General features: G+C 35.8%; 29 protein-coding genes, 1 long non-coding RNA gene and 9 other non-coding genes across 66 annotated transcripts; 16 read left to right on the forward strand and 23 right to left on the reverse strand.

Moving 5' to 3' along the window:
- Nucleotides 1-117,560: 117,560 nt before the first annotated feature.
- Nucleotides 117,561-119,204, reverse strand: Ir7a (Ionotropic receptor 7a). The gene is made up of 2 exons (XM_070110316.1): nucleotides 118,664-119,204; nucleotides 117,561-118,611 (listed from the first exon to the last, which is right to left on the reverse strand). The coding sequence occupies exons 1-2, from the start codon at nucleotides 119,105-119,107 to the stop codon at nucleotides 117,604-117,606; spliced, it is 1,452 nt and encodes a 483-aa protein (XP_069966417.1). The 5' UTR covers nucleotides 119,108-119,204; the 3' UTR covers nucleotides 117,561-117,603.
- A 22,139-nt stretch (nucleotides 119,205-141,343) lies between these two features.
- Nucleotides 141,344-144,006, reverse strand: Tom40 (Translocase of outer membrane 40). The gene is made up of 4 exons (XM_014247082.3): nucleotides 143,638-144,006; nucleotides 143,130-143,392; nucleotides 142,616-143,033; nucleotides 141,344-142,541 (listed from the first exon to the last, which is right to left on the reverse strand). Exons 1-4 carry the CDS (start codon nucleotides 143,843-143,845, stop codon nucleotides 142,402-142,404), a joined length of 1,029 nt encoding a protein of 342 aa, XP_014102557.1. The 5' UTR covers nucleotides 143,846-144,006; the 3' UTR covers nucleotides 141,344-142,401.
- A 329-nt stretch (nucleotides 144,007-144,335) lies between these two features.
- LOC106626945 (transmembrane protein 185B) lies at nucleotides 144,336-146,653 on the forward strand. Of its 2 annotated transcripts, XM_014246852.3 has the most exons (7): nucleotides 144,336-144,489; nucleotides 144,549-144,680; nucleotides 144,952-145,022; nucleotides 145,079-145,184; nucleotides 145,249-145,586; nucleotides 145,640-145,770; nucleotides 145,831-146,653. In XM_014246852.3, exons 2-7 carry the CDS (start codon nucleotides 144,643-144,645, stop codon nucleotides 146,200-146,202), a joined length of 1,056 nt encoding a protein of 351 aa, XP_014102327.1. In that variant the 5' UTR covers nucleotides 144,336-144,489; nucleotides 144,549-144,642; the 3' UTR covers nucleotides 146,203-146,653. The 2 variants fall into 2 exon arrangements, with proteins under 2 accessions (XP_014102327.1, XP_069965944.1); XM_070109843.1 differs by having other exon boundaries at nucleotides 144,348-144,680.
- Nucleotides 146,654-148,421: 1,768 nt separating this feature from the next.
- On the forward strand, nucleotides 148,422-155,169 carry LOC106626999 (uncharacterized protein CG7065). 3 transcript variants are annotated; one of them, XM_070109372.1, is made up of 4 exons: nucleotides 148,423-150,720; nucleotides 151,563-153,151; nucleotides 153,214-153,713; nucleotides 153,993-155,169. In XM_070109372.1, the coding sequence occupies exons 1-2, from the start codon at nucleotides 148,707-148,709 to the stop codon at nucleotides 153,095-153,097; spliced, it is 3,549 nt and encodes a 1,182-aa protein (XP_069965473.1). In that variant the 5' UTR covers nucleotides 148,423-148,706; the 3' UTR covers nucleotides 153,098-153,151; nucleotides 153,214-153,713; nucleotides 153,993-155,169. The 3 variants fall into 3 exon arrangements, with proteins under 3 accessions (XP_036221288.2, XP_069965473.1, XP_036221287.2); XM_036365395.2 differs by having other exon boundaries at nucleotides 148,422-150,720; nucleotides 153,219-155,169; XM_036365394.2 differs by having other exon boundaries at nucleotides 153,214-155,169.
- Nucleotides 155,013-155,864, reverse strand: fh (frataxin). The gene is made up of 2 exons (XM_014246946.3): nucleotides 155,507-155,864; nucleotides 155,013-155,444 (listed from the first exon to the last, which is right to left on the reverse strand). Exons 1-2 carry the CDS (start codon nucleotides 155,825-155,827, stop codon nucleotides 155,187-155,189), a joined length of 579 nt encoding a protein of 192 aa, XP_014102421.1. The 5' UTR covers nucleotides 155,828-155,864; the 3' UTR covers nucleotides 155,013-155,186.
- A 53-nt stretch (nucleotides 155,865-155,917) lies between these two features.
- Nucleotides 155,918-158,357, forward strand: Bap111 (Brahma associated protein 111kD). Its single transcript, XM_014246944.3, has 2 exons — nucleotides 155,918-157,132; nucleotides 157,213-158,357. Exons 1-2 carry the CDS (start codon nucleotides 156,043-156,045, stop codon nucleotides 158,208-158,210), a joined length of 2,088 nt encoding a protein of 695 aa, XP_014102419.2. The 5' UTR covers nucleotides 155,918-156,042; the 3' UTR covers nucleotides 158,211-158,357.
- A 3,773-nt stretch (nucleotides 158,358-162,130) lies between these two features.
- Moe (moesin) lies at nucleotides 162,131-197,733 on the forward strand. Of its 4 annotated transcripts, XM_070109373.1 has the most exons (10): nucleotides 162,131-162,279; nucleotides 163,143-163,289; nucleotides 186,865-186,957; nucleotides 192,595-192,774; nucleotides 194,279-194,407; nucleotides 194,810-194,836; nucleotides 194,937-195,703; nucleotides 195,771-196,158; nucleotides 196,228-196,440; nucleotides 196,516-197,733. In XM_070109373.1, the coding sequence occupies exons 3-10, from the start codon at nucleotides 186,943-186,945 to the stop codon at nucleotides 196,678-196,680; spliced, it is 1,884 nt and encodes a 627-aa protein (XP_069965474.1). In that variant the 5' UTR covers nucleotides 162,131-162,279; nucleotides 163,143-163,289; nucleotides 186,865-186,942; the 3' UTR covers nucleotides 196,681-197,733. The 4 variants fall into 4 exon arrangements, with proteins under 4 accessions (XP_069965474.1, XP_014102413.1, XP_036221366.1 ...); XM_014246938.3 differs by lacking the exons at nucleotides 194,279-194,407; nucleotides 194,810-194,836 and having other exon boundaries at nucleotides 162,132-162,279; XM_036365473.2 differs by lacking the exons at nucleotides 162,131-162,279; nucleotides 163,143-163,289; nucleotides 186,865-186,957 and adding an exon at nucleotides 190,084-190,250.
- A 1,437-nt stretch (nucleotides 197,734-199,170) lies between these two features.
- Nucleotides 199,171-200,711, reverse strand: Uros1 (Uroporphyrinogen III synthase 1). Its single transcript, XM_014247006.3, has one exon. It carries the CDS (start codon nucleotides 200,548-200,550, stop codon nucleotides 199,744-199,746), a length of 807 nt encoding a protein of 268 aa, XP_014102481.2. The 5' UTR covers nucleotides 200,551-200,711; the 3' UTR covers nucleotides 199,171-199,743.
- A 338-nt stretch (nucleotides 200,712-201,049) lies between these two features.
- Nucleotides 201,050-204,321, reverse strand: LOC106627032 (uncharacterized). Its single transcript, XM_014247004.3, has 4 exons — nucleotides 204,102-204,321; nucleotides 203,584-203,934; nucleotides 202,864-203,515; nucleotides 201,050-202,800 (listed from the first exon to the last, which is right to left on the reverse strand). The coding sequence occupies exons 1-4, from the start codon at nucleotides 204,203-204,205 to the stop codon at nucleotides 201,523-201,525; spliced, it is 2,385 nt and encodes a 794-aa protein (XP_014102479.2). The 5' UTR covers nucleotides 204,206-204,321; the 3' UTR covers nucleotides 201,050-201,522.
- A 239-nt stretch (nucleotides 204,322-204,560) lies between these two features.
- On the forward strand, nucleotides 204,561-207,191 carry Rbm13 (RNA-binding motif protein 13). The gene is made up of 4 exons (XM_014247005.3): nucleotides 204,561-204,750; nucleotides 204,817-204,863; nucleotides 204,931-205,666; nucleotides 206,611-207,191. Exons 1-4 carry the CDS (start codon nucleotides 204,736-204,738, stop codon nucleotides 206,782-206,784), a joined length of 972 nt encoding a protein of 323 aa, XP_014102480.1. The 5' UTR covers nucleotides 204,561-204,735; the 3' UTR covers nucleotides 206,785-207,191.
- On the reverse strand, nucleotides 205,220-206,611 carry LOC138857240 (uncharacterized). Its single transcript, XR_011396308.1, has 2 exons — nucleotides 205,872-206,611; nucleotides 205,220-205,814 (listed from the first exon to the last, which is right to left on the reverse strand). It is a non-coding gene; the product is annotated as an uncharacterized lncRNA (long non-coding RNA).
- Nucleotides 207,192-207,919: 728 nt separating the features above from the next.
- Nucleotides 207,920-209,239, reverse strand: e(r) (enhancer of rudimentary). Its single transcript, XM_014246854.3, has 2 exons — nucleotides 209,087-209,239; nucleotides 207,920-209,022 (listed from the first exon to the last, which is right to left on the reverse strand). Exon 2 carries the CDS (start codon nucleotides 208,859-208,861, stop codon nucleotides 208,550-208,552), a length of 312 nt encoding a protein of 103 aa, XP_014102329.1. The 5' UTR covers nucleotides 208,862-209,022; nucleotides 209,087-209,239; the 3' UTR covers nucleotides 207,920-208,549.
- Nucleotides 209,240-235,650: 26,411 nt separating this feature from the next.
- On the forward strand, nucleotides 235,651-399,537 carry rdgA (retinal degeneration A). 7 transcript variants are annotated; one of them, XM_036365377.2, is made up of 19 exons: nucleotides 235,652-236,008; nucleotides 239,696-239,864; nucleotides 347,232-348,357; nucleotides 350,664-352,093; nucleotides 383,108-383,246; nucleotides 385,712-385,915; nucleotides 387,712-387,838; nucleotides 390,437-390,773; nucleotides 390,842-391,022; nucleotides 391,112-391,521; nucleotides 391,854-392,147; nucleotides 392,878-393,104; nucleotides 393,203-393,421; nucleotides 395,108-395,156; nucleotides 396,229-396,282; nucleotides 396,624-396,687; nucleotides 397,081-397,238; nucleotides 397,637-397,800; nucleotides 398,469-399,537. In XM_036365377.2, the coding sequence occupies exons 3-19, from the start codon at nucleotides 348,268-348,270 to the stop codon at nucleotides 398,510-398,512; spliced, it is 4,191 nt and encodes a 1,396-aa protein (XP_036221270.1). In that variant the 5' UTR covers nucleotides 235,652-236,008; nucleotides 239,696-239,864; nucleotides 347,232-348,267; the 3' UTR covers nucleotides 398,513-399,537. The 7 variants fall into 7 exon arrangements, with proteins under 7 accessions (XP_069966519.1, XP_036221270.1, XP_014102507.1 ...); XM_014247032.3 differs by having other exon boundaries at nucleotides 397,637-399,537; XM_070110422.1 differs by lacking the exons at nucleotides 235,652-236,008; nucleotides 239,696-239,864; nucleotides 347,232-348,357; nucleotides 350,664-352,093 and adding exons at nucleotides 368,784-369,131; nucleotides 379,345-380,124 and having other exon boundaries at nucleotides 397,637-399,537.
- On the forward strand, nucleotides 247,823-247,966 carry TRNAY-GUA (transfer RNA tyrosine (anticodon GUA)). Its single transcript has 2 exons — nucleotides 247,823-247,859; nucleotides 247,931-247,966. It is a non-coding gene; the product is annotated as a tRNA-Tyr (tRNA).
- On the reverse strand, nucleotides 279,137-279,209 carry TRNAV-CAC (transfer RNA valine (anticodon CAC)). Its single transcript has one exon. It is a non-coding gene; the product is annotated as a tRNA-Val (tRNA).
- Nucleotides 304,975-306,704, reverse strand: LOC138857556 (farnesol dehydrogenase). The gene is made up of 3 exons (XM_070110423.1): nucleotides 306,017-306,704; nucleotides 305,692-305,937; nucleotides 304,975-305,631 (listed from the first exon to the last, which is right to left on the reverse strand). The coding sequence occupies exons 1-2, from the start codon at nucleotides 306,587-306,589 to the stop codon at nucleotides 305,761-305,763; spliced, it is 750 nt and encodes a 249-aa protein (XP_069966524.1). The 5' UTR covers nucleotides 306,590-306,704; the 3' UTR covers nucleotides 304,975-305,631; nucleotides 305,692-305,760.
- TRNAC-GCA (transfer RNA cysteine (anticodon GCA)) lies at nucleotides 307,558-307,629 on the reverse strand. Its single transcript has one exon. It is a non-coding gene; the product is annotated as a tRNA-Cys (tRNA).
- On the forward strand, nucleotides 307,866-307,938 carry TRNAA-AGC (transfer RNA alanine (anticodon AGC)). The gene has a single exon. It is a non-coding gene; the product is annotated as a tRNA-Ala (tRNA).
- On the forward strand, nucleotides 308,598-308,669 carry TRNAP-UGG (transfer RNA proline (anticodon UGG)). Its single transcript has one exon. It is a non-coding gene; the product is annotated as a tRNA-Pro (tRNA).
- Nucleotides 308,946-309,017, reverse strand: TRNAC-GCA (transfer RNA cysteine (anticodon GCA)). Its single transcript has one exon. It is a non-coding gene; the product is annotated as a tRNA-Cys (tRNA).
- TRNAC-GCA (transfer RNA cysteine (anticodon GCA)) lies at nucleotides 310,778-310,849 on the reverse strand. Its single transcript has one exon. It is a non-coding gene; the product is annotated as a tRNA-Cys (tRNA).
- On the reverse strand, nucleotides 312,000-312,071 carry TRNAC-GCA (transfer RNA cysteine (anticodon GCA)). The gene has a single exon. It is a non-coding gene; the product is annotated as a tRNA-Cys (tRNA).
- On the reverse strand, nucleotides 312,329-312,400 carry TRNAC-GCA (transfer RNA cysteine (anticodon GCA)). The gene has a single exon. It is a non-coding gene; the product is annotated as a tRNA-Cys (tRNA).
- Nucleotides 320,972-321,625, reverse strand: LOC106627055 (uncharacterized). The gene is made up of 2 exons (XM_014247035.3): nucleotides 321,554-321,625; nucleotides 320,972-321,481 (listed from the first exon to the last, which is right to left on the reverse strand). The coding sequence occupies exons 1-2, from the start codon at nucleotides 321,623-321,625 to the stop codon at nucleotides 320,972-320,974; spliced, it is 582 nt and encodes a 193-aa protein (XP_014102510.3).
- A 3,694-nt stretch (nucleotides 399,538-403,231) lies between the features above and the next one.
- On the reverse strand, nucleotides 403,232-405,801 carry LOC106626942 (dead end protein homolog 1). Of its 3 annotated transcripts, XM_014246848.3 has the most exons (7): nucleotides 405,553-405,801; nucleotides 404,691-405,500; nucleotides 404,604-404,632; nucleotides 404,421-404,535; nucleotides 404,051-404,237; nucleotides 403,763-403,996; nucleotides 403,232-403,702 (listed from the first exon to the last, which is right to left on the reverse strand). In XM_014246848.3, exons 2-7 carry the CDS (start codon nucleotides 405,432-405,434, stop codon nucleotides 403,470-403,472), a joined length of 1,542 nt encoding a protein of 513 aa, XP_014102323.1. In that variant the 5' UTR covers nucleotides 405,435-405,500; nucleotides 405,553-405,801; the 3' UTR covers nucleotides 403,232-403,469. The 3 variants fall into 3 exon arrangements, with proteins under 3 accessions (XP_014102323.1, XP_069965982.1, XP_014102321.1); XM_070109881.1 differs by having other exon boundaries at nucleotides 403,232-403,996; nucleotides 404,691-405,484; XM_014246846.3 differs by having other exon boundaries at nucleotides 403,232-403,996; nucleotides 405,553-405,800.
- Nucleotides 405,802-405,960: 159 nt separating this feature from the next.
- Nucleotides 405,961-408,864, forward strand: LOC106626962 (uncharacterized). The gene is made up of 5 exons (XM_014246875.3): nucleotides 405,961-406,449; nucleotides 406,525-406,995; nucleotides 407,074-407,306; nucleotides 407,376-407,686; nucleotides 407,747-408,864. Exons 1-5 carry the CDS (start codon nucleotides 406,066-406,068, stop codon nucleotides 408,478-408,480), a joined length of 2,133 nt encoding a protein of 710 aa, XP_014102350.1. The 5' UTR covers nucleotides 405,961-406,065; the 3' UTR covers nucleotides 408,481-408,864.
- Nucleotides 408,865-409,139: 275 nt separating this feature from the next.
- On the forward strand, nucleotides 409,140-414,014 carry LOC106626952 (O-acyltransferase like protein). 2 transcript variants are annotated; one of them, XM_036365396.2, is made up of 9 exons: nucleotides 409,140-410,626; nucleotides 410,690-410,928; nucleotides 411,033-411,256; nucleotides 411,317-411,540; nucleotides 411,597-411,984; nucleotides 412,064-412,232; nucleotides 412,296-412,489; nucleotides 412,564-413,026; nucleotides 413,116-414,014. In XM_036365396.2, the coding sequence occupies exons 1-9, from the start codon at nucleotides 409,585-409,587 to the stop codon at nucleotides 413,596-413,598; spliced, it is 3,426 nt and encodes a 1,141-aa protein (XP_036221289.1). In that variant the 5' UTR covers nucleotides 409,140-409,584; the 3' UTR covers nucleotides 413,599-414,014. The 2 variants fall into 2 exon arrangements, with proteins under 2 accessions (XP_036221289.1, XP_014102337.1); XM_014246862.3 differs by having other exon boundaries at nucleotides 409,141-410,626; nucleotides 411,612-411,984.
- On the reverse strand, nucleotides 413,480-433,163 carry LOC106626960 (nose resistant to fluoxetine protein 6). The gene is made up of 10 exons (XM_014246873.3): nucleotides 432,496-433,163; nucleotides 420,623-420,834; nucleotides 417,033-417,235; nucleotides 416,747-416,898; nucleotides 416,504-416,658; nucleotides 416,024-416,356; nucleotides 415,524-415,717; nucleotides 415,332-415,457; nucleotides 414,927-415,269; nucleotides 413,480-414,856 (listed from the first exon to the last, which is right to left on the reverse strand). The coding sequence occupies exons 1-10, from the start codon at nucleotides 432,860-432,862 to the stop codon at nucleotides 414,674-414,676; spliced, it is 2,268 nt and encodes a 755-aa protein (XP_014102348.2). The 5' UTR covers nucleotides 432,863-433,163; the 3' UTR covers nucleotides 413,480-414,673.
- A 3,699-nt stretch (nucleotides 433,164-436,862) lies between these two features.
- On the reverse strand, nucleotides 436,863-440,690 carry LOC106627035 (BTB/POZ domain-containing protein 7). Its single transcript, XM_070110501.1, has 4 exons — nucleotides 440,074-440,690; nucleotides 439,099-440,010; nucleotides 437,372-439,021; nucleotides 436,863-437,295 (listed from the first exon to the last, which is right to left on the reverse strand). The coding sequence occupies exons 1-4, from the start codon at nucleotides 440,443-440,445 to the stop codon at nucleotides 437,155-437,157; spliced, it is 3,075 nt and encodes a 1,024-aa protein (XP_069966602.1). The 5' UTR covers nucleotides 440,446-440,690; the 3' UTR covers nucleotides 436,863-437,154.
- A 2,396-nt stretch (nucleotides 440,691-443,086) lies between these two features.
- Pdp (pyruvate dehydrogenase [acetyl-transferring]-phosphatase 1-like protein, mitochondrial) lies at nucleotides 443,087-445,636 on the forward strand. 5 transcript variants are annotated; one of them, XM_014247009.3, is made up of 7 exons: nucleotides 443,087-443,106; nucleotides 443,372-443,605; nucleotides 443,671-443,815; nucleotides 443,867-444,036; nucleotides 444,093-444,282; nucleotides 444,336-444,903; nucleotides 444,966-445,636. In XM_014247009.3, the coding sequence occupies exons 2-7, from the start codon at nucleotides 443,471-443,473 to the stop codon at nucleotides 445,177-445,179; spliced, it is 1,422 nt and encodes a 473-aa protein (XP_014102484.1). In that variant the 5' UTR covers nucleotides 443,087-443,106; nucleotides 443,372-443,470; the 3' UTR covers nucleotides 445,180-445,636. The 5 variants fall into 5 exon arrangements, with proteins under 5 accessions (XP_014102484.1, XP_014102486.1, XP_036221391.1 ...); XM_014247011.3 differs by lacking the exon at nucleotides 443,087-443,106 and adding an exon at nucleotides 443,120-443,205; XM_036365498.2 differs by lacking the exon at nucleotides 443,087-443,106 and adding an exon at nucleotides 443,122-443,239.
- A 254-nt stretch (nucleotides 445,637-445,890) lies between these two features.
- LOC106626947 (uncharacterized) lies at nucleotides 445,891-447,920 on the reverse strand. 2 transcript variants are annotated; one of them, XM_014246856.3, is made up of 4 exons: nucleotides 447,591-447,920; nucleotides 447,343-447,513; nucleotides 446,592-447,219; nucleotides 445,891-446,533 (listed from the first exon to the last, which is right to left on the reverse strand). In XM_014246856.3, the coding sequence occupies exons 1-4, from the start codon at nucleotides 447,601-447,603 to the stop codon at nucleotides 446,053-446,055; spliced, it is 1,293 nt and encodes a 430-aa protein (XP_014102331.1). In that variant the 5' UTR covers nucleotides 447,604-447,920; the 3' UTR covers nucleotides 445,891-446,052. The 2 variants fall into 2 exon arrangements, with proteins under 2 accessions (XP_014102331.1, XP_014102330.1); XM_014246855.3 differs by having other exon boundaries at nucleotides 445,893-446,536; nucleotides 447,591-447,918.
- A 540-nt stretch (nucleotides 447,921-448,460) lies between these two features.
- On the forward strand, nucleotides 448,461-452,343 carry Hira (histone cell cycle regulator-like protein). The gene is made up of 10 exons (XM_014246924.3): nucleotides 448,461-448,695; nucleotides 448,773-449,038; nucleotides 449,100-449,894; nucleotides 449,952-450,307; nucleotides 450,368-450,523; nucleotides 450,585-450,958; nucleotides 451,027-451,172; nucleotides 451,232-451,596; nucleotides 451,676-451,892; nucleotides 451,958-452,343. Exons 1-10 carry the CDS (start codon nucleotides 448,659-448,661, stop codon nucleotides 452,180-452,182), a joined length of 2,937 nt encoding a protein of 978 aa, XP_014102399.1. The 5' UTR covers nucleotides 448,461-448,658; the 3' UTR covers nucleotides 452,183-452,343.
- On the reverse strand, nucleotides 452,339-454,469 carry NELF-B (negative elongation factor B). Its single transcript, XM_014246932.3, has 4 exons — nucleotides 454,224-454,469; nucleotides 454,075-454,173; nucleotides 452,823-454,022; nucleotides 452,339-452,746 (listed from the first exon to the last, which is right to left on the reverse strand). The coding sequence occupies exons 1-4, from the start codon at nucleotides 454,344-454,346 to the stop codon at nucleotides 452,399-452,401; spliced, it is 1,770 nt and encodes a 589-aa protein (XP_014102407.1). The 5' UTR covers nucleotides 454,347-454,469; the 3' UTR covers nucleotides 452,339-452,398.
- Nucleotides 454,470-454,965: 496 nt separating this feature from the next.
- LOC106626992 (uncharacterized) lies at nucleotides 454,966-466,481 on the forward strand. Of its 4 annotated transcripts, none has more exons than XM_014246926.3 (5): nucleotides 454,966-455,168; nucleotides 461,960-462,360; nucleotides 462,447-464,075; nucleotides 464,196-464,426; nucleotides 464,489-466,481. In XM_014246926.3, the coding sequence occupies exons 2-5, from the start codon at nucleotides 462,133-462,135 to the stop codon at nucleotides 465,167-465,169; spliced, it is 2,769 nt and encodes a 922-aa protein (XP_014102401.1). In that variant the 5' UTR covers nucleotides 454,966-455,168; nucleotides 461,960-462,132; the 3' UTR covers nucleotides 465,170-466,481. The 4 variants fall into 4 exon arrangements, with proteins under 4 accessions (XP_014102401.1, XP_014102402.1, XP_014102406.1 ...); XM_014246927.3 differs by lacking the exon at nucleotides 454,966-455,168 and adding an exon at nucleotides 457,113-457,474; XM_014246931.3 differs by lacking the exon at nucleotides 454,966-455,168 and adding an exon at nucleotides 460,125-460,363 and having other exon boundaries at nucleotides 464,199-464,426.
- Nucleotides 466,482-467,458: 977 nt separating this feature from the next.
- Nucleotides 467,459-469,266, reverse strand: Sirt6 (sirtuin 6). Its single transcript, XM_014246839.3, has 5 exons — nucleotides 469,105-469,266; nucleotides 468,920-469,050; nucleotides 468,438-468,860; nucleotides 468,251-468,374; nucleotides 467,459-468,189 (listed from the first exon to the last, which is right to left on the reverse strand). The coding sequence occupies exons 1-5, from the start codon at nucleotides 469,168-469,170 to the stop codon at nucleotides 467,896-467,898; spliced, it is 1,038 nt and encodes a 345-aa protein (XP_014102314.1). The 5' UTR covers nucleotides 469,171-469,266; the 3' UTR covers nucleotides 467,459-467,895.
- A 240-nt stretch (nucleotides 469,267-469,506) lies between these two features.
- On the forward strand, nucleotides 469,507-473,712 carry LOC106627049 (DDB1- and CUL4-associated factor 6). 5 transcript variants are annotated; one of them, XM_014247027.3, is made up of 5 exons: nucleotides 469,507-469,927; nucleotides 470,916-471,109; nucleotides 471,171-472,397; nucleotides 472,470-473,080; nucleotides 473,159-473,712. In XM_014247027.3, the coding sequence occupies exons 2-5, from the start codon at nucleotides 471,001-471,003 to the stop codon at nucleotides 473,420-473,422; spliced, it is 2,211 nt and encodes a 736-aa protein (XP_014102502.1). In that variant the 5' UTR covers nucleotides 469,507-469,927; nucleotides 470,916-471,000; the 3' UTR covers nucleotides 473,423-473,712. The 5 variants fall into 5 exon arrangements, with proteins under 5 accessions (XP_014102502.1, XP_069966605.1, XP_036221348.1 ...); XM_070110504.1 differs by having other exon boundaries at nucleotides 469,507-469,889; XM_036365455.2 differs by having other exon boundaries at nucleotides 469,904-470,021.
- Nucleotides 473,700-476,414, reverse strand: Mrgn1 (Mahogunin ring finger 1). The gene is made up of 3 exons (XM_014247024.3): nucleotides 475,352-476,414; nucleotides 474,022-475,294; nucleotides 473,700-473,953 (listed from the first exon to the last, which is right to left on the reverse strand). The coding sequence occupies exons 1-3, from the start codon at nucleotides 476,192-476,194 to the stop codon at nucleotides 473,784-473,786; spliced, it is 2,286 nt and encodes a 761-aa protein (XP_014102499.1). The 5' UTR covers nucleotides 476,195-476,414; the 3' UTR covers nucleotides 473,700-473,783.
- A 76-nt stretch (nucleotides 476,415-476,490) lies between these two features.
- Nucleotides 476,491-479,376, forward strand: Gga (ADP-ribosylation factor-binding protein Gga). Its single transcript, XM_014247062.3, has 7 exons — nucleotides 476,491-476,645; nucleotides 476,735-476,895; nucleotides 476,950-477,324; nucleotides 477,391-477,625; nucleotides 477,689-478,271; nucleotides 478,390-478,876; nucleotides 478,932-479,376. Exons 1-7 carry the CDS (start codon nucleotides 476,609-476,611, stop codon nucleotides 479,142-479,144), a joined length of 2,091 nt encoding a protein of 696 aa, XP_014102537.1. The 5' UTR covers nucleotides 476,491-476,608; the 3' UTR covers nucleotides 479,145-479,376.
- Nucleotides 479,370-480,854, reverse strand: Lst8 (MTOR associated protein, LST8). The gene is made up of 2 exons (XM_014247063.3): nucleotides 480,568-480,854; nucleotides 479,370-480,460 (listed from the first exon to the last, which is right to left on the reverse strand). The coding sequence occupies exons 1-2, from the start codon at nucleotides 480,682-480,684 to the stop codon at nucleotides 479,630-479,632; spliced, it is 948 nt and encodes a 315-aa protein (XP_014102538.1). The 5' UTR covers nucleotides 480,685-480,854; the 3' UTR covers nucleotides 479,370-479,629.
- Nucleotides 480,855-482,531: the final 1,677 nt, after the last annotated feature.

A 482,531-nucleotide genomic window follows, 5' to 3' on the forward strand; every position in this document is an offset into this window, starting at 1 on the left:
CGCACTATGCGCTCTTCATATGAGCAGTACTCTCTTATACCGTTTGTTTTGATTTTGCACGCCGTCAAGCTACAAATGTCTGCCGAAAGCCACCGGCCGATTAACGCAACAACAGCACATGCATATCACTGCTACAGCTGACTCGCTGCATGCCGACTCGTGTGTGGACCGTGGCCTCGTGCGAGCGCTTTGTTTTTTGCAAAGCCACCAGTGCGGCCGACAGCTGTTGGCAGTTCCGGTACAGCGCCTGCGTCATAGCCAATTTCGTTTCCAGCGAATTACAAAGCGTTGCGAACACGTGCCGCTTCTGCTCAGCGCGTGGACTGGTGGTGGAGGCACGCCAAGTGATTGTGGGCCTATGGCTATGGTGCACGCTTAGCTGGGAGAGCGTTCTTCGTCTGCTAGCGTCTTTCTTTGTATGCGTGGGTGCTACGTTGTTTTTGTAGTTGTTGGTTTATTTTTGTATGTGGCATATTTTTATTGAAGTACAAGCGTCGGTGCTCCTGTCAGCACACTTGGTGTGTTGGTGTGTATGCTGTTGGCAGTTTAGTGTAGGCACTGGCCGTATCTTATTGGTGCTCCAGAAGACCTCAACTTTTTTGCTTTATTCTCTTCGGTGCGTTTTTGGTTTTCTTTGACATTTCCATTTTGATGTTCATATTTTATTGAATATGCTTTGTCTTTCGCAACATACCTATTGTGGCCACCATGGGTGTGTGTGCCAAATATGCGTTTAAAGTCTCTGCTTTTGCTTTGTTAAAGTTAAACTAACTGTTATAGACAACGAATTAGATTTGCGCGCGTAAATTGTTAGTCACGACGCTGCGCTTGTTTAAATGTAAATTAAGTATGAAATTCAATTTGCAAGTGTTTTATCTGATTTGCGGCACACGCCACATGCAAAACTTCCAGCTGTAATATCACTCATACGCCCCAACCGACCGCCCTACTTCACACCTTCCGCCTGTTTTGCGCTGGGCTGCAAAGTGAGTTGCATTCCTAAAGTGAATAATTATTGTGTTGCTCCAAAACCGACATTCAGACAGACAGACAGACATCGACCACGTAAGCCAACACCGTAATTTTCAACTCAACACAAATTTAATTGCGAAAAAATTAAGTATTTGTGTGGGTGTGTTATTCTAAAGTAAAACAATTGCTAACCGAAAGCAATAATTTAAATTCTATTATAGTTATTTTGGCTATAATAACAACAAAACACTAAACATGCTAACAACAACAAGGCTTAGATAACATTCGTTATTTTGAACTGCCGACTATGCCACAGTGGAGCAGTTTTAAATAAAACTTTGCTGGACAAATGTGAAAAATAATTTAAATTCTAATAAATTATTACATTTTAGGTTTCAAAATTTCTTTAGAGTGTAGTTAGTTGAAATTCTGCTGATTTTTCTTGACAATATTTTACTAGCGAAAATTTGAAAACAATTTTTAATTACTATTTTGGGATTAAACCATAATAAGTATTTTTGAAACGCATTATTTGCAAACCCAATACTGTAAAAATCAAAAATAAAATTTTGTTACTTGACATTAGTAACATTTTGAAATGTAGGCAGAATTAGATTAGACCAATTAATCTGCTTACCGAAAATAACTAGCGTATAAATAGAAATCTAGTACACAATTTAAGATATCTCAATCCTTTTCTGTTTAAGAAATGACAGCATAGTTTTCGAATTTTTATTCTAAAAAATATTTCACCTCAAAATTTTTAATATTCGCATGCACTTTTTGTTCACAACAGCACCACTGAGCGTGTGCAAAATATTGTTTTCGTTTGTGTTACACATGCACGCCCACCGACATTAGCATAATTAGTGGTTTCAATAACCAGACTTTTTTCACAACGCCCTTCTGCTACGGCTATTTCTCTTTTTAAAAGCGCTTTAAATAAAATCAGAGATTAGTTGCAACTAACCACAGTTAGCAATATGTAATCTTTGTTGTTGTTTTATTTTATTTTTTGCCCTTTACAGTTATAAATCTGTATTCAATATACTCGTACTGTTGCGAAATGCCTATTGAATTCATCATACGCGCATGTGTGTGTTAGTGCTAGCTGTGCGGTCGGCTGCACTAGCGAAATTACCCACACATCTATGCATGCAGTGGTATTTTCGTATTGTGTGGATAAGCCAGGCGTGTAAATATGCAGCTCCAATTGTAAAAAAGTCGAATTGTTTATCTACAATGGTAAATTGTGGTTAAACTTTGCTTTCGCATGCAAATATCGCCCAATTCACGCTCAGTGACACACACACAAACACACTATTGTGCTCACATGTATTTGCTATATTTGCAATTATATCATTTTATAATTTTCGAGTAACCAGTATTCTGGGTTTGCTTGCGTTTTTGTTTCTGATTTATTTTTAACCTTTTTTGCGGTTTGAAAATTAATTTGCTTAAACACAAGCTTATATACTTATCTACATACAATACATAGGTACTTGTATATAGGTATTAACTAAAGCAACTGAAACATTTGATCCCAAACAAAAAAGGGTTAAGCACTCTTAAATTAAAATCTCTAAAAATACTTGTAGTTGTAATATATTTTTGTAATCATCGATACTGATATTTGCATTACATATTTTAAAGTATAACGATAATATGGGCAAATAAGTTATGTTAATATTTGTCGGCAAAAATTCAATTCAATCGATGTAACTCTTGAAACAAAGCATAATTTTTGAAGACCATAAAATGACGTTGAGATAAAAAACACTATAAATATTTATAGGCCATATCGTTAATGAGAATGTGGTTTGCTTGTAACACAGCGATTAGTATGATTGTGATATCGGGCAACACTTTGTGTTACAAATCTTTGAAAAATATAACAACAATGACTGTTTACCTATCTACCGCATTCCACGGATCTGTTTCCTGTTCTCAAATTTTAAGAGAAAGTTCGCTCACACTTCAATTTTATTGTTTCTCAGAAGAGTTTGGTGCTTTTGATAGCTTAAAACATTATTGATCGGCCACTCTGAAAGCTTGCACAAACATTTGTTTGGGATAGAATAAAATGTGCTAGCCGCATGAAAAGCAAAAAATAATGAAAGAGGGCGTACTAGACGATAACTAAATTTTATTATTACCATTTGATGTAAAAGAACATGCAAAAAAGTTAGGAATTTGTTATTTAATAAAATAGCTGTAATCTATAAGTGAGTTTTATTTTGAGAAAAAAATAAATAAATCAGTATTTATATTTTTATTATTTTTGTTTTAAGGTAATGATTTTTAATGAGTTATTATAGAATGACTCAAAATTATTCGCTACCGGTGATGGTTTATGATTTGTCATGATGAAAATGCATAGATCGTCGAAAAAGAATTAACATGATGTTAAATGTCAATTCTAAGTGCTTGATTTTTTTGTTGAAAAAACAATCATCAAGATTTAAATTCAGCTGTCAATAATTGCCTAAAGCTACTTAATCGCATCATCAACATTTTGTTTTCGAGATGCTTAATCGGTTGAGTTTACATCATTTCCGTATCATTTCAAGACAATCAGTTAAAATTATGCATATTTCATACAATATGTTACATAAAATATGCATATATTAAACATATGTAAGTGTTTAGCTAATTGTTTCGAATATATCAAGAAAAGCAAATAAACTGATGAAAATTATCAAAATTACAATGCATGTTATCAAAATGCAAACAAAATGAGCAAATACAATAAAAACCATTTTATGAGTAATTTAATAGCAAATATCAACATATTATTAACAAAATCTGTATGTTTGTTTATGTGAAATATGGTCGTATTCATCTGCATTGTTAATATTATTTTGCTGAATTTAAAGTAAAACTCTGTGTTTGTGTTTAGCAGTTTCGCTTGTATTAACATTTTTGTGTTATTATTACACACACACACAAATCATTCATGTTAAGCGATTACATAACAAATATTAGCTTATGTTATTACTAGCTAATGACCTATGGTGAATTAGTGAATTATTCAGAAAGGCCAATAAACTCAGGTGGTACCAGCAACATACGGTGAAAAGTGCCGCTAATGACAAAATATATGTTTTGAATGAGTGTTGTCATTAATATGATTACTAATTGTTTTAAATACGTTTAAATATCAAATATTTGTAGTTTTCATCCAGCCTATCGATATTTTAAACATAATTACCTATACATGTATATGTATATTCAGCTTAAATTTCGCATTAAAATTTATTTGAAAATCTAGCTTAAATAAGACAGTATTGCCAAAAATATGTCTGAAAAATTCCATATATTGTTATATTGTGGTCTTTCTCGATCTGCAGGATGGATTAGGATAGGAACTCTCTTTTTTTCAAATATTATACTTTTTACAAATATGAATGCGATTTTCACTTAAAAACAATAAAAAAACTGCTCTTTACAACGACATTTTGACAATGAACTGCTCAGAAATGCCGCTTATTAAAAAACCACATACCGCTCAAACTCGTCGCTCAGCCACCCACCGCTCAACCGCCAATTATGTGACCGCGTCCTAAGTACGAACAAGGACGAACTTAACTAAGCAATAATTTGTAATATCTAAGAGTATTTGTAGAAAGATACTCACATTTTGCTGGCTGACTAATGATTCCATTTCCGTTAAACATATTTTGTTTGAATTTTCTAGCGAAATTGTAAATTTCAGAAAAATAATTTTACTTTTTATAAAGAGAAAACTTCGACTTAATTTCAAGTTAAAGCTGTTCGAAAACTGCACTAAGAAGATTTAAGTACTCGCTTGTATTCAGCAGATTTTCTTATTTTCTTTCACAAATAAAATGTGGCACGTATTTTAAGCATTTTTGCAGCTATATCTGACATTTACGGCTTATAAGTGATTTATTTTACTTATGTACGAACTTCATTATTCATTAACACCACAATATTTTGCCAGTTGTTGAGTTTTTTATTTTTAATCTATGGGCCACACAAAAATTGCAAATATTTAAGCTGAGATAACAAATATTTAAAGTTTTGCCGTTTTTTTTTTTGTTGCTAAATCTGGAAAAAATGTTTACTTGGCAGAAAAAAAGGTGTAGAAATTCCAATTATTTATTTGAAACTGGTGATTTAGGTTGTAACTGCATGTATTAGAGCGTTCTCCTTACCAAAATGCAACCAAACTAAAATTGACCGCACTAAAGCGCAATTAAATTGTCTTCTAAGCCACAAAAGCGCTTTTAACACTGGAGGTGCCAGAAAATTCAAATGCATGCATGCTTGTATTATCTGACTTTAAATTGTATAACAGTGATTTTGTTTTGAACTTGCTGAACCCCGAGTGGGTGTGGCAGTAGATCTTTGCACAGCATAGGCAAATAGTGGCAAGTCAGGCAGGCAGCGCCACAATGCCTGAACACATGCGTGAGCACCGTTAAGTGCCGCTGCAAGCTGCAAGCCGAACTCAACTCAACAAATCCACTTCAACACACACACACACACCATACACATATATTGTAGAAGCGCTGGTGCCTGGCTTTGTCACCGGAGTCAAAAGTTGCGCAAACTTCTGCACACACACACACACAGAATCGGAATGTACGCCTTTGCTGTTGTTGCATGCCGCAAACTTGTTGAAATGCTCGTTAAGTCAACGAGCAGAGGGCACCAAACACCGAACTCTCAACACCGAACACCGAACATACTCTAATTACATTTTATTTGGCAATTTTGACACCGGATATGCAAATGCCACACACAATCCCTCCGTAGGGGCGCATACCGGCTGGTTGGTGAGTGTGCGTACGCATATGCATGCAGTTTAATGTTTTTTATTTGCTTATGTGGTTGCCATTTCGCTCGCACAATGCCACTCAACACACAATTTTGCGACTAAGTGGCAGTCATTAAAAGTTGCACGTAATGATGGAGTTAGATTTTTGATTTGAAAACTTTGCATAGACAACAGTTAGGGCTTATGCCTCTGTTGCAAACACATGAATACTTGCATGTTTACTTTTGAGCAAATAATAATATAATATAAAAAGTTGCACATACGCCTACGCCAACACAGCGCAAACGCTTGTTCCACTACATGCACTACCCACAACCAGTATGTAAATTGAAGTTAACGGTTTAATTTCGCACGACTGTAATGCCATACAACTGCTGCTCACAGCGATTTAAAACTTTTTTTTATTGCTCTCGCCTTTGCGCATTCTCATCCGCGGCAGATCGGCATGTCGCACGATTATTGCAGCACCTCGGGCGTCAATCGAACAAACAGCAACCGAACAATTCAATCAATGCAATTTCCGTCTGACATTTCAATTACATTTCCGTAAGCCTGCTGGTCGCATGCGCCCTGTTTATAAACGGCAACAAAAACAACGACAGCAACAAAGTTGGCTGGTAAAATGAGATTTCTCACAATAAGCCAACAAAGCGCTGATCAGATGGTCTATTTCATCGCATATTGACTCCACGATGCCTACTCGCAGCGGTCCAGGTATGCGGGTATTATTTTCAAATTTAATATCGAATTTTTTGTGCTGCGGAATGTGAATTGAATGTATACACAACACAATGTTTTCAACGGTAAAATTGCAAAATGTATTAGTGTGTAGGAATTTTTAGGAACTATAATTGTATATTTTTTTTATCCAACTGCCACTTAATGATTGTCTATTACAACTATGTACTACTGCTATTGGGGTATGTTGGATAGATTACTTGGACAGGTTGAGTAATATTATGAAATCCTCTTGAACACATCATCGGCATAGAACTGTAAGTAAAGAAAATCAATAGTCAAAAGTAATAGATTTCTGGATTTTTTTTTTTTTGGAAAATAAAGTGACATTAATAGTTTGACATAGTAAAAATTGAGCAAAATACAATATTAAAAAATTTTGCAAATGTATGGAGAATTAGAATCTTCTAAATAATGTTAGGAAGAGCTTTAATTTAGATATATTTCAAAAAAGTGTTACTACGAATCGAATATGTTGAACTTAATAAGATTTTATAAAAAGATAGCCTTCATTGGCACACCAAGTGTGACTGCTTAAAAATACGGTGATTTTTGGGATTTTTCCTACTGTTGTAGTCATTGCGGCCTTCGTCGTCGTTGACGTTGTATTAATCGATCAAATTTTATATTTGACTAGATATTTTCATGGAATTTAACATAGATTATTGTTCAAGACAATTGTACAATTTCTGAATATATAGTTCAGATCAGACCACTATAGCATATGGCTGCCAGTCAAATTGGCCGATCAAAATCAAGATAAAGATCTGCAAAGAAAGATGCGATTTCCTTAATAAGTAACCATAGTTCGACCTCAAAATTGTTTAACAATGGTCAAGCAAGGTGGCTGAACCAAACTAGTTAAATGTTCTCCAATGGATGCACACCTTCGCCGGTTACGTTTTCAGATTTTGTTATATATATAGTTTCTATAAGATATGCACATAACCTGTGAAGGGTATTATAGCTGGGTATATCGGTGCAACGAATGGTTGCGTTTTATTTAGCTTTTCGCTTGACTATCCATTTTGATCTGAGAACACAGTTATCAGCTAACAAAAAATTTTCTAAAAATCTTCTTTTTGTTCGCAATAACTATGTTGAAATCATTGCTCCTCAAACAATTACAATATTCGCTTACATTTAACTATTTCAGATATATACATCGTTGTAAGTCAATAGCAATTTACAATAAAACAATTAATGCATACCACTCAACGAGAGATCACATACTACTGACCTACTTTCCAAATATGATGGACGGAAGCATAAATGAAATGAAAAATAAATAAAGTGCTATTATATACATTGAACATAAGCAAACAAACAGACCAATTATATGCGATTGTGTGTACCCTTAAAAGCGAGTTCAGATGCATTTTCGAGCATTAAAAAACAGGTGCGTTCAGAACAAGCACTAGAAATTTTGTACTGCTGAAAAACGGAGGTAGAGTGGGTCAGTTGTAGTGTGCGTTTGGGTTTTTAAACAATTGGGTCTAATTGCCTTATAAATTAAATTTTTTTTGGTTTAAATTAAAATTGTGATTTTCTTGATGACAAAAACAAAAATCAAAGGCACATCATCGTGAGAGTTCAAGACATGAACCACCTTATAATGAGATATTTCTGCATTAGCTTCAAACGAAATCCATTTCTTTCATGGCATTACATAACTCATGCACAACAATTTCTACGCACATACATTCCAGCATTGTTTACATTCTTCTGTTGCTCACTTCTCGCAGTCCTTGCCAATTTTCTATTAAAATTTTTAATCTTTTCTTATTTTCCCTGCAAGCAACATCGCCTCGTACTTGCACTTGTATAAAAGATTGAATACAACAAAATGCAGAAATTCACTATTAAAGTGCATGTTTATGTTTGTATGAGCATATTTATGCACAGCTTTCAGTTTCAGCTTCCATTTCAATCAGTCAATCAATCAATCAGAAAGCTATTACATTCTGGGCAGCGATGAAGTTGGAGAAAAGCATACAAACAAGCTGAGAAATATGAATACAAGTGCATATTTTTGCGGTGAGAAGCCGAAGCTTGTACTATGGGGAAATTAAGAGAGAAGAGAGGAAGAAGGAGCAGAGGTGAGTAAATGAATAAGTGAGAAAACACAAATATTCTTAAAAACAAAAACATCTTCAGGGTATATTACAAAGCATGCACAAAAACTTATAATCAAGGTTAGATATATATATCTGCACACATGTATATTTGTATTAGGGTGAGCCGAAAAAATACTTTTAAATTATTTTTTCCTTAGATACCGAAGCAATCGATAAGTTTTATAACAAATAAGATATTCTAAGATTTTAGGTTAGTATAAAAAAGTGTAAAAATTATATTTTACTTTTTGTAAATCGTTAAATTCTTCACATAAATGATTTTCTTCTTTTAATGGACAATAATTTTAAAAGCTCAAACTTTACCAGAACCTTTTTAATTTTTTGGCAATAACTGACCTAAGGAAAAAAACAAGAAAAAAACGTTAACTTTGCTTACACCGAAGCTATAACACTCTTCACATAAACAAAAGTTTCGATACAAAAACTTGATTTTGATCGGTCAGTTTGTATGACAGCTATAAGCTATAGTGGTCCGATCTGAACAGTTTGTTCGGATATTGTACTGTCATTTATATATATACTTTATAGGATCTTGGACGTTTCTTTCTGTGTGTAACAAATTTCGGTGCAAACTAAATTACCCTGTTCAGGGTAAATATAATGATATGTATACCGGTACATTCTACAACAGTATATGGTAACTTAAAATGGTCGAGGAAAAAGATACAAATAGTAAGATCATTCAATTTTTTTTTTGTAAAGAACTAATATCATGCTTCAAGAACAGCAAAAAAATGCCCACTAAAATCGCTTATTGCGTAGATTAAAAATATTTTGCAGGCAACAGAAATATCAGTAATTTCTACTTAAATCCCTCACTGCAAGCACTATTTTCTACTATTTGTCACTTGAACACTTATTCCCCGGTTGTTGTTGCCTTCAGGCGTTGCTATTCGATACCAAGTATTTTTCTTAAGTTGCTTCACTTCAATTCAGCTTATCAAATATTTGCTTGCGAATGCGGAAAATTTTCTTGTATGACGACAGACGTCCGCCCAGAAGCCAAAGCACCAGCAGACGTCAATATACGCACACACACAACACATACATATATAACAAACTATTGATGTAATCGAAAGCTGCGCCCGCGATGTTTCCAATAGCCGAAATAAGCCGGCCGCACTCTACCCACTGACCTCCGTACCATGAGCCCAGAAGAACTGCTTGTTCTTCCTTTATGTTTTGCTGTATTTGCGACTCCTTTTTCACCCGTTTTTATTACTGCGAATAAACATGCATAAATTGAAGCCAAAGTCAAGTCTACCGAGGGCGAATTGGCGCTGGAAACCTTTTAGTTATATTGGATTGGAAACACTAGCAGCGCAGCCAGCGAGTAGTGGCAAATAAAAAGTAATGTTAAGCACAACAACTACACACGCACATAAGCTAACGTACACTCTAGCACAATCTTCGATATATGTGTGTTTGTGCAGAGCGAAGGTCATCAGCGAACGCTGCTTTGTAGCAATATTTCATAACAATCTCCAATGTGCCAGTCTACTTACATAACTATATGTGTATGTGCGTGTGTGCTGTTAATAGCATGTCGAACGCGCATGGGGTTCGCGCTGCCTGTCTACTTATTCATTTTCATATTTTCTTAATTTATTCCATTTCAATAACTTTCAGCCATAAGTAAAGGAACGAGTTGTTAAGTCATTTTATGTGACCAGTTACCGATATTTACAAATATATATGTATATATACAAGTATTGTATAAAAATGTTTTTATACTTATGTATACTTGTCAGCATCTGTAGCTATTTCGCTATTTTGGAAGAGTTGTTATTTTTCCTATCAAAATGCTTTTTTATAAAAACAACCACATATAGTGCAGGCGTATGTTATTTCTCTGTGAGCAAAACATTAGATATTGAAGTTTAAATTTGAAGTGAATATTCGATTTATTTTCTAAAACATTTAAAAACTATTTTTTGTTAATATAAATAAATGCATGTGAAAATCAATTAATAAGGGAAATGATAACAGTTAACATATTTGCCCGATACATTTTTGTTTCACTCTGCATATTAAAAGAAAATAAAACAATTCAGATGATATCTTAGAAACTAAGAACAATATATTTTGAAATCATTGAGCTAGTTGGAGCTTCAGTAATTCGATCACTATTTTCATCGTCTTACCGTTAATAATGTAACTAATATGTTATGGTAATTATTTTTTAAATGTATTTAGTAAAAGCTGCATTGATCGTAATAGCATGTCTTGTGGTAGGTATATTGCTACAATCTAATTTTTCATTTTGAGATAAAATACTTCTTTCAAGTGCTCAGTAAGTGGAGCAGATTCCTCTTGCTTAAAACTTGTATTGAAATCAACAGATAAATTAACAGACATTCAGGAGTATATTTTTCGGAAACAGAAACTTGTGCTTGTAACTAGATGAAAACCCAAAAATCCCTGATGGCATTTTGTTTTTAATTTACTCTAATTCTTTATTGAAGCAATTGCAAGTTTTCTGTTATTATCAAGTTGTTTAACCTTAAGAAAATACGACATGCTTTGGGTGTCAGCATTCATATTTATAGTAAACAAGTAGGAAAGTGCTAAGTTCGGTTGTATTTTTGGTAAAAAGTTCTGAAAGGAACTGGCGTCCACATATACGGTATCTGAGGGCTTGAATCCGGGAACCGCGATACGGCTTCGTGATTAATTGAAATAAATCTTAAGTGGATAACGCTTCACTCGTGTGAGTAAATGTTTAGCCGTCCGCTGTGCTTTTCTGTCATAAATCGATAAACTAGATTCTTCACTTACATTAAAAAAATTGTATTCCCTTTATTTTTCCTTTTAACTTAATTTTATATTATTGCTGATATGTAGTTACATAGTTGTATTGAAGATGAAAATTCAACTTAAATACTGTAAAGAGGTGAACGAATCACCCATTAACAGAGCTGAAATATTACGAATTCATATTGGCATTGAACCTCTTGCAATTACTCTGCTTGTTGTACCAAATTGAACAATAGACCAAGCCGACTTGAGTAGCCAAAGTAAAAACGTGTCTACTAGACTATAAAGACGCACACGTAAACATACGCTAGTAGAAGAGCGGCTTCAGCCATAACACGATTATAGACTGACTATTTGTTAACATTCATCTTAGCCCCAAATTGCTCTGCTGAACCCTCTTAAGCGAAAATGCCGCAAAACAGCACTTGAATGTGTGTGTGTATGTGAATGTGAGGAACGGAGTGCGCAATTACATTCACAATTACACTGAGAGAGAAAGGGGAGTGGGGACTCTGTGGCGCGCATCAACAGCATCAATTTCAATTATTTCTCACCTGGTGGAATTAATTACAGTTAAAGTGAATATCCATGCAGCTGCATTGGCACAGAACTATGCACACACAGATGCACACATACACATACATATTTAAGACTCTCAATACAAAGCGATACATATAACGGGATCATTGTAATGTGTTGATGGTCGCGGTGTGTGAGTCTGGCACTGGTCGAGCCACATTCCGTTCTGTGTTTCGTTGCCCTTTCGGGTATTTTTCTACAAAATTTTCCATGTAGCGCTTTCGCACCACTTTTTTGCCGAGCTTGTTTGTTCCGCTTTTAACGGTTGTTACAATTTGCTACTAGTTTTTGGCGCATCGCACAGCACACGGCTTACCACTTGTATTTGTTAATGGCCTTGGGACTTTTATTGTACTTCTGGTACAGCACCGCTCATTCACACACTCACACAAACATGCAAGCGGCTGCGTGCGGAAGTGCAAAGTAATATTAACTAATATCTCCGTTGCTCTCGCGTTGACCTTTTGCACGTAAATCGAAAGTGCACAACCTAAATTGTAGTATACTTCACGGCGCTTGTGGGTTATTAGTGGTGGCAGGCACAGTTATTGCTTCTAGAAGGATGCTGACTGCCGACATACAAGCGCCTATATATTAAAACCGCGCTGATAGTTAGAATCCTCGCATAGGTGTGATCTGTGTCTGTATAGGTCAGTGTCTGGGTTAATTTGTGTGTGCGTTCTCTGTGCAGGAAGCAAGTAATCACCGTTACCGTAATTGGACATGCGTCAACAGGGGAGACGGCAGCAGAGCGTACGGTACTCTTCGAATACACTTTTATGTATGCATATGTGTATAACACACATACGTACAATGCAAGTATGTGCAGCTATAAATTTCTGCAAGTGTTCAAATCTATTAAGTGCAGTAAACGGCTGTTGTAGTATTGCGGAAGAAATTCAAGCAGCCATAAATTAATTATATGATTTTACCTACGCAGTAATTGAGGAAGTGAAGAGGGCTCAATCGCTATTATGAAATTTGTGAAGCACCATCAATTAACAAAAGAACCTACACACGTTCAAACATAATATACAAAGTACAATGACTAAAAATATTTATTCAATATAATTGGAGGTTCAATTAGCGGTATCAGACTGCAGTTATAAGTATATATTATCCTTAGCAAAACATTTCGGTGAAATTTTGTAAACGTTTTGTAATTCAAACAGTGAGTTTACTGAAAAGGTTGAAAATCATCAATACTGGCAATTACGTTTCCATTTCGTGATTGAAACGCCCGCGACTTGTTGTGTTTCAAATTTAGTTTTATCGGTTGCTTCTTCTTTGCTGAAACTTTTTTTATTCTGCTACGTGTTGATGCTTTTTTGGAACGAATTCATGATGAACCAAACCGCGAATATCGAAAAAAAACAATTTCCGGAAACTTTCTGCTTTCATGGTACAACATGTTGCTACAGAGCATGTTGAGTTAATATCATCGATCAACCACCGTATTCACCGAATTTGGCCCCATGCGACTTTTTTTTGTTTCCAAAACTCAAGTTACCACTCCGTGGAACCCGTTTCGACTAGATTGAGGCCGTTAAAGGAAATTCGCAGATGGAACTGAAATCGATCCCGGACCCGGACCTACAAGGCATGTTTTGATGATTGGAAAAAGAGGTGGCATATGTGTATCGCCTCAGAAGGAGCATATTTTGAAGGCGACAAAATAAATATTGGTGAACATTTTTCGTGTTATCTACACTTTTCGGAAACTTTCTGGTATGTTAGCTGGTGTGCAAACTCATGACTCATCAAACCCATCAAAATCAAGACAAAGATTTATATAAAAGAACTTTTATCTTTTCAACTTAAAGGTTATTTAGATCCCACAACGTTGCTAACCGTTGTCCAATTGCGATTTAAGATTTAGTTATGCATGTGTTTGCTACAAGAAATGCAACCGTGAAGCGTATATTGGCATAGATGCAGGCGGAGCTAACTTTTTTTCTTGTTGTAAAACTATTTTTTGTATTTCCATAACTTAGACTTGCTGCTATTGGACTATTTTTCGAGTATATTCTGCGTTAACTTAATCAGGTTTTGGTGAACTACGAAGTAATGAAAGGGATTGTCATTTTTTAATAGCATCAGGAATTATTATTGAATGTGGTATAATGTTGCGCGGGACTCTTCTTCGCAACAGAAACGTACTTAATAAAATAATATGCTTCTGAAAGAAAAAACAACTAATCGGCAGATACTCATATTTATCATTATTACACACATACACACTCACGTTTCCCCACACTTTGAACGCTTCCTGCAAAGATAAAAGTGACAAAGTGTTAACGGTCCTTATGTTGCATCTACATGTAAATTTTTCATAAGCATCTCACTCCACATTAGTGGATAAGAGCAACGTGCGAAAAGTATCATTAGCGAAGGATCTTCGTACGCCTGAGAGTACGTTTCCATAAGGAAAGATAGATGAAAGCAAAAAGAGGCAAGCAAAAGCAGTTCACACAAGCAAGCGATGAAGCGCGAGTAAGCAAAACCTACAAATAAAAAATAGACAATGAAAAATTTAACTAAGCGAAAAAATCACTTCAACAAAGAATCAGCCGAACAGTTTGAGGGGCGAGTCCAGCAGCGCGCTTTTGATGGTGGTTGAGAGTAAAAAAATCTATTCGGTGTTAAATGCAGATTGTCGGAAATTGTCATACGCGTGAATTGATGATAAAACAAGCGCCTTCGCCCACCCTTCACGTGATTACATCACAGTGAAGGTGCCGGTTCATCTGGTTTAAGTGACTTTGAATTTGTTTTGGAATGTAGTAAAGCCACGCCGGTGGCATGGCGGGCGGCGGCTGGCAGCGATAAAAACAACCGCAAATGTGTGGATAATATTTAATGCCACATCAACTTAGCTCAGCGCGATGCGCAACTCAATTTCGTAAATGAGCAAATCATCAGCGAGTGACGTAAACAAGCGCAGGCGGCATGGAAAAGCAAAGCCGCTGTCATCTCTTTGTGCGTGTGTGTGTGCGAGAGAAAGCACTTAAAAGTTAAATCACTGATGAAAAGCGCAAATTACCAGCGTCGAAGTCAGCATGGCAGTCGAAGCGAGCTGACGTTGGCGGCTGAGCAGTGGGTCTTAAGACGCAAAGAGTACTTTGTAGCTTTGCATTTGAGGGGTGAATGCACGGGCATCAGATTGAGTTGGTGATGACAAGGTTGTAGAGCAGACGCCCTAATGAATCTGCAGCTGATGGGGTAACAGGGTGACGAACTGACATCTTCATTGATGGAACCATCAAAGTGAAAGCAATTTTTTCTGCTAATATTTCTTGTTATATTTTATTGTTGTTGTTTTGAGGTAATGAATTTTAAAGTGCCAACACACACACATATATCATTTAGAATTTTTTTTTAATATGCTTTGCTGTCGCCTCATAGGAAATTATGCGTTTTTCACACACGTTGCAGGGTTTGCCTGCGCTTGGAGGTGTGTATGCGCCGAAAAGCATGCTTCTCATAAATTTTGCTTGGCATTGCTCACGTTCGCTGCGCTGCGCTGCTGAATTTAAATAAAACATTTGTGTTGTATGTGTGTACACGTGTGCCTTTGTTGGTGTTGCTTTTTTCCGTAGCCTGTCATTCGAAGCGCATTTATTGTTGAAGCCATGACAGGTTGCACGCTTCAAATTGTCATGCTCTGCACCCAAAAGCAGCTTCTAGTCATTTTCGTGCCCGCGGTCCACCCCCCCTCCGTTGCAACACGACTTCGCTTTCAATTTCGCCGCGCAAATTGCACAAATTTGTCTTTAACCAGCGCATACAAGTGAGCACGCGCTCACGCCCCTCTACCAAACGAGAGGAGGGGCAATTCTCAGCCGAACGAACATACACACACGTACGTGCCTGAATTTGCATGACATATGCGCTGCCACCGGCAATTCTTCTGGCAGTTACAGGCGTACATACACAGATATGCCCATCTGAGTCGTCGTGCATGAGTGTGAGTGAGTGAATGCGTGTGTGTGCAAAATAAACAGCCTTTTCCTTTATTCTTTGCTTGCAAGCATGCAAAATCACACTCACACAGTCTTCATCCAATGCCCGTTTAAGTGTGTGTATGAGTGTGATTGTGTATGTGTTTTGAGCTGCCTTTCGTCGTTTTTAAAATGTAAATAAAATATTGCGCCCGCATTAAATTTCCATTTTGATGCGGTTTTTATTCGCTTTTAAAGATGATTGAATCACTTACATTTGAGTAAGTGTGCGGAAAATGTCATTTATTTCTCAGCGTCGCTGTTATTGTTGTTGTTGTTTTGTGGTTTTTTTTTTGCCGTTATAAAGTATGTTATTTTGTGGTTATTATATCTGTTTGAATTACGCAGACGATTTGTCAAAGGAAAATGCGGGCTTAGCACCACAGGCAGTCGTTTTATTCTTTAAGGACTTATGTGCAGTTAAAATAAGACAATTTATTTTATTGCAAAAACAATTAACTTTGTGGCATACATATACATATGATATACATGCGTATTTCTTTTTAGAGAAACTTAGAATGCGAAGAACGCAATTATGTTTTAAACGATTGTATTTGAAAATAGTCACTGACAGCTGTCATCTGTTTACAGTAGTTTCATTATTAAGCTTTTTGTTATAAATTGGAGAAGGGTATATAGTTCAGACCGTTAGAACGACTGGCGGAAATACCTTGAGGGTACCATTTGTGCAAAGTTTTATTCTGATAACTTTATTGATGTTTGAATTGTATATTGTGAAGTGAAAGAATCAGATGAAATTTAAAAGTTTGTTACATGGGAATTAGGCGTGGATGTCAACCGATTTCGCCAATTTTTCTAATAGAAATATTTGGGTAACCTCACACACCAAATTTGGTTTGAATCGGTTAAGTAGGTCCTGAGATATAGGATTTCACATAAAGATGGGTGCTGCCACGCCCCTTGACAAATTTCCAGACCAGATCCTGAAAATACTTACTCTACCATTTTGGTTGTGAAATTTAATGCTTGTGGCTCATATTTTCAGTGAGTTATAGTACTTTTATTTGTTTTCAACAAAACTGCTATATTGGGAGTCCGCGTGATTATTATCCGATTTTACTCATTTTCACAGAATTTGAAGAAATCATAAAATCGTTTTCTGGGCGTGGCAATGGTCCGGTTTCTCCCATTTGCACTACCAAACTCCCTTGCCAAGGAATGTGGGAACCAAGTTTCATCAAGATATCTCAATTTTTACTCAAGTTATCGCTTGCACGGACGCACAGTTGCACGAACAGACAGAAAGTCGCTAGAAATTTAACTCGTCTTGTCAACCTGATCATTTATTAATACATATAACCTTATATCTAACTAAATTTGTTTTAGGTGATATGAACCACCGTTAGGTGAACAAAACTATTATACTCTGTAGCATCATGTTGCAAGAGTATAATAAAGGGTTTGTCAACAATTTATAATGGTTAAAAACACAAACTCCATAAACCATGGCGATCATACGGAAACAGTTTAGAGAGCTTACAACCGATAATATATATGTGAAGGGTTACCATATGCATGTACGTTCAATTAGCATTATATACACGCATTTATAGCAACCCTAGCTCTTGCCTTGAAATCAGAATAACTTTACCATTTAAGTGATTTTTAAATATTTATGTGACAAAAAAGATATGAAAAATTAAGAAAATTGTTCATAAATTTGGAAAAACTCAATATCGAATGATGAATTAGATGATCTCTTTCGAAATCCCTTTGTACGCCATTAGTTCATTTCGGATATTTTTTCGACTACTAATCGATCATAACGGGATAATTTCGAGAAAATCTCTCAAGTTTTCTAAATTTTAATGGCAAATTCGTTTAGAAAAGAGTTTTGAAAAAAATGTCAAGTATTAATATCAATCTATCAAATCTACTTTAAGAACTTATCCACATATTTTGAAGTAAATTTACCATTCCATGACTAAGCTATGCGTGATCGAAAGTTTAGAAATTTAATTTTAAAAATCATCTGATGCTGACAAAAATTTATTAAAACTTTATTTTTTGTTTTTTATTATACTATTTATGTATTGTCTGGAACTTTTCCGAGATGGTTTAGGTAAATACATACATATTTGTAGAGGGGTTTTGAAAAATATTTTGAAACATTTTGTAAAGTTCTGTGCAAATGAGTTTTAGCAATATCCATGCGAGGGGCTTTTCTTAATCCCCTTTGAACACTTCTCTAGTTTTTTGGCATTAATGGGAACTTGGTAGAATAAAATACTGTTATTTCGCAAAGGCTAAATACCTAGAATGAAAAGTTCAATTTACAGTATTTAACATTAGTACGACAGTAGTCACTAGGAGTAGTGTTTTTGTTAAATTCGTTGAAAAAAATCAGTCAAGGTGTTAAATTTAAAACCGCTCGATATTTCAACGTTAGAAACTCTGTCAAATGCATATCCTTGACGCTTGGATGCTATTGAACTTGATTTCCAACTGAACCAGACTGAATTATCGCTCGTGTCAATCTGCAGGAAATTGAAAAGTTTCGCAACTTTGCGACCGCAAATGAAAAAGCAGACTAAGCACCGAAAATTACAAGCTCACAACCACCGAAACACACAAATCTAAAAATATATGTGGAAATAGTGCGATAAAGCGGGCGCGTAGTGAAGGGCAGATAAGTATGTAGTGAAGTATTTTTAAGCATTCGACTTTTCTACATTAAAAGCCCAACTGAATGAAACCTTAAAGCATAACTCAAACTCTCTTCTATGTGTGTATGTCAAGGCGGTGAGTAGCTTAAAGTAGATGAATGAATAAATAAGTGGGTGAATAAGGTACAAAAAGAGGGATCAGCGCTTGATAGTGTGCTGCCACCGAAAGAAGCGACGCAAGTGAAAAAATCGGTGAAAGGGATTTAGAAAGATTGATATGCGCGATAGTAGCGTCCAAAATGAACTATTTTAAGTTAAAAGAGTGTAAATAATCAAAAGTGTTGGCTCTGCTTGGAAAGCGCGAATAGCGCTTAGACCAAATCCATCATTAAAGCCGCAAACCAAACAAGCAATATATATACAAACCGAAATTTATTCAAGGCGATTTCATTAAAAAATCGATAATTGGAATTCTTGATTCGATTTCTTGAATCTAATATTGAGGTTTTGAATAGCATTCCATCACATTTTTTCTGTGTTGTTCGTCTGAGTTCCTCTTCGCCACGCGCTGTACGTGTGTGGATTATCAATTGAGCGAGCGCACGAACACACTCTTAGCAACTCTCAGTATATGTGTGGAAGTTTGTGTGCTTTTTTGGCGCCTTAAAGTATGCACGCCTGCATTGTGATTTCATAGCGGTCACACCTCTTTTACGCACACGCTCACACCCGTATTTACCCTTCCGCACAGTTCACGCACGACTACTCCATTTCCATTTCCATTTCCATTTCTTTTTTTTTTTTTTTGGTGAATTCATCGGAATCTGCTTTGCATACTTAACTCGCTTACTATCTGAACACGGCAACTGTATGTATATGAATTTAAAGGCACGCGGATACCCTCGTTTATGGTTTTATTAGCATTTAATACAATATACTTGCGAAGTATATCATTGCTTTATTGGTTAAGGTGTGAATCGGTCATTCTCACCATTTTCTCTGAACTTCTCCGGTAGTATTGCGTGCGAACTGCAAATATTTGCACAATTTATTGCCATATTTTAATGAGCTCACTCTTTGCAATGGCTATGTCTATAACTTTAGATAGTAATATCACAATCTCAACACTTTATTGTTATTGTTTTTTAATTTTTTTTGTTTGTTCTAATATATTTAATTTTTTCGCGATATTTTGCTATTTTCCATCCCTGTCTTGCCAGATTTACATATCTACGAATTAAGAGATATATAAAATTTCGTAGTAGTATTAATTTCGACGTAGTATACCCTATAAAGCATATGCCATACATATATAAATAATCAACGTGACGAGCTAAGTCGATTTAGCCATGCCCGTATGTTTATACTCAAACTGAGGTCGCAATTTTGCAGATACCGATCTGAAATTTTTCTCACTTCTGTTTATCCCCAAGTACATAGCTGCTACTATGACATATAACTGCCATACAAACTGATCGGTCGAAATCGAGTTTTTGTATAGAAACCTTTTCCATTTAGCAATAAATCCTTACGAAATACGGAATGGCATATTGGCTAAGGCAACGGTCCAATCTCCAAAGAAATTTTTCAGATCGGATTATTATAGCATATTGCTGCATAAGACAAATTAACCTTCTTTATTCTCTTGCAAAGAGACGTCGACTTTAAAAATTAAAATATGCAGTATTAAAACATTAGTATCGAATTAAAATACTTGAGCAATTTTTAAAGGATAAAGAAATACTTTTACCATAAATAGCATAATCTTCATTGAATGAATTTAATAAACATATACCATCTTCAAAATTAATTTATGAAGTGTCTTAAATATCCACATCCCACTATCGCTTTCTCCAATAGTTCCACACACACAACTTCTCCCTTGTCCGAATATCACAACTGCTTTACTCTTCGACTAAATTTCTTTACAAAAAAATTCTAAATTTCACATTCTATTTCTCTTTATTAATTAAACAACATAAAAATCTAGCAAATGCCAATAATAGCGGCATTGCATTCGACAATTATGACACAGTGCTCACAGCATGCGCGCAATTGAAAAAGGCAAATATTCTCCGAAAAACTACATCACTTCAAATTGAATCGTGTCATCTCGCCGAGTGTGCAAATCCAATTTTATGCAATCAAAAACTGCAACTACTTGACAGCCAACAATAATTGAAAAATTATTGAAAAAATCGAAAGGCAAAGAATTAAAAACTTTAATTTTGCGCAATTCTTTGTTGTTATTGTTCGCTGTCGTGCCTTTATTGGCGGCAGCAAGTGAATAGAAGCGCGTGTGTTTGACATTAAGTGCCAACTGATGCTCAGTACAATTACCACTTGAACCGCCGCTCCCATGCAACACTGTGAGCATATGTATAGTGCTGTTATTACATTGAGTGTGTGTATGTGTATGTGTGCGGCATGTCATTTTGCATTGTCCATTGCAGCTTATCCCGTCACCGCAGTTGATGATTTGATGAATGCGTCAATATTTTCCGCGAAATTCTACAAACAAAATGCACACGCATCCACAACTCACACATATACACACGCACACAGCCACACTCATGATTAGAAACGTGCTTTTACGAAATTGGAAATGCAAATCTTTTTAGATTTGCACTCGATAATTTGTACAGCTCTCTGGTCTATTTTTCGATGACTATCGACGCCACTTCACGAAACAATAAAATGGAATTTCCTCACTTCGAAATTGGTACAAAATTTGTGTATGGACTGTGTACAGATCAAGGTAAATATATTTTATCATAAGAAATTACAACAAAATTAAACTTTCTTAATTTATAAAAATGAAAAACTTGCATAACACTATAAAAATATTTATTCAGTACGTAAACTCCATTGACCAGTCAAGCTTTTTGAGGTTATTGCAAAAGTCCGCTTTTTCATATGTCGCTTTCAGAATAAACTTTGTAGAGTTAAAATATTGCCCTTTAAGATCTTTTGAATTGATGTTAATAAAGCTGATTAAAAAGTATACCCATCTGGAGCCAAATAAAGAAGCAATGCCGTAGTTGCGTATTTTAAATGACTTTTCCTCACAACAATCACAATTTACAATTATTATTTTTATTTTTTATATTCTCAATAGTTTCTCACTAGTTACACTGCAACTATCCTAACTGAGTGCAATACTAATATACAAACCGAATTTTCAACAATGTGAATTTGCTTCTTCTTCGTCTTCTTTCTAAGAGCATAAAGCCATAGCTGCTTCACAAAACTTTTTTAACAGTAAAAACACTCACTTTTATATGTGTAAGTTTACCCGCATAGCATTTCTAACGAAACGACATTCCTTCTCACATGAAAAGTGCAACGCAGACTTAGCTCAGCTACGCACTGTCAGCCAGTCTGTCCAATTGTGAAGCAACGCAAGAGTTTGCAGAGTAAAATTAGCTTCTACGAAGTTAATACACATTCTGTCGCCAAACTTTTACAACTCCAAACTGCTAAGCAGTGAGTTTAAGCCAATCTAATCCACTTAAAAGTTGTCGCTTCGAGTAATAAGCGCAAAAAAGAGCAGCTCAAGGGCGAAGAGGCTTCACTTGTGCATCGTTTTGGACTTTGGGTCACGTCCTGCACACCGCAATGCCGAGACATCGAACTGCCCCAATGACCTTAGCCCTAATAAGATTACCAGCGCTGTAATGTGCTGATATTAGCAGCATTTTCCGCTCTAATTGTCGACAATGCAGCGCTGGTTTATGCATGTGTGTGCCTGCTGGCGCTCATTTGCAGTGGCACATGATGTACTGGGGCGTATACGTAATCTTCAAAAGTTGCTTTCCCTTACATAAGCAAACAAATGCTTTACATACTATCACATAAACATATACATACACATAGCTGCAAATATTATTTTGTGCGTTGCTCATTAGAATATCTTTCTTCTTTCTGTTTTCGCATTTTTTGCGCCACTCGACTGAAGGATGTTCTGCAGTGCCGCCGCAGTTAAGTGGAGCATTGTGCTCATTAAATTTACATTATCGTAATTATATGCATTTTTCACTTTATTACAATTATACTTGCGCTCTCATTTTCCAACTATCTTCGCTATGTATATGTTGTGAGTGTATATATATGGGTGTGTGTGTGTGTGTGTGTGTGCCGCTTGCTACGCAAATGACCTTAAATAAAATCACAAAAATTACAAATTGCAACGTTGCAGCCATGACATCGCAAAAAGCACGCATAACAGCTAGCAAACAATAACAAAAGCAATGGCAATGACGCATTTGACAACCAAAAAAGCACTCGCGGCAGCAACGGCGTACGTTGGCTTGCAATCTGAGGCAGAGCAAATGTGTAACTGTGCAATTGTACTTGTATTCGCCTTACATAAGGCCATAAAATAGAAATATGCTTAAAACATTTGTGTTGCATGCCACTTGAAAAAGAGCGCCCCGCTGCTGCCTTATTGCCGCTGCCACGGCATTCTCACTATTTCCGGCCGTTTTGCATTTCACAACTTCCGCCGGCTGCCTGAAATGCTTTGCTTTTGTCTCTCTACCGAAGCGCTCGTCTACCGTCACCCGAACCCCTCCATGTGGCATGAGTTGGTATGCTTAACGCATGGCATGCAACGTTGCATTCTTAATGAGGTTTGTGGCCGCTTTTATTTACATTTGTCATTCGCACTTTGTTTCACTTTTGTCTCTTAGTTAATTTTCACATTTTTTGCTAAACACACACACATACATAGACTGAATATATCTATATGTGTTATTATATAAGTGTTTGCGAGTTTGTTGCTGGCAAATAGCAGTGAAAATGAAATTAAAATTAGGTGTCACATTCGTTTTAAGTGTTGAGTGTGACCTTCATTTTCCGTTTCGTTACTCTTGATGTTGTTGTGCCCTCTAACGGTGTATTTAACTTTTGTTTTCAACAAAGCATTCGTAGAGAACACGCTAGTCACATTTTGAATTTTAAGCCTTACAGTGGCGTTAATCTTCGCCTCGATTATAGCAACATGCTTAAATACCAAATAGTATACAAGTTGATCAAACTTGGTATTTAAAATCCATCATGTTAACATAATGGAGATAGCAGATGATTTGAAGAACTCTTATGGATCGACTCAACTCAGTTTTGTTCTTGTTTTGATAATAAAGCCTTGGTATTACTCGTACCAAAGGACCTGAATATTTTGCAAACACGACGTCTGGTATAAGGTAACGAGATTTCTGAATATGAATATCAACCGCATAGCGCTCCAAAACTTAGATGAAACCGCAAAAACGCTGCAAGCACTGAAAGCCATCCCATTCGACGTTTAGAATATGAAAGTTGGTTTAGCCAATCGAATAATAATCGAAGGCGAAAATTTTTTGTTAATAACCTCGATTTTTAAGCCGCTCTGAATTGTAAATTTTATCACATAAAACTTTGACTAGTCCTTCGATCATTACCTTTATTCCTATATTTTAATAATTATATTTTTATAGCTTTTGGAGTTGAGATAATTTTAAACAGACAAATTATATCTTTCTTTTATCACTGCCAGACCAGTTTTTTCACAGATCTTCCGGGAAATCGGCTATGGAATCAAGCTATTAAAGTACATTAAATTCTGTAAATATAATTTTTTTTTATTTATTAATTAAATAAAATGGCTTTTATAAAAAACAAAGATCACAAAATGCATTTTTTCTGAATTGCTAGTGAACATAACCCCTTAAGCTTTTAGAGCTAGATCGACTTATAAATACCCTTTAGAAAATTGTGCAAGCCTCTCAGTCACATTATTTAATACAGTTCCAGCACATTAAACACACCTAAGCACATGCCTATCTAGCTTGCTTTGCGTACACGTTATTTCTTCTTCATCCTTTTACAATAGCTAGACATTAAAATAGTCCATGTACCGATGTATCCGCGGCGGAATCAGATGACCGATAGTTTCTCATTGCCATTGTTTCCCACTAAATTTTTCTTTTCAGGATATTAAGCTTTTACATTGACTCCAATACCATTGCTGCACTGATTTCGTATGATGCTTTCTACTTGACTGCCACTAAAGATGACAATTATCACCTGGAAGGTCTGTATCTCGCAGAAGCTATATAATTTTATATATCAAATGTCGATTAAAGCCGTAAAATATATTATAATAAAATATGTTATGAATGCAAAACTTTGGGAACCATTAAATAATTGCCTACATATGATGGCTAGACAATGAAAATATCTTTCACCAAATCTCAACACAACTTATTAAACATTTAATTTTTGGGAAAAATGTATTGCTTTTGATTTGCCTCACATGTTGAATTCACCAAATATAACTTAATTTTTTCCAAAGTAATTTCATATACCAAAAAAGAAAGATTATTATTGCAGCATGAAACAACTTATTTAAGAGTTTCGAGAACTCTTTTATTTGTACTAAAATCTCAGTATTTCCCCTGCACTTCATCTTCGTCTGCTTGAAGAGTTCATGACATAATTGGATTACCTTTTTGTACGCCAACGAAGATTCCAAACATACAGTTTCAAATAACTACTTTATATGCAACGCTGTGCGTGTGTATGGTGTGTGCAGACAGAAATACAAATTCAAATGCAAAAACAAATACAAACACAAATGCATGAATGCACTTATCAGGTGCAAGTGTGAAATGTCAAATGCAAGAAACGACAACACAAAGTAAATGAAATTCGGTGGTACCTACTCCGACTGCGATTTCGCCTGCTTCTGGAGCGCATACACACGAGCTGGCAGTTAGTGCTCTGACGCGTCCATTCGAAATGCGAATGGAATTGAATCGAATTGCAGAGAGCAGTGCATTGAGTTGAGCTGAATTGAATTGACTTCATTTATGTGTGCGTGTGTGCGTGCTTCGCCGATGCCAAGGTGTGAATTTGAATGTCAATGAATTTACGCTGCACTGCTGTACCTATTCACAAATGCACCATAGTGTGGGTAGTCTATGGTAGACAAGCTGTGTCATGAGAATGTGGTCTGCTGGAATCAAGATAAGTGTAAATCGGTGCGAGACGGGCATTACTGGTACTGTGCCTAAACTAGTGAAGGATGCAAAGATTTTTTAGAAATCGGTTTATAATCCCTTAGTATACCTTGAAGGCTTAACTGTTAACAAAGCTGCTTGGTTAGAGCTATTACAATCTTCAGAAAGAAAAAGTTTGTTTAATTCTAAAACTGCAAGCGAAAATCGAAGAGGGGAATTTAAACTTACTAAAAACGCTTTGAATATTAAGTCAAGGATCCAAGTGTATGAGCTTGACAACTATGGAACTATAATACTTTAAGTCAGTTCTCATTTTGTTTAAAGTCTTATCCAAAGAGGGCTCTTTCAATGTTCGGATAAGCGTCTTCTACCTAAATGCGCTGTTCTCAAAGATTTATGTTATTATGTACCTCAAAGACAAGCGATGCAATAAGCTTGCTCTAACTCTGTTGTCTGTTGTTGTCACAAAATTTGGTACGCATACCGAAGAGCCCAACTCAGTCTCTACTAGCATAATGGTGTGGGTATGTGTCACATGGCATCGAAGTAGTAAACTACATTCGCGTGAATGCGTACGATCAGTGCTGTTGCTGTAACTCATACGTGGACAATAGAAATTTGCACCAGCTGCTAGGCTGTGCTATAGAAATCTGGTCATTCATCAATTTAGTAAATGGTTCGGCACGGTACACTAAATGTACAATTATAACGGACTTCGTGATAATTAGAGCCCCGTAAATGCGATCGGGACATTTTTGTGGTAAGATTTTGTATACTTTTTTAGCTTCTCGCTTATATCCAGTGAGTATGTGATGTTTTAAGCCATCTCGGAATGTGGAGAGTTTGTAATAACATTTTACCAGACTCATCACTTTTGAAATTTGAGATTCTTCTTTTTTAATATCAAATTTTGTCTTCGAGTTTATTTCAACGCACGAAAACTTATATTGTCATACCCTCTAAAGCCACTAAATTAACGCCTTCTTACGCAAAAATTCTACCAAAAAATCGCACTTTCCATCTCTAACCTTATCCGTCTACCCTATGTAGTGCCTAACATTCACCTTTTTGCGTTGCTGCACGAATTTTCGTTTTGCTTTTTCACAAACATAGAGTCACGTGTCTACAACAATACTCGCTCACATTTGTTATGTCATTTGCAGTGACATTTTCGGTGCTTCAATTGTTTTCTGGTCGTAAAATATAACCCACTATTGTTGTCACTGTTGTTATTATTGTTGTTTTTACAGTTATGATTGTGCACTTGTTGGTGTCGACGGCTCCATTGTTGAAGACGCTGCCGTTGCTGGCCAACGTAGTGCATTGTCGGGCGTTTGCACTCGGTCGTCCGGCAAATCATAACGTGTTTGTTGTTGTTGCTGTTGTTGTTGGTTGTTGCAGTGCCGCAATTTGAATTGGGTTTCATCGAATTTTGATTTAACCTTATTGTTATTCAATGTCCATTGTGCACGTTGACTTGCTTCGTGCTTCGTGCGTCTTGCAACCAGGCGACATCGTTGAAGTGTCACAAAATTTATAACGGACATGTTGCAACGAAATCATATAAGCGTCGAAACACTTGTGAGTGCTCGTACATGTTGATAATGGCAGATCTATGAGTATTTATATACATGTATGTGTGTGTGTGTGTGTGCGTGCTTGCCGTTATGAACATAAAGGTGTTGCAATAGTATTTGTAAGTGGGAATTAATGACTCTTAATGTGCCTCGTGCTGCAACTGATGTGAGCCACAGCTTGTTTATCGCTTCGAAGCTTTACTCAGGTGTCTTGCATTGGCATGCTAATTAAAATAGATTTACTATTGTGTTTTTAGTATTTTCATAAGCGCTATCGAACTATCGAGGGCTACTGTCAGAAGGTTTTAGAAAACTATAAATAATTTCTATACAGTACTTATAAAAATAACAGCGCCATCTTTCGACAAAAAGATCGACGCACGATTGCATGAAGTGTCATGAAACTAATTCTTAGTGTTTTAAGAAAAGGATAAAGACTATGCGTGATTTGTTCTATGTCAGCTCAAAGACTTTTCAGCCCATGTAGAACAGCGCAGAAACGTATGTCGTGTCCACCTAACATAAGAAAGCTCTACTCTGATATTCCATTCTAGATGAAGATAAGTGGAGCTGTTCGAGACGACAAATAAACCGAATAATATGAAGTTATTTGTCGGTATTTTAGAGAATTCTGTTGCGACCATTGAAATGCACGAATAGTGGGGAGGTCAATCAATACGCATTTGCTGCGCAGCCCAATTTTGTTCAACTTCTGCACGTCGACAAAAAACTTCAGGTATAATTTCTTTAAATTGTAAAAAAACATTAGAAACTCAAAAGCATAAACGGAACAAAATATTTGTACAATACCGCCAACTTTCTTCCTTGAAAATTATTTATATAAATTCACATAATCAAACAAGACCAAGTACATATTTAATTTAAAGTTTCATAAAAATGGGATTCCTCTACAAAAATTTGCTGGTAAGTCGTAACACATGTAATACACCTGCGCGACAAATATTATATTGCCTTTTAAGTATGCAGAAAGCCTAAAAGTATGCCAAATATGCCACTTATGCCACAAGGTGCACATATGAGTTTGAAATCCGCGAAGGGGTAGGCAAAATACACGCATACCGGGCGGAAATAAAGTTTCAAAACTATTTTGATAAAATTCTCTGCATCAAATAACAGACCCACATCAAACTGGGCCGCTCAAGCCCGCTTTTTTCTTCGAACACACCTTGTTTCCAGCGGCAATAGACTGAGAATAACTTTGGGTTCAAGCATTAGTTAACCTTAGATATAATAAATTGTGACGGAGGCAGCGGTAGTTATTACCGCCGTAAAGGTGTCGCCTACCAAGTGTAAGGGTTAGTGTGTATGTGCTTTTAAGAAAGGTAAACGAGAAGACAATGTAAGCATATTTGGAGTTTATATTAAGGACAAATAATAAAATACATAGACCACCGACCGTCCACCGCCGGCAGCCAGGAGCAAGCAGTGAGCTGTGAAAAAGGTTGCGCTTATTATATCTGACAGTTGACATGTCTAAGTAAGTGAATTTTAATACGAACACAAGAAATATGCTACTTTATGAGTTTTGCAACTCGAACCTGCGGCGCGTAGGAATTTCGTGTGGAAAACTTAGTTTCCTAACGAGATTTGTATTATTTGCATACCGAACAACACAAAAATGTTAACATTGACAGTTATTAGACACAACATTTTCACTTGTTTGAAAACATTTTTTTTTTTGTTTTTTTTTTTTGTAGACAAAAGGAAGGCTCAAATTAAATGAGTGTTTAATATGCACCAAAAAGAAAGAAAATAAAATGAAGGAAGCAGCAAGAAAGCTATATATTTTAGTTCAACAAACAACTGCCTCATTTATTTTCTGTTACTGAAAACAAAAGGCCAACCCAACTCGTCTCTCAAGGCAAAAAGCTGATTTAGTGTAAACTGAAGAAGCCGCCGAGCCCGTGAAGAACTTAATAAATGAACTGTCGGTGTCAGTGTCAGTGTCACTGCCGCAATAACAACAACTAAAGTCGCAAAACTCGGCTGTCATTTGTCACAACACCGCGGCGCAAAGTACCGCCAGCAAATGCGAGCGTTCGTGCAAATATGCGCGCCTCCCCACAGCAGCACCAACCGCAGCCCAAACTAACCTTGCTTATATTTATTGTTTTATTTCTAATTTTTATTTTTTGCTTTCTTTTGTGTGCTCTTTTTTCGCTCCATTCTATTTTACCAACTCGACATGACAGTAAACATTTATTCAAGTGCGCCGCATAATTAAAACTGAAACTGTTAGTCCAACCGCCCAGACTGTCCTGCTTGTCCGGACGCTCGACGTGTTGATGAATGGGTCAACTGCAGCGGTGGCCTACTCCACACACACACACACATGAAAGTATATATTAATTATACTGGTTAAATGCGCATAACCAGCTAAAAGCGAACTCTATAATGAACTCATTAATTAACACGACTTAGAAGCGGCCAAATGTACTTAGCATTATGGACCGAAGAAGAGCAGGAGGGAATAGAAACGAGTGTTAAGTGAAATAAGTAGTTGCTGCAGCAGTACGGATTGCTGCCGGTGGCTCAAAAGTAAAGCCCGGAAAACGCGAGCGATCTAAATGAAATACTTAGGAAGAAAGCTTAAATGAGAAATAAAAGAAATCAAAATTAATGACTGCTGCAAACTTTTTAAAGACATAACCAAAACTGTATATAACTCGTATTCATAATTCTAAATCAAACTGTTTGTCCCAGAGAACACATTAACTGTGCAAAATTTATATTTTCACTAGTAACTAGTTAAAACTCTAGTTTAAGTTTTACCTGCAGGTATTAAAATTTAATTAAACGCAATAGATATGTATTTCGACGAAACTTCAAACTTGCTCAATCATTTTATTTTAAGTTTACTTTTTGATGAACTATCTGAACACTTCAAATTTACGATTATAATATTGTAGAAGTTGGGTAGAATCGGAAAACAACTACCAATGCCCTAATTAAATGCCATTTTGAAGCTACCATCATAATTACTTCACTATAGTTGGTTGGTTTACCAAGAAAGAAAAATTTTCTTTCCTCAAGTTGGTACATCTGTCTTGAGAACACGTGCAAAGTTACAAGTCATTCTGTCAATTAATTCTTTGTTTACAAGCCATTTGAAGTTGACGTGTCAGAGTATTTTTTTAATATGGAAAAAATTGAGTATCGCGCAGTGATAAGATTCTTTATTTTAAATGGTTAAAAAGCGAAGAAAATTTATGACGGAGGCAGCGTTGTGGGAAGTGTATAAAGAGTCCTCACCTTTAAAACGCAGCGTTCAAATTTAGACTTGGTGGAAGACGATTTATGCAGAGGACGACCAAAAACCGCAAACACACCAAAAATCATCGAGCAAGTTCATAATATTGTTAGTGAAGATCCAAGTTTGACTAAGCGTGAAATTGCTAATGAAACATATAAAAGAGCTATTTGGAAAGTTAGTGCCACATACCTTAATAATTCAACAAAAACTGGATCGGAAACAAAAATTTTCAGCATAAGTTAGAGCGTTTTAAGCAGAATATAATCGATTTCAGTCATCGTTTTATAATTATGGATGATATTGGATCTACCACCATGATCCTATATTGAAACAAGAATGTTTACAGTGGACTGAAGCTGGTTGTTCAGCTCCAAAGCAGGTGAAGTCACAACAATCAGCAAAGAAGGTTACGGCATATGTTTTTTGGTATGAAAAAGGAATTTTGTTGATTGATTATTTGCAGAAAGGTAAAACAATCAACTCTGAAAATTATTGCAGCCTTTTGGATCAACCTGTACATATTGATCAATCAAGGTCTCGAAATGTACACACACAACTATTTCTGATTCTATGATTGACCTTATACGCAAATATACCATATATTTTACATATTCACATATACAAAACGCTTCTCTTCAAGAGCTTGATTCTGATCGTTCAGTTTGTAATTCAGCTAAATGCTTAAGTGATACAATTTGAACAATTTCTCCGGAGCTTGCATTATTGCCTTAGAAATAAACCATGCCAAAATTTTGTGAGGAGATCTCGACAAGTGAAAAAGTTTTCCATGCAAGAACTTGTTTCCGATCGTTTAGTTTGTATGGTAGCTTTATGCTTTAGTAGTTCAATATCGGCGGTACCGACAAATCAGTAGGTTCTTGTGAAGTAAAGGACGTGTTCAAAATTTCAGATCGATATCTCAAAAACTGAGGGCCTAGTTCGCGTACATACAGACAGAGAGACCGACATGGTTAAATCGACTTAGCTCGTCATGCTGATCATTTACCATATACAAGTATATATATTTTATAGGGTCTCCGACGTTTTGATAATGGGTGTTACAAACTTCACGACAAACCTAATATATCCTGTTCAAGGTATGAGCAGGCATTCCGAAATATTTCTCACTTCTCAAAGAAAAAAGCTTAAAGTTTTTGAAAAACTTAAATGCGAAGTATTTTACTAAAAATGGTTGGTCTGCCAATTCCGATTCCCCACTGTTCTGTGAAAATTTTTCTTGCAGGTAAATGCGTCGCGCACACACTTTCACGTTGTTTACCGTTAGCGCTCATTAACCATAATTTGCCTGTCGACAAACTGGGAAATCGCTAATTTTGTCAAACTGCCAGCTGTGAAAAGCTCAAACACAGTAATCCACCACACGTTTGTGCCGTCGCTACCCTTTCGCACTTGTCGTCGCTCTGATGTGACGCTGTGTTTACGCTGAATTGTGGCAACTCCCGCAATGTGCCACGTTATGTCTGGCCACAACTCTATTCCTCGCACGGTCGTGCGCTCGGTAGAGTCTGTCAAACATGAATCACTGAGGCCCCCAAAAACAATTTAACATCACATTTAGCATTTGGCAAGACAAAGCCTTTTGTGATATAATATAGTGTTGGGAACCCACTATTTGTTGCTGTTATTGTTAAGCTGTCGTTGTTGTTCGCTATAGTTGCTGTTGTGATTGTTGCTGCTGTTATTGTGACACCCCTTTTCGTGTTGGCATTGCGGAAAATAAATTAGAATATTTTAATGAAAACACTTAATCACACAGCCGTCACCCACCTCCACATTTCGACCAAACTGTGAAAACTTGTTGCTCCGCCAGCAGCTCGTGGCCGGAGGCAGCCTTCATGCCGATGCGATAATCAAGTAAAAGTGTTAAGTAAGAATTTCAATTACTACTTTAATGTCTCGCAGCGAAGTTTTTGAATAGAAAATATGCAAGCGACCGTGTGTGTGAATGTGTGGGTGAGAGTTGATGAATATGCGTGCTCGTAAATGTGTGGAAGCAAACGATTTCCCTACACTTTCAGCTACATCGAATCCGTTTTCATTGAATGGAAATGAGTGGCGTGCGCCGACGAATACCGAGCGAGAGTACGGCGGGCGGTGACAATGCGGGTGTTGTGGCAGGGGAAGCCGCAAACGCTCAGTTGACAGCGGTTACGATTGTGGGCACATTTGCATAAAATACCAGCTGTCACACTATTAACACTTAGCAATAACAACAACAGCAGTAAACACCCACAACAAAAACAGGAATAACACCAGTGATGAACGTAAATATTTGCTGTAATTGCTGTGGAACGACGTGTCAGCAGCAACAACAACCACAATTGAGCGAACAATAATAATTATGTTGTTTTAATAGCTAGTAATTATGTGACAATTCGTTGTAGCTTTTGGTAGCCATTCACATTGATGCTGCTGTCGCTGGCACAGTCACTGGAGTGGCATGAGAAACAAGTGGCATCTGCAGTGGAAACTCAGTTTGTGTTTAGCAATCAAAACTTTCATTTTCCAAACTGTACTTATTCATATTGTTTTATTGCATTTATTTTACAAAAACATAATTTAGGTTTTGTGCAGCAAAGGTTGAGGAGTACAAGTTGGCTGTAATATACAATGTACATTTTCTTCTTCAGCTTGCAGAGATATTGTTTGAAGTATTTGAGACCCTTATGAAATATAAGTGTTCAACAAAGTGTTTATCAATTAATGTATATTAATTTAAAAAAAATTAAGAACTGAAAGAATAATAAGGATACTGCTTATTAGAGAAGGAGAAAAGTTGCTGTTTACAGTTGAGTTCTGTTTTTATTAGAAATAATTCATAAAATCCCTCAATAACGGTGATATTATCTACAGGAAATGGGGTACTAAAGTTAAAACTAAAAGTATGACTATAAAATAGATATTGCAACAGGACGTAAAAGGGTCCTCTGGTTTTGCATAGCCAAATGCGCTATTGTTGCTTCGTCTTGCAATACCCGAACATTTCAGATGATTTACAAATAACAAGTGTTTGTTTTAAGCTCGTTAATCCTTCTTAGGCTAAGATTTCTTTTCGAAATAACCCCCAAAAAGTAGTTGGGTAGATGCCAATGTAGAGGCCTGGGGGAACTTCTTTTGTAATTGGATATGCAGGAAGCTTTTTGTTATAGAAACGGAATAGTTTAGTTTGCAATGTGAAATGAGTCCAAGTTCATTTTGTTATAATCAAGAACTATTTAACACGTTTACAGCCAGGCTGTCATTGATTTGATCGACTCTCTCGATTTTTTCAAAAAAAAAAAAACATTGCCCATTGACGACATTGACGGAAATACCAGTCCAAACACCAGCAATAATCATTTAGAGGTTATATGCATAGATACCTATACACTTGTGTTGGTCGAAAAAAATCGAAAATTTTGTATTGCGTTTTCTCAATGTACAAGTATATGATTTTCAGATTAATTTTTTTCAAATTACATAAAGTTCTGAGCTCTAGAGTCTTTATTTCAATTGTTAACACCGTGCATCTCCAATGTGCCCCGAAATACGTACCGAATCTTTAAACACGATTATCTGAAAATGATGTTTTTCAAAAAGTCCCGTTACGGTGATAAAGGTTTCTCAAGGACCATGTCAACAATCTATCTAACTTTTTGCAGGCTACTTCAAAACTGCAATTTAATTAAATCTAATTTTATGAAAATTTGTTTAGTAAATCATCACGATTTGTTTAAAAATGTTTATTTCGCCAAATCATTCAAAAATAAATTTAACAACTGCATCATATATAAATGTATACGCAGTGTTTGTTTATTAAAATCCCATCTTTGCAAGAAAAGTTCTTTAAAACCGGTTTTATTTCAGAAAATAAAAACTACCATTAATATTTTACTCCAAAAAGCGTTATTTTCGAAGCATTTAGTTTTTCTCTGATGATTGAGATTTTTCCCAAACCACAAAAATATTATTTTTTTATATACATATTGAATTTTGAAAGGAATATTTCCAAATACTCACATTGCAGTTATGCTTATCACATTCAATACATCCTAACTAATTTTTATGGCTGTGGATTTACGTCGTACATATTTTTAAATCTCCTTGTAAATCCTTTTCATGGAAAATTTTAAATCCATAATCTCTAAGCATTTAAAAGCCACAACAAAAACCGTAAGTCCCTTAGCACAGCGAAACTATCCACTTACTTGTATATGAAAACACTCTAGTAATCGATGAAATATTTAAATTGTCTTAATTCGAAGCTTTCAAAATTGTAGACACCAAAGTTGGGCATTTGCTTAAACCGCTGCTCAGTTAAAGTACATGTTGCTCATACGCCATGCGGCACTGAGTTCAGCACAACTGAATACAATCTTTTTGAACTCAATTGATTTCTCCCCCTCGCGCGCTCGAGACCAGTCAATGAATAGGAAACAATTTGTTATAGAATTCATGGGACAACATATACAACAACAACAACAAGAACAAATGGAAAAATGGAAAAATAAACAAACTTGCAGCGCTGACAACAAATCACAATACCTACTGCTTACGTAACTATTGCACAATTGAAGTACAAGGAAGTTTTCATTAAAAATTTCCACATAATTAAGCAGCTCCACAAATGATAAACAGCGTTGAAGCAAAAGAAGCGAAGAAAAATGAGGTGAAACCAAAACAAGTACTTATTCATTGCTGTTTTGGAATTTCACAAAGTTAAGATGAGCGAAAAACAAACTAAAGATCTGTAAAAAAGTTTCTGCGGATAACAAGAAAAGAAGAAAAAGAAGCTGAAGAAGAGGAAAGCGGAGAAAAGTAGAAGAGAGTGTTCAGCAAACCGCAAACGCAGCGAAACGTGCCACACTTTGCGTCCAATTTATATTTGTTGTTATACATAATACCCAGTGTAGTCGCCACGTAGCGGGGAAGGAGCCCGGGAAAAGGGAAGTCAACTAAACAGACCCGCTACGCGAACCGTGGTTGTCACGGCGACGTGGTCGCTGCGCGCTTCCAAAGTAATCACTGCACTGATTGCACAATTGAATTGCAGTTGTGGCACGACAAGCGCACAACAACAACAACAATGTATAAATAATTTGCGGTCGGGACGCGGCGCGCTTCATGGCTACGGTTTGCCTTCCTGCTGTCAGTCCGTTCGCTTTGTGGCGCTTACGAGTGGGCGAGTGCTTTTGCGTGTTAGAGCAATGGCCGTTGTTGATGCAACAAGCCGCAGCCAACGAAGCGTGAACCCGAATAACCGTCAAGTTAAGAAAAGTAAAGCATGTTCTCCCTCCACTTCGCAGCAGCGCCAGAGCTCAAAAACAGCAGCGCTCAGTTTACTTAAAGAAGAAATCCTCCATGCAACTTCTTCCTTGTTTTTGCTTTCTTATTCGGCTGCGTAGCGTTGTCCTTGCATGTTGGCTGCGCGTGTTTACGCATATATGAAGCTACAACAACAAGCGGAAAAACTTGCTCGCTTCGCACAAAGAATGTCTTAGAAGTTTGTGTATGCGTTGGATTTTCTCTTTAAAGGATTCTTCACTTCGTCAACTGCTTTAGATCAACGCTTGCCTTCTAAAATTTATTTCTGCAGGTTCTTTGTAGTGGTGGCATTGCCAGTTTGCCTGCCACTTCGCTGTGCACCATGTTATCGTATGAAAGGACAAGCATATGCAACATGGAATAGTGAGGAGTATCATCAGCAGCTAAGTGGCATGCACCCGCAGTGAAAGTACAAGTGATATAAAAGCTAAGCCAATCACTATAATGCGCGCTGAAAATTTGCTTTAAAGTTTGCTTCGGCTCATATTGTTTAATGTGGATTTCTGCAAATATTTTAGCCACATTATTACTTTTCTTACTAGGCGACTCCAGCTTTAAGGCGGGGGACTCTTTCTACGGAAATAATTTATTTAAAGAAATACAACAGTCAACTTTCTTGATATCGCCGGAAAAAGTAGAAGTCTCGTTATAACAGCGGGAAGTTAGATATGAGTTCTACGACTCTGTAGTACTTGCTTCCGGTCTCAGTTTCCGAACAAGTCTCTTAGTTTTTAGATATCTATCTGAAATTTTGTACACGTCATTTTCTTCTAGAGAAACTGCTCACTTATCGCACCGATATTGGATCTGTATGGGTTAAAGCTGACATACAAGCGGGACGATCAAAACCAAAAAGTAGTGGTATATAATATTTTTTTTTTACAAGATATTCTCAAATTTAGTATAGATTATTGTGCAAGGCAACGGTACAATCTCCGAAATCCAAATTGTTCAGATCGGACGACTATAACATATAGCTGTCATACTAACTGACTGATAAAAATCAATATAAAGATCTTTTCATCCCCTTTTTTGTAATAGGAAATGCACCTGTGAAGCGTATTAAGCTTCGGTGCAGCCAAAGTTAATGTTTTTACTTGTTTCATTTTTATTCGATATTTTATCAGAACGTGAACATCACGGGATAGTTACTCTAATGGCTCGGAGAAGTTCAAGGGCGCGAATGTATGGCACAAGCTTGAGAATCTGTTAAATAGGTGCACTATTTAATGTACTTATTATCGAGATTTTCCTTATGAAAAATTTTCTTATTTAAATCATTGAAATTACGGTTGCAAATTTTCAACGCAATTATTATTTCTTTAGGAAAAATTGGCACCCTTTTTTCCTGCACCAGATTGTAACCCACAACTAACACTTTATCATTCCACTTAAGTTTTGCATTTTCAAGTATTTGGTGTCATTATGGATATCGATGTGTTTTGGCACTTCCTTTGCTCAAAAATGATGCACTTAGACTTGCATGATACATAGTTCCAGCCACTGCAGCAAGTACATTTATTGACTTCCTTGCATCACAAATTTTGCTTGCTTGCTGCAAATACCGCTTTTTCTTGCAGCTTTTCCTTACTTGGCGCCCACACATACACACACACACATTCTCTCTTTTAAAGTATTCTTCATGCGAGCTAAGCAGCCACACTACCACAAATCATTTGCGCCGCCTGTTTGTGTAATCTCCTTGACTTTGTGAGGCCACCCACAATTCCCTTCAGCACTTCACCACCCACTATCATATGGACACCGCACTTATAGTGACACCCTTTAGTTTGCCGGTTCAAAAGGAAAACGGAATTTATCCTGGACCATAAATTTTATTCCAATTTTCCGGTAGCACTGACATCCGTTTTATGTTAAGCGCCAACATTGCGCTTCTTGCCATGGCTCTCACACAGCGTTGTTCTCGATTTGGCGTTGGTGGCAGCACTTTGTATGACTTACACAAAATTGGTACCCTATAATGACGGATCAACATTGAGCTTGTTTGTCTACCCGTCTGTTCGGCGTCTGTCTGCGCGCGCGAAAATGTTGGCAAGCGGTAGTCACAGCCATTGCGAAGCTCCGTGAGGAAATGCAACACAGTGGTGGAGAGTGTAGTTTGCGGCTACAGTCGGAAGTGTTGGTTCTTATTCTTTTGCCACTGCTCGATTTTTCTCCTTTGACGGAAGTTAATGCGCTGCCAGCATACTTTGGTCCGGTGTTAGGTCTCTAAAGACACTGAGTGATGATAAGCCACTGAAATGATTTAAGCTTTTCGCTTTTGGCTATTTTAGTGTGAGGATAATATTTAAAAATGCATGCATGTAAATTTGGGATGGACAAATTGATAGTCACAATTTAAGAAATGCGACAAAAACTCTTTGATGGAACTACTGTGAATATTAAATATATACATTTAATAAAAGACTTTTGATCAAGAATTGCGAAATACTTAAATGTTAAATTCAAAAAATCAACCCTGTTAGATGATTTATTAATTAAGAAAATGTTGGCGTGGATTCTTATGAAAAGAAAAATTCTCGCGGATAGACAATATTCACTACAAATTATTAATTACAACAAATATTGAAATAAATGCAAAAGCTTACTATGTATATAGAAGAAACAATTTCGTCAATAATATAATGTAAACAGAAACCAGCTGTGAGGAAAAGCGCTGCGTTCTAAAGATGTATAATTTATCAAGAATACCACAGAATAGCAAAACATTGCCTCCTTGATAAAAAAAATCTTGATAAATTATCAATATATTGTTAATTTGTCAAGTGCACAGAATATAGGTGTTAATCTTATAGTATATGATCAATTAATTGTCGAATAACACCAATACTCACACCACATATAGTAATGGATGTGCTTTAAACACTTAATCTAACAAGTTTCATAACGACCGAATAATACGAAAATTGCCAAAAAAACTAATCCTAACGCTTTTATAAAGGATTTTATTCCAGATGGCTTCGTCTTTAAACTCGAATTCTATTTATAATAAAAAGTTATTGTCGCATTACTATATACCAAAAATACACAAAGTGTATTCAATGTTACATCAGTTAATTTCACTAAATTTTACTTTATTCAATAGTAGAGAAGAAAATCGCACATAAAGCAAACAAAACAAATGCAAAAAAAAAAAAATAAATCTCTGAATTCACTGTATTTATTTGCAGTTTGTGTGGATTTAACTATTTGACAGTTGATTCACTCAAACTGCAACCAAACTGAAAACTTTGTCAAATATTCGGTGAACTATGTCCACCGACAAAAACAAACGTAGAAAGCTAATAAACGAGACAAAAGCGCAAAAAGCAAGAAAGGGCGGAGGAAAAGTTGATGTGAATTCAACATAACATAAATTCCTGAACTCTGTTTACAACAACAAAAAAAACCATAGGGCAAGCAAAATTTATACACATACACATACTAATTCCTACACATGTATGTGTGAAGACAACAATATTTGTGTAAACACAATTTCGACATGCAGCATCGAACTTAAGACTTAAGACTACAGCAACTGGGTCACCACCGAACGCCTGACAACCACATCACCGACATTGCGGCCGTCAGCTAAGCAGTGAATGTCTCTAAATTCTCCCACATAATCAATTTTAAATAGAATCGCCCATCTACACACAGAAGCACAAGCCCATACATATACTCGTGTCGATGAGCCAAGCTTCTGCTGTTATCCGTATCTCTTCGACGTCATATCCCTTCCGCTCTCTGCCATGCAACGATACGCTCATGCAGCTATGCATTTCTTCGCTTTTTTGTTTCTCGCTATTTCATTTCTCATTTTCCGTTCTCGATTCTCCGCTTTCTGTTTTCTGTTTGCAAATTAGCATTTAACTGAACGCTCAGTAGCCAATCTAAAGTGAATCAAACTTTGACAACAAACAGCAAAACGATGCCAAAAATTTGTGTGCCAAGGGGGGAGTTTTAGGTGTTAAGAAATGCACGGAATGCCGAGTATTAGCAACTCGGACCAGCGCTGGCAGTAGTGTTTGTAAACCCAAACTCAAAGTTGAATTGAATGTCAACACTCGTGGTGGTTGAATGGTTGGTTGCACAGCAAACTTCTAGTTGTCCAACTGGTTGAATGCTTGATTGGCTTCAACTATGACTGAAGCAAGCTTACCTATAGTGCTATAACGGCTTCGGTGTACTCGAATTATATGCATAAAATTAGCGACAATGTTGCCTCCAACCGATTAGCCAGATATATCTCCTTTAAGTCTAAATATCTTTGCGCACTAAGGAACATTATTATATGTTCGAGATCAAGGATCATATCTTTCTACAGAGACAGCGGTTATAAGGTATACTTGTCAAATATCAGACTCCTTTTTTTTTATTTCTCTCTTAATTCTGGTTTTAATTTACACAACTATTAAAAACACGTTTTCTCGAATAATCAAAAAACGCAAATAGTTAAAAAAAGCTTGGCCAGAAGAAGCGCTAAGGATTCATTTAAAGTAAAATAACATTTTTTAGGTCATTCGAACGGAGAACAAAGCACTGTTTCCTAGATCCTTGGCGATTTCATTATTTCCAGCAATGGGTCACGTCCAAAAGCCGCTAGGCTCAGGTCAGTTTGTATATAAGCTCTATGCTAAAGTGTGTCGTTACTTTAGGCAATATTTCGTGCCAAATTTCATGAAAATATCTCCTCATATAAAATAGTTGTCGTTCCAATGACTTTATTCCGATTGTTTACTTTGTATGACAGCTATATGCTATATTGGTCCGATATCGGCGCTTTCGACAAATTATCAGGTTCTTGGGGAGAAAAGAAGATGTGCAAAATTTTAAATCGATGTCTCAAAAACTGAGAGAATCATTCGCGTATATGCAGACAGACAGACAGACGGGCATGGCTAAATCGACTCAAATCGTCATTTTGATCATTTACCATATATTATATATATATATATCACCGACGTTTCTTTCTAAGGGTTAGAAAGTTTAACGCAAACTTAATATACCTTGTTCAGGGTAACAAAATATTGTATGTGGTTATACACTATAGCAAATCTATTATATACGTATAATCCGAAATTCTTTGGAATAATTTAAACGAATAATTCGGTAATTGACTATTCGTTTCCTCACTAGAAAGCATCCGATGGTGTCTGTTTTCAGTTTAAATGCAAATTCCACACAAATATGCGGTTTGTATGTGTGTGTGTCGCGCCAGTAGTTTCATGCAGCTGATAACTGCTTATAAACAACAATTGTCGTTTGGTGCTGCCAACGAGATTTTCGAATTGCAAAAATAAATTCCTTATTCATACAAACAAACTCGGTGGCCTGTATTACAAAAACTGGAAAAACAAACAGAAATAATTTAAATGGCAAATATTTTGCTTACTCACCACAGTTGTCTCTCATTGTCACTGCGCTATCTCACATAACTGTCACACGCTTACATACTCTATTTGTTGTTGTTTATTATTATTTTAATTAGCAAACTTTTGCGCAAATACGCGAAACTTTCTGAATGTAATGAAATGCTCTTGTTATGCTAACACGCAGCCGGCTCAGCGAACTGTAGTTATGGTGCAGAGACAACACCCAGCAACAACAGCTCTTGATTGCTTATGCATGTGCAATTTCATTGCTTTGAAAGTCTTCAGAAAATATCATTTCACGCTCCACTTGCGAGAATTGCCATTTGAAGCGCCTTAGCATATGCTACGTTTTTACTATTGCACCAAATATCTTCGGTAAATTCAATTCTAGTCAACCAACACACTCACAAGCCCACATACATGACCCATTAGATGGGAGAATGCCATTATGCACCCTAATCGGCCTCATCAATATTAAATTGCTGCAAAAAGATAAAACCAAGTGCTGAAGATAAGATGAGCATAGATGTGTGGAAGGAAGAGAAGACGCAGAACGAAAACATGGACGACGGCCGAAACGTAGACGCTGACGGAGTGATGAGTGGCGCGTTAAATGACCACACAATGGACGAGTTGATTGAAAATTAAGACATCAATTGTCTGTGGCCGTCCGTTGGCAGCAAGAATGATGAAGCTCCAGCAGCCAAATGCCAACAAGATGAGTTGCAGCAATAGCTTGCCACTATCAAGGGGATGGATGATGATGACGTTGATTTCAATTTTGTAATAATAGCTGTGATCTGCGTTGAAAAGTGTGCACACATGGCTCCAAAACGACACCGCTTTGCACTGGACTGCAGTGCCACAGAGCAGTCAATTGAATGACGCACAGCAAACCGTTGTCTTCAATACTCAGTGTGGTAGAAAAAGGAACTCTGCAATCAACGAGAAGAAACGCCATTTTATGGCAATTAAGGTAGGAAAAAAGGGTGCAGTTTTGGTGAAGAGTACATCTACTAGTAGATTTGTTGTTGGTTTCGGAACTGATGGTCATTTGATTGCAAATTGAGACACTCATGACCAGAAGCTGAGTCTTAAATGAATAACTAAGGACTATTGAAAGCCTACTAGGTTCAGTTAGAATCCTTATTTTTCCCAAATGAATCAAAGGCTGCCCAACAAATGAAACAAATGGATAAAGTTATTGTAAAGCTCCTCATATTTACACATATGAGCTTTAGTTGGAGAAAAATCTTAATATATAAATTCAATCCATCAGTTTCTTAGCCTGAGGCAATAAATATATAATTTTATATGCATTTATGAAGGAAATTACATTTCTCAAAAAGTGTATGGATTGTTTTCATCATCATCATCATTAGCTCCACAATCCGGTGCGGGTCTTCGCTTACTGGATTGTTTTAAATATGTTTAAAATCTCTTCGATTCAAACCGAATTGCTGTTTGACCGATTTTTAATCATTTTTGAGCTAGAGGCAAATTCAGTATTCGATGCTCTAATCTTCGCTCATCCATAGTGTACTAATGCTCATTCCCACAAACACTTTAAATCGGAAAAAGCAACCGCTATTCCACAACACATTCCCATACTTACAAGCATACAATGGGACACTTAAATCCTAATAGTCGCCTTAATTGAGTCATCATTGCTCAGTCGGTGCCATTGGTGTCATCAGCGGCCATAAACAACAAAACTCGCTTGAGAAAAGTGCAAAGCAACAAAACCGCAATAACGTAAATACTCGGACTGTCCACTGACAACTGCAAGTACCATATTTAGCTCAACAAAGTGGTCACTTGCCACAAATACTCAAACTTGCCCCGTCCGAACAGAGAGCTCCGGCTGCTGATGACGATCAACAAAAATACGAGCGAGCAGCAGTTTGTGTGTGTGCGCAAGTATTCGGTTGTGTTGCTGAGTTGTCGCATTGTTGGCGGTGGCCACCGCACAACCGGCAATTTTATCGTCCATTAAGGAATTCCATCGGACAATAAAGGGAAAATTCCGCCGCGTCGAATGTGTTGCACATTCACTGCATTCACTTCGACAGGAGACGAAAGCGGTTGCGGGGAGGAGGTGAGCGTGGGAGTTATTGCGGTGACAAACAAGTCGCAACGTTGCGACTCGCTGGTATTTCTGGTCATTTTTGGTCATTTAGTTAAACACCAGTACGAGCATCGAGTGACCGAAGCAACTTGGGCAGCCGCAAGTGAAGAGAATGCGCACAATCTGAGGCACGTACTTACATTGGGTAAATGGGTTTGCTATATCATCCTCTTTATATCGTTAAGAAAACTAAGAATAGCAGAAAGTGTTGTGGAAGACTGTGAGCTGTGCCAAGCAATGAATTTTTACTGAAACTCTTTCAAAGAATAGATAAATTTTATTTTAAATTAATTTGAACGTTTATTTGAGAACTACATTTACAATAATATTATTTAAGGTGCTGCCCATCAAAAGTTATAAAATTTCCGCATCTTTCAGTAAATTTTTGGATATCAGCCTGTGAGGGCGTTCTGTATCGACCGGAAAAAATGAGGAGGAGCGTTGTCATGATGAGAAATTATTGCCCCGTGCGTGTGCGTTTGGTGAGTTGTTATCGGTAGCGTACCTTCTTAATTGTTCCACACGGTTTTAGAGGCTCATAATACAGCATGCCCATTCCGATCTCACCAAATAAAGAGCATTACCTTGGCATCATGGATATTTGGCTTTGTCGTTGATTTGGCTGGTTGGCTAGGTTTCAAATATGATTTTTTGCATAAAGAGTTGTTGCAGTGGTTTAATTTTTCGTCACTAGTCACAATCCGATGCAAAACGATTTTTTTTTGTAGCGTTCAAGCACCACTTCCGACATGAAAAGATGTCTTTCAACTTTTCTTAGCTTCAATACTTGTACGTATAGCACCTAATTTCCTTGCTTTTGAATGTATTCGGTATTAAACGCTTTATTGCTGTCTCAGTGACCCTTAAAGATTATTATATTTTGCAACAAAATTCATTCAGTTACTCATATTTAATTGTTTTGTTTTTTTTTTTGACCGCCAAGGACGTTCTTCGCGGTCCAAGCCAAAATCTGTGTACATTTTGATTTAACATAAAAGATGTGATTGTTTATAACTGAATTATGTTACATAAATAAAAAATAATGCATAAGAATTAAAAAAAAAAAATTATAATATATATTTTAATTTTGAATAAAATGTCAAATGGAAAATTTATAATTTTTTCCATTTACAAATATTTATATCAATAATAGTCAAAATTAAACCTGAAGTACAATTCCTTGGATTATTTTATCGGCAATCACGTTTTCACTTTTATTCGCAAATAGTATTTTCAATATTGAATAGTTTATTATAATAGTATGTAATGTATACCATAGCCATAGCAATATATATTGATCGTTATTGCAATGTCTTATGCACATCATTTGCCACTTAATGCGCTAAGTAGCTGCAGTGAGTGTACAACTGTACATAGAAACTTCGACACATCTTATCACCCCACCCACAATTGGTTTAAGCTCGCGCATACATTTTTAATACACAGTAAAAGCAATAAATACTTGAGCCATTACTGTGTGGAGCGAATTTAGCTGCAGATTGACAACAGCTTTGCACTAGTGGCAAACACTTTAACCCCCTGACCCATCACCCAACTCAACTCTTCGCACCACCAGCAACATTTCATTTTGCTCTCTCCTCTCTTCAGCATCGTAAGTGTCAATTTAGAAAATGTCATTTTATGCGCCATTTAAATTCATCACCAGCAAGTGTCCCCGTGACGATTGTTGCAAGCTTTTTTGCAACAACTTTTGCGCAGAAATCCAGCAAGATGGTCGAATGTTCGTAATGCTACAACAACTATCAACACTCCGCAAGTGGTGGTGACTCACCCACGGTTGATGGTGGGTAAGTGACCACTGTGTCGGTCGTCTCAGTTAGGTTACAGCTTTGATGCAAAAAAAACTCATTGACGGCCATTTAAATTATTTATACGCTTTTCAGCATGCTCCTCTTCTTCGTTGCTCTCATTTATGGCACACATTTATGTGCGTAATACCGTTTATTGGCATTACATCGCATGATGTTTTGTGAGACTCATTGCAACGCTGCTGTGGCAACTCCATGTGAAGCCTCTGCTTTAAGAGTCTCCATTGGTCCAATCGAAAGCGAGTATTGACTTAATTGCTTTAAGTGTGTAAATATCCGCATAGCTTTCAGCTAATCCTGGCAACGCATATAAATATCAATATCAATATGTGGCGTTGTTCCCCGCTCGACATTGGCGGCACAAATCAAATGCCTAACTTGCAAATATTCAATAAATTTTCTTTTAGTAGTCACGTCTTTTGTTAAGTAGTCGCACGTTGATCTGTGTACGTGCAGTCGGAACTTGGTAACTGATATCGAAAGTACCGTATGTAGAAATATCATGTGTGGCGACAGTGGCGAGTTATTTGATTGCAATAATTGTACGTTCTTTAAAGGACCTGGGCAAAATTTCAGATCGATATCTCAAAAACTGAGGGACTAATTCGAGTATAGCAGACGGTTAGATGAATAGACGGACATGGCTAAATCGACTCTGCGCACGGTGATCATTTATATATATACATATATTCCGGGGGGTATGTATACATATACATATTATACATATACATATACATATATTTCTCGGTAATTTTAAACCTAGACGCCATATAATGAACTTTCGAACATTTAAAATTCAGTATTACACACAAATTTATAGCATGGACTTGAATTATATTCTGTTTAAAGCAGCCAGTAGTCAAAACCCACTTGGCTTAAGGACCAATGTGAATTCGCTGAACTATTTTTCCAATTAATTTCAGAGTAATTTCCACTCAGTATATCATCAGAAAGGATTCTCCATAATTTTAAAATTGCCGCATAAATTGTACCACATTATGGCTATCAACTTCGTATGTACATTAAAGTTTTTTAAAGGTTATTTCGTTTATCTAAATTATCAACAATAGAATCGAAATAATCTTCAGACCTTAATAGATTATTCTCTCTTCGAGTAGAGACACCTACAATATATAATACAAATTATTTTTACTGTCTCTCATATCTTGTATAAAACACCAACGCTGCCTACTGTAGAACACAACAAACCCGTCAAACTATATAAATACGAGCACCCAATAAAAGCAATAAAGGCTACAGAGGCAGTCGCATGTGACCTTTGTCGGCAGATGTGCATTCAATGGGAAAACAAAAGTGCCAAACAACAGGAAATACCGAAGAGGAAATTCATCAAAATAGAGTGAAAATACGTGCAAAATGCTAAAATGAAAGCTTGAGCCCAACAACTCAGCGAATCTACACATGTATGTGTGAATTTATATACACATATATATGAATATTTTTATACAAAACACTACGTTAATATACACATATATTAATTATCTATTTCAAGTGCAAAACTGGCAGGGAATTTAGCAAACGTCTACGCCCTCTAGTAGAGAAAAATTCAATGACGACAACTTAAAACTAAGATTAAAGTACTTAACCTCAAATGAAAGAAAAAGCAGATTTAAAATCGCATAACACATTTAATTATAAGCATTTATTACTTCACAAAACTTTTTAATTTCATGCACTTTTCATTGACCTCGTAAATCTCTAATTGAGAACGCATACAATGAAAGTGAAGTGTCAATTCCGTAAGAGTCTCTAAAATCCACATTTGTTCGAGTAGTGTGTTTATGGAATACAAAAAGCGAAAGCTGTAAACAAATGACCTCAAATGCTTAACCCATTTCCAGCTAGCTTATTTATGTGAGAGTGTGAAAATTGCAAAAAGACGAGTCAGGTGTGAAAGTGCATGGAGAGAACAGACCAGAAATATATGTATAAGAATACTTGTTGTCAGGTGTGCACAAACACACGTGCATATTTCGAGTACAATTTGCTTTTGAAGCCTCACTGCTGGGCAGCAGGAAATGGCACTTCAGCCGTCGTGCTTTTGTTTTCGAGTATTTTTTCTCACCTTCACGAGCACTGGCGAAGACCAGAGGACAGCTGTTGTGTTGTCTTGTGGCGCTATTTACTGGCTTTTTAGAAAAGCGGGCCGCGCAAAGTCAAAAGCAGAAAAATGGTTTGCCTTTTGTTGGCTATTCGGAGCACTACTACTGCATAAGTATTCTTGCCAGCTTACAAACTTGTTTTCGAGTGTTTGCATTGTTTTTGTATTTCACTGTTTTCCACTTTCATTTGCTTGTTTTACTTACTTTAAATTTAAATTTTGACATAAAAAAAATTCAATTTAACGCGTGTAAATTAAATGAAACAAACACATGCTCATGTGCGCGTGTATTTTTGCAGACTATTAGTGAGCAGTCTAGACTTTGAGCGGCTCTACTGAAAAAGTCTTATGATCTATACGCGAGAGTACTACGAATAGCATTGCTTAGTTTCCTTGCCTTCAACTGCCGATGCCTTTTCTTTTTTGAAAGAAAACTTTTTGTTGACATCACGCCCGAATAAATTTATTGAAAGAAATAATTTATATTTCATGAATGTGCTGATACGAAAATAATGGACCGTGGTCGGACTCGGTGTCCGGTGTTATTTATATTCTTCATGTTTCGGTACTTTCTCTTTGATTCCGTTATATCCTTTACAATAGATATTCCCAAAATTCACACGTTGTACAACAACTTTGACTTTCTTCTAACTTCTTATTTTACTTCTTCCTTTTTGTGTTTCGCTTTTACACACACTTTTTTTTTTATTTTCGTTTTTCTTTTCGCTCGATGTTAAGCATCGTTTACTCACTCCTTAAGTCCTTTGTGGTTTTGTGTTGCGTTCAGCCACGACAGACGTGGTATCCTTATGTGGCGGACGTCTGGTTAATGCAATGCCCTCGGCTGTTGTGTGAAGTTTTGGTTTGTTGGATTTTTATGCTTGACTTTGCATTACGTAATGATTTCATTTGATTTGCATGAATAAATGAAAATAATATTGGAAAAGTTTTCAAAAAGAACTTAGCAAAAACAACAAGTCTAAATGAGTGATTTATGTGTATGCTTTTGAATTATGGCATGACCTAAGTATTTGCATATTTTCGCTTAGTATATGTATTTATTCTGAAGAAAAGAAAGTGCAAACAGGGAAAGTGTGAAGAAAGTATGAACTCATATGTTCTCTCTTTTAGCTCGAGGTTTGTCAATTATTGGAGATTAGATTGTAAGAGGAAAGTTTATATAACACTTTTTAGAGCTCACTTAAACTTACTTTAAAGTAATGTTCTTTGAAATAGTAATAATACTTGTGATAACAATCAATCTACATATATCAATATATTTATTTAATGTGTTTTCTGAGAATCAAACACTCTGCAGCGCACGTCCGCTCTATTTATGATTTCCCTTCATTCAGTTCTTGACTTTCTCTTAACCTTGTGAGCTTTGCTTTGATGAGCTCACAGTAAAGAAATCATATTAATTTTCCCAACCAAAACCACCTCAGGCTCAGCAAATCAGAGTACAGTAGTAAGGATCATGTAATAAAGAAAAGAAAACATTCAGTTTTTAGTTATGGGGCATTCACACACTTATGCACATACTAAGAAGCCTCTTAACTCCTATTTATTTGCAATCGAAATCAATTTCTATCATTATTCAATGCACACTTATATTTTGTGCTAATCTATCTTTATCCATCTAAAAGTTTCCGACACTTGAATTGTATGCAAAATCTACATTTTCTAGCTCGAGGCCATAGATAATCTTCCGCATGTTATTGCTGTTGGTTAAAAAAGTTTCTTTGTGAATAAATCTTGAAGCTTGTCGTTGTTACATATTTGCGAAATTTCAGACAAGAGCAATACGTCTCTAATTAATTTTCATTCTCCTTTCTCTCTTGTCGTTGTTTTTTGACGTACTAAAAGCCGCTTCGCTTGTAAAACTCGTTTAAAATCAAAACAGTTTCTATTTACATTTTATTGTATTTCTGCATTTATTCAATTCTTAAAGGCATACTTAATGTAAAGTTCTGGCTCTATATGTATATATACTTGTATACATATATGATATGCATTGATGTTTGACGTAACCGCTTAACTAAACCGAAAAATTATTAGTGACCATACCTTTGTAAAGCAGAAAGCAATAAATTTCCTACAAAACTATGAGCTTTGCAATTTAAAATGATTATTTTTCATTTAGTTATAAAATTCATAAGAAAAAAAATTGTCTTAAAATAATTAAACATCAACCGTTAATATAAAAAATCATTTTTACAAAAAAATCGTAATAGTCCTTTTTTGAAGAAACTTCAGTTTCCTACAAAACCTATGACATGAAATACTGCAAGGCGGACGTTCCCGCAGCAATTAAGAGCTCATAATTGGAGAGACTTTCTTAGAGATATCTATAAACCAATTTTTCAGAGTACGAAGCGAAAATGAAAACAATCGTTTTTTTTACCCACCTACATGTTTTATATTTTTGGATAAATAGTACTTGTATTTACACATACGTATATATACATATGAGCTCATTGAACCTATTCGAATGTCAAAACTAGCGAGCTTATCTTAAAGTGCTCAAATTGCTGCTCTCAATTCGCATGACTCAACGTATTTCTATTGTTTCAGCGAATGTAATTAATGACTTGTTCTATGTAATTTTACTTACAGCAAATTAAGTGCTTACGACTAATCGCGGCAGGAATTAAACCACTTTATTATTCTATGAAATATGAGTAAATATTGAATTCAATAATATATATCTCGCTTAATTTTTTGGACCTTATAAATGAACTTTTTCTTACTTTGATTATCGTATAGTACTAGGATACTATGATTTTTTGCCGATAACTCCATTATTGTAATAATAAATAAATTTTAAAGACTTGAATATTTCAAAACTTCCTATAATTATTTCGTTTCACTACTTCATTAATTTTTCGAATGAAATTTTTCCATTTTAAAAAATATTTTTATTTATAAACCTTCTGAAGCTAGTTTAGTCTTGATACATATAACTGTTTATATAGCTTATCAGTTTTATTGAATCTTGTTAATTTTGTAAAATTAAAACTTTCAAATATTTGGTAACGCTACCCAAAATATATTTTCAACTGGAAACTTTCTTTCTTATAATTCGATAAGCATATTTTGGTACTAATTTGCCTTATTAATTTTTATACTCTGAACAAAGTATATTACGTCGAAAACTCTATATAATATATATAAATTATTAACGTGACGAGCTGAGTCGATTCAGCCATGTCCATCTGTGTACATTCACGAACTAGTCCTTCAGTTTTCCAGATATCGAACTGAAATTGTACTCGTCCCCATAAAACTACTCATTTGTCGGAACCGCCAATATCGGATCACTATAGCATATAGCTGCAATTTGGCTTAGATTATTGTCCAAAGCAACGCTACAATTTCCAAACATACTTTTCAGATCGGACCACTAGCGCTACTAGCATATAGCTGCTATACAAACATACCGATCAAAATCAGGAAATATCTTTTTTTATACCCTTTTATGCTACAAGGAATGCACCTGTAAGGAGTATTATAAGTTAAAGTTTCTCTTGTTTTATCAATGTAATTAAATACTAAGTTTTTTCTCTTTCCAAATTTTTTTTTGCAAGCCTGCTTAAACCAGTTCACCGATTTCATTTCTTGGTTTTCCTGCAGAACCTAAAGGGCATTTCTACTAGAAAAAAGTAAAATATGTCCGATGTTAGTGATATCTCATTTCTTTATTTAAACTTAGAACTAATGTCGAATAGATTAGATGGCTCTTTAACAAAGCAGCGCTCCATTATGTACTTTCTAACTAGCGTTTATGTTAATTTACAGTTATTTACTGTCTCTTGGCAGCACTAGCTAAAAGTGATAATCAGCTAAATGCAACAACGATAACCCGAAAATCATAGTTGGTGCTGACGTGCAGAAATACCGAAATGTCATCCTATTTAATTGACCGAAATTGTTCAAAATGGGAAGGGGTTGGTATGGGGTGTACATGCACAAAAGTGCTTTTATCAGTAAAGCGCGCAATAAAGCTAGTGAAAGCTCGTAAATTAAAGTGACAAAGTGGGTTGCTGCCACTTTGTAATAAATATTTTAATTCGGCACTTATTCTAATGGAAGGATATAAAGATATTTGGAGATACTCACAAACACATACATGCAACTAAAGTATAGTACTTGGTTACTAGAGCAACTGAAACTTTTTAATTAAGGCCTCAGTGACTGTGGTAACCTTCTTCAATGCACTCTGGGGTCGGAGTTCGACCTATTTCGCTGTCGACAGCAAATTATAGATATTCAAATGCAATTTTTGTGTTTCGTTATTATTTTGTTGATGGCGGCAATGGCAGTTTAATTGGAAAACTTTGGCCGCAAAGCGCCTAAACCAATCACTTTCAAGTCAAATATATTAAAATGAATTTTCTGATATTTTTATTAGTATATTTTCTATTTTTTGTTGTTGGTTTTTGTGTAAAAGGTGAAAGCAAGGCGCGGAACGCATTATTTCATTATGGCTTTCACAGGTATTTCATCATCGCCAGGCGAGTGATTACTTAATAAATAGCTCCTTTGAGACCGCGCTAGTCCATTATGGCGGTAGTAATAAAATTTTATGCGTTACCTGCCGACAAATAGGGGGTTAATGGAAAAATTATATGTGAATCGACATAACGGATGTTTTTTGATGATTTTAAGAAAATATAAAACTTAAAAAAATTAGGCACGCAATTCTCCGCACCACACCATTTCAAATGGCATATGACTCACGCTTCGCGCATGCTTCTTCTCCTTATTACGCCCGAAATTCACTTAAGTAGCGCAATTTCTTCAAATTATCCCCACAAATCCGACGCTTTTAATTGATGGCGAAAACAAAAAGTTCGCAGCAATAAAGAAAGGATTTACCGTATGCGCTTAAGTCGTCAATATACGTATATGTGTATGTGGGTGTGTGTGAATGTGGAAATGTGGCACAAGAGAGCGATGATTTTGTGAAAATGCTATAATTGAAAAATCCGCTTGTAATCCAGCGTGTAATTCCATTTGCCCAGCACTTGTCTTATGTCTTTCATATGTCTTTCGCGTACACTGGAAACTCACACACATGCGAACATGAGTGTGTTAGCTAATCCTTACATGCCCATAAACATGAGATTATGTCCGTTCGACACAAGATTGCAGCATAAGCGTTGTAATATTTTTTCCTCCACAGCAATTTCGCTTGTTTCGAATGTTCTGTTTGCGCAAAAATAAACAAACTTTCTCACACACATATACGTGCATACCATCATGTTTGTACTACGAGTACATGCTCTGCCGCTCTTTAAAATATATCTGTGAGTATGACTAGTTTGTAGAAAACCAATAAGAAGCCAAGTAGAGCAGTCAGTGGCAAGGAACAAGCTGCTCGTAGATAACATCTATGCCTTTAGCATCCTTCAGCTCATATCCCTCCCGCGCGCTCTTTAGTTGTACATGCTATTTTTCTTCCCCGCAATTCTGTTGCATCAGCAATGTTTGCCGCAGTCCGATTTATTTGCACTCTTCACTCGTTTCCACACTCAGTAGACGTTTTCCTTTTAACTTTTTCATTACTCTCCGTTTTGTTTGTTCTTTTCTGGCGCATTTTTTCTTTACAAACTGCACACAATTTCACTTTTGTGGCCACATTTGTTCGGACAATTGTCGTCGTTTTTTCGATTGCACTTTTTGATAATTCTTATCATGCAATAACATTCATTGCTCTTCTTGTTGATGTTGACTATTTTCATGTTTTTCCCATTATTTTCGCAACTCAAGTGAGAGTAGCAGCTCAAATTTACAAGTCAGATATATTTCAGTATATTTTGTTCAATATTTAGAACCTAACCGGTAAAATAGGATCAATAAAGTGGTCGAATGTGTGTTATTGTTACATAATGGTAGGTTCCATAAGAAGAGTTTTTCGAGTAGTCACTAGGTAATGATATACTTAGCGACTAATGATATCCTTTCCAATTAGTAAATCTGTTTACGTATTAGAATTACAGTAGTAAATTTTTTATTCGAGAAAAAAATGGAGCACAAATAAAATTGAGAAAGGGATGATGATTACTGAATGCGATAAATTTACAATTTTCGGTTTGAGGAAAATATAATCATTTGTTTAGGTTTTAAATATTTATACTGAAGCGAGTACAATTTAACTGAAAACTCCGTAAAGGTTATAACAAATGCTTGCTCTTAAAACAGTCACCGACGCAAAGCCGTGGACCGAATCAGCTGATACGACCTTTCTTAAGAGAGCGCAATGTGTATGAACAGTCACCACCGCTTCTACCGTCCGCTTCAACAGACCGTTCGGTAGGATACCCGCGAAAATTGTATTTTTTGAACTAAGAGTGAGAGAGCAATCTCTTGCAACGCAGGTTTGCCAATCTCGATATTTTGTAGTAATTAAAAAATGAACTTGAATATATTCCTAAAATAACTCAAAATCACAGCGGAATACACTTATTTGTATATAGGTAAACTATTTTTAATCGTTGGATTTTAGTTTTGAGCTTTTACATTATGAAAAATTATAACTAAAAAACTAAATGTGTAAAAAATCATCTATATAAATATAACAATGGAAACATTGGTGAAATGAAAACAAATGAGAACAACTAATATCTGCGTTGCAACTACGGGCATAACCTTTGACAAATTTGGTTTGATACGGGAAGGGTACGGAAGGGAGAAATGTCGGTGACTGCTTGAAGCATAACTCGGCAATAAATATAGACGACCTTAAGGTATGGATCCAACAAGATTTGTCACTACTACATCACAGCTAATACCTGAAGTTCCCTTTGTATTAATACAATATCGATTTCAAGATATATTGCATATATTGGATGATTGGAATTATAGATTGGGAAATGACAACTTATCAAAAGTAAAACGGGAAATTTGTTTGGTATACAATTTAACTAAGGCTTGACTGTTATACTAGGTCTCTAAAGTGTCCAATACAATTGCTTTGTCCAGAACGCAGTTCGGAGAATTATCTTATCCAACCTGGACACTGTAATTTAAAAAAAAAAATAAAAATCTTAGATATTTTAAGAAGAGTAGTTCATCTTCACCACAAATATTATTCTCTCTGCTTACATACGAAAAAAAGAAAAGGATCTGGAGTGTCAATTGAAAGTTTTAGAGATCAGTCTTCGAAGATCCTTCCCGTAGAATGAAAGTTTAGACAACTGATTTCTCCAATTTTTTTAAAGACAAATACTAACTTCAAACAAATTTTTAAAAATATTTCAAATATATATTTCAGATATTAAAATTTTTTTCCGTATTTTTTAGCATAACTCTCTCATATATGATGAAGCCAAAATCAGAGTCGATTGAGATCAAAGCCATATCAATAGTACATTAAAAAACTAAACCGCATATTAAAAGAAGCAATTTAGCGAGTTTAGTAAGTACCCATCTCTTTTATCAGAGCAATTTATAAAAAGTCTTATAATAGTATTCTTAAACTTGCCCTTTCACTTGGGCATTTGGGCAGTTGCTTGTCATAATATATACAATTTTTTTTATTGAAACTTCAAGCCACATTGAAGCTCTGATAATAATGTGTTTGTTTTGAATGAAAAAGGAGCGAACAATCAAGCCGTTCGAGGATATGCTGAGCACTCATTAAATAAATTCCACATACTCAGCATGTCCTTATCATTTTAATATCCTTGCGCTGCTCTTGGAATATAAGGCATTGGCATAACAGTAACGAAAATACGAAGTAATCAATTGGTTTCACTATCGAGCGCTGAGTAGATCTTCTTCTACTTCGTTCTCCCTTTTGGATTTCAACTGTTTTATTTTTATCTAAATATGTACAATTTATTCCTCGAAATTCCTTGCCATTTGTTCTCCTCGTGTGCGCCCTTTTTCTGCTAAATTATATTGCAAGCGCCAACGATCTCTTCTGCTGCCATTAGATGTCTGTGGTGGATGAGCCGCGAACCCAAGATAGATTCGAGTAGTGAATTGCAAGGATACGCGAGGGTGAGGCACCGCCACATGCTCGTTTAAAGGATAAGAAAACACAAAATCGATTTACTTATCGGCAGTAATGAAGCTGGTAAATGTATAAAATTGTTTAGATTGCCTTACGGCTGAATGATTGCGGTTGGGCTGTGATCTCTATGCCTGCCTATAAGTGTGTGTGTGTGTTGCATGTGGAGTGTCTGTGTGTTTGTTGCGTCCAACAAGGCGAGTGCCTAAAGGATTTATTTGCGGCTGACGCCATCGATGGCACACACTTGCATCTTTTATTTTTATTATTGTCGACCGAGAGTCGATATATGCGTCTACATATGTGTGTGCATGGCAATATATTTAAATGTTTCTAGCATTACAACACCATGCGTGTCGGACCGTTGTTGTTGTGATAACGGCAAATGTCCTGGCTTAACTTTATGTTGCCTGATTTCTTGTGCAATTTTACTTTATGAGTAATTTTTCTATCCTTGAAGGCGTAATGAAGTAATCGACAACAACAACAACAGTTTACTATTCGTAAGAAGAAATAACTCCCACCAACTACGTAGACTTGCATATATTTAGGGTTTTTCCCTCTACCAAATCAAAATGTGCCTAAATCTGAATCTTCGCAGAATTGGTTCGGCGCAAAATTGTTGATGACTTTTCTGCTTTATATTGTGTATAATTTCTGCTCTTTTATATAGACATATTTTCTGTGATTCTGAAATAGAGAATCCTCTTAAAACTCTTGGGTACTTGAAATATTGTAATCTGAAATATTTTCACGTTCGAAACTCAGTCGATGTTACCATACATCGCTCTATGGATTTTGGAACAAAGGTATCAACTTTGTTTCTTATTTAGAACTGAACTGAAATATGCTGATTCTTAAAGCTAAAGTACCTTTGCGTCTAATATTAAAAGATAATCATACATTTAACATTGCCAACTACTGCACTCATCCAAAATTTTATAGGCGGACGAAAAATCAATCTACAAACATTGACTTTTTAAGACTTTCTCTAACAGGAACTCTGCATAAACTCTGAAAAGTGAGTAATGATAAGCAGCATGGAAACTCCAGTCGGATACTTGGGGCAAATAAACTTCTATAATTACAAGTATCTAAAACCCAAATACTTATATATATATTTATATGTATACATATCTAAATATAAACTTTTATAATTTATTTATCTAGCAGCAAAGCAAGCAAGAATTGTTGGCAGATAATTTACTTTTAAGCGCTTACCATTTTTGTGGCTTATCGAAAAGTCATTAAGCAGGCATTTAATAGAGCCAACACACACGAACAAACGAAAGTTGCAGTGTTATTTAATGACAGTAAATTGAATTTCCAACGCACACACACGCACACACTCTTGGTGAGTCATCAAATATTCATATTACAGTTATTATGCTCATGTGTCTGCGTAATTACTTCGAAATCTCGATGACTATTTGTGCATGTTGTTATTGATATATATGACTTAATGATTTCGGAATGTCAATCTAGCTGCTGCACAGCACTCCCATATGCTCGCCCACGTCTGTTTACACTCGCCTATTGTATTTTCGACCGAGTTCAACAAGTCCACCGTTATTAACAAGCGAAGCTCAATAACGAAGCTAACAATGTGAAATTTGGTTAATTGCAAATGGATTGATTATTTCATAAATGCACTCATGCGGGCAATTTTGGGTGCGTCAATATTTAAGATCAATATTTTTTATTACTTTAAGTTAGTTGAAATATAAAATGTGACTTCGGTTACTTAGTTCAGCTAAAGTCGAAAGCTCAAGGGTTAAAGATATATATAGTCAAAATCCATATACTTCTCTTTTGATGTCATTTTGAATGCCATCAAATTCTCTTACTTTACAATATTTAGCTCAAGCATCAGAAAAAATATCGAAGCACATATAACACTTCTTTTCTTCTGGGGCTTTATAACCCCGTTTCACATGTGTCTCTATATTAAGGACATTATGTGAAATATCTCAACAAATATAGGTAATTAGTTTAATTTGTGAGATTTTGCTTGCAGATATCTCCAAATATTTCTCATTATTTAGTGTTTGTCAGATACCAAGCTTAGCCTTCCTTCCTGGTTGAGTTTTGTTCCATATCCCTATATATTTTGACCTTTTTTAATACTTTTGGTTTGCTAAGGTTTTTAATGATCAATAGCGATATTTTAGAACAGAGTGGCAACCTACCGAGAAAAGTAAAACTGATCAAAAGATTTTGGAATATTGCCGAAGGTTAGACATTTAAATTGTGTGGTAAATTCAGCTGAATAACTTTTAATTGTCGGTACAATTTGCAAAATCAGAAATGTGATTTATTCCCTCCTGCTAATGTAAAAAAAATACATAATCATTTTGTGCTATAGTTCGATATGTAATTAAGAACAACATTTCGACTTTGACTAACGGAAGAATTCCCTATATTTAATAATTCGCGTTTCTTCTACTTGCAGATATGAAGATCAATTTGATTTTTAATTTTTTATCTGATCTAGTAGATAATGATTGAGATATGCACCGCGACCTATGGTCTATTGTGCCCTTCTAGTAAGAAGAAATACATTATTCTTGCATTAATTTGAATATTTAATTTAGATTAATTGGAATGCTCTGACTTAGGTTGGTTCGATAACTTGTCATTTGAAACTAATTATGTAATACCACGCTAGTAAAAATATTCGTGCCTAGAGACAAAAAACAAGGACATCAGATTTTTGAAAACTTCTTTTGAGGCGAATTTTACGCAATTAACGGCAAGCGGTAGTAATCACTTGGTGTCAGATCCGTACTATGAGCTAAATACGTAAAAGCCTCCGAACAAAGCTTCCAGGACTTCTGGCATGTCACTATCGATGTGTCCGGCCTGGCGTCGTATTCATGGAACAAAATGAGATTTAATCCTTCAGATGGCTCTATTATTTGCAGTACATGTCCGAAGTAAATGTTTTATTATAGGGGAGATTTTCGGTCTATCCCACCAAGGACATAGGAAAACTTTCTAGCCGTCAATTCTCCCCTGGCCACCATCACGACGGTTTTTCAAATTATCCACTTTTCATTAATAGCAACAATTCGCTTCGGGAATCAATCGATTTTGCTGCGCTTCAACAGCGATTTGCAGATGGAAATTGAAATTTTCAGCATTTGATCTTCGAAAGCGTAGTGCATCCTTGACACTCGTCTATCTGAAAAGTTTTTTTTAGTATGAAATCTTATCTTTCTAACGCCATATAGCGTAACCCGTAACGTCTCACATCTATTGAAAAAAAATGGATTTCTTTTACTAGACCTAATCTATCCATAAGTGCTGATTATGGTAATAGATTTTTATGAAAAAGATCTATAGATATGTCCTTACATTCTCTGCCACAGAGAGCAACCAAGGCATAAAACAACCAGAAACTAAATATTATTACCATTACTTCGTTTTAATTCTTCAACCATTATCTAAAATACCGTCCCAAATGTGCATTACCCTAATGTTTATTCATAATGCATTTACATTTACAAGTGTAATCTCATCGAAATCGAACTTCCATAGAAAATGTAGTGTGAATAGAATTCAATTGAATTATTATGATTAGCCGCATGGCATTGAATGGCACACAGAGGTACAAACACATTTGCATGCCGATAATTCATAACAGTAATTTGCAGCACATGTGAGCTTATACACACACTTACAAATAGCAAAAGCGTAATGCAAGTGCTCACGTGATGAGGGCCACTCAGACTTAAATGTGTTAATTAAAATGTCATTTCGGCAATTTAGAAAACTTGCTAATACCATGCAAGTGGCATAAATCACCGTTATACACCCACACACACGCAGACACATCCAACTGGTCTATTGAAGTTGATAAGCTTTCTGTTATTATTTAAGTATTAGTAGAAATTGAATTCATTACTTAATTGCATTTTGATTACAGATATTCTCTGCTAACCAACCAACCATGTGACCGCATATGAACATCTGATATTATGGCTTTATATGGTTGTTGAGTGCTAAATTATAGTCGAATGAAGATTGAACAAAATGTAGTCAAAGTGAAAACAATTAGCTTTGCGAGAATCAGCAAGCAATATCTTTCAGTGTTATCTTTGATTAGATCTAGTAATTCACACGTGTAGCTTAAAACTTAATTCATACGAAAAGTGATAACTTTATGGGGAAATAGTTCGTAAATATCGAACTTTAATTGTTCTTCAAGGTCTTTCAAGACTTGTAATTGATGTTGTAACGTTCAATATGAGTCAATAATGTGAAATGCTATAAGTTTCTATAATATCGCACTTTCCAATCTAAATATGTACCCAAGAGTCCGGAAAGTTTAAGCTTTAAAAATCGTTGAATTTATTTTTTCTAATTCAATTTACTTTGTGTGAAATCTTACAGAATCAGACTCGTGAGGCACCACTCAGTATACTCGTTCAGGGTATTCTCAAAACCATTGCTTATTCCTCCAACCAGCTCATCAGCACAATCGAAAGCAAACAAACCACAAAAAGTCAGGAAATCACCAAATTCTTTATTTACCAACTGTTTAATATGCAGATTTCGTCTGTTGTATTTTAAAACAATTTCGAAGCAGACTGCTCTCAATGACACAGCGTCGGCAAAGACACCAAATCCGCTTTCTGCTGAGTCAGTGACAACCAGTGAGGCATAAACCAGAATACACGCTGTCACTTGAACAGCACATAATTCAATTTATTTGCGCTAACAGTGAGAAATTAGGTTTGTGACGTGCAAAAATGTGGGCGAAAGAGGAGGAGTTTGGCAAAACAAGTGAAATGTCAAATATATAAACTTTCATGCATTATTCAGTGCGATAACTGTATAAAGAATACATTAAATAATCTTGTATGTAGACCACCAATGCGTTTCAAAAGAGAATAATAGACAAAGTAGCGCGCGGAAGAAATAACACATCTTGAACATAATGTTGTTTTAGTATATTAAAGTTGCAGACACACCCACTTCCAATATAATGCCTTTTTTAATCTAATGAGCTTTTGGACATTACAATTGACAGTCCAGGTTCCAATACAGATTTTTTTTAATTTCCACGATTTTTAACGACCTCTAAGGCCTTTAGCCTAATATTTATAATTTTTGCGTTATAAAAAAAATAATCTTCTATCTATATTCTATAATCTTGTTCTGTAAGTTAAAAGATAGTAATAATATGAAACTCAAACTATCTCTTCTCTACACATTTTTCAATACTTGTATATACAAATTTAATAGAAAAAACAGGAAAAAACGTTAATTTCGGTTGCTCGGAAGATATAATACCCTTCACAAATACAAAAGAGTTTCCTAACAAGAACTTGGTTCCGATCGTTCAGTCTGTATGGCAGCTATATGATATAGTGATCTGATCTGAACAATTTCTTCGACTATTACATTATTGCCTTAGACAATAAACCATGCCAAATTTCGTAAACATATCTCGTCAAATGAAAAGTTTTCGATGCAAGCATTTGATTACGTTCGTTCAATTTGTATGCCAGCTATATGCTATATTAGTCCGATATAGGCGGTTCCGACAAATAAGCAGCTTCTTAGCGAGAAAAGAACATGTGCAAAATTTCAGATTTAAAAACTGAGGGACTAGTTTGTATATATACCGACAGACGGACAAGGCTAAATCAAATGCTGAACATTTTTATATATATAGAGTCTCCGACGTTTCCTTCTGTGTGTTACAAACTTCGTGGAAGACCTAATATTCCCTGTTCAGGGTATAAAAACAAAAAAATACGTTGACTTCGGTTGCAAGAAGTCCGAAGCTATACGTAATGTCATTCACAAATAAAAATGTTTTCTGCTTCTTGAGGTGAAAAAGACGTGGGCAACATATCAGATCGATATATCAAAAACTAAGGAGCTATTTCACGTATAAAAAGATAGACACACGGTCAGACAGACGAACATAGATAAATCGACTTGAATTGTCACGCTGATCATTTATATTATATATGTACTTTAGGGTCTCGGACGTTTCTTTCTGGGTAATATAAACTTCGTGACAAACTTAACCCTGTACAGGTTTGTACTGGATGTATGTTCAATGATAAATATTTATTGTAGTTTCATCTTAAGTCCTTAACCGAAAAGAATCTTTGAGACTTCTCTTTATTCTTACTTTCATTAATATTATAATATCAGCTCCTAACTAATCTGAAGCTTACTACAAGTAACTTCATCTTCATTTAAGAGACCGTTTGAGCACGCAAAGCAAAAAATTTACATTCAAATACGCACACTCATCACTTGCCAGTTGGTTAATACTTTGACACTTGGCCATTTATAACAGCATGTCCAAAAGTTAATCCTACTGCCCAGCAAATGAGGAAATCCTCTGTATGCGCTCGAGTACGTGGCCTCATCCATGCACACACACGTACGTAAACGCGGCCACTGACGGAAACCAGGAACTTGACTACAGTCGCGACAGTCAGTCAGTTAACATTCACTGTTAGCATCTGTATCCTTCATACACACTCACTTGTCCGACGTCACTCAAATTGTAAGCTAATCCGCCCGGCCACTTGTGTAGCTTTTGCCAGCGTTTAGTTAGCGCTCAGCTTAGTTACTTTGGCTGGCCAGTGGAGTTTTTTACTTCAGCTCTTTGTTGTCGTACTCGTTATGTTAGCACGTAGCGGTAGTTGGATTTGACTGATTCAGACTTTGATTGAATAGTATGTTGAGACGCAAGGAAAGTGAGCAAGAGAATCCAAGAGAAAAGAACAAAAAACGTAAAGAAACGCATTCGCATAAAGTGCTTTAATACGTAGACCCGCATTACAGCCTTTTAGGGCTAGTTTCGAACGAGTAAAAACTCTCAAAACCTAGGCAAATTTCAAATTTACATCAAATGCCGAGCACATAAATTTTAGTGGTTTGAAAAAATGATATTCATTACAATGAGTTTAACGCGGCATGTTTAAAGGTTTCACCAAAAAACTGCTATTAGTTTCACCTCAATTAAACTAGTTCAGAACGAGTGAGTTTCGGTACTGGGTTTATTTTGTATTCACACACATATGTAGTATATGTATAACATAGCTCAGAGTAAATTAACATGACCGCACATTTATGTTACTCATAGCCAGCTTATTGGTCAGTGCTGAGCTAATTCGCTATTCATGAAATGCTTAAGCCAGATGTGACATGGCTGATAAACGTCCGACATTAGTATAGCATATAAGCAGGCTCTTGCAACGTCAAGGACAACGGCTTGGTTAGAGCTGCAGCGAAACAAGTATGCTGGAGTTATTATGGACCATTTTTAAACAAATTTAAAAAACTATTTTGAAGATGAGAGAAGAATAAGAGATTTTAAGTGTCAAGCCTTTTTGCTATTCATCAATGTCAACCGTATACTTGCATTTTTTCTGGCTTCTTTGATATTTTGCATCATCTACTTTTGGTACTTGTAACTCTATAAGAATAATGATTAATATATTATCTTATACCCTCCTTTGCAAAATATATGAGCTCAATTCGCCAATCCTTCCAGAACTCAATCCAAGAGCCAGCTAACAATTTTAATCTAATATTTCTAGCCTGAAATACTTGTACTCCACCAGTCCTTTGCTTCTTTAAACAAATCAATTAATTGAATATAATCACCACATTAATTGCACACACTCACTCACACACACAACTGCATAGCTATGGAATCCAGTCGTGAACCTGCCACAGATTTACAACTGTGTCAGAATATGTGTAGCCGCCGAGCAAAAATATCAAGTGGAACGTACCTAGACTCCCGACGAACACAGGATATGCGTAGCTCAAGAATTTATGCCTATTTAAGGATTACGTTATTATTTATAAACAAGTAGTTAAGTTCATGCCTCGGCTCGGTCGGACATTAGCACGCTTTCCAGTGCACACAACATAGCGACACACAAGCACACACATATATACACAGTTTGAATGAGACATATGTAGTTTGGCTGGTGGTAACCGAGTTGGGCTCAACTAGGCGCACAGTTGGTTAGCCGGCCACTCACATACACACACACACTCGCATACAGTAACTCACATGTAGTTAAGCCAGTGGCTATGTAGCTTCAACGTCATCATCAGCATCGTCATCACCGTAACCAAAGACCGGTGCGGGGTGCCTGTCCCGGTCTAAGACATAACGCCCTGAGGTCATTGCGTAATTAATGTTAATGTGGCAATGTGGAACGAATTAATTTCACGCCTGATTAACATGTCAGTGTACGCGAGTGTATGTGTGGCTGTCCAACTGTATATCCTATATGCAGGTGTGTGTGTGGCTGCATGTGTGACATAGTTTACTGGCTTATCGGCACAATTACATATGCACTTGTATACGAACACATACTTAAATCTAGGCGCAACTACTTATGCATGCGCCTGTTTGTGTGTTTCATTGAACTTAGCTGCTCTTCTCCTCCCGATTGCTCATTAAACTTTCCTCTCTTATAGTTCTTAATGTTTAAGCGAACTCGTGATCCCTTTGACGACTGTCTTGCACCCACAACCACTTTCGTTCTTACACATTGCAAGCTTGTCTGTCCATTTACTTTCATTGTGCCGTTATTAATGCCGTTATTTTTTATTGCATCATTATTTGTATGTAATTAATGAGTTAATCTCAATAAAACAAAATCCATCCTTGCCAATCTCCATTATGAAGTGGGTGCGGCACATGTCCACTGTAGCTTTCCACGATTCGCGTTCGTGTGTGTGTTCGTAAAGGCGTGTTTGTTCCTTCTCGTCTAGGTTCTAAGGCTTTTGTTTTTATATTTGCTCATTCATTCATTAATTTGCTTTTGGATTGATAGAAGTCGTTAAGTTTTATTTGTTTATTTAATATGACTTTTTGCCTTTTGCTCGTGATTGAAAACTTCTTCTAAGTATTTCTGTTATTTATTCATTACTATTTATTTCTTAAAGAACTGCAGGAGCTTCATTAAGAGAAAGATGAGTATATGGAGTTAATAAAGCTGTTATTTAAAACAATACTTGTATAGGAAGTTCTGTTCGACAAAAACTGCCTATCATTGAATATTTATATTGGCACAATGCTATGAGAACCACAACCAAATTCATTACTTTAGATCAAACAATTTGAATTATTTTATAATTTTCGACTCACGTTAAAGAAAGTTGTATAATAATGTTAGCTCTATATTGTGGCGGCTTAAATAACAACAATGGTATAATCAGCATGCTTATAACTTCGTTGGAAGAATCGAACACTGAAACATTAGCAAAAAACAAATTGCCTATTTTAAGTCCAGGGAACACTTTATTCTTAAAATGTTGCAAACAAGCGTGCGGCGCTGTCGGTGCAACCCTGCGCAAGCATGTCCTTGATCGAGAAATTCTTCTTTCCGTGACAAAAAACAGTTTCCTTACTTTTTCTATAAACCATTATTTCATTTATTTATTGACAAATTTAAGAAACAAAAGTGGTGTCGACTAAACATAAAATAAGAGTTTAGACATAATTGTCTTTCTACTTAATTATAACAATGATTATTATGATATAAGCTTAATTATGACAATATATAAATAGAGGGCATGAATAAGAAATTAAACAAAAACAATTATATAGTAATTGATTTTAAACCTTATGTTTCCAAAATCAATAAAAACATATTTCTATTTCTATATATGCGAATAATTTCTAATTAGAGCCATTCTCAAGAGTAAAACTGGTCTAAATATGTAAAACAAGACTTGGTAGCATTGAAGATAAGATTTAGTTATGCCACTTTAATGAAGTATTCTCATGCTCTTTTGTCTAATTTTTTTGTTGCCTTTACAAGCAAAATTTTTGACAGAGAACAGCGCTCACAGACAAACGAGCAGAAAGATAGCTAATCGAACACATGGAATCTAAAACTCGTTTAGAATAAAATTGTGCATAAAAAGTTTCTGCGCTCGAAATAAAAAGATACTGTTTTTGGTACGAAATATATTTTTTTATTCTATATAATCTCCCTTAACTTCAATACACTTATTTCAATGAGCCTTCAATAGTTTTATGCCTTTCCTATAAAGACTTTCCGGAAACTCTGCAAAATACCCGTCTACCCTTTCCACGAAGGTTTTTAAAAAGGTAGCAGTCGTTGGGAGCAAAATCTGGTGAATACGGTGGTTGCTCAAGCAATTCTTACTTCAATTCGTTTAATTTTGTCATTGTTAAATCAACTTTGTGAGTAGGTGATAAATAATTTTTTCATCCAGCAAATCCAAAAGGCAGCAATAATCTTCAGAGTTGATTATTTTATCTTTCTTCAGATAATCAATCAACAAAATTCCTTTTTCATCCCAAAAAATTGATACCATAACCTACTTTGCTGATCGTTGTAACTTCCCCTGCTTTGGAGCTGGACTTGTTCTCTTGTTTCAATTTAGGATCATGGTGGTACATCCAAGTCTTATCCATAGTTATAAATCGGCGCAACAGATCGGTTTTATTCAGCTTAAAAGGCTTCACATTATGCTGAAAATTTTCTTTTCGATCCAAGTTTTGTTGAATTGTTAACGTGTGCGGCACTAACTTTCCAAACAGCTTTTTCATATGTAATTCTCCATTTAAAATACGAAGTACTCATTCATCTGAGATGTCTATGCATTAGCAAGTTAACGCTTGGTCAAACTTGGATATTCACTAACAATATTATGAACTTGCTCAATGATTTCTGGTGTAGTTGCGGTTTTTGGTCGTCCTTCTTTCCATTTAAAAAAAATACCCTGACACGTCAACTTCAAATGGCTTGTAAACAAAGACTTAATTGACAGAATGACTAACCAACTTGAGAAAAAAAATTTGGAGCTAGCAGTGCTATGTCTTGGTGAGACCAACCAACTTTTCAACCAACTTTTCAACCAACCTGTGTCAAAGGAAGAGCATTGGGATTCTTCGCAACAATTCGTAACTTACTTGTTCTTTTAAACCTGTATTTCATAAAAGAGCACCCTGAATGCTTAAGCTCAAGAAATATTATATATAATTAATAATAGTGCTACCCACCTTCGGTCTAACTAATATACTGGCATTCTTCAGTTAAAATAACGAAATTAACTTCAAAGGTGTTAAAATATATATATTATTATATGGCATATCATTACTAACCTAAAGTAATCTGCTTTCAGCAACCAACTTTCAGCTAATACATTGTCTTTACAAAGAGAGAGAGAGGCATTGTTGATCTCACAACTGCTAACACATAACTAATCTGTAGTGCAATAATAATAATTCAAAAACACACACACATACACATTTTTATTTGTAATAACGTGGCAGCTCGAACCTTGAAACCAGTTAAGGCCAAACTCCTTTACACTCCATGTGTAGTCGGTGCCGCCAAATAAATTTTGAATGTTTCCCAAAACTCGTTGCAAGGCAAAAAGCATGAACGCGCTTTCATTTGTCCGTAGAGAGATGAACCGTTATTAAATTATTATCTTTTTCATTTATTTACGTTAATGTGCCTCTGCCCCCAACTATAAGCTCCTGAAATTTCACAATCCGCTTGAAAACGTTGAAAATTTCATTAAGTAACGTGCAATGTACAACTTGCAACATGCAACACGAGCTGTTGCGGGACGCCACCATTGCACTCAACATTGTTTTTGTTCATATTTTCATTACAATCGGATTGTTATTGTTGTTCTAGGCGTGTATACACTGTCCAAGCGTCGGAGGTCGCACACAAATTTGAACTATTGCTTTTATTGTTTTGCTTTATGCTGCGTTCAGCCCCCTTTAGCTGCTGCATGGTGCTGATGGTTATTGCTGTTCTTGTTGTTGGCTTTTGTGTCGTTATGGTTGCAAATTGTAAATTAAAATTTAATTTCGCACAGTTAGTTACTCGTGCAACGTGCGGGAATTCCCATTAGTTCACACCCACAAAGTGTCCACAGAGTGAAGGTCACTTTTTGGTGTGAAAATTTTCGAAATTTCACAAACTTCCCGCGTGCAGGCGGTGTCGAAGCGCAAGGAGGGGCAATAAGGAAGTGTTGTGGCATTATAAATTGTTTTAAACGAGTTTGTGGTTAACTCGGAATACCATCGAATTTGTGGTGATTCTGGAGTGCCAAAGTTTTATTATTTTATTTAAATCTTTATTATCGAATTCGAATAAAATTAAAAATGAATTTCAATATTTACAATACATTAAATTTCCATCAGCAGCAAAACAGTCTGAGAAGGGCTAAAGTGAAATTTTAATTACGGCATTAGTAACCCACTGGACCAACGACTCTGCTGAAGAACAAACTATACCGGATGACGGTTGATATTATACAGCATGATTCTGAAGAAAATTCTATAAAACACATTGACAGTCGACCAATTTACTAATAATTCAGACACTTAAGGTTATCATCCAGAAAGGCTAACTTAACTCTAATTAGAATTCATTAAGCAATAGCAACTGTGGTACAGCGCTATCTGTCTAAAGTTTTCTACAAAAATAATAACGCAAATAATTTAACAACTCTTAAATCAAGATTATACTACAAATTTCTAGCAAATGTCAGTTAAGTTAGTATAATGCATATGCAGACTATTTTAAAAGTCAGCAAAGCAACGTGGATTAACTGGACCAAAGAAATAATGAGAAAAGATATAAGATTAAAGGTAAAGTTTTTCACCGAAAACCAATGCACATGCCTCCAATTCGAAACTGTATATCATGGAAAATAACCTTACATAAATAAAAAAGACTTTCTCACAATAAATACAGCTAAAGTAGCTTTAGACGTGTAAAAGGATGGTAGGGACCGAATGGACCAACAGACTTTTTCTATAAGCAACTGGCAGCGAAATCAGCTCTTAGACTAAGGGAATCCTCCCTACTAGTCGCCTGTAATAAGGACAAATTCTCCATTTCTATCCAATATCACTGCTTTTCGCAATCCTATAGAATTGAATTGCGGTCCTCAATATTACCTTCCATTCCAGAAAAGAATGGGAAAAGGGAGAGGTGAACAGAGGCGCAGGGATAAGTATCTATACGGATGAACCCAAACTATATAATCGAGTGGGAAGTGGTAGCTCTTCAGCAATTCACAACAATTAAATCGAGCCTTCTTGTTCTGTACAACAAGGAATATATATACTTGTATATATACCATATACATGTACATATATATACAGATAGTCTAACGGCTTTAAAATCACTAAAGTCTCTTAGGGTTTCGTCAAAGATAGTGAAGGAATGCCTTGATCTCTTAGTGATCTATCATCCTATTTATCGATAACTCTGCAATGGGTTCCAGCCCTTAGTGGAAAGCTCTGTAGAAGAAAAGAATTGCGACCATCGGTGGAGGGTTGATTGACGACACTCTACCCACTTACCTAACTACCTTACAATAAAAAAGTATTGTAACTTTAGTTAAACTCGCAATTATTATTACTTACCTTATAATATTATATATATATACATATACTATATTTTTAAAGTAAAATCGAGTCAATCGGCGAAAAGACACAAATCACCGCACCTGCTTTAAGTCGAATTTAGATAAGCAGCATCCAGCATTTAAATCTCATTACGAAAAAGAAAGCAAAGTTCTCCATTTTTTAGTCAGCACACTTCTATTTTCCTCTGTAAACAATCAACAAGACCACTCGAGGTTACCCTACTCAAGAGAAAGCGTAAACAAGCAGATAAATAACAACAAAGTGACAACACACTGGGGAAGTAATTCCACACCGAAGGGAGGAAGTACAGGGATGACAGCGGCACGCCGGTAAAGTAAACAAATCTCTGTGACAGCAACCGCAGCCGCCACAGACAGACACCCCAGAGACACGTCGAACATGAGCTGTGTGCGCCGCAGCTGGCGACAGAAGAGATGTGGCGACGAAGGTAAAGTCACTCACTTCGTCATCGCATTAATCTAATCCGACCAATTGAAACTCTTACGCAATCAGTAGACATCGGCATAAAGTGATTTCTAGAAAATGGAAAACAAAAGTATTAAAGGCACGAGGTGACGAAGCGCACTGATTCAATGTGGGCTGGCGATCGGAGATAACCAAGAGTGAGTGTTTGGGGAGGAAAAACTTGAAAAGTAGGGAATTTACACAATTTAGTCGCAAATAAGAGCGTATAATTTGTTACGTAGAAAAATCCAAGTCCAATGAAACCAAGATCCTTAAGTCAATAATTCAATTAGCGCACTCTTGTGGTGACCACAGCGAGACGCGCGTCCTTCTTAATTGCCGCCATTATTTAACATTTATAGCCAATTAAAGCGAAAGCGTTCGAAGCACTCTACTCAAATGTGTTTTAAATATTTTATTATATCTCAGCACTTGTTAAAACTCAGGCATTTCAATGCCAACTTGTTGTTGGTCCACTTGTTAAATATGTCGCAGATTGGTCCTGGCTCAAATTCTACTGTAAATTGCATTGTGGCAAAACTTTATCCTCGCCTGCTGGCAGCTGCACACAGAGACACTGTTAGAATGTTACACACACACACTTCCGGCTGCTCGTAAACTTAGAGGCATTTAAACGCTTTCAACAGCCATAATCGCCTTTGCAAATTGGTCTTTATTTGCATCTTAAATAGTGCCGAAAACTTTCTTGGCAACATCTTGCAACAACTTGTTTTAAATAAGTGTGCGTGTATGTAATTGTTATGTATGTGTACTTTAAATTTGTCGCAAAAGTGCTCTTTGAATGTCTAAGGGTCGCGGAGTGGGGTGATAAAACAAGGCATGGGTATAAAAGTAGATTTGGTTAGAGTAAATTTGAATATTAGAGCACATGTATGAGTGGTAGTGCAAAGTTGGCATTTACGACAGTCCCAAGTAGTGGCAAGCAACTGCATACGGCAACTATTATTAGCCTTACAACTCACACATTGGATAAGAATGGTGCAGTTTCGTGATACAAGTTAAATTTATATTTTTTTTGAGTTTAACATCCGGTTATTTTTTCAACAGTACTTTCAATTCTTAAAAAGTACATAACGAAAACCGCGTCACTCTTTTTTGTATTATCAAGTCATTGAAGATTGCTGAACGAAATACTAAATACAATTTGATCCATTAATTGACGAAAATATTTACAGTACCGTAAAAATGTTAGTGTTTATTTAAATAGTGAACCAAAATTCTTATCTTTTCACACATTCATGCATACTTGTATTATATAAACACCAAAATACCACCAGTGACTATAAACACAATTATAATAACAACAAAAAAGTTGTAAGGTGAGTAAGTGAGAAAAAACTCACTCCACGTGTCGCTATAAGCCGACAAGCTTACTTGCTACTTTTATGCTTTTAACTTTTGCCACCTGCCTGCCGCTGAAACACCTACATGTCCCAAACACACGCATTACTACGCATATTTAGAGTGACGTGGCGTATACGCAACCATATTACGCGTGCGTGTTTTGCCGTTGTTTGAGTATTACGCCTTCATTGTACCAACTGCCAAACAGTAATGTGTTAATCCGATGTTTTAACAACTGTAACAACAAATGTAAGGAAGAAGAGCGCGAGAAACCGCATTAGACGCACATTAGCGGTACTCGCAGGCTGACCTTTTTTGTGCGACAAGAAATAACTGCCGCATTGTAATATTTTCGTCTGCCGCAAAGCAGGGCTGCACACACGCAATTACTGCTATCATATTTATGTTTCAGTCAAAGCCGACAGCTTCACCTGTCAAAATGTAGAAAACTTACGAAGTGTGAAAGCGAAGCTAACGTATTATTTCCGGCATAATTAAATACTTCCTTAAATTAACTTTCATTTGTACCAAGCTTTTGTGAAACTTCAAGAATTTAACATTGTAATCAAAAGGCTAATTAATAACGTCGTTCCTAATTTAATTATGCAACGCATATGTGTATGAAAAATATGCTGTTTAGACTACCTTTGATTTATAATCCTCATTTTTGCTTTTGAAAACTAATAAACGTCAGCGAACATTTCAATTTCATAATTTTCCGTAAGCTTACATAATTCACACTGTATAAGCAAATTAATATAATATTAAGGCATGGTTTTAATTCTGCAAAAATGCTGATGCAATGGAAGCGTGTGTCATAATGAGCTTATGTGATGCCTGTCCTGGAAGCCGCTCTTCTTTTTGTTACGTTTACCTTTTAGTACTGAAACTAAATCAGTAAGGTCACGTAATTGGCACACCCATTTTTAAATTTGGGAAAGAAAAAAAACTGTACTGTAATCAATTGTTTTTAATTGAAAAGTTTAATTTATATATGTTTTAAATATATGCAGTAACATTTTTTAAAAAAAATTTAATATTTTTCGAGTTAAATTCGATCCCGGACGGCGCTAAAACAAAGGACCATTTGCTGCAGTGATTCCGGTGAAAAAACCTTACACAAATTCTATACCAGATGATGTTGTCCGTACAATGACATACGGTCAAAACAAAAAATAAACTAAATGGTGACGTTTTATAAAAATTTTGAATTTTACCCAAGATTTTTGTTGTTTTTGGTAATGGCAAGGTAATGACCACCTTTGTCCAATGAATTACGAGTTCGGTTTTAGTAACGAAATTTTTGATTTAACTCCATCTCAAATCATTAAAGAGTGATGCGAAGCGGTATATTTCGACCTACATTTATTATAAGCATGCTGAACCGTTAGACCTCGATTGGTGAGAATTATTGTGTTTACTAAGCTTTGGCCCAAGCACAGAATTGTTCACCAAACTGGAAGATATATGGAAGTTGCATCGTAGCTCCATGAATATGTGTTTATATACTCTTGACGTTTACTAGCGAACGCTGGCTCGTATTCACTTTTAATATTTCCATCGAATAGGTCAACTGTAAATTACCATTCTGCTACATCGAAAAACAATAAAATGCTAGAATGACTGCAATTGTAATGAAATTAAATGAAAATTTAATTGAAAGCACAATTTTCACCCACAATTGAAAGGAACAACAACCAAAAGAAGCAAAAGCAAAAGCCAACCACTGACATGGCTTGGTGTCCTTACAACACGCTTCTGCCTAACGAAAAGTGAAACTGGCGAGGAAGCAAGGCGAAATTGTGTGAAGAAAGATCATAAGCTGTGGCAAACTCATGCTTGCCTCGTCTCTCCCGTCTGCCTCCGCCACTTGCGTTGCTGCCCTTACGTTGCACTCTGCCACTGCGGCCACTTTCACACGCAACAGTCTTTAGCGTTGCTCTGTGCACCGTGCAATTAAATTAATTTGTTTATCACCAATTTTACACCCGCTACCCGCTCTACTCGCCACCCTTGTGGCACCATAATTGTGAAATTATTACACCAACTTTTTCAATGTTGCCACAATACTGGTTAGTTGTTTGAGTAAACAAACAAACAACTGCCGTTGGTTGTTTATGTTGTAGTTAGTGTTGCCTTAAGCAATTCATGTTCCGCTTGCTGTTTTATTTGTTAGTTCTTCCACGTCTCCTTCTTCGCTTTCGAGGCAACAACGCTTTTGGCCATTTTTCGTTTCCTTTCGCACTTTTGTTGACTTTTTCACTCTTGGCAGCTGCTTGTGGTTGTTGCATTTACAAATACAATTATTGTGGCGCCGACCCTGGTACATGTGCACCGAACTGAACATAACTCAGCCAAAGCTATTTGTGGCACAAAAGTTTTTTCATAAAGTTGTTGTGGGAATCGTTTTAAAATTTCATTTAAACTACTTTTTGAATGTTGGAGTCGGAAAGTGGAGACAACTATTTCAACAGATATCGTGAAACAGGCAGTTTTATATGGTCGCGCCGTAACATCATATATACATTTCACGTACTGCTTTTAGGAATATAATTATTAGGGTGGAGCGAAATAAATTTGTAAATTATAAAAAAATATAAAATTTTTGGAAAAAAACAAAATATTTTTTAACATCTAGAGGCTCACTTTTAAAGTAAATTTCAAGTTAAAATTTGACGGTTTTAGACCCAAAATTTATTTTAACGCTTAAGGAAAGCATGTTGTCGTTTAAGACTTTTTTTAAAACTCCAATAATGACCACAAAATTTTTTTTAAGTTGATAACTTTTAATTGGTCAGAAAGAGGACTCTCCACAGCTTCTAGAACACTTATGCAAAAATTTTTACGAAATAAAAATTTTACCACGAAAATTTACTTTAAAACTAAGTGGGCCAAATCTAGATGTTAAAAATTTTTTTTTGTTTTCCAAAATTTTCTTTTTTTATAATCTAAAAATTTACCCTCAGGCCAAGCAAAAAAAAATTGTTTTTCGCTCCACCCTAATAATTATAATATTTAATAAGAATTAAAATATATAAACATTCTATGTTTCGAATTAGGTACATACTTTCATCTAAGCATATTCCGTATTCGTGTTCAATATCTCTGCTGCTGATCGATCGGCAGACCGTTTTGCAGTTCTTTAGCTATCACTACTCGAACTTCTTAAAGGTCCAGTATTGGAAAGAACTTTCAATTCTACCTTGGGTCTAAAGATTTAGAATTATTTCTAGATATTTCAATACCGTCTCCGTTTAAATAATCCAAGATTTCTTCTTCCAGTACTTAATTAAGTTCTATGGTCAGTTGCTTCTGACTGCAAATCTTTTGTAAATCCTCCCTGTTCTTCAATCTCCCCCATATTTCTAATTATTCGGTTCCACTTATATACATTCACCTTTTATTTGTTGAACAAGAGATTAAGACGGTCCCTTTTCTTTGTGTTACAAAGCGATACTCTCCGTAACCCTGAAATGCAAAGTTTTCTTCTGAAACGACACGACGAAGAATGCAGTATACAATAAATCCAGTAAAGAATTCGACAAGACCGCTGACTCTTACTTGGTAGAACGGCGCTAACTGGATTATGTTTCAGAGGAGCTCAAATGTGCCAACTTTCTTCAGCTAGTAGGTGTTCTCCGCACAACGCAAATATTATTTTTAGAGAGAAAAATTTAGTTAAGAAAATCTTATTAGAAAGGAAAGATTTAGAATATGTATTACATTATAGAAAATCGCATGGATGGTACTGATATCTAAATAGTCTCGAAATACTTGTAAAATATATTATCTTAAATATCTTCCTTATTAATTATGAGAACCTTGATACATCTGCTTAAAGCATTTTTAATGCCGTTAAACCTAATTTTTTTGACTTCGTTTGTATAAATTCTAATTTCTTCACACGAATTTATTTCTATCGTATTCCATTCTCAGTCGGACATCTTCACACTCGAAGTTTATGCCAAACGCCATTTAAATGGATCCAATTATGCGTTTAGCAAGCTCATAAAACCCAGTTGATGATCTAAATCACGTTCACTTTGTACGCAACAAATCACCGCCCAACAGCAAGCAACAACAACTACAATCCGCAACAAACAACGGCAGCCAGTGTGGCAAGCCAAGAAAATCATGCAACACACGACAACGCGCAACTTAGCAAGCAGCCAACAACGAAGAGCTACAAGCCTCAGGGAGGACACACCTTGAAGTATCAATCAATGTGAAATAATCTGCTAACACTCCAACGACGGCATTATGACCTATCCATTTCACCTGCCTTTATTCAACAACAACAATATAATAATAATAACAATAAAAATAATAACAACAAGAAAAAATAAAACAAAAGCTAAGTGACTACGGTAAAGATATTTAGCAACAAAAGGGAATCCAGTCACTAAGCCGGCGGTCGGGCAGTGTCTGAAATATGTGCGAACACCCGGACGCATGCGTGTATATGTGTGAGCACTCTGTTGTGGCACAACATAATAATAAAGGACAGCGAAGAACTTCCGCCTCAATACATAAGCTGCTATCAGTCATCCTTAAGTACACATAAAGAGCACCTTGCTGACTTTTAGCAGCACTTCAGCACACGCTTCCTGCGGCTGCCTGCCCCAATCCACCCCTCCTCTCACCTGTCGGCTGCTTGTTATGGCTAGCAAAAGTCAAGAAGAAGTTTATAACTGCACAAAACGCGCTCGCCTGTGGAATGTGTAGGTGGATGGCACTAGGGGCAGGGACAGAGCTGTGAGTGTGGAAACTGCCATTGGACACACGAAGTAATATTCCTGCCGACAATGGGAAGGCAAAATAAAATTGACTCGAATGAAATATAAACAAGCGAAGGACAAAAGTCAGTCTGCATTGAGCATTTGCAGGGAAGGAGTGTGGGAGATAGAAAAAGCTGTGAAGTGGCTAAAATTCCTCAGCTGGCACACTTGTGGGTCGATAAAGCAGTTAAGCGGAACAGCAAACAATGGCCGAAGGAATCACAAGCATATTTGCGGGTAAGGAGGTGGCGGTTTTGTAGGGTCGATCCCTTGTTGGTGTCCAGTCGACTTGAGCAGCTGACAAAAGGTGTGATAATGTGGCAGCAAATCTGGGCTTTAATGTGAGAACCATATCGGCTAGCTATCCTTAAAGAGGCGTAGTTGTTATATAAAAGGCTATTGTTAATGTGGTTGTTTGCCCATTTAAATTCAATCAGGTGTGGTTATGTGCTCACGTTGTTGGGAAAGCAAATTAGTTAATGATTTACTAGCGATAGTGGTTTCATCCGATTAAGATAATAAGATGTTAATTTGAACGCAACCGTTTGATTTATGCTTTTGTGAACATATTAGGACAGAGAAATTTATCAAGTCAATTTCAATCGGAAATTTAAATTTTAGACGCGATTAACATAAATTTCTGGATGTTCGCAGTAAGTAATGAAGTAAGTAATAAAGTTTAAAGAGTTTTACGTGTATGGGTATCGCGCTTAGGTGGAGCTTTCATAAAACTTTCGCTAATGGAACATATGAAAGCGTTCTTTTTATAGTTTGTTTCCAAAGGATATTTTTAAACTTTATTAACCTACAAGGTATCAATTAAGTGAGGATCTTTATCTTTAATGATCCCAAAGTTTCCTTTCTATACCTTCTACTGCTGTTGTGCGAACATTATCGGATTATCTTAACGTGTGGAGAAGTTTAGATAAAATATACGAGTATGTGCTTCTAAGATTCTGCAATTAAATAATCCAACATCTCCTTCATTGAAAATTACCAAAAGTTCGATAACTCACTGAATAACTAACCCACAACCATTAAATTTCACAGTCGGGATGGCAAGAAATGATGGGAGCACGTGTAAAAATTTGACAATGGGCGTGGCACCGTCCACTTTTAGGTGAAATCTTATATCTTAGAAACTACTTAACTACTTGGTGTGTAAGGTTATCCTGTTATTACTATTGTACACTTTAAAAATGGGCGAAGTCGGTTGACAATCACGCCTACTTCTCATATAACAAGCTTTTTAATTCCATCTGATTTTTATACTCTTGCAACATGTTGCTACATAGTATAATAGTTTTTAACACCTAACAATTTCTTTCCGTCCATCTGTGCAAGCTGTAACTTGAGTAAAAATTAATATTTCTGGACGCCGTAAGACGGTTGGTCTTACAGATGAACGAAATCGGACCGCTGCCACATACACAAAACGTCTTTAATCGAAAACCAGTAGATTACCACACCTAAGCTCCACAATGAGATACAAGACTCTTATTTGGTTTAATGAACCCCATTAGAGACTGACGTTTGCAGTTTAATATATTTTTTAAAAGTAGGCGTGGTCCCGCTCTCTCTAGGTTTAATGTGCATATCTCCTAAACCCCTAAAACTATAATAACCAAATTCACTCAGGATAAATATTTTCAGCACTTTTACCGACAATGTGAAAATAGGTTAAAAATGGTGATAACTCCGGCCACTTCCCATATAAGGCGAAATCAAACTACAACCACGCCTACTTCCCATGTATCACAGTTTTAAACTCCACCTGATTCTTTCACCCAAAAGTGATTAAGATCGGGTCAAGACTTCTCTTAGAGTCCATATGTCTAACATAATTATTTTTGAACTTCCGGTCATCATCTATCGGTTAATATGCAAAAAATGTTCGTAAAATTCAGAAACAATTTATGAAATCACTATAATACTTTCAAATTTAATTTCAAAGCTTGCCAACAACACGCTTTGACCCTTGCAAGTTGCGAAAGTATAAAATATTCGGTTACACCCCAACCTAGCGCTTCCTTATTTCTTATTGATATTTAAAAAAAAGTCATATCTTTGTTCATTGTTGTTGTCGTTGCTTTAAGATTGTTTCTATTCTCAGGCTTTTGACCACATTGTTTGCTTAGTACTACCACTTCAGTTGGATAGACGAATAGACAGCAAAGCAGTTGAACCACACACATAAAATATAGGTTATGTTTACTTATGCTTATTTATAAATATCCATAGCCTCTCCATACCTTGTTCTTTTTATTTCTTTTCTTTATTGTACTCTGTGAAGCAAACAGCTTATTTTGCGCAGTCAATTTCGCAATAAAAGTATATTTTATGAAATTTCATGTTTATAAAAGCAAGCATATGTACAGCCATATTAAGTCTCGAACCCGTTCAATTTTTGTACATGCTCTTTTGATAAACCTAAATTTTGCAACTTCATCTTTGTTTTGGATCAAATTTCTTCACAACCTTCAATGCTTATCACTTCTTCTATTCATCCTTTCATGACTCTCCTCGTATTTGTTTAGTAGTTCGGACTCAGACCATTCTACCAATAGTTCTTTTTTCTTTTTCGCTGTATACCTCTTCACTTTTTTGGTCGCTAGCTTACTTTCGACACACATACACACGCTTTTTGCCACCGACTTTTGAACTTTAAAAGCCGCTTGAGGTTAATAGCATTTAGGCGAAACTCTTGCATACTCGCACCTTCGAAGGTGTCGGTGGCAAAGTCCAAAAGTCGCCATCAGTTGAGGATAAAGTGGACTTTCGGAAGTAGGATTGTGGTAATTGAGTAAACGGAAGTGCCAGTTGCCAAGTTTCTGTTATTATACAAAATGATACAGTAAAAGGAAAGGGCAAAATGCAAAAAGCGAAACAAGCGTCCTTGCTTTCCTTGCCTACTTTGTGGTTGCGCCATGAAAATAAGTGCCTTTATCGATTTAGTTTTGTTGCACTCGATTGCAGCGACAAAAATGTGCAACTGTTTAAATAAAATAATACGTGAATTTATATATAAAGCTGTACAATTTTATGTTTGTTTACTGGTATGCATGCTCGCAATATTTGTTAGAGAATTCGATTCTACTTTAACATTGTACTTTTCTGTCGCAAAAACTTGTGTATTAAATATCAGGATGTCGAGACGAAATCCGGGTGACTGTCCGTCCATCCATCCGTGCAAGCTGTAACTTCAGTAAATCAACACTACACTTATCTCCCATATATTTATAAATTTCTTGAAAATATGTTCTCGAGTATATCTGAGCAATACCATAGGTTAATGCAACCAGCACAGGCCTTTCTCTGCCTCCAATATACCCTGTATAGTGATTTCCAACTTTCCAGTTTGTATGGCAAATTTATGCTATAGTAGTCCGATCTGAAAAATTTATTAAACGGGCATTGATCCCTTAAAATGTAAACAAAAGGATCATTGACCTCTTAAAATGTAAACAAAAGGGTTAGTGGTCTCAAATATAAACAAAGGTTGTGGACTTAGCTAAATGTAAACAAAAGGGTCATTGTTGCCATAAAAAGTGATCGATTAAAGTCAAGTCTTTGTATGGAAACTTTTTTGTAAAGATATGGTAACGAAATTCGGCATGGATTACTACACAAAACAATCGACCAAGATAAAGATCTTTTTCTACCCTTGAAGCTTTCACTCCGAGTACCAGACCATTACATCAGAATGCGTGAAGTACCAACTAAAGCTATAAAAAAAACTTCGAAAATTAAAAATTACGCTCTTCATTCGGATTAAAACTTGTACATCAATCACAAATAAATTCGAAAGGGTGCACATGTCCTTTGTCATATGTACATTTATCAATATAGTATACTGATGAAATTCTTGCTAAAGCACATGCAGTGACAATCCCGCTTTGGAATATGCGACACATTGAAATATTGCTCTCGCGGGATTCACATTATATTCTGGACATAAATATTATTACATCGAACTTTTATTATGACATTTGTGCGCCAACGGCATCGAACTCCGTCACAATTTCAGCACATCAAATTACACACTTTAGTGAAAGGGAGAGTGGTTGGACTAAAATATAACGGTATACCATTAAGTTAATGGAAAAGCGAACGAAATTAATTGATTGACATTTTTCGTGTGGTTAAAACAATGGGAATGAACAGTGAAACTACGAAAGACAAAGTTATATAAATAAAAAGTAAGGAAAAGAAACACTCATGTCACACAAACAACACAAAAGAAGGCAAAATTGCAAACAGAAAAGAAAGTATATTAATAAAAATAAAATTGTCATATACCTCTTATTGTCTTTTCACTTTTGCTTTGTGCGACAAGTAAGACGACACTTTCGGGTAATTGCCTACTTACCACCAACATACCGTTTCGCGCCTCACACCCACCGTGACATATCACTTTCCTTAAGTACACATAGAATTTTTCGTTTCGCCTGGTCACTTCCGGTCGGACGACACAAACTGCTTTTTATAGGCGATATACCTATGTATGCCACACAAAGCTAACGGTATTGGCAAGAACGAAAGCAAAAGTCCAATGTGACAACTTCAATTTTGTATAAAGCCAAGGAGGAAGGCTCAAAAATGTGTAAAAAAAATAGTTGTACTAAAAAATCTGAAAGGTAAAAAGAAGCTTCTTCTAATGTTACACATACATACATATACACCTATGTTGGTGTATGCATCTGTGTACATTAATTTAGCTAAACAAATGGTCACAGCTGCCAAATACATTTGATGCCTTAAAAGCCACATTTAGCCGCAATTATGCGAGCATTAGCTGTGAGTGACGAAATGGCGACACAACAAGACATTAATAAAGCACTTAACGGCAACATAAACTCCACCACATTCGTCGCACAAAACATAAGAAATCCAGACGTGAGTCACATGCCGCAACGCTTTCAATCTCACTCTGTCGTTTTCCATTTTTATTACTCTTTATTTCAATTCACCCGCCGCCGCTTGTTCGACTTTGTTGCTGCCTTTGTTCTAAGCAATTCTTTTGCCACATCGTATACTTAGTCTCTGCTTTAGTCGACCCGCCAAGTAGCCGTCACTGCCAGGTGTTGAATGCGACGACGTCTTTGGCGATAAGAATCATAATCGTTCACAAGCTGACTAAATGCCACGCAGACAAACCCCCCGAGAACGTGCAACATCGTGCGCGCTGCGGATGAACAGATGTACGAATATACTGTGCTGCAGAATGATGGCGCCGCGCCATCGTCCACATTATGAATAGTTCCGTTGACTTGCTACTTGCTAACTTCTGATGTGCTTACAAACTGCTGTGGCGCTACAGCCAACATCTCGTAGTTGCAGGAAGCCCTGCCAAGACAAGTGAGTGCGCGCGTGTGTGTCTGCAACAGCATAAAAGGCAGTAGCAGCCGTTATGCGTCAGCCCTAACATATTCCGCATCTCACCGGATGTTGCCGTTATATACATGTTATGCGCCTCGCTTGCGCTTGGCCCCGCCTGCAACCTGCTTCCATCAGTTACTTATGGGAACATGTCTTCAGACTCCCGCAGCTGCGGCTCCAACTTTCTTAACGCACACAAACAAGCTTGTATCTCTGAACCAAGGCAGTCGTAACTGTCGCTTACCTACGCGTAGTTATGTCGTTTACATCACCGGCTTGCAAGCAAATGGCAGTTCCCAAGTTTGTGCCGCACTTCCGACCCCAGTGTACGCGTGTGTCGGACAGACTTTGGGCTCACTTGTAAGTGTATAGTGCGTATGACAGTTATGTACTTCTAGCGCGCCATGTCCTTGTCGTGTCAGTTTATTAAGTAATAAGCTCGCTGGCGGCTCTGGCTGTGAGGGGACTCTGACTTTGTTAGAAGCATAGACAATGAGTGATTGTTGGACAAATTACTCGTGACATAGTAGCAGACTTACTAAAGTTTACTTACCTTTGAGGTTAGGTAACTTGTGCAAGAAAGTGACTTGGTGCGGAATAAGAAAGTTGCGACAAAGCCTTTCAGCGAACTAAGTCAGTGAGGTGTAATACTGTGTAGTATTATTTTATTCTTAAGATTTGGCTTTGCTCATTTCTATGAGCTTTGTTCTAAACTTCGCTTGCTTTGATTAAGCTTGAATTATCTATAATACCGGCGAAACCCGCTAGCTTAAAGGCTTATTACATTATGCTATAAAATAAAAAAGACTGGCTTTATTCTCGACCATAGCGATTTTTCTATCCTATTAGAAACATAGACTCTCTTAGCATACTCATATGACGCCCGAATACTTTTAAGCAGTTGCAGCCGCAATGGTCTGACGGATAAGAATAGATTGATATGTTGACTGTAAATCTGTGCCATCATATATCTGAAGAGAAACGCCTCTAAAGAAGATCGAAATTTAGCTACACAAGATCACTTATTGGTTTTGTTTTTTTAATTAATTTATTGATTTTTAGAAAATGTCCTCTGAACTAAAATATATATGTGTTGATAATTAGTATGATATTTATATAAGATTATCTTTCAAGTAATTTGTGGTACAGGTCTTTGATATTATTCTCCAAATGAATGCACAGATGTTTTATGAGAAGCCTTTCGTTGTTTCGGCTTGCCGGGGACCAATTGCCATTAGGAGATTTTTTACTTATTTTCAGACATTTGTTTACTCCAAGTTTGAACACCCGACCATTCTAGGGGTGATCTTCTGCTCAACTCACTAATGTAGCAACCTAATGAGTTTCCATTACGAAAGCTTAAATTTTTTTAAATTTTTGGTACTTTAAACTGAAGTGTATTTTCTTTCACCCATTTAGTTTTCTGCTTTTAATACTGAAGCTTTAGAATGAAAACAACATTCGCGTTAATAACAATACTTCAAAATATTTGCAAATATGAACAGCAGGAACTGCTTAACTTGGCATTTTTCAAACCTCACATTCATAGCTTTATGCTTCCACTAATTCCCAAATCAATTTTATTCCACTTATCTTAAGCCACCAAATAGTTTATGCGACAGTTGGCGCCTCATTTCGCCAGAACTCATAAATAATTGAGTTGCTACTCAATTGAGTGGAATAAATACACTCGAAGTAGCAGCACATCCACACACAGAGCCATAGACATAACGGTCTGGAAGCGCATTATTTATATGCACACCCACACACACTTGTAACTCATATGTCATTTCCTCGTCGATAACTGTAATCGATTAAATCAGATGGAATAACGAAAATGGATTTATTTGTGTGGCAAAGCGATTTATTGCAATGCGACAAAGTGCGAACGCACACACATACAAGTATGCACATACTTGCGGATGCACGAAGAAACGAGAGGCATGTTGGTGCAATAATATTTCGATCTTTTCCTATTGAATCTGCTCTTTCGTGGACGAACTGCGCGGGCTATTGTTTTCCTGCCGGCAGTGCGCCTCCGTTGCTGCAATTTATTGTACCGTAGTGATACAAGACTTGTATTGTGTTTAAAAGGAGATGATGTCAGCTATTCATAAGATAGTGATTCGCAAACGAGCGCAACAACAATATATTGTTAATAGAAAATCACAAAAGCAAATTGTGGCAAGATACTCGCAGTTCAATTGCTTTGTTGTTGCAAGCGTAAAATCCCGTTACATATCCGCAATTTCAGCGCTGCGCTCGCTGTTCGCGCCTGATTGCACAAAATCAATAGCAGCTAACAAATTACAACAACAATAACAACAAATATTGTAAATCATCAATTGTAAGTCTCCCGGGTGGTAACACCAATATTACTATTTGGAAAGTTCCTGTTGTTGTTGTTTATGTTAAAAATTTCCATATACTCCATATATACTCGATAGCCGCGGGCGGCCGCTCAGCTGCGCCCAATTGCATTTCCGTTTCCGCTTTGGGCAATAAAAGCTGCAATATTTAGCTTCCTTAGCACTTACGAAATCCCGTTAGAAATCCGCTATCCGCCTCTGTTACCCGCCATCCCTAAACCACGTTGGCTGCTGCTTCTTTGGGCGGGGTTTGATGTGCCTACAATTGGCAAAATTTCCACTCAGCGCACCAATAAAATAGATAGCGTACAGCCAACAACAACTACAGCAACAGCAAAGTGAAGCATACATTCAAGTTATTATGGCTACTTTGAAAAGTTTTCCCATAATCAAAGTTTCGACATTTACGATGCCGAAGCCGTTAGGAGCACATGACTGCGAATGAGTCAGTGTGAGTGTGAATTCGTGTATGTGTTCAAAATGAGGCTGTGTGTGGCGCAAAAGCATTGGTGTTTGCGCGCCTGCAAATTGATTCAATTGTGAAGTTCCTCCAATTGTCGCTCACCAAAGCTTATGAAGCTCTCCTAAACCCCTTGGCTTCTGGCCCTAAAACTGGGCTCGAACTTTCTCAAAAACTTTGCTTTTATGTGTCTCCATTTCACCCAAGCAAAAGGGACCAGAAAGCGACTCGCAAAATTTTTGCGATTATTACAACACATTAACCGTTATTGACTTTTATCATATTAGCTGCGTTATATCTGTGAAAGTATGTGTGAAATAATGGGTGTCTCTGAGTATCTCTGACTAAAAGCGTGGGACAAATGGTGGGAGGGAAGTGGGAAAAGCCAAAGAGTGGCCGAGAAGAAGTTTTGACACGAAACTATAATTAAATCTATATTCAGACTGCTGAATCCGATTTCATATATTTGGTTGCTGGGAATTATCGCTGGTAATGATTTACAACAACAAATGTCAATTCAATTGTTGCAGCACAAAATTTCGCTTAGGCAAGAATAATGCACGAGTTACGCGCATGCAAGTTTTAAAATAAATCAAACTTCCGAAAGAATTAGTTCACCAAGGCTAATGAATTCCACATTGATGTAGAGTTGGATACTTCAAAAGAAAATAATAGTTGAAGGTAAAGCGGTAAATCATTTAGGAAAGTTTTTCATAAGAGAAACCACAAACCCTTGCAGGTGTGTGAGCTGGGAAGAAACCGCCAGGAGAAGAATTTGCGGGGTATTGATCTATGTTGGAAGGATTGTAATCGAGGCAGTGGAGAATTTCCGTGTGTCCCTGCCCGGGCCCCTTATATACCTAGCATCCCTAAGTCGAATAACAGCCTTCGCCGCCAAGCATCTACCAGCATGTGCACAGGTGCAACGTACAGAATGGCATTGAGTACCATTGTTGGGGCAGTCCTTAGTGCACCATATATGTCGATGAGGGCCACTTTTGAGCGTGTAGTTGCTTAGCTAGTGTGGTCTTTCCAAGCGTCCTCCAGCAGGCAACGATTCCATAAAACATTATTGGCTTAACTTTGGTGAAAGTTTTTGCGAGTTGCGAGTTTCTAATGAAACAGAGTAAACAGATCGTGCGAATTGCTGATAAACTCTCTGTTTCACTCTCTCTCTCTGGCATTGCACTCACCGGCATAATTTACATCGAAACCAATCGATTCTTTATTTTGCGAGAAAAATATGAAAAGTGAAGTGAATTCCAATTCTATTTTATATTGTATTTCTAACACATAAAGCTTCAACCCAGCTTACGTATTCACTGAAAATAAATTCGTGAAACTAAGTAACGTTATATGCCTCGCTTATATGTAGCATTCACAGTCGCCAACATGTATCATCAAGTCTAACAAGTGCTAAGCTGCAACTAAACGTAATGAAACCATGATTTGGCTTTTAGAAGGGGTAATTAGTCTTTATGGAAAGGTCGGTCGCTCCGCCGAAGAGCGCTTGCCCTTAAGGTAAAACCATATCAGGCAAAATATCTCTCTCCGCTAAAATAAGCTTCAGCAATTAATAGGTATAAATACAAAAACATTAAACCTGGATCCGGGAACTCAAAGGAAACCCGCATATTTGCTAATTGTGTTCGATTTCCTTCATATTTTTATTATTTGTAATTTTCACACACGAACAAGAGGTGTGTACAAATATTTTTAACCACGCACGCTACAACCGCAGTCATATGCCAGCACGCTTCTGGCAAATTCACTCACACACACATATATCAACACATTTGACTGCGTTCACCAATACACTCGCATCGCCCTCAGCCATAAAAGTTCAATTCATTTGCACTGATTGACTTTCAATTGAGTTCAATTACAAAAACAACAGCAATAAATGCACAAATAACAGCAACATCGTCAATAATGTATGATGTGTGTGCAACAAAAACCAAATAAACAGAAAAGTTAAAAGCAAATAAATAAGCACGCACATCTGCATACAAACACTTACACACACACTCATAAACAACGCGAATGTGTGAAAAGCCTGCGAAATAAAGAAAGGCGCACGCCGAGCGCGGGCTTCACGGCTACGCGGCAGCTGTTGTGTATGGCTGCGAAAATCACTGGCTGAAGCAGCTCCAAAGTCGAGTGATGTCGCCACTTCATTCTGCCTTCCTTTTTACGTTCTTTATTTCGTTTTTCTGTCATTCTTCTCCTTATTTATGCCACATGCCGCACATCACGACGCAGCCGCTCAACTGACATTCATGACACCATCATCCACATCATCAGCATCATCGTCATCGCCGTCATTCACAGCGTACAATACTTAGCACCAGCTACACTGTTGACAATAACAATAACGACAGCAACATCAACAACAACACCTGTTATAAAGGCATTGTTGTTTCAACTTCACGCCACCTCTGCGCGCTTTCTGTTGTGGGGCGCAAGGCACTGCCTAGCCAGATGACTTCAGCGCCCTCAATCGAATGTTAAAAGTGTGTGTAAGTGTGAAGTGTGCGTGTGTGTGTGATAGTCACACTTTTCATCAATACCAATCAAAAGCAATTGAATTTTATTTTTATTGAGGCATAAAAAGTTTCTTCTCGCAAGACCCGCGAGCACAGATTTATCTCAAATGCATGGCAGGCGAAGAACAAGAGAAGACACGGCGTGAGAAGTTCTTCACAGTAAGCAGTGCGACCCTCCAAAGAGCGTAGTGTATTGTAGGTTCTTTATTGTTATTCTTTTATGATTATTTTATAAATTTTTATTACATTTTTTAGTTACGACATTCGCAGCCGTCCTGCCTCTGCAACCGCTTCTCCAGTCATTCTTAAATGTTTCATGCTGCAATGGCGTCATACGCGTATTTGTTGTTGCATACAGCCTTCAATGGATTGACGTTGTGTATTACACGTATTGCGCCTAGAAATATGCTTCGATTCTTCCATTCACATGCGCTGTCTGTTTGATACTTATTTGTTGTTGCATTTGTATTACATTTTCTAGCGGCGCTTTGAGTTCAATTGATTCAATTTATTGCCATTAAAGGGTGCGGGGGTTTCACTTGGGATGGGCGTACGAGACATATGACATCACAGGGCAAATAAATTTATGTGCCTCAGGTAGGAACTTCAAAGGCAGCAAGTTAAAAGAGCTTTTGCTATTCTTCAGTATATTTTTACTTTAAATCAGTTTATTTTTCTTTTCATGTGAGGGAGGCCAAGTACTGAGACTGGCTGGCATGTGTGTGTATAATTATATGAAAAATATAATTTCATCACATCATTTACTCCGAGGCCCTATCACGTAGACAAGAATGTGTCCGCTTTAAAAGCTAATTTTTTCATACGAATTCGGAAATGCCAACCCTCGGCAAAGCCTATTGAATTAAGATTACATAACAAAATATTTGAGGAAATATACAAATTATTTTTCAAGTTATACGCGATCTCAAAAGACACGAAAAAATAGCTTCTCCATTGCTGCATTGATTCTGGTCTTCTCCAAGAATTAAATATAAAAAGGGAAAAAATGTTATGAAATATTTTATCAAAAAAACTATGTCAAACTCATAGCCTACAGTTTTAAATACTAGCTTCTACTTCTATTATGAACTTATTTATATATATTTATATTTCTTGAGCTTACCAATTCAAGATGTATAAGGAGTAGAAGAATTCTCGCTGGTGAATTTAAACGTGATCGTACCAGGCGTGAAGACGATTCATGCAGAGGACGACCAAAACCCGCAACTACACCAGAAATCATTGAGCAGGTTCATAATATAATATTATTAGTGAAGATCCAAGTTTGACTAAGCGTGAAATTGCTAATGAAACATTTTTCAAATCTATTTGGAAAGTTAGTGCGGCGCAACACAAAAATTCAACAAAAACTGGATCGAATTTTCTCAGCATAATTTGGAGCGTTTCAAGCAGAATATAATCGATTTCTTGCATCGTTTTATAATTATGGATGATATTGGAGCTACCACCATGATATTAAATTGAACATTTAAAGTGGACTGAAGCTAGTTGCTCAGCTCCAAAGCAGGTGAAGTCACAACGAGTAGCAAAGAAGTTTTTTGAGATGCAAAAGGAATTTTAATGATTGATTATCTGCAGAAAGGTAAAAAAATCAACTCTAAATATTATTGCAGTCTTTTGAATAAGCTGGATGAAAAAATTCGTGAGAAAAGACCTGATTTGCACCACAAAAATATCATTTCTTTATCGAAAGAATGCATCTGCTCACAAAGATGTTTTAAAAATGACAAAATTCAACGAATTATGGTACGAAATGCTTGAACATCCACCTTATTCACCAGATTTGGCTTCCAGCGACTACTACTTCTTCAGAAACTGGAAACAATTCCTTCGTGGAAAGCATTTTTTGTCGAACGAAGAAGCTATAAGTATTACAGCCATAGACGGTATTTTGCAGAACTTCCGAAAAGTCATTATAGAGATAGCATAAAATTATTGGAGGATCATTGGAATAAGTATATTGGAGTTAATGGAGATTGAATAAAAAAATATATATCGTACCAAAAACAGTATTTTTTCATTTCGAGTGCAGAAACTTTACAACTAACCTGTATATACCTATTTCCATTTATAAATTTTCTAATTCTGCCTTATACCAGCTTCTACCAGCACTTAAAATATTTGCAGAGGACCGCTGAAGGTAAATTGTCTCATATTATTAGTCAAAATAACGTTTGTTTACAGTATTTTCCACAAAAAAATTATTTTGCTAAACACATTACAAATTGAATGCAAATTGGATTAACAGTTGTCAAAAATTCACAAGCAATCATTTCATCAAGCAGAAAATGTACAAAAACCAAATGATTTGAGTTATATTTAAATGCTTGGTCAATAAAAGGTGGAAAATACTCAAAGAGTTCACAAAATTAAAATCAACAAATTAAACGTATCTGCAACTTACAATCTCTCTCACACATATACAGGCACGGACACACATATACACACACACATACACCTATGCAGAGGCAAGGCGATGATAGCGTTTCAAAAGCTACCATGGTGAATCGCCTTTAATTTGTAGTTTTGCATTTCGCTTTGGCAATTTAAATTGCAAAATTCCCATTTAATTTCAAAATAAATATTTTTGTTTGCTGGCAGCAATAAAACAACAGCAACAACAACACGGAATGGAAATCGGGGAGGCTGGTGACAATGCAAATGCAATGAAAACGAAAATGAAATGAATGAAATAAAACAAATGCAAATGAAATAAAACGAATTGAAATGAAAAGCAACACAAATGTCATGTGAAAATTGATGAAAAACTTTTCCAATTTCTAATCTACGAATGTTGTCTATGAAAATGCTACAAATGACAAATGGAAAAAGCAATTGTGCACTACAAAACAACTAAGCAGAGGATCATAAGTACCCACACACTCACCCACACATAGCAGCAGCAACAGCGCGGAGATAGCGTGGAGAGGGCAACTGATGATTGCGGTGGATGCTTTTTGATCTGTTGCTGATTTTTGGGCCCACACAATTGGACGAGAATTGCGGAGAGCAAATGGAATTAGGCGGCGCATTGTGATTACTTGGCAATTGCCTGCCCGCCCTGCCGAGCTCACTGCGGAATTTGACTACTTTACACGCCCCAACTCCCTCTCTTGGCAACCAGCAGTGCTCCTTTATTTTGTTGTCTGCTCTGCATTAGTCAGCTGCTCGAACAACCTGCAAAGTATTTTAGATAAAAATATTTCAAATTCATTTCGAGCACGAGTGGTGAGCTTGTATAAAATTTAGAAAGGATTAAGCCAGCTGTAACAGTGATAATAAAACGTAAATGAAAACGGAAAAACTGTTTTGAGTGGAATAAACATACGAATTACAAGCGAATTGTGTGCGCAAGAGAAATCAAAGCAGAGAGTGGCAAATGCTAACAGAGGGTGGAGGTTAAAGATTATTAGCAAAATCGGAAGTGCTGAAACAAAGCCAGAATCAGTGATTAGTTGATATAAAAAGTAGTTTTAAATAAATAAAAAATAATTACAAGGGTACAAACAAAGGTTTTTAAAAACAAAAAAAAAACAAAATTTAACATTTAAAACATCAGTATTCTAAAATTTACATCGGGTGCTATGATACCCTTCACATGTGCATTTCTATGCTATAACCGAAAGTTATATACCCTACATAAATTCAACAGATCCCATACAAGAACTTGATTTTGATTGGTCAGTTTGTATGGCAGCTGTATGCTTTGGTGGTCGATTCTAAAAAATTTGTTTGGAGATTGTATCGTTGTCTTGGATATTCGTGAAGATATCAATAAATAAACAAGTTTTCCTTACAAGGAGTTGGTTTTGTTCGATCAGTTTGTATGCCAGCTATATCCTATAGTGGTCCCAAAAACTCCCGCTGATCATTTATATATATACTTTGTAAGGACGTTTCCTACTGGGTGTTAAGGATGTCATCGCACGTAATGGGCTCGAAAAATAGATTTTTTTCAAAAACTGGTTTCTCTCTCTAAGTCGTTTTAAAATACAGCAATTAGAAGAAGGAGCTGTTTGGAGCGCTGAGTTGGCAGACTTGAAACTTTAACTTTCTCCAAACTATGTTTTTCAAAATTTCCTCCATCGTATTTCAAAAACGGCTTGACTTGAAACTTCTAATCAAAAATTCACAAAATTTCGATTTTTTAATAGCAAAAAACACAAAAACGCAAAATTCGAACTTTATTGTCAAATATCTACTAAAAGTCCAATTGGTATATTCATTTGATAATAGTCCATTCCGTGCATTGAGGCGTACAGGTTAAAACTCCTTTAATTTTTTTGGAGTCGTGGGCGCACTTCTTGAGGGCGATGTAACTCATGTTCTACACAATATTTTTAACTTAAAATTTACATTAATACTGTCGAGATAAATGTAATTTAATAAATTATAATAAACTTAAAGCTCTATCTATATACTGGTCTTTCAAAATACCTTTAAAAAACAACCACTAATTTAAATAGCAAAGCATTTCTAAAGTCTCTCAACTACAATTTAAATTATATTCCATTACAAATGCTGGTGTACGAAAAGCAGCGAGGATGAGAAAATTTCGCTTGTTCAAAACTACAGTTTCTTTGAATTAAGTCTTACGAAGAATCATCGAATAAATAAAAAAATGAATTAAACTAAAAAATTTTATAATTTTTATGCACATGTTTCAAAAACAAAAACTTTTCAGACTCTATTGTAGTATACCAGATATCAACAACAACGCACCCTAATACACAAATAAGAACCTCGTGATAAAACACACAAAAACGATGACCAAACTTTTCGGAGAAAAATGTACTTTAACGACTTTTAATTCACCCGGAGCAGAAGTATTTCACAAATACTTTTGTAAGACAGTTAAGATCCTAGTTGAATTACGAGTACGAGGTCGTGGCGCTGGCAAAGCACAAAATAATTAGCAGCAGCAACGGCAATTAGCCGAGTTCGAATGGCCAGTTAGTTAGCAGCGATGGAATGTGTGCAATAAAAGCGAAATACACAAAAAGTAAATAAATAAAAATACTTGCAAGAGTTTCTCTACTTCATTCTAACACGGCGAGTGAACCCACGAACACGAGGGCTTGTGTGTGTATGTGTTTTGCGGCTTTCCTCTATTACCGACTTGTGAGTGGTATTTTATATTATCTGCTGCGAATGTATTTAGCTTCTAGTTTATTGTTACTCGGCTGCACAATATCGCTGGCGTTCGGAAGTAACTGTACTTTTTTATTTAATTTTATTTCTCCTCTATTTTCTTCATGCCCACGAAAGTATTTCCGCTCTTGTATTCTGCTTCGTTTTTTCGCAAACTTTAATTATCAAAGTTTGCGCCAAAGCAATGACAATCAGTCGCCACAACAACAACGGCAAAGCTTTTTCGTAGGTGTGTGCGCGTCCAACAAGTTGGCAGACTTTTAATTTCCATTATTAGAAAGTTGTAATGGATTTCGGTTTTTCATGTCGCACAAATCGCCCTTTTGACTTTTGATTGTTGCTATTGCTTGGCTATTTCTGTTACACGAGCATGTACTTACAAACATGCAGTTCTCTCTCAAAAATGGTTTTTCAAATACAAAGTCATTAAGTAAAAAAGTGCGATTTTAAGCTCAACTTTAATTCTTGAATTCAAGCAGCTTGATACATGTTCCTTAAAATAGTACATGGCGTATACGTAACATTGACTATCTGTGTGTGTGTGTGTGTGTGTGTGTGTATCTTTCTCTTTCACTCTTTCTCTAAGATACAAGAGTCGAGTTCTAACCTTATGATTCCATATGATGTATGTTATCCGAGATTTACTTTAGAAAGTCTCCTCCACTTCTTTCTATTATTCAAATCTCGCTAAATCTTACAAGTTGTGCGAAAAATCTGAATAAAAGCTATTCGCAAACACGATGATCAGAACTGTATGTTTTCTGGACTGGTCGAATAGGTTTTGCAAACGTTTACAATCAAAAAGAATTTTTAGTTTAAAAGTTTAAATTCAATAAAAATCGATGGTGTAATTGAATAAGGTTTTAAGGTCCAAACAATTTTTATAAAAACTTTGTAACCATGCATTTCATTAGATTCAATTTATTAAATAAATAAATTTAATTTAAATTCAAATAAACTCAATACTGATATCAATGTAAATAGCTATAGAAAGATTTATATCGAAGATCCAAAGCAAGTAAGGAATGACACAATTTTAAAGATAAAATTAATCTTTTTTAACCGATATATGCATATTGGATATATGGAGCTAGAGGAAGGTACGGATCGATTTCATTCACTTTTGAAAGTAAACTAAAGTATGCTCAAGAAAATATTTCTCCAAAATTATTAACAAGCAAATCATACATTAAACTTTTTGATTTAAAATCAGCCGTAAAACAAAAGTCCACATATTATGCATCGGAGAGGGCATTCAGAAAATAAAATGTCCAATTTTGTATGTTCTTCTTAATAATGCCGTTATAAAAATATTTTTATTTAGCTTCAAAAAATCCCTTAAATAAATATTAACAAAAAAGTTAACTAAATACATAGTATTACATAGTATTTACAGAAATACTATATCTTGGTGGTGGTGGTATTTCTTTGATTTTCGGCGTGAAAGCGTAACAAATATACTTACATTCACATTTATAATATTAGTATGGAAGTATGGTTATGGCTATGGATAGTATGGATAGCAGTAAAAACAATATCTAAAATTTAATAAAGTGAATTTAGTATTAATACTATTTCATTGAACCATTACATGAAACTATTTTCAGTTTTTTTTTTTTTTTGATTTCTTTCCATTCTTCCTACCGATTATTTCTAGCTAAAGTTATACTTTTTATTCGCTTATCACTTTTTCACTTAATTTCTTTACTAAATTGTACCAAACTTTACACCATCTTAGCAGTAAGCGACTTTATCAAAAATGTATTCTTCAACTCAATTTTCACTATGCAAATTTGACAATTTTCGTTCAATTTCGCAAATTAAATTTCGGCCGACACATGTTGCCAGCAAACTTGTCAACAGTCAACAGCAAGGCTTAGTACCCCAGAACTTCCTCGGTGCCGAAGCAACAAATGAAAACACTCACTCGCAACTGCCGCCAGTCTAAAAAGAGTGCAGCGCGGGGTTAGCGAGGTGTGAGTCCGACTCGGAGGACGGCAGTTTGGCTCTGCGTCCTTAACGATTTTAGCATTCAGCGCTCGGCTTGTTTGGCAAACAACTTTGAAACTCAAAATTACATCTTCTTCACTGCGACACACACACACACAAACACACACGGCGAGGTTTGCAGTGTGCAGCGTGCAATTGGAGCGGCAAATTCAGCGGCAGCAGCAACGCTGACGGCGGAATCGGAAGTTGTCGGTGTGTTGCACAAATGCACCGTGCGGCATTTTCTTATCTAAACACACTGGCGACAAATAAAGCAACGACAAAAAGTGGGTAAATTGCACGCGCGATCAGCTCGACTGTGACTGCGAGATATGGCCGGCCGAGTTGGCAAAGCGGCAACTTAGCTGCCACCAACTGAATGGGGCGCTGGAGCAGCCTGCAGTAGTGCAAATAATCTGTGTGTATGTGTGTGTTGAAGTGTGCGGTGCAGAATCGTGTGGAAATAACTGCATTTGTAAGTAAAACGGCGGAAATAGTTTTCCGACTGATTGAACAAAGTTTTTTCTCGCAGGCACAGAAATTTTTTTTGCCAACATGTAAAATGGTGATCAGTGTATTTGTGCACAGCTATTGCGAACTTTTCCTTCAGGTGTAACTGGTAAATAGGCAGCCACACAAATTTCTTCTTTGCATGTTCATGAAAGATAGTCTTAAATTTTTTATATTTGTAAATTTATTCTCTTAATTTATGAATATTTTTATGCAGAAAACTTAATTTTAAGTTGTAATACTACTGGAAGCCCATTAATTTTTAACCAAAAATTTGCTGATTATTTTAAAGTTGAGTCAACTTCTCTGGAGCACTCAGTATTAAAAAAATGTTTAGTTTCAAACCTAACAATGGACTTGTTAAGTATACCGCTCTCTGTTAAGATAAAATAGAAGTCATGGATGGATAAGTGTGCTCCTTACAAGGGGTGAGATATTTGAAAAGACTAAACCAAAAAAAAAGTTATCGAAAACGGCGCCATTTATGGGATTCCACTGACCTATATTTTTGTAGACCGCTGACTTATATTTTTGCAGACCGCATGCACTGCTTCAGTGTTGGTTCGACTGTCCTAAAGCTGAAAGCCCATTTCGTAAACATTCACTAAATTTGGTAAAGTTATCTCATGGGAATCGCAAATTAACCTAGTTACGACTTAAGATTTTCATGTATGTTGCTCACAGATACTTGCTAACAAAATGAACCTAATTTAAAAACATTTACAGTTGGTGATTTTTTAAATAGCACTAACCAGCTTAGATGGACTTTTGATGTGAGCACATCATCTCAAACCACCATGATCGTCATAAAGATCAAGCAAGAATGATTTTATGCTATAAAACATCGATACCCTTCATGAACTGACATTGAGGGATCAACATGCTCCAGTATACCACATACATTAAATAATTATAATTTAATAAATGGAAAAAAAATCGCTGAAAAATATACTCAATGCTCATTGAGCTTAAATCCAAGAAAATTCTATGACCAATTAATCTAACTCTCTACTCTAATATTTTCTCTCCAAGTTTTCAGGTACCCATAACTGCAACCTTACTACTTTACTAAGCATTCATATATATTTTATTACTTTCCTATTAAACTTATTTTATGTTTTTTCACTTCATCAAATATTTTGTGTAACTTGCTATTCCAACCATTTTCTAATCCATCTTTTTAATAAATTCTCGCTTTTGTTTGTATCCAACCACTTATTTTCACACAGTAATATTTTCAAATTGGCTGAGCGAAAACAAAACAAAACAAGCGACGCAGACAGCGCTGTGAACAGTTGTGTTTGACAGTTTGACATTTTTATTAAATTATGTCACAAGCGATCGCACACACACTCACACTCTCCCCTTAACAAAACGAACCCGCGCATTACAGCCGAAACTCTTCACCGACCAACGCTCGCATGGTCTCGTTGAATAGCGGAGTTGTCCAGTCCCGAGGCGTCAGTTGTTGTTGCGTGCATTTCTGTGTCCCTAAATGCTTACCAAACGTCACAAATAGCCAACAGAATCCCTGCATGACACCCACACCCACACCCAAACATGAACACACTCTAAGCTGATTCTCTCACTCATGTGTACCGTAACTTACACACATACCGTTATATGCGTTACACACGAAGTGTGTTTATATCGAAATGATGGACTCTAAGCCCATAAGTAAGTTCGCATGCGTGTTTTTGTTGTCGTCACTCGTTTCCCCCTCCGAATGCGTGTGCTGTCCAACACGGCCGTGCTCGAGCATTTTGTTCCAGTTTGCTGTGATTTTTATGAAGTGTCTACTCCCTCCCTGTAAGCCGTCTGTCAAGGACACTTTATTAGGGTTATTAATTTGAGTGCCACTGGACATTTGCCTGTGACGCAGGAGGTGGCAAAAACAACAATGGCATACTGTGCAAAGGCGAGACAATAAGAATTGTTCCATTGAAGTCATTCACAGGAGTACGGCGAAAAATGCCCACGGCGGCCAAACAAGTCAGCGTAACTTTTTCCAAAATTCTAACTGTTATTTGCCACTGCCTTGACGCACTTAGACACGTACGATTCAGTCGTAAAGTCTCTACAACAGAAAAATGTGTCAATAAAATTTTGTGCGAAGGGAGTGAGACCGACTGAGATGTACTCATAAAAATTTCAAAATATGTGATAAATTGCCAGAAAGCACAGTATCTCAAACACAAGCGCACATATAGTACTTAGATTATGCTCGTAGAGACGCAGAGAGCTTGATCTTTCATTTGATAAGAGCAAAAATCGGCCAACCGTCACGTGGATTGAATGAATCACAGCTTTAATGGAAGAGAGTTATCGATCCTGATAGAAGCAAAGATCGGTCGAACATTAAATCAATATCGGTTCTCAACGAAACTCAAATGCACAAATTCATGACTGTTCACTAGTCTTAATTATATTAGATCCGTATATACCATAAATTAAATTAGATTTCATGTGCTATACTAGAGCCTAACTTTTCAATTATTCAGTAATTTAATCAGCATTAAGCATCTTATAGTGTTTCGATTGACTGCTTCGAGTGTCTTCGCACCGTTCCAAGAGCCATGTAGACGGTTTTTGATTCATCTCACTAATGACTTGCTTGATACTCACTCTTAACTCTCAATTAATTATTACCGAATTTGCCGTCCGAAATACTGATTGGACCATATGTATTATACGCCATTTTTCCAAAGTAAAGCTGGGCCTAAGTTTATATTATTATAAACTCAAATCTCAATTATTGTCAATAAAAAAACACTTTTACGGTTAAGCAAAATGAAAGAAAACAATCTTGGCTTCTAGTAATGATAATTGTGAATTTTTATATCATTTAGCTTTATGTCAATATTTTTTCTTCTTATTATAAGAGTTATTTTAATACATATAGCTTCAAACCTCAATAATATGTGGGGAGTAGATACACCATAGCTCTAGGACACAGGTTTATGTTTTAAGGTTCCTCTTGAAATGATAAGTAATCCTCCCAGTTGATGTTTTCATTTTTAATATAAGAAAATTATAGCAAATTTCTTCATTTATATCTTTCTACCAAACGGATTTATGTCAAAATGTGTGCTCTTAATAGGGACCTGTAATTACCCTACAGAAACGTTAATCATTCTGAGAAGTGTATAAGTATAGGTATAAGCCATTCCTAACCCAATTGCTTAATTCAAATTTAATAATCACGTAGTAACCTTTTATACTAAATTTCAGCTCAAACTTAGTATGTAAGTTTTCCATGCATTTAAATATACTTTTTACCAATAGAGTTTCTCGAATAAAAGCGATATTTATAAAAACCAATGTTAATTGCATATGACATGCCGTAGCTCACCAGAACTTTCTGTTCAAATTATCAGTAATAAAAATGTTTATATATGTAGATACATATAGTATGTGAATGTTAATTCGGGTGTGTTTGTGAGCATAATATTTTCGGCAAACCTCATCGACACATTTCAATTTCAATAATAACTCAATCAATTTACTTAACCAACTTTTGTCAACTGGAAAGCAACGCAGCACTTAACAAACAAAAAGACATACAAAAATGTACAGAGGCTGTAGGAAATATTAAAGTTTATCAGTGTCAGTTTATTGTTGTGATGCTAAATTCACTTGATTCCCTAAATATTGGTTATAAGAACAATACAGATTTAAATGTCCTAGTACCCGTTTCAACAAGATTATAGTAGTATTATATTTTTTAATGATCATAAATATTTTATAAGCAGCTCATTAGAAACTTATTTGCATTTCCTGCAAGCTATGCTCCCTTAGACCTGACCAAAAAACCAGAGCCGAACGAAGAAAAGTTTTAATTTAAGGTAATGACAAAAATATAGTTATTTCCAAATTCGCACATGCATTAATCCAATTATTTTATGAATACTTATAGTTTTCACTGTTATAATGGCACAGGTGAGAAAGCAGAAAACCACACAAAATCGACTGTCTTAATTGGAAGTGGCGAAGGGATAACAAGAAAACTTTTCTCTTTCCTTTGTTTGGCATTTCAGGAAATAGTCATGTGTGAATAAGTATTTCAAATAACTGTACATTTGTAGGCACATGCACGCAAATATAAGCTCACACTTAGAGAAGAAAAATAAGAATAGAATTGCTTATAAATACTCATTGACCGATAAGTTTCGGCTTCAGTAATTTCGTTAAAGTTATTAACACATTTGTATCGAAAGACAATCAGAACTTTTCGAAACTTTTGTTATTGTTAAGAAAAGGTCAGTGTGGGAAAAGTATCATTTGGACAACAGAAAAGTGTGGTTAAGTATGACGATAAAGTTGAGAACATCATATGAAGTGTAAAAGTTTCGTTTGTTATATGAAATTTTCAGAATGTAGAATAAGCTATAATTTTGGCATTCAAGAAGATGAATATGAGATGCGCACTCCGCTTGAGGAGCTTCTTTATCCAACAGCAATGATAGTAAACCGCACTAAAGCAGCGTGTGAATGACAACCCAGCTTCTTAAACATAAGGAGAAACTAATAACTACACTAAACTTTTACCGAACGCATAGTCATGAGCTGAGATTAATTAAGGTTTAACGGATTGAAGTTGTGTAACACGCCTAGCAGTGCCTCTACTATGAAAAAGGATATTTTATAAACTGAAAATGTTTTCATGGTGAGTTTGGTACCCATATCGCCCCTTCGGAAATTATATGAGAAGATTTAGAGTGTTGTTAAGCTGTTCAAGTTGGCTTGAAGAAAATACCAAAGATATTTAATAGAGCCTATTTCGACATAAAAAATAGCGGTTTTCACCATTAGAAGCATTTTATTTACTAAACGTTTTCGAAAGTAAAAAGTGTTTTCTAGTAAAAAAGTAAATATTAGGTTTCATGCCATTTTGGCCTCTTTTAACAATTTTAACAACTTCTCAAAGCATATACCTTATGCTTTACGAGAGTTTCTCATTTAAGTCATTCAAACTCGCAATATAGTTGATTATCCTTCCAAAGTAAATAATCTTGTCTTTGATCGAATTTCATTTATTTACTATACACCGAGCACATTCTTTTCGCTCGCCGAGTGTATTATATTTTTATTACATCCGACTCAATTTAATCAAACCTTGATTTTGTCTTCGAGCCTTCAAGTAGTTTATTGCCGACTAAATACACGCCAATGGAAGTGCGCACACACATATATTTGCTATATGTTGCAGGTAGTCTTACAAATACTTCTAAACCTCCTTCAGTGCTTCCTTCCGGCACTGTGGCACAACAATAACGCTAAAGTTCAATATTACGATCATAAAACAATAAGCCAACTGAAGCAAATAAACAAACAATAGCCAAACGGTATGCCAGAGAGTCAGGGCGACTGGTTGACTGAATGATTGAATGGCTGGACCATGGCCAAGACCAACTGCCGCATCGCAATTTTGTGCCATTGAGGAGCGACAGTGCGTCTTGGTTAGAAAATCGGAGTGCTTGTGGTATACACTGGCAGGCAGCATTGTCGTCTGAAGTGGCATAGAAGACGCGGCTGAACTACAAGTGCACACACACACACGCACGCACACTAACAAGCACGCTCGAGCGAGAAAATAATATTGAACCCTTACGGAGTATGTGGCAGAAACTCTGTGCCCTCTGTAGCATGAAATGCTTTTGTTTGCCGGCATACGCAGTGCCTTATTGGACATTGAGGTTTTACTTAATTGAATTTTGAGGCTAAAATAAATTAAAGTGGTCTGGCCGATGGCGACAATAAGCATGGCATACAGTGCAGCATCGAGCGCCAGAGGTAAGAGCGGCAAGTTTCAAACTGACCTATTGGTATTGGTGAAGAGGTGAAATAGATGGGAAAGTGTTGTGTTGCTGTCGTCTAAACAGAAAACGAAACTTCACAATTTCTTCTTTGTATGCACTTTGAACTCATTTGAAAGTAATTAATGGCAACACCAAGAGCAACAAAAAATAGTCAAGCGCTTCACCGCCGGTTTGCAACTTCATTAAACTCGCTTCACTCGCAACAAAGAGGACGAAAGTGCAATGAAAACTGCTGAAATGGACCTTTGAGCTGAAGAAAAGAGAAACCTGTTCACAATTCTTGGGATGATATATGACAGTTATAAACATATATCGCTTTCGATGGGAGTAGAGCCTAAGTCTAATTCTAACGTTTAATCAGAGGTGGGTTAGGTTGAGGTTTAAGCTGCTCATTGTCCGGTTGGACATTAAATCTACTGTAGCGAAGTTGTCTAAAAACCAGCGATACGAGGTGATTATCTGCCATTGTATTAAGTCTCCTTAAACGATTTCAGCACTCTTCGGCAAAAAGATTACACGTTTGAAGATCAATTATGATCTTTATATCGGATTTAAGTGCATATTTCTAGCTAGTGGTTCAGACCGATGGTAAACGTTAATTCCAGAAACCGCTAACCTCCTCACTTTGCAAAGCTTAGAAAAATGCAAATTCGCCAACCGTTGCCTACAACAATCATCTAGAACTATACCCAACTTAATTGAACTTCTGTTTCTCTTTCTACTCCAACTCGGAGAGATTTAAATTATAAATCCACTCGCGATACCTGCACTTGCCCTGCCTAATAGTGGTGACTACTTAAATTTACAAAGTGTACGCAAACAAAAGTTTCACTTGCAACTCAACAAAAACGATCACTCAGCTACACTCCGTCAACCAAAACAACTAATGCAAAAATTAAGCAAAAACAACAAGAAAATTTTAAAATAGCATTTTTCATGCTTCAACTTCGATTTCACTACCTCAACATCTCATGCTCGCATTCAACTGTAATGCTGAATAACGGAAAAAATTGGCTGCACAACTGTTGCTAACCGCACTCCTCACGGATGTTACACCTGCCCGAAGGCGCAGCTGATTATGGCAAACTTTTGACAAAATTGAATCTCAACAAATTTCGCTGCGTTAGCGCCAACGTTAGTGCAACTCACCGAAAAAAAAGTTGGTAAAAACTCAACTAAATGGGTGAGCGTACTGGTGGAAGCTGCTAGTTCGAGTGAAGTGAAACTTGGGGTATATTATATTTATACCCAACGTAGGTAATGCAAGTTAGTTAGTTTTTTTAACTAAAACTCTGTATTCTTGTACTTCCATTCTGAAGGCATTAGATATTAGACCCAATGTCCAGATGCTGCTCACTTAAAGAATTGGCTCGAAGAAAATGTTGTTATATTTACCGTTCTACTATAAGCGGTCGTATAGTTCAGAACCAGCACGAAACTTTGCCACCTTCAACCTTAGTATACTAAATATTAGTATTTGCATGATATCATATACATTTTAATAACGATAGTTATAATTTAATAATAAAAAAAATTGTACTGTAAAAGTCATATATCCCTTTCGACAGAAATAAGATTTTTTAAACTTGGTCTTTCTCACCTAGAAATTTCTGGTGTATTTCGTAGATGAAGAAGTTCTTCGGCTGGCCAGTGCCCTGGGCACAAAATCTATATATAAACATTTCAACAAAGCAGCTCGGCGCATTGCAACAACAGCACTTATACGAAGTGGCAAGTTTGTCTGCCACATTTGCCGCTTTTTATTACAGCGCGCGTAGCGGCATCATCAGCAAAACGATTCGTTTTAATCGATGCTGCGCGAAGTTTACAACAACAACAAAAAGCAAGAACAACACCTCAGTTTCACTTCATTTCATGCTGTTGCATGAGGAACACGCTTGCAACCATAATTAAAAGTTTTGCAGTGAGGGGCAGCTATTCATAAGTGTATGTGCTTGTGCGGCGCGCGGCAAAAACACTTGTGGCACAAATAATAATTAATTTAAATTGAATCATTTGGCGCGATTTCTACATCGACCAATAAAGTGGAGAAGAGGAGAAAAAGAGTGGGGAAAAGCAGCATCTTCTTCTTCCTTGTTTTTCCTAGATCTTGATGGCGCTGCTGAATGTGGCGCGTGTGGCAGTGTAGCGCGCATCGGGCCATGCAATGCCAAGAGAACTCAAGAAAGTTGCTGAAAAGCATTAAGCGGCAATTAATTTGTTAAATGAGACTTCAAACCAACAACAACAAAGTGGGAAAGTGTGCGTGTTGGCAGAGTCAAGTTGTTGCCTGTTGTTGCATATGAAGAGCAGCACTTCTGTTCGCCTATTAAGATTGAACTTGAGAACGCTGCGTTTGCTGCGTTCAAAGTTACAAGTGTATTTGATGTAAAACAAAATCGCGTTTAAAATTAAATTTTTGTGCGGTTAACGTAAAGAACCCAAAGGAGTTAAAGATGAGGCTACATCTGTAGCAGACTTCATCCTTTGTAAACTGATGTCTTGTTCTCTAGTTTACCTTATTTGTCCAGAAATAATAGAGTTCGGTCCTAAATCACCTGAAAACCTTATTTTAATCTACACATCGAATACAAGTTTGAAAAGATTTCGATTAAAAGTAGTAATAATAACTGGTAATATTTCTGGTGACCAAACGATCTCTGAGCTTACTAAAGTATTTGTACTTTTACATTATAATGATACCAAGGCCTGATCAGTAAATTTACTTCTCAAGAGTTTATATTTAAAAGCTCCCTTCATGAAAGCGATTCGGCTAAAACTTGGGAAAATCATTGCCCATATCATGAGTCGGTTAAGACATGTAACCAAAATTTTTTCAAAGTGAGGACACCTCTAAAATCTTCACTCAGGCGGGTAGTAGCAGAATGAAGGGCTTACACTTTAGTTGGCATTGTGCAGGGTTGAAAAAGAAGATTTGTGATCTTTGGAAGTACAAGTTTATTAATAAAGATTACAACATAATATATTAAAATTCAGGACGGCATATTTCCTTGCTTTTCCGTATCACCCTCAATTCCCATTCCTATCTATCGAACGTGGGCAAATGCTGTAACTAAACTACTTGCCATACATCATACTAAGGTTCACAGGAAAAAGGAAAGAAATATATACAAATAATGTTTAGCCGTTATCTTAAACAACTCTGTAGGCATTTCGCAAACTCTACAAGCTTCACTATAAAAGGTACACAAATAAAAGCAAATAAATCAATGAAAATGGTAGAGTTTCACTCTATACGAGGGTGGGTTATTAGTAAAAAGCTATCCGCACATTTTTCCGCATTTCTTGTTATCCACTAGTTTTAGTTACCTCGTAACCAACATTAACAACTAATTTGCTAATACATATATCGATTGTGGTATGAGATGACCTCTTAGAATTCGAAGGTATATTAAGAGAAATAACAATTTAATAACAATTAAAATGAAAAATAATAAAAAATGGCTTATGCATTCTTCTTGTTTATGATTGAGTAAAGAATCTCCAAAATAACAGCATTACAACTATTTTCAAAAAGCAAAAGCTGTCTACTTAAACTTGTCAACTTTTTGGACCACCCTCGTGTCATACTCGAAGAGTTTGAAACCAATCGAGAGCATATGGTTGAAGGGTATTCAAGCTCAGGACACTTATAAGCAGTTGCACTTATGTCTAAGCCCAAGCTATGAAGTGTCAGCAGCCAGTGTAAGAAGAGGCATATTTCACTTCCAGAAAACCTAGTTAAGGCGAGTAAATAACGGGCAACACTGATTTATAGCAAATCGTTTAACAACTTTTAAATAAATCATTACAACACTTACCAAACATCTACAACAAAAACAATGCTTACAAAATAGTGTGGAACCATTAAGAAAATACTTAACCAGCACACTACTAATAGTAATAGCCACAAAAAGCAGAAAGGAGAGATATGAAAAAGTATAGTGCTAAGGATGGCGTAAAAAAATTGAATACTCATGCATAGATATTTATTTTGTATACAAAAAGTAAGTAAGCAGATTATCTACATAGTAGTAGTCCAGTAGGAAAAGATTTTAGCTCGAATATATGCTTATTATCTTAAGTCAAATATAATTTTAAAGTTGCACAGCAAGCTTCTAATGATACAAGGAGAGGAGTTTAGAGATAATATTTACACGCCAAAATGTATGCTTTTATTAACACAATTTTTTCTCTTTATGTTTAACCAAAATATCTGCAACACTAATCCACTCTCATTTTATAGAATTTTGCGTCTGCCCGATAAATTTCACGAGCACTCGAATTTTGTCATAACAGCTCTCTAGGCTGTACAATTTTTAAACAATTTCAATGTACAATTTTTAAACAAATTCATAACCGTGAAAAGATCAATCGATGAACTAAGTCATGACAAAAATTTCGCACTACAACTGTAAAAAAATCTGTTAGAAGTGAAAGCGGCTTCGATAAGTGTTTCCTACTGGGTATACGATTTATATAGTCTGAGCTGGTGTACCGCAAGCTAGGTGAAGTATTGACCAGCAAAGCTTCGGTTGGTGTTGCAGACAGTATTTTCTTTTCATTCTTGTTGCTTACAACTTTGGTAATTGTTGTTGTTGCCATGTCTGACCTAGAAGCCGAAGCGTATTGACACGTACAAGAAACATGAGCCTCATGCATAAATTACAGTCATTGCAGAATACATGCATACACATGTAAGGAAGACCACAACAACAACAATAACACGTGCACTAACAGGCTGTGTAACAACAAATGACTCAGCTGGTTAAAGGCATACGTGCAGAAGAACAGGTAAAAGACGAAGGGGATAAATTGAAAATCGAGCAACTTAAGCGAAATGCTTGAGTAATGGCGCTTTTGGGGAAGGTGAGTAACAGAGCCGGCATGCGAAAGTGTTGTAGAGGTGGAAATTGACAGAAGCGGGGCAGGCGCCCTCAATCGCTCATTTTTCGTTAAAAGTTTAAGACGCGGCTGAAGCACTAATGTGGCATATGAAATATGAGACTGGCAAAAAAGCATGTGCATGTTTGAGGTAAAGACGCAAAACGCACCATGTCTTAGACGTGCCACATACTTGTTTGTATACTTGGCTAAACTTATGTGTATTTGTATAGCCTGCATACACTTGAAGCAGCCTATCCATCCTTGTGGCAGATAACGACCACTCACTCGCCATATTCTGTGGGCTCCTCCGGCTTCTCCAGCGCTGCTGCCCCGCCACTTTCGCCAGTCGAAATAACTTATGACTTCAGTTAAGTTTTTGTTTCGCTTGTTTTTCCACCATGCAACCAGTCACGGCTGTTGTTGCTATTGTTGGTGTGTGTGAATGTGTGCGCGAATTTGTACGAACTCAGCGAAAAACTTATGTTGAAGAACTCGCAGAAGGAAAAATGATTTATGTTGCAACAACTTAAAGCAAATAACCCAAGTGGCTGAAACCAAAGAGCAGAGGAGAGAGTGAGTGGAAGGTTTCGGATGGGCTTTGAAATGGTTGAGTGTAAAAAGAATAAGCTGCAACCAAAGCAAGATTTCAATCGGTGTGGCAATAATACATAGCAATAACAATAGCAAACATGACAACAACAACAAAAGCAACAACAGCAACATTAGCGGGGTACTGCGGTGCCGCAACAGCAGTTGGCATTATAGCAAAACAATCTACAATCAGCAAAAACAACAACTCCAACCAATAATACGTCACAGCTGTGGCAACATGAAGTGGCAACCAACAAACGCGCAACACAACGGCCGCAACGCGAAAGCCATTGCAACAACACTAACATTGCTGAACTAACGTCGCGTCCGAACAACTTTCCGTTTGTCTCTCTTTTTTTTTCGTAGCACTAATATTGAACAAATGAAATGTAACGGCATTGCAATAACCAAAACGGTAAAATGGCAAACCGGGCAGAAATAATCACAACACGAATGGTGTAGCGAAGTGAAAAGCCTGACGCAGCAGGCACAACAGACCCAGCAATGTTTCTGGAGCTGCTGACGAGTGATGGCGGGGGGCGCAAGAGTGTATCTGCTTTTTGTAATAGAATCAGGTGGAAAAACATTTGTAAGTTATGAATATTTGACAGTTACTGCGTGGCACGCGGGAGTGAAGCGAGTGCAAACTTCTGTGTACCCAGCAACTGGCCAACTGTCGCGTCTATGCTCAAACATTTTACCCTCAAAAGCAATAACAAAATTGCAGAAAAAAATGAAAAATGGGAAAATAATAAGCAAATGCAAACGTTTCATGACTTAAGCAATGAAATGATTTATTTGGGGTAATTCATTGAATGGGGAAAAAAGAAACCACTTGCTCGTGTAAACACATAAATGTCCAAGAAAAAGGTTTACGTCTTAAGAATAGTTACAAACATTTGAAAAAGAAAAAAGTGCATATGGAAATATATATAGCATTGATTTTCAGTTTAATTGATACGTTTACCAGGAACCTTGGATTGATAGATGGCTGCTGAATGCCGTTGCTGATGGAGTTGACTGCGTAAGGGAGAGAAATCTTCAAAACTAACAGAAAAGTTTTCTTTAACAGTAGACATCCCGTGGCAGAGATGGTCCAAGTGGATTTCAGAAGTAAAAATTACCCTTACAAAATCCAGTAGTCTTTCCAAGATTGCTTAATACTTGTAAGCAACTCTTTTTATAGGATGAATTAAAGTTTAGAGCATAATTACGAGAAGAAATTGGGTCAAAATTGTAAAATGTAAGACCTTTCTACGATTATATGACATCACAGACAGTTTTTAAAGTTTTCATGAAAATGATTGACTATCTAGAGATAGTCATTTTTGTTCCAAAAAACAGCCTAAGATATGTGATATGATTTCCATGACACCGATATAGAACATACGAAATCAACAAAGACACACAATTTTTATGCGGAGCTAATCTAATTTTGGATAACCACTTTCCAAATCTTTAGCCGACCAGTGCCCATTTGCATTTTCCAACTACAAAAATAATATGCATGTGAATTTTCGCAAGAAAGGAAGAGTTACTTTTAACTCACATATCACAGGTCGCCAGCATATAATAAATGAAAAGCGAAAGTGCTGTCGGACATATTTGTCTAGGAAAATAAAATTCTGTAAATTTTTATTAGATTTAAGGTTTTATTATGTATAGTTAGAATAGAGCAATTTTGGTTAAATATACATCGTTTAGTTGCCTTTTGAAGGTTATTTCATAATTCCCTTCCCATAGAAACCCACCGCCTTATTTCAAAAATCTGGAACAGTAAATTTTCATAACCTCATCTTGAGGCGAATTTTTCACCAGCAAAACTAAAAAAATTGATAGTAATTACTTGTTACCATCGCGGTGGTTGGGAATAAGCGGTGGTTTCATAAAAACCTGCCAACCAAGCACCCGGACCTTTCAGGGAGTCAGTACCAATACCTATGTGTATAACTTTTCGACTTTAACTTTCACACAGTTAAATATACATATATGTATAAGACAGCTTAAATGCTATTATTTTCCTTCACAAAGTCTTGCCGCTAATTATGCGCACAATTAAATTGGAATTATAGTCTTATAAGCTCTCAAATGCTCGCATTTTTCATTAGAAAATTTTGCCATTTCTTACTCATATTACTTACATATGCTAGTGATTGCAGCTTCTTAGGCTAACAACCTCACAACCTCTGCGTATTTATAGTTATCATTAAATTCCAAATTTTTTTATATTTTTACGGCACAGCACTTCTTGCACTAGTAGAGTAAATTATCCGTGCAGCCAAAATAGACCCCAACAAATTCGAATTTCGAACACGTACCCAATTTGCAATTGCTCGACTGAATTTAAATCAATTGAATGCACACACTCTCACCGAAAATACGAACACAACATAGTATCCAGACTCTGAGGTTCGCCCAGCAGAGCTCATAGCAACTCCAAAGTATCGGAATAACAACAAATGCGAGTACAGACGAACATATTCAGCATGGAGACCTTCGAACAATGGATAATCAAAAGCACGTGTTGCCAAGAGCAATCGATGAGTGTGGCCAAAGGTTCAAATGATGAAATGTGACATCAATGACATCATCAAATCGTCAGTGCACGGTGAGTGTTTGATAGTGGATGGTGATGTCAACTACACTTGAAACTGCATAAAATACTAGTGGCAACTGCTTTAGTAAGACTATGAACAAAAAAAAGATACAACAACAGTAAACAACAACGGACGGAGAAGAATGGACGACAATAGCGGCAACAACGGAGCGCAGCTGACCATCATTGTCTATCGATTATTGCGCAATCAACTCGACAACTCAACCGGCATCAAGTTACTTAGTCATTGAAGGGGGCAAAAATGTTTTGAATTATGAAAAGTGAGAAAATGGAGAATAAATAAGATAGGTTCGTGTATTAAGGGGAATGTGTGGCAGTGTCTTATTGGAGTTTTTGATTTTTGGCAGAATTGGGAAGTTTATGAAAAAATATTTTTGAATTTTACAAAGGAAAAATTTTATATTAAAAACTAGCTGTAATTTATTGCATCAGTATATATACCTATATTTACACCCAACACTAATGAAGATTGAATACTCTATTGGACATTGTTCGCACGGCTCCTCGACAGCCAAATCGAATGCATTGATAAACGAAATTATGATAAATCAATGCCAAAAGTTTGTTTTGTACATTTTCTTCCACTTATATTGCAGACTATGAATACTTCTTCCTCTCGTCTCTGCGCGCCTAGATGTAGGCTACAAAATTATGCGCACACAAACACACAGGCCCAGGAGGTGTCGCTACAATTTTTCTCAAAGCAAAAGTTTCCGCTTCCTCAGCGATATATATTCGTACGAAAAGCATGAAGTCGCTAATGTTGCTGCAACACCAACAAAAACAACACCAAACATCTGTACAGTTGCATGTAGCCTACGTCAGAATGTGTTGGTGCACGTGGAATATGTTTAATGGCTTTCTAGATAAGACTGCCTCATCCCGACGGAACTTTACTGCCGGCAAATCTATTAAGAGATACTTCATCAGCTAAGATGCACAAGTCGAGGAACTGAAAGAAAAGAAATTATCAGAGTGTAGGCAAAGTTGTTTGGCGGACGTCATCCATCATTTAAAAATCATTAAGTTAAGACTTTGTGAAAATTTGTAATATTTCAATTTTATATTATTTTTGATTTTTTACTTTTGCAAGGAGAAATTGCTCAAAATATGGCTAGAGTGTTGGAGGTTTAATGAACAAAAGAGAATTATAGATCAAGAGGCTTACCTTTTCTTTTGAAATTACAGAGCTTTCAGTGGATGAATTCTGCAAAAGCAAGTTATAATTAAAGAAAAGGAGCAACTTTGAGCGAATTTCAGGCAGCATTATGAATAGGAGAGAATTTTCGCTTAAAGCTACGTCTTGGTAGCAATCCAATGGTCATTTAGAATATAGAAAAATTCTCAAGAATATATTCTAAAATAAGTACTGCTTGTCACTTGTGATCTTTTGTGATGATTACTAGGTCGGAAATTTCCCACATGCAGCAAGTACGTCTGAACAGAGATGAGCCGAAAATGAGATCAACTAGAGCAATCTCTATAACTCTGTATGCAAAATTATTCCAATATTATCAGACGATCTGTGCAGGGTTAGATCGCGGCAAGAAGCAAAGAAGACAGGGTTAACTGATTAATACGGGATTTAACAAGTTAAAAGTATTTAAAGAAATAATTTCGAAACCTTTTATCTTTTTTATCTTAATATTCTTTCGGAATTCTTGAACAAATACACTTTCAGCTGGCTCGAAATGTAGCTTTAACCGGAGTATAATACTTTTCTGCACATCAATCAACCAAAATGCAATCAAACAAGTTCATTTAGAGCACAACAAACCCTAAACAACAACAAATTAAGCCAAAATAATAATACAGTGAATGCATTTCAAAGCCCTAAAAATTCGCGAATAAATAGAAATAAAAAGAAAGCACTTGATTATCCCGAGCATTTGCCAAGAAATTCGTCAAAATGTCAGACAGACATGATAAATGCACAGATGCACACACAACCTGATATAGCTGGCTTGTGCTGCATAGCAAATAGAGTACTTTGAAAAGTTACTTGCAACAACAACTAATCCAACGGAGAAAACCGAAAGGTTGCCAAGAATGTGCCAAGTGTTTTGGAGCGAACCGCCATCGCTTCTGCGTTCAAGCTTCCAGCTACTGCTGCTGCCACTGACAGATGCATGAAATTTCACGCAACTTGCCACATATGCAGCAGCTCCTGCAATGCAATCAGCATATGCGGCATGCAATTTTGCGATTTCTTTATTTCTTGGCAGCCGACGTGATGAACGTACACTCGTAACTCTATGGAATAAAAATTCAACGTATTTATCTATTACACACATAACGGTAACTATGCATAAAGCGGATGCGAGAAGACAGATTTGGCTTAGAAACTAGCACGACAAGCAGTGCTTCTTTTTTCGCCCTCGAATTCTTAACTCCTAAGTAGGATGTTGATGAATTGCCGCCGAAAGCAACAACGAAATTTGCGCCGAAATGAATTGCTGATCAGAGCTCCTGCAATAGTTAAGTAAATAAATGAGAATCAAAGCGAAATAATATAAATTGCCTATTTCCTTATTTCATTCCTTCGCCGACGGGCAAATACAGGGTGACAGAATGCGATTGCGACATATTTTTTTTTATTTTCTTTAAGTTTGATTCCCTCTCTGGTTTCATTTTCGTTTGTAAAAGCATCCATGTGAAGTGTTTTCTCTTTTGAGTTTAATTATTGTCATGGAGATTGTCTATTTCATGAATTTTTCAGAAGGTTGAAATTTCGACAATTGAAAGAGCTTGGAGTGTTACACTGATATTAATAATAAATACTTTATGATATTGAAAAGGAAATATTTTTAATTTTCTTAAAATTAAAAATTCACGGAGCCGGTAAAAATGTTTACTCTACACTCGTTTCTGTGCTTTTCCTTCACCTTTCAGTGGTCTGTAGAAAATTTATTTTATATTTGTGCGAATTTTAATGACAACTTTTCCTATTCCACTGTTTCATACGCATCAAGATCAGAGTATGCTTAATATTATATATATATCATTTACTTATATTTATATAAGCCCACACGAACCCGGCCTCTGTTACACTTTCCAATATATATAATACATAAGTAAGCTGAATATGTAGGGGTTTGGACCATAAATACTTTTTCTAGATTTAATCCAACGTTACCTACTGGCAAAATATTTTATTTACTTGCCATTGTCAATATATATCTACCGGATCTAAAAAACAGTTTTTGTGGCAATGAACTCTGGAGCCATCTATGCGGAATTAACGCAACTTTCTGCCAAGTGCAGGTAATAAGTTGAAGCAAATGTATTGAAAACATATGAACTCATCTTACAGCACCCTGTATTGTTAACTAGCGTATGTTAATAATGGTTTTTTCTATTTATTTACTTCACGCATGTGTGTGTGTGTGTTATGTGTTTGTGTGCAAATAATTTGTAAATTGCTTAGAAAATTTTATTGCTTTCATAAACATAAACATTTTAGTCATCCGGATATTCTCGATAAATAAACATTCATTCTTTTTGCTTTACTTACAAACGATATGTGTGTATTTATGTGTTTATCAGCGCTCCTTCGGGGCAATAAAATTATTATGCACCCTAATTCAAATGAGCCAGACTAACTGGATATGTCGCAGACGCACAGACCACAATGCAACAAAGCGAAAATAAGAAAATCAGTCTAGCTATATAAAAGCACCAACAACAACGACAGTTAAGCAGTGGAAACAGCAGCGGCAGCAACAACGTGTCGGCCAGCAAAATTTGTATATGTCGCTTTTCGCACACTTCCTGTCAATAACCAACAACAACGCATACCCAACTAACACAGTGACACACACACACACACCCGCACAGCAAGCAATAAAATGTGTTTACATCGTCAGTTAGTCAGTCACTGAAGCGAGCGCTTGGCCACCACCACTCACCAAAGGAAATGGTTCGTTCCGGTTCTGGGTTCGAGTGCGGGTTGCCCAAGTGGCAACGACAGCGGAACGCTCTTTGTGTATTTGGTATTTGGGTTTGTTTCGTATGGCTTTTATGTTGTTACTTGATTTCCTTTGCTCTCTCACATACACACACACACCCACGCACAAATATTCAGATACAGTTATTTGTGTGTCCGCAAAATATTTGCATAATAAATGTGAGGTTATGAATAAATTATTGATGCATGAATGCCAGTTCTTCGATACTTTGAGGCACAATGCAGTAAGCACACATGTGAAATTATGTGCCGACTCACATACACACATATATACAAATATCTCGATATGCAGATGTGTTCTGTATTTACTGCTTTCTTTATAATTCCGCCAATTCTTGCTGTTATATTATTTTTGTTATTTGATATTTAAGCCAATGCGAAGTTTATGCAGTACAATGTTGGTGTTCCATGAGAAAATAAAAGCCAATTGTAGAATAGAGTTATAATGAAAACTAAAATATTAAACTCTCGAGTTTTAAACCTCCAATTCTACTATCCAATTTAAAACAAAAAAAAGTTCTACAATTTTGTGTTGTTCACCTAGGACTTAACTCACCTGAGTAGTGCAGGGCAATTATTTTGACGGTCGCAGGATGATGGAATCTGATTTGACGTTTTCACATATTTATATTATATAGATCAAAATCACTAAAGTAGATATCACCATGTAGATATTAACTCAGGATAAAAAAAAAATTTTCAATCTCATATTTTGGATTACAAAATAAAAAAACAATTTTAATTCAAATGTTAATTCAATTATTTTTTAATGCTTTATTTTCAACCATGCTTTTGTTAAATGAAGAGAAAATAAAAAAATATTGGTTAATCCATACCGCATTAAAAAAAAAAATTTTAATCCCAAAAAAGGTTTAAAAATGTATTTTTAATTTTGAAAAATAAAAAATTAAAATTTTATCTTAAGCATATAATTAAAAATTAAAAAAAAATTTACTTTAGCATTTACATTTCTTCGCATTAATTCAAATCCAAAAATAATATTTTCAATTTTTAATCGCAAGCATTTTGGATTAAAAAATTAAAATTTAATTTTTAATCGCAAGCATTTTGGTAAAAAATTAAAATCTAATTTTGAGATCCAAATTTTGTAATTAAAAAATTCGCAACAATGAATATAAGTCGTATAGTAGAAAGCTGAAAAACTTTCGCCAATTCTCCATGTGATCCCACTTCGTTTGAGCTTCTTAAGGCAAAAATATATATTGAATTCGAACATAGGAGATTTATAAAAACTTTGGTCTGAGATATTTTTATCATTAGTTCAGAAAGACTAAAGCGGAAGTAACAGAAATTCAAATATACTTAGCAAAGTGGCAACATTGCGGGAACAGCTGACCTGCAGTGATTTATCATAACGCAACACATTAAAGCAAACTTATAGTAAGTTAAAAAGAAAAAGAAGACAAAAAATTCATTTTCAGAAATATTTTTAAATCACATTTCATCCCGCAACTTCTTCATTGCGAACCAATTGTGTATTAAGGGCACTGGTAAAATGTCTATGAGGTCTTCGGAATTAATTATAGTCAAAACGATTTACTCTATAATTTAGTGCTTTTGACACTCACTCAGCGTGCCACCAAATGGGCTTCTTCAATTAATGCAACAATATATCCTCAACAGCTGTCAAGTCAAATGCGCCACCAATGCCACACATAAATTTGCCATCTTGACACGGTTTTGAATGAAAACGCAAACGCCAGCACAATCGCACGAATGCGTTGTTATTGCTGACACGTAACATATGCAGTGCCACACACAGCTGGCTACAACAACCACAACAATGTGCGAGCAACGCTGTAGGCGCAGCCAAAGCGGCCACAAAGGGGCTATGTCGGGAATAAAATCGTACGTTGGTGTGCGTGCGCCAGCAACCTTACACTACACACCCACCATCGCGGCTGTTGCAGCAACTACTAAACTCCTCGGTACGGCCACTTCACTTACATGCCGCTTCAAGTTGAATTATACCGCCTGACGCTGACATATTTGCCACTTAACGGCGTCGGCGCCGCGGCAAAGAGCAGCTTCCACCACCGCGTTGGATGTGCAGCAAATCCACCAAAGGAGCTACCGCCAGCCGACAACAAGCGCGCGGAGCCGCAATGGGCGCAAAATGCGCAATTAGGGTTTTGTGGTTGCAAGTGTAATGTTGCAAATGAATCAGAGAAAAAGGCGAGAACTAACACACGCAAAAGAGCAACTGAAGTGTGCGCTAGTTCGTTCTTGCGTACATCTTAAGCCTTCACTTGCACACGCATGCACACAACAACAACAACATGTGGGCGAACAGACAGTGGGGCGCACTTACCACATTTGCTCAATTTGTGGCAATTTACACTTGCCATTTGTGGCAGCTGCTAATGTGCAACACCCCTTACACCGAACAATTATTATTATATATGTTGCTTTTTTTGCGATTTCGCTCACTTTTCGCCAAACCCTCGGGGGATGCCTTGTAGTGGCGTGCGCATTTCGTAATAGAAAAATCACTTGAGCTCATTTATAATTCAATTTCATGTACTCGTGTGGCACTTTGTTTGTTTGCCATAATGGCGGTGGCGGCCCTTGTTGTTGCTGGTGCTTAGGTTGCACTAGTTGGTGTGGAATTTGTTGCATGTCATGTTCAGCGCTGTTGACTTAATAAATTGCGAGCGCATTAAGCGTGTGTTGGTGGCAAGTGAAGTGCGAATAGTTTAGTTATTGCTTCTTCAACGCCGAGTGCATGCCGTGCACTTGTGTGTTGTTGGCGCATAATTTGATTAATGCAAGATTGAGTGTGAAGTGGCGAGTTTCGTAATTGCTGAATAAGCATTTTAATTATAATAATGCTAACGGGTTTTAATACAGTGTGTGAGTGTCAACCTCAGAGTGTACTTCTAGTCTAAATAATGTTAGATCGGATAACTTTCGGCTTTCTCGGAGAGCAAGCTGGTTTGCAACGTGCCTTTTCCTAAAATAGATGAAATCAATACATGTCTTCCTCTAGGTCCATATATTGCGGAAGACTTAAGTCTTTTCGATTAATTCAATATCACATTTATTAAGTAGTACATCATCACAGGAATAAGTATTATTCAATTGAGTACAAATTTTATATTTATTTTGGATAACATTGATTTCCTCCAAAACCCAATACTGATTTCCATCTTTGCCTCTGAGTGCATATATCCGACAGTTAGACAACTTACCGTAGTTAATATGAATCGAAAGAATATATGTAGATTAGTTACATAAATTAATTGAATTAAATTACTTTTTTTTTATATTAATCAAGAGTCAATGATTCCAACAATGTCAAAGATTTTTTTATTACAGTGCAATGGAAGAATGAACATGGAAAGATTGAAAAGAGTTTTATTATCTTTTGTTGATAATTATTTGATCTCATTTACAAAGCACTTGTCGTAAGAGAGTATTCTTCAGATTTATAGTGCGAAGAGCCAACCCATTTGTATTCTATTCGTCGAAAATACTTCTGGATCATCCATTTTTATAATTTTCAAGAATTCCATTAAACACTAGTTACATTTAATAGCACTCGAAGAACACTTAATTGTCTCTGGCGTCTATGCGATTCAATTTTTTTAGTTTAATAAGTAAAAAGTAGAAATTTTTTCGGAAATATTTTATTATATTTCCTGCAGATTTAGAAATCAAGCTTATTGAAAAAATCAATCTTGAATATAGTATATGAGTTTATAAAATCGAAGACGTTACAAACATTTAAAAATGTATATAAGTAAATTATTGTTCGAAAACAATACAAAATTTAAATTTCATAAATACTGGCCTCAGTTTGATACCAGGTAACATCTATCATAAAAGATTGACCGAAAAATGTTATACACGATTGAAATAGAAGGAAAATTTAGATGATGTCCGTATTTTTATTCTTTAAAAACTGAAATAACATAATTAGTCTTGATCTGCTCAAAAAGCTTATTTTCAAAATCCGAACGCAAATATTTCAATTTTGAAGGCCAACTTCAAAAACTAATTTTTTCCTTATAACTCAGTCTTTCAAGCAAAATTTGTTTGGTCCAGTATCCAGAAAAAAAGCCAATTTTACCGATTTCTTATTTTTAATATTAAGACAATTTTAAAGAGAAATACTTTTAAACAAAACCAAAATGTAAACAAAATCCCACAAAACCTTAAACAATTTAAAGACTCTCAGTTGACCACCTGCTTTAAGCTTAATTAAATATCACAATAAACTTATGTATGTACACATATTTATATCTCATAAATGCCGCATATTTACGACACAAACATTGTGTTCCTGTGTGTGTGTAGCGCACACATAAATACTGCTCAAGTATACGAATATAATGCGCATGCAAGCCAAAGTTTACTCAAGCTTCAACGAATGCAAACCAGCACTTCCCTTTCCGTTTGCAATTATTTAAGAGCAAGTAGGCACACACACACACACATCTCGCTATATGCTGAAGGAAAGTTTATTTTTCATATTAATAATTCACTTTTGATGCACATAAATATATCAGCAACTTAACCGCATAGCATCGCTTCGTATGCCGATGACAGCAGCAAGCTTCGCATTGCATTGGGTTTGACTTGAGGTTAAAACTGCAGGCCTGCTTCTCACCCCACCAGCGCATATTTGTATGTAAGTGTGGGTGTGCGTTGTGACAGCCACAGCTTTAGTCTGCTCACGCTGTGAGCCGGCAAGCCGGGCAAGTTTTAATATGTTGCTGCCACTGCTGCCTGACGACCTGTCAACCGATTCCACGTTAAGTCGGCGCCACAACGGCAACAACAACACATTTTTACTGTTGCTGACAATGAAAGTGAAGTTGACATTGAGGTTGCAACATGCTGAAGTCATTGTGTTTGCAGTTGTTGGCTGGATTTAAGCTTGTTGTCGCTGTTAAAAATTATGTTGATATTTACATTAATGATGACAATCATTCTTCTGCTGATTTTCACATTTTGCATGCTGTCACTTGCTGCTTTCATTACCCGACTTTTATGCCACTGATTTTATTTGAGACATTTATGACGAAATTTTTAGTACCACACCGTCAAGCATACAGATTCAGCAGCTGATAGTTGTTGGGATTTTATTCTAGTAATTTTGCGCTGCCTTAGCCAACAGGACTCATTATTTTTACTTCGTCATATAAATGCAATACATGCTTCGATTGAAGTATAGTCATCGAAATGATTCGCGATAATAACATCAAAGACCTATTTATATAAACCGGGTCTCGACAGGCGATGTCTTGCTTCTCGACCCTTTTTAACAGATTAAATAAAGCAATTCGCCTTATATTTACTACTAATGGACACGAAGGTTTGCTTTTGCATTTCTCTATCATTCATCTGGAATATTCCTCAAATTTAACTTTCCCTAAATTAACTATTTTTGTTTACCAAAAACAATTCGGCGCAAAATATTGGTATCATTCTAAAAGATGAGTTTTTTTGAATATATTGAACAATATTATTGAAGGTTTCTTGAATATTTGCAAAATTTAATTGTATATATTCGAGCGTAAAACATTGTTTTAGGTCAAAATTTCCTACAGATCTCGCAATGTATATACTGTACAGATTTCAATAAGTATTTCCCAAAATGTTCGTTCTTAGCAATTTCCCAATTGCCGGTTTCAAAATAATAGATATTGCATACTTAATAGCGCGTAATACATATTAGCGATTATTAATCATTGCTTTAAGAAGCTACAGATACAGATACATAATCGGTTCTCATTTGTATAAATTATAAATAGGAAAAAACATCACTTATATATACCACGTACAAACCACAGGACCGCCCAGGAGGATTACAAATATTATTATAAATACCTAAGCTGTTATTTAAGAAATGGCCGCTGAAAAGTATAAAAGGATCTACTTAGAAGTTAGAGAACCAAAATTTACAAAAAAGTGCATATAACCCTTTGCAACATGCCACATAGAATACAACTTTTCATGCCACTCACAAGCTACTTCCGACCCACATAGTGTATCCAGTTCATGGTTCGTTTAACACTTGACGATCTTCTGGCCAGTAGCTCCAGTGCAAACTGAGTACAGGCTATTGCCATAAGCATTGCGTACAACATATATAGGCCCCGCAACATGTTGCTGCTAATGACCGGCCGGTGTTGTGAATTCGCGTTCATTACCTGGAATTGCTTCTTCACATGCTTCTCTCCAATGTATGACGTAATGCCGCCCCAACTCAGTTGCTTGATGCGGTAATCGAAAATCGAACGTAAAATAGAGTGTTTCTTGAAATACATAGATATCTGTACGTTATAAATTGGTTCCTCGATATATGTCAAGCAGCTGGTTTTCCAATTTTGTCGATTATGCCAAGCCAATGTGTCCAGCATGGAAGTAGTGATGAAGCGTTCTCTTTCACTCTGCTGCACCATGCGATACCGTTGCGTAATGTTAGATATAATTCGCGTCATATTACTCGGATAGAATTCTACATACTTATCGGTGACGAGTATATAATTTTGTGCTTCCAACCCGGAAATGGTGCGCGGTATCGGTATACGTTTGGAAATGCGCAAACTATCAAACAATTTGGCTTGATATGCATTGCGCAGCACCAGCGTTGCCAATAGCCAGGACCTAAGCAATAATCGGGCACAATTTCGACGCGGTAAAATTTTAATAGGATTCCCCATCATTACAACAATCAAATTGGTTGAGTCACTGTGTTTGCGTTGCCCGACCAATTTCTCGCATACTGCCGAACTGGTGCAACTTGTTATGAAACGAATGAAAATCATGCCGATAATACAGCAAGCACCAATCGCCTGCCAAACATTCGCGCAGAAGGCCTGTGCCAGTTGCTTGATGGGTCCAAAATGCAAGCCACTGCGCACGATAAAGACATACAGACTTTGATAGTACGAGAGGGAGTAGCTGAAAACGTGACGTAAGCCATCCGTACTACTCAAGCAGCCAATTGCGAGGTCCGCCTTCCCGGCAGCCAACTAAAAGAGATCGAATACAATGAGGTTCGCCAAAATGCATTGACTTGCCTACCTCCGCAAAGCAGCCAGTCGAGTAGTTTTTTTCGCCAATTACCCCTCGTTCCTTCGATATGGAAAATTTAACGCGAAAATTAATTGCTTTAGCCAGATCCCTTAGTAAATCGCCTTCAATTCCGGCCACTAGGTGAATGTTCTGCAAATCCTGCGGGTCGCTAAGATTGCCATGAAATCCGAGTAAGGGATAGCCCAATTCCAAGCAAATTAACAGCGGACAGCCGTGGAAATCATGCAAGTGTCGCGAAAAGAGGCGGTCGTGCTCCAAACTGCCATTAAAAAATGTGTTGAAATGAACAATCTGAATGTTTTCATCTTGATGGCAGTAAACTTCGGCGAACACTTGGTAAGTGTAAAACCCAAATTTCATTTTATCCAATTCAAGCATCACAACAACATTGTCCACATTGAAACGCAAACATTCGTTAAATATTGCCCTCATATGGTGTGCCGCGATCTCGCTGGATTTCGTTCTTAACGTTAAAATTATGAAGAAGTGGAACTGATGCTCATAACTGGTTTGTGGAATGTTAATACTTAGATTTCTACAACAAACATTTTTTTATATAAATCCTTCATCATAATAACTGTACAGGTGAATCTTACTTGAAGGCGTGCATGGAGTCTACAATGAAAATGTTGTAGTCCCACAATCTATCCTCGGGCAGTCCGAAGAACAGCTGCAGCGACATGGTGGGGTTGAAGCGCGTCAGAAAATAGCGCAACATACGCGTATGCATATTTTGCAATCCCGGTAAACAGTGCTCGCAATTCTCCATGATGATGAGGGTGCTGGTCTTCGCGCTGATGTAGCGCTCCACCATGTACAGCGCCAGGTCGGCATAAAGCTCATGATCACGATTGGTTTCGTCAACTAAAAATCGAATCCTCTCCTTGCCCTTCGACTTGGACATGCTTTCAGTCGCCATTGTCAACGCAAAAATGATGTACAAAATTTGTTTTAACATTTCGCAAATAATCGTCGCTCGGCTTTAATTGTAGCTATTTGTATTTTAGTGAAAATGTCTGCCATCTAGAAGTGCACTGCGAACTAGCTTCCTGCTGCACTCGAATTTATAACAACTTTCAATTAGCAGTGTGCAAATTAATTACTTAATATCATTGCCGATAAGACGCCATATTAATTCTCAGCGATTAATATTTACATATCCCTGGGCTATCGATTTGACCTTTCGCGCTTCGATAATCAACACATGGTCTGTAAGTTAGTCATGGATATGGAGTAGGTGCGGAAGAAATGTACACAAGCAAGTAAAGAAGAGCTAAGTTCGGGTGTAACCGAACATTTCATACTCTTTCAATTTGCAAGAATCAAAGCCTGGGAAACAGCTTCAGGTGTTTGGTGACCGTACCATCATGATTGTGGCGCGTTTATGCAGTGAGTTATTGCACTTTTAGTGATTTTCAATATATCCGTTATATGGGGAGTGGGTGTGGTTCATATCTGATTTTATCCATTTTCACAGAGTTTGAAGAATGACTGCTTCTCAGCAAATTTGGTTGATATAGGTTTGGCGCTTTGAAATTTATGTACATTAAACCATTTAGGGGCGAAGCCACGACCAATTTTAATAAAGTTTTGCCCCATAGGTGTCCCTGGCTACTGCGATCACTCGTACTAAACTACTTTTAGCGCTTAGTTAGCGCACTTTAAAAATTTTCGTTTATTGACAATAGTCTGATTCCATCCATTTGCAATACCGACTCCCTTTGGGTGCCAAGGAATAAGACCAAGATACCTCAATTTTTACTCAAGTTATCGCTTGCACCGACAGACGGACGGACGGACAGTCACTCGGAATTCCACTTGTCTCGTCATTCTTAACATTTATATATATATAACTCGATATCTCTCTCGAATAGTTTTAGATGATACAAACAAGCGTTATGTGAATAAAACATATGTCAGCTAATACTGTTATGTTATTAGCTACATACCATAAGCCATATAGCACTCTAAAAAGTTTTCAATATGAGCCCGACATTCGTTTGCCGTAGTTAAATCGATTGATATACGTGATATTGATCTCTACACTTTATTATCGGGAACTTCGAGGAGCAATAACGAAACTAAAGTACAACAAAGCTGCGAATAGATAGACGGCTTTAGCATCAGATAAACCGTTACCGCAAAATGCTTCACAATTTTGTTCATCTGTTTACTTAAGCTGACTAAGAACCTAAGAAATCGAGCTCTTCGTTAACGATTTATATTCATATTTTAGGTCTCTTAACATGTCCTAATATGTGTTGCAGAACCGTGGACTTTAATAATATTTGATAAAATGGCACTTAGAATGTTTGAGAAAAAAAACTTTAAAAGGTTATGGAAAAAAAAAGATCATTATAGTGAAATTTTCATTCGAGTGAATACAATATACAAAGTGAGCTACAATATTTAATGCGGTATCAGCTGAGAAAGAGAAAGGAGTTGAAAAAATAATAATAAGAGAAGGTTTTTTTTACAAAGGAACGACGCACTAATTTAACATTGGAGTTCAAATTTTATATACTAAAAATCTGTGTACTCGCATAGAAATGGTACTATTCTCTTTCAGTTTACTACACTACAATGCGAATTATTGGATATACTAATTTTCTCGATGACTTCAAGTTTACCATATACAAGTATATAATCTTCCTTACCATTTTTAGTAAGTATTTCTTCTTAAGTTGGAGCATGGAGACTAATATGTTTATGTATAAAAAATTCTCTCTTGAATGTTTTTAGCAGACATTGCACAGTCTCCACTTCGTATTTATAAGGTGATGCAATAGGATGGACCAACTCGCCACTCCATATATATAGTATTATTAAAATTCATAAGCATCATAGAAGGTTGTGAAATATTTGTGGTTGAAATTCTAATTCTATCTAACTTTATTAAATATTTTGTAGATAAGATTTCAAGACAACCGTTACTATAATCGCACAAATGCAAAACTTTTGCTTTTACTTTTTGCTAATCATTTAAAAAATAAACTTTAAGGTAACTTGAAGTCGGTTCAAAGAGTTCCACACAGATAAGAACACAAGTACGTACACGTAGCGGTAAATGTCGAGAGATCGCAGTTATAAAATTTTAGCTGACAGAAAAAATGCGTATTTCCCATATGCAAAACTAAATCCGACACCGGCATCGTTTGCAACAATGCATACGCCCCACACACACACACACACGGGCGCAGTAATCTTGATAAACAAACAAGTAAATAACGGTAAAAAGCATAGAATCTAATTCGCACATGAGGGGAATAGCGACCGCCGCAAACACACCGCACCGCCCAGAGCGCACCTGCAGCTGACATGACGTGTGTTGGCATTCAGGCGCAAATGTATGCGTGAGCGTATGTGTATTGGTGACGACGTGTGAGTGCGTAAAAGCTGTGAAGAACTTTTGCAAACAATAATGACATTCACTTGGCTTATCACTGCCACTCGGTTGATCTTTAACAAATCCACACTTCAAACACGCTCAACACTTCCACCGGCAGTTAGCTCACTCATTCACCCGCACAAACACACTCACACACTGCCTGAGTCAGTCAGGTGCTGCCGCCTGTTTTGTGCTTTCATATTATTTGAACGTTTTTGGTTTGGTTTTAGTTTGAGTTTCAACGGCAAGTTGCGCTCCTTTGTTTTTTCACAGTAATTCTAACCTGAAGTTGTGGTTTTGTGGCGCAAAAAATATTCGCCCAACAAAAGCGCACAAAAAAGCGCAAAACTAAAGTTGCACTTCGCTTGCATGGTTGCCTTGCGTGTGTTTGCATTTAAATGTGTATGTGTATGTGTTTGTTTGCATATTTCAAATAGTTAAATTACGAAAAACACGAAGGGTATAAACGCCCGACAACATTTCACAAGCCCAGCGGCAGAAGCAAAAAGCAATGCACACAAGCAACGACCAGCACTCACATATATATATATAATATATATGGATAACTGTACACACACGCTTAAGCATAAATGTTTGAGTAAATGCGATTATGCAAACTAAAACACACCCACAACATATGCACACACTCATATACATACTCGTATATATTCATATACAAGCATAGGTATGGAGCTGTAACAATGCGTCGTTGTGTGTTTGCGGTAAAACGTTACCCTTACCCCTTCTAACACTAGACGGAAACAAAAGAAAAGTTTTCCGAATAATTTTTGCGGTTGCGGATGCAATTTTCAATGCCGCATCGTGCCGAGCTCCACAGCGACAGCCGAGGTGTGGGTGCCGGCGTGGCGTATGAGTAACCTCCGTTTAGGTTTCGTTTGTTAAATGAATCTGTGAACATTTGCAACAAAGTCGTTGCAGGCCAATGCTAAAGGCGTGATTATACTTAATTTGATGAAAATTATTCTAACGGGAAACTTTAAATTTTATTAGCAAAATTTGGGCTGTACTTTATTTTCATAGACTAGATTGAAATTTTTTGCTATTAAAATCTAGTACATTACATACAAAATTTCAAACTCAAGTAAAGCAAAAAAACGAGAGGCTTTCTCAGGGTCAAAATATGTTCTCGAATTTTATTTTTATCGAGTGAGCGATCCCAAAATTCACATGAACTTAATCGAATTTATTGAAAAATAATCAAACTATAACCAATTTCGTACCAAATCACTTCATCTACTTGTATAGTGAAATTTTGTTTTTGGCACATTTCGATAGTACTTTTAAAAATACCAAACTAAAATTCTAAATGATTATTTCAAATATTTTTTTAGTTACAGCCTTATAAACTGTAGTTACTCAGTCAGCTCTATCAGTTTACCTATCTGAAACACATTTACTTTTTTCTCAAAAACACACACTTCAAATTTGTTCGATCACTACTAAATTACAGTGAAAAGTTCAACCTTTTCAAAAAACGCCGCCATTTTGTCCTCTTTTAATTTTTCGGCCGAAGGTCACTGTACGGACAATATCTTCATGAGAGAAGTATTTTTTTAGGTTTCATACACAAAGATGGCTGAAATCACTGCAACAGTGGAGGACCTTTTTACTTAGCGCCGCCGAAGATCGCATTTAACTCGAAAAATATGTAATTTTTTTTTCGGAAATATGTTTCTTAGTTTTTTATGGTGGCCACTCTACAAAATCAATGACTAGTGATTATTGATGTTATTGAAAATAATCTCAGTTTAATATTAGAGCATACAAATGTTCGAAAAACAGAACTTGACTTTTTCCAATCTGGGTTGTTCAAATAAATACCAAATAACTATATATTTTACATATTGCCCCTGATTATTTCTTGCGCAAAAATTTGCCAACCAGCCGCTCAACTTGACCTTAAATGTAGGCAACGTTTTTCAGTATATTAGAATAGCAAGAAAATGATAATTAGTGAATCGAAATATTATAAAGTATTTCGAAATACAAGGTCGAGTATACAAGCGGCGTTAGCAATTTTAAATATTTCTAATAATCCATCAAGGGATCTCATACGCCTCTTTAATTTAGGTATTCGATAGTTGTCAATAACAAACCTAAACAAAAGGAAAAATGATAAAATGTTAAAATTTCCGAGAAACGAAACTAATTCTTTAGCTTACAAGCCAAATGAACTGCTTGATGATTCATTGCGCATAATAATTTTCGTGGAAGAAGCAAAATTTATTTTCTACTTTTGCCGCTTTAAAAATATTTGAGACTCTCCTCACAAATACACACGTAGTAAAGGCGGAAAATGCAGTGTGTTGCACTTAAGTAAATGTGTATTTGTGTGTGGAGAATTTTATAAATATGCCTGTTAGCGGACAAGCTGACAGCAGAGTCTTTTCGGTCTGTTTGCCTCCTCAACCTCACGTACCTCCTCGAGCCACATGTAAGCCACGCACTGGGCTTAGTTGCATACATGAACACTCACACACAAGTACATGTGCGCTGCTGGTTGTTTGTCGGAAATTTGATTATTCTCAAGCGCCACTGTCTTCGTGCAGCTCCAACTTCTTGTCATGCCGCCCCGCTTGCATAGCCTGCAGCTTCACTGCTTCCATGGCTGTTATATTTCTTCACCTCGTTATAGCCTTTGTGTGTGTGCATTTGTCAGCAATGTGAATGGGTATGTGCGCATATGTGCATGTTTTTGTAAGCAGGGGCGCACGTGAGTCTATTATATGCATCTATTATGCATATGCGCCTCTGTGATGTGTAAACATGTGTATGTGTGTGCTTATGCTTATGATGCATCTATTCACTGCAATTTTTCCTCTTTCTTAGCTAATTTTTTATTTATTTATTTTTCGTTTCTTCCCGCCCCGCGCTCCTACATCCTTCATGCTCTGGAACTTTTGACAACTTCTTAAAATGAACTTCATGTTGCCGGCGTCATGCTAAGCTGCCGCTGCTCTGTTGCCCTTCTACTGCTACCGATCCGCTCACGGCATTTGTCAGTTTAAGTAAATTTGTTTATGGTAATGAATTCATTTAATTTTGCTTAGTTCTGTTTCCTTCTGGTTTGCATAATTTTTAGTTGTCACACGTTGTCTTGTTTTTGTTGCTGATAGTCCGTCTCCGTTCAGTCGACTTCCGCAGTGCGCCGGCAAGGTTTTCGTCTTCAGGCGTGACTCATAAATATATGTAGGCATTTATTTTACGATTACATAAATAATATATACCGTATATTCAACCGAAACTGAGGCTCGAGCCTGTGAGTGTATTTCTTCCAATTCGGGGAATGTATCTTAACTGTATACCAAAAATACTGCGATGTAAAAGTTGTAAGATTGTTTAACGAATCGGAGAACTTTTCTTATTACGGCATTACTATATTCTTAAATTTAAGACATTTCCGAAGCGTGATCATTTCAAAAATATATTATCCATAAGATCCACTTAATTTGGCAGCAGTCTTGTTAATTCTCCCTAATTCCCTTTGAAGGTATGTGAACATGAAATAGTTCATGCACAATCTGTCCACTTCAGTCCTTTTTATGTTACAACTAGGACCGAAAGCTTAAAAGACTGAAGTCATAGTTGAAGCGATTGAAAACCAAGCCTAATTACCACACATAAAAACCGTTCACCGGAAAGGATTTTTATCCAGCCAAGGACTATCAACTCGACAGCAGTTAACCAAATTACTTCAAGGCTGATTTCTGCCGCTAAACCACAACAACAACCACACATGAAACAAGTTTCTATAAGTAATTTCTACTTATTGGTCAAATTTGATGTGATTTCGAATCCAATCCACGGTAGTTTCGATCCTTTGAATGTACACCCTAAGAAGTATATGGATTGCCTTCAGTTTTCTATTGTTTATGATTCCTTAAAGATCTATTGAGTATTCAATATACATGCGAAGTCATTAAAAGAATTATCACAGAAGCACGTCACAAACGAAACAAAACAAGCTAAACGTAAAAAAAACACCCACATTCACGATTACGAGCTCCGAGAAAACCATGCACTGTTATTTGCATACATGATTGCATGGTCGTTGCAAATACATATGTAATAGCAATGTGCATTACAAAGATGCTTACGTGTGCACCATCACATGTGGTCCCGTCGAGGTGCAATGTCTATTTTGAACTTTGCACGAGCATAAGCAGAGCGCTGGCATGACAGCTTCCGGCAACAGTTTTTCGATGCGCATACATGGACTAATCCACAAATATACATACACATATACATATGCAGAGCGATAAACTCACGTAAAGCTTCCACGAAAGCTCCAGTCACTTATTCAAGAAGGCTTCCACGAAAGCAATGATGAGCTTGAAAATTGGCTGGATCATAAAAGAAAGTGTGCGAGATGATAGTCATAAAACAAAAATGCAAAAATATATAAAAACTCTTACATCGGAGAACTTACTCTAGTTTTACGCATTTAAAAATTAAAACAAAAACCGGGAAGACAACCAATTATGCTTTTGAACGAACGAAACGCGGTAAGGTTTATATGTAGCCGGTAGGTGGTGCTGATGTCGAAATATTTCTAATCTGGTTCAGTTTAATTCCTTTTGTGAAACATTTCCACATTTTAACTACGCTATCTTCTCGAATCTATATTGGTTAAAGTACACTACTTATATTCCTGAAAATGTAAGTATGTATAAAGAAATGCTTCTGTTTTTTCTATTCCACAACTCCGACTGCCGATTCTCGCACATATCCTTGAAAGTCACGTTTCTCAAATACAAACCGTTAGCAGCAACTTCACGTTCACCGTTTGTTTTTTGGTTTTCTTTTGCCACGTTTTTACATTTGTTTACCTATTGAACTGTTGGATGCAGCTACAGGGTGTTTGCATTGGCTGCTTTGAATGCAAGTGACTAACAAGTGATTTCGGTTTTATTATAGAAAAATTCGCAAATATTCATACGATTTGAATGTGGTGCTGATAATAACACTAGTTTACAGTAATTTCGGGACTATGTTGTTCGACTCTAACAGTTAGAGGCTGTTTCTAGCTAATTTTGAATTGCTAAAACCAAAAATTATGGTAAAAATTTCCTAACACGTAAGATTTTTTGTGTTATAGTGAAGCGGTGTAGCGGTCAAATTATCACCATTTACTAAAATGACAAAAAAAGCTATACGTGATGGAACATTTTTTAACTCAAATTCGTTATCAGGACACCTCAAATAATGACACAGACCTCTTAGCATATCAGGCGCAAATTTTTCATTCAGATTTGTTGAGTAGTGTAATGTGAACCATGTCTTTTACAACACGACATTTCTAAGTGATCATTGCCGTTAATTTTAAATGAGATCGTGCGATGCGAGGTTCCTTTGAGGGGCGGTTTTTAGTGACCTGTTTAATCTACATGGATCGGTGTATGATAAAAACCTAGCGAGGTGAGCCGTAATTAAAAGTTCGGAAACAAAGAAAACATTGCAGAAATATTCCAGGAGATATGAGACCTTAGGCATAAGGGTTATGTTAAAGTTATTAAGCTAAACTTCTTTCGTAATTTCACTACTTAGTAATGTGAAAGAACGGGAATGTAGGGATGGTAAAAAGGGCAGTGATGGCAAAGTACTATTTCTTGACTTTGACCATTGACTCATTTGTACTTGTGAAATTATCTGTGACAGGGATTTAAGACTTCAAAGGTAGCTTCCACCATGGCAATGGTTATATAAACTTGAGAGAAAATCTTTAGTGGCTATTTCACGTTACCAAAGTAAGTGTTGGAAAAAGATATTGCACTAAAATAAATTCACTTGAAAACCTCTTTTAGGAAATAGATTAAAGTGTGTTGGTGCATAATATATTTTCATAATTAAACTGGCTATTCAAACTCTATCTGTAAAACAACTGAGATAAAAAAGGGAAAATTCGCCATAAAAATCCTATTTATCAAAATACTCAACATCTAAAATACTTTTTTTTTTAGAAATAATTTTGAAAATGTCTTAGCATCTACGCGCATTAACGAGCATTTATGAAGGCGTGAAATATTAAGAATGCAGTCGTTGAGCAACACGTCCAAACGCCAACAACACTCAGCAATTTACTGTTTTTGTTATGCATTCAATAGCGCTACGATACCGGCAGTGGAAAACCGTTACGCTGTCTCTCACTGAGAGTGGGCATGCGCAGTGTTCCTTTATAAGAGTTGACTGAATAATGGGAAATATGTTGGTCTTATCACACCTTGGTTTCCAATTCTAACGGTCACAATTTTTTTGTGACTCCAATGATATATTGTTACTCAAGTATAAAAGATCGAAAAGTGAATTTAACGTTATTATATAAGAATAAGATTTAATTTATTTAAATTATTTATTTAACTTACATTTCAAAAAATTATTTATTTCACCTACATCATATTTATAATATATGTATATATAGCATACTTAAATGTCAGCAAACTCTTTTTATACTCTTGCAACATGTTGCTACAGAGTATAATATTTTTGTTCATCTAACGGTTGTTTCTATCAGCTAATACTAATCGAGTTATATGTAAAGCTATATATATAGATATATATATATAAAAAGGATCAGGATGATGAGACATGTTGAAATCCGATTGTTTTTTGGCACCATAAGAAGTTCATATTTGTAAATGGGCGCAACCCCACCACTACCATGCCCACACAACGCCAATAATAGTCATAACTGCAATCCATTCTCGATTTTGATTTTGCTGCAATCTCTGAAGAAATTATTCAGATCGGACCACTATAGCATATAGCTGCATACAAACTAACAACTATATGCTACAGAGTCCGATTTGACCAATTTACAAATGACTCCATAAAATGTAAACAAAAGGGTCATTGGACCCAATTGTTAACAAAGGTTGTTGACTTCGTAAATCTAAAATAGGTTGTGGACTTGGCTAAACGTAAACAAAAGGTTCATTGACCTTAAATGTAAACAAAGGTTGTTGACTTCGCTAAATGAAAAAAATGGTAGTGGACTTGGCTAGATGTAGAAAGAGGTTGTGGACTTGGCTATATGTAAACAAAAGATTCATTGACCTCATAAAATGTAAACAAAGGAGCATCGATCCCATAAAATGTACACAAAAGAATCCCAAATGTAAACAAATAGATAATTGGTTAAATGTAAGCAAAAGGATACCCCGTGAAGGGTATTAGTGCTTCGGTGCAGCTGAAATTAACATTTTTCTAGTTTAATATAAAGTTCTGCTACAACTGAATATATTTTCCCTACTTTGATCTTTGCAAATTGCAAAAGTTTAAAATGATCGGTTACACCCGAACTTAGCTCTTTCTTACTTGTTAATTTTAATTTTTATTTAATTTTTTTTTTTTTCCTTAAATAAATTTCAATTATTCAAAAGTTGTGTCGAATTTGTTTATACATACGTGTATAGATATAAATATTTGTTGAATTTTATTCATACAAGTAGAATCTAGAGTTAGTTTGCCCATTGTTTTTGGAGATGCATATAAATATGCTATAATTTCGTTTACTAGAGGAGTGTTTATGGTTATATTATACTTTGCTTTAAAACTCCTTGCCATATTCGAGATATTGGAGTAAATAGTTTCCAGAGTTACGAAAATAAATTAAAAAGGATTTGCGTGAAAACCTACAAGTACTTGAGTTTTTCTTAATTTTTATATGTTAGTAAATATAGTTGCCATTAAAAAAAGAAAGTAACAAAACAATAGGCGCTAAAGAATCCCTTGCGATAAATATGTATATACATGGGTGGTCTTCAATTAGAGATCGTGTTGCCAACTATTTGTAAATGTAATACTCAAAAAACTCTTACATTAAATTTGCCAAATTTAACGCTTAAAGAAAATATACCAGAAAAGTTTAGAGAAACCTAAAATGTAAAGATGTTATAGAAAAAAAATATATATAATATATGTATATTATAAATAATTCGGTATAAATAGAGCTACAAATATACATAAATTTACAACAAGTTGAAAGTTATTGATTATGTTCAAAACATTATTAAAAATAACATGCTAAAGCACCTCAGCGATCCAATATATAAAAAAAAATCGAGGTCAAACGGCAAACATTTTCAACGAAACTCTCAAAGAATTACAAAAATTTAAACTCTATAAATATCACATTTCTCTAAAAAAAAACTTTTAAAGATTTTTCAATTTCCAAATTATTGCTTTGCATTATGAATTTTTACTTAATTCAATGACGCATACAAACAACACCAAAAAGAGCGCTTAAATATCACAGTTGAAAATAATTTGTGTAAAAAAACGGTGCAATAATGTGAAAGTAATGCATGAATGCGTTCATTCAGCCTTTATTTCGCACATTTGCTTTAACCTAAGCTTCCGCTTTAAAGCCTCTTTACCGTTGTAAGCATGCAAAACTCTTTCGAATAGCTGTGTATAATTAAATATGACGATATATACATATACATACACAAATATGCACACATACTTATGTAGTGGCATGCAAGCCACTTTGATGTCATTGAGTCCGAATAACAGCCAAAGCACTGCAAGCTAAAAAGCTAAAAGCAGACAAAATCGAATGGAAGGTTAACAGCTCGAAAGGCTTAAGTTGAAACATTGAGTTTCAAACAAAATTGATGAATCATCATAACGCCACCGACAAGCAAACATAGCTAACATTAAAGCACACATTCGCCTATGTGTATATATGTGGTATACTAATACATATATACAAATATGTACAAACATATATAGTACATCCAGTTCGAGCTGACTGATGAGCCTCTCCAGCTACCATAGTGTTGCGGTTGCAGCCGCGAGCTAACATCCAACAAAGCAGGCAGAAAAACAACAACTACAATAACCAAGCAATAAAAGGAAGTAAAAATGTGGCAGCACAGCTTACATGTGTGCGTGTGTGTACGCCGCCAGCAGTACAAGTGGCGTAATATTACAACAAGAAAGCACATATATGTAATTTCCGAAAATGAATCGAAGCCTTTAGCAGCCAACCGCTATTGAGCTGCAGTGGCACGCCGTGTGTGTTAGGACGTGGGGGTTGGGCCACACTATTGCACTTAAAGACATTTACTAGGTTTGTGCGCTTTGTTGTTGTTGTTGTGGTCTGCTTAGTAAGGGTTTGGTGACCAGAAATCAATGAGCCACAAAGATGTGCTCAATTCTTGACATAGCGCCGCACTCAATGACCCGCTGCATGTCAACCACAATCCGTCAAAAAGTCAACGAACTTACAGCCAAATGGACCAAAGTGATAAAGCTGGCTGAAAGTTTCGCAAGTGTTACGAAAAGAGTTTAAGATTGCTCCAACGTTGGTCTAACATTGAAACCAACTATGTATGTTAAAAATGTTTTGAAAATTTGGCTCATACCAACATTTCACACATTCCACACATTCCCCAAATAATTTTTTAGAATGCTGCTGAGATGGTAATCATTCACCAAATGTAAATCTGGCTCAGTTCCGGTTACGTAGAACCGACTATTGTTTAAAGAAAGATCCTTCTTCCTCTTATTTGCTTAGAAATATACTAAACGGCACTTGTTGGCGTCAGCCATATATTTGAAAGCGAATATTTATACAAAACTGAACTTACAAGTATATTACTACGCTGATTGCGAGCCATTTAGGTCAGATCTTGACGATGAAATAAACGTAAAAACGATGAATTGCGCGACTACCCTGCAATCTGTCTCTGCGAGAATACAAGCAGTCCCAAAGGGCTACAAAAAGCTCATGACCGATTTTGGTAGTCAGAATTAAATTGTTCTTCATCAGCAAAATACAATCGCATATTTATACTCTGACGCAGAAGAAAATGTTGGATACACTTATCAGCGTGACGAGCTTAGTCGATTCAATCGTGTCGGTTTGTCTGTCCGTCTGTATATACATATGTATAAACAACATATTTATTCGACATTTTTATTCTTCATGAAATTTGGCAAAGATTATTATCCAAGGCAACGCTACAATCTACGAGTAAATTATTCAGATCGGACTACTACAGTATATAGCTGTCATACTGACCAGTCAAAATCAAGATAAAGATCTTCTTTGTTATTTTTTTTTTAAATAATTGTTCATATGTATGAGCATGAATCACATTTTAGTAAGGATTTTCCACACAAATCCGTCGGTTTGCTGATTCCCCGAAATCTGTGCTTTGCGAATTCGCTTGTTTTACCACGCATGAGCACACAAATTGCGGCGCCTGCTAATTGTTGTTGGTCAGTCGTCTTGAGGCCTGCACACACTCATGCACCTTTTTTCGCAGTGCCACATTTTTTTTTTTGTTTTTGTTGTTGTAAATTTTAATTGTCCATAAAAGTCGTTAACAGCTGCGTAAAATGCTCAAGCTTTGGTGAATGATTGCGAAATATCTCTCTTACACTCGGCTGCCCCGCAGCAATGCACACGATTGTGGTGTTGTTGTGTACACCGCATACACTTTTGTTGCTGAATCCCATTGCGGCTGTGTGTGTGTGTGTGTGTGGGAGATTTGAGCCGCTTTGTGGCAACGAAAAATGCAATTTCTCAAAACCAGGCGGAAATCCGAGAATTAGCAACGCTCTGAGTTTTGTATGAGCCTACTCGGTCAATTGGAAAATATACAATTTTGAGTGTACCATATATGTATGTATGTGTGGAGCATCAGTGGCCTCACGCAAATGTTCATATTTCGTTCTGAAACTATTTTTAATCAAAAATGTTGCTTGTTTCATTCATGCCTTCGCCTTTTATATCTAATTAATTTTTTTAGTAATTTTAAGATGTTATTAAACATGTAAATTAAGATATCATCAATCCGTATTGGAAAATCAAAACATGGTAGTTAAAGGGTTGATCAATTGCATATACCCATTCCAAAAAGCCCTCTCTAAGCAGTAAGCCTATAGCTCGAACTTCCTGGTCGCAGGTAATCCACACATATTTCTGGCATACCCATCATTTCTAAGAGCCCATGTGATACCCTACAGATATAGATATTATAACCTAGAACTAGGTTAAGAGGTCGATCCTAGCAGAGATCTCACTTGAAAAGCTTAGAACGCCAGTCCGTTGTGGTAGAACCTAGTACTAAGATTCACATTTTGAGTTACATCGAAATTAATAATTTATCCCCATTTACATTTGAAATTGACGTGTCAGAGTATTTTTTTAATATGGAAAACAATTGAATATCGCGCGGTGATTAGATCGACACAAAGAACGACTAAGAACCGCAACCAAACCAGAAATCATTGAGCAAGTTCATAATATTATTAGTGAAGATCCAAGTTTTACTTTAAGCGTGAAATTGCTAATGATATATTTTAAAAATCTATTTGGAAAGTTAGTGCGGCACACGTTAACAATTCAACAAGAACTGGATCGAAAATTAATTTCAGGCTTGGACGTACCACCATGATCCTAAATTGAAACAAGAACATTTACAGTGGACTGAAGCTAGTTGTTCAGCTCCAAAGCAGGTGAAGTTACAACGATCAGCAAAGAAAGTTATGGCATCAGTTTTTTGGAACGCAATTGGAGTTTTGTTAATTGGTTATCTGCAGAAAGGTGAAATTATCAACTCTGAAAATTATTGCGGCCTTTTGGATCAGCTGGATGAAAAAATTCGTGTGGTTTGCGCCACAAAAAATCCTTTTTTTATCGAAAGATCACAAAGATGTTTTGACAATGACAAAATTCAACGAATTAAAATACGAATTGCTTGAGCATCCACCGTATTCACCAGATTTGGCTCCCAGCAACTACTACCTCTTCAGAAACCTGAAATAATTCTTTCAAGGGATGGCATAAAATTAGTGGAGAATCACTGAAATAAATGTATTGAAGTTAAGGGAGATTATATTGAATATAAAAATATATTTTGTACCAAAAACAGTATTTTTTTAATTTCGAGCGCAGAAACTTTTCAACCAACCTGTACACTCTGTAATTCTTGTCGAAGTTTCAATTTTTTTTAATATACAGCTCTACCAGATTCTCTTCCATGTTATCTTGTTCGGAAGTTCATGTGCGTATATGTATCCTGCGCTGTACTTGTTAATTACGTTCTAATTGCTAATCATTGCGTCGACATTACCAAGATTACCGTTAATTGGTCTAATTGAATTGTAAATGTTAACATTGCAGCAAAACACTTCGTCAGCCTCCGTCATTATCCGTCGTTCTACTTTTGTTTTCTTTATTTTCCTTTTCATCTTCTTACTTCGGTTTCAATGGTTTTTTTGTTTGTTTTTTGTTTAATGCTTCATTTTGTGCTATTTCCTTCATTTACCGCACTTAAGCCACTCCACCTACCACTCCTCATCCCCCCTTTTCGCTAATCGGTCGGCCTGTTTTGACTCGTAACAGCCGTACTGGCGGCTGTTGATAATGGAATGAGCTCTAAAACCCTCAAAAATGCCAATAAAACCGTCAATTAAGACGAAACCGAGCACTTCGTGTACTTAAGGCGGCCATTGTTCACACAATTTAACGGTCATTGGCTGACGGCACTTAACCGACGAACAGAAGCGTTTAAATGGATTAAATTTCCAACATAAACTTTTCACTTAAACAACTCGCCAGCAGCAGCGCAGCTACTCCTGCGACGACAAAGTCCTTTCCCTGCTTCTTGGCTCCCCGCCTAGGCAGGTGACGCTTGCTGTGTGCCAAAGTTTCAACATTCAACAAATTGTCTCCACTTCCGCTGGCAACGGACAAGGACACCAGGAATGCAAGTGTTTGGCCAACAACAACAACTGAAGCATTGGCAATCAACTTGTTAAAGCAATGAATGTGAAAAACACCAGCAGCAACAACAAAAACAACAACTTTAACAAAGTCAATAAGGACAAGTGCGAGGACGTCGGCGACGAGTGCATAAATCAAAAATTCCTCTACACATTCTTGTGCTCATAAACTGTGACTTAACTGCTGGCGCCGAACAAGTGTGCATGTATTAGAGGTTGCACACACACACGCAAAAACACACGCTTAATAAAAATATTTGGCAGCGTTTATGTGTTGGTGTGACTGGACGCAGTCTAGCAGCCAGCAACTCCTACGAATCTCAAGCAAATAAATAAGTCAACTTCCATCCACACACACACACACACGCAAGTATAGAGTGCAAGTGTAGGTGTGTCTATAGGTGTGCGTCACAGAGAAAAATTCTGCAAATTTGTTAGCTTGAAAAAAGCGTATAAACTACAAGAATGTGTAAGAATTGTTACATGACATAGTTTGCCAACGTTGCCCTTAATATTGTTGTTGCTGTTGTACGCAAGCATCCGGCGCACATCATGTTCCCAAATGCATATATTTATTTGCAACTACAGAAAATCGAAAAAGAAAAAACCTATGTAAAATACGCTCGTTAAGTATTTAGACACAATACAGAACGTGTCCTGGCCTCTCATTTATTTTGTGGCACAACATGTGAGTGGCCGCATGAGCAGCAGCTTTCACTAAATTATGCACAAGCACGCGCTGTTACACAAAAATACCCATTTACATAGGAGTTACTGGGGAATTCCTTTTAACTGCTTCGGCGCCATACAAGTCATGTGACTTTCTAGCGGCGAGTGTCTTTAAGATTGAACTTTCTTCAAATTGCCAAAAAAAAAGTGCAAGTATAACGGTACTATGACGCACACTCTTAAACTGTATTAATTAAGAAAAATCGTCTTTATTTTGTCTCCAGTTATCAGTGGAATTCAAAAAAAAAAGTCAATGAAAAACTCTTAAGTTCACGCTGATCTTTCTCCATAAAAACCGCAACGCTTCCATTTGAGCGGTGAGTGAAGTGAAGTTAAAGCGTTTGTACCGCGGCCACGATTTATTCGCCGCAAAGCGCTGCTAATTAACATGTTGAGCAGCTACTTTCACCCAATAACGGTAAGTGGCAGAAGTCTCCCCAAAAAACGAGCGGAGTAATTATAGCAACATTTAAATGAGTTTGCAGCAGAGCACTCGCGTCTTGGCCACTCAGAAGGGCCACTAGTGCGCGAAAGGAACTCATTAGAACGCTTAGTGGCCACTTGGTGGAGCGCGTAAAGAACACGAGCTGTTGCCAACTTCATTTCACATATTTATATTTATTTAAATTTTTTAAGCTTGTGAAGGATTTTCGAAGAATGTTGCGAAAACTCATTAAGACATTCTTTTAATGTTACTATTTGTATTTTCGTCTAAGTCCGTGGCGTATTTTCTAGTATATGGTAAGTAGAATATTAAAAAAGCTTCATTATGATTATTGTGTATTTATATTAAACTGAAACCAAATTATGTCACGTTATGGTAGGTTAAGTCAAGGGTAGGAATAAGAGAAAAAGTTTAAAATAAAACCTTTGAGGAACAGCAGATCAGACAATAAAAAGAATATATACAAACCTCAATTGCGGCAACATATTAAATATAGCTTTGTGAAGCTTTATCGAAGCTTTCGAAAAATCAATATAAATGTATTAGCGATTTTGAACAAAACAAAGTAGCTAGCAGTAAAATATATCGTTCAATTAACTTAAAATTTAAGAGTGTTTGAGGCAGTTGAAATCTACGTTGTTTACATTTAGGGTCAATCTAAATTGATTACATCTAGGGTCAATGACTCTTTTGTTTACATTTTGCCAAGGTCAATGAACCTTTTGTTTACATTTAGCCAAGTCCACAACGTTTTTCTATATTGAGCTAAGTCCACAACCTATTTTCGATTTAGCCAAGTCCACAACCTTTTTTTCATTTAGCGAAGTCAACAACCTTTGTTTACATTTAGGGTCAGTGAACCTTTTGTTTACATTTTATGGGGTCAATGACCCTTTTGTTTACATTATAAGGTCAATGACCTTATTGTTTACATTTTGCCAAGGTCAGTGACCCCTTTGTTTACATTTTATGAGGTCAATGAACCTTTTGTTTACATTTAGCCAAGTCCACAACCTATTTTCGATTTAGCCAAGTCCACAACCTTTTTTTTCATTTATCGAAGTCAACAACCTTTGTTTACATTTAGGGTCAGTGACCCTTTTGTTTACATGTTATGGGGTCAATGACCCTTTTGTTTACATTATGAGGTCAATGACCTTATTGTTTACATTTTGCCAACGTCAATGACCCCTTTGTTTACATTTTATGAGGTCAATGGACCTTTTGTTTACATTTAGTCAAGTCCACAACCTATTTTCGATTTAGCCAAGTCCACAACCTTTTTTTTTCATTTAGCGAAGTCAACAACCTTTGTTTATATTTAGGGTCAGTGACCCTTTTGTTTACATTTTATGGGGTCAATGACCCTTTTGTTTACATTATGAGGTCAATGACCTTATTGTTTACATTTTGCCAACGTCAATGACCCCTTTGTTTACATTTTATGAGGTCAATGGACCTTTTGTTTACATTTAGTCAAGTCCACAACCTATTTTCGATTTAGCCAAGTCCACAACCTTTTTTTTTTATTTAGCGAAGTCAACAACCTTTGTTTACATTTAGGGTCAGTGACCCTTTTGTTTACATTTTATGGGGTCAATGACCCTTTTGTTTACATTATGAGGTCAATGACCTTATTGTTTACATTTCATGAGGTCAGTGAACCTTTTGTTTACATTTAGCCAAGTCCACAACCTTTTTCTTAATTTAGCCAAGTCCACAACCTTTTTCTTTATTTAGCCAAGTCCACAACCTATTTTCGATTTAGCCAAGTCCCCAACCATTTTTTTTTTTCATTTAGCGAAGTCAACAACCTTTGTTTACATTTAGGGTCAGTAACCCTTTTGTTTACATTTTATGGGGTCAATGACCCCTTTGTTTACATTATGAGGTCAGTGACCTTATTGCTTACGTTTTTCTAAGATCAATGACCCTTTTGTTTACATTTTATGAGGTCAATGAACCTTTTGTTTACATTTAGCCAAGTCCACAACTTATTTAAGAATTAGCGAAGTCAACAAACTTTGTTAACAAATTGTTCAAATTGGCCTCTGTAGCATATAGTTGTTAGTTTGTAGCAGCTATATACTATAGTGGTCCGATCTGAATAATTTCTTCAGAGATTGCAGCAAAAAAAAATCGCGAATGGATTGCAGTTATGACGATTATTGGCGTTGTGTGGGCATGGCAGTGGTGGGGTTGCGCCTATTTACAAAAATGAACCTCTTATGGTGCCAAAAACAATCGGATTTCGACACGTCTCATCATCCTGATCCTTTATATATATATATATATATGTATATATATATAACTCTACATCTAACTCGATTAGTATTAGCTGATAGAAACAACCGTTAGATGAACAAAAAATTATACTCTGTAGCAACATGTTGCAAGAGTATAAAACTGAGGGCTTAACTGCAGCTACCCTGAGATTGGGGGATCTTATAAAAGTGCTCTCGCTGGAAATAGTAATATTGCATATACCAAAAGGTTAGTACAGTGTTCAGATAAGATTGAAGTAGTTTAAACTAACGCATTTCAATATCTGGGAATTTTGGGCACATATTATATATTTATATATTATATATCTATATGTATGTGACCGAAGGCTGTACGATGAGCAGATAATTTTCCAATTGAAATTGCTTCGCTCGAAATTCAAGAGTTTAAATATGTAAAATAAGTATATTTATAAAACATTTTACACGCTTAGTGCTTTTGGACCGGAAACGGAAGTGTGTTGCCTGAATCAAAAGTTAAAGCATAATTCAGTCGTTCGAATAATATAATATTTGCAATGTGAATGTCCAACAACAACTACATCTAAACAAACTAGATAAAGGCACTGAAATGAATACTTGGATGTGAGCTAGTTTGTACATGTGTGCCCTCAAAACGGCATTTCACTTAAACTCGTTGCAAATTGTTAAATTTTTTAAGTGCTATGTACTCCTTATTCCTTGTACTGTCTCTGAATGGAAATTATTACCCGCTCAATTACAACAATGCGCTGAACATAGTAATGGAAAATACATGTACTTCTGGTCTAATGCACCACGCCTTGAGTAAAGGGATTTTCAATTCAAAATGAAATAAATTCAAATAAGGACAAGTCACAATCTTTAGCTATAGCTTGTCATTAACGACAGCAATCTTAAGGTACATATATATTGTATTTGAGTAATCTAGAGAGGCGTTATTTACACGAGAGGAAAGGTAATTAGGAAGACGAACAAAATCGTTAGAACTTGCATAAGAGAGCCCTCTATGAGACTGTGTACTCGAAGAATTCAATAAATTTACAAATTAAAAAGAATATAAAAGTTAAATTTAAATGCCATTTCAAAATTCGCTTAAATATACGTGTGTCAAAAGGTTCGAGGTTATGATAAGTTCTATTGAAAAACAAAAATTCGAATACATGTTATCGGCGGTTTTGATAGCATGAAAAATAAAAGTTTGTTAAAATGGCTCACCAATTTTGAAGAACTAGTATATCTTTCTTTTACAAGATGCTGACCTAAGTATAAAAGGCGTTTTTATAGTTTTAATGTCGAGTTCCTGAAAGCAGTTATAAAATCCAAGTAAAGTAAAGAAAAGAACTATCTCTGGTACATCTGCGATATATACGATATAAAGACAACTGAAATTGTAATTGCAGCTATATCTGCCCGGCTATTTGTTATCCACGTAAACATTTCTTTAGCACGTCTGGGAACAAACTGTGGCTCATAAGAGGAGAATTTGAGCGTGGAGTGCAATCTTTGGATAGAAAAACCCAAAATTAAATCGATCAAATTCTAGACGGGGAAACAATATGAGTACCACAAATAGAGTTTTCTTGACGATGACACGTTAAGAATGCGAATATGCATAGTAAAGAGTCCCAGCATAGTAAGCAGAAAGAAGAGAGAACTGCCATTTCGATACAACGTTAAAAACCAAATGGATTTAAGCGAGATTAACCCTTTGCTCGACAGTCGGATTTACGTAAACGAGACGAAACCGGATTTATCCGAAAGAATTGGAAAAGAAAGCGTCCTGCATTTGGGCAACTAAACTTGAAAGAACGAAAAGACGATATGAGTTTTAAAGGGTAACTGGAAGCTCGACCAGATGTGTAACAACTCTGGAATGTTTTTATGAATGAAAAGATGCTGCTTCTCCAATCTTCTGATAATTTATTAAAATTGAAAATTGTTGTCATTGAAAACATTCGTTCATTTATTGTTGTTGCACTAATTAGACTATAAAGTATATGATTGTGGCCATCTCATTCTCATGCCGACTTAACGGTGTCGCTCGCAATTGGTTGCATCATTAGATGAACAAATTAATACATATACATATGTATATACCATACATAGGTATGTATGTACCTGTATCTATGCATGTTCGCCACCGAGCTGCTGCCGAGCTCTGCCATATTTACTATAATTACCAGGAAACATTAAACTTGCGCCGTTTGATATACATACTTACATAATTATGCTATATTATTTGCATCGTTCTGGTTATGTAATTTGTTGTCTCTCGAATGGGCAGTAGCCGGAATGGACCCGGATTTTTATCCGGCCAAGTACTGTCAACTCGGCACCATTCCTCGAAATTACTTCAGGAATGTTGTTGTTGTAACTGTTATCTACTCCCGCTTGGGAGGTAAGTTTCACTTTGGTTGTCGTCGAGGTCATCTAACAGAAGGCCTAGGAAACGAGCTGTTTCGGCGGGGTCGGACCATAGGATAACGGTGTTAGATGAGTGGGGCTCGTTGGACATGCAAAGAGGTGGTTAGTTTTAGTTTTACTTCAGGAATGTTTTCAGCTCTGCTACTGCAACAACAACAAATACTACGCTTATAAATAACCGAAATGAAAATCCAATCAAGTCGAAACTCATTCTGCACTCTATATTCAACAGTGTAAAGTGGTCGGGCTTTCGCCAGCGTGCATATATTCCTCATTCAAAAGCCGTTATACCATTTAGTTCAACTTAACATTTTCAACTTTATTTCTGAATGAAAATGAAAATAACTGAGCTGGCGCATGCCGTTGGTGTACTAGCATAATTGTTGTTTTTATAATAATTTGCAGTTTTTATTTGTTTGTGTTTATTCGTTTTACTTTTTACAACTTTAACTATTAATGCGCATTGAGTTATTTGTTATGCATTTTCGACATTTTCTTCCTCATATATTCCATTACCAGCTCCCATCGTGGCCAGCCAGAGGCATTTCATTTCTGGCAAAATTAACAACTAAAGGCAAACTACAATAAAAATAAACACATTTCGGCACTTGCAAATACAGTAAATTAAGTTAATATTTAAAAGCATAGAAATGCACATATCAGTATTTTGCATAGTTCGCAATAGCAATTATATTTATTAAATGAACTTTTGTTTTTGTTTTTATATTTGTTAAGCAGGTTTGGCAATCAAACAAATGCAAATCATTTGTACTAATTTTTGGTTTGACACTCTCAAACAACAAAAATGAATGTGTTTACACAACATGACAAAGTAGCAATTAAGCATATACTCGGTTTAATTTTCAAACATAACTAATTACATACATAACTGTAGTCTACTGCCAGTTGAGTAGTGAACTGGTTGCTGCCTTCTCTTCATATTGTCCGTGAACAACTCTTTAGAGCAGTCAGACCACGCAGATAATGATATATCCTATGTAAGTATAATTCTATATTTCATTTATTTTTTCTTAACAATAAATTTGAATGGATTTAATTTAAATTTTGCTGTTAAAAGTAAAATTTCTTCAAACAATTAAAAGGCAAAATTCGGTTTTGTTTATAACAAATAGTTTAACTACAAAAAAAGGAGTTTGTAAAACAAATTCAATTAACTGTAACAACAATGACGTTTATTGCAAAAATTGGGCAGAGCATTAGCATTGTTTGCGCCAATTCTCGTACCGCTGCTCTTCTGAAATTGTTAATTCTTTTCCATTTTATGCTGTCGCTCGTTGCTGTTAATAGTGAAAATCTACTTGAAAGTGTTTTTGTAGAGTTGCGCATTAGTGAATTTTTGACAAGTAGAACGGCTATTTAAATTTAATATTCACGGTTGCAATTTAAATGTCGTTCAAAGTTGACAAATGAGACACTAATATTTCACCGTTATCGAAAGTCTTCTCTACGGAAGAAGTAAAACTACGAATTGTAAATGTAAGTGTTCTGAATAGTCATTGTTCTCGTAAATAAAAGTTGTAGTCTTTGATAAATGTATATTTGTTTTGATATTTAATCATTTTCTGCCAGCCCTTCTACTGTTGTTATGTTGTTTCTACTGTAATTGTTGTTATACTAAACTCTCCGCCTTTAACTCTGCAACTGTTGCTGCAGTTACAGACTATGCTCCCTTTACACCTATTAACTGAGAAGCTAATTATCCAATTATCAAGCCGCAACCGAGTCTAAATTGATTTTTGGTATGATTCAAACGTCCGCTCAAAGCAAAGGAAAACGGAAGCGGTTGTAACCGTTTCTCCAACACACCGCACACATTCCAATTGGAATCGAATGAACCTATGATTACAACCAAAAAATTAGAAATTATACATTTAGAAATATATGGTGATTTATATTAAATGCGATTTTACCTCTGAAAACGAGATCAGCCTTCGGCAAATCAACCTGATAACCAATCGTTGCAACAGCCTCCTGCATTCTTAGACTAGTTTCTACTTCAACACCAATTTGCAGTTGTTCACTGGCCTTTTGATAATAGCAGATATGAATGCCACCAGGTCCCAATGTACCCGACCACACAGAATCGGCTTGTGTGTAACGACCAACTGCTGATACCACAGCTATTTGGCCGCCGGGTACATTAGGACCATATTGGTACGCAAGCTCTGCGCCAAGGGCGATGTGATCAGTTACTGACTGTAAATAGTGACCAACAAAGACGCCAGAGTTATTAAAAATATTTGGATTGCCAACGGTTAGGGAGGCTGTGTAGTCGTCACCACGGTAATCAGTAGTTAACTGGGCAGCTGTGAGTTTAGAATCTTGAATCTGTGAAACAAAGATGAAAATTAAATTGCATCAAAAAAAAATAAGTAATAACTGAGTGGAAAGCAATTTAACAGAATCAAATCAGTATTCACTTACTTGCGAGGCGAATTTACAACGAATGCGCGGAGTGAATTGGTGTATAACATTGGCGTTTAGATTTCCGGAAGGATCAATGTCACCCAGCAGAACTGGGAAAGCTTCTGACGGACCGAACTGTTTGGTACCTACATAAGTAGCACCAAAGCGGTACCCACTTGGTTGTGTACTGCAGAGGTTTAAAGTGTGCGAAACTTGAAAATGATTACTTAAACCTTTATTCAGCATAATTTTCGCACCTTCAAAGGTCATAGCTTGAATATCTACAAAGTAGCAAAAGATAAACATATCATATCGCATTAATAAACTTATAATTTTCTACATAAAATAGCAAATGAAGTGTGAGGGGTTTGTTTGATGTATGTGAAGCAGCGTGCAGCACTTGTGCGCTGTCATTTCCACCACCACAACGAATAACATGAAAACACCATTCTTTCACATGCGTTTGGGTTATGTCATCACTTGTAGTGGAATAAAACCGGTGATTTGAAAGAACACACACGCTCACCTTTACATTTCTTATGCAGTTCTTCAACAGTTCCAGGATTTTCAAGCTTTTGTTCTTTTAAATCTTCTCCGACGGCGGCAGAAGGCGCAACAGACGTCGCTGAAGTAGCTGACGGGCTCTGCGATGGATTTGACAATTCCGGTAATCCCAATTTGGCAGCATCCAGCGATGAGCTAGAGCTAGACGATGCGGCCAAAACATTCCCCATATTTATTTGCGCACTTAAGTTTCTCAATTTAAACACTTTTTTCTGCAATTTATTACGCTTTTTATACAGGTATTATTCAAATCTTTCCCGAATTTCGAAACAAAAAGTGGGAAAGTTCACAAATTTTCCGACGAAAAGAACGAAAAAGTGCAATGACGTTAGTTTTGACAGTTGGGTGAATTTCCACCACGTGTGTGTTGAGTTTCAGAGATAACACTTTTCAAATTCTTATCTCCAGCTTTTAATCATAAGAGTTACCACAAATATTTACTTAAATAAAAAATATATATATACCAGTATACGTGAATAATGCTGTATTAAATCAAGTTCGATTTAACTACGAATATTTAAAATTATTACATTTTAAGTCTATATTTTCGAGAAAACAATTAGTTAATGAAAACGGAGCGGCTTTTAATACCAGGAAATTTGGTGAGGCATTGGCAACCCTTAATATTGTTATATCTTTTGTTTGACATACGTCAACATTGTCTGATGTCGAGCTTATTTATTCTATTTTATTGTTTTGTAGCAACATAGACAAAAGAAAAGTTAAACAATTTTTTTCTGAAATGTATTCAAGCAGATGAATATTGTTATAAAATGCCAAGTTTTAAAACAGGACATATATAGTTATGTAATCTGTAAGTGTCCCAAATCAAAATAGAATTAACAGCTTCAGCAACTATTAAATCGTTGGCAGCATCCTGTAAATTTATATAAAGGGACAATCACTTCCTAACAAACATTTTTTGGTTATTGCTTAAACCTTGGAACGCAAAAGGGAATAGGTGGTTATGAATTTGCAGTCATTTTTTAGGGATTTTAATCCCAGGTAAGCAAATGTTTCGTGACATTAACTTAATATTATTCATGCGTGTTCAAGGTTGTGAAGAATGGGTTTGAGCGCAAAGTAATACACAAAATAATAAAATGTAATAATAGTATTAGTAATTTACTAAAACCAATAATTTGCTCTAAAAGAAATGGCTTTGAGATATTTCTGAGCTCATACCCATTTAAAAAGCACACTCCTGTATTCATAAATATAGATACTACCATATATCTTAAAACACTAATGTTGTTTGTTTATTTTATTCATTCAGCAAATTCGTAGTGCACTGCAGCTTGCTTGGATTTATAATATTGTTTGCTCTTCGCTTAGATGGTGGTATTGGTAAGGTTTTCAAATTTCTTTCATTGAATGACACAATTTTCAACAATTTCTCTTAGATTGGCCATATTGGGCCATTTTTATGCCATTATGGATATGGAAAGGGATCGCCATTTTGGGTGCCGCAGTCGGTGCTGTAGTTTGGTGCCGTTACCCGCATTACCGGTAGTGCGATACTTTTGGCTTATCAAATCAGATTTTAATATAAAATTCTCTTTTTTTATTTTAGACTTGAAGGTGATTCGTATACCCAATTCAAGGCAATGCTGATATCTCTCTCACTACATCTTATTTTACTAATGTTTGAATTGCTCGCTTGCGACAAATTAAGCTCTGGCCGTCATCTCTGGGTGCTTGTTTTCATACCATTAATATTTGGTTCGGTGGCCAGTGTCGGAGCTTGTGTGTGGGCTGTTAAACACGATCGTTCTTTTGAGTTAGAGCTATTTTTGGCGGTTAACGCATTGCAATTTGTGTCGTTGCCTCTTAAATTAGACCAATTCGTCAACTGGAATTGGGAAGTGGTGTTTGTCCCAATGTGGATAGTTATTTGTTTGAGCTTAGTTAGTAAGTAAACGGAATAATTTTGCTGCTAGCTCTTTATTAAACCACTTCTATAGGTGTTCTATACAATGTAATATTTTGCGGCATTATGATGCGTGCACCCGAAATATCTTTACAGCAAAAGCGTGCTGCCTTGAATGCAGCCGTGGGAAATATTTGCACAGTACTTCCTTTGCTGTGTTTTCAGGTATGAATTATAACAAATTTAACTTTTATGATACATGCGATAATCTAATATTATTTTCAGGTGGTGATTTGTGATAAACTGGAAGGAGAACTAAAGTTTCCTTATATGATTGTTTTCAGTCCTTTAATGATTTCACTATCTGCATTAATTGGATTAAGTTTTAGTGCAAAAGGTGGAAACAAATGGTGGTTCGGAATACGCAAATCCTTCCACCAGTTTCTATTATCGGCAATGCCTTTTCTACAGGAATATGGCAATATATCTTATCATGTGGATCGGTCAGCCGCAGCGCAGTCTGTTCCTTTGGATGCTTCTACTAGCAATGTACATACAGAAGACTTCAACAAGCACGATAAAAAGAGCAAAAAGGGTGCAAAGAATGATAGCATGAAACCGGTGATGCCCATAATCAGTATTGACATGCCTGACTAATCGTTTTGCTATATTTTAAGCTCATAAATAAATATGAGTCTACTTACATATATATAGCTTAAGATAACTGAAACTATTAGAATTTAGAATGTATGCGTACAAGTACACACAATTATATTGCGATATCATTTCATTTGAGCTTGTCGATTCAGTCAAACATATACTATATAATTAAAATACTTCCGTATTTCATAAATTCAACATAAAAATTCTTTAATTTACTGACTAGTTTAAAATGCGCAATATTTTGGGCATCAATCATTTTTAGCAAATTATCTCGTTTATCTCACTTTTAATAGTAACTGTATAATTTCTAGGTTAAAAAAAAAAGTAAATAAAATCTCTTAAGGCAAGAGTTTTAGATGTTTTTCAGCTAAGTATTTATTAGGGTTTGTTAGCAATATTATGTACAATTGCATTTGTAAATAAACACATTAAATCACATACAAAAGTTTTATATGATTTCAGCGTTTTTTTTTTGTTTAACTTTCTTATAAGAAAAAACATATAAAAATTCTTCTATTAATCAATTAAGTTGATATTTCCAAGTGAAAAAAGGGACCTGTTAAATTTTAAAACAAATTACAAACTTTTATGTTTTTAATATTTTGACTTTTTCATAATCCGCAACTTTTAAAAGTGTGCAAAACGAAAACAGAACAACGTTAATATATATGCTTTATAAAAAGTGTTACAGTGATCGAATTTAGTTAAAATATGCGCCGTTTTGTTAGATGATCTGTTTCCATCTAGACGGCAACTTCATAATATCTTCCTCGTAGAAGCCCTCCTCCTTATTTGCGAAGAATTCGGACAGCCACTTTTCACAAGCCTCTTTTGAGTTCAACTTCACACCACCAAGGGCATTCGCCATGGACAGGAACAGGTGGTAATCACTTGGCGCTACGTCCGGGCTATATGGTGGATGCGATAAAACCTCCCATCCGAGCTCCCGTAGCTTCTGACGAGTCATCAACGAAGTGTGTGGTCTGGCGTTGTCCTGGTGGAACACTACACCCTTCCTGTTGGCCAATTCTGGACGCTTCTGGTCGATCGCCTGCTTCAAGCGGTCCAGTTGTTCGCAGTAGATGGTAGAATTAAGCGTCTGGCCATATGGGAGCAGCTCATAGTGGATGATTCCCTTCCAATCCCACCAAACACACAGCAAAACCTTCCTGGCCGTCAATCCCGGCTTGGCCACTGTTTGGGACGATTCACCGGCCTTCGACCACGACCGTTTTCGCTTGACATTGTCGTATGTGATCCATTTTTCGTCGCCAATCACCATCCGCTTCAAGAATGGGACGAGTTCGTTCCGTTTCAGCAGCATATGTTGTTGTTGTTGTAGCGACAGAATTCTGCCGAGTTGACAGTCCTTGGCCGGAATAAATCCGGGTCCGTTCCGGTTACGTAGACCCGACTGTCGTGGGAACGGCTTCAGCAGCATATCGCAGGCGTTGATTCGGTCCAGAAGGTTTTTTTGCGTCAAATTATGCGGCACCCAAACATCAAACTTTTTTTTGTATCCAGCCTTCTGCAGATGGTTCAAAATGGTTTGGTGACTAACTCCCATCTCCTGGGCGATGTCACGAGATGCCATATGCCGGTCTAACTCGATGTATTCCATGATTTCATCGGTATTTGTCGTCACAGGTCTTCCGCCGGCTGGCTTATCCATGGTGTCGTTTTCACCGGCTCTGAATCGTCGAAACCATTCCTCCGCGGTTCGAAGTGATAGAGTACCATCCCCCAAAACACCATTAATCTCACGGAACGTTTCTCTATAGGATTTGCCTTTAACGAAGGAAAACTTTAAAATAGCGCGAATTTCGGTGTTAGTGAACTCCATGTTTACACGTCTATAACTGTTGAACGCAATATCCAAACTAATCATGCATAGCGTTGTTTTGTAGGTTATGTCAAGACCTTTCAAATTATGTATAGTGTACAGATACGAGCTCTGTAGCGCTTTGTACATAGCCGCGAAATTCAAAAGACAAAAAAGCGGAAGGGAGATATTTGACAACCTTATATTAAATCAAAATCTAAAATAATTTCTTCAAAACACAAATAGTGAACGCCCTTAAATTGACTCTAAGCATATGCCATTAATTCACCATTTAGTTCTAGCAAAATAATTGTAATAGAAGAAAATATGCGAAATCGATATACAACACTGCGTTTTGAGGGCATTGCATACAAAAAAGCTGAAAATGTACATATTCATTTTTTCAGGCGTCTTTTCTGTGTAATAGAAAGAAAATTTTTATAAAAAATACAATTTTCAACTTGTCTTGAGCAAGATTAAACGATAAATCTACTTTAGTTTTATTGTATCTTAATTAGAGAAGATATTAAACAATATTTGCATGATTCTTTGTGCTATTACATATAAACCAAAATCTTGAGAATTTCAACTTTTCCTAATTTTATTAGCGAGTTTTGCAACGTTCGCGAAAAAGTTTAAAACTTGTGAATAGGAATTTGTGCTATATTGTGAAAAGATGAATATAACTGCAGGAGAACCAGTACCGCCTGGTTTTGAAGATGAAATAAATCGTGACCCCCAAATCCAAAAGGCAATTGATCAATACAAAGGCAATGCTCTCGTTGGTCTTGAGTATACACTTGAATTGCACGAAGATGATCGCCGTGAGCCTGGTTACTTTTGTGTGCTTTGTGACAAGCGTGGTGATCCACGCACCATAATGCAACATTGGACATCTTATAATCATCGTCTAAAGTATCTAGAGAAACATTTCCCAACGGCGGTACGTGAATTCAATCCTGTCAAATACAAACCGAATTCACATCAGATTCTTTTAAGTGTTGTGCAAAAATTATCTAAAGCTGTTGAAGATCACCATGGTCGTTTAAAGTTATTGGTTGCCAACAGCGATGACTTTCGTCGTATGAAAGCCAAATTTGTTGGAGAAATTAATAATAAGTTTCATTTTGACGAACGGAATGGTCCTAACTTTCTGGATGTGATCGATCGGTCTCTTTGGGAGCCCAATTCGAATTCAACTACGAACAAGATGGAACAAACATTACAAATAACTATTAAAGCTCCCAAACGTATAAATGAAGATTTTTCATTAAAATCAAACCGCGACGACTTGGACGAAATTTCAAGTGACTCCGATGGGCCATCAAGTTCGAAAAAATTAAAAAAACGGGAACAATCACCTGCTTATCGTGTGTTGCCGCGGGTTCGCCGCTCGCCGCCCTTTGAAGAGGAACGAAGCGAAGATCGTAAGGAAGGCGAAAAGAAGCTTCCCACACCAAAAGAACTATCACTGCAGGCTTCGCATATTGCGCAAGAAAAGTATAAGTGGGAAAAATATAAGTGTATGCTTGAAATACAACTTAAACAAATGGAAAAAATTCAACAAGATTATGACAAGAACCCGGAAAAACATCCTTTGTATCCTGATGAATGGAAGAAATTTTGGAATCGCCGTTATAAGGAGTTACAGATGGAAAAGAAAACAGACCCAAATAAATATGATTACAAACCTGAGTGGATTGCTTTTTGGACTGAACGCATGAAGGATTTGTTCAACTCAGAAGTAGAAAAAAAGAAGAAAGAAATTAAAGTTAAACTTGGTCTGCCAGAGGATGCAGAAGAGATGGTCGACCAGTTGAAGGAAAAATACAAAGTACATATTGGTCGAAATGCAGTAGGTATTACATCTGGGGGACATGTTTTAGGACCAAAACTTTCTGATCGTGGCCTGGACATTGCCCCAAAACGTTCCAAAAATTCGGGCGATATTATTAATATAAGTGACGATGAGTCGCCGGTTCGCGCAAGGAATCGCCGTACACGAACACGTTCTCGATCGCATTCTCGTTCGCGACGTTCCCGATCCAAGTCGCCACGTAACTTACGTGGTCGTGATTATAAACGGTCACGTGATCGTTCCTCATCATTGTCAAAAAGTCCCCTTTCGGATGAATACAATGGATATTCCATCCATTCCCACCGTCATCGCCACCCAACACGAAATTTTGTACCATCTATTATTGAAAGTGACTATTTTAGTTCTTCATATCCACCACGCGGAAGATTTTCAGCCGTATCAACTTCAGCCCATTTTGGTGGATCATCACATTATCGCATTCTCGAACCACATCAATATCCAAAATATGAGCGTTCACCATCGCCGAATTCTAAATCTGCACCAGCTAGAGAAGAACCAGAACCTGAAGACAATGGACCACTGACTGTTGTTGCTGTACTGCGTTTGCTTACAGCACTTGAGGACCATCTGGGAAGTCTTGGACCAAAAGTAGTTGATTTATTGGGCAAAGCTTTGGCATTGGAGAAGGTGAAGGCCAATTCTGCAGATGATTTGTTGTTTAATGAGGACCACGTTGTATTTTTTGAAACTATCAAAGAGAAATTAAAAGGTATATTAATCGCGGACGTCCTAGACGATCAACAAAAAATCCGAGCTGTAAAAAAAGCTATAAAAAATATTGCTACTGTAATTCACCAGGTTTCAACAAAAGGTAAGTACCAATCATTTTGAAACAGTAAGTATTAAACCTTTAGTATATACATTATGTATATATATATATATATATATGTATTTATAACATTAAAATATAACATATTCTCTATGGAATATTATTACAATGAATTATTTCATTAAAAAATAGTAAAGCAAATAAAAATATTAAGAAAGTGGCACACATTTGTATACATAGTTAATAATTGTATATGAACTGTGTTCTACAAGTATAACATCTATTTACGTAATAATGTTAAGGTAATATAAAATATTTGTAGAAATAACGCGATGCAATAAGGAAAAGTGAAAATTAAAATTTCCGAACTTATATGTATATAGTTGTGTTATAATAAAAGGTTTTTTAAAAATTTTATGTTACAACATTTATACAATTTTTAGGCGTTCTACCGTACCACCAATTCAAAATTTTTAGAGTGGTAAATCTCTATATACAATAGAATTTACGAATATACTTAAGTATACTGTTGAATCAGCTTCATTTTATACTCTTACTTAAACGAAGTGAATTGTGAAATACTTTGACCGTCCCGTTTCTTGTTTAAGCAATCGAAGCTTTGCGAAAACGTTTTATTTAAGTTGTTTTTCTTACTTAAAACCGATTCCTCTTGTTTTTACAAACTTCGTGCATTCGTACTAAAGTTTTAAGTGTAAGTGAAAATATTATAATGTGACGAAGAGCAGCCAAATATCCAACATCGGTATATGGGTCTATTGCAAAGAAAAACAAGAGTAAAACTAAAATATTTCATAATATATTATGTCTTCCATTTTGGCATTCAAATATTAAATGATGTTTTTCTGTTTTTAACATCCACTTAGGTAACTCATCAAATATTAATAATACTGAGGTTGCAAAAATTAACAATAACGGTGAATCAGGCATTAAAGTCAACAAATCCGACAGTGTTAGTATTAAAGAATTACCATTCGACCGCCAAGTTATTTCCACCAAATTAGCTGCCGCTTTAGTCTTTCAAGGACGCGAAGATGTATCCACCGAGGATATGGATAAGTTGATTTTCATTTTTCTTTTATTCGTAAAATTATCGAAAGAAAAACGAGAATTGGATGGTAAAGCTTTACAACTTGGAGCTTTGCTAGCTCAATTGGGTATTTATGTACCATCGTCGTCAAAGGCCGCCTCTGCTGCATTGGCTGCTTTACCAGCTATTGTAGACGAGTTGATGGAAAATGAAATGAGTACCGGGAGTGTTCGTGGCCACATCAATGAAAATGACGCTTCAAATGAGCCAGTTGATAAAGATGCAAAGAATGATGGTGGTAACATGTTGGAATCATTAACGGACTCTGACCTACAAACACTATTGCAAAACTTTAAGCACTTGTCGAGTGAGGAGCAACATCATTTGATAGCACATCTAAAGAAATTGGAAACAGCTGATCCATTACGTGTTGAGAAACTAAGAAAATTTGTTAACTTGGCTGACTTAACTGAAGCTGCTTATTCATCACCCTCAGCTAGTACAAGTAAGTCCAATCCCCGAGAAAGGTCGCGCACTCGTGATAGTCGTTTTGATGATTCGCCGGTTACAAGTAATAGCAAAGGTCGTGGTCGCATTTCCGATGATGACGATGACGATCGACGTCGCGGTGCTAGTGTTTCTAATCCAAATAGATTTAGTCTAGATGATGAAGACGAGGATGATGATTATAATGTAGATGATGTGTTTAAGGCGGCATTCCGAAAAGTAAGTGATAATTCACGTCAATCTAAAGCAGAATCTATGTTAAGCATCGAGCCTAGTGCATCTCGTTCTCAAATGAAGCCGACACCTGTGCAAGCTCCAGCGCCTATTATTCCGGTATCGTCATCACCGAATGCATTGACGTTTAATCGTGCTGGTCTTAATATATCACTGAGCGATACACAAAATTTAATTGCCAATTTGATGGGCTCATTGCAACAGAGTAATTCAAATCAGAAAAATAATAATAAAATGACACACACAAATGATGGCAAAGGACAACAAATACCCACTAGGTCAAATGTACCAGCTCCCCCCAAAGTTCCGAAAAACCAAGCAATGCAACAGCAGCCACACCCATCAGTGCAGTCAACTACTACTATGCCCTACTATCAACAAGGTCAGCCGTCACAGCCGCAACCATATCCTGGCGGTAGTGGTTACCAAGAGATAGGTGGAATAAATAATCAATCATATTATAATTCGATGGGTTATAATAACAACGGCGGACCTGGTTACCCGGGCTATCAACAATGGGGTATGGGCGATGGTCAACAATTCGGTATGCAAAATTTCATGGGGCAACAACCACAAGGACCACAGCAAAATATGGGTTACAATAATATGTATGGTCAAGGTCCACATTAAATTTCGCAAGCATTTAAAATTCGAATAAGAATAAAAACTTTTACGTCTCTCTCGGTATGTATTTGTGAGAATACCAAACATTTTCCAAAATAAATGAACGAGCTTTGTTATTTCAGGATAGCTTAAAAACTTGGAAAATAAAAACTTTATGTCCAATACGTATCGTAACATTTTACAAATAAAACAACATTGTACAAGTACGAGTTTTATCAAATGTATGTACCATCTATACTTTATGTGTATTGAGATGTGAAATTTTACCTATGGTGGAAGGGGTTAAGGCTTTTGAATACTTATTATCTTACTTATCAGGATTTCGTTAAATGATTAAATTAGAAAACACTAGTTGTAAATTTTGAATTTTTGACCAGAAGAGTTTATGCTTATGCTCGCAATATTAATGTACGTGCCTATAATTTTTTTAATTTGATATAAAAATATGGACCGCATTGCAGCCTAATTCTCGTTTATATTATTCTTTACGAAAAACTCCATTGTCTGAATATTTTATGAGAAACACTGTTTTTAAATCTAATTGCTGGTAGAGCCAGCTTCGGGGTGAAATATATTAATAAATACAGACTTACTTTGGTGTTGACAAATATGGATACGTAGGGTAAGTATTAAATAAGTTCTTATAAATATTATATAAACCTCAAAATTAAAACCAAATTGAAGTTGTGACATCGTAAAATGTTTGTCATATTTCTTTGATAAAATCTGCTGAGACTCGATTCTGATGCGAATAATTTTAAATATTATCTGAAGTGACAATTTTAATATCTTGGCAATTTTTGTTTTTAACATATATAAAAGTTGTGAATCGATTTCAACATAGCCTCAAAATTGAACGTGAGGTATCCTAATAAATTTTGTTTTTACTTACCACTTTCAGCTTCTATTACAATTTTGAATGTTTAGCCAGGCATTATTTTAAGCACATATTTGTTTATAAGTGGATCACAATAATAATAAATACAGATATAAAGTAGAATATTTATCATTTGTACTTTTAATTTTATATTAAGTACGAATATTGACAATGCAATGCCGTAACAACAAAAGAACTACACAGAAACGTAAAATAGCTTATGCACCTTCACCTGCTGTTGAAGAAGTTGAAAATGTAGAGTATTTGGATGATTGTGTTACAAACGACATCGAAGAAGTTAATGCAAATGCACACAGCAATCTTCCACAGGGACTGGTTAAAACGGAACCTACGTTTGAGGATACATTTTATCCAAATGCTGTGTACTGCCTTATAGCACTTTACCGTGATAAATATGAAAGGAATATGAATGATACTAAAGAATTTCCAAGTATATATGAAAACGTTTGGGAAGAGATTTCTAAAGATATGCGCGAGAGCTATTTTGAGTTTGATGCTCAACAAGTGCGCCAGAAGTTTACACAGCTTCGTCAACAATATTTTAGTGTTTCCTCCAAAAAGGAAGCAGAAGAATTTGTTTACTTTCAACCACTACACGAAATTTATAATGATAAAATAATTTTAACTACAGTAAATAATGAAAAGCTACCAACACACTCATCACGTAAAAATAAACAAATACGAATATATCGAGATGATGTACTGTTCAACTCCCGTATTGAAACTGAGACTTGTGCTATTGAAGAAAGCCCACAACGCACAGAGGAAATTCCAGTGAATGGTCCCAACAGACAAGTAGATTGTAAGGTAGCTTCAGTAGTTACAAAGAATAAGCGTGAACGAAGCGAATTTAAAGAAATTCCGGTTATAAATTTGGATTATTCAAAGAGAGGGTTTTCTGATCCAGAATCCGACGAGATATCAGATACAAAACGGAAAACAGATTTCAGTGGTGAAAGGCTCAATATGACACTTGCAGATTACAATGAAGCTCAACAACGAAGGCATGATGAAAAAATGAGCTTGTTAAGGCAAACATTTTTATTACAAGAACGAGCTTTGGATATACAGAATAAACTTTTGGAGGAAATTGTTAAGAGAGTCAAATGAACTCCAGGTATCCTCCATTTTCATTGCGTAACTATGTAGACTTCTTTTAAATAAATAGATCTCATTAGTATATCGTTGTTTTAACCTTTATTTCCCATAGGGAAGTTGTGAAAAGTCGAAGTCTTGTTGTTTCAGTATTTTCTTCAATTCCCTCTGCAAAAGATCATGTAAACATTCGCCACTATGTTTGTAGATCCATCGACCCAACTGTCCCTCAGTTGATACAAAATCATAACGTTTAGGTCCACTTGTGGGAGAACTGAGCCAAATCTGTTTGTTGGGTGTCTGACGATTTATAACATAAGTGCCATACTCTTGACCAAATTTAACAGTGAGTACGCCATCCTGTAAAATTGAAACAAATTAAGTAAATATTTGATTTGTATATGAAAATATTAAATCAATACTCCATAAGTAACATCGCAGGACGATAAATTTTGAGCATTCTCTGTAAGTTCTTCAAAATAGTCGCACAATGCGTCTAAAGTCTCAGAGCAAACTCGGTCATATGTGTTGCTATCCACAAATGTTGCATTTGTGCCGTTCTTGCTTTCGTTTGTAGACGCAAATGTTCTATGTGTTCGCAATATTTGAGGAAATGAGGAAATTGTATTTATCAGCCTGGGCGATGTCGCTAATTGTCTTCCAAAATTTAGTCTATATAAATTTCGTCCATGATTTTGATTTATACAATTCTTTAACGCACGTAAAACTAATAAACTCGACATTCTCTACAACGATTAAATCAGCTGTTCAAGAACTTATAAACGTCAATCGAATGAAATTGTATTAATTATTTGTACTGTTGGCAACACTGCAACTTTAATAAGTGACAGACCATTTTGTAGAATTTTGTGGGTTTTTCTGTGGGCAATACCGACGCCAAAAAAATTCGTGAATTTAAAAATAAAAACTTGTACGTGCTAAAGTTTTTTAAGACGTAATGTCACTACCAAGCAATTACAAACAAATTGCTGTTGGTGCGCCTGCAGGACCGCCAACCCCAGCACCTAGTAGCGGCTCTGGAAGTAGTCGCTCGCGTTCTTCGGGTGCTGGTGGAGGTTCAGATCGAAATAAAGATACTACACCAATTTTTACTCATAGTAACTATGGCAATCCCGCTTTTACTCCTCAGAAGGCGGGCAAATCTTCCAGTTCGAAGAATCAGTCTGAGTCTCGTACGCCTAAACCACCAAAGCCTCCAGAGAAGCCTGTGCTGCCATACATGAGATACTCGAAACGTATTTGGGATAGTGTTAAGGCACAATATCCCGACTTAAAATTATGGGAACTAGGGAAGAAGATTGGTGCAATGTGGAAACAGCTAACAGAATCCGAAAAGCAGGAATTTATTGATGAGTATGAGGCCGATAAAGTTGAATACGAAAAAGCATTAAAAACGTACCACAACTCACCGGCATACCTAACATTTCTCGCTGCTAAGAGCAAAGTTAAAACAGATTCCGATATACATGAGACACCATCTCGATCCAGTGGTAAAAGTCAACAGGAACGAAGGATTGATATACAACCTGCAGAAGACGAAGACGACCAGGATGAGGGATACTCATTCAAGCATGTGGCATATGCCCGCTATTTGCGCAACCATCGGCTTATCAACGAAATATTCTCTGATGCGGTAGTACCGGATGTACGTTCCGTGGTAACTACTCAACGTATGCAAGTATTGAAACGTCAAGTAAGTTCACTTACTATGCATCAAACGAAACTTGAAGCTGAGCTACAACAAATGGAAGAAAAATTTGAGGCCAAAAAACAACGTATGGTAGAATCCAGTGAGGCGTTCCAGGAAGAATTAAAGCGTCACTGCAAACCTGCAGTAGATGAGGACACATTCCAGAAAATGGTAGTAAAAATATACGAGGAAATTAAGCGAGAACGTCAGCGTGTTGATGAACATCCTCCTGGTGGTATTTCTGCTGCGGCTATACCGCATGCGGTGAGCACGTCCAATGAAGATAAAATCGTTTCTCCAACTGTGCAGTCTGGCACTGGTGTTTTGCCATCCTCAGGTAAGTTTAATGACGCATATTAAAACAAATTCGTTCTATTATTTTATCCATATTAAATTTTTTACATTCCAAAATTTTAGTTAAAAAAGATTCAGATATGGCACTCCCAAGTACACAAACACTTCAAACTCCAAGAGATGCGAATGAGTGTGGCAGTAAAACAGAGCCAGAGCCGATGGACATTGAACCAACGCCAAAACCATCAGCACCGTTACCGTCTAGACCAGAGCTACAGAAATCTGTTGGTAAAATGGGAGGGGAATTAATAAAAGAGGCAAATAACAAATCACCAACTTCGTCGAATATAAAATCTGGACAACCCGGTAAAGTACCAACACCAACACCTACACCTACACCACCCCCACAAACGGGTCCAGCAGAAATTGTTGCTGCAAACCATCCTCTTTCATCTGCAGCTGTATCAAATCCACCATCTCAGATAAGTGTACCACCAACACAAACACCACCACCACAAGCTGCAAATCAACAACCGCCCCAACCGCAATCTGCTCAGCAGCCACCGCCAACCCAACCAGTTCCACCAACAATGCCAATGCACCCACATCATCCTCCTCCAACACATACACACCTACCCCCTCATTTACCTCCACATCAATCCATGTCAGCTATGCCCCCTCATGGTGGTTATGGCAGTTACGCTGCCCCAACCGGGCCTACTCGTTCACCATACTATCAGCCGCAGTATGGAGCACATCCTGCTCAGCCATACGGACAATATGCTCCTTATCCACACTATCAACAACCTTACGGTCCACCCCCCGGCTCACATTATATAAATGCTCGTCCACCACCACAGCACAACGGTTCGCCTGTTCATTATCCGGAGCATGGTGGACCTGTGTCAGCACAACCACAACAGCCCCACGATGTTTATGGTCAACAACCACCTCATAATCCAGTTTTACCACAACAGCAACCTATAACTGGTACAGTCCCACCTTCAGCTGCTGCAGGATCGGGTAACGCAAGTGGATCAACTCCACCTTCTGGCGTTGGTACTACGGGATCTGATGTTGCCAAAAGTGAGATTGAAAAGAAAGATACTGGCGCTGAGTAAATGAGGATAATCTTTGCATGATTAGAAGTTTTATACAATTTTCTCAAACTATTTGCCCATTTTATACTTATGCATAAATACAGAATTTTAGATTGTCTCTAAATGTATTAATATATTCAGCAATAAAGCTGCCGAAAGTAAATATAATATGTATTAATTATTACTTGTTGGGGAAGATTACTTGATGTTGGACCCTTTGGGCTGGAAGTATTTAATTTTACCACACGTTGATTGCATCGCGTTGGGTATAAAATAAAATCGAATAACCATATAAATTAAAGTAAGTCTGGCAAGGCTAGATTTTGCCGGCCCTTTTGTTTTAAGCTTCTACCAACGTCATTTTGCTTTTTGCCAAAAGTGCGAGCGCAACACGAGCGACATACCTTCATTCATTCTTCCTATTTTTGTTGAATTTTCATTTCGAAAGTTTTATAATTTCATTAATATTCGCAATTGTAAAAAGCGTTTAAGAATTAAATAATAAAGTGATGTAAATACAAGTATTAGCTTCGCTATTGGTAGATAAAAAGTGAAAAAATTGCAAGAAAACTCAAAAAAGTGAAAAGTAACCGCCTTTGCCGATTCCACGCCATTCGTTCGTTATTGCAAACGAACGACTCGTCATTTGTGGCCTTTTGCGTTTTTGTTCTTCTGTTTACGGCTTATACGCCGCTCGTCCATTTACGCAGTGTCAAAGACTATCGGAATTTTTTTATTTGTCGAGTTGTTTCTGAACAAATTGCTTTAATATCAACGGGGTTTCCTGAAGGATTAATTAATCAGGTAAGTAGCACAAGCTTCATAGTGGTAAATACTAATGGACTTCATTTGTTACGTGACAATGAAAATGTTGAGATGCCAAATTACCGGCAAATTGAATTGTCATTGTGTTCTTGAAACTGCATTTTCTTTTGTAAGCGCCTCCAAATGAGTCATTGGGTTGGACGCGGAAAGCAAGAAAAGTGCAAAGTGTACAATTTACTATGTTAACAAGGCGAAATTTGTATGAAATGAAATGAAACAATAATGTATTCCAACGGGGCACATCTGCGTGTTCATATAATTACTGCAATAAACTACGAAAAACCCGAATCATCCAAACTTGAAAACATGGAACTAAATTATTTATTAGTTCGTGTGATTTTATGATATGAATCCCGCTGATCCAAGCCAGTCCAGAAACCTAACCTCACTTAGTATTTATTTTATCCTTTATCTAGTCTTCGGAAGTGGGTATATTGATTATTATACCATATTCATAATACGTTAATAGTTTATTATGTGCTTAATATGCGTCAAATGTTTTGTTTGCATTCAATGCATGTATCGATGCATATGTGTGACAATGATTCTCAACGACCTTTATTTTCCCGCTCCAATCTCTGTTGACGTTCTTGTTCGTTTGTAATCCTCTCCACCTTTTGTGGTGAAATACAACGGTCTTAAGGTTTTAATTTAGTTTTCGTCGATCATTAGGAAGAAAGTAAAATACATTTTTTCTTGTCTATTATAAAGCCCTTTTGTATCAAAAAAGTTACAAATTCATTTAAATAGATTATTTCGGTGTTACTTTTAGACAATACTAATTTTATCTAAATTTTATGAGCTATGGTGAATATACATGCATAGAATCCAATTCTGACTACTGAAAGATGAATCTCGGTGCATTCATCTGGTAAATGCATACGCCAACAAGAAAGTTGGGGCGTTAAATTTGTGAAAAAGTAGTTTTCAAACGAAACAGTGGAATGCTAAAATAAACACAAAGCAGAAGATTATTCATTCACTTCAAATATTAAACAAAATTATGTATGTACACATGTACATACATATGTATATATACAAATTTGTGGATGCTGCCCTTTGCTCTGACCACCTGTAGGACCGAAATGTCTCGTTGGTTATAGTTGGCATTCATTTTACTTTGTTAATCTACTGTTCATTGTTATTTTATATTTTCATCTCTTTCGCATTATTATTATTAAAAACTGTGTTTTCTATTTACTTACGTTGTTGACGGCGTAGAGGGAGCCCAAACAGGCTCGAGTTATTTTGTTTGCAATGAGATAAAATCTGTTGTGATGAGGCCCACTAAAACCTCAGGTGTATATATTGCAGCATTTATGTATAAATTGTCAAGACTGTTTTCAATGGGAATGGTGCCAAGGGAAGAGCAATAAATCTGCTACTTATAATTGCTTTAATTTTATTTATTTATGTTTATACTTTTTTTTTGCATCCAGAGTATTAAGTTCTTGCTATTCCTACTTTTTGAACACTTATTGCCGGCTTCGGTTGCTATAGTGCGCTTCCCTTTCCCGCATCAAAATATATTGAAACCAGTTTTGCACGATCTCTGTCTGGTTGCTTGTATTTTTGTTTTTGAAGCTGTGAAGTATATGTATGTGTATACATATGTATGTACATAAAAGTGGGAATGTGTATATCTTTCGAGCTTTTTGGGTGTCTCCACACAATACATAGCATACTTATATCTATGTACAAATGTGTGGTTTTATATTTGGAACCTATATTCCTGTGTGTGTGGGATTCACTTTGTGCAAATGCAGGTAAAAACTAATATTACTTACTGTTATTCGTAGAATTCAGAACCAACACACTTTTAATTCGGAATAATGAAGCCAAACGTCTCAGGTTTTTTTTAAACATTATTTTATTTGAACTTATGATATCATGCTACGCATAAAGTACATGTACATATGTACATGCATACATTATTATCTTGCAATTATTGACAGCATCTTCGAATACATGTTTGTATAGCCATGAATCTACATACATACTTAAGTAGGTATATAATTGAAGTTCATTATGAACCGGTGACATACTCAAGCCACCTGAACCTTCAGTTCTTTTTTATAAATAAAATATAATTACACAATGTTCTCGTGGATATACAATTTATATGCACATCAACATGTTGTTAAGCGCTAGAGACGATTAGAGAAGAGAAACTTTTAATATAAGAAATAAAATTTCAATGGTCTGTAATGGTTTTGTAGCATAACGCTTTACATAAGATGCTGATTGTACTACAATATATTTATACTCTAAAAATGCTTAATGTAATGTAATAATGCAGATGATGTATTCAGTATAAATTATTTCTGTATTTAAGCAAAAAGAGAGGAATTTAAAGAGTTTACTGAGATAGATATTATGAAAATGGACGTAGAACTGTGCTGATAATTCACTGGTGATCGTTTGGTACAATTACAAGCACCGACAAGATCACCTGAGAATGCGCATTGTATTATTCTCAACTACGTTTGTAACACCACCTTCTTCACGACTACTGAAAACTTTCCACTACAGCCACATACATTTACAGATGGGCGCGTGTATGTGCGAATATCTACGCTTGTGTATCTGTAGATAAATATGAAGCTTGCTTTTCGTTGCCTTAGCATTTCGGTTAAGGACAGATGAACGAACCAACATACAAAACAAAAACCACGCAAACACACACTGCAAAGAAAAGCTACCACATAGCATACCTATAGACGGAATACCAGCTCATTTAATAGCTTGAAGCTCGGTTGGGGCTGGGTCGTTAATATTCACACATGCTCATACACAAACATTTGCGCGTATGTGTGTGTGTCTACAAGTGTATGTAGTTTGTGCGAGATTTTAAGCTCCGAGTATGACTTAAAGCGGTTGGAGCGCGCTAAAGCCACATATGTTGAAGGAGAAGTGAATAACAACGCATCCACCGTTGATAGCTCATTGTGTGCTCAATTCACTGAGTTGCCATCAGCTCCTCGCTCGTGGTGGTATCAAATTGCCACGGCTGTCTGTTTCTGTAAGCGATTGTGTAAATGAGAGTGTTGTAGCTTTGACGTTCTACATACTGCTCTCTTTGAAGCACTCGCTTGTTTCCATTAGTTTTCCAAATCGTCATCATTTTGCATTTGACTTTCGTTTCGAGCAGTTTGTTGTGCATCGAGTTTGTGTTCACGTTTTTTCCGTTCGCCGCTGTTTTCCACACAAGTGCAATTATTTCTTTTATTGCTATTGTGTGCTTGTGTGCGTATAGTATTGTTGTGTGAGTGCTTGCTTTAAGTTTTATTTAACTCATGACAATTGTTAAAATATTATTGTCGTGGTCAAAATTATTCGCATGGAATGTGGTAGTGGTGACTTCCTTCCTCCTTTGTCAAATGGCGATAATTTAAATATTTTTTGTGTCGTTAATTTGAATTTTTTTGTATTTCGCTTTGTGAAGTTCATTCTTCGAAAGTTGTCGTGGCGTGTCGTTGCAATCACTTGTTGAGAAAGTGAAAAACAAAAAAAAAAAAGCAGAAGCGAGTAAGGTCGGCGTGGTTGGTTGCCGCGAAAAAGTATTTTGTAATTTCCAGCAGTGGGCAACGACAGCAATAGATGAGGCAGTGTGGCATTGACTTCTGGGACTTGTCTGCGTACTGATAGTGTATATTTGGCCTGTCTTCGACCCGAGAAGAGTGCCTTTTTAAGTCATACTGTTGCTGTTTGCTGCCGTGCTTAATCATATTTTAGCATACTTGCAAATGTTATTAATTTTTTTAAATTTTTTAGCAGTTTGTTAAAAAATGGAAAAATGCAATTGTTTCTTCCCGTCACCATTTTTAATCGTGAAATGCCTAGTTAAGCTTATTGCTAACCGGAACTCGCTACATTGTTGCAAGTGGCTAAATTAAAGTTAAAATGTGGAAATAAATGGACATAAAAAATTATAAATGCCGTGACCAACAAAGTCGCGTTAAAATAACGGGACGCTCTGATATTTCCCGGTAAAACAGGGTTATTTGTATATACTTTGGTGTCTGGTGAACTGAGTTTTTTTTTTCAATAAAACAAGGGAAAAAATGAAGTGTGTCATAGTTAAATATAAGCCTATTGAAAATCAAAAGCATAATTAGATTTTTTTAGTTTGCAGTAATTGAAATATGTTTGCTACTGTAAGTGCAGCATATCCTTGATTAAAAATTGTGGAAAACACCATTGAAAGCTCCTGTGATATTAACGAAAAATAATAAAAGCTTCACATCAAAATCATAGCAGTTAGCGCTTTAACTTGTAAGTATTACTTCCATACATTTACCATTTATAGATTACACAATATCCTCACACGGATTTGTTGGCCAATGCGTTTCGTAAAGATGTCCTTTGGGGTTAAGACACGGCAACATCTTTAGCAAATTTGTACCTATGATACTATGATTAGGATCGTTAGGCTGCGGAGGATAACGAGAAGCATTCCGCTAACTGCGAATGCATTACATTTTCTTTAAAATATCTGTCTGCTAATGTCTCATATTTGTAAAATACATAACTTATAAACCAAACTTTCGGATGGTTTTGGTTCGATCACAAAAAAGAAGTAAAAGGTGCACGGTGCACTGTCAATACTTCTGGTAGCAAATGCTAGTCTTAGTTCAATATTATATTTCATTCCTTATTATCCTATCATTATTTCATCCATAGAGTTTCTCTCTTCGGCTAGAGAGCGACCATCTAAACCGTTTCGCCGTTTCGATGGAACCCTTGCCACGACCCTTCGCAACTTCGATTTTAATTAAATTTGTATTTTTTTTTTGTAACTTAAACTCATTTAATAACATCTGGAACAAATATTGTTTTCAGTGTTTTTAAACAATACACGTGCTGCTAGCTTTTCTTCAATATTAGCTCAACCTAATTAGGCAAAAAATCAGGTTGAAATAATTTATAATTTTTCCTTAGGCGTATATGTATGTGTACATACAGTGTTGGAAACAATAGTAGAAACAATCCGGTTGCGTTCGTTGTCTTTAATTATTTCTTAAAGAATTAAACTAATATTCAGTTAAATTTTCTTTTTTTACACAGAAGGAGTATAAGAAACTAGATTTTTTTTTAAATTTCTGTTAACAGAATATTATAAAAATAAATTTAATTTTTGCGCTTTGAAAAAATACTGGAAACCAAACGCTTAAAATAAAGTAACACTGGACTAAAATTATTTTATTAAAATACATATTTAATTAATATTTAGTGAGGCATTCTTTATTTTTTAAAAGCCGACGAGGCATCGAATTGGATGTGGTAGCATCACCTTCTCCAGCATATTAACTCAGTCGGGAGCACACATTTTTTCTTTTGCCTAGAATATCCGATTAACTCCCAAGGCGAGAAAGTGTACCCATAGCATGATTCTCCATATTTAACAGTATGGTGTGTTGAGGATCCTAGGTAGTATTTTTTTTTGGCGTCTTACATATATTTTTTCATCAGATCCGAAGAAATTACGTTTAGTTTCATCAGACCATAGTACGTTATTCCAATTTTTACGGGTTATGTGTCGTTTTGCGAAAGACGGTCTTTTAATGATATTTTTTTGCTTAGAAGTGGAACTTTCCTAGCTGAACGTACCTTTAAGTCCTTTTCAATTAGTCTATTTCGTATTGTCCGACTGCAAAACAAAAAATAAAAAAGGAGATGACGTTATCAGTGGTCTATGTGATATCGGTTTTATGTTTATCATTTTCGTACATAATTAACAATTTGGTTTTAAGTACACAAGTGGATATTGTTTGTATTATTTTTTACAATAGTGTAGCACATGTTATGTACAAAGCACATGCATGTAGTATTTATATTCATATTTTCCAAAACTCAGTACAAGTGCATATTGAGCTCATACATATGTACATGCTACATCTGTGTGTATGTATGTACACACGTATTCAAGCGATGTTGTCAAGGTTCACCGGGTTTTATGCGCTGCGTCGCACCAAATATCTTATCTGCATTTTGGTATTTATTGTGTCCATGAGGTGGACAATGAAGGGGGTGGGACTGTCGGTTCTGGTATGTGGCTGCTTTAGCGATGTCGCAAGATTCGAAAAATAGCTCTTGGCGCATTGTTAGCTTTGGCAATTCCTTCAGTGACTTTTGGACGCTGGTTTATTACCTACATATACATACATATGTTTCTTTTATTTTAGAATTTTATTTGAACCACTTCAATAGTTTTTCTCCATGGAGCCACCTTCTTCAAAACTACTGCTCCGTTCTACCGATTCGTGAATGTTTGCTGTGTGATATTGTGGCCACTTCGTGTTAATGCGTTTTATTACAACCTCACGTCATTTTTTTTTGTTGTTTCTCTTATGCCGCCAGCTTCATATTCATCACAGTTGCCTGGTCGTGGCCTATCAACACAGTTGAAATTTTGTAGATAATTAAAAAGAATTTCAAGTTATTTTCCTAAAAGTGCGCTGATTACGATACACCGGTACTGCTCTTTATAATATGATAATGACTGTGTCATGTCTGATTGGGTGCTCAAACATTTAACGATGAAGTCACGTAATTGCTCTTCAGTTTAATTGAAAATTTACATGCTTTGGAAAACGCTCCTGGTGGACAAATCGGCACTTTCGATATAAAAATAGTCGTTTATTGAATTAAGTATAGTTACACAAACGATAATTATTACATTAGTTAATAAAATACGGTAGATTCTTTTTCTGATGTAAATAAAGTTTAGAATTTAATTTTATTTTGGAAAGTAGAATTGCTTTTCAGAAACAATCTTTTTAAATTTATTAAATATATTTATTTTTTTATTTTCTTATTTAAAACTTTTTAGTCAAAAAATGGTTGCCATTTTCCGATCATTCGAATACGTCAAACAGAAACCAGTTCGGAACTAGTTATTGTGGCATTAGTTCGGACTTACGAATATACATTCATATATGCACATATTTGTAGCGCTTGTGTGCATTGAATTTTTTAATGCGTTTGCCTTCCTCTCCACGGCGTCGTCTTATATTTCTAGCTTCGGAATCGACTACAGCCTCATTTTTGTGCATGTGTTAGTGCACCCACCGCAAGCGCGCGGGCAGTGCCATTGATACGCTCGCATATCGTGTATCTGCGGCAGTGGCAGCGCCGCTATTTCCTGCTATCTTAAATTCATTGTTATCGTCGCAAAGGCTTTGCCTTTTTTGCTTTTGCTGCATTATAACTGCCTTTATTTATAACGTCAACAGTGCTACCATTAGCACAACCGCCACCAACACAAATGCAGCAAAAGTAATACACTGATATGCTTACCGACGCATACATATGTACATACATATTAACCAAACAAGCAGAGCTGGAAACAGCATAAGCGAGTCGTCTCGGAATTTATGAAAAAAATTTACTTTTCAGTCAGCGGAAAACTTGCTTACGTGTATGATAGACGCTTGCTCTATCGCTTAACTCGCTTAATCGCTCGGTGTTTGTTCGAAGCAGTTACTATTTCGGTATAGCGGTGCTGGTGAATTTCACCTATTTTCTCAGCTTAGAACAGTTACTGCCAACTGTAAACAGTCGGAACGAAGAAGAGAGTCTCTTGTGGTTGGTAGAATTACATAGAAACATGACGAACATATGTATATACTTGTACAACATTTAGAAAATTAAGTTTTTGTGATCAAAGTATTGTATATTATTAGGGCGTCGTCGCCGAAAGCACATGCAACAAAAACAAGAATATCTTAGATTCATGGAATATGATATAGCATTATCTAAAAAAAAATTAAGTTATTATAAAAATGTTTTCTTCATTACGCAATAACAACGTTATACAAAAACGAACTGTTCGTTTTAAGCGTCAAGCATACATTTGCAGCTCGGCATTGACCGTGTAACACTTGCTGAAATGAGCAACATAAATATTTTTGTCTTTGTTAATTGTAACTTTTGAATGTTCGCTCATGCGCTGCTTTGGCTTTTCAATGTTATATAAATATATACATTTGATAACACATACATACATATGTATATAATATGTGTGGACACAGCGGTTTTTAAACACTGTCGTTGCTTTAATCCGGAAAATCTTGAAGATCAAGAAATACTACATTGGCATGTAACAACGAAAAGTTTAACTTTGAAGCTTCGAAAATAAAAGCTAAAAAAAAACAAAACATTACTGTAAAGTTTAACTTCAAAATATGTGAAATTTCGCCACAGTGGTCGCTGGGGCTACGCGCCGTGTGCATGTGCGCTTAAACACGCGCATGTGCAAGTCCGGGTCGGTGTGCCAAGAACTTTGCGCTTCATAAGCTGCAACAAAAAACACACAACTTCATAAAGTCTTTCAGCTGTCGCTAGTTGGCGGTATATACCCGTTTTCGCTTTGAGCATAAGTTGACAGTATCTATGTATGTATATAATAACCAGCCGCCTAATGCTTTGCTTGACGTTTTTCTAAGCTTCTTTGCATGCAAACATTCACATTCATATGCATATAAGTATGTAAGCCGACAAATGTATAGCACCACAAGTCTTAGATTGTCTTCAGACAGCTGTCATGCCGCTACTGCTTTAATGCCAGAACGCAAGCTCTGATTCTGGAAGGTCTGTCATGCGCCCTGCCAGAATTTTGGAAAATATTAACGATTGTTGTTAATTTCACATAATTTGTTTTAAAATCATCCGCTAACAATATTGTATTTAAAAACAAAAAAAATGACAAAATGCTAGTCGCTAGCTGGAGACTTGCAGTCATCTTCCACGGCTGACAACTGGTTTTATGCCAGGCGTTGAAGCCACCTTTCACTTGAACGTATTCTGGCCATTTATGACCTACTAATTTTGGAATACACGTTTTACTGCACCTTTCGCTACTGGTATACATACATATATGGTATGTACATATGTATGTGCACACAAGTGCTGTTGTTGTTAATGTTCTTAAGGCGACGCATATATATGTCAACAGCATTAATCTCGTGTGTGCATACCATATATGCATGTATGCGATATTCTTGTTGAGATCGCAATTTTTATCCTGATTCTAAAGACACAAACAGTCACCGACGCAAAACTGTGGACCGAATCAGCTGATACGACCTATCTTATGAGAGCGCAACGTAAATGATCAGTCACCACCGCTTCTACCGTCCGCTGCATAAAGCGCCATGATTATGGCCATGTAATTTAGGAAATTACATTGATTTTGCTCTTGGCAATAAATACATAGAGCAACAAATGTCTATTTTTGGTTTCATATGCATCAGCGTTTTCCGCGTGCACGTACTGAGCACAATGAGCGCGAGTCCACACAATTCACGGCTTGTGAAATTCAAATGCAATTGGCGAACTGCTTTTTGATACTCGAAAGTGGGTCTCCGTCATCACACGCGTCGGCAAGTGTGGCGCTCATATGGAAGCGTTGAACTTTGACACAAATAACATTATGGTTTTCTCAAAACTTGCATGGTAATAAATACATGTATGTTCTTTTAATTGTTATATAATATGTATGTGCATCGAATTGTATTTGGTGTGTTTTTTACGCTATGAATTTCTTTATTTTCATTCTTGCGATCTTTTAAGTGCGTTTAGTTAACCTTTGACACATGTTCACGGACGTGCAGACTCTTAAGAGTTTCTCTTGGCATGAAATCTCCATTTTTTTCTATTCTTCCATGTGTTTTCAAACGCGGCTGAAATGAATACCTAATTATGTTTGCTGCACTAATATTTTTGTGAAGTACCCAAAAATACTTTAAATATGAGAGTAAACAGCATTACAAGAGCATTGCTTTTGCAAATTAATTGTCTATTTTGTATAACGATAGTGTTTTTAGCAGAAGTGCAATTAAAAATAAAATTATTATTATATTTTGACTCTATCTGATAATTATGTCACAGGATGCTTGTGATGTTTTCGTAATATCAATTACCTAACGCGACCTACAAGCTTTGTGTTAAAAAGCAAACCAAATTCGCATTACCAAAAATAACCCTTGATATACTTTCTAGAAATACAAGGGGAAATTGCTAAACCAATCCAATTTACCTAAACTTGTTCCCGTAATACTAAAGTATACATGTCTGACATACATACATCACGTTTTCCACATGACTTTGATCACGTGTTTGCAAGTTTAATTAAATGTGGAAATCTGGTGTGTTACATCCTTTTCCTGCAGTTCAACTTCCACGAAATATCCGGTTTCGGTTTAAATTAACCTGTAGAGCAAAAAACATGAGGTCGGACGCGATCGTTACAAATTTAAGCGACTTAATCTATGTACATAGGTACATACATATGTATGTATTTATGAAATTTTTTTACTGGAATTGTTTTGAAAACCGCAGCAACGTTTTTGTTGGTTTTAAAGCACTTAATCTAATGTTTTTGCAAAAAAAAGGTCAAACTTAATTATGTTCCATTTATTGGAACCTATTTTTAGTAATAACGTACTAACTAGCACTAAAATACAAAAATATTATATTACAACAGGCGACTATTTGTTGTTCTATTCCAAAAATACGGCAATCGACATGTTTTTACTGTTGTGCACTAATTACTTTTTTATAATTATTAAATTTGCTCAAAACATCTGCTGCGATAATTAGTACAGCACATGAGCTTAGAGAAACAGTAGTTTAATTAGCAACAGCAAAGTGCAAAAAGTCTAGAGACCATATTACGAGTATAATTGAAAATAAAAAGGCGTCTGCTTTTGTTATCCAAAATATTGAAATTATTATAAGCTTGCATTGCGTTGGAAAGTGGTAATATTTTGACTTTAAACTAATTAAGCGCTGCAATGAAAATGCCTCAACGACGATTTTCTCGCTTAACGATAATGCCAGCAATGATAATAAACGTGTTGTGGATTATTAAAAAAAAAGTATGCCGCTTTTTAATTGAAAAGCCACTGCTTTGTGCTACGCTACGCGCTGAAATAACCGCAATTGTTCGAAAACCAGCTTCGTCAATGAAGCTTGAGCGTGCAATTCAACTGTCATAAGTGTGCGTGTGACTGTGTATATATAGACACTCTGGCATTTTATTAAACACACTTTGCCGATCGTTAGACGTTTCGTATTCAATTTTGAAATAATTAAATGGTATATGTATGCCAACAGCAGCAGCAGCATCACCTTGCTTGTATACGACATGGCATTTCTAATTGCTATCGTCAAGTTGATTTGATGCCTCGATCGGTTGTATTCGCACAACAGACGCACTCACACATTCGTAGACATATAAAATTTACATAAAATGATAAAAACAACAACAGAGAATATGAATTTATACATTATACTATGTATATATATGCATACACTCCGCGTCACTTGAATAGCACAACTAAACATTTTTTAATTTTTATACTCTAGCAACATGTTGCTACAGTGTATAATAGTTTTGTTAAGCTAACGGTTGTTTGAATCACCCAAAACTAATCGAGTTAGATATATCTAATGTAATACATAATGATCAGGATGAAGAGACGAGTTGAAATCCGGGTGACTGTCTGTCCGTCCGAGCAAGCTGTAACTTTAGTAAAAATTGAGAATTGAAACATGGTAAACGTGTTCCTTGGCAAAAAAGTAAGGACGAGTAGGTAGAATCGGACCACTGCCACGCCCACAAAACGCCATTAAACGAAAACATATAAAGTGCCATAAGTAAGCCATAAATTAAGATACAGAATTCAAGTTTGGCACAACGAATCTGATTAAGAAGGGACACTTGTAGTTTGAAAATCTTTAGAATGTAAGCGTGCCCACGCTCCCTAATAAGTTTATTGTTTATATCTTCCAAACCAATAAAGCTATATCACCCAAATTTGCACAGCACAAACTTTTTCAACCCTTCTTACGATAGTGTGAAAATAGGTAAAAACTACTAAAAGTGCGATAAATCAATAATTAAATGCGTCAGAGATATTAAATTTTACATCCAGAAAGAAGCGAGAAGACTTTATAGAAGCCGGTGTCAAAAGTGGCACCGCCCATATCTGGGGACCTGCTCGACCGCTTTCACTCGAAATCGCTACATAACATTCTTCTGACATGCCTATGTTACAGTGCGAAAATTCATAATCCAGTACATAATACATGAATTAATATACCTTATGACCAAAAATTGTCCAAATCTAATATAATCTAATTGGATTGTTGGACTAAGCACTGGGGTAGGCTTTTTACCTATCGATCAATGTGTTAGGTATACTAAAAATGAAATTTGGAGAGAATAATTTCCTGATAATAGTATGTCTGAATGTCACAAATGGGTTGAATGGAATCAATACTTCCCTTAGCCGCCATATACCTAATATAAAGATTTTCGAACTTCATTCACGATTTTGAAATGTCGGGCTGAGTTTACTCCATATATATGTTTAAATTTATATATTTATCAAATTGTTTGAAAATAAGTTCTCTAGAATAGCTGAGCCCTTCCATTTCTATTCCCCCAATGATTTTAGTACAATTTTCGCTAACAGCAAGTAAAATATAGTAATAAAACTAAGTCTCTGACCGTCAATATAATTTAATATTATACCAAATTTGATTGTAATCCATTCACCGTTCCATTCGTCGAACAATGAAATTGAACTTTTTCGCTACAGTTCCTAATATAAAGTTTTGCCAACGCCTGAAAGTATTTCCCCGACTTTGATCCTTGTAAGCTGCAAGAGTATGAAATGTTCGGTTACACCCGAACTTAGCGTTTCCTTACTTGTTTGTTTTCAAATATTTACGTCTTATAATAAATGATTTGTAGTCACGAGTTTTTTTTAGAGACGCAATACTGCAGGTAATACTACAAAATCTAGATATTTTTGTATATAAACAAATAAAATACTATAAAAATTTACCCCGACTAAAAAAATTCCCTAAAAATATTGACTCCTTTAAAAAGTATTTAAACGGCGTTTCGTTTAAGCTTGTATATCCGATCCGTAATAAGACGAAATTAAGTGTTCAAAATCCTCTCATTCTGAATGCGACGATTCTTGCTATTTTGAATGAACCTTTCGGCTGTGATGCATAAATTTTGAACGATTTTAGATCGAACCATTATAAGTGCCAGAATTATGCAATTGATCCTTTTAGTGCACGAATTTTGGTATATAAAAACAGAGAATAATTAAACCAGCCAATATCAGTAATTAAACTGTTGTTGTTAGCGTTCTATCCAAGTGACGCGGAGTATATGGGGTCATAAAAAGCAATAAACCTATACCTGTGCATGTACATAAGTACATAAATACTTTGATGAGGCCAATTTTTTTAACACCGTCTAAAGTTCAAGGCATGAAATAAAGTTCGACTTGCACTTGTACTACAAACACTGTTGTGCTCTCATGGAGCAGTTTGTGGAAGGTGATTTATTGTGAAGCACCCAATCCCAGCCCGTTTTCGCTCGAAATTGCTGCGTTTATTATATTATTTATAGAAATTCTAAGACTAATTCATTTCGCTTGAAAATAGGACCCTTGAGTACGGGCAGAACATATAAATACATAGTTCAATTACTCTTTGTTCACATAATTTTAGCTACTTTGTTGTATTATATATTGAATCGATAACGCATTGCGTTTGTTGGCGAATACAACTGTCGACTCAACCGGTGAGCAATAGAGCGCTGCTGCCAGCTCAGCTTTTGGCATTTGAACGAAATTCTTGCTGTTTTAGTCATCGCCACTTCAAGTTTTCATGTTTTGTAACCAAGTGGCAGAGCTACTTACACACAAAAGTAAGCGTTCCAAATGTGAAGTCATCGCTACTTTTTAATATTATATAATATAATGGCGACACGGCGCAACGTGATTTCAGATTATTGAAAGGAATGTTAATATTTTTCAAATTCATTCCAAATTTTCTACAAAATTATGTCACAAAATGAAGTTGATAACGCTTAGCGACTGCAGTAAGCAGCTGAAATCTATCCCCCGCGTCTTTTTGTACGTATGTGTGTGAACCCCCCCGCTGTACCTTTAAAACCTATTCGTGTTAACAAAAACTGGTTACGTGCAAAATCATTGATTCGCGGTATCACATGCTTTTGACACTGTTGTTGCTTCTGTCTCGGCTTGCTGCCGCTAATGAAATGAGCGAACAGGCCAGACTGAGCGATATGCCATTTATTGTATAATTTGCGAATAGCTTTGCCATTATTCAGGTCGCTAAAAGACAAAAAGTTTTGCGTTAATTGAGAAAACATTAAAAAATGTGGTAACGAAGATTTAACGAATTTCATGAATGAATTTAATAAATGTTTGTGATATCTTTATGACGTCGTTTAGGGAGGAGACAATCGTAATTTTTGCAGAAAAATCAAGTCTACAATTTCAATTGTTTTCATATTATTTATTAATTTTTACTTGTACAGTTTTATTGTTTATGCACACCCACACACACACACATATATATATATAAACATATGTATGTTTGTTCAAATAGCATGAATATCTATTTTGTCCCCTACAAAATAATCACTTACGCTATTAGTTTAGTAGATTTCGGTGAAGATGCGATACACGTAGCCCGCGAAAATTCAAAATTCGCGATACTTTTTGAACAAACCTCGTATTTGGCCACAAACAACACATTAAAGGTGCCGCAGCCACCGTATTCGCCAGACCTGGCTTCCCGTGTGTCTTTTATGTTACCAAAACTGAAGAGGCCCTTGAAAGTACGACCCGATTGAGGAGATAAAAACTGCATCGAAAGGAGAAGCTGAACAAGATCTCAAAAAAGACTATTTTAAGTGCTTTGAGGATTAAAAAAAACGCTGGCCTTGGGTGATTGAAGGGGACAAAATAGATATTCATGAATACCATAAATAAACACTTTCTTAAAAAATACAAAATTCGCGTTAAAAAACCTCGTATGTACATATATTTATTTAAAGGCCATGTTTTTCATATCCGATTGAATATTATTGCCGTTGCTAATTTGTCTAATTTCTTTTGGCTTCACTTTCATCCCAATATTTTGTCACGTAGTCGAATTATGTGATTTGCAATTTAGCCAACACGCGATGCTATTACGAATTTGGCAGCTTAACACACAGTTCATTTACTTTACAATCGCCTTATAGGAAATTTTGATTGGACTTAAAAATACTCGTACATGTGTGTGTGATTCACCTACTAATGTACATACCCAATATGTGTTTTCGCACAATTTTTTAAATTAAATTAACACCCAAGACCTCCCTAATATTTGTGTTTATATTGTCTCCTCATGCGTGGCTTCAATGTTATCACAACCTAGAAGGTTTTTTCATAAAACATTTGTCGAAAGATAGTTTTGAAAATTATGTTATGCAGCACCTGAGCCAAATGTACTAAGACCTATGAAAAGCCGTTCAGATATTTTGACTTAACATGTGTATGTAGATATAATCAGTATATACCATACATGTGTCGCGAACTAGTTTAGCCGATTTCAATTAGGTAAACATGAAAATGACGATGAAAACAAATGCTCAGAAAAGAAACCAAAGAAGAAGTTATAATGTAAACGCGGCAAGATGAAGTTTAACATGGTCATATGATTGAAATCAATCATTACTTCTAACTGGAAATGTAAGTGTGTTCGCTCCGCACAACCAGTTTGTATTTCATCTGTCGATGAGTTGATTTCAGGCATTATCGTAGGCATACATACCATACATACATATATGATAGTTACAGGTGGTCATATATGTACATATATATATAAAAGTTTGAATAATTATTTTTTCAAAAACTTGTGCAATATTTTCTTGATTTTATTGGCTAGTTATGAACTTGGATGCACATCTACCATTTTATTAACTCAGCAATATATATGAATTAAGATTAGTTTGAGCTCGATTATACCGAAATATAATTTTCGATAAAATCGTTTTTATAATCTCGAGAATGGCGTTATTATTGTCTTGCCGCGGAGAATTTTTTTGTTCAATTACAACTGTTTCAAAAAAAACGTCGTGAAATGTTCACCAAAATTTGCATGTTGTTGTAACAACGTCTGCCAATTTACGATTTTCACTTTATTTGTGTTTTCTCTGTCCAATACCTAGTTAATGGTCTTAGTTCAGACACGTATTTTTTTTTTTTGTTTTTTTTTTTTTTAATGATCCTGTCAGAAATTCTGCTGTCAACGCGGAAGCATCTTTTCCGAAGGACTGTCGGAAATTACGACGTAATGACCGATTTTTAAATATTTTTTCATTAAAATTTCACAAAATCTTTAAATATTTATGTATTTTCGAAATAATAAAAAGTTCGAATAAAATATTAAATTTTTTATATGAAAAAAAATTATAGAAAATAGGGCGTTTTTTGCTCGACGAAACCCATTTAACCCCTTAATATATATAAACCTCGACATTAATAAAAACTCTCTTCGCTTGTTTAAACTGCTACAAAACCGCATTTGATTTGTTTTGAGGGATAGATGAAAAGATCACAAACCGAGAGGTTCCCTGCTGAACAAAAAGCCGCTGATTATTGACATTATTAAAGGGTTTTTAGACTTTACCGCAAAATGAAATCATGTAAAATAAAAATAAACAGTTATAAAGTACACACATACATACATACCGCGAGTACACATTTAAATGGGTATGTCTGTAACACAGTCCAATGTCAGTCATTCATGCGGAAAGACATGAAAAAGCAATTGTTTTTGCTTGCCAATTTTTTCTGCTGACATTTTGCTAAATTATGTGGTACATACTCACATGTACTTATGTCTGTATGTAAATGCATATATATCGTATCTGTGTGCAGTTTTATGCAAACACGTTGTTTTCTCTTTCGCTTTAAAATCCAAACACATTTTTTTGTCTGTATGTATTATACGAGTATTTACTGCTGAAATTTGTTTGTTTGCTGTTTTTTTTAGCAATTTAATTTTTACCTCATTTGCCCACGTACTGAATACGGCAACACTGTAATTGCTGTTGATTTCATGCGATTTATGTATGTATATGTATATCGTAGTGATTTCATAATTTCAATTTTTGTTTTAATACATACATGCATATATGTACATATGTATGTATGTATGTATACAATGGCACGAATTGGGACTCTGAAAACCCGAATAAATAAATGATTTCTGGAATTGTTTTTAGAGAAACTCAAGACAGGCTACCAGTAACAGATTTCACCTCACGATCACCTAGTGGTTCCTGACTAGAACGACGTTTTTTGATCGTTATTTTTCAGCAGATTATTTACATTATATAAGGTTGATCTAGTTTTCCATATTCCTAAATTTACTGAAGGAGTTCATTTCGAATAACTGTGTAAAAATACTGTTAACCTAGTATAGAGCATTCAACTCAATTCAATGTCGAAATTTCTCCTTCGCTACCTCTTTTGGTTCTGATATTCGCTTTGGGCCAACGATAGGCTTGACTGATTTTCACTTTTATTTTCAATTTAAACAATAAATTACTATTGTATTTTCCCCCCGTAAATGAAATTGCTTGCAGCCCACTAGTTGCGCTAGAATTACAATCGCATGTACATATGTATCTGCCACATTCACTTTTTACCATGCTGTTGCCAACATTTTGTTATGCTTAAGAGAACGCATGCATATCTGTTCGTCCGTCCGTCAGTGCGTGGTCATGATTTTATCAGCAGCTACAATATCGCTTTATTGGCACGATCGTCAGCAACGCTGGCACGCACAAAAGTGTGCGTAAAAAGACAAATAGAAATTAATAATTTCTAAAGTAAAAGAGTGAGATAGCGAATTAATGAACGCTGATGAAGCGCTTTGCTTTGTTGAGACAAGTCAGAAAATTGCCTTTTGACGATATCTCGATTGTTTATCTTAGCATTAAGTAATTATAAATGTGTGTATGTATGTAAGTGTGTGTCTTGTTTTGACGCATTTGTCTTCTTTGCTTTCTTTGGCTATTTACTTTTATGGTTGACTTTTGTTTCTGCGGTGCCCGTCTTTTCTTCTTCGTTAGCTCGAAGAGAGTGGCTTTTTCATATCTCTTTATTCGATTGCGTCCACACTTACCCGTCGTCACCACCCAAAATTGTGTTTTTTCACTACCTGGGGAACATTTTGCAATGATTTCGCACTGAAAGTGTGCCGAAAGGTGACTCACACGGAATCATCGCTTTTGAGAACGAGGATATTTTTAAACAATGAATTCATGTGTTTTTTATTTTTTGTTTTAAGGTGTAATTAAATTTACTCATTCAATTAACCTTTTAATTGCTCTTTCCGAAAAACTCGCCTGTGTGTCTGTCCCGCCAATTGTCACTCGGCGGCACACCTATTTGATATCTGTTTAAATTAGGTGAATGCTCCTCAAATTGTCAGCAAAAAAATTTCAATGCCATCGCTTTTCCTTCAGCGATTCAATTCCAGTCAACAGGTGTATGGCCCACGCCTGTTTTTTCATATATTACATATGTATATGTATGTACATACATATGTATGCTAGTCTTTTGAATAGAAAAAGTGCTGTTGGTCCGAGTAGCAATTGTTTTTATATGTAAATAAATGATATTCAATTGTTTTAACAAATCCATTAAAGCACTTATCGCACACATGAAATTCGTTTGTTATTTACATACAATTTAGGTTCTATATTTATTTAGGTTGGCAAAGACTGATTATACTCTCGCAACCTGTTGCTACAGAGTATAATAGTTTTGTTCACCTAACGGTTGTTTGTATCATCTAAAACTAATCGAGTTAGATATAGGGTTATGTATATATAAATGATCAGGATGAAGAGACGAGTTGAAATCCGGGTGACTGTCTGTCCGTCCGTCCGTCCGTCCGTGCAAGCTCTAACTTGAGTAAAAATTGAGATATCTTTATGAAACTTGGTAGACATGTTTCTTGATACCGTGAGACGGTTGGTATTACAGATGGGCGTAATCGGACCACTGCCACGCCCACAAAACGCCATTATTCAAAAACAAATAAATTGCCATAGCTAAGCTCCACAACAAGATACAAGACTCTTATATGGTATACAGGATCACAATAGGGAGGGGCATCTGCAGTTAAAATTTTTTTTTAAAGTGGGCGTGGTCCCGCCCTAATAGGTTTAATGTGCATATCTCCTAAACCGCTAATGCAATAATAACAAAATTCACTGGAAGCAAATGTTCTTAGAACCTCTACCTACAGTGTGAAAATGGGTGAAATCGGGTGGCAACTCCGCCCACTCCCCATATAACGGTACTGTTAAAAACTACTAAAAGCGCGATAAATCAAGCACTAAACACGCCAGACACATTAAATTTTATCTCTGGGATGGTATGAGATGACTTTATAGGAACCGTGTTCAAAATTATACAGTGGGCGTGGCACAGCCCACTTTTAGGTGAAAACCCATATCTTGCCTATAGTTGACCTTCTATCACTCAATCCACAAAGAAATCTCAAACGAGTATACTATTTGACTTTGCGAGAGTATAAAATGTTCGGTTACATCCGAACTTAGCTCTTCCTTACTTGTTTAATATAAAGTTTTGCTAGCACCTGAAGGAAATTCCCGGGCTTTGATTCTTGCAAGTGGCACGAGTATAAAATGTTCGGTTACACCCGAACTTAGGTCTTCCTTACTTGTTTTTTAATAATTCTTGTCAGAGATTAGATATAGTTATCAACTACCCAAATTGTCTCTTCTTTCGCGTTATTTTTATATTTTTTGGGACCAGGTTGGTTCACCTATCGAATTATAGGTGTTCCATCTGCTGCATGACATGTTAGATAAGTGGTTCACAGAGTTACCTCTGTAGCGCCCATCAGTAACCAACGTGATGTTTTCAACAGCATTTTCAAAAACAAAATGGGCCAGCATAGTAACTACCACTATCACAAACCCATGGGGTAAAATACACTATATGAATCACCTCCACCACATTTCATATAGAGACAGTATAAAGAAAGATGTTTTAATATCAAATTAGTGGGGATATTCAAATAAAGCCAGAGTTCTGTTTACTAAAGGTGTATTTTTTAGCAATGCTCAGTAGTTATCAAAAAAATATATTTTAACGTGTTACCTCACCTGATTTTTAGCTGTTTGTGTACGTTTATATATCAGCACAATTTTGCATAAGCTTTTTTGATAAGATTATTATTGTATTTTTGGTTAAATTGATAGGATTGCCATACAGGAATTTTGCTGGTATTCTACAAATACCGTCGCCCATTATATTTTTTTAATGGTATTAGAAGTGATCTTAGTATAAAATCATAGGGCTATAGTTGTTTGTTGCGCAATTGATTTGATCATTAGTAAACGGTATTAGGAGTAAATTATGCCAAAGTGTTTTGAAATTGTGATATATTGCCTCGAGTTAAGCACAGGAGATTTAACGGTATAGATTCACTTTGTTTATTATCAGGAATGTCGAAATGATTAACTGTTGCTTTTGTTATTTGATTTTCTGTAACTGTGAGCTGAAGGGGTAAAATTTTCTTAATTAGCCGATATGATCATTGCGAGAACATATTTGCTTTTTGAACATACATATGTGTATAAATATACTTCGCAGAAATGACCAAAGTCCCAAAGGTACGGAGAATCGCTCGTATGAAGTCCGAATAATATAAAAACCCGGAAAAAATGAGATATCATCGTAACAATTACCCAAAATTAAGTTTAAACGCTAATTTAATTTTGGGTCTCCTCTCGATTTCTTATCTGTAATTGTTTATCGTATCATGAATGTATATGTTTGTATATAGCTATTTACTGCTTATTGGCTATTCTAGGGCGACTCTTGGTAACAGACGAAACAAGAATTTTTGCTTTTATATTTACTATATACTCGTATGTACATACGTTAGCATTTAAAATTGAGTAAATGGCCAAGGCCTATCATAAACGATCGTTAAAATTATATACCTTACTTCTACGATAAATGTATTGTATTAATTAAGTTACCTAATAGACGATTTATTATTGGGCATATTTACTAACCATATGATAAGTAGCAAACGTCCCCAAATGGGCGTCATAAACATTTTCTTGATTTGATAATCTTTGATCAAGGTTATTTGAAAACCTTTTTATGACAAAATATATTTACAATATTGTCCAATTTAATAATAATAATAAGCCGCGTGTACCCCGGAGAATGGTTGACCAAGCATATTTTTGTTGTTTAATTTGCTTCTCGACATTTTTTCCAAAGCAACCGCATTTTCGTTGTGTTAAACTTTTATGTGACCGCCTTAGTGCCATCCTACAAATGGATATCTAATAATTCTTAATCCGTCCACATTAAATTTGGTTTATATTTATTGAAAAAAATTTGAAAATCCCAGAAATATTGAAAATGTATTTATTTGTTCTGCAAGTACAAACAATTTATTGGAAGTCAACAAAGTGCTTGTCTATTGTATTCTCTTATCCTAGTCATAAGCGGAAATCTCTACTAACGGTAGCAATTACTTAATTTTACCAGTTTCTCACGTTCTAAGCTCGATTTGTTAAAACAATTAGTGGGATAATGTCAAAAACATGTCGAATCGGGGAAGTGTGAAAAAACGCTAATGATTCCAGTTGAGAATTAAGTCACGGCTTGTGCACACATTGCCGTTCGGCTACTGCCAGTATTTTTTTGGAATATGTCTATAACACGACGGTAATCGAACATACTGACAGACGTCTATTAGATATTTTATGTTTGATAAAAAGTATACATCACCTCTATTATTTATTAGGTCGGTATATTATTTGTGACCTCGCTTTTTCCAACAGTTTTATGGTTGCCAATTATTCAAAATGAGTTCCTAATTAGTTGCGTTAAAGATTTTTGATAATTATTCGCTTCTCACTATTTCTTCGTTCCAATTGAATGATGATTTTTCAACATTTTTCTTTGTCGTTGTAATTACCCAATATTGGAAAACAACTTGAAAGCCTCTCTAGAATATCTGCTCAAAGCTTCACATGCGATTAATTTTTTCTTTGGTCTGCAAGTTTTTTATGCAATGTTGTAATATAAATAAACCGTTATTCGTTATAGTTGCCAACATTTATTCCCATTCTGTTTTGTGTTTATTTGCAGTTGTTGTTTTTACTTCGCTGTCGAAATTAGTAGCCACATTATTCAAAATTAAAAAACAAAACAGGAAAACAAATGAGTGGGCGCAATTCGCTGCTGACCGTGACGGTCCATTTATTCATACTTTTGTAAATAGTTCGAACAAGTATCCAAAGCATCAACTCGCACAGCACTCGCAATTCCAATGCCTCTCTTACCCGCTGATAATACATTTAGCTTCTCGTGACATTCAAATCCATCCATCGTGGACATGAAGTTCGTTACAATTTCAAATGTTTCTCATTTTTAATATCCCCGCCCCAAGCATTATATCTTACTTAATTTTTTATGGTGCAATATTTTTCTAATTTTTCGCTGTGTTAATTGGGGTTCGCTCGGCAACATAGCACTGCTATGTACTTGCGTGTTCTGTGTGTGTTTGTGTAGAGGAAGTGGGGATCATGCTGTCTGCACTACCATCGTGCTAAGCAACGTATTAGGCAATAATAATTAATATTATGCTTGACTCACTTGCTTTCTATTTCTGCTTTTGTATTTTTTTTTATCCGACAGTTTGACTGTTTTTCTTTGTCTGCTTGAATTATTATTTAATCTTGAATAGTTGCTTTTAATGACTTGTTTTCCTTTCACTTTCATAGAACTCTTCTCCGCTTTCGGTGTAAATGACCTTTGAATATAAATAGAAGATTTGCTACTTTCCCAGTGATGAATGAGCCAAGTTTCAAATATTAAGACTAATACTAATAACGGAACTATATTCGATATTTACTATTAGCAGTTTATCATAATTTTTGGTATATTAATTGTTGGGAACACTCAATTAAAATATAATGAAGTTATGATTGCCGACCCTCAACGTCAACGTTTCATTATTTGATTTTGTTTTCCAGCTTTCTTGCAAATTCAAATTTAACGCCCAACTTTTATTGAAAACAATCGGTGTGTGTTGTGTGTTCTCCCACAGACACATGTATATGGGAGCACTCGAAGCAATTCAACATTTGAGCGTGCATATTTCGTGGTTTATTTTGTTTTTGCTTTCATTTTAAATTTGTTTTTCTTTTATTTCCGCAATCGTCGCTCTAAGCGATCGTTCTATCGCTAGCTGGTTAACAATTTTGATGATTTTTGTCACTCTCTTTGGCTCTCGGTAGTTATGATGTCATCGCGTGCTCAGCATTGTCATTATATGATTTTGTATGATTATGCACTTAACACGCTTAATTCAGTTTTTTGAATGGTTTTTCGTGTTTTTGGAGAGAGTACTTTTCTTTTCATGTTTATTCCACATTCACATTTTTAATTTTGAAGTATCCATTTGGACTCGTCTTTGCTCGCTTCGATGTTTTGGCTTATTTGCACTTGCGTTGTGGCGACATTGAACAGCACATACATATGTATGCCAAAAAAACTTGACAGCGACATTCATTAATAGACGAGGGGACGGAGCAGCTCCATCTCGCCGAAGTTTTTTCTCCATATCTTGACATTTATAGGTAGCACAGTGACCACTCGTAATGAGATCATCACAATAGCGCTTGTTAGTTTCGGTAGTGAAGTTTTCGCCATTTGCAATTCGGTTTTCATTTAATTTAATAAAGCTTTAAATTTGTGTAATCGTCAAAAATACTTTTATATGTTCTTATTGCTTTTACTATATACGAAAGTTGGGACAGAGCTCTTGTAGCTTTTTGAACTTGACACACTTACGTGCGGTTGACTTTGTTTAATTGTTTGCGCTTTTAACTCTTCCATTCACCAGCTAACATCTTCCCCAAGCTTCTTAACATTCATTGTGCTTCGCAGACGGATTGTTATGTAAAATTTTGATTTAATCGTGCAATTGATTGCCTTGAAAGCGAGTTTTATGCTCTCTGTTAAAGTGCACATACATACATATTTACTATATGTTCATTGTTAAGTAAGTATGTATTATGTATATTTTTATATTAAAACTTTTAAAACAATGCATTCAATGGCATTTGAAGTATTTCGTTTGCTTTAAGTATTTTTATGAGTAATCATAGAGACAGCTTTTGGGGACATACATATGTGCTCTACTATAATATAAGATTTGTTGTGCTACAACTGAATTATGACAGTAACCAATAAAAATAGATCTTACATCCACTTTTTACATATTTTTTCAATTAAAAGCATTCTACCCCAATCGGCGGGGTAGGTTTTTTATGGAGACCGCAGTCAAAGTCATCCTCAACCCATAGAAGTAAATATTTGTGTAACGCAATATACGAGTATTAGGCTCATATAATTATTCGGTGTTTATTTAATGAACTTTTTTTCGCTTGCCACTTTATTAGCCATGGGGGCAAATACGTCATATCCGTTTCTCTTTCAGATAAGTAAAAGTCATAAGTACATACATAGGCATGTATATTTACATTATGCTAGGCAGCACATTAAGCCGTTTTTTATATTTTTCGTTTTTATTTCTTATTTGCTCTTAGAATTTTAACGAAAATATGTTTGTCAAAGTGTTTTTTCTTTATTTTGTGTGTTTCATTTCTTTAATTAAAACGGAAGCGCGTCTGTCGATATTTCGCACCACATATTTTGCGCAAGCAAACAAGTATATTACTCATTTTATTTTTTTATTAAAGAGAACAGCTAAGGGCACATTTCTTTCTATAAAAAAGCAGATAAATTCGAGCTTTCTAGCGTTAAATGGTCTTCACACTCATTTTCTCGCCAATACGCCTCAGGCGGTACTTTTATTCATTTGTATACAAATGTATGTATGGAATTATAGTACTGTCATTTAACACCCGACCAATAATTAATTTTTAAGAAAAGTCTTAATTATGCGTTACAAAAATATATAATAGACAATAATGTCAAAACCGCACACAACAAACAGTCTTATTATAAAGCTCATTATTGCCAGAGTTCGCAATAAAACTTGCGAAAACGTGCAATAATGGCCAGTTTATCTGAAATGCCCTCAAAAAATGTGTACAAATGAAATCAAGTTCAAGGTGAAATTTGTTGCTTTAAAAATGTATGTTGCGACTCGTGCGAGACGCTTAATGCAAATTATGAACGTTTGCAAGTGTGTGAGTGCGTCTGTGCAAATTAGTATATTCAAAGGCAAAGCAGATGCACCATGATGCAAAGGAGCAAAAAGTTTTTGGGTAAAATTAAATTGAGCCAAAATCGTTTCGCCATATTTTTCATATACATACATGCATATGTACACAAATGCGAGTATGTATTTAAAATCGCTTGTTGCTACCTACATACTGTTCATATACATGCATATGTATTTATGTACATACATTTGTTTATTTAAATTTTAACGGCATGTGGGAGTTATTTACCTTTGAGCACTGCATGTATTTACCTGTTGGCCAAGCTGAAAAACTTTATGTATTATATAAATTTACACACACATACATACATATTTATATGCATAAGTACTCACATATTTGAAATGAGATGTCTACTTTTTAATGACTTATTTGAACGCTTTGCCCCTTTTGTATATAATTTTCATAAAATTATTGCATTTTACTAGCAATTCACACCTATACTAACCACGTACATGTGTACATATATACGTACGTTTGTTTGAAAAACGTTTACATAAAAAAAACTTAAACGTTTCTGTGGCCACGTTGGCAATTGCGATGATGCTATTTACCGATTTCACTGACGCAAATGTGCAAAGAGTAAATAATAGACAAAACAACAATAACAACAACAATGCTGAAATGATCAACAACTATGTGGGGGGAAATTCGTTATTTCAACTTTGTGGTTTGACGATTATGTCAATGCAACGTCACCGCCGTACATGTGCTTCCGACAACGCACATAATTGGTTTTTATTTATGCCATCATCATTCAAGCATGTAAAAGTGGCCAAGTAATAGCCAAATATATAAACTCGCTCGTACCCATTCAAGCGAGTTTAAATATTCAAGCGGCAAACACGTGCATTTCCACTTCCTCGCCGTTGGTTACGTTAGCCCGTACCCATATGATTATGAATAGTGGCTCCATCATTATTGCCATGATGGTCATTATCGTGTCGAGCATTACATTGCGGTCAACATCTTTAATTGCCATAAATTTCTTAATAAAACATAGTTGCGTATAAATGTACTGTCCGTCCTGCTTGCTTGGTTTAGGTGAAATCCAATAAACCAACCTGGCAAGGCTGGTCCAGCAGTGGTAATGGCCGCGCTGCTGCAGTGGAATAGCGCTAAACGTAAAGAAAAGCGAAACTTGTTTTTTTCTATTACTTTTTGAGATTTCACTTGTCGCAGCCACGTTCGTTTACCTTACCCAGATGCTGCGCTTTTCTACACTCGTCTTGTTGTAGAGGTCAACTAGGTATTTACGATTTTTGAAGAGCTTTAGAAAAATCAAAGTTCCGTGAAAGTTAGAATTATTAATGGTAAAAACAAAAATTTTGCTTTGATTTTACCATTATTCTTCATTGGACGAGTTTTCCATAAACAGGATGATTTTAAAATTTCACGAACTATTTACAAATAAATTAAAGTTATTTTATTGTATTCGTCACAGACATATTTTCACAGTATTAGTTGTGGGAGGTAAATTGCATAAATAGGCACAGCGTGGTTTTCTTATTAAAAAAAAAAATCAATTAAGATTTATCAAATTTAGTGCGAAACGTCGTTTGTACCAAGTAATTCCAAGAAGGTCAAGAATATGCCACTAAAACATAGTGCAACCTCAAAACTGTACAAATTATTAAAAATACAACATTTAAGTTCAGAATAACTATAAATCGTCCAATTAAAGGCTCTAAAGTAGGGATCGTAAATAAAGTGAAAACAGATTATTCGAATACCCGGTTTGTAACCGTTCGTATGAATATTAACCGATTAATACTATTCGAATAGTCGTTCTACTGCCACTATTCTAATAGATGCTCTGCTGCGAGTATTTTAATAAATGAAAATTGTTTGAAATCCAAGCCGCCTTTTATTTTTATTTTTTTGTTTTTTATTATTATAATTTTTTTTTTAATTAACTGAACGCTTACAATTCGAATAGTCGACAACGAATGGTTATTCGGATAATCGAAAATGTGCGGCTAATCGAATAGTCGACGACTTACGACGAATATTATTATTCGAATAATGCCCTATTCGGTTAATCCGGTTAGTTAATTAGTCGAATACCAAGAGATCTAATCTAAAGCTCTATTTGATTTTAAAAATTAGAAAACATTTAAAAAATTAGAATGTTTTGTGATTGAATAACACATTTTTTCGGCATACTTGGCTAATATGCTATTCATTTAAGCTCAACATTTAAATAACTATAAAAGACGAGCTTTAAACAACTCCTAATTGTTTAATGATGTTTATTCTATTACACACTTAACGTTGTGAGCGTTTTAGTTTTATTAAACAAATATTTATCAATGAATCACGTACCAGATGAAATCACATTTTATTTGTACTTCACTTAGGTATATTCATGGCAAAAGTAAATAATAAGTAAGCATTTCATTGCCACAACAAGTAAAAACTCGGCGGAATCTGTTATGAACTCAGTGACTCATTGGAGAAAATGGGGAGAGAAATAACTGCATAAAAATACGAGTGTGTCAAAATTAATTACATTTCAATTATAATTTTTATAAGATATGTACATACATATATATAGAATATTTTTCCTCATAACGTTCACTCGATAGACAGGTTTCTCATTACAATACCGGTTACTACAATGTGTATTTGCTATTTTTAGATGAATATATGTACATATGTATGTTTATTTAAGCCCTTATTCCTTTTATTTAATCGCAGATTATTTCCGCACTGACTGTTGCCTATACAAAGCTGAATTGATTTGTGCTGACCAGAGCGGAGGAGCCACATACCAAAATGTCGCGAAAATCGGTATGTATGAAATGGAATGAAATTGCTTGAGTAATAAACCATTAGGAAGAAATCACTAAATTTTCTTTGCGCTCAGGGACAGTGTCTAGTCATTGTGGAACGATATTTTTTTGTGGTTGTTTCTTTTTATCAATATGACAACTTTTCATGCGCAAATTTAGGGCCAAGGTAAAATTTATTGTACAAAAACTGTAGCGTAACAAACGTTCGAGAATCGCCAGCAAATACATACAAAGAAACTACACACTATCATACACATAGTCTCAATAAACTACGATTTCAAGTACCCGCAGTGATTACAAATGTTAGATATTTTCAAATCGCACGTCAAAGAAAATTTTCGGTGTTATATCTGTATATAAAGAAGCTTCTAAGCTCTCTCTTATGAAGAAAACATGTGATGTCAATAGTTAGTGACGCAATTAAGTTCAAATAGAAAATAGCGCAATACAACATTCTTGAAACTAAATTACATTTAAACAATATGAAATATTCAAATGATAAACTTAGAAATTTTACGCGCTTGTTTTATTTCGCCACAAAGGTTTCCTCAGGTATATTTCTAAACACGAAAAAGAACCTATTTTGTCCATTGGCGTAACAAATTTAAAAACCAAAACAAAACAGAAAATTAAAAATATTTCTGAATTAACTTTCTCACACGAATTACAAATGCACAGTACAATAAGCGATTTATGCAGCAACGTCTGACAGCCGCTTACCAAATTATTAAGTGTGGCTTTTTTGCACCGCATTGCGCCTCAGCGCCAGTTATACAACACTGGCATTACTCATGCGGTGTATGGACGTGGGTGATTTGACGTGAAACATGAGTGTGAGGCTTAAATTATAAATAAGTCGACTTTTAATTACACATTGCTTCTGTTGGGGTATTGTCGGTTTAAACAAAGCTTTTATCTAGCGCAACAATTGTGGAGACTCTTTTATTGAATATAAATAATGCGAAAGAGAACGAAATTTACCATTGGCATATTAATATATGATAAACAACCAAAATTGTCAATTATCGAATGGTTATTGTAACTGCGGTGTTTTTCTCATATGATCAAAATAAGCGTCTGCCGATTCAAAAAAGGCAATGTTGATTTTCTCAACAGGCAATAAAAATAAAAACAAAAATTTATCAATCTCAAATTTATTTCTCCCAGTAACATTCTTCAACTTATCAGTTATCTTATCAGTTTTTCGATAAATATATATTTTTATTTTTTTCAACACTAAATAATAATTTTTCCATTTTAAACGATGAAAAATTAGCTTGCTGCTTTTTTTCACCCCTTTGGCTAATATGTTTTGATTCTATGGAGCAGTAGAGAACTTCAAAAATAAATAGCCATCATTCCTTAGTTTTCACGATTAACCAATTAGGAGTTGAAACTTATTTAGGCGTACGTTGTGTTGTAACGATTTATTGCTAATAATTCTTTTATTTTCGATTCCGTCTGAACTTCTTCTTTTTATTAGTACTTGAAATCTGAATTTGAATGATACTATCCGATATATTCATATATATTTTTTCACCCGTTTGCTTATTATTTTGATATTTTTATTTCTAAATATAGGCACGTACAAAGATTTTCTATGTAACATATACTCTTATAAATTCGAAATAGTTTGTAGTACATAAATACATAGCATGTATATTAACATGTGTTGCATGCTTCAATGTTCGAACTTTTATATACATACATATATTGGGATGTTCGAAGTTTTATACGTATATGTATGTATATATATAACAATTCGAACATCCCAAACATAGGATTTACGCGGACAGACAGCCGCAACAAACTTCAGCTTTTTCCATTTCGCATAAAGTGCCATTCAGTGGGTGGAACATTAGAGAGAAATAACATTTTATTGTCGTTTCCGTTTTCTGTTTGTTTTGATTTTCCGCATGAGTCAGCCTCAGTCAGTGGCCTACATATTATTCAACGTTTTTAGCGTTTGATTTTGTGTATTTTTTCTGTAAACCGTTTTGCACAAAAATTAATGGGCTTGGTCTCCCGCCAACAAGCATTACTCGGGAGGTAACTCAATGAACGGCATCGATACAGGTGTATGAGCGGCAATTTATGTATGTGCATAACTAAAAAGACATTTTCTGATGCGCAAAATCACTCGATAAAATAAATAAATAGCCACTGACTTAGCAAATGTTGCGTTGATTACTACGCGCTGTGGACTCTGAATGACCTAGTGAGCTAAAAAGATAGTACACACACACACACACACACACACAAACACACATTGACACCTATCTACCTGCCTGTAGGCTCGTACATCATTTTGCTTTACGGTAAATAAATATAACGCTTACACGTTGTTTATTTGCTTAACGGCACTTTGCCATCAATAAGTGGCTACCAAGTCTCGTTGCTCCATTTGCGTATTTCTGCGTTACTTAATTCCTTCAGGCATTCGCATGTAACAACAAAACAAACAATCGCATTTCATTTATATTTACATAGGTAAATTTGATGTTCCATACACCCACGAGGGGTGGAATTTATAAGGTTGCTCTCCATTACTACCGTTACGATCCCAGCTTTGCGCCGACCTTATTTACTTAACTCCCATTTTACGCGGGTGTGTACTACAAGCGCATATTGCTTGCGTTCACTTTGTTTCTAGCCAATGCTAGATGTGTTAGCTTCTTGAATTACACGCAAGCAGGTGAACTCTTGTGCTGGCCCGCAGGGCGTAACACTGCTTTCACGCTTAAAATGTATTTCCGTTTCGACGCTGGGCTTGCGTGCGGCTACTTACTCCCCAGATTGCTATTGTTGGGTTTACTTGTGGAGGCAAGAAGGTGTGGTGTGTTCAACGTGCCGATATGCCAATATGCCATTCGCCTCAAACATCGACATGCGAGCGATAGATACTAGTATCTAGTGATGGCCCAAATGGCCCACCCTCCTAGAGTCGATGGCTTAGAGGCCAACTAGAAACTACTGGGGGTTGTTAAGGTTGTTGGCATTCTGAATTGATTTATAATGATGGAATTTGTTGGAAAGCATTTCAGTCTTGACAGATCCGCCTAAAAGAACGGTTTCTTCGCGTTCGACAAAAATAAAGAAAAAATTCTTCTGAAACAAGTGCCACCAGTCGCTTAGAACAACGCATTAGGAGGTGAAATTAATAAAATTTAAAAATAAGTGTGAAACGTGGTAGCAATTTATAAGTTAAACAAATTAAAGCTTGGCGCAATGGTCGTGTCCGATAGCCGGGTTCGGCTGCCGCGCTACGTTGGCAGCTGGAAACAAAAAACGGTTAGTGTGAATTATACACTCATTTAATATAATCATTATATCAAAATGAATGGATCAGTAATCATCCGAAATATACTAGAGTTGATCTGATTTTGTGTGAGAAAACTGTGACACTTTAATAATTATATTAATATATCGTTTAATAACACTACTGGGATTGAATTCAAGTGCTTTCTAGGAAGAATCCCAGCGTATTATGAGAATAAAAAAAAACTTATTCTGCAAAAGTAAATAAAATAAAGTGAAAGTATCAAGCAGTAATTGACAGCTGCTGCAGCCTATTGTTAAGTTCATGAGAACCGTTTAACTCAGTACTTGCTTGAAAGAAGATAAAGCAAATTTAATTTAAAAATTCACAGAATCTTACTGTCACTTAAAATGGCGCCGCTTTTGATAATTTGTATTGCAATTGATTTGAGTTTCTGTCGTGTACAGTCTGCAGCCAAAAATAATAATAATGTTCCGTTTATATCAGCTGTTTCAGTTCCTCCAAACTACTGATGCGGAAAAGTGGCCGATCACTGTGATTATGTACATTCTAGTCAACACAAGCACCAAATTTTTTATTTTATTTTTACAATCTGTAAGATTAAATAAAAGAAGAGATAAAATTTTAGAAAATATTTCGCTCTTATCTTTTTGAAATTTACTAATTGTGTTTCTGCACATTTTCACTTTTTTTATTTTTATTTCGAAAACATAAAAAACTTTTCTAAAAAGTGAAAAATATATATTTCTGTATAACCTCCGAAGTTTTTCTTCTTATCAATCACGACAGTTAAGTTTATTTGCCTTATTTCCTATCGGGTATGCATTTCGACTTATATATTACATATATATTTTCAATGTACACACATACCTACCTATGTACGGATATGCTTGGCTTTGTGCCGCACACAATTTCTGTGCGTTTGGACTATGAATGCATTAACCCAGAAACGTTAATTGGATTGAACATTCGCACGTTTGTTGCACGTCTAGCTGAAAAAGAGACGTGGGGAGACCAAAAATGCTTAAATGTTTGCGTTGATATTTCTCTCTTTTTCTTGTACTAAACTGCGAACACTTGTTGTGACGGAAGACGGGCTGTGATAATTAATTTAAAACAACCGTTTTCATTTGGTCAGGGAATTTGACCCCTACCGCGATTGAAAGTAGTTATGAAGACCCGAAAAAAATCGTGTTAAAGCGAGAAATTCAGAAAAATTAATATTTGAGTAATTTTGGTTAAAATGAAAGATTTTTGCAGTTTTGCTTTACATTGTCAAGTTCCTCTGTGAGTCATTAACTTGGAACGCCATCGTCTGTCCGCTTTATCACGCCGTGTTGGAGGTGAATTAATTTTGACGCACTCGTGCGTTTTCTCCATCGCGATTGGAACCTGTTTGTTTGTTTAGTTATGCAAGCTTGTTGCTTTGGCCAACAAAGCTTGTCAAAGCGTTCATATAAGCGCCGTAAAATCCCAACGAACTCGTCGCATGCTACTAAGCCAAGCCGGTCATCGTTGTGATGGCAGTGCGTGCGTTCGTTCGATTTGCTATTTGCACAAGCTATACTATATACCAGTAAATATGCATGTCTATATACACATAAACTTAAGTGCATGCAAAATAAGCAAATTCAAGTAGTGAGCGAGCGGACACTATTGATGACCGCTGTCCAATTACTAATGAGTGCTAAGCAGCACTACCTCATCCACCTCACACCCACCAACTGACAGTTGTTTGCGTATGCTTTTCTTTTAATTTTTGTGTGCGTGTGGCTATGTTCGTATGCGCTCTATTGGATCTGTCTGCTCACATTGTTTATTCCTATTTTTAGTGTACGAATGTATAAATGCGTGCGAGTGTAGACAACAGCTGTTGTTTGATTGTGACATCACGTGGATGTAAGCGTGTCACTCGCCCGACGTCCGCGACTTTCCGTTACTTACAGTAGTAGTAATATGCGCAAATGGCGCCCCTTCCATGCTCACCCAACTCCTAAATGCAAAATAGAAATATTTATCGTTATCGCTGCAGTCGAATTGCTTGCCGCATGTGTCCCATACACACACGAAGCACATATAAAAAGTAACCGTAATCGATCGATAGGCGAGTAATACATGCAAATTAACTATATTGTTGCATAATCACAGTAACAATAGCAATTTGTCGCCAACTAGCCACTTTCCAGTCCACCCCTGTAACAATGTTATTCAAGCATTTAGCGTGTTGGCGAATTCCTTTCCGCCTTTCTGGCAGTCATTGCTGATTTTCTATTTTTTTTTTACAGTAATTAAAGTGATTTTTATTATATAATATAATATTAACTAACGATTTTTTTGTATGTTTTGATTTTGTAGCTAAATGTACGCGTCACCACCATGGACGCCGAGCTGGAGTTTGCCATACAACACACGACCACCGGCAAGCAGCTCTTCGATCAGGTCGTCAAAACGATCGGCCTGCGCGAAGTCTGGTTCTTTGGCCTGCAGTACACCGATTCAAAGGGTGATTCCACATGGATTAAACTTTACAAAAAGGTAAGGTATTGGAAAGAAATTAGTGGAGCCATTGTCGTCTTCTTTTAAGCTTCAGTTTATTTTATTTGATTTTCTTAATGCTGAATTACTTGACGCCGTTTTTAGAATTCAATGTTGCATTTCCTATCGGTGTGCAAAATAATAAAGGAAAAAGAAAATGTGGTGACAATGAAAAAATTACTTTTAAGAAGTTTTCTATTAAATATTATGTGTTTCCTCGATGAAAAGTTTTCCAAATACAAAAGTTCTGAAGGGGTTCGTCAAAAGAAAAATAAAATAAATATAAAACTAGAGCTCTCATATTTTTTAGAATACGTAGTGAATAAAAATAGAACTGCAACAATTCAAGAGGTGGTTGTGAAAGTTTTAATTGGAACACAAGTGTTTTTCAGATGTCTAGCTTTCAGAATTTTTTTTTTTTTTTTAGAAAATCAACAATTCGACTTAGCTTTTATTCTATACTTCTTAAGAGGCTCACAAATAATATTTCAGCAATATCCACAACTCCACAATATAGGAATGAATTTTAAGAGACGTATAAAGCAAAGTAAAGTTTTTGTATTAATGAGCACAATACCGTTATTTTTATTGTTATGGTGATACAATAGTGTTTAAAAGTACTGCTGATGTAAATATTCTTGTCCAAAAGTAAATCTAATTCTCTTCCATCTACATAGATGGAAATGACTACGAAAAAAGTCCCGTAAAACTAGCGAGCATGAAAGTTCTAAGGGTTTCGCTGTAATCATAACAAATGTGGAATACATACATACATATGTAAATTTTAAAACATAAAATTTCATCGACATTTCATAATACTGCTTTTATTTCATTATGACTGAACATTAAGGATTCATTTGAACTTCTATAGATTTTATTTATCTTGAGTTGGTTTATTGATTTCAAAATGAGCCATTTAATATTATATATAGAGGACAAATATCCGTCTTATAACAGAAAAAGGTTGTGGATTGTGCGAACTCAACAACATGTTTTTCGAAAGAGCATTTTATGGATTTTTTTTTTATTTTACTTCAGTTAGAACTCGTAGAACAGTAATTACGAAATTGCAAATTGGCGAATCACATTAATTAAAGCTAAAAAAGAAATAAACCGAATGAATCATTCACCAATATACTCGTATAGGCGGGAAGTATGGCCTCGACCGTTCTAATGAAGAAAACGAACATGTTACGAATTCGGATTCATCTTGCATTGATTGGCTATTAATTTGGATTTGGAGAATACATTACTGTCTAACTGAAATTTTACAAAATCACTATTTAACTTCGCTTGACTGAAGCCAATCGTTCCCGAACATAACATACAGACATTCGTGACCGTGAGTTCGCTACATAAAGTTGGCTAATGCTCGATGACACCAGTTACAGTTATTAAGCACATATTTGTCTTTTTTTCGTTTGTTTTTAAATGTTTATATGAAAATTGCCAAATTTCTCAGAATAATTAACATTTCTATATACACACAATGGCTGCCGCACAGCCAGAGTCGCCAGCCATAAAAACCATAAAGTACTTGAAACGCGTCAAGAAATATGTGGATAAGAAAACAGCCGATGGCCATCAGAACAGCAATGATGTTAGCGACGAAGACGACGATGCCGATGATATGGTGAGCCTGTCGTATTGAACCACCGTTGCGTCACTTCAACTTTAGAGCAAGCTCATACCAATACAAATGTCTAGCTTTTGAAACCCGCTTTAGCACTGAGTTGGGGTGTAGAGATCGAGCTAAACGAAAGTAATTTAATATGTGACCCCCAACGTGTTGTTTCCCTGGTATATCTTGTGAAATGAGTTTTATTATTTTTAAACTCTTATATTAGTCTCCATTATAGTGTAGTGCCTTAGTTTCGTTGTCTCCAATTAAAATGTTTTCTTTTATTTTGTGGTTCCTTTCACGCTCTATTTTATCAAATCGAAGGTGTACATTTATAATAAGAAACATTTATTGATTTACCACCTTTTTCTCATTCCTTCTAATGCACCCATAAATCGCATCGTATTTGAATAGACTGGATCAATGCCATTCTCCACTTGGGTAAATGTTTTACGAATTTGTTGAACTCTACTTATTTCGTTTTGCTTTGTCGATTAAATGTGCTCCGACTAATTTTTGCTTTACTACCTTCCCTGTACAGGTTTTGAATCAAGACGTGAAGAAGGAGAATCCTCTGCAGTTTAGATTCCGCGCCAAATTCTACCCGGAAGACGTCGCCGAGGAGCTAATTCAAGACATTACGCTGCGCCTGTTCTATTTGCAAGTGAAAAATGCCATACTATCCGACGAAATCTACTGTCCCCCGGAAACGTCCGTATTGCTCGCTTCGTACGCTGTTCAAGCGCGCCACGGCGACTACAACAAGAGCATGCACACAGCCGGCTTTTTGGCTAACGATCGCCTGTTGCCGCAACGTGTCATCGATCAACACAAAATGTCCAAGGATGAATGGGAGCAATCTATTATGAACTGGTGGAAGGAGCATCGCGGCATGTTGCGCGAGGATGCCATGATGGAGTACTTGAAGATCGCACAGGATCTTGAGATGTATGGCGTGAATTACTTCGAAATCCGCAACAAAAAGGGCACCGACCTGTGGTTGGGCGTAGACGCGCTCGGCCTGAACATCTATGAGGAGGACGACAAGCTGACGCCGAAAATCGGTTTTCCTTGGTCGGAAATCCGTAATATTTCATTTTCGGATAAAAAGTTTATTATCAAGCCAATCGATAAGAAAGCGCCCGACTTTGTCTTCTTTGCACCGCGTGTACGCATCAACAAACGAATCCTGGCCTTGTGCATGGGCAACCACGAACTGTACATGAGACGACGCAAGCCCGACACAATTGATGTGCAGCAGATGAAGGCGCAGGCACGCGAGGAGAAGAATGCCAAGCAGCAAGAACGGTAAGTTTGTGTAGAGTCTTGAAATTGGTTGTTGTTCATTTACTAATTGGGTGTTATATGATTTCAGGGAGAAGCTGCAGTTGGCACTAGCGGCACGCGAACGAGCTGAGAAGAAGCAGCAAGAGTATGAGGATCGTCTGAAGCAGATGCAAGAGGAAATGGAGCGCTCTCAGAAGGACCTACTGGAAGCGCAGGAGATGATTCGCCGTTTGGAGGAGCAATTGCGTCAACTGCAGGCAGCCAAGGACGAATTGGAGCTACGCCAGAAAGAGCTGCAAGCTATGTTGCAACGCCTTGAGGAGGCAAAGAATATGGAGGCAGCTGAGAAAGCCAAGCTGGAGGAGGAGATCATGACCAAACAAATGGAAGTACAACGCATTCAGGATGAGGTGAACGCCAAGGACGAAGAGACTAAACGTCTGCAAGACGAAGTGGAGGAAGCTAGACGCAAGCAGGTAAGCAAACTGCAAAATTAACTACTTATTGCCTTCGAATACAAAACTAACTAAATTTTACGTTTGCAGGCGGAAGCTGCTGCAGCGCTTTTGGCCGCGTCCACCACACCTCAACATCATCATGTAGCCGAAGATGAAAACGAGAATGAGGAGGAGCTGACGAATGGCGACGGTGGCGGTGATGTTTCACGCGATCTAGATACAGATGAACATATCAAGGATCCCATCGAGGACAGACGCACACTGGCCGAGCGCAACGAGCGCCTGCATGATCAGTTGAAGGTTAGTTAACGGCTTAAATGTAACTGTGAGATGTTAAAATGTCACTAACAATAAATTTTATTCGAATATTTCTAGGCTCTGAAACAAGACTTGGCACAATCACGTGACGAAACGAAAGAAACGCAAAACGATAAGATCCATCGGGAGAATGTGCGTCAAGGTCGTGACAAGTACAAGACATTGCGCGAAATACGTAAGGGCAACACAAAGCGTCGCGTGGATCAATTTGAAAATATGTAAATTGGAGGGTGGCAGCTTGGTGCGCACTGGCCGAGGATGACTGGTATCACTATGACGCCAGTCCTTTGTATAGAACAACAAGATCAACAGAAGCGGCTATTTTAACAATAAAACAACAACAATTACCAGCAAGCAATCAACCAACTAACGAAAAACACACCTCCGTTCGATCGGCGGCCTTCAAGTCGATCGTTATTTAAATGAAAGAATTACTATTTACGAAATAAGAATTGAAATTTGATACACTTTTGATAAGATAAAGTCTTCGATGTCGCAAAGTAGATAAAACCCTAAAGAAAAAGATTAAACAAAAATTCATAAACGCTTACAAATCAAATTCGTAGAAACAATCAAATTGCATTTTCTTTTCTTTTTGAATAAAAAGTAAATCTAATGACAATGACACACGTAAACAAGAAAAAAGATTGCTGTTCCTCCTAAAAGTTACGATTTTGTTGTATAATCGTTTAAATATTTTTTGTTTTTGCCTTTTATTCATTTTTTTAATCTAAATTGCGAAATATTCCTGTGCGTTTGGCATTTATTTAAAATCTTTTAAGTATTTAAACTAAAACTGAAAGTTTGCTAAAATAAAAGAGTATTTTTGAAATCATACTGAAAATATTTTTCCCGAGCGATACTAAAATGTCAATTGTTTTTTCTCCCTTTTAGTCACTTACAATCGCCAAAATGAAAAACGTAAATCCAGGCATTTCCTTGAATCGTTCCGTCTTAATTATTTTATTATTGAGTACCAACTTTATATATACACACAGATATATATATAAATTGCATTTTTTTTTGTTTTTTGAGAAAATTTTTTAAATGATATAATAAAAGATAATTTAAGTTATAGTTGTTCTATATATATAATTATTACACATTATTATTAAATAACAGTACTATTAATTTGAAATAATAAATATAAATGGAAGTCTAATCATTCAAGCAAGAGAAAAGAGCAACGCAACGGGAATCCATTTACATGAAAAATTGTTATTATTACTTGGCAAAATAATTATATTATACATAATATAATAAAATAAAAATAAACCATTGTATTATTAGAAGAAGATGAAGGAAATGTAAAGAGGAAATAACTTAAACTTTTGAGTTAAGGGAGATGGGGTGTCAAAAAACCTAAATAACTAACAAACATCCATATTTTCCTTTAAGTCGCGCGTCTGCTGCAGTTAGCCACAACTTTTTTTTGCATTTGTTTCAATAGAAATAAAAACCACCACCAATGGAATGAACTCATATCTGGTCCACTGCAAAGACTTATTACATAGAGAGTAGAAAACGTTAAAAATGTTGTTGGTGAAGTTGATGAAAGCCGAGACAATTTTCTCTTAACCTTTGTTATTGTGGAAGTATAAAGCAATATGCTAAAGATTTTCGCTGCTGGTGTTGGCTTGACGGGCAATGACACAGCACGGACCGCCTCAAAATGCAACTTGTTACAACAGTCCTATCGTTACCAATTCCTACCATCTGATCATATGTTTTCGTGTTTTGTTATTAAATGCATGTTTTATTCCACTAGATTATAATTAAGATTTTTTGAAGTTAAAGTATTACAACTATGGACAAGACGAATACACTGAATTCTCAATCAGTTAGTAGGCCAATAAATAAAAATAATGTAAAAAATTGTTGAACTACTAACAAATAGTGATTAATTTAACCGATCAACAAAATATAAATTTGAATTTTATAAACAAGTCATTTGGTCCTTCGCGAAGAGTGAAGTTCAAGTTTTATATACATAAAAATATGAAAATGCGATGAAATGAATATTCTTATATGTAAGAATAAAAATGGTTCTAATGGAAAAATAAAAAATTCACATGGATGATTTATAAATAAAACAATATAGATTTTGATATGAAAATCTGACACTCTGTTTTTTGAATTAATTATTGAAGTAAAACATAGCAATATTTTGTTATTTTAATTTTTGTTAGTCGTAGTTTCTATGGAAGTAGCTCGAAAATTAAAATTATTTATTATGTTATAACATATTCGAAAATGGATCCGAATTAATATTTGGCCAATGGGGATTCTATATACAGCCATATTCTCTAAACCTATTTGGGTCATGTCTTGCACCGTCAAATTTTTAAATTTATCATGGCAGCTACCACTTGGTTTTCTAATGTGTAGCTTAATACTATCTATTTTTGAACATGTTGCAAATCTATATTACCTAAAGTGTATTTTTGCAGATTTTAGAAATTCTGAATTTGTTTACGAAAAAGCGAAATGCACCGCCTACAGCTCCGTTACTTTTACACAAACGTTAAATCCAATTAAATTTCGTTTAATTATCAGTGGCACGTGTGAATAATAATTTATAAGAGACGACTGTTTGGATACGCTAAAAATAATAATCTATTTCGGATTGCATGTATGTATGTATATGTACATATGTACATGTAATGGCGGTCTAAATATTTTTTATTTTTCATGGAAATAAAAACACTGAAATTGAATGAAGCAAATAAAAAATGTATACTTTTATTAGATCACTTCTCTCTAAACTAGGTGACGACTATGTGCATGCATACATGTACACCTAGATATGTATATATGTATGTATATCTGTATGTACAATGTAGGTGTAATATTGTCGAAAGTGCAAGTTTATTTAAGATCACCTTAGCACACACTTGCACTTACAAATATATAGAAGCTTATTTACATTGCAAAAGGTGATTTACATGCGCTTATTAATAGAAGGAAAATTAAAAATATGCCGATCAATTTGAACGATTTCCTAAAAATTTGCATACATATATATGTATGCACAATATCTACTCGTTCATTGGATGCGTTCTGCACAGTAACATGCCTTTGTTTCCATTTGAATTGAATGAATGAATGTGCATATATACGTATGTATGTAAATATGTACGTATAAGTATACACATATATACCAGATCACAAACATTATAATTATTCGATAAGGCCACCCTTTGTACGGCGTTAAACAGGTAATAAATAAATGAATAACTTCAAACTAACAGCTGACAATCAGTTCCACCAATGAAGAATCCTTGATTAGTCTTCCACTTTGATCTCACCAGTCGGCTTTGGTCGTCCTACACTGGGATTCAATAAAACCTTGATGAGGTACTCCACTGAAGGTCGCTCGGCTGTTTGAAACACATGCAGGCCACGCTCTTCTATAGCCAAACGTGTGCTCGGCCCTATCGCCACCAACTTCCATTTGTCCATACTCACATTGTGCGCCTTACAGTATTCATGTACCCAATTAACGCCCGAGGGTGAGAAGAAGGCAAAGTACTCGATGTTGTCGGCCTTTAAAGCCCGTTCCATATTCTCGGCCAGCGCCGGATGACAAACAGTTTCGTACACTTTACAAGCGTCCACCTGAAAACCGTTTTCCACCAATTTCGATAGCAGCAAGTCAGTGCGTAAGTTGCCGCAAGGCAGCAAGAGTGGCAAATTGCGCGAACCGTCGAACGTGTCCACTATGAAATCGCCCAGATTTCGGGCATTGCCTGTTTGCTTGCCATGCGTGAATAGTTGTTGCAGTGACGACAGTGCCAAGTTGTGTGTGACCTCGCCAACTGCATAATTATGCAATAGTTTCCAACCGCCATGCAGCTCGGAAAACTGCAATGCCTCACAAACGGCTTCGACGCAGCGAGGACTGGTGAAAATGATGCCAGCGAAGTTATCGGGCGCTTGCAATTTGCCTCGCAACTCTTCCAGATTCTTGAAACCGAAACTGAGTGTTGGCACAAATATCGGATTGAAGCCATTGGCATGCAATTCCTCCGCGTACCGGTCACTACTCTCTGATTCGGATTTGAAAATAATCACTGTGCGCCTTCCACTCATTTCTTTAATTCAATGTCAACGAAACTTGACTGACTGACTATCAAATGGTTATTGCGGTGGAGAGTGGCGATGTTTTCAAACTTTTGATATCAGCAGGTGGCTGGGAGCGTATGCCCGTTTTCTCTCTATGTGCTTGTGAGCGGTTGGGTGGGTGGTGGGAGAATTACGAATGCAGTGATAATAATATTTTGATCCAAACTACGTACAGGGTTGCATCGATCCGCACACAAAATGACTTTGTGCCAAAAGAAAGTTGAATCTAAAATCTATTATTGTTGTAGTTTATTAATTTTGTTTAATAAAATTTTAAGAAGTATAATTATATTTTTGTTCGCAAATTACTAAACAGCATCAATAATATGGCCTTGACGAGTTCTTACTTCAAATTTATACGAGCATAGGTACATTCTATGTTCATATTTCATATTTACCTATGCATTTACTCATCACATAACACAAAGCAACATTGCCTGTTCCGCATTTTAAAATTAAAACCGCATTTGTATGAAAACTTGAAAGTAGCCTTTATTCCTTAACACATTTTTTGAACATGTCAACTTGTAGAAATAATTTACAAATGTGTTTACCTGGCAGTGCTTAATTTACGATTACAACTAGAACTTCAAAAATAAAATTACAATCCAAAACCACTAATGTAACCATTAATGTAGTCAACAATGTTAACACAAATTTGTTATCAATATGCGCCTTTTTAACTTTTTTGTTTAAATAATAAAAAAAATATATATACAAGCTATGAAGGAATTGTTCTATATGCTATAATAAAAGTTACAATTATCTTGTTAACTAAACAATAAATTATATTCCCCTCTTGAGTCCTGCGTAAACTTATCTGTATATATAAATTTAATTAAACTAAAAATTTCTTAGTTAATATAAATTAAATAAATATTGTTACATGTGAGGTGATAAAAAAAATCATGTATATGAATTAAACAAAATATCTTGAGGTTAGGAAATTAATTGGCTTTCCTTCCATTTTTTCAGCAGATCACCGCTTTTATATTTATGAGTGGGCAGTGGTAGTTCATCATTAATTTTACGTAAATTAAATATATCAAGTCTTCCGAGACCTTTCCTTTGAACGGGTGCAGCCCATAGGTCGCCCATAGATGGCGCTTGACTGGCGGCAGGTGATGTCAATCCACAATTCACTGTTAATGGCGTCACCAACCCTGGGTTAGACAACAGCGAGGGGCGTGGTGAGAAAGCCAAACGGCTGCCAGCCTCAATTGGCTGGAAACCACGTGTGGCTTCTGTAGCTGTAGTATGCGCCGCGGCGTCGTTGCTTTCGTTGCTGAACGAATTCTCACGGGACACATTTAAGCGTTCGTTTTGAGACTCGAACCCCGACGACTGCGATGATGCGCGCGATAAATTCTCTCCAATGGTAGTCATTGTTTGCCGTGGTTCTGGAAAATTTTTGTTAAGCTGGTTTAAACAACCGGTTGATAACCAAGACGTTGCAGGCGTTTGTGCAAGACAAGTGGTGCTGAAGCGAGATGGCGTGAGTAAATTTGTCGAAGCAGGACGCTGATACACCGTATTACTGGACAATGAAAATGGCGAGTGTAATGCACCAGAATTTCCAGAGAAGTTGCGCTGACTCATTGGTCCCCCGATGCGATACTGACCGTAGAAACCGTTCTTCTGCGCTGCTATATGCGCATTCGATTCTCCACTAAAGGATGCATTTAATACTGAAGCGTTTATGCCGTTTCTTAAGTTATTACCACTGTGACCAAACATCGGTGACCGCGCACGTTCCAGGTTATTTATGTCAAGATTTGAACCAAAAAATGGAGCACGTGCGGTCAATGTGGCAGATGAGAGGGCCGAGTGGAAATCTCCAACGGAAGACGCTGCATAATGAGACCGACCTGAGTGTGCATTGGGTTGCACATCGAAGTAGGAAGATTTGTAGCTAGAGTTAGGTGAAACTTTTGTATTTGTTGCGTTGTGTAAAGAAAGAGTTGACGAAGTAACCGGCGACTTATACATATGCTCTTTCTGCTGCGGCGATGGTCGTCCACGTATGGAAGTTGATCGAACGGTACTTGCGCTACTGCAATTGAACTGTTGACTTAACATGCTAATTGTATCATCATCACTCAAGTAGTCCTCGGAATAGATCTTATGAAAGCTGGTGGTACTATTATCATGAAGTTTCGGAGAGACTTCAACTTCATTTGTCAATGAGAGAAGAAGAGTTAGCGTTGAAGCAATGAGCTAAAGGGAAGGAAAAAATCAATTTATTTCCCAAAACATAATATATTTTGCCCCTGAACATACCATTAGAGTATTTGACGGAAAGTGTAATTGTTCCTCTATTAGGCCGCCTGCAAATGCGCTCCATAAGGCCAACAAAAATGTGAAACGTGTCAGTTTAAAACCATCAATCATTTTATAGCCAAAAGATATACCCAGCAGCACAAAAGGATATACAAGCACGTAAAGCGAAAAAAAGTTAATACGACTTATTAGCGGCATCTTTAACCCAAGCGAATACATAAGCATCATGAAAATTGTACGCGAAAACAGTTTATATTTTTCCAACAATGGATGCGCGCCAATTTGAGTAAGGTATGCGGTCAACACGCGGCACAATGCCAACACATGTGAAATAGCCAAAAACAGCTGTTCTCCGACTCGTTCCCCTAAAACTGATGTGAGATGCTCACGCGTCAATGTCGGCAACATGCAGCATAAACAAAACAAGTTCACTATTGTCAGTAAAGTTATGTGAAGCGAAAGACGGCGTTTCCAGTGTTGACGCTGTACATGACGGACATGGCTGAAATGTGGTTGTTTCAGTGTTTCAGCACCTTTTATAATGAAATCAAGAAATTTGGAACCCAGAACCATTTTTTTCTTTTCATGAAGTACTTTTCCCAAATGACGTTCACATGTGCCACATAAGCGATATTGCTGCTCCAATTTTACTCTATAAGAAATAATGAAATTAAAGCGCTTATTTATATCTGATTTTTATATATGGTATAATAGTCTCACTTAAAAGCTTTGAGTTCTTCGTCAAAACGCGATTCTCTTTTGGGTTCAAATTGTGCCAACTTCTCCACCTTTAAACGTTGTGCTTCATTGCATTCATTACAAAACCCATTTTTAGGAGCGCACAGCGCTGATTCTGTGGAGTCATATTCAGATGAATGATCAAGTCTTGCTATACCTGTAGATGAATTACTGCAATCCATTTGTGAAAGCATTTCACAGTTGTAGTCCCCATCTTTGGTGAATCCATTGTATTGTTCACAATGAGGACACGTCCAGCTGTTCGATTTTAAATATGGCACGCGCGTATTTTGATTGCAAAACCAGCAATTTACGCTCACATCAAAATTGGAGCTATAAATAATTTTTGATGATTTCGTTTAATATGCGAAAATTATGTTCAATGCCATAGAATAAATTGACAAATATTGACAAAGTCAAAAATATATATTGACTATAGCAAAATTAAACCGGTTGAAGGAGGTTAGAAATTTGGTGTGCCCAATTGAAAGCGATATTACCGAATTTTCACGTATAGTTTGTGCAGCAATAAAAGTCCCACAAATGCAAACGCCAGGATTGGAACCGTGCTCACCGCCAGCGACAGCAACAGTTGATTGTACATTTTGCCAATGAATAAACTTTTTACTCGTTTGCAAATATTTGCATTAAATTTTCAACAAAATGCGCGCTTTCAACCAAATTCGCAACGCGTTCTACAATGTTTGTCACTTTTTATTTTTACATTTGCCACAATAAATTCCACCAAAAATGTGGTGAATATTGGGAAAGACTGCCAAACACATTGACAGAAGTGGTTTGGCAGCACTGACGAATTTCGAAGCGGAGAAATAAAGTTCTTACAAACTATGACTACATATGAACAATTCAAAACTACGAACCCTTAAAGCATCGACTTCTACCTAAATCATTATCTAAATATCTGAATTTGCATTTAATTGCTAATAAATATTAATACCGAATGGGATGGATAAAGGGTGGCAACATTTGAATTAATGAAAACAGCTGTCAAGGAGTTGACATTTCCCATGTTTTGGACGGTTTGTTGAATTTGGCTCACACGTGTTTTTACGTTGGTGTTTTGTTAATTTTAATTAATTTTTACCAATTGATTGTATTAAAAACTAAAACACAATGCAGCACGACGATGTAAGACATAGTATTGTAATTCTATAGATGACATTAAATAACATAATCATTTCTTTCTATCTACAGGTAGTGTGGAGTATTATAAACAAGTCATTTTGTTCACATAAAGTCAAGTAAGTTCTACATAGTAAACTTCCTAAGGATTTTTAACGTCTTCTTTGTTTCATATTTTAATAATAGAACCGATACGCGTACGTTCTGTCGACATGAATACAATTTAACTGGTCTGTGTACGCGCCGAACATGCCCGCTGGCCAACTCACAGTATGCTACAGTTCGCGAAGAAAAAGGTATAATTTATTTATACATAAAGACTGCGGAAAGAGCACATATGCCAAACAAATTATGGGAACGAGTTAAACTATCACGCAACTTTGAAAAGGCACTGGAACAGATCAATGAAAATTTGGTGTTTTGGCCAAAATATATGATTGCGAAAAACAAACAACGGTTTTTGAAAATTACACAGTATCTCATACGTATGCGTAAACTTAAGCTACGACGACAGAAACTGATAGTACCATTATCGCGTAAAATCGAAAGAAGGGAAGCACGCCGAGAGAAAAAGGCTTTGATAGCTGCGAAAATTGATAATCATATTGAAAAAGAGTTGTTGGAGCGTTTAAAAACCGGCACGTACCAGGATATATACAATTTCCCACAAACTGCATTCAATAAAGCTTTGGAAGCAGAAGAAGTGGAAGATGAAGAGGCGAGCGAGGAGGAAGAGCAAGAAATCGAAAAAGAAATGGAAGTTGACGAAGAGGTACGCCGTGAGTTGCTGGATGAAGAATTCGTGGAAGCCGATTCCGATGATGAAGACGATGCGGATAGTGATTCGGGAGAACGGGAAGAAATTGAAGTGGATAGCGATTTCACTGATTCAGATAGTGATGACGATGCTGGCGATATTGAGGTGAGTGGTATACCTTACATATAGTTTTGTTTTATTGACATTTTTAAGAGTATGTAATCGACTCGAATTCTTGCGGTTATCATGCGGCATCAGGCTTTCAATTTATTATCTCATTCATTTGAAGTATCATTCTCAATTAAACAGTTAGCTTTAAAAATTTAAATTAACTTTTTATTTGACTTTGTAATTGTACCTTAACACATACCACTTTTTCTGCTCTCATCATTACCTATATTGTTAGCGTTAATCTAAAGTAGTTGTTTAGAGCGTATTGTATTTTGATATATGATAAAACATTTCGGACCTTATTTCCGCGCATCGTGCTGTTGTCATTATATTTATAGGCATCAGAAAAAATAAACGCTTTAGTATGCCAAGCGCTTTCATTCTGATTAGCTCGTTGCGCGGTAATAATAAGTGTTGTTGAAACACTGCAACAATTATTGCATGAGTGGCTGAGTAAAAACAGTTGGATTTTCAAAAAAAATTTCAAATACCATAATTATAATGTCAAGCATAATATTCGTTATGTTAGTTTACGTCGCGCATGTGCAACTCAGATACTCAGATATCAATAAGTAGTTATAAATGAACAAAACTTTGTTATAGCGTGATCATTTCAAGAGTTTCAAATAAACATTTTGTGTAATAATTAAGTAGTAGTGTGTACTTAATGTGTGCTGTCAGTAGTAAATAGTATAGTGGTGTAAAAAGCAAATAATATGTTGAGCACACAACCTTGTCGCCGATCAAAGTTGAAAGTTCTAGCTTAATTGAAAATAATTATTAAAATATTCACGAATCATACGATCATGTATATAATAAAAATATTAAACTAATACAAAAATAATTAGTTTTAGTGCTTGTGTTGCTCATAACATTATAATTAAGTTTGAATTACAGTTTAAATACAAAACTAATTCACTTTTTTGCATGCAATACAGGATACATCAGCTCCCGGTGCCTTTGTACGTGCTCCAACGAAATCAAGTAAAGCGCCCTCTGACACGGCGAGCAGCAGTAAAGCAGCGGCACGACGAAGCAAAAAGTCTAAAGTGGAAATCGAATATGAAATGGAAAGTGAAACTGCTGCAGAGAGGCAAAGGCTACATAACTAAGGTATATGTACGACGCTACGTCAACCTCCGAATCCGTTCGTCGGTTGCTCCGGTAAATTCTCGCTGTGCACGGGAAGTGATTGCGTTAACTGTAGTAAAGCATTTTTTTAATGAATTTAGTGGTATAGTTATGTATGAAATAAATATATGACAATTAAGTGCAAAATGCAAAAAATTGATTGTTCATCTGTATTGGTCTCGTATTAACAATCTGTGTTAGTGCATCGTACCGGTCAAAAACAAGTTTTCATTTGAACTGCCTTAATTGTGAGTACGTATTTGTTAATTACTCAGAACGATATTCATTGTTAATCACAAAACAGTGTAAGCATGAGAAAAAAGCAAAATAAAACAAAAACACCGATTGATGCTGACCTCAACGTTGTGATCGCCTAATTACATACATACATATTTGCAATTTAATTACTATATCGGTGTGTGTGTATATGTGTGCGCCAAGTAATGTCTCCATAAATGATTAAATACAGCCGATATATAATATTGAAAGTGAAATCCAAATTTAAATGCTTTTTACTACGAATTTTGTTTCAAAGACGAACCAAAACTTGACGCAAAAATCTTGGTTTTTTTTTTGGTTGGCTCAGATGCAAATTTTTGTACATTATTTATATGGCCTGATATTCGAATTTTTATTCATTCATTCAATTATAAACACTTAAAAAAGCTCTTAAAGCCATCGAAAAAAATCTCTAAATATATACGTGAAGTATAATAATTAAATATTATATTACAGAACGCCATATGCACATGCTGAACAGTTTTCAATTGTTTACAACAAATTTTAGAAACATATTATTTCATCGAAAAGTCCATAGGTATCCCGGAAAACTTTCACGATTTGTCAACAAAAAACTTAAGAAAGTACTTAATTATCAGAATTTCTTTTTAATATCTCCATACACAAACGTATAAGTACTGTATGCGATTGTAGACACATTGCAACCGAGTTTATTTTTCAATTAAAAAATCGTGTTGCCGCTAATTATACAAAGCCAAGCTATACGACAGCATCTCCCAAACAATATACGTAAATACATTGAATTGTATGTAAGAATGTGCACATCGTCCATAAATACTCGCAGCTAGTCTGCGCCTATTGAAATAAATAACAGTCTTTTGATTTTCTAACATTTATTGTTTAATGTGTACACGTCCATTCGCTTCCATTTACAAAAGTAACTGCATTTGCATTGGCAGTTTACAAAATCTATGCGGAACTGGCATTTACTTCAAACACAAACTTCAAGAAATTCTTATTACTAGCATCTTATCCCTAAGTTTAATTAAAGTGTTGGTGGCCACAAATTAGAGTTTCAAATACTTCGTTCAGTTTCTGAAACAGCTAATCCGTTGCTGCAGTAGGCTGCATGATATTGGGAAAAGTAAATATTATTTCTTTATAAATGATTACATAAATATTTAATTCAATGTTGTAGCAAAAATACAAAAAAGTGTTCTTGTCAATAGTGTTTACTGTAAGTTTTGAAGATGAAATTAAATGACTGGTTTTTTTCTACATTGCTTTTCGAGTAGCGTTATCTGTTGCAATGACTTTAAAGCTTCGATTGATTGGAGAAGCTATGACAAACGTATTTTACGTGTTTACAATAGTTCAAATAAAAATCAATTACATATCGTATTAATTTACGCGTAATTGTAATAGATTTTATTATAAAACCTATTCATTTTCATTCGTATTGCGATTATATGTTGCTAACAGCTCTCAAGCAGTTCGTTTACCACATCAATTTGAATTGCCTGCCGCTTGCCGCAGCAGCACGTATATTTTTTCCTTGATCCACTCCTTATTATAGGGTGCATAAGTATTTGTCGACTTTTGATAAACGAGGCAACTGATATCCGCCAACTGATCAACAAAGTCGAATAATTGACTGATATCGTATGTAATTGTAGGTGTGTTGGGATTGCGCCTTTTCAGGTGTTCTTCGTAGATTTTGCAAACACCCTCCATGCATTCATTTACACTCTCGTAGTCGCTGTAGGTGCGCGTCTCAGGTCGAGAAGCAGGCTGCACCAAAAGTATTGTATGAGACATGCTGGTTCTGTGGCAGTGTTATTATCCGTTTAGCAGGAAGAAGGCTCTAGAACGATGTGCTTTTATCCAAATATCCACAACAAGGCAATTCTTGACCGGCGCTGTGACCCTGGCACGATATATTTTCGCTTACAAATTTCTGGGTGCTGCACGTTTTCGCACTAGAATTTCAAACGTTGAGAGTTATATACACCTTAATGAAAAACTGTAATATGTTTTACTCACGTTATATTGTTATTTTGGTTGCAAATTTTGTTTTTTAATATTTATTTCACTGCTATATGATATTCGCGAGCAAGAATTATTTTCCTGATGCTGTCAAACTTAGTCGGCTTCCATAGAAATATTACTGTCCTTTTCTCACATATGAATGCCCCGGCGAAATGCCACCCGACACTAGCGAATTCTTTCTAGCTTGCTATATAGAAGGAAATTCTCACGAAAATAACGAGTAGCGGAAGTAGCGAGTGAATGCATAGAGTTGTGGAAAATAAACCGAATACGACAAAGGTATGCGATTACTGAATCTGATTTGCCTAGGTAGTCACATTTAGCAAATTATTATTAAATAAAATGACTTTGCAATTAAAGAATGTGTAGAAACAATTTTGTGAAGTCTTTGTGAAAATAAAAGTGAACAATATAAGTGTACAATTCATTATATAGTAAAAGTTAAACAACTTTAAATGACATACATATATCTTAAAAACTATATAAACTATAAATTTTCTTCTATCGGCCCATACCCGTTTTAACCGCGAATTTGACGAACCGTATTCAATGTCCCAGCCATAATTTTATCTAGGCGTACCTTTATCACATATATATTATTTTCGTGTTATTTAAACCTAATTATAGGCCAATAAACTATCATATAATTTTCTTTGATCTTCTTTTCGAAAGAAATTTTAGTAAGGTCATATTAGATGTAGTATTTATTCTTTGAATCTGAATCTCACCACTGCATACTTAATAACAAAACTAAAAATGATCCATCTCGCTCACTCACTATTATCTTTTCGTAGAAGATCCAGCGATAATGAAACACAAGATAAGCTAACGAATGATCATTTCTTGTGCTCGGTTTATGGAGGTGAATTACGTTCAGGCAATTGTCAGATAGTCCATCAGCTGACTTTTGTTTGATTAACTTGCCGTCGCTATGTATAAACATATATTTCGCTTGAATTAACCTAATACAAGGCAAACTGTGAAAGTATCGGAAAGCGTCTGAAAACGCTAAAGTGACTATTATTGTGCGGGAACTGTGCGAAAAGCATCAAGAAATAATAGGCCGCGAAATGTCGGTTTCATCACTCTAAATTGCAAAATTTACATCAAAGTTTCGACAATAGCACATTTTGCAATACAGTGAGATGGTAGTAGAGCGATTGAAGGCAATATGATTAATTGTAGAGCTTAATCTACGAAACGTGTATTGAGAAACGCAATGAAAGCGATCAGTTGATTATTAGCTGCTTTCAGTGTGTTCTCTGATAATATCGCTGAATAATCTAATAAGAATTGAAGGAAGAGTTGTGATACACGTAAAAAAATTATCTATTAGTTTGTGAGCGTGCGTGTGTTGCCTGAGCAAGAAAGTGTTCGGTTTATGAAGTACGCGTGTGCGAATGCTATTTATGCGCTCGGGGCATTGTGATGCTGCCTTAGAAGCCTATATTTATGTATTAATTGTTTATCAATTGATAACGAGCTAAAATATTTGTTTACATGTGTCCTTCCAGTTGGTAAAAACTGGCTCTTTCCGTAAATTGGAAAAGCGAGCGAGGCGATCGCTTCATCTAGCACCTGCGCATACAAATGTAGATTCATACATACATATATTTCAGTGAATTTTGTTTATATTTTGATGACGTTGGCTTGCGGTAGCGCTGGCGTCGTTCACATTACACACTGTTCCGATTGGACTGCGATATTCAATTTACTACTGCTCTTGATTTTGTTTACCTACATATGTTTTGTTTATGTGTTATATCAGTGTCTGTTTGAGATCGGCCTCATGCTATGAAAATTCAAGATTCAATGTTTTCAACGTCCAATACGAAAATAAAGGTATATAACATCTACGACATTATCAAGAAATATCACAACAACGTACCGAGCAAATTAATTTATATATCATACATATTTTTGGAGTTGTTAGTTATGGGTTTTGGCTAATTTTTGTTTTCTTGTAGCTGCCCAGTGACTCCACTGCTCCCACTTTGCGTTGCCTGTTAAATGGACCACTGAATTTGACCAACGCTGAACATCGCATAACTCCGGTGCACGATGTTGTTTTCCTCGATGAGGTGGATCCGGACATAGTCCCCCTCAATTATCGTCCAATACCAACATCTCCAGAGGCAACATCATCTGAAACGGAGAATGGATTTAATGGTACTAATGGATTGGACATCACCGGCAATGGGTAAGACCCACATTATGTTTACATAGGTATTATTTTCCTAATTTATTATGCAGTGATCTCTGAAAAGCGGGTGGCACGTTTAAATTTCTTTGTTTTTGAATCCAAATTTTAACTGAGATTTAGAGCAATATTTCAATTCGTGAGTGGTGAACTCACGCACTTAATGTGCGAGTTAAATGAAAATACCCTCACATCTTCATATGCATTATATTTATGTACATACACAAATACATACATCTGCTTTATAGTAACACACATTTGATGTCAAAGATGTCAACCACACGTGCTGCTCATCGTACCGACTGGCATAGCAATGCACTTCGCGTCGGTGATTTACCTCCCAGGTAGCCGTTCAGCAAAGTGCTGTAACCCAAAGCGAAGTGCATTGTATGCGCTCAAAGGCTTACGAAAATCACAAACACAACAAGAAAACTTATACGAGTAGATACATATGTAAGTATGTTTACATTCACATGACACTTGCTTATGTACATAATAGATACGAGTTCGTGATTTGCTCATCAAAATTGCGACCGCTTACCACATTCCCACCGAATGAAACCGCCACAATTCGACCGCCGCATACCGTCGATATTTAAGCGAGAGTGCTGAGCGGTGTGCTAATGCTGCGGCCGGTGTTTGCATTAAAAATTGCTGCTGGCTTTCAAGGTCAAACGCTGGTAGCTGCTTGCTTGGTCGATCAATAGCGCAAAAGTGGGTGTGAATATGCTCACCGCTTACCGCTGCACGAAAATAAACTCTGCGATTGTGTAGAACTTCTTGCCATAAAACGCTCGCTTGTATGAGTTCGTTTAACAAGCTGAAATAAAGTGCCGCTAAACGCGTGTTTTGCTTTTTCGTCTATTCGCTTAGCACCTGCTGACCTCGTTGCTGTTGCTGTAGCGGCAGAATTTTTTGGCCTTGTCGTACTGCCTGCTACCTTCTCTTGTCACTAACTGCGGAAGCTTATTTCCATATGATTTATGGAATAAGTCATACCTAACTAATTTGTTTTGTTTACATTTTACGCACAAAGGCTTGAAAATTAACAACACCAGATCAATTAAATAGGTCTACACCTGTAGAAATACAAGTACCATGCCAATCTGACATATCTGTATCTCTACTTGAGTGTATTTTGATGCCTCTATCTATTATGCTATTGTGCAAAGTAAAACGGCAGGTACAGTTTCAAAAAAAAAAACCAAAATATCATTCACTTAAGTTGACTTGGGGTAGTATACAACATATACTATGCTATTTTGATTAACACAGAAACTATCAGCGGTGCCATTTACGGTTTACTCAAACAATTAACGCCACTTAAAGTTAATTTTATTAAAAGTAAATAAAGTGACATGTTTGTGTGATATAATATAATAAGCATAAATATGTATATCCCCTCTCAAATTAAGTCAACACAAATAAAGCAGATATTTTGTAAAATATCGATCTTTCAAACGTGAGAGGCTGCTGCTAATATCTGGTTTGCTTAAAAACCTCGTTAGAGTTATTTGAACGTAGTCTCTGCGTTTTAACCTTCAATGTTCATCTCTTGCTTAAAACTAACAAGGTAAATCGTACCTTGCGCCCGGGATTTATGGTTACGGATGAAAGAACTAATTTCTTTTCCAAGAACGATTACATACCGGCCAGTGGTACAGTACCATCTACTCTTTCATACGCATTGACTCATTCTGTCAATGAAAAATTCACAAAAAGTCTGAGCGTCAATCCCACAGCTATTTTCGATTTCCCTTTTTTCCTTCTCCTCTTTTTATATTGATGAAACCTCTAACATAGTACTTTTGGGTTAAGAATTGGGACGAATGGCAAACATGCCCTTGTCATGATCTACATGTATATATTGTACATACGTCGATCGGTAGGCAATTAAGTTGGTATGAGAACAAACGAATTTAAACCTCTTTGAAAAGTTGACTCTTTTGGTGGACCTGCCTTTAACTAAAGATTAACTGGACTCCAGCTGCAAGGCCGCGGCAAATGTTTGGTTTACATTGTGGCCTTAAAGATGTTCGCATCTGGCGAGTAACTAATGAAAAAACATGTGAATTCTTTATTTAGATACTTCTGTTTCTTTTGCTTTCTCTCCAACATATCTGTATCTGTCTTGGACTGAAATGTCACGTAGCCTGACAAAGAGTATTTGCCTTCGAGCTCTGTGCGAGCATTTTGTTTATCCTCTTTGAAGTGGTCAGCATCAATGAAAATATTGACAGCAATTTGTCCTTGACATTGACACTCAATCGGCATCACACAAATAATTACAGGCACTTAGTGCCAACGAGTGAAGTGGCAACAACGCTATTCCACTCGAAGCTATCAAGTGATCTCGCGCCAGCTGCGACAAGAACAATAAATGCGGAAGAACATTACCACGCCATGTGCTTAACTAAGCCGTTCGTTGACGAGTTTGGCATCGGCTGTAGCCGCTGCCCACATAAAGACAGTCGCGGCCGGCGCATGGAAGCAGATAGAGGAGGGAAAAGCAAATAATTGACATTAATTTGATTCTCATAAATGGCAGTGAGGAAATCTTTATGAGTTTGTGTGAGTGTGTTTGCATTCGCTTGCTTTCGTTGGTGTCTTAATTGTAGCTCTGTGTTATTGTTTATTCGCGCTCACATCTTCACTGCTGGGCCAGAGAGCACCAGCAGGCAGGCGCGACATCAATTAAATGTTCCTGCTCGGCACCTCTCTGTCCGTGCGGCTTAATCGAAACACATTAACGGGTTAAAATGTCAATGTCGTCTTGCCAACAGCGCTGCTAAGTAACGATGACTGCGGTGACGACAAAAACAGTTGTTCATAAAACTTAATTGGCGCAATACAACAGCACACATATACACACACTGGTGCTCATGTCTCAACCGATAAAGAATCGTGGTCGAGTGCAAGCGAACTTAAAACTGTCGTTTATTGCTTTGTTTTGTTCGTTTGTATTTTACCCGCCAAATTGTATTTAAATAACTTGTGCGCTTACTCACAGCAAAACCGACAACAACAATCATAAACTGAAATCACAGTCGCGTGCATTTGCACATTTCCGATTTTATGAATGAATGCCACATTCGCGCGCGTATTGACACAGACGCTTCGTCTTATCAGTCGACGCGCGGAATTCAGCAACAAACAGTAATTACTATGCTCACACACATACACACACACACACTTTCCGTTAGCGACCCGCTGATAAAGCTAATTGCAAGCAGCCGCTCAATGGCTGGGGCTAATAGGTGCTCTGCTTTGAATTACCGATTCGATTTGCCGTTATCTTTTCCCATAAAGCTATTAATATTCATAGCGCTGATTTATTTGGTGTTTCGTGTTTTACTTTATGGTTTTTCTGTTCAGTTTTTTGTTTTTATGTTTCGCCGCCTTAGTCGTCACCGTTCTTTTGGCGTTGGGATTGTGTTGAATGAGTAGAATTGTAAGTAGAGCTAAGTTCGGATGTAACCGAACATTTTATACTCTCGCAAATTGCAAAGATCAAAGTCGGGGAAATTGAGTTTTATTATAAAGTTAACGCCGAATATTATCATCCAAAGGAGCAATAACGCGCCGAATATTATCATCCAAAGGAGCAATCGGCCTTTTCCGCGTAGACAAGCGACTTCACATAACCCCACAAAAATAGTTCAGTGGTGTTAAATCGCACGATCTTGGAGGCCAGGCCACAGGTCCACGACGCGAGATAATGCGCTCACTAAAAGTTTCCTTGAATAAATTGATTGTTTTGTTGGCTTTATGGTGTGTAGCGCCGTCTTGTTGGAACCAAAGGTCGTCCACATCAACAGCTCATGCAGCTTTATCGCATATTTCTCTAAAACTGAAAGACTACTGCGTGTTGTACGCAAACAGATCTACATACCAATATAATTAGAATGAGGCATCCCTCTGGTATTTAAAAGCAGCGAAAAGCAGTTATATTCATGAAAGGTATGCAAATAGAGCTTGATGATAAATAGTTATTCATTATGTGCCTTTTATATTTAATCTGGTAACTCACAACTTTATCGTAAAGTTTCACATTTTTGATGATATATGTACATACTCAGAACGTTTTGACGTACGAGCGCTATTTTTGTTCTTTACAGTAACTTAAAATATTCATCACAGCCAAAAAAATGGAATCAAATCTCGAACATTTTCGCGTGATTATTTTTTACAACTTTCGACGCGGATTAACTCAGCAACTGCATTGCATTGATAAACTTAATTAAATTTTTGGCGATGAAGTTCAACAAGGACCAGTGTTTATCAAGGGTATGGTGAATTTAATCGAAGCTGTGAGCACTCCAAAATAAATTTCGTGAAGCTCGTGCAAATATATCTATCAGAGAGGCAAAAGTGCTTCGACAATTGGTTCAACTCAAGCAAAAGTGTATTGATCTTATTGGAGAATATTTTGAAAAACAAAAAATCGATTTTCGATAGTTAATATTTGTTTTTGTTGTCTAATCCCAAAATATAAAAGGAAACCCTCGTGTAACTTCTATATGTGGAAAAGTCGTTAAAAAAAAATTCTATTACTTCTTAGTCCTTCTCTTAAGATAGTATTACCATTCGTTTGACCCGAAGAGGCATTTACAACGCAATTTATTTACGCTGCACATTTTTGGCTTCCAGCGCATTGACATTCAATGATTTTTAGACTTTTTCTAAATTTATAGTTCTATTTGCTGTTTTGCTCGTAACGTTCATATTATATAGCAAATATTACAGAACTTGCCTCTTACCTAGATTTCTCAGGTATTCACATAACCGTTACGTGCAAATCCGCTCAGCCACGTCAAAAAGTGACCGCATTTGTGCTTACATTCGCTCACGTGATTATTTACGTCGCATACAGTTAACTAATTATTGGGTCTTTGCGAATATAGCTAGTTCTCGCCCTTATATAGTCTTATGTAAATCAAAGTGTGTACTCGTATGGGTGAACAAATCGAATTCGTAAATTCTATTAACGGTCAAAGAGCCATCACTTGCACTTTTTATGATAAGAGTGTATGCTTGTATATTATATAATTAGATAAGCAAACCAACTAATATACTTATGAATTATAAGTACAAGTTACATAGTAAGAAAAAACAAATAAAATATTGAAAAAATTATAAATAATTCTTTTATCTTAATACCTCTCATTTATTGTGAAATGTCACATGAATAAAGAAAATCGCTGACTCTTTTCATGCTATTTGTCGAAGAAATTGATCTCCTTTGTGTAATAAGGTCTCTTTTTCCCCTAGTAAAAAACGGTTTGCCTGTTTTATATTTTTAGACAGACAGATCTTTTTTTTTACTTTGCCAACAGGTTGAGTTCCTGACCTAGCCACACTTTGCAAGTATTCTTACACTTTTACTATCACTAAATCATAATATTATTTGCGCGAATTGCGAAAATGGGCGAAGGTGGATTAGAAGGTGCTAACGTACCGTCTGACATATTTCGCTTTACGCGACATTCTCTTTCCATTCCGCTGTTCGTTGTAAAGCTGAAAATCTGAATATTCGCGCTAATTCAATTAAGACCTAGTTCCAACCTTTGCGAGAAGCCCCACAAGATTGGTTGGCGACTCTACTACGAGGTGAAGACGTGGCTTGTGACCACGCGTGAAAACAGTTGGCGTTCTTACGTGCGTTTGATTGGTTTTCGTGGCTCCAAAAAAAAGCGTTTGGCAGGATTTTCGTGTGTTCTTATTCGATATAAAAAAATAATTCAAAGGATAACCCAAATTACATTAAAAAACATTTGATTATATTCACTTGTTGGACATCAAATTAGCCGTAAAGGATAACGTGAAGCTTGTGAATCGTAAAGTTAAAAGGATTTACGATTTTTTATTGAAAAAACAACTGAAGGACAGTTAATTTAAGTGTGGTATCCCAAAATTTTTGGAATTTTGCTTTTGTGGAAGAAATTTGCGAAATATCCAAAGGATTCTTAAAATACAAAATAATCAAATAAACTTCAATTTCTTCGAAATCTACGCAATTTTTGTGACATTCAAAAATTTTACAAGAGTACTCCACTCTTACTGAATTAACTGTGTGAAAAAAAACAACAAAACAATCGAAAATGCCTGAACGCTACGGCAATCGACGTGACGTCGAAGAAATCGAAATCGAAAGCGATGAGGAGGAGGACGAAATGCAAGGCGTTGGCAGGCGGGTGCAACCCAGCACCAGCCGTCGGCCGAGCATCAACGATTTCGAGGACATGGTGGACGATCCGAATTTGGAGGACGACGACGATGAGCTCGAGGTGGAGGAGTTGTAAGTGGTCAAATGCATATGTTTGTATGCAGCTTTGTATGTGTTAGTGCGTTTTTTACTAAAATGCTAATGAAATGATGGAAATGAATTTGCAATTATAGGCTTTGAGCTAATTGAATTAAAATACCAATGCATCGAAAAAATGTCGAAAGCCAGCATGTGTCGAACTAGCACACATACAATTAATACATGTTGCAAACATTCGTTTTGTAATTATGAATACACTTCAGTGAATCGACCTTTTTTTCTCATTGTTCAAACTTAATGCAATTGAAACCGAAAAAAGCACTCAGCCCACAAATGATCATTTTTAGTACTCAGAATGTTTGTAATCCTACACTTGACACCTTTATATTTTTGGTCAAAGATTATTAAATGACTCATGTCAATCTTTTATTGAAATTGGAGACCCCCTCTAACTTTTATATTCATCCATTGAAATCTGATTAAAAATCCTTGATTGAAAATATATATCATGTTTTGTGCCGCATGAAAAGAAGAAATAACTAACGCGTTCTGATTTTCATTGTCTACGAAAGATTTAGATACTTGAGATAGCACAATTAGCTTTGCTATCAATAGGGCTAAGCGATGGGGTTTCCAAATTTCCTGGAGTTGAAGACCAATTTCTCAACTGCATGTTATACCTATATTATTAGTAGTTTGTTTGTCCACAGTTACCTTCTTAGATTCATTGCTAGAAGATTATACCTGCTAAAATTACTTGTTGTAGTTCATTTCTTTCTTTTGTAATTAACGATTATTTGGGTCTTTTTGCGGTGTATTATACGACTGCCTTCCTGTTTGCGTTTATACCTATATAGTTATATTTCCGGCAGAGAAAGCAAGAAAAACTTTTGTAATTATTTCACTGAGAATTCACCAAATAACTACGAAGCTGTATCTTTTTAGTGGTAGAATAGTTCTATTAAATCTAGAACACAGTGCTTTAAATTTCAAAGTCAGCTCAAGATTCTCAAGGTTTTTGGAACGCTCTGTATTGTATTTGAATTCCTGAATTGAGAGTTGACCTATCTTCTTGTAGTTCTTCATTAAATTATATACACGCAAGCCGGATTAGTATTTCCAAATAGCGTAGTAAATTATCACTTAAGTATAATCGTATTTTGAAATGCTTTATGCACAACTGCAAACACGCAAAGAGAACGCGAAAATGACCAAAGCACTACACAATTGGAAAAGTCACCAAAACAACGCCGCACCTAAAATGATCTCACTTCCAAGTGTAGGTATTTCAGTAAGTCGCCAACTTTTTTCCCAACGAGATTATTTAATTAATATTAACGAACTTTACGTTTATTTGTTTCTCCCTCTGTCGACGGTGTTCTTACATCAAACACCCCGCCAGTCGGTTGACTTGCGAGTGACAGGCGACAAGCTGCTCGCTACGCTACCTTTGCTGATGGGCGGACATTACGGTAAACAGGCATCTAGGGGCTATTTACAATGTACTGGCACATGGCAGGTGAGCGTAAGCGCTGGAATTTTTCGTCCGCGACAGTAAGTCGACTTATGGCAAGGTCGTTCGTTAAGTCTGCAGAAATTCATTTCGTTTGCTTTTATCCCTCTTCCAGCTGCTCTACATGTTTCTTTGGCTGTGCAATTGTGCGGCGAGTGTGTGAAATTATTTATGCATCATATGCACTTCGTCCGAGGGAACAAGTTTCATTAGTTACTTAATTTGCTGCTGCTTCTTCTGGTTTTCGCTTAGCTGCATTCGCTTCGCTTGCATTTTCTTGTAATGAAAATTTACATTCTTACTCCGCACCTTAGCCATCAACGACTTAGTTGAGTTCGCTGGCAGCAATATTTGTTACAACTTTGTTGTTGTGGCATTTAGTTTCACTGTTGCGAATTGCAAGTGGCACACAGTTGCACAAAGTTGCTCCACACAATACTTATTTGTTTACACAAAATTTACATGAAGCATTTTGTAGCTGTTGTTGCAGCATTGCTAGTTCAGCATTAATTTCTCTCATTTCTTCCCAGCTTCCATTCGGCGTGTTGTTGTGGAAATTCCCCCGGCTTGTAATTAGTGTTATTTATTTGTGTTAGTATTTCGCTTCGCTTGTTTTTCCATTTGCAGTTGTTTGGTTTTGATCTTGACCTTTCGTTAAGATACTTAATTATGACTTATTATTACTTTAGTTGTTTTGCTTTTCAAATACATTTATATTTGTTTTTTTTTTGCTTCGAATAAATTTGTCTACTGTTGTGCCCATTGTTTTTGGTGTTGTTGATTGTTTTCTGTTGTTGGCCTGTTGCTCCTGCACTCTTTGAGTAGTTCGAGTGTTATAGTTGGCAACGCTTACCTTTTTACTTTTGGCTGACTGCTTCGCCGCCATGTCTGACACTTCTGGCACACGTAATTAATCATAATAATTTTGCAGTTTTGCAATACTTTTTGCGCACTTTTGCACACTTTTGTGCTCTCTGATTATTTATAGCGCAGCTGTTGCCCAAAAATGTTAGCAGGACGCAGACATGCTTTTCCTTGTATTGGACTCATATTTTTTAGTAGTTTTAGTTAATTCGAACTGCGAGTTACAACAAGAACTATATACAGACTTAGAATATAAGTGTATGGTAATTAAATGATACTGTTTCCCAGACTTGCTTGTGATTTGAAAACATATATGTATATATATACATACTCAAACAAATTTCTGAGCCAAGTTTTTCAACAAAACCACTCGTTTTAGCCCGAACGAACAACGTGGAAAGTATCACCTCACAAAGTAATCTTTAATTCCCGATGAGAAATCGGTCAGTCGATCAGTCTTAAAGAAAGCATGATTTCTGCAAATTTTGAATCTACTGGATCTACAGTTTGAGACATGCTAATTTTTAATTGTATATATAGATGGTCAGTCGGAAATATATAGCTTGAAACATTTACATATGTCTATATACATACATACTTTGCCAGACGCGCAACATTTTTAAAAAGAAAAATTAAATATATATGGTTCCAAATAGAATGCATTTTAAAGAGCTTTAACTAACTAACACTTAAAAATTAGCGCCTACTTAATAAAATTTGAAGTTTTTCAATATAACTAACAGTTTTCAAAGATATCGAGGCTTTTACAAGATTTATGAAGCCTCCGTAAAACCGTACCCTTGAAATGGCTGAATTTGGAAATATTAGGTGTAGTAAAAAGAAATCCATTATTTTTGCATGAACTTGAATGCTTTAATTATAACTATTCGTATCCAGCCTTATTCAAATGGTTTCAAACGATTTCTTGTGCAATGTTTAGATCCTGGACAATGGTAATCGATGTTTAAACTCGGCGATTTTCATTACTTGATCGTTGTTTTTTTCGATAATTGGTCTTCCAGAGCGTGGTGCATCTTTGACATCGAACGGAATCGACGAAACCAAAATTGCGCACGATTGGCTGTTTCAGTATCAGGACCATCAGGGCTATTCACATTTTCAGCCGCCTGGCTTGCGTTTTCGCCCTTATCGAAGAAAAACTGTAAAGTATAGCTATTTTCTCTTTGCTAGTGTCCATCTTTGACGCGCGCTTAAACAAAACTGAATCAACCAATCACAGAACTGTCAGACAAGTTTTTTTTAGTACGCCATCTTTCTAACGCCATCTTGCCGAACCCGATCGGACTTAAACAACGTGAGATACAGTTAAATAACGCCATCTATTGGAAAAATAATGGATCTCTTTTTTCTACACCAATATTTGCACAACAGTGTTCGCAATTGATATATAAATGTTTTATATTTACAATTTGAGACTGAGCGCACTTAGGGGCTTTCCTTCCGACCTTAGAGTAAGTTTTGGCGACCCAGATCGGTACCATGAAACACTGTGGCAGTTGCGTTGAAAAACAAAATTTAAGCAGTCTTGCACAAATAACAAATTTCTGAAATCACATTTATAATTAAATACATAAATATTATAATTTCCCTGTTAAATTTGAAGGATTTTTGTTGGTTTTCTGCAAATTGTGAATTTTGTACTTTATTTCACTGCCTTTGATTGCTATTTGCTTTTGTGAAAGTCATAGAACTTTCCGTTATTTTAGAAATATCCTAAAAGTATTTCTTCCTTAACTTGCTGCTCCATCTACTTACTGTTTGTCTTGATCGCCCTAAAACTAATTGCATGCGAAATTTATGCTTTCCTCCAGTGTTACTTTTGCCACTTTTCTTCCGTAATGTATACCCGCTCCAGTTGCATGTATAAGTTGTTGGCCAATTTAGATTCTATTTGCCTTACAATTTATTATGTCACCAAAGGGGGTCGCTCGGGTCGCTGTAGACGAAGCCGGCTCTTGCTGACCTTGCTTCGTGCTACATGTTGCATACTACCGTGGGAGTGTGGCTGCCATTTGTTGCACGGTTGGTGGCCAAAAGCTAATATGTCATGCAGCCACACGGCATAACGGACCGTGTAACCACACCAAAGGCGACACTCGCTAGAGTTCAGACATATTTTACTTACAAATTGTTTTTGCTAATTTTTTTCCGACAGCTGGTTGAACTTGTTCGGCACATTGTAAATGCTGCTGCAACTTCTTTTCCGCTTTTTACACTTTCTGAACAGTTTCGTGCGCTTACATCGATCATGTAATTATTATGGTTGCTAGTGTTGGTGGGTGGAAGGTGGTGGCATTAGCAGAAATTTATGTATTCCAATCGCAGAAAAGTGGGGATTTGGTTTCTGTTTTGCGCGCTTGTTTTATCGCTACTTTGAGCAGGAAGTATAAATTACAACTACAAAAAAAAGAGGCGCAAAACCATTCCAGATATACAGATGCGGGCGTTATGACTTCAACAGTTCTGCGCTCCAACGAATTGCTCATAAAATCATCAACAATATATGCGAGCAAAGACATCTGTACATCATCGTCATCACAATATCGCACTCATATCTGTCCATTTTTTGTTATCCTCATGCTCGCACTAATTTCGTAGCTGTTTTGCTTCAAGAATCCATTAAGCTTTTATTGCTGAAAAGTTTTTAACTACCGAACGATAACTAATAACCAATTTTTTCTGTTCTTTTTCTTTGCAGCGAAGCGTAAGTGGAAATTCTCGTTTTTACCTTCATTACTCGTATCACTAATAACGCAAAGCATAAAATCGGTCGTAAATACAGGGAAGCAAAACCGCGCTCGTAAACATGACAGTCCGCAGTCATAGTGATTTGGGCAAGAGGTGTGAGATGATGTTGAGCTAAAATGAAAAAAGCTGCCCAAATGCATTCGTGTGGTAGTGAAAATATAATGAACGCAGTGAGCCAAATCATCAATATTGTCACTCAAAAGCGGTGATCGAAATATTTCAGTCATAATCGAGCTAAGTCAAAAACAGTTGACTTTTGCGCCAAAACTTTGCATTTATCTTTGATATTTTTCAATATTTTGAGCTGCTATCTTCTAGCTTATCTACTTTGACGAGCTGTTCGTAAGTGGAGTTGGGTTTCTTTTTATTATTTTATTGAAAGTAGTCTGTGGATTCTTTGTGTCCGGTTATCTATAACATCCGTTTACCATAAGATGAGTTGTAGAGTGAGATCCCTTTAATTAATGATGGATGGGAGAAAGCGCAGATTGACCAAGTTCTCTAAATCAGCAAAAACCTTACGTATACGTTGTCTCACTAAAGAGCTAAAATCGAAAAAAAGTTACAAATTTAAAAAACTGGCAGCTGATGAAGTGGGGGTCTAAGTAAATTGGCACATGAGCATATGAAAAAAAAGAGATTATCAATCTGCAATGATGTCGCAATTGTATGAACTAGCGGTAAGTAATTTGAGTTTTACAAAATGGCGACTGTTTGAAAAAAATAGTTTTTTACCATTTTCATTTTTCCTCGTATTTGTTAAAAATAGTAAAAATTGAAATTTGCTTGGGGATGAGGCTACGTCATACTTGAGAGAGGTCTATAAAGAAGATTCTCTGAAAGTTTCCAGTAAATTAGTGCAGTAGAACTCGAGAAATCGTGGGTATCGTATTGAAAATGTCTGGTCTGAGAAAAACACATTTAAAGTTTTACGTAAAGTCTTTTGTTCGATTAGACCCAGCTAAACCAGTTTGGAGGCCGGGTCAGTAAAATGTCTATATCTCCGAAAATAATTTAAATTTTCAAAAATCCTCTCGTATACATATTCTTAAATAGTAAAACCTTGAAAATATGAAAAAAATCGATTTTTTTGAAAGTCTACACTAGAATACCCACTTATGCTGTATTTCTTTTGTGGTATGTATAAAAGGTGCATTTTTAGAAGCGCAAGCGCGTTTTGTTCATGCTCAATATTAATGCACAAAGAGTTCACTTGTGGAATTGATTACTTATTTATAATTTTTTTAAATAAGTCGCTGTTTGAATTTAAAATATTTTCACTTCTTCTTCTTCTCCTTATGAATTCAAAGAGATTCAGCTTGAACCATTCAAATTGATTAAACATTTTCATATACAAGTACATACCTATATTAAAAATTTTATTAGGTAGAAAATAGCGAAATATTCTTTATATGTTTTGTACTATTTCGTGGTTGCCACATATGCGTGATGTATCTGTTTTCGAAATTATTTGTTTTAAATTTATATCTTCCCTTTTGAATATGTTATTACTTAATGATCATTTTACTTTCCATTACTAAAATCGTTAGCTCTTAACTCTAGTAAAGTTCGAAAAATATAAGCTTTTGAATGCTGATCTGTGAAATGTCACATTTGGGTAAGTTTTTGCGTTGACTCAAATTTATTTTGGATCATAATTAATGTTCAATCAGTACTTTAACCATCCAATTAATTTGTTGACCGATTCCTCAGCATTAGAAACTCATTTCCATGACTTGTGTGCACACCATTACACACCTACCGCCACCAGACTCTTCCCATTCTAATATGCTGAATATTCGGCATGTTTTTGTGTTAAAAAACGAAATTCAAGAAATCTGAGATATATCCTCATAGCTTACTAATAGTTATAGCTTTTGCGTAGCTGCGTTAGACCGCCAAGGTCGCAGTGCTTGTGTGTGTTCCTTCAAGAACTTTGATGAACTCATTGTCATTAAAGCGCTGGTTTCTTGCAGGTGTGAACATGTACGTTGTAATAGGTAAGTGTATTTATTATATTTTTATTGCGAGTCTATGTTCAACGATGCACATACGAACTAGAGTTTATATGGATACGCATAGTTTATTGGAAGAGCGCATGCGAGTGGTCATCAGCTGGTTAGAGGAATGCAAACAAACAAACCGCGAAAGAAAATAAAGCAATAAAGAGAATAAAAATTGCTGGCACGTATCTGGGAAGTGAAAATAAAAGGCGTGATAAATGCGTTGCTTAAACGGATACGAGAGTGAAATCCGAAAATATTTACAATGCCAAAACATGCAGCACCATGTCCGCTATAAAGTGAGAGCGTGTACACGTGTTTTTACAAGTTTTTTCTGCTCTTTTTTTAAATGAGCTGTGCAATTCGACCTTCATTTCGTGGTAGATATTTTACGGTTTTACGGCTTCGCTACGGGAGCGTTTAATGTTTGCATATTGCTTTGGTGTGCGTGAAAATTACGAGTACTTTTCCTATGCTCTGTTATAGTTCTTTTTTAAAGAAATGTGCAACATTTTTTTTTTATTGCTTTGAAGAGATCATTATGAAGTTTGATTTCATTATTAAATATTCGCTTTAGTATTTTGGTAAATATGATTCGCATCCGAAATGAAAGTAAGAAATAATTAACTATAAAATGAAATACTCACTAATTACGTTCTAGATGAGTATAGGTTAGAGCATTAGAAATTCGGGCTTAGAAATTATTAAACTTTTATTATATCTCATTGAGCTTATTCAGCATTGATCGCTCTCAAACTCAAGCGGCGGGACAAGTTTGTGCAGAAAAAAATATGTTTTAATAAGCTGTTAGATATATATATATATATATATAGATACAGCATAGATTTTTGATAGTATTCTCAAACTGCTCGAATTTTTCAATATGTATACTTTGTCCTGCATGTCTTCAAAACACTAAAAGCTTAGAAAGAGAGAGGTGAAAGGGAAGGTTTTCAAATAAACCACATGCATACATTATTCCCAAAATCGTTATTTTCAATCTTATCCATTATTTAAGGCTTTTTTAAGAAAAACAAGTAGCAAAATTTTACTTTCAGTTCAGATTAGTTAAATACTTAACTTATTTAACGAAAGTAAACAGGTTTTCTGCTTGTTTTGTGTACTCACTTGTATTCGCTCTTAAATGTGCCACATTTTGATATTACTCGCTGCTCCTCGTTTTCGTGTACGAGTACAAATGTCAATTGGCAATGATGTTGCTCATACGCCCCGACGCTCCGACGCCTACAGCCAAACTGTTAAAGTGCTTATCTGTGTTTACGTATAAGCGCAGAAACATAACATTGTCTTAACTGTTTCCGCCGCATGGCACCATCACTGCACAAAGCGCAATTGTGTCAGCCCATATGTAAGCGCCGTGTGCATATACATCCCCGCTCGGCCATTATTTGCACAACACCACACTTACACATGACAGCGCTTGCTCTTTAACCGATATTAGTGCGGGTAGCAGGCATCACTTCGACATCGTTACACACCTTTGCCGCCGAGCCGAGGCAGGAAACGTCAACACATTGACAATTCAGCATCATTCAATTGCGATAGCACCCGTGTCAGTGGCAGTTTCAATTGCCATTGATTTGGCAATGAAATGATGTTTGATGAACTCATTGTCATTGTGCGAGTACTTACAAGCTAACGGCCGCAGTACATACATACATAAATGAATTTTGTGGCCCAAGAGAAAACGGCAAAATTCGATTTTGGCAAATTTTGATGAGCTGCTGATGAAGGGCTAGTATCGATGCCTAAAGCCATATTCAATGATAGTTTATTTAATTTCTTTCTTGTAAATATGTGGAAGCCACGAAGAAAAAGTTTGTTTGTTTGTTTGAAAAGAAAATGCCACTGGTGGCCACACTTTGGCTGGCAATACTTAACTAGACTTAAGCGTTTATGCAATGTGACCACACCGCTGCGCATATATATTTACACATACAGGCATACGTACTCACACTGTGATGACAATTTGACTGCTGGAGAATTGGCTTGTAAAATGCCTGCAGGTGTCACAAGTGCCATCAAAAGTCAATTACATGCTTATCATTTATTGTCACTTTTATTACAGAAAACATTTCGTTCCCGCGCGAAATAGCGCAATTGATATTTTTATTTTTGTCATTCCAGCTTTTCACATTTTCTTGTTCTTTTATTCAATGAATTCACCACAAAATATATTATAATTATTTTTTCCGTTTTTTTTTTAAATAAATTCGTTGTTATTCAAGGTGTTGCGTTGGCATCAGTTATAAAATAGTCATTCGTCTGCACAACTGAGTTGTCGTTAATCAAATCAATAAAAATATTCGATTAAACAAAATTTAAAATGAAGTGACGATTGTGCTTGTTAAAAAATATAGCGCAGCTTTGGGTAATAACACTAATTTACAGTAATTTGGCAACTGTAATGTTAGAGGCTATTTTTTACTAATTTTGGGTTGCTAAAACTGAAAATGATAGTAAAAATATTCTAACACGTATGATTAGATGTAATCTAAGCCAAATTTCCATACACGAACTTTATTTCGATTGATCAGTTTGTTTGCCAATTATATACAATATATAGTTTTCCGATGTCGGCGGTTTCGACAAATGAGCAGCTTCTTGGAAAAAAAACGCGTGCAAAAGTTCAGATCGATATTTCAAAAACTGAGTCCGCGTGTATACAGACAGTCGGACATGGTCAAATGGGCTCAACTCATCACCTTAGTCATTTTTATATATACTTTATAAGGTTCCCGACGTTTTCTTCTGGCTGTTACAAACTTTGTGGAATACTTAGTATTTCCTGTTCAGAGGTGGTGTTGTAACTCTATTAGTCTAGTAGTAGTGTGTATTCGCTCCAATTATTTCGTACATTGAATTCACCTGATCGAGTCGAACTCGCTTATACAGCTGGCTCGAGAGTCTTAATTGATCTTTAGATAAATTCTAGGGTCAGCTAGCAAGTTAATTTGTGTTCTCTATAAAAATTCGGACCCGTTGCTACCTATCGAGGCTTCTTAATAATAATAATTTTATTGGCATTCTAAATGCATTAGCTAGTAAGCATTAGCAAAAAAAACCAACATAAATTGAATATTTTGAACTTAATTTTTAGATTTATGTATATGGCTCATTTAGTCACAGTGAAATATGTCACAAAATATCCTAAAGCTTGATTATTTGAAACTACGCACGCACACATGCGCATGAATGGATATTGACACATATATAATATGTAAATGTTAGCATGTCTCCATTCACTTCATTGCTTTGCCGCAATCCACGAAGTTATCAACCGAAATGGAAACTAATCTGACGGCGATTGGCATTTAGAGATTCATTTGCTGGCAGTGGTCCAAAGCAATCGAGCCTTTTGTATCCATTATTGCGCCCGGTTTAATAAAGTAACTTGATACCCACACATAACATTAGAGACGTAAGTTTGAGTCTTAAGGATTTTCAATTTCTGACTGTTACAAAATTGAAATGTAGCTGGCGGCTTCTGCTGTTATCGCTCTCCACTTCACAGCGCAAAACTAATTTCAATTTGCTGCTCAGCTTGTTTATTGATCTGAGCATGCGTGTGCCTGTGTATTTGTGTGTGTAAAGCTTGAACGCATCATCAGGCCACAAATGCGTTTGCTTAACAAGCGAATCAAACCGAGAGACCGAGGCTTTACACTAAAATTTCATGCATACACACACACATGTATGCATACATATATACATACAAATTCATATAACATATTTGCAATATTCTGAACAGCAGCTGTGGGGGTTAAGCTGAACGTGATTCTGTAATCCATCGGCATATTTCGCTGCAACCAGCTTATCAACTCACATGTGTATGTATGTATGTGCAATCAATAGCATTGGCGTTTGTGTGTGTGTGCCACTGCTGCATGCCAGCATAACGGAAGCAAATCGTTGTAACCATAGTTGAGGCTTTAAACAGATCGTCGGTGGCGTCTATTGGACCCATTTGTGCAGGCGCCGTAAGCTACAACCCAGTGGACATACATACATATATACATTTCCTACGTTGACCAAACGCAGCTGGCGCATGTTTCCGATGCCGTTGCCGTGCTTGTGCTGCATGATTTCCGTTGATGTCCATGGTTTGTGGTTATGTTTTTCTATTATGCATGTGTGTATACGGCCATTGGCATAGTAGCTAAGCTCGGCTACTGGCATGCTCTCATCTCAAGGGCTGCGTGCCATTTTCGCTTCTATTTTCAAGCAGTCTCCGCCTTATGGCCGAGATGTAATAGCAATAGATTACACTTTCCTTCCCTTCACCTTCTGCTCCTCACTTTTAACAGCCTTATTTTGGCTTTTACTTGTTTTTATCACTCAATTCTTCAATCCTGCTAAACAATGTTTGCAGGCTGGCAGGTCAGTTTTTCGCCGCGTCCTTTTACTATGTTTGATTTTGTAGATGGTTTGTCTGAATTATTCTCTATCTCGCTCAATTGGAATTTGTTGGCCAACGTGCTTTGTGACTCCATTTCATGACACTAAGTCTTTTGTAATAAAGTTTGTGAATGTTTACCGTTATGCGCTAGTTTTTAATATCCACAGCTTTCTCGAAGGTTCTTTTGAGCTTCTTTGAGAGTAAAGCATATTTATGACAAACTAAAATTTGCTTAATTTAATAAGATTATATAACATTAAGGCGAGGTCGTAGCTACCTATAGAGTGAATCGCGGCTTTATAAGCGATGCAAATTTAAAAATCATAAAGAAACTCTAATCAACTCTGCTTGACATTACTCTCTCCTAGATTAGCTCCAGGAAGTTGTCAAAACTTTTTTTTTACATTACAACTTTTTTGAATCGCAGCCCAACTAGTTAGCCGAAGTATTTTCTTTCAAACAATTAGTATTTTTTAGGAGTTGCGGTTATACGAGATATGAATTGCTAGTTTTGGAATAGAAATAGTAGCCAGTATAGTTCAATTTATGTTATTATTAATGGATTTTAGGATTAAAAACGGATTTTCAGCGCATTCGGTATACTCACTTTCGATACTTGCTTTCCAAAACATTGGTAAAGCTCTGAGCTTTTGTAACTACACATAGTTCGCTTTTTGTCAGGATATTCTATTCGTAAACTAGTATAAGTGCAGACTAGTTTTGCTGCAAGGTTCTTGTTTTAACATCCAGTTATTACGAACATACAAAAAATCATACGTTCGAATATATAAGTATACATTCACTAGCCTGTCCTTTCTGTAATATTATCCGTTTTTATTTTCACCATCTGTATATTGTTCTTATTTCGCCTCCAGTTCAAAAGGTATGGCGTTTACCTTGTACCATCACACAGCGAAATACAGTATGACAATTTTTATTACGACTAAATTTCCACGATATAAACCTGACTGTCCAAAAGTCTTTGCAGCACGTCCGTCCTTCTCTCGCTTTTCTTTGGCTGCGTGCGCTTGCCGCCAAACATCCTTCATGTGGCAATACAATTATTTATTTCGATTGGATTGCACACACTTTCACATCAACAACTCTCGTACATACATACCTATAAATACGTATACACAAAGGCTTTAGGGGCATTTCCGTTGACTCAATATAAGCGAAACGAATGTCGCCGTCCTCACCTATATAGTTGCCCCTGCAGCAAGGCTCTAAATAGCAGTGGCAATAGCAGCATTTCAGCACACACAGACACAAGCACACAAATATTCCTTGACGGCTTCCGTTTCACACGAATCGCGCGCACCTTCGGCTTCACCTGACCGTTGCGTCCTGTTCCAGCCTGTCTGTCTACCTGTTGTTACACTGTCTATGTTATTGTTTTCTGTGTCTGCCACAAATAAAATATTGTGTTTTCATTGCCTGTAACTCTGAGCACTCACGCACGCACCCGAACAGTCGGCGCTGGCCATATTTTTTTTTAGCTGCGAGAATAACTGTCTGACTATGGACTATTGCGGTTGTGTGTGGGTGCCTTTGTGTGCCCGGCTTTTGGATTTTGCGGTTGTCACCATAACGATCTGCATACTCGTAGAACCTCATTTAAGCCCTTTTATTACCTTTTTTGCTTTTCTTTATATTATTGTTTTGTCACAGACAAAAATCCTGCGTAACTTTCCTTCCTTGCTGGCCTTTTCAGTGAGCGATATTTCCATTTCAATTTAATGTTGATGAAATTCTAGATAAATCTTCTATTGTTACGAATTAAAAAAAAAAAATTATAAATCAATGAATGTATGCTTGTTGATAAAGGTTTGTATAATTGCATTGAATACCTCAAAAGATTTAGGCAACCACCCTTTTTGGTTCTAAACATTATAATTTTTATACAGGGTCAATTCCACAAAACTTAATATATCCTATTAGAGAAAGCCTTAATACAATTTTGAGAATCGTCAGAATAGCTTAACCCTATTTCGTACCCGTGTGGCTCAATGTAGTGTTTAATAATTATTTAGTATCCTACAGACGTATTTATACAATATTTTCGTGGAGATATTTCTATACGAAAATGGAGTTCAAGGAATCCATAAAACATATAATTTTGTTCTAAGGAGACTCTAATTAAGATTTGCAAAGCAATATTTTTGTAAAACATTTTAACAATCTGTCGATCACAGACTATTTTTTATTTAATTTACCCCCTAAAATTAATCAGTTGATGGGAAAATTCGGTAAGTTTTAATTTCATAATTGACCTGTTACAGTATTTTTTCTTTAAGCTGACTCGGAGTGTAATTATATATATTTATTTTACAACTCAACAGAAAACAGAAAAGAGTCGTTGATTCTCTGTTCTGTGGGACAATCTTTCGGGTGAAATTTCACCTAACTAACCAAATCGTTTGGTTAAGATACCATTGAAACCCATCACCATATCAAATTATTATCTTGAAACAAATAACTACAAAAAACTTTCAGACACTCACGTTGAATACGTCAAGTCCATCAGGTATGTTTCTTCGTTATATATAAAAGGAATTTGGTACGGAATTTTTTAACCAATCATTAGAAAATTTACAAAAATCTATTAAAGACATTGAAAAATAAAAATTTGGAAAATTAATTTCCCATTTATTAAGGAATTCACAGTTGCCAACGCCTCAGAAGTATTATAGCTCACGACTACAAGTTATTTCAATTAGATGCAAGGTAGTGACTTTTTAGCTCGACAAACATATAACTAATTCATACAGTTGTTGTTGAATTATTGAATTATTGACTTCGTTAATCTCCTTTATTACAAATATTTACTTCGTTTCAAAAAAAATTTTTCCAACATGAAAGCACAACAACTGCAAACACATGTACTGAAATATAAGGAAAACCATTTGATTGCTCGAATAAATATATTAAAAATGCTCTACAAATAAAATTAATCTAAAGTGGGTGAGACATTTATTGCTGAATCGTAAATTAACCACGAAATTGCTGCTCACATGTCGTCAACAATTTTTTCGCAGGTGAGATCCAATCCAAGCTGACAGCTGTGATAAATTGCCGATTCTGCGTTGCAATGTATTCGAGTGTAGAGCGTTGACGCCATCAATAAAAGTGTAATACTTATAAATAAAATGGCTAGAACCGCCGAACCCGCAGCAATTAAAATTATATATTGGTTTTGTATATTTGTGCTTTGAATGTCTCTAGTAAATGCCTCTAGTAAACTGATTTTGTTCTTCATTCACTCTGACACTCCTAGCATTAACCCTACTCACGTTCACCCATCAATCCCGAGTGGACGAAAGCTTTCGGTTTTATCTACACTAACCGCCTTTCACATTTGTTTACTTCTACGTCGTCTGAGTATTTTTATTTGCGGTCATTTTATTTTTAAATCTTAAACAATTTGCACTATACAAGACGTGAGGTATGGGAGCGCAAATAATTTATCCTCTTTCAATAAATAAGAGTGGAATGATTAAAAAGAAATAGTTGAAGGCCCCAACACTTTAATGTATTGTAGAAAACAAAAACATTTATTTATATATATACATATGTACATAGTTGTACATTTTTTAATTAATACTCTTTTACATGCAATAGATAGAGATCGTAAGATTAAAATCAAGAAATCGTAATAAAAGAAATAAAATATAGTAGAAAGTAAGTAAATGAAAGTAAGCCACTACTTAACACTTGCTCTAAATAAGGAGCATTTTATATAATTTTCAACAAGTTAATTGCCTTTTCCGTTATCTGTTGTGCAGTCTGAAACAAGAGTTGCCTGAGAGCTCCCGACAGAAGACTCCCCCTCCAACCTTCCCTTGAGCTTCGATCCATCCGTAAGAAAGCTCACTGCGCCTCTTCTCCAGCGACTCCGTCTCACCTCGGTGGTATGTGCGCGGGAAAGATGCCACGGAGCAATGGTCCAAGTTATCAGGGATGTAATCAAAGTGCGAGAGAATATCGAATTGCCCCACTCCGGGACTCTTGATGTGTCCGGCTTTCCATCCAGTACTCTGCTACTTTATTTATTTTAATTTAGAATCAGTGTTAATGGCTCTAATGACTCTCTAGCATGAATTAGATTGGGATCTTGCACTTATTGTTTACGGATGTTTCTAAAGCAAGTTGTCATGATTTAGAATTCTTAGAAGAAGCTGATAGTTTTTAGCGTAGTTAGGCTAATTTATTAATTATTAGGAATAAAATGAAAAAATTTTATTTTATATATGTTCGTATATATACAAAAAAAATGTGATTATACTGTTTTCCGGTAAAATAATCAAAAATTAAATTGTTGTTTTTGCAATTTCGGAAATAACCCCTGAACCGTCGTTCTCCGCTATTTATTTATTTTGTTGTTGTATATTTTCAATCCATATTTTGAAACAAAAAAGAGTTTATTTATTTTTGTCTCAATTACAGCGCACAATAATATGCGAAATTAATTGGCAGTTCGCACACACGAACGCTTTCACATTTGTGACGTTAAACGCGCGTAAAATAGGCGAAAATGAATGAAGTACCGCAACAAAAGCAAAAAAAAAAAAAGAGCAAAATATTTCATGATTCAGCGGCGAGGCATCGACGTGTTGCGGCATTAATTCCGTTATGTTTCTTTTCGAAATTAATTTAAGTGGAATTTTTATCCAGGAAGTTGTGCGAAATCAAAATGAGGTAGAAATTGCCATTTTCCTCTTTTTATTTGATTTTCACACAATTTATTTTATTAAGTAGATATCTGCCGGCGTTGGCTTGCCATGATGGACTTGTTAAAATACGCGTTCGTGTCAAATTATTCTTGTCGTGTATAATTTATTTTACAAGCTCATCAGAGAGTTAATTATATTGCGTTGTTTGTTTTTTGTTAAAAATTTAGCACTTGGCAGCAACGCTATAATTATAGAAGTGACAAATCGTCTTAAGGTACACAAATATAATACTTTCTTGTTTAGGCATGCATTTTGTATAATTTACCGAATAAATTTTCATTAAATATTTTGTGTGCCAACATTCTTACTTGAACGAAATCTTCAATTACTGCTTCATATCTTCTAAATCTTCTATCTAAACTTTTCGTAACTCTATTTGAACGGACTCTCACAAGCTTCGCGACGGATATTATATGAATCCCACTTAAACTATTGAAATACCAAAAAATTGTTTGTTTGGACAAAGAGATCCTTATGTATCAAGAAAGTTCGTCGAGCTTAGCAGAAATCTGCTGAGTCAGTTAATTTTAATTCTAGCCAAATCGCTCAGTAGTTAGATCTCTCAAAAGGTAGGTACCCAAAATGTTTAAACCTCTGTCGTGAAGAATGCAGTGAGATGCTTCTAGCTCTAATTCCAAAAAACTTTAGCAGTACATGTACGATTTTTGTATAGTGTCCGGCTAAAACTCCTACAATTGGATAAGCTGAACCTGGATCAGAGTAAGTAGATCAAAGAACCTCTACGCTCAACTCGTAGCCGAAAGGATTTCGCAGTTGTACAAGTGCTTGTTGTTAAACAGCTTTTATTAAAGGATAACCACTTTCAGGGGTCTATTGTTACTTTTTGTTTGAAAATTAGACTGACGTTTTAAATCTCATTGCCAATATATACGATCGAAAGAGTTTTTATAATTTTGGTTATATTTATATTATATTTCATAATCGAATTTCAAATTGATATTTTTTTTAAATTGTCCCAAAACTGTAAAATATGTTGTGTATGTTGTAGCCGAAAACTTCGTGTTGCGATTAAAAACCCATTGAATATTCTCGCTTATATCCAGCAAAAGCCAAAGCCATGTGTGGATGTGTATAAAGCAATGGAGGCAAATTTAATGTGCCAACTGTTGAGCTTCCGTTTTCTTTAATATTTTCAAACTGTCACATGCCACCCACAAATCCTTTGGCAACAACGCGCACTGTCGTACCAGCAATTGCCACCACGCAGTTTGGCAGTGTACTCATAGAATAGGCTGGCTAAGAATGAGAACGGGAGAGAGAGCAGCAGGAAAAAGCACAAATGCTTCGACGTTTCTTCTTTTTGCCGGCTAAGCTAACATTCTACGCTCATTCATACAAGCACAGTGCATGTTCCAACTATTAGCAAAACACAAAGAATATATAGAACAACATTAAAAGCAACAACAAAACAAAATCATCATGAACAACGAAGCAACGACGCTTACAGGTGTTTTGAATGCTACAAGAATGCCGCCGCGTTAAAAAGGGAGGGTGAAAGCGGCGGTTTGAGAGTGCAAATGAGAGCGAGAGAGATGACGAGCGAACGTGAGCACATTTTAAGGATTTACGCCGCGCCGTTATGAGCTTTTCTGCCACTCCGCCTATATGCTGTTCGCAAGGTATGTGGCAAAAGCTCTATTGGCGCTGTGTGTTGCTATTGTTGCAGCGGCGAAAGCATTGTTATGACTTGACGGTGGCTGTTGCTCGACGTTCGGTGTTTTCCTACCTTCGATGTGGAAACTGCTTCAGTTTTATTTGAACATTCGATGCGCGCAGTACGTTTTGTGGCAGTCAACGCGACGAATATTTTGAATTTGATTTATAGTTGAGATATTCTCAAGTGTGTACATACATATACCTTCTAACAGACAACAATAAATAGCCAAGAAACCGAAACATGTAAACGCACAGCCAGTGGGCTAATTCGGAAACTTTGTATCAAATCGAGTGCCGTTTTTGGTTTTTGCTGTTGTTGTTTTCGAAAAATTTCAAAATGTTTTGAGCAAAATAAATGAAAGTGTCTTCAAAATGCTGCCCAAGCATTTGCAGCAAGTTTGTGAGCTAGACTCGAAAGATTGAAGTGGCAAAGTAAACAAGATGTGAAATATTGAAAACAAATAAATAATAAGTAAATAAAGTGTGTTGTTTGTGCACAGAACTGTACTTAGTGCCTAGTGCTTGACAAGAGTCGTTGTGCCAACATTAAAAACGTTAAATGTGCGCGTTTCCAGCAAATGCACAATGACAATTAGAAGCAAACAGTACCCTACCTAAATGCCGTCCGTCCGCTTACCCGTTGACTTAACCATTTTTGGCACCTGCCTTCATCCATACGTACCACATTTTGTATCGCGTCATTCCACAGAGCTTAACGGTTTATGGTCACACTAAAGGCCCATTGTCGCACACACACATGCATATATATATATATATATATATATCCATCACCCCTAAGGCTTTGTCTGGCTTGGCTATGACTACCTGTTTCCCGGCGAATGTGTCGGTTATTGTACTGTCTATTTGCCACAAGCTGCAAGCATTAACACACACACACACACTTACATAGTGACATTTATGTGGGCACGTCTGCATAATGATGTGCCTTAGTTGCTGTCAGTCGTGTGATTTTCCTACTAACCTCCTTCGGTATCTTCATGCTTGGCCTATTTTCCGTCTTTGTATTCCGCTATGTGTTCCTTGCAACACATTTTCCACTTCCCGTCAAAGCTAATCAACCTGCTGGCTTCACTTTATATATATTTCATTAGTTACCTATCTAGTCGTGTACGTGTGTATGCGTGCGTGTGTGCAGGCTATTGTTTGTGCTGCTGAGGGCAAAAGGTCCCGACGGCGGCGCGCTCTTCCTCTGCAACATTCGGTGTCAGTTCATATTAACTTCACTTTTGTTACAATGCAAACGCCCCCCACTGCTGTGCCACTTCCGGTGCGCCTATGTTGTTCATTTTTAGCTCTTTGTGCGTCATGTCTGGTATCCTTCGACATTGTTGACATTTTTCCGTCCAGACACACACTATATTACCTATGATTTATTTGGAGCATTGATGTGAGTTTGCCACTGAGAATGGGGTCGTCAAAAGTCTATGGTTATTATTGTTTATTATGCGCTTTCTTGTGTTTTGCTTGCTTTGTTTACTTTCCTCGTTTAATCGTCATTCTTTGTACTATCTAACATTTGTTACCATCTTTATTCTTTTGCATTGATTGAACGCGTGTTTTTCACGCTCTTCTCTCATCTACAATTTAATATTTCCGTTTTAATCTTTTTATTTATTTTTTTCTCTTTTTTTTTCTGCTGCCCTGAAGTGTTTTGACTTGAACTGTCATTAACAGTTACTTTTCTTGTTTATCTTTTCTAAAAATGTAGGTGGCTCGTGGGCATAAATTGCTCATACGCAGTGGTTCCTGGAATGATTGTGAATAAGGAGTGTAGAAAGTTGCGTATACGCCTTGTTTCACTGATATCAATTGTAAATTTTAAAAGTTGTAACGAAGTTAGTATATATGTAAAGCAAAGATAGTATTTGTAAAAGATTGGAAAAAAGTAAAAAAATATATATATTACAGAAAATCTCAAGAAAATTATAAATTTTAAATGGTGAATTTTCCGCTACCTTTACTCACAGAGCCACCAAGTTTATTGCAAAAAAGATTTAAGCTTCAATCAACGATGAAACTGCATTGTTCAACTTATACGAATGTAGAGTTGAAATAATTTTCTAATTGTCTATTAAAGCTTCAGTATAATTGCCTATTGCTTCGGAATTATAACCTTCGGGTCAGTTTAAAAACATTATCAATTTTGATGTAATGTCAAATATTTGTTAGTAACTTCAAATTCAATTTCAATCAATAGAAATGTAACAAAATATTTTCTCAACTCCACGTTACATTTTCGTTCTTAAAATAAATAAAAATTTAGTATAATTTAATTTTATCTGTAGTAGCTCTTTCAGTTTCTACGTCTAAGGGCTGACATTTATTGCTTTACTTCCTTCTGTTTTCCCCCTTATTTATTTATATTCTTTTTTGTTGTATTTATTGGACTTAAATTCATCCGAGTTTTGCGCTTAATCCACCCGATTATGCAGAGCAACAGCCGGTAACAATAGTCCATAAATTTAAAACTCGCATTTGTGCCACATTTTGGTGGCAGTCACGTCCTGCACGTCCCCATTTCGATGCGGTTTGAGATTTACCGTTAAATGTGCGTGTTATCCTCACGCAGTGCTCTAAATATGATTATTTCTTCTCCCTTTGAGTAAATATACCATATCGGAGCTTGCTACTGGCAGCCACATTGAAAGCTGTGCAAATGCCATCTCAGCCATTATCCAACACTTGACAGTCGATTAGGGGAGCGTTATTGCTTTCAGGGTGCAAAACAGGTGCGATTATTTACGTGCTCTTAACTGTTTTGGCACAAAGTGTTTTTCTATTCACTCCCATACATATCTACACACATGCATTTGTGTGTGTGTGTGTGGAAACGCCGGCGGATAATTTCGACGTAACGAACTTCACGTTCCTCCTTAGTTGGCATTCAGAGGGGCCATTAAGTATGGTGAATACAAATACAGCGAAGAGAGCTGTATGCAACGGTGCAAGCGTCAGGCCAAACGGTATCAAATGTTTGTGCTGTTTGTTTTGGCTTTGTTTTCAAAATTTATCAGGCCCATTCACTTTCCCTCACGCGCCTTCAGCTTTTGAATAACATGTGGCGCCCTCAAATTTAATGCAATTTATATTCATTTATTCGACGTTTGCAACACATTTGGCAAATGAGCGAGATATTTGCGTTCACATGCACATGTAAGCACACACGTACACTTTCACCACAGTTGAGTTCAGCGAGTTCATTACATGGTATGTACTCGTATGTGCGTGTGTGTATACACGCGCATACTTAAGTAGCTTTAATTATGTCGACCTGAAATATGCGCCAACGTGCCCCAAGCCAAATTCAACACAAATGAAAGATATTATTTAAAGGAATAATAAATTTGTAGGAATGCTTTCTTTTTCTGGTTTTTTGTGTTTCCTGTTTTTGCAAATGCAGCAAAATAAAAATTTGAATTCAATATTAACTGAGAGGTGGAGGGCGCTTTATGCAAATTATAATCACTTAGGTGAGCTCGTGGCGAGTTTTTGTATTTCTGCTTGGCAGAATGCCTGCTTTTCAAACTGTAGATATAATAAATAAAAAGGTACTCCTAATTAAATTTATCTTAAATTTATACATATTTAATCTTAATCATGAAGATTTTGTGCCCTCTTCAGATACACCTTTAATCCTTGACATATTTCTCTTCTGTGCCAGCACTGCCTGACTATATACAGTAGAGACGACATTCCGTTTCATTTTGACATATTCAATAAAGCCTGTCTCCTAAATGAGTAAATACAACCTTATTTTACCCGAAAAAATTAAAAGAATTCCCCTCAAAAGCTCTATTTTTCTATGATTGGAAATCTACTAATTATCTACAGAAGGGTACGCTTTATTTGTAATTTATGTATAGCTGTTTTACACCAATTTTAAATCCACAGTAGGAAGTTAGAATATGCTTACTATTGTATGTATTGTATATCTTACCCTTTTCCCAATTTTAAAAAGGAAGTCCCCTTTTTCCTAAGTTAGTTTCCCTTATCTCCAACCACAATATTTATTCGGTATTTAAAAATTGTTTTCAATATCTTAAATAAAAAATAATTTACTGTTGGCACAATGGCACCTCAAAAAAATAAACCTTTAAAATTCGTTCTACCTTTTTTCTAATATCAAAATTTTTTTTAGTATCTCAAAATCAAACATATTGAAAACTTAAACTAAAAAGTGTGTAAACAATACAAAAGAGAGTGTGTAATATAACTTAAAAGCTCATATAACCAAATTTCAAACGAAACCTTAAGAGTTTTTGCTCAAAATAATACGATACAGAAATAAGAATAATATATGTAAATAGGTAAGTACCGTTGCAAATACTTCTTCTTGAAATTTTAATTAACGTGCAAGTGAAACAATTTAAGGCGAAAAAAGAAAGGATAATTATTTTCTATAAGTAAAATGATCATCTACATTAGCAAGTTGAAATATTAGAGAATTTTTAAAGATTTCTTGATTACACCGCATATTAAATTCTAATGTTTGGGCTGTCTTTTAACGAAACATTTTAATCTGCATTAAATCCCGTTATATTATTTATATACCCATATGCTCGTTTTATTAAGAGAAAGTTGACTTAAAAACACACCGAATGACTTCCTCTAACCTTTTGTTGTCCAAGCAAATACCTGTGATTTCTTTGTTACGAAAGCATACCTTTTTGTTTGTGTGTTAGTGCTGACGTAAGTTTCGAATTCCCTTGCAAACCTTTAAATTTCGAGGATACGACTCCAGTTACCAAACAAAACAGGAATTCTCATTAAAAAGTTTGCCCAGACAATACAAAAACTGATTTGAGTGTTGTTGTATATACTTGTATAGATGCACACACACGCTCACATGTATCTGACTATCAAAATTTTTTAATGTGCTCCGTTAGTTGGGGTAGTTTATTAAATTTTTCGGATAAGCTCAAGGCATTAAACTTATAATTTCATCACTTCATATTTTACATTAAATGTATTTATATAGGTATATTTGTATATCAATGGCTAAGCACATACATATATGTCTGTTCTTAATAATTTAATCCTTAATTTGCAGCCACACATACAACTAAAATAAATACACCCAAAAAACAGAACTAAACTAGGAATAGATTTGTTTGCTGATTTTAATTAGAATTTGTTGTCGGTTTTTTCAATTTAGACCCATTCATCAGGCACAAATACAAACAAACACACACACACACAAGTTGGCAAAAAGTCTGTTGATTTCATTTTGCCTTCAAGCGGGAGCTGCACTTAATCTCTTTCGCCTCACCTCCTCGTCCTCATCCTCCTCGTCTCGTATAGCGTGCACGTGTCGCTAGAAAACAGGCATCTCTTCGCAGAATCCTCCCATGTAAACACCAACTCTCGCAGCAGAAGAGCGCTTTATAATTATTTTAACAACATTTACTATTATTTGTCTCACATCGGCGACTGGGAAGGCCCACATCCTAATTTACATGGATCGTACGGGCCGCGTATGAATTAATGTTAACAAAACAGGCAAAAACTCTGAAGGTCAAAACGTGTATGTATGAGTATGCGTGTTTATTTGTATGGAATTTAATTCTGCTATTTTTCGTGAGAACTGACTTATTTCGTATTTGACGCTTTTAAATTCCTAATTCCACTAAATGGCTTCCAGATTGACAGTTAAATTGTATGTGTATCTGTATCCTGACAGTTCAAATAATGGATCAAATGGACATACGTCTGTTATATGGAATTTAATGCTCAAAATGTGTTTCTGGTTAGCGAAACAATTCAAATTAATCTTGGTTTTGTACGATAATTTCTCATGAATATTGTTTGTATTAAAAGTTTAAAAGGGGTTCTTTAAGCTTACAGCTCTCAAACTATTTGAAACGTAAACACTGCTTTAGCTTTTGATTGGCTTTACAAACCAATTTGCAATTCATCGGAAAAAATATTGTTTACTTAAACATTTTTTAGCCAAAAGGTCTGCATTTTAGGTGTTTTTAAAGTTGGTGACCCTGTAAGTAAGTGTTTGAATAAAATTCGAACCAGTAATGGAATTATTTGGCAATTTTTTAATTAAAACTTTCTATTTGTGGCGCTGTAGTTTGCGTATATGGTTTGCGGGTATTTGTCGAAAAGTATTACTAAAAATAGTAATATTTAAGGTTGAGTAATCTCCTTATTATGCTCTTTTAAGTTGTTAAGATTCAAAATGGCGTTTTATGATTTCCATGACTGTGTTAAAAATATAAGTGAAATCAGATCTCGTGACCATCCTATACTAAATACGACGGTAGAATGGATATCCTGCTCCCAACTACTCAGTATCTCTGATCCCTTCATCGTTCGGTACCAAAAATAGGTGAAATCGATTTATATGCCACCTCTACCTAAAATGAGCAACATTTCCTTTTTTTGACTTATTACTCTATATATTAATGGACGCTTGGCGTAGTGAGATATAGTAGCAGAAATTATTAAAATTAAAGACAACTCTTCTTATATCTATCTAACGGCCACGTACCGAATATTAATTATTCTTACCCGATTCTTATGGTGATAATCTCTCGCTTAGCATACGGCTACGTGGTACATGTGGTGCTTTGTAATAATCCTATTCACTTTAAAGCATACATTATGGGTACAAATAAGGATATCATATTTTTCTATCATCAATGTGAGTTCTTCTTCTTCATTACGGTGCAACTTTTTTGAAAAAATATCGGTCGTAGATATTTGTCCAATTTCAATATCATAAGAGCGTCTAAATGCAGACATATCATTATGTGTGTTGGAAGCACGTTATCTCGATCCCTATGTCAACAATTACGAGTTACCGTTAGGTGATTTGATGTAAATTGTAAAAAATAGAAAACAAACTACTTTAAAAATTTATGACTAGCGCCATGCCAATATTGTGTACATATTAAATTTACTCGCGTACTCGTTTTCTTCAGACTGAACTGTTAGACATCAGAAGCTGGCTTGGTGTTGGTTAGGTGGTGTCTAAGTAAACGGACGGTCGTTCTAAACTAATACTGGCAATCGGAGCAGATGATAGACAGCTCAAAGTGTGCATTTGGGCGGCTGAAATTAGACCAGCTGCTATAAATTCGACTCTCCATGACGTTCTAATACCTCACACATATGTTAGGGGCGGTGAGCATATGCATGCTTAAGTACTTGGGTATGCACCGTGATGTGTGATATGTGCCAGTTCATAAATTTGACAAATGCGAGTGTTTTACATTTATTTGAGTGCCTGTCTGCGTCGGTTCTGTAGCCTTGTGCATTGCTGCCTGCTACGTGTTGACAATGTCCTTTCGTGCGCCAGATAGCTGTGTGCAGTTGCCTTATTATCATTGTAGTTGCTGTTGTTGGCAGCTGTTATTGCGTGCCGCAATGCCATTTGCGGTGACGCACATGCGTGTGTGTTCGTGCTCTTATGTTTACTAGTGCCGTTACTGTTGCTTTGTTGTTTTTGCGATTCGTACTCCTTCCTGTGTGGCGCATCCGCGGAAATTTACGACAACACAGCGTCCCATAGGTGCCGCCAGGGCGTATAAGTAATTCAGTTGAAATGATTGCGTGGTTGCCACATTGGTTGTTGACGTTTTTGTTGCTTGCGGCTGGGTGGGTGCGTATGTCTACGGTAGTGCATTCCACTGTCAACCGCATTCGCTGTCACTTGGGAGCGTGCGCTCGCTACCTGATGACAAACGCCCAGATTCACACATACATATGTATGCGTGTATGTGCGTGTGCGTGAGTTTAAAGTGTGTCTCGTGGTTTGCTATTAGCACAACACTCATTCGCCATTCGCCTCGCACTCTGCGCAGCCTTGCATACCTTGCAGCTACGCTCAGTTTCATTGGCGCAGCAATAAATGTTGTACATGTGTGGGATTTTTATTAATTTCTAAGAATCTGAAAATGTCAGACGCATCAGCAGTGGGACATTGTAGTATGCGTATTGCTTTTACTTTGTAAGTATGCGTGCTAATGCTAGATCTTGATACGCATATGAATAAATGGACATGGGTACACTTACACATACATATATAAATATGTCTCATACATATCAGCAGATGTAGAGTGCGATTGATAAAAATATTTGTGGTATGTTATTCAAGCTTCTTCATGTCACATCAATGATTCTCATTATATATGTGTGAACATATGTATGCATGTGCCCATCAACACGTTTATCGTTGCGTTCTTGTGGCTGCACATGTTCGTTTTGCCAGTTGCACACGTCAGACGGGCTTAAGACATCAATTTATAAATATTGTCATGTTTTGCTGTCCACGTCTTCTGCCCCACTGCCATACTGCTAAGTCATTGCTGCGTACTATACACCCAGCGCTAATCATACTGATGACTCGTGTGCCAAAAATGCTTTATTTTTTATCTCCATTACTGGCAGTTTAATCGTCCATTGATCCGCCCAAGCTACATTTGTTGATATTTCATCTAATAGGCATTCCGTCAGTAATCATAAACGCTTATATAACCACAAATTCACAAATCGTATTCTTCAGCTGTTGCTGCTGCTCCAGCTGCTCTTACACACTGATTTCTTATTTTCGTCATTCATCTTTTGCCTGCTAAATTACGCAAATCGCTGCATATAAAGCTATTCGACCATAAAGCATAGCGACATTGATAATAACCGCATTTGTGCTCATGAAAAATTACACTACTTACGCAGCAACACCAACGATCATAAAAATGCAAAATTTTGCAATAAAACATGCCAATACACACGCACACGCACAAAATGTTGTGGCCACCTCTGCCTGCTTAACGAGCATCACGTCCTTCCTGTCGTTTTCGTTCAGCGCTTCTCTTCATTGTTTTTTTTTTGTAATTCTAGTCCCCTCAGCTGTATTCCTCGACTTGCCATTTACACACACAACTACAAATCTCCCACTTTGTCAACTGCTGGCTGTTGAAACGCGAGTGAACGCAATACTTCAACTATTTATTTGTTTTATTTGATGGCGCTCGTAATGCGCGACCGCTTTCGTAGGTTGGCGTCAATACCGTTAAGGTCGCTTCATTGTCTATGTCTGCAATCATGAAATTTTCAATTTATCAGCAAATATAAGTATAAATACACATTTTTAAAACGTTCTACAACCCTAATTTTAGCTTTTTTTGATATATATATATATCGAATTATTGCTGTTGTATTTTTGGTGGAATCAAATATGCGTTATTTCAAAATTTGAGGCTTGCGTAGTTGAAACAACTCAATAATATCTAAAAAATATAGGGGCAAGAAAAATATGTTAGAACAACAAAAACCACAAATTTCAGAGTAGTACCGTATAAAAATGCTGTTGTCTTTATTTTATTTATCTTGAATAGCTGCCTTCCTCTTAACCCTACGGCTACGCAAAGGGTGATTCTTAAACATTGTTTTGAATAATATTCTAGGCATAATATGATTGTGTAGTGGTAACACATTAAATTCGTTGTATATAACCGATCTTACCTACACCAGGGTTTCCCAAATAACTATTATTTTCGACCAATATGAACTGCATTTTTAAAAATTTTTGCTTGGGATACCGAAAGGAGGGTTTGGATACATAGTTTCACTCTGTAAAAAAGTTTTCCATACAAGGACTTAATGTTGATCGGTCTATATATACGATACCGATGGTTCCGACAAATGAGCAGCTTCTTGGGAAGAAAAGGACGTGTGCAAAATTCAAATCGACAATTCAAAAAGTGAGGTGTTATGTAGAGGCAGACAGACAGATAACATGGCTAAATTGACTCAGCACATCACGCTAATCATTATGTGAATATTTTATAGGGTTTCCAACGTTTTATTCTGGGTGTTACAAACTTTAATGAAGAAATAATATCTTCTTTGCATTCATGGTGTCTTTTAAAAATAATTAATATTAACGTTTGTATTATAATAGTTCCGGTATTTTTAAAATCTTCGTAGCTAAGTTTCAAAGGGATTTCAAAAACACTAGCAATTACTCAAAACTAAAGATTAAAGCAAATTTAAAATAAATTTTTTACAGTATACTTATAAACCATACATACAATATATACATATATACTAACATAATAACAACTTGGAATGACTTTCGCAGAGCAGGCACTGTTCTGATGCAGTATAACTGCATAAATTCATTGATTTAAAAAATTGATGATGTTTTCCATCAGATAACTTCGCTTTTAATACTCTGCTCTGTCATTTTTCTTTTCTACTTGAAGTTATGCCACCTCTCTGGGACATATAAATGTCCTTACAATCCTCCATAATCTTAACTACTTAACTGTACAAATAGTACCAGCTTACACACACACTTGCAAGTACGTACACACATGCGTTCGCCCATTGAACCGTACAAGTTGCTGGCATTAGCCATTATCCTTGCTATCCTCGCATCTCCTGCCTCATTTTATTCTGCACTTTACTTGAGAAACTAAAGCGAAAAATAGAACTGAACTATTGTATAATAATACTACTTTGAAACTCAGCAATTGCTGCTGTCTGCCACATGCGGAGTGTGTGCCACACGCATGCTCCGGCGCTGCCGAGCGTGTGCCGGTCGTAATCCACTGGCGGTTAATGCCCAGGACATTGTCATTGAAAGTTTAAGTGGTCACTCACTCACCATTTTGCTGCGACTACCATGAGCTAACGGGTTTTTACAGTCTGTGGCCTGCTGCGCTTTCATTCTGAGGTTGTTGTTATTCTTGCTTTTGCTATCCAAGTGGTAATGGAGTAGTTGCAGTGCTGGCCGATTATGGAGTCATGTGGGATTTGTTAAAGTCACTAAAGAACCCGTCACTGACCTAAGACAACGACAAAGTTTCATTAGCAGTTAAAGAGATAACGAACTAACAACAACAATAACAATTCGCCTCTGTTTTTGTCTACATTAAAGACAGATAAGTAGCTTAGGGTTTTCCTTCAAACATTAAATATATAAATCAAACATGAATAATTACATATATCCATGGGAAAACCGCAGAATACTCAGCACTGTGAGCTATAAATTTAACTATACGCAGTAGTATGAAATTTAAGAGGAATACTCGTATTATTACGAGTTACCATCACTTTTAGTCTACGATAAATTCCACATTTTAACATCGTAGATTTAACTCATCTAAAGCTCTAAGGATAACAATATCGAACCGAATATACCATTTGAATGATTACTCCAAACTGGCGCCACTTAAGCCAAATCGGTTCAAAAATATGAGTTTTCATTGTACGCTCAGCGACGTCTAGCACTCTCAAGCCTAGAGGCTTCTATAAAGTTATACAGATAATGTTTATGAATTGAAGTTCAAAAGCTTATGGAACCTTATGATGTAAGGTTACATAACGCAATGTATTGCCCTGCTTGTTAATTTGCATACCTTACATTAGTGAGAGTAATCATTTCAGATTAAATTAACCTTCAACGAAACTTCAGTGACTTAATCTTGAACTAAACTGTCGCTTACTATTACATCTTTCGCTCGCTCAAACTACTGACCGCTAAGATTGCATACTTATTGTAAATAAAATCGATAGACTTAGATAATGTCCGTTAAACAAAGGCAGAATATTTGCATATCTAACTTGATTTTCTTTAAAGACTCCTTAAAGATGACCGTTCCAGAAAAGATCCTAATCAAAATACCACTTGCTTTAACCTCAAGTAAGAAAAGATGCGCTCATCGCAAATAATAGCGAGAAACCGGTACGCTCTCTAGTAACTAAAAATAGCGCACTAAGTGAAATTGGATGCATAAATATATAGATGTATGTCATACGCAACAAGTGGAAAACGGCCGGCTGGCGATGATGGAAAAGAGAAGCAAGAGAAAGCGCAATCACCTCGTAAATAGGAAACAGCTTGTAATATTCATGGAGAGAGGTGCATGTGAATGCAAAAACAATAAACTTGGAGAACAATTAATTGAACGATCATAAATTGGCAGAGTATTGCAGCCTGCTGAGCGCAAAGCCAGTTGCCAGCCCATAGTTGGAGAAAGCGTGTGCTGCAAAAAAGGTGATGTGAAGAGAATGTAGCAATAGTCATTAGAAGAGTAGTGAAAAGCAAGAGATATGCGATTTAGTTCTCTAAATTATGCAAGCAGTTTGCTGTTGCTTTTCTCCACCGCGTGCGCCAAGTGAGGCGTCGAAATAGAAATAGACTCGCTGAAATATCCACATATACGAACGCACCGATATATGTATGTCTTTAATGGAAGTTTATGTGAATGAAAAGCGAAACAACGGAATGGACACGAACGCCCAACTGCCTTCGATAGCTCAGTTGGTAGAGCGGTGGACTGTAGTCAGAATTAGCTTGCATCAACAATAATAACGTTGGCGCGGCGATCAATGCACAGGTCGCTGCAATGCAGACATCCATAGGTCGCTGGTTCAAATCCGGCTCGAAGGAGAACCTTTAGTTTTTTTTTTACCATTTAGAAATTGTGACAGTTCGATTGTTAATTCAGTTATAGTAGATCTGGTTGCCCTATAAATAATTAAAATATTTAATTAATTTATTGTTAAAGTAATGACGCATTTAACGCTTTCCAACGAATTAAAAATTGATCGGCTATTGCGGGCTTACCACAGTTAGTACAAAGAAGTTAAGCTTGAATTTGTTTATTGGTACATGCATATGTATGTATATATGTATGCATTAGTGACTATGCATATACATATATTCGCGGTTTTACATATATTCATAACGCCTGCCAGAACTTTTGCATTAAAAAATATTTTACTCGCGCTTACAAAATATAAATTAAATATGTTTGTATGCATGTATGACTTGTACATTCAATTAATGAACTTTTGTTGTTGCGGTTTTGCTGTCTAAATGAAAATTAATGAAATTAAATGGCATACACACACTCTAGCGTTTTATTAATTGACGCGGCAACTTTTTATTAAATTAACTTAATGATTTTGCGGAAAATTTTTTTCCGATTTCCTTTTCTAAAATAAATGTTCTCAATAAATATAATATACATGTAATAAATAACTAATTTTCTTCTAATGCAAAAATTATGCAGTTTAACTTGGAAAATGGAATTTAACAATCACTTTTTATACAATTTATCATAATAACTCTTCATTAGTCGACTTAAAGGATAATGAGTTTTTATTCTGGCCAAGCATTGTCAATTCGTTAGCACTCTGAACATTATTTGGCGTGCACCTTTTGCGGCTACAATAACAATAGTAAGTTAATGCTTTCCGTACAACCTTCAGAAAAGATCGAATATTATTTCTTGATACAGCAACCCCACCAGCCTTGTTACCTTCACTCAATTGTTTCTTTTGTCCTCCTTGGATTCCTTGGATTTAAACTGGCAAATTTTCGAGGCAAGGGACAACGAATACATTTTTTTAATATTATTAATTAACTGTGTACGTATGTAGCAGCAATTATTTCACGTTCTTTTGAATATTCTGGCTTCCACATACAACATATAGCAAAAACAGCATTCGAATTGAATCAACACTAATCTATTTTTATTTGCAAGTAGCTGATCAATCAAAATGGCAAATTTGAATAATATTCCGAAGTCACTGACTTTACCAAGCAATGACCCCGAAACAAAACATGCTAACGGAAAATGGAAGAGGACCTTGGGTACAATAGATAAACTGCTCTACAAGTATATATGTAAATTTATTTAAAACATTTGTATAGTGAAATCAATCAATATCACTGCTACATACTTACATACACAAGTGTATAAATATATAGGCGCCCAACGAATTCAATTCCACTCATACTGCTTTTCGACTTTGTGCATGTCGGAACTCTGAAAGCTTTGTGCGTTTGCTGGTAATTATGGTATATGTATACCATGCACACACACACACGTAAGTTGAACTCCGCTTGATGAACTTAAGTCGCGGTAATGTTTGTGATGATTACAATTATGTTAGAGAACAGCGCTGAGGAGCCTTTTATATCTTAAGCGTTTTTTATTGCAGGCAGCATTACTTGCAGTCGGTATTGATGAGAGCTTTGGCTTCAGGATTTCAAGGCGTCAATGTGCGCTTGTGTGTACTTGCTAATTCGTGGTTACTTCGGGGTTTTGAAAGAGAGGAAAGAACAGCAGCACGGTTTCATTTCCAGAAATGCGTTTTATTGCCCTTTTGATGCGAATTTTAGTGTTCACTTGATTGTTGAGTTCACTGACCTGTCTGATAAGATGCCTGAAAGTATACTTGTTTATTCACTCATACATACACACACAATATCTTTGTGCCTTTGCCATTCTTTGTGGTTTGTTCTTTTTTCTTATGCCATTTCCTAGGACTTATTTAGTGCCTTTGTAGCAAGTCATCTTAGTTTCTAAGTTATTTGACCTCAACAGTATCGCATTGTGGAGGGATGTTTTTATTTCCATTTTCTTTGGTTTTTCTTCTTGTTGTAGAAATGGTTCAATTGTCTTGACTTGTTATCGTTGTAATGCTGTTAACGAGATAGGCTTGTTCATTTTGCACATCTGTGTTTGTGCGTCTGTCGATGTGTGTGTTATTTTTCACACTTAAAGAGTATTAGTTTCATTTTATTGTCTCACTTTTGCTTCTTTCACTTCTGTAGCTGTTGGCTTTTCCACACATACATATTTGTTTTTTGTGCTGTCTTTTACATGTTTATTGTTGCTTATTATAACTTGAATACAAACTTGGAACGTAGTTTGTAACATCCAGAAGGAGACGTATACAGTATATATACTAAATTGGGTAAAAACAAACGAATATTTTTTTCTTTGGTAATTTTTTTGCATAGTAATCTGAAAAATGGATCCTTAGACACCTCTACGAAAGTCTCTCTTAAGTATGAGCTCTTAATTGTAGCGGGAAGGTTTACCGCCTCACAGTTTTCTAATTTTTAAGCTTTGCATAGCTTTTATCGCGTGCTTTGAGCGCGGCGACAAAATCAAGTTATTCCATAACGGAAATAAACCTAACACGATTACATAGTATGCGCAAATATTTGCATACTTTTAGGCGTATTTTTGAATATCACAAGAGAAAAAAAATAAATTGAAGAGCAGGATGAATCAAAAATAATATACAATTACAATTTTTTTTAATGGCAAATAAAAATATGGAATTTAATAAAAAATTGATTAGTAACATTTCAATATTCGGAGTCATAATATTAGTAACATTATTACTACTTTGGTAAAAATCTAATTCAAAACAAAATATGGGTCCACCATTGACGCGGTATTTTCCAGATAATTAGAGAATATCAGGTCTCAAACTTATGTTTCTTATTTCAGTTACCATAAACTTATAGTTTCAATGATAAAAATTCCTGAATAACCTACATGTTGTTGTGTAAAATTGTAAATTAAAAAAAATATTTTAAACTATATTAACTTCTCATTTATTCAATAGAAGAAAAAATCGGTCACCATGTTAAAAAAGTGTAACTTGAATTAATATTAAAGAAAAGAAAATATTGCATAAAAAATAAATAAATAATTATACTTATCTACTTGTAAAATATCTCGTTTCATAAATTTTGTAAAAAAACTGAATAGTCTGCAAAATGGTTTTTAACGATTTTTTCGTTAACCTAACCGTTTCAAAGATATTAACGTTTAAAGTTCGATTATTTTAAGGCAAATTTGTTTTTTGCTTATGCATCTATAACTCAATGAAAAAAGAACGTTGTAAATCGGAAAACTCATAGTTTTGTAAAAAATTGATTGCTCTATAAAAATTATCTCTTATTATTTTATTTCCAATTTTTTTGTTACAAAACAGATATGTATATAACATACATATGTACTCAAATATTTTTTGTGACTGTTACTTCGGTAACACTAATTAAATGCGTAACTTTTTGCCCAGAACAAAGCACAAATTTATAGAAACAGCAGAAGCATAAAAATATTCAAATTAATGAGTATAAATATATATGAACATATAGATCGAATGTTGCTATTTACGTTAGCAGTTATGCTTGTTATATTTTGTATGTATTTTGCTTACGCATTTTTTTCGTTAACTTCTTGTTGATACACCGTAAAAAATTGTGTGCATGTAGATATAAATATGAGTTACATATGCACAAAAACATAAAAAAAAACAAGTAAGGAAGGGTTAAGTTCGGGTGTAACCGAACATTTCATACTCTTGCAACTTGCAAGGATCAAAGGCAAGGAAATACCTTCAGGTGTTGGCAAAGCTTTATATTAAAAAATGTAGCGAAAAGGTTCAATTTCATTGTTCGAAAAAATGGTGAATGGGAAAAAGTCAAAATCATGAATATTAGTTATATGGGGCTAAGGCAAGTTTTCTCCCGATTTTATCCATTTTAGACACAAATATACACCCTTATTAGAAAAACACGCTTTCTTAATTTCATTAAAATAACTAGCCCCTTGGCCAATATATGTTATGTGGTATAAAATCAACTGGAAGTTCAAAAATCGTTAAGTTAGTTATATGGGGGCTACGGGAAATGTTGATCCGATTCAACCCATTTTTCACACAAGGCTATATTATTATCAAAAACACATATTCCTCGAATTTCAATTATATAACTCACAGATTGACCAATATTTTCGGAAAAAAATCAGACATAGGCTCTGGGGTCCACCATTCCGGTATCTGGGGACTTGAATAGTTATGGTCTCATTTTGCAAATTTTTACTTATTAAGGGATGGGGCCACGCCCACTTTAAAAATTTTTTTTGAGCCATAGATGCCCCTCGCCAATGCAATTCGTTGTACTTAACAATAGCCTTGTATCTTATTGCGGGGCTTAGTTATGGCAATTTATAAGTTTTCGATTAATGGCGTTTTTTGGGCGTGGCAGTCATACAATACCAAATTTCTTATGGCGCCAAGGAACATATGTACCAAGTTTCATCAAGATATCTTAATTTTTATTCAAGTTATCGCTTGCACAGACTGACGGACGGACAGATAGACAGTCACTGGGAATTCCATTCGTCTCGTCAACCTGATCATTTATATATATGTATATGTCATAAGCCTATATCAAATTCGATTGTTATTAGGTAATGCAAACAACCGTTAGGTGAACAAAACTATTATACTCTGTAGCAACATGTTGCAAGAGTATAAAAATATTGTCAATTACGGTGCTTTCACCTAATTTACATATAAATAGACGCATACATACGGGCAAAAAAACACTTCAACGTTGTCAAGGGATTGTTGTAACTACGAGTGCGACTTTCATATCCGGGTTTCTACATAAACTTGCATTCATAAATACACACATAAATATACATTTATAACCATGTATACATTGTTCCTGTCATCCGGCTTCCGCACATCGCAAACGATTATAATAATAAACAAATGAGTTAATATATATGCGAAAATATGTTAAATAAAATTTGGAGGGGGCGGCTAACAGGAACGAAAGTGGCACTCTGACTGGTACTAATGATAGTATTGATTGTAACGTTGCCATATTTAGCTTAAGAAGTTAGCAAAACATCACCGTATTTACAAGTGTTCAGCATTAGCTGTCTCATAGCAAATTATTATAAAAAGAGAAAGCCAAAAAAAGAAAATATGAAACATAATACTATATACATACATATATGTATATATAAATGTAAGTCTATATGTGCAATAACTTCCGTTACGAAGACTTGTAAATAAAAAAACTGTGTAAGTTCGTAATTTGAAAGCTCTTACTTAAAACAAGGGTTTGGAGCTTTCATTAAAGCTTTTATCTTTTAAAGTTGGCAAAACTCAATTTTATTAAATCATGAATTTTTTTACTCCGATCGCTACGTTGGAACTCAGCCCACCTGTAAAAGAGATGTGTAAACATCATTTTGTTGGTAAAATGCGTAAATTTTTAAAAACCATCGAATATTTTAACGTTCTAGATGGTCTCGTTTATTATCGCGTTGAGAACGCGGAATGTATAAGTATTTGTTTTCTCCTAAATCTAATAATAATGGTATTTATGTATATCACCGCGCTGAAATGTAGACTACATTTTAAGCGCCTTATTAGAGGTATCAAATATGTATAATTTTAAGCTCACAATTTCTTTCTCAAATTAGTAAAATCGTTGAAAAGAATAAACGCTGATAATTATACTACTACACAGTTTCTTATTGTTATTTATTTAAAATATTTAAATAAATTCGCGAAATTTAAGTACAAGTGCAAGCACAATTGTCAAACCAAATATTTATTAAAAAATGTTTTATATTTCTTGTATAAATTTACAAAAATTTAAGATTCAACATTATTTCGACTTAAAAGAGCATTAAAATATGGAGAAAACCTGCCACCCCACCGGTGTGTGTTGATACGCAAAATACTTGCGAATGAAAGGTGTGCGCGCATTTGTTCGAGTAGCAATAAAATATTATATCAACAGTAGAAATCTGCATTTATGTGTTTGGCATTCCACTAGAAGCACAATCAACAACACAAACAACAAACAAAGATCAAAAGCAAGCACAAATAATAATAATAACACTCGGCAATCCTTCGGGCGACAGGTGTTCTACTGATGACGTCACCAACGCTGGCATGCCATTCACCGTTCAACACTCACCAATTGCGCTTCGCAACGATGCCAGACAAAAAACGAAATTCAATTTGCCGTTTTGCGTAAACAAAAGCCAATGGAAAGCCGAGAAGTGTAATAATTTTAAGCAGGATGAATGCGCCTCTATAAATACCACGGAAAGGGAATAGACAAAGAGAACTGCGAAAGCGAAACTGTCATGGAAAAGTTGGTGGAAGCGGAAATTAAATTCTTGACGGCAAAGAGATGAGCACGCAGCCTTGAACAACTGGCATAGCTTTAGCTAAAAGCCAGTAAGAACAATGTAAAGCACGGCCATGGCTACTCCAGTGGTGGCTGTGGCCGCTAATCGTCGCGTCATTAGTGGCATATCGAAATTTCAATTCTGGAATCTTGCGGCTAATGTCGTCTTTATTGTTGCAGATGTCTACAATGTGCGTAACGCGTGATTGCTGTTGTTTCTTCAAGCTATTACTGTCTCGATTGTTGAGAAGCGCGTGTAAACAATTCTCCTGTTCATTAACACGGTTTTTTGTAACCAAATGTCTGCTTGTGTTTTGGGGAGCTTGAGTGCAATGAGCTTTTGTTGGGAATTATTTTGCAGTTCGTGCCCTTGTAGCTTGTAATTTGGTTCTCGATTTAATTATGTAGAAACAAAGACAACTTCTTGCACGTTACCTGATGAGCCACCCTAATGCTGTTGTACTCGCAACGTTTATTGCCATGACACTTTGTGAAGAATTAACTGCGACTTAACTTCGGCAATTAAAAATTCATAAAATGGCGTGGCATTTGTTAGAGCGATTAACTTGCTGTTATTTTATTCAATTAAACTGAAAAGTATACGAGCTTTGAATCACTCAAGAGTACCATAGCACTGTGTCTGCAAAAAGTGCTGAGCCATATAGTTTAAAGTTATCACAGTTAAAAAAGAATTCTCTTATACATACATATGTGGTTTTTAATACATGAAAATAAGAAATTCTAGTTTATTGAAAATTGTGTCAATAACATTAAACAACAATCACAAATACGGAGTTTATCGCACACGAAACTTACTTTCAGCACTTAGATGCCACTTATTTAGTGTTTATAGACTTATTAGTTTATATGGTTTTAATTTTCACCTCTACGGTTTTGGTGAACTCAGTTATGTTACTCTCAATGAGAACATTTAAGAGCCGTTTTTAAAGACAAACCCATAATCCTACCCCACGATAGTCGACACGACAGATTTTTTCCCGACTAAAGACTGCCAACTCGGCAGTATCCTTCTAAATTACTGCAGCGATGTTGTCTGCCGCTATAATAAAAACAAAAACAAAATCATAATCTAAATTGTAAGCAAGTTTTATATTAGCCTAGAAGGACCTTCATATCCTATAATAAAAAAGTGCAGGTAAATAGATGACAATAATTCTTCATAATTTATTAAAGCTCGTTTGTAAGCTTCGTCTGTCGGCTGATCATATATATCATTTTCTCTAACATGCTCTATCCCTTTCCCTATCTCTATATATGCATCTATAGCTATCTTCCTACTGCTATCCTTATCTGTAAATCTGTTTAGATTTTTCTTCTCTTAATTCACTTTTTATTGAAATGCATACACTCTTGTCTGTCCAGTTAAATTGTAGCAACTCATATATTTCAACAATTTACGGTTATTGCACATACGCTCGCTTTAAAATGCATCACGTGCCTTACGTGCAATAAACACTGAAACTTGTTGCACTCATTTGCCATTTCAGTGTGAGTTAGTTAGAACTTCCCTCAAAGTATCTCACATATGTTGTTCTCACTTTTAAAGCTGCAAAAACATAACTCATAAGTCCGTCTTATGTTCATATATATTTATAGCAAGGACAAAGTGCTCGCACATAAACTTTTCACGCTGTCAAAGCCACTGCCGCAATTTTGTTGGCCAATAAGAGCAATATTCTCTATTAAATATTTTCACATCTCCAACGCGTTGCCAACGATTGCCACACATTTAATGGTGCCGATAGTGTTGTCGTTGCTGATAGCGTTGATGTAACAGTCTATAATTCTTAAATGCTGCATGCGCTCAATTAATTGTGCAACAATATGTCCGCGCAGACGACGTAAACTCGCAACTTTCTCGTTCTGTTGCCCCTCCACTACCCCGCTTGTAGCGTCAAGTAGTGGGCTAAATGTACCGCTGCAAGCACGATGTGTTTATATTTAGTAATGGTGGTGGTAAAGTGTCGCAATATTGCTAGTCATCACGGAAGCTCAACGTGCATTGGGACTTTGTTTGCTTCCAGCAACAGCAACTGCGGCTTGCGCTACATTTGACAAGCGAACGTGTTGAGATAAGCGACTGACAGTTGGGGCAAGCATCGACGAGGCGTGATGTGACATGAAGATGACTGTGTAGAGACATTGTAGAAGATTGTAAGAGGCAAGATTCATGGAAACTTAAGAAACTGCCGGATTAATGACAGTAGTCATGTTAAACAGGTTTATGTTGCAATAAAAGATTTATAACACATTTAAATTAGAGCGCTTGTACTCGTAAAGTTGTTCGTAGTAAAATTAATGGATGCACTTAGTTCTCGTATTTTTTGTTGAAGCCTTAATGAAAGATGTGCTTAATCAGAAGGACAATGGACATATAGTGGACATTATAGTTTATGAATGTGCCTTCCCAAATGCTGCCATGAGTTGCGCTAATGAAAGATAGTAGTAGAAAACTGACCATCTGCCTTCTCATGTTTATTTAATGACTCGCTAAAAATTAAAATTAATAATTAATAATTGCCGTTGAACTAGGCTTTTGATAAATTCTTTACGTCTTGCTTGTATTGCTTTATATTCATCTTTTTGTATTGCTATTGCGCCAAAGTCTAGGCAACTGAGCATATGAAAGTTTAGTATTGGAAATCTAATATTGCAAATTTTTGAGCGTAGTTAGTAAATTGGGATAAGAAGGTTAAGGTATTAGCATCAACAATTGCTACGAAGTTTTTGAAACCTAAAATGAAACGTCGGAGACCCTATAAAGTACATTTATAAATGATCAACGGGACGAGCTGTGTCGATTAAGCCGTATCCGTATATTCCAGTCAGTCTGTATATACTCGAATAAGAGCCTCAATTTTTGAGATGTCCTATAAAATTTTACACATATCCTTTTCTTCCCAAGAAGTTGCTGTTTTGTCACAACCGCCGATATCGGACCGCTATAGCATATACAGTGGCGAACAGAATTGAGTGCATGTTTACAAAACTGACTTTCATCACATAAAAACATCATTGTAAGGTGCGAGAGTATAAAATGTTCGGTTACATCCAAACTTATGGTAATCGCTGCTTACTTGTGTAGGATATTCTTAGTTTAAATAAAACACGCTCTTCTTAGTATAGTGGCACGTCTGCCCTTTATTACATACGACTTTTAACTGTGCTGTATGTTCTCGTTTTTCAGTAATTGTCCCGTTTTCCCATCCCAAGCGTCGCGTCAGTTTCCAGTCTACAGGGTCGCATTTAGTAGGACTCTCCGGATCGTGTTGTCCGCAATTCTCCCATACTTGTTTTTGTTTAACTTACTTTTTTTTATTTTACCAAACGTGAATTAAGTTCTATAAAAATTTTGAGAGAAAGCGTGGTCAACCACCCTTCGAAGGTGTAAGTGACTCACTAGTTATTAGTACGATTCTTAAGTATGTCTTGGGTGTTTGGGGCGCAGAAAGCAATTACGCCACCCATAAATAGCTAGTCACTCAAATATACTTCCTTCGTCCAGCTGTTGTCAACTCGTGTTCATCCGTACATTGAACCATCACAACATCGAGAAATTTACGTGCTCGAAACACTTGCTTATATAATATATGGACGAGTATCTACATATAATTTGGTGTTGTCATATCATCGTCCAGCGAGTTTAGTATCATTAGCAATGCATCAATACCGCAATATCTGTTCGTATGTGTGCGGCAGTTAGTTACTAATACTTATGCAGTAATCAGATTATAACTGAATTATTAAATGCGGTCTGTTTGTTGTTGTTATTTGTTGCGGTCTACTTGTTGCAGGCTTGCTTACCCTGCCAGTCATAAACAAAGATATGTATGTATGCGTGTGTTCATTTGTTGCGGCATTTCAAATCTCCACAATGTTTGCATTCAAATTGCAACGCTGTGTAAACAAATGCTAATTTAGTGGCAAGCCTACAGCGGTTTTCGTTGTTGTTGCTGTTAAAGTTGTATTAATAATATCGGTGCGTTTGTGGCTGCTTTCATTGCATTCATATGACTGTCGAGTTTATTTGCCTGTGAACATAATCGTTGTAATCAGTACAAACGAGCGAATTGGTAATCAAAAATATTTCAATTGCCGTTCATGAATTTGTTGCTGTAAATTACTATGAATTCACCGAAATGCGTAAAAGTTTGTAAATCGTAAAAATTAGTACAAAAGCTTCTGATTTGCATTTGAGTTCATGTACCAAGTCATATAAACCATTTACGAGTTCATTTATATGTGTTAATTAATTGAATTTCACAAGTTTAAAAAGTTACAAACGGTTACATAATTTATTGAAACATTTATATATGTATTTAAACATACATAAACATACTAACATACATACATTATGGTGAAATTTCAGTTTTTTCCCTAAAAAAATATACAAGGTCTTTATTTTCTACTTAACCCGTGCCTAAATCATTTTACTTTACCTCCAAAGCAGAATATTCAAATACCATATTTAGCGCTCTACTAAAAAGGTCTTATTACTTTTTTCAATAAAAGCATTTCTTAAAAAATTATACGCAGTTAAAGTTATGCATCGAATGCCTTATAAAGTCTGTGTTGCTTATACGACACGGTGTACTATTTGATCAAAATACATTTTGTGTATAATTTTTATTTCATATTAGTATATAGTACAATTTAGGTGTCACCTCAGACTATAAATGATCTAAAAAATCTTTATTTTGTTCTTTCTATCTCTATGATGGGCGATCAGGGAATATTCTTCGAAATGCTGTTGATTGTGCTTTGAACTCAAAATTGCCTTATCACTTTGTTTGCTGCTTTACTCTCGGCATCACAAGTAATCTGCTTGCCAAATAAAGGTAGCTTAGCTCCATCTTTTTTGTGTATGTAAGCCTTGTCTTAGATCTAGAAACTATCTTAAGGGTAGGTAGCCACAGAAGAGCCCTGCCCATGTGCCTCCTTAGTGCTACGATCATTTGGTTTAGATGTGAGTATTTTCATTGTCCTACTTTCGCTCTAGAACTCTTCGGTAAGGTGAAAAGCACACCATCTATTATTTATTTTTACATGAAACCTGATTTATTCGGTACCAATCCAGAAGTTTTGAAATAAACGTTTTTTATGTGAAGGTACAGAAGATAGAAGCGTGCAAACATACATACACAGAGATACAAGGTGCGTTTCAAAGTAAACAGGACTTAAAAAAGAAAGACAGAACAAATGGTTTTATCGGCAAATCAATTTATTTTATTCAAAATAGTCTCCTTCTGCTTTAATACAGCTTTTTGCACGGTCCAAAAGCATGTCGAACGATTGTTTTAACTCGTTGCCCGGTATGGTCGCCAGTATACCGGTGAAAGCCTTTTGAATGGCCTCCACGTTTGCATACCGCTTTTATTTCATCGGCAAATGCATTTTTCCGAAAAGGTAGAAGTTGCACGGTGCCATATCAGGTGAATACGGGGAGTTGTTGAAATGTGATTTTTGGTCAAATAATCGGCCACAAGCGTCGATCGATGAGACGGCGCATTATCATGCAACAAACGCCAACTTCCATCTTCGCGATATTCGGGTCGAATACGGCTTCAAAACGCCAAGGTAGAATACCGCATTAACGTTTTGGCCGGGTGGAACAAATTCTTTGTGGACAATACCCTTGGAATCATAAAAACAAATCAGCATTGTCTTCACTTTTAAATTCTCCAGGCGCGAATTTTTGGGTTTCGGCTCATTTCTCATTAATGCCCTCACGACCACTTTGAAAACGTTGAAACCACTCGTGCACTTTGCAACGGGATAGGCAATCATCTCCATAAACTTGTTTCAGCAATTAAAATGTTTCGGTAAAAGTTTTATCAATTTTAAAACAAAATTTAATGTTGGCTCTTTATTCGAAGCTCATTTTCGCACCGATGACAAAAACCTACTGACACTTAAAACGCAATAACTCTACTGCCAATAGATGAAATGTCATGAAATTTTTACTGGAAGTCGATAAAGGATAGCATCCAACACACTAGTCGACATATAGATGGCGCCACTAAAGTTTACTTTATTACTTTTTTACTGTTTACTTTGGAACGCACCATGTACATATTTACATGTATAGTATGTGCGTGTTAGTGAAGCCTTTGTATAATCTATTGTTTATTTAATTTTGTTGTATATGTTTATGCTCAGTCCTTTCATAAAAGTAAAATGCATTTTTTCATACATATTTTTTTTAACTTTTGCATATATATACTTACGCATTCTTCTTTGAGATATTTTAGGTATATGTATGTAACTATTATAAGATGCGAATAGGCTTGAGTGCAAGGTCTCAATAATCCTTATCCTTATCATATTGTTGTCAAAGCACTGTTGATATGAAAATATATGCGGATGTGTGTATATTTGGAAATCGATAAAACTACTCATCCAATAAGAACGATTTTTGTAAGCAAATTACATATCTGCTTTTGATGGCCTATCAAAGACAGAGCTGGAATGGAGCGCAAACAGATATTTTTACCCAAACTATACGCATGTAAATCGGTATGTATTTGTATTCGGTATGTGTGTGTGCTGTGTTGTGATTGCACTGATATCACATGATACACGTATTGCATGCCTAAACGCCAGACATTTGGTTTTCAAAACTTGCAGAATTAAAAAAAAATGTTTACCAAGCAAAATATTTTCGTTTGTTTCGATGTGCGTATGTATTTGTTGGTATTGTGTTTTGCATCCCCACACTGAACACAAAGGTATGCAGCATTGCATCAACATTCGGTTGCAAGTTTATAGAAAAGTTCAATTTATGGAAAAGTTCTCTCGTTATATATGTATACCTGTGTGTCTGTGTGTTTTCGCTGGTATTGATTATTTTGTCTCAAATTATTCCATTTTTCAACGAATTGAACTTCAGCTTCAGTTATTGCAAATCGTCGACATGCGATGATTAATTTCCAAAAAATGCACTACCTGAGGGTGTAAGGGGGGAGAATGAATGATTTTTATGTGAAATTTACATTTTTAGAGTAATCTATGAAAAGTTGGAAGCATATGTACCATAAATAAAGCTTCAAATTGCGACCGAATGGAGATATTATATATTCCAGATCGTTATTAGGCATCTAAGTATCACTTTAACCTACAACATATTTAGGTAGACATTATACAATATGCAAATTTATTTATATTATTTAAACAAATTTGCCTGCTTTCTCGCCAAGAGAATGAAGCATAGTCAATAAATCATCAAAAATTGTATTAAAATAAAGAAAGTTGCTCTCTTCTTAGCAAAACTCCGCAATAGTCGTTGCTAACGTGCATAGTATTTACAAACATTTATTCCAACACCTTGAGCTTTCATTTTAGGACACAATGTCATTTATTTTAATTCATTAGTAAGCTTTTATAGCTGTCTAATTTAATAGTGCATACTTTATTTTATACTTGCCGCCATATTAATAAGCTTTTTAATGCTTTTAATGCACTTGTTAGCATTTAGTAGCCTACTTTCTGGCGCATTGAGATGGATTATTCTTTGCAAACAACTACACAAATACTCACACTTAACCACAATATTTCATTTCGGCTTAAAAGTTGACTTGCAACATTCTCCTCACTTTCTGCTTGCGTCAGCTGCTTTCTGCCTCATTTCGATTTTTCCTTTCTGTTTTACTTTTCTTTTTGTATCTTATGCTGTTCGGAATATTTGTAATTGAGCTGTAAATATCCAGTTATATCAATTGCTGCTTTGAGTATGTATTGCCTGCTCATTAGTGCCAAGGCCATTGCCTTTAAAAGTTTCTTCAAAATGTATTTCGGTTGGCAGCAGCAGCCAACAGCATTTAAAATATTTTAGCCAAGTTTTTGAGTGAAGTTTCTTGCTTAGCTTTTCTCTAACTTCCATTTTATTTAGCATTTAAGTGGCCAGTTTGCTGATTCTCATCGAGAAAATTAAAAACTCAAACCCTCTTTTCAGGTAAAGCTTTCGCTTGTCAGTCTATTCAGTTTTCAGAGCAAACTTCAACCCGCCAATTGTTTTCGAGGAAAGAAATTTAGTAGTGGTGAATGGCATAGTTTGAAGCAAAAATCAAAATATATTTATCTCCTATTAAATTGACTTCGTTTTCAGTAATTATAGACTTTATTCAGGTGTCCAGCAATAGAAATAAAAAAAAATCGAAAAAGCTTTTCAATATAAAAAATAATTATTCGGCTAAAAATGGTAGAAAGCTGTGCTTATGTGCAAACGCTGAATTGACCTAGAAGATCGCTGAACCATATGTATATTTTTATAGTGATTTATAAAGCCACACATCGGACATTTTTGTATTACTTGCAGTACTAGAAGCTCAGAAAGAGCTTTTCCTATGTTTACTATCTCACCTGCCTTTCTATATATCGATATTAGCTAAGGAATTTGGCAAACCGACTGCTGTCCTTAAAGAAGCCGCGCAATGTTTCGTGTTAAGCACTTGCCCTAAAGTTCTGAATCATCACACACTGTTACAACCCTCAAATCAGCTAAATTAAAATAAATACATATATGTATATTGTGCAATATTTCTTCAATTTTACGCTGTCTGCATTCACTTTTTCGCATTCTTTTTATTCACGTTTTGTTTACTTATTGTACCTAAAAGTATGCTACAATTACTCAGACAAATGGCCAGTCGGGCTACATGCCAGCGCACACAAAAGCGCCCCTGGCCTGCATTGTCAGTCAGTCGAGCAGTCAGCTAAAATTACAATAATTTATTGTACAGCGCACAACAACAGCAGTGCTAACTTAGCCAGCGCCGCAAGTCTCACGCCACCGATTTACTATGCAACCATGCAGTCATTCGGCCATTCATCCAGTTACTCAGTCCTTCAGTTGGCCAACAAATCGCTTACTGGCAAATAATCACTTTCGGGGAGCGTTGGAACGAACAGCGCGGCAAAGCAAAGGGATCAACAAAAAAGAAAGAAAAACGCAAAGAGAATTACAACAATCAACATTATTTTAATAACATACAATAACATCAGCAACATAATAGGTCCGCCCAAAATGCCTGTGTGGCAAAATGAAGCGTTGCAAATGCCACTCACTACCTGCCTGGCTGACGCCCACCAGCCAACCCCTGCACTTATCCTTCAGATTTGCCAAGCTTTTGTTTTCGAGTTATTTGTTGCTTGTAGTTGCTTGTAATGTTGGTTTGAGTGGCATGAGCACTTTGTCATTTGGTTTGCAAAAGGCTTAGAGCAAACGCTGTCGTAGCTGTTGCAGTTGGCAGCACACAGGTGGGCGTGTAATAGCCTTACGAATATCGTGTACCCTATACTTATTGCTTGTCTTTTCTCTTTATTTGTTTGCGTTTCTATTTGGGTTCTGCATAGTCAAAATCGTACGCCTTTTTCCTGCTCCGCCCATGCTTTTTGATGACTGTCACTTTGATTTATGCCAATTAAAGTGCTCTTAATGCCGATTAATAACCACTTTCGTTCGGCAGCGCCTGAAAGCAGGCTACGCAGTTCGAGTTTCACCAGATAATGCTGCGGGAGCACTTCGGTTGCGCAGTAAATGTGCTGGAAACCTGCACAAAGCTGAAATAGCAGTAACCACAAACTACAGTGATGACTCTAGTCGAAAAGTTGCGCCGCCGACCGAATTTGCCCTCCAAAAACGGTCACAAAGATTGCTAAAAATAGAGTTCTTGTTTGCACTTGCTAGCGGCTGTTTTTATTTTAATGTTTTTGTCGTCTTGCCATTTGGCTAATTAAAATCGCTGTTGCTAATAATAATTTTAATGAATGAAAATTTCGTTTAGTTGTCTCAGGTAACGGTGGAAAGTCTTCAGCAGCCCGCAAAGCTTTCGCCCGTGCGCGTGTGAGTGTGCAGCGTTTTATCTGCGCTTAGCTTAATGGAAAATTAGAAAATTGCGCACTCGTGCAAAAACGGAGCCCAAAAGTGGGCTTGCATTTATCAGTAATAAACTTTGATTTTAAATCAGCTTTGATACATTGGTTGAAGTGTAAGTAGGTTGGTTTGGTAGGCTTTTGGTTTTAACTTTGATGTAGGAGAGAGAAATTGTAAATCTTCTCAACTTAATTCTGCTTCAGCTCTTCACTTCCATATTCCATCCAAAGTGTTTGAAAACATGGGAAACTCCAGAGACGTAATTTATATGCTATAGTCCTCTCCTGTAGTTATCCATCTATCAGAAACGTTATCACATAAGAAACAGTCATAGCTCCACATTTGAAAGCCAGCAAACATCTCAATAAAATTGTACATCACCTTCCCTCAACAAAGAACTTCCCTCTAGCACACTTTAATTGTACTTAATTTACACCTGGTAATCCACTCGCTCACTTTTAACTAAATTATGTTTTTACTTACTTAATCACACACCTTAGACAACACGCTTTTGCCATCTAAGTTGCAAACCATTTGCAAAACCTACGGACGTGGCATAAGCATTAAATAAGGTATTCACATGTGAAGTTCGAATGAAATCGAAAGCGTGGGAGCATAGTGTGCCAAGAAGGAAGACGTTGCATACCTCTAACATGCTATCCACTTGCAAGGGAAGAGCAAAAGTGTAATTAAAAATGTGCAGAACGCGACGGGTGCGAGAACCACAGAGGGCAATATCTAAGAATGACAAGAGCGCAAAGTGCAAGTGCAACACTATGCCAATTTAATGAGAAGTGAAAGAAATGTCTAGTCTCCAATTGCATGCCACACGCGCCGCACATGTCAAGCACGTGAGCGCTGCGCCACAAAGCGGAAGCGCATAATAGCCGAGGCGAATACATGAGCCTTAGTGACGTCTAACGGTGACCTACTGCAGGCAAATGCTCTGCGGCAATCCAGTGTGTGTGTGGCATGTTACAGTTTGCAAAGTGGCAAGCATCTCAGTAGGTGGGTATGTGAAGAAGTCGTGGTGCCAAGGCAAAGTGGCCGCGCAATTGCCCTCCTGCGCCGCTTCAGGGTGCTTAAAGGTATGCTCGTGCCCATGTTTGCTTGTGTGTCTGCAGGCGCCGCCACACTAGGTCAAAAAGCGCATTCACCTGCAGGCTGCCGGCTGCCACTTTGTATGCCTGTATACACCGAGTGCTGTGCGAGGCTCGTATGTCACATGATTGCAACCATGAAGTCTTCCACTACGCCTACTGGCTTTCTACGGCGCTTCCCCCGCTTCGTTAGCTTGCGCGCAACACAACACTTTCAGCGTTCTATTTATGTACTCTGTATGGTGTTGGGTGCTTGCATTATTTGTTTTGACGCTATGCAAAGAATGCGGTAAGAAGGTGAAGGCGAAAGCATTGCATAATTTTAGGAAATTTGCCTTGTGCAGCAGTTTACTTTGTAGAGCGGCTTGAGAATTGACTTAAACTGCTGCCAACTGCCAACTGGAGTACATTGCGCAACGTACCAAAACGTACTGCAATGTGTCTGTGGCACACACGGCGCAGTGGGAACGTGCCTCAAGCTTTTTTATGTTTGCTTGCCACATATGTAACGGTTAAATATAGGCGCAAGTGTACTTAATGTTGCGCCGTATGTGTGGGTGTGCGTGTGGGTGTATGCGTGTCTCATTGTTTGCCACTTTTTTCTCTCCACGCTTACTACTAATTCCGCTTCATCGCGCGCTTCTTGGTAGTGAGCACATTTTTCTGTTTGCAATGGGAATTCGCCGCCGACGCGCATGCACATTTATTATTCATACGTTTATTTGAAACTAAGTACCCGCATACGTTTATATACATATGTACTTGCAACATTAATACGCTCGGTTGCACTTTCCTCGGCGCGACACCCAGGAGTTGTTTAAGTTGCAGCAGCAGCTCGCTTATCATGCCCGGAAGTTTCAACATTAGCGATATACTGTTAAACACTGGTTTGTGTGTATGCGTGCGTGCGTGCGTTTTAATGCAGAGTTGCATTATTAATGTTTGTTTTAGTGACTTGTTTGCAAGAAATGAAATGCAAATTGAATAAGTTTTCCTTCCTGAAAGCTGTTATTTGCCGCCTCTTTTAGTACCTGTACGTGTGTAGTGTGACAAACCGATTTCCTGCAATGAGAGAGTGAGATTTGTCGAATGCAACACTGCGCTGCTTATTACGAAAAGTTGTGCGTCTCAAGTTTGCTTTTCATCTTTTGTCTTCAGCTTTTCACATTCGTTCGGACCATGTCTTTGAATGATTTTATTTTTCTTATTTAAAAACTTTATTTATGTTTTTTGGCGCCAAAAAGACGTTCTTTACTATTTAATCATAGTAAGCCCTCTTTATTTGAAGAGCGATTCGCTTTGCCAATTTTTCTTATTATTGCTACGTAGTACTATCTATCAGTAAATATGAAACTTTACCGAATTTTTTAAGGTGCTTTTTAGTACTACCTCGCTTATCGTTATACTTCCATTTTCGGTTTCATAACCCTTTGTTTTAAACACCCAAACACTAAGAAGCACCGAAGTTTCAGTAAAATAATATTCTCACTAACACATGGGTCGTAGAATCCAATACCGGCATAGATCGTCCTGCGACCGGTTACAATAAATTGTCGACACAGATGGAAGGAGTTTTTAGAGATACAAATTCTATTCTGGTGTTTTTGAAGGATTATTCTTGCAAACTTTCGCACTAGCCTTTTTGATGGACAATTAAACAGAGGCCATTCCAACAACAGGCGTGTCGACGCAACCGAAGCGGGCCGGGAGTTATATCCACTTTAGCGCTGTCCACTCGGCAACACTCCCCAAATTTATTTTTAAAATGTTTTATGGCATTACAACAAAAGTACTAGAGACGCATACCTTACCACCTTAAAGGTATTCACAAGCATAATTAGAGTTATTTAAAACTCGAAGTCAAGAAAATCGGAAGTAAGTTTTACATATTTTCTTTCGCTACATTAATAATATTCTCATTTTTTTCACCTTCGGATTGCAACAAATTATTCTGCCGCTCCGTTGCATTGTGACGTGCTGCCTTGAAGCAACATTCGCTTAACCATGCTGTTAATTAACCGAAACATTGTAAGCGAGGCTGCCACGAACGAAATTGCTCGATTTCATTTAATTTTCTACTCTTCACGTTCAACGCATTGAGGCATGCCACACGCGCGCGCCCAACCTCAACACATGCTTCTTCCATTATCCAGCGGTTTCCACCAGTTCAGCGGCCAGTATTTAGTTGGTAGTTGTTGTTGTTTTTTCTTTTTCATTCGCTAGCTTTTTATTTAAAAGTTTTAAATGCTGGCGCGCAACAGTTTTTTGGCGAAACCCCAGAAAGTTTTCCAATTATCACTTCCACGGCAAGTTGACGTGAGCGAAAATACTTGTCAAATCTTCTTGCCACAGCGCTGACATTGCTTTTGCAGATACGTGTAGCTGCAAGTGTTTGGGGATTTCATTTCATTTAGTGCTTCAATGAGTTTAATATCTTATAACCGTGCGATTTTGTTGTTAGAGCTCTCTCTGCTGTGTTTAATTTCTTTAATGCTTGCCATTAGCAGAAACACGATTAGCAAATGCCGTTATGCACCCGTACGAGCACGAGCTCGCACTTTTCATTTTCTCTTTTTTGGTTTGTGACAGATTTCAGGAATTTCTAAACAGCTTTTTCAACACCAACAGGTGCTGCAGATTAGAGGCGTATGTTCGACCTAGCGCTTTCCCAACCCCCCACACTTGATAAATATCACCTATATTTCGTGAACCATATTAGCCACCCCTTAACTCATCACAAAGTGAATTTCGTTTTGTATTCTTTGCTTATTTTTAAATATTCGACACGTTCACATTTCACTACTCTTCGATTCGTGCTTATATGTGGTCATTACTGAAGAGGGGTAAGGTCATGAGGAATGCAAATTAATTTCAACACTTGTAAAAAAATTTTATGTTATGTTAGCGATTTGCTTTTGATTTGGATATTCTTTTCGAAAACAATAAAAGATTTACTTATATTTGACTTCAACACCTCTCTCAAGCCCAAAAGGACCTTAGACAAAAGTCTATATGTTTTCTGATTCGACGTTGTTCACGTGTACAACAATCGATTTGTTTGCACGGGAATGTGATCTGCTGAATCAAACACGTTCGGTACATCCCAACAATTTTTAACTCCTTTATCGTCACACCATCCTCTTTCTCCTTCGTCCTCTGCAAGTCTTTTGTTCGCTCAACTAATAGTCAGGGTTGTAAAAAGTGCAGTTATTTTTTCCTTTTTGTTCAATGAAAAATGAAATTGAAAAACTTAATGAAAGTTCACCTCAAGCAGATTTTTCTTTAAACTGTACTACCACTAAAGCTCACTCAACTTACTCATACTAGTATTCGTTGCTTTCCCTTTTTATTTTCAATTTTATTGTCCAAACCTGCGAAAGTTTTCCCTCGGCCACTCAACAATTGCCGATACTCAGCTGAAACGATTTTATTGCACGCAGAAGAAATTTGCGGAAACTTTTTACTCCTTCGAGTGCAATTGGTAGACTAGAAAAGGGCTGAAGGAGAGGAGGAGGAGCTCAAATTAAAACTAGTATAGGCAATTAAACGAAGTTGAAAGGCAAAAATGCGGGGAAATTAAATGAAAAATTGATGTGCTAAATAAACTAGAATAATTTGAGCATAAATAACAATAATGGCGCTTAAGTTTCAAAAGGGTTCACTAAGCCTTATTTAAAGTTCGCGACATCAAATGCGCCACCCACCGCAGTAATGAAAACCACAAAAGAGATGCGCAAACAATGAGAGCCTCTCGCTTAAGGTGATCAATCCATGTATTCGTATATGTGTTTGTGGTTTTGGTAGGCAGTTGGGAATTAACGATGTCAACATTCACCAGGAGAAACGCATGTTGGCAGCGAATGGAAATTAACAATGAAACGCACGAAATTTCCATACTCAAAGGGAGCTGTTGTACAGTTCATTGAAACAATAGTATTAAGGGAAAGGAAAAAAGCAACCTTGAAATGCCTTTGTGCCAGCAACTTAAGTTCCTTTACTGATTTACTCAATTTAAGCAAATGTAGAGAATGTCTTGTAGCCGATTTAAAGAAGTCAATATTTTTTTAATTTCTGCAAAGTTCATTTCAGTTTTAGTTTTAAGGATAGTTCCAAGTAGAAAAATAAGATATTTTTATCCGATAGCTGTCGCTGGTATCAGAAAGTGTTATCGATGTTAAACTTGGGTGCTTAAAATTTATCTTTCATATATTTTATTGCTAATTCGTGGAAAGGACGATTTGAATTAAATATACTTGTATAGGTGTGTAAAACTTATTCAAATTTTAACCATGGAATAGTTTTGTACCAAAGATGGTGCTCTTGTCATGACATGTGAAACAATTTCCGAGATTTAGTTCGCTTTTAATCGATTGTTTTTTTCCATTTATTCTAGATTTCGAAAATACGCTGTATCTATCTCAATATATGCACATATTTTTAAAAAATGATTTATGCTATTTTTTTTGTATATTTGCGCTTGCTACATATTTTTTCATTTCATGGCATTACTGGTAAAATTTATTTCACGTTTATTTGCAGCTGGCTTCAGCTTTTTTTTACCGCTTCGTTAGCTTGACCCACTCGTTTGTTGTTATTAGTATGCAAATCTATGCAAACAGTTGTAGGTATTTGCATATATGTGTGTGAGCGCGGACGACAAACACTTGTTGCGTATAATATTACTCCATTGTTGTTGTTGCATATTTTGATTCTGCTGTTTTTATTTACATTGACTGTCTAATAAGTATTTGTTTGATCGCAGTTGTCATACATTTAAATGAAATTGTAGCATTTTTTGTGCTAGTGGAATATCTAATGAGTTGGCAAACAGTAGAAATATTGTTGATGGGGTGTTTTATGGAAGGGAAATGGAAATACAGTTTACTGAAAGCATGTTGCATAATGTTATTTATAATTTATTGACTTTAATGTACTCCCTCTTGAATAATAAGAAGTTTCAATGTTCAAAAATAAGCTATAAGCATATACTGTATACACTGAGATTTGCATTATAAATGAGATGTAAATTTGTATTCAATTGAGGGAGTAACCTAGAAAACGAATTTCTTTTCTGCTCTCTAAAATTTTGAATATACATTTTTTTAAGTTAGGAAAGGTACATCAATAACAAAGATTTATTGCAAATTATCACCGGAAGCGCTTAACATGTGCAAAATGTTTACTCTTATTTACATCTTTAAAATCTGCGAGTCGGTCGTCAGGCTGCCATCCAGAAGTTATCAATATCACACTAATTATTATTCTATGTTTCAAGGAATACTTTGTATATAGTTAACATTGCAATGGGTGAGCGAAATCAGCATCAGCAAGCTTGCTGCTGGAAGTTTCTATGTCAAGGCAGAATAAATTTCATATCTGTTTTGTTGTATACTACCTCAAATCGGCCAGTTATACGTGTTTATTAATTTCGTCTAAAACATTATCTTTTTTTCTATAATTAAATCAAGTTTTTTTGCACGTTGTTCATATCATTCGGTCCGTCTGTCGTTCGGTATACTGCTTCTTCTTCCACTTCAATTAACACATCAAAACGAGGTTTATTACTCGCCGCCACATTTAAATTGCGAACCAATAAAACACTCTTCGCTGTTGCATATGCATCTAGCGGCTCTTCCTGCCTCAGCGGCAACGTGCCACACATGCCACACCCTGTAAAGATAGCTCTTGCGCCGCATGTGCGATTTGCTTGCAATGTTTGATTAACTCGATTATTTGCTCGCGCTCAGCACAGCGCAGCTCAACTTTCCAGCGCTTAATTAGCAGCAACGGTGATGCAGAAACAAATTGCCTGCACACACACACATATATACGGCTGCTTACATGTGTTTGCCTTTGTATTTGCACTCGTGGTGTTTTTGCGGTCGTGTACTGCATGCATGGCAACCGCACAGCTTTTAGTGCAGCGAGCTCATGTTGACAGCTCAAAGTGACATTTAGTTGCAGAAGGTAAATTTGCTTTGTTTAACAACAAATTTAGTTAGCGTTTACCATTACTAATCGGCCTTTGGCTGCGGTTGCTCTCATTTAAATACTCGTATTTCACGACTCGTTCAGTGCGTCTCACCCTCTTCCCACGAAGTGCATTCGTAGTCCATCCTATTCGATTTCAGCAACCAGCCTTAATTGTAAATTGGTGAAATTCATTAGAACTCATCAATCAGCTGCATGAAAGTTACTCATACGCCCCGTCATTCGCGGCATTTAGCAGCTGCATGAAACACAAGCACCATAAAGGTTGAATTTTCATCAAGCTCTTAGCATTGCCCGCCAAGTGCATGTGTGTGTGTGTGTGCTCGCTTAGAATTTGTCATTGCCGCACACTCGTTGCCCACGCTGTGCGGCGTATTTTAATTACGTGCGGCTTGGGCGGTCGGCCGGTGGAGCAAAATGAATCGAAAATTGCCGATATTGTGTTCATGCGATCCCAAAAGCTTGTGCGTGTTTTTTAGGTGCGGCAAAAATGCAAATGTCGAATGCGGAGATGGCTTAACTGCACAGAGCAATAGGGGAATTAAATACGGAAATAAAATAGGGAATTCCTTGAATAATTATTGTTTTAGAATATATAGAAATGAGATACGTTGCCATATTTTAGATTTAGTTTCAATATGTTATACTGAATTGCTATCGTAAGTTTTTTTCCAATAATGGCAACCCTTCATAAAATTTGTCCAGCATAAATCTTTCTTAAAAGTATTATCTTTGGTATTCATTTTGCAATATTTCAATATATGCGAATTAAATTTTTTAAACAGGTGGCAACCCTAATAAAGTAGAATTCTAGACTATAAGCTTTCTTACGGATAGTGTAATATTTAATTTGTTATATAAATTTGTTCAATTAAATTTATATGAAATAGGTGGCAACCCTCCTTAAACAATTTGTGTAAATATTTTTAGTTTGATAGGTAAATTCCTATTTCAATAATAATAGTTTTGAACCAAAATTTTAAAGAGTTAAATATTTTCACATAAAATAATTTATAGTAGGAACTTTTTTAAACCTCTTTAGTTTATACGATTCTCTAGCTTCTCAAATTTTCGCCTTAAAATATAATATCAACCAGTTTTCAAGTATCTATTTTATCATTTTTTTTTTTTGCAATTGATTCAGTTATTTAGTTGTGCACTCTTCTCTCTTAATTTTGTAAAACCACCAATGTAAATTTCAATGTAAAAAATATATGAAAATCCATTCGAAATCAGCGCACAGAGTTCGGATTTATGTTATAGCACGTTGAACAAAAGCGCGCGGTTAACGAGCTAAATTACTTGCATTGATGCCACGAGTCGCAAATTACAATTACAGCATTGTGACCACAAATAGCAGGGAAATTTCGCAGCAACAATAAAAACTATTTTTATGACAATAGTAATCATTTATTATAATTAAAGTACACTCACACACTGACAAATGCACACACATTTCTAGATGCGTTCGAACTCATTGCTGTAATTTGAGCTTCATGGTTTAAGCACACCAAAATAATATCAAAATCTCTGCATTCTTAATATTATAATTAAATTCAATTTATCGAAAACAATTACACATTTAATTACAGGCCAATTTACGAGTAACTAGGTATACATATATAATATGTATTTCTATTAAATTAGTATACTGGTAACTCAATAAGCCGTTTGCTAATTTTTGTTGTTGCACTTTTATGGCAACCTGTTGTCAAACAAAATTGCCACGAAATAAATATCCAGATAACAAGAGGGCGAAAAAAGAACCGCGTGAGAGAGAAATAAGTTTGAAATAAATCCCTAAGACGTTGAACCGCCGTTACGTTGATTATATTATTTACCAATTTCAGCATGACACATAAATCGAAATAAAAGTTATCGCCTTCTGCCGCACATCGTTTACAAAGTACTCAAACAAAAACATCGAACTCATATTTCGACAGCAATTGCTACTTAATGATATAAACTTATTGCAGTACTTTTTGTGGAGATTCATAAATTATATACCTTTTATGAATATTTTGAGATTATTTTATATACAAAAATGCAAAAATTAGAGTTGGAAAAAAATGTGTTTATTTCATTCGTACCTTAACTTCAAAAAAAACAAAGATGAGAAGAAAGATTTAAGTCAAGTTCTTCCATAAATCTGCCGTCCGCTCACACTTTCCTTATATAATTTATAACTTTCCTTATATAATTTATCTATTCATCCCAAATGTAGGCAACTTTTTCTTAAGAAGCTTTATTTGTTGGCGGTTGTTTATGAAAAATGCATGTTCCGATACTACTACAATCTATGTTCATTATGCAATGCCAGGGACAAACAATATTTTTTTTTAAAAGAAGAGTCGGCATGGGTGATTTTAAAGTTTCAACAAAGATGATGAAAAATAGTGTATAACTTAGACCTTTCTTTGAATGGTTGGGTCTCCTCGGATTCATTTTCGGTAACTCATTGAAGCAGTTCAAGGAACCAGTTTAATGCGCACAGCACTTTGATCTCAACTGGCGTTTTTCATCCACTTATAGCCTACTTACGAAAGTAATCTTATTGTCAATACATTAACTGTTATCAAAAAATAATACAAATAATTCATTCCTAGAAACGCTGCATTTTTACACACTTATTGCATTATTTCATTAAGGAAATAAAATCTCATTTTTAGAAAATGTGCAAACAACTAAATCTGATAAAACCCTTAACTCTTTTCCGATGAAGATTTTATGCCATTTCATAATTACACACGCTTCTCTGCTCCACTCTCTCCCTTGCCATAACTCAGATCAAATTAAGTCATATCATAAACCACTGACTGCCCAAAGTTATGACTAATCGAAATATGTGTGGCCTAAATACCGGGGAGCTCAACCGAAGTGTGCATATGTTTGTGTGGGTGTAATGCTTCCGATTCCATTGCGACTAACAACACTGAAATGATAAAATGAAAGTTTTCTTTTGGAAGCGAGTCAGTAAAGTTTACATTCCAAGCGGTTCATCGGGTGGGAAACAGTTGCTAGCTGATTATGCCGTTAATGTGTGTCACTAAATGCCAATTTTTTCTATTATGCTGTAACGATTATTTGCGTTTGTAGGTTTATGTGTATAAATATTCTTGCAAAACAAATTATCGGCATATGATGAAAAGGCTTAGCCCACTCAAGTGTGCTGATAAAATTTATTTGGGCTTATATCGTTTGAAATGCTTATCCAAAAGCGTTTGCGTGTTCTTATAAGACCAATTGTGTGCGCCAATCACGATAGCACTTATTATTTCGAATAATTCATTAATAAACCGGCCTTTATGCTCATGCTATGCCTGTATGTGTTTTACTTGGGTTGAAGTGAGTGTGTACAGTTGTTCTTGCGCTCTATTTACTGTGAATGACGAATCGATATCGCAAAAAGCACTGGCTGTGTACAAAAACAACAACAATCAAAGCTTCAGCTCAGCATAATTAATTATTATAATCAGTAAGCGAGTGCTGCCATACTTATCAGTTATTGATTGGCCTTTTCTCACTGACTCGCTCAGCGATGTCGAGCATTTGCTTTGTTATCGCGATTGTTGACTAGAATACTCAATCAGTTGGCAAAATAGATGGCATAGTTTCTCAATGAGTCCACTTGAATTAAAACGTTCGTTTTCAGTTGCACGAAACCACCAAATTGTTGAATTAAAATGAAATGCGAAATGCATAGGAAGCGATAAGTGAGCAAATAAATCTAAAAAAGGAAAGATTTGCATAGAAGTAATGGCGGGAAGACAAACGAAAAAAGGTCGATAAAACACCAAGCTTTATACCGTTCCTTTCTCCGACAGGAAACTGAAGAGGTCTGTTCCTTATTCAAGTGGCAATACTCTTAGAGGTATACTTTATATTTTTTACTCGTACTCACAACAAAGAGAAATATTTATTTAAGAACAGCATTTCAGAACTTCTTAAACATTTTGGACAATTTAATAGCTTCCTTTCGCAGATTTGAAGCATTTTGTGAGTGACATTTAAAGCCAAAGCAATGAAACATCCCACCCATGTCGACTTCAGAAAATATTCGAAGCATCGCACATTTTTTTCTTTTTGCATAATTTACCTTTCTGTCCTTTTAAATTAATTCAAAAAGTTCGCGCCGCCAATTAAAACCCGAAATGTCTTGTTTTTCAACAACTTTTGATAAACACTTTTAATGTCTCTTCTTGATTTTTTTTCCTTTCATTCAACTCATTAACATTTAGCCACTTCCGTGCCACTGCACAAGTCAACATCGTGCTAACAAATGTATACGTAGACCTTCCCTTCGCTATGCCGTCTCTGATCGTAAGAAAAACACAACCAAAAAAAAAAATAGAGGTCAACAGTTAGTTTAAAAATATCCAGAAGCCGAAAATAAATGAAAGCATATTTAAAGAAAGATAAATAAGCGCGAATTTTGACCTTTATTATTGTTGTTGTTTTAGCGGCGTATACGCAAAAGACCGCAAACGGTCACAACAATAACAATAACAAATGGTTATGGCGGATGGAAGTGAGTATAAGCGAAAGAAAGGATTGTGTTTGCAGTCCCATTTTGTCCGAAAGACAATGGCCGCTGCGTTCTCTCGGTTATAGTTAGCCGAACGTACCATTTGCCTTTCCCCACCGCCTGTGCGCTGTTGTGTTCCAGAAAAATTGGCGCCATTTGAGCTATGTATATTACATTGTCGTTATTTCTGAATAAAAGTAAAAGATTGAGTGCAAAACAATTTAAGACAAGTCTTTCAGTGAAAAGGAACTATTGATTTTTGCTTTAAAAACTTTTGCAAAAACTTCGTACCTTTCTTAATTTTGCTTAATTTACAATATTTTACAGATGTTAATTAAAATTTCGTTCCAATTTACATAATTAAAAGGGTTGTAATATTCGATTAGTGGAGTTTTAATAAAAGTAAACAATATTTTTGAAACGTTATGCCATTGCTTACCACTTAACCAGACCTTTTACAGTGTTGTTCATTATTCATTGGTTTGTTTGCTCCGAGTCCAGTTCTGTCTACCTAAACCCTTGATTTCTTTAAAAGTTACAAATTTCATTTGCTTTAGAAAGCTCTTTATACCCTGAACAGGGTATATTACGTTTGCCACGAAGTTTGTAACACCTAGGAGCAAGTGTCAGAGACGCTACAAAATATATACATAAATGATCAGCATGATGAGCTGAGTTGATTTAGCCATGCCCGTCTGTCTGTTCGTGTGTCTGTATATATACGCACTAGTCCCTCAGTTTTTAAGCTATCGATCTAAAATTTTGCACCTAACCTTTTCTCATTAAGAAGCTGCTCATTTGTCGGAACGACCGATATCGGACCACTATAGCATATAGCTGCCATGCAAACTGAGCAATCGGAGTCAATTGATTTTATGGGAAAATTTTTTATTTGTGTAATATTTTTACGAAATTTGGCATGAGTTAGTTCCTAAGGCAGCAATGTAATCTCCAAAGAAATTGTTCAGAACAGACGACAGATTATAGCTATATAGTTAACGTTTTTTCTTGTTATATGTTCTAATTAAAATAGATTAAAATCTAAATGATTACTTCAATTAGTTAATCGTTATGATTAATTCGATTTATTTTCATCGTCGATGTATCTTACAAATAATCATGATACTTAAAGCAAAAAACATAAGTATTTTTTGTGACCCACCCTAATGTACATATATGAATGAACGCGTCTAAATATATTGACACTAAAGTTAAAAGCTCAAATTATCTTCAATTTTCATTCAATTATTCAATCATTGATTTCAGTGGCATTTCGCTAAGAATCTCTGCTTGAGCTATTGACTTGCTATCGTAATTGCCAGTCAAAAGTCTAAACGACTAAAAATAGAAATAGCTTACCGAGGTTAACAAACGCTGTAAAGGCCGGAAAGTGTCTTACTTGTACTTTGCCGAGAAGCACTTAAGAATATATTCCACTCGCTTGCGAGAAATTGGTCAAGCTAGAAGATTTGGGCAGGTCAAATATTATTAAATTACTGATAAGCACTGGTGAATACGTTGATATTCATGGATATGCACAGCTGAGCCTCTGCAGACTTGTGTAGGGTCGTAGAAAAGGTTAATTGTTTATAGAATGAGTTCACATGGCTTTGCAACGCATACACGCACACACACATGAATTGGTTTAAGCATATGCAAAGGTCCAATGCCGCTCAAGTGCCCATGCAGGGTCAGCGATTCCATTATTGGAGCGTTTGCGGAAAGTTGTTGAAAGTTCACAGGTTCATTTGCCTGGCGCTGGGTGAGCTTATGTGTGTTTGGTGGCGTGCAATTTTGTGTTCTGAAATTTATTGTTTGGAAACAATTGGTGACAAATGCGTTTCGGCTTTGGCCAACATCAGCGGCAGACGGCAAAGGAATTAAATCCAACAAAGGAATGAAGTTGCCGATTTCGGCTCGATAATTCCAATGAAACAAGTCAAAAGCTCATTTGGGGGCTAAATCATTTGGAAAGTTCCGTAATTTGCTGGCCTTTTGCTGTGCATATTGGTGGCAATAACCTGCGGCATAATTCATTATTGACCGTCTGGCCGATTGTGACTCGACGATTTGTATTGTTCTCCTTTATTGTTGGAATCGCTTAGGCATAATTTGCATATTATGTATTCACATGTGTGTTTTTGGGGAAAATACCATCCCCGACGTTAATGACCCCAAACTGAGCGATTCTGTGTGCTTCATGTAACGCTTGCGCCTTAATGTATGCTCTAAAGTAAAGTTGATGGGTTACATATGAAGAGGCATTGAGATTAAAGTCTTTTTATACTCGCTCACTTACTTTTTCATGGATTATTAACCGAAGTATGCTAATTTCCTCAAGAGATGTATGAAATTGTAAAATTATGAGTTTTATCCGGTTTATACTATAAAGAAGGCTCACAATTCATTTTTATATGTATGCAAACGATTTTCTCCTAATTTAACTAATTTTAAGAGGAAATAAGTACAGTTCGGCGCAGTTGGTCAGCTGGTCTCCTCCACAGATTTCATTTTCTTCATGTATACCTTTTTGTTCTTGCAGGTTTTCGGTTTTTTTTTTTTTGTTTTTGCTTGCACAGCTTTGTTTTGTATTCATCGATGAAACAGCAGCAAACGTGGCTTGGGGCATGGGGCATGTAATTGAATGTTTCGCATCACTTCGACGTATTGAAGTGCGCAAAATGTATTTTTTCCTCGATGCTGAGCAAAATGCAAACCCAAATGATCAAAATAAGGAAAAAACATAAAATAAAAAAAAGAAAGAAAAAAAAACCGAGTCAAAATGAAGTGCGCAAAAGAAGAAACAACATGAAACGTAAGCAAAACAATGAAAATGCGCATAGCAAAAAGTTGCCTTCATGCTTCTCCGCTTGTGTATTTTCCTTGCCTTCCGACACTGTCAATGGTAATTGCGTTGCGTTCGCCAGTGGAAATATGATTTGGCGAATTCCTCGAGGTTTCCAATTGCCACCAATTGTATTCAATGTGTGTGTTGATGAGCAGTTAAAACAATATAAACGCAATGAAGCTATTTTTGCAAAAAATTCAGCGTGATTTTTCCAAAGAAAGAATTCTAATGTGAAAATTTCCCCATACGCATTCCAATGAGTGATGTTGGTGAGAGGGAGAGTTAACTCGGTCATTTATAAAAGAAAAATAAACGCGTGGACTATTTCCAGCGAATAAATAATTTATAAATTTAAATAAATTCTTGATTTCAGTATTTCTGGCTTTCTTTATATACTTCTGTAAAAAAAAAAGAATAAAAAAAAAGTATAATTTAATTTACTGCCACTGCTTGTTTCCGCCCAGGTTCGAACTGAGGACCTTGTGCGTGTGAAGCACACGTGATAACCACTACACTACGGAAACGCTTTATGATCTTTTGCCAAAGTATACTTATGTATATTACACGCTTAAGCTGACCTACATAGATTAGATTTTGCAACTTCTCACTCTCTTAGCGCGTATTCGGCCGCTCTATTTAAATCACGTCTTGGCTTTTCATTTAAACGTCGTTTATGAAATCGTAAAATCTTGCACACACAGTTATACTACATAATGGAATAGAGCGTCGTTGTAAGCGACAAAAACGAAAAAATAAAAATTTAAAGCTTACTTGCGTAAGCTTTCGAGTTCTTGATCTGCTTCCTATTATTTTTACGATCTGTCAACGAGTTGCGAGTTGGTCGTATATTATTCAATTTCTTTTTAAATTTTTTTCCGAAATTAGTCAAACTTTTGTAACAGTTAAAAGCAAAAGTAGCTAAAGTATATAACACGTTGGAGTTGGTAGTTATGCACCATATATCTATATACGAGTTTATAAAATATCCAAATCGACATATGAAAGGAATTGAAGCTGCTTTGCATCAAAACACTAATACTCTAAACTACTAAACCTCTTCTGTTCCTCTTTTCGTGCATTTTTCTATCATTAACCTTTTAGTTGCTTACTAACATACATTTGCTATTCTTTAAGTAATTGCACAAGCTTATCTGTCTGTATCAAGTCACCCTCTCCAATTCAATAGCTCTACCTCAGGACAATACTAAATGCTCCCCTAATTGGTGTAACCTACAATGCTGAAATTCTCATTATTGGTTTCGTTTATTTTCGCAATGACCAGTCATTAAGCTTGACCAAGTCTCAGACATTATAGTCATTTAGCCGCCATCCAAATTGTCTGGGCATCAATCACATGTCCCTGCTAATTCACGCACAGCCCCGCTCATGTCTTATCCCTGGCCGCGCCTTTGTCGATCGGCAACGTCCGTCGGTGTAATTGCAAATAAAACGTCATAATGCTATTTTTGCGCAAATATTATTGGATTTGTCTTTATGTATGTATATATTGTAGTGCGTTTAATTTCTTTTTCAAATTTGCTTTCATCACTTTGTTACTCATTTCTTCTTTCAATCATCGTCACCGTCAACCACAGAGACGCGTCGCTCTTCCCTTTCTTCGCTGACTCTGAATGCGCTTCGATTGACACAAATAAAAACGGAAAACGAGCATGGGGTGAGGTGCAGCAGATGCGATGGTGCATTAAACTTAAAATTGCAATTTTCCATTCGACTGTGTTCGAATGAACGCAGCACGAACAAAAATGAAGCAAAAGCAAAACACAAAATTAAAACGTAATACGAACACAAATAAAGAAGCACGAAGCGGAAAAACAAAGTGGAGGCAAAATGACATTAACGAGTTCGTTGTGGCTTCAAAATAGACGGACACGTCAAAATAGTGACGAAGTATATTCTATATATTATTTAACGACACTAATAGATAGTAAATATACTGATAAATATCGTAAAGCTTTGCGATGTGCTTATGGCAAGAAAAAAAGCTGGAATTATTGAGTGGCAGCACGATTGAAACGCAAACCCTCTGTCCGTTACTGATGGTCGGAAACTTTGCTCGCCTGTCCGTCTGCCGGCTGTTGATTAACCGTTCAGCGTTGGCTTGAGTACCGTGTCCACTTGGTCTTTTGCCACAGCCAACTTGACTTTAACTGCATTAGATCCATTTCGCTGACGGCTAAACTAACAGATTTGATTTTGTCGACCAAGTGGCTTCCACTGGTTTGTCTGCGTTGCTTTCTGCCTGTTCTGATAGCTAAATTATCTACGAGTGTATGCAAACGTGTACCATATTCACAGTTATACGTATTTATTTGTATATATCTCTTAGTAGAAGTATGTATTTATGAGCTGTGACGTCAAAAGCGGCGAATGTAGGGGTAGAAACAAATAACAATAAGACTAAATTTTAGCTAGCATTCATAAAGCAAAGAAGCGAAGAAAAATTGCTGCCGATTTACACATCTCCGGGCGAAGTGTGATTAATTGCGGCCCAAGCACTGAGTGAATTGTTGTTGTTGCTCTTTTTTTTTTTATTAAATATTAGAAGGGTACTGCCGAGCAAAAACATGCTTGAGGAAATAGCACAATTTATACAAAAACAACAAAATTAATGAGTATTGGCGTATAACAGTAATCCTCCGAGCATTGGCAGCGTTAGTTCAAACTTTAAGATATTTGCTGTGTGGTTTTCTAACCTTAAATTTATTTAAAAATAATTCGTTATTTATGAGTTATTATGAGTAGAAATTGAAGGTAGGTAAATTTAGAAGTAACCGTAAAATAAATGTTGCAGGAGAATCTTCTCTCATATTCTAGCACAGGGTGTGTGTGAAACAACATTTAATGACATTACTGCAATTTATAGTATAATTACATTTGATCCAATGTTATACTTGTAAATTGTTGGAGCGATTAGAGAAATGGCTATATTTCAATATTTAAGATCATGTAACATAAACGCGCTTTTTAAATAACGACTATATAAATAATGTCAATGAAAAAATATAAATTGTTTAACAGGTAACATCAAATTTAATGATGTTTGACCACACTTGTAATTTCCAAATAAAAATCAAAACATACTCGCTCTCTGGAGCATCATACCATTGTTCAAACAAAGTACTCTCTCCACTGTTTCACTTTCTTTTCCCATGCTTCCTCTCCACCGTTTTCTTTTTGTTTTAATTGGAAAGTTATAGACTAGCGTGGACTTTCTTTTTAATTTCCATTTAACATCGAAGTAAAATGTTGCCACAAGATATTGTTAAATCGGCCAACTCGCTCATTTAGACGATTTCCCGCTTTGCTTAAATCTCCTGATTATTTCCAAGATTAATGACGGTGAAAGTTTGCTGGCGCTTACTTTTATTTAGCTGATGGTACTGGTGGTTCAAGTTTTTAGAATGAAACTTTGAGAATTCCATTAAAGCTATCCAATGCAACCCGTTCTTCGCCTCCAAGGCGTTGGTCGATTAGTTTCGTTTTACCTCAACATCCTTCGCGCTAATTGTTTTGCACTTTTGCACAAATTCTTGCTTTGTGTGTTTAACTTTTTCTTGAGTTGATTACAAATTCAAGGGCGCACTCTGCCAAAGTGCAATGTTTTCAAGTAACAGGCGTGCATACGGGAGTGTGTGTGTTTGGACACTCCGCTGACATTGCCCAAGGGAGCTTGCAACTTTTACGAGTGTAGGTGTGTGTGTCTGTGGGAGTGTGTGCAAGCCGTTTTGTTGCCTCATTGCTTCCTGCCTTGCAATATCTTCCACTTTTCTGGTGCATTAGCGCAAAATTCCGAAAAGTGCAGCGCCATAGATTCTTAGACATTTCCACCTCTGTTCTTGGCGGCAGCCGTTCTCCCACTTGCCTCTGTGCGCTTTCTTTTGTTGCTTCTTTCCACTCTGCCGTTTTTTGCTTTTGTAATTATGAAAAATTCAAGCACTTCATTTTCTATTTTTATGTGTAGATGTGTGTGTGTGTGTTTATATAGGTGCGTGTTTGCGTGCTGGCGTTCATAAGCGCTGACAGTTGAAATTTCAAAGCGAAATTTCTATTTTGCACTTTCATGCATAATTTACAGTTTGTTAATACAACAACATGCGTTACTGCAATTGAATTGTTGTAATTTATAGTAGTTCTTGTAATTCAGTTTTGATGTCTATTGTTATTGGTGTTCTTATGGCGGCATGAGTGCCTCATCAGTCATTCTCTATGACCTTTATGACTGGCTAAAAGCAAGAAAAATGCAAATGGAATCAATGAAATTGGCAATTGATGTACGATGAGGGATGCGAAGGATGCATACGGTGAATGCGAATATATGTTTTTGGCCATGTTGAACGTGTAAAAGCTCCGTTCTCAAATTGTATGTGTATAGGTGCGAGATTGCTCTCCCCGCGCTAAAGCGGTGGCACTCCACTTTCTGCTCCGTTGATTCTAATTCCAACTCACTTTTTTTCAAATCAATAGATTTTTTGAATAGAAAAGACCGACTGTCGTTTACTGATAAAATAAGTAACAAAATAGTGTTGTTATTGTTTTCGTTGGAACAGATTTTGGGCCAAGCTTTGAAGTATTAGGCAAACGATGAGCTTTCCTGTATTGACTCACATTTCTTTTTAAGCTGATATTAAAAATATATGAGCGAAACAGGCAGAATAGGCAAGGCGATCAGGATGTTCCAGCAGATGCTTTGCTATAACTCATGATGTATGATATACGACCGTGGATCAGCCTTAAGCTAGGTTCACTTTCTTCACGCTTCATTTCTTGGAAAGCTTGCTTTCCATTATGGTTAAAGAGGCCTGTTAAAAAGAGCATTTTACTAGTCAACGCAATAAAGATGTCTATAATAAATCAAAGGATATTTTGCGATTGAAAAGTATGAAACAACCACAAAGTCTAAATGTAAACACAGTTACCTAATTAGTCACCTTTTATACATTTGCAAATATTTAATGTATTTCCTTTCTACTAGTATCGCATATGGAATTTTTTCTCTCCCGTCCTTCACTGACTCGGCAAAAGAGTGGAGAAGAAGAAACCTTTTACCAAGATTAAAGTAACCGCAACTTTAATTAGAGAAACCATTAAATCGAAGCAAGCTTTTAGGCGCCCACAACCCAACGCGTTCGCCAACCTTTCACTAAGGCAACTAAAAGCTTTGCTTTTTTGAGCCACTTGTGCGGCCTTTACTAATACATTTGGAAATTTGTCATTGATGCTTCCCTATATTTTGTTTTTAATTAAGCTTAGCCACAACCGAAATGCAGCCAAAGCGGAAATAATCAAAGCTAACTCGAAAAGCGGAAAATATAATATATAAATGAGAAATAATTATACCTTTCAGTTAGAGTTAAATATAGGCTGAAGGGTATAGCCTTAGTTGTCCACATGTAGGGGTTTTCAATCTGTGACCCAGTTTGTTTAGCTTAGCTACGAATTTTCAATGAAAATAAAGTTTTGATTAAAGTTATAATATTTTTTTTAATCACTAAAATGTTGTTACAATTTTTACTGATATGGTTGTGAATGGTATAATAAGTTGGGTATCCCTGCTTACAAATACCTACGTTCGAATTTCATTTGAGTATTTTCTTTAAATGTGACTTCAGTGTGGGATTTTAAGCCATCACCTCGCTGGTCGATAGCCCACTAAGTATACTCCTGTGTAGCGGTTGTGGTAGCCCACAGTATTATTACCGTTATGGTTATTATGATCCTCTTTGTGTATACTCGAGTTGCGGGCCATTAAATATGCATGTAAGAGTATTTGTGGAAACTGCACGCTGTTATGTGGAATTATGAACTGTATATATTTCTTTTAGCCACTTCACTCGAGGTGAAAATATAAAAGTTTAGCAATAAGCATGAGCACACACTTATACTTTTATATACATATTGAAATGCATATAAAGAGTACTTTTAAAGGAAATGTATAGTTGGATAAATATTAACTCGGCACAGCTTTAAAATTATGAAAATATTTCATGAATTTCGTGATACCGAATATTTAAATTGTTCGAAATACCTATAAGATTAGCGTTATTCGAATAGTCGAAAGACACCTACACCTATAAATAATCATTTCGGTTAAATCGTGAGTGAATTCATAGTTTGTATTGAATAATATAGTCATGAATCTATTACATTAGGGTTTATAAAAATCAAATTTCAGGATTTTCTTAATATTACCAATAGAAATGATCGCACAGGAGTTCATATTTACATTACTATATCTTTAAGATTTCTCAACTGTGCGAAACTGGCTAAAAGTCTACATTTTGAATAAAAATTTATATGTGTTCTCTGCGGTTATAGTAATGGCAGTAAACCTTGTGATGTTTGGGAAATATGATACTTTTAATTGTTTCCATAATTAAGGACCACCCTAATATGTGAATATATATCGTAAATTTAAGTTACTTTAACATTTAAGGTTATTTTTTTATTATTTGCAAGCCTTGGCCTCAATTTAGCCGCTTCCCTTATCACATCAAGTCGGAATGCCACTGGGCGTCTCAAATTCCATTTTTTTGTTATAATAAATCAATATCTGCTGCTAAGAAAACACAGCGCACCTGAAGATAGTGCCTTAATCTGCACGCCGAATTACAAATAAAAAGAAAAGCGAAGGATATTTAAGACGTTACATCTTTTATAAGCTAAGTTATTAAAAGTAGGATACAAAGAAATCAAACCCTCGTGACTGGAAAATCAGAATTTTGATTTTTTTTTTGTTTTTCTACACCTCACTTTTATTGCTGAATTTTATTCACGCTTTGCTAGCTTTCGATAGAATTTTGTAGAATCGCTCAGGGGGTCATGAGCCAAGCACATCAAATCCAGATTTTTTTGTTTCTTTCTTTGGAATTTCGCATTGACAAAATCTATACACACATAGTGGCAACTATGTAAGAGTACAATGTCCATTGAGATGTCTACCTCTGTCTCCATAAACGAAAAAGAGACTTTGCAACATTCAACAATACCGAAAATGTCACCGTTGAAGATACAAAACCTGCAACCATTTTTTCTATCGGCTTTTTTTACTAATTTGTAATTTCATTTTAAATTGAAAATAACAAGCAAATTTGAAAAGCACTGAAATATATACAAGTATGTGTGTGTGTTGAGTTTTTGCTCCAAAATTTAATGCGAAGTAAAACTCGCTCAGAAATAGGGATAATAGACATACCTTCTTCGAGTCGCGCCGAACCCATTCAGTTGTGCAAATGGCCAATGTCTATCACTAAGTGGTGAATCTCCCCACCTGTTGCTGTTGTTGTTAGTGAAGTGAAAATTTGCTTATTTAAAATTAATGAAGCATATTAATTTTTAAGAGTAGTCACTCCCCAGAGGCCAATGTAGGCTCCATTGAGTCGACACAAGCTATAAATACTCACACATACGCTACGCACGATTCAACACAATCGGCCAAGTTCTATTTGAAGTGCTATAAAACGAAGTTCTTAGATAAATTTAGCTTTTTCGTCATTAAAGTTTATTTATAGCGTCCGGATGCGAGCATGAACAGCTTACTTACGGCTGCATTCCCTGAAATGACTACTTAATGAGTGGAATGAAATCCACTTTGATCTGTATGTTTGTGCGTGAGTTCGTGTGGTGTCCCAAGACGTGAAGGTCTGAAAGTTAAAAGGTTTATTTGCAAAGTGAAATAAAAATGTGTTTACCTTTTTAAGGATTATGCACAAACTTTGCTATTTTCACATTCTCTTTGACACTTTACTTTAATCTCCACTTCACTTTGCTCCGTGGTAACCCACTCCTCCTTTCTTTGTGCGTTGCTGTTACTTCCATAATGTGACTTCATTGGCCTTTCAATGGCAATTAATCTTTATTTTTGCAAACCTAAGTATTTAAATAATTAAAATGTCGGTTTGTTTGTCAGTGGCAGAGAGCTTTTGAGACGGTGAGCGCAGCTTTGCCTAAGCGTGTAGCTAAATTATTAATGTATATTATGGCGATTTACTTTCTGAAGGGAAATAAAAAATTCTGCGTAAACAATCATTGCAAAAAAAAGTTTGTTAAAGATTTTTAAATTTCACTTTTCGTTTGATTTTGTATCTAAAAATTTTGTAGAAAAAAATCAGAGAGATTTGTAGAAAAAAAGCACCTTAATTCCTACGACGGCATACGATATATACTTGATTTTTGAAGAGTAAAACTGTATATGTGGAAACGAAGATTATTATTAGAAAACATGTGTATATCAATCAAATCAATAACTATTTTTAATAAAGTTGACTTCTACTGGAACAATAATTTTGTTTGTCATCAAATCGAGCAGATCAGCGCTTAAAAGCGATGTCTTGACAAGTTCGCCATTTGTTGAAACTTTATATACAAATTCATAAGAAAGCTTTCAGAGAAAAAAATAAAAATTTTTGTCATTGCACTGGAAGTGAAAAGATTTGTTTAGATCTTAAACAGGTTATATGAACTTTGCCACGAAGTTTGTAACACCCATAAGCAAACGTCGGAGACCCTATAAAACTTATATAAATATAAATGATCAGCTTCATGAGCTGAGTCGATTTAACCATGTCCGTCTGTCTGTCTCTATATGACACCTCACTTTTTGAGATATCGATGTGAAATTTTTCATACGTCCTTTCCTTCTCAAGAACTGCTCATTTGGCGGAACCGCCGCTATCGGACCACTATAGCATAAAGCTGACATACAAACTGAAATATCAAAATCAAGTTCTTGTATGGAAATTTTTTTATTTGTAAAGGGTTTAACGCTTCTGTGCAACCGAAGTTAACGTTTCTTCTTGTTTAATTTATCTTTGACAAGGACCACTATATTATCCATTTTAATAAAAATTTGCTAATTTTCAATTTACCGTTTTCTAATTTTTTTCGTTATTCTATGATTGAATTTGAACTACAATAGTTGCCTATTTCCATACTTGATTACCCAAATGAAGTGGACACTTGTTGATTCTTAATATTCAATAATAATGTTTGCTAGAAAAAAAAACGATTTTCGAAATTTAAATAGACGAACGATCTTTACACAAAATGAGAGTTGAATATATCGAATTGGGCGTCCTGACTTAGTCATCGGTTTAGAATTTCAATTCTTGAATATATTTTGAGTTATGAATTCCCGGGCCCAAATATATATTTAGAAATAAGTCATTCAATTAGTTGCTTGAAGTTAATAATAACCATATCAAATTTTTATGCACATTGGGCATTTCAGAATGGAAAGCAATGCAAAAATGCAACAAAAAATTTACAGAAATGGAAACTTTTCCAGCTCACAACATTTACACGTATTTCTGATTGATCCGAATAAATTTAAAAAAATATGTACGAACTTAATGCAATTGTCCCTCAATATCAGATATTATTAAAGTATTGTTGCAACACCTTCATGCGATTTGAACCTGCATTTATTAACAGTGAAACTTACGAGCGCCCAATGGCCTCCGGAAATATACAGTACGCTTGAAAAAATATGAAAAGAATATTAACAACCACACACTGCACGCAAACGAATAATTTATTGCAATTCTTTCTGCATTGAGTGGTTAAACACCGAGCAGTGGCTGGAGTGGGTGGCAAAGGTGAAAGGAAACCCACAAAAAATATGAAAGATGAAATCAATAGTTATTTAAAAATTATGCACTTATTTATTTACAAGCATTTTTGCAAAGATAAATATTTTACCAGCCGAAGGACTCGTAAATGTGCGGCGCGCTCAACGACAGGCACTTAATAATAAATAAAATATGTGCATGTGTGTGTAGAAGCAATGCATTGTGGGCGAAACTCAACCATACAAACATAGACAATTGCTTGTTGCAAATAAAAACGCCAGCGAAACATAACGGACTCTTGAATACACTCATGCACACAGCGTTGCATATAATGCGTTAATTATATGAAAGCCAACAACTGCAATTAATCACGAATGAAGATGCGCGGTGTTAAGCGAGAATATATAGTCAAATAATTACTGATCGCTGGTTACATTTGATCGCTAGTTTCACCTGCAAGCATTTTCCTATTGGGCAGCACCTTTACAACTACAACAACAAGCATTAAAACAGAAACATTGATGTAAAGCTCAGTCAGAGCAGCAATGACAATATTGTCGAGAATAGTTGTAATAACAATAAAAAAAATAGAGCTGCGTTGATGAGAGCTGTGTGTGTGTGTGTTGGTGGTGGTGGTGGAGAGGAAATGTGTGAGCAATGTCAATCGTCGTTGTTGTACAAACCAACAGTTATTTATTGTCACAGACGATGGAAAAGGTGAAATTACAGCGGTGAAAAGCTTTGTTGGCGCATTAAAATATTGTCGGGAATTGAAATGTGTGGTTACCATAAATTGGTCTTACATATAGAAAGAACATACATATCATAGGGTGGTCATTTCCTGCTTGAGCTAAATATATATTTATATGCGAAAAAATATATGCAATCGTATGATATTTTTATTTATTTCCATCAAGGTCGATCATTTTGATTTAATTGCCAGTTATTTTTTTTTTAGCTGATCAGTTGAAAAAACATTCGGTTTTCGACACCATTCCAGTAATATTAAATAAGTAGTACAAATTACTATAAAATTATTTTGAGGCAGTTTTTTTTAGGTACTTTTCGAGAGCAATTAATAAGTTCTTTATTTGTAAGTTTTATATTTTATTAACTCTTAACCTCTAAGGGCCCTGTTAGTCGCTTTGTGCGATAATAAATTTTTCCAAATTTTAATTTTCCCGAAAAAAACTCATGATAACGAAATAAAAAATTTATTTCGTAGTTTTTTTTATAATCACAGTGTGAGATATATAATTGAAATTCAGAGAGGATCCTTTCCTGATAATAGTATGTCTGCATGTCAAAAATGGCTTAAATCGGCCCCCATATACCTAATATAAAGATTTTCGAACTACCGGGTGACTTTATACCGCATATATCGGCCAATATGTGAGTTATCTCAATAAAAATGAGAGAATATATTTTACTCATAACAGTGTATATATGTGTCTAAATGGATGAAATTGGGAGAAAACTTGACCTAGCTCCCATATAACTAATATCAGGACTTTCGAAAATCCAGCTTTATTCCATACGATTGGTGATGCTAACAAATATGAGATACCTTAATGAAACCCAGGGAGCATTTTATTAGTATGTGGCATTTTAATTGTATAATATGTGGTATTTGCAAAAATTAATAAAATCAGGTCGGTACTACCTGAACTCTCATATCCTACTTATAATGATTTTCGTTATTTTAATAAGTGCTTAAAGTACCTAAATAATTTGAGAGAACATTTTCAATATATTTTTGCAAAATTACTCGACATCTCTAAGTTTTAGTCACTTCTAAGTCGTTTAAGTACTGAAACACGTTCCTTTACCTTTTATTTACCGTTTCGTGGGGAAGAGCGCAAAGTCTTTCTCTGGCCTATTTGCACAATTATACTATCTGAATAAATCACTTTGATGAGTTGACAGTATGATGATTGTTGTAATAGGAAAAAATCCGCTTAACCACTTAACATGTGAATTATATTGCCAATAACTCTAGCGTAATAACATTTCCGCTTCTGCCGCTACCGTCCATTTGTTACCTGCATTCCGTGCGGCTTAACCTTGTGTCACCGCCCTCACAGAAAAAGAAAGTAGAAAAAAATGGCTATGCAAAAAAAAAAAGCAACAGCAACAATGACAACAATGCGCAACACGCAAGCAATCTGTGGTTTAAATGTCAGGCTGCTCGCTCGGGCGCAAACGTGTCGCCATTTGTCGCGTAAACGCCATACCGCACCGCCGATGCGTAACACGGAATGTTGCAAGGCCGTTAAGTGCTCACTTTTAGCATCTTCTGCACGATGAAGTGATATTGCATTTGTATTTCACACACTGTTGCGCTCAAAATGTAAAATCGCAGGTATCCAAGCGCCACTTCCGCCATTAGCGCGCCACCACTCTCATCTGCCAACCATTAGCAAAGGAGGCCGCGAAAGTACACAAAAGAATGCTAACGGAAAATTATATAACAACACACACACACGCAAATTCTTGAGTGACTCTTATTCAAAGTAGTACATTTTCCTATGCATCCCTGCACCCGATGCCGTCTTAGGAAATAGGTGCTGCACACAAATCTCACTGCGCCACACATTTCTTCGTCGCTTAGACGGAAACGGCGCTAAGCGCGGCATGCAGCAGCCAGAAAGCCGACAGCCATAATTTTCCGAACGCTCAAGTGGCAAGGAGGCTGGTGGGCTGCAGCTACACTGTCTCTAATTGTTCGAGCATAGTAAATAATTATGCGCCAGTGTGACTGCGCGCATGTGTGTGCGTGTGCACCACAAGCTGTCGTCTGCTCCGCCAGCGGTGTTGATATTGCACTGTTGCCACAATTTTGCTTCGTGTTATGTTTTGTCCCACTGCCATACAACCTGTGGCTTCTATTATTGTTATTATTATTGCTGTCATGCTGTTCGCATGAAACTCTGGAAAAATGTCACAATTTCTTTTATTTGTTCTTGTTTCCCTTGAAAGGAAATTGCTATTTCACTGAACAGCATTTTCCCACGCAAAAAGAAAAAACACAAAACTCTATGCAGTTGCACAATTTACCGTTAGTAGATGTCTGACATACTTCGCCATGATTTGCCGTTGGGTGCGTGTGTGTGTTAATGCCCGCGGCCATCCACAGAACTAGATATGGGGTGCTTTGGAAGATTCAGCAAATTTATTGAGTAAAATTTTTAAATTATTTCTTGTAAGTTGGATGTAACTGAAATTAAAAGCGTAAGTGAAATTTAGTATAACTGTCAAAAGTTACTTAGATTATTTTACAAAGTATGTACTAAAAATATATTAATTAACCCATAATTAAGTTGTTTCTGAGTAAAAGAATATTTATTTTAAAAAATATTACTTCAAAAAAAAAAAGTTTGAAAGACGTTTTCTGTAATTTTTATACCCTGAACAGGGTAATATACCTATGTATGCCACGGAGTTTGTAACAACCAGAAGCAAACGTCGGAAACCTTGTAAAAGATGCGAGTATATATAAACAACACTGGTGAACAGCATTTTAGAGCACGGGTTATAAACACTTTATTTTTGTTGCTTTTATGCCTCGAAATAATAATAATAATAAAAAAGTTCTGCATTTGCTTTAATGTATAAAAAATGGAAAAATTCAACTCAATAAAAATACATATAAATTATTTATTAAAAGATACCCATTGATTTTGACGCTAACAGCCTGCGAAGACCAACATTATATGGGCTCGAAAATCACAAATGGTCAAACCGTTATAACTATAATGTCTTAAAAGACAAATATTTTCGATTTATAATCGTGCTTTTTTCCTTATACTATTTGCTTACCAGAATAAATTAAGTAAAACCCATATTCAAAAAAAAAATTTGTTTGTTGAACTGTGTAATTAGCATGATGATGAGCTGAGTAAATTTCTGTCTGCATATACGCGAACTAGTCCCTCAATCTTTTATGCCATAAGAGATGCACCTGTAAAGCGTATTATAACTTGAGTGCAGCCGAAGTAAACGTGTTTTTTGTTTCCAGACTTGTTTTTACCGAAAATGCGGAATCGTCCATTTTAGTCACCCTGTAGGCATAGGTATATGTATAGATTCGCGCACATATTTATATAATATTCCAATGCAACGTGCCACAATGGAACAGAAGCTCACAATGCACATATTTCTGCTGCATTGCTGGTGTATTTATTTATAGTTATTTTTTCATACCATTTGAGGCTCCATTGGTTTGAATTCTTGGCATCTGTGCGCGCTGCTTTTGCGGTATTGCGGTCTCTTGGCATGCCAATGTTTGTACCCAACTTATGATTTTTTAATAAGCATATAGTTATGTAAGCATGTGCCTTACGGTTCTGTACTTTCAGCAGAAAATAGTAGAAATATTTTAATAAATCTTGTACACGAACATTTTTTTGAGGAATAACAACAAATCTACGAATTCATGGCCAAGACAGGTTTGACGTTTTACAGATATTCTTCATGCTGTGACAATAAATAGTAATGTTGCATATAATAAAAATAATTTCATAATAACGTGTTTTCAATGAATAAAATCCACAGAAAATTATTTTGAGAAATATTCAAAGCATTTAATGTATTCTTTTGAACAGCGTGCATTAGGGTCATCCTTCAATATCTAATGAAATATTGAATTCAATATCTCTCGCCATTTATACTTGAATTTTTGTGCTATTTGATACGTATTCCATTCTTGGTAGTTTGTGAATAAAGAAACGTTATATTTGAAGTTAAAAAAATTGGGTCACGGAAATACTTTTTCTGCTTTAAAAAACTGAAATGTCATAAGCAGTGATACTTTGCCAATAGAAAATCTTCAAATTGAATCACAAAAAAGACAAAATTATTTTTTTAAACAGAAAAAAATAACAAAAATTATGTTTTTCTTTTCTTTAAAATAATATGGTTTTAAAGAAGCTGCATAAAGCTTTATATATTCCAGGAACCGTAAATAATGATTACTGTTTCGATTTTTAATTGAAAAAATCAGATACTTAGAATAGACATACAAAAAGGCAGATAACGTCCTGTTAATGCTTTTTCGATGATCTTTATTATTAACAAAAAAATAAAAATCAAAAATAATCTTAATATATAAAATAATCATTATTTATGATTTTTTGCTAAAAAGTAATGATTATTTATGAATTATTGTAAAATTAATCATTATCGGTGAAGAAACTAATAAAACTCAATGCATAATCAGAATTACGTAATCTTAAAAATATTCCAAATCAAACCATGTTTTCTTCTAATGAAAAATCAAATGTTCATAAATTAAGGCTATCCTAATGCATATAGAAAAAACAATTGCCAGTGGTCGCAATTTTTTACACAAAGTTATAAATGGTACTTTTCACATTGCACATTTCATTTGCATATTTTTGTTTTCAATTTATTGACATATTAAATAAATTGCGTTTAATGAATTTTTTTATTAATGAAATTCTTATGTGCATATGTATGTATGTATATCACTAGTTTTTTGTTAATTAAAAGACATGCATTCTAAACGAACTCAGCCCCATTTGGAAGACTCACTGTCGTTGTGTTCACCCACCCCAAAACAGCTCTCTGCAATTTTCCCACATTGGCTGCCATCGCTTTGCTGTAATCTCAATCAGTTTAAACAGCTTCTAGAGCTTTAATTCAATTAACACTTGCATCAACTAGCTGTAAAAGCAGAGTTTAAGTCAAAGCTGCACGAAATGCAAACAAAAAGTACAGAATGTCAACAAAAGTAAACAAACACAGCACACTGAATTACACATATACGAGTACACATAGAAAAACATTCCCATATTATAAACGTGACTCTTAGCAACATTAAATCATATGTGTATGCATGTGTGTGTATTTATATGTCTAAAGCCATCAAAAAGCAACAACAGAATTCCAAAATACTCTTACACACAGCTGTCGGCTATCCCGTTGCGTTTCCTCCGATTAACTAACCAAAAGTTTTCACAAAGTTTTCAAAGTAAGCAAATACGCCGGAGACAATAAACTGGAAAGCCAGATAAGACGAAGTGCTGCTCTTAGATGTGCGACAAAAAATGAAAGGCGTACAACAGCAATAACATGCAATTATGCACGAACGCACGTATGTGTTTATTGGCTGTAACGGTATTTACAAGCAAATTAAAGAAGACAAAATGTTAAACGAAAGTATTGCAGAAAATTAATGCTAAAGCAGGGAGGCAGGGAGTTGACGTTCATCAACTTCGATTTGTTGTGTACAAGCAGAAGCGCAAATAAAAAACTAACAAATGCACAAAACATATCTTTAGGCGCCGAGCAATGCAAACAAAAGGTGCTTAGTGCTGAGTAGTAATTTGTTCCTCTTGTTGTCTCTCACCCAAACTCGCGTGAAGTGCTTGTTTGCTTTGTTGCGGTGCTCCTCGTTGTTTGTTTGCCGAAGAAAAGCGCAGCAAAGGTGAAGGCGAACAAACGCCACCGAAGCCGCTGTCGTCGCAGCCACCACTTGGTACCTAGAACTATGCTAACAGCAAAACTTTTTCAATACGAAGCTCACCTTGCGACACGACGAATTCTACCTTTGGGAATGAACATATGCATGGACTTGTTCGACATGCGGTATTGTTTGTTTTTGTTATGTTGTTGTTTTTCATATATTCTCTCTGCGGATGTCATAACTAGATGACAAGTGTGTGGAGTACTGCTGATTTTGTCGAAAGAGTATAAACAAGTTGGAAGTGTAGTATGACCGGGGGTAAGCGATACGTGTTTTTCGTATATTTCCTGAAACTTGAAGGCCTTTTGATTTTTATACACATGTTTGTTTAATTCTTGGTGCCGAGCGCACGGTGTGGCTCTTTCATAATAACTTTCACTTGGGGCGGGTTTTCATTGGTATCACATTCATTGCAGTTAGCAGAAAAGAGAGGAAAAATATCAACTCGTCTCCTCCGTTTTCCTACAACAACATATTTCGTCCAGCTGGGAATACGGAAGTGCGGAGTTATGTGATGCGCCATGTGTTAATGTGCCAATTGTGCTTGACAGCGCCGGACGGAGCAGCATGGAACATTAAACAAATAAAAAGTAATAACGTGTTTATATTTCAGTCGTAGTTGGCCATAAAGTTCCCGCATTTTTAGTGTCATTGCTGTGCATCCGTCAAGCACCTTGGCCGCTGCTCGGGCTAATTTTACATGTGTTGCATTGCCCAGATATTAGAAGAACAGTGACCACAAGTTGACGGAAGTTTAAGTAAATATATTTTAGTAATTTTTTTATTAAACCAAAATTTTTCCATTCGAATTCATTGTCACCATCAGTTCGGGTTCAGAGATAGATTGTGCGGCAAGACCCGCTTCGACCAAACCATGAGAATCGATGGAATCGATGGCATGTGCTCAAAAGTAAACTGCTACCTCTCCGACCTTGCTCGCTTCTTCTCTGCAAGGAGTCCCTCACTAAATCCACAGCTACCATATTCACAAATTGGACGAAGGAATACAGACTGTACCTGAACATTTCAGTCGATGGCACAAAAATGCCGACGGTTAATAACCCTACAATTTTAGGCGTAACATTGGACAGTCTGTGCTCCTTCACTCCTTACACGACCGTAATAAATGTCAAAGTACAGAGCCTGCATATTTGAGTATTAAGAGTTAAGAGCCGCAGTTCACGAGCTCCAAGGTGATATCTGTTCGCTCACTTTTGTCATTTTATGACGCCATATACTATATTATGCATTTGGCAGCATAGCATAAATTTACTAATCAGATCTGTCTTTTCCACGCTTCTTCCCCATCAAAAACTTGAGTTGGTCCGTTTCTTATTGAAGGATTCTCTGGTGAGAAATATCATTTTCAGCGTCATTTATTTTAGTTCTCACTTTGCGGTGAATTGCGCATTTACCTAAGTTGTTGACCAAGTGGCGGCGATGACATCGACTTTAACGATTGTTGTTGACCGTCATTGACGACGTACTCTTCTTGGCTTCTCAGAGTTTGATGATTTCATTTGCTGCAATTACAAAGCAATAAAATGTTTATTGATCCGTCATGTTTCGTGTTTACTCGCATATATGTGCTTATAAGTCATAAAAGTAAAGCTGGTTTTTTATAAGCGTTGAAGAAGAGCTCGTTTTTTCGTCGAAAATGTTTTTTACCGCTTTATTTGCTGGCATTTCGATACCTTGAATTTTTCCTAGTGTCCCTGTTGCGCCTCTGTGGTCCTACACACACTAAATCGCTCCGATAATTGCTTTGGAATTGTAATTAATCACTTTTATGTGCGAAAAAGCATATTGGAAGTAAAATAGTAAAAAGAAAATAATTAAAACAACAAACGATAGTGGCAGTTATAAGAGTTGTAAGCACTTAGTTAATCGCTGGCTTCTGTGTTTGCTTCTGGGGCCGGTAGGCTTCCGTTATATTGGCCGCACTAATCCATAAATGAACTGCTTAAGCTTCGAATTGTTTAAGAACACAAGAAAAGGCGCTGTGAAATTATCCCCGCTTTTGATTAATTAATTAATGGGGAAGTGCGTAAGCTTTCACAACCTTTGAACCGTTTGAAAATGTTTGGCTGGCCTTTATGAGTAATTATATTTATGTTTCGTACGACTTTTAGTTAATTATAGCAACTCCCAAAGGGCTTGTTAAATAATCTTACGCTTATAAGTTGGCACTTATTTTCCCATGGCATTTCCGTGATCTCTACTCGGTTATTAGGCTGTCAATGGAGTTAAGAGTTATGTGGGAACTAAAACGTTAACTCAAATGTATCCAAATTGTAAGTAATTATTAGTATGCCAAAGTAAAATGTTATCAAAAGTCCACCGATGATCTAAGAAATTTCGAGGATATTGTTATCGAATATTTGAAAATTCGAACTAAAGAAATCTGAGAAAGTACCGAGGTAGAGTATTTTGTATGACGGCATTGAAACGATTATATTGCAGTTTGGTTTCGTCTTACAAAGAAAAATGTAATAAAGATACAATTAACATGGTTTCTCGTCCAGCATAAGTTACGCAAACTAAGTGGTAACGACATATTGCATTACGAACTCGGGCTTTACCATACAATAATTTTTCATCTAACTACAACGCTGCTTCCAACCCAAATTAAGACCATTATGAACCATTCTGAAAGTTTACACACACTAAAATATGTCACATGGAACTCAGCGTTTATTAAACTCTTGAAAAGAGTAACACTACACTGTTGCTCATAAACACCAAACCTTTAACACCAGTCAATGTGATAGAATAACGAAAACTTTCATGCGAAAGACATCTTCTATGTTTTCTTTAAGAATATGGTAGTTGTTCACTATAAGCAATTATGTTACTCCCTCCCAACTTAAGCACTGTTCTTCGATAATTTGATAATGAGCGTGTGTGGGTGTTAGTAGTTAATGCTTCAACATTTCATACAACAGAAAATATCAATTTTCGTCGCACAATTACTCGAGCGCAGCGCGTAAATTACAACTGTCAAAAGTGACACTTGCTGTGTTAGAAAGACAGCCGCCGTAATTTTGTCTCAGCACGCAATCGAAACTGAGGAATTAGAATGAGATTATACAGTTGAAATGTTATTACCGGCACTCAGGTGTTTGTTTGTGCTCTTTTGTTATTTATTATTTTTTCGTTAATAAATTGGCTTTTGAAAGCAAATCAATCAGAAAAATTCCGAAATCATTTACGACCGTAATTTCCGTTACATACGCACCTTTTGTCACGAAGTTAAGTTAGGTGTTATTTAGTCCTTCAGTCCTTTCACTTTTTTTTGCCAAAAAACTTCCATATTCATTTATTATTTGGACTAAGAGTCAATACAGTTCTCTGCCTTTCCCTAACGCTAATAACCATTTTCCATATTCTTCTTGTTGTTGTAATTATACGGTAGACTGCCTGATGCGTAAGTTTTGTAGTTGACATACCATTTCTTCCGCTACATTAAACAAAGTACGATACGGTTATTATAACGGATGCCCACTTGCAACAATATGCATGTGTATGAGTAATTTAAGCTCGTGCGTAGCTTAATAGTATTCTCAGCAGGGTAGACTTACTTCGTATGAATTAAGTATACTTTTAATATTTATGAGCTTTACGACATTCGAAGTAATAACGGTCCGTTAATGCATGTGTCGGCGTATTAGAAATCTTAAAAATATGAAATCTAATTCCAACGGTAGGTCATGGTAACAACAGTTTTCGCTTACACCTTTGCATAGTGTTATACTAGACATTTTTATTAATTTACCCCAGGAGAAATTGAAGCGTTTACTACGCTTAAAACTTAGAGTATTGCGTTGGAACAGATCATATAATGGCAGAATTATTGAGCTAGAGATTGGAGGAAGGCAGCCTTGGAAGATGTCTAGATATATTTTGGAGCCTTGAGCTAATCTAAGAGTTGCCGAAGTGTTTTTATTTTATTACCCATTTAAAATCCGAATGTGTATAATTGACAGATACCCACTAAAACTTAGCATCCTAGCATTAACAGGCTATTTGGAATGAAAACCTAACGCCTTGTAGAAGTGTAATATGACCTGATTCATATTATTTTTCTGCAATTAGTGAGTTCTGCCTTTTCCCCATTGCCCCATTAGCTATGTGATAATTATTGAAACTTTTCCACAAATATCAACTGTTATTGCTACAAATTGCAAACTCTTCACAGCTACCGAAAATCAGCTAATTAAGCAGTGTAAATTCGAACGAGTCGAATTTAGCTGCTAATTGTAAACTAAAAATTGTTGTAATAACATTGTGGCCATTTAAATATGAACTAGCATCTCCGCGACGCCTCGGCAGACAAATGCTTTCCTACGAAATTGACAAAGTTCAAGACAAGCCAAATCAACTCAGAAGATTCTCTGCCGAGGACACTGAATTCTCAATTGCTGCAACAGCAAATTGGCTGGCGACTGCAAGGCCTGAGAGAAATCAGCAGAAAGGCAAAACTTATTGATGAAAATATACATACTCGTATGTATGTATGTGCGAGCGAGCTGGTGTGCATTGCTGTATTTGTTGAGCTGTGTGTAATTTAATTTGCCCTTATTTATTTATATTTCAACGAAACTTCTGAAGACATAATTGGAGGAAAACAAGAATGATGAATACAAGGGTCAAGGACAATATAATATAATAAACTGCATTTCCTATATTTAGTTAGTTGAGAATATGAGTTACAGTTTCGTAAGCGGAAATGAACAATATTTCCATTTATGGTAAATAGGAGTGTGTGTGTTAGAGGACAAATTCATTCTGACTAGAAAATGTACTCTGCTTAAGTTACATACATTTGTACACATTTATTTATTTTACAAATATTTGGTGTCACCTTAAGTTCTATCACCTGTTTTCCTAATGTCCCAAGGTGAAATAAATTTTTGTTTTTGTTAAATTTTGAAAAACACATAATTATAAAAACATATATTACGAAGACTAGATAAAATATTATTAATTAATATTTTTCACAAATACAAAAGATTCCTTACAAGAATTTGCTTTTGATAGGTTAGTTTGTATGGCAGCTTAGTATATGCTATGTTAATCCGATCTGTCTGTATATATGTGAACTAGTTACTCAATTTTTGAGATGTCGATCTGATATTTTGTACCGGTCCGTTTTTCACCTAGAAGTTGCTCATTTGTTGAGGGCCGATATCGGACCAGTATAGCATACAGCTGTCAAACGAACTGAATGATCGAAATCAAATGCTTGTATGGAAAAGTTTTTAATTTGAACAGATATCTTGACGAAATTTGGCATGGCTTATTGTCTAAGTCAATGGTGCAATCTACGAGGAAATTATTCAGATCGAGTCACTATAGCATACAGCTGCCATAGGAAGTGACCCAACGCAGTTCTGGTAAGAAATCTGTGTATTTGTGTAGGGTATTAATTTCTAACTAACCTTTAGGTGTTGATTATTACTGTGGCGGCTTGAAAACTGCCATTTGCCTGGTATTTGACACAATACGTTTGACAACTTCTCAATTGACTTTGACAGTTGACATTTATCCACAAAACAAGTGTATTAAATATATATACGCGGAAATGTATATGTATGTATATACATATTTATCTAAGCAAATGCGGGAAATGTGTGATAGCAGAAAATGCAAATATTTTGTTAGAGCAAAGTCTCAAATTTTCTGCAAAAAAATGCACCCTGAAGGCCAACATTATTAAAATGTGTTCATTTAACTGTATATACATGCATGCATTGAAGCAAACTAGGTTAACATGACAGCCTAGGCCGTCCGAATTAAAAGAAAATTGAAGCAATAATTCAAATTAAATTGCTTCTTAAAGTCAAAACACAAAAAAAAAAGAACTCAGCGAACTCAAATAGCACTAAATATATTTTTAGTACTACACCGCAAGCCCATGCATGTGTCTTAGCTGAACGTATGTATGCGTGATTAAAAACCACACAGTGCGCTTGCCTCCTCGCCACACATTTTCTATGTTTACACTGCGCCTTATAATCAATTTATTTGTGTTCTTAACTCAAAATCCCAATTCAAAGTTTCGCTTGATTATCCAGCATTTATTATTCCGTTAGCTGTTAACTGCTGCCTGTCAACTGCCTTGCTGCCACACTCTCACACGCGCACGTGGCGCATATGTTAATTACAAGTGCATAAAAAATGAGCAACAAACGCTGCATATCGAAAGGCAATGAGTGACAAATAGGCGAATCGGCCATCTGGGTTGTTTTGTGTAAACAGCACAAAATTGTTAAATGCACTGCATACTCTCTAGCGTGGCGCAGTCTTACAAACAGTGCCGTTCCGAGTCAAGGAGGTGGAAAGCAAGCTTTGCTTTCTACATACTTACAAACACACACCCACACCATCGCGCATGTTGCATGAGTGTGCAATTTTCACTTGGCTCGTTTTGTTGCCCGCTTTGCGGCTCTTCGCCGTCTTTTGCTGCTTAGCTTGGTTGGCTTTTGACTCGACTGAACTAAATGTGGCACCCAAAGTTAGTCAAATGCAGCCAACCTGAGTGGTAGGAGTCGCAAACGCACACAAGCATTTCCAATGTCAAAATGGCTGTGTGTGCGTGTGGTTTGCTACATTACACAGTTGAAGAGCTATAAAAATATTTTTGGGATGCATTTTATACTTGAACTCTGACTTTCGACGCTGATTTTGTGTCTTCATTACTGGTATGGGGAAGTGTGTGCGATTTTGAGAAATTTAAAAGACATTAAGTGCTCTTCAAGTTGTTAGCTTCACTTTTTATGCTAATCACATCATAATACTGTCAAGATGTAAGGTTATGTAATGCAATCGGAACTGTTATTTTTTCGATTTGTTATTTTCATTATCTCGTTTAAGTTTTGCTGTTGTTTGTATCCGGTTTTCGCAACTTTCTTGCTAAAATAAATGGCTTCAATTTTATAAAGTTTCATTACACAACTTTTTTGTATATTTTTCCGTTTTAAATGATAATTTTATTTTTCCAACAACCTTGAAAAAGTATCAGTTTGTTCTTCTGTACAATAAAAAAAAATTACCATAGTTCATGGTCATTTTGTATGTATATCTGCTTTACTAAAAATATTTTAAATTAGCACACATTTTTTAGCAATTTGTTCTCATTTTTATCTTTATTTTTGGGTTGCAACATTTATGTAGATCTCCATCTCGCGATCAAGTTCTTAGTAAGGTCGTTGATAATTGCTGATTGTTTGCAAACAAAAATTTATTATTTAAATACTTACTTATATCGTTAAGAAATCAAGTAAGAAAACATAAAAAGCTTTGAGAGAACGTCACCCTTTTTTGCCCTGATATAGGCTGGGTACGTCTAACGGCCATATATAACTCAATAAGTGCTACATTTATAGAAATTTTATGTAAAATGTTATTTTCCACCCCTTCCCTTTTGAAAATGTTTATAAAGCAACAAACTTAGCGCCTCATTAAACCTGTTAATTACCCACCTTAGGTAGGGGAATGACTCGTTTAAAGCTCACGTGTCTAAGAGCTTTGTAACCACTGAAGAGAAACCTTAACCGTATACAAATATGTATGTATGTATAAATTATGAACTTATGTGTATATGTGTGTAAGTAAGCTGGTTTATCTCACAAACGAATTGCACTCTGTTTTTAAGGACAGAAATGTGCAACAAATGTCGGCCATAATAAAAAAGCAACAAACACTGCTTTGACTGGCAAAAAAATATATATATATACATTAGGGTGGAGCGAACAAAAATTTTTTTTGCTTAGCTTGAGAGTAAAACTTGTAGATTATAAAAAAGACAATTTTGTAAAAAAAAAATTTTAAACATGTAGAGGCCTGCCTTTAAAAGTAAATTTCGAGTTAAAATTTTTATTGCGTAAAAAATGTTTGATAAGTGTTCTAGAAGCTATGAAAAGTCCTCTTTCTGGCCAATTACAACTTATCAACTTAAAAGAATTTTTTGTGGTCATTATTGGAGTTTTAAAAAAAGCCTTAAACGACAACATGCTTTCTTTAAGCGTTAAAATAAATTTTGAGTCAAAAATCGTCAAATTCGGTCATTTTTATATAAATGTGAAGAGTTTAAACAAAAAAAATTTTTTTTTCGCTCCACCCTAATACACATATCCATATACATATTTACATTTTCCTTATACTTCATAAACCAAATTACGCGACTACGACTTTGTTTATTAGTATGTGTAGCTGTACCCGAGTGTGTCGCTCAGGCGTTAATGTGAAATATCGCCGTTGGTCTTTGGCCTTCCACTTGTGCTTCCTGAAATTTTCCTTTATTCCTTCTACTCGCTGCTTTCGTGCCAGCTTTAAGCACATACCCTGAATTTGGTCGCTCGTCATGGCGTTTCAAGCGTGAAAACTGCGCAAAAAAAAATGGCGCTTGCCTCATGGAGTAGAGGAATTTACGCGCTGTAACGGCATCTACACACAACGGCAGGTACGCGCGTATGTGTGTGCTGGCCACATGTGTGCGGCAGGTGCAAGCGCAAGACCGAATTTCAAAACTCATTAAGCCCAAAGAACAGCGAGCGGAAGGCTGCTAGCAGAATCAACGGCAGTCAACCCGCGTTAAGCAACCTTTATGACTATGACAGGGGTTTGAACAAAGCCAGAAAAAACGATGAAGAGCATGAGAACGCAGTCAACTGTACGTCTGTGTGTGTGTGTGTGTGTACACCGTAACAGAACAAACTTTGAGTAAAAAATCATACACATGTAGACCCTTCACACACACAACCGCATTGTGAGCTGTGGCTTCCAGTAGCTAGCACAGTGGCAAGCAAAAACGCTCTCACACATATTTTTGCTTTTCGGCAGCTGACAAAGTTTGCTTTATGCTCTGCCTTTTACTTTATATATTTTGCTTTTATTTTTTACTTTTTAATTAAACTCGATAACAGTTAACTTCAGCGCACACATCTTACATGCAACGTGGCATATTTGTGGATTGTAGATTATCTGCGTCAAGGTTGAGAGCACTCCCGCGTACATATTTCTCCAGTTTTACCCTCACGCACACTTTATCCAATTTATTACCTATCATAACTCAACATCGGAGCACATATCTTTGCAAATTCAACACTTAGCTGATTTTAGTGTTACACACACATACACAACTACGCCCCGACATGCGTGTAAATTCCAGGAGTTGTACATTTTTCGTGCATCAATATGTTAGCAAGCTTGTTTTCCTTATGAAAATGAGAATCCACTGCTCCTCTGGGCTATTCTTGACAAAGCCAAACATTGGAATTTCTTAGGATTGTTTGCAATGAAATATTTTCATTGAGATACTTGTTCGTTTAGCTCTACAAGCCTTAGGCCTTAAAATGTAGGAATTTCATGCGAAGCGTGCGTATTAGTTTGTATGTGTGAATATATTGTGAGGCCAGATATGTCAGCCATCCACAAATTTTCTAAATTTTTTTCTTGAGTTTAATTAATATCTTAGTCGAAGAAGTAGATGGATTTCCAATTTTTTTTTTAACAAAGTGGTGAAAAAAAAAACATTATATTGTCTATGTTTTTCGAGGCTTTAAGTCATTCAAATGTGTTCTATATTCTGTGACAATCTCACTAAATCGAGCGACTTATTTCTACCTTGATCCGCGAATGTGTCGACTGATACTCTTGTGGTTTACTTCCTGAATTGCGAAAGTTTGTCACATCAAAAATTAATAAATTCAACCGCTTTGTAATTGTTACAATTTTAAAATAACTTGAAAACCTCTTACGAATTTTAATGGAAGTATATTTAATAGTTTTGATGTTAAGTCCTAACAACAAAAACTGCTATTGATAAGAACTAAGTTGCGAAATATCCCTCCTTACATAACTGACATTAACTTAATAGAGCCTAAAGCCTAAGAAAATAACTTTCGTTAGCAGCAGAAATTCTAACATAACCCAAACTAAAGACGATTATAAGGAGTACAAGGATTAAAAAACAAGGGACAATTTCGTGAGTAAAAGTAATATTATTTAGCATGCCAATATGCAATGCAGTTCCCATGAAAAACACAGAATGAAAGCATAAAGTAATAAGTCTAGAATTCAATTTTGCATAAGATATTCAAAAACCTCAGAAAACTCGATTAGAACGAAACTCTCATAATCTTAACTTATATCTTTGTTATGAGATATGTATCAACTCAATTTCTGGAGTTAAATCAAGTGCTCACAGAAGAGTTTCATAAAGTCGAGTGCAAATTTTTGCTAACTTTTATTTTAAATATTTTATTTTACTCTCCAGTACTATATTGTTATAATTTGGGCACACATGTAAACAATTCTGCAAAAGCTTTTCTGCAAATTCCGGCATTTATTTGTTTTTAATTAGTCCCTTCCAGATGCCTGATGAATAATTTAATAGCTTAACTGACAGTTATTGCCGATAGAAAAGTCAACAAAATGCATTTGTTTTATTGATTAGATTGCCACCATTTACGCTACACTCAGCTATGCACACATCTCTCGCTTTTATTCTGCCGATATCTCTCCCACTCTCGCTCTTTCTCCCACTTTTTCTCTTCATCTCTCTTGCTCGCTCTTCTCACGTAAATCGCTTGGTGCTATTAATTTGCTTATTGGAGTGCACTTATCGCCCACAAACAATATCAATGGCAACTACAATAGCAACAAACACGTAATTTTATGATTAGCAGGTGATGACAGTTTAATGACTTCATCTGTCGAACACAATCAACGAGCGGCAGCTTCAAATTAAGTAGATTTTGTGTGGCCAGCGGCGCGGGGGAATGCAAAATAAACAATTTAGTACGGCTACACAGCAACAACAAATGCATATTGTTTAAAATGAAAATACACACGACATGAGAGCTGGAACTTTTTATGAAAATTAGCTAAAATATATTTACTTTTATATATATATATTCATTTACATACGTTTATATACAATATATGAGTGTTTGCTGTATATCGGGTTATTTTACTTCTCTTACTTCATCGGCTAGCTTAGAACCACTCGCCAACGGCGCGAAGCGTTATCTCTTGCACTTGCGCATGTGGAGGCGTGGAGAGCGCATAGAGTACCGCATTGGCGATATCGTCGGCCTGCAGTATAACATCACCCAGCTGAACTTTCGTCTCGTCCGGTACGATTTCGGTAGACACCCAGCCGGGACAGATATTCTGGAAAATCAAGAAATAAATATTATTCAAATAATAGGATTCCCCAAAATCGCATCTGATAGGGACATTGTGCGCTCACCGTCGTCTTGATTTTTGTTTTCAACGTGATCAATTCCTGTCGACAAATCTCATTGACCGCACTCAGAGCGAATTTCGTTGGCGTATAGACGTTTAAACTCGGATCGTCCTTACCCGGGTTGTAGCCCGGCAGACCGGCAGTGCTGTTGATGAAAATCAAATGTCCCGGATAGTTGCGGTTTCGCATGCTTTTAATAGCATTTTGCAGGCAATAAATGGAGCCCATCAAATTGGTGTTGACCACATCGTGTATATCGCTAACTGACATGTCGACCAGGTTGCCATCACGCACTATGCCCGCATTGCTGACGAGTATGTCGGTACCACCCAGTGTCTGTTCGATCCAATCGAAGACCTCGCTCACCTGCTGCTCTTGCGAAATGTCGCACTGCTTGACATGGAAGAGCGGTTGCTGTTCGCTGGGCAAAGATTGCTTGAGCTCCTCCAGGCGGTCCACGCGCCGAGCTAGACCCACCACTTGTATGCCAGCGGCCACAATCAATTTGGCACAGGCCGCCCCAATGCCCGAACTGGCGCCGGTCACGACGGCTACACGGTTTTTCCAGCGATTCATATTTAGCAAATTCACAAGTTTCCCTTTAGATAAATCTAATTAATTTTTTGCTAAGTGATGCGTCAAGAGAGTACCAGTTGCGCGTGCTGTATAGCGGAGACTGAATGAGGGGCCGGCCTGTGCAACGGTGTACTTATAACGTTTGCGAACACAAACGACAACTGATAAGCTGATTGGCTCGGAGTGTTGCTTCGTAACACAAACAACATGCATGTGCTCAGTTGTTGATTAACAGATTTATTTAATTTATTTTTCAATGTACTAAAGTGTACGCGTATAAAATAATAGACTCGGTTTAAAGTGCACAGTGTGTTTGCTAATTGAAAGTGTTGTTCAGAAAAGTTTGGGAATAAAAAAATTATATAATGGCAACTGAGCATTGAATATTTGTCTATCTATATTCATTTTAATTTTATACTTTGTTTTAAGCTTTTATCGGCATTCATGTTTTGTAAGTTTCAAATTTAGAAAGTATGTCAGTTTTAAAAATATAATTAAAATAGAACAAATCCTTAAATTTATTTCTTTTTTAAAATCTTTCATTTATAAAATCGGCTTATCGAATTTCTTTCTTAAAAAACTTCCACATGTCATTTCAAAATCGGTAAAATAAATTAATCACCTATTCTTCCTTACACGACTTATCGAATACATGTCGAAACTTTTGAATTCAGCTACCTACTAGGGTCTATATAATCTAAAGTATACCTATTAAGAACCTATCAAGTATATAGAATTATTGTTAGTATATATTATTATTCTTATATAGTATTACAGTCATATTTATATTTCCTGTACCACAAGTATTCACTATCTGTATCCGTAAGCACTACGTGGTCATTTCCTACTGCTGGATTTATACACCATACGATCGTATGCAATTGTCCATAAATTAAATAATGTTTTTTCCAATATTCATGTAAAATATTTCTTACAAAACTGCTGCTGTAAAATATAAAAAACTATTAAGGGGACACCCGGGTTTGAACCGGGGACCTCTCGATCTGCAGTCGAATGCTCTACCACTGAGCTATATCCCCACAACAATCAAATTGTTTTAAAGAAGCACTAAAGCGAAACAATATATGTGTAGTTGGTTGTATTGATTCAATTATATACGTAATTAAATAAGAAAATAAACTAAGAGTAAAAGCAAGCATACACTTTATTTCTACAAACCATTTGTATGATTGTCGTGTGGCCACTTTTGCAACTCAACACTTCAGCGTCAAGTTGACTGTGGTATTATTGTGCATTTGGCTTAAATTTATTGTGTGGGGATGTAGCTCAGATGGTAGAGCGCTCGCTTAGCATGTGAGAGGTACGGGGATCGATGCCCCGCATCTCCAAATTAGTTTTATTTGAATTTTAGTACAAATATAAATGTTCCTTAAATATAAAATTTCTTAAATTTTTTTTAGAAAATACGAATATTTTGGAATGACAATAAGTGCGTTTTTTATACTTATACATACACACATATGTACGTATTTGCAATATAAAAAATAAATAGTAAAACTTTAAATTATCTTATAAATTAAAATGAAAATGTAGATAGTACTTATGAAAGCCTATTACAAACGCAATTGTGTTTGGTCATATCAATTCCCACATTCGGGCAATGATTTCTTATAATAGGTATGAAGACTAGTTTCTAGTTTACAACTTACGTAAAATAAGAGCACAAGTTTAACCATATACTCTTTATTTGCTCGGGGAAATAAAAGTCTCAAACAAATTTGATTACATTTACATACATATAAAACTTTAGCTTAAAAATTTGCTAAGAATCTTCAATATGTTCTCAAAGTGCGGGTATTTTGTACTTGCGCCTCCACATCTACATACAAAATAAGAACATACTGATGTTGGCATTTAATGTACCAAAAAATATTTGTCTACATGTGGTAACATATAAACTCACTGTGTTGGATTTGGTGAGATTTACTTATGGTGGAATACGCATGTCTGGTGCTAAACTGGCACAATTTTTAAATAACATATGTGCGGCTCAATGGTCTAGGGGTATGATTCTCGCTTTGGGTGCGAGAGGTCCCGGGTTCAAATCCCGGTTGAGCCCGAAGTTTTTTTATATATTCTTGTTACATATAGATTTTTAAAATTTTTAATTCAAAATTTTTTTTAATTGATAAACTAATAAAAACGCTGTCATAAATATTTTCTAAGTTTATTAGTCAATCTGAATAAATAAAGTGACTCGTATTATTTCTGTTGATAGGCATACCAAAAGATTAATGCAATTCGACCACTGCGAGGAAGCGAAAACATGAGAACATATTATGCTGTAATTATTTAATTACAAATTATAAAATAAAAAAGTAGAAAAAATTTATTAAGGGGACACCCGGGTTTGAACCGGGGACCTCTCGATCTGCAGTCGAATGCTCTACCACTGAGCTATATCCCCATTTGAACACATTTTGCCGAATTGCACACAAAACCTCTTCGGATTGAGGATAAGTGCCTTTGTTGCTGCTACACCCTACACATGGTTGCTATCATTATATGATAAAATACAAGTACATTGGGACAAAAACAATTATAACTACTTTCTTGTTACACTTTTTTATTTTATTGGCGTACTAAAGTAATTTGCAACTTTTAATATGTTGCGTCGTAAAACGAAAACTTATTACTTTTATACAAATACTGTTACGAGCATGTAATCAGTACTTTCTTTTCAATTATTCACGTAATTCATTTAAACCTGTCGATGGTTATCTTTCTTAAATGTCGAAAAATTGGGTTTACACTTAGGCATTTATTTTTATACCCTGAACAAGGTATTTTAAGTTTGCCACGTTGTTTATAACATCCAGAGGGAAACGTCGTAGATCCTATAACATATAATATCTAAATGATCAACGTGACGAGCCAAGGCGGTTTAGCCATGTCCGTTTGTCTGTCTGTCTGTATATTCGCGAACTAGTTTTTTCAGTTTTAGATAGGCTGGAGATCTGAAATTTTCCACACCTTTTCTACCCAAAAAGTTGATCATTTACTACTATAGCATATATGTATCTGCCATACAAACTTAACGATCGAAATCAAGTGCTTGCATGGAAACATTTTTTGTTTGACGAGATATCTTAACGGAATTTGGCCTGGGTTTTTACCTAAGGTAATTGCAATATACAAAGAAATTGTTTAGATCGGATAACTATAGCATACAGCTGTAATACAAACTGAACGATCGGATTCAAGTTCTTCTAAGGAGCCTTTGTATTTGTGAAGGGTATTATAGCTTTGGTGCAACCGGAGTTAACTGTTTTTCTTGTTTTTTATTATCTTTTAGTATCAATTAATGAACATGACGGCGGTGAGAGAGTTCAGAGAGTCTTTGAAAGCCCAGTGGAATTGAAAATGAGTTCGTACCATTTTTTGTTTGCCTTCGCTTAAACTTCAATAAAAAAAGGATTGTTTATTTATTTTTAATTTCCGATTTGAGAACTATAGTGTTTTTAAAAAAACAACAAAGCTTATTTTCTATAATCAAAAGTCTTTATTTTATCATTAAATCAGTATCAATACGCATTTATTTCAAAAGTATATATAGCATACAGACAGGATTAAGATTTGAAAGCAATTCGTGAACTTTTTTAGGGGTTCTGTAAACCGCTATTTCGATACTAAATAAATTTTTGTTTTGTTTTATATGTTGAAGGAGCGGGAACGATATTGTTTTGATCATTAAATTTTTGTAGGGGAAATTCCACGAACAGGATAAAAATCAGGTAGCTCTAGCTTGGGATTAAAAAACATGTTAATATAACCTTTGAAAATATAATTCAAAAAGGATTTGTGGAACTGTCTGAAAAGCGAAACGTTTTGCGTTTTCTTTGTTTTATTCTGCTTCAGATCTTTTGAGTATAAAACATTTAATCTGAAAAATAATTCAATATTTTATAATACTTTCTTTATCAATAAACATTTATCCGTTTACTTATCCATAAATGATAAAATTGAATTAAAAACATTAAAATATTTTCTTTTTAAGTCAATTATGCAGGAATGTTTCAATTTGACAAATTAATTATTATTTTTCCTTTTTGAAGTATATGTAATATATAATTATATGTATATAACTAATTTTAACCTTTCTAGCGCTTATTAATTTTCAACCAAATTTTAAATTTGAAAGTATTCTAAAATCAAAAAAAAATATTAAGGGGACACCCGGGTTTGAACCGGGGACCTCTCGATCTGCAGTCGAATGCTCTACCACTGAGCTATATCCCCATATATATTTTCTTCGCCAAAACGTTATTTCAATATACACTGCTTGTGTGTGTAGAATGTTCTATTTCATTTCTTGTGTTTGCTGTGCTTTTGCATTTGTCTTTTCCTTGCTTGTGGATTTGTATTTGAACTCTGTTTACCTTCTGGTGAGAACGAAATTATTAACATTTGTTTTGAACAGCATTTTGACAGATGCATTTTATGTTAATAAGCACTCTATGTTAGAAAACCAAAAAGAAGCCGTATTGGTAATAAATTTATGAGATCTGCAGATTGTATTAGTGAATGTGGTTTAAAAATTTATATTGTGATATTGTATTGATGTGTAACTTTTTGGGATTATACTTTTTGAAACACACAACCCGATATTCAAAAGTGAGTAAGTGCTGCTTACTTGATTCCACGCTGTGAAATGAAATCGAAATTCGTTTTCTATGCAAATTAATATTATCATTATAAGTAAGTTTATTTATAATAATTATTATAATGTTTTTAAAGAAATGTTTAAATTTAATCGATCCCACTAGGGTTAGGCCGCCGAAATAACAGACGCTAGGTGGGTACAATCCCTCTCAATTCCGGTACCCTCTAACCGCTTGTTATTGTAGTGCTGAAGAATGCTGCCAAAGTGTTTGCTTTAATATAATCAGGCTTTTTTTCTTGTTTCATTAATTTTTCCCGATGCTCGGGCTGTCCAAGTTGGGTTATATTTTCTCAAAATTTTTTTTAGGTTCGTTTGTTCTTATTTTAGAATATTGCAACTTTTTCTACCCTTCTCAAAAGTAAGGGCGAGAGTTGTCCAGTAGATGTTTATTTATCGTTTTTGATATTTTTCAAATCAAAAGTTTGTTAAATTGGTAATGAGTTGTTTGTCTTTTGTTCTTTTGCTATGTAAAAAGTTTATAAATTTTACAAGGTGTAATTCTACACTTTAATTACATTCTAGGTATTTAAAATTAATTTTGAATTGTTAGTATTTCTTCTTTGTCACTATAACTTTTATACTGCTCGTATGTTTTTTAAGAGTTGCTTGGTTATTTATTATAATAATCATACACCAAATGCAATTTTTGATTCTTATGGTTTATCTAACTGCTATATACATACATACATGTGTACATATATGAACCGTCAAACAAAATATATAATTAGGGGACACCCGGGTTTGAACCGGGGACCTCTCGATCTGCAGTCGAATGCTCTACCACTGAGCTATATCCCCACATATATTAACCCTTTCCCCAATATTATAAAAAAAAAAATTGTTTCGAATATCTACTCTATCTCTGGCAAAACGTGAAGCTGTGATGACGCCATTCTTAGCGACCTACTTAAGTCAATGCAATCCTTATATGAAGCATTGCAATGATCTTATCTGCTAACAAGTTGTACAATATATGTGGGTGAAAGGAGGGTTATTGTTATTACGCATTTCGTTGCGTTTTTTGAGTTTAGCTTGTGAATAAAAAAATGTGGTCAAGGGGACACCCGGGTTTGAACCGGGGACCTCTCGATCTGCAGTCGAATGCTCTACCACTGAGCTATATCCCCACATAATTAACTTTCCCTACAATAAATTTAAATTATATAACGTACCCGTTATCTGAAAGCTCATTTTTTTTTTTATCAACTTCCTGTCACCCATTCAAAAATTATTGTAAAAAGCAATAGAATTGGCGTATGCTTTATCTGCATTAAGATAATTGTATTTGGTAGACAGTAGAATTTTTTGTTTCATAATTTATGTAGGGCTTAATAGGAGTTCTGTCTTTCTGGAACTATTATTTCATTAAACAGACAAACATACTTCTGTAGTGTATTATTGTAAATAAGAACATTTCCTTTCTGTCACAGAAAATTAAGCTTCGCGCAATCAATCTTCAACATATGCGCATCTACACTTCCTTTTATTAGGAGTGAAATTCAAAAATTCGATGCAACCAAAGGACTTTCTCTTCTTGTTCCACAAAAACTGAGCACTACAAGTTGTCGCCAGCTTTCATGGAGACTGCTGGGAAGTCATATATTTTAATCAAACCAAGCATATTTTCGGCCAAATCTGCTCAACGATATTTTCATTTCACTTTTTACGATTTACAAAGAAATGAAGAATGAACTTCGCGTGTCTTTTGAATTTCACTGCTTAAGAAATCTTCTTCTTCTTTGTTTATTAATATTGCTTCATTCTTGAGCGAGTGTGTGCGCTAAGCTCGCTTTCTGCGGGACATTTTACTTTCATTTCGCTACATATTTATGTCTGTATGGATGTGCAAACGCGCTTCCCCACATAACGCTCACGCCAAAAGAGAAAATTCTTCGTATCACTTACAACAATATTGACAAGCGCTGCGAAACAATCCGACTTTGCACACAGCTGCCGCCCCACACGTTTTCTGCATATTACCGTAGGGATGCGAGGCGGGCCCCAAATGCAGCAGTTGCAAGTTGGAGAAGAATGGGTAAAAGTTCGTACATTCAATATCAAAATAAAAATGCAGCAAAGCCGCGCTAGAAGTTTCGGGTCACTGTTGTCAGACACGAAGATTTGCATGCATTCGCATTCGTACATGAAAAAATGTCTATATTTGTGGGTGTGTGTGTGCCTTGTACTCGGAGAAGATGCTTCAATTTTCGTGAGGATCAAGTTTGCCCTAAAACTTTACTCGTACTTCCACGCTGAGAGCATTTGATTATAAGCAAAATAAAATGAAATAAAATTGTATCAACACAAACTGAATTTGGCAACCCGAAATGCATGTGAAACTTTGAAAATACGCAATAATGCTGTCGATACTTAGAAACAAAACCACTTCGATTTGCATTCAGTTTGTGGAATCTTTACTTTAAATATAATTTAGAGCGACAACATAGAACTTGCTCGGCCCGCATGAAAAAATCGTAAATTCATACATACATACCATGTATAGTTACGAATGATTTTAAAAAAAGCTAAAAATGCAATTTATTCTTCAATATCCATTAGTCCATTCAAATAAAGTTTGAATTAACAAAAATACTAAATATTTCTAATGAGTACTTTCTATTGAGAAATCGTTTCAAAGACGATATATATGTTTAGAGATTCTATTACATATCCTGAAATTCAAATTTCATCTTAATTGCTCAACAATCATTCACTCCAGTGGCGAGGAATTGAGGAGGGTTGATCCCTAAAATTCCTTCTCTTACTATGTTGTATGTGTAATAGTACTTTATAAAAATTCTTTGTTATCTTTCGCATTATCATAAAGTATTACTTCTCTTTTCTCTGGGTATTTTTATTTTTGAGGTGAGACTTGACCGATTCCACAGTATTTTTCCGATGAAAAGTATTCTCAATAAAAATGTGTCAACATACTTCAAACTTGTAGAAGCATCCATTACGAATCATCAAAGATAAATAACTATTAAAACTAAATGAAATCTACGATTATGCGTGGTACCCTGTATAAATTCAGTTTCTTGACTCAGTTTACTTAGTTTCATTTACAATACTCTCCCAGATTGCACTCTTAATGCGCTCATATTAGCTTGCTTATACAAGCAAAAAATAGTGAAAAGAGAAGAAAACATCCAAATAACGAAACGCTAAGCCAAACCTTAAGCCTTCTAATAGTTAACGTGAAAATCCACTCTACTTAGCAGGATTATTAGCGCAAATGAGCACCGTACAACAACCTGAGAGACCACAGACAAGTAAGCAAAGTACCCCAAGACGTTGGCCTAAACACGTAGTCCGTAGCCAAGGGTATCCTTGCAAGCACTAAAATTTGTTACTTACAGTCAACTCAAGCGAACTAACGACACGTACGACTTACACTAAGACATGGTCGTTTACCAAAAAGTGACAAGTCAACCGACCATCAAGTCAAAATGCTCGTAACACGACCAAGATGCATTAGCTTCGAAGACGAGCGCCAGGGGTAGGCGTCGAGTACAGCACTGTGTCACATTATGAAAGGAGCCAGGAAATTCCAAATGTATAGCCATTTCTCTTGACTAATTTTATGCGGCAGTAGGAGTGTGGGGTGCAAAGTAGCTAGACAAATGTGCATAATTTGTAAATTTAGTATAAAAAGTGCGTACGGTAGCTTATTCTGTTATTCTACCAAGGTAGTTACAGATACAAACACTCGCGTATTTTTCAAGATATTGTTGTTTTTATAGCAGCTTAGTAATATTCGACATCTTCAACGTGACAAGCTCTCATCTAAATGTGTCCAGTGGGAGAGGGCGGAAAAAAAGTTCGTTGCAATTGCCGCTATGCCAGATGAGGCAAAAATGAGAAACATTCACACGAAACTTTTCTGAAGTGTATAAAAATTCAAGATGTTTCCTTCGGTTTTTAACGAATTTACTCCTCGTCGCGTTCGTCGTCATCATCGTCTTCTTTGGGATGTGTCAACTCTTCGTGCTACGTCAATTTCCGGCAAAAACTCAGCTACTATAGTCTTCAGCACCACAATCTTTTAATTAAAAGGATTTCAGTGGAGGGTGGGGCGGTTATTAATAAGGGTTTGTCGAAAACACTCAAGACTTGAGGAATCGGATGTCATGCGATATGAGTGTGTTGGTGTTGATGTTGTTTTAAGTGTGTCAACCTGTAATTGGCAGTTATGGATAGAAGCAGTTGTTGTTAATTTTAAAGCAATTTACTTTGAAACGTATCCTGATGTGTTAAGTGATATAGCCGTCAGTTGCGCTGGTCTATTAATCGCTGTCGCTTATGAAGAAGGGCGGGCACATTTAAGTGCCCTGGTATTGGAATTTTAGAAATAAGAAAATTGCAGTGGAATAATATATTAAGGTTGACCACTCTCAAATTCGCTAAAGAATACTTTCGAATTATTTCAGGTTTACATATAACTGTCGAAAGGATTAGATTTAGTTTTAGATAGTTTTATACAAAAACTCAAATACATTTTTTTGTAAGAAAGTTTTCAAAAATATTTCTCGCCTTTAAAAAAAGATAAAATAGGTTTTTCATCAATTCGATTTAAATTCGCGAGATGTTGTATCGGTAGGAATATTTTTCCGATATTTTAGGCATTAGTCTTACTCTTTCTCTCATATAATTTTATTTTATGGGCGTAGCACCTCTCAATTTTATGTGAAAATTTGGTATATAACATTTTTTTCTGAAATTGGATGATTGTTGAGTTTGGTTAAAATCTGTGGTTTATTTAATATTAAAAAATGTTTTTCAATCCCATATACCAAATATTAGAATTACCGTTCCTTATATCACTTATGTTTGTTAATTCGAATAATTAAAAAAAAACCACTTAACGTTTAACCATTTGTATTGAATGCACTCTCTTTTTCATCCTAATTGGTAGATTTATGGCTTTTCACTTGTTAAAAAAATTAAAAATCAAAACAGATAAGAGGATGTATGTGTCTACTTACTATTCTACTCGGGTATTTCCAGACCAACATGCAATAATAATTTCCAAATTTCAAATGACATGTTCATGCGAAACAAACAGAGATCAAATCATTTGAAGCGAAGACGAACGACTGAGAGTTGATTGGGTACATGTCCCCACAGAGGGGAATACCAGTCATAAACGGAATGAAAACAAGGGTAGTTCGACACACACACAAACACAATAATTGTAAACACACCATAACATACAGACACACACACACAGAACAGAAAGCTGTTGAAATTTTGCTAATTGTCAAGGCAATTGTAACCAAATAGTTTTACTCAGTTTGTTTTACACACGTAAATATATATCTGCTCTCAACACAAACACACCAACACAAAGTGAAAGGTAAATGCATATGTTTTATGAAAATTTATGATTTAGGTGTAGAATAATGTCAGAGTTTTAATGAGTTGCGTAGAACCATAAAGGCAGCGCCTTTCATTTCGCCATTTCGCCCAAATGAGAGTGCAACAAATGCGTGCTGTGAAATTAGCAAAATAATGAGGTCATTACAAAGTTTGGACGTTGGAGAATGTGGTGGTAATGAGAGAGGCAGAGCTAAACAAGAAATTTAATGGTTTCTGCCACAAAAAGTGCCGCCAGCTACGAGGCAGGCTTACTACAAAAATGATAAGTGGAGTGACTACAAACTGATTTCACTGTTTCCTTCCACCATATTTTTTTCGTTTTTTCCTTTTTTCTTTTTATCTTGTGGCACGCGCAATTTTACGTTGTAAAAAAACCCTTACTTTCTCTTCGCTTTCATCTAATGGCTTTTGTATAGTACATACATACTGATAAATATCCTTTCACACCTACACACACACATAACAATATATGTGTGCAATTATAAAAAAACACTTTCATATTCGGGTATATTCATTGTTTTCGGACATTTCATGTGTTAATTATGAAGCTGAAATGCTTTCGCCTTAGGCGCATGCTAATATAATTATTTTGCTCATCCCTTTTTTTCTAAGGAGTTTTTCATTAGCGTAATTTAGGCATTTAATGGACTTTACGTGCGTTTCAAACATAAATATCATTTCATGTGAGCAAACACAGATGTACATGCATGCGTTTCTGAAGGTCATATATAATATATATTACAGGCGATTTTACGCACATCCAAACAGATGTAGAAACGTTTTATACTGATATTTGTGTTCTTAAATGCATTTAAATTATTTTGAATATATAATTTACACAGAAATGAAATAAAATATAAAAATAAATTCAATTAAATAAAAATAAATAAATATATCAACTTAAAATCGATCCCATCATTGATATGGATCACCTCTTTTCCAGAAGTGAATGAAACTGGTTCATTTCATTCTCTAGCGCCCATATAACAAATATGAGGATCCCCGACATTCCAGTTGCCTTTATATCTAATATTTTAAACAGCATCTAAGATATCTTGTTTTGTTAAGATGGGAATGTTAAGTCTAGAAACTCTGATTTAATATCAAAAGTGAATGGAAACGATATTTAGTTTAGTCTAAGACTAAGACTCTAAAGGATGTGACTATAGCGTGTGTATTTCAGATAATAAGAAAAAAACCTTTTGCTATAACACTTTTAATTCAAAATTTTTACAGACGTATTGAAATATTTTACATCTCTCTAATGCTTCCGATTGAAGAGAGTATTCAATGTTCGGTTCTGACCGAAATTATGTATCCCTTCTTTTCTTTATTCAATTTATTATTATTTTTGCTTTAAATTTTGCCTCAGGTATCATATCTCAAAAATGGCTTATCATGGGGCTTTATTAATATCAAATATTTATGTGTATGTAAAGCGGATGGCAAAGGTATAAATTTGCCTTATCATGCAAAATGTCGGTTCAATTATGTAAGCAATATTTTCAAAGTGGAATCACCTGTCGAAAAACGCTCCCATAAATTGTACCGTCGAATAATAAATTCAATGGATTTATTGTTGTATTTTCATAGCAAGCTCCGAGCAATATTTACCACATACACATTCGCACTTTTCATTACTCAATAACTGTTACTGTAAAATTGTTGTCGTAGCTTTGACAATCGGCGAATAACTGTATACGAATGACTCGTCCCTTTCCGCTTGCAATCGAAGCCACTACTAAAGTCCACCAGTGTTGCCACACGTTTATATATGTAAGTATGTATGTGTAAAGGTATGTAGTGGCGAAAAGTGTGCGTTGCTTTGTGTTAAAGCCAAGATGTTGGCGAGTTTTGCGAAAGCTTTTGCTATCGACATTTTTCTTCGGTGATAATCAACACACACCCATACGCACATAACTGTATGTTAACATACGACACACGTTCGTCGCCATACTTTATGAGTCCTGCGGGTAAATATCTATTTAGCAGATGGAGATGTGTGTGCGTGGCATCGGAGCAAACGTGCAACACATGAGAAAACAAGAAATTATAAGCATGTTTGTATATATTTATGTGTATTGGTTGTTATGCGCTGGCTTAGGAATTTGGTCGCGCTGGAGCCCTTCTTAGTCAGTCAGACAACTTGCTGATCCACTGCCCGAGTCTTTACATATTTAAATACATGTGTGGTTACATTTGCATTCGCATATTAATATACATACATACATAGACACAACAATGGCGTGTGGGCGATTTATGCGTGTTCATGCCGCTGCTTAACATGCACGTTCCATGTTCATGTTCTCCCCACCTCCCACTCTCGCCCGTGTATGTGTGTACAGTTGCAGCTTGCCAGCTACAGTCCCACTCTGCTCTGTTTATGAAATGTACCATTTTTTTGTCTGATTTGAATGTAATTTTCTCTGTTACACTTTATATTGTGTGTGCCTGTATGGCTGCGTGTGTGTGTGTGTACTGTATGTTCTTCATACACATGCACTTTTTATGAAAGCATCACTGGGCTTTATTTCCTCATATTTCGCGCTTTATACTTGCGACCTTTTTTTTATCGGTTGCCTTCGCTCGGGGGGAGGTTGGCTTAACCTCTTTTACCCTGACGGATTCGTTGCATTTTCTGATTTTTGTTAGCAATTTTTGCTTCTATATTATCCTTTTCAACAGCGGTGTGTTATCTTTCAATTTCCATAAGTTAAATTTGTGTTTGCTCGTGTTTCTATTGTCATCCAACCATGACAGGAATGTGATGTTTTGATTTATTTTTATTATGTTATCAGCTTTGCTGAGAACTACAGCATATGTAGCACTATAATTTGTACAAGATTATAATTAAATAACAATAAAATTCCAAAAAAAAGGGGAAATAATTAGTTTTCCTTATCATCACAATCATTTGTATTGCCCCTGTTTGAGCACTAGGAGTTAATTTGTTTGGATTACAAAAATCATTTTGAAAGTCACTTGGTTCATTTGTGGTATATTCGTTCTGTTTTTGTGATTTTGATTTCAAAAAGTTGCAATTAGACTTCTGTAATAAGAATCCAACTCTTGAAAGTAGCTAAAAATGAGGTTTTCTATATCAAATCAGCAAAAATTGGTTCCAACATATCCGTAATAATAATTGCATATGACGAATTTTAACGAACTCGAGGTTAAATTCAGTCGGAGGCAGAAATCTCTATTAAATCTCGTAACAAAAACATTAACATCTTTTTTTATTTGCTGGTAGGTTTCCTTTGATTTTCATCTTCTCCTTTGCTCAAAGCCTTTAAATTGAAAACAGAAAGTAAGAGACAAATTTTTATTTTTGTATTATTATTACGTGAGGTTGATTACGCTGTGGGCTGAGTAAATTCTAACAGCAAAATTGCATGCATGGTTGCCGCATAGCGAATTTTATATTTATTCAATATCATTCAAGATTGAGTACACAAATTCATCAAAATTTCATATTTCAAAGTAAATTCAGAAACACTAAGAAAATGATTTTGATTGAAAGATCTAACTAAATCACATAATTTTCCGGAATGCTGGTTTCATGTTTCATTATCATCACGGCGAACAGATATAGTTTTTCTCTTTTTTTTGTTTTCTCTGGAATATTTGCATATTTAATTCCATCTATAGTCGTTGCTAATTAAAAATTCAAAATATAATATATTCGCGCAAAAACAAAAACAATTGCCAACACAGTGTTTGAACCCGCAAAGAGCCACAACAGCTAATGCCGCAGGATTGTGTGCCACACAGGAGCTCCAATAGCCGGGCACTCAGGTGAATACATACCATGAAACAATGCGCTGCGCTTAAAGTAGCGGTAATTAGAAAATATTTCACCGCAAAGTGTGCCGCGGCACGCAGCCCTTTCAGCTTTTGTGCAACATGCATCGTGCAACGTGCAATATGTTTGCCCTGCATTTGCTTGATTGGCACTAAAGTCGCGCGCATATTAGAAAGCCGTCAAAGCAAAAAGCAAAAATGCAAAAGAATGCAACAACAATGCGTCGTTTCATAAAAACAGTCAGGAAATGAGAAACGGAAAATAAAACTAATGTTTGCATAATTGAGCTCCCTTGGCGAACTGTCGGAATTGGGTCACACGCACATGGATGCAATTCAGCTTGCAACACTGCTAATGCTACAGCGCCTTAATTAAAAAACTACCGCACAATTTTTACACAACGATAAAACTTTTTTTAATTTTTGGAAGACTTTAAACCAACTCAACGAAGAAGTGCAAGTTTTTCGATATTTATTTTTTACAGTTCAATTGTCAATTCAATAATGCGAAACAACATTTAACACGACTTGACAACCGTGCCGTTGATCTCGTAGTGGCATAATTGCTCCAAAGTCTTGTCCGGCCGCTGATCATAGATCGTGCCGATCAGCGTGTAGATCGTGTTGGGCCAGTACATGAACTTCAGCATGCCGGTGTCGGGGGGCACGTGGACGTTTTTGAAGACATACGTGCCCAGAGACAAAGGGCAATCCAGGCTCATGTTGCCACCACTCTTGGAGAGAAACTGCTGTGCCACATTGTTGAAGACCCGTATACGCTTCACATACTTCCAAAATTCACATGTCTTATAGGTGGCGTTGTAGAGCGACTTCGCTGGTTCGATTTTGCCCAGCTGATTGCGTTTGGTGTTCAGTTGGAGCAGCTGGACGTGCCAGGTCGGCGTTGCGACTGCTTTCAGGACGTACGTCGCCGCGGATAAAGTCATATTTTTCTGCCAGCTCATGACGAGTCGGTAATCGGGCGTGTCGGTGCTGCGGAAGCTGAGGATTTTCAGCTGGTAACAGTACTGTGGAGAGATAAAATGAAATTTGCCCTCCGATAGTACAAGAAAAATTGTGTATAATTAAAAGCCGATTACCTGCCACGAGTAGCCGAAAAGCATACAACAGATGAAAAAATACAGCATGTTGCATTGTAATTGTTGGGTCATTTATTCCGACGATACTATGTACTGTATTATTGGAATTTTCCCATTCACCACTTTAGCAAATGCCCTGCAATACCATTTGCCAGTAGTAATTTTACATTTGTTCAAGTCATCACCCACCTGACAGACAGACAAGCCTCTTCGTTGGAGCTCGTTGCGCTCCGAAATTACTTGCCCTAATGACTTTTAAATTACATGGCTGAGTTGATGAGTGGTTTACTAATTGTTCCCAATTGTTTTGTCATTTCAATAAAACAACAACATCAATAAATGAAAATTAAAAAAAAAATATTTTAATTTTTTTGGTCTACAATTCAATTGAGATTATCTCCGAATACATTCGTCATTATACATTACGACATTTTACCACAAACCACATTTTGCCTACAGTGGCGGAGATGAAAATAATGATGTTGAATTCAGCTGACCTTAATAGTTGCCTTTGTGAAATTTGAAACGCTTCATTCTTCCTGAATCATAGGATTAGATTGTTGTGGAGCAAGATGTATATATATATATAAATCCAATTTTTTTAATTTAACCCAAATGGCCACATTTTAGTTTTCTTATATAACTTAAATGCCTACTTAAAGCACTAAAAAAAAAAAGTTCTTTGAATTCAGTAAAGATGGCCACTTTAAATTTTCGCGCTCGTCAGTGTACTTGAATGAACTTCAAATTGGTAACTTAAATTTTTTGGAACAATGTAATTGATATATTATGCACAGGTGTAAATATTAAAGGTGATGATATTCTAAGGATTCTAAAATCCCATTTTCTAATTGAACACATATTATACATTGAACGAAAAGCGTTACAAAAGCAACAATTTTTATCAAAACGATTTTTAATGAACTTTTAGGTAGAACACCAGCAAAGTGGAGGTTTAATCGATTTTCAACAAAACCTAGACGTTTGCCACCTTTTGGAAATTTTATCCGAAAAATACACTAAAATAAATTTGCAAAACTATAATGTTTAAGAAGGCCGCTATAAATATTTTTAAGGTGTCTTGCCACCTGTTTTCTTTTTATTCGTTTAGTTAAAATAATAAAATGTATGAAGTCGTTCATGTATGTAGTATATTAAAAACATTAACAACAGCATATAATTAATTTATCAATATTCATTTTGTCCTTTTCAAAGTGATAATCAGTTTTAAACCCAGTTACAATACGTTAATGCCAACGCTTCTAGTACAACACCAACACTACTCAGTGCCCAAAAGTTTTTCGGAATCTTTAGGGCTTTTCGAGAATTATAGTTTTATCCTCTCCATGGGACGACCAATATCAGTCCCTCTATGTATTGCTGCAATTTGACAAGAACTTAATGGGGCATGATAGTAGCATTGTTTTTGTCCAAAAAGAGTAATACTTCACTTTTGTGGTAACCACACCGACTACCAAAATATTGCTAACTTAGTGATTCTGTCGTGGCACTTCCCTTCTAGTTTGCTTGCCATAACCCTATAATTAATATTCGGCAGTTATGATCCTACGAGTATAATCATTTGCTTAGAGCAAATTATTATTAAAGTCCTTTAACAGTTCCAGAGCCATGCTTATGTGATACATCTTTGAATTGTAATTTATCACTTTTGGAGCAAACTTCGCTCATCTTATTCGGAAATGCTATTTTCTTAATCTATGCACATATATTTTTATAGAAAAATGTAAGGTTTGATTACAATTCTCAGGTGGGTTACTATTCTAACTAAGTCAACTTATTTAAGACGTGAATAAAATCAAGCTTAATTTAAAAAGGCCTTGCTTTCATATGTGCACCAACTAAGGCCAAAATTTTAATTTATTATTCAATACATTCGCCAAAGCATACAATACAAATAACACAGCATGCATATTTTAATAGCTTATAATGTGCTGCACGCCGATTAATTGCTTTGAACAAATACGAGTGTTAATTATCTCGATGCGTGATTTTGTTTTTATTTTATTAACATCAAGCACATAATTTTTTTTTTTCATATCTCGCTAATTAATCACATAAATTGCAATTCATTGCAAAATGAAAGCGATAAAAAGTAATCCAGAACAAAACGACCACATGTCCGCTTGTCACGTTTGTGAATGAGCCGAACGCTCTGCACGCATTCCGTTTCAATCCATTTGATTGATAGATAGGCAATAAAATATTTATTAAATAATTGAAATTATTATTGTGTATTGTTGCGGAATGGCGATGGAGAGCACAAGTGAAGTGGCTATTAATGCAGACAATAAATAACTAAACACATCCACTATTATTTAATGAAATGTTGAAAGGGAAATGGCCTCTTGGTTGTTAGGCATACATACCTATATAGAAGGGGAAAGTTAAAGCCCGGGGAATAAAATTTCGTTAAGATTAGATCTTTTTGGCATAACAAATCTTTTTATATCAATTGAGTGAGCTGAAATTTAAATCTAACATTAAGTATGAAATTTAGAAATGAATCTACAGCAGCGACACCTATGCGGGAAGTTAAGTTGCAACAGCGCAAACACAAATGGTTTAAACGGCAAACTTGAAATTTAGGTAATAAACTCAATTATTAATTTATAAATGTAAATTTGTGAAAATTAAAAAAATTAAGATGAATATTGTTAATGTTTGTATGATTTGTTTTAACAATAGAGATAATTAACATGTACTTTCAGTTTTTTTCATTTAATAATTTCAGTTTGACTGATATTTAATTTCTGAAATTATGATAAAATTTGAAAGATGAGAGTTTTAAATTACCAACATTTCTTGTAGTCCCTAAAATATTATATATTTAGTAATAATTTAATTGTGTGTGTTTTAGCTATAAACAAAAGAATATGACTTCTCTTCACCTGCCCAACTTTTTAAAAACAGTCGACTCGCTTGTTTAGTTAATTAAAAGTCGTACGACTACACTCTTTAAAAATATCAGTATGAGCATTAGCAGGAATTTAGAATTAAATTATATTCTTGCTCTCAAATTGATAATCTATTTAATACTTCAGATAACAAAAGCTATGCCTTTACTGTGTGTAGCGATTTTCCTTTATTGCATAACTCCGTTTTGCCTTCGCTTCTGCGTATATGAAAATCACTATGTATATGTGTGTGCTGTGCAGATACCTATGTACATAAAACATAAATATTGGTTTAATATTTTCCACAATAGTTTACCTCAACTCGTCGCGGTTTGTGGTAACAAGAGCAGCAACAACTAATAACCGAATCGGAACTAATATTCATGGTGAGACCACAAATTAGCTTCCACACTGCCACTGGAAAGTACAGAATGGATTTACAAATGTGAAAAGCAAAGCAGCATAAAATCCGGAAGTATGAAATTGGTGAATAAAATAAAAGGTACAACCAATGATGTTGAAAGCATAACATGGTAAGGCTTCATTGAATTTGCTTGAAAATAATAGTTTTGTGAGTGTGTAATTAAGTTAATGACAGTGAGAGCTTTAAGTTAGCACTTCTGCTTTTAGCTACTTCAAACGAAGTGCGTTGTGTATTAAGCTCGGTTTAGTCCTGCGACAATGTGGACTCAGTGCGATTCACCACTGGGTATGGGTAATTGCGAATAATTGCTTTTGACGCCAACGTTCTACATTTTATCCCCTCCAAAACAACAACAAATAATTACCGGTGAATTTTCCACAAAATTTTCATTTTGTTGGCGAAACTAGTTTATGCTATATGCATTTAGTATACATCTATATTTATGTACATATATTGTATAATAATTGTATGAGCATGTGCGTGCGTGCGTGGGTGTGTGCACATGTGCCGTGTGTACACGCGTCGCCAAGCGTTCAAACTAATTACAAAACTAGCAAACTTTTCAATGAACTCTTTGCCACAAATAAGTGCTTTACTAATGGCAACAATTTAGTGAGTTTTATTGCTATTTTCTCGATTTTGGATTTGTGTTAATGCATTTTTGAGAAACTGAGTATTTTCTGAGATAGTGCAGAATAAAAAAATTCTATTTAAATATTCACTTTGATAATATATTTTTGATAAATTTTTAACAAAACTTTATTTTTGTGGCTTTCATTCATGATTAATTAATTTTTAATTTCTTGTTAAAATCCTAATTTATAACATTCAGTTTTAATATTAATTATTTGAATTTAAAAAAAAATATATATATATATTTATGCTCATATTTGCCAGATCAATCTTAGCCTTGCTTATGCAGCGTACTACTTTTGTTCCTTAGCAGCAGAAGATGATACCGAATATTTGTTTTTTGTTTTTTCGAATATTTAAAATTTAATTACATTGCTCCAGTTTTGCGGTCGAAACTAATTTTATTACAGTTCCATAGTTAATTCTGAACAATCTCCTAACCTAAAAGCATTTATTACCATAACTTCAACTCTGCTACTATCGCAGTCACCTCCTCTGCTCGCAATTGTGTAAGTTAGTCGCAAAAAGTTTGTCACTTTCCACCCGATTGTCCATCCACCACTTTCATTGTTACGAAGCGGCTTGTTGCGCTTGCACGGTTGTTGTTTCACTTTGTCGTCGCATTTGCTGTGGAAGGAAAACTTTATCTGACATTTACAACCGGCGAGCGACATTGTTGTCCAAATATTGATTTAATTTGTTGGCAACTTTTCGTATTTACTACCAATTCTATGTAAATATTTATTCCGGCATTGTCATATCCTGTAACGGATACTTTTAGCAACAATAATAAAAGCTAGAACGCATCCCGCAATCTTTTGCTCTCTCTTTGCTACATAGTATGCCTCAGTGGTGGCAATTGGAATCCCGCCGTTTGTTGATAGTGTGTACATGCATGTATGTATGTGTGAGTATTTCACCTTTCCACAAAAGCATCATGGCCAGTCTTTTGTGGAACTGTGTGCTCATGAGAGATGAGCTCCCAGATGTGTAATTAAATTTGGAATGTAGTAATACGATTATAAGGTCTATCAAGAACGATAATATTGCAATCAAACAAGTTTTTGTACAAGTAAAAATAAAAGCATTTTCAACATAAGTTCTGCACTTTTTCAAATAAGTTACATTGACTTTGCCGTTGAAGCAAACCTAAAAAGCATTGAGTGAATATGTTCAAAATTTGTTTTCAGCAAAATGAAAACTTTTATCGTAGCATTACCATAGCTTATCTATGCAAACTGTATCAATACTTTTTTTCCTACGTGCTACCTTTTCCTGATTCCAATTAGAGAAAATTAAGACATGGCGAACTGGAATTAAAGTCTTTATATACATAAAATTTACTTAAATAATTCAATTATGAATAGTATTTACATAAAAGCATATATATATATAAGTATAGAGACTTCACAATTGCCATATTAGAAGCTTAATAAATGCAGTAATATTATGTTATTATTAATTTGGGCATAAAATAAGAGCACATGCTAAAGTTTAGCAGGAGAACATTCCTTAATAGGCTTCAATACTTAATACTTCATTTTAAGTCAGCGCAAGAAACGACATATTCAAGAAGGAGATTAAAATTTACTTTGGCTTACCTTTTTAATTAAAGTAAATATGTTAGTCTACAGTGTTGTGCGAAATTTTAGAAGTTAGATAATTCGATCGTAGCAAGTAGTGGTAGTTCTTAGTATGTTCGAAATATATAATTAGTCCCTATTATTATTAAATGCCATTAAAGTTAAAATTAAAATTAAAATATATTATGTAAATATTCAAATCAAAGATAAAATTAAAATTAATATATAAATTGAAATTAATTAAAATTAAAAATTCAATTAGTATGTAGATCAAAATTAAAATTAGAAATAAAAATCAAATTTTAAATTTAAAATATAACAAAACTAAAATTAAAATTAAATATAAAATTCAATTACAATTTTGATTATTTTAAAAAATTGTTATACATGGAATTCTAAAAGCAAAACCAAGTTGACAAGATCAAACAACTTTTAACTATAACTTTTTGTACACCACTGTATCTTGAAAATAAAACTGTTTCTGCGTCAAAAATTCACTCGAAGCATTGCATCAAAATGCTTAAGGACTAAGTAGGTAAGGAATTTTGTGCTTACTTAAATATTTTATTGCTAAATGCTACTACTCAGAGAATTGTGAAAAGTGACACGGTAAACCACATTTTTAATTCCCTTACATACATACATACATACTCGTATATATATCTTATTTGAATATACATACGATGCTAGAAGCACAGGTGGCATACAATGTACACATATCTTACACAACTCAAATTTTGTGACGGCAATCAAATGCGCAACTAACCTATTACCACATACATATAAACACACATACACTCATACATACATATAAATAAGCATTTTACATGTTTTGGCAAATACATTTTTAATGTGAAAATTCTACAACGAGCATATGCATATATACACAAAGGTAACCGGATTCGAATGAAATGATGAATTATTAAAATGAATTATTATTATTATTATGCTTTCCATAACATTTATACACACATACCATCACATATATATATTTATATGCATAACTGTCTTAACATTAGCCTAGCTTAAGAGAGCACCTAACTGTATTGCTTGTATGTTCACGGTGAAAAAGTGTTTGCCCAAAAATATTTTTCCAATGGAAAATGCTGAAGCAACGCCCAAGCGCAGCGCTTAAACCATTTTGCATTAATTAAAATATTTATTTATTTGCGCTGAAACGTCGGTAAGTTGCCGCAGTGTGCTAGCTTACTTTGTTGACACAGCACAGCGAGGCAATTGAAATCATTTTTAATGTTGTCCTTGCCGCAAACACATTACTTGCAGCGCAAAGTGGCCGAGCAATTAATTTGTTATGCCTCACTGGAGGAGCGTCCGCCAAACGCCAGCCTCGCTGTGAACGTTGAACTCGCACCCAATTTCGATAGTCCATTCGGTGGTTTTACTTAAGGGGAAAACGTGATCTGAATTACACATTATCCATTCAGACTCAGCGGTCATTTAAAATTCTCTTCTCCTTTTGCAAAATATATCCGCTGCGTGCGCCGCCAACTGCTGTCCGAAGCGCTTCGTGCACTGCGGTGATGCAATTTAAATTTACCACTTCATAAAATTGAATTTACTCTTTAAACACATGCATGTGCCTCCGTCTATGTGCGTTTGCGTCCAGTTGTCAGGGTGTCGGCACGAGCTTGTCCACAGCGCACGTCGCTCCTTGGCAGCCGACAGGAATGTGCACTGCTGCTGACGCTGTCAGCAAGGACTTTCTCAACCGCCTCCTCCTCGCCGTTTGTGTGAGCGGCGTCTGCAACGTAATGAGTTTATTTCCTCACTTTTGTGTAATTTTTCGCTTCATTCGGTTATTCCTCGTTGCGTTCAAATATTTTCATGGTGTCGCTTTAATTGTATTAATGTCGCCGCCAATGTTGTCCTTTTGTGCTACTCTTTCACTATATTTTTTATGAAACTAGTTTTGTTTTCTTTTGTGAGTAATAATTTTTTTACGTTATCGGCTAATTTAAAACGTATATTCGATGGAAGCTTAAAACTTCTAAAATTGGTTGCGACAAAGAAGCATTACGTGGCATCACATATACGCAATGGTACACCGATTAAACTTCTATTACTTGCAAATGAGGCTAAGTGGTTAGAGTCGAATGCAGTTGCGTCTGAAGTTTAATACAGCTTTTATCGCCACTTTCGCACGAAAACTTTGAGCAAGCATTCATTATGACACCCAAATTCTGTCTTTTTAAACTCTATTCTGGCCAAAGTTCTGCCAAGGAGGTAAGAAGTGACACATAAATAAAGATATTTATGAGCATTTAAGTGCCGATGAGAGCAAAATGCAAAAGAAGTAAGTATCAACTTGACTCAAATTGGGTTCCAAGCATTATTTGTGAGTATTCTTACATTTTTAAGTCGACCTTTACGCCAATTCGCAATTATTCACTCCGAAAAAGGAGCTTTATGGATAAGAAGAAGCTTTGGTGGGTTTGAAATTTAAATACATTTTTTTTAACTCGGAAAAAACTCTCTCAATTAGAAAGGTAGGTGGCTGTAGAGACCTGACATATAATCAGCTTATTTTAGCCCACTCCTCGTATACAAAATTCTCAGTGCTTCTCTATTCATTTGAGTTATTAAGTCTTTTATAAGCTAAACCTACCAGTTAATTAAAATTTGTAAACACAACTACTCAAATCAGCTAACAGTTTTTGCTTTAAATAATTCAATTGAAAATTTCCTGCACTTTTACTCTATCGCTTATGACTTTCAAGTTTCTGTTTAATTTAATGATATCCTCGCTAATGTTTTTCCAATCACTCAATCTCGAAACATGAGTGCACAGTTATCCGCTCCGCCATTTTCCACATTGCGGAGACACATACAGCGAAAACACTAATAAAAGTGCCTTCGGTGTGTTTGAGAATTTCATCATGAATTCGCCCGAAGCGCACATGGCAAAATGCAATAAAAATCTGCCGCAAGATAAACGATGAATATTCAATTTACGATCCGTGTATTGAAGGCGAAGACGTTCGCAGTGGCGGAAACCTTTAAAAACGTTCCTCACTTACTCGCACTTCCACCTACTTAGCTGCATATGAAGACCTTAGCAAAGCGGGGGAAAGTGTGCACTTTATTCTGCAGAAACTTCCCAGAACACTGACATGCACAAAACGCTGAAAACGGCGCAGATCCATTGTAAAACGTCACAATGAAAGTATGGCAGTGCAGTTTTTGCGAGCTTCAAAAAGTAAACAGCGAAACTTCACATATTTATTCTAGAATCTATATGTTACATGCAGCTCAAAATGTGTCAAAAATAAGAAATGCAATTGGATAAATACAATAAAAAAAATACAGAAAAGTAGTAGAAGTAAGAACGAAAATGTTTAGTATACTGCCAAGAAGATTCCATCGACAGGTTTCTTCTCACCCTTATTTCATACACAGAAAGTCTGCGAGAAGCAAGAAACATCTTCTTCCTTCTCTTTTTTAGTTATTTTTTTTTTATGTTAAATGAAATATAAGCCACAATATAAACTTGAAAAGAGTTTTTCGTTCTGTTCATTGTCAGCTCCTATCTTGGCCGCCAGTTGCACGTCATTCCCTAAGCACCGCGACGCATCTCGTGGCCTTATGACGAAAGTATTAAATGCTCTGAAGTGCTCTGTTCCCCGATGCTAGGATAACTGCCAGTATTGCTCTGCCGTGTGCAAAACTTTGTCAATCGCTTCATCATCGATAAGCGATTGTTGCCCGGGCAGCACTTAACCCCAACGCTTAGCTCACTCTGTGCCACATCCTCTACGCAAAGCGTGTCACTGTCCCGGTTCCGGCGCTAAAGCTGCTTTTAGCTCAAGTTGTCAAGTAGTTAGCGTCTTAAGTGTCTTCAGTTTTTTATCGCCACTCGTTTGTCATCTCGACGCAAAGGCGAAGTGCAAAGCCGTAAATGTTCGCTATTTTTATGTGAGCTGTTTCACTCACGCGCAGCAGATGATAGCTGAAAGTGTTAGAAACAGATATGAATTCATATTGTTGTTGTAAAGAATCTACGTGCTGTGGCTGAGTACATTTATTCTTGTTTATGTGGAGTTAAAATGTGACACTGAAATGTGTGTAGCAGGTAATAAATCTATTTTTATAACCAGTACATAAACGAAAGCACTGCTGTAGTAAGTCTCTTATTTTTGAGATGTTATTTCTGAATTTCATTAGCGACTTTCAATTGTGGAACCAAAAATTTGCAATACTTTCCAATTAAACTTATTGTGCAACTTCTTTTTCTCGAACTGCCGTTCTTTACTAACTGTGCTGATCTTCTGACATAACAGCTAATTTGTTTTTGGCAGATTATGCTTTGAGCACATTTTAATTGATTTTGCACAGAGATTTGAATTCCTTGTTAAATTTTTTTCCATAAACGACAGATTTTTATAGTTGATTGGTTTAAAAAAAATAGTCCCTTTGCACCTTTACGTGATCAAAATGTTAACTCGAGTTAAGCTGTTTTTTAAGTTATCAAATTATTCAATACAATTTATCCGGAAAATGTTAAAACAATACTTTATTTTGTATACTATACTCTAAGGTACTTGTAATTTATGCACTAATCCTGTTACTGATGACTATCAGAGTCCATCAATCTCACATATTCTTCCCTTTTTCCGCTCTCTGTTGGCAAATTCCAAAGCTCACGTGCACGAACGGAAATATATGATCCCCCAGTCGCCCATATTCCTTCGAGCAGAGCAGTTCATAAACTTTCGAAACGTGCGGAGAAGCATAAGAGAAGTTAAGCACGACGAAGTAGGAAAAGTAATGAGGCCGCAAATCTGTTGGGCCACGCATCGCTGAGATTGAAAATAAACGTCTTCACTTTCAGCTATTTCGCACAATTCGCAACTGAATACATTCAATATTTACCACCTGCAAGGACGAGTTGTTGAGTTACTCAGTATCTAAATGTCATTAGCAGTACCCAATACGTGTCGTCTAAAAATAGCTTTAAATACAGAAATATTTCTCAAGCAATTGAATGAGAATATTTGTTGTAAATTGTTTGTACGGAAGACTCAAGGCGACACTAATTACTATGAATATGTAAGAACTATGCATGAATTTGTTGGTAATCATGCAGAATAACACATAAGACGCCCTTACGATCGTCTTCCGCTCTATCCTTCGACACTTCTTTTTTATACTGTATGCAAATATGATCCGTCCTCAACGCCCCCGGTCTACTTTTGTTTACAGTTCCACTTCATTTGCGTGGAACGTGCAATTATGCTCTTGCAGCGTCACTCGTCTTTAGTGAATCATCAGGCAGATCTGGCTCCCTGGCGTATACGTAATATTTAAATAATTATTCGGCTGCAGTGCGGAACTCAAGTATGTACAATATGTGTAGTGCCTTCCTCCAAATTATTGCATATATGTACATGTGATTGAATGTATGGGTGTGTGTATGTGTGTGTGCTCAGCGTGAAAGCATGCATGTGTAATTTAATGAATACTCATTGCATTATCATTAAATTTGCCTGGCATACGCCGCGCTCTCCAATACGAAACGAAAAGTAGGTGCCTAAAGTGCATCATTATCTGCAATAAAATGCAATCACAAACTTACTTACGTGTATGAAATAATAGGTATTTCAATTGAAATTCGTAGCTGCAATGTAATACGAAATTTGAACGAGAAATTCCAAGGCAGCAGGCCGTTAATTGCTTGTTTTGATTACTGAGTCAGGCATTTGATATTTAGACTTTTGTCTTTATGAACGTTGAACAAATGTAGAAAATATTCAATTAGTTTTCTTAATTAAATTGAAAAAAAATTAACTCTTTTGTAACCTAAAATTGACAATAATTTGAAAATCATATTGAAGACACTCTTTATAGTTAACCGCATTTATCGATAATTTCAAGTCATCGATTATTTTTAATTTTAAGGAATTCAAACGCGAAATGATATGAAAATATTCATTTTTTTATAACCAAAAAATCTAATATTTTGGTTATTAAGAAATGAATATTTTTAGTCATCGATTAATTACCAAATAAAAATCTAAAATTATTAATGTGATCATTGAACGATTCGTGTGAATTGGAAGAACAGAGTTTAATGGAATCCATAGAGGCGATTGTGCTAGGTATTTTATAGATATATTCGTGTCGCAGATCACTGAAAATTTAACAAAATAACAAGGAAAGTGGCACTAAAGCAATATGTGATAATTTTATTATCATTTTCAACTGATTATAACTTCGAGTTAAAGGAAAGCTTAAAACTAAAACCAAACCTAAAAAATCGAAATACATTTTGTGTTTTGTGTTAAATATATTGTGATATACCTACATATATACATATTTATATAGAGAAAAAGCAAAATTTAAAATTTTTACAATAAATAACAAATAATGTTAAAAATTAATAAAAGATATAAAACGATACCAAAAGTTCTATGTCCAATGCTGGCTTGAACGCTGGTTCTTTTTTTTAATTTAACGCACAAATTGTAATTTTTACATGCCTGATTCAATGAAATGTGTTTTGTTTTGAAACATTTTAGTTATGCCGCATATTCAGAATTTTTTCCTCTCCACAAATTTTTCTTTTATTTTTGCAACAATATTCATTGAAAATACAAGCCATTTGCGTTTTGTAAAATATTAAAATATCCTGCCCATTCGAGATTATTATTTTTATATTTGGAAATGCCGTAGGTCATTGTTCTTTAATTTTGCTATTTGTATAGCAGATGTAATCCCAATTTTAAAAATAAGCAATTTGCATGTGTATGTGCTTAAAAAAAGCATTTGATAACTGTTAACTGACAACAGAAATAAATATTCGGGCATACATGCATTTGTAAGCTGTGAAAAAATTTAGAAAATTCGATGCTTTGAATGTATTTCAAAATATCATTGCAAATGTGGAGCTAGCTACTCACACATACAAAAGTAAAATTTAAACGCTTAAAACGAGTATTTGTAGAGAATTCATGAATTTGCTGCCAAATCGATTTCGCACACTTCGAATGGCGGATCTCACACATTGAGGCATTCTTGTTTAAATTCATATGTATGTGTGTGCATGAATGAGCGTGTGCGTGCGAGTTAATTGTTTTTCATTACTTTTGGCTGCAAAATTTTAGCTTTCACACATGCGTGCGTGTGTGTAGGTGCGCATATCATGCCTTAATTTGTGTAGCACACTTTTAGGCAACAACAAAGCATATTTTCCACTCACAGCATCACACATGCATACACAGTAGCATGGAGATTTTTCATGCGTGGCATGAGCAGTCGTGCTCGCCATTTGTCAGCCGCTCACTGGCATATTGAATGTGGCAAACAATCAAAATTCTGCATTTCGGTGATAACAGCCACAGTGGTGATAGCAGCAGTAGCAGTGGCAGTAGTTGTTGTGGTGATGTGGCCATGCTGCACTTGCGTCAGTGCGGATTTGTGCATTTTCATTTTCAATTTCATTTGCATTTATGGCTTCGGATTCATGTTGATGGCTACTTTGAAGCGCACACACATCGGCGGATGGTGGAGTATGTGTGTGCGCAGCAAATATTGAAAATGCGCAAGCGAAGTGGAAGTTTATAACCGCGAGCAACATAAACACACACACACAATCACACGCAGGCACTCACGTATCTAGCGCGCCGTGTCATTTTTCCTTTATAGAGCTTTGAAATTGCATTTGGTAAACAAGTTTTATGCGCGCAAATTTCAATTTGTCAAGTTATGTCAGTTGGCATATTTGAGTTGAAAATTTTATACTTTTCATTAAGAGTAAATTTTAAGTAGACATTTTTACGCTTCTCAGTGAAGTGGTGAGCTAAGCGAAATTTTGCAAACACTCACAAATTGAGTGCAATTAAGAGTGCCGTAAATGTGACACTTTGCTCCAATCGTCAACACACAGCTTGCCACACTCGCTCGTGTTGCCACAAATGCAACTAAATTTCATACGAAATGCCCACTTTTTAATAGCTTGTGGTGAATTTTAAAATTCTGCTGCTCTCTAATTCTATCATTGTCCGCATGAGTAACTTCTGCATGGGAAATGAGAAAAATAAAGTCACAAAAGCAAAATATATTTTTCAAGAATCCTCATTTATTTCAGTTTTTCTTGAAAAGTTCCTCTCTCTCCTCTCTCTATCCTTTAGTTTCTAGCTTTAACCTTTCCTTTAATTAGTTATTCTAAGGCAAGAAATTCAATTATACCGGGTCTTTCTATGTAAATATGTCGGAGTTTGTCGCACGTGTGTGCTTTTCCTGCTCTGCGCTTTTTGCTCTACTGCTGACAGCGGTTTGACCTCTGCTTGCCGGCGGTACAATGTCAAGTGCGCCACATGAGACTTGCCACAACATCCCCAATGTGTTTTCATTTGTTTTTGCAAGTGTTGCCACAATGTGTTGCATGCATGCCATAAGTGCTTTGTCAGGAGACCGGGGCCTCGACATGTTATGAGTTTCTTATTCATATGTGCTGAGCAAAAAGTTGCATATGCCACCAAAAACTGTTGGCCTTTAGTTGACGTTGGGTGAAAGCTTCTGTCATGAAGGTAATGGAACTTTATGCTAGCTAGTAGACGAAGCATGCTTCATGTTATTTTATGAGAGGCTCACTCACTTTTTTTGTATATATACATTTTAAATGGATCTTGTGGTTATTAACGTGGCGGTGATGAAGAGTTATAAAAATATGAGGGGATTTTATATGATATATCCAAAAGAAAAGGGAGAAATATTAAAGTGAATTTATATGTTCGTCAATGAGAGATAAAACTGTCACTGTGGCCTTGGTAATCTTAAAAATTGGAATTTCGAGGAGGCATTGTTCAATATATGGTATATTGAAAATCAAATAAGTCCATAATATATTTAAATCGGCAAAGTAGTTTGAGTGGTCCATAAGAACCCATAATGTACACACTAATACACACTAAGTAAAGTTTAGTTGGTAGAGTGACTTTAATATATTGTGGTACTGGGGACTTAGATAATTCGTTTTTGAACGCACTTGACGGAAAAGTCTCTGCAAAGTTACGAAAATTGCATGTATAAATATTTAGTAAGGCCGTGTGAAGCTTGGCTTGGGTTGATAATTGTTATCTTGATTTTGAGCGGCCAGTTCTATAGATTTATGCTATAGCGGTCCCAACTGAACAATTTATTCGGAGATTGTAACGTTGTTTTGGACAATAATCTAGTATACCAAATCGGGAAAATAATTTGTCAAATAAAAATTTTTTCCATGCAAGGACTTTATTTCAATCGATCTGTTTGTATGAGAACTCTATCCTATAATGAGAAAAGGACATAACCAAAATTTCACATCGATATCTCAAAAACGCGCGAATTTTCAAACAGACCGACAGAGTGACAAACGAAATTACGGACATGCCTAATGTAACTCAATTCGTCATGATAAATATATATAAATATTAGTGTGGAGCGAAAAAAAGAGCCTGAGGGTACAATTTGTAGATTAAAAACCGTCACAATTGGTAATTTTTATATAAATGTAAAGAGTTGAAACCAAAAATAATTTTTTTTTGTCCAAAAAAAATTCTAACTCGCAATTTACTTTAAAACCGCCTCTAGATGTTAAAAATTTTATTTTTTATGGTAAATTTATTATACCCTGTTCAAGGTATAACAATAATATTTATATATTTTGGTATTTCTCACATTCTATAGAATACAAGCAAGTCTTATGTAAACTGAGCGTAGATTTCATGTTTCACCCATTGAAAATTCAGTGCTGAGATCACAGAAAGTGCTAATCGCCCCAATTACAATTCAAATTTCATCACTGTGACTGAGTCACGCAACAATAAACACATTGAGTACACAAATTAGATGCACATATTAACAATAAGCGCAACTTAAGGTTTTATATTGGCAATGAAATATGCAAACACTGTGTGAACGTTGGCCCACAATCGCAGCAATTGACTAGATGAGGCATAGCCGTGGTTTTGAACTTCCTTCATAAGGATACATTCAGCTATTCCGACATCTTGCCAAGTTCAGCAATTGACTAACACCATTCTTTTTCAACTTGCTAATATCTCTTTTTAATTCCACACTAATACCAGCTGCCTTTCCACCAGCCACAACGAGAAGGTAACACTAACTGACTTGCCACTCGGATCATAAACGCAAAGGTCTGGTCACTGCTGTCGATCACCATCAAAATTTGCTAAATAATCTCGGTGTGCTAGCATGTGTATGTGTGTGTGTAGGAATGGGTATGTGTGGAGTATATAAGTAAACCGTTTGATTAGCGCCTACTTTGGAAATATACTCACAACTTCACACTCACACACACACGCAATATTCATTTTCACTTCTTCTTTTGTACTGGTTGTTGTTGTTGTTTTTTTTTTTACTTTGTAAGTGGACTTCATAACAAGTTCTACCAAATTACCAGATTGTTATGTGTTTTGGTTTACATAACAAATTATCACACTTAACGAAAATATTGAAAAAAGTAATACACACATAAGTATGTGCGTGTATGTGTGTGTGGGTCGCACATAATAGGTGATAAAAGTGGTGGCTGCAAAGCTGGTCGGTAGCCAAGCTTCACAGTGACTTATCAGTCTGCCACTTGTCAAAGGCGTTAGCCAGTAGCAGCCGAAGTGCTATGGATCAGGAGCAGAAGAACAGAGAACGCTCTTTCAATGTAATTCGGCTTACCTATATTATATTGCTACACTTATACACATGTATGTGTATATATATTTACATATGTATGTGTTTGTTTGACTTTTCCATTTGGCTATAAATAAATTCATTTTATCAATTAGGTGTGAAATGACCCAATCTCAGTTAGCTACTGAAACGCATGATTGTTGAAACGTCATTTGTTTGTTTGTGTGTGTGTGCTTTTTGGTACGAGCATGGCATATTCCCAATAAACCTGCGCCATTGGTACGTACAATTATGTAATTTGATGTTATTTTCTAAAAAATTCTCTTGTCACGCTGTTTGTTGGCAAACTGCTCCGAATGGCTGGCCAGATTTTGTTGAAAATTGATGTGGTTATTGGGTAGGTCTTAGAATCGGCCACATCTAATTTTATACCCCTTAATGTCTAGGGTGGTCCAATTTAAATTTTGTTAACAGTTTTTTTAACCAATTTTTGTGTTTTAATTTTTTTATGATTCACCATTGTAAAATACATACAATTTTAAATTTTCACCCTTATACGATCAACCCCGATTTTTAATCGTGACTTTTATATTATTCTGTCACACCACATACAATTTATTAAAAAAAATAACATATACTTTATTTTCCTACAGCTCTTCATTCATCTTTCAACATTTTATACCACATTCCGTTAGGCATTTTTAAAACTTTTTCCTGACAAAAGAATAAATTCTAAAAATAACGTATATGTTAAAACATGTATAAAAATAGGTCGTGACTTATTCTTGAAATCAAAGCGTCTTACCTTTAGCACACATTTTCTAATAGTTTTAGGCTCAATAGTATTTATAGTTAGCAACTCAATTCCAAAATCTATCGAAATTGGTTATTTAAGCATAAAGTATGGAAGATTTGGTTTTTAGACAAAAAAAAAGTTGTAATTGTTTAGGATTACATTTTCCCAAAACTATTGTCCGCCAACAATCCTCAATTCCTAAATCTGTCTAAATTGAATTTAAATCGTACTATTCGTGAGATCTTCTTTGACACCAATTTTTTAATACTTTGCTCAGTTGAATTTTATCTCGAGTTGGCAACTCTATTCAAAAATTTTTTTGTAATTTAGAAAAGTTCAGCTATTTTCCCTATAAAACCCGTATTTCATAATTTAGTTAATTAAATTAAGTTTTACGAAAACTATATTTAGGAGTAAATTATAATAATTAATATAGTTATTTAAATTATTGAATATTCCTCCATTCGCTATTATTATTTTATCTAAATTTGGTGACAATTACTGGTCTCTTTACCTTTCAGATATTATGGATTATGGTTTTGCCATTTCTAAGTTTTTAGTTTTTTGCTTGCTGGGTTACCGCCACGCCATGTAAAGTGGCCAGTTGCCACGTTGGTGTTAGTTTTTTTTATATTTGCACCAGAGTTCTACAAAGTTTTTAGTTGAAAAAGTACGGGACTTCCAGCTGTAAATTTTTGCTTTGTTATACATAAAAAATTCCTAATTTCACTTCTGTTAGTCAAGTCAATAACCCTTTTCTCTTTTTTTAGAGATCAGTACACACCACACCCCTCGAGAATATTTACACCACAATATCATTAGAAAAATGTTGTTTTTGCTTTTTTTTTTGTTTCCATTACATTATTTAGTTGTAAAAATATCGAAAGTCTCATATAAGAATTAACTGACTATTTGAAGGATACGCAGTGCAGGTCGAACCACTGAGGCCCTTGTTGTCATATTTTCCATGTGAAAAAATATTTTAGTAAAAATAACAGTAAATTTAAATATAAAGTTGTGATCAAATAATTTTTGATGCTTCTGTGCATAAGTGATATGGAGGAAGTGAAGAACAGAAAGCAGCATGTTGAAAGAGTGGAGAAGATTTTGTTGTTTGTGAGTACTCTTTAGTTAATAGACGAGTAAATTTACATATCTAGATATTTATATGCATAAGCTGGACCACTTACATTTTTCAATTTATTTTTTTGAGATTGTTAGGGATTTTACAACTCAGAACTTAGGTACTTTTCAGCTGTAAGAGTGACCAGAAAAATTTACAAATACAAAATAAACGAGCGTTTCGTCCTTCAAAGGGTCTCAAAAGTGTTTGTACGTATATGCTGATAGTACCTCAGCTTTTTTCCAACGCTTGTATGACTTTTGGGATCTGTAACTTTGTCGCATTTGTAGCAACACTAAATCGTGTTGGCACTTAACTCTGAGATTATTGCAGTAAAAATATGCAGATGCAGTCACATAAACATTTAACGTCAGTCAGTATACTTAAGTGCATACATACACACGCAGATATAAATCCTGCCAAAGTGGTAAGAGACCGTCAGCATGGAAAAGTGCAATAAAATAAACGAAAATGCAAAACTACTAAAGCGGCTTCTACACAAATCTTCCTCATACAAAATTAAAGTGAATGCCTTTACCGGCTCAAGCACGACTTTTTGAATTTGAAATACTGCAATAATCTTTGCGTCCGGCGCACTGGCGGGCGGCAGCTCGAAGGCCTGGCATTTTGCACAGATAAAATGTGTTTTGTGTTGTCAAGTCTTAATAGTGTTAGAATTCTCGCAATAAGTTATTACAGCATATTAGCATGGCAGAAAGCACAAACAATTGCACAGCAACAACAACAGCAGCAATGCTGAGTCAGTGCATATCGCCACCTACACCGCCTCGGACCGAGAACTTTCGCACTGCTGCAAGGTGCTAAAATACAAACTCAGCATATGTGTGTGTGTGTTTGCGTGTAGTGGTGCAGCCGGTGATTTTCAGCAGTTCTCGTTACTCGTTCGGTTGAGTTTCATTTGAATTTACACATAATTTGTATTGCGGAGTTTTGTGCTGAACTTTGAAAAATATACCGTCATATTCGCTCGCAGCCACCGTGCAACGCAAAATATGCAAATTGTTTCGCGGAAAACTTCTAACGGAGGTTTTAATGGTAATAATCATAGTTAATAGCTGCTGCTGCATAGACGCTAAATTTGATGATAAAATGAAATACAACTGCTTTTATTGTTCCGAAATTATCATATTACGATATTCTTCAGTCCACACCAAGCTTTACTCCAATCTACTTGAAATAGTAACTATTTATTTGTAATGTGTTAAAATAAAAGTTTTTTTAATTTATTGTTTTCTAACTGTTGCTCTGTTTCACCTTTCTTTGCTTACCTCTTCTCTTGAAAGCAAGCACATTCCCGTTATTTTTCGTAGCTAAAGTTGCTGTGACAGCGATGTGTATCGAAGCATCTTTGTCACATTGTGAGAAATCAACAACTATTTCATTGCTTTTACCAACATATCAAATGTTGTTTTTCACTTCTATCCAACGAAGCTGAATTCATGAGATGCTAAACATTTGAAATGTGAAAGTTGACAAACATTGCTGCTCTCACACGCGGAGAAGCACACCCATACATATGTAAGAAATTCCAATCAAGGTATTCGCTCATAAGCGCTTGAGTGATGCATCTGGTGATAATTTATGTGGCATATCTTTAGGCGCAACTTATTAAGTTATTCAAATTCGCCTTTTTCGCAAATTTTTTGGCAATTATTTTTAGTCAAGCTAATTTAACGTTTCAAATAAATTTTGGACGTAGCGGAATTTCATTATAATGATCACAATTCATTTCAAATTAATATATTTTTATTATAAGTGCTTTTTTTTTTGTGACCTAAGATTTGCAAAATAGTAATGAGTGCTTAACTTCATTAAATAATTGCAATGTTAGCACATATTTTCCATAATAATACAATGTTATCAATTTTGTTTCTCCATTACATAAATAAAGTAAATTGTTTATTTTAGTATTGCGAAAAACGTTACAGTAAAAATTATTGGTGATCCTCTTTTCTGCTTGTTCGTGGCTATCGCTTTTTGACCCAACAAAAAAATTAGTCCGAAAAAAGTCAATAAGATACTTACCTTACTCAAAGTTTGTTTTTCCTTTCGCGGAAGCTTTGCATTTTATTTTTTGTTTTGTAGACCTTTACATTAACCCAGTTTGCATGAATGCACACCTGATTGTCGAGCCGTGGGCCGATGCTCAACAGAATGATGTCATCTGTCTGTTTTACCATTCAAAGAGACGCGTCTGCTCGTGCACATACTTATCCTTTCAAATATTCACTTGTTGTAGAGCGTCTGGGGAGTAAATCGTCAATGTCCTTTCAATATAAATGTATATATTTATTTACTTGTGCATGCAAATGTGCACTTGATACTCAAGGCTTTGTCATTGTGTCAAGAATTTGGGTTATAAAGTCGGTGGAGACCACCAAGAAGTTGAATTTTTAAACAGAATGAAATATGCTAAGACGCCCACTTAAATTTGATGAAGTTTTCTTCCATTTCGTGCAGTCGTGCGGAAGAATTTCTTATTGCAACACAGACGGAAAGTTACTTAGTGGAATTGCGGGAGGAAAAACTTAAGGAACCATACAAATGATAAACATGAATATATTAATACATCTTGACATTGCTTGGGAAGCAGAATAAGGCGCATAGTACACCTATACTTAATATACTTGTATATATGCATAGGTAAATATTTGTAGAATATTTTATGATTTTTTAAATTTTCAAAAATTTTAGCAAATCTTGTGTTCTCTTTACCTCAATTACACTTAACTGATATTAACACAGCGAATCAATCCAATAATTTCCATAATTCACATTTCAAGGCTTAATGACATTCTCCATTATAGGCATTCGAAAGCAAACCAAATTTAGCTCTTCAGCTGTATAAATTTCCTACAAAGCTGTCTACATACCAATATGCTTAGTCAACATTCAATAGTTTTTGAACTGAATTCGACGACCATTGCATACTCTTAAGCAGCATACAACTTTTTTGAGTGCTCTAACTTTCAACAATCAATAGCATGTGAATCGAACAGCCACCACTTGGGTGTGTGTGTGGCGAGCATTATGTTATCTAGTTGACAGTGAATAGTTTGCACTCACCTCGAAAGCGAAAGCAAGCTCAGAGCAATCACTTAGCAGTCAGCAGTCTCTCACTTTTTCACTCGCCCAAGCTCTTACACTTTGCCGTTTCAATGAGAAGCCCTTCAAAAGTATTTTTCTTTACAAATTCGGTTAGTGGCACAAGTGGCAAAAGTCTAATCATACATTCTTATGCTTTTTACATTGATTTATCATGTTTACAGATACTACTTGGAATAAAGTAGGCCTCCATCGTTTCAAATTTAAGAATAGAAGATTGATGATTTTAGTAGTGGAATTATGTCTCTTCTGTCCTCTACATTTTTCGTAGTATAGCTCTGCACCTACTAAGCTGACTTCAGATATCTTCGTTTCCACAGCATAAAATTTGATTTTCTGATCAGATCGGTGAGCAGAAAATATTTCTCAAGTCTCCAAGCTCACATATCCATAATATATACACACATCAATATATTTATGTTGCTTTAGTAAGGTTCAATGCATTCAGGAATATTCTTAACTATAATAAACAACACGTGGCCAATTAACAACTTCAGGCCGACCTTTGCTCCGTACCACAGTTCCACTCTGTTCATATATAAATGGAGTGTGGTTATTTCCCTAGTGCTAACACTCTTAGACCCAGCCGACACTTGTCTACAAGGATGGGCTATCACTGTCGCTTGATATTCTACACATTTCAGTCGGTGGAAATAAAAACAAATAACGGTGCTTTTGTTTTCGCCAACAATGATTGATGATTGCGTAATGTCCACCGAGTCTGCGAGTCTCTCAGCCACCCTCCCTGCGTCATATTTGCATTTCCCAGTCTAGTGGAGCACTCGTCGTCTACTTTTTATTGTTTATTTATTTCTATCTTATTTCTCATTTTCTTATTGCGTTCTCGATGTTCATCTCGTTGAATGCTTTGTGTAATTGAGACTCGAATGAATTTTGAATTTTAATTAACTCAAAATTTTCGAATGTTTCGTTTTGCGTGTTTTCAATTGGACACGACGGGAATTGCAACTCATTCCATTCCGTCAAATGTCAGCGGTAATTTGGGGCGCCCAGCTTGCAGCATACCAGCAGGCGCATAATTCGACTGTGGAGCAATCTGCGGGAGTGGAAATCCGGCATACAGGTTTAATTACAATTACAAGCGATTGAGACTTCCCGACTTCCCTGCGAACACAACAATTACACAAGTCAACATAAAAACGTAACAAAAGTTAACTTAAACCGCGGCTCCGCAGACTTCTGAGTATGTTTGTTTGTTTATATGTATAATTCGCCACCGACACTAATTATTTGCGTTTTTATTGTTTTTTTTCTTTGTTTTTGTTTCTGCTGTGTCTGAGTGGAAAGCTTTGCGCGAACTGTTTTCTGTGAAGTTTTTGTTTTTTCAGTTTTCAGGCAGGTTTTGATTTCATTGTAGCTTTCTCCGTTCTCCGTTCTCCATTCACCGTTATTCGTTTTTCGTTTTTCATTTTTTAAAATTCTTTACATTCTTACTTTATACCGCTGGCTGAGCAACGCGCTTGGTTGCGCAAAGCGAGTGTAGTGGTGTAGATATAGACATATGCGTGTGTGCGTGTGTGTGTAGGCAGGCACTCTTACCCGGAAAGCAACGTAAATGCGCAAGGAAGTGGTAAAAGCTGGCGGATAAATAAAAGTTTGAAACTCTTTTTGTATTTTTTTTTTGTTTTATTTTGTTTTTGCAAAATGTGGAAAGTGACTAAATGAACGAATGTTAAGGCGGTCGAAACTAAAGTTAAGCCCGGCAGCGCATGAACAGCGCGCCATGTAAGTATGTGTGTGAATTTTCGCGCGCCTGAAAGCTTACAACTGTTTACTAGCGCTATTCTCGGTTTCGCCTTCCGCCGAGTGTTTGACTTGGCAAGAGATACAGTTACATTAAAAGCATATAAACGAGAAGTTTTATGATTGTGTACGGCGACAGCGCGCTGAACGAGTCGTGAAATTCATTTAAAGCTAACGGTATATACATATAAAAATAGTTGTACGTTGTTGTTGCTTTAAAAGGGAAGGTTTGTAATTTATATGAGTGCAAGGTGTATTTATTGTAGTAGAGTAACAGTAAATGTGTAAAAAAATAAATTTTACAGGTAGTTTTGAGGTTAATGTAACATATAATCATTAAAAAAAGTAAAATGAGAGTTTTAATATTTGTGGCTTCCAATGCAATAGCCTGTGGTATAGAACCGAAATCCAAGATGACCACGATGTGGGTTTTTCTACTAAGCAAGTCGCAATATAATTCTCAACTCGATTCAAAAATATTTAACAACAGCTATAATAAATATCTCATAGTCCCAAGAAAACGTTTACATTTTATCTATAGAAATTTATAAGTTCAAAAAGTTGAGTCAAAAAGTTGAGTTAAAAATAATATATTTTAAGCCCTGAAAATGTTACTCGAATACAAAACGGTTTATAGCATGGAACTAAAACAGAAAAATATCGGATCCAAAAATAATTAAAAAAAATTTTTTATAAAAAAAGAAACCGCAGTTTAATTTTTAAAACTTCAAATGGTTTCATTTATGGAACTTAAAAAATGCATATACATTTTTATTGTTACTAAAAAATAAACACCGTGACTATGCATTACATCATTATTACGTTTATCGTAATACTGATTCATTTACTCGCTTATTCAAAACAGATTTCTGCACATATTTACTATGTATGTACATACATGTATTTTTTGTTTTTGATTTTAAATATTTGCTTTTCATCTTCGCAATCGCATCGAATTATTAAATAATAAATTTGAACATGAATTGTTAATCAATTGTCAATATGTGCTTTTGAACTCTTCAAGGTTCAATAACTCTAAAGGCGCAAGAAGATTACACTAAAAATAGCAGCAATAGGAATAATAGAAGTAATATTTCAGCTGAATTTTCCGACATTTTTGAATATGCAAAGTCAGTTGATAAATCAAGGCAATACATCCAACTATAAAAGTAATAAATCCTTCGAAATGTGTGCTTATGTGTGTGTCTGTTTATTTGCTTGCATAGATATACATATATACTCGTCTGAGTGAGTGTGTTCGCTTCAATATTTACACATCACACACAAAATATGAAAGTAACTTGTAGGTCCACCGGCCAACTAACAGCAAATCATCGGAAATTGTACACATCCGTAACACACTCTCCCACATACACACATGCATGCATACACAAAATTATATGCCAAGGTAAAAAATGTAAAAATAATCGAAATGAATATGAATGTGTGTGTGTGTATGCAAATAAAGATTTATTCATTTATAATATTATCTGTGTTCGATTTTGCCTTCACAAATAATTTTCGGTTGTCGATTTTCATAGTAAATCCTTTCTATTGTAAAGTTTACATTTTAAAAATGTCGTAATTATTTTTAAAAATTGTACTTTTAAATCTATTGTGACATCTGTTATTTACGAAAAACAAATAATTTGTCAATTAAATCGAGAAACCCGTTTGAAGGGCAATACAGTTACTCTTATTATGGAATAGTACCAACTGGACTTGGCCAAAATTTCAAAGTAAAGGTAATATTTAGTCTTTTGTTCAGAGTTGCGAATTTTTTAATTCAAAAATTTGGGATTTAAAATTAAAATAAATTAAAATTTAATTTTTAACTCAGTGCATTATTTGCAAGCCTGCTTTTGTTTAATGTAATTTCAAAGGAAAAAGAAATTTTATAAATTTTAATTACAGCGCATTGAGTATAGTTTGTATAACATTAAGCAATTATATACTTCTTTATAGAAAATATTTACAACAACAAAAGTAGTAGCTCAGAATTGAATCTTACATTAAAGTATTTGCTTTTTTGAAAATAAACTATAAAATATTGCATCATATTTGGTATATATTCGACTCGGACTGAGAAAAAACAACTTTTTTACGTATTTTAGTACAAACTCGGTGTAAATTTTTTTTTCATTGCCAAAATCGCCAGGCAAACTTTTCAGCGTAGTAAACAAACATCTGCCAAACGCACACTAATTGATCAGATGGAAGAGGCTTTTGATCCCTACAATATTATAATGTATGGCAATTTGCTATATGTTTTATATATTGAATGATGTGTATTTTTATTTATTATCTATGTAATTGAGTTTAACTGAATGAAATGTAATTTTATTTGAACCCCGTTGAGGTGGCCACTTAAACTAAACGTGTGAAATTTTCAGCGAACATTTCCGTGCGTCGCAAAAATTTAATTAAATTGAAATGTATGAGTATTTAAATGAAAATGGAAAGTGAAATTTTTAAATTAGGTATAAGTGTTCTTTTAAGCGCCATACATTGTTTCACTTGCACAAGGCCAATGACCATTTGAAGTTGTCAAAAAAAAAAGAAACAAAACATTTAAGAAAAATACATTTTTATAAATTACGCTCAATTAAAAGTTCTCTTTTTCTTCCCTCTCTTCTACGTTCGATTTTTTTTTCTCTCAAAAACTTACAGCATTTACTTTAACTTCGTGTTTCTCACAGCTGTCGCATTTTCGTTTTGCTGTTGTGTACAAATGACGTGAAGACAATCAAACCAAAGGCAACAAATCGCGCGTTAAACAAGGCAACAACGGTAAAAACAACGATTTAGCTCTAAATATACCCAAAAGACGCCGGAATCACCGTATAGCAACAAAAAGCAATACAATAACAACAACAATAATGGTGCTGGCCAAGTGTTTGCCGGTATTGAAATCACCAATGACTTCAAAGGAGAGCTGCCGAAAGGAAAGTAATCGAAGTGCAAATCCACAGTGAGTCGTTACAACGAAAATGGGATTTGAAGACGCCAGAGAGGCAGCTGTTAATTTCGCTCAGCAAAAGCAAAATGAAATTCTTAGTACATGTGTTGCCTATTTAATTGCCGCTTCTCGTTGGTCATTGTCGGTAATTTGTACGCTGCATCGGTTCGAGCGCCGAGTCTTTAGCAAAATCGAAGCTAATGAACCGTTACTTACATACTGTAAATCAAGGGAAACTGTAGCTGTCAGCGTTAATAACGGTAATCAAAGCGATATCAACAGCGATAACAACAACAACACAAGCTGTAACTGCAATAACAACAGAGTGGCTAATTACAAGATGCGCTTACAGCAACAACAACAAGAAGAACAACAAAAGCAATATCGTCGAAGAGCCAAAAAAAGCAGAAACCAAAAATTTACATTAAGGCCACGTAGTGCCCATCAACATCCGCCCAAAAAACATAAATACCAACTAGTCTTGAATAACAGTTAAAGTGTTGTTATTGACAGCTCAAAGTAGCCAACAGTGAAAAAATATCAGAAACGATACAGTAATTTACCGAAATAAATAAAGATAAGACAACCAAGTAAAGAAGGCACAGGAGGGCGGATAACAAGCCAAGCGGGCACTTAAAGAGAGCCTGCAATTAAACAAGCCAAAAATTAAGACACGAATAGCATAGCGAAGGGAATCCAGCAACAGCAAGGCGTATTTAACACTTGTGCAGAAGAAATTACGGCAAAATGCAGCGTCTGCGTACGACTTTCACGCGCTCGCGCACCCCCACTGGCGCCGAGATGAAGACCCAAAACAGTCTCGAGGTGCCGAAACAGGTGCGAAGGCCTTGTGAATGATAATTGTAGAATTTTTTACTTTTCTTAAAATTCTTGTACTTGATTTTGTTGCTGTTGTTGCTTTATTGTTATGTCCTTACACCCCAAAGTTGCGTGAGCGAGCATGCCGCCTTTAAATATTAAAGCTTTTTATATAGCGTTTATATATATAGTCTTAAGCGCAACACGCAGCTGAGCCTACATTTTTAAAGTTATTGTTTTTGTAATTGTACGGTTGTATAAGTGGTTTGCATGCAACCTCGTCGTAAATTAAAGCAAATTGTAAGTGTGCAACAGCACACTTATTTTGTTGATTTTTTGTTATTAGCACAATATTTCTTCATGTTGCATGGCAATCTTTAAAAACCAACACTAAATAATGAAAATATAATTTAAATTGTTCCATTTGAATGGATTCTTATAAATTTTATACTGTACACAAATTCATCAACATTAAGTCACTGTTAAATACCGGCTTCATCATCTCTCAACACCTTAAAGCATGCTGATATCTAAATTTTTCCGGCAGCGAGACTCGAATATCCACCACCAACTTCATTAATATCCACCACCAATAGTTAAAAAGTTTCATATTTTTTCATAGATATGCGAATGACAAAAATTGTACGGTACAGAGTGGATAGCCAGGGTATATTAAGATTCCTTCCAAGTGCCTTTTCTTAGGTTAAAAAGGATTTATAATAAATTAGCTAAACTAACTTCAATTTAGATGGATTCATACCACCAGGTCAAAAGCATGAGTTCAACCTCGTTCTTTTTTATTAACATTTTCCCCAACTTTAAGGCATGATCCGTGTATCCGCACACGATGACTATATGGAAAATAATTCGCAAGTACATAAAAAGCTGCAAGCACGAATATGAACAAAATAACGGTAAATCACACAGTAAATGTGAAAAACATAACAAAAATTATAACAACTGTTATGAAAATACATGTATGTGTATACGTGTGAATTCCATTGGCTGGTGTATTTGCCATTTGATCGGGTGACATGCCACATTGTACACCACTCCACACATATACACACGGGCACGCGATTGGAATGACACGTGTTGCATGTAAATCTCATTTATAAATACATATTTGCATACTTTTAGGCGTAATATGTGTGAAAATTGGCGGATATTCGTGCAAAAGTGAAACAAGTAACGAATATAATCAAAACCAAAAAGTAGCACGATGCCAACCAGCCGACCAGTAGGGTGGCAGCAAAAACAATACCGTTAACGGACTGCTGTCGTAATAATCATAAATTTCACATGTAAATCCCTTTTGACATATGATCAGCATATTTGCGCAAAAGCACCTGCCAGCACACAAACACAGCGACTACACACAACTACAAATGCTTTTATGTACAATAAATAATATTTGTGTGGTTGTTATAGCCCCTGGACAGTTATTTGCGACGGTACTGCAAAACTAAAGACAATAAAAACGATGCTTGTCACTCATTTTGCACACCTTTCAGTGTTAATCCGCTTAAACCGACGTCTACACCCCCGAGTACACACACACACACGCATGCGGCTACATATTGTTTATTTGTTATTTAAAATATTTATTTTTATTTGGTTAAGGGAAATGGGTTGCTCTGCTGAGAATGTTGTTTCTGTCTGTTTGTTCTTTTAACAGTAATTGAAAGATATTAAGTTTCCAGATTATGAATTGTAGAACTATTAAAAAAATATAAAATTCAAAAAAAATATATAACTAAAAAGTAATATTAATATAATAAAAACCTTTGAATTGATTTAACATAGTCCATACCAACCATTCCAAGTTGCATGGTATTTAGTTCGCCCGCTCTTTGTGAGTGCATATCCCTGTTATAATTGGCAGCAAGGACCGTTGACCACTTCCGTTCCAGTTGCCAGCCATGCATGTTGTTTTTTAACATGTTCTTTACACACATCACACGCTCATATCTAATTGCATGTCCACACACCGCATGCACCACACCCCTCATCAACCAGCCTGCATATCCGTTCTAAATTTCAAAATGTGTTTAAAATTCTATTGTTTAGCTTTATTTCTATTTTAAGCGTAGCACGCAGCTGAGCTTACATTTTTATAGTTATTGTTTTTGTAATTGTACGGTTGTATAAGTGTTTGCATGCAACCTCGTCGTAAATTAAAGCAAATTATAAGTGTGCAACAGCAGCACCGTACGGCACTTAATAACCTCAACATGTTCTCTTCCACTTTTCTCAATCCCTCCGCGCGTTTGTTTTGTGAATAATGTGAATGGTAATTATTCGCGCCTCTGGCCCGCCAACAGGTGCGTTCCGCTTCGTTTGATGAAATGCAATTAGAGGCGCAACGCGTTTCGTCTCACCTGCTCAAGCAGCAGTCATCGTCATCGACGGATGAACGTTCGCTGGACACGGGTCTGCTGCAGGTGCCGCAAGCCCCGCACACGCAACGCTCACATTCCTTCGACTCGGCGGCGGCGTCCGCGGGCAGCGATGACTCAGGCACATTCTTGGAAGTGCCACGACGTAGCAAGGCTCGTCGGAGTTCGTCAACGAAAACGCCACCACCTTGCGTGCACTGTATGTACTTGGAGGAGTATTTGAAGCAGCAGAAGTCTGAACAGCGTTACATGGCGGGCGATCGGCGCGAATCGATAACACTGTCATACGGTTACAGCAGTTCTGACGACGATACAGACATAGATGGTGTAAGTGTCACGGCGGACGATGAGGTGGTGGAGGAGGAAGAGGACGATGAGGAGGATGCCGCTACTGGCGATGGCACCGAAACTGGTGGTGGCTCATATGAATACGATGATGCGGCACTAGAGATGGACATCAGACTGGGTGGCTTGAGTACGGGCAGCAGCATTGAGGAGTCACGTGCACGTCTGCCACGTCAAATGCGTCGACATACCATCGGCAGCTCGGTGACCACATCGGAAGATGAAGGACTGGAAGAATCCGAACATGATTCGCCGCACTTTGGTAATACGTTGCTGCCACCTTTGTCGACGACACCTTGCGGCATCACATTTACACTTTCGCCCACAAACGGTGATTGCCCGCCCTTTCCATATGCTCTCCCCATCGATCCCGGTTCGCCACCGCCTTCACCATCCATTTCGCTGTCCGTGTGCGACAGTCCAATGATGGAGTTGCCACCACCACCTCCCATCTCACCACTGGAACTGTTGCCTCATTCGCCCATCTTTGATTTGCCATTGCCGCCACCACCCGGTTTTAGCAGCCGGTTGAGCGCAGCGGATGCAGATGACGCTGCAGCAGTGCCGCCCTCACCGACCGCCATGCGTCCACGTCGGCGCTCCATCTCACGACAAGAAGCGATTTTCGTGGAGCCAACAGGTAATTCACTGGAGAACGTGTCACAGGGTGAGGATATCAAGTCGTCCGTGGAAGCGGTGGACTCGGTGGATGAGGCGTCCACAGTGGCTACTTGTGGCTCGCCGACTGCAGCTAAACATGCGCTGGTTGTACGTGATATTTATCTAACTGTACCTGATTTGAAGCGCGACCGTGCCGCCTCGGTGGACTCGTGCTTTTCGAAAATGTCGTCGGCTGGTAAAACGGAGGAGCTGCAGCCCAGCGAGGATGGCTGTTTCCTCACCGTGCCGAATATAAATGCGACCCGTTCGCGATCTGTGGACATTGTGCTGCCGACAGACGAGCAGGCACGCTACAAAGCTCTCGCCATGACGGGCGCTTGCCGAGATGGGTATGTAATGCTCTTAATTTCTTGTTTATCTTTCAGTTTTTTGGCTGACAACTTGAAGCGCTTTGTTGTTTATTGCTTTAATATATTTCCTTGCGACTGTACGGTTTCGACTAAATTGAATTAGAAATCTATATTAGAAGAGCATTGTTCGAAAGATATTTAAATCATATTGATACAAATATATGTATAATATTAAGCTTTGAAAATATCAAGCTTCTGAAAAAAAATACTAGTTTTAGTCCGACTATTAAACCTATCCTCAGAAGCGATCATAAGTAAAAGTAGAAGTGTATAATTATGCTATGTAGGGCAATGTCGATTGTGAGATAAATGATGGCTGAGAGAGTACAACTTTATTTTTTGAAACTTTTTCGGATTAGTCAGTGCAACTAAACATTCGTGTTATGTAAATGGGGTACTTTAAATGTTCACTCACACTATTTAAAATTAAGCTAAAATTCCTGCCAAACAGAGCTAGTTTTTGCTTTTTATATATAAAAATGTTAACCCATAAATTTGATAGGTTAGTTTTTTAGCTTTAACTATGAGAAAGAGATTTCCATAAATTTCACTTACACTCGTTTACCCAAAACACCTTCATTTTGTAATATATTTAAACTGACCCTACTTGATCCTTTTTATCGCCAAACCACACAAAACTATTGTTTTTTTGTTTTTTTTTTTGTTTTTTGTTTATGGTGACATTTGACACTGAGTGAAAGTTGTTGTGCTGATTTGTAGGCAAGCTTTCCATTTACTTACGCTCCGTTATCAACTGTGAGTTTCTGTGTTTATATTTTTCTTATTTCTGCTTTGTTTTTTGGTTTTGTGGCACAAAGGCCGGATTATGGCATTAGTCCTACAAATCAAGTAGACAGGCTGGTAATGTTTATTTAAGGATTTGCAACATTAGGATTTTACTTTGCACCCACATTATTAGGTCACTTATGACTTTGGTGCGATTATCCAAAATCTAAAATAGTGTCTTTGTGGATGTATTTTGGTATGGAATTAAGAAATAGGAATAAATGTTTAATTACCTCAGACTTTAAACCGGTATATATGTGGCACTATAAATTATCATGAAGATGTAAGGATGTTATAGTTTAAAATTAAAAAAATTATATTGTAATTTGAAAATTTTTTAGTAAAGTAAATTAAGGTAAAAATGAAGACCAAATACCTATAAAGTACGTCTTCTTCGGTACAAAGCCGTACGTAATCTCGAAGATCAAATTGTCAGACTGTTTATACACTGAATTAAAATGTATCTACTTTTTCGCGTTCAAACCTCCTTTCAAACCTGGAAAAGTACACACACTTTATCTACTAACCGTATTCAATTTGATTTTCAATATGACACTGTCTCGACTGATAGGATGTTTCGAATTCTACCGTGTTTAAATTCCAAGTGATTTCGAATTTTAGCAATTTCAGCGACAAGTAGTAAATTAACAACTTCATTATTGATACCCACAACGTCTTAACTACATTTTTGTTCTGTTAACTTTTAAATTTTTTGCTTTGTTTTTACTTTTAGGCGAGTTCAAGGCTATATTTAGGTCGCTTTTTTTCTATGCAATAGTTGATAAAGAAGTGATAATTTTAAGATAAACAATAGACACACATAACTGTGTATAAATATGTGTTCCCTTGGGGCAGAGAATTAAATATAAATGTGGGAAACTTTTTGAACCAATACAGTTGTAACAGTGCCGCTGCCGGCTAACTTATACCCCTACGAAGATGAAAGTTCATGTTTTCGACTTTAGTGTCACTCATACGCCACGTTGTGTCCACGTTAAGAAATGTCAAAATAGCCAATGACATTCATTTTATAACATCGCCCTCGGTGGCCTTACGCCTTACTTTATGCTTTTGTTACTCAAATTGCGTCGAGACGCTTTTAACTACTTTTATAATGGAGAGATCACGCCGCACAGCGCACCGCACCCGACCCCGCTGTGGCCACAATGCGCATTTCAACTTGAAATTACACTTTTCCACTTTAGATTATGTCATCAAAGTGAAATTGAAGGGGCATTGAACGGCATATACACACACATATACATGCCTGGAGTGGGGCTTTGGCAGACCCTCCATTGTTAAGGAGCCACAAGTTCGTTATCATATTATATTTTAAGCAAATCCATTTCATTAAAATTCTCAATTCGCCGCATTTGGATGCCTGCGCCTCGACATAATTGTCAACCGAGTGAGTGATGGCACGTGGCAGCTGGGCACACTGCGGGACACATTTCCGCCGAAAATTAGGTTGTTATTTGTATTCGGGAATTCGCAAGAAATGTGTGCGAAATGTGGTCTCAAATACATACCTACATACACACAAAAGTAAATAATATATAATTCAGCGTAAACCGGCAATGAGCATAGAAATTAACAGTACAACGAAATGTGTTAACGGTTTGCAACAATTTGGAAGTTGCGGATGTTCTTGCCGCTGGCATCCGTTGCTGGTGTTGTTGCTGCTGTTGTGATTACTGCTGCTAATGCTGTTGATGAGGCGAAACATGACAACATGTGATTATGTAGGTTGTTGCTCATGTTTTGCCCACACTGCATTGTTTCCGCATAAATGCGCCTACGTGTGTGTGTGTTCCAGGCGGACAAGCATACCAGTTGCCATGGTGGCCAATGTATGCTGAATTCCTAATGTATCTGTTGACGGAGGCGACGTTTTCCTCACTTTTTGGTTTTTGTTTATATTTTTGTTCCTAAGTGCTGCCGGTTGCCCAAGCTCTAGCTGCTGGGCGGCTGTCTCGTTGGCGGGAACTGTCGTCTGCAATTAGCACACACGTGGCGTAATTGGTTATCTTGTTTATTGCGGCAGAAGCAGCGACAACAACAACTCACACACATGCGAAAATATGCTTAAGTACATACATACATATATACAAAGATGCATATGTACATATTAAGTAAACCAAAATAAATTAGAAATTCTTTCAGTAGATAACAGCCCGAGTTCAAAACAAAGGTTCTTAGAAATAGGCGAAGGATTACTTACTTTCAGCTATAGATAGATTATTGAAAGTATTCGAGAGAATCACAGAGTGCACCTGAGGTCAAACTCAATTTATCTAATACACTTTTATAAATAAAAAATAAATAAGGAAGGAGCTGGGTAGCTGAACGTGGAGTATTAAAAGTATTACATATATATATTTTGGCAAGGCATATAACAAAAAGAAAGTAACGAAAATTGGTCGCATGCGAAGTAAGCGAAGATAGAGAAGAACAAAACGACGAATGTGGATGGGTATCATCTGTTTCATCCTCATATCCTCCATGTATGCAGGTTCGGAGTTCCATTAAGAGACTTCCCTTATACCCGTAAATATCAATCTCCCTTATATAAATTGTTTGTATTTACTATTGGATGAATTATATTTCAGATCAAATTAATATGTGTACAAAATATTGCCCAGATGCCTATCACATTGCCGTGGTGACTAATCTATTCAACTGACTTAGTTAGGCCTTAGTGAGCCGTTAAGAGCACGTGATTCTGCTCTTTTTTTATTTTCAAACTGTTAGAAGCATGTATCAACTTCTTTTAAATTAAAAATTGACACATTTAATTTTACAAATTCTGTATGCATATTCATTAATTGCTCACACCGTTATAAGATGAAGCTTCGCGAAATCGTTCGCATTTCCGGGCTACAATGTGTGTTTTACTCCTCAAATGTATTAAATTGCTATTAAAAGCTGAATTTATAACATCTTCAAGATTTTCGGCAAACATTGAATACTTCCTACGACATAGTTATTTTTTACAATACACTTATTACTGACGAAATAACTTTCGCTTAAATACAATAATCTTTTCTGCTCATATGTATGTATATAAAATTACCACTTTCGATCAAAATTGAAACTTCAGCACAAATTCCTTGCTTTTCATTTGCGGTTACAGTGCTTGTTCAGTCACAGCTCAAAGGCAATCAAAAAACCGCTTTGGTGCCACAAAAACATTCAAATAAAATTAGATGCGGTTCGAACCTTTTCAACTTTATTAGTGTTGTTGTTGTTTTCAACATTATATTACGAGCAGTTCACTGAACTTTGTAACTGTTCTCATGTCACATGGTAGCTTGCATCAACATCCCGCATACACACATACATATGGTAGTTGTGACTTTACCATAAGTTCTCTAAAACTTTCAACGCTTAAAGTTTGTCGATAAAATGTCTTAGCGTCATTCATGCTTTTCAATTGAAGATGGTTGGCCGCAAATATCTAGATTCAGAGTTAGCCACTCTCTCCTTAACAGTGAAGTTATTTCTGTCGCCACAAAACAATTCTGGGTTCTTTAAAGAGAAAATCGATAATCAAGAGAAGTACAAAAAAAAAAGTTAAAAAAAGTGTTGCACAAAAATCCAAAAGAACAATTGACTTGAAGTATATAATATCGGATTTGTGAAGGCCGACTGCCACGCGCCTAACTGTCATTACCAGTTGCTTATAACAATGATAGCGGGATTAGCAATTAAGCTCCATAATATGCTTCTGTAGTTGGAAGAGTTCGCGCAAGTAACATATGTGTCTGCCTCCACAAACCGAGATAGCGCTACACATAGTGAGCAATAGCTACAACTGTCAACCAAAACTCGCAGCCACACGCTCCGTCCCGTGGAAACTTCATTGATATATGTACCGAATTAGTGAGAGCGCGGAAAGCGCAATGACAGGCGTATATAAATGGCAAGTCGTTACATAAAACAAATTTCTTCGAATTATTTTTGCGGATATTTTATACCACCCTGGGCTCCCCAGCCCTGCATTGAACTCGCTGCATTGCTGGTTTTCTTTTCGCTGCTTTTTTTAAACACTTTTTATTAGTGAAGATGTGCTTTGGACTCCATATTTATTCGCTGCTTACTACTCGCTCTGTATTTTTTCGTTTTTATTCTACTCTTTGCTCAAGTTCACTGAACACGGCCAAAATAAATGAGCAATTTATTCATTTCAATTTTCTTGACGGCTTTAGCTGGCTTTTCTCGTACCGTTATATTTGTTGGGCGCGTATTGCTGAGGCACTTTCTGCTGACTATAATTTGTGGGAGTTGTCGTTTGTCTCATATGATAGGCAATTTTAAGTAGACATCAAAAAGAATTTACTTGTTCGTTGTAATCCTTAAAAGGTTTAGTAAAAAACGAGCTAAAAATATTGATAAGAGAGACGAATCGCATTTGCCTGGCTCTTTGTTGTTGTCGTTGATAAGAGCTGCCACCTTTAAAAAAATTTAAATTAGAAAAAATTGCATGATACTCCTTTGAGAAAAGTTTTAGTTCAGGAAAATTGATAAATACACTAATTATTGGTTAACAAAACCAAAATAATAAGTAAATCGATCATATTTATTTGAAGACAACTGATTTTTTTTGCGAAATATAAAATATATATACAAATAATACGAGTATCGTATTATATTGTGTGACACTCATAAAAGTTGTTACAGCTTAGGCTTATGTACATCCCTAGTACATCTGTAAGCAGTTAACGAAATCTCAATCAGAGCCAACTCTATAAGAATTAATGTCAATTAAAGGCTGTGATAGCAAGCAGCTTCACAAGGAAACGGTATTTCGAAAATGCTGCCAGGTCAACCATAATGCCAAATAAACACGAAATGTTGTGTGGACATTGAGTACTTAATTCGGCAATATTATTAATGTCACACACACAAGCATATGTACTCAAACCAACACATAGGACACGCTCTGCTCGCCTACCAATGCGAAGCACATACGGTTTGTGTGCGTTGGTAAATTTGAACACGTGCCATAGAGGAGAGTCTACTGGCAGCTAAAACTTACCACTCACTCTTCTTCAAACACACGCTATCCAATAAACACACACACATGTGTGCACCACATACAGCCACATTCACACGCCGTAAGGGCAGCGAGCGCTACGCAAGCTGTTATGTGTATAGATGTGTGCGTTAGCTTACGCTCCATATTTTACCGCATTGTAGGCATTTTCGCACATCTCCTTTACTTTTTATTTGCCATTTACATGTCATGGCACGAAATTGCCTATTTGATGGTTAGACAACATACGAGCCCACACATCCACATCCACACCCACATGTGTTTTTTATGAGTGGGCTTTTGGGGCTTGGCATGATATTTTTGCCGCTTACAGCAAATTAAAAACGGTTGGTATGCCAAATGGGCGTTTTGTGTGGAGGAACATGGAAATGAATTGCGAAACCATGTTTAAAAATGAAAGTGTATCATTAATTCTAATCTAATGATTATCGCTCCCCCAAAGGCACCATATGTTCGCGCTCATGAATATTTATAAAGACATTTTATTGAATTGCCTGTGTTTTAAATATCTTTGAGTCGACTCTTTAATATAAACCATATCAAACTTGATAATATAATATTTCGTCTTTAAAGTGAATTGGATCTTATATCCATAAACGTGACGGATATTAAAAGAAAATATATTTTTTATAAGGTATCATTCTGTAACAACAGCAAATAACTCAAAAGAGCAAATTGTAATATTAAAGCTCTTTATTTTTAGAAGACTGGAGTATAGAACAGAGTAAAAAATTTAAGAGAAGAAGAGAAGATATCATATCATCAGATATTTATACCTTTCGCTTTTGCTTGTGAAAAACACTTCTTATATGCAATAATAAGTGTAAAATAATGAAATTACTAGAGGTATTAATTTTATTATTGAGGATATAAAATTTAAGTTTGAATATAATAAAATTTTTAGTCACGCAATAAGTACTCTCACACACGAACGCCAAGAATTTGACCCAGTATAAGTTTAGAATTGAATTTATGAATTCAGTCTCTACACAAAATGTATGAGTCTCAATTAATAGACGTATATCTACACTCGACAAGCTGTCACTCAATGAAATTTAGTTTAGATTTATTGAAATTATATTTTTTTACGCGCTTATAAAACCCTATACTAAGAAATACATTGTTTATTTATAAAATTTTGTTTTTAATATTATTTTTCAAATGAAAATTTTAATTATTTTCTTATTCTCTTTGCAGGTATGTATTGCATTTAAACTACAAAATATTGTAAGGTAAAAAAATTGCTGAAATCGTCCTCAAAAGAGCCAGCACACATATATATAAGAGTAAATAATAACCGGTAATTGTAGAACAGGTTGAATTATTTGAAAGGTGTGAATTATTTTACCAAATTTATGCTATTTGATTACTGTACAGATTGAATTTTTCAAGTTCCGTTTCAACACAAGAGTTCAAAGGATATTAACCGCTTCATATCTGGACGATGCACAAATAAAATTTAGTTTTCCGCTTTTGTGATATCCTCAAATCCGTGTGCGACTCGCCACAATGAAAGCATGAGACATCAGAAAATGTTCTCTAACACACACATGCCTACTCATATAATTCCCGTCTTCTATGTATGTATGAGACGTGATGAATCGCTGCTCCGCACAAAGGCAAAGTCAAGGACTCTCGCTAATATCCGCCGGCAAAGCATCATCACACATACATGTATGCACGTGAGCATTTGTATGTATGTGAGGATGCGTTATGAACCCTGGCACAGTCGAATGCTAAGGGTTTGTGGTTCGCGATAGAATATACCTCTAAGTGTAAGTTTTTGTTTTTGTATGTGATACGCATTTGAACTCACTCGAGACATATGTATGTGACTGGCAGCCAAAAAGCCACAAAAGACAATCTAGCCCCAAAAGGAAGAATAATGAATATGCGCTGCGTGAGGCATCGCTTATCGCTGAAATAATGCAATAAAAATTCCAAAACCCAATATTGGAGAATGTGAGAGCTGACAAAGAGCCAGACAGCGAGCGTTAAGTGCTACAGCACGACTATCCCTTTACTGATGTTGTTGCTGCTGTAGGTAGTGGTGTTGTTGTTGGCCTTTCGACCAAAGGATGCGAAAGTGTGGATTCAAAATTAAATCACTGTTACGGCAAACCGCAGCTAATAATTCGGGTAGACACGGTAAAGTGGTCCTACCTTTGCAAATATTAGGTTTAATGTGTGTGCACTGTTTCAGTTTGTGCGCCTAAAAGGTACCTGCGGAAAATCCGTTTACATGCCCAAGATTCATATTTGCCAATCGACCTAAGCGTGCAGCCCAGAGGCGACTTGTTATCATAGTTAGCGATTATTCTGTTGAGGTGTTGCGGACTATGCGCAGCAATATAAGTGCGCTTGTTTGTCTGAGTTTGAATTCAGTTGGACTGCCACTGACTCCTTTAGATAATTTCCAAAGATAACAGATAATAAATGCTACCAACCCCCAAAAATAATCATAAATCACTTTGCACATACCTTTTTTAGACTATTTCCGGTCTAGCTAAACTTAAACACTTTACGTGCCACACATAACATGTACCTTTTTGTAAATAAGCCTCACAATTTGAGAGGCTCCAAATGATCTGTTTGAATCCTCGAAATCTTTGCTTGAGATAAGTACGGCTAAGAGCAGTATTTTTGCTCTCACCTACAATACCATATCCTAACTATACTCTAAAGTAAAATAGACAAGTCTAGCGTTGTAGAAAGCCAACTAAATACATTACAAATTTTGTTATATTTTAGAAAAAGCTGAAATATTTCGTTGGAAGCCTTAAAATTGCTCTTTACACAATGGATGCAATTTGACTTTGGTCGGAACCATCAAAAGATTTATGCAATTTATAGATTTGGCTTCAAAAATTAAAAGCTTAAGTGGCCGTTATGCATTAAAAATATTTTCTGATTCGATTTTGCTTACCCAATTCATTCAAGAAGACATGTACGAGAAATTTGTTGAAATATTTACGCACACAATTACAATGTTTTCACGTTTTATACGAATTTCAAATAAACACACACATTTCCGCAGATTTTAATGAGATTCATAGATCATTTCCACGTTGTGCACAGATTAGTTTCACACACACACACACACAAGCGATAACTGTTTAATTTCAGCTCTCACTTCACGCTCTGCAAATGTTTATGCCAACAATGGACATCAAAGTGAAGCAGAGTGAGAGGTGAAGCAGTTGAAAATGAAAGTGAAAGCCAAATACGCACAAACACACACACACGTAAACATTTCCCACATCAATTTAAACTTGGCCAAAACATTCAGAAATGTGTATGTGAATGAGCGATTACTTCCTGCTCGGCAGCTGAAGAACGGCAAAGCTATTTAGATGCTACGCGCGCCATGATTACGTAAAACAACCGCAGCCGCAGCGTTGAATGACCGCCGCTGCCGCACGCGTGCACACACTCGAACCCAAACTAAATGCCCAGCACTTACAGCTGAGCAAGTCAATGCCCGCGATATACTTGGCCCCACATCTTTGCTTAGGAAGCACTTGAAACTCAATAAGCACGTTACGCGACTCTTAACTGTGTACAATATGATTTACGACTTTTCAGCCATGTCGTCGAGTTATCAGCCACCGCCAGGCGTGTGCGGCAGAAAGCGCAGCTGAGCGATGTAAAGATTGAGCGGGTGAAAGCATAAGAACATAAAGATTTATTTTCTATTGCTCCCCTCCCCCCTCTACAACGGAGCAGTTGTATTCCCATTATGACGAAGGTGGGACGCTGGAGCAAGATGTGTCGCCAAAGTCGCGTATACGCAGCGTACGTCCCAACGCTGTTCAAATGTGTGTGAGTTAGTGCGCTTGACAACCGACTGATTGTAAAAGAAACATGCTTCTATAATTCTTCTATTTTCTGTATAAGGGCGCGTGTGTGTGTGTGTAAAGCACAAAGCATTGCCTGCCGCTGGATACATCACATTCGCTTTCCGTGTGCCGTTCGTCAAGTAAACACACAATAAATTTTTAACTCAACGAACTCAATGCCAGTCTACATGCCCAGCGCGCTTAACAGGCAGCCAACACACCGCTTTTTGCTCTCTTGTTATATGTGTGTGTGTTTGCGTGTATGCGGGCGACAGCACAATTGCGAGTGCTTTACTACTGTCAGTTATTCACACACACATTTACAATGCATGCCAAATATTTGCTACATTAGCACAAGTGCTTACCTCTTTACCTCTTGCGTGTATGGATGTGGATGTGTGTGAATGTGTGGCTATAGGCTTACGTTCATTTATCGCTTTATTTCGAAAGCAATTTAAGAAAATTGAACAATGTTATTAAGCGATTTCGTGGAACGGGTCTGCAAAAATATTGTTGCTTTAAAGTTTAAGGTTTCAGTCAACAGTCAAACAAAGAAATGAGATTAATTTCAGTTAACAAAAAGTAGAAAGTATGATTAAGGGAAACAGAGTTCAGAAATCTGCATGGATCAAACAATTATAACTATAAAGCCTAAAGCGAGTCAAAACAAAAATCCACTGTATCTACTGGCTTACAATTTTGAGGATATATTTAGACATATTGTAAGAATATACAGTAAATTTTTGAAGAAAAAAATGTAATTCTTTTCGAGTTAACGATGCTGTGGCTACGGTAAAAATTAAATACTATTATTGTAATAAACAATTAAATACAGTGGAACTTATATTTACGAATAAAGGCGAAAATGTGTCAGGTGTATGAACCTAAGAGATTGTATGGTACTTGAGGTTTAATTTTGAAAATGATTGTGACTTGTTCAAGACTTTAGTAAGCCCCTTAGTTCTATTATATGTACTCGTACATACATATGTGTGTACTAATTCATTTGATCAGTAGAACTTAATTATTTTCAGTTAAGCTCTTTTAAAGCCGCAGGTTTCTGTATTTATTTACACCAATATGATATTGCCCTCTCAACGGGCTTCTCATTCGATTAGATCTTGATTTAAATTATCTTTGTACGCACTTTACAAAACTGTCATATACTCGTACTTGTATTTCAATATTATCAAGTACTTATTTATGTGTATAGTTAGAAGTTTAGTCATTAGGTTGGAACGCAAAGATGGCAATTCGAAAGAATAAAAACGTTTTCTGTGAGTACCACATACTAAATCACCGACAAAAGGCTTATATCACGCTTTGATACCAACTGCATACAACACCATGGCGTACCCTTGGATGTCAACACTTAAATGCAACATGGACAACTCATAAAAGTCTTCATCGCTTGTGGCATGATCGTGGATGTTTATAGTCGTAGTCCCAACAATAATTGCACGGAAATTATTTATGTATCAAAAGTGGGTCAACGCGGCCATTTAAATCGACACAGAAAATTTATAATAAAATAATAACGGAAGAACAACGGTGAGGACGGATTGAAACCAAAGCTAGTAGGATATTTAGAATGAATTTTTATTTAAAAATTTATGAGTAAGGAATGGCCAATATATTCATAAGGGTTGTTTACAAATGTTTTCGAATATTTTGCTTCATAGCTACGGACGGCAGCGAAATTCCGTAAACTATTTAACATAAATCAAAGTTGCTTAAGCAAAAGACGAAAGCGCATATAAAAATTATGACAAGGGGTAAGTATGTAATTGCATTAGCTAATCTGTGAGGAGATCTTAAATTTAATGCGCGATTAGTCACTGTCAGCGGCGGCCCAGCCCACTCTCCTGGGCAACTTCTCGGTGTGGATATTAGTAGGTTGTCTCTTGTGTTGTTCCTTGGGCGGGAACGCTGCCGTGGGTAAGTGGGTCGGCGATTGCTATGAGAATGTTTTTCGGTGGGCGTTTGACAATTTGCGCGCACGCAAAATCACGCTTCAAATGACAACGGCGATAGGGAGAAGCATAGAGGGGAAGAAGATGGTAATTTACAGCCATGGCGACGTTCGCTAATGTTGTTTCGCGTTTCGCAGTTGTCAGTGTACTCATAATTTACTCAGAGCGACAGCAAAATAAACGACGAAGAGTGTCGGAGTTGCGAGAGGGGTGTAGAACAGCTTACTGTTTGTCTGGGCGGCTAAGCATGAAATTGTGCTACACAAGCTGGTTTTGCAAGCAAATAAATTGCTGAAAAATCTATACTTTTGAAAATATTTCTACAAAAATAATAAACAACGAAAAAGTTGTAGTCTATGAGATATTTAGTTTCCGTTTTCCGTTTGCTTGCTTTTTTGACGTACAGTTTTGATTCAAACCTTTTTAAGAGTATGGTCAATTTGTGTATAATAATAATACGTACATTTTAAAGGACTGTTAACAAGATTTTATAAGTGGATAATCTCTTCAATTGTCCGTTCTCTTAGAGCTTTGACTATTCAGTTTTCTCAGCCCAATATTTTTTATCGATTATAAAAAGAAGAAGTTGAGCTGATGGTGTAAGTAATCACACACTCATGTGAACATGTCCAACTACATGAGCGGCATAATCCAGAATATTGGTTTTTTATGACAACCATAAATACTGTCTCACAGTAATACAATTGCAGATAGACACACAGATATGTGACTTTCTTGATTTGAAAAGCAATGTTTTCATTAGATCAATACAGAGAAGACTCATTGTGATACAGATAGTATAAACAGCTTTGACGTCATTGATATCCATTCATTGGTGCAAGTAGCTGGTGTTGACGATTTCATAGAATTTCTTAGATTTTTTGCCTCCACACGCGCAATCCATTAAGGAAAGAGACAATAAGGAAACGAGAAATGAGCACAAATTACAGTTTTCGACTCTTATGAAAGCGTTTCAAGAGGCAAATGCGTATACATATTAATATCTACAAATGCATGTAATATTCTTTTTAATAGAATAATCTGCAATTTATTGGATACATAAGCAAGCATTGCTTTTATTTTATTTTTATAGTAAGGCTCACTATAGCCACCAATTTGTACATTCAGAAAATAAGTAATATGTATAAGCACATATGTGTATATGCATAAGTATGTGTTGACAATTTTATAAATTTGATTTCAAAAAAAATTTCGTTTCAGCTTTGACATGTACGTAGAAGGCCGTGTCCTTTTTATTTTAGACAAAATATTTGCTGAACTAAATATTTTATTTCAAAAAAGGAAAAAATATTATGATCGAAGTACTGCGGTACTTGCTTTTGATTTCAGTTTGCTTCAGTAATAAAAAATTGCAACCATGGGCCTTAAATCAAGAATACTAAGTCAACTTAAAAATTGGAGGTTTCAAAAAATTATCACAAAGCTCAAATATATTTTATTATTGAAATTAAATATAATTTCTTATAGAAATCATAAGGTATGAATGCTGTTCGATTCATGAGGCCAGTAAAACAGTTTTTGGCACCAGGGAGATGCACTTCCTAACTTTTATTTTTTATTCAATTTCAATTAAAATTCCCAGAAAATTTTCCAAATACCCACTATTAGTATGAAATGCATGTATCGTTGTAAACAATATTTTTAACAGTTAAAACACTGAACAAATACAATTTGTTTTTATTTTTCCTAAAATTTAACTTCAAATTCACGAGCCATTCCAACTTTAATTACACCAACTACTACATATCTTTATTTGAAGCACATAAGTGCTAATAATTGCCACTCTTTGACGTCATAGCCAGCTGCCAGGTGGAGACTGACCATGGCAAGGGCACTTCGAGCACTCAATAAAAGCAGATGTAAATGGCGATGCGTATTTTCGAAATACTGGAGATCCCTGCTTTACATTTGTTTATTGTAGTATTTACCACAAATTTAAAGAAATTGCTTTCCACATATGTATGTGCATTACCCTATAAGTGTAACATATGTATGGTTGTATATGTGTGAATACGAGCTCATATTCGAGTTCATTGATACGCGTCGCTCGCCTTTACGCAAATTCATATTTTCCCCATCGCACCCGTAGACACCGTCACCCGGTTGCCTTTTGGCAACTGACCCACCGACCACAAGACTGCCCGCAGTACACGCACCACATACACACACATACATGTGCACGCCCTACCCACTTAATCGCGCAGCAGACACGAGTAAAACCGCTGCTATAAATAGTAGTTTATAAATGATTTTGGGATTTTAAAAATATCCGAATATAACTTTGTGGCGCACGCACGCACACACATCTCTACATAATAGTGGGTATTTGCAAGCATCTGGTATCTGGCCTGTGGCATGCACACGTGCATTTGCAACATGTACAAATTGGGATGCGTTTTGCTCATGTTGCACGCATTTTCATGTCGAAATGTTTATTGCATTGCTACTCAATTGCACATGTGTTACAACAAGTACAACAAAGGCGCATAATATTTGAAGTTTATTTACGAGGAAATTCGGTATATAATTTCGGCTATAAATAATGCATTCGCACGTTCACTGCGGGGCGAGGTCAGATCATGGCAAAGTGGTTTGTTTTTACTGTTTTTAATTGCTCTATGATGGAAAAGTTTGCTCCACACACAAGTGAACATTAGAATGTGTCTATTTGGATTCATGTGTAGATAAAAATACTTATATCCACTCATTAATTGCACATTGAAGATTAGGAATTCGTAGCTCCTTACCCCGCGCTTAACGAGCGTGGCATGTGTGCATACGAGTAGTGGATCAGCTTTGATGAATGTTTGCGATTTGTGATGCGAAGGCTACATAGCTTTGAAAGGCATGCGATTCGTGGTCGATGTTTCTGATTAAAAGGTTATTGGAGCAATAAATAATTATAAGGCAACTCACTCTAGACGTGATGAGTTCATATATGAACATAAACCGTAAGATTAAAAACCTTTTTTGGATACAATTTAGATGTGAAGGGGCGAGTGGTATATCTAATAATGTACCGAAATTACCAGAAAACTTTGATTTATAAAATTTATGACACTAGATCAAGTTTGAGAGTGTAAAATAAACTCTCTCTCTCGCTAACTCGTTTTTGTTAAGAAGTTATTCCGCTAAATCAAAGGAACAACATCAGCTGAAGGATATTTGACAGAAAATTTGACATTTTTATACTCTCATAACATGTTGCTACAGAGTATAATAGTTTTGTTCACCTAACGGTTGTTTGTATCACCTAAAACTAAACGAGTTAGATACATATGTATATATAAATGATCAAGATGAAGAGACGAGTTGAAATCCGGGTGACTGTACCGTATGGTACCTTGGTACCGTAAGACGGTTGGTATTGCAGATGGGCCTAATCGGACCACGCCCATAAAACGCCTTTAATCAAAAACATATAAATTGTCATATCTAAGCTCCACAATAAGATACAATACTGTTATTTGATATACAGAATCACATTAGGGCATTGCATCTGCTGTTTTAAATTTTTTTTTTAAGTGTAAGTAAGTTTTTAATATGTATATCTCCTAAACGGCTAAAGCTATAATAACAAAATTCACTGAGAACAAATTTCTTAGTACTTCTCTCGACAGTGTGAAAATCGGTTAAATCAGGTTACAACCACGCCTATTTCCCATATAACAACATTTTAAATTCCAACAGCTTTTTTCACTTTCCACTAATCAAATCAAGCAAAATATATAAAGAAATCTCAAACGAGTATACCGTTTGACTTTGCGAGAGTATAAAATGTTCAGTTACATCCGAACTAGGCCTTCCTTACTTGTTTTAAACATAACACCATACGGCGAAGTTTTGGACATTTAATAAAGAGTTGTATATTCTAAAATAATCGAGCCAAACACCGGAATTAACCAAGGATACTTCATTAATAATAAACTGATCCAACTCAAAATTCTAGATAGCATTATTGCTTTGCGAAACCCCTCTCAAGAAACTCAGTAAGTTTTAATGCATGTTTTAATAGCATACAAGTCACATCATTTCTATTTATATTTATCATATTCACTCCAGATTTAGATTCAGATTTTCACAGTATTCATGAAATTGTAACGATATAACCTATTGGAACAACTAAATTGTTTTTTGCAATGTAAAATATATTATATATAGTCAATAAGTTGAAAATATATAATGAGACGATTTATTCATAGTCTAAAAATTATTTTTATTTGACCGGGAATGAATTAATGACCTTAACGCGGTTGATGGACAAAATTTGTGTATTTAAATTCTTGTTGAAGTTAACTTTTCTCCAGGAAAATACCTATAAGTACTTCCGTTCTATCTGCGTTACTCTCCCGCTGAGAATTTTTTTTGTTTTTGACAGTTTCACTAGTCAAAAGCAAGGAGTTCATGATCACAACCCCACTTTCTCAATTTACCCGTTATAATTAAACAATTTTAGTATTTAAAATTTTATTATATTTCAATATTCCCAAGTTTTTTATATCTAATATTTATTTATAATCAATTAAGGCTTTTAATTAATTATTTGTTGGTAAACATATCTTTTGTTGAAAAGCCACCACACTCGCGCTCTCACTCGCGTCGGCATTCAAAAAGTTGACTCATATGTCGAAACGATCGCTCACGATCTCTAAAATTATTCACCTTCACCTTTTTGTCACAGTTTGCCGGTCGTTAATACATACACACCTAAGTATTTTGCATGCCTTTATTCGCAGATAAATGAGCGAATGTGGTCAGCTGCTTACAGCTTTCGGCAGCTGGCCGTGGTGACTTTCACACAGGCGCACAAACAAGCACACACGTTTATTTATAAGCACAAACATATAAATAAATACATGTGCATATATACATGTGCATATATACATACATATATCACTACGCGCTTACACACATAAATATATCTGGCTCCAAGAGCGATCGCTGCTCTGTCGTACCTTCTGCTGAAATCTGTATCTGCATCTCGGTTTAGTCAACTGGCAGATACAAAGAAGCAACAAAGCACTGTCGGTAGCGCATTTATTGCCAATTAGCAAATATTCGATTTCGCTAAAATATTCGGTTCGCTTACGTTTGCGCCTTTGTATGCTTCAAGAAGATCGATCGCGGCGCGCTTGTGATATGTTTGCTCTAGTGCGGTCTGACGTAGTCGCTGATCGCGTGCGTTGCAGGCGTGCTGTGCATATTGATGGCTACGAACGTGTGACGTCATTACAAATGTGCGAAAGACAGCCAACGGCAGACGCGCTTTAGTGACGTAATGTTTCGACAAAGGCGAAAATCAGCGATCTGTGATTAATCGTCGAAAATGTGAGAGAATTAAAGTGAATAAATGCAAACGAGTTTGTGATCTCATACACACATATGTAAATTATATGTGTGTATATGTATGTTTATTTCTGTTTTTTTTGGCATTTCTGTGGCATAAACAATGCAAATTGTGTGTATTATTGCGAAACAAAAGCGCGCTCAAGTGCAAGCAAAAAAGTGAATTTTAAGCAAATCAAATATTCTGCACAACTGGAAATACGACAAAAAATAACAATAACAACAACAAGATTTGAGACAAACACGACATATGCAGGGCATATCCACATACTACCACAAACAGCTCTTGAAACTAAAAACTGTGCCACGGTAACGTTACAATCAGACCGATTTCGGATATAACGGACACTGCAAACACGAAATATTTAATTTAACTGACAATCACATTTTATTATTTTTATGAATTTTATAATTATGTTACGAAAACTCGGAGGCTGGGAGGGATTTCTAGCGTAGTTTGCGGCTACTCCGGGTGTAAACTTTGGGCGTCTATATGCTGAAGTTTATTGAGTTTTGTATATTGTATGCTTGTCTTTAAAACTTTTATGCGTTTTTTTTTTCAATTTTTACTAGTGTTTACAAATTGAAAAACTGAAGAATTAAGGGTATTTCGCATAACCATTCCAACCATCGGGTCTCCGTAAATTCTGGGCTGGTACAAAAATAATGTATTCGAGAACAATGGAATTTGCAAACAATTCCATTAATTGTATAGTGTTCAAGCTTGAAATAAATACCAATTGAATGAATTGCAAGTTTCAAGAATATATTCTTTGGTCAGATATGAAAAATTTTCCAAAAATATTTTGACATAACTCGTGTATTTGTTTATAGTACAAAACTGCTAATGAATACAAAATAAATTTCACCTTTAATTGAAATAGTATTCCTCATGTAAGTTCGATTGTTCTATTTATCTTATTTATATTTACCTTCTTCTTTTTATCCAAAACACAACCCATACCGTTTGTTAGTACTCTCTTCTTCCGCTGAGTGATTGTAGGGCTCTCAAAGTTTTTGGCCAAAGAAGTTCAGGAACAAAGCTGTAGAGTCTTCATTCAGCACTCATTGCACCTACTCGTTGACCACCCGCAGCCAAGACACCCTGTTTCATAATTCTCTACGCTGCTCTCTGTTCGCCCGCTTTGAAGAAGCTGCATATGTAGCTCACATCCAGTTATATTTAGACATTTTTTCGCTTGTTTACTGTCTTTGCGTTTTATTGAAACTTTATCTCACTTGAATGTTTTTGTTTTTTTTTTGTAAATTTTACTTTCAAAATATGACAATTAATTAGCGTGTGTATGTACATATATCTGAAGGTATGTGGGGCGAGCCCAGTGCTAAAATTAACAACAGTTGAAGAAACACCCTCGCCAAAGCGCAGACAATATTAGGGCCTGGAAGCTCTACATACATATATTTATATACGAGTACTGTAGATACATAGATATGCTGTTTGTGTTGCAAAGTGGACTGCGGCAATTAGCGTGTGGCGACAACAAAAGCGACACAACTAAAACAAATTTGAAATAGTAAACTCGCAACAAAACAAAAACCGGAGTGTCGTCTCAAATCTCAGTGTTTGATGTCAGTTGCGCATCACAACGCTCGCCGTACACGCTGTTACGGTGCAATTACTTTTTAATGAATCGCCGCAACTGCTGGAGCTGGCAAAAAAAATTACAAAATAATTCGCAAACCGCAACTGCAAAGAGGCAATGGACCACAGCAACAACAACAGCTAAAAAAGGAGACTTAAACGAACAGCGCAACAAGAATTTGGGGAAAATTTACCACGACAACCAGAAATATTTCCACAATTCATTGGCCTGGCACATTGGAAATGGCCAGTGGGCCTTTATTTGTTTCAGATTACAGCTTATGCCTAATTCGGCCATCTCTAGCGTTGCTGCTTTATATCCACCTCGTCCGCGCTCTTCATTATTTAAATACTCTCTTTTTATGTACTTTTGATAATTTTTTAGATTTAATTATAAAATTAAAAAATCAAACAAACCGTTATTGCTATCTCCTTAATCCGCTTAAACAGTTTTATGGAAATTATATAGAGTGTAAACTTCTACATACAAAACACGATAATTGCAAGTATAAGTATTTAATTGTGGTATAAGCGCGAATGATAGCAGATAATAACGTTTAGTCTTTTCGAGAGGCAATTTGCGTTATAGTACGTTCTCGGTACACCACAAACTCGAATTAATTAACCATGTGGGCAGTAAGCATTACTTTTAAACATAGTAGATCATTATAAAAAATCCCTTAATTCGACTTGAACTCTTTTGGTTTTACCGTTTTAGAGAAATAAGCTTCTTTTGCAGTTAAATGTGGGCGTACAATGAAAAATTTGAACATTTCTTGGACATAACATAATCACAATTGTATACTTAAAATATTAAATTCCATTGCATTCCTGACAATCTGGATCACTGCATCGCCAAACCTTCTTTTGGCGGTTCCTTCTCTGCCTACACACTTGCAAGCATAATAAAGCAATAATCGGTTCAACTCGCAAGTGTTTTCTAATGTTTATGGCTAAAAATAGTTGAGTTTTCTTAATCGTATCGAGACAACGCTAATAACCCTTTTTCTAATAAAATATATAATTAAAACAAAACTATTATACTCTGTAGCAACAAGTTGCGAGAGTATAAAAATTACACCGCCGTCAAAAAAAAAGTAATTATTGTTAGCCCGTTCACCAGCGAAAAAAGTATAGACAAAATACACAAAACAAACAATTAATTCGTCGGAGAATTGTGTTAGCCGCCGCAAACTTGGCAGCCAATTGCGCTCGACACCGCCAGATAAAAACATTTGTTTGTTATAAATTAATTCTTTATTGCCCAGCGCAATTTGTTCAAGATTTCTTGTACACAGCACCGAGAGGTTTCGTTGTTTGTTTTTGCCATTTCGAGATTGTCCACTTATTTCACAGAAATGCTCCAGTGTGCCTCCAACGAAATGCAACAAATCATCTTTCCCATATATTTTTAGTTGTTGTAAGATATATCTAATTTGTGTTTGGTAATTTATGTGAATAGTTCTACTTTTGCCAAGATTTTAGCTTTCCTTGTGATGCTCCGGATGGACATTTATTTTCTTTGGCAAAACTATTAATTTTATTATTTTGGCCTCATTTCATTTGATATTTGTGTTTTTGGTCAGGATAGTTTGGATATTTTCTAATTTGATAAATTTGAAATAAATGCAAACAACGAAGAAAATGTTGTAAATTCTTTAATTACCAAATATAAAATATTAATATTTGGTGAGGGGCGAATTGAAATGATTTCGCGAATTTCACCTGTTTTGTATTATTACCACCCCCTACTGCATGCGCAAATCACATCTGCGACATTTTGTTGAAACAATCTGCTTTAACATAAACTCACCAATTTTTTCGAGACTCGACTTTTTATTTGCTTTTGAACAAATTATTGGAATAGGAAGCTTGCAGTTTACGTAAAAATAAAAATGAAGCATTGGTTCAAAATTCAACTTCAAATAACAATGCTTACTTTAGCTCAGCTCGACTTAAGCTTTTATAACAAAATACCACAAAAATAAGTATATATGTAAAAGATAATCCAAAAATGAAAATCAAATTTTATGAAAAATCTCATATAAATACATATATGTACGTATAGATAGTATGCATATATAATATATATGTGTGTATGTGTTAGAAACCAATTGCGAGTGATTTTTGCCGCCGCGACTTGGCGGCGTTGTCAACCTTTCACATGCATTACGTATTTAGTATTACTCGTACGTACTACCACACATACATATGTATGTATATATGTATGGTATGTATGTTTATACCTATTCGCATCTATACTATTTATTTCTTGCGATTATAAATAAACAAGAAAACACCACATGTTTTAAATTCGAAATGCCCGATTCATTATTTTTAGTGTCAAACGGTGGAAAACGCAAAATTTTGGCGAACAGTTCAACAACAACCGCAACTTGTGCTGAAGAGTGTCAGATTGGCAACAGCAGCAGTAGGTGGCAGTAGCGACAGGGTAGACGCGACTAGACGACAGCGACAATTTAATGCTGTAATTGCTATAGCTTTCATGTGATTGCTGCGCGAGATCATTTTGAGAAAGCTTTCTCGTTTTGAAAGCAAAAAAATATTTTAAACAAAAATAACAATAATTTTCTAAAAATAAACGTAAACCGATTTACCGTTCTTTACACCACCGCTTAGGAATTTTAATGTTTTTCAAAATAAGTGAACGAGCATATACTTCAGGTGACTTTGAATGGAATTTTTACACACAAACACACACACATGCATGTACAAGCAGAGACAGAAGTCTAAATGCGTATTAAGGCCCGAAATTTTCTTAGTCCTTTCATATTTTACTTTATCCCCATATGTCTCTGACGTTAAAAACCGAAGTACTCTTCTAGCCGCACACCTACTTACTTATACACACACAATGTGTGAGGTATTTAAAGTTTAATAAGCCTAAAATTGTTTTATCTTTAATCTGAGCATTTTGTGCTCCAAGAAAACCCTATCGTGTTTCTCTTCTCTGTTTCTGCGCTGTCTGCAAAGTTTTGTAATTTTTTTGACAAACTCACTGGTTAGAAGTTAGTAGAAAAGAGTAGGAATCGACTGAATTTGCACAAAAGGTGATTTCTTATTTCTTGCACAAATACCTCGAATGAAAATCCTTCATCTTCAGCTCACTTCTGCCGTTCATAGTCTTGTCTGCCGCGTTTTCTCCAATCCTTTTGCCGTTAATAGCGCATTAAAGTTATAGATTGCTGTTTGTCGAACTGACTGCCGCTTTACGCACCGAGCGCAGTGTTTGAAGTGTTTAATTAGTTTGGCGCTGAGGCTGCCATTTCGCTAAAATCTCGCTAATATTCACAATTTATCTTACGGCATCATTTATTATTTCTCGAATTCATTGACCTTTACCCTTATTTTGCATAAGCACAATTCAAAACTATATAGATATTTACTTAATAGCCAAATAAAAATAAAAAAAAAACTCGCTTACGTATAGAGGGTGGTAGAATTGCCAAGGTGAAATTAATTTCATTTGAATGAGCATTAATAATTCATCGAAGAATTCGTAAATTAATTTAATTACTGTTTTAAGTACTTTCGCAGCTTTCATAGTCGAACATTTAATGTAAAGTTGTAAATGAGAAGATTTCGTAAAAGACAATTAATTCACGACTTCAATTTGCCACGTCTGTGCTCGCTATGTCTGGGCTCGGCTAACACGTAAAATAAATGAGCATGTAAAGGGTCCAGCAAATTTATTAAGTAGAATTTAATAATATTTACGCACAACTTTTGATTGATAGAAATAGTATTTTCAAGTATCTAGAGTATCTAGAGAATGATAAATTCTTGTTGAAATCATTAATGTAGCCAACACACTCTTTAAATTGTTTTATGATTCCGCTCAGCCAATAAAGATACTGTTTAATATTATGATTTTCGAGACTGCAGCAACCACTATCCATATCCGATAACAAGAAAATCGAAAATTCACTCTGCTCTTTGATAATAAACGGTAAAACTGCTTAAACTAATTTACGATCTGGAGCCAAATTGTGAAAATAAACATAAAATTAATTTTGATAACAAACGCAAACAAAAAACCAAAAATAACAACCGTGGAAGTTGTAGCTACACTTTTGTATGCCATTGGCCAGCGACTATAATTGCAGAACGTTGGTAATTGAATTTGATTTGTAGCCAATTGAATGCAAAGCGATAAACGGTGCTCTTGAAACGAAAGAACGCGTCCTTTGCACACTGTATGCCCATTTACTTTGCAGGCCAAAAAAAAAAGACACTATTTTATTATGATACAACTAATCTTGTAGAGAAATCGATTTGCTATTACTAAAGAATTTTCTGCTGTATTGAAACTAACACTGAAAGATGCATTGAATGAGGTAACTATAATCACAAGGAATTCATCGATTCATGAAACATTGGAGAGTGGCGAATCGAACAACTACTAACTTGTATGAAATAGACATGAATAAATATATAATAACAAGCGATTACCACTTCTTAATGCAAGGAAAATAAATTTAGATCAACTGATTTCTCAACTCCTCGGTGTTCATTATCTTTCTTATTCCTTTCTCATTATTAAATACCCTTTGTATGCATAAAGTAACTTACCTATGTCCACAAACAATTAATTGAGTTAATTCATTTATTTTTAATATCTTGTTATCAGCGTATGTAATACCTATAAATCCCTTATTTATTTTTTTTAAAATCCAGCAAATAGTACAAATCTGTGGCAAATAATAGAGCCCTAATTCCAGGCGCACAAACTCACTTACACCCATGTACGAGTATACCCATTGCTGCTATATTTATCTCGCTCGCTGAGGAAAACGCTTAAGCTACCACAAATATTTCTAGCGATTAACGATGTACACAAGTAAAACGCTGTGACAAGAGCAATAATGAAGAAACCTACGTGTTTTCACGCTCGTGCTATCAGACATTCACAAACCGAATATCCGAAGGTTTAACAAATAGAAGAATATTTAATAATTATTTAGTACATACGAACTTGTAGACTCAATATTTGTATATATAGCTTGTATTTCTACCAACCGGTGGATCTTTGTTTCATATCCGGTCAGATGCACAAGTTTTACTAATTTAACTGACAAAAATATGTTTCAGTATTTTAACTGAAAACCGATTTATTCGAACACTTTCCAAATAATCCAACTGAAAAAGTCAAATAAATAGTTTAAAGTAACATACTTTGCAGAAAATATTTTCACTATTAAAACCACATTTTATTTTTGCTGCTTGAATTATACAAGTCTTCGTTTTTTTCTACCTAAATTCATATCCGCTATATTTACTTACTTTTTAAACAAACGAAGTCAATGCATTTAATCAATAAGAACACACACACCGTTCTCTTATCAAATCGATGTTCTGATGAATCGCCTTACAACAACATGCAAACTGACAACTCAAATTAATCAATTCATCACAAAGCCTCTAACAAATTGGCTTTTCAAAAATTTCATTGAGCATAAAAGTGAGCTTTTAAAATCTTAAAAAGCCACAAACAAATAAGAATAACTTAGCCCTTTAAACTGTAAATGCAACAATTCGTGTATTTGCTATCTACCAGGATATGCATTCGAATCTATTTGAATACGTACATACATATGTATGTATGTATATAAATATACACTATTCATCAAAGCCTACTAAATGCCGTTGCATAATCCACTTTAGAATATACGAAATAGTTTGCTTTGAAGATAAAATTAATCTGACGTAAATGAATGTGTACGTACTTACATTTAAATATGTACAAGTATGTATGCAAATATATATACTGATATGTATATACAGAGCAGCAGAAGCAGATATGAATCGATTCTTGAGTGCAATAAGAGCTCTACTATTTATTGTCGATGAATTAAAGTGTTTGAAAACACAGAGTACCAAATCCTTCCAACATTTTCCCATATATGTATGTATGTTTCCATATGTATATGTGTGTTTGTATACCTATATAAGCTCGTCCCAAAAGAAATATTTATGTCTGTTGCACTCCATAGACACAATTTGACACGATAAGCGTTGGAACATGGTGTCAAAAGGAATTTTGAGAAAAAGAGCAAATTCTAAATGGAGTCAATTCTGGTACAAGCTCGAGCCATTGGCGGCTAAAATGCTGGGCGGACAAGCCAAGAACATGTCAAAACTGTCACTCGCACATTGCTGGTGGTTTTGCCGCCCACCCATAAATACCGGACTAACACAGGCGGATGAATAAAACTCGAATCCGAGAGGAACAACTCAATTCAAAAGCGTTCAGAAATATTTTTTTCCATTTAACACTCCTGTCTCTTTGTTTTTGCACTTTTTGTTTTTATTTTCGCATCTCGCATTTTTTCGCCTTCTACGTAAGTGTGTGTACGTGCGCACGAGTATTTTTGTGACGCACATGACACGCCTAAATAACAACACCGCCGCCTATTATGTCAGTCATGTCGAAAGCATATGCTGCGACGCAACAAAAACAACAAAAGCAAAGCGCTGACTGGCATAAAGTCAATTCTTTGTACAAAAAAAAATTAATAAAAATCAACAGCAGCGATTACGGCGATGCGTCGCAGTTGATTGCTTTGGCAAACAACGCGAACAAACGCACCAATTGTCATTTTGACATTTCGCTCTTATTGCGCTGTCATTTAAGCGACGTACGTTTGAGTCAAGTTGAAGGTGGGTCGCGACAAACGGACGAGCTGTGAAAAAACTCTCATAAACAAATAATAAATTGTTTCTACAATTTCGCCCAATAAGTGACATGGTGTCCGCAATATGTTCAGTGGCAAAAAGGCAGGGGTATACAACAACGCAACAACAACAGAAAACAATGATTTCCAATGTAATTGTGTGATGATGCGAAGTATTGAACTCAATAATGAATCTTTGTCGCTTATCAATCCTTCGTTAAAATAATGTCTATGTTAGGAACGTAGAACAATATTCACGAAAACCATTTGATTGACTGTTTCCAACCCATAAACAAGAGTAAATATGATTATACATCGCTGGTCCTACTTAATTATCTAAAAAGGAAATTATTTTAATTTTCCACTGAACAGGTCATCTCACTTTCGAATTATATAGCCTTGCAAGTGCCTAATGTAACCTTTTTATCCATATTATTTCAATTAACATTTGTTGAAATCATTAGAAAAAAATCAAGTTAAAGAAAGCAAAACCCGAATTCCAGTAATTATTTTCGGTTTTATTAGCAGACAGCCGAGCGACGCCGGAGGAATTCCTTTAGCTTGCTGTTTGAGCAACGCACTCATTATTTACTTTCGTTGATTAGACAACATTCACATTCGTTGCAAGCTACTTCACTACGAATTAACCACTTTGTTCTTTGCCATTTTCCCTTTCGATGGCCAATGCAATTATGAACGCGGCATTAAGCACCAAATGAAGCGAAAGCGAATCGTACGCAATTCACTCGCGGTCTTTCCAGTGTTTTAACCCAAAGGAATCGATTATTTACGATGTGCCTGCGGTTGTGAAAGGGGAGCAATCTTAGTTAATTACACTTATTCTGAAATATGCAAAATCCTGGAAACGAAATTGTTTGAAAATATGTATTTTGGTATGTCTCGAGTCAAATGATTGTCGAGACACAGCAAAGCTTTAACTAGAATCATAAATTTAACAGCCGCGAAAACACAGTGATTGCAACTACGTAGCGGCGATGTGGAATCTGTATATATTGCCGTCCACTTGGCATGTGATAGATAATGCGGGTGGTGATAAGACCGATGTGCTGATAAGATGTAATTATAGTAAACGCAGACAGACAAACGTGCAAACACACTTTTGTAAATGTTTGTACATATAAATGTAACTACAACAATCAAGGTAGAAGTACATTGTAGCGCCAGCGAGGTTTATATGCGCGGCATACGTACTAGATTAATATTCGAAACTCTACAAATAACGGACAAAATTTACCGAAAACCAGCGCTAAGTAATGGACCAATAGTTCTATCTAACCGCTCCAATGCTTATTACAACTTACAAATTCGCAGTACTCTCAGCTTTTTAGAGCTTCTAACAACGTTGCATATTGTTTACATATTCACAAACCATACCTCATAGGGAGTACAAAGCTATAATATGATAGAAATCACATATAAAATACAATTTGTGATAAAAATTATAATACGACCTTGGCTACCTATCGGTTTCTTTCTACATATTTAGTCCCCTTACCCTTAGTTACTTTCGATTTCCACTCACCTCTTATTGACACTATCTATGGCATATAATATAATATATGCATACTTGTATATCTGTTCCGCACCTTGTATAACGGTAACGAAAATGACATTGCAAAGCAGGTGTCCCCCGGGTATAATATTGCTATTCTATTTAATGTTGTTGTGGCTAATGCACACGCGGTTTTTGTTTTGAACACAGCGTTATAGCACATACAAGTACATAGGCAAATCAAAAATAAATACTTGATGTGCCCGTATAAATACTCGTAAAATTTGTGAGAAAAACAAACATCGATAAATGACCTTGTCAAAAGTGGGAAAAAAGAAAAAATGTGAATATTGAGTCTGACTGGCACGGAAATTAATGAATTTTAAATGAAATTTTAGATAAACAGAAAAAGATCAAAAAACGCAACATAAAAAACAAATAAACAAGTGACAAATAATGACAACAATTTAGTGGAACATTAGAAAAGTGAAAACTTCACATCACTAAGCAGCAGCCGAGGCGTAATGTGAAAACAAATAGCAAAACAACAACTACAAAAACAACACAAAAATTAAAACTATAAACCGCACATTAAACTGCAGTGTTTGAGGTCAGCCAAACAACAAGTGTTAGCCGCATGCCACCGGAGCCAACAACAAGAACAACAACAACACAACAAAACTCAGCAACTAACTTGAAGCTTGCCAATACACGAATTTACCAACTTTCCGCCGCTAACTTTCCAGGCCGCCCATCAAACTAGCACAACAGTGAGTGCGTCGCACGAGTACTCGCACCTAATCGCAATCCCATTAGTGGGCACAGACTACAACAATGTTTATTTCGTATCTGAACTGCGAAGGCGACAGCGAGAGTAGCCACAGCGACACGATGTCCGTGGAGCAACTGTTGCACGCGGTACGTGAACAAACCGAGTCCGAGGAGGAGAGTAGCGGCGATGACGACGACGCCGATGACAATGGTGATGGTGGTGATGATGGTGGAGGTCGGTGTAAGGACGCAGGCGATGGCAGTGAGTCTGAATCGAGTCATACTGTCGATTCAACGACCAGCGGTGCGCCGCTCCTTCGCCGCTTCCGACGCTCGTCCATTGGCATGCAGCGCAAGGCAGCATTTCGTCAACGGAAAATGGATTCGTTGGGCACGTGGCGGAAGCGGTAAGTGAGATCGATATGAAGCGGAAGGAAGTATTCGCATACGTGCATGGAATATGTGCGCGAGAGCGAGCAAACATATGTGTTTGTGACAGGTGCGAGTATAACTACTGCATGATGCTAGCTTTTGGATATTAAGACTATTTGTCAATGCAAAATCATTAACAAAATATGCACAGCGTAAGATAAAACCTCTGTCATGGCCGGAAATTTTTAAATTAAATTTATTACTAACTTTCAAAAAGGCTTACGGAAATTCAATTTTGCAACTATAATAGAATAAATACAAGTATTAACCGTTGTTCAAGGTGTGTGATTCTGCTTTTTGCAACTCATCTCTGGACATTGGAAAACATTTAAATAAGGAATATCTGTGCCGAAGTGCATAGCTTAATGTAAAGAGAACCCATTTTTAGATAATTATTTGCGGCAAACATAGAAGTGTCCTCTTATAATTTTGTTACCATTTTAAACAATTGTGTTATAAACAATTTTTCCACATACTATCCCTCTTCGCCTTCGATCTTTTAATTCTATCTCCGAGTCCTTTTTTGGGGGTCAAAATTAGCCATGCTCAAAGAAGCTATTGGTGGTGCTAAAATTGATTATTGGCGATGACGAGGCCCGTAATCCTCGCTGATTGCAGTAGTTTTCCGTATCCTCTCGTAGTCATCTACCAGTGCTTTCCAGGTAGTTTTTATAAACATTATATGAGCATAAAGAAATGAAAATATGGAGCTTCTTCATACAGTTAGACATCGTCCCTCACAATGCTTCTCATCTATTCCAATCCTGAAGGAGTAAAGTATCTATTAAAGCTCGACCACTGTGTTCAAATTGACGGTGTTAGAATGGATTCTAAAATATATGTTGACTCATATCATTAATATCTTTATTATCGTCTATGGAAAACTAATTTTGAAAGTAGATAGTAATACAACAACTTAATCTCCTCAAAAGTGCTACAAAATTATTTACACGACACAAAGTTCCTTCTAGAGGAGAGTGGGACTACAAAAATATAAACGATTTTACTACTGCTAAAACACTTTGCCCTCTCACTCACAGAAAAACTACGAAATACCGGAAAACATTGAAAACATAACTAATCCAACATCCTCCCCTCTCAATCAATTTTACTCAACGTGAATGAGAAAAAAGTGTCAAATTTATGCAAATCTCATGAAGAAATGTCTGTCAACTTGTTGTTGTTGAGATGCACGACAGCACAAATACTCCTGCATTCTCATACCCACTAAAATAGTGCACAAAGGCGAATAAAAAACGGTGACGAGAACACAAGTAGAAACCGTTTTTGTCAAATCGCATTATTGCAAAGCCCAAGCTATATTTGTGCTAAACAAAAACGGCACGCACACACATACACCGAAACGCATACAAACACGCGGTGACGGCGGAAAAACGTTAGCAATACGATGACTGCTGCCGTCGCCGGTGCTGGTGACGATAACTGGCAACATCAACAATAACAAGAGAACATACAAACCAACAATGACGAACCACCTGCACCCTCAGCCATGCACACCTTCACAGGCAACAATGGCAGGGCGCAAGGCTGCAGGTTGCATTGCCAACCCACATTTACTATGCGAGTGTGTGTGTGTGCTTGCGCACCCTTTGACGCACACAAATACATCAAAAACACTCCACTGAAAGGCAACTGCTTTCGCCGGCTGTCCGGCTTACCCCTTTGCCCAATGTTCAGTTGTTCGGTTGTCCAACTGTCCATCTCATGCTCATGTCCAAATGTCATCCTGCGGGCATAAGCGATGAGATTTTTGTTATTTTTATTGTTATTTGCTCATAATATAATAATGATATTTAGTGATGCAATTAAAGTTATACAGAATATAGCGTATAAGTTTGTGTCGATTTAGAAATAAGTAATAAGTAAATAGTTCCTATTTGCTTTGAAATTGCATTCAATTAAAGAATTTTCATTATTAATTTAAATTAACTACTACCTTATTACTATATTATTTACCTCTTAATTGACGGTATGCATAGCTACGAGAGCAACACATGAGATCCGTTGAATTGTGTTCTCAGTAAAGTTCGTTCAGACCCAGTTATAGGGGTTTCAACCAATAAGTATACATGAAGCAAGACTCAAAATTTTGAGGAATGACATTTGTCAAAGTTGTCTGCAAGTAAGCGAGATAGAAAAATTTTGATACTTTTTCCTCGACTGTCCAGCTTTCTGTACCCTGAGGTTGAAACAACTTAAATGTCTTTTCCGGCTGAACCGGCTGGAATCCAAATTAGACGCCTCGGCTCAAAGCTTCTCATCAATACATAAGGGTCTCCTGACGAATACCTCCGATTTTGTGACAACTCAAAGAACTGGTGTTTCAACTGTTCTAACCATTAATAGTCCTCTTTGCAGGCAGCTCACGGCCTAAAATTTTGTTGTAGTCAATTTTCATCGACAAATCAGTGTATCTTAATGTATTGAATGCATTCGTGAGGAAAAGCATTTTACGAATCGACTCTCCACGGCCGTCGTGTACACTCTCAGCTACGGCCGCTATATTTTCTTCACTGCGTGCTGGACGTAGTCTATTCGGTCGAATAATATCCAATAATGAATGCAGAGTCTCAAGATGGGTGATGGTGTTGCGAATCTTTCTCGAAAGAGCAAATTTAGATTATAACAACTCTTGCAGTAAGCAAACAATCTAACATTTGAGTTTAATTGCCTATTTACAGGCGCTCTATCGTCACACACATATGCGCATAGATATGAACACAGATAAACACATAATATTTTGGGCAAATTTCCAGCACTTTTGTAGAAATGTTTACTTGCGGCATCTTTAAGGCTGAAAGGCCGCACGAAAAACGCAGTCTCCTTGTAACATTCTTGTCGAACTATTTTTGGGTGTTTCAAGCAGTCACAATGTAGCTAAGCAATTACATTATTCAAATATTTTCTTTTCATTGTTTCTTTTTTTTCCCATTGTAGACGTTCTGCGTCGGCGAGTAATGCCCGACGGCCAATTCGGATTGTACCCGACTGGACCGAAAACGCGGTGCAGGGAGAACACTTCTGGAAACCCACGTCGGCGTCCGGCGATCTTTGCTGCTTGAACGAGGAGTGCATTGTGAGTATTTCAACTCATATACACACCGATACACATACATACACGTGAATATTTCAATTATCATGCATATAAAAATAAAGCATAATGGTGTTTTAATTTCATTAAAAAAAATACGAAAAATAAGCAACGCAATTTGCCGACAGTAGCGCTAATTAGGCTGAGAGCGTTAAATTTAATTAATTGAAATGCTTGTAGAGTGCGAATTCCCGCGCAGACTGTTTGAGCGCATCGCGCAAAACACTTTAAATCAATTACAAAATTGTTGCGTGTAATTCATGTATTGCATGCTTAACGCACATTACGATATCGCGCACACGCACATTTTGACGCTTGTACACACACGTGAGCACTCGGCCACGCTTTCATTTGCTGAATATGCGAAACTTTCGTTAAAGGTTGTGCGCTTGTGTGTGTGAGTGTGTGACTTTGCTCATACATTAGGATATTTTAAACGTACCTTATATGTGCATATGTATTTATGCCAGTATGCGTGCGTGTAAGTGCTCGTACACATGCTAATTGTTATTATCAATGAGTATCACACATTCACGGCAACGAGCGCTCTTTTCACTTCGTATATACTCATAATCATCATTATTACAACAAATTATATTCTCATGCGGCAAATTTGCTCACGCACGAAACAAAAAGAAGACATACATGTGAGCTCACATTCATACATACATATCTACATGTAACAGTATATATTAGCAGACACATACTTACAAATTTATTACAGTGATATTTTAAGTGGTAAAAGTATAAGTTACCTATTTATCAGGTCTATCTACTACTCAAACGTTTAAAATTAGTAAAATATAGTCTGCTCGCATCCTTTAGGTAAGGTAAATATTTACGTATTATATACATATACTTGTATACCCCTTACCTTAGGTCGTGGGTTTAAACTTCGACCGAGATAAATTTTTGAAATTATGGATACATTTTGGCATACAGGCAGTGGTTTTTATTATTTTAGCACAAAAAAAAACCATTCCATTCAAGGCGGTTAATTTTATGAATAATGTTTATATTTGTTGAATTTGTTTACTTTAAAAATCTTGAAATATTAACGAAAACTACTCAACCCTCAAATTTGACATAGTATACTTTGGTAAATTTAATATTATTCTCGTCCATCTCTTCAAGTGAAATCTAATCGAAATGTTAAGTTTCCAAAAATCCTAAATAGTCGTTTACCGCTTAGCACCTTGCCGCTCCTAGAAGCTTATAAAGTAGGTGATAAAAAAATAATTTTCAGCTGCAGAAAGAAAAGTAAACAGTTCTACATACCCATTTAATGTATATAGTGTCAGAAAACGGCCATTTATCAAAAAATCAACTTATTTTAATTTTTTGCCAAGCTGAAAGATGCATGTTCAAAAATACGTTTTATAAGAGTAAGACGAATGTTTTTTCGCCAAAAAATATTATTTACTGGGTGAAGGGTTTCAATTTTCACAACAAAAAAATCAAAAAAAAAGGAAAGTGTGGAATATCTTAGAAATAGAATATAAGGATAATAAACTGATGAAACACCATTTTACACTCCTAAACACAGTTAATGACTTCTTCTCTCTGAGAAAGTGGTCCAGTGAAGGATTTTTTTTACCCAAAATTTTAATCAGTTTTAACCATACGAAACAGGCAGAAAAGTTGATAGTGATATTAACTACTATTTCGGTGTAATCATTCATTTTAAATGTAAACTGATTGAACTGAGCGGCTATACTTTAGATGGCTGTAAGGCAAGATATCAATCAAAAATTTTAGTATGCTATTTTTGAACGTATAGACTATCGATATATGCAAGAATAAAAAATTTAATTTTTTCGAAATTTCATATTAGGTGTGCCCCTTGACGACGACCTAGAGTTAGGCATTTCGTAATTCGCTTTAAACAATTAAATTTAATCAAAACTTGTCCTCTGTGCAGCAAGTATCCAAACTTCAATTTCAAGTTCTTCCAATAACTTTTTTTTAATTATTTCAATTTAAAACAAAATAAAAATTTAATTAGTTTGTTAAAATACCTGCTTTCGATTGTAAGCTTCCTTATTTACCATGTAAATTGAATTTTTTACTATTATTTTTTTGGTAAATTATATGTTAAATCATGCTCAAATGATCATGTTAAATATTGCCATTACTCATTTCCATTCGCTCTCAAACTTCTATTTATATATACTTATACATATATAATAATTCTGTATTAAAGAATTAAAACACCATGAAATTGCTTTAAGCAGCTAATTATCGTGTAATGTAAATTTTTGGCGGTTAAAAATCAACTCATCGATTTCAAAACCTTTTCACATTCATTTATTTACCACACATACGCGCACACACATATATATGCATTGACGTGTATTTAATATATCAACATTAAAGCGTGACATTTCATTTACAGTATTCATTTAATATAATATTATTATTATTAATATGTTTTCCTTTTTGAATAACAGAAAAGTGGTCAACGCATGAAGTGCTCGGCTTGCCAATTAATTGCGCATCAAAATTGCATTCCAATCGTCAATGAAAAGACTCAATTAGCGTGTAAGCCGACATTTCGGGACGTGGGCGTAAGACAATACCGGGAGCAGTCCACAACGCATCATCACTGGGTTCATCGCAAAATGGAGAAGGGCAAGTGCAAGCAGTGCGGAAAGGTGAGTGCAATCATCGGATATATAGATTTAATTAAATTCACAAACACACACTTACCAACAAACCATATATGAGTATGTAAAGTCATGAAATATTTACGAGTAACGAGCTCAAAAGCTTTTAAGCGAAATAATTAATTTAAAATAGCAAATTAATTCCAGGGCAATTAATAATCTCTAGCTAAATTCAAGTATTTCTCAATATTATACTAGAATTAGCAAACCAAGAGCTAAGTATATTTATTACTACTTATTACTACAACTTGCATAGATATACACATATCTTTCGCCTTACGAAATGCTCCTTGTCCATGGCGTCTCTGCACGTACGTCGGATTGCATGGAATTTCATAATAAACGCCCCATTAATGGCATCGATACCATCATAAATAGCATATCGAATAATAATGCAGAACAGGTAGTACAAAATTTAAGACAACAGCAACAACAAAATCAGATTTACATTGTACATGCAACCAAAGCGACCAGGGACATAGCCATAACTCGGTGTATTGGAAAAGCTGGCACATCCATGCTGTCCGACCTTTTGTACCATAGTGCCGATTAAACATGTCTGGTAGAAGCAACAAAAGCAACTAGGGCAACTTGCGGCATAGTACAGAAATCCTGGAGGGACATGCAGCAACTTACACAGTAGGAATTGAAACAAGAAGAAGAATGCCAAAGGGAATAAGTGGCTAACACCAACAGCTGACGGCTGAATGCGGTTAGGAAAATGAAAACATGCATACAAAAACGTAGCATAACAACGTTTGTGAAAATTATTTCTGACAAAGAATGTGCTAATCTTCTGTAGCGGTGTTGTTTTAGAATTTTAAATATTTTAAATTTAATTTAGAGTTTTTATAAAATAATATATATATACTTATAATTTTTATGAAACAGAGTTGCGCTCGCTAGCGTTTAGTAGCTTTATAATACTGCATTTAGCAGGACTTTAACGCACCTCGCTTTTACTAAAACCCTTCATGCAACAATACACAATCGACACCCTTTCAATTCAAGCAGAATAAGCACGTTTGGTTTTGGTGAACAGAAAGTGCTCAAGAGCAAAGCGTCTTCTTTGAACAATTCCGCGATCATCTGTTTGTTGTTGCAAAATCATAGATTAAGAATATGGTTGTGTACCGTGGTTGTGCTGCCGAGAAACGTAATTTTCATTTGGACTACATAGTTGTGCAATTTACGACGCGTCTTAGTTTCATTATATAGAATGGTTTCAAACAAAAAATGAACGAAAAGCCCTGCCATGCGACCATAAAAAGCTGCAAGATAGTAAACTCGAAGTTTATGACATGTTGGGTCTTACCTTCTTTTCTATTATAATTGAGCCATTTTTAAGGCTTCGATAGCAAGAAATTCATAACAATTCCAGTATGTAAAAACTATAATAAGTACCACAAAGCAAAATAGTTGCTACTGACACTACTTACATTAAGATCAGAAAGTCTCCGGAAATTGTAAATAAAACGCAAAATTTTTAATTTTCATCAATATTTATTTTTTTGCCTTCAAAATAACGATTTACCAATCATCGAAACATGCTTTGTAGATCCGGCTTTTAGTTCCCTCTGCGAATTTTCTTTTACGGTCTCAATTGCGTCGAAACGGGTTCCACGGAGTGGTAACTTGAGCCGTCGTAAACGGCCGAAATTGTGGGCTAATAACTTCCGGAAATTTTCTGTTCTTAATGTATAACAGGATTCTAAAAGGCTGACAACTCACGATTTCTTTACGCAATCTGACTTACACTTATATATTTTTTTTTGCTTTTGCAGGCTGTCCAGGGTAAACTATTTGGTTCCAAGGAGATAGTGGCACTGTCCTGCGCCTGGTGTCACGAGGTCTACCACAACAAGGAGTCCTGCTTTAATCAAGCCAAGATCGGTGAAGAGTGCACCTTGGGTAAGTTTTCAAAATCATTGAAATAAAAGAATGAAATTGAAGTACCAGGAATGGCACTAAACAAAAAGCTGGTGTTTTGTTGCCAAACGAATAATTGCTTGTAATTGCAGTTGATTAGAACTCATTTCTAAATCAAATTTACATTAAAAATACATTTAACAAAATTGCCAAGATATCGAAGTGCATTCCAGCTAAATCTGCGCTGCGTCACTTTCAAAAGTTTATGACACTTTTCCAGGAAGTGCTTGAGGATATACGAGAGTGCAGAGAAAATATTGTTGAGTGTTGCACTTAATGCATGGCTTGCGTGCTTGTGGGCCACTTTAAAATTCCACTTAATTACACAAATCCGACACCACGCACGCTGATGTAAACGAATGCGTGTGTGTGTGCGTGTACGTCTGTGTATGTATATATATAATATATAATATATAAGATATATATAAGACTGAAGCAAGACAAACTTATTCCATGTTAAACTTTGCTACGAAAGCGTGCATTGTGTTGCAAGTGTTGCACCGGAATTGGTCTGAAGAAACAAGAGCATATATGTGTGTATGTAGATATGTGGATATGTTAAATATAATTTTCTGAAAATCTTCCACCTCAGTGCGCGTTGAATCTATTTGCCTTTACTCAATCAGCACTGCAACTTAATGAGACAACTTTTCTATTCAATTGTGGTGAAATCAAGTGAATTGTTGCAGTTGCATACATATATTTATCATTATTTCCGATTGTTCACAATGTGCGAAGACAGTTTGTTTTCAATCCAATCCACAGATAATAAACTACACCGTTAGTAAGGGGTTTCTTCGCAGCCAACAAGAAGATATAATTTAACAATCGCAGATGCTGAATTAGTTAAATTATACAATATAAATATAAGCCGTAAAAATTATTCGTCCGAAAGAATTATTTCTAATTTAAGTCACTCTAGACAGGAACCTATTTCCTTTAGGATACTTTAATTTTGAAATGTTACTCATACGCCACCGCTCTGAGTACTATAACAATATCGCTCTCTCTCATTCATCACTTTATCTATCACAATATAATTAAGTTAATGCACTTCATAAGTAATGGCGGATAGAAAATGAGTACATTAGCTATTTGAGCCCAATAACGGATGGTGCTCATACGCCATGGCGAGCCAATTAAAATTCAACTGCAGCTCAAACTGCTAATACATAGACATCCATCGTCGATTTATAAATATTTCACTATGTCATAAGGGTCAATTGTTACAAGGATACATGTGCCTGCTCAGGAGCAATGCTACTCAAATTTAAGCGCGGAACTCTTTTGAGTCCAATTTATTTATTATAATTTAACAAATATTGTATCGCTAGGAATGTTGAGTTTAGACGTTTCTCCAAAGGCCGCAAGCTAATCAAATAGAATGTCGGATTGAAATGGAATATACAGCTACGGATAAACTTAACTCTCTCCGCCGATGTTTAATCAAGTGTAAAGTACAGGAACTACCCGAATTGCTAATCAGAGCTTTACTACGGCGATTAAAATGAAATCATGCTTCGAAATTAATATGCGAGTCAAACCACTGCAACCAAATGCTGGAAGTTAAGATACATATAACTGTAAATTTCTCAGTCCAAATATGTATATCACTTTAAGCAAACCGCAGATGCAAGCCATTTTCATATTTCCCCCACGCTGCGATTGAACATTTAATGCATTCAATGCTTTGCATTGTTAGTTTGCTCCATGGTCATCGGTTCGCAATAGTCATTGGCCTGCTCACCACCCCCGTACGACGACTAAGCAGCTATGTCGTTTACCGTATAATAACCGTTACTTCAAGCTCAAACATTGGTAGCCGTAAATGCGTCCGCTAAACACGTACGAGAACACAGCAATGGCCGCACAACAAATCTTAAGAGCGGGCAAAATTGTGTGTGTGTTAGAGGCAAGAGTATTTGCCGGGGAGGTGTGCACAGGCAATTGCATATGTGTGTTCTTCAGCTTCGATTACACTCGGTGTCATCAGCAAACGAATCTGCTTAAAATTAGTACCAGCTTATCAGCCGCAGCAGGTGCGGCAAGGCGTTGAGGTGATGAGGGTGGTTACATAAGTATTTGCGGATATTTTCGATTGCATTTACAATTTGTAAAATACTCAGCTTTATTACTTTGCAGTGTGAAAATCTTTTTACCACATGCACACAATGCAATTGTGAGCGTTTTCTTGGGAAATTGGAAAATTTAGCTCCTTCGGTCCTCAGCTCGCACAAGCTAAGCACTGGCAAAGCAAAATCGTATAATGGAGGGAAAAAATGCTTCATCATTTTCGTCTTTGATTTGAAAGCGTGAAGTCAATACTTTTCGTTTAGACTGAACAGGGGGAGTTGAGCGTTTAACACTTCTTGCTGTAATCTGCACTGTGTTCAAAGAATACGTACTATAAAATTATATTGCTAGAACCCAATGAACAGTGATACACAAAACATCAGCTGTAGGACTTTTCCAAAAGTGTTCTTTGTTAACTGCGGAAAATATTTTTGAATCCGCCAACAGTTGTTATCTCACTTTCTTCGTAAATTTAGTACCAAAAACACCACACTTTATATATTACAGGAAATTACGCGCCAATTATCGTGCCACCTTCTTGGATCGTCAAGTTGCCTACTAAAGGTAATTTTAAATCATCCATACGAGTAAACAACAAGACCAATGTGACCATAGCGAGCAGTAAGAAGAAGGGTGCGAGTAAACGGCAAAAGCAAAAGGAAGAGAAGAAAGAACCGCGCGCTTTCATCGTGAAGCCCATACCATCGCCCGACGTAATACCTGTGATTGTGTTCATCAATCCCAAATCGGGCGGTAATCAAGGTGTCAAGCTGTTGGGTAAATTCCAACATCTACTAAACCCTCGACAAGTTTTCGATTTAACGCAAGGCGGTCCAAAGATGGGGTAAGTACACATCGATCTGCGGCCATTATTAGATATTGATTATTTATTTCTGCTTCGTTTAATCGTAGTTTGGAGCTATTCCGTAAAGCACCTAACTTGCGCGTGCTAGCGTGCGGCGGTGACGGTACTGTTGGTTGGATACTCTCTGTGCTGGACATGTTGAACCCACCTATAACACCGGCGCCAGCTGTTGGTGTGCTGCCCTTAGGTACTGGCAATGATCTCGCTCGTGCTCTCGGTTGGGGTGGTGTAAGTATGCCGCTATTTGTGCGCGCTAGACAAATATTTCGCTCTGACTTTGACAATTTAAACAAATGTTTCAACTTGCTCTCCCGTAGGGCTACACCGATGAGCCGGTCAGTAAGATATTACGCGAAATCGGCATGTCCCAGTGTGTGCTAATGGATCGCTGGCGTTTGAATGTTACGCCCAACCGTGAGGTGGAAGACGATAATGTCAACCGCAGCAAGGACAATGTTCCGTTAAATGTGATCAATAACTATTACTCCTTCGGCGTCGATGCACACATCGCACTTGAATTCCACGAGGCGCGCGAAGCTCATCCCGAGCGTTTCAACTCGCGTCTGCGCAACAAGATGTACTACGGTCAAATGGGCGGAAAAGATCTGATTTTGCGACAGTATCGGAATCTCTCACAGTGGGTGACGCTTGAGTGCGACGGCACGGATTTCACGGGTAAACTGCGTGACGCCGGCTGTCACGCAGTGCTATTTCTAAACATTGGCAGGTGAGTTCACAGCACTTTTCTCTACCAGCACCTCTTATGGTGCACATTGCATGCCATTAGTGGCACATTAAAGGTGTTATGGCTGCAAAACCAAATAAAAACAAATTCTTGATTTAAACGTTCCAACGAACGGTCATTTAACATATAGTACGCCAGACAGCGGCAATTGCAATCACTTAGCCATAAATTGCACACCTTTTTTAAGTGCTCCCTTGGACATGCAAGAGTGCATTAGATACATATCTGCGACGGCACTCCTATATAACAACTTTGTTGTGTTTTATTTCTCTTTTTCTTCCCTAATATTCCAAACGTGCATTCCACGCACTTAGCTATGGCGGCGGCACCCATCCCTGGAACGACTCGTTCGGCCAATCCAAGCCAGCCATCGATGACGGCATGTTAGAGGTGGTCGGTCTGACCACTTACCAGCTGCCCATGTTGCAGGCCGGCTTGCATGGCACCTGCATTTGCCAGTGTCGGTCGGCGCGCATCGTCACCAAGAAGACTATCCCGATGCAGGTGGACGGCGAGGCGTGCCGCGTTAAGCCATCAATTATCGAAATGAGTTTGTTGAACAAGGCGGTTATGCTGGCCAAACGCAAACACGGACGCGGCGATGTACAGTAAGTGCAAACCATGTTTTTTAGATATGCAAATAAACTTATATTTTTTCGAAACACCTTTGTGCCCAAAACTTGCTCATTCATTATAGTATTAGTGTGGTTTGAGCTAAAAGTATTTATCTATATAATATCATAACGATTTTTTCATTGCTGTAAAGAAATGTCGCCAACAAAGTTTCATTTCAATATTTGAACTTCTAAAATGAATAAATATCCGCATTTATCAGTTATTGTTGTAGTTTCAGCTAAACCTTTCCCGAACTAGTTGTAGGAGAGATCATTCTCGGATTTTTATAAATTCTTGTAAGTAAAGTGTACCGCACTGCCCTGCGAAAGTGGTTAATTAATTTTCGTCGAAGTTTCTGACTAAACTCATCTCTCTCAACATTGCGGAATGTAGAATTCCCATACACAAAGCAAACTCGTTTGTTCTAAACAGCTTCGGGAATTTCCTTGAGAGGGCGAAGACTTAGTCGCTAGTTCATAACCTAAAAACCGAAGCCTTCTCATAATGTTAAATTTCAATGTTCCTTTTTTTAAACATTGCTTTAGTGAGAGAGATAGAACTATCGCGAACATCTGAAGTCAACTTTGATTGCATTGACAGAACTTAGATTGAGAGACAACAATGTGTTTTTTTTTGCAACATTACGAGCATATTAATAATAATAATAATAATAATATTGTCGAATCGTTTCACTAAGCTCATTTTACTGTACATTTACTTCAGAGTGAACCCATTGGAGAAGCTACATTTAACAATTTTGCGCATAACGATGCAACAATACGAGCAATATCACTACGACAAAGACATGTTGCGCAAATTGGCCAATAAATTGGGCAAAATGGAGATCGAGTCACAGTGCGATTTGGAGCAGGTTCGCAACATGCTCAATGCGAAATTCGAGGAATCGATCACATACCCGAAGGTTTCGCAGGATTGGTGCTTCATCGATTGTGAGTACTCGCTCGCTAGTTAGCTAAAAAGCTTCATTTCTAATCAAGTTTGAGCGGTATTAAAATTTCTCTGTTTATTTTTTTTTTTTCTCTTGCAGCCTGCACCGCGGAGCACTACTTTCGCATCGATCGCGCTCAAGAGCATCTGCACTACATTTGTGATATCGCCATCGACGAGTTGTACATTCTGGACCACGAAGCTGCCACCATGCCGCAGACGCCTGACCAGGAGCGCTCCTTCTCCGCTTACTCACAGCGGATTGGCGCACAAAATGAGCGCCGCAATATGGATCAACAAGGCCGCTCCGGCAGCACCGGTACGCAATTACCCTACATAAGTAAACGCATGTTTTGCAATTATTATTACCGCAAGAAGCGCTTCGAATTGTAAAGCGATGCAATCTCATATGTACATATGTACATAGTAATTTTTTTGGTTGGGGAACCTTTTATGAAACCTAAAGGTGTAAGAGTTCAAATTTAAAATACGTGAATATGTTCAAATAAGAGGTTCAAAAAAAAATATTTTTTTGTTATACAAATATTGAGCAATATTTAATTCAGTAAAATAGTTACAAATAATAAATAATAATAAACAATTTTCTGTGGCATGTAACCGTGTGTCCTTTGCTAGAATAAAAAAATTTTTAGTTGTTTTAGGTGCTTCCTTTTTCTTATGATTTAGTTAGTTTTCAAAGTTCTCATAACTAGTCATTGAATATCATTATTAGTTACGAAATATCGTTTTTTTTACCAATGAGTACAGTTCAGAAAGAACCGAATATTAAACGTTCTCTCTAACGATAAATACAATTTTCGGCAAGTCTGAAATAATTTTTTATTATAAAGGGAACTAGAAAATCATTATTTGTAACTGAGCGAATTTATGGTCCCAATTACGGCAGTAACTTACCTTTTGTCCGGGCAACACGCATACATGTTTATAGTTGGGTATAAAGTCCCCTAAAATTATGGTCATGCCTATAATCGGTATGTAAAGAGAAGGTATATACAGACTATTTGATACGAAATGATAAAATATTAATATCTGATTTGATAATTTTTCAACTGAAAATAAATGGTTCGTTCAATATATTTTCATTTGAAGTGAACATTAAGTTACTAAAAATGTCTTCACTCTTGGTATGAATTCGATACACTCATGAGATCAGTGACCAAATATGACTAATATACTTGTACGTCCATCAGTCACATTCCAGAATGAAAGTTGGAAAATTAGTTTCAAGTCTGTTGACACAGAAACTGAACACTATTTTTATGATCGCTTTAGCCCACTTGATTACTTGCTACAAAATAGAGCAATATTTCTTGACCTTAATAAGAGTTTTTTTAAAATTAATTTTTTTTCATTACTGCGCCATATTTTATTATTGTTATTATTGTTCCATTACATTATACTTTGCTTGCTTATGATATGTTTGCTTATGATTTATTTGACTGTATGTCACTGTAATTGTGTAAGTAGTATTAGTGAACTATTAACCTTCACAAAAAAAAGGATTTCAGAATACAGCTTAGTCCTTGCCGCATAAATGTAAGTACCATTATGCATACAAATATAAAGCGAAGCAGGCATTTATACTCACATATGCAGGTGCAATATTTCCTACGTGCATACTTCTAGCGCAACTTATATTGACAGCAAAGACTAAACCGTATTCCGATATCTTCGCGCCACCAACAAAAGTGAATTCAAAAATAAAAACAAAAACTCAAAATTAAACAAAAAATCCCCAAATTTACCACACTGTGCACAAAGATAATTATCACAAATGGTATGTTGACTGCATGGAAGGCATTTCCATTCTTTTTCGTATTCCAAACTTGTATTTATTTTTAGTGGTAGCGATAATAATAAATTTATTTGTTTGTATATAAAATTCTTACTTGATTGCGCATTTGTGTGATGAGCGGATATTAATTGAGGTTATTTTTGATTTTTATGTCTCAAATAAATATTTTCGAAATGCATATATCCAAAGACGATGATTTGCAAATCGGAAAACCCATCAAAGTTATGAAATGGAAGAGGTAAAGGGCGCATCTATATACATATATACTATTTTATTCATGCCATCTAAAATGCTAAACATTTTCTTCGCTGCGAAGCAAATTTCCAACTCACATTGGTAAAATCACAATTTTGAAAATTCAAAACACTTTTTCCTAACTTATCATTAAATTCGTTATTACAGCCGTGTGTAAAAAAATACCCACAGTTTTCTATATCATTTCAGCACTGCTTAAATTCAAATCACTTGCAAAAGCTTTTCTGGAAAATTGTTCCCATATTTCCCATGATGGTCTCTAAAAGTGCACCGAGTTGCTTGGAGGTTTCTCTAAAATTTTAAAACGTTTTCATTGAGGCATCTTGTTAACTGACAAAACGTAGAAAACGTCTTATGGCACTATTTAGATTATATAGTAAAGTTTCATTGTAGAAAATATTTTTAATTTTTTTTGTATAAAACAATTATTTTTTTACCAATTAATTAAAATGAATATTGTAAATGTTATACTTGAGCAGAATAATTATATTTCGAGGAAGTATTTAATGGTAAAGAGTCGTTGTCATATCATTGACAATGGGATTATATCAATAACCATCGACGGAGCAGAACTATTTACGTAAATATTCTGTTCTATAAAAGGAATTTCGCATAAATCCTGACGATTTCTCTATCCGATGACACTAAATTCATCATAACTGAGACTACCGAACCATTTAGCGACTGTATTTCAATATTCAAATTATGTTACGAAGAAACTTCCTCAGTTCTAAGCATTTTAGCGTAATGAAATGAAATCAAGACACAATTAGATATGATCATTTTGTTTTTGCGTTTTTCTCCGCAACCAAAAAGTCAAATAAAAGCTGAGAATAACGGAAAAATATTTTGAGATCCAACATACTTCAATCAGAAAAGTAATTGCCAAGTTTACCTAACCTTAAAATAGTCAACACCGAAAATGCATTGAACGCCTTCATAAATACATATCGCTACTCTCTCTGATCTCTTTCTCTCTCAAATACATTAAATTTTAAATAATAAAATAAAAATTAAATTTCTCAATCTGTCAAACTTCAATAATTTGCATGCAGCAATAAAGATCGCTTATTCAGTTTCAACGAAGACGTCTTCGGTTACGGATTCAGGTATTTTTGTGCTCAGCGTAAACTCAATACTTTTTGCAGTTAAATAACTTTTGCCAAATTAAAGCCAGAAATCGCAGATATTTTTTACGAAAAAAGTTATTTATTTCTTTTTTTTCTTTTTCTCTCATTTTCGGGCTAAATCAAACTACTCACTGCGCGATACACACTCGTAATGTTTAATTAAATGAATACAACAACAAAATAATTTTGATAAATAAAAACACCGACGCACCGCATTAAACTGCACCACGCATGAATGCAAATGTATGTTATGTAACTGCGTGTATCTGCAACTGACACTAAAAAAATACCAAATAACTAAATATGAAACCGACATTTAGCTCTATACTGGAACAAACTTCCGATGCCATACTACTAGCGGCGCACCAAGGCGACCTCAATACGGTAGTTAATGCACTCGTATTTATGTGAATTTCTAACACTTACTTAATTTATTTAAACAACGCTACGCCTCACGCACTCGCCTTCTAACTTTTGCTTTTGCTAATTAACTGTGATTTGTGACTAATGCAACCATTGACTCTTGCACCCTACACCCACACAAGCGCCTCCAAAGAACTCGTTTACAAAACGCATTGTACATACATACATACATATACAAGAAGTTGGCTCTATTTAATTTTCAGATCGCCATTTAAACAAAATTTTGTGCTGTCTTCTTCCGAATAGCAGCGTCATCTTAATTAAGTTCTTTATAAAATGTATATATATATATATATTTATATATATAATTGTAACTTCAATTTTGGTTTTTTTTTTTGTTCTCGCTGCTTACAGTTACGTGCACTACATGAACAAGGATACTCACTACAATCAGTAAACAAGAACGGACAGACAGCACTGCATTTCGCCTGCAAATACAATCACAAGGACATCGTCAGATACATAATATCGTGTGCCTCGCGACGTCTGATCAACTTGGCAGACAAAGATAGGTAAGTGATACATATAGTATTGCTTTATAACAAATGATATCCGAAAAGCTCTACAATGAATTTAGAAAGTTATCGTGAAATTGAAATGAACATAAAAGCTCGTGAAAGCACGTTCAACAAGAGAAGATTAAAAACGCTAAATTAACCAAACTAGTCAATCGTTATGTGCTCTCGGCTATAAGCAAAACAAAGGGAATACGAACTTTCTCACATAATCTTTAAGATATAAAATAGTCTAGGAATTTTTTAGCACATTTTCATCTACAAAATAAGGCAAACAGACTTCAGAGTCATACTTTTAAATTTAATTAGGCCTGTACTTTTTCCAATTAATTTATTGGTTTATTTCGTCATTGAGCTTGATCTAATACATAAAAAATATTTCTTCTCACCCACAGGGGGCAAACAGCACTACACATTGCTGCCGAGCAAAATCGGCGCGACATTTGTGTAATGCTCGTGGCTGCCGGCGCCAATCTACAAGCTCGCGACCTATGCGGCAATACACCGATGATGGTGGCCTTCAATAAGAATTCTACGGAGATTGCAACGTATTTGGAAAGTAAGACGCTTTGTGCTGCGATACACACAACAACCGTTTTGCCAAAAAAGCGCAATAAACAACAACAACAAAAACCGTAATGCGCAGCTATGCAGTAGATGAAGCCGCTAGACAGCCGAACACTCACACACTTAGAAATAGTAACTTCCCCAACCGCTTAGCCACGATTTAATCGCGGGAAATGTAGTAGTTTGCAATCAAAAAAAGTCAAGAACAAAAAAATTGCACTGATTGAATTTATAATAGGCTTAGAATTATCAAATACATATGTACATACATATTTGTAAGTTGGTTTGTGTGAATCGTTTTGCTATCGTAAGAGTTTTAAGTTGAATATAATTTCCAGTTTATTTCCGTACTTTACTTCATTTAGCATTAAACAAGACAACCCTGAATTTCTCATTGTTAACGCTTGAATTCATCAATTTGTGTTTAATGTAATTATGTAACGATTTCTTTGCGAAATGTCGGGAGTAATCATTATCAAAACTACTCGTATATATAATTTTAGTCACTCACACTTTACTAATTAACTTAAATATTTCCTTTTTTTATCCGCAAACGCAAACGATTGCTAATGATGCACATACATTTTAAATTAAATGAAACGAAAATGAAAATGAAAACATCAAATGTGACAACCAAACATTCCATTTACGTAAATTAAGGTCAAGAGCGTTTTCTTGTAATGCAGAGACAGTCGCGAAATTAAAGCGGCGCCTGAATGTATGCACCAATAAAGATTAAGAGAAAATCCGTGAAATTTAGTATGCTAAAATTAAATTTAAGTATTTAACAATATATTTACCTTTAACAAATAAGTATTATAAAAAATGCAAGTCTCTTTGAACGGGACAATTTATGCTTAAAAACATGTAGTAAAACACATTTATATTACGATAATACATTTTAATTATTTATTAGATAGATTTATGGTCGAGTTTCTCGAGTGTTTACAAAAAATTCAACTAATAATTAATATGACTCAATTAATTTTAAATAAGTTTTGCATAAATAACACCTGTACCGTCTATCGACAAAGCCTCACACACATAAATCACGACAAGTATTTGAATTCAGTTTGAAGTAGGAATGCAATTCAAGAATCACGCCTACTGTAAATTATGTGTTTCGAACTAACAACAACTTAAGACATAAAACAAATTGCAAGCAAGTGGAAAAATAGAAATAAAAACTGCAAAAATTTGAAATTGTAAATAATAAACCACAAGTAGGTTATCCGCAACACACGTTTGAGATAGATGCAAGCTTTTTGAAGCAACAATACCATTAAAAAAAAAAAATAACTCGAAACGAACGAAGAAGAAAACCAATTGTGATATGAGAATTATTATGGATATTCTGCGTACGTAAAAAAATGGGTATAAAACTGAAATGACCAAGTTAGAGTCAGTTATTTTGGTGACAATGGAAAAATTTAATAAAACATGCATAATTTAATAAATTAGCTTATAAAACTCATATTACTTCTAGAAGAAAATCGAATACACTTGTAGTTACTATAAGATGAAATTAAGACGTCAACATTTAAATTATAAACTGTAGCCTTAAACACTTAAACACACACACACTCACATTGATATTCTAATGTAAATATTCATGTAAATAAGTAATACTCAACGAACTGTAAGCCAAAATGCTGTAAGAACACACTTTCGTTTCGAATTTCAATTGCTTTTATGAACATGAATTCAAAATAAATGCAAACCAAATACACAGACTATCTTTCTTTTTTACACTGGTATACTTTTTTCATTTTAATATTATTTTTTTAGTTCGTCTGGCCGTGAGGTTTTATTATGAATGAATGTTTTGATAATATGTTTGTTGCTTTTTAACAATAAAAAAGTATATTCTAGTAGTGATATAAAACATAACCAAAACAATTTTGTAAAATGCTGACGAGTTGATAGTCCTTAAACGGACGTAAATCCGAGTACGTTACGGCTACGGTCAGTGAGCTGACAGTTTGGGAACGGATGGAATTGAATACAGCTTAATGGCAGACCCTTACTTTGTACTTTCTATTATAGTAAACACAGAGCGGAATTTTCAGATTTCGCCCCTGAACAGACTACTCAATATGTATTTGAATACCAAAGCCCAATCACTTTTGAATAAAGCACTCGTTTGGAAACAGCTCTTGGCTGAAAATTCGCGTTTTCATAATTTCCACAACAAGACTGGCTGCCTAATGTGATTGGTGTCCATAAATTAACTAAACACTTCTCGTCCGACTTAAACAGAGTACCTTGATGCTTTCAGAGCATTTCTGGATACCTAGAAGGCACCAATAACTTTCTTAATCGGCTAATATATGATTTCGTGTTAGATTTGAAATATACTTTTTCGTTCACTTAACTATATGTATATGTACATACATACATACATACATGTAGTATATAATATTTATGCCATACATGTTTTCAATAAATATTTACACATTTTTTTATAATGAGAATGTTACATAAACCCAATCAACACACGTAGCTATACGTTATGTCAATCTTAAAAAAATTTAATATTTGTCTTTTAAAGATATTAGAAAATAGTTAAAATTAATTGAACTCTATATTCTTAGATCATTAGAGGCATTTGCAAAGTTTTTTTCAATTTGAAAATATTTGTATATACTTGCAGACACGAATTATTTTGCAATTACAATTTAGTATATATCTAGATTTTAGACTCATTATTAATATTAGTAGCCCCATAAGGTAGTAATCAAGTCAATTAATTCATAATATTTAAATATTTATTTCGTAAATTAAATAATTAAAATTGCGCTTCCTTAGCATATTTGTGTGCGTCATTAAATACATATACATATATACATGTATTTGTGTATGGTATGTATGTATAAGAGTATTTAAAAAGAAAACGAAAATCTGCGAATAGTGTCGCGGCATACAAATGTGCTAAAGAAAAATCAAAGTAAACATACAAAATGGTATTTATGTTTTGGATTTTATTAAATATCAATGCAAACACGATTTATTGCATTTTTATTCAAGCCCCTTAAATTTGCAATAAATTGTTTATGAATATGAGACAGTTATAATAAAAATAATACACACATACATTAAATGTAAAATGAAATGTATGAAATTGCTTAATTTAATTAAAGGAAAACACATAACCTCAAATTTGAAAGAGGATATTGCAATAAATGAAAATACAATTAAATATAGAAAATTGGTGAATTGAAAAAGGAAATAATTATTTATTAACTAAAATCAAATGCAACTGAAAGGCAACTGACAATCTTCACTTGTACACACGTGCACTCTTATACACACACACGAGCACTTAACTCGTTATTGACGATAAGTTGACCGCACGATTTCTTTTCTTCGAAATATTAAAGTAAAGTTTAACATTTAAAAATAAGCACAGTTAGTGATAGGAAAATTAGAAATAAATCCTTAGAAGTAATGCACAGTAAAAAATTTTCATAATACAAAAATATAAAAATACATGAAAGCAATGATATAGAGGCTTAAAAGAAAATTTCGTTGGTTTTCAAAAATAAAAAATTTTTTTGGAACACGTGGAATTAATAATTAATTAACATACATACATATGTTCTACACATGAAAAATTAGAACCAAGAAGAGCAACCACTAAACTCCTTAAGAAAATATAAAAGCTAATATGTCCATAGGTTGACCTGTATAAATTTAAACACATAAAACAATTACTTTATTATGGTTATTATGTATATTAACATTATCTGCGAAAGGCGTATAATTGACTATGGAACACATTGGGTAATGAAAATACAAGTTGCACATATGAAATGAATAAATTTGCTCTCGACCGATAAGTAACACTACTATATTTAATATTTGCACGTAGGACATACTCCAAAATTGAAAACTTGAAACGAAAGTCTTATGATTCCTAGTTATTTAAGACCTAATATTAACCATATATTATTCTGATTATTTACTTTGCCGTTTTCAAACTACGCGTGTATGTATGTGTATGTAAAATATGTTAGAAAAACATTATTCAATTTAATTAAAAATTAAATCACAAATTCAACTGGAAGTTAGCTCTAAGTAATAATACGCTTAGTGTAACGGTTCATTGTAAATATTAATATAATAAAAGTAGGTATACTGTAACTGCTTAATAAGCGATTATATGGCTGGCAGCATACATACATACATATGTATATACCGAACTAACATTACAATTCACAACTGCGAACCCACAGGTTCACCCCGGTTGAGCTCGCTTACTGAAATTTAATACTTGGCGATGTGAAGATTATTAATTACATACCTACATACATATGTATGAAGAATTGTAATGTCGTTGATGTGGTTGCAAAACAAGAAAATTTTAAATTTCAAGCGCCGTGAAGTTCTTTTCGAAGGAAGACACTTGATATAATAGCTTATATGTATGAAAGCGTCCTCCGATTCCTACCAAGAACCGAACTTTTAACCACTTAATTAGCTGAAACGTCTCACCACATAGCTGAAGTGCAAGGTGTACGAGCATACTACAATACATATGAAGTTCATTGATATTTCTCAATTCTCAGCACCATTTTTTTACTAAAGAATAACTCAAGTCTGACAACTGAAATTTAGACAATTTTTCAAAATAAATACTTACATACATATATGTATGAACGAAGAAGTTAAACGAATTAGGAACTACTAACTACAAGTACGAGCTACCAACTAGTTGTTGCTGGTACAAAACTACATTTAATTGTAATTTACTATAAAAAAATAAGTCAATAGATTTAGAAAACTTACAATTGAAAGCTAGAAAACAAAAATTGAAGTTAAAACTAAACAACGCACTGCAAGCACTGAGGAATTTGATTCAATTTTAATGTTAGTCTGTACTTAAAATGTAACGAAGCAAGAAAATAGGGAGGCTGCATTTCAGTAAAAAAAACTGAAAAACAGCAATTTATTGTTAATTTTTTTTAAAATAAATATGAAATGTTTAAGTTAGACTCTGTAAAATACTCCATGTGCCTCTTCTCCCTTTCCGTTCCACAAAAGTGGTTAAATGCAAAGCACCGTTGCTCTTTTGGATTTGCTAATGCATTGGCTCCGCGTTGCAGCTCCTTAGAGTGCATACCATCTACATTTTTATTGTTTACTTAAAAACATTTTTAACTCAAATAACATGCATATATATACTAAGCCCAAAAGACTTCTCTTTATTAAAAAAATAATAATAATAATTAATGTAAGAAATATTAATTTCGGCAAATCCTATATTTAAAAGTTAAATGCAAGATATTGTAAATAAATATATTTAATCTACGAATCCGAAGCTACTTTTATTAAAGAAAAAATTAAACAACACTTTTTTTGGAAATATTAAACGTTTGTTTTTCTATCACCGAACATAGGCAAAATGTAAGTAAAACTCAATGTTTATTCAAAAAACACAGGTTTATTACCAATATATGGTATTGAAAATTTCACATAATTGTGGTGTTGAAGCATAATCAACAGTAACTCTTCAGATGCACTTTAGTAAACATGATCATAGAAATACATAATTTTTGAAATTCACAAAATAAATATTTTATATAAAGAAAAAATAAAAATCATTTCACTTTCAAAGTATGCAAACAATGAATGGCACTTTTCAAAAAAATATATAAACTTCTATTTGAAAATAGATTTTTGATAGGAATGACCTGTAATCCAAATTGGTGAGACATTAATCCTCTGTTCTGGATGGTAAAACTCTCGACTTTCTAATTTTTCCAAACTGATATAACGTAATGTGTAGCCATCAGCGTTCCGGACCCGTTGTGAATTCAATATCATGTAAGGACGATTACTTTTTTGTTCTCCCACGGCTAAGTACTCGTAAATATTGCGTTCCATTGTAACTTCTGGAACAAAAAGTGTTATTTCAGTATCGTTGAATGCCAGGTTAAGCGGCGGATTATTACGAAACTTTGGAAATATACTGTAAAACTGGACAATGTGTGACTGGCGTTTAAGAGAAAAGCAGTTTCGTAATACTAGAAAACTTCTTCTATAAGTATTTAAAATAAATTCTGTAGAATATTGGGCCAAAACTTCCAAAGCGACTGCCAACTCAACCATGGACTTGAAATTGAAAACATTCCTGTCGCAATGGCCCACCAGTGACGTAATATCTGAACAATTTTCGCAAACAAACACTGCAACGCAAACTTTCTATAAGAACAACTTGGTTTAGTCTTTATGAATCTTACATAATTCGGCACGAAATCCATTCAACACTCGCACCATGTAGTGGTATCTTGGAAACCCGTTACTTCGGTCAATTATTTGCGCAGCAACTTCGCACATTGCTACATGCACATCTTGCATATCACGACCTACAGCCACCTCCATTAGGATGCCACTTAACTGTCCACTTGTGGGATCTTTCAATAATATCTATAAATCAATAAAATACGTTAAAGTAGCTTTAGTTGTAAGTTCTTCTGTTTTTAGTACTAATGCGGGATTACAAAATAACAAAAATTGCATCAATTAGTTCATATTGGCTAGTTTATAACATTTTGCCTCCGATATTTGTATACATTATAAATATTACATGAAAATAAAATATTTGCGTACTCCACCATATTGAAATCCATTTTGGTAAAAGCAATTCCCATAAATTACCACCGGTATGCACCAATTATTAGCCAAACAGAGCAAACGTAATTTAGCACAATAGTCTTGTGGTTTACTATGAAACAATAGAATATATACATATATACCCATTCAAATAAATGAAAAAAATATATTAATTCATACCTTGACGCTGCAGTTATTGAACGTATTTCCTAAATTTTACGAATTAGATATAAAATATATGATGTGTTATTGTCCAATAGTTCTAACCTGTTGTTCATTGTTGCTTTTAAAATGGATTTGCAATAATTTCGGTTTTGCCCATTGTACTTTCAAGTCATTACCCCACATGCGCATGTGTCCAGGTGTCGTTTTTTTCTTAGCCTCCATAGCCGATTCGTGATCATAAAATTCGATAAAAGCAAAGCCACGATTAAGGTCACCTCTCAACGAACAAGTTTCTGTTGCGGGAAATGCTATACAACGCTCTATGTCGCGGAATGTTTTCTTGAAACCTTCTTCCAGAGACGACATCGGTAATTGCTTGGGGATATTACTCACAAAGAGGCGATTTTTTCCTTGCGATCGGTAAACGCACACACGTTCGCCGCACAAAAACAAACATTTTAATAATTCGTACGCCACTAAAGCTTCATATTCTTGCATGTAACGTACAAAGGCATAACCGCGTGTAGTACTAAAAGACTGCATCATCACCCGCATTTCATAAACAACACCACAACGATGCAGCCAAGCCAGAAAACGTACCTCATCCAGAGACTTGGGTAAATTCGATACATATAATTCACATATGTAGGAAGGACGCTCACCTACATATTCTACTGGCGGTCCAAATACTTTGCGTCCATTCTCCAAAATAGCAGGCAGAGAAGCGGCTTTCGTGAATAGTGTCTCCCAAGTAATATCATTACAATTGAGCGAAAACGAAGACAACGATTCAGATGGCGACGAAGAGGAGCCTACTCCCAACCACGATGTTGACAAGTCAGACATTTCCGTTATTATTTTATTTATTACTAATTATCTCCAACAGTTAAACACGCCTATTTATTTTTCCAACTAAAAAGCTTGTTAATGTTAATGCCAGAGCGTGCGAAATAGAAGTACCCACCTTATGGTATTTCTGCTCCTAACAGGCCACAGAGTAGGCAAGTTTCTAAGCTTATGAACAACAAATGACCATTTTAACACGTTTAGTTCATTTGACAAATGAGTATATCAGAGTTTTGCTATTTTCATTCAGTAATTACAAAAAGAATAAACCAAGTTATTTACCGTTTTATTTGGCAGGCGATAAGTATTTCAAATAATTATACTCATGTATCTGTGCGAATTACCAACTTCCAATTCACTGTCTTCGTCGCGGTAATAAACTAATAGATCAGTTACCGTCACGATTATGAATGAATTCCACTAAATGTATATTAACTGGCAACATTACGCAGTAACGGGAAAGTGTCATTAAATTCAAATAATTTCTAGATTTGGCAGCATTGTCTCAACGGATATTTGTGTGTGATATTCGTACATCGTAATTGGAGTGATCATTTCTATTCATAGAAATTAAATTCAAATACGCACATAATAGTTGTTAAATATTTGCGAAGTTAAGCAATCTACAGAAATGGAATACACAGTAGCTAACGGGTCCTATTTTGGAAGAAGTTCCACAATGTGTACTCCTCTACATATTATTTACCCGTTACCAGCTCCGGTCGCTTCTGATCACTTTGGGGGAAGTAGTTATACACCTTCACCACCGATTTCTAGTCCACCTTTGCATAATGACTCCAATAGCCAAGAACAGGATCAACCGTTTACCCTCATGCAAATGAACGGGCGTAAAGTTCTTGGTCCACCAGAGGATTGGCAAGGTCCTCCCCCTTCAAGTGCATGCGAACTTTTTGTTCGTCGAATTCCACGAAATATAGACGAACAGAGACTTATACAACCATTTTTACGTTTTGGGCAAATATATGAAATGCGTTTGCCAATGGATTTTAATCAGGTAAAAAATTTGAAATCAATACATATTTTTCGATGTGTAGTAAACATGTTACATACATATATACATATATTTTAGGCAAATCGTGGTTACGCATACGTGAGGTACACCACCGAAGAGGAAGCAAATTGTGCCATGGAAGTGCTGAATCATTTTTATGTTGCACCTCATCGTAAGTTGGAGATTTTACAATCGTACGAAAAGTGCTGTTTATTTGTGAGCAATATACCGAAATATTTGGATGAAAAAGAGATCGAAAAAAAGTTACGTACAGTCTTTCCAACTATGGAACGATTGTATATCCAAGTAAGCAATACGGCTAAGAATACTATTGGGAATAACGGCGAAAATGATGAAATCTCTAATCAAGAAATGAGAGGCACAGACCACGATAGTAAGAACCGTGGTCATGCTGTCATACACTTCCCGTCGCATCTAGAAGCTTTAGAAGCGAAGAAAAGCACAACACCAGGAGTAATTCGAATGTGGAATCGTGACTTAAAAGTTGTCTGGGCAAACACCGAACGCGATACTGATATGTCGAAATCGGTATGTTTAAAAATTGGAAATAAGAAATTTAGATATTTTTTATACATATCCGTTATATCTGTTTAATTATTATCGCAGAATAAAACACTTTTTGTACGAAATGTGGATCTTTGCGTTAATAATCGTGACATAATGGATATGCTTGTGAAATTCATTCCACGCCAAGAGATAAGGAAAGTCACGAAAGTTCGAACAATCGCATTTTTTGATTTCACAACTCGTGAGTCGGCTGAAAAGTGTTTACAAGAGTTACAGGGGACAGAATTACGAGGCCAGTGTCTCAATATTGAATGGGCTAAACCATCGGAAAAGTGGGTGAACTTTTAATACTTTTGTTTTTTTTGTTTTTGTAAATTTAAAAATACCCCTCTTCCAAATAGGCAATCTTTGCATCGCATGTGTAGGACAGATTTTGATGCCATGCTTCGTCTCAAATGCATAGCCAATTGCTGGCAAATACCAGTCATAATTTTCGGTACCTACTTCGAACGTGAAGATCTACAGTACGGCGCGGTCATGATGCGGAACGCAGTTGGTACAGCACGGTCTATTTTCTGCGTATTCCAATGCCAAGAACTTGTTGACATACATTCGCGTATATGTGAAGTGGTCTGTGTTTTATTGGAAACCATTGGAAACTTTCCAGACTACAACTATTTTTTCTTTGTAGAAACTGACAATGCACATCTTTGTAAGTTATCACAGCACTGTTACTTTTAATAATTAAAATACAAAAATTTTTTATTCTTAGTGGGAATAGTGACGCATGACTGCCAATCAGTAAGCTTCATCGCATCTCATCAAGTACCTAAAAACGTACATTTCGACTTAAATGAGATAATCGACATGAGCTTGGCCATTGCTAATTTGGCTGCCATTGAAGAGGATGTATTACTTCAGGCGTATCATGAGAGTTTTCAGATGCCTACCACCGCCACATATTTACCAAATTTGGTAGTTTCTGGCTATCGAATTTTCGGCACAATTTTCCCTAAATACCGAAATAAACCGCCACTAAAACACAATCTTAACGATACACAGATAGTGCTAGCCCTATGCTATTTAATGACAGGTACAAATACAGTGTTGCCTAGCCGTCCTTATCTTGCCTATCCAGTATCCTTATTCGATAATGGCTATGAAAGATTACGATTCGTATCACTTAAACTCTTACCCATTGCTGTCACGCAATCACGTTATTTGGTGCATCAGGCGCTCAACCATGTGCAATTTGGTAATGTACACAACTTTCACCCAGCGCAACGTTTCACAACCCGTCCGCTATGGATAACTGGATGTTCTTACGCCAAATCACTTAAACAACCCACACTAGTACAAACAATGCATGTTAATGCGCAAGGAGTACAAGATCAACGACAATATAACAATACATCGAATGGTGCTTATATGCCATCTACTTATGCCTCTTCTAGCGTTTTAGCGTCAATATCTAAACCAAATCAGACGACTTTCGGAGTCAATTGAGTTTTGGTGTATTTATTTTGCATTTTATCTCTATTGTTGTTGTTTTTGTTGTAGCGGTAGAATTCTGCCGAATTGACAATCCTTGGCCGGATAAAAATCTGGGTCTGTTCCGGTTCCGTACACCCGACTCTATTTCTAGCTGTATGCTTACTTTGCACTGTTACTTTTACATTATTGGATTTCTTAAGTATTTTATGTATGTTTTTACCTATTTATATATATATGTAGTTGTGTGTTAATGTTAAGATCCATTTTGGTTTATTATTGATTGGCTTCTTTTAAAGTTTGAATGAAATGAAAAAGTTATTCGTTAAAAAGTTTTTTTTTATAATTGAAATTTGTCCTTTTTACCTGTATTGTATGGAACGATTCAATTCTTTTTCTAACTTTGTGAAAAAACTTGTAATACATTAAATAAATACTTTATATTTCTTGAAATATTTCCTCATTCATTTGTTTTGGTTTGAATGCAAAAATATAATGAAAGCAAGCCTATGAATATTCTCTTATGCCCAGCACGTGCATACATAAGTATCTTATACTCAATTCGATTGTAAACAAATTATGAGAACACACAAATTTGAGTTAATGCCTAATGCCTTGGAGGTCGCAATTCACATGGAAGCTGAAGAAACACAAAAGGTGTCTTCGACTTTCTGCACAACTGAGATCAGTCTCTTCCGAGATTTCGATACGAGCACCACATAGCAGCTAGTGAAAGTTTACACATCGCCACTGATGTGCATATTTATAGAAAATTTCGCCAGCGAACGAACCACATAAATAAACTGCATTTTCCTGGGGTATAATTTAAGTGTTTTTGGTTGATTTCAAGCTGTAGCCACATATAAACGTATGAATTTGTTAAGTTAATGGAAAAAACATCATTGGTACTACGAAGTTAGAACGAATTTTTGAACTCCATATTCTCACCTATCGGCTTATATGTACATACATAGATAAGTATATACGCAAGTTAGGGTATAAGAATATTGGTTTAGGTGTATGATACGGCCGTTATATCATATTGTTTGCCATTTGTGATTTCGCAAATGTTTGTGTTAGCGCCACACTGTCGTGATATCTCGTTTAAGTATACCAAGCATGTCTAATCGTATGGGACATGGACGCGACCCACTTCAAACACCACTGAGCAACGCGACGTTTAGTATAAATAAATTATGGATTTGTACACTTTTGGTGATTTTTGTGTTTCCACATACCTCGTATGAATTATTTGAGTTTGGAGGCGCTGCCAAGAGTGGAAGTGTTGACGCGATAGTGGATGCCATTAAACCAATAGGAAAGCGGCCGTTTGAGAAGAAATTCAAATTTCACAAAATTGAACGTGTATATTTCGATGATGCGGAAGGTCAAGATGACGAGGGGAGCACTGATGTCAACGATGACAAAAACGACGATGTTGTTGACGAAAGTAAGCAAAGAAACGATGACGACGGCACAAGTCAACATATGGATGCTAGCGAGCAAACAACTGAGTCGGAAGAATTACCATTCAAACGGGCACGAACAGCGCACAAGGAGCGGAGAACCGTCACCTCCTCCACCACGAAATCTAATGACGAAAAGCGCTCATCTAGCGTAAAGCGGAGAGACTCTACACATCGTGATAAAAGTGAAGAGTCACAATCTTTCTTCGGCTCATTATTCGGCAATCTCTTTGGTGGTGGGGCAAGCAGCAATGAGAAATTAACAAGTGAAGAAGACAAATCAGCTGAAAGAAAAGAGCCGTCAAACAGCATTATCGATTGGCTTAAATGGTTTAGTGAGCGAAATGAAAACGTTGGAAGTCAGGAAACTGTAGAAAATGAAGAAGCAGATGCGAAAACTTGGCTTTCCTACCTCAATCGTTGGCCATTCAATGCACTCTTTAACATTGGCCAACCTGCAAAACCTATACGCATGCCTAGAGGTGGTCGCGAGCCCAAGCAAACAACTGCTTCTGCAGAAGATGTGGACCCAGATGACGGAGCGCCCATAATGTCTCAGGAAAACTTCGAAACTGTGTTACATACACTACCAAGTTTTGTCGTGAATCCAACGCAAGTAGACAATACCGAATGTAGACAGCAATTGCAAATTTTTGGTAGACAGTTGCGTGGCAATAAATTGTGGACTTTACAGAGTGCGTTCACTTGCATCTGACTCTTAAAAAAAGTTTTTTAAATCACACTTTCATATTTTGTAGTGTTGGATGCTACTGCCAAAATCACATCGGGTGTGTTGCGCGGCAACATCAATCAATTCGGAGACTTTGATCAGTGTATGCAAGTGAAGACTGTGGTTAAGGTAACACCGGAAATTCCGGTGCGCATTCGAGGTAAATACTGCCTCGCCCATATCGAAATCCAGAGCACATCGAAAGAACTAAAGGTACCCTTACATTACGCACAAGGACGAGGCCTCTGGGGCAGTCATTTCGGAAACGTAAGTTGACTTAATAATTGCGTGAATTAGTTTAACAAAGCGGAATGGGAGAGTTCCGTTAGAAGTCACTAGTATTTTCTAAAAGTGAGTATCTTTCTTCACAGCCCAGTCACTTTGTTCCACGCTATAGCATCGCTAATTGGGGTGTGTGCATACCACATCTATGCAACGGCGAGGTTGTAAAGAAAATGCTTGAGTCCAACTTGAGACCCTACAATACAACAGGTTTGGAATTTCACGTGGAGGTCGACGATGATGACTGCTACACGCGATCCAACGTTAAGTTCGTTAAACTAATTAAAAAGGATCCGAAATTCACCACAACTATGTAAGCAAAGTTCTTATAAGTGTGTAATTCAATAAATTAATTTTATGTATCTACATCTAGATCCTGCATTTGTGGGCTCATAACATTGTGCATGGGTTCACTTCTTTATAAATACTGCCGCATTATCAAAGACTGGATTGTTAAAAAAATGGAAATTTCCAAAAATGAATCAAATGGCGAAACCGAAAAAAGTGAGGATGACACAGAAGCAGGTACTGAGGCCGAAGAGACAGAAGACATACGAGACGCTGAAATTGACAAGCAGGAAGAATTGCCCGTTGGCTGTAAGTTTCGTACATACAAGTATATACCTACAATTTAAATTGCAACGTCAATAAAGTGTTCGCGTTTTCAGTACTTCCGTCCCTCATGAACTTATTGCGAGATATTCTCAATGCTTTCTCACCCCAACGTACTTTTGTTGAACTACTCGGCAGTGATCACTTCGAAACGCAATTCCCAATCTTCAATATACTGAAATTGGGTGCTTCGTTCGCTCTTTATGTCTGCCTCAAGTATATAATGATTGGTCATCTCCCCATCATCAACCGTGAGAAACTCGTTCGGACTTTGGACCAACCACAGAGCGTACTGTTCCGATCTCCACTAATCTATATGGATGTGCTCTTAATGATAAGCGGATTCTTAGCGGCTTATCAATTGGCAGAAGAGATCGAGCAAAAAACACATATTCAATTGCTAAAGCGTATGACTTTGAAAATATCACGGTACATAATTAATCGAGGCCACCACTAAACCGTGTTGATTAATTTAATTAATTTATTTTGTACTCTTATCACCTCCCAGCTATCTGCCAACTTTGTATGTGGTGCTGCTCTTCCAAACACACGTTCTTCCCCGACTTGGCGCCGGTCCGCTTTGGACGAACTTGGTTGGACAAAACACGCGTTTGTGTGAACAGCAAATGTGGCGCAACCTTTTCAGTGTGCAGAATGCAATCGACTTTGAGGATACGGTGAGTGGGCCAATTAATAGTTACTCAACTTTTGTGATCTGTCCAATAATTATACTCTTTTAGTGTTCACCCATGACCATACAATTAGCTCTTGAAGTACAACTCTATATACTAGGTCCTTTGATTGTGTGGCTCTACCACACCGATGCAGATGCAGCATTCTTCATTTACGGCGCCCTCCACGTAATGTCCGTGGCGGCACGTTATTCCCGCACGCAAAACGAATACTTGTCCGTGACCTTGTTCCATGGAATGAAGTGAGTTCGCCTTTAATTTCGATTTATGTGCATTTACTGTTGTTAACTCTTAAGTTTATTTTTACTTCTTAAAGCATCAGCAAGTTCTATCGCACGGCTAATATGTTATTCTCTTCACCAATAAGTCGCGCAACAGCCTATCTACTTGGCCTTGGCACCGGTCTACTTCACCGTTCCCAAGCCGGAGTTATCGATATCGCCAGTGAGCTTAAGCCTGTAGGGTGGTTATGCGCTATTTTGAGTTTGGTTTGGTGCTTCTGGGCCCCTTCGGTAGGCATGCGCAGCGATTTTGTTTATACAGCTGGAGATGCGGCCTCTTATGCTGCTTGGTGTCCTCTTATACTTGGCTTAGGGCTGGCGTGGTGCATCTTCATGTTCCCAAAGGATGAAAACTCTGTGCTGCGGTTTCTCACCACAATGCGACCAGTATTGTTCCTTTCGCGCATAACGTTCCCCATACAATTGATGACATATGTCGTTGTGCTCTACAACACTGCTAGCGTGACCGAACCACGAAAGTATCATCTAACTGATTTGGTAAAAGCTTACTACTAATTTAGTTAATATATACAAAGTGATACATAGGCGCCCCTGAATGGTAATAATACCATAATATTTTCCATTAGGTAAACTTCAACGAGATTGCTGTAATTATCGTAAGCGGGGTTGCAGTGGCCTTTTTGATCGATGTTCCAACACAACACTTACGCAAGTTTGTAATAAATCGGTTGTTTATCGAACGCCAAGAATGCGATCATGATCACGAGACTGAACCTAGTTCAGGTGCTGACGCCTCTGAACCAGAAGCTGAAGTCGAAGATGAGTGCGAAGCCAATGGCAAAACAACGGCGGTCAACGAAGAGGCTCTTGAGCAGTCTAAAGATGATACAGCAGATATTTGGGGCACTGAAGATGCCACCGAAGATTTGGCTGTAAATAATAATAGCGACGAAGAAAATATAGCAGCGGAGGAGGATGAAGAAGTTGATGATAAAGAAACGGAAATATCAGAAGAAGATGAAGTAAAGAAGCGACCACAAAAAGACGATAATGTAGAGAAAGACACAACAAGCTTTACACGAAGACAACGACGAATAAGCGATGATTAGATGAATACCCACAAGAATGATGGGAATATGATTATGCTAATTGTACAAAAATTGGGAGCAAAATTAGAGTCAGGAATATATTTTTTGGAAAGAACTGCAAAGAAGCTGTCGAATAACCATACTTTTAAACGGTCAATGAGATGTTTTCAAACCCCTAATTATTTCCAATTCACCTAGAACCACTTAAGGGCGTCGTGATCAGAGGATTTATTGTTTACTTTTAAGCGGATGCACAGGCATACAAATCACACATGAAAAAAAGACAATTGGAAACCGGTTACAATGGCATTACTGGAAATTAGTAGTAAGAAAGAAAGTCGTACATATGTACATCATCAGCATAGTCATATCTTTTACATTAATTTCTACATAGGTTCCCTTAAATGTTAAATACATTAATCGCTTCATTAAAATGATTTATATTTCTTTTGTAATGATTCCCAGTTTAAATTATATCAAAGCTTAACGACCCGACGACAAGTCAAATTGGCAACACGAACCGAAACGCGAATCTAATTTGGTTTTAAAAGTTTTTAATTGTTATAAATATATTTATTTATATATGATTATATTTACTTATAATTGTATACATATTAATCACATATTTTGAAATAGACATTTTCATATATCAAAACCTCTTCAACGGAAGAGTTTTTCCTTTATGTAAACTTAACGTTACGTTATTAAAAAACAATATTTCTGCTGAATATTATACACCATTCATCCCTACTGTACTTCTTAATGACCAACGGAAGTATTGTAATGTCATGTAATGCGGCAAGTTTCAATAATATTTAAAATTAAATATTATTAAATATATAAAAAATTGCACTATAAATTCTTACACCCTTGTATGTATACGAGTATGTGTATATATATAAGCTATGTATGTTACTAGTACGTACATATGTACAGATCTAGCTTAAAGAATACGTGAATAATCACATTAAAAATTATTTTAAAAAACAAAAAAAATTATATATATATATACACAGGCATCTAATTACAAATTACATATACTAATTACGAACAATTTAAAAATAAAATCATTGATTTTGGTATTTTGAGTATTAAACTACGCCACCTGCTCCTCCGAGGTGCTGGGACTTTGGTTCTCCATTGATGGCGCTCGTTTCTCAGGGCGGCCCACCTTACGTAACAATATCCGTTCCAGAGCGTGAAGGGGCGATTCAAAGAGCACGCAAAGCACAAAAGCCAAAATGAATGTGTCCACCGTGTGACTAATCATATCGTTTTCCTGGAATATATGAAGAGGCATATGTTTTCTTAAATACAATTTCTCGACTATTTGGTAGTTCTTTACTTACCAAATTCACATAAGACTGATATCTACCATAACGGATGGTAGATGAATGATACAACTCCACTATGCCGTTCGACAGATAAGCGCAGTAGGTGAGCCGACTGATAGGCGCAAAAATGCGGCTACTCAAGAAGCTTTGCAACCAACCGGCATGACCCGTTGTAACGGCCATTACCAACCAAGCCACTGACAGATTCCAGCCTAACTTATGTAAGGCTGCGTAGAGGATACTCTCAATGTGAGTATATGGACTTCGGTAGAAACGACATATGGAGAACATCGTCGCGATGCCGATTAAAATGGAAATTAACCAGACAACTCGTACCAGCACACTGTGCAGCTTCTTACTGCAATCGCAAATAAGCGTTTATTTTCAATGAATTTCAGTTTAATTTTTTGTGATAATCACCCCTTCTCCTGCATGACGTGAACTAAGTAACCAGTCAGCAAACCGACAAAGTAGGCCGAGGCTCGCATGTGAGTTTTTATGTAATAGCCAATGTAATAATTATTGCTGGCTAAGTCAACCAATTCGCTGTAATGTGGCCGAAGAAATCGGGCATAATTAGAATAGATTAAGAAATGGAGATTCGCAACTTACTCCGCATAGACCAGTAAAGTGGGATCCAAATGTCGCAGAAATGTCATCACAAATGGTATGAGACTGGTGCATATGACAGCGGCTATCAGCATGTGTATACCGCATTTACGCATCTTGTAGAGCAAATAGATGAAGATCGGCGCGATGAAGAATAATTGCGTATCCACGGACAAGTACCACGACTGGAACATGCACTGCAAGGGTGATGAAAAACAAAGCTGTAGAGTTTAGTTGTTCTGTATATATTTTTCTTAGACCAACTTATGTAGTATAAAATTATTACCGACTCTAAAAATCAATATTTAGTCGATCTATAGATAACAATTTTCGGTTCGTCCTATAACGTTTTTATTGCACTATTAATGTTACGCAAAGGACGCGTGTATCGCTTTCAACTCTAAATTACTAAAACTGATACTAAATGAATGCAACATTCACTTATTCTCAAGAGTTTGACCAACATGATAATCAGGGAACAAATTAAAAGATAAGAAACTTACGAATTTATCTGTGTGGAAATAATTATTGACATAGAGAATGTTGAGCCACCATGATGCTTGACAGCGCTCCTGCTCGCGTACAATGCGTTCCCGCCATAGAGGTCCACTGCCAATACTCGGGAACCAGGTCATGTAGAAGCCAATTATTGCCATGTAGGCTGGTGTCAGGCGAATATAGCGGCCAGCGTACAAAATCAACGGATTTATGTGACCGCGACGACGCTCGAGCTCGATCAGCAGTATGCGGCAGAACAGGAAACCGCTCAGCAGCAGAAATGTGTCCACAAACAGCAGCGAGTTGTAGAGGAATGCAAACGCAGGGTATTTCGTTTGCTAAAATATAAATTACAAGTTACGATAAATCTGACAATTGAAGGAATATAGCAAACGGTAATAATGTCTTAGCGATTGCAAGATTTGCATTAAGGTTAACGGTAAAAAAAAGGTAACTTGCATATTAACAAACCACGCCGTCCTTACCTCCGCCACAAATGCCTCATTGTATGAGGGGCTGCCGTAGATGAAAGATAGCGCATGCCCCGCTAGTATCATCAGCATTGCAATGGCTTTGATACCGTTAATCGAATTGAGGCCCATCTGATCTTTGCCCGCCTGAAACAGTTTCTTTGTGTTCTCTGCAAATATGTTATGTAAGCATGAGTTAGTAAACCTTTGTATGGTGCAATAGTTGATCAGTGGAAGAGATAATTGCCCTACACCCACCTATGACGGAAAACGAGAGCAATGCGATTGTCAATGTTCGTTGTTGCAAGGCGCGCTTCGACACATCGTCGGCGCTTCTACACGCGTAAATCAAGAAGACATGGTAGGCAGTGCTCAGCGTGGCCAGCAAAATAAATATAAATAGCACAAGACTGCAAAAAGTGTGGCAAAAACAAACAAAGAAAGAAACAAAAGAAAAAATAACAAAAACATCATTAAAAAAGCAATAGACATTAGTGTCATGTACTCCGTGCACTCGTACAACATAATTAACCAAACAACTTACGCATAAGCAAACATTCCGCCATCGACATACAGCTCGGTGGCTGCTCCAAGGCTGCTCAGCTGGCAAGCCGTCTCGTTGGCACTTATCACGGGGCGTTGCAGGTAGTTTTGCATAAATATCGCGATGTCGCTGGATCGACAAGACGCGGGCAAGCATGCGCCCCAAACGGCCGCAACAGTTGCATCGCCGTTACGATTGAGAGCCTGCGATCAAAGGCGATGAAGCTGACATTAGTTCGAGGCGTTTTTTATTGCGGCAATTGCCAGCGTTTTGTTTACTTGGGTGCAAATAATGCAACGGTCTAATGTATATATGTAGGTAAGTAACTGTTTAAAGCACGGTACACGTATGTGCATGTACTAGATCTAAAATAGTCAATGTTTAACAATAAACTTTATAATGCTTAACGGTACAAGTCGTTAAAGACCCCTTGTAGTCTTATACAACACATTAAATACGTAACTGAAGGTCTTTTTTGCAGTTAACTTCATTTGCCCATGCAAAAAAAAAACAGAATACCTTGCCTTGAAATGCAAAGCAGTTGGGCGCAATCGGTCGATGTACCGTTAATTGCACACGAACCATCGGCGTTTCGCAATTAAAATTATTGCATTTTGATGCTCTCGTCAAAAGATTGCACAAGGGTGCAAACCAAACTACACAGTTACTAGTAACATTTTAAAACTGTCAAAGTAGAGTGTAAAGAGAGATTTACGAAATTATCGCAAAATTCGGTTTTTCGGACCTAAACTACGCCATTACTACGTAATTAAGTGCTATAGCGCTGTAACCAATTAAGTTGCAAAACTCACATTTAAGGTTTGAAAATTCTAGAAGAATGAGCGTGTTTGCACTTTTGTAATGTACGTTTAGAGCTTTGAACTATTTAAAGCAAAGTTGGTTTAAAGATTAGAACGATAACCTCACTAACACAGGATTGCTACTGTGAACTATTCCATATATTATATAATACTTAAGCGATTGATATTCATATGTGCCCATAATTATGAAAGTGGTCTAAGTCAAAATTAAAAACAAAAATGAATTTATCACTTATTTCACACAACATGGTTTTAAACTAAAATTCTTCAATGTAATATTTACGATATCGTAGTTGTAATTACAGCGTTATACGGAATTCATTTAATGTTAATTCTTAAAGTGGTCTAAGTCAACAATTTAAAGAAATTATTTAAAAATTGTGGAAAAAGAAATACATTTTAGATCAAACGAATGTCTCAGCTGGATTTTATTTCAACAAAATCGCTTGAAAAATCAATAACAAGGAGAGTAAATAATACCGCGGGCAAATCTGTCTCTTGACTTAAAATTCAATAGATGAGATTCTTGAAAAATTAACCTTATAAAATGTTTTATAAGATTTCTTTACATGATCCTGAATTCTAAATTTTGGATCTTTCACCTAAAAGAGGAAGACCAAAAATATACGAAAATATTCCATTACTTCCATTGTACAACACCACTAGACCAGTAACGTAAGAAAAACATAAAGATAAAGATAAAGAAATCTTAAAAACCCGAAATTATGATAAAAATGGATTACTTTTTAAAAATGATGAATAAATGTTTATGAATTATTTCGTTAAAAATGTGTTTCAAACAAAAATTACAATTTTTTATTACTTTAAGTCAATTATAGGACATTAAGTTAATTTTGAAAATGGTCTAAGTCAATTCAAGCTCTAAAAACAATATTTTCCTATAAAATTAACACAAAATTTTATATCTATAATAAATGTCTATTAATCAAGGCTAAGATTAGAAATTAAAATGTCGCATAATGTAAAAATTGTTTTTAATTTATTCAAATGAGTTCAAATTCATTAAATATCTCGAAACAAGAAATAGGTATATGACTTAGACCACTTTCATAATTATGGGCACATATCATTGCTCATTAATGGTAACGTTGGCTCCAGCCTCGGTTCTGAATATGAATCATTACAGAAATAGATTTGACGGTAAAAACGCGCTTCTTATAAATTGAAAGTGACCAAGTTTTGTTAAATATATTCAATACATACTAACACATATAATGATAATTATAATTATAATTTGGACATAATAAATTTTTGTGAGAATAATTGTCTAGTCTACATAAGAGGGCACTGAAGATTGTCTGCTGGCGATAATGTTCGCTACGTGACAATAACGGTAATAATTTAGATACGAAAATACACGTATTTATAAACATATCTGAATATCTCGTGCGCGTCTTTGTAAATGAGAGTTTCCAAATGAAATTAATCAAAGTAGTTGTGTAATTATTTTCGAGTGCTTAAAATGTTAGACAATTGCGTATAATTTTAATTAAATTTCCTAAATGAGCAAAACAAAAACAGAACTCATAAGTTGAATGCGATTATAATCTGAAACACAACTTCAATAGACGGCATACGCTTTAGGAATTGTTCTCGTATATTCGAAGCAGAAAATAAAGTAATGTAAATGACAGAATACAGAATATTGCGCATTTAAACAGTGTCAGCAAATATAATAGCAGACTTTCTGTAATTGAAGTAATTATGGTATACTAGATAAGATCAAGCAATAAGTGTATATAAAAACTTGGAAAGTTTTTGAACCGCCTTTTTAACAAAAACATGTTTTTTGGAGTTATTTTTAAAGTCTGACCTGCTCACCGAAAAGTTTTAAATGAACGCTGAACTGGGCAACAGTAAACCGAAAGTATCCAATTCCGTACGTTTTACTAGATGGAACAAACCTAAGCCTGTGCGGAGACTTGTCCAAAATTAAATATGGGTCATTTTGTGTATGTTAGCTATGTATCTCATCTACAAAGCCGCGACGTTGTTATAATTTAAGTGAGTTTTGTCATTATCTCTCTTGAAATTTTAAAATAAATCCATGGCTGGAGTCAGTTACCTGCGACATTACTACAGACATACAAGTACATGTATGTACAGTTGTACACTTAAATAGAGAGCACTTTTATACTTCAAGAACTTTACATCATTTACCTTCGACCGATTATAAAAATGCGACGCGAAAGACCTGTGCGGCATATCGAATCCATACTTAATAGTTATATTATCTCATTAGTATTCGATAGTCGTAGCGAAACGCACAGTGTTTTAAAAATATGTAAACGAAAAGTGAAGCATACAATGAAGCGGAATTTCGAGGTGCCTAAAACGAGCTCTTTTTAGGAACGCTTAACACCGGTAAATACGCGCAAAAACCTAATATTGTTCATTGTTCAAAAATACCAACTAGTTTAATTAGCTTTAACTTTTACATAACTACGAATTTCCAAAGGGAGCACCAATTCTTTTTATACCATATATTTGGCACTAAAGTCAAATGTGCTGTATATCGTATGTGTCTGTATGTGTATGTGTGTGTAAATGCTCGCCAATGCAATTAATTACTTTTAGTAACCTCAGCTCATCATCAGAATCGTCATTGTATAAGCACATAAATATTTAATTCCACTGCTTTAAGCATAATTGCACACTTTGTATTCATTGATTACTATCGTAAAGCATATTTGTATAAAATAGTGATAATATTGTAGGTGCGCATGCGCAATTGCATCAGTTTATCACCTCTTTTTGCCGGCTAGCCACAGTTTGCATTGTGAATCCATCCATTTGTATGTCTACCAGACAGTATTGGGAACGCACTATAAGCTCAGTTGGGTCGTCTTCGTTCGGATGCGTAAGGAATTGTTGTTGGTCTAAGCATTCATCGAAATGTCCGAACTGGTGCAAAACGCCACTATTGATACCGACCGCAGATTTGGCCATTGCTCCATATACTGAAAAGGAATTCAAATATATAAGTTAATTTTGAAATAAATTTTATTGATTGATTTTATTACAATTGAAACCGCACTGTGTTGTCATCTGAATTCACTTGAACCATTTTAATATCGTGGATTAGCAGTTCACAATTTATTCCAATAAATTGAAGAAGTTCCATAACTTAAAGGTCTAATTATTAAAATATTAGAAAAAGAAGCAAGTAAAACTTTCCCGAAAAAGTCCATGAACTGCTTTTGAATTTTATATAAAAAAAAAATTTGTTTCTTATTTTTTTCAAGTCAATAACCCCGAAAGCTAATTTTAAAAAGTTAAATACAGAACTTTCTACAATAACATGGGCTAATTATAATGGTGACATTGAATTGAGTGTCTCTCATTTTAATAACATTATTATGAAATTATTTAAAAAGTATGTTCCAATAGTAATTTTTAATAAAAATAAAAGTATAAGTCCGTGGTTTTCGAAAGAGTTATATAAATTGAAAAACAGAAAAACTCGAGCCTTTAAACATTTTAAAAAAACCGGTTCACTTGTCGACTATTCTAAATATTCTCTATTGCGTCGACAATATTTTGACCTAAACAAAAAATAAATAAATAATAATTACTTAAATAAAGTAAAAAAAAATATTTTAAGTAATCCAAAATCGTTTTATGATTTCGTCAACTCCAAACGCAGGATTTCCAAATTTTCGTCCGCAATGAAATACAAATCTATCATTTCAAGTGACAATGATATTATATCCAATATGTTTGCAGAATTTTTCAAGTCAAACTACTGTAATAATTCTTCCAAAACTTTTTCTTATCAGCAAGTGCTGTGTTCGAATACTTTAATTAACGCTCCAATTATTTCTGAAGAAGACGTCCTTTTTAATTTAAATAAGTTAAAACCATCTTTTAATTATGGCCCAGACATGATACCCTCATGCTTCCTAAAAAATAGTGCCAAATATATTTACCTGCCTTTGACAAGGATATATAATTCCTCTCTTAAACACGGTATATTTCCTGCAATATGGAAACAGTCATTTATAATTCCTTTGCATAAAAGTGGATTTAGATCCAACATTGAAAACTATAGAGGTATCGCAAAACTATCAGTTATACCTAAGCTTTTTGAAGCTATCATCACTGACCATATAACCTTTTCGATTTCTCCGTTAATTTCCTCATCTCAGCATGGGAGTTCGACTATAACAAACTTACTTGAATTTGTAAACCATGTATAATTGGGTTTTAGGGAACATAAGCATACGGATGTTATATACACAGACTTTAGCAAAGCTTTCGATAAAGTAAATATCTCGATTCTCATACATAAACTTGATCTGCTGGGCTTTCAGCCAAGATTTCTTCAATGGATCTTTATAATAGAACACAACGAGTGATATTTGAGGATACACCTTCAGATACAATTAATGTTTCTTCAGGTGTTCCGCAAGTATCTTGGCCCGATTCTGTTCTTGTTGTTTATTAACGATATCTCTTCAGTAATAGAATTCTCAAAAATTTTATTATACGCTGACGACGTAAAGCTTTTTATCTCATACACTTCAACTGAGGAAAGGTGTCTGTTGCAAACAGACTTAAACAATTTGGTTGCATGGTGTGATAGAAATGATTTGCCATTGAATCTCAATAAATTTAAGACGATGTGCTCTTCCCGTAGATCTGTGCACCCCTCTTCTTATGTAATAAAACACCATATTCTAAAGCAAGTTTTTAACTATGTTGATTTGGGAGTTAATATTGACCCTAAGCTTAATTTCAGTCTTCATATTGATACCATGGTCTTGAAAGCAAAAGCTGTCCTCAGTTTTGTTAAACGTTGGTCTAAAGAATTTAGAGATCCGTATATTACTAAAACACTTTATACAACTTTGGTTAGACCTATATTGGAATATGGCTCTGTGGTATGGAACCCAAGCTACCAAATCCATTCTGACAAGTTAGAGTCGGTTCAAAAACAATTTTTACTTTTCGCCTTAGCGCATTTCCGATGGGATGCTAGGGTAAGTCTACCTCCATACACTAGTCGTTTAAAACTTATTAATCTACCTACACTTACTAGTCGTAGGGAAATGCTTGGCATAATATTCTTAGTGAAACTTTTGAATGACACTGTTTGCAGTTCTTTTCTCCTGTCTGAAATTAAATTTAATATCCCGGTTCGCCTTTCGAGGCAGTTTAGACCTTTACTAAAATCTTGTAGATCAAATTTTGAACTAAACGAGCCATTCCGCCGTATATGTCATGATTTTAATTCTCATTCCAGCACATTTGACTTATCTGACTCACTTTTCAAAATTAAAAAGACTATTGTTTTCTCTTAATAAATGAAAATGTAACAATTTATTATATTGTAACTTTAGATCTTAGCTGTTGAAATTTTTGTTTCTGTAGCTGAGCAGTTTTAGATCTCAACACTTAAAAAACTCTCTTGCCTTTTCTGACTCGGCTAATTCCGCACGTATGCGGATTGCGCCCCTCGCGTCGGTTGGGCGGGAGGAGGGTAATCGTTGGGTTATTATTATTATTATTAATTATTAAAATATTAGAAGAAGAAGCAAGTAAAACGTTCCCGAAAAAGTCCATGAACTGCTTTTGAATTTTATATAAAAAAATTAGTTTCTTATTTTTTTCAAGTCAATAACCCCGAATTTAGAATCGCTACTCTCACTTTTACCGGTTTAACTGTGTAAAAATGGTTAACTGCTTATCAAACTAATGCAAAGGTTAATTAAATTGTAAAAATAAAAATATTTATCAATTTTGAGTAAACACAATTCATTATTTTTCTCACATAACTAAATGTTTGTGATGTATCGTCTAACAAGTTACGTGCTTTGTGTTATATTCTTACGTTGCATTACCTAACATGTCGTCAAAAATAAATCAATAACAGCAGGTAAGGAAGAACTAAGCTCGGACGCACACGAACACTTGATACTCTCTTCGTTCAAAAGAATTTAAATTCACACTACTTATGCGAGCGGTGACATAAACAACAAATTTTATAAAGATTCTCCCACAGTGTACCTATGCCAAATAGTATAACCTCTGCAAATTTCGTTGACATTTTCCCTAAACTGACTGACTTGTACTTGTATGTTACGAACCAAGATCCCAAATTCAGAGTATAAGTTTTTTTGGAGAGAATTGTCACATATCAATAGCTGTCACATGTTAATAACATCGGCGGGGCAATTTGTAAGGTATGAAAATGATCTTAAAAGGAACCGGTACCATTCTCGTTATTCTACATATTAAGGAACCTATATGTAGACCTGATATTTTATTATTAGATAATTATATCACAGATATTGAAGCTTCTAGGTTTTTTTTGGTTTCCACGTCGTAGCATTAGGCGGTGAAATGCAATATTTTCACCAAGTCACGCTCAAATTATCGTACATTTTACAGTTGACGTTTATTTGTATATGTACATAAGTATATATGTATGTATGTATATGTATGCCGCTTTCCTCTGTGGCGCCTTGTATCAAATATGTACATACGAGTATATGGTAATCATGAGTATTCAAGTTGAACCGCTCAAGAGTTATAACACTTTATATATTATAGAATAACACTGCTTTGTAGGCGTGGCAATAGTGAATAGGTGAACAAAACTATTTTGTTCTGAATATAAAAATTCAAAAGACTGCGCATGATGCGGTAAAAATTCCACGAAGCCAATATTACATTTATAAATTACAACTTAATAGGAATTCTATTTGCATATTATGTTTGTGCATAAAAAAGTATATATTATAACATTAAGTATAAGAAAACACACAATGTGTACCTAAGGTGTAGCCGAAGTATGTGGGCACATGCTTATTTATTTTGAGGACAAGTGTTGTGGTCTTGTACCGGCATCTGCCTGATTGCTAACTGTGTAGACGCAGAACATCTGTCCGCCATGCAAAGCAGGGCTGCTGACACTTATTAGAGCAAATGAAATTGCGCAAGCGCAAGTGTGTCTATGAAAATGACTCAATCCAAATTCATGCCACGTAAAAAATTAAGCACAAAATCGCAAATTCAAACTACAACAACACATATATCTATGTATCTATGTACATCAAATGCGCTGATAAATATTTAACATGAGCATAGTTTTTAAGCCGCGTCGGCGTTCTTCGAAGCATTTAAAATTTGTATCGAACATTATAGAAATGCTTTTAGTTGTTATTTAGTAAATTTGCACACTTTTATTTTATTTTTTTAATTGAATGATGAATTATACAGCGTCATACAAGTATATGTATGGGCTTATATATCATATATAATTATTTATCTATGTATGTATACACCGGCACACTGAAAACAGAAGCAAATGCGTTAATTCTAAGCATACAACTCGAAAAGTTTACTGTTTGCAAAACAAATGAATAATCAAGTATTCTATATAAAGCATTTTTTCGATAACAACAAGTTGTTGTTGTTTAATTTGCTGAGTCAACTTTACAATAACGACGAGATGATATGCTAAGGAAATAAAAAGGAGCAACGAAAAAAGTACGCACGACAAAAAAATTTAAATGGTCATAAACAAACTTTAGTCAAGATAGTAGACCATCTAAGGACACGTGTTGGATATACATATGTATGTATAGTTGCTCGTGAAAATTTGGGCATTCGTGCCGGTTTGACCGGTACAGTGCGGATTCCGAGTTAAGCGTCCCGGCCATCCCGGGCTTAGAAAAAAAAAAATTAATTGAATAATATTGTGTTATTTTCTCGCCTATTATATGTCGCGGTTTTCAGTGAATTATAATATGGAAAAAATCGATGACTAAAACAAATCGTCTCGGATTTTGTCGGGACAAATATTTTAAGTACATATGTTTGAATGTGATCTGTCAACAGAAAGCCAATTTCTATTTATTTTTTTAAAATTTTTTTCAGTGGAATGCCAAGAGCGTTAATCAACACATTTGTGGCTATTATTTTGCGAATACCAAGATCTACAAATTCACAGATTGCTTTCTTTAGAACACTCAAATGGGCATACAAACATATGTACTTGTATGAATGGGTATGTATAGGAAGTTATGTTGACACAGATGCGTGTGCTCACCTTCGATTGTTTGTAAATATGCAGAGAAGTGCATGAATTTCATTACAAACTAACTACCGATTCGGTAAATATTAATTAATTACGCTTGTTTACTTTTGTGCAAAGCGACTCAGCTCAACAGAAGCAAATATTTCGTGAGACACGGCCAAAGCGTAGAATAGTACAATTCTAAGCGGTGATTGTCCAATGTACGCCATTTACTTTGGTCGAAGCATACATACTTACATATATGGATGAATGTATGTATACAAGTGTATGTTTATGCAAAACCAAAAATGCATATTTGTTTAGTGAGCTTAACTTCTGCATTAACCTTTTTGTCATAATTCACGCGTATTTCACTGCCGTCATTTACGATTGAGTCTTCGCTTTAGCTGCGAACTTTAACGGTTGTGTGCCTTACACGAGTGCATGAGTGAAGACATTTAGCGCTTGCCATGGGGGATGGACTCTTTGCGCTCTAGTTGTCGTAAGTTTATCTGGGCAGTGCGAGTACCTAAGTATAAGGCAGGATTTTTTTTCTCGAAAATTAAATCGCATACCCCCTATTTTTTTCCTAATGACCTCATTAGCATAAATAAACTATATTATTGCGATTGAATCATGACATCTCGTGCCAACTTGATGCCGAACATAAAATATTCATTTTTGTACTGGAATATAGCAGATTTTTAGAAATTCGAGCTTATATTAACTAAAATATACCCAAAACATATTAATATTTAATAATATACATTAAAAAAAATCATTCTACAAATTTTCTTTTAAAGTTTGTTTTTTTAGTCAGAATAAACCTTTCGGTGTTCTTGTACGCAGCGTATTTGAAAACAATAATTTTGAAGCCGGATGAACAATGCTAAGCCTTTTTTCTGATACGAATGAGTAGATATTTTTTTTCTAAATGAAAATGATTAATTTAAAAAAAAAAAAAGATAATATAAAAGAAACTATATTTATGAAACTTACTAAATAATAAACCACAGAGTTCCTCCGTTTACCATGTGTTGACGGATTCTCTTTGGTTAAATTTTCAAAAATTTTTATTTTAATTTCTTGGTCTACAGACAGCTATTTCACCAGTTACATACCATATATGGTGAATTAATTTCTGTAAAGTAGTTTTCAAGAACTTTGTATGGATTTTTTCATAAGTCTTCATTGACTTCAAAATGCACAAATCCTGATAAAGTGCTTTTAGGGCACTATGAGCAAGCAAATATCAAACAGAGCCGCCATATCCTTGTTGTCATATTTAGTTGAGCCCTTGGCTTGGTGCATGTTCGAATTTTAAATTTTCGATTTTTATCTCCACCTAAAAATATCACAGAGAGCTCAATTGGTTCTCGATAGTCATCGCAATCTATATCTTTGAGCAATTCAAACTGGTAAAATTTGATAATGTTTTCTCTTTCGGAAACAGTTAGATGCAAATGCATTGTGTCTTTATAGCACTGTATGTCATTTGAGTCAACACTCTTCCAGGTATTTCGAAAGTTTTGATAAAGCGGAATATCCATGCTTGAAAACACTTAATATTAACTCATACATGTGATAACGGTAGGCAAAAGTTAGCAATTCTCTCTATCAAGTTTCTGTTCAAGAAGTACACAAGCAACAAGTATGAAAAATGTGTACCATATATTCTAGGTTGCAATCTGCAAGCGCGTTCCGCACGCTCCTCGAGTTTTTCTGAGCGAATTCTTTCAATTGAGGACTTACTTGTTGGAAATTTATCAGGATTGTATCCAAATACCTAACTAGTAGCTTCATGAACATATACGATATCTCTCATATTTATGTAAGTGACACCTGTCTAGTGCCTCTACTAACTGGAGTGAAGAATACTTTCCGCATTGATGTTTTTTTTTAGGGTTGCTAGCACTTTATCTGAGTTGCCCAATCTTCTTGCAACGATATTATATCTGCGTTCGAATCATATGATGATATCGATTATATTTTGTCATTCCACCGATCCTTGTTCTCATTAAGTGAAACGTATCGGCGTGGGCAATATCAAACAAATTAACAATTTAAACCTAAGTTCCTGACAAACTGTTGTCGACGCTGTGTAAATACTACTTGAGCTTTTTGTGTATTTTTTTGCAAATCCCTCCAAATATAAATTCTCAGGTTTCCTTCCACAATTAGGAAACGATTTTGTAAGTGTTTTGACCCAGTTATTTGGTGTTTCGCATCACCTGTTAAAAATCTTAACACTTCGTAGTTTCACTGACATGTTGATCGAGTGAAAAATATGTGTTTAATGTATAATAACACAAATTGTAACATACATATCGATATACCGATATCTCGTGCGTGTCGGCTGTAGTAAGCTGGTATTGGCAAGTTCCGATGCAAATCGGCACGGATTATCTACTCCAAACTTCGTTTTCAATTATTTCCATATGATTCAAACATACCCTATGCGTCAAAAAAACTTTTATTTTTTTTTGGAACACCCTAATGTACATAATATATGCGCATACAAGTATATGCAAGTTTGTGGTACTTTTTAATCTAATTGACTAATAGTTTTGGGCTTAGTATGTAGGCTTAAGTATTTAAATGTAAATGCTCAATTTGACCCCCATAATTGAAATATCACTTAACGAAACGGCATAGAAACATACATATGTAGATGTGTACGGCTGTTTGAACTTAACTTATAAATGCAGGTCAGTCGTTCATTTGAGAAGGCCAGTAGGATAATATATATGTATGTATGTATGTATGTACATTTATATTTATATTTATGTACATATATATTTATTATTTAACATAAATAATTATTGCGACTCTTGGTTACGCTCTGCTTCATATAATATGTATTGTGTCTTAATAGGTTGATGCCACGCTCAGATAAATTCATTTTTTAATTCATTTCCCATGCATGCGTATCTGATGGAAGCATCAAACGAAGACGAGTGTCTAAGAGACATCGCCGAATGTACATATTTTTATAACTAAAAGGTTTTCAAAAAAATCTTTCTATATCAGAGAAGCAATTCTCGGAGAAATTTTCAAAATATGTATATTAGACTAAAATTGCCAATTTTCGAGGGTGGACCAATATCACGAACTCTTCCATGTTTAAAGCCGTCTCTTTTTTGCTCGATGTTTTTACCCGCTGCTCTCTTGTCATAACATTTGTGCGTGAAATCATTGATCAAGTTAGATACTTTTCCACAAGAGAGTTTGATGAGTGCTATTCTATATCTAGGTACTTTAATATACCAGTTGGTTCACTCTCCACAGATATATGAGTCAATTATAGCTATATAAACGTGTGTAGTGAGTTTCGTCTAGACTCTAATGTCTCTAAGATAACCTGGAGTATCGCAATTTTTACTACAGATATACATATTTTCCAGCATGAATAAACAGACTGATGTGTCGTTATATTTTCTTATTATTCAAATCCATCTATTAAAATTATTCTACTTAGTGCAGCATATTGCACCCGAGTATATAAAAGGTAGGAAACGAAATTTAGCACCTTCTTGTGTGCATGTTTGTGCGCATTTGTAACACTTTTATGTTATAATTGTTACTCAATAAAGTAAGCAATGACAGGAAGTCACAGTATTTGCACACGTTTTCTCTAGAGTGTAGCTTTTAATTAATTTTATCTCACTTCCAAACTCATCTACGACCTTATGTAGAACTTATGTAAATATCTTTGTACCCGACAAATAAACTTCAAACTAGTTGGAAAACTACTAATTTACGACCAGAAATTTCTTATAGAAATTGAACTAGTCCGACAGTTAGCAAACTTAAACCAATCATAAGACAGTTCGTAAATGAGTGATTTTTCTTAACTTCAACGGTTGAAGGCAGCCCTCAAACATACCCAATTAAACTTGAATGCGATTATTATTTGTAAAAACAATTGAATACTCTTCGAAGGTTCGATAAAATGAAAAGGCTAACGAAAGTTTTAGCATTTCTACTATGCTTTCGTCATCAAAAGCTTCCAATTGCAGTTTGAGAAATGATTAGTAACCAATTAACTACCCATTTAAACACCGATACAAAAACAGCCAGTATCCACATTAATATTTGTACATATTAACTGTAGAACGGATATATTGATTTCCTTTAAATAAAGTTTAGTTGTTTATTCACATATTTGTTTGCTCAGCTATTTCCCTCTTAGCTCTGGGCAAAGATTTTTCACTTTATGTGTTTTTGGTAAGTAAACATATTATACTCGTTTATATGTATATAAGTACATGCGTATATACATCTGTGTACATTACCACTTCTAAGCTGTAATTTTCACCAAGTGCCGATATTCGAAAATGATGTTTAAATATTTTACTGGAGGCTTGCGTGTTGCAATCAGACTCAAACGTACAAAAGTCACAATTTGAGGAGCTCAGAACTCTTGGTGAAAGGGAGGAAGGGATTGATTGTGCCTGCGACAGCTTAGCAGCTGTCATAGGTATAAGTTCGAAGAAGTAAGAAAACTCTTCCGCTACATATTATGGTAAAAGCAGACAAAAGCATGTGTCATCAAATTACGGTTAATGAAACACGTACATATATCTATTAATCATTCTGTGCTATTTATTTTTTTTTTAATTAAGATACTTTTATTTTGTTTTTCTACAAAAACCTGGCGGTTATTTTATATAATATTATCTATAAACAAGTAAGGAAGTTCTAGGTTCGCGTGTAACCGAACATGGTATACTCTCGCAACTTGCAAGGATCAAAGCCTGGGAAATTACTTCAGGTGTTGGCAAAATTTTATATTAAAGGAAGTGTTGATCCGATTTAACCCATTTTTGACACAAAGACATACTATTGTCGAGGGTTTCATTTATTTATTTTATTATATGAATTTCACTAATGTATATATCTTACACATTGACCGATATTTTCGATAAAAAGTCAACTATAGCCACTGGGGTTCACATATTCAGTACCTAGGGGCTAGAACAGTTTTGGTTCGATGGTCACAAAGTGGCATATTTTAAACGCATTATTCACGCAAAGTTTTACCCCGATACAATCATTGTTGCTTGATTTTCATAGTGGAAAGTGAAAGAATCAAATGGAATTTAAAATGTTGTTATATGGGAAATAGTCATGGTTGCAATCCGATTTTACCCATTTTCGCACTATAACATAGAAATATGTACACAAAAAAATGTCATGTACCGAATTTAGTGGAAATCGGTTAAGCAGATCCTAAGATATGGGGTTTCACCTAAAAGTGGGCGGTGCCACGCCCACTGTCTAATTTTGAACGCGGTTCCTATAAAGTCATCTCATACCATCCCTGAGTTAAAATTTAATGTCTCTGGCGTGTTTAGTGCTTGATTTATCGCGCTTTTAGTAGTTTTTAACAGTACCGTTATATGGGGAGTGGGCGGCATTGTCACCCGATTTCCCCCATTTCCACACTGTAGATAGAGGTGCTAAAAACATTCGTTCTCAGTGAATTTTGTTATTATAGCTTTAGCGGAGACATACACATTAAACCTATTAGGGGCCGAAACTACGCCCACTTTTTAAAAAAAATTTAAACTCCAGATGCCCCTCCCTAATTTGATCCTGTGTACCAAATAACAGTCTTGTATCCTATTGCATAGCTTAGTTGTGGCAATTTATTTGTTTTTGATTAATGGTGTTTTGTGGGCGTGGCAGTGGTCCGATTACGCCCATCTACAATACCAACTGTCTTACGGTACCAAGAAACATGTGTGCCAAGTTTCATAAAGATATCTCAATTTTTACTCAAGTTACAGCTTGCACGGACGGACGGACAGACCCGGATTTCAACTCGTCTTTTCATCCTGATCTTTTATATATACATAACCCTATATCTAACTCGATTAGTTTTGGCTGAATCAAACATCCGTTAGGTGAACAAAACTATTATACTCTGTAGCAACAGGTTGCGAGAGTATAAAAAAATGGTGCGCTTTTGAGTCCTCTATGGGACCAAGGAACATTTTATAATGAAACGATAATTCACTATTGATAAACTTATAAAATCCACAAAAGTCGGAAAACAAGAAAAAAATGGGAACTTTGTACAGGTGAATTTTAAGTTCTTCCTTGGGAAGGCAAATCGTCTCGAGAATATGTGCGTTGTTCTAATACGGAGCAAGACGCGCGTTTAACAGAAAAATGTAAAACTTGGTGGTAAAATATTTTGAGATCTGTGTGGACCAGTGTATGTTAGTGCCAATCGTTGGCAAAAATTCTTTAAACATTTTTAAAATCCACTGGCATAAAGGGATATATGTTATATATAATATATAACTAACAAATATAGTATATGTGTGTATCCGCATTGTCTAATAGCGCCAAAAAATAGTCGTTAATATTTTGAGCGCGTTTCATTGGGCAAGTGGTGTAAGGGATAGACAAAGACAATTAAGTATGGGTTTTTTATTCAAAATTATTAAACGGGATTTTTGATAAACAAGAAATTTACACGCACGTGTTTAGATATTTCAACTTATGTACTTTTTATACATACGTACATACTATATTAGATATCATATTCCTATTCAGTAGTTTGTTATGGTTTTCAATAGACACTCACTTGAAATAGCCCATCGTTGGCCACTCAAAATACCATAAAGCGTACTGTTCAGGTCGTCTCTGCACTGTACGCCCTCGACTTTTATAAGGCCAGCGAGGAATAACTGTCGCTCGCTAGGTGTCATCACTGCAGTCTCGTCCTTCCAATAAGGACTCAATGCCTTTTCCATAAGCTCAACATCACCGTAGTTATCAACCGACCAGTCCAAACGATCGTTCGGTGCAGCTTCTTTGGTTTGTCGTGGATTTATGTCTGCTGCGCTGGCGGCACTTACAAGGATGCATAACACCAGCGGATATATGTACATTAGTCGTCTTGACCCAGGCATGCTCTTCACTGTGTATGTGACCAGATTATGAAAACTCATCAACTGATTTACAGTTATACACTGTCTTAATTACTTATTATTTTCACAAACAATTCACACTTAATGTCGTTTTATTTGCACTGCTGTGGTTGTTGTCGCAATGGAATGTCCTTCACGTCCGAATTCAGTCACTTCCAATTCTAAATTTGAAAATAACACAGCCCAAATTCTAAACATTCATACGCGTTTCCTTTTAGATATCTAACGGTCATTCAGTGTGCGAGTATTACCTATGCACATATATGTGGGTCTTCTGCACAACCGACCGTACAAACCGCGAATTCAAGATCAACTAAACTAACGACAGTTCGCAACAAACTGTTTAAGCCAAGTTTTATGCTAGCAAACCTCGGATCGAGTCGTGTCAACTCCCCATACGGCTCGGTTTGTATGGGCTACTGACGCTTTCAATTAGTGTCGTGCACACTGTCGAGTAGGTGAATTATGCTATACGATATTCAAGCCGGATGGCTGCTCTCTTTTGTATTGTCATTTTTTGGCACGTTTTTAAATTGTAAGAATGCAGTTATTCTTTACTGAAAATTTTAAAAGGAACAACCATGCAGCGCTTTTTCAATTTTTCCGAGTATGTGAACACTCTCTAATCTGATGATCTTAGCCAACTTGTCACTGGCAATGACATGAAAGTAATTGCTGTTGAAAGTATATATGTAGCATTTGTGAATCGCTTTTGCCGCAAAAGTTTACTTAATTGGTTAATATTTCTTCCCTTCTTCCTTTCGTTCAACAACCAACAGAAGTAAAACTGCAACCTTGAATTTACACGTCGTAAAATTAAACCTAAACCTAAATTATCAGGAAATTAAAGTAAGTAGTATTCAGTATTTGAATTGAAAAGTAAAATTGATTTGTTTCTGATGTTGATAATTTAAATACTTTGCTCGTTTCATTTTAAATGTTCGGCTCTTAGCTGGCGTTTTGGACAATCGAAAGGGTACGCAATTATATTAAAATATATGGTATACTATAACAACTTACGAAAAATATGTGACAAGCAATTGAGGCAACTCAATTGTTAATTTCGAGCTTTTAAACTTGTTTCCAAATAATTGCCGAAAGATGCCGTTTTGATTTATTGGCTTGAAATACTTATGGTCATCCCGTTTGTTGACCGAATATATCCAATTGCAAATACATACCTTGACACCGACTCTCACCTACGCACACAATTTCTGGATTTTCTGGTACACACCAAATGGACATGCATCGCTGGAGGCTATTAAGCATACTTGTATAAGATTTAGATTTGTGCATTCAACTTACATTTTCATTTGTTCTAACACTCTTCGTCTGCTTCATTTTTGTTAAAGAACTCAGGACAGTATATTTTTTGTACATTTTGTTGTTTTATTATTTTTTCTCTTCAAATACAACATTTCTTAAACGATATTCCGTGTTCTTTTTTATTTTCTTTATTTTTATTAATGCAATTATAATTTCATATATTTATATATGTATATAATTTTTTAATACAATATTTATATGCTAAAAGTACTCCATATTTAGCGCCTTTATATATATTTTGTATTTTAATATTTTTATTTTTGTTTGTTTATTTTGCTTTTTAGACTATTCCATGTTAGGATTAGAGATTTTGCTTGCTTTGCGCTTATAAATTTTCGTAACATTGCGAATTTTTGCATTATTTTAATATAAATTACAATTTTAAATTTAAACATATGTAGCATATATGTATGTGTGTATATTTAGATAATCGAATTGTTTACCTATTATAAGAAATGTAATAAATATATTTTATGAAATTAAATTAGGCTTCACTGCATTATTACAAGTATAACTTATTTAGTAGGTACATTGAAAAGAAGGTTGTGCCTAACACGAAGAAATGGAAATCTCCTAACCTTCAAAAATAATGAAATAGTCAAAACTGAATTAGCTATTACATACACATGCATACATATGCATGTGTGTAGATGAAATGAGAATATTCTTCCATAGGTACGTGTGTATATACATACATATGTATATAAATAGGTAGATGCCTTCATAATTAATAATAAGACAAGTTCCTATAGGACGCAGTAAACATAACCATATAAAAAGTATCCAACAGGACAGTAAATCTTTATGAAAGAACTGCAGTCAGTTTGGCGATAATAATTTTTATTATTCGAAATTATTCTAATCGAGGACTTACAGCAATATATAAAATCAGTTGGTTTGCTTAAATATATTAGCACAAAAATTATATTGTACCTTCAAGGAAACATTTGATCAAATATTCGAATGTATTCTTAGATTTATATTTATAAATAATAGGTAGATTCAGAGGGAAATCGCAAAAAAATGCAATGAAAAATTCTAAATAAATTTAGTGTGAGTTTGACTCCACATATTTAAATATTAATTTTAGTTTTCTTATCTGGCTCACAAAGAGTGTGTGTTATTAACGCATAAGCTAAAATAAACCATTCGAAATTGTCACATTTTTAAGATAAATTTGTAATAATTCTTTATCGAAACTTTTTAGAATGTTTTTTTGTGTTTTTTTTCTAATCTATATGCAGATCACTGCTAAATTTTCAGCAGGATCCAAAGTTATATAACTCACACGCACCTCTCGAAACAAATTGTGTATTATTTGCTTAAAATTAACATATTTATCTAGTTCATCATATATATATATATAATTTAATGTAATTTATACAATTATACGTATAATAATAATTGTAAGTAAATAATTTTCGTGAGTGTATACGCCCGCTCAGATATTTTATATGTATCTATTATGTACATATATCCACAAGTCACTTTTAACCCCTACACTATTTTCTTTTTTTTTAATATTTAATTTTTAATTCTCATTAATTACTCATTAATTATTTTAAATATTGGTTTGATCGCTACTTTAGACGAACTCTTTCTTTCACATTTGCGCATTTTACAGTACTTTACAATATAAAAAGGTGCAGTAAGCACCTTTTCGCTGCTTACTACGTTCGCCGTTTGAAGTCGACTAAACTTAGATTAATTTTTTAATGTGCGAGTGTGTTGTTTTTAATCTTCACTCCATTTTATGTGCGTCCCTTATTTTAGCGTTTTTTTTTTGAATTTCGAGTGCTGTAACCTATACAGCCATGGGCAAAGATATAGTGCACTTTTCAAGAATGAAATACAAATCGAACATTTGTACAGGCTAATATAAAGCAAAGGCGAAAATAAAGCATAGTTCAGCATAAGTAAAGGAACTCGGTTCATAAAGTATAGAGGTGTAACATTTTGATTTGGACACCCCAATAGCGCACTTAGTATGAGATTTCATGAAGAATTTATTTCTGTGAAATATGAGATAAATGAGACCGTGAAATTATTTATTTGGCTAGCACTTTTAAGAAGTCTTTATATTTTTAAACTGTTTCCCACATACGAAGCAAACTTTCTAGTAACTTTTGATATTTTTCAAACTTATTGGATTGTATGATTGGTCTTTTCTTGGAGTACTCAAGTCTGCCTAACTGGACCGAAACCGAAAACCATCTTCTCTCAGAAAAAATATGATTTTCTGGAAATGCACGATTTTACCTCTATTGGAGCGTGTAATTGAGAATCGAGCTGTTTTGTTTTTTGCGATAGTGACAATATATTTTTTCAGCTAACAATAAACTATCCTTTAATATTTCAAAATTTTTGGCAAAGGTCTTAGCTCAAGTGAGTGCAAATATAAACAAAATTATATAATATTTGGAAATGCAAAAATTTGTTGTACGCTACTTTGTTGTCCAACGAGATAGTATCTAGTTGTACTAAAAATAAACAAACACGAAGAAGCAGAAGGGATAACAAAATTTTTTAGTGGAATTGTGAAAAACAAAAATATAGATAAAGTATGACAGATTCATAGGTATACAGTTAAAGAAGTGAACACTAGAGTATATATCTTTCCACATAGCGATAAGTACATATGTATGTTGGGGTTTGGTCCGGTCATTTTCGCAGCTTTTTCTCTAAAAAAAATAAAAATAAAAAAAACAAACAACCAAGCACACCGAAACTGAGCATAAGGAAACTTTTCCACTTATCATAACGTTTTACATAGCAGGTGAACACACGCTTAGCTTATAGCACCCCACATAATTTCGTGTTGAAACGGAAAATGCGTAAACGTTCCTTATTCCGGATGCAAGCCTCAATATGCACAGTTTTGACGTGACATAAAATAATGCCCGCTACGTAATTTTGGATTCAATTTCTTGTGTTCCTCAAAAAGGCATGCTAAAATAAAGGCCCTGATCGGGGGCCACTCGCAAACTCTATAAGAATCTGGGCGGCCCTGAATTGTATGTCCCAGGTGGTGGATGTGGTGCTGGTGAATGTTGACCTTGTCTTAGCATGTCGAATGGTGAATTTGAGCGTTGCATGAAGTGGTGATAATTGCTGGGTGGCAGTTGGTGCTAAAAAAAAAGATATAAAAAAAAGGTGTAATTCATTTAGTATAATTAAAATATGTAAGCTATTCATTAATATTACTTGCATGCCCCGCAATCCCATCGGTACAACAGCACCAGGTGCCCCACCTCCCATTATGTGACTCGATCCGTCTCCCAAGTCGAGTTGTAGACTTTCATGCATATCTCCACTATTGCTGTTATTGGAGTTATTCGCCAAATGCAGTTGACCCAATGACGCTGTTGCCATTGCTACATCCGGCATCATGTCCGACAAATGACCACCGTTGCCACCATCCCCACATCCTACCGCACCACCACCGCCCTCAGCTCCAATGTTAATGCCCAACGCACTACCGTGGGGAAAACGATAATCTCCTTCCGTTATTAACGCCGGCAAATCGTTTCGATGATGTACCGAGGCTGAGAGTCGTGCATAATTCGCTTGAAGAGCTCCGCTACCACCAACACCGACATTTGTTAGCATACCCATACCAACGCTACTTCCCAGACCCAGCAAGCCGCCCGGGTGCTGTCTTGGAAATGTTAAATTACGACTGTAACATGGTTGTATACCATCACCACCACAAGTGGAAGAAGCAGCCGATGAGCCCACTGACGTCGAAAGATATCCACCGGCTACGGTAAGTCGAGGCACGGATCCTGCAGCCGCCGGAGAAGGTGGCGGCGTTTGATCATCATCTTCGATAAGTGCCGGATCAGTTTGAGTGGTTGATGTTATGCCGGTGTCTTCAGAAACAGTTGTTCCTGCAGCTGACGCAGCTGCTGCATTTGCAGCATTCTGTTTGCTAAGCAATGACGTTTCAAGCAAATCTGAGACTGCATCGGGCAGATTAAACTCACGGACTACTCGCAAGCGAATCTGTCGGTCGATTTCATGTTTCGATGAAAGCGGCAAAAGCAGTGCACGTTGACACATCGGTGATTGATGTAACTTATGTTCGCGTTTGAGCAACGCTGCCAAAGTTTGTGTGTCGGGGGGCGGTATGGCGGCTGCTGCAGCTAATATGTTAACACTCTCTTTGCCTGTCACCGCAGCCGCTGTAGGTACGTTGGGTTTTTTAGCTGCACTTATACGAGACACCATGTATAATGTGTCGGGAATGTCGGGCAGATGTCGAGATCGCCGCATTCGCATCAACTCTGCCTGATGATGAGATGATGCCATTCGATCTTCAAGCAATACTTTCACTTCTTCAAAATACGGCATGAAAAGACGCGGCCGCACGAAGAGACCCTGGTTTTTTCCTCCCCGAATCCAGGCGTTAACACGCAAATTTTCCCGATCGTCACTAATCATGTGCGAAGGTGGCGTACTTACAAGACCGCGACGAATAGCTTGCGCAAGTACTTCACTATTGGGTGGCAAAACGTGATCCATACGAACTAATGGCAGCAGTTCTGAAAGAATTTCTCGCAATTCGACATCACTAAGGTCTCGTTTTTTCACGCCTTTTCTTGTCACAGAATGTGCCGTATGTGACACGATATTTGGTTCACGATCCTCCATGCGTCTTATCAGTTCTTGCTCTCCCCATTTAAGAACAGCCTGCAGAACCTCTAATTCTGACGCCTGCAAAAAATTGCTCTGCAACACATGTATTAACTGCGACTTATCGAGCTGATGCAGCACCGGTGACGCAATAACGGCTGAAAATTCTTCTCGCAGATATTGGCATGCTTGCCGATAAACCCAAGCCGAACCATGAGGCTGTATAAAGTAATGAAAAATTAATTATTTCAACTTAAATGTTTATTTATTATTATATCGATTTACTATTTACTGACCTGTGAGCCCCACCTAAGCACTGTGGGCAGCGTGTCTAATGTTAGCCATTCAAGTATCAAGTCTTCGCAACCTTGTGCTAAAATATCCAATTCGAGAAACCTTCCAATTTGGTACAGCTCCATAGCCTCCTCCAGTGGCGTAGGTCGCGCACGTCCCGTATTCGTCAACGCATGTACTTCACCCAGCGATCCCGCCGAATTACCAGAACCAGCACCACGTAAGATTAGCGTCAAATCGACTGTGTCCAGGTAGATAGCATGTAACAACACTCGCGCGTATCGTTTCGGTATCACCGTCTCATCAAGCACAATCCTCGTTGGAACGTGCAATGCACGTTCGGTGTACTCATCAATATTTCGCGTCCGACGTGCGATTAGATTCCGAAAGAACGGTGAACGAGCACTAAGGATCGCCTTATGGCAGGGCAGTTCCAGTTTAGGTCTAAAGCCATACTCAGAGCTACCAGAATCGGGTCGATGATAATCGTTGCCCTCCACTGTGAACACTAAAGCCGCATCGGCATAATCGCCTGTCTCGAGCAAATACCGAAGATCATGTTCCAGAGGATTCGGTGTACCGAAGTCATCACTCAACTGTCGCAACAGATTTATGTCAATGGTTGGATCATGTGGACAAAGATCACCCGTATACAGGAAACGTAATAGCGATGAGAACATCTGAACATCGATGGGCGAAGTTGGCAATTCAAGACAAATGCGTGCACCAAAGCCTGGACATCCCGCTAGTAAATCCCTGAAATACGAGCATCGTGATGAGAGTATGGATCGATGCACTGGAAAAATAGATCCACGAAAGACCAAATCACAGTCTGTACAAGTTTTCATTTCATAAATTGCCGCCAAATCTTGTTTAAATGTTGTCGCAGGTGGACGCGCCAGTTCCGCTTGTACCTAAAATTAAGGACAAATAATTAATACCATAAAAGGTGGCATTGTAATGCTATTTTGTACTACCGATAGATCCCTTAGTGCAGCCAATGCCTCATACTCTTCACATAACGCTGCAAGTTCCAACGGGGTCCAGTCGGATACGAAATCGCGCAAAACACGCGCATGATCACAGGCTTTTGAAGAACGTCGCCGACGTATGAATTTCCGTTTTAACGTTGCGAAACCCGTCACTCGCTTACGACGCTGCTCCCGAAAGTGGGGAACACCAACGCCTGCTGCGCCCATAAGCGAGGAATTGCCACCGGGACCACCACCACTGCCAGAAGCACCGGCTGTCAATGCGGCTGAAGAAGGCAGCAACAAGCCAGAACTACCTCCACCATTGCTGCTTGTGGCTGGCATTTGGTAACCGCTGGTCGAAGCGGTTGCGCCCATTTTTATCAGCAATCAAGCGGAGTGGAAAACAATTTGCGATAAATAGATTTTCATGAACCACGTCCTAGAGGTGACGTAAAATGCACCAAACAACAAATACTTCACAAATATCCACTACCTTATGCACATGCAAATAAAAAGTTGTGAATGGTATCTGCTGAATATTTACACAAGACGTCTTTCTTTTAAATTAACATAATGATAAAAACCTAAAATCAAGTTGTCTGAAACGAAAAAAAAGAATATGTAATAGTAATATTAAATCTAGCGTATATATTGTTTTGAGAGTTGCTGCCTCCATGGTATGATTGGCCAGAAGAATTATCTTATGTAATTATGATTACAGGAAATATAACAAAAGCGTAAGCGTTAAGCGACTACTGATCATTGCACATACATAAATACAAGTATGTAGTGCATATGTGTGTGTATCTATCTAAGCAATTAGAAATTAGTGCTTCATAGTTTTTGGTCAGCAAAAACTAAACAACGTATGTAAGATTAAGATATCCCAAAATACTTAACCAATTGGCAGCATTACAAGTATACTTGGGTTAATCACAATTAGTTACTTATTACTTAATTTATATGATCCATTCGTACGTTTCATATCTGAACTATTTTATTTATATAAATATGTATATTATATATATATATACATGTACTCACAATATAGATATTATAATTTACAAAAAACTAAAATTACATAAGTAGTAAGCCAATTAAAAGATAGTATTTTAAAACTATTCGTGGATTTAAAGGTATGCCATATACATAAGGTCAAATGTAGTTCGCCCATATACGCACTCATACCCAAAATGTTGTTGAGTGCTTACTAATATGTATATACTAAGCTATTTTGAAGTTTTGTTAGACAGCTATCTTACTATCTGTAGTATCAACATCTCATAAATAATCTCAAATATAACTATTGTGAAGATAAGATGGCACTCTAGTATTATAGGATAGCTCAAACTTTAGCTTTCACTTATTTACAAGCCAGTACTTGTAACTTTGCTTTTGCCTCTTCTTGAACACATTCTTTTTAATCTTTTTTGTATAACTGTGTAATTTATGTAGTAAGAAAATGCAGTTTTAGACGTTCCGTTTGTGTATTTTGTGATGATTTTTAAATCGAAACATATGCAGCAAACTTACCAAACAATCCCAAACACACACACATAGTATATTTCAAATGTCTACATATGAACAACACTTGTGCTCTCTTCCAATTTACCTGTAATCCCGTTGCTTCTTTTAATGCTGTTGAAATGCCTTCGCACTCTGCTATTGCTGCTTTACTCGCTGTCTGCGAATGCAGCTGTTGGCTCTACATTTAATACAAATGTATATTCGTCTTTACTCCGATATGTTAATGAAATGGAAATTAACAATCTATTCCACCCAACACAGCGAAAACTGTTTAGCTTCCTTCATAGCGCGACAACAAAAACACACAATCTCAAGTTCTTTTCATTTGTATAACATTCCCATTTAAGAAATCTATTTCACTCGTAACTTTTTTAATGTTTATAAAATATGACTTTTCCTCTGTTTTTTGCTTGAAGTATTGAAGGAAAATTGGTGGAAATTTAGCTAGTGATAGAAATAAAAATATCTAGCACAAAGCAGACGTAGACAACGAAGAAGAAGCGAACGAAGCTCAAACCACGACGGCAATTGGTAATAATTTTCTCATTACGTATTTTTCACATTATAACAAAAAATATTTAAAATGTACACTAAATAATTTCTATTAGACAAAACATTTTCACTCATATTATACGTGCATTTTTATAATTTTTCAATCGAATTTCATTTTTTCCTTTCTACAATTTTCGTTCTCTGCGTTGAAAAATCTCTCTGATTGTATGAAGAAGAATACGCGTAAACACCCTCAAAAAATTATGACAGAACAGGTGTACACACAACTCTATTACAATTTTTATACAGTAAGGCGGTACACAGACGCTTCATGAATTTATATATTTAGTTTTTATATATTTTCCTACAATGGTTAACCTTGCAAATCTAAAATAGTAGTCAAAAGAATAAAATAATTAAATACTTAATAATCATTCTTTACCTTAATTGCTTATTACAACTTTGGTATCTCAGATTTCGATTTGTCCTGGAAAATTTAAAATTTTATTCAAATTAGATAGACGTACATTAAATAGTAGATATATGATCGCCATATACCAGAATTCTTTATTGATTAACGCTGCAGTTACACAATCAAGAATTTGCTTTCAAGTTGATCACACAAACTACTTGTCACTATTTATTTAAATTGACAGCAGTGACGTATGCTGCAAGCAACTTTATAGTCAATAATAGTTCCAAAATGCCGTTGTCATAAAAACCGCTTAAAAGTCTTGAAAATGGATTTATGTATTTGTATTTTGACATCAGACTGTGAATATAATGACATATTCATATTCCCAACAATTACTGCGATATGTTTGCAAAACTATGTGATCAGCTGTTCAAACTTGATCGTTCACTTGCCACTCGACTTGAATGAGAAAATTGATATCAAGATGGATTTCAAGTTCGAAAAGTGAGAGTACGGTAGTAGAAAAGTGTGGAAGTGATTAGGATGGCAACAATAAAAATATTCTCCAAAAAATTTAATGTGGCAACTAGATTTTTCATATGGTAATGTCGAAATTATGAAAGAAACAAATTCCTTTTAGGGGCATTTTGTTTTTTATATAGAAATTCAATAAATATACAAAGTTTCAATTTAAAGACTATGTACTTATTAACAATATCATTGGTTTAATATTGTGTTAAGTGTATAATAATTATAATATTTAAATTCACCAAGCTAATGGTGAAACCGTTCTGCCAACTTCATCAACAAGAGAAACAATTTTCTAATTTATTATTATTTTGTTTTGTTTGTTTATTCTGAACATAGGCTATTATTGGCGAAAAAAAGAAGGTTCCATACATTTAGGCTAAACAATTGTTTGTACTTGGTAGTTGCACTCATCCAGCATTATACAGTAAATTTTCGATGCTAACACTCCTTCTTCGTAACAGTGTCGTCTGTATACGACAAGGCAACTGTTCCAATGTTGGAGGTGCGATACGTCATTTTCGAATTACAATCCGCCAAGAAGCCCAGCTGCCAAACCTTTCGCCGTACGATGTAATTTAGCTTACGACATACAAATAATGTATGCAGATATATAATAATATGTTATATCCATTTAGATCAACTTAATTTTGAGAGAAAACGAATACATTCAAACATTTGCTGAAGATGACAGCATAGTACGTAGCTATGAATCCAATCAATTAAGTTCGAATAGACCTTGTGAAGATTCCCGTACCGAAGCCACATTTTTACACAAAAATGGTCAGTCTTTTGCATAATATTATTGTTATCAATTAAAAGTTATTATTAAAGGTTTCATATGTGGAGTATTTGACGGCCATGGTGGACCCGCCTGCTCTCAAGTTATTTCCAAACGCTTGCTGCGATATGTGGCGGCAGGGACCATCGACAGAGGAACACTAAATGAAGTTATAACCAAAGATTACAACAGTCAATCTTTTTTAAGATGCCATAATGATAAGGTAAATTTCGTTCAAATTTTACGAAATTATTAATTATAATATTTTTTGGTGAACAGGCGGATTTCGTCTCCGAAATAAAAAATATTTACGAAAATAGCTTTAGGGAATATGTACAAACTATTTCTGGACAGGCAGCACAAAATGTCGCATTTGAAATAAGTAACGCCTTTATGCGGTTAGATGATGACTTATCAAGAGAAGCTTTAAAATACACAAATATGCGCACAATGTCGGTAGCAATGTCAGGTAAATATATATAATATTTTGAATTGAAATTGGTAATACATTTTTACTTTTAGGAGCTGTGGCTTGTGTAGCTCATATTGATCATCTAAATTTGCATGTAGCCAGCACTGGTGATTGCGGCGCAGTCTTGGGTATACAATGTCCTGAAACCGGGCAATGGCAATCTAAAAAATTAAACAACGAACACAACGCCGACAATCTTAAGGAAGTACAACGCATTTTAGAAGAACATCCCAAAGGGGAGCATGACACCGCTATACGTAATGAGCGTTTATTGGGTCAATTAGCACCTTTACGAGCCCTTGGAGACTTCCGTTACAAATGGAGTAACGAAATAATGAATAAATATGTTTTACCTACTTTTGGGGAGCACGCAGTGCCGGAGCATTATTACACACCACCTTATCTTACGGCGCTACCAGAAGTACAGCAGCATGTACTAGGACCCAGCGATAAATTTTTGGTTATAGCTAGCGATGGTTTGTGGGATTTTTTAACACCATCCCAAGTTGTAGGTCTAGTTGGCGAACATTTAAATTCCAAAAAGGTACTGGAACCAATGAGGTTACCACCTGGCGAAGTCACATTGCTGGACGTATCCAAATTGTTGGCAGAACGAAAGTATGTGCTAAATTTAAGAAATATTTGATTTAATTTAATGAATTTTATTAATATTTTATCAGAGCTGGACGTGCAAGGAAACCACTGGATCAGAATTCCGCAACACATTTAATACGTAATGCTTTAGGGGGCACCGATTACGGCATTGAACATTCAAAAATTGCTTACTATCTTTCGTTGCCGCAAGATGTGGTGCGTTTGTATCGAGATGACATTACGATTACAGTAGTATATTTTAATACGGAATACATAACAAAACTCAATGAAAATACATAGAGTATACTATGTAGAAAGTCTGCAAACTAAACTTTACCTCAATGCAGTCAAATTAGCCGAAAATTTCGCCATTATTATTCCTCCTTCATACCACTATATAAGTATATTAATATATACTATATTTTGGTTGAGTGTAAATAGATAATCATAATTATTTATTTACGTGTTAGAATCATTTGTTAAAGGTTGAATATAAGAAATTCATGTTCCTTGTACATTTCTTTATAATAGCGTAGTTTTTAGTCATAGTCGTTGAATATCACTACTAATTTGCTCGCTTTTCGTTGACGAAAACTGACTTTTTTTAACATAAATTGTAATATGTCTTGCAATTTTTAAATTCATTGTTTTAGTTTTTAAGTTCAATTGTGAATGCGGAGCGGTCCAGTTTTGGTTATTGTTCATCGAAAATGGATATTCAAATTTGAAACTATAAATAAATGGAGATCTATTTAAATTCACACATAGATTTGATTTCGATCCTGCATTATTTTCAAATCCCGACAGTTGTTACACTAACTTTTTTCAAAACGAATCCGTATACGTAATATGGATTTATTATACTTTTCTGGTAACAACAGACAGCTTTAACAATATACGAGTATATCAACAAGAAAAGTTGCTCTTTTACCTCACGATGTTTGCATTATAGTTGAGTTACTACACATGTGTAGTACACTTTTTCATTTATAATTGTACTTAAATGATATATTATATTATATGTGTTGTTAAATACATTTATTCATTAGGTTTTCATATTATTCAGAAGCATTATGATGCGCATTAAATACACAAAACATTTACAATTCTTAATTACAAACAATGTTGGATATACCATATAAATTTTAAATTTATAATAAATTCAATTTCAGCTTATTGATGTAATATTGTTGCATCTCCGCTACCACCTCCGTTATATTTGCGTTCAGCTTCATGTTTCTGAACACAATTCAGAAATTCGACTTGCATCAAAGTTATTTCCTCCTTTGAAAAACGTTGCATCTTTTGTTTGAGAAAAGCAAAAAACAAATCCAATTCCTCGCGCGATTGTCCATTATACATCATAGATGTGGGAGACTGTAACTGTAAAATGGATGAATTTGCCGTTTGTTGTTGGACCACATTTGGGTTGTTAGAGCTACTGCTCACTACAACGGGAGTTGTGACAATTGTTGAAGTAGTCAAATTCTTTAATTTCGCGCCACCAATTACACTACTACTACTGCTGCCGCTACCACTTTCACCTCCACCACCACTTGTACTGGGTAAATGGGGTATAGACTCTATGCAAAAATCATTCATAGAATAGGTGAATGAATCAGCAGTAGAGTGCGTGTGATGGTGATGGTGTGTACTTCTAAAAAGAAATCTTTTTTACAAAAATATTAATGCAAAAGGTATATTTCTCATACGCAAAATTTTTTGAATCCGTTGACGAGCTGCGCACTACGCCCCCTGAGCCAATAATGGTTTCGCAATCGACACTAGGCCCATTCCCTGCCTCTTCATACATGCAAACTTCCTCGTAATGTACTTCGGTCCCAGTTGCATCGTCTAATGACGAACCGTGTTCGTTTTTAACTATTTCTTGTACATCTTCAACATCGTCATCGTCGTGAGTCAACTCCATATGAGAAGATATACTTGGGTCATCATGGCCACCATGATCAATAGTTGTAACGTCATCTGTGACACTCTCTTCATAAGTGGTAAGTATGAATGCCTCATCGTCATTCACTAAGGTTATGGCCGGATTCGAATGGTGCACAATTCCGCCGTCGTTATGGTCTTCTTTTAATCGTGTTGCTACGGTGGGTCCACCAAGGTCATGCAAATCCGAACGTTGTGTGTCCATCATGTAATTTTGATGGCGTTGTGATTTCAATTTTGGCTGATATATACTCGACAAGAATTCTAATTCTTTGGCGTAACGCCATTTTGATAAACCATCGCCAGGTTTTGGTTTACGAAGTCGGTATTGGTGGTAAGTATCCCTTAAATTTTTCCACTTACGCCGACACTCTTCTACAGTGTATCTGTCTAAAATGAAAAGAATATATCTTATTTAGAAAAAAAGATTGTTATCACCATCTCAACATCACAACGAATAAAGTTTCGCTTGCAAAGTCTAGCATACGATGGTAATTTGATTATACTACTTACTACCAATTTTCGCCGCTATTTCAGCCCAACCATTTAATACATCAATACGCCGTCTTTGATTAGGCTCTAATTTATAATTATATAGCGCAGGATTCTGACGTACCAAATGTATTAATGTTATTATATCATCTGCGGGTGCCGTATCCTTTTGATAGCGTTTACGCTCACGTTCTAAAATTGACAATAACAGATAACATAGATTTATTCTTGTGGGAAATCTTTTCAAAGGCTTGGATTATATTTCTCACTAATAGTTTGCATTTTGCAAGTCGGGATCCGGTTTTTATTTAAATAGCTTCTTGGTTTATCGGTTTTAAATTTTCCTCGCCAATGCAATGTAGCCACTCGGTACTCGCTGACTTTGTTGCGAGTTGGTCACCACACAACTTCCGTCCGTTTTCATTCAAATTGCACCAAAGTCTCTCAGTTATAAGTAACACTTTTGTTTATTCTTTATGTATGAAACTTCAACACAATAGTTTTAATCATAAATTACAATATTCAACCGTAGCCACAAAACTTGGAGTGAATCTCTCTTATTTGTCAAATGTGCATATGTCCGATGGTGACGTGAATAAAGCAGTGCTTGTAGCTAATGCAGTAGTTTTGACAGTTCATTTAGAAGAAGATGTCAAAATAGTATGTGAAAAGGTTCGAAGGGTGCGTAGAAAAAAGGTTCGGGTACAAATAAACCTGCACTGATGAAAACAAAAACATCCACGAATTTTTTATTATGAATATGTGTTTCATGTTCTTAAATATAAAACTGACCTATACTTATAAGGTATTTTAAAAACCCTTACATACATACCAAAGATCATATATCAGCCACTTAATACGGAATCTTTAGACATTTTGTTTTTACCGCCACTTATTCTAGCAAAACTGCTCTTTGTTAGAAAACTTATATTCAAAATTATAAAATAACAATAATTATGACGGTATCTGAAGTAATTAATCTGAAAATACAGTCTGGAGTAAACATTCATAATATTTCATTGTATTTTTCATTATTATGGTCGAGTTTCTACGTAATAAAAATTTTCCTCCTGGGTTCATTGATGTGAAAACCTATTAGGGTTTCGCTTATATTTGACAACTTATAAATTCACTCGAGTTTATGAGTTCTCTGCCGGCAACAATCAAAAAAGCGCAAAAATACAAACAAATGTGTGGAACAAATAACACACGATAAGAAGTTAAAAATAAAAAGTTAGTATCAGTAAAATTGTTTAAATTTTGAGAAGTTCATTGGAATTGAATAGATTTTGCCAAAAGCTTATATCTAAAATATATAATTATATTTATTTGGTTTAATGAAACTACTGAAACCAAGCTGGGTACATCATGACGGTAAGTCCTTTTTTACCGCTGTCACATGGCTTTTAGTTCAATATCAATTTTCTTTCTGTGTGAAATATCCCTTAAAGATAAGCCAATATTCTCCGTCGATGTACACCAGGAATGCCTCAAATTTGCTACTGGTGGTCAAGGGCTGGATTCAGGACGTGTTGTGATATGGAATTTACTGCCAGTATTATCAGAAAAGATTGAGCAGGATGAAAGCGTACCAAAGATGCTTTGCCAATTGGACAATCATTTGGCTTGCGTAAATTGCGTACGTTGGTCACCAAATGGGCAAATGCTAGCGTCTGGTTCGGATGACAAATTAGTTATGATTTGGAAAATGTCCAAGGTATTGTCAAATAAAATAGCTGCCATAATATATTTTATAAGCACTCAGAATACCTAAATAGGGACCCAGCGGAGTTTTTGGTAGTGGCGGTCTTCAAAAAAATGCAGAGTCATGGAAATGTGCAGCAACTCTACGCGCACATTCTGGCGATGTTCTAGACTTGGCGTGGTCACCTAATGAACGATGGTTAGCCAGCTGCAGTATTGACAACACCATTATAATCTGGGATGTACAGTCATTTCCCAATATGGTTACTACGTTACGTGGACACTCTGGATTGGTAAAGGGGGTTGCTTGGGATCCTCTGGGCAAATTTTTGGCATCACAAAGTGATGATCGCAGTGTTAAAATGTGGAAGACAAGTGATTGGAGCTGCAGTAGCACCATCACGGAACCATTTAAAGGTTGCGGTGGAACGACTCACATACTACGACTATCTTGGTCCCCAGACGGTTTATATTTGGTGTCGGCACATGCTATGAACGGAGGGGGTCCTACAGCACGTATTATAGAACGCGAAGGATGGAAATGTGACAAAGATTTTGTAGGGCATAGAAAAGCCGTAACATGTGTTCGGTTTCATGATACGGTTTTAACACGACAGGCATCCAACGCAGACCGAAAACTGCAGTACTGTTGCATGGCGATGGGATCAAGAGATCGTTCGCTGTCAGTATGGATGACAGCTCTAAATCGCCCTTTAGTAGTTATACACGATTTATTTAGCGACAGTATTTTAGATCTTTCTTGGGGCCCAGCCAAATGCATTCTCATGGCATGTAGCGGTGATGGAACAGTTGCTTGTTTACAATTTTCTGAAAGTGAATTGGGCACACCAGTTTCAGACGAAGAGAAGGTTAGTGTAGTTAAAGGTGTTTAGTAAATCGTATACATATATACAATGTATTTCCAGAATTCATTGTTCCAAAAAACATACGGCAAAAGTGTAACTATTGAGAATGGATCCACAAGTACAGCAGACATACTCATTGAAAATCCAGAACTTCTCAAAGATGCGCACGAAAAGCCGAAAGCTCCTACACTGCCTACAGCAAACCCCACTAGCAATAATCCTATCATATCTCAACCAACAGTGCCAATCGGAACTTCGAACGGACTTAATGATGCATCTGCTTCTGCATTATATGTAAGCGGAAGCGAAGAAACAACGAGCAACTTTAACGCACTTAGAAAACAAACTGAAACACGAACTGCAGACGGCAAACGTCGAATTACCCCAGTCTTTGTAGCACTGAATCAAGATGTCTCGTAAGTAGAAACTAAACACACTTTGTATTCGTAACTTATTTGTCTGCATTAAATTGACAGTGAATCACAAAGCGAACACGACACCCCTTTGCAATCAGCAAAATCTTGGAATTCGAACAATTCATTAACAACACCAGCAGAGGTAGCATCAACCGAAATGAATCCATCACAAATGGGCGCGTTTGCAAAACCTATGATAACTGAAGCACAAGAAATGTATATTTCATGTTATGTATTGTATGATCAGAATTTGGCTATATAGAACACTTCATTCCAGATGCTTGGATGCGCGGCTTATTAAAACTACATTATCGGCTGCCAAATTGCAGCCACTGAAGGCCGAAAATAGTTCAGTGAAGACTTTTCCGCTCATTGTTACTACAAAACCATCTGCAAACTCGAATACTGGTACATCAGCTATATCAACTAATCCGTTACTTACAGGAGTTAAGCCATATCAAGCCTCCACAACTGGACCCAAATTAGTTATAAATCTAAACACAAAATGTGAATTTCAAAAAACTGCCTTAGACCACAGAGTTCATGTTCACAACGGGTACTTAAGTGCTGGCAGTGGTTTGCTAGCCAAAGTTACTGGTTACAATATAGTAAGACCAACACAAATAGAGAAGCTTTGGGAAATTTTAGTAGGTACGTATAATTAACACTCATAAAAATGTTAATAATTTTATAAATGTATTGTTTTTTCATCGGAACAGGCTCCCCAATTGTCAATTTGAATTTCTGCCATAAATACGCTATGTTATGCAGTTTGGATGGAACATTACGATTAGTTGATATGGACACGGGCAAAGCAAAGCTTCCGGTCATAAGTTTGAGCACAGCGGCAGTGCAGTGTGCCTTTGTAAGTATAATTTGTAGTAAATATTTTGTATAACGAATAAAGGAACTCTATTATTGAAGTGTCCCAGCGGTCGCTTAGTTGGTGTTGTGACGGATTGCGGCATTTTGCGAATTTGGCACATTGAGGAACGTCGAATTTTTTTAGCGGTAACCTGTCATGAGATCGGAGGAAAACTCGGTACTGTTGTACAGTTTGTAATTACGGAGGACGGGGTTCCGATGATTTTGTTTTCCAATGGCAATGCGTATTCTTATTCCGAGCAGTTGCAATCTTGGCTTGTACTCAGCACTAAAGATCCTATAATTCGACATGGACTACAAACAACAATCCCTAAGGATTTTCAGAAAAATTACTTTTCGTACCCACTCATCTCGACTCAAGCTGCAACCAACACATTTGCTGCCAAGAGCACATCTGTAGACATGTAAGATATCAAACAATATTAAATATTATATAATATAACGTTTTGCTGTTATTATTAATATTGATAACTCATCCTGTAGGAATATAAATGACTGGCAATCGAGTGCAAAAATAAGCTTCATAGAGAATCAGATTATGCTATCGGAAGCCATCAACTCCTCTCACGAGTTGATATTCTGGTACAATATGTACGCGTATCAACTGGCAATAAGTGGAACCGAACAACGTTTACGATTACTACTTGATGATTTGCTGGGCCCGTCGCCACTAAACATAACACAGGAACACAAAATACTGGTAATACTAAAATATTACAAATGTTGACAACTTATTATATTTTAATACATGTTTTATTATAAAAGTCTGTGCCAAAGCACCAACTGCTGGCAAATGTACTGGATGTACTTAAAACGCACATAAAATGGCAACGCTTATTCATGGAATACAATGAGCTGTTCCAATTTTGTTCCAAGGCGAGAACTGTTGACGCAAGTATGGATACAGACGCCGTTATGGCAATGCCGCAAATAAATGCAGAGATGGATTCATGTGCTTCGAAGCAAGAGGAGAATAGTGTTCCGATATAGGCTCTAAGATGCCAGTGTTATTAAAAGTTTAATACAAGAAAAAAACTAACGACTGCCCAAAAATTTAATAGTATTTTAATTGCTTTTTTCGACATGTGGCATGTGGACGTTTTTTATTGTATATAGAAATATAATTTAGAAAAATAGAAACAAACATTAAATCTGTCGTCTGGTTACTTTATTAAAAAAATGTATATAATAAAAATGTTCTAAAAGCTACTGCATATAAGCCGGCCCTGGAGTGGGTACACTTTTTAAGGGCGAGTCGAAATCCACTTCTTGCTGCTCCGGTATTGGGCCTTCATGAATGGTTGTACCTATTCGTTCCTGCAGTGTTTCATACAATTTGTGAACTGTCTCGTTATGGCCTGTTGTAGGCTGTATAGCTTTCATGAGTGTAGTCAATCTTCCTGGAGGCAATTTATTGTGCACATACCACAAAAGTTTTAACATATGTCGTGTAACATTATCACGAGTCAATCCAACGAAAAGAAACTCATCAAAAAGTGTTGTGCAGAAATCTTCAGCAGAAAATTCATCAGCCATTGGAATCAGTAAAGCGATCTAAAAACACAAGATTTTAACGCATAAATGCTTCGTGAAATGTATACATAGGGGCTTGTGCTTTGTAACAACTTACAAGTGAATGTAAAAAGGGATCTTCGTATGCTCGATCGTCCTTACATGCCGATAGTATAGCTAATGCTCGTAAAACACCAACTCGATCTTTTACTCGTGCCGTGTGCAAGGTATAATACATAGCCAATATACTGGCTACGGAGCTCTCCTGGATATAGGCCTCAACTGCATCTGGTGCTGGGCCTGAATGTTCAATTGTACAAAGCGCTGATTCACGCTCATCTGGAGGTAGTTTCGAATGCAAACTGCGGCATTGATCATCTACCATGAGAGACATTAGCGCCGGCAGAAACTTTGTTACAACCTGACAGTCAAGTTTTGGTTCCTTAAAATCTTGCGAATCGATCATTACCCATGCACTCAATCCCAAAGCGAGCATACGCAATAGTAAAATGAGAATAGTATTATCACGGGGTAGACCTTCGTTGTTGATTAAATGCTGTAAAATTTTTATTGCTGATGTTGCCAGAAAATTGATGGCGTATGGATCGCATAAAGTCATAGACAAATCACCTAAAACCTGCTCTTGACCACGTTTTATGTTATCTAGGAAACCTTGCAACTCACGAGATCTTTTTATGTCTACATTTTTCTCCCGAATGCAGGCATCCAAGCACCAAGTGAATTTATGACAGGGATCTACTGATATGATTTCCTGTACCTCTAAGTCATGCAGGGCCATCAACAATTCAGCACGAAGAGTACAATAATGAACATTACGTGTACGCAAAAATAGTGTTCGTAAAAACTGCAACACCATGTCGTACAGTTTGACGCTTTGCCCAATCATATTCGCCAATTTTTGCACCACTTCCCCCTGTCGTCGAACCTTAGGCGAGGGATGAAAGAATAGATTGTTCAAATTGGTGTGATCGAATAATACATGCTCCTTTTCACGAATATATTGTGACAGAAGTGGTGACACTTCATCACCAAACAGCGATTGGTTATCCCGCCAAATTTGCCGTTTTACTTCTGTATCCGTATCCGAATAAAGTTCGCGATCTCGTACCAGTATTCGCAAATACTTGTCATCAATATGTTGGGTATTACGTAAAATTGCCATTACTACAGGCCGGAGCGCCTTAACTCGTACAACGGGAAAACTTTTAATCAGCAATTCTCTCAATTTTTTATCGCGTTCACGTGGATCCTTTTGTCCTAATTCATTAATATGAGCAATAAGTTTTTCACGCAATTCCTATGAGTACAATTACTTGTTATCGCTCCAGCAACATCTTGTTACTACTCACCTCCATTAGGGATGTATGGAAGTCCAAACGGCGAACCCCATGCAGGTCAAGCAATGGCAGCATTGGACGCAAAGACGGCAATAGTACACCATTTTCCAGCTAGTAACCAAAATAATTATTCCGAGTGTTGTCGAATTTTACACACATACCTGAAAGCTTTCAATCGCCTTCAAAGGATCGGTACACGATGTAAGCGCTTCTCTTAGGTATGCTTGACCTGGAATATTCACTTCCTCTAGTCCGGTGCCAGCAAATTTCGGTGGTACTGACATTGTTATTTCTAATAGTTCTTAATGAAATACTGTCATATACAAATAATTATTTATATGTACTCTAAACGCAAAAAATCACAATATAAGAGACTAGCAAAATGTAGTTGCCAGATATTTCACTAAGACTGAAAATTTTGAGTATGTTTAATGACTGCTTTTAAAATAGCAACGAAATCATCATGAGAAAATAGGCCAATTTAATATAAGTTGATTTTTATTTTAATCTAAGTAATTTAACTTTAAGTATAGCGCTATATTTCATTGGAAGGCGTCATTGAAAATTCTATTTGCAAAGCCAATGAACAAAAAATAACAATGCGGGCAAGAAAAATAATGGCCATGATTCAATTATGTATTGTTTTCGCTATTATCTAGCTATCATTCTTGGGTACGTTCTCTGATAATACTAACAAATGTAGAGACGAAGTAAAGAACGAATGCGACAAAAAAGTAATAATAAAGGTAAGGGATAACATAAGAAACATATAGAGATTGCGGTAAATAGGCAGCGGCTGATAAATAAGAAATAAGAGAATCCAACCAAATGTAGAAACAAACCAAAAGTGAGATGAAAATCAACAGAAAAGTGAACATGCAATGAGTGCGCATAGCATTTTAAAAATTCATTCCGCAGTGAATTCCAGCAGAAACGGCAATAATTCCGTGTTGGTCGCGTATAAGTGTAATTTGTATATCTAAATTTTCAATTTTGGTGACACAAAGTACATTTCACAAATTTTACTATAAATTGATTTAAATGACCATTTAATCAGTTTTAACAATAATTTGTATAAAATAACAAAAATTGATTTTGTGTTGCAGGTGAGATTTTTATTTTGTGGTTGAAGGGCGAATAATGTGTTGAAATACATTTATTATTGCACTGAGATTCGTCTTTGATGTATTTGAAGTTTTTATTTTCGGTAATTCCGGGATACATATAATACTAAATTTTAAGTGTCCCGTAATTTTCCTAGATCCAGCGTTGTTTTTAATGACAAATGCGATGTAATGCAGACGTTATTTGTGCTCTTTAGATATTTTTAACATTATAAAAAATTACACAAATAACCGAATATATACATGCAAGTACGTTTTTTTTTTGGTGAAAATGCGTTCAAATTTTGTTTTTTTTTATTATATACACCCGCCCCACTGAGCACCTTATAAATATACATACGTTTCTACTTATATATATAAATGTATGTATAACAGAGCTTGTCTACAAGCCTACTTCTACGTACAGGTGGGTGTATAAAGAACGTAAGAATACGTTGCTTTGTTTATTCGCAAATACATATGTACTCGTATGTACACAGTGCGTGTCTTAATAATTTCTAAATCACTCTACAAAACTTAAACGAAATACAGTTTATAAGTTCTGCAAATATTATGCATTTCAGCCGGTTTAGTTTTCTTTCAGTGATCAGAATTCTAGTACATAGCAAACAATTTAGCTGGGTTACCTACACTTTCGAAGTGATTTTCAATCATACGTTACTCGCTCTTCAGAGTCACTTGTTATTTAATATATATTTAGTAGTATTGGTCATCAACACTAGTTTGATACAGAGAGCTTTGTGTTATATGTTTCTCATTGACATACTCGTTTGATGGGTTGTTATGTACATACCCACGTTTGTCTGTTAAAAATTGTAATCAACTGAATTTAAGTTTGATTTTTTGATGTACATGTGTCAGACTACGCGTAGTTTGCTAGTCAATATGTGTGTGTCTTAACGAACTTTTGTGAGTATGTGCGTTTATAGGTATCTTAATATTTGCAAATTTGTTTGACGTGCTCATAAAAGTGGTGGTTAAATATAAAGATAACTAAGTGTATAATCGTTATATTAACACTGTTGAGAAGTAGCTTTTACTATTTTATTACAAATTGGCTTTCAATAGTTATACATGCGCTCATGTTTATGCAAACAAAAGTAAACTACGTGTAACTCACTAACTTAATAGTGATTGTTGTAGGCCGGTTGTTCATATTTACCTGTGAATGTATGTATGTATGTCGCAAAACTGGAAAGTGCCAGGGTCGTTTGTTACTGGCAGTGTTGTCGTTATACTCTGCACGATATTCGTGCGTATCCAAATATATAATTTATATACCATACATATGAATACATGTGCACTTATCATTCAGTTGAAATATCATTGTGACTTCTTAAAAGTGGTTCAGTTTATTTTAAACCTATCCGGGGTCGTGAACATTATTACATATTAATTGGAATGTTTTTCTTTTTGTTATACGTATTTAGTTTATCAATATCACCTGGAATTTTGATTTTGATAAAAGTATGAAAGACCATTTACAATAAAATTGTAAAGTGCGAATGTTGTGCCTTGGCTAACATTATTAGGAAAGTTGGCAACACTATTGTCAGAAAAGTAGAAAGTAAAACAATACTTTGGCCTAAAAAGGAAAATATCGGGTTAACTAACAATGACAACTGCAAATATTGCAAACATATTTTAGGGCCGTATTCTCAATGTCTGGTTAGCAATCAAGACTCCTTTCGGTTGAGTTAACCAAAAGTTAAGTGACAAATGGTTGCTATATAACTTTAAAGTTCCCAATGACATATTGATTTGTATTTTGTCTCTTTTTCCGTTATTCCAATTGACTGATAAGTGTGCATTAATGACCATACTTTAATATCAAATACAATACAATTGGACACCTCAACGGGCAAACGATGTTCACATGTATTTGTATAGTAGCAAAGCTGAGTGTTTGTTCCGCCTTGAGTTGTGCGCAATAGTTGGTCGTGAATAGTCGCAAGTACAGTTTTTGCATGCGGCTGTAGAGAATGAACACGAACTAAACAAAACAAAGTGAACAAATGAATGAGCAAATCGCAAACCAAAAATCCGTGCCAATTACATTTGATATGGTAGATACAGTAGAAAAACATACGAATTGGATTGAAGGGAAACGCTTTAATAAATGTCTATACAAAGGGGAATTATCCTTAAAAGGCCACAAGAGAATTGACAAAAACAAATGCGAAAACCCATATAAAAACGAAGAGTAAACAAAATGTCAATGAGCGCGTATGAAAACAGAGCGCAGAGCGTGACTGCGAGAATATAAATATTACATACATAGTTGTAAGGTAAATATTTTGAAGGCAATAGATACAAATGTATATACTCGTACTAAGAGGAAAGAATATAAACAGAAATAGTAACCGACTTATCAATAGCTTCCTTCCAAGATAACCGGGTTTGCTGTTATGGGTATTGTAATTGTCAACGCTGAAAACATGGCGAAAATAATTTTAAAAAATTCTACATAGTTAGTCTTTGGTCTGACATATGTAAATCCGGGTTCTGTCGGGATAAGTACGTAGACCGTACAGTTATGGGGTGGCTTGTGGTTTCAGTCCTTAGCGAGTATAAATAAATCCACTAGCGTATGAGAGTAGTATACATAAAATACGGCTATTAAAATTTTTTACTCTTATTAGAATATAATGCAAATACATACATATCTATGTATGTATAAATACTTGAAATAAGTAGAAGAAACCATGTGTACATAAATATATTACGGGAACTACTGTAAATAATGGTTTTTGAGCATTTGTCCCAAAAGGTCTCACCATGACAGCTACCTTCTCAATACAGATGCAAATAAATAATACGTCAATGAAGTGAATGCTGTTGATTGGTACAATCTGTACAAATGTACATACAGATATGTATTTTAAATACGATTCATGTGTATAAAAAACAGGTAATCATGCGGATATGTATGCATGCATGCGAGAACAATAAATACTTGCAAAAGAGAAACCGATTAACTTGTGACTTTATGTCATCTAAGCCCGACAAATGTACATACATACATATGTGGTCGTTTTTGCGCCATTTTTCTGATTCGTTTGTATCTCAATCTCTCCAATTCAAGCATATACAAATGTATGGTATAGATTGTATTACTTGTACACAAATAGTGATACAAAATATGCGGATGGTTGTCGGGAAGTGTGTGGATAGGATGGATATGAGTATATGTAGATAGTATGCCTACAAATGTGTGTATTTGGAGATACTATGACATTGGTGAAGTGAAACCAAAGGCCAAAAGTATTGTATATGTATACATTTACGTTTTCCCCTTGAAGTGGGTGAGTGCAAAGCTAAACTCGAGTCTGCGTTGTTAATGCTTAATGAAGAGAATTTTCGTACGGCTACGGCATTGTAATCACGTACGCGTATTGGTCGCATTTATCATTAAATGAGAATTGTGATTTTGCTCGGCGGTACGTTATTTCGTTATTTCGTTGTTTCGGTTTTTGTTATGTTTACCATTTTCGTTTCTTTATCTTGCATGCCTAGGAAGAGAGAGAGCGAGCACAAACTCGCAATGAACAGCTGCTTAGTGCCGTTTCAGACAGGGACGCAAAAGAGTCTCATACCAGTTTATTGTGGGCGAGGGGACGACGAGGAAAGACGAAGGGACCGTGCCACTCGTGTTCGGGTGGCACGCTTTGTGTTCTTTTTCGTAACAGCTCGCTGCTACCCTTTTCAGCATTCCTTTTCACTTTCAAATCCTTTGAATGGTTGCAAGAGCGCTCGGTTTCAAATGAATTCGATCGCAAATTTGAGTTCTGTTATCTATTTTTGTATGTAATATGCAAATACGTATGCATAGAATAATAGAAATATTATGACAAATTGTAAATAAGGAGAAAATTAAGATATAGATTATGGAGTAAAGAAATTATGAGTTTTTAATACTTAAAGATTAGGAAATTCCTATTATAAATTTGGCCTTGAAAATATTAATAGCGGATATTCAATACATTCTTGTGGATTAGGGAATTCCCGTTTTTAGTATTTTTTTGAAACTATTTAGCGGGTAGGTACTTGTATTATGCATATTGTTCTACCATATTCATGGTAATTCATTGCAAGCAAAATGTGTGACCATCATCTCAACATACAAATGAAATACGCAGCATGCAGTGTTGCGCGGTGTTGCGCAGTCGAACCGCACAAATATTTACGAACATTTTGTGAAAAGGAATGCAGAAAAACTAGACTCGAGTTGCTGGACTCTTTTTGACCGTGTGAATGCCCAGAGCGACACCAAAAGAAAATTTGAAAAACATCAGACTCTTTTGCATCCCTGTCTGAAACGGCACTTATCAATTTCATTTGTTATTTTATTCTCTGGTGTAAGCATAAAATAAAACTTGTTAAATGCGAATGCGAAAAAGTAGAAAAGAAGAGGTAGTGTTTCGTGCCTCTTCACACACGTTTCTGTAATTCTTTACCGTCCCCGAAAATTCGTATATGATACATAAAATTGAGTTGGTCGCGTATTTTCCTAATTTTCTTTTGACAAATATGCCAGCTCAACTATACACAAGTAACAACAAAGTACTAATTACATATGTGTTTAAATGTGTTCATCTTTTAATCACTTACTCAAAAAATATTTTGTCTTGATAGTAAATAAGCCACTTTCAGTTCTTAGCATACGTAATAAATTTGACTTCAATTCAGTTGTAAGTATGGTATATATAGTGAATTCATTGGAGTATTTTGTTGTTTCCGGATATTCGCATGCATCTACCTGGTCGTCACATACTGTATGTGTAATGTTCATTTACATTCTCTGGTGTGAGTGCGCGCGTTTCTTTTCTTCTTTTTCACGCGTTTCGTATTCACACATTCCTCTTTGTACGATTTTTCGAATTTTTGTGTATTTCATTTTCTTGGGTCTGCAACTGCCGCAACAGTCTGAAACGGCGGTAGTAAAGTGGAGAGTTATTGGACGGACAACAGTGTCGAAGCAAAAGTGAACTTGCTTATAGATGGCAATATACGAGTAGTTTTTGAAATTCAGTTTTTCTTAGTAGTTGTGGTGTTCGGATGTGAATTTTTTGTTCGGTATAAAAGAATTACTATTAATTTTTGCTTGAAGTGATAATTACATCAATACCATAAAAACAGCATACAATTTCTCAAAAATATTTAATTTAAGTAATATGGTACGTAGTTTATATGTGAAGTATTATATGCATATATGTGGAAATTAGGGAAAAACCAATTTTTGTCATGACATTTCACAATTGTGCATTAATAAATATTTAAATAAAAGTATGTGTACATATGGTATATAATACAAGACGGTACGTGTCGCGATATTTTCATATCAAAGCGTACATATATTTAAATATGCATATATGTATATATATTTTACACATATGTAGATACTCGAAATTTTTTGCGGTGAAATTCATATTACATCAATTTGTTCATACTAACCCTGTTGGGTTCTTATTTTTTCTTCTGCTGATATTCGTAAGTTTACATACGTAAGTATGCATTCATGAATGTATGTACAGAAAACCAGCTTTTCGTTTTTCAACCATGGTAACTTGCCAATCTTGTGTTGAACCGTTTTTCATTTCTTGTATTACCACCTTTTCATGTATTGTGTATGCATTGGGGCTAATTTTAAACATCTTAACTTAAGAACTGACGATTACAGCAAGAGACAAGTGGTACAAGAGAAAAGTTACCCAAAATACTCAATTTAATGACAGCTCCGGTGTGTATACATAGCAAAGCGAAAAGACAAGAGAATGTAGCAAACACTGTCAGTGCTCAACTACGATTTAATCTAGTGCACGCATGTGTGTGTAAATGTTAATTTACTTGCGAACTATTTCGAGAATAGAAATATATATGTATATATGTTTTTCATGTATATAAGCATTGCAAAAACGCTAAATTTGAAATTATTAAATTGTTAGCGGAGCCTGGTCGTTTGATTGTGCGGCTTATTGTCGATAGTAGTCGGTAGAATTCTAGTAATAGAAATTATCAGAATCCCTGAAGTCAGTTGTGAAAAATACTAAAGTGATTTGGTGATCAAAATGCTATATTCATAGCTGTATTAGAATGCTTTATTAACTAGTGTACATAAAGTTATTCACAATTTGTATAGAGTGTTTTAAAAGAGCAAAAGAGACAAATAGCTCAACAGTTTGGAAAGGAGACGTGAAAAGAAAAGAAATAATTGGAAGAGAGAGATAAAAGCTTGATTGCGTCAACGCTTTTTGCAAATTGTGCTCAAGTTTACACCTTGACGACAAACGACACAAATCAAAACAAAGTTGCGATTTCATATTCAAATTTAAAAGCGAATGACAACTAAGCGATACTTTTTTTTTTTTTTGTTTTGTTTTACAATTAGTGTAGAGCACTTTCATGTCAGTAACCTGTAAGCAAAAACTTACATTTATACCTTTACGTTTGTTAAACACAGGTTTCTTTTGTTTACACTTGTTCACGTTTTTTGCATTATGCACTAACAATAAGTCAAGAATGCCCTCGTTACTATTTATCCTAACATTTTGATCAAATTAATTTTGAGAAGTTTGCATTAAATCAAGTTTATTATTGAGAGGGATAACATACTTGTTTTGCTACCCGTGTTTTTTTTTTTAAGTTATTAAAAAATTTTAGTGATCAGTTATAGAGAGTTAAAAAATATATTCTAAATTAGTACGTTTGTGTTCTGCGTTTTGTTGGATTCTAAATATAAGACAATGCTATTATATATCAAATTTATTTTTCAGTTAATAAATTTACCGAAAAGATGTAACTCAATGATATCGAAAACATCACAAAATCAACTTGAAAATCATATCGGATTTCCGGAAAATAAAATAAGAAAGTTCAATAAAACCGAAGAAAGATATTAAGAGTCTTAAGTGGATTAAGACAAAGAAATCGGAAAGTACATAATAAAATGTTCTCGTTTCATAAACCACGAGTTTATCGCTCGGCTGAAGGATGTTGCATTTGTCGTGCAAAGTCGAGTAGTTCACGTTTTACTGACTCACGTAAATACGAACAGGACTCAATGAAATGTTTCAATTTGAAATATCCTCGTCATGGAGAGATTTGCAATGCATGTGTTTTGCTGGTGAAACGTTATAAACGGCTTCCAGGGGGCAGCACCCGACATTGGGGACATGTATGTTTAATATTCATAACTAAAAATTACATTTTTTTTTGGTTAATTAGTAAATGTAATTGTTTATTTAATATTAATTATTATAGGTGGTTGATGCTCGTGCGGGACCCGGAACGAAATCAATTTCAAAACACAAAAAGAGTCGAGATGATTCAGAAACTACAGCTCATAGTGCTTCAAGTAATAATACAAATACTCGCCGGGCACCAAATTCAAAGTCACTCATTCCTGAAAAATTTTCCAAAATATTTAAAAAGAGTAAAAAAAGTAAAATAGGCGCCGGTGCCTGTCCCGAAAGGAAAGCCGATGAATGTAGACGATCTTCTGTCGCTGAGTTAAAAACATGGAATGACCAACATTTGTTTTCTGCAACACTAGATTCAATGGATAGCGACTATGAAGATATGGGCGAGGGCGGAGAAGTTTACGAGTCGAAACGAGGAAACGTAAATGTAAATAATTCAACTGTGCAATTTCAAACACAAACGCGTGCATCTGCAAACCGTGCCACCCGAAGGGCTACCAATATTAGTAATGTCTCCAACAATTATTGTAAGAGTCCACTAAAAACAGGAAGCAAACGACGTAAATGTATGCTTCCTATTCGAAATCGGTCCACATTAAAACTTGTCAATGACAAAGCACAATTCTTTGATGAGACGGAATGGCAAGAACGTAAAACTTGCTGTGGCATGATGTATTTATGTCCATCGTTAGCTGGAGCAATACTACTCGACATTGACAAATTTGAAGTCTGCACAGAACATAAGCGCTTGCCAATTTCGCGTACTGAGACGACGTCATCGGCCGATGAGGAACTATCATCTACTTCGCAAAAGACAATCATTGCTACAATGCCAGCCGTAGTTAAAATATCTGCGCCATCGGTGGCTAGTGTTTGCCCACCACCTTTGCCCAATCCAGTGAATGCAATGAGAATCAATCATACACCAGTATTGAAGAAGCATCATTTGTTCTTCAAACGACAGTCAGAAAGTTTTCCTCAAGTGGATCTCGCTGTTAATAATAATATTATAAATTCCTCAAATAAGACTGAATCTCTGGCAGTATCAACAACCACTCCCGTTATAATTACAAACAGCACAAATATTGCAAATCACAGCGGTAGTGTTGAACCACAGTTATCAGCAATATCGATTGGAAGCAACTCAAATATCGTCGTTTCCACACCATTACCACTTGCAATAAATACCACAAATATATCTGCCATATCGAGCATATCTCCTCCCAGTGTAACATCTGTGGGTGCGCAAATGCCGCGACATTCTACCGCCAAGGTTACTACAATTTCACCACCCTTACCAACAACAAATATAATTGGTGGCAATAGGCTTTTACATAAAATAAAAGCTGGAAAAATTTTCAAGCATTCTTTGGAAAAAATCGGTGTCACGTCCACAGCCTCATCAGTCTCCTCATCGACTGTGGAGCGTATTAAAGCAGGCGATTTTCAAGATATAAAACCAGTAATGCGAAACGTAACAAAATCATATGTGGTCTCAAAGCCATTAACGGGCGGGTCCAGTCAGCAGAGTACGCAATACTATCCCGTCGGTTCGTCACCAACATCCACATGCTCCAATTCTTCGGCTACTTCTTCCTCATCATCCTCGACTGCACCAAAGTTTAGTGACAATTCCTCAGATTCTGGTTTCGACGAAAATTTGCAGGAAAGAAAATCGGCAAGTCCTCTGGTAAGTTCCATTTCGCATATTACATAAAGTTTTCCATTAAGTCATATATGTATGTATGTATGTATATACTATTACTGTATCATACGAATTGTCAAAATGACTATTAAAATATGTGTTTAGCAGGAGGATACAGAGAAAAAACTGGCAGCTCGTGCAGCAATAGGCAATGTGCATACGATGTTTTTGGCAAGTGGCGTCCAGATACATGGTCAACCTCAAAATTTAATGCTTACTGGCAATGAGGTAGCTGCAAAATTATTACAGAATCGCAAACAACAAATGGCTATGATGGCAACTTCCAGTGTTGGTGCAATGCAGCAACACTTTCAACAACAACCATCAGCAACTAATGTATGTATTAACTATTTGGTGTTGGACAAAATCAAATAACTTAAAATTAATATTTCTTTAAGGTCTCACGTATTGGTTCGGCTACACCATCCTTAAAAATCGCTCCAGTCACCCCCGCTACAATATCTAGCATAGCAGTGGGACATGCGGCTGGTAGTAATTCTCACAGCAAGGCGACCTCAGCGACACTAACTACAACTCGTGCAATCTACAATAACAATACCATACAACATGAAAACGGTGTGACAACAATTGTGCCGGCATCCTCGTTAGCTGCATCCACACAAACCGCAGCTATGAATGCACTGGCTCCTAGTACCGTTACAATAACACCTGCACCGACGCATCAATTAGGAAATACAGCATCTAGTGCGTCGTTGGGTTTAACAAAAAAACTGACAACAAGTGGGGTTGGAGTGAATTTAATAGCAACCGGTGGCAGCAGTCAAAGCAATATTCTACACACAGTAACAAACGCTACTTCACATTTGATCAATCATGGCAATAGCACAATGCTACACCAACAAGCACACCATCTACAACAGCAGCAACCACTTCAACATCACAACACGGCGGCGAGCAATTTGAATCAGAAAATTATTCTACTGAAGACATCAGGCCCAACCAAGTACAATAATTTGGCGAATATCAGCAGCAGCAGTCTTAATAGCGTTAAGCTGCCAAACGGCGGAACACCAATAGCCGCGTCGCCCGTGAATACCGGTGGTGTTTGCAAGAATTGACCAAGCGGCAGTCGACAGAAAATCACGCGCTAGTGCTTTACTCAGCTCCCACTTCTACATTTATAAACAATAGTCGGTGTGGGATAGAAATATTGAGTTGCAATGATTGTTTATTCGCATCTTGCGTCCTATTTACGTTCTTTGAACGTGTACCTTTACTGTTTAATTGCTTCGTCACGTTGGTGCTGAGCAATTATAAGTTGCCATTTGTGTAGCACATAGAAAATACTCGTAAAAAAGCTATATTTTTTAAAGAGAATTAAAATCCTAAATAATCGGAGAAATAATCTGGTTCCAAATTTGATTTCTGTAATTGCAGCGATAACTTCACCAGCTTTGAGAGCTTTTATATATTTTTAGATTTGTATTTTATGCACATATTGCCATTTCAAACATGCTTAGTTTTATTCAAACCGTTTTTTTACCTAATTATAAATACACAATTTCATTACAAAATGCACACACCCATACAGGTGCACCCCCTCACCCTTAAAGAGTTTATAAGCATATGAAATATATTAAGTGAAGTTTACGGTGATCATATTTAAAAAAGATTAAATACGCCCCTGCGCTGTTTATTGTATTTTGTAAATTTTTACTTTTTTTTTCTTTTGTATATATTTAATATACGAGTAGTATATAATATGTGAGCTATTTTAAAGAATTTCTAATTAATTTAAATTTTGTTGAAAAATTTGATTTATTTGTACATATATGTATGCAAGTAGTTTTTTATATTTATAAATGATATCCACTCCTAAAATTAACTTTAAGTATCGAATAAAATTGGAGAAGCAACACCAAAAGTTCTTACCATTAAATCGTTTTACTGTTCTAAACGGGGAAATTCTTTATATATATACATAAATAGTATTTACTAAATTATTGAATAAGAAATCATTTAAATATAATAAACAAAACACACATACATATATGCTTGAAAAAATATGTAAAAATTGCATTTCATCAATTTCGGATAGATCAGTTATCCATAGCAGCAAATTAGTTAAATACTATATATATAATAAACATAGCGGTAAAATTTGCAAAATACTTTGAAAGAAACTCAAATGCAAGTTCAATCAAACTCGAGCGTTCGAGTGTAGCCACAAGATAAAATCGTAAATAATACGATAATTCCATATTGTAGTCGTGCTAGTATAATGTTTCCGTAGCCTTTGGAGCATCCATAATTGGTATTTAATCAATAATTGTTGGACTATGATAGATAAGCAAACTAAGCATAAACATAAGCAATGATTTTCCAAATAAAGATAAGTGAATAATAAAAATACTGAATGAAATAGTTGAATTATATATGTCTTAAATTCGTACAAACGTATGTGGATCCTAGTTCAATTGCCAAAAAGTGAAAAATACAATTATTTTATTAGAAGTGAATAATCACGGTTTACACAAACTCGAATGCACTTAGCAGGGAGAACAAATTGGATTTATAATAATTGGAAATTTATAAACATATATCCGGTTTTTGTGCATACTGTGGTATGCGTCATGCATATTTTTAAATGCTTTATTCAACGGTATTTTCGAGTTATACTGTTTGTTTCGCGAACCGGAAATCTGAAACCCCACAGAAAATACAGTGATTTGTAGAGTGCTACTTGAAGATCGCAATTTTAGCCATTGGAAATCTAAAACTAATATAATCACGAATCAGATAAGTGAGAATTTTAACGATAATCAAGCATAGATATCTACAAATATTCTTCTAAATATATATAATTATATATAATATTATCGAAATGGAAATGCGAAATAACAAATACAAATATCCATACATATACACATCGCGCATAACCAATAACACACAATAAAGTAGCGGAATTAAATTTTTGTAGAGTCGTTAATCAAACAAGTAGTTGTTAAGCAATATTTTGGTGTTTTAATCGACATTCGGACAATATGCAATTAAATAAAAAAAAGTTCGAGTACAACCAGTAATGGGAGTACAAAAAATAACGATACTAAGTTGAACAAGTTGAGCAAACACCTCTAACCTAGTAGACGAGTTTTATTACTCCTAAAGAAGTTAAGATGCAGAGTAATTTCCCTCAGATACGCATTTACCTTAACCTCCGCACTTATCACATACAATGGACCACCTGTATTGATGTTCTTGACATTATTTTTATACACAATAATTGAAGTATTGATACTCTTAATATTTGAATAAGGCGACTGACATTAAATCGCCTATTTAATTGCTATGAAATATTTTAATTTTCTCATTAAGACTAAAATTGTTAATAAGAATTGCGCAATAGAGATCTTTTATAAATTTTTTATTGTATTTTAAGAGTAACATATTATATTTGGCAGTATGCCGATATTCATATTTGAAATAATACTATTTTTAAATGACATTTAATGTTTGTATGTATTATGATTTTTGTACACAAATTGAAGCGAGAAATTAAAATGAAAAATTGTATATTAAAACATCCACAAATGTGTATTTGATATCTTAGCACTTATTCAAGGATGTGAATATTGCCATAATCAAGGGGTAAACATTCTAAATATTCGTCAAAATAATATTACAATGCTTTTTGCTCACATTAACTGAAGATCTTATACATTATATTCGATTGCTTTAGAAGTTACTATTAAATGCGATTATTTTTTGGGATAAGTACTATGTTGGGCTAAAGGTTTCGCATAGTTTCGGCTCGATGTTTTCATATAATAGACAAAGAGCATCATTATTCTTCGTGCTTGCGCTTTTTATTTTTTATTACTTTCGTTATGGCTTTGGGGAGGTCTGTACTCTGCTTCCGTTTCTGTTGCATTTTAAAGGTTTTTAATTTTGCATTGTATTCTTTTTCCAACTCTTTGACCGTATGTGCCGGTATAGTCCACTCAGAGTTTTGGGCAGTTGATGCCCTGGTGGGATCTTCTGAAGCATTGTAAGATGGTATCTCGATGCCTAAACGTTTACATATTTTCTCCAAAACGTCATCTACATAGGTAGATATTATTAAATCAGCCTTTTTATCCTAAAATTAACTTTTTAATTATATAAGGAAGCAAACGAATACGTTTCATATATATACGCACATGTTTAGTAGGTTGAAGGTTGCATATAATAACTTTACCACCGTATTTCTTATTATTCAACGGCAAGTTCCCACTTGGTATGATTTGTAGAGTTGTGCCCAGTGCTATATTTACATCGGCTAGCCTTTCAAGACAGAGATAAATATGTAGTTAGTGTGTATTTTTATGCTTTTAACTAATATCTTACATGGAATGCATGAAAGCCATATCTAAGTCGCGCTCTGGAAGATCAGCTTCCCAGTCAAGAACATTATCTACAAGCAAGCCACCACGGCATGAACGGGCTTGTCCAAATTCACCTGATCGACATACCCCACCACATGGTTTCTGGCCTACTGTTTTCGCTGTAGTCGACCGTACGAACTGTCGCCTACATTTGTTACATTGCTCTATGAACATATTGCCATGAAGTTCGGCTAAGTTCTGGCGTGACAAGCCCGACTTCAAATGAAGTCCATCGATATTTTGGCTAATCACAAACCTCACAAAACCCTGTTCGGACAATGATTTCAACGCCATATGGGTTTTTGTTGGTATGGCATCTTCAAAGGATACATTTATTTTAGGTTTTTCACCCTTTTCTTCTAAAGTCCATACCCCTTTTGGGCCACTGCAAAAACGTAGTGTTGAATTGCAAATAATAAATAAGAAAATTTTTTCACCTCTTACCGAAAATCGGGTATACCAGCACTGGTGCTTATGCCTGCTCCTGTGTGCACCACTACACGCCCTCTCGCAGCTAGAATCCAGTCCACCAATTCTTCACATTTTGTCTCCACCGATTCTGCACTATCGAATTCCTACTTCAATTAATGACAATTTGGTTAATGTATTTTTTTGCAATTCAGACTTACCTCCGGTATACCCAAAATTCCTTTATTACCATACGGTGACAGGTTATCCGCATAATTGCAGCTCATACTTTAATATATACAAAAAAGTAAAAGGAAGATGCTCAGATGTAATAACACAAAGTAAAGCAAATGCTTTTTAATAACGAATGTGTGTAAAGGGGCATCAGAAAGAAGAGAATTTAAAGGGTTGCCAATTTTCTTTCATTTAGCCATATTTGCATGTAACCAAATGACGTTAGCAAAATAAAAATGGCAAATGAATGCGAAAGAGCGATGTAAACAAACAATGTGAATCAGAAATGATAAATAGAATAATGGAAAAGCAAACACTAAAAAATAAAGTTTTTTGCATGTAGTGTGTGAAAGTAATAAGAATACGTATTTGCAAGAAACTGACAAGGAAAGCGATAAAAACAAAGAAAAAATGGAATACAACTTAGCAATTTCTGGGTCTGGGGAAAGAAAAACGTACAGCAAAATATTTGGAAAATATACCGCGATGTGCTAAGAGCAGGTCAATTGCTGCGTTAAGTGACAAAACAATGAAATATTTAGGCATATTTCAATTACATCTGTGTTTTTCTAATTAAAATTCTTATAGAAATGTACAATGTGAAAATTAATAATAACCTTGACAAGAATTTGCTGTAATAATCGCGGACGTTTGAACTATCAAATTTTTATAAACAACGGATTTCTTGAAATTTCGGGAGGGTGAAAATTAAATTTCGAGTGTAATAATTTATAAAAAATTTATTACCAAACATTAGTTAAATTGTTTAAAGGTAAAATAATTTAAAAATAGTTTAGGACGTTCAAAATTGTAAGTATGTGGGTTAATTTTTACCCGGGTGAATACATCTAAGTATTAAGAAGGCAGGAAGCTATTTCACATTTTTGTTGCTAATTGTTAAAAGGTACACATATGTACATATGTATATAATAATATTGCATATATTATTTGCTTTCTTTTCTTCATTTAATTTTAAAACAGATTATAGATATATATATATATATATAAATATATGCTTATATGCATGCATAAATATGTATGGTTATAGAAGCATTGTAAATCAAGAACATTTAGTATAGACAATACCTAGAAACGTTTAGTTCTTTACGGGCACCTTGTAAATGTAAAGATTCATCACGTATAATGAATACTGAAGAACTTCCTTTTTTGCAAGATAAGGCCTTGTAAATTCATTTGTGACATTTGTGTATATTATGTAGAGCATTTTTTGAATTATGTTGTCATCTACAATCAAGGAACTTTGTTTTATTGATTTTATTTTATTGTTTTATTTAAATTTTCGAATTAGACGAATTATTAAAGTTGTTTGATCACAAAGTATAATTTAAAAGTTACAATTTTCCGTGGCAATGTCAAAATATGGATTAAATAAGCAACGCTTGAAATAATAACAATTAAATTAAACTTGTGTAATTCTAAGCAAACAGTTTTCCCAAACGAATGTGAGCGTATACATATGTATGAATATATATGTATATAGAAATATGCAACATTTGATTATCTTATTTCTTCAATTTCTATAACATATGTGCATATATACGGATATATATTCCTAGTCACAGTTTTTGTTTATAGCAAAAGATAAGATTTAGTTTAGATTGCTCGTAACGTTATTTGCACCTTATTTGAAAAGTTCGAATATAACTTAAGAATTTACTTATATACTTATGTATATTAAGTAGGCTATAGGCTATAGGCACAATAAAAGTTGGTAAAGTAAGACGAAAGGATACTTTTAATAATCCTCTAAATTAGCGCTTGTTTCTATTACTTGTAGGCTATTTACAGCCCGTCTCTTTCTCCAAAAAGTGCCTATATGCACTAAAACATAATCGCAGGTGAATTTGGTGACGCTACATAGAATGTCTCGCGAACGGTTCAGCAAGGACAGCGTCTTTAGAAGTGTTTATAATAATCAAAGTTTGAATTCCACACGAACTGCCACTCATAATTACATTGCGAGTACCAAAGGTAAAATATATTAATAATTAATATTCTTTTCTAAGTTTCCTACAATTATTTAACCTTACAGACTCGCTGGACTATGTGCAGCGTTTGGGTTTGATGAGCCGTTTGCATGTGCACTCTGGCTGTGTGAACACTGTTAGTTGGAGCAACACGGGTGAATATTTGTTGTCGGGTAGCGATGACCAGTGCATTGCTATAACGAACCCGCACAGTCAAGAGGTACTGTTGAAATATAAAACGGCTCATAGGGCAAATATTTTTAGTGCGCGGTTTATGCCACGGTCGAATGGTCATTCGATAGTATCGTGTTCTGGTGATGGCATTGTACTGCATACCGAGCTATTAGCTCCATATGTACGTCGGCAGCCCACACCATTATTTAATAATATAAACACTGTGATACCCGGCGCTGATTCTACTAGAGAGAATGCTCCTTTGCAGCCCGTATATGAACATAGTGAGAATGAGGCTAAATTGAGTTTTTTTAATTGTCACAAAAGTGGTACAACATATGAAGTACTAACCATACCTTCAGAGCCAAAGTCATTTCTGAGCTGCGGGGAGGATGGTACGGTTCGTCTATTCGATTTACGGCAAATATCGAGTTGCCATAAGACATGCTGCAAAGATAATATACTTATATTCAGCCCCTCAGCGGTTAATGCCATGGATCTGTCGCCCATCAGTAACTACTATGTGGCAGTGGGCAGTTCCGATGCTATTGTACGAGTCTATGACCGACGTTACCTGTCGATTATTGACTTTAGCGATAGCTCCATACCCACCACTGAGCGACATACTAAACCGATTAAAGCCTATCCAATTCCTATGATGACGAATCGACAATATCGCATTACTTGCGTTAGATACAGCCCCGAAGAGTCTGAACTACTGGTGAGTTATTCGTCCGAGTATTTGTATCTATTTGATCTGCGTCGCGACGGTGTAGACGTAAATGAGCTGTACGAAAAGGGCCGTACAGTTGATGTCAACAGATCATCTCCTCCTCCTACTTTAACGGCCGAACAAGTTACGCGAAGATTACGCTTGCGTGGTGATTGGTCCGACACCGGACCCGACGCGCGTCCCGAAAACTACCCAAGAGGCCGGGTGGAAATTGGGCAGGTGCGTCCCCAGTTGCAAGCGAATATAATGAGTCGCATGACAGAGGTTATATCCCGTATGCTTAACGATCCACGAACACGAATGGGCCTTTCAGGTCAGGCACAAGAGCTTAATCGTGAAAATCAAGCGACGCTCTTGGCTGCAGTGGCAAGGGAGACGTCAGACGGTACAAATAAGAGAACTGAAATAATATTATATTTATGCCTAAAATAACATTATTTTTCTTTTGTTTCTTTAGACTCCACACCATCCACTTCAGGCGCTTATTGGCGTAGAGTTGCTAGCCGTTTGCACAACTCTCGTACTATTAACTTAAATAATTCAATGCCTCAAACGGAGGTGATTTCGACTCAACCGATATCTACAACGGCTGTAGTCGATAATATTAGTCGACCTCCAGAAGAAAATACCATGGAAGCACCAGCGGAACCGACAACTACGTCCATTCCCGATACGCCCAATATTAGCAGTGCTGGCCAGCAGGGCATACAGTTTCGTGACGATGAAGCGGATACCTTGAACGAAGAACTTGCGGAACTCGACAAGCGGCTTTTCGATTATCTGCGTATGAAATTTGTTGGCCACAGAAATGCTCGTACCATGATCAAGGAGGCAAACTTTTGGGGTAATAACTATGTGATGTCGGGATCGGATTGCGGACATATATTTACATGGGACCGACGTACCGGGAAACTAGTCATGTTAATGCAAGGTGATCAACATGTTGTGAACTGCTTACAACCTCATCCTGAGCTGCCTTATTTAGCGAGCTCGGGCATAGATTACGATGTTAAAATATGGGCTCCCACTTTGGAGCATGCTAATTTCGATGAGGCGGCAGCTGAAGATGTACGTATATAAAATTAATTAGAGTTACTGTAAAATAATTTCGTATAATTTTATTTAAAAAAAAATAACTTTTGTTAGCTCATGAAACGTAATGCAATAATGTTGGAGCAAACAAAAGATACTATCACAGTACCAGCCGCTTTTATGATACGCCTGTTGGCCTGTATTCACTCTCTGCGAAATCGCGAACGTATTCTTAACCCTGAAGTGAGCGTTAATCCATCCAACCAAACAGAAAATATAAACAATAACAACAATAGCAGCGCAACAAATGTGCCTGAGAGTTCTAATTTGAATGCAGATGGTGGTGAAGCTTCAGAGGAGACTAACAATGACGAATAAGCAAAGAGTATGGAAAAGTTCATGACTAATATACATTGAAATAAAATACGTTTATCAGATGGCATAATCTCAAACTAATTTTGGTCTACAGTGTATTCATTACAAGTATGAAAAATTTAGAATTTCATACTAAAATAAAGCAATGCATAAAAAGAAAACGAAACGGTTAACACCAAAAAGTCAAAACACTGTCAGAATCACTTTAGCTTAGGTAAAGCTCATTTGAATAGTACCATTTACTTTTGAAGAGTATATACTTTTTAAATAAAAATCGATCTTCCCTTCTCCAATATAGTGTGTATGTATTGTATTGACATAAATATATTAAATACGAAGTGGCTTATAGCATACTTCCAATCACTTAAACATTAACTGCGTTTTGTAGAGCAGTCTTATCATCGACTATTATATTAGCTGCTGTATTCGCTGGATTCGAGCTTAGCAGCTGCTTTGTTGACGAACTCGACGAATAGCTGTCACTAGAGCTGCGTGTAGATGCCGTATTCACGCTTATCGGATTATCTAACATGTCTGCGTAAAAAAAGCAATTATGTGGATCATTAAAATAAAGATATATGGGAATGCCTGCAATGGAATACCTGGTAGAGAGCTCACATTGCCTTTCATATCGCCTGCTATAGTACAAGGTATGCCAGAGTTGGCTGTGGTGTTGCCTGGACCAACTATGTTACCAACTGACGTTGATTTTTTATGAAGATTTTTTTTGGCTAAGCTGCTGGTGCCTTTAAAACTCCCTGCGTTTCCTTTTAGACTACCCAACTTGTCTCCACTTTTTGGTCGTTCGCGATCTCTATCAGGACATAAGGGACTTAAAATGGAGTTCTGTGTGTCTTCAGGTGTATAATAGTCCGAGTCATCCGCATTGACGACCGCAGTCTCAGCATTGCCGCTTGTCGCACTCTTTTTCAGTGAAGTGGTACATTTCATTTCCAATCCATCAGCAACTTCATTATCGCTGTCATTATTAATTCCAATTATTTCTTTGTTTCGCGTAATATTTGTAGATTTGGATTTGTTATCTGGAGTTAGTAGTGGCGATAATTTTTCGTTTTCGCTATCATCGGTGTCAAGATCATTTTGCGATGGCGATGAATTTATACTATTTGAATTTGAGGTGCGTTTCATTTTTGGCACCTTTAAACTCTGACGTTCATTGACAATGTGTAATTTATCTTGTGAATTGCTAGAGTTTGCCTGTGTTTCTGTTTCTGCCGGAAGTGCTTTTTTCTGTGGTGCCGCACCAAATCCTGCATTTGCTGAGCTGCACACATTACTTTCATTTGTTATTTCTACTACAGACAGTGTAGGGTTGTTTGTGCTACTTGTAGCTGTAATTGTACCCACTTCACTCGTATTTGTAGAAGTTGAAACATTTTTCTTGATTTTAGAACGTCGTTGGTTGGGTTTTAAAGGTGAAGTTGCCTTATGATTCTCAACTACCATCGAAGCGGTGAGAGCTACCCCATCAGCCATATCACTGTCATTGGGACGAGGTCGACCCACAAACTGTGGCGGTCCATTGAGTGCTTCTATAAGTGATACTGGAATGTAGCCGGGCGGTATGTGTTGATCACATGGCGCTGGATCTCCTGGTGCCGATGTGGGTGTATTTTGATGCAAAGTGTGAGAGCTTACTCCTTTTTGAACGGCACGGATCTGAAGAAGCGCTCGAAAAGGAGCACGGCAAATAGGGCAATTATTCGCTTGATAACGTAAGGAGTCCGCACAAGAATTACATAGACACAAATGTCTACAAGGTAGTATAAGAGTATCACGGGTTTCACTCATGCAAATAACACATTCACTGCCATGGTCATCGATTTCTTCATCGATGGAACTTTTGTTAACAGCCTAAAATAAAGAAGCTTATCAGAAATATGTGAAACTTATTAATTCAAATTAATTTACTTTATTTTCGATACCATATATTTCTTGAAGTAGGTAACAGAGGCCATCAACGAAAATTTTTTGTTTAAGAGCTCTTAATACATAACTGTTTGTTTCAGGATGATGATCAATAACGCATATGGTTGTATGTGATTGTCGGCAGTCTTCATTACCTTCCTCTACTACGCAATGTATAGCAACTGGATATTGTTCTTTTGCCTGATTGTAGACTAAATCATCTTCAGGAATTAATTGCGGATTGAAGATATGATTCGTTTGAGAGAAGAATTGATTTATTCCTTTTTCATAGTGGTACGTTTCGGATGTTAGTCCATCCCGTGGCACAAGCGTTACGCCACTAGGGCTTACTTCCTCAGTACAAAAGTAATAAATTGTTATGGCGCATTTGGCGTCCGAATCAAAAGTGAACTCGATATTATAAGAGAAAGCTCCGGGTTGCGCCGTACCATCACCACAACCACCAAGTTCGTTAGTGATTATATTACCATCGATATTATTTATGTGTGTGTTGGCTGATACTATTTCTTGTTTTTCGGGAGAAACTCGAACAAAGCGTACCGACTCTTTACGTATGTTTACTAGACTTTTCAGAGTTTTAGTTGGCTCGCTGGCTTGAGGAGGGGGATAAGGAAATGCTGTCGGACGACTGCCAAGAAAATTCAAATCGGCGTTCTCGCCAAATAAATAAGACTCTGGTTGGGGTGTGTCGAAGCGTTCGCCTCCCATGATAAAATGGCTGCCAAAAAAGTTACCCGATCGGGGAGGATATTTGTAGGCATGAGTCGAATTACGTTGCTCTGCCTCTTCCACTGCACCATTCTGTCGACTCGTAAATGCACCCATCGATTGAAACAAATATGAGCTGCAGAGACTAATTTGCAATCTTCGTAATTTTTACCAAAGGAAAATTAGTTCCATAAAATGCAACAAATTTTAAATATGTATCTAATAATTTCACATATTATTCTCTTTGACCTTCACATTAAAACGAATTAAGTATAGCTTGTAAAATGTATATTCATAAATTTAGTGTATATCTTTCACAATATGTATTATATTTTCTTGTGGATCGATTGAATAAATGTCAATAGCTGTGATAGGTGTGTTCAAAGAAAGTTGCTATACATAAAGTGTTCGTTCACAATAAGAAATGTCAAAATTCATTACTCACAGAAATCGGTAAGAAAAAAGAGAACTTTGCAAAAATAAAGACTGAAATACCTTAAAGAGTTTAAAAAAAGTGTTTAATTTGGAAACATGACTACCAACGAAAATATTATGGAAGAAATGTTAGGTGAGTTGCCATGAAAGATAGATAGCTAATTTGAGTTAAGAAAGAAACTAAACTATGATCATTGTCTGTTTGTATATTTCCACAAAAAGATCGAGCGACAAACCCCGGTCGTGAAAATATAGATGAGTTAAGTTCACAGATGTTTTGTATGGTCCTGCGAAGTAACCCAACACTCGTAGACAAAGCGCTAAAAATGATTATGACGAAAGTTCGCTCCAAAGATATCACTGAGTCCACAAGAGCGATAAACGTTTGTGTTACGCACCTACATTGGAATAGCTAATAATTATTAAATTTGTTTTAGTTACTAGAAGAATGCATGAGTAAATGTGGTCCAGATTTTCAATCCGAAGTCGCAAAATTCCGATTTCTCAATGAACTCGTTTATCTTGTTTCAAAAAAGTTTCAAGGTGGAGAAACCCCAGAAGCTATCAAGAAGCGGATCATTGAGTGTCTGTTATTATGGACAGCGGAGTATCCTCAAAAGCTCAAGATACAAGAAGTATATAAAAAGCTCTGTTTGGAAAGAGAGGTGGATCAAGCAACTACTCCGGTTGTAGAGTCTAAGCATGAAAGTACACTAGGCATTGACGAAAAAATGTTATCCATGCTCATTAACAGTAAAGATCCCGAGAATTATAAAAGAGCAAATTTATTAATACAAAATCGAGTGAAGCAAGTACGTTTTTCAAGTAGTTTATTTCATTCAAAAAATATGTGATTATTTTTGCTTTTACTTCACAAGGATGCCCGTCGAATGGATTTTATGATACAACATAAAAACTTTTTACAAGAGGTTACAAACACCGTCGAATTGTTAGTAGAAATGCTAAATATGTATGAAACGGAAGGGAAAGAAATCGACGAACAGAGCGAAAGCATTTCGGTAATGCGGGAATTGTACTATTCATGCAAAAAGTATAAACCCACTATTGAGCGATTACCTACGTTATTGGAAAACTGCGATGAATCCTTAATTGGTAAGCTATTAATTTCGATTTAATTTTCAGAACGAATTTATAAAGTTTATTTTTTGTTTGTAGTTGACGCCGTAGAAATTAATGACTCCTTACAAGATGTTATAAAGCGATTCAAGACTTTGGTAGGAACACCAACGAAGTCAAGCAGTGTTTTGATGGACAGTACAGCAGATGTAAGAGTTCCAAAAGACACATCAGAGAAATCCATGAAAAGTGGAAATACTGATCTGCTATCAGATTTATTTGGGGAAGAATCAAATGTGGTTGCGTCCTCATCAACGACTTCCACATTTTCATCAATTGTTGACCTGGAAATGTTTGGTGCAACTGGAAATACCGATGAAAGAAAAGAGGAACCTGCCATTTCAAATCCACTTGATGATTTAGATTCAATATTTGATATTGGTTCTGCGTTAAGCAGTGATATACCGACAAAAGCTGACAACGTCAAAGATGTTTTTAGCAGTAATATCTTAGAACCCACACCTGTGTCTAGTGCCAAAGCGGATGTTTCTAGTGCCTTGCAAGATGTAGATATTGAGACCGAGACAAATTCTTACCGAAAAATGTCCACTATTGACAAATTGAGTGAAGATCTCTTTCAAGCGTCTTTGCGGGACTTGGAACGTGTATACAGCTTTAAAAAGTCGGTATATAGAGTAAACTAATATATTTTCAAATTTTTGTTATTACAATGTATAAAACTATTAGCCTGACATAATTTTACATTTAAATGTAGATATTTAAAATATGCAATTTTGCAGAACTCCAGAGAAACAAACTTTGAATGCCTTGGCTGAGGAAAAATTAAAGTGCAAATCCAATTATTTATCACATTCAAAAGATTTGCATAAAGATTGTGAAAATGGAGCTCAACAGGAAAACGCTGATGAGAAAATATTTAATGAAAGCTTTGGGAAAGGTGATGATTTAATAATATCGGGAAAAGATGAAGGTGTCGATGCTGAGATATCTCGTTCAGAGATTTCAAAAACTGTTAATATTGAAGATATTAAAGAGGAATCGCCCAATATTTGTCAAACAATAGCTTTAGCTGATATTGAGATAGATTTGGATAAGGTAGAACCTGCTCCTGGTGATCGTGTACTGTGGGACGATGACGATATAAAAGTAATGTTGACTTTCACTAAGGATCGACCCAGTAAGGAAGTATCAGTAATAGTTATCTCCGTGAGCAACAAAAGTAAATTACCTATCCAGAATTTTAGATTTGATGCCAGTGTACATAAGGTTAGCTGAATACTACCAATTATAGATGCGAATGAAACAATGTTACTATTTTCAGCCGTGCAAAGTGCGTTTGTTGCCACCAACAGCTGTTACTATGCCACCGCATAAACCGTTTCGTCCAGTGATTCCAATCAATCAAGTTATGTTATTGCTCAATCCAACCTGTAAACCGACCGATGTTACTTGCTTTTTGGGCTACAATCTTGGTGATGATCCAGATCCTATAAAAGAGTGGAACGTAGCTAAGGACATTCCATATGTCGATTAAAAATATATTTAATAATCTTCTATAAATAGTAGTTAGGTGTAAATTTTTAATTGGACCGATTATCAACACTTTACGTAAGCAAATTCCCAATTTGTATTAAAATGGTATTAAATATTTTATTTCTATGCCTCACCATTTTTTATAAATATTATTAAATTTAACTTAATTAGGTATTGATTTAGATTTTAGTTTGATATCTATGAATTTTCAATAAAATAGGGGAAAAACATTACTATGTGTACAAATTTATTGCAGCAAATAATAAAACTGAGAGAAAAATGACGCTATTAAAAACATCGAATCCCATCGAAAATAGTATATTACGAAAAAACGTTCTCTCTTTCCTTCTATATATTTGAGTTTCAATTACTGTTAACGTACGCAGTGAATAAGCAACATATTCCACTACTTCGCTTCGCTTTGCGGCGATTATATTGATTTCTTGCTTCATACGTGCTCCTCGTTTCACTCCCTTTCACTTCCTGTTATTCTGAGACGATCTCATCTTTAAATGATAAAGCTGTAATGGCTTTGGTGTGACCCGTGTACTTTCGTTCCGCGTTTTTTGTTTGTAGCTTCCATAAGCGAGCTATCCCATCCGATGATGCTGTGAATACATATTTAGAATCGGCACTGAACGCTGCATCCCACACCCAATAATTTTCCACGCTCAATTCGCGCCACATTGTAAAATGATCAGTCTCCCATATTCTTGCAGTTCCATCGCCTGAGGTAGTTATTAGCAGTCGTGAGTCTGGACTAAATTTACAGCGCAGGACATACCGTTTATGCGCAGCTATTTTTAATTTGGGACTAAGTGTACTCAATTGTTGGTTTGGAGACGAGCTTAGAGACCAAATATAACAGTTTCCTTTATTGTTAACTGCTGCCATATATTGTCCATCAGGTGAGATTGCCACATCCTGTATGGATGCATCTACTTCCGGTATAAGTTGATCGTGTACTTCAGACTTAACATCCCATAAATATACCCCACCATTTTGAGAACCCATTGCGATTTCAACTTGATTTGGATGCAAGCACGCGGCGTTTACAGGTGCTTGACAGTCGAAAACACGTGAACAGTGTGGTTGAGGTGACAGCATATCCCATATGCGAACACGGTGGTCTTCTCCAGCAGTGAACATCCATTTACCATCCTCTTGAAAACCCAAGCGTGTAACATTTTTTTGAACACCTTCAAAGTTTATGACAGGTGTCGTGCAACTGGTCTCCATGTCATATAGGCGTATACATTGATAACCACAGGCAGCCAAACGAGTTTTATCGGGGGTTCGGTCGAGTGCGTTCACTTGCTGCAAAAATTTTTGGATATTATATTTGTATAAATCGCCACCCTATCTAGTATGTATAAATACGAGAATGAATCGGCTATAACAAACGTGTATATTCCTTAACTTACTGAGGTGTCTACAAAGCGCATTGAATGTATACAGTGGCCGGTATGTGCTTGCCACAGTTTGATTGAGTGGTCATAGCCACCTGTGGCCAAAATCAACTGATCTCCAGTAGCTTCCATTATGTATACTTTCGAAATGTATAATTTAATAATTCATACTAAACAAATTCAATTTGCCGAATATTTAGAAAGGAAGCTAAAGTTATCAATATAAAGAACTCCGTGCAACAAATCCTAGATAAATTTGTCCTCTTTAGTTACGCTTTGTAATACCCACTTTTTGTGGGGTCTGTTTTTCTCATCCTTCTATATGTCATTCACAATAAATAAATAGATTATTTAGTTCGTTCCCAAACCTTTTGTTATGCAATATTTACACCGATTCGAGTTATAAACTTTCGATATATGGATAAATATATCCATAATTTTTCCTTATTCACATAATATATTTTTTTTTAAATACATAGGAATTTTTCTTTTAAGTACCACTGGCCTAAGTGTCACACTCGTTTATGTACCACAAAATTTCATTCAAAATTTTACTTATATATTAAATTTGAACCACTTCAAAAACCTTTATGTTATATTTTATTAAAACAATTGTAATCTGATATCTGCGTGTAATTCCATCCGTCCGTAAGGTTGGCCACCGCTTCATTTCTGGTCCTATTTCTTAAATAGTTATCGCACTACTAATAGTTTTTAGAACAATACTGTTACCGAGGAAAGCGTCAATAAAAATGTTCGAAACACTTAAGCCTGGTGAGTTTTCCGTAATTACCATTTTCAGGCCATAATAATGATGTCTGCATTTCCGTCGTTTTGATGATGGACGGACGGAGATAGTAACACCACGTTTATTATATTGCTATAACACAGACATTGTTAAAATCGCCGAAAATTGTATCGTTCCTATTTCGTTCGAAACTAAATTTTAAGTTGATAATTAGATCAAAAATTCGAAGCTAAACCGAAAAGGAATAGTTTTAAGTAGCTAGAAACAAAATGTGTTTAAACTCAATGAAGAATCTTTAAGTTTTTGCCACCGGCGGAGAAAAATAAAGATCTTTCATTGAGTGAGAATTAATTCATTCTGATTTTAGTATGGTTTTTCTTTTCCTTTTATACAACATTTAAATCTAACTTATCTAACCAAAAGTATGTGTATAAGCAATTGCCTAAATATATTTTTTGAATCATTATATGATAGCTTACTTATGCATACATTATTTATGTATATATGAATATATATACATATGTTATGTGATATGAGTTTTTTTTCAAATGTATAAATTTATGTCTAAATATGTTCGATTCATTCGATTTACAATTCCTATAATCAACTTGCTTCATATGTATGCATCTCGTTAGGTTTGTTTATAATTCTATATGTTTTGTATTATCTCAGCATTGTCGATGATGAGCATGTTCAAAGATATTGAACGAAGTGTGAACTGAATATAATTATAAATATGTAATTTCTTTTATCATTTGTATGTGTATTTATACGACGGGCTTAACAATTTATTTTCTATTTATTAAACCATTATGCTGTTGTTGGTGCTAATCCCCCTTTAATGGAGAGAAACCGGTCTAGAGACTTACATAGGTAATTTGACATTTTTGACGAAATAAGATTGGACGCCTATTGAGGTAGGCACCTTCTCTCTGGGGCTTAGGCGTAACTCAAAGCGACTCCTTCTAATCTGAGTGTACTTCTTCAAAACTAGGTATAGTGAACCAAAACATGGTCCACACTCGATTTGAGATGTTTTTAGCTGAGTTTGTATGGACGCTCAGTCCCTTAATAATCACGATGGAAGACGGTTTAAACTGTACCGTTTAAATGGGCAAAGGATAGTACCACAAATATTTTGGAGACTAAAAGTTTAAAGTATCGAACTAGTCGTCATTACTGAAATTATTCTTATAGATTATACTTTTATTTTCTGTACCAATAATAACTA

This window comes from Bactrocera oleae, chromosome 5, assembly GCF_042242935.1.
Source record: "Bactrocera oleae isolate idBacOlea1 chromosome 5, idBacOlea1, whole genome shotgun sequence".
NCBI classification, from domain to species: Eukaryota; Metazoa; Arthropoda; class Insecta; order Diptera; family Tephritidae; genus Bactrocera; species Bactrocera oleae.

What these genes read in the sequence shown, in the direction of transcription:
- LOC106626992 (XM_014246926.3), top strand. Translation starts at nt 462,133, where the DNA reads ATGTTCTCGTTTCATAAACCACGAGTTTATCGCTCGGCTGAAGGATGT. An exon ending in GCACCCGACATTGGGGACAT is followed by an intron (nt 462,361 to 462,446) that starts GTATGTTTAATA and finishes TAATTATTATAG; the next exon opens with GTGGTTGATGCTCGTGCGGG. An exon ending in GAAAATCGGCAAGTCCTCTG is followed by an intron (nt 464,076 to 464,195) that starts GTAAGTTCCATT and finishes ATATGTGTTTAG; the next exon opens with CAGGAGGATACAGAGAAAAA.
- Gga (XM_014247062.3), top strand. Translation starts at nt 476,609, where the DNA reads ATGACTACCAACGAAAATATTATGGAAGAAATGTTAG. An exon ending in AGTCCACAAGAGCGATAAAC is followed by an intron (nt 476,896 to 476,949) that starts GTTTGTGTTACG and finishes AATTTGTTTTAG; the next exon opens with TTACTAGAAGAATGCATGAG. An exon ending in TACAAAATCGAGTGAAGCAA is followed by an intron (nt 477,325 to 477,390) that starts GTACGTTTTTCA and finishes TTACTTCACAAG; the next exon opens with GATGCCCGTCGAATGGATTT.
- LOC106627049 (XM_014247027.3), top strand. Translation starts at nt 471,001, where the DNA reads ATGTCTCGCGAACGGTTCAGCAAGGACAGCGTCTTTAGAAGTGTTTAT. An exon ending in TTACATTGCGAGTACCAAAG is followed by an intron (nt 471,110 to 471,170) that starts GTAAAATATATT and finishes TTAACCTTACAG; the next exon opens with ACTCGCTGGACTATGTGCAG. An exon ending in ATGAGGCGGCAGCTGAAGAT is followed by an intron (nt 473,081 to 473,158) that starts GTACGTATATAA and finishes AACTTTTGTTAG; the next exon opens with CTCATGAAACGTAATGCAAT.
- LOC106626947 (XM_014246855.3), bottom strand. An exon ending in AATAGCGGCGAAAATTGGTA is followed by an intron (nt 447,220 to 447,342) that starts GTAAGTAGTATA and finishes TTTTCATTTTAG; the next exon opens with ACAGATACACTGTAGAAGAG. An exon ending in ACGGATTCAAAAAATTTTGC is followed by an intron (nt 446,537 to 446,591) that starts GTATGAGAAATA and finishes ATTTCTTTTTAG; the next exon opens with AAGTACACACCATCACCATC.
- LOC106627032 (XM_014247004.3), bottom strand. Translation starts at nt 204,205, where the DNA reads ATGTACAATCAACTGTTGCTGTCGCTGGCGGTGAGCACGGTTCCAATC. An exon ending in AAACTATACGTGAAAATTCG is followed by an intron (nt 203,935 to 204,101) that starts GTAATATCGCTT and finishes AATTATTTATAG; the next exon opens with CTCCAATTTTGATGTGAGCG. An exon ending in TTCCGTCAAATACTCTAATG is followed by an intron (nt 202,801 to 202,863) that starts GTATGTTCAGGG and finishes CCTTCCCTTTAG; the next exon opens with CTCATTGCTTCAACGCTAAC.
- rdgA (XM_014247032.3), top strand. Translation starts at nt 348,268, where the DNA reads ATGCAGCGTCTGCGTACGACTTTCACGCGCTCGCGCACCCCCACTGGC. An exon ending in GTCTCGAGGTGCCGAAACAG is followed by an intron (nt 348,358 to 350,663) that starts GTGCGAAGGCCT and finishes GCCCGCCAACAG; the next exon opens with GTGCGTTCCGCTTCGTTTGA. An exon ending in GTCTTCGGTTACGGATTCAG is followed by an intron (nt 396,283 to 396,623) that starts GTATTTTTGTGC and finishes ACCGACATTTAG; the next exon opens with CTCTATACTGGAACAAACTT.
- Pdp (XM_014247009.3), top strand. Translation starts at nt 443,471, where the DNA reads ATGCTAACACTCCTTCTTCGTAACAGTGTCGTCTGTATACGACAAGGC. An exon ending in CAAACCTTTCGCCGTACGAT is followed by an intron (nt 443,606 to 443,670) that starts GTAATTTAGCTT and finishes ATATCCATTTAG; the next exon opens with ATCAACTTAATTTTGAGAGA. An exon ending in AATGTCGGTAGCAATGTCAG is followed by an intron (nt 444,283 to 444,335) that starts GTAAATATATAT and finishes TTTTACTTTTAG; the next exon opens with GAGCTGTGGCTTGTGTAGCT.
- Mrgn1 (XM_014247024.3), bottom strand. Translation starts at nt 476,194, where the DNA reads ATGGGTGCATTTACGAGTCGACAGAATGGTGCAGTGGAAGAGGCAGAG. An exon ending in TATATGGTATCGAAAATAAA is followed by an intron (nt 475,295 to 475,351) that starts GTAAATTAATTT and finishes TCTTTATTTTAG; the next exon opens with GCTGTTAACAAAAGTTCCAT. An exon ending in CAATGTGAGCTCTCTACCAG is followed by an intron (nt 473,954 to 474,021) that starts GTATTCCATTGC and finishes TTTTTTACGCAG; the next exon opens with ACATGTTAGATAATCCGATA.
- Moe (XM_036365473.2), top strand. Translation starts at nt 190,188, where the DNA reads ATGGTCGTGTCCGATAGCCGGGTTCGGCTGCCGCGCTACGTTGGCAGC. An exon ending in AATGCCAAGCAGCAAGAACG is followed by an intron (nt 195,704 to 195,770) that starts GTAAGTTTGTGT and finishes ATATGATTTCAG; the next exon opens with GGAGAAGCTGCAGTTGGCAC. An exon ending in GCCTGCATGATCAGTTGAAG is followed by an intron (nt 196,441 to 196,515) that starts GTTAGTTAACGG and finishes GAATATTTCTAG; the next exon opens with GCTCTGAAACAAGACTTGGC.
- Tom40 (XM_014247082.3), bottom strand. Translation starts at nt 143,845, where the DNA reads ATGGGGAATGTTTTGGCCGCATCGTCTAGCTCTAGCTCATCGCTGGAT. An exon ending in ACTGCATAAGAAATGTAAAG is followed by an intron (nt 143,393 to 143,637) that starts GTGAGCGTGTGT and finishes GCTACTTTGTAG; the next exon opens with ATATTCAAGCTATGACCTTT. An exon ending in GGCTGATCTCGTTTTCAGAG is followed by an intron (nt 142,542 to 142,615) that starts GTAAAATCGCAT and finishes TTGTAATCATAG; the next exon opens with GTTCATTCGATTCCAATTGG.
- Bap111 (XM_014246944.3), top strand. Translation starts at nt 156,043, where the DNA reads ATGTCACTACCAAGCAATTACAAACAAATTGCTGTTGGTGCGCCTGCA. An exon ending in TGGTGTTTTGCCATCCTCAG is followed by an intron (nt 157,133 to 157,212) that starts GTAAGTTTAATG and finishes CCAAAATTTTAG; the next exon opens with TTAAAAAAGATTCAGATATG.
- Sirt6 (XM_014246839.3), bottom strand. Translation starts at nt 469,170, where the DNA reads ATGAGCTGCAATTATGCGGATAACCTGTCACCGTATGGTAATAAAGGA. An exon ending in GCTGGTATACCCGATTTTCG is followed by an intron (nt 468,861 to 468,919) that starts GTAAGAGGTGAA and finishes ACGTTTTTGCAG; the next exon opens with TGGCCCAAAAGGGGTATGGA. An exon ending in ATGGCTTTCATGCATTCCAT is followed by an intron (nt 468,375 to 468,437) that starts GTAAGATATTAG and finishes CTGTCTTGAAAG; the next exon opens with GCTAGCCGATGTAAATATAG.
- LOC106627035 (XM_070110501.1), bottom strand. Translation starts at nt 440,445, where the DNA reads ATGGGCGCAACCGCTTCGACCAGCGGTTACCAAATGCCAGCCACAAGC. An exon ending in TGCTTAGGTGGGGCTCACAG is followed by an intron (nt 439,022 to 439,098) that starts GTCAGTAAATAG and finishes TACTTTATACAG; the next exon opens with CCTCATGGTTCGGCTTGGGT. An exon ending in TGGGATTGCGGGGCATGCAA is followed by an intron (nt 437,296 to 437,371) that starts GTAATATTAATG and finishes CTTTTTTTTTAG; the next exon opens with CACCAACTGCCACCCAGCAA.
- LOC106627055 (XM_014247035.3), bottom strand. Translation starts at nt 321,625, where the DNA reads ATGACCCAACAATTACAATGCAACATGCTGTATTTTTTCATCTGTTGT. An exon ending in TTTTCGGCTACTCGTGGCAG is followed by an intron (nt 321,482 to 321,553) that starts GTAATCGGCTTT and finishes ATCTCTCCACAG; the next exon opens with TACTGTTACCAGCTGAAAAT.
- LOC106626999 (XM_036365395.2), top strand. Translation starts at nt 148,707, where the DNA reads ATGAATATAACTGCAGGAGAACCAGTACCGCCTGGTTTTGAAGATGAA. An exon ending in TCACCAGGTTTCAACAAAAG is followed by an intron (nt 150,721 to 151,562) that starts GTAAGTACCAAT and finishes ACATCCACTTAG; the next exon opens with GTAACTCATCAAATATTAAT.
- LOC106626960 (XM_014246873.3), bottom strand. Translation starts at nt 432,862, where the DNA reads ATGAGTTTTCATAATCTGGTCACATACACAGTGAAGAGCATGCCTGGG. An exon ending in CCAACGATGGGCTATTTCAA is followed by an intron (nt 420,835 to 432,495) that starts GTGAGTGTCTAT and finishes ATTCCTTTTCAG; the next exon opens with TATATGGAGCAATGGCCAAA. An exon ending in GCTCTCGTTTTCCGTCATAG is followed by an intron (nt 416,659 to 416,746) that starts GTGGGTGTAGGG and finishes ACATATTTGCAG; the next exon opens with AGAACACAAAGAAACTGTTT.
- Uros1 (XM_014247006.3), bottom strand. Translation starts at nt 200,550, where the DNA reads ATGAGTGGAAGGCGCACAGTGATTATTTTCAAATCCGAATCAGAGAGT.
- Hira (XM_014246924.3), top strand. Translation starts at nt 448,659, where the DNA reads ATGAAACTACTGAAACCAAGCTGGGTACATCATGACG. An exon ending in AAGCTGGGTACATCATGACG is followed by an intron (nt 448,696 to 448,772) that starts GTAAGTCCTTTT and finishes TATCCCTTAAAG; the next exon opens with ATAAGCCAATATTCTCCGTC. An exon ending in CGGCAGTGCAGTGTGCCTTT is followed by an intron (nt 451,173 to 451,231) that starts GTAAGTATAATT and finishes CTATTATTGAAG; the next exon opens with TGTCCCAGCGGTCGCTTAGT.
- Rbm13 (XM_014247005.3), top strand. An exon ending in TTTTGTTCACATAAAGTCAA is followed by an intron (nt 204,864 to 204,930) that starts GTAAGTTCTACA and finishes TTTTAATAATAG; the next exon opens with AACCGATACGCGTACGTTCT. An exon ending in ACGATGCTGGCGATATTGAG is followed by an intron (nt 205,667 to 206,610) that starts GTGAGTGGTATA and finishes CATGCAATACAG; the next exon opens with GATACATCAGCTCCCGGTGC.
- NELF-B (XM_014246932.3), bottom strand. Translation starts at nt 454,346, where the DNA reads ATGTCAGTACCACCGAAATTTGCTGGCACCGGACTAGAGGAAGTGAAT. An exon ending in AGGCGATTGAAAGCTTTCAG is followed by an intron (nt 454,174 to 454,223) that starts GTATGTGTGTAA and finishes TTTGGTTACTAG; the next exon opens with CTGGAAAATGGTGTACTATT. An exon ending in ATCCCTTTTTACATTCACTT is followed by an intron (nt 452,747 to 452,822) that starts GTAAGTTGTTAC and finishes TTGTGTTTTTAG; the next exon opens with ATCGCTTTACTGATTCCAAT.
- LOC138857556 (XM_070110423.1), bottom strand. Translation starts at nt 306,589, where the DNA reads ATGAATCGCTGGAAAAACCGTGTAGCCGTCGTGACCGGCGCCAGTTCG. An exon ending in AAACAAAAATCAAGACGACG is followed by an intron (nt 305,938 to 306,016) that starts GTGAGCGCACAA and finishes TTGATTTTCCAG; the next exon opens with AATATCTGTCCCGGCTGGGT.
- Lst8 (XM_014247063.3), bottom strand. Translation starts at nt 480,684, where the DNA reads ATGGAAGCTACTGGAGATCAGTTGATTTTGGCCACAGGTGGCTATGAC. An exon ending in TGCGCTTTGTAGACACCTCA is followed by an intron (nt 480,461 to 480,567) that starts GTAAGTTAAGGA and finishes AAATTTTTGCAG; the next exon opens with CAAGTGAACGCACTCGACCG.
- Ir7a (XM_070110316.1), bottom strand. Translation starts at nt 119,107, where the DNA reads ATGAGGGCAATATTTAACGAATGTTTGCGTTTCAATGTGGACAATGTT. An exon ending in CGACTGGCTGCTTTGCGGAG is followed by an intron (nt 118,612 to 118,663) that starts GTAGGCAAGTCA and finishes GATCTCTTTTAG; the next exon opens with TTGGCTGCCGGGAAGGCGGA.
- LOC106626945 (XM_014246852.3), top strand. Translation starts at nt 144,643, where the DNA reads ATGAATTTGCAGTCATTTTTTAGGGATTTTAATCCCAG. An exon ending in TGCCGTTACCCGCATTACCG is followed by an intron (nt 145,185 to 145,248) that starts GTAGTGCGATAC and finishes TTTTTATTTTAG; the next exon opens with ACTTGAAGGTGATTCGTATA. An exon ending in TTCCTTTGCTGTGTTTTCAG is followed by an intron (nt 145,771 to 145,830) that starts GTATGAATTATA and finishes TATTATTTTCAG; the next exon opens with GTGGTGATTTGTGATAAACT.
- fh (XM_014246946.3), bottom strand. Translation starts at nt 155,827, where the DNA reads ATGTCGAGTTTATTAGTTTTACGTGCGTTAAAGAATTGTATAAATCAA. An exon ending in CCTGCGATGTTACTTATGGA is followed by an intron (nt 155,445 to 155,506) that starts GTATTGATTTAA and finishes TCAATTTTACAG; the next exon opens with GATGGCGTACTCACTGTTAA.
- LOC106626952 (XM_036365396.2), top strand. Translation starts at nt 409,585, where the DNA reads ATGTCTAATCGTATGGGACATGGACGCGACCCACTTCAAACACCACTG. An exon ending in ACCTTGTTCCATGGAATGAA is followed by an intron (nt 412,490 to 412,563) that starts GTGAGTTCGCCT and finishes TACTTCTTAAAG; the next exon opens with CATCAGCAAGTTCTATCGCA. An exon ending in AGTATCATCTAACTGATTTG is followed by an intron (nt 413,027 to 413,115) that starts GTAAAAGCTTAC and finishes ATTTTCCATTAG; the next exon opens with GTAAACTTCAACGAGATTGC.
- LOC106626942 (XM_070109881.1), bottom strand. Translation starts at nt 405,434, where the DNA reads ATGTCTGACTTGTCAACATCGTGGTTGGGAGTAGGCTCCTCTTCGTCG. An exon ending in TCAATAACTGCAGCGTCAAG is followed by an intron (nt 404,536 to 404,603) that starts GTATGAATTAAT and finishes ATTGTTTCATAG; the next exon opens with TAAACCACAAGACTATTGTG. An exon ending in TGGATTTCGTGCCGAATTAT is followed by an intron (nt 403,997 to 404,050) that starts GTAAGATTCATA and finishes TTTGCGTTGCAG; the next exon opens with TGTTTGTTTGCGAAAATTGT.
- LOC106626962 (XM_014246875.3), top strand. Translation starts at nt 406,066, where the DNA reads ATGGAATACACAGTAGCTAACGGGTCCTATTTTGGAAGAAGTTCCACA. An exon ending in TGGGCTAAACCATCGGAAAA is followed by an intron (nt 407,307 to 407,375) that starts GTGGGTGAACTT and finishes TCTTCCAAATAG; the next exon opens with GCAATCTTTGCATCGCATGT. An exon ending in AACTGACAATGCACATCTTT is followed by an intron (nt 407,687 to 407,746) that starts GTAAGTTATCAC and finishes TTTTATTCTTAG; the next exon opens with TGGGAATAGTGACGCATGAC.